The 545,179-nt window shown below is 40.3% G+C and overlaps 9 protein-coding genes and 2 long non-coding RNA genes across 25 annotated transcripts; 3 read left to right on the top strand and 8 right to left on the bottom strand.

Annotated features, from left to right (window-relative positions):
* Positions 1-2,762: 2,762 nt before the first annotated feature.
* sox4b (SRY-box transcription factor 4b) lies at positions 2,763-7,443 on the bottom strand. The gene has a single exon (XM_082551184.1). The coding sequence runs from the start codon at positions 6,824-6,826 to the stop codon at positions 5,582-5,584; it is 1,245 nt and encodes a 414-aa protein (XP_082407310.1). The 5' UTR covers positions 6,827-7,443; the 3' UTR covers positions 2,763-5,581.
* Positions 7,444-67,012: 59,569 nt separating this feature from the next.
* On the bottom strand, positions 67,013-69,598 carry LOC309717847 (uncharacterized protein). Of its 2 annotated transcripts, none has more exons than XM_082552713.1 (2): positions 67,604-69,598; positions 67,013-67,166 (listed from the first exon to the last, which is right to left on the bottom strand). In XM_082552713.1, exon 1 carries the CDS (start codon positions 69,122-69,124, stop codon positions 67,928-67,930), a length of 1,197 nt encoding a protein of 398 aa, XP_082408839.1. In that variant the 5' UTR covers positions 69,125-69,598; the 3' UTR covers positions 67,013-67,166; positions 67,604-67,927. The 2 variants fall into 2 exon arrangements, with proteins under 2 accessions (XP_082408839.1, XP_082408838.1); XM_082552712.1 differs by having other exon boundaries at positions 67,628-69,598.
* Positions 69,599-98,212: 28,614 nt separating this feature from the next.
* Positions 98,213-107,300, top strand: LOC309716573. The gene is made up of 3 exons (XR_014279475.1): positions 98,213-99,209; positions 105,905-106,092; positions 106,196-107,300. It is a non-coding gene; the product is annotated as an uncharacterized lncRNA (long non-coding RNA).
* Positions 107,301-114,434: 7,134 nt separating this feature from the next.
* cdkal1 (CDK5 regulatory subunit associated protein 1-like 1) lies at positions 114,435-388,426 on the bottom strand. Of its 6 annotated transcripts, XM_082550966.1 has the most exons (17): positions 388,330-388,425; positions 387,388-387,515; positions 386,291-386,454; positions 384,358-384,470; positions 349,120-349,204; positions 306,862-306,958; positions 303,885-303,933; positions 298,493-298,613; positions 279,689-279,792; positions 240,167-240,333; positions 225,715-225,860; positions 194,219-194,399; positions 180,854-180,916; positions 162,420-162,482; positions 140,986-141,069; positions 136,004-136,168; positions 121,092-122,840 (listed from the first exon to the last, which is right to left on the bottom strand). In XM_082550966.1, exons 3-17 carry the CDS (start codon positions 386,446-386,448, stop codon positions 122,679-122,681), a joined length of 1,758 nt encoding a protein of 585 aa, XP_082407092.1. In that variant the 5' UTR covers positions 386,449-386,454; positions 387,388-387,515; positions 388,330-388,425; the 3' UTR covers positions 121,092-122,678. The 6 variants fall into 6 exon arrangements, with proteins under 6 accessions (XP_082407097.1, XP_082407092.1, XP_082407093.1 ...); XM_082550967.1 differs by lacking the exon at positions 162,420-162,482 and having other exon boundaries at positions 388,330-388,423; XM_082550970.1 differs by lacking the exons at positions 121,092-122,840; positions 136,004-136,168 and adding an exon at positions 162,704-162,765 and having other exon boundaries at positions 140,988-141,069.
* On the top strand, positions 309,414-311,354 carry LOC309717967 (E3 SUMO-protein ligase ZBED1-like; the record flags this gene model as incomplete). The annotated part of the gene is made up of 2 exons (XM_082552908.1): positions 309,414-309,597; positions 309,951-311,354. Exons 1-2 carry the CDS (start codon positions 309,439-309,441, stop codon positions 311,352-311,354), a joined length of 1,563 nt encoding a protein of 520 aa, XP_082409034.1. The 5' UTR covers positions 309,414-309,438.
* A 917-nt stretch (positions 388,427-389,343) lies between the features above and the next one.
* LOC309717133 (transcription factor E2F3-like) lies at positions 389,344-402,670 on the bottom strand. Of its 2 annotated transcripts, none has more exons than XM_082551441.1 (8): positions 402,103-402,670; positions 400,022-400,142; positions 398,717-398,847; positions 398,537-398,625; positions 397,693-397,851; positions 395,561-395,672; positions 393,820-393,961; positions 389,344-393,386 (listed from the first exon to the last, which is right to left on the bottom strand). In XM_082551441.1, the coding sequence occupies exons 1-8, from the start codon at positions 402,382-402,384 to the stop codon at positions 393,085-393,087; spliced, it is 1,338 nt and encodes a 445-aa protein (XP_082407567.1). In that variant the 5' UTR covers positions 402,385-402,670; the 3' UTR covers positions 389,344-393,084. The 2 variants fall into 2 exon arrangements, with proteins under 2 accessions (XP_082407567.1, XP_082407568.1); XM_082551442.1 differs by lacking the exon at positions 402,103-402,670 and adding an exon at positions 401,762-402,047.
* A 2,883-nt stretch (positions 402,671-405,553) lies between these two features.
* Positions 405,554-414,000, bottom strand: LOC309717134. Its single transcript, XR_014279630.1, has 3 exons — positions 413,696-414,000; positions 406,278-406,345; positions 405,554-406,036 (listed from the first exon to the last, which is right to left on the bottom strand). It is a non-coding gene; the product is annotated as an uncharacterized lncRNA (long non-coding RNA).
* A 6,127-nt stretch (positions 414,001-420,127) lies between these two features.
* mboat1 (membrane bound O-acyltransferase domain containing 1) lies at positions 420,128-435,663 on the top strand. The gene is made up of 13 exons (XM_082550972.1): positions 420,128-420,813; positions 421,268-421,413; positions 422,497-422,574; positions 424,040-424,135; positions 425,586-425,641; positions 426,026-426,080; positions 428,369-428,561; positions 429,914-430,106; positions 430,220-430,323; positions 430,442-430,506; positions 430,596-430,728; positions 431,118-431,269; positions 433,098-435,663. The coding sequence occupies exons 1-13, from the start codon at positions 420,724-420,726 to the stop codon at positions 433,261-433,263; spliced, it is 1,527 nt and encodes a 508-aa protein (XP_082407098.1). The 5' UTR covers positions 420,128-420,723; the 3' UTR covers positions 433,264-435,663.
* Positions 435,664-436,984: 1,321 nt separating this feature from the next.
* Positions 436,985-484,851, bottom strand: LOC309717002 (transmembrane protein 65-like). 2 transcript variants are annotated; one of them, XM_082551183.1, is made up of 8 exons: positions 484,498-484,851; positions 483,829-484,231; positions 457,969-458,013; positions 452,892-452,959; positions 452,243-452,297; positions 446,266-446,308; positions 440,827-440,932; positions 436,985-439,816 (listed from the first exon to the last, which is right to left on the bottom strand). In XM_082551183.1, the coding sequence occupies exons 2-8, from the start codon at positions 484,133-484,135 to the stop codon at positions 439,667-439,669; spliced, it is 774 nt and encodes a 257-aa protein (XP_082407309.1). In that variant the 5' UTR covers positions 484,136-484,231; positions 484,498-484,851; the 3' UTR covers positions 436,985-439,666. The 2 variants fall into 2 exon arrangements, with proteins under 2 accessions (XP_082407309.1, XP_082407308.1); XM_082551182.1 differs by having other exon boundaries at positions 436,986-439,816; positions 483,829-484,171; positions 484,498-484,843.
* Positions 484,852-486,049: 1,198 nt separating this feature from the next.
* Positions 486,050-532,516, bottom strand: LOC309716787 (protein MTSS 1-like). 7 transcript variants are annotated; one of them, XM_082550821.1, is made up of 17 exons: positions 531,926-532,516; positions 530,154-530,215; positions 524,205-524,278; positions 501,695-501,779; positions 500,540-500,631; positions 500,240-500,314; positions 499,189-499,200; positions 494,602-494,759; positions 494,230-494,337; positions 493,988-494,085; positions 492,374-492,635; positions 491,288-491,401; positions 490,690-490,929; positions 490,298-490,513; positions 489,416-489,575; positions 489,031-489,312; positions 486,050-488,944 (listed from the first exon to the last, which is right to left on the bottom strand). In XM_082550821.1, exons 1-17 carry the CDS (start codon positions 531,995-531,997, stop codon positions 488,475-488,477), a joined length of 2,580 nt encoding a protein of 859 aa, XP_082406947.1. In that variant the 5' UTR covers positions 531,998-532,516; the 3' UTR covers positions 486,050-488,474. The 7 variants fall into 7 exon arrangements, with proteins under 7 accessions (XP_082406947.1, XP_082406951.1, XP_082406946.1 ...); XM_082550825.1 differs by having other exon boundaries at positions 492,374-492,503; XM_082550820.1 differs by having other exon boundaries at positions 492,374-492,638; positions 531,926-532,515.
* Positions 532,517-534,762: 2,246 nt separating this feature from the next.
* On the bottom strand, positions 534,763-541,433 carry mal2 (mal, T cell differentiation protein 2). Its single transcript, XM_082550677.1, has 4 exons — positions 541,121-541,433; positions 539,074-539,244; positions 537,216-537,395; positions 534,763-535,761 (listed from the first exon to the last, which is right to left on the bottom strand). The coding sequence occupies exons 1-4, from the start codon at positions 541,259-541,261 to the stop codon at positions 535,690-535,692; spliced, it is 564 nt and encodes a 187-aa protein (XP_082406803.1). The 5' UTR covers positions 541,262-541,433; the 3' UTR covers positions 534,763-535,689.
* Positions 541,434-545,179: the final 3,746 nt, after the last annotated feature.

Genomic DNA, 545,179 nt, shown 5'->3' with positions numbered 1-545,179 from the left:
GACTCCAGCAATCAGCCTGTTCTGCTCCACTCTGCTCTGCCCTGACTGCTGCCTGCACATCTCCCACTGAGGAGTCAGCTGAGCCAGGCATGAGACTGCACACTGAACAGGCTACATACAGCTTAGAGGAGCTTAACACACACACAGACACACAGAAGTGCTGGAAATCTTAAGAAATTTGCAAGATTATACCAAACAGTACAGATATTATTGCTTCACAATCATGAGGACATTAAGATATGAAGTATGCAGTGGGTGCTAAAACTGGCAGCTGAAATAACTGTTTATTTGCAGTGTAAGGTTAGTTTTAAAACACGACTAATTAAGCTGCTATAAAATGCATATATCTGCATTTCATTAAGGAGATAGTTAGCAGTCGTATCATGATATCCACTATGGATTTATGCACTTGTACACGTTCACTTTGTTTCCACAATCATTGCAGATTTGTTTTTTATACATCTACTCCTCGTTTATTTAAAAGTAGACGTCAGACAGTGAAAAAGGGCATCAAGATGCATCTAATTACGACAATAAAAATAACTGATAACTCCTAAACATGCTGGTGTTTTTACCATACATAACAGTTTCACAAAACCAGTTACACTAATAACCATGGAACACTTACAGTAATTTAATAAAATAAACTGTTATGCAATAAAACCAGTCGCTGTGGGCTTCGAGCTGCATCGTCTGTTGTGTTAAAGTATCTGACAGAAGAGAAATAGCAACAATTAATAATAATAATAACAATGATAATAATAAATTAAACCATTAATATTTGAGTTAAGTATACAGTCTCTTGCCTTGTTATCAAAAAATACCCATGTCATGTGGTATGATGCACATGCCCGCACACACACATGCACACACACAGACACATCCGCATACTGTAGACAGACATGCTTGTCAGCTACGCTGGAGGGCCCTTGGCTGACTGCTGCTAAAACAGCCCTTCCCCCACAATAAGGGTCTGTCTGGGAGAGGGGGAAGGGAAATCATGACTGAATCAAGTCTGAATGCCAGCGTAACGGCACAACAGGCTGGAATAGAATAGAATAGACATATCTTGGATGAAGATAATTATGTATTCAGTAATGAGCCGCCTTCATTCAGTCACTTAAGGTGGTCTCAGTATGTGTGTGTCTTTGATTAATGACGTAAATAAGCAGTGTGCTATTATATAGAAGAAAAAAGGTGCTTAGGCAAACCTGCCCTAACTGCTTGAGGCATATTTTGGTCAGTTGCAATGGTGTAGGATCGCTTTTCATGATCAGTTCTTGGCTTGGGTGTGTTCTCTTTAATGTATTATCCAGGGGAGGTTTGAAGGGGAAATAAAGGAGGGGTGCAGCAGGCAATTCATATTTTCCTTTTCAGGTTGTATTCTTGCATCATCTTTCTAACAGTTTTCCGGTTACCAGGTTGTTTTATTAAATATTCAGGGATAAAGAGCGTTCTGTCCATTCAATGCTATCTCTTCTGTTTTTTATTACTAAAGAAATTCACGTGAACTCCAGAAGTAACATTGTAGCAACACCAAAAGATACTCTGAGGTCGTTGTTAATCGTCATGATTTAGCGCTGCTGGGAATACGACTTGTGTATTCTGTTCGATACGCGTGACGCTAAACTATTTTCTGCTTTGACCCAGTAGCAGCGTGGTTTTAAGTTATGCATAATGCATTAGAATTTTAAACTCTAGAGGCATAAATCAATTTTACATGTGTGCTTGAACAGATGGGTGCAGCCTTCATGCGGTTTCTTGGTGATGTGTAAATATAATAAAAACAGTAAATACAGAAAAAGGTCATGTCATTTATACAAAAAATTAAAATAAACAAATCTACACGTTTGAATATCTGATGTAGACTTGAATCCTAACATAAAGCTTCCATACCACTTAACTCCAGCATCAAACTTATGTCACAAAGGGGTTAAGAGCATCGCCTTTTAAGCTTTATTTACAGAATAAAGTGGATAGTGACTCTAGGGATGCTGACACCTGCTACAAAACTCTTTCCAAACCAAACCATCCCATTTTGTGGTGACTAGAATTTAAAGTGTGTGTGCTTTTTTTGAGCTGCGACAGTTTTCAGAAAGTTTCCTATATGAATGAGGCATTTACACCGCATTAAGAGGAAACTTAAATAAAAGTCCCTGCGATGTGCAGACATGGATAATATAAACTGACTTAATGTGCAATTGTCACAGTGGCTGAGAAAGTTTACAACACAATATTTGAATAATTCTTCGCTAAACCACTTTTCTTTCACACTGCAGACCTCACAACCATTTTTGCTTGCCTCTTAAAATTATGTAAATAATAGTTTTTTTGGTGGGGGAGCGTGTTGCCACACCGCTGGAGTGGATTTCCCCAAAAGCAGTTAATGCTCATTACTCAAGACAGTTTTTATAAGTTATTTTGAGCACTTAAGTTATTTTCAGCCCGCATCGCAAACGTTTGCTTTCAGTTGTCCATTTCTCCCCAAGTAAACCATGGCTTGATTAACTTGGGGAGAGAAGAATAGAAGAGCCAATTAAAAGCAGCTGAAGTGGTGAGTAAAAAATCTTCATCCTCTTATAGAAAACACTTAACAACATATAATGTAATAATTAAACACAGTTTGGACAACTACTGTTAGGAGATGAACTTGGAACATAATAACACAAATGTATCATGTCTTGGGTATTTGTGGCATTGAAAGAGAGATTAAAAATCAAACAAATAAACAACACTCATGAATAAAGAAAAAAGCTGTTGAGTTTCAGTTCCAGCTGATATTTATTTCCTTCCTTGAAAAAGTTCTGTACACAAGTTTGTATCAACAATCTGACAGGCAGTGAATGGACACAATTTAGCTGGCATGAGTCCCCGCCCCTTTTCTCTGAGACTCAAAAAGAGGGTGGGTACTTTTGTTTATGGCATGATTAGAGACAATAAATGATAATTCTACACATCATATTGCACAGGATGGATGAAAAATAAAGTTAATATATTTAAAAATGCTTTCATATTTATATATAAAAAAACAGTCTGAACTGACCACCTCGAATGTAGGTAATGATGTGTAAAAGATGGCAGCTTTAGACAGTGCCTGTCCTCGATAGCAACAACGTACATAAACACACAATCTTTTTGCTTTATGATACAGTCAAATATACAAAGACCGAGTTCACGTTTCATCGCTTTTCCTCATTTTTTTCCATTTTTTTCTGAAAAACACAACAGCTAATAACCTGAATCTGAAATACAAATGCTATTCACCATGCCATAAAGATACTAAAACAATTATTAGCTAATAGTTAGCCCACAAGTAGAAAAGATTATATATTCAAATACAATGAGAAACGCAGTACAAGTAGGTGTTTGCAGAACTCAAGTCTGAAATTTGAATACGCTTGATGTTATCATCCTTGTTGTTTACTTGCTGCAATGCTAGTGCTATTTCAATCCAGTGGTTGATTGGCAAATGTGACATCAGTTAATGAAAACATCAAGAAATAAGTCAAATTTAAAGCTACAATCTCCTTGTTGTTGTCACAGGCAAGATATTTGACAGGAAATGCAAAAGCAAAGTGGCTGCTCAAGATAGTGATGCTCTTAAACCCACATGGCCCACAGGAATAGCCTGCAGAAACAATGCGTTCCTGTGTCTTTAAGGAGCCTGCAGTCTGGCACTGTAAACGTTGAAGGTAGGCTGATACAAAGGCTGATGCTGCTTTCAAGTGCTGTCGGGCAAATCGCAATTAAATCCTTAGAAGTTAAGCATGTCATGCCTGCAGGCTACGGTCAATACAGGATATTGAAATATTTAGGGACTGGATATCAGAGAAGTCTTAAGAGCATATGCTGGTAAAAGACACGCAAAGTTTGCCTGTTTACTGAAGTAAAACATGAATTACACACCTGAGCCACGGGGGCTCCTTCATTTCGTCAGTAGGTAAATGTAGTTTGGTGCCTTTGATTTCTAAAATCAAAAACAATTGGCACCGCGGTTAAAAGGTCTGTTTTGTTGCCTGTTTTTGCGAAAGAAAAAAAAAGAAAAAAGAAAGAAAAAATGTGGGGGAAACGTTTGGACAGGCAACAAAACCTTAGAGCACACGAGCTTACTGTAAGCACTTGAAGGCAGCATGAAAAGCAGCCTGCCGGTGGTATTAAAAATTAGAAAATCCAATACAGCTGTATTAGTAGGCTACACACACCGATTGTTGACTCCCCCAGTTTCTATATAGATTTGTACAAAAATACACTGAGAAAATAATCAAACTGTTTCCTCTCTTTTTAAGTGTCCAAAAGTGTGTACATTTAAATATAAAAAAAGAAATCAAAAGTTGTGTGTTTTTTTTAAACTCTAGCCCTTCGCCTGAGAAGGAAATGTGACAGACACAGACATACTGACAAACAATCGTGTAAGAAAATAATAATAATACAGGACTAGATCATGTATACAAGAAATTAAAAAATGATCAAGTCAAAAATGCTTGGCCCAGTATATAAATACAACATCCCATATAAAATGGCATCTGAATACATGTACAAAACAAAGCTCAAAGGATGGAGGAGAAAAGGGGAAAAGAAGAGAGCGAAACCGGTGAGGATTTCTCTATAGTTAAAATCTCGAAAACATTAAAAGAATTTTGGTCCTGAATCATAGAGAACATGTGTATAAAGTTCAGCACAGATTTGAAGTTGCGTTTGAATCCTGAAGTCTGAAAAATTACAACAGCTGGTGATTATTTCAATGTCCGTTTTTTCCTTCCTTTCTTTTAAAGAGAAGAACCGAAGCGAGCGCCACCTATCCATTTAAATAACCCTAATACTAGTTTTTAAACTGCTCGACAGTCTCACAGAAAATCTCAGCACAAGATAGGAACAAAGTAGGCTATCATGCTTAACGTGTTTTTTTCCTTTTGCTTTTTGAGAAAATAGTCGACTTAGAAAAAAAATTTAAAAAAAAAAACTCCAACCCACCTTGGTTTCACTTTTTTTTTCTTTCTTTTTTTTTTTAAATCCCTCTTTAGTGACACACCACAACAACAAAAAATGTCGCACGGCAGTCCCATTTCTGTACCTTTTTAGTGGTGAAGTTCACCTGGCGATTGGTAAAAAGTTGCAAAATGTCTCTTTTTTTTTCCTTTCTTTCTTTTGCTAAATCGTCAACAACATTGATTAAGTGAACGACGTGCAAATCAATCACAGTAAAGTTGTTCAGTTCAAAACAGTCCACGACTGAGCGTTTTCAGTCTCCAGTACTACTTCCTCTTCTTCTTCTTCACCCCCTTCACTGTCGTGTTGGTATTAAGTCCCACAGTCGACGCATCCAAAGAAAAGTAGCCTAGAAAAGGCATTTATTTGCTTTAAAGTGTAGCTCTCCAAGGATATGCAGCCTCTTGCCTATTTTGGGGGACGAGAAAGGACTGGGGGGTAGTTTCAGCGGGGCTTTAATAGTCTGATGCAGTTAAACCTATAACACAAACTATTGCGCCCACTTATGTCCCCGTTTCTGTTTGTGGTCTCATTCTTCTTCTCGTTATTATTATTAATTTGCTTTCAGGATGTTAACTGTCGTCTCTTGCCTTTCTCAGTACGTGAACACCAGGTTGGAGATGGTGGACTCTAGCCAATCCCCGGAGATCATCTCGCTGACTTCGGGTGTGCAGTAGTCGGGGAATTCGAAGTGGGACCCTCCGGAGCCGGACTCAAAGTTCAAATCCCAGTCCCTGTCCAGCACCGAGGAGCCAAAGCTCCCCAGCGACATGCTATCAAAGCTGGGGCTCGGGTTGATGTCGAGCAAGTCGTCCTCGAACTCTTCGTCCTCCGAGGAGGACGAGGAGGAGTGCGACGAGGCGGAGGAGTGAGAGCCGGAGGGGGTAGGCGAGGAAGCCCGCCGACTGCTGTACGTGTGCCCACCGTGGCGCTCCGAAGAGCCGCCCAAGCTGCCGCTGCTGCCGGGGGAGTCCGCACCCTCCTCTCTGCCGCTGGCCGCGTCCTCGTACAGGCTGAGCGGGTCGCTGGAGTCCGCCGAGCTGCTGAGCGTCGGGCTGGCCGGGACCACGACGGAAGACGCCGGGCTCACGCTCAAGCTAGTCCCGCTGCTCCCCAACACGTACACTCGTCGGGGCTTCTTGCCATCAGGTATCTGCTTGGCTACTGAGGAGGAGACGGACTTGGACTTGTAGAGAGAGTTGTGGTGGTGCTCTGCTGGGTGCTCAGAGGCGAACATTGATGCTTTGGTGCTATTGCTGCTGCTCCCGAAAAGTGATTTGTGGGGTTTGCTGCTGCTGCTGGGTGATTTGGATCCGGTCTTCCTCGAAGAGGAGGACGTCTTAGTGCTGGTGTTGTTGGAGCTACAGTTGAGCTTTTCCCCCTTCTCTCCTGCGGGCTTGGATGCGCTCGATTTTACCTTCTTTCTTGGCCGGTACTTGTAGTCGGGATAGTCCGCCATGTGCTTCAGCCTGAGCCGCTCCGCCTCTCTGATGAAGGGGATCTTGTCGCTGTCTCTGAGCAGTTTCCACCGCTTCCCCAGCCTCTTTGAGATCTCGGCGTTGTGCATGTCCGGGGACTGCTCCATGATTTTTCTCCTCTCTATCTGGGACCACACCATGAACGCGTTCATGGGTCTCTTGATGTGACCGCTGGGAGTTTTACACCACGCCGGGTTGTCTCCCAACTTGTCGCCGGCGGTCGAAGAAGCGGTGGAGCCCGGGGAGAGAGGCGAAGCGGCCGTTTCAAGGTCCATGCACGCCCCGGAGTCGGAGCTCGAGTCCCCGGCGAAGAAGGACAGCGCCTCGGTGGTGCTCTCTGTGTGGCTCATTTTCTGCACCATGCTGCCCAGCTGTGCAGACAGAGGGGGAGAGCGGTGTGCTTGCTCTTTCTCTCCCTCTCTCCTTGCTCCTCTGATTCACTATTAAAGCAAACTCAGCTCTTTTCTCTCCTCCTCTTCACAGTTTGAGCCGAGTAAAAGCCAGTGCAAGAAATAATTCACTCCTGAGATGCGCAGTAAACTCGGCAACACTTCAGTCCAGAGTAGCCTCAGTGGGCTAGATGCGTAAAAAGAAAAAAAAAGTTTAATTTCCAGCTTCTGTTGGCGTTTAAAACAGCACGGATGGTAGCCCAGTCTCCACTGTGTACCCTGTAATCAGTCTCTCAGTCTCCCCTTCTGTTATAAAAAACCAGTTTAGCCGTGGGGGCCACTGAGCACAGTCTATGCAGCTGCAGAGCGCAGACCGGGTGCCACACTGTGCGCTCGGGCACTTACAAAGGGCTCCCAAGTACAGTGTGTAGGGTAAGTGCTTTTCTCTGCATCAGAAACAAAAGCCATGCATGCTGTGTAAGGGAGAAAAAATCAGCTAGAGCGAGTTACACTGTCCGCCTCCCATCAACTACAGTCGCGATTCAAGCAGCCCTCACGGCCCGGCCCCCTTACTTGCATTTATTCCTTCCCGTAATACAACGGCGATAAAAATCCACCAATGAAATCCTGTCGCTAGCCTGCCTCCGCGCCAGACTCACGCCCACCTCGGCGCCGATTGGCCAAAAATGGAATCTAATAATAATCAGCGCGTGCAATGAGGAGCCTCGTGTCTGACCTCATTCCAGAATACAACAAGAAACTTCATTTTTTTTAAAGAGACATTGGCTTATGTTATGAACACCCCCCTCACCACCAGCCCATGTGTATATCATTAACATGTAGCCTTGCTATAGGAAAGCTAAGTATACTTCACCATATGGCCGTTTAAACACAGTGCAGTTTGTACCAGCGCGCCCGAGACGGCACAAAAGCCACGCACTCTGTTTTAACCAGCCTCCTTTTCTTCCATTATCCTCACACAGAGAGTGAGGATATTGTGCATGGTGCGCACCTATAATAAAGCCAGCTGATACAGTGGTCCATTGCCGTGTGCTTGCAATGCTAAAGATAACACACTCTAAGGTTATCTGGCGTATACTGCAGGCTATATTATAATGGGATCACTCATTTAAACTGATTATCATTCTAACGACTGACTGAAACATGCGATAATTAGTTTAATTGGTGATAGTTTGCCTACAGGTGGTCACCGTGCGAGCAGACTGACATGATAGTTTGGCTGGTGTGAGTAAAGACTCCAAGACAGCCAAGCTGTATATATGCTTTGCTTTGCTTTCACTCCTCTCTCTCTCCGAGGCGGGGTTGGGCGGTCTTTTGTCACATAACACATATCGAACGAACCCTCTCCAGCGCACTAGAAAGAGAGAAGCGAGGAGGGAGAAAAAAAGGAGAAAAAAAAAGAAGAAGTAGGCTGTGTGTGCGATGTGTGTGCGCATTAACCGCCTGCGAGAGCGCTTGTTCTCTGTCTCTCTCGTTCGCGCGCACACGCACACACAACTCAAAACTGACACTCAGTGCAGTTTTTCGTAACACAAAAAGCACCGGTGAGAGAGAAACGCACGGCACAGCGCAAGGTAAGACCACAATCAGATGAAACGTGTGTACAAAAACAGAAAGCCAACAGACAGCATCACTTTATCTTGTTTTCCTGAATCTTAACACATGCACCTAATAAAGGTGCGCAAAAAGTATCTGGGTAAAAAGAAAAAAAAACATATTTTGCTTGTAGACATATTATCATCCTAAAGCAATCACAGCACGTAGTAGGCTCTGTTTTCTCGGGGCATCCAGTTCACCCAGTATGACAATTTGTGATTTAATCTACTTTAAATGTAATGAGTCACATAAATGAAAAGAGACGAATGAGAGTAGGACGTAGGAAGGCTTTAAACTACAATGCGGAGTTAGGAGTGACGCTAGATGGCGTCGCATAGCCGGAGAGGACCCTGTCTCGGTCTGTGCTACAGAAAATTTAGGGAGAGTAAAAAGAGATCAACCCCAGCATTGAATACAGTTACCAGGGGTGAATTACATAATGTCTCTGTGCGACAGGGAGGCATCCAAGCGATACGGTTGTGCAGAGTGAACGTGTATCTGCGGGTATGTTGGAATAAGGTATAACAGACTGCACTGAGGTAGAACAGGCTGTGGAATTAACTGGAAATGGAAGCAATATGGTGGTGTTAAAAAAAAGATTGAAAACAGTCACCACTTTAATGATTCTGGCTTCCAGGGGAGCATGCCTGTTTCTTCACATTAAAAAAATCAATCTAAATAATAATTTAAAAAAAAATAGTGCCAAGTGTCTGTGTAACAGAGAGAGACCAGGAGAGTTGATCAGATGTTCAGTGTCTTAATGAAAGTGGAGTCAGAGGTGACTTAGACCGCCACAGGGAAATTAGTATGAAAGTACAGTCGCCAGAGTTACTGGATGCATTTCACTGGATACAATTATATTCAATATGGCCTCATATCTGCAGTGCATCCAAGTAAAGCAGTGGGTAATTGGGCTCCAATTTGTGTGTTCATGGAGCAGAACTGCAATGGATATAAGAATGTTAACTCGTAAACTCACACTTTGCCATAATGCGTCTTTTATTATGGAAATGTGGGACAACACGATGCAGTTTCACTCTTTGCTATAGAAGTCGCTGTGCTTTAGCCCAGGAATGACCATTTACTGTACAAGTTTAAAGCTAAAAACACACACATTTCAGCTTGAGTCTGTTGAGGCTGGTACAAATTCAGTAGTAATAATAATTACAGACAACAATTTCAAGGGTAGTATATCTTCTTCATACATTTTCCTCTCTTCCAACAAACTCTTGGGAGCTCTGTGCACCTGGAGGGACAGCTGGTAAGCTTTTAAACCTAACACCTCATTCAGTACCTTGAGCAGGTGTTGTATATTCTATTCTATTCTATTCTATTCTATTCTATTCTATTCTATTCTAAAACATAAATGCAACCTTCCACCTAGTTTTGGTTTCACAGTTAACTTGAATACACGGCAATTTCTTGGCACACTTATCTGTCTTTCTTTCACTCTGCCCCCCCCCCCCCCCCCCTTACCTTCTCTGTAAACATTAGCATGCCACACACACACACACACACACACACACACACACACACACACACACACACACAGAGAGGTTCGCACGACCTAAAAGGATAAGTAGTGCATTCAAACTTTCCTCTCGCTTTCTCCGTCTCTCTCTTTTACTGCCATTGTTACACTAAGGTGCAGCTGCCACGCGAGTCGGAGTGGGTCGCGTGCCAACCCCAATCTCAACAGGTGTTCTTTTTGTACACACCCCAAGCCCCCAACTTCCTTTGTCTGTCCTCACTCTTTCCTTCTCACACACTTTCTCTCTCTCTCACTCAACTCCTCCCTCCATTTTTCACTTCACTAACTTTTCTCGCCCTCTCTCTCTTTTCTCTCTCTCCCTGCCCCTCCCAGATCCAAATTTACTTGAACCAAATAGAATGACCACAATTAAATGAAGTTAAGCATAAAAACGTGTAAGAAAATACATTAGCACACATTACATCCTATGTTACATTACACTTAAAATATAATACGACTTGAAATGGGTAAGATGGTAAAAATAAACATAAACATGAGAAAAAAAGGTGGAATTCAAAGCTTCTGAATATCCTGCCACTTAAATAAGACTTATAGAAATGTCAGGTTTTCTACTGAAGTACAAACTGAATTTTGCTTGGGTCTTAGATTGCGTCAGGAACTTGGTATTTATGTCTTTATACAGGCTACAGAGCAGCAAAAACTCTTTAACTCTCCTTCTTCTGTCTTCTTTCTGTGTGCACTCTCTCTTCTTACCCATCTGTCATTCAGTGCTCCTTCTCTGCTTTCTGCCTCCCTCTCTCTACTCTCAAGCCCACTTTGTTTTATTGGCATGAATGTTAGGTGAACACTGTTGCCAAAGAACCCCGTCTCTCTTTCCTTTCTCGCCCCATCTCCCTCCCGAAGATAAATCTGATCTGAGGTCATCTGTTATTCAGAACACTGACACCATATGGTCAGCCACCCACTCGGGGTGCATTCAGTCGGTATCATGAAAACTTAAATCTTCCCATACTTAAATATTGATGAAGGTGTTATACTTCCCGGCTGTCACAAACCCTGCTTATCTCATATGGAAAAGAAATAGTAAAAACTTATATGATTTACTCATGAAAGTGGCCACTTTCTCATTACTTTCATATATTGTTTTAGTAAGTATCCAAAACATACAAGTTTCATTTATATAATTTTTCAAGGGATCTTACATCTGTTTTCACTCTTGTATGCTTTTCATACAAGTTTCACACAAGGCAGATACAAACTTTATAAGATTTATATATATCTTTTCCATATGGGATACTTTATTCTGCTTGAATCATAACAGTAGTTGATCTATTAAAAAATACTGGCCTTTTAATAATTAAATACGTGAATGTTCATGATAAATAATTTTTAAAAAAAACCCAAAGAGTATAGATATAAGTGGAATATAAGTAATGGAAATCCCAGAATGGCAAATAGGAAAATATAAAGTTTAATGATGAAATCACTTATGAAAATATGATGGGATGTAGAGTGAAGCTGGGAAACACAATCACCAGCATTAACAAACACAATTAAATTAACAGTTATGCTTTTTCCACTACCACATTTTTTTTTGTTCATCCCAGCCATGGTTGACCTTTATTGCAATCTTCCAAAAGAAATAGCCACAACTGCAGTATTAAGCATGTAGTGAGGCGAGTGGTGGTAATGGATGTCTGGAGGGTGTCAGCGATGTAAACAGACTGTGAAAGGTTTTAATTGTTCCACAATTTTTCATGGAAATGAATGAACTCTGTGTTCCTATGCATCTCAGGCATGTCACTATCTCTAACACTCCTAATTATTTTCACTCCACAAACTAGCAGAGAGCGTGGAATACTAAACAGAAGCTCAACACTTTAATGTGCACATCCACACAGCAATCTGCATGGTTACTTTGCCTGATGCTGGTTGCGCAAGAGTTAATCAAGATAACCAGTGGATCGGATGTTTATAATTACACTCTGACAATGCATGCCACTTGAATTAGAGTCTGCAGATGGACCACATACCTGCCTCCTTAAGTAGCTGTAAAAGGATGTAATCAGTGAAATGAGAAGACCATTATATAGGAAGGGCCTGGGCCGGCGGCAAAGGCTGAAATACTTTTTTCAAGGATTTTGTGTTATTCTTTTGAGCACAACAAGAATAACACTGTTTTATGTTATACTCTGTAGAGAGCTGAACACAACAAAAACTAATGGATAGTGATATAACCCCAATATTGGAATGGCCTTGGATTTTTCCCCTCTGCTTCACCTTGTGGACTGTGGCATCTGGGTTTATCCAATGGGCATTCTGGGCACATGTCACGGGGACAATGTACAACCTGCCCCTTTCTTCCATATATTGCTGAGACTAGTTGTCTCTCCCAAAGTCAGCTAGCTTTGGAAGAGTATTTCAGCACTTCCAAAAGGACTGAAAAGGGCATGATAGAAGAAAAAAGAAAAAAAGTGATACCTAAGTGGTGGGTGTAAAATGTTCCAAAGTAACATGTTAGTAGTCACTCTACATTTTTTTAGTAATGTGATGTGTTAAGTTGCTAAATATAATGATTTTGTATTAATTGCAAGAGTAAATACCACTGTCAACCGCAACTTCATTTACAATTATGTCATTACTTGTGTTTTCAGTTATCTGCATGCCATATCTTCATGAAATGAAAACGATTGCGATGGTTTAATGCAAACTGCATCCAGGACAGAAACAACAGCATTATACTACTAACACAACTTTGGCTGTCTGCAAGCATCTAGACTGACTGCATGCAAACACAAAGCTAACAAAGAACCCAGAATGATGTTAAAGCTGATTGTATACTGACCAGCTCAGCAGCCAGAGCCAGATCTTAAACAGGTAACAAAGACAGTGATGAGAAGTAGGGATGGGTTGCCAGTAGTTCAGTTTCTTGGAAATGTTAATCTGCTTGCCTATCAATCAAGTATATCAGTTCCACTTGCACTGCGCTAAATCAACTGATTTTGGTTTGTGTGCTGGAAGAAGAAAGCAGCTGTGCAGTCCGCAGTGTAGATATGGACATTACTTTTAATTTTATTGCACAAAAGGACAAGAACATGATGGTAAAGTGCAAACTGCATCCAGGGACGAAACAACTACTTTACACTGCTCACACAAATTTAGCTCTCTGCAAGCATCTGCACAGATAGCATGCTAACGCTAAGCTAGCCAAGAACCAAGAGTGATGTTAAAACTAAGTGAATGCTGACCCCAGCCCAGCAGGCTGGGTCCTGAACTTCAACAGGTAACAAAAGCAGTGATGAGCAGTGACACCTCTGTTCCTACCTGTTCATTTTTCTAAAGGAGAATCCCAGTGCATGGCCTGGAAGTTTTTAGAGATTGTTGTGAAGTTGTATTGTGATGGTTACTTTTCATTTTTTCAGTAAGGCACAGTGCCCTTCATTTCAAACTACTCTGTGTACATGGATGTCAACATTCCTGTATGATATGTCTGATTACTGAAGAAAGAAAAACAGTGTGACCACTAAAAGAAGTTGGCTAGGGTCCACCAAACATTTGTGCCCAGGGGTCTGTAACTTGATGATCTGGGCATGGGTGGCATCCAAAGAATTACAGAAATTCAGGAAAACTTTCAACCTCTTGAAAGCACATGGATCTACATGGCAGTAGGACCCACAGCATGTATTACTAAACTACAATAGAGACAATAAAGTTCTTTGATTTATTATATTCAAGTCATTGAAGTCAATGACCCCAACAGGGTCCTTTACAACCTTATAACAGACAGATGGCTGGTTACTGTATATATAAAATGTATTTATTCAGTAATATTTCTAAAGCTTTGTTTGAACAGGTGTTTTCAAGCGCAGATAGAGACAAAGATGCAGACATAAATCCACACAAAAGAACACACAACAGTGTCTCTTTCACAGCAGCAAAGTCTTATCTTATCCAGAAAGAGCAGCTGCAAAGTATGACCCCTAGTTTAGCTGTTAATGATTGGCGGTGTGTGTTTGGGAGCGTGTATGTTTGTGCATATATACGTTTTTGGTTTTTTTGGTTTTAACCCCCACAATCTCCCCTTTTCTAAACTGACAGGAGCTTATTATTAGTGGTCTTGCTTTGATTTGTGAAGTTCAGAAAGGTGAATTTGAACATCTGTCGCATTTCAAGGTTGTTTCTCTAGGAAGCGCAAACACAGGCAGGGCTTAACTACCAAGGCAATGGTTAAGTGAAATGCAAACACACACACAGACACACAGAGTAGGTATATGTGCCTTGAACTTATCATGGTGTGTGAGAAAATATATATATATACGTATAAATATTTTGTTTTTGTGCATCGTTATAAGGCATTTGATTATTTTCTGTGAGACACAGGGTGCTGCTATATATTCAATGAGCTTGTGTCAGCCTCAGTGGTCCAGTTAAAGAGAAAGCCTTTACTCTAGCCACAAAATGTGCTTGTGGGGTAGCCACACTGTCAGCTTTAGACCCAAATTAGATATAATATCAGTTTCCATCTAAATAAACAGTTGTACCTAGAGAGCATAGTGATGAATACAGTATAGATGGTAAAAAAGAACACAGATAGTGTCGCTTTCCATTTGGATTCTGTCATCCAACACAGAGTGTAGCAGGGTATAAAGAGCTCTGGGTGCAGGCAAAGAAAGATTACTATTAATGCATGTGTATTAAACTAAATATGATGATTGACATCTGACATTCATGTGCAAAATGCTGCACTTTCAAAATATCATTGTTTGGTGTGATAGAGTAGCTTATATCATGCGCATCTCTGTGTGCATATGCCCAAGTTCATTTACACATCAACGTGTGTGCGAGCAGTCGTGTCAAGTCAGAGGTGACCAGTTGTCACTGAGCTTTGACAGAGACCAGGTATCACAGAGACATAGCGTCACCTTGTCACCTCCAACGTTTTTGTGTGCGCACGTGTGCGTTTGTGTCAGTGTGGGGCATACCTCTCCAGAGACACCTCCTAACCTGCCCCAGGCAAAGTGCCTGGATGACACACATGGAAGGCTCCCTGGAGTGAACCTCAGGTGATGAGACAGCAGCGTATGTGTGTGGTTCACATCTCCTGAGATTAATGATCTTCTTTGGAGAATTGATGGCAAACACACACGCACAGTTACACAGTTTTGACATAAGGAAAGTTAAGCTCTGCTCTTTCAGTGATGGTGCAGTCAGTCAATATCAGGGTCAAAGGAAAAGAGAATTGAGGAAAGAAAAGAAGGAAGAAACAAACGAGCATCTCAATAAGGTTTTAAGTTTTGGAGAAATTAGAAGCCGTCTTTTACACCAGCGCTCCACTTTACATAAAATGGCACCAGGTCTATGTATATATAACACAAGTAGCACATTTGCGAAGCATACAAGAAATGGTTCTCTGCTTCACGTCTTTAAGAATATGCTTTGTCAGTGGGAAGTCAGTGACTTGTGGTATGTTTTCAGGGTAGAGGATGGAACACAAACAGATGTAAAATGAAAGATCTGTGTTGATTTATTCCCAAGTTTAAACCTTCATACAGTGCATTTGGAGAAACATATCATGGGCAGACCTATTGAGAGCCCTGTAAAAATGCTGTTTGATTGTGCAGACATGAGTACATGATGTAAATGTGTCTCAGCTTACAGCTTTAAAGACTTCAATTAGCAAGAAGGTACAATTTGCTCTCAGCAAGATGTAGTACAATGTGTGTAAGTGGGTTTGTTTGTTTTTTGGTTTTCTTTATTGGCTTTAATTACATTCCACTTTTTTGTATGTTGTGGTCCTTTTAGAAAAACAGAACAACTTTAGTTCTTTCCAGCATCCATCATGAGCAGTTTTGTGAAATCAGAGTGCATTTTATTACAAATATCAGGGCAATGTAGTACTGCATTTTGTTTTTCACTTTAGGAGTTTGCTTTGGGGTTTCTGTGACAAGAGGGGATATGATTTCTATTCTCTATGTTCAATCATATTAGAAACACATTGGATGTAATCTATTCTCCAGCAAAGTGATAAAGTGCTTTCTCACCAATTACCGACTGCCATCTCCCTCTTCACACCTAGCAGGCATGGGATGGATGGATGTGGCTGACAATGTGTATGTGCATGTCACAGAGGGATGGGGGAGAGGTTGGGAGGGGTGAGAGGGGAAAGGGGTAAAAAAAAAAAAAGGGCAGCAAGAGCAACAGTGTCAGATTAAGTCAGAGAGAGGTTTTAAAAGGGTTGTCACTTGTGTTTACATTTTCTCAGTTATCATCAGGAGAATGACATATCTTTGTTTCTGCAATATCACACTGCTGTATTTAGGCCCTCTATAGCAGTGTTTTTCTCTTTTCTTCCTCATCGACCATTTTGCTCTGTGCAGGAATCAGAACATTTTGACACTGGATATTCCTCTTATGCATGTCTACTTTGCTTTTCAATATATTCGTGGATTATCATTGATTGGGAATTTAAATTAGATTAAACACACACTGGTTTAAACAAACCAGACAGAGGTTAAATGTAATCTCTGGTAAGTGGCTATTTTACACTCGCTGTGTGTTGCAGTGATGACACAAAACAAGCATTGTGTGAATTGGAAACAAAGGGAAAAAGCAGTTGGCTCTGCCTTCAAATTGTTGTTTTTTTTTTTCAAGAATGCAAACTCTCATTTAAAACAAACATGAACTGTACAAGACTTGTTTCAAAGGTTGAAGGCTTTAAAAAAAATCACATCCTCCATGTTTCTTATCTCAGTCTGGATGCTGAAAGCCATGTGCTAGTGAACTGAGTCTTAGTCAGCTGACAACAGAAATTCAATAACCACCAGCTGTTCAGCTCTTAGAAAAACATTTAGATTACTATATTTAATTGCACTGCACAAACAGTATATTTACAACTCACATTCTCTTAGATATCACTGCATTATCAAGCAAAAATGCACCAGACATACATGTAGATGGCTCTCCACTGACTGTAGGTACATTCATTCCATAGCAATGTGTTTTTAAATAACTGAATAACTGTAGATGTCCATATGTATTCTTTGGAGACATATGTGCTATAATATAATTAACCAGACCTTGAAAACAGAACTGTTTGATAGAGGAATGCATTAAAGTCAGAAAGAAAATAGAAGAAATTGTATCCTTTTGTATTTCCTTAATATCCCAAGGAAGAGAACAGCAGGCTAAATTTTGCTTTGAAAGATTAGGTCACAAAACAGAAAGCAGATATGAAGGTAAGTATGAGGAGAAAAGAAGATTACCTCCCCTCAGGACAAACTCTTTTAAAATTAAACAGGCAGTGCTGCCTGGAGGAAGGACAAGGGCAAGATGAAAGTAGCATTTGAAAAAAATCTTAAAGCACTCGAGACATGGAGCGGGCCACCCTGCTGAAGGACCTGGAAAACCAGTGGCAAAACCAGGTGAGCTAGCTTTTAGCAGTGGAGGAAAGGGAGACTGGGATCAGCCGGGTCAGTGAAAAAAAAGGGAGCCTTACACAAAGGTGCATCTGAAGACCTTGGCCCTGCTCATGTGAAGACGAGAAGGAGGGAAAAAACAAGCAAGAAGGAGTGGGGAAAAATGTGAATGACTGAAGGAAAGCCTCTGAAAAAAGCTTTGAAGACACCCGAGGAGAGGTGAAAGAGGTGGTAAGTCAGGTCCTCCTCTGACCTGTGTGCATTTCAAATACTCTTACAGAGCACTGGCATTTTAAGATTTAAAGATACGTGTACCAAAGCCTGATTATTTGGGGGTTGCTGAATTTCAATTCAATGTCAAAGACTAAAACTGAAGACCTTTCATCTGTACTTTTATTTTAGAATTTAGGTCGTTTCATAAGTACCCTTTTCTCATTTTTTCTTTTTCTTCCAGGTAATCGGTTGTTTCAAACCTAGTTTTAGTCTAATTTTAGTTAATTATGATAAGCTTTGTATGAATGCCTGATCTTCTCAACCCAATAAGACAGAGAAAGATACGTATCTGTATCTTTGGGCAGTTGAAAACTACATTAAGGTATCTAAACTACAGGAGACTAAACTAAATATAGAGGCAGAGCAAAAACCTTGCTAGTCAGGATAAGTGCTGTCTGTATTTATGTGCAGTCATATGTGTCTGCGTGTCTGTGCGTGAGGTGTCTTTGTCTATATGAATTTTAGGGTGTCTGTCTGCATGGTCTCTGAGGTGATGACTGTTGTACTCACACCCACTTACACACCCACTCACGCTCCCACTAATGCACGAGGCTGTTTGTTTTGACTGTGCTTGACAGTGAGTGATGGCTGATTGACAGCCTCAGCTGATTTTTGTGCTACTAAAACTGCAGCCATCCAGCTCCACACAATTCAACCACTCTTTTTGCCAGTCTGCCACCACAGAGTTAGCAACAGTCTGCGTTTTGCCTCCCTCACTTCTCCAAGCCAGTCGCACTGCACTGCGGCAAGCAGGGGAAGCAGACACACACACTCACCACTCCACTCCCAGATTTTTTGGAAGGGGAGAGAAGAGGAGCAAGCAAAGCCTTGACATAACTACGATATTTTTACGCTTCTTGATGGAGAGCTGCTGTAAAATCCAGAAATACCTTTCAAAAATCTCTGTTTTCTTGCCTTGTGCTGAAAGTTGTTTCAAAGAGGCTCGGAGCATCATCCTGACAAAAGGAATATGCACAACTCAACCTGCCTGCCAATAACGAGACACAAAAAGTGAGAGGAAAGAAAACGAAATTTGGACCTATGTGGTGGATTTTGGAAGCGAACGAACACGCAACGTTCCAAGGGTCTTTTTCTTTTTTGGACGAGATTAAGAAGGCAGGGGCAATGCCAAAGGTTTTTTCCTGCCCTCTTTTAAAAAACAGTCTTGCAGCAGCTTGGGCTCTGGCTATGCTCAATCTCCACCTGCACGTTGCTAGGGAAAAAGCACTGGAAATGTCTCCGCTAATTCCAGGATATAGATGCGGCCGGGCCTTATAATTGTGCAGCTCCTGCACTCTCCATACGCAATATAAATCATATCCAGTACAGCGGTATCCAGCCAGGCGAGCAAGCTATCCGGCAACCGGCTCCCAGCCCAGACAAATTGCATCCCCAGTGGAGGAGAAGAAGAGGCAGGAAACGATGGGCTGAATGAGTGGCAAGGGAGAGAGAGGGAGAAAGGAGAGGGGAGCTTCCAGACAGAGTGACCTACATTTAACAGTCTGGAGTTAAAGAGAGAGGGAGAGAGAAAGAGAGAGACAGAGAGAAATGTATGAAGAAAAACAAGGTAGGGGGATGAAACCGCATGAATAAAAGATGAAAAGCAGAAGATGAGATACAGAAACAAACACAATCAGAAATTAGCCGTGGCAGAGGAGAGAGAAAGCCAATCCTCAGCGCTGTCTCTCCTACATTTTGTCTTTTTTTCCTCCATCCACTCATTTTACACCTTTCACACCCTTCCTCTCCCCATATCCAATGTTATTTTCTTCCTGCTATGTTGCTGCTTTACTTTCATCTTTTACCATTAATCATCCATTGTGTGGGGTGTCTGGGGGGAATGGAGCTGACTGTGGTGTAACCCAAGTCTCTGGCACACAAACAGCTGAGAAACAGAAAAGTCACCCCGGGACGTCGTCTTGGTTTTGCTTATGTTCTCCATATTTTTCCACAGATTTTGACTCTTTATTTTCTATTGCACCCTTCTTACTCCATATTGACCACCCACTCCAATTTTTCTCAGCACTCTTTAAACTTCATTCCCCTACGTTCAACCACCCCATAACCCCTCCCCTATATATTTACCTCTTTCTTCTTTTCTCTCCTCCCCAGCATTTATCATGTATGGCTAACTCTAACCGCAACACTTTTTCATACTGGATTATGTTATCTAGCTTCTTTTATCTAGTGTCAGTAGAGAGGAAGCATAAAAGTAGCAGCAGCAGTTATATCTATCTGTGTGTGAGCCTAACTCATGAGCTCGGCTTTATATCTATTTGATTGCCTCATGAATAGAAAGCTGCCTGTCTGAAAGCTGATGGCCTCCAAGCTGGTTCTCACAGCTTTTGTGTAGCTGACTGTACAGTTGGTAAGGTGCGATATTCAAGTGTGACTGCCTGGCTGGTTGAGCATTTGTCCATCTGGCAGCATTGGATTTATATTGTGTCATTCTGCAAGTTTTTTTTCTTTTTCATAATGATTATTACTTTTAACAAAGAGATGTCTTAATTATCTTATGTGCTCTTTTGTCTTTAAGTCTGTTTTTTTAATGCACCCACTGCAACCTTTTTATAGTTTTTACCAATTTTCCTCGTGACCCCCCCCCCCCCCCCCCCCCATCACTTCCCTCCCTTTACATGTCAGTCCTCAGGGATCAGTGTTAAGGACAAGAGCAGGAATTGCACTTGAAGGAGAGGAAATGACATGGGTAATGGAAGAGGACACACAGGCATCTGTCAAGGAAAATCGAGGCTGGAAAGGGGGAGAAAATGATTTATTCATGAAAGAGAATTACACTGCTTTCACCTTCTTGAATAGGCTTGATCAGAATCCTGTATTTCCTTTAACTCTTTAAAGAAAAAGGTGGTGGGAGCACTTCTTCCATCAGACTGTAAGACTGTAAGAACTGCTCAGACTTTTTTGGTTTATATTTATTTTATGGTTTCCAACACACTTTAAACAAATGCCACGTACATTGCATTCGTGATGCGAGCTTCATGAACGCACAAGTACAGCCAGCTCTTTCTGATCTCTTTTGGTTTTGCTCACACAACAAATTCCAACATCACTGAATTATTTACTTATACCTACAGTCATAAAACAAATGTTGCTAATTTTATTAGTAGGATTTCTAGTTCACATCTACTGTAAGTAACAAAAAAACAATGGAAATATCCTAGAGAAGCATTTACGATTGTGTTTGTTAGCATTCATTCTTGCTCTCTCTCTGTACACGAGTCCAGGACAGAACACACTTTGCCCTGAGACATGTGAATTTATAAATAGAGTGTTATTTCCCCTCATTGGAGCACTCTGGCAGCTTAAATAATCACTAACAAGGCTTCTGCTTGCCTTGTAACCCTGACAGATACTTGCCTTGTTTGACAAGCTTGTTTTTGCTACTGTGCTCTCTCTGTATATCAGTATAATAAGGTTGACCTTTGCATAAACATTCACACAAAGAATCAGTAGCATCCCCCATTTTCTATACCCTCGTCTTCCCACATCATATATGACAGGTCCATTATTTGTAAATGGCAACTACACAGCACATCTCTTGCTTTAAGCCACTTAGAGTAAATCACATCTGTCGGCAATGGTGTTTTCTGTCTCTGTCAAAATTGCCTACTACTAAATGTACTTATATTTTTTCCTCTGTTCGTCTCACTTTTATCTTGTTTCCTATTGAAACCTGGTTTGTAAATGTCTCTAAAATCCCAAGGGAGATGAAAAAAGCCTTCATGGCTGGCACTACTTCAACATTGCATAGTCTATTATTAGCCAAGTACATGGTGGACAATGCTAGTTGTCAGTAACAGTCATAAAAGTGCTGCAGAATTGGAGATTTTATGCAGGACTTCAACGCCAGGAAACAAATGCACTCTGCTCCATGGTCCTTAATGTAACCGCCATCTATTTGATGTTAGTGAGGAGTCTTGGTTCTCGGCAGGTTTTGCTTTAAATGTGCTTCAAATAGTATAGTGATTTTTTTATGTAACTCAAATACAGTTTATTTTTTAAACATAGTAATTTTAGCTAAATATAAATACAGATATATGAATATATTCCTAATAATAGAGGCATTTAACAAGGAAATGTGTTGTAGTGTTGCTGAATCTGGTTTCTAAATTAATGTGTGCTATGTTTCTCTTTAGTGTTGCTTTGTGTTTGACCCATAAAGTAAATTCCAAATGTGTACCTAAGAGGTAGATGTGCTGGAAAATAATCCACATCCATGGTGATGTAAGACTTTTTAGCAACAACTACGTTCAACAAATGCCACATTTCTGTTTCAATAGACCATTAGACACTAAATACTAAAAAAACCGCATTCATTCTAAATATCATTTAACATTTCTATTTCTTTAATACAAATGGTAATGAGAATTTTGAAAAACCCAGGCTTGTAGTCTTAACTCTCTCATCAGTGCCATGACACTCGTCCTCCTTGTGGTTTATTTCTAATGTCACATTGAGTCTGAATTAATGGAAATAACCGGCACACCAGGAGGTAACGTTGGCACAGTAATGCTCATGGATCAACCGGTGAACTGACCGCATAGCATTACATTAATCAAGGAAAAAATGTTTTTGCCTCTTATAAGTCACGTCCTTCACATTAAGCTTCCTCACTGTGTCTAATACAGTTCTGTCCTCAGTAGGCGGAAAAAGTGCTATATTATTCCTCATTATATTCTTTTTTGTTGTCTCAGTCATCTGCTTCCAAGACAGCACTGTTCCCTTTTCATTAACTCTTCCTGCTCAGATGCATTAGAGCAGACTGTTCTAATTATTATATGAAATGTTAGGCCTCAATAAGACAACAAGGCAATAAAGACTAAATAACAGGAAGTATCCTTAAACTATTTGAATGAAGAACAAATTGTTCACCTTTCTCCTGCTGACTTGTAGTTATATCTGATGTGTGAAAGGAGGAAAGTTAACATATACTGTTGTGATGGATTGTGATGTAGTCAGTTTGACTATCGGCTCTGAAGTCTGTCTGATGCATTAAGCTAAGCAAAAGGCATTTCTTTCAAATGATTCATCTAATTTCCTCCTTTCTTACTGACTTCCACAATGGCAAGCGAATCACTTTGATGCTGTTATGTCATTTATATTTTAATACAGCTGGTCATCTTTGGTTAACAGCCAGTAAATCCAGCAAGGCAAACACTAAATGATCAGGTAACAGGTAAGTGGTTGTCCACTAAGTTTTCTGTAAGTATATTTCAAAAGAACTGTACAAGGCAGCTATTTGTGAAAAATGTGATTAAAATTATTTTTCAAAACGCTGATTTTGTGACGTCTTTCTGCTTCTGCACATGATGACAGAAATACAGAAAATAAAATCACTTCCAAAGTAAGCACAAGATTTGTGATGTGTGTAGAGCTCCTCTGTTATAATGCCCATTATAAAATAACTGAAAGCGTCGCACTTCTTTCACTGAATCCGATCTTCTTCACACATTTTCATTCATTCATTTATTCCTACTTTTCTTGTGTTTGCTGCTAATCCAAACAAAACTTGTAACACATAACACAAAGCAGTATGCTGCTAACACTGAATTGGATTGTATGTTAATTGTATTTTGACATTTTAGAAAAACATCAAAGTGTTTACTGGAGATTCTCTCCACCATGCATAATGAAATGTGTCACTTTGGTAGTCTGCTGACACAAAGTGCTCTTTGTTATTGTTTTTGCAGCCGTCTCGCCCCTCCAGATGATGTGAGGCAGGTTTCATGTAGCAGGTCAAACCTGCTTTAAACCACTGACTCAACACTGTGACTCAGCCTGTGTTGAATAAACAGATAAAGAGATAACTCTTTTGAACTCGAATGGAAAAATCTAGCACACACACACCTCATAGTTTAAGTTTAGTGTACACAAAGCCGACTGTGTGAAACACATCTGTCCACTGTGTTCAGTTAAACTGATATAACTGTTCCCTTTCTTTTGCATTTGTAAGCAAAAATCCTGCAGATAGATCTGTTGCATAAAAATGGATTCTGCTATGCTTAAACATTTTATCATTAAAGACAAAGATTACAAGGAAACACAATATTAAGGTCAGACTAACCATTTGAAGGCACACTGTTTCTTACATTATAGTCACATATTTGTATTATTAGTTAATCTTTTAAGTAACTTGGGCAGCTTTTTAACAACACCACATAACAACAAAAGTTCAGTTCAGCTGAATTCAGGCTTATTTATTTAGCTAACTTGAGGGCTTTTATACTGCGAGATAAAGACCTAAAGGATTCCTGAGAAAACCCCAAATAATCAAGCAACTTCCCATGAGCAAGTACTTTGCAATGGTGATAAGGGATAACTCTCTTTAAACAGGATGAAACATCAGTCAAATGCAGGCTCAGGAAGGGGTACCCATCTACCGTGACCAGCTGGGGTGAGGGAAGGGAGAAGAGAAAAAGAGAGCCTAGGGAGATAGGATTACACAGACTAAGAGAGGGAGGAAACAAAAATTTAATGACATGCTGGAGCGGTATATAAACAGCTGTGACGTGAAAAACTGTGAGTGGAGATGAAATACTTAGAGCACCACATAAATCACGTAGCCGTATGAGCCTATATAATAATTATAACCCTGCACCATCACAGGGTCACCTGATCCAGCTTTAACAATAAGCTTCATCAAAAAGGAAAGCTTAGTCTGATTTTAAAAAATGGGAGCTGATTTCATGGGAGTGTGACCTGACAGTTGAAGGTTCTGCCTCCCATTCTACTTTTAGAAACCACAAGTAAGGTGGCAGTCTGAGAGCAAAGTGCTCTTTTGTGATAATGTGCTACCGAGGTCTTCAAGATAAAATGGGATCACATCAAGACTTAGTAAGTGAGGAGGACAAAGATTTTAAATTCAACTTTGGATTTGATAGGGAGTGGTGAAGAAAAGCTGATATGGGGGAAATATGATCTTTCTCGTCCCTCTGAGTACTCTCACTACAACATTTTGGATTAAAAGGAAGCTTTTAGAACGTGAAAATAATTAATTACAATACTCCAGCCTGGAATTAATGAATGTATGAATTAGTTTTTCAGCATCTGACTGAGACCGGATGTTTTTAATTTTAGACACATTGAGGAGTTGAAAAAGTCCTGCATACTTAATGTGTGTATTGAAGGACATATCCTGGTCAAAATTTATTCCAAGATTACTGACGGTGTTGCTGGAGGCCGAAGTAATACCATCTGGAGTAAGGATCTGATTTGACGCCATGTTTCTGAGGATTTTAGGGCAGAATATAATAACCTTAGCTTTGTTTGAATTTAGGAGGAGAAATTTATGGGAAATCAAAGCTTTTTTCTTTAAGACACACCTGCACCAACTATGTTCTATAACTAATTGAATTATGCATGTGGCTTTAAAGATAAATAAATAGAGGAATAATATAGATAAAAATAGTTGGGTTTCATCTGCATAGAAATGAAAATGTATCCTAGTGTTGTGTTAATAATATTACCTGAGGGAAGCATCTATAACATAAAATGTCCAGCAAAAAACCATGTGGAACTACATGGCTAACTTCCCACATAGCAAGCAGGTCTGGCCTGGATCTGGTATCAAGCCGGCACTGCTGGCTGACTTCTGGCATGATAAGACGTATGTCATCCAGATATGGGCCAGGCCTGGCATAGATGGCACTGTCTACGTGATGGCATGCCATATCTGGCTTGATTGTGGTTTGGGTTATGTGGCCCAGGCTCATAGAAAACAGGTCTGGCCCAGATCTGGCATCAAGCTGGCACTTCTGACTGACCGGTGTCTTGGCAGAGTGTATGTCAACCACATATGGGCCAGGTCTGGCAATGATGGCACTATTTATGTTCCTATTTTAGTTAGAAGATCCAAATGCCATGTTGCAATACTATACTGCTATGGTAGCTAATGTTTCAAATGCAGGTCTGACAAGTTTGTGAGTGTACACTTTATCCAAAACCTAGTAACGGTTTACTCGTGTTTACCACTGGGTGGCTGTAGCTCGGGCGGTAGAGCAGGTCACCTGCTGATCGGAAGTTTAGTGGTTCGATTCCTGGCTCCTCCAGTCTGCATGTCAAGAGTGTGAATATGTATGTAGTTAGAAAGCTCTCAGTTAAGAGAAAGTGTGTGATTGGGGGAATGTGGCATGTTGTATAGAGCACATTAAGTATTCTGGGAGAGTAGTAAAGTGTTAGACAATAATCAGTCCATTTGCTGTCTGAACAGAGTTTCGCCATGTTACTTTTGCCCTGTTTTGCATGTTCTGGCACATGTTGTTATTACATGGCTTGATTAAGGTACACATTAGAGGCTGATATCTGGGGCCAGAGCTGAAACTATTCTGGGCCAGCACAGGGCCAGCAGTCTGTCTACAACTGGCCCGTGGCTGCACACCACCTACAGATGGCTCACATACTGCAAAGATTGACGGCCCTTTGGTGGCCCAGATCAGGTTTGCCGGAGGTAATCCACACATGGGCCAGCATAGGACCAACAGTGTGTATGCAACTGGCCTTGTGCTGGCCTATGTGTGGCCTTGTGCTTAATAAGGATGGAAATTGTTCTAGAATTAGCTAAGATAGTTCGATGAAGTAAGGACTTTTTACCTTTTTTTAATATGCATATTAAATTGTGGTGCTGAGTAATGATCATACTTTTTTGATCGGTCTTCTAGGAATGATGTCCAATAAAGATGTAGATGATTTAGAGGAAGATATTATTGAAGTTAATTCAGAAAGATCAATAGGCATGAAATAGTGTAATCAAATATCAGCAGTTATTAAAGTTGCTGTAATTAATCATATGTCTGAGGGATGACTGAATTTTTTTTTTCTCTTATGGTTGGAATTTTATTTTTAAAGAAATCTTTTTTTAGAGAGCAAAAAACTATAACAAAGACTTATTTAAATTAGTACAATGCCATTTTTACTTTAAGGCATTTGAGAATCATCAATTTGACTCTTTGATTTGACACTTTCTTTTTTTGGAGTGACTGTATTCAGGGCCATAAACCATAAAGATATAATACTATTACCAAGATAATTGACTTCTGTGGGAGTGAGGTTCTTGTAACTGCTCTTAATTGTGTTGGTACAAAGAATTCTATTGAACATAGAAGGAAGAACTTTAAATTGTGTTACAGCATTTTCAGTGAAATATCTAGTGTACTGAAAATGTTTTCCAGTTCGGTGTAGTCCATTATTATAAAATTAAATGTTATTAAGAAATTGTCAGACAAAAGAGGGTTTTCAGGAAAAACTGTTCAGTGCCATATGTACGTTACTTTACATTTTGAGAAAAGCCAGCTGAGTCTAATAATTCAATACAGTATTGAGGCTGTTATTGGCAAAATATATATGAATGTTAAAATAATTTCCTTGGCCTTTGCCTTGAGGATTCTGACAGTTAATATAACTTCAGTTGTTGATTCATTTAAACTATCATATTCATTCTGCTGCAGCCAGGTTTCTGTGAGGCAAAATAAATCAATCTTTTAATCAATTAAGTCATAAACTGTCAGGGACTTGAAAGAGAGTAATCTCGTGTTTTTAATACTCCACATTTATTTATTTATTTTTTGTTCTTTAGTACAGTTGTAGTACACTACTAAGCTGTAGTGCCTCTTCACCTCACTGTACAATACCTTGTGCAATACTTTTTGTAAATAGTCAACAGTGCAATAGACTCAATACTTGAAATGTGCAATTCACTTGTATTTTTATTTTTTATTCCTATTTATTCTATTTATCCCCTTTGTATATTTTATTTATATTTGTCTCTGTATTTATATATGTGTGTGTGTGTGTGTATATATATATATATATATAAAAAAAAAACACCCAGCACGCCCCTGCGGGCGGTTTATCCTTCAAGCTCGGGTCCTCTACCAGAGGCCTGGGAGCTTGAGGGTCCTGCGCAGTATCTTAGCTGTTCCCAGGACTGCGCTCTTCTGGACAGAGATCTCCGATGTTGTTCCCGGGATCTGCTGGAGCCACTCGCCTAGCTTGGGAGTCACCGCACCTAGTGCTCCGATTACCACGGGGACCACCATTACCTTCACCCTCCACATCCTCTCGAGCTCTTCTCTGAGCCCTTGGTATTTCTCCAGCTTCTCGTGTTCCTTCTTCCTGATATTGCTGTCATTCGGAACCGCTACATCGATCACTACGGCCGTCTTCTTCTGTTTGTCTACCACCACTATGTCCGGTTGGTTAGCCACCACCATTTTGTCCGTCTGTATCTGGAAGTCCCACAGGATCTTAGCTCGGTCATTCTCCACCACCCTTGGGGGCATCTCCCATTTTGACCTCGGGACTTCCAGGTTATACTCGGCACAGATGTTCCTGTACACTATGCCGGCCACTTGGTTATGGCGTTCCATGTATGCCTTGCCTGCTAGCATCTTGCACCCTGCTTTTATGTGCTGGATTGTCTCTGGGGCATCTTTACACAGCCTGCACCTGGGGTCTTGCCTGGTGTGATAGACCCCAGACTCTATGGATCTTGTGCTCAGAGCTTGTTCTTGTGCTGCCATGATTAGTGCCTCTGTGCTGTCTTTCAGTCCAGCTTTGTCCAGCCACTGGTAGGATTTCTGGATATCAGCCACCTCCTCTATCTGCCGGTGGTACATACCGTGCAGGGGCCTGTCCTTCCATGATGGTTCCTCGTCTCCCTCCTCTTTCTTGGGTTTCTGCTGCCTGAGGTATTCACTGAGCACTCGGTCAGTTGGGGCCATCTTCCCAATGTATTCTTGGATGTTCGTTGTCTCATCCTGGACTGTGGTGCTGACACTCACCAGTCCCCGGCCCCCTTCCTTCCGCTTAGCGTACAGCCTCAGGGTGCTGGATTTGGGGTGAAACCCTCCATGCATGGTAAGGAGCTTTCTTGTCTTTATGTCAGTGGCTTCTATCTCCTCCTTTGGCCAGCCTATTACCCCAGCAGGGTACCTGATCACGGGCAGGGCGTACGTGTTGATGGCCCGGATCTTGTTCTTACCATTCAGCTGACTCCTCAGGACTTGCCTGACCCTCTGCAGGTACTTGGTGGTTGCAGCTTTTCTAGCGGCCTCTTCATGGTTCCCATTCGCCTGTGGGATCCCCAAGTACTTGTAACTGTCCTCTATGTCTGCAATGTTGCCTTCTGGTAGTTCAATCCCCTCAGTTCTGACTACCTACCCCCTCTTTGTTACCATCCGACTACACTTCTCCAGTCCGAACGACATTCCAATGTCATTGCTGTATAGCCTGGTAGTGTGGATCAGTGAATCGATGTCTCGTTCACTCTTGGCATACAGCTTGATGTCATCCATGTACAGGAGGTGGCTGACAACTGCTCCGTTCCGTAGTCGGTATCCGTAGCCAGTCTTGTTAATGATCTCACTGAGGGGGTTCAGGCCTATGCAGAACAGCAGTGGGGAGACAGCAAACAACAAAGAGCAACATAATAATAGAGAAAACAAAGCACCATCACAATAAACTAGCTAGTCATAGATATCAGTATTTACTAAGTAATAAACGATATTGTGCAGCACGCAAGATAGACAGCGCACAGTGTGCTTTGAGGCAGCAGCCAAGAAAGCTTTAGTCCGCGTCTGTGAATACCCATGTGTGCATACCTGTGTGGATCAGCATGCTTGCATTCCAAAGGTTTCTCCATGTAATGATCTGCTAGGGAGTGTGGGGGGGCCACAGCCCCGTCCTCCAGGGTGTGAAGCGGGTATGGAGGAGATCAAAACTCCAGACATCCAGAGGCCCCCAGAACACAAGAGACCATGGAAGACCAACAGAGGGGCAGCCGCGCCATTGTCCCAGTAAGAGCTGAGGAGAGTCCCAGATGAGGGCTCGCCCAGCAGCCGCGGAGCAGAAGTCAGGGGGAGTTGCAGTGACGCGCCCGTGAGCTCCGCCGGCCCCCAGCTGCGCCTGAGTGACCGAGCCCTAGGCCGAGAGGCCGGGGGCACCCCACCTCCAAAGTTTGTTTTTGTTTGGTTGTTTGTTTGTTTGTTTTTTCTCCATACAGGTGACCCAGGAGTTTGTTTTTTTTTGTCTCTCTTCCCCCCCCTTCTCACCGTCTCTTCTCCCCTTTGGTTTTCTTTCTTTCTCTCCCCCTCTCTCTCTCATTCATTCCCCCTGTCCTATTTATTAAAAAAAAAAAAAAAAAAAAAAAAAAAATGACAAAGGATGAACTGAAGCTCTGCCATCACGTAATGTCGCATACTGCTGTTTCTGATGTCATTTAGAAAAAAAAAAAAAAAAAAAAAAAAAAAGAACAGCAGTGGGGACAGAGCATCTCCTTGGTATATATATATATATATATATATATATATATATATATATATATATATATATGTATATATATATATATATATATATATATATATATATATATATATATATATATATATATATATATATACATATCTATAACAATTCTGTAACTGTAACTTCGGTCGTTGCTGTGCTTTTTTTGGAAGTCGAATTTCCCAGAGGAACCCACCCGAGGGATTAATAAAGTTCTATCTTATCTTATCTTATCTTATCTTATCTTATCTTAGTTTAAAAAGTATTTTTTTCTTGTGATTTTTCATAATTCAAATATTTTTTTCTGGTATTTTGTTTGTTCTTAGGTGGTCTAGGACAGCGGTCCCCAACCTTGTTTGCGCCACGGACCGGTTTATGCCCGACAATATTTTCACGCCTTTAAGGTGTTGCAGATAAATACAACAAAATAAAACTAGTACCGGTACCGAAAAAAGACGATTTATTCATAACACACGTGAAACGACCCAGAAAAACAAGTAAACGACAAAAACGATAACAAAATTATGCTAAAAACCGATAAAAACCCTGAAAACCATACATTTCACACCCGAACCTCAACTCTCGCGGCCCGGTACCAAACACAGACCAGTACTGGTGACCGCTGGTCTAGGAGCAGACAGTCTCCACAGGATTTGGTTTATTGGTGGCTATGACAGTCATGCAGATGCATTAAATAATTAAAGTCCCCATTTAAATGAATTACTCTATTAAATTCAGGACTACTGTATTACTGTAATCCTGAATTTACTAGACTGTGCTTACTGTAGGCGGTAATTAGATTGAAATGAACAAACCTGAAAAATGTGAACTGGTCACTCAAGGGATTGAAGCTTGACGTGTAGTTCTGGTTCAGCCTTTAAGTCTGACGTCATTAGCCGTTTCCGGGTCCAAACTCCGCTACAGGTCCTAAAGTCAAAAGAATACTGCAGAACCACTGAGAGTTACAAACTGTCAAAATTCTTTCATCTTTAATAAAATGATCAGTGTGGCTGCTTTACCAGGTGTAACAATTAAGTTTAACATCCAGTCATCCACAGAAACAGAATTTCTGAAATTTAACGGAGTTAGAAGTTAGCAGGAAGGTAGCTCGCTAGTTTCCACCTAAACATGATATACCATGTTCTAAATAAGGGAACATAAATGAAGACATTAAACTAAACTGGGGCGACCGTGGCTCAGGGGGTTGGGAAGCGTATCTGTAACCGGAAGGTTGCCGGTTCGATCCCCGGGCTCTCTGTCCTGGTCGTTGTGTCTTTGGGCAAGACACTTTACCCTACCGCCTACTGGTGTTGGCCAGAGGGGCCGATGGCGCGATATGGCAGCCTCACTTCTGTCAGTCTGCCCTAGGGCAGCTGTGGCTACAACCGTAGCTTGCCTCCACCAGTGTGTGAATGCGAGAGTGAATGAATAGTGGCATTGTAAAGCGCTTTGGGTGCCTTGAAAAGCGCTATATAAATCCAATCCATTATTATTATTATTATTATTATTATCATTAAATAGCAGTGATGTTTGTGGGGTTACTGAAGTTGGGCTACCTGGTATATAATGATGTGCTATGTCAGGGGTGGGCAACTCCAGGCCTCGAGGGCTGTCCTGCAGGTTTTAAATGTGTCCTTAATCCAACACAGCTGATTCAAATGGCTAAATGACCTCCCCAACATCTCCTGAAGTTTTGCAGAGGCCTGGTAACGAACTAATCATTTGATTCAGGTGTGTTGACCCAGGGTAAAACCTGCAGGACACCGGCACTCGAGGCCGGAGTTGGCTAGCTACAAAGCCATGATTAGCATAATATAAACACATTAGCGCAGTGAAGTTGGAGGATAAACGCTAACTTTTTTCCACTCGATGAAAGCTAACGTGATGGTTCCTGATGGTTAGGGACAAATGCAATTGCATGGCAGGATGCCGTAAACGGACCAAACTTCAGTCAGGAGAACAACTGAGATAATCGATCCACAATATGAGGTTAGTAATTAATTTACCGCTTCATGGGCTGAGCTGTAGTTACATAGTAATGTTTTTAAAACTGACTTTTAAAATGAATAGTGGTAATAAAACCCAAGAGAGGCCGACAGTGATTACTGCCTTTTTTAGGGGCTTGTTCAGATTAAATAGAACAAGATACAAAGCATTAAAACACGTTAAAAATACAACTGCCTTAATAAACACAGAGTCGTTTAGACCCAGGAGAAGGATTCATACGTCATCACTTAAACACCAGATTGTGGCAGTTGGGTTGCAGTTGTCAGAGAAAGGTGCAGCATGCAAGTGGTGTAAACATTAAGCTATTTATGCCAATAACCTCCATGAACCCAGTCTATTAGAGTGTAGAGACAGTCTATTTGGTAAAGCTGTCTGTGCTCCCAAAACAAGTCAAAGTTATCTATAAAAATCACCCCATAGTCGTTACACATTGATGACAGCCAGGTCTGCAAACTCAGCAGGTGACTGTAACCACAAGTTCATACTGTTGATACTGGATGTCATTTGTTCCCACATGGACTACAACCCACTTCAACTTCAGATAGTCTTCTTTAATCTCTGGGATTTTGTCAATAACTTACAGAACTCAAGCACAAGGAAAGCTGTAAGTTTTGTCCATCTTCATGCTGAATTTCAACATGATGGAGATACCTATAATAAGAATTGTGGAGCAGGATGGAGTGTGAACCAAGGTGGAATTGACTGCAGTATCACGGACCAGCCTGACTGCGGATGGATTGCAAGGCCATGCAGGAGGCTATGGAGAATCTGAGGCTGTGGGGTTTCTTGGTGGAACCAAGGTGACAGCCAGTGGTGATGCAGGTTTCCTTTGGAAGCCTTGTCCAGTTGAATTCCTGGAATTACTGGAGGAAAATCCTGTTTATCCAGAATGTCCTGGGAGCGCATGACGGAATTAGAATATAGAAGAGCTGAGCTGCAGAGCAATGATCAAGGCCAGGTGTTCCTTGCTCAACTTCTTCAATCCTTTATCCCAATTTGGTGATTTATCGGTTGACATTGGGACAGCTTGCACTCCCTGGTAAGGAGGTAATTGGTGGAAATCTGAAAAACCAAGCAAAGATAAATGATTAGCCAGACTAAAAACACATACAAGAAAAACAAACTGGGTTTCTCTAACTGAGAAAGTCTATTACAGAAATGCTTGATTCTATCCAGATCAGGACACTCAGTAGTTAATATCTAATTGCCTGGTTTTGACAGTTTTATAAGAAATATAATACATTAAAATGCAAAATGAATCCTTGAGAATTGACACAAGTATAAACAGAAACTGCTGTAAGATCAACAGAACACCAATAGATGTGCAGTAGAAGCCATAACAATGCTGGCCACAGAACCCATAATTTGATTGTTACACAATGCAGTGCAGAGAATTTGCATAACCAGTGTGCATGTTTGTATGTGGTTGTAAAAGCATAGCAGTTGTTTGCAGGATGCTTAAGTTCACCCACTGTGGCAAGTTTCATCTTTACTGTTCTCAGTGGGTGGGTTGTTCTTTCTCACATACAGCAGGGCTTTACCTTTTGTGCACAAGGGGGACATTGATATCTAAAGTGCACAGTGACTTTACCGGCCAGTGGTACACACACACACACACACACACACACACACACGCACACACACACACACACAGAGAGAGATAACCAGCACACACAGCACACACCTCTCCCAGACAGTCCCATATGGACTCATTAGGGGCCAGTCTATCACCACCTGTGCATTGAAAGACCCAGTGGACTAGCTTTGACAGTGACTGTGGACAGAAGCTGTGCAGGGAATAGACACACACACGCACACTTTCTCAGATACATCATGCATGCATATGGACTCGTGTACACAGCTTCAAGACATCTACAAACTCGCTTTTGGTGGCAAGCAGGGAAAGCTTGGGGACATCATGTGTACTAGGTGTACACTAACAACAGAGTATGTAACTAGACTTAAACTGCTGACTTGAAAAATACCTCTTTATGAATGATATAAACTACATTATGGACTCTTTTTACCTCTTTGTTTACCTTCACAAAGATTGACTTAAAAGAAACAACTGTCATATAACCATCAGTTGATGATCTCTACAATATCTGTTTCTGTAGAAGAAGTCACAATATGCAAACTAATCAAAAGAACTCCAAATAAACTTCTAACTTTACATCCTATTAATATTTTGTCAAAGCTCAGATGTGAATCATAATAGTTAAGTGTCATCAATCAGATGTGTTGCATTCTCTGACTTTATTGTGGTAAAGTATTTAACATAAAGCTGCATTTTGTGCACATTTCATTCTCCAATAGATGTGATATTGTAAGAGTGAAGTGTGAACTCAGGAGGCTGGAGCTGGAGGCTAACAAAAACAAGCTTTTAAACCATTAAAAACTAAAGAAATAATCAAAGTCCAAGAAGGAAACAGAAAAAGGAGCACATGCATGCTCTTCAAGCTTACACAGGAAGCATAAGAGACACCGTGACAAAGACTAAGGGGAAGGCGGGATTATTTATACACGGAGGGCTGATTAATGGATGACAAATGGGAAGGCCATTAAACACAGGTGAAATAACACAAGACGAGACAATCAGAGGGAGAAAGACAGGAAGTAAAACTAAGACAAGACATGAAAGAAAACAAACCTTCAAAGACTAAAAGGTAATAGCCTGAAGATACTGATGCAGACGTGAATACTAATGTTTAATACGATGTACGAGACCAAGGCCTTAAACACAGAAATGAGACAGAAACACAGCAAAGGTGATCTCCACAACTGCTACCAGAATAAATAATAGACCTGTTCCATAAGAAAGTCATGAACTAAAATTTAAGATATCACAAAACAAAAGTAAAAAAGAAAAGACATTCAGCATTACCAGAATAATAACGGAAACATGAACCAAAACAGGATCACAGAATAGTAACAAAAAAGGATTCATGCAGTAAAAAGAGAAATCAAAAACTCAACAATATCACAAGGAAGCCAAACTCCCCATTTAGAGATTGAAGAAATCAAATCAGGAATTTTCTTGAATTTTCTTTCTTGTTAACTGACTGCTATTGGGTATCATAGTGAATACTCTTCACATGCTAATTTCAAGAGATCTATTCAAAAGGAACAAAACTGATTACTAATGATGTATGAAATAGTTACATATCACATTACACTATAGTAAACAGAATAAACAACATGTTGTAACAAAAGTTACAAAATAGTGGTTGCTACACATTCTAATCAGCCCCAATTTTTCTCCTTCATGTGACAATGGGAGAAAGAACCACTCTTCTCTCTTCTGTATCAGTCTATACTCTTTTGTCTTCCCCTTGCTACACTACCACACTCTTCTCCATCTTCCATGGCCAGGCTGTTGCCCTCGTCGTGCTGGATCCATGTTCAAAAACTGTTGGAAATCTGTTGTGCTCAGGCTCTAAAATACTCATATTCATAAGTTAACACATGTGAGTTCAGCAGATTTTGACAATTCAACAATCTGTAAATACTCACATAGAAAGAGAGTTTCTTTCTGGTGTTCACAAGTAACACAATGCTGTGAAGGATTTCACCTACTGTTTTGACAATTTCAACTGCCAAGAAGTGAGCCAGAGCAACTGAGGAAAACTAGAATGGAAGGGAGCGTGTTTGAAGGGAGTTATAGCGACACTCCAGCTTTGTTCCTGCAGTGGGCCATGGCATTAACCACTGTGGGGAATCCTCACATTCCTGGCAATTCTTGCCAAAAAGCTTCAGAATCACTTGAATGAGTTGTCTGTGAGCACATGACAAAAAATAATAAGAAGAATACAAAGGCAAAGATTATACTCAGTTCCAGACACAGACATGGGAAGATGCAGACACCAGAGAACGTAGGCCTTCCTGTTACACATCTATAAAGTCCACCCAAGTGTGCTGAAGGGCATATCCACAGTTGGTCAGTCGTAGTTTAGTTAGTCTGCACTGTCACTAAAACTGGCAGGCATGTGGATGTCCACAGGCTCACCATCTGATAGCATTGTTTACCACAGCAGACTCGCAGATATGGAAACTATGGCATGGCTGTAACTGAGAGGAGGTCTCTGTGTCCGACTGGGTATTTACATGACGTTTTATCCCAGTTACTGATTGTTTTTGTTCCTCAGATTCACAACAGGTTCTCATTATATTATAAGTCATGTTATATGGTGCTGTGGTCCCCAACCTTTTTACACCATGGACCAGTGTATTCCGGACAATATTTTCACAGATCGGCCTTTAAGGCAGATAAATACAACAAAATAAAACCAGTACCCGTACCAAAAAAAGAAGATTTATTCATAACACACGGGAAAAGACCCAGGGAAACTGAGTTAACGATAAAAACGATTAAAAAAATAACGATAAAAACCGCTAAATATCCTGAAAACCATAAATTTCACACCCAAGCCTCAACTCTCGTGGCCTGGTACCAAACAACTCATGGACCGCTACCAGTCCGTGGCCTGGGAGTTGAGGACCGCTGATATAGTGCACAAGCTTGATCACACACAGCCTAATAGTAGCATAACCTTAATGCAGCATCAGCTACTGGTGTCTTTGGATGTTTCATGTGGAAGCAAGGTGAGAGATCTCTCATTCTGAACGCTTCTTTCTTGCTCCACCTCCCCCTCATCCATCATTCTCTCCAAACTGCCCTTTATCTGTGAACTTTACTTGACCCTCTTCGACTGAACTGATCTGTCACGCTCTAGGGAAACCAGCATCAAAATGCAGAGCTTTAATAGACTCTGGGAACTTAGCGCTAAAGTAGCACAGGGTAAAAGGAATAAGAAATAGCTGCTCATAACACAGACTGATAAGAGGCTCCTCAAAACTCTCTGAAATCTTTTCATCGTGGTCTCGAGGTAAAAGATTAATGCCAAAAGTCTTCAGTTAAATCAATATAACATGCATTTCATTATGTCATTCGTTATGTGTTTTGTTTTGCGGGTTTTTTGCTTTGCTTTGTTACTTTCCTCTACTGTGTGTCTAAGCTGAAACATGTACCGTGGTTGGCAACTTGTCCGTACTCTGCTGAGAAATGTTGATCGGCTTGTTGGTTTTTTTGGGTTGCACCCTTGCCAGTAAAGTCCATTCTAAACTGGGCCAGCGAACTGGAAGCGACGCAGTTCACACCATGTTTGTGTTTTCACGGATCAAAAATCAATTTAAACCCACTACTTTCACACTTGGGTAGCTGGCGCATTTTCCAGTTTTTGCTATGGCTGCTTTAAATAATCAGCAGGGTTCCACTCAAAATTCCACAACTTTGCTGCAGATGTCATTCTGTCGAAGAGTGCAAAAACATGCAGGGGCATTTTAGCAAAAAAAGAAAAAGAAAAATATCTGTAATCTCTAATCATTTTAGCACTCTACAACTTAATTCTTTCCATCTCCCAGTTACACAAAGAGAGGAAGAGTGGCTGAGGTGAGTGAGCGAGCCAAAGATGAGATGGAAATGATGTATGCATAAAAACATAAAGAGAGTAAGAGGACTTAACGATAAGGAACTTTTTGTTACTTTTTCTAATATTTATCTTCATAGTTAACATTATAAAGAAAAGGTAAACTATAGCAGAAGCATCTCCCCATTATCATACTATCTTGGAAGCCTTATTTATTCTGTTTGTTATAGAAATAACACAGAAATGCTGTGCCTTTAAGTTTTATAGGTTAGGGTTAGGGTTAGTAGCCAGCAGCTGGAAAAATGACCCTATTCAATTAAATTTTATTTAGAGGAAAATGTCAACTTTAACCTCAAGGTGCTTTATATTGTAATATATGTCAATATATTTTCAAATACTATAATAAAGAAAAAGGTGTGAAATTGATGAGATGTCTTACAGCTTTTACTGCACTTTACACTTTTAAAACAACAATTTTTTTACTTCTTTCCGTACTGGAAAAATGTTGGCTTTCACTCTGGTGTATGCTGCAATTGATCTCTTCATTCTGGAAAAAGGAAAAAGAGATTCCTCATTGCCTGAACGTGCAGGAACAGCACAGATCACTAGCCAACACCCCAACACATATTGCAACAGAAATCCCATTTGCCCCGTCCACTAAACACACACGTTTTTACTCGCATTTACACACATCCTGCAAATAACACTCGCACACAGCATCCCATTCGATTTCGCACATGTCAGGGGAGGCTCTCAACTAGGCATTCATATTAAGCTAGTTCATTATTTATGCAAGGGAAGAGATTGCCAGTCCTCGATTTGTCTCATGAAATGTTAATATATTCATCGGAAGATTGTAGTCTTTTAATCTGCCCCACCAGAATAATACTTATCTGCCACTACAGCAGCATGTTGTACAGTAGCTCTATCTCTCCTAAGACTCATTCCCTTTCTGTACCTCTCTGCTTTCCCCCCGCTCTGTCACATTCTTTTATTCCTTATCTTTTCTCCCTTTTATCCAAGGAGTAGCTGGGAGTGACCTAGTGTGGCATTTGGGATGCAAATTCTCATTGTGTTCATCTTTGTTTTAATTGCCAAATGTTAAATGCACTATTTAGTATATTTATTATGTCTTGGCTTCACACTAGTTTTTTCAAATGACAATATTTATCTTTTAAATCAAATTTGTGACATAGCAGTACATCATAAATACTTTTCTTTCTTCTTCTACTATTTTAAAGGGGAGAGTGAATTGAAGGCTACATTATTCTCAAAATGATTTACTAATTTAGAAAACCTACACAGCGCTTCTGTTATTCATGGATGTTACTAACACCATCAACTTAACTTCACAAACAGTGATCAAAGCTGTCAACCCTGGCTCCTAGAAGTTGCATATTAATAAATTAGTTGTCTAATTAAATCTGTGTTACAATGTAATTGTTGACACTGCATGCCTTGGTGGGACCTTTGATTGAGAGAAATTTGATTAGACTAAAGAGAGAAGAATGTGAGTTTATGAGGTTGAATATAGTCCTCGTGGAGCACCAGGAGTTCATGTATTGCTATTGTTTTCACTGCATAGAAACTACTTAAGTTTGGTTACTGAAGTTCAGGTCAGTCTCTTCACTTTCCTGGTGTTGGTGAAAAACTGTCGTGTCGAATGTAAGGTTTTCTTGTATCAGTTTAAAGTAAAATTGTGGGAGGTAGCTGGGGTGGAAGAGGCTCAAACTCACCTGCCTAACTAAAAAAGTGGAATCTTTTCTTTTTTATTGTCACTCACTAATTACGTGCATATTTATTTGCTCATTTGTGAGGCTGGAAAAAGCAGTTTTAGTTCAAATACATAATTTTCATGAGAGTAGAAGTAAATTGTCATAAACATTTTGCCAAGATACTATGCAGTCCTTTTCTGAAAGAGGACTTGAAAAGGTATATAGTGCTCATATAAAACACTGTACTGTACTACAAAAATACATTGCATGAAGTCCAACATGTATGAAGGACATCAGACTTTGGATTGTAGAATTGTACCATCATCACGCAAAAGAGTAGACCTCAAATCGCGGTTGAAGGCCCAGCTGTGGATTATTTTTCCTTTTTTGGGGTGGAATGATTATGACTTTATGACTTTTCCCCAGTCTTAACCGAGTGCTTCCAGTGCTTTACTATAACCGTATAACCGTACAAAAAGCTTAACAATGCTGTAAGTCCCTACAGAGCAGTGCTTGATTGTTTCATTTTCCTCGTTAAAATATCTAAAGACTGAACTGATTTGTTCATTATCAGCACATTTGCAAAATGCAAATATGTCAATTAACAATGTTAATCTTCATTATGTTAATAGAAAATAGAATCTGATAGCAGTTACGTCCCCTTAAAAACACATAGTGATATATAAATGCAATTTAAAAGACTGCTTTTTTTGTCTTTTATTCTATCCCCCATTTCTTTCTCCCTGTGGCTGGCAGCCAAAAATATCTACACTCCTCCTGTTTTATTAACAAAAAAATAAAATTCTATCACCTAAAATGAAGCAGTGTTAGCTATCTGAAAATTACCTAGGTTGCTATGCAACGGCAGAATCATGCAAAGCCCTGTCATTTCCCAAGCCAAACTAATGTCCCATAATAACCTCAAATAAGCCCTTTACTCATATGTGTGTGTACATGTGTGTGTGTGTGTGTGTGTGTGTGTGTGTGCGTGTGTGTGTGTGTGTGTGTGTGTGTGTGTGTGTGTGTGTGTGTGTGTGTGTGAGAGAGAGAGAGAGAGAGAACAACACAGAGAGATATTGTATGTGTGCATGTGTTTGCATTTTCAGTTGTCTGTTTTGCATCTCTTTGGATAGAGCTGTTTCTCTGTATGTTTGTCCACTTCTGAAAATACAGAAATTGAACAAAAAGAGCAAGAACATGAAATTATTATTATTAAAGAAAACCTTTTTTAAAACATGTTTTAACAAATACAGTAGGAAAGTCAAATGTTTAACTAGTAACTGGTGGGATTTGGAATTTGTCTGCAAAAACACTACCATTTGACTTAGCATCAAATAAAATAACAAAGGTCTGTATCATGGTATATGTATACCATGTTATATTGCAGCTCAGTGCCTTGATACAAAGAAAAGAGCAAAGCAGGTCAGACAGAAACAGCCTGACCAGTCAAAAGTAACGCTTTGGCGTGTGTGCCAACTAATCTCAAAGATCCAACTAACTTGCCGAGTATGAAGTCATCGTGACAACAGTGTGGGCAGACCATCAGTATGTGTAGCCCTGTATCCTTGCTGAGATTTATCACCAAGTGTTGAGTACAGTGACAAGTTGCTGCATGTGTGCTATTTGTAGGACGATAGTGGGTGCTAGTGCCATCCACTCTACACACTGGTGAGGTGGAATAAGGAATGAAGGTCATTTCGAATTCTCTTGACATATTAAAAACTTCACCTTACAACCATTCCTTCAGTGCTGAAATCTTAGAGTTTTCTCTGTACAAAAAAAAGAAATACTGCTATGGAGAGGCTAAAAGTACAGCTTGTGAGAGCAGATGATACCCTCCAAATTTGCAGTCTTACCACAGATTAATAAATTGATAGATTTGGAGTACACACGGCATAAACATAGGTAAGATATGAAGCCAGTACAGCAGTTTTGTAAATAGTGAGAAAAAGATTTCTCAGAAAAGAGTCTGTGTAGTCTTATTTGGTTATTGTGGTTGTCCCTGTATTGTTATCTCCTATATTTATCACTTTGATAATGTTTGATAATGTATGTGGTATGTGGAAGCCTGTCAAAAAATGTATCCTTTTTAAAAAGCATCAGCCAGAGCTAAATTTTACCTTGCGTGAAAATAATTTACACCTTCAGGTACAGTTGTCACGCTCCACCTAAAGCTCAGGTCTTCCTAAGGCCATGTGTATAGATTTCTGTGTGCTTTATGTCTAAGGCATTCAATCTTTCTCATCTTCCCTGGAAAAATAAGCTAATAACAAGAGCGGGCAAAAGACACAGCAGAGTTTACATTAACGGTGAAGGGTAACAATGTTTTGTCATCAGCAGATTTAAAAGCCGTTTAGTTTTCATAGAAAATTGACTCTGTTCACTCTATACTTGTGATATGTCAACAGCAATAGAACATTATTTATTTATTTATGAAACACAGGAGGGAACAAGGATTTCAAAATACCTTTATTAAAAATTCTATGATGGCCAACAGCCAGTGAAGGGATTTAGAAAGTCACCTGTTTGAGTGTACTTCATACTAGCATGAAATTAGTAATGGAGTATAGCATTAGTTCCAGCAGCTAACAAGGTTAGCCTTGGTGGACAGTCCTGACACAATGACACCCTTAAGTTAATGGCTAATTATCAAAGCCTCATTCAGGGTGTGCTATGTAACTGCCTTAGACATAGTATCTATCTGAGTTCAAGCTACTTTGACTGGAGTGGTGGTTTTCAGTCTCAAGCTGTGACTTACTTAATCTGCGTCATTTCAATTGTCATTGATGGCCAGACTGTTCGGTTCCCTAGGGGGTCTTTGTTGCCGCTCTCTGTGCCCAAGGCAGTCCAGGTAGGTAAATGCAATTGCAAGGAGCTGTGCTTTGCCTATTTTAGCATTTTCACATTGTCACATGGAATGATCTGGAGGTACCAGAGAAAATCCATGCTACCATACACTCACCAGTTATATTATTAGTTACACTTCGATAATACCGATGTGGATCCTCTTTTGCTTACTGTAATTCTTCCTGGCACATGTTCAACAAGATGCTGGAATCATTAGTCAGAGATTTTGGTCCATACTGAGATGGTAGCGCCCCACAGCTGCTGCAGATTTTTAAGCTGCGCATCCATCCACATCCCAAAGGTGATATGGGGACTGTAGAGGCCGTTTGAGTACAATGAACTGTTTAAGAAACCATTTTGAAATGATTTGACCAGACAAGACGTGTTATAATACTGAAGCAACTATCAGAAGACTGGTATACTGTATTCATGAAGGGATAAACACGATCAACAACAATACTCAGGTAGGTTTCAGTTTTTTAGTATTTCTTAGTTGGTACTAAGGGGTACAAAGTTTGCCAAGAAAATAGCCAGCACATCATTACACCACCCTTTTTCTGACCCTACCATCGGCACATCACAGCAGAAATCAAGACTCATCAGACTTGACATTTCTTATCTGTTTTTATAGCTGCTTCAAGGTTCACTGTGTAGTGCCTTCAAAGATCCTTTTCTCCAAATGACTGTTTGAGTCACTGTCGCCTTCCTATTAACTTAAAGTATTCTGGCTATTTTTTACTTTTGCATCAAGAAGGCATTTTTGCTCATGTGAACTCATGTTCCCTGGATAGTTTCTCTTCTTGGACCATTCCCTGTACACCCTAGAGATGTTTGTCCCAGTAGATCAGCAGTTTCTGAAATACTCAGCTTGAATGTCACCAACAACCATGCTGCAAACACACTTGAATCACAAAATCACTTACATTTGTTTTGATGTTTGACCTTCAGCAAGTTGCCTTGACCAACTTGCTGCCATGTGACTGGCTGATTAAATATTTGTGTTAAATGGCAGTTAAACACCTTGTGTAAGTGCACCTTACAAATGAGCTGGCATATATGCAAATGATTGTAGTTGGAAATAATAACTTCCTTTCAGTAAAGTAAAACTCTGGAGTAATTGTTGATGATATCAAAGACTTTTAAACACCTTAATGTTTGAACAATTTTTAACTTTTCTACAGTTTCACCGTTCTTTATATGTTGAATGCAGAGAAAGAGTCTTTCTATTGAAAGACTCCAAATACACAATAAATGGGATGTAATAGCCATTCTTGGACAATACTTTTGATTCAAATGTTTTTAAGAATGGCTGTGTTACACAGGTAGGGGTCTTTTTTGTATAAGTCACATAAAAATGATCTTTAAAAAAATGCCTTTCAGATATTTCAAGTCCAAGTTGCACTGTGAATACAAACTTTAGTCTAAACTTTCTTCAAAGAAACAACGTTGGCCTTGACAGCATGTAACAGACTGACCCTCTGTACTTTCCAAATATCAAAAGACTCATTTCAACACCCATTCATTCACTTTCACACATTAATATAACACATTCCCTGGTACAATAGGCCAACATACAAACACACGCAGATGGCAGACGCTGGGACCAATCCAGTCTGAGTGTGTGTGTGTGTGTGTGTGCGCTTATGTGGCTGTAGGAGGTTGATAGGCAGTGTGTCTGTTTTTATGTCCAGTCCAAGTACTCCTGCGCCTGCCCATAGAAGGAGGCTTAGTGGGCAAGCAAGTACATTAAAAGTAAGTATGGGTGTGTGGAACGTGAGGGGGGGTTTTGCTGCATGTGGTTAAACGGGGTAACAGAGACAAACATGTGTATTTATGTGTTTAAGAGCAAGAACGTCTGTATGAAAAGGCACTGCCAGATACAGAAACAGGCTTTACTCAGTTACTTAGCATTTCTGGCACACTGATAAAGCTCTTGAAGCCATCAGAGTGAATAATATCCAACAGTCTGGGGAGGCCTGCTTAGATTCTCTAGCCAGCCCTCTCTGGTTTGATAAGATTGTGTTAGCCACCACCCCGCACTAACTTAGACTTCAAACAGTTACATATTGCCCTGGAAATTGTCACAGGAAGCGCGTCGAGCAGATAAATTTATTTCTGATCATACATCTAGCTCAATTCATTTATAGCGCCGCCAGGCACTCAAGCAGGAAGCTAGGATGAAGGCGAGTAGGAGGGACGTGGGGTGGAGTGAAATAAGAGACATGCAGAGATGGAGAATGAGCTGTAGGGAAAATTTAGTTTACTTTCTGTGGTTTATACAGCATCCAATATGTAAAAAATGAGTAATGCCTCCGCAGCCTGCTTCACTACTATAAAATGTAAACAGTCACACTTTTTATTTTTTGATTAGACACCTTTTCCAACATGTAAAAACCAAAAAAAAAAAAACATCTTACCATGTTTTAACAAGGTGATAATATCAGAAAGAGAGGCAGCAGACTGCTGCTGTCAGAAAAACAGTCATTGACATCAAGTCACACAGCTGCATATGTGTGTGTAGGAGTGAGACACCTCATCAGGTGGTTTCACCTCGTTGTGCAAGCCGAGACAGTTCTGCACTGACAGCGCTGCCAACTTCCTGCCTCTAAGTATTTTCAGTCTCACTGTCTCCTTTTCACTCTTGTGTGCACATATCACAATGTCTTTTTCAAAATGTTTTCTACCTCTTCAAGCTTCTCAGGCCAACAAGGTTGTGTCTTTTCTTCAAATTCTTTGCACAACTATTCAGAAGGTCCTCCACCAGTTTGTCTTTCTGCATGTCAGCGGCAAACTTGTGATGACATTTTTACAATCGTTATTCTTAGGCTGACTTCAGAGTTGATCGGCAAGGGAGCAGTATTTGAGCAGCAGTTTCTGTGTACTTATGAGTGCATGTTCTGCAAGTAAAAAGGTGGATAAATCTGGAATAAAAATTTGACTTATTGAGTTGTGTCCTGCTTTCAACTTTTTAGGGCTCCTTTCTGTGCATAACAAGGTTTATTAAACTGGGGCTGCGGGACAGAATATGTGAAACACAGATGTTATCCTGGACTTTTCTCAAATCTCAGACTGCTCTTCCATCCTGGAGATTTCAGAGACGTTCGAGTTGTGCAGTTACCAGTGGTTTGTGCACTGGCAGTGGAATTAAGATTATATACTTGACACTGACATTACAAACTTACTTCAGGTACCCTTGGGAGAACGCCAGCATCTAGGAGAAAACACTTTCCTATAAGTGTCCGGGATCAGAGGCCAGAGCAAATTAGAGGATTAGCAGGGCAGTTTCATGAGCAGTAACTCTTTTCATAAGCTAATTAAAACCATGTCAACAAGACCCAATCTTGCACTGGCATCACACCAGCCACCAAGCCAATTAGTTTTTCAAAAACTGTGTGTGCATATACGAGGTAAAGACACCTCATACATTGAGTTAGAAATAGAAAAATTGCAAAAGAAAGTCAAACAGGTGAACTAAAGCATGGGGCCAAACGATGCCTATCTTCAAACTCAACCTTCATTTCTTTTGTAGCTGTGACTGTATGCTGTGGGCAAAATCTGTCCACAGATTTGTTGTAGTTTCTGCTAAAGTAAATGTTTCAAAGACCAACTCACAGACTCACAAAGTGAAAGCAAAGCCAGCCAGAGTACTTTGATGAAGGGCAAACTAAAAGCACAACACTCTCTTAAGTTTTCAGAATGAAATTTGAAAATAGGTTTCCATCAGTCAACAGGAAGATTTTATCAGCTTGTACAAAACAAAGACAACACAACAGGCAAACAGTCACTAGCACCGTTGTATTCAGTTCTGAAAAGGTGTGTGAAACATACACAGATCAGTTAACTAGTGCCTAACAAGGTGAATGACCTAATGGACCAGCTTGATAAATCAATGTCTACCAGATCTGTGGTGAAGACAGCACTTACCTTTTAGAATAGAGTGTGCATCACATTACCAGCTACAGTAACAGACACCGACAGTCATGTCTGTGTATTGCAGCTCAAAACTCTCATTTCCTCACTTGCAATGACACCTTGACCTTTTCATCGCTGGATGTTTTACACAGCAGTGCAGGTGACAGCATGAGTCAGATGACAAGTTAGATGAGCAGCACACTTCATAGATCTAATGAGGGAATTAATAAACACTTTAAGATGAAGGACTGAGTGAGTCTGCACAGAAAAAATGATGCTATTTCCAATTAAACTGTTGAAGAAATCATTTGCATTTAATCATAAACTGTAGAAACCCTTTCATTGTCTGAGTTGTTGCTAGCTCCTACCTTAGCCTGTGTAAATATTAATTTGTGTAACAATTAGGTGCTCTTTTGAGAGTCACTGCCAATTGAATACATAGTGTTTTATATTGAGTTACTTCAGTCTACTAGCAATTATACCAAACCGGTTGTTCAGTCTGACGTCACTAGCCGGGTCTGGGCCTAAACTCCGCTGCAGGTCCATATATCAAACGATCACTATGGCATTACTGAGAGTTGAAAAACTATCTAAAGTCTTTCATCTTCTGCTCTACCAGGTGTAACAATTGAGTTTAACATCCAGGCATCCATGAAAATGCAATTTATGACATTTAACGGAGTTAGAAGTTAGCAGGAAGTTAGCTCGCTAGCTTCCATGTAAATACAATTTAGCATGTCCTGACTGCGGGGTTTTGGAAACAAATTAAAACGTACAGCTTCCTTATCACTTCCAACATAAATGAAGACAGAAAACTAAACAGCAGTGACGTTTGTAGGGTTACTGAAGTTTGGCTAGCTGGTATGATGTGCTACGTGACCGCTAGCGACACAGCTATGTTAGCATAATATAAACAAGCTAACTTTTTTTCCACTCGATAAAAGTTAACGTGAGTGTTCTCGGTGGTCAGGAACAAATGTAATCGCATGGCAGGATGCTGTAAAAGGACCAAACTTCAGCCAGGAGAACAACTGAGATAATCCATCCACAATACGAGGTTAGTCATTCATATACTGCTGCATGGGCTGGGCTGTAGTTACATCCTAAGGTTTTAAAAACTGATCTTAAATAAATGATTAGCGGTAATAAAAGCCGAGGGAGGTCAACAGTGATCACTGACTGTTTTATGAGCTTTTTGAGATTAAATAGAAGAAAATACATAACATTAAACATGTTAACAACACAAAAGCCATATTAAACGCAGACTACTTTAGGCCCGGAAGTAGGATTCGTCACGTCATCACTTAACAATCGGATGACTTTGAAGTGCTCTGTGCATCAGAGCTATTAGCTATATGAAAGCTATTAGCTTTTTAGCCATTAGGTATTTGTCTTCCTTTCAGTTATAATGGTGTTGTTAATAAGTGTGGCCTTTTTGTAGCACTCAAAGCCAGGCTTAGTGAACCTGAAATAGACAATGTTAGCCTTCGAAGTAAAACACAAACACATTTAACACTTTTACTTTGAAGATAAACATTCTCCATTTACAAGTGCCATCGTGCTTTTCTGTAAAAGTTGAAAACCCAAAATGCAGACATGGGAGGCAGGTAGCTGTGTAATCTAAGAGTATGAAAATAACTAATAACAAACAGAAAAGCTCACAAAATCCAACAACTAATAATAAATACACAAAACCCCTGCTACCATACTTACACAATACTTTTCATAGTTTCACTGTAGCAGGTTTGCAAGTGATTTCAGACATGTTGGCGTCTTCCATGTAAAGTGTGGGTGAATATTACAACCTGCTAGCCACCAGAGTAATCGCATGGACGTTTTTAGTTTAGCACCATATCCATCTTTGAGACGAGTTTCACACTAACAGCTACCAGCACCCACTGGCCTCTTGTCCAAAACACACTCGTCCCCAGAAACCTGTGGTTACTAGGCCAGTCGCTTGGCCGGTGTGAATGGATCTTTAATGATTAAATCCTCAACAACTGCCAACAACCACTCGCAACCAGTATACATTTTTGCCTGATGACAGGTGATGGTCACTGATTATTCTCTAGGCCTGTGTAACTAAGGCCTTGGCCTCTGGGAATAAATATTTAAGGGACACTTTTCTACCATGAACATATGGGTGATTAGATGCAATGAAGCAAAGGAAATGGAGATGAGAGAACCCTCTATTTAAACACAGGTGGCAGAGAATTTGAGTTAGCAGATAGATGACACGAACAACTGGAGATGGGGAGATTATGGTCTGATTGGCAGAACAAGAAAATAGCAATATATGAGTAATCCAGTGATTCACTGGACTGGAACAAGAAGACCTTTAGTGCAGGGTAACTTAAAACAGAGAAAGAGGAGCGTAAACAGTCAACTCTCTTGCATATTAGCCATGCAATAATAAATGCCATCTGTCACCATCAACTACGTCATGTCTGTTTAAGTAGAAGAACTGAAACACAAGCCACAAAACTAATGCGTACAGATTAAAAGAGAAGCGAGACGCACAGGAGGTTAGGTGGGATTGAAAGTGGTAAGAGTGGGTGTGCAAGACCGTCTGAGGTTATTAATCAGTCAGTGTCAGAGGGAGGGATGGGGGGTTGGGAAGCAGGTAATGCACTGATATGTTAGTGATGTGATTCTGAATGAGTGGCAAGGGTGCTGCAGAAAGAGCTGCTGCGTATGGAGTATATATGTAGTGTGTCACAAGGCTGCGAAGCTCGTCTTCGTTCAATTCTGACAGGCTAAAACTGACTTCCAGATCTCCTTTTCAAATTATCAAATGTTTAAAAGGGTATTACTTAAAATAATGATTTGGTTAGCATATTGGCTTTAATTCTGAATTATTTTAACCTGAGTGCTCAGTGTGAGTCCCTTGTTTCTGTTCTCATTTTTCTTTTGTTTACTTGTTTACTTACTCTATGCTTTTTCTTCTCCGGCACCAACAAATGTGCATTCCTTTCATTATCACATTGTCTGCCATCTATTTCTTTCTTTCTACACCGTACCGTTTGACCCTGTTTTACTTCGTTCTTCTTATTCCTCTTCACTCATATTATTCTGTATCCTCCTTGTCAAGTAAGTCAAACAGAAGATAAAAATCTGGTAGTTATTAATAAACCAGAATTCATCCATCCATTCATTTCCTCTTAGTCTTCTATGACCTTTTCCACCTACTTTTCATCCCACACTAATCCCATTCACGAGAGATTCAATAAAAGAGCTACTGGATCGCAGATCCCATGGATAGGGGATGCAGCCTTTAATCACACTGATGTTAAAGAGATTATCTACAGAAAAAGGAGTATAAGCAGTGTCTGTTTATCGCTGTGTTATCTACCGCTATCCCATTTTGCATGCTGAGACTGTGCAAAGGGATTTGATTAATACAGGAACCGACGTCCATACAGTAAGAAATCTGATATGAAAAACAGGATATTTGCATACATACTATAGGTCAACATGGGGCATCGGGGCACTGAGTGAGACAGATGGAGAAAAACAACAACAAAGAGGTTAATTAGAAAATATTGCCATGAGTGATACGAGGCTTTACTTTCTCCTTTGCTTGGAATAACGTGCTAATATTTAACTCTTCATCTTATTATTGCTGAGCCCGTGGGCACTGCTAGCTTAATAAAGGTTTCATATAGAAAACTTTTGCAACTTATGGAGCTCAATTCACTTGGTGCTGTTTTTCTTCATAATTACATGAAAAAAAAGTTTAATATTGAGTGAAGTGAAGAGAAGAGTGAATTTGTCCATAATAAACCTTGCATTATTAATGAGAGCATCATTATGACTGCTTAGCTATGCAGTGTCTATAAAGGGCCCACTAGACCTCCTGTCTGAGCACTCCTATGAACAGCACATACTGCATAGTTAATCACCCTGCTGTACAGCTGAGACTATTACAGAAATATTCTTTCAGGCTGAAACTATACAGTATATCCAGGCAAAATAATTCTGATTGTAATCATTGTATACATGAACTGTTAAATCTTATTTTAACCAAAATGTATCTCTTGCTAACATTAGCATTTATATGACAATAACAGCTCGGTGAAACAGAGGGAGGTCTGACATTTCACACATTTGCATAAGGCCATCACATATAGGGTCTGAAGTCGTAACTGGGAATACATGTCAAAGCCTAACAGTGCTTCTGTTGCTGCTCTTTATGAGGCACATGGAAGAGAAAAAAATGAAAAGTAAAAAAGAAAAAAGACCCAGAAAGCGGTGCCTTAATCACTCGCTCATTCCTCTCTTTCATTCCCCCTCTCTCTTTTTCTTTCTGTATGCCTTTGGAGATGCTTTAGTCACTATAATCCACCGAGCGCTGCTTTAATCACATCTTCGTGGGTCTCCACTTTTTAATTAAGGCCCATGTTTCAGCTCATTTCACTGTGCATATTTAGTGAGCCAGTGGGACGCAGAGGCATTCATCAGACAGAAGTCTGACAAAACAGCATCAAGCCACTCCTGAGTATTTATTTTAAAGTCACTGATTTGGTTTTAAACCAAGGGCAGATGAAGGGCTGTATTATAAACACAAACAGATAATTGCATATATTTAATTTCCTCATGGTTCAGTTTGCTTTTAATTACAGATGCAGTGTAAGAATAAACCTCTCACTCTTGGATCTCTTAAACAAGCCAATTAAAGATTTTGTCCAAACATCATATGGATGAAACAACACGCTGTGCCGTAGATGTTACATTAATAGCCATTTGCTTCTGATTTTAAGCTGTTCGTTAAGTGTTCTATAAAAATGGTCACTTCCTCTCCATGAATCTGGCATGTGTATGTCTTAACTCATACCCAGGATTCCATATTGCTCTTGGTTTCTCTCATTCAGACTTTACCTTTTATTCACTCTATCTGTCTGTGTCTCTGTCACACACACATACATCTCCACCCACCGCTCCATCAGTGATCATCACAGAGTCTTCCATTAACTTCACAGCAAGTGGTTTTCCATCTCGCTCAGATTGCTCTTGTTTGTCATTCTAAGCTCTGCCTTCAATCATGTTTGCCCACGCCTTTACAGCACATTGCCCATTTAATTGGATTGAGAACCCCATTTTGAATATGTAAGAGAAGGAGCTGCATAATAATCAGGGATATTCAAATGAAGGACAGTGCTTTAACTGACATTTGTGGATGTGCTGGAAAGGATGGAGTCACTTTGGAGGATTAGCAAATGATCTCAGCTTTGTAAAAGGATTTTTTTAAAGAGCAGAATCCATGAAAAATGTGCAGAATTGCCTCATAATCTTTAATGAAATCTACTTCAGATATTTTATCACAATGGCATCAAATGATAAACATTATTATGCAGCTAAATGAAAATCTCTATATGGATGATTTTAAAGGGGCATTTTTTTAAAACAACTGGTGATTGCAAGGAAGTTCCCCACGCGTTCTTCACCTTTCCGCACAACACATGTATTTGGAGATACACCTTTTGTTAAGCAAACATGTTAACAATTATATTACTTATATTAATGATTTTAAAGAATATAGATTTAAAGAAAACGAGTCCGACTGAACACAAAAAGGGGAGAAATACATTCAAAAAGTAAAATTCACCCTAATTAGACAACAAATTATAAAAAGACAAAAAGTAATGAAACAATTTGAAATTGACTGAACCCAGAATACTGGACCTAAGCTCATCCCCATCCAGGTTTAATTTGTTTCTTTCTTTAAAAGCTAAACGTCAGTTATTGACTGCTTGAGTGTAGGCTGAATATTGACATCCCCAGGCACACGTAGGAGCTAGTGGGGTTAAGGTCAGGTCCACTGAGTCAGAGTTCACATGTTAGTGATAAGAGACTTTGCTGAGTAATGAAAGAGCACTGTCACTGTAATCACAGAGGAGAATTAAAAAGTTCCCAGTAAACAGACAAATAGTAGATGGTGTAGAACAGAAAATAGCTTCTTTTTGTGGATCAATGGATGGTCGGATATTAGATTGAAGCTCTGGTAACAATCAGGCCTGCGTGTGTCTAGTCAAGCTGCAGCTTTTTTGGATATAGTAAAATGGTAAATGGACTGGTTGTTATATAGTGCTTTTCTACTTTAGCTCTCAAAGCGCTTTATACAGCCTTCACACATTTGCCTCTTCACATACACACTAATGTAAGGACTCTTTTCTATGCCTAAATGCTTTCTATCTAACGTGTCTGTGAAAGTTCTCAGCCATCCAGGTTGTGAAACCTGGGCGATTTGAATCCTGGGTGATGTGACCTCAGGAAATCACATGATAGGGTGGGGCTAGGTTTCACAATGAGTTCACCCAAAACCTTAGCTAATTGTGACCCACACCCGTTTTCACACTTTGGCTCATGTGATTAGGTAGAGGACCATTAGGGAGTCCATTGTCCTTCTTGGGAGGTGTTACGAACAGAGACTCCACCCAGCTACTCAGCAGGCACGCCCAGGTCTCCACCTCCTAAGAGAGAAAAGGGGAAGAAACCCACAGTAATCCTCTGGTGGGAGGAGTCACACATAAAACAAACACAACATTGGATCATAACAGAATATACTCCCACAAGGCTTAAATCTGGGGCTCTCCACCATTTGACCCTAGAACTGAAGAAGCTTCTCGGATGAGAGGTGAAACGTCTTCAAGCAACTTAAAGAAGTCCAGACGTTTTTCTTTGCAAGCTCCTTAGACCCTTTCTATCGAACATTCACACTGCAATAAACACACTGAGAGCAACTCGGTTTCAGTATCTTGCCCAAGGATACTTGGGCATGCCAACTGGAACCAGGGATTGACCAACCACAACCTTCTGATTAGTAGATGCCTCCTAAGCCACAGCCGCTCATAACTAAAAGAGGAGATTCTTTTTTTTTTTCACACAAGCACCGTTCTAGTTTAAAATGTGTTGTGTGTTTGTGTAGTCTGGCTTCATGTGTTCATAGAGAAAAGTAAGAAGGATTTCATGGCACTGCACAGTTAATTGATAAAAATAGAGGCTGTGAATTTGTTCCAAACCAATCCAGAATCAGGATCACATGAAGCTGATGTCCGAGAAGCTGCAATGCTTCCTATGTGTTGTGAGATCAAACCCACTTTAATGGTTATTAGAGCTACATGTTGTACCAAGACCACACGGACAGACCTTGGATGAACACCTGCTGTCTAACCAAGTAATTAAAGATTCTTAAATGCACTTTTTGGTGCATTCTTTTTCCCACCAAAATGTTTCTGTGCTGTATTTTGTGAGCCGTGGAATGTATTGATTGAGGAAGAAGTTTTGCAGTGAGCAAACCAAAGAAGCAGATAAAAAGGGAAAACTGCCAAGAGGAGAAGAGATAGTGAGAGCTCAAATGGAGAGAGCATACAGAAAGCATAAAGTAGTGACTTATAACAAAGTGACAGAGTTCAAGGCAAGGCTGAGTCCTCTTGTCTCCTCATTGCTTTTGTCATGCTCGCGCTCACACACAGACACACACATAAAACACACAACGGTTGACAGAGAAAAGGGCTGATTCCATTTCTTTGAGCTGACATAAAGATCAGTGTTGCATGGCCCAGGCAGCCTACTGAGCGTACTCTGTGTCGACTCCAATACTTCCTGACACCGGAGCCTCGGGGACAAGAAGACTCTGTCGCTCATGCTCAACCATATAAAAACAGAGAAACCACAAAGACCGTGACAAAACGCCACTTCTGTGTATAAATGTGCACCACAATATATATCTATATATCTATGCTTGAGCACCTACCTTAGAACGCACAGTTCCAAACTCAAGTTTAGGTGCATGCCTGTGTGTCTGTGTGTGAGTCCATCTATGTGTGGGTGCAGAAGTGTGTAAGATACTGCCCTTTTGCCTCATCAGCAAATGCCAGCAAGGACCAATGTGTCAGTGCTATGTGCAAATGCCAGTCATGATAAGAGAGAAGGGCAATTACCACCATAGGGCTTTGGAGTTGGACAGCTGATGGCTTTAGAGAAAAAAAATGAAAAGGACTAGATATGAAAAGGAACTTTATTGAAGTTCTTTTTTTTACCCAGAAAAAAGTTATCACCAAGGTGTGACCATGTTGAATGGGAAATCGGTTCTAGGTATCAGAGCTATTCATCTGTAAGTTAACATAAATCCCTGGAAAACAGAACTTTTGAACACTGCACCTACAAACAGCTGATCTGACTTCACCAGCACAACAGTGTGCAGCAGTGAGACAGTGGGGAAATGGAGATTGTTGGACTTGTAATTGTAAACATAAGTAAAGCATTTCTATCTTGATTTACAGCTAAAATCTCAAAAGCCTTTCAACTTCAATCTGTTTCTAATTTTAAATCCCCTTATAAACAGGAATCTCTTTCATTTGCACGTAGAAAATCAAATTTTCCCCAGCGGGAAATCAGACTTGACCTTTGAGTTTATCTTTCCACTGGTGGTGGTGGTGAGGGGGGGGCATCAGTGCAAATCTGTTTTCAATAGGCTTCTTCTGTTAGGTTTGATTTTAATGTAAAAATCCAAACACCCTACACACTACTAAGTCGCTAAATTTTACTCACGAAGGATGTTTAGACTTGAAAGATGTGAGGAATGCAGCATGCTTGTGGGGCATGTTACAAAACAGATTAAACTGCACATCATTTGCTGTGCTGGTGCTTCATGAAAGTAAACTAGAAAAATCTTGCAAAGGAAACATAGAAAGGGTCTTTGTGGTTAGAAATATAGCTCATTTGCAATGTTGAAACTTGATGTTTACCTTTGAGAAGCAGCGTTTCCACTGCTCACTGGTGAACATATGTATCTCTTCTAGGGTTGTAGCAGGAATATATATCATACTGTTTGAACTATTTTAGATGAAACATATGAAATGCTTTTAGGCTTGTTAGGGTTTGTGATATTTTGTTTACTGATGTTTTGTTCTCAACGACAACAAATGAACATGTGTGTAGCTTTTGGACCAGTTTAAATCAGGTCTACAGTGATTGAATGCACAGTTTATGAAGTAAGTTTATCTTATAGGCTTGCTAGAGAATTTCACTGTAGTTTTACAGTTTTTTCTGAATGCTTAAACCCTAACTGTGATTCTTATAGCACAATTTCTAAAACTATTAATACTTATAGCAAAACCAAACCCAAACACTGCTTTGCACTCAGTTTGCCATTTTGTAACACACACTTTGCAAAACTGTAGGCACAATCCACTGCACAGCACTCTTTTTACGGAACTGTGAACACAACTCACTGCTTTACACTCAATTTCCACACGCTCCTAACAAAACTATACACATTTATGGCTGTTATTTACACTATTTTGCCAACTGTCCGGCACACTGTCACATGTGAAAACTGTTTTAGATAATTAGTTCGCTTTGCAATCAGCATAAGCACTATAAATAAGCTACAGGTAAGCTGTCCGTGTGGAGTACAATGGAGGGAGCAGGAAGAGTGAGAAGAGTGAGAATTAGAGGAGGCCGAGGAAGAGGACGTGGAGGTGAAGAAGTAGGACGAAGAGGACAACAAGGAGGTGAAGTTAGAGGAAGAGGACAAGGAGGAGCAAGAGGAGGACGAGGAGGGGTAAAAGGAAGGGTAAGAAGAATAAGATATAGAATTACTGATGACATCAGAGCTACAATAGTGGACCATGTAATCAACCATGGAATGATCCTGAGGGAAGCTTGCTGTAGCAAGCATCATAAGGACATTTCGAAATGAGAATCGGTTAGTACAGTCACTTTGCACTAAGACTTATAGCACTGCCATATGCTAATGAGAAACACAACAATACCTATGACACCACCTTCCAAAACATACAAAATGTGAGCATTTCTGTATTAGGTGGTGTACTTGCTCGCAACAGAATCCGAATGAAACAAATCTACAGAGCACCTTTGGAAAGAAACAGTGAATGTGTAAAACAGCTGCGATATGACTATGTGCAGGTAAGCTATAGTATCATTGGTACTGAATCTGGAAGTGCACACTGTAGTGCCGTGCATGTGCCTGCTGTGCTGAATTTGTTTTGTCTTGTCTAGAGAGTGATGGAGCTAGAGGCAGATGCCATGGGTCATGAGCAGTTTTTTGTGGATGAGGCTGGTTTGAGGTGGCAGGAACATTATTGTACACCGTGCCATAATCAATGTCCCAGTACAACGTGGTGGTAACATAACTATGTGTGCAGCTATAAGTCAAAATGGTGTTTTTCACCATCATGCAACGCTGGACCCATATAACACTGCACACATTATTACATTCCTGGACACCTTACATGACATGCTTACTAATGTTCAGAGACCAGAGCAGACCAAATACGTCATCATATGGGACAATGTTAGTTTCCATAGGGCTGCTTTGGTCTGCAAGTGGTTTACAGATCACCCACTCTTCACTGTACTCAACCTCCCCCCCATACTCTCCATTCTTGAATCCAATTGAAGAGTTCTTCGCTGCCTGGCACTGGAAGGTCTGACCGTCATCCCCATCAAAGCATAGCCCTTTTACAGGCAATGGAGGAGGCATGTGGGGATATTGACCAGGCATCATGTCAGGCCTGGATACACCATTCCAGAAGATATTTTCCCCGGTGCCTTGGACTAGAGGACATTGCATGTGATGTAGACGGAATTTTATGGCCAGACCCAGAGAGACGACACGATGTAGACTGATTTCTTTTTTTTCCTCAGTGAAATTACTATTTTGTTTTGACTTGGAAATAAACACTTTTGATGTGTGTGAATAAACACCAGTACTTGAAGTTTGGATCCCTCTATGTTTATGGACCTGTGACAAAAGTATGACCTCAAACTGACGTAGCCTACCTTGTGCACAAAGAAAGCAAAAGCCTGATGTGTTTTTTATTCATACCATCAGTGTGTAGTTGGTGCATTGTGTGCTTATTAATGTGATGGCTTGGTGTTAACTGTGTGATACGAAAATACCATTTTTACGAAGGTTTGGAGAGTTAAACAAGGTTTATTAGCTTTTGCAAGAAAACTACAATGTTTTGCTGATTTGGTGAAGGGTTTTCTTATTTGTGTGTAGAGTTTTGCAAAAATAGCCAATAGTTACAAAAAAAAATGCACTTAAGCCATCAGAAAAAACTGTAATAATAATGCACACTAGCCAAAAATGCTGTATCTGTATCCATGCATATACTTTCATCTACCTAAAATGATGTCCCTGCCGAGGTATTTTGTCTGTGGATGTGCATGTATGCCCATGAAATGTGGATACACATATCAGATAGGATTGGGGTCACCAGTGTAATGAGCTTTGTTGTCCCCACATGGTCACTGAGTATTGGTAAAGGGCTGAACAGACGGGAACACACACACATACATGCAGGTCCCCCCGGAGCAGTGTACATATAGGCGACATGTTGGCACTGATGAGGGCAGACAGCTCACCCCCTACACATAGACAGACCCAGACAGGATGGCATGGTGCCAGGAGGATGGTGCATGCATGTGTGTGTATTTGTATGTGTGTGCGATTGTTCTTGTGTGTCAACTCTGCCCACCTCAAGTGTCCTGCTGGGAGTTAGGCTCCATGTTAAAAACAAGCAGACAAGAACAAACAAGAGAGAGATGGATACTGGGAGGAATGCAGACTTTCTATCTGTCTATTCAGCGATTTCATCTTTCTACAATACCTTTTCTTTACACCTGGTTTTTGTTTGCAGCAACGATGGAATAGAGAAAAGTTCTTGTAATCATCCCCCTCCGTGTGTTTATTTATCTTGGTAGCAGACCCTAAACTAAAACTAATTAACCCTCCGTGACCTGGTTACAGATTGGCATTTGTAATATACACTTTTGTCTTTTTTGAAAGTGAGCAAGACAGCATATATATATTTATGTATAAAACCACACCATGTTTTCTACATCGGTTGCAAAAATCACAAAGCATAGATTATAGATAATGAAGGTTGAAGTTCTCTAACTCTGTGTCGGGAAAATGACAAACACCTTCCATCCGCCATGTGTGTGTGTATGGTTGTGGGGATGTGCGTCAGTCTCCCAAATCCCACACCTCTAGGTGTAAATGAGATTGAGAGGCAGCAGACAGAGGCCTACCTCTAACTAAGACAGAGTGAAAGAGCAAACAGATTGGCATTTTGTCTCTTTAGAGCATTTCTCTCAAACAGATTGAGACACACACACCTACATGTTGTACGTGAACAACAAGGACCCCCTGTGGTTCGTGGCGCTAGCTAGTTATGCTAATGTCTCTCCTCACTAAGACTGTCAAGGAGTGGAACCGGATTAGCATAAAGTTGATTTCAAAGCATGTACACACGTATACCCGGGCATCTGGCCTATTTCAAATAATCACTCCTCATACTATAAGCTAACAGCACATGGGTGTCAGGCATTAATAGAACATATATGTGTGTGCAAAAGCAATCACTGCAATCGTGACATCCTGAACTTAACCCTGTCTGCAGATCTGTAGCATCAAAGTAATTTGCAGTTTTGCTGAGAAAAAGATTTGGAGTTAGAATTGGATTTATTGGATTAAAACAAATCTATATATAAAAGATCCCTTGAGAATATACACAATATACCCGAAGCAAAGAGATAACAAAAAACCCAAACAGGTAACCAGTTTCCAGATGACCTTCTTGGAACAGGGATGCAGTAACCGTATCCAGTAACATAAAATGTTCAAATATAGACCAGCCTATTAAGAAGTGCAGGTATAGACACAATAAATAGTCAACAGACTATAAAAGGGAATTCCATGTGGAGAGAGATTATACATTTTATCAATCTCGTTTCTGGAAAATAAAATCCCATTTTAAAATATTCAAAATTTACCAAATCCTGTCTGATTACCCTGAGAGCTTCTTTGGTCCCTTTTCTAATAAACCTTTCTTTAATCAAAAGAACCATGTCAAAATTTTTCATTATAGAAATTTATTTGAGATGCGTAGTACCGTAGTCTTCTTAATCACTGAATGATATGGCAGGAATTATGTCATAAGATGTAAGGTTACAGATTTTCTTATGCCTAAAACAGAAATCTGTAACAAATTATTCTGTCTCATACATACATCGATGGGCATTACGGGGCTATCAGCTCCAGAACAACACAGTGAGTTTCATCAGATGTTTCGCTTATTTCTCTCTCTCTCTTTTCACTTTCCCTGTATCTACAAGAAACAACAGATGGATGGAGAGGAGGGAAGTGGGGGAAGTGGAGTGGCAGGAGAGCGAGGGAGGGTGGGAAAAAGAAGGGGGGGGGGGGGTTCTTCTCTTTTTTTTCTCTTTCCTTTTTAAATCTAAACTGAATCTAAATTCTGTGCTGACATATGCTGACCTGCAGAGGAATGTGCCATATGCTCAGAAATTCATCAAGCGATACCAGAGGCAAACACTGAATGTGCTCAATATTATGTGGATTCAAGGACTGTTGGAAACCTTAATGCTCTTCCATAAGTGCTGCTGGTGAACATCGCTGCAGAAGCTGTGAAATAGTTTTTGTTGCTGCAACAGGCAGAGGTTTAATGGGGGCGATTAGCTTTGAATATAGAGCCTGGCACGTAAATGCCTAGTTGAATGTATGAAATATAAAAAAAAGGAGCAAGGCCTTTTAATGTACCAATAAATTCGCTTTACAATTGAACTCAGTGGTGCTTTTCAATGCATACATAAAGCTTGAGATAAATGTTGTTTGGGACCGGTGCTCACCTGATTTTTGCCCTATATACCCTTGTCTTCATGAGAGTATTTTCCTAATACTGGATGCAATACAAAGTGCAGTTCAAATCTTAAAACACTACATTGAGTGGTACCAGGAACCAGTGTTGTGACTACACATAACAGGTAACCAGTTTTAAATTTTATCTTTGTCCACTTTATCACTAGCAGCCTGTCACAAAAACACATTATTAGCTCCCTTTTCTTTTTTTATTAGCTAAATCAGCAAAAACTGCCAAAGATAATTTGGCAAAAAATGTTAGTTTTGGCCCAACAAAGTGATTGTTAAGAGCTATGAGCTGAAAACTTGGTAAGTGTTGGCATGGTGTGCAGTGTGTCCTTAAAAAAATTGAGGAAATTAGACAAGTAGAGGATGAAGGATGTAGCATTTGGAAAGTGTCTGATGAGCAACAGCTTAATTTTTCAGCATTACAACGATCTCAAAAACGCTGACAATACAGTAAAAGAATACCTGCATAGAAAAACGTGCAGTGGAACAGTGTCAGTCATTAGCCAGATCTACCCAGAGCTCAGACCTCAACATTGTTGAAGCAGAGTAGGATCATCTTGACAGAGAAAATAACAAAAGCAGATAACATCCAAAGAAGAGCTTTGAATGTCCTACAAGAAGCATGGAGAACTATTCCTGATGACTGCTTAAATACTTACCAGAAAGCTAAGAAAATTCAGACTGTGTTGAAGATTAAAGGTGGTCATACTAAACACTGACTTTCAAGCTCATCAGAATTGTCTGATTGTCCAATGGGGATTATGCCCTGGTGTTGCATTTCCTATTCAGAAGCATTCACATTAACGGTATTTGAGTTATTTCTCTCACAGCTAGAAGAAGAGGCAGAATGTGGCACTGCAGCTTTAAATGGAAACATGCAAAATATCAGTCATGTATCAAAATATGATACTCCAGTGTAAGTTTGAAGCAAAACACAATTTCCATAGACAGGTAAAGTATTTTGTCCTTTATAGTCATTAACTTTATCTAACATGTTTGTTTTTCCAACACCATGAGATACCATCTCAATGCTAAACTGTTTTGCATGTAAATACCACCTCAGTTTGGAATTTAGCTACTGTTATAAATGCTTTTTAAGCCTTTGACTTCTTTCTTTTTTGCCCAGATGTAAAGAAAACACCCCTGAGAAAAAACATTTAAAGGTTGCTGTTATATTCAATGACATATGCCTCAGCTGGACAAAGATAAATGAAAATGGTTTTCAAAGCTTTTTCAGTATTTCAGGAAATGCAGAAATAGTATGAAATACATACACTCTGAAAAATTTGAATTTCATAAGGAAATCTTTTCAAATCAACTGAACAAGTAGAGGGATGCCCCAAAGGCCTCGCCTTGATCACGAGTGGAGGTATATCCTCTCTCTCTCTTTCGCACACACACATAAACAGAAAGTGCGATATGAGGGTTCTTCCCACAGATATGATGGGATATCGTTTGTGTCTACCCGTTGAGGTCCCACCACGTGCATACACACATATGTGTACACACACTGCCTAGGCCCTGTTTGTCTGCCACGGGTGTCAGTACATCTAAAAGGTCTCAACATAAATGGGATTAATTCAGTCTCTCTCCCATCGGCAATCATTAAGCATTCTGTTTAAAGCGCAAACACACTCAAAATAAACGCACTACCATTCTCCCCTGCTGAAGTAAATTATTCAAAGAAAAAAAATTTAAAGAAAGAAGGAAAGGGGGGAAAAGAGAGAAAGTGAGATAGGGGAAATATAAGTGACTCCTCTGAGGGAGGAGGTGCATTGGATAGGAGGCAGAGAAAAATAAGAGGTGGTGGGGGGGCACATAAAAGAATTGTTTTAGAGTTAAGAATCCTAAATGCAGCTTTGTCACCGAGGACAGATTTCTCCCTTTTCCTCTAGTTTTTCTCTTCTTCTTTTTCCCTCCTCATCTCCTTCGCTCTGTCCTGACATGTTCCACCCGCTCTCTCCAACTTTCTCCTCCCACCTCCCTCCCAGTTTGAAATCCCTGCATGCTGCTTGCCATACGTTAATAACTGTTTACTTCCCACTGAGAGCAATTCGGCTAAGAAGGGTTTATTGTTTTCTCCTTTCATATTCTTGAACTTTTGAAACTGGGCTTAGGTTTTCAAGTCTATCTTTGGTGGTCCTAAGTAGTTAGAGCGTGGTAGTCTGGGTCTCTTTAGTCTCTTTAGCAAATGAAAAATGTTGGGACAAATCAGAGCAGAGCAGAAAGAGTCTGCGCTGGTCTCTGCTTAGTTTGGATTAGGCTTCTTCTGAATTTACAAACAAGGCTTTTATTTGATGTTAAGATCGCTACAGAAGGAGATTATTTTTCATTAATAATCCGCATTGCCTATTAAACAGCAAACAGAACATAAGATCCAGTTGACTGAAAAACTAAGTGGAAGCCACTTTTCTTTGATATCTCGCACTCGGGTGGGGGTGGGGGCTTATGTTGAAATTGCCAGCCTCTTGCTGAAAGAACTGCTGCATTGACCAAAGGATCCCCTATAAGCATCCACATGCACCACATATACATGCCTGGCATCACTGGGTCACTGTCATTTTCCAGTGGGCATGATTAATGTTCCATTTTTATCGCAAACCACCAAGCTTTTGCTAAACCTAAGTAATTTTTTTATTGTTCTAATCAAGCCAAGTAGGCATGCGGTTTGAATTTCTAGTGCGATGACAACCCTAATCTGAAGTGAATTATGAAGACAAAGATCTTCACTGTATTTCACAGAATTTACTGATCACATATTTCCTTCATATGACTTCTCCTGGTCTCTTCTGTAGTAACTATATCAATATAAGCCTCAAACGGTGCTGGGAAGGTTACTTTTAAAACGTATTCCACTACAGATTACAGAATTCATGGCGCAAAATGTAGTTTGTAACGTATTCCATCAAATTACTCAATGCGAGTAACGTATTCTGAGTAGTTTGGATTACTTAATATATTGCCATGCCTTTTAGAACTACATGAATGTAGCAATCACATCTTTCTGCTTCTTAACGGGCTGTTAGGCCTAAATTTCTCTGACTAGACAATATATGTAATGTAGAGGAGCAAAGACTTAGTTTAACATAAGTTAGCACAAGATAAGACGTTAGCTCGGTGGCGAGTAGCCTTCAGTGAAAGTAATAAATCACACAGCAATAGTACATTGAAGATACTGAAGTGGCACATAACCCAGGTATCTACCACAACTAAAACAAGGTAGTTGCAGTAGGCTAACGTTAGTGTCTTGACGCTGAGAGCAGCTTGGTTGCTGGCAAACAGCACTTGCATTGCACGGTCAGATTTCGCCAATCCCTTTCTTCTTTAAATGTGAAGCGGTATCGGAAGAAATGCATTCCTGCCCTGGCTCTGTTGTGCTGGCTCCGAGTCCATTGTGTATCTGACACCACCAACATCAACAGGACGCTTACATTAGAGCCTCTCATTGCGTGTTTTGTTTGGGTTTCATTCAAATTCCGTCGTTTTCTTTTTAATTCCATTGTTTTCATTCAAATTCTGTTGTTTTCATTCAAAACAACAGAATTCTGTTCTTTTCATTCAAATTCTGTTCTTTTCATTCTATTTCCACTGTTTTGATTCAAATTCTGTTCATTTCATTCTAATTCCGTTCTTTTCATTCAATTTCTGTTGTTTTCATTCAAATTCCATTGTTTTGATTCAAATTCTGTTCTGTTTATTGAAATTCCATTGTTTTGATTCAAATTCTGTTCTGTTCATTCTAATTCCATTGTTTTGATTCAAACTATGTTCTGTACATTCTAATTCTGTTGTTTTAATTCAAATTCTGTTGTTTTCATTCAAATTCTGTTGTTTTCATTCTAATTCTGTTGTTTTAATTCAAATTCTGTTGTTTTCATTCAAATTCTGTTGTTTTCATTCAAATTCCATTGTTTTCATTCAATTCTGTTCTGTTCATTCTAATTCTGTTGTTTTAATTCAAATTATATTCATTTCATTCTAATTCCGTTCTTTTCATTGAAATTCCGTTCTTTTCATTCAAATGCTTTTGTTCTACTCTTTTTATTCACATTCCATTGTTTGTTCTCAAATTCAGTTGTTTTCATTCAAATTCCATCATTTTCATTTTAATTCTGTTGTTTTCATTCTAATTCTGTTGTTTGTTTTAAACTTCCATTGTTTTCATTCAAATTCTATTATTTTCATTCAAATTCCTTTGTTTTCATTCTAATTCTGTTGTTTGTTTTAAACTTCCATTGTTTTCATTCAACTTCCATTGTTTTCATTCAAATTCTGTTCTGTTCATTCTAATTCCATTGTTTTCATTCAAACTCTGTTCTGTACATTCCATTTTTGTTGTTTTCATTCAAATTCCGTTATTTTCATTCTAATTCTGTTGTTTGTTTTAAATTTCCATTGTTTTCATTCAAATTCTGTTGTTTTCATTCAATTTCCGTTGTTTTGATTCAAATTCTTTTTATTTCATTCTAATTCTGTTCTTTTCATTCAAATTCTTTTGTTTTCATTCAAATTCCGTTGTTTTCATTCAAATTCCGTTGTTTTCATTCAAATTCCGTTTTCATTCAAATTCTTTTGTTTTAATTCTAATTCTACTCTTTTTATACAAATTCCATTGTTTGTTCTCAAATTCTGTTGTTTTCATTAAAATTCCGTCGTTTTCATGTTAATTCCGTTGTTTTCATTCTAATTCTGTTGTTTGTTTTAAACCTCCATTGTTTTCATTCAAATTCCATTGTTTTGATTCAATTTCTGTTCTTTTCTTTCAAATTCCGTTGTTTTCATTCTAATTCTGTTGTTTGTTTTAAAATTCCATTGTTTTCATTCAAATTCATTTCTGTTCATTCTAATTGCGTTGTTTTCATTCAAACTCTGTTCTGCACATTCTAATTCCGTTGTTTTAATTCAAATTCTGTTGTTTTCATTCAAATTCTGTTGTTTTCATTCAAATTCTTTTGTTTTCATTCAAATTCCATTGTTTTGATTCAATTCTGTTCTGTTCATTCTAATTCCGTTGTTTTCATTCAAACTCTGTTCTGTACATTCTAATTCCATTGTTTTCATTCAAATTCCGTTGTTTTCATTCTAATTCCGTTGTTTTCATTCAAATTCTTTTGTTTTCATTCAAATTCCATTGTTTTGATTCAATTCTGTTCTGTTCATTCTAATTCTGTTGTTTTCATTCAAATTGTATTCATTTCATTCTAATTCCATTCTTTTCATTGAAATTCCGTTTTCATTCAAATGTTTTTGTTTTCATTCTAATTCTATTCTTTTTATTCACATTCCATTGTTTGTTCTCAAATTCTGTTGTTTTCATTCAAATTCCATCATTTTCATTTTTATTCCGTTGTTTTCATTCTAATTCTGTTGTTTGTTTTAAACCTCCATTGTTTTCATTCAAATTCCATTGTTTTGATTCAAATTCTGTTCTGTACATTCTAATTCTGTTGTTTTCATTCAAATTGTATTCATTTCATTCTAATTCTATTGTTTGTTTTAAACTTCCATTGTTTTCATTCAAATTCTGTTGTTTTCATTCAAATTCCATTGTTTTGATTCAAATTCTTTTCTGTTCATTCAAATTCCGTTGTTTTGATTCAAATTCTGTTCTGTTCATTCTAATTCTGCTGTTTTCATTCAAACTCTGTTCTGTACATTCCATTTCTGTTGTTTTCATTCAAATTCCGTTATTTTCATTCTAATTCTGTTGTTTGTTTTAAATTTCCATTGTTTTCATTCAAATTCTGTTGTTTTCATTCAATTTCCGTTGTTTTGATTCAAATTCTTTTTATTTCATTCAAATTCTGTTCTTTTCATTCAGATTCTTTTGTTTTCATTCTAATTCCGTTGTTTTCATTCAAATTCCGTTTTCATTCAAATTCTTTTGTTTTAATTCTAATTCTACTCTTTTTATACAAATTCCATTGTTTGTTCTCAAATTCTGTTGTTTTCATTAAAATTCCGTCGTTTTCATGTTAATTCCGTTGTTTTCATTCTAATTCTGTTGTTTGTTTTAAACCTCCATTGTTTTCATTCAAATTCCATTGTTTTGATTCAAATTCTTTTCAGGGGCCTGTTCTTCGTACCTCGCTAAGTAAGTTAGCTGGATTAGATTGTTGATGATTTCGCGTGATCCTGGATCGTTCGGTTCCCCGAAGCTCATCCGGGACTTGCTGTCATAGCAACAGAGCCGTAAGCGTAAACCTGCTCGGGAGCAGGTTTACTTTATGTAAACAGGATTAGATCGCAGCCACGCAGGTATGTCCGCTTCATTTATACGAAAGCAACAGCGATATTTTACCACTGTTTCACCATAAATAAATAACATCAATGTAACTAAAGATAATGCAGCACTTGATCCTTTTATTGATGTCACACAGATACATACAGGTCATTTCCTAAAAAAGGGAAATGAACTATTAACATTCTATTACATGTATGTGATTATTACAGATGTAATTCATATTTCAGAGTAGTAATTGTAAATTACTTCGTGTAATCAAGATGAGAGACCACGGCTATAAAAGCGAAGGTGGATTTGGGAAGCCTGTCGCAGCCATGTCCTGTCTGTATACGCGACCAACCCATTGCGGAAGGTGCAAGATTGATAAGGAGAGTCCTCAGAATTCAGCGTATATTGCGGGATAGACAGGATCCTTTAGCTCAGCGCGACAGTGTGCTCATAGAGAGATATCGATTTTCCCGTGAGGGTATTATTTACTTAACCAACTTGTTGACGAGGGGGTGCAGGACCACCACCTGTCTTTTTTTCCTCTGTCCTTTTCTTGGTTGCTGTTATGAACAAACTAACAGTGTATTACAGGCCAGTATTACCTTGCCAAGAGACGCAAAGCAATCTAAGAGATAAATATTACCATTCTGTAGAATACTCCTGTATTCCACTTTTACTTGTTCCCATGTTCTTGTGGGTCCTGTTGTGGCTCTAATGTGAAAGGGGATATAATATAACATATTATAATATAATATAATGCCATATGATATTGGACAATATAGTGTCATATGATAGATCTACCCTACCGCCTACTGGTGTTGGCCAGAGGGGCCGATGGCGCGATATGGCAGCCTGGCTACAACCGTAGCTGCCTCCACCAGTGTGTGAATGTGGGAGTGAATGAATAGTGGTATCGTAAAGCACTTTGGGTGCCTTGGAAAGCGCTATATAAATCCAATCCATTATTATTATTATTATTAAATTACCTACGAGTTTGATTTGTCAGCAACTTTCTGCCAGCCCTCTCTCCTTGCTTTTGCAGCCTTTGCAGTGTTCTCTTGCGTTTTAATTAAACTCTGAAACTCCTGAAATCCCTCACTCATGAGTTCTTGCTCTGCTGCCAGAAAATACCGAGCACGCCCCTTCGACATTTTCGCCGACCAATCAGCGGGTTGCCGATCAATGTTTCTACTATCGATGCGTAGCCCCTTTTACGACACCCAGTGTCAAGCTCTCTAAGTTTGTGCAGCTTCCCCGCTTGAAAGGGATTGATGCATCTACCACAGGTGTTTAACTGGGTTTCACTCAATGACCAGGCAGATCTTTTGTTTTCCTTTTCTTTAATCTTCTTTTCGGCCACAGTCAGCCATAGGTGAAAAACCTTTAAATACAAACCAAAAAACCAAAATACAAATTATGTTTGTTATCACACATCTGCAAATATTGTAAACAATCCCAAACACATTTTCTTTTTTAAACACATCAATGCAGTGCGCAAGCTTTGTAGTACAATATTTACTTGAGTATTTTTAAATGCTCAAATTATGTAATTCACTAGCAATTGTACATACACCTTGAGAAATACTGCTTTCTATTAAAGTGCTAAATTAAATAATCAATCTGCATTAGAACTTGAGCAATAACAATAGTATTTATAACCAGCTTCTCTTATGCAAGCATTAACAGTCTTCCATATGCAGACCAACAATAAACAATGGTGCCGCTCGTAAACAGGCGACCAACTCACGGCACAGTGCTAATGCTACGTAAGCTAGCGGCAGCCGCGATTCTTTAGCAACTCGCTTCAAAGTCTTTTACCATAGTCAGCAACCATTCCCTTACCGGCTGCCTCCCTGGCTTTGTAGATACTTCAGTTCCACACAATATTCATGTTGGCAACAACTTATTGAAAGAATTATGGTGGGCTTTTCCCGAAAGTGGCAACTTCCTGTTGCTCCCCAGTTCGCCTTCTTTTTCCTTCCCGACAGAAACCCAGACACAAGATTAGTTCCGCCCTCCAGTCTGTCACGTTTACTTTTTTTCCTCAGGGCTCTCCACCTCCTACTCGGTTTGACTTGACACCTCCCACTCGATCTTCCCTTGGAACACAGGAGATCGCCAAGTTCACAAGCAAACCGCAGTTTAACTCATCCCATTTAAGCATGACACTGACGACTTGGTCCCATTTTGCTCCTCCACAGGTAACAGAACAACTAGACGTCTGACGTCTCTATGAAGGATGGTAGCTTGAGCCACTGGAGTCGCTCCTCTTGAACTAGAGCTTAAGTCCTCCGCCCTCAAGGACTTAGCCACAGAACCACTGTAACTTGGGCATACCCGGACATTGACGTCCCTCACAATACCCTTTTTGTCTGGATTAGTGCTGACAACTATGCCCATTTTGAAGTGCCCTCTCAGCGCATTCTGATCACTTAACCAGACGACATCTCCAACAGTGACATTTCTGTGTGCAGTGTGCCACTTGCTCCTTACAAACAAATTAGGGCCAGCAAGTTGGCTCCAGGACCTCCAAAACTTGCTCACGTCTGCCTGGATTGCTTGAAGTCTCTTATAGGGGTAAACGGAAAAGTCAAACATCTTGAAGTCCCCACTTTGAGATGCTCGACCAAGCAAAAGACTGTTGGGTGTGACGTAATGAATGCAACCTTCCCGACTCTGTACTCTGGCATCAATCGGGCGCTCATTTGCAAGGTTAGCTGCCACATGAAGAGCTGTCTGGAACTCACTGTAACTTAGCCCAGACTCCCTTCCAAGACTCTGGAGTGCTCTCTTCACAATGCGCACAGCAGCCTCAGCAGCTCCATTTCTATGTGGGGAATCAGCCGGATTTACTTTCCACATCCACTCTGTTCCATTCTTTGCTGCAGTCTCCTCCAAGACAAACTTATTCTGACTTTCCAAGAATCCGTAAAGTTCCTTCAAGACAGACTTTGCTCCTACGAAATTAGTACCTGGGTCTGACCAGATCTTTCTTGGATGTCCTCTAATTGCTGTAAATCTCTGGTAAGCCATTAAGAAGCCTTCAGTCGACAAGGAATTTACTAACTCCGTGTGAATCGCTCTGCTGGCCATACAACAGAATACAACCCCCCAAACCTTTATCATGACTCTTTTCTTGATGTCATCCTTCACTTGGTAGGGTCCAAAGAGATCCACTGTTGTGAACTCAAAAGGTAAAGCAGGTTGAGTTCTTTCCGGAGGTAAGTCGCCCATTATTTGCCGGCAACTCTGTGCTTTTGCTTTCCGGCAAACCACACAACCATCCACAACTTTTTGAGCAATCCTTCTCCCTCTTATGACCCACGCTTTCTTCCTCATTCTGAGCAGGGTCCCAGCAACTCCCTCATGACTCTCATTGTGGGCCTCCCGAGCCAACAGTGTAGAGATCCAAGCATCATAAGCCAAGATGGGAACACTAACCTGGTCTTTCTTAAAAGCTTGCACTCGGCCGCCACAAACAAAGAGCCCAGAGCTTGGGTCTTTGTATACAACCAGTCTATCTGTAGTAGTGCTTGGGAAGACAGCGCTGTCTTGTGCTGCAAGGAAGATGTCTCTTAGGGCATCTTCACGTTCCTTCACCGAAATTACTCCTACCAACGGGACTGCCTCCCACTTTGGGTCATTAGCAGCTGGATGTCCCCCAAGAAACTTTCTAGCTGCTCTCCAAGTCCAAGCAACTGATCTAACTAATCGAGTTAGGTCACTGAACCGCTTGACATCTACAAGGTTCTTGATGACTGACCCCGCAGGTGGCCTTCGCTGCTCTCCCTGGGCCTCAGCAGCCCGACTTCACTTTTCTTCTTGCCCTTTTATCTCGGCCCTTGTAAAGGCAGCGACAAACGCCTTTCTTTGCAGCTTATTGACGTTTTCTTTGGCAGTGGCGGCTAACTCTTTAGCTGACCTGACTGGCCACTCGCACACTGGCAAACTCAAGAACTTTGGACCATTTTGCCATTCTGAGTCTTCATCTAGATCCCTGGGACTAGCTCCTCTTGTAACTACATCCGCAATGTTCTGAGGGCCAGGAACCCACCACCAATCTTGAATCCTTGTGCTGCTCTGTATTTCTCCAATCCTATTTGCAAAAAAGGTCTGGTACCCATAGCTCTCCCGCTGTATTGCCCCAATGACGGTTTGGCTATCGACAAAGTGATACCACCTCTCAACCTGAATCCGGCTTTGCGCCTCAAAGTATTTCTTTAGGCGTGAGCCAAACACTGCCCCACACAGCTCTGCTTTGACAACATCCCCTTTGTGGTCCAATGGAGTTAACTTAGCTTTGGACTCCACCAACCTGATGATTGTGCCCTGATCTGAATTCCACCTTAAGTACAACACTGCCCCATAGGCTTGCTCACTTCCATCGGAGAAAGTAATTGCCCAGGGTTCTTCGGTGAAGCACGGGGGAGTTAGCGCCCTTGCAAATGTGACTTTGCTGAGCTGGGCATACTCCTCAAAAAGCCTAATGGCGTCCTCCCTCAGGGCATCTGAGAGCGCCATATCCCAAGTGTCCTTGACCAAGTAGCTTTCTACTTTTGTCTCTTGGAATGCCCTGCGAACTAAGATTGCTCCTTTTTGCTTTGCAGGAGTGACCAAACCGACTGGGTCATACAACCCTGACACTTGGCTGAGAAGCTCTCTTCACGTCAGTGGGTTTGGCGTGTGGGTCTTAATCTGCTCCTGGGCAAGGTCTTGGCCAACTCGCATCTTTTTCTTCCTCTTGGAGAAGTTGATTGCTACCATGACATGAAGCTTGTCTTCTTCCACTATGTAACCCAGACCAAGAGCTTTGTTTTCTTCGTCACGCATTTGGTTTGGTAGGACAATGGTTTTCATTCTTGTTTTCTCACCCTCGTCATTGCGCTTCCTCCTCCCACTTTGACCAGACAAGACCCAAGGTTTCAGCTCAAATCCTCCAGCCTTTAGGATCTGCTCAATGTTCTCCGTAATGACTTTTAGTTGGTTCATGTCATTGTGAGAGGTAAGGATGCCGTCGACATAGCTGTCTTGCTGGAGTACACGACGTTCCTCCTTGAGGTGGGAAAAGGTAGAAAGGCTGGCAGTTTCATGCATTGCCAGCTGTGCAATGCATCCTGCCGGTTTATCTCCAATGTTCACCCTTGTGATGGCATATTCCTCTAGCTCGTCATCCTCAGAGTCCCGCCAGAGGAACCTATGCAGATGCATCTCTTTGTCTTCTAACCAAACTGAATTGTACATCTTTTTTATGTCACCAAGGGCTCCGTACACTCCGCCCCTGAATCTGAGGAGAACTGCTCGAATCTGGTTGAGGACATCTGGACCCTTTATTAGCAGGTCGTTCAAGCTCACACCTCTAAACCTCTGGCTGCTATTCCACACAAGCCTCACTGGAGTTGTAACAGAGTGGGGATTCGGAGCAATGAGGTGGCTCACGTACCACACTGGCCCATCCCAGTTACTGATCATATCCTTGGACAACTTGACTGCGGCTCCACGCTCCACCATGTCATGCACCTGGGCGGCATAAGCAGCTTTCCATTCAGGCTCCTTGGCCAATTGCTTCTCTGTCCGGAGGAATGTGTTCTCAACTCCTTTTTTGTTATCTGGTAAGGATGTTGGATCTTCAGCCCAAGGGTATCTGGTATGCCAGTGTGGCTCGTCGCTGTGGCCATCACCCGTGACATAGGTGAGTCCTTCTCTTATTATTTCAAGCTCTCTCTCCTCGGCCAGTGTCATTTCTTTCCCACCTGGCTGGCAATTTCCGCAACAACAACCCCCACACTTTGGCTCACATGCAGCACCAATACTATCCCACTTCCACCACTCTAAGAATCCTCGACTGGTGGTTGAGGTACTTGACCTCTGAAGCTTAGCAGGAACATGCTTCCTTGTTGAAGACTGGTCCGAGGCCTCGCCAATGAGCTCCTCATACTTGACAGCTGCTGCTCTCATTGACCTGGCAAAGTGTGTCTTGGACATGTGGGCAGAGACAGTAAGCTCCTCGAAGAGCTCAGGGTGAGTTCCCCCAACTGTCTTTCCGAGTGGCCCATCCCATAACACAAGGTCACCGATGACTCTGCTCCTCTGAGGCGCTAGCCGACCTTCTTTATGACTTATAAGCAGGTGAATGTCTTTCGGTCTTACAAGATCGTTGAGTGGTATATCCGGAAAGAACCTTTGTAGCTGACTCGGTGTGACATGTTTGTGGACTTCTGCTATGCTGTCGAGTCCATAGCAGACCAGTTGGTGTGACCTAAGGGTGCCTCTAGGCGTTCTGACTCGGATCTTCAAAAGATACCGCCTTGTTCTCACGTGCGTTTTCATTTCCCCTACTCCATGAACAACCAGAGTGATTTCTTCACTTCTTAGGTTAAGACTGCTTGCAGCTCTGTGGGTTATATAGTTGGTGTCAGAAGCCAGGTCAATTAATGTCCCAATCTTTTGCCCAGCATTAGCTGTGACCTCAAGGAGCATCATGATTACTGGCAGCTCTCGAAGCCCACCTTCAAACAGGAGGCTTGGCTTCTCCTTGGTGGTGCTGCATGCCCTAGATGCAGTGTTTGAAAACGCATCCCTGCATTCTCTTGCCAGTTCAGGTGACAGTTTTCTGAGGAACTCCTCCTGATCCTCCGTACATTTCCTGCTGACCTTTCCTCCCTCTGGATCAGATCTGTTTTGCCTCCCTGCTGCACTCCCCTTCCTCACCTCAGCATTAGGGCATAGGTAGTAATGGTGCTCCGCAGCGCGTGCTTCTTTGCAGCCTGGGTTTTTGCACAGATAAGCGGGTTTGCAGTATGACCCATTGTCATGAACCTCGAGACAACTCCAGCATGCGCCTAGTTTCTTAATTGCAGCCTTCTTTTCTGCAAGCTTTAATGTCTTAAATTGCCTGCAGAAGTAGAGTTTCTTTTTATGCTTTCCATCACCGCAGACCACACACCCTTCATCACTACCTGATTTGGTGAATTTGGTTCTGGAATGTTTCAGCTCCACTCTTTCTCGCTTACTTGGCTCTTCCTCTCTCAGATGATCAAGCTGTTCATATATGGTTTCTTGCTCTTTGAGGAATTCCAGAAGACTATCAAATCGTTTTTCTGGAGTGACCGTGTTTCTACTGTCAGCAACATAAATAAGCCACTCCTTTTTGAGTGTTTCCGGAAGCTTACTTTCGATTGACTTTGTCACCAGTGGGTTTTTTATGGCCCCCGTGTCACCAAGGTCAACCAGGTCTTGAAGTGCCTTCTCCACAGCTTGAATTAATTCCACTATTTTTCTTGGCTGGTGGCTCTTGACAGCTGGCATTCTCTGTAACTCCTCCACTATTTCAATAGCAATTGATGTTTGATTGCCGAACCGATTCTCCAAAACACGAAAGATGTCGTCTGCAGTGTTGTAAGTGGTGAGTCGAAGTTCTCTCGTTATTTTCTCATCCACACTATCAAGTAGCTGAAACTTTTTGATCTCTTTCGAACCAGATGGCTCCGCCTGCCCCTGAAGAACCTCCCATTCCTTCTTCCATCTGTGGAAGTCTCGTTTATTTCCAAGAAACTTAGGAAGTGCTGTTGGTTTCAGCTTGATGATTGGCATGGGGCAGCTGGAGGTAACTGGCAATGATGACAGGTGATCAGCATCCTCCTTTATTCTCATCTCCAGAAAGTCAGCTTTTCTGGAAACCAGCCTGGGGACGCAGAGTTCCAGCTTCTGTATATTGCTTTGAAGATCTCTCCGAATACCTGATGGGATCCAATGCTTCCACTTGCTATACCTCTCCTTTGCCACTCCCACCAGTTCTTTCAGGTGGCCAAGAACGAAATCATACACTTCATAATTACCGTCAGGCGTAATGGCAGCAACATGTTCACACTCAGCCTCTGCTGCCTGTAGTGCTGTGGACAATTCTGCACTTCCAAAGTTGGCCCAGAGAGCCTCTCTGACTAGGGTTTTTATTTCCTTCAGTTTTAACTCACATTCACTTGCAGTCTTTGCTAAGTCGGCTCTCTGCTGTTCTGTCAGCACAGCTGCTTCACTTGTGTCAGGCTTTGCCTCTAGCTCTGTAATGAAACCGGCCTCTAGATCATCATTGGCCTCCATGACTTTCTCTGCTTCCATCGTCAGTCTATTGAAACTGTCTTTGAGTTCTTCTTCAGTCATATCCTCATGCGTCCTCGTAATGCTATTAACCAGACGAGAGAATGATCTCTTGGCTGTTGCCCTCACTCCTTTGAGTTGTTCAACTGACTTTCCAGCAGCTTGGTCTGCCATTTTTGTGTGCTCAGGCTTGAACTGGGGTTTATTTACTAATGGGAATGGCACATGCAACTTGAGGGATTCTCCGAATTTCCTCTTTGCACTAATTATTCCCTTATCCCAGGACTCCAGGTCATTTTTCCCAGATTTGATTTCCCGGTTTTTCACTGCCAAGCTCTCTAAGTTTGTGCAGCTTCCCCGCTTGAAAGGGATTGATGCATCTACCACAGGTGTTTAACTGGGTTTCACTCAATGACCAGGCAGATCTTTTGTTTTCCTTTTCTTTAATCTTCTTTTCGGCCACAGTCAGCCATAGGTGAAAAACCTTTAAATACAAACCAAAAAACCAAAATACAAATTATGTTTGTTATCACACATCTGCAAATATTGTAAACAATCCCAAACACATTTTCTTTTTTAAACACATCAATGCAGTGCGCAAGCTTTGTAGTACAATATTTACTTGAGTATTTTTAAATGCTCAAATTATGTAATTCACTAGCAATTGTACATACACCTTGAGAAATACTGCTTTCTATTAAAGTGCTAAATTAAATAATCAATCTGCATTAGAACTTGAGCAATAACAATAGTATTTATAACCAGCTTCTCTTATGCAAGCATTAACAGTCTTCCATATGCAGACCAACAATAAACAATGGTGCCGCTCGTAAACAGGCGACCAACTCACGGCACAGTGCTAATGCTACGTAAGCTAGCGGCAGCCGCGATTCTTTAGCAACTCGCTTCAAAGTCTTTTACCATAGTCAGCAACCATTCCCTTACCAGCTGCCTCCCTGGCTTTGTAGATACTTCAGTTCCACACAATATTCATGTTGGCAACAACTTATTGAAAGAATTATGCTGGGCTTTTCCCGAAAGTGGCAACTTCCTGTTGCTCCCCAGTTCGCCTTCTTTTTCCTTCCCGACAGAAACCCAGACACAAGATTAGTTCCGCCCTCCAGTCTGTCACGTTTACTTTTTTTCCTCAGGGCTCTCCACCTCCTACTCGGTTTGACTTGACACCCAGTGATGTCACATTCCTGCGTCCAGCTGTACTAATCGTCAACAGCAGGTATGTTCGGGGAACCGGATTAGCGAGCTCACAGTTAGCGCGATGGTTTGGTCTTGGATGTGTCATTTGATCTTGGATGTAGTAAGCGACGTACGAAGAACAGGCCCCTGTTCATTCAAATTCCATTGTTTTGATTCAAATTCTGTTCTGTTCATTCTAATTCCGTTGTTTTCATTCAAACTCTGTTCTGTACATTCTAATTCTGTTGTTTTCATTCAAATTCCGTTGTTTTCATTCTAATTCTGTTGTTTGTTTTAAACTTCCATTGTTTTCATTCTAATTCTGTTGTTTTCATTCAAATTCCATTGTTTTGATTCAAATTCTATTCATTTCATTCTAATTCCATTGTTTTCATTCAAATTCTGTTGGTTTCATTCAAATTCCATTGTTTTGATTCAAATTCTTTTCTGTTCATTCTAATTCCGTTGTTTTCATTCAAATTCCATTGTTTTCATTCTAATTCTGTTGTTTGTTTTAAACTTCCATTGTTTTCATTCTAATTCTGTTGTTTTCATTCAAATTCCATTGTTTTGATTCAAATTCTGTTGTTTTTCATTCTAATTCAGTTGTTTTCATTCAAATTCTATTCATTTAATTCTAATTCTACTCTTTTTCTGTACGTCTTTTTCTGTACGTCAAATTCTGTTCTGTTCATTCAAATTCTGTTCTGTTCATTCTAATTCCGTTGTTTTCTTTCAAATTCCGTTGTTTTCATTCTAATTTTGTTGTTTTCATGCAAATTCTTTGGTTTTTGATCAAATTCTGTTTTTTTAATTCAAATTCTGTTGTTTTGATTAAAATTGGGGAAAAAATGGAAAAAGGCCGCCGTGTAATCCATTTATTTCAACAATTAACTGTATTCTAATTATCGCTGCTTAAACAGTAACTGTAGCAGAATACAGTTACTCATACTTTGTATTTTAAATACCTAAGGCGGGTACAGGTATTCCATTACTCCCCAACACTGGCCGCAAATAACATTAACTAGTAATTGCCAATTGATAACAGCAACTTTTCACCAGATACTTGGTGCTTTTTGAGGTAATGTAGGGTAAACTGTTAACAAAAACTGTTTCTGAGTTTGTCTAACTCTAACAGATATTTTCATTGTTTAAAGTTGACATAGATGTACTTAATTAAAGAGGGCAGCGTTTCTCTGTATGTACACAAGCTTCAATAATTTTCTCACTTTAATGAAACTTGTGAAAAAAAGAAATGTCGTCATGCCTCTCTAATTTTATTCTATTGTTCTATTTGTTCTTCTCACCTGTTTCACATGTCTTTAGTATTCAGCACAACCTTGTTTTCTGTTATGCACATAACATAATATCATAGCCAGAAGTAGAGATTAGAGGTCACCATCTTTATATTCTTTTAATCAGAAGCAAACACTTTAACAAATTATTTTTATGTATTATGCATTTGACGCCATATTTTTTCATCTTGTTTAACGAATAAGTCTTTATAATAAAAATTATTATTTGCTGTATTTTACAAAGGCATAATTTTCATTAAATGTAACAAGGAAACAGCGGTGATCAGCAGTGACTTATTGAAGAAGCATAGGACCTTTAGTTCAAGGAACATTTTTCACTTATCTAGAATGTTCTTTAAAGCCACCAAAAACTTGGCAAATCAGTCCTCTTGTTTTTGAAAAACAATGGCCGTTTTTACATATAACACTAGACTGGCCGATGGCGCGATATGGCCCCAGGGCAGCTGTGGCTACAACTGTAGCTTGCCTCCACCAGTGAGTGAATTGTACAGCACTTTGAGGGCCCCGAAAAGCACTATATAAATGCAATCTATTATTATTATTATTATTATTATTATTATTAATATTATTATTATTATTATTATTATTATTATTAAAAATTCAATTCAATTCAATTTTATTTATATAGCGCCAAATCACAACAAAAGTCGCCTCAAGGCGCTCCGTAGGTACAGCGAAAAACCCAACAATCATATGACCCCCTATGAGCAAGCACTTTGGCGACAGTGGGAAGGAAAAACTCCCTTTTAACAGGAAGAAACCTCCGGCAGAACCAGGCTCAGGGAGGGGCGGCCATCTGCTGTGACCGGTTGGGGTGAGAGAAGGAAAACAGGATGAAAGACATGCTGTGGAAGAGAGACAGAGGTTAATAACAGATATGATTCAATACCGAGAGGTCTATTATATTGTGACTGGAAAGGAAAGGAAAAACTCAATGCATCATGGAAATCCCCGGCAGCCTACGTCTATTGCAGGGAGGATTCAGGGTCACCTGGTCCAGCCCTAACTATATGCTTTAGCAAAAAGGAAAGTTTTAAGCCTAATCTTGAAAGTAGAGATAGTGTCTGTCTCCCGAATCCAAACTGGAAGCTGGTTCCACAGAAGAGGGGCCTGAAAACTGAAGGCTCTCCCTCCCATTCTACTTTAAAATACTCTAGGAACAACAAGTAGTTCTGCAGAGTGAGAGCAAAGCGCTCTAATAGGGTGATATGGCACTACAAGGTCATTAAGTATATAAACCACCTGCAACAACATTGTAGCTCCACACTCATCTTTAAACCCTCAAGCTTTTATTTTGATGTTATCCGCATACCTGTGCATGATTGCATCTTGTGAGGTTATGACAGTATCATGTTTTACATAAATTTATAAACACCTACCAAAGTCCTCAAAACCACCTTTTGGTAGGTCCCGCTGGATTAAGTGTTTTCCAACCAAGAATTTGGGATGGAAACACACATGCAAAGGGAAATAAATAGACGTTGGCCTTTAGTTTATTATTATACTAAATAAAGATACTTGTCACATTGTTTGTTATCATACCTCTGTGCTTTTTTCTCTTTAAGCTTCACCCTCATCTCAAGTCAGTTGAGGCAGATGGCCCTGAGCCGGGTTCGGTTGGAGGTTTCCTTCTCTTAAAAGGGATTTTTTTTTCAACACACAGTTGTCAAGTGTTTGCTTATAAGGAGTAGGAGTACTGGTGTGTGTGTGTGTGTGTGGGGGGGGGGGGGGGGGGGGGGGGTTCTGAAACGCAACGATTTTACATAACGTTTGAGGCTGTATTTGTTATATTCAGGACTGTATTCAGGACTCCTCTTTCTCTATGGAAAGTTGCAGGGATTCCTTTCTGAATTATTTGTTTATAAGAGCTCAGGACCAATCGGAATGAGTTGGTATCTAGCAGAACTGTTACTTGATACAGTTTGATTGGCTAATTTGTTACAGTGCTCACCTCGGTTTTGCTCATCCTCTTGTCTTCTCCTTCTTCCTTTTTTGCTCAAGTTTCTAGATGTCTTGCGTTTTCTTTTCATGCTTTGTGGCTGTTGTGCCCATATATACTGTGCTGTTTTTCTTCTTCGCTACCCCCTCATCCTCCGTTCGACGAAATGACTTAACAAGCCAGTGTTCTGATTAACTTCAAATGTATGATGCAGCCAAACTGTCATTGAATACATAAAAAATTCCGTTTTTCATAATTAACTATGACTCTGCTGTAGTTAATTACCTTTCCCTTGGTTCATAAGTAAGATAGAGAAAGCTTGCTGAGTCTATATACTCTCCTTATCTCTCCAACAGTCATTTACAAGGAGCCATTTTTTCATCTGTAAATTGCTTTATTTGAAATTTAAATGTCTAATCTTATTGTTAGTGATAGCAGCACCATTTGGGAATCCTGGCATTTTATCAGGGCAGAAGTATGAATGTTTCACATTTTTGAGTTACATTACACACGAACATTGCAACAACAGCATACATTGCATTTAGAAGCTATATACCCAGTATATATCCAGTTCAAAAGTCTGATTGCGCTCATCTTCGGACTATCTGATTTGTCACTTTTCTGTAGTATGAAATCCACACTCATGTACTCTGAGTACTGAGCTCAACTTATACTGCAAAAGAAAATCTTGTGAGCTGTGTCTTTGACAACAAGGGTCTCCAGCCATGAGCTTTGATTAAATATGGTTCAAGGGATAAGGTTATAACATCTATACATTCTTCTCATCTCTATCTGCTCCCTTTCGCCGTCTTTTGATTCATAAGTAATGTTACACAGTGGGATTCATCAATAACCGACTACAACGCTCCTCTGTGAAAAAAGCATCACGCTCATAAATGTTATCACTACCCCCAATGTATAGCACTAGATGCTGTGGTATATATGTGATATTTCTCTGTGCAGGCTTGTGTTGTTTGTGAAGAGAGAGGCAGAGTCAATAAGCCATGAATGAAGTTACACTCATGTATATTCTGCTTTAAATGTATATTCCCAGGGGTCAATTATGTGAATGTGCAGATTTCTTTGTTACTGCAAGCGGAAAATGATATTCAGAGTGGCCCAGGGCTCTCTCACCTTCCTGGTGTTCATAATAAAACTGTGTCAGTGTGACACTTTACTCGTGAGTCATTAAGCCATATTAGAAGAGAGTCTAAAGCTGAGAAAGCTACATTCAGATGAACAGAATCAAGTTTTTGCAATTCAAATGTAACTGCAATTCAAAGTCCCCTTTGTTTGTTTTTTATTTTAAGGTTAGTAGTACAGGTGGTTACCAAAGGGAGTCAATACCATTGACTGACTTTTGTTAAATACATTTGAGGCTCGCCAGAATGTCTGCTTTATATCTGGAATAGGCTTCAGAGTTTAACCACTGTTAGCCAAGTAGCATTAGCCAGTGCTGAAAAATAAAGCTAATGCAGAACTGTGAAGAAAACCTGCAGTTCCAATACCTACTTAACACTCCTTAAAGATCCATCCATTTTCTTAACCACTTTTCTAATGTATGGTCATGAGGGGCTGCTGGAGCCTATCCCAGTTGTTATAGGGTAAAAAGTGGGGTACACCTTGGACAGGTCACCAGTTTATCATAGAGCCAACACATACATACTCACACTCACATTCATAACTACAGCCAAAGTAGTACCCAGAGAGAGACCACGCAGGCACAAGGATTACATGCAAACACCACACAGCAGGGTGCCTCCATTTTTTTTTCAACAATTCATTGTACATACTTAGTTTCAGCCACTGTTTTTGGTGTGCCAACATGCTGAGGGCTGTCTGTTTAGCCTCACATCTAGTAATTCCAGTCTTGACTGAACTGGACCGTGTTAATGGTGTTGGAATGGAATCATGATATTATAATAACATGGCCTGCTGCGAGGTACAGCCAGCTATACATCCAGAAAATCCACTGAAAAAAAATCACTCCACCCTCTGGTCTAGAAAGTCACTTCTGGTTGCAAATAAAGACACCAAGTGTGTAAACAAATGGTTGATGCTACTTTGATATACTGAACATTCCTGCACTGCCATATTGCTTTTGCACTGTTGTGTAGAAGGTGTCGCTTGCTCTTTGGTCTCTTTATAAATGCAGTGTCAAAGGATGTACTCACGTGCATGAAGACGTAAGGGCAGTTGGATTGGATAACAAAACACGGAGCAAGAGTTATGACATTGACAAAGTGTACTACAAATGTCATTTTTATAATGCAGCTTTATATGACACATACATAGTAAAATATTTCTGGAACACAAAATCAAATCAGTTTTGTCATTTTGGTTTGAAGACATCCTTTACAATAAAGGCAAATGATGAATGAATTGCTGATGTGCTTTGTTGCAGTTAATGGTGCTATTTCTATTATTATAGGTAACATATGTCAAGGATGCTTCATGTAGCTCTAGTAGCTGGGTTAGAAGAGTCATTCTGGCTATCTGCATGTTTCGTGAGCTGTTTTGCAGTGAAAATGACTAAATCTTAAACCCTGATCGTTGTTGATGTCTCCTTGAACAAGACATTGAATGCCCTACCTCTGGAATGGCACCATTAACTTAATTAATTTTTCACTGCTGAGTTAAAACATGTATGCACCTCCCAGAAATATACTTCTAATTACATGGCTATTTAATATGGCCAGTGAGCACCCTAGATTCTTAAATTTAGAGTGCCCTAAACTTGAATATAATATTTCCCTTTCATCACCCACATCCCTTTGTGAATATTACAGAATAGAAGTTCGCAGGGTTCACATTAGCTGTGGTGATGGTGGTCGGGGGTTAGAATCAGAGAGAGTACTTTCAACATATTAATTAATAATCCATGGCTGAGTTATTATTGTAGGAGCGATTTCAGGCCCCTATTACTGTAGATCAGTAAAACTAGAGGGCATCAAGGGAAGGGATGAAGGAAGACGACACAGACTGCCTCTTAATTCTAAATACATTAAAATAAAATGAGTACATTTGTTTCCTATTCAGTGGCTCCCTGCAGTGTTTTCCCCCTACAAGCTACTAACAGTAGAACTATTTGTTGAGGATGCTAGTTAACTAGCCAAGTTAACTACTCGACTTTTTCCTTTAAGTCAAGGACAAAGTTACTGGTAGAAACAAGCTATATCCCGACCTCAATTCTTGGATACTTGCTCCTATCAATCAGTTTCCTATAACATGTCCTCATATTTCAATTAATAATGACTATAATTGAATCGAGAATCTATGAGCTTTGCGGGCCCTTTTGGATCTAAAAACAGTCTGACTTCACACTACACAAGAGGAACACATCTCCTAAGGAATCATCAAATGTAGCCCATTACCTACACATCACACGAAAAAAACACCTTGAAGCCACCGCGCCACTATAGCCAATTTAATTTCCATACGCTTATGCTAATAAGCCTGAAATAATCAAGCTAATTTAGAAAGATGCAAATGTGTTGGAGGCTGAGTTCATTAGTAAAGGAAGCCTGTGTGTGTGTGTGCCTGAGTGCGTGTCTGTGTGTGAAGAAAAGAGAGAGCGAGAGGGAGAGAGAATGGGTGTCATTAGCGCGGGGCCCTAATGTGTGCTGAGAGGGAAGCTGTGCAGTGAAGGGGAGAAGAATAGGGACTATGGCAGGTACAGTTTCTCCAGAGAGTCAGATCATTATGTATGCAGTGTATTTTAGTCACTTCCACCCATCTATCCATTTTCTTCACCTCTTATCCAATTTAGGGTCACAGGGGCGCTGGAGTCTATTCCAAACTGACTTTGAGCGAGAGGCAGGGATGCACCCTGGACACGGCCATCATGGAGAAATAGGAACTCTCACATGCACAAGCTAATTTAGAATCACCAATTAACCTAACATGCATTCCCTGGACTGTGGGAGGAAGCTAAAGTACCTGGAGAAAACGCACGAGAGCTCCACACAGAAAGATCCCATCCAGGAGGTCCTCTTTGGAAGGGATACATTAAAGCCTTTATTTAATGGTGCAGTCGTGTACATACTCATGCCATGAGAATAAAAGGATTTTCATTATCTATAAGAGACTGCATTGAAATTCTTTGATGTTTACGCTTGCTTTTGGAAACCACAGATTTTAAACTTACATGCATGGCTACATGTGGTTAAATCTTTTCGCTTTTGCATTGTGAGCTGTGTGCTGTCCTACACAGATTTGCACAAGGAGACCTTTGTGTATCTGTAGCTACTAATTAAACATTGTAATATCCCCTTGCCCTGCTCCGCTAAGAAGCTGGAGACCTAGATTACGCACAAACACCTCTTCCGCAATTATACTGATTACATTAGAGCTGCAAGTTCAAACACGTTCTCAGATACACATTTTTGATACACTTACAGTACATATTCTCACATCAACACATACATATAATGGCATGCATACTCCGCCAGGTCCCTCAAGGCCAGGCGTGGGTGCCACTGGAGGTTGTAGCAATTAAAAACATCATCCTTCACTTGTCACAAACATGATGAATTTGTAGCAGCAGAGCAGTAAGCCATAACTCCTGCAGCCCATGATGTGTCACTTTCTTCTTCTCTTCTGATTGTTTTAGGTTGCTGTATCATTATGCTTGTGTTGACAGCAAAATAAAAAGTATGACGCTGAGATAGCACCAGTAGTCAATGCTATATTTATATAGTCACGTAACTTCTTCTGTTTTTTTTTTTTTGTTTTTTTTTTCATTTGCTGCTGAAATGGCTTGGAGTCTGGATTTGTGGTGGTGTACCTGTGCAGCACAGCAAATGCATTTAATTGTCATTTAAGTGACAGCTGCAATTGAGCAGATTTAAAAGGACAGGGCATTCTGTTGACACGGGGAACACTTGACTTGCCTTATTATTCAAGAGGCTCAATAATCATTCAAGTGCTTGTCAACGCAAGTGCCATTAAATGAGCTGAAAATGGTCTGTTTCTTTAGAATCGCCGTTTTACCATTAAAGACCCACAGCTCGGGTTGTCTCCGCATTTTTTCAATCATAAAAACGGGGTTTATCTCGGCTATTTCAATATGGCTGACACTCATGAAGGAGACGAGTGGTTGAAATGCCTTAAGGCGTCCATTTCTTTGTGTCCATCGCATAAGTCAGTGGTCTGTTTGATGGCAAACAGCTGAACAAAAGAAGAAAAGAATATGGGGGAGCTTCAGAAGCTAGCCTTCAGTGCAAGCCTCTACTGGAGTCTTCATGCTCAGTTTATGTCAGCTGTAGCAGTTTGCTTTAGGTGGAGATCCCACTTCATATTCATCAGGCAGTACATATGTGTGTGTGCTATTCTCTTTGCTGCTTTAACTGCATTGCCCCACCTCATAACATATGCCATCTACAACACATCTAAAGCTCCAGCATGGTTCAACGTGCTAACCCACACGCTGTGTGTGAATAAGTGTACGGGGGGAATAAATTAAACCACCTGCAACAGTGTGATCAGCAAAATGTTGCTGGGTGAAAATACTGCGATTAATTGTCCTCACTTTTCACCCAAGGCTTCAACTTATTAAAGTTAAATTTAGAGTATTTTAGATTTGCATATGTGCAAATGTTCTCCAAAATCATTTGTAACCCTTTAAAGCCACGTGTATTGTGTTTGATACATGTGTTTTTGTGAGTTCTTGAGACTTCTACATCATCAGCGTGACTTTTTTTTTACCCTCAAAAAATGATATAAATTGCATGACACAATTTTAATGATAGCCCTGCGACAGACTGGCGACCTGTCCAGGGTGTGCCCCGCCTCTTGCCCTATGACAGCTGGGATAGGCTCCAGCACCCCCCGCGACCCTGAAAAGGGTAAGTGGAAGCGAATGGATGGATGGATGGATGGATGGATGGACATTTTCAATGACTAAATTGCAAAAATATGGCTAATGTAGCAAATTTGATACAAATTAACACCCGTATATGCCGTTTAAAATTTTCATATATTTTTATATAGTTTGTCTAAAGGTTCAACAAACACTCCATTATCAAAAAATTAAAGATTTCTGGCAGTTTTTTTATGGTTCAGGTTTTAAAGGGATAAAAAATCTGACAAGTCTTTTGAAACACTCCTGCTTGAGTTTGCCGCTGCTGCGTTAGTCTTTGAGTAAAATGATTTTTGTCTTGACGTGGGTTTATAAAACTTTAAAACAGTGAGTGAAACCTTTCATTACTGCAAATGTCACGGCGGCCCGTAGAAGGCATCCAAATCATCGCCATCAGTTTGGAATAAAATCATCCACGTTAAAATCATTCCCCTAATGCAACTCATCGTTAAACAATCAGAGCTTGTTAAGCTCCTTGTTTGTTAATCAAGCACTTGCTTGTTAAATATGAGATGAGATAATAGACCTCTAGTGTGTGTGTCTAATTTTGGGGGCTGTCTATCTGCCTGATTGTTTATTACTTTTAAATATCAGGCACTGCTGAGGAGGCTTCTCTAATTGGTTTGTTTGACTTAGCCTTGAGTTGGTTGCGTCTTTGCAACTGTTTTCCTAAAAATCCTCTATTATCTCTTTATTTTTTGTAATCCCACAGTTTGGTGGTGTTTGGGACAAAAATGAACATTTGCATGTGTTGCGAGGCGCTTACAACAACACATTTGCTTTACCGAGTTTCATGATCGCTCCTTTTTTTCTTAATCTCTTGTTTTAGTCCAAGAATTTTCCCATTGACAGTTACATCCTAATCCTACACCCTGTATTTTATTGTCCAAATCAAAGTCCAAATTGTGTTGATGAGTCTATCATGTGGTGGAATACACTGGCTAGTCAGCTCTTGCATTTTGTAAGGGGATTGGTGTGGTTCATGCACATGCTATTACCCAAGTAAACTGCTGCAACCCACATAGATTATCAACCTCCACAACACTGACATCAAAGGTTGAGAAAACCTCCATTTTAGGTTTCAGCCTACATATCTGTAAGTCATAAATCCTAAAACAAGGAAGGGTTTAGGGGGAGAGGTGTTTCTGTGCTATTATGAATGCTAAGTCCTTTTTTTGAGAGCGCTGACAAATCCTTGTCAATGAATGCATCAAACCTGATCACTCTGGATTTGATTAGCATTGCCTAATGTGCCATTAAATGCAGAGAGAGGGACAGAGGGAGTGAGTGAGACAAACGAAGGGAGGAAGAGGGAATAGTTTAAAGATTTTGCCGCGTTGGTTTCTGAAATCATTTCACTGTAAGCCAATGGACAAACGCGCTTCTTCTGTTAAGACGCTTTGAGGCCTAGAATAGCTGAATGGTTACATGAGAATGTTTTGATGTTGCAGCAGGTAATTCGCTGCGTATTGGCCTAAAGCCGGCCACAGAGCTATGCCAGATGATAAAATAACATGGATTCAGTCAATGGTGTCTGTTCTTGTCAGCAAAGCCTTTATCTCTCTCTCAGGATTTTATTTTTCTGAGAGGTTCTTAGGGGAAAATTGTCATGTTTTCATGTCAAAGGCGTGCTTTTATCTGTTTGTTTTCCAGGGCGCTTAAAGTTGTTTACTGTGCCAGGGGGGGCTTTCAGTCTGTAGATACTGTGTATTCCTGTGAGTGTGTGCAAGACAGAGAAAACCACCTAAGCAGGGATGATGCAAGGAGGAGGTAGAAATCTGACATCTAAGCCTTAATGTATCGCTGTATCAAATAGAAAAGTAGAAGCACGGGACAAAATTTAGCAATGGCCTACTTATCTTTGATCACGCAGAGATGTCATTGATTCCCAGCCAAATGTTGACATAAAATAAGTCAAACGTGTTGATGACCTTTTCAAGTCTCCCAAAGCAGAGCAGGGCCAAGGCACAAAAGCTGACATAGTATGTGATGGAAATTATTCCTCCTTGACATTTCAGGGACCTCGGCCTGTAGGTTTTTAGCATTCCATTCATGGCACCAAAGAGAAAATGTCACCTTTTTATTTACTTGTGGGAATACACCAATTAAATGTGACTTTAAGGCTAGGCCACAAAAGCTCATCTCTACCACTGCCACGGTTGTTCAGGAGCCAAGCCACACAAACACGCACTCTTGGAATATGTCCTGAACGTATCAGTGACATTTTAAATAGAGCTGGTGTTTGACCCTGTTAAGGTAACCTGTTTCACGCCTTATTCTGCTTTCTGAGTTAACTGCACCGAGCTGTGGAACCACTGTTGGAAATTTGTATTAGAGGGAGTGGTTGCTTTCTGCCCGGAAACAGGACCCACAACAGGAATTCTAATGCAATGTTAGGGTCTTCCTTGGTATTGTTGTTAGTATTTCCTTCATATAACTGTAACACACTAGCATTTGTTTGGTAAAATGAAGAATGGTATACTTTGAAAAAATATTCAAACACAAAATAACGTTGTGTTCTTAAAATATGATACCATACAGGTGAATTCATTTGTTAAAGATTTGTTCGTGAGCATTTTTATTAGCAGGAGTAGTGGAAAGAAACTGAAAATATACACGAGAGAACTGACATGCGGTGAATGAACTGGCCAGCCAGGAATCCAACCAGGGACTTGCTGCCCGGGGCATCAATACTCATGTGGTAAGCACACCAGCTGCTTTGCTACTGGGTAGAACACTAAATTATTATTGTTCTGCATTTGGGGATTTCATATGTATTTTTTTCATAATACAAATTATTTGATAATTATTTCATGATTAGATTCAAGATTAAACATTGGTGTTATATATATATATTATTTATATATTGTTTATTGAACTTGTTTGTCAATGAACTGAGCTATAGATCTCTCTGCAGAGGTCAGCAGGTAAAATGGGAAGAGAGGAGAAAAACAGAATATCATCATTTTTCTTAAGACAGGACACAAACTTAGCTGGTACAACACGCTTTATGAAAAACTATAAATCAAATCCAGTAAGCAGAGGAGAACAAACAGACATTTTTTAAAAATCCATATACAGTGCAATGCCCAAGGCCAGGGTACAAATACAAGAAAAAACGATTTTATTTTGTTGTTGTTCATAAGTATAGCAGGACACTGTGACTTAAAGTATATAATAAAATGTATAGTAATATACTACAACAGCCTTTATTTGTAATATACACAATCATACAACATGTAGTGCAATGCTTTGTGTCCGAGATGCGGACAGGCTGCGGCATTCCAGGGCTTGGTTTTAGCATGGGGGGGTCTAGCCAGGACCCTTACTGGATACCGGGTGGGAATTGAACTTACAACTCCCGCTCCAAAGGTTTGTAGGCGTACCACTACACTGTCCAGCGGTAGGCTGGAAATACACTATGGTAAAAACAGTACGTCAGCATTTGTAATATGTGTTTTATGGATTAAGCAGAAATATATGAATGCACCAAATGTACATATGCATTATAGGACTGTGCAGTGCATTCATGTCAATGTAACACATAGTAATAGTTGTAAAGATGATGTATAAACATCATCAACATTCATTCATTCACTTTGCTTTTTTCCTTTAAACAGATTTACCATCAGGCTTCTTACCGTCAAAGCCAAAAAGGAGTTTTAATGTTGAAATGACTACTGTGTTTATCACAGTGGCCAACGCAGTCTCTCATTTTTCAAACAAGCAAGAAAAGACAAATTTAAGCCAAAAAAAACGATTAATTGGTATTTTCTCAGCAGCGAGAAATCCACTAATTAATCGTAATAAGATATTAGCTTACAGAAACATGGTAGCCATGGTCATTATACCAGTGACTACGAGGCATTTGAGAACATCCTACACAGTCATATTCCTGCCAAGTTTCCTATTCCACTGTAGTGTGCGTGACTTGGACTGGGGTCAGGCAGAGAACCCTGTGTGAATGTAAAATTGTATGCAAGAAACGGCAGTTCAAAAATAACTGATGCAACATATTAAATTGGACAGGAAATGCCTCTGAAGCACAGAGGATCTTCATCTCTTTCCCCTCTTTAGTCCCCACCCCAACCACCCCCCTCTTTAATTAGTGCTTTTTCAGTTTCTCCAGCAATTTTTTCATCAGTGTATAGCTTTGCTAGCCTCGGTTCAGTGAGAGTAAGACAGAAATGGGGAGAGAGAAGGTCCTCTGTGGCTGTTAATAGTTCTCATCTCTCCCCTGGACTCTCCTTTAATTGCTCTGCTCTGCCTGCAGGGTCATTATTACTCTGATCAAGTGCAACTCTGGCTTTCCACTGCTTTTCATGAATATCATTTTGCAAAACAACTGCTTTGAGGTTTCTCAGGCAAGACATCAAATTTGATCACCTACTCTGACGCAAATGTGTGAGCATTCTTGGCATTAGCAGGACACAATATCTTTCACACGCACAACTTTTAAGTCTTTAACAAATATGACATCCACAACACTTTGAAGTATTTTCCCCCTTCACTTACCTGCTTTAATCAAGCAAAATGCTTTTTGAGGTTTTGACAGTCAGTGGTCAGACCGCATGCATTAGTTCACTCGCTGCAGCTGCAGGAATTATTGTCCTCAAATTCGCATAAATGTAACCTTCTGGTAATATTAATGTCTCGCTCCCCTTTGCAGTTTTCTTAGTCTTTCTGTGGGTTATTGTTGCTCTGATCAAGGGCAACTATGTTTTTAGAGGTTTTCTGAATGACATTTGGCACATAAAAAATTAGTCCTGGTTTTCTCAGCTAACAGACATGAATAAAGTCCAAAAATGTAGCACAATGGGGGGAAAAAAGGAACGATCTCATTCATTCAGCAAATTTAACAGGGCTGAATGTCAATGTTTGAAAGGGATATCACTGTCAAAAAAGTGGAATCAGATGTATCACATCAAAAAGTACAAATTGTGTCATTTTTTAAATTCTATTTTCACCTCAAATGAAAGTGGTAATTAAAAGACCAACAGCACTTTCTAAAGGAGTACGTAAGAGGGGACAGGATGAAAAAGAAAACAGCTGTTTGCACTTGTCTATCAAACTTTAGACAAACATGACCTATTCAGAGCTTCCTACTGAATAATATCAAACCAGTTCAAATAATGGCAAAAAACATATTGTACTATGTAGTTATGTCACATATTTTTGAAATATGTTCCAAATGTTCAAGTGACTATGAAAGGCAAAAAAGAGACAATGTGTTGGTATCTGTTCTATAACACAGGTATAATGTTAATAACAGCTATCTATCTTAGGTACAATTATATGCAACCCTACATGATAGCCCCCAAATTCCTCTTACTATGAAGGCTCCTAAGACAAAGACTGCCATGTTGTTTGCCAATTGGTAGTCAGTCACGCAAACTCTGTTTAGCATGCAATCTTCCATGCAGGCGTCGTCAAATAAACAAGTGAATCTTCAAATATGGAGAGGCTTATCGCGTACTTCCACTCCCTTGATGCTTTCGAAATTCAAACGGTCTCCTCGGTGTGGCTCTGAATGCTGATTTCGCTGGGTAAACACACTTTTAAACTTACCATACATGTTTTTACCAAACAGATCATCTGCAAAACCAAACATCTGCCCGGCCAGCATTTGCCACTGGATTAACAGTCACCTGATTGGCATTACAGAAGTATGAACAAAGACAAAGACATTTTGCAGATTTCTACTCATAAATTACTTGCTTTAAAAAGGAAAAAAAGAGCAGGTGCAGGAAGTTTTGCTCGAGAGCTTCGTCTTTAAAGTTAACCAAAGCAGAAAAACACAAGTTATTAATGAAAGGACCTAAAAGAAAATCCACGGTTTTGCACTTTCCTGCTAAACAAAACAGGCAGTGAAGCACGGATCAAAGCGGTTGCTGTAATGAATATTATGTGTTCACTGTTTGTTCTCTGTCATATTTACAAATATTGTATCCCATGCTGGTTTGCAGGCAATATTTTTTTTTCCTCAATTGCATCTCTTTTGACGGCTAATGTAATGTGTGTATCATGGAATCAAAAGAAATATTCATGTCCAAGGTGTGACTGACTGCCAGCGGTGCAGTAATGAGCGCCTTCCTCTGCCAAAGACCAAACTGCTTCAGTTTTCAAATAACAGTGTACCCAAAAGCAGCTCCATTATTCGCTTGGCTGAATAACAAGCTCTGTAACAATATTGTCAAATATACTTCTGTGAATATCAGAGGCACTCTCTATGCTTATGATTCAACTCAGTAATGTGGTTAGAGGGTCCAAAAGCACATTTTATATCCAATTTTCTTGGGCTGCACAGTCTGGGAGCCTGCGGGCAGGCCACTCAAAGCAGGGGATTCTGTAATGGTTGCATAGCTGTTGAAACAATTTGTTATGCAACCTCTGAAATACAGAAAAGAAAGAAAAGGCAAGCAGTCATTTTCACTGCCAACACAACACAGACAGAAATACCAGTTTCAGCTGCATGCCAAAATTATGCCCACATGCATTCGTACAAATAATTCAGAACCGTGCCTTTATGCACCTCTGTTTATCTCACGTTTTACCATATATGCTTTATATATCGTTTATTAAACACACGTACAAAGAGGATGTTTACAATTTGCTTTGTAGTAACTAGCTCTCACACAGGGGCACAATATATTTACTCACAAGACTTTCACTTAATGAGAAGCAAGTACTTAAACACTGATACACTGAATATTAAAAAATATTTGTAACTCTCAAATAAGCAGTAGGTTTTAGTCATTTCAACATATATGTATACACTTATGCTATTTTGGTAACATTGTACAAACAAATAATTTCTCAAAGTCAGAATGTCAATAAATCAAATCAAATCTCTTCCCCCGAGGTCAATCTGAGAGTCATATTGGTTTTCAGGAGGTCAGGGCTCTTTCAGCAGAATCCTATCTTGTCAATATATCACAATGTAGTTTCCAGTCAGCATCTTCTGTGTGCCTGTGTGTGTGTGTGTGTAAATGCGTGCATTCCCGGCAGACCTGCCACTGGCCTGCTTTGACAACAGATGTGTGTAGAGTCCAGAAAGTCAGCCCATTGATCCACAGCACAGCAGACATCAAAAGATCCATAGGAGAAAGAGCAGAAAGGAGCAGGGAGGAGGGTGGGAGTATTTACACCGCTGTGTGTGTGTGTGTGTGTGTGTGTGTGTGTGTGTGTGTGTGTGTGTGTGTGTGTGTGTGTGTGTGTGTGTGTGTGTGTGACTGAGATTAGAGCTTATACAGAAAACAAAATGATTAACTTAATATCTGTAATACCTGCCATTAAAAAAAAGAAAAGAATGAATCATAACTGTCCTCCATCTTCAGAGATTACCGAAAAACTTTACATCTGGTTTACTAAAACATTACTTGTTTGCGACCCACTACGCCTGTGTTTTATGAAAAACTACTGGGGGGAAAAAGAGTGATATTCATTACTGTGATTGGGTTGGCTGAGGGAATTAGAGATGTTGTAATGCCCTGGCAACACACTCATGGATCCTAAGTTGAGTGACTTGCCAAATCTCTGGGTAGCAACACGGCAGAGAGAGAGGAGGAGAGGGGGAGAGAGGAAGAGAGCGAGCGACTGAGAGAGACTGTGGGCAAAATGCAGCACATTTGTTAAAAAAAAAAGAAAAAGGTCTCCACGTACCGAAACAAGATTTCAATTACCACGCTGCTCTCTCCATCACCCAATAGACTCTTAGGCAAACACACGCATTTGAAAAACCAGTGCCATTTATTCTATTCATTCTCTGTTTCTGACACACAGAAATTAAAATGTTCTTAGCAGGAGATAAATGGCACATTGAAAGACCGTATGAATAGAAGGAAGCAAGTAGAGGCAGCCTTGACTCAGTAAGTTTGCAGGGAGCTGCACCATGAACTTTCCTAATAAAGCTGTTTTGCCTGTCAAAGAGCTTCTGTTAAGAATATTTGTAAGGTAATGTATTACTGTTTTCATCAGGCCAGAAACGGTGAAAACGTGTAGTATTTCTTAACAAAAAAACCCAAAAGCACTGGAATATATCTTTTTTTACAAGTCAGAGAGTGTCGAAAGACAAAAAAGAAGCAGACCTTAATTACTGCGATAAGGAAAAAGAAACACTGAGGTTACACAGCGTAACCCTAGGTCAATGCAAAAGTCTCATTCATGGCTATAGTTTTTAAATGTAAATTTGCTCGAAAAATGAATTTGCAGTTTCACATAGAATAGTTTGCAGCTATGAAAGGTTTATATTGATCATATGTAACTGTTGAACTCTGACTTCTCCCATAGTGTGTCTTTTGTCTGAGCTCCCTCTGTTCTCGTCTCTTTCCTTCCAGGTTTCTTCCTGTTAAAAGGGGAGTTTTTCCTTCCCACTGTTGCCTTGTGTGTGCTCATAGCGGCTAATCTGATTGTTGTGGTTTCTTTTTAATACTGTGGAGCCTTCACCTTATAATCTAAAGCACTTTGAGGCAACCTTTATATTATATTATGACTTACAACCCATAATCACATGTGGTCAGGACAATTATGCACTTTGTGTGACTCTCTTTATATTCCACTATCAAAGCCAGGATATTAATCTTGGATATTTTTTTATCGTTAATGGTTAATAACAGATGTGGGTTATGGTGGTCAAAGCCTTATACAACATTTGGTAAAATATGTGCTTATGTCAAAAACTAATTGGTGGCGGATATAAAGAGACAGTGGTAATACAGTGGTAATAGAAGACATATAATACAGATTGATAGCTATTAATCCTCTTGAGACTTTCTTTTTAGCTTTCAATAAACAAACATCTGTTTTGTGTGTCTGTGTCCAACACATTGTTCAATAAAGTTATTAGTGGGTTCGGTAGCTGATTCCATCTGTTGACTGTCAGCTGATGCAATAGGAGGCAACTGCTGAGAATTAGCTCTCCTACTGACTGTGAAATCTGGGCTCTGCGAGTGCGCGCGCACACACACACACACGCACACGCACACACACACACACACACACACACACACACGCAAATGCACACCGATGCTATCTTTGTGAGGACATTGCCTAATACATTTCCAACTCTTGCTTAATTCTAACTAACCTTAAAACCAAGTCTGTAAAACCTCCAATCAGCCAGTCAAAGGGGTGTGACAAAGTAAGAAAGGTTGTGTTTCCTTTCTTTTCATACCTTGTTAAAAAGTGGTTAAACTTTGCACTTAATGAAGAGCTATTAACCTATTTGAATAGCTGGTTGTGTGTAGATCTTCCCTTTGTCCCTCCTGCCTACTAATTTATCTTCTACGTGGATGGCACCAACAGTCTTGGGTAGACCATGGCTCAAAAGTGGCACATGGTGAGGGCAAGCTGGGTCAAAATAAGACAAGCGGGCATGCGCGCACACATGCACGTACAAAAGAGGACAGCAGACGGGACAAGGGTGGTGCATCTGCTCTTTAATTAAAATAAAGGGGGGGGGCCTGCAGACAAGGCCTTAATCAAAATGTGCACTTGCTCACATACACCTACACACACATATGCAAAGAGTGACCTCTGTTGTTGATCCATGACATAAAAGTGTGAGCCACTGCAAAATAGAGAATAGGATAGGTGGGAGAGAAGGAAAGGCAGAAACACTTAAAGAAGGGCAACATAAATAAGTAGGTGAAGTATCATTAAAGCTAGAGTGTTAACATTAAAATTAGGATTTAAGATATAAGGATTGCTTCAGCTCTTAAATGTACTGGCATGTTGTATATAGTCAGGTTCATAAGTATTTGGACAAAGACATATTTTGTTTTGTTTTCTTTTGTTTAGCAAGATTAGCTCTCTACACTTGATTGATTTATTTTACATCAAATAATCAAGATGTAATTAAAGAGTAGAGACTTTCACCTCGGGTCAGTGAATTTGGCCATCACAGAATATCCCATTTCACTGCCTTGAAAAACTTTTTGGCAGTGAGCTTTTGGGTCATTTTCCGATAGCACTGTGAACCCTCATCGGGTCATTTTTGCAGCATTTCTCTAAATCTGAGCAGAGAGAACAGCCATGCACATTTCAAAATCCCTTCTATCAGCAGCCACATCATCAGTAAACACGAGTGACCCGTCTCCACTGGCAGCCATACATGTCCGTGCCACATTTCTCTTGCCATCACTCTAGTACAAGTTAAAATTGGAAATTAACACACAATGCAGGCAAAAAGAAACAGAGAAAAGAAAGAGAGCTATTTTCACTCAGAGATGGAGAAAGATAAGAAAGACAGGACAGGACAGGAAGAAGAGAGGTTAGATTTAAAGGTCAGGACTGCTCAGTGGGATTTGATAAACTGCAAATTTGAAGCTTACATGCAACTTTATATCAGGTATTGGGTCTGAACACGTGACATTACGTTTTTTATATTGTGAAACATGGTGCAAAACAAACCGAGGTAGACCAACTGTGTTATTTAAAGGTTGCATGAAAATCCTCTGCAGGTTAAAGCAGGATAAACAGGTTAGTTTGCTCTACTGTGTGTGACTGATGCACAGTGGCCATATGAAGTTAATATAAACAGTCAAATTAGGTCAAACCTAAACGGTGTGCTGTTAGTGTAGAGCAGCGGTCCCCAACCCCCGGGCCTCGGACAGGTACTGGTCCGTGAGTCGTTTGGTACCGGGTCACGAGAGTTGAGGCTCAGGTATGAAATGTGTGGTTTTCAGGGTTTTTATCGTTTTTCAGCGTTATTTTGTTATCGTTTTTATCGTTAACTCTGTTTTCCTGGGTCTTTTCACGTGTGTTATGAATAACTCTTCTATTTTTCAGTAGCGGTACTAGTTTTATTTTGTATTTTTCCGTGGCGCAAAAAAAATTTGGAGACTGCTGGTGTAGAGGATGAAATCAGCCAGGACAACTCATTAAACATCTGCTGACATCTGGTTGATTTCAGTTGTGTACATCCACAGCAGCAGGTCGGCTGATAACAGCCTGTACACTAAGAAAATCTACTGGAGCTCCTTATAAAAATCTACTGATATTATTTTATCATTATGTTAATAAAGCACAAGGTTCAGTTAGATTTGCACAAACATAGAAAGATCCCCCAAAGAGCTACTTTTTACTTTCTTACTTTGAGTACACTTCATAGCCTGTACTTTTTTGCTTTTACTTGAGTAAAGAAATTGAATTAGTACTTCAACTTTTACTGGAGTATTTTCAACAGTAGTATTTTTACTTCTACTTAAGTGCAGAATGTCTGTACTTTTGACAACTCTGTTTATTATTATGGGGCTTGTTGAACGGTCTGGCAAACAGCTAAGTGGGCAGCTTCAGTGGTGTCTGTTTGTTGATTATGTCAAATGCCAAAAAGCAATGAAATGACTTTAAAAAGAGGCCAGCAGGAAAAGACAGTCTGTACAATATTATTGTTGCTCATCAGGGAAGGCTAAAGGGTTTAGATGGCATCTAGAAACTAGACCCCTAGAGAGACTCCTGGAACACACTGAGCTCAGTAGGATCTTCTAGGAATGGTGATACAGATTTCAGCAGAACTGGTTGGTCAGTAAGCAGCTGTTTCATGAACGCTAGACTGTTATCTCAATTAGCCTTCTTCAGAGCAGATTGGGTTTCGGGTGTAGGTTACCATGGTGATGTATCCTGGTAAATGTAGAACCAGAGTGAAATGATAAAAGTTACCTCACAAAGTCCAGAAACCTGTTTTGTAGTACAGATCTCAGTTCATGACAAAATCTCAACCAAGTGCTAAAAAAATGCAAAGTGCTGGTGATAAACGACAACACTTAAAAATGATCTCCAGAGGAATGGGACATCGTCAACTGGCTTTTTTTCTCATTGTCAGTAAAACATTTTGTTTTCCTCAGCTGTAGGCTGATAGTTTAATGAATGATCAGCTCTGTAAGTAACAATTTGTTTATTTTTAGAAAACCGATCAGCCTTTCCTTTTTCCCCCACCACAGGCCTGTGCCATGATGTAATACTTGGAGCTTAGTGGGGTAGCTTCAAGTTCAACCTTGGGTTTTCAGGTCCATGCAGGTGGTTCGCTTTTTAAATCAATATGGTAAATAGTGCTGATGCACACATAGTGAGAGGGTATTAGTAGACTGAAAGTTTTGCCCCTCCATAATAAGAAACAGAGATTTTTAAGACCAGCTTAATTCCTTGCTCTTTTTCCCCAGCTTGCTGCAAGCAATTTTAAACCAATTTTGTTGCTCGCTGTGTTAATATAGTGAAGAAATCCTAAGGGCTCCAAAGCCTCGTACTTGTTGACCCTTATAAAAATTTGCAAGTATGCCTGCTTACCAGTTTGAATTCTATTTTTCTATTTGCTCTTTACTTGCTCTCAGACTGCCTGGTTTTGCAGCTGAGAGAATATGACTAAAGTTGTCTTAAACATCACAGAAATACCTTCATTTTAACCTTAAAGGAATAAAAAGTTATAGCCATTAGAGATGGATATAGGAAAGTTACTTACACGTTTGGTATTTTGTATAACTCCCTTCATGGCTATACAGAGATTTATTTATATAGTGTTTTTATACTCTTGCTGATCACTTGAAGCACACGAAAATTCATTCTGTAGAGCTTTTTTACTTTCAGTCACACGCACTCACATGCTGCTTTGGCTGAAGGACTTGTGTTACATTTATCTAGAATTATCTTTCTACTCTCTATTTTCTTTTCTAATATTATAGCCTGCTCTGTAAAATAAGACACTCTTCTGCTAATACACCTGCTCTTTTGTGCACTTTTTCATAAGTAGTAAATACAACCTCAAGTGTTGAGTTAATAACTGCCTGCATATAACCAGTTGCATATAACAACTTATCAGTGTATGGGTAAGTGTGGCAATATAAGACAAGGATTTTCTAGGTAAACTGAATTTATTTCATAGAATATATTCCCAAAGGCTATTGTACCCCAAAGAGTCTCTCATCACCTGCTGCAGAGAGCTGACAGAAGTACGGGCCAACACTGTCTCTTATTGTAAAAAGCTTTCCACTGCTGTTTAAAATGTTATTTTTAAATCATGTCCACAGTCCTATCACTGTGTGCACCCTGAAATGTTAGTGGGTTATGAAACAAACAAAATCTAGTGTTATGGGTTTGGTATGCTGTAGTAATCTAAGAGAAAAAAGACACATCTTTGCATTTCAGCGGAAAAATATGAAAATGTCTCCAGTCCACATCTGTGTTTTGCTCCAGCTACCAATACTTAAGAAAAAACAGGGGGAAGTCACCGAATTGTTCTTTACAAGGTCATGTGAAATCATGTAAACTGGCAAGAAGGAAACTGTAATCTTGTGATTATTTCATTTGCAAGCATTTAAAAGAAATTGCTGGGGAGTACTGGAATTGAAGATACAGGCTATTATTTTTAAGTTTATTTACTTGGAAAAACAAATATTATTCTTATAAATATACACTGATTAGTGTTTAATTATGTTTTATAACAAAATAATGCATTCTAATAACCTTAGATTTAATCCATTAAAAATACGCAGGAGCTGGCTCTGATATTGTGGTTACTCTACCATGTTGAATACAGTGGTCAAGATGGATATTGCCATTCTGCCTAATCATATTATATGTTTGTGGCTAGAGACCAGCCACATACGTAGTACACAATAGGCAAAGGAGAAAAGAACCTGTAGGCATCTGTGTACCAATGAGGCAAATTTCAATTCTTGTCTGAACCTTTAGACTCAACATATGGAGTTTGTTCATTTGTCATGAACTGAATTCAGGCCTTTAATGCAAGAAAACATGTTTATAAGATAAGATAACTCTTTATTGTCATTGCACAGTCATACATAGTACACTAGTACAATGAAATTGGAAAACTGTCCTACGTCGGCACTACATATAACACAACATGACACATTATGACACATCACAACGCAACAAACAACACAACACAGTATATTAACTTAGTATAAAAAAGAATAAGTGTATGTGTATTAACACTGTTATTATTGCATATTAATTATTATTGTTATAAATATAAATATTATTATTGTTATTGTTTTAAACATTGTTACCTCCCCCCTAAAAAAAGTCCAGGGAGGTAGCCAGTCAGGTCAGCTATTTACATTGATCAGGGCTATTGCCCTGTTGTAAAAGCTGTCCTTGAGTCTATTTGTTCGGGACCTCAGCAGCCTGAACCTCCTGCCAGACGGCAGCAGCTTAAACACCCCGTGTCCTGGGTGTGTGCAGTCCCGTAGGATGCTGCGTGCCCTCTTGAGACAGCGAGTGCTGTACAGGTCCTTCAGGGAGGGAAGAGGATGTCCAATGATTTTTTGGGCCATATTGATGACCCTCTGGAGTGCCTTTCTGTGTGCTGTGGTGCAGCTGGAGAACCACACACCGATGCAATGGAGCAGCGGTAGAAGACGGTCGGCAGCTCCTTCTTCAGGTCCATTTTTCTGAGGATTCTCAGAAAGTGGAGATGCTGTTGGGCCTTCTTTAAGACCGCAGAGGTGTTAGAGCTCCATTGGAGGTCTGTGTCTATGTGCAGACCCAGAAACTTGAAACTGGAGACCCTTTCCACGCACTCCCCGTTGATGCTGACAGGCTGCAGCTCGGACTTCCTCCTTCTGAAGTCAACTACCAGTTCTTTTGTCTTGGTGGTATTGAGGTCCAGGTTGTTATCTACACACCAATCTGACAGCCTCTGAACTTCAGCTCTGTATGCCGTCTCATCTCCCCCTGAGATGAGCCCCACCACGGTGGTATCATCTGCAAACTTGATGACTGTGTTGTCTGGGTGGGAAATAACACAGTCATGTGTGTACAGAGTGTACAGTAGGGGACTCAGTACACAGCCTTGTGGAGAGCCGGTGTTGAGGCTGAGGGCTGAGGAAAGATGAGGCCCACTCTAACTCTCTGTACACGGTCTGAGAGGAAGTCTCTGATCCAGCGGCAGGTGGTAGAAGGAAGTCCAATTTCCAACAGTTTAACTATTAGTCTGTCCGGGAGTATCGTATTGAAAGCAGAGCTAAAGTCAACAAAGAGCAGCCTGGCGTAACTGCCCTGCACTTCCAGGTGAGTGGTTGTTTATTTATTCCTGATATTATTGTCAGCAGATTAGAAGTGTGACCCCCCCAATCTCCAGACAGCTGTTGGCTAAACAACAACAGCTGTTAAGCAAAAATTGTGGCAGCTAATGATAGCTTTGTGTGTCCTTAAAAAAAAAAAAGAAATCACACTTTTCTCCCAATACACCATCATATGAGAGCAAATTCACTGTCCAAGTCCAACAATGTTAGATTCATTTTAAAGAACGTTTTACTTACACCGGCCAACAGCAGCTAACAGAGGCTAACAGCAGCTAACAGCAGCTAACAGAGGCTAACAGCAGCTAACAGAGGCTAACAAAACCTAACAGAGGCTAACAAAAGCTACTGATAGAAAAGTCCAGGACATTCTCAACAACTAACCTCAGTGTCACTATCACTTATCATCTCATACTGGGCTTCTTTCACAAAGTTTTACAGCCTCATCCAGAGTTAACCCTTTAAAGCCGGTCAGAGCAGGCACGCTCCATTTCGTGTAACTATTTTTAAATCCCTGTAGAACCGGAACTGCGTAAGCTAGCACAGTATTTTTTTTTGCATATGAAACCGGAGCAATTGTACTTACATCTTATGCCATCAGCTTGTCCTAGGTCACGGTTTCCTTCCACATATAGCTTTGCAAATATTGCATAAAAAGCGCTTGCAGGAACAAAAACATAATATTCCAGAAACACGCTTAGCCTATCCGATCAGCTGTTCGTAACACTTCCCACATTGAAACAGACGACAGCGCTAATGATCGCATGTCCGCCATTACCTGCCCGAAACCGAAAGTGACGTCATTTTCGCAGAAAATGTAGTTTTTTTTACTTGTAGGCCTTAAAAGCCTATACTGGTGTTTTTATAAGTCATGTCATGTTTGACTTAATGCTTTTCTAAATAGTTGCTGGGATGCTTAGAACTCTAATTGCACTGCTGGAAATAGTTTATTTTGATGCACATGCTGTTGTCTTTGCAAATTTGCATCATAGGATTGTTTTTTTGTTTTTTCTGCAGTATATAAAAATTGGTGTATCTCAAAAATAAAACTATGAAGACACTCAAAATAAATTTTCTGTTGTTGTAAACTATTTTTTGCAACTTTTTTGTATTTAAAGTTTTGAGGGATAAACCTCTTAAATTTCTCCAAGTAGAAAGCGATTTTCAATTTTTTTGTAGTTTATTGCACTTTTTTGCAATTTATGTAGTCACTATGGACTTAATGCATACATATTAAAATTTGGGCTATAACAGTTGTATTGATGTATAGCAACTTGAAATGCTCCCAAAAATGGCACTACAGCATGTAAAAATATAAAGTAAGCTCTAGCGGCCTTGGTTCTATGGTAGGTCTTAAAGGGTTAACAGACAGCAGTTCTCACCTGGCATATTGACAGCTGAGGTAAAGAGCGCACAGACAGCCTACGCTGACTACAGATGAATAGCGGCCAGCGTTTTGAGGGCGCTGCCAAATATTTAACAAATCAATGAAAAAATTCGGAGTGTTTATATTAGTCAAATATCTTAAAACATACAATCTTTTGTTTTGGTTTTTGTTTTGTTTTTTTGCGGGGTGGGGATAGGGGGTTCTTTTTTACAGTAGTAGAAACAAGCTGGCTGGCCACAGCCATTATGGGTTAAAGTGTAAATTTTATGCTTTTGAGCTCTAATTCTGTTCGTGCTACAGTGGCCACCATAGCTATGATTTCAAACTTACGAAAAATATTCAGTTGACTAGAATCCGCAGTCTACTGACATCTACTGGTGAGATTTTACATACTGCAACTTTAAAGTAATTTCAGGATAATGCGAGACTGTGCAAATTTTCATGGTTTTCAGGCATTCCATGCATAAAAGTAAACACCAAGAGTTGCCACATACACTCCAAAATCTGTACTATATAATGTGTATATATATTTTTTAAATTGCTACATTATCACTTCAGTAATTCCTTATTTAAAACACTTTCTGGTAAAAGCAGGCGAATCCATCTGCGTGAACACTTTTCCCTACAGAAGTAGTTCTAAACTGAGTGTGCAACTGAATCTCTACGGTTGCTCTTTGGGGAATGTCTCACTGGAATAGTCAGAGTGAGCAGGACCCCATATATCCACCATAACTAACAGGATTAAACCTGACTGGGTAGGGAGACTGATAAAGAGGGGGGGGGGGGGGGGGGAGTTAGTGGAAGAAATCAGGTTCTCGTCTTTCACAGCAATGGGAGAAAGAAAGGAGGAGGGGAAAGAAGAAGCAAGTTATAAGCATCAAAAAGAAGAGGGTAAGGAGGAGGATCAGAAGAGACTGATCAGTGTGGCTGGAATGGTGGGGAAAGCAGAGTATGTCTGTGTATATCTATACATAAAAAATCATTTTATGTTTACCTACGCAAGTGTTTCCACCATGGATGAGTAGTCCTCCTTCCATCAGCTCTGTAAGGCATATATTCACCAAACCTGTCCCGTGGGCAATTTAAGAGCAATTTCGAAATGCGTTCACACTTTAATGCCTTCAACACCACTGAACACACACACACACACACACACACACACACACACACACACACACACACACACACACACACACGTGCATATACACAAAGCCATGTAGTGCAGGGAGCATAAAATCAAAAAGCACAGGTCAGCAAGATTTGGCATTATTAATCGAGCAGCATCTAATATTATATTAATATTTAGCAATATTAATCAACTATGGTGAGGGACAGGGAGGGGGGGGGGAGGGAGAGGACCTGTTTTGCATCATCCCATGCTGAGTAAAATATGTTTTCCATAAGGTTGTCTTTTGCAAAGTGTGAGCCCTGCTCTGCTGGGTTTTTACATTAACACCCTGCAAGAAGTCATTCACCACAAGCACTGCAATTTCCTAAGTAATAAGTCAGCATGTTATACTATTCAATAGTCTTTCAGTTTCCTCTGGAAGCTACACCAGGGTTTAAAATCATGTTCCTGCTAATGTTTTAGCTATTAAAAAAATGTTGCACCGAGACCTGAAAAAGAAAAAATCTGATTTGCTTACTAATGCATCTGAAAGCAATAACTACATTGCAGTCCCATGAGCGAGGCTGGTGCAGCAGATGGAAAAATGTAAATAAATGATCAGTTGACAATCATACTGCGAGCTTTTTCATGAGAGAGAGTTATTAGAACCGCACAAGAAAACACAATCAACAAAATCAAGAGGAGGTGTGAGTTTATTTAAATGGTAAACTAAGAAGGGGAAACCGAGTCACCATCATTAATTTTCCAAAGTCAAAAAGTTTGTGCTACAGATTTTGTGTCTGGTGCTGAACTCTAAAAAAAGAAAAGGAAAGAGAAAAAAGTTTGTCTTTTCATCTCAGTGCAGCTGGTTTTTGAGAATGTCCTTCAAAAGGCCCTTCCTAAATCCACCGGTGTAACATCCACTCTGCTAAAAAAGCCCTACAGGCTAGAGAAGAGGACTTAAACTGTTTTAGATCTTGAGTACAGCTAAATAAATGTAGTTGAAAATGAATGAGCAGAGCTCTGCCAAAAGGTGTGACCTAGTCAACCTTGCTCAAGTCCCAAGTCTACATAAAACGAAAAGAGTATGTGAGTGGAGAGGAGCCACAGTAATTTCTGCTTGCTGCTCAAAGCAGCCTGTAATCACTCTGCTCCCAGCTGCTCTGGGATTTCTATCTGCCCCTGCAGAGAGAAAACCTGTTCGCTTTGTAACAGGTCTGGCTCGTCTTATCTCCACAACAGTGACAAAGTGTGAATCCTGCCCTACAGTTGCACCCTGGGCTGCTAGAATGTGTTCTTTGCATTCAGCTACAATGTGAAGTGAAAGAGGTGGTATGGATGTGTATAAAGTGAAAATGGAAATTCACGTCAGTGCACAATAACACATCTGTTCAAGCTGAAACTTAATTTCAGAGTAAACTTTGCAGTTAGAGTCAGATAGTTCAGTGCATGTGCAGAGGCAGCAGCAAACAGCCGGAGGCCAGGAGAAGAGGAAGTGAATTAGTTTGAGTTTGTGGTTTGTCTGGACCTCTGCACATACACAGAAAAGCTATCACACACATCCATGTGCTGTTTATCGCTATGGATGACAAAATTTATCTAAGTCACTTAAAAAGATGCTTCAAACTCTATGATCTTGCGTGAAACAAGACGATTCGACCTGCCTCATTTCTGCCTGCTGTTTATTTACTTTCCGGCTCTTTGAAACGTCGCGGCAAATGTCGAGGAAAAGCACCGAGGTTTTTTAAATGGACTAACAATGAGGTGGAGTTGTTGCTGCGAGTAACACAAAGGTACAAAGTTGCAAAGGCGAGTGAGAATTAAAGAATTTGAAGAAAAGCTATCTGAAGCATGTACAAACTATTAATCTTTGACAGGGATGTCAAAATTGAGAGCAAACAAAACAACTGCTGTATAATGCCCTCTGCTATCTTAGTTTAATTGGTCACTTGACTGCATCACATGACTAAAATGTGTCATTGCTTTGAAAAAGTCTCCGTTTTCGCTGTCCACACTGCGACGCGAAAGCACCGTTTTCAAACGTTTTCAAGAGCGTTTTCAAAACACTGCGTTTTTGTTGAGTGAAAACACCGTCTCAGTTTGGATATGAGGACAAACCGGGGAGAAAACGATGCGTAAAAGTAAAAAAGGCATCGTTTGCAATGAAGTTGTGATTCTGTTGCCTTTGAAATTGTTGGTTTGAAGACGGAGACCTGGTCCTCAACCGCTCAATTAGTTGCTGTCTTCAAAGCGACTTTGGTGCATCAAGACGGCAATAACATTTAATCAGTTTGCTATCAGTTTGTAACTCATTGGTGTCCAGTTTGCAATTACACACAATCTGTTTGTGATGATACAGTGATTAACTGTGATTAGTCTGCAAAATCACAAATATCCTGCTGTCAACATACGCAGATATTCACTAAAAACTTACAGAGTCTGGCCAAAACCTACAAGATCTGAAGCAGAAACTTAAAGATTCCTCCAGAAATAGTGACTTAGTTAAAGCTGATCAGTTGATTCAAGATGCCCAGTATTCATGCTTTTATATAGGCACTATAACCAGGATGCAACCACTCAGCAACCTCTTAAGTGACCTAATGGAAAGAGTCTCATTGCAGAGGAGTTGTGCTGAGTTACTCTGACTGAGTGACTGCAACATGTTGCCAGTCTGTCTCCATCTATACATTAGACAGAAATTATTTGCTTCACCATTCTGTCTGAGAAGGATTGCAATCAATCAGTGATTGTGATTATTTGGAGACAGGTTGCCTCCCACCAGGCGACCTGTGCAGTTGCCCTGCATTCAAAGGGTTGGTCGCCCGGAGGTTTGGTTACAGCAACTGCTTCCGATCAGTCGCTGAATGCAAAAAAAAAAAATCAATGCAATTCTTTCATCATATTTTTACTTGAGTGTGACAAAACCATTTATGTCTGATTGCTGTTTTTTTCATGAAATCATGATCAACTCAAGTATTGCTTTACCGAGTGCTGACCTCATACCTTTTAAATTCCTGGAGTGGTTCCTATTCAATCAAAGAGCTCACACATAAATCAAGCTAAATATTCCTGTAGGGGTTTCTTCCTTCCTTCTTTCCCAGCCACAGTGCCCTTGAGCAAGGAATCTAGACTTCAGGCCCAGCAGAGCAGCTGAGAGAACACCGGGTGTATGCAGCTGCAGTTAGTTGTTCCCAGGTATTAACATTTGCCAGGGTGCTGCTGTAATGAAAACAAGTGTGCTCCATTGACTTTCTTGGATGAATAAAGGGTGATAACCCATAAACACTGATGACTGATACAGACACTCAGAGAGATTATATAGCTCATGTAGCCTGCACAGAATGCTGTAAGGAATCAGAGAGAGGGACTGGAAAGTGGAGATACTATTATAATGGGAATAAATCACGCCACACGCTGGGGCTTGAAAATGAAACCTGACATGGGCCATAAATCTTCAGGGATGTAAATAAAGCAGGACCAGAAATTAGATATTAGAACTTCAATATCCGATGACACCAACTCTAAAATGCTTATAGTTTTATCTAAGGAGCAAAATATTATACAAATAACTAACATGTTCCAAGAAAGAGGAAGATGGAGAAAGGGTAAAAAAAAAAATATGAGGAAAAAGAAAAAGATTTGGAGAGCGCAAAGATTAATGCAAGCAGTAGACAGCATGAGAAGCGAGAGAGAGAGAGAAAGAGACAGGGATTATGAGTACTTTTCTTTTGCAGCCTCATCACAAACAAATAAGCTGATCGTCAAGACCCAGCCAGGCAATTAATATTCAAGGAATTAGTTTTTTTTTTAAAAAGGAGGGGAGAGGAGATTTAGATTCTTTTCCTCCCTTTGCTGCACGAGGATCCTTTTTGCGAGCTTAGGCTTTAAACAGCTTGAAATCACTTTGACAGCCTGCTCTATCTCATGGAATACACACACACACGCAAACACACACTACAGGGAATTTTAATTTTCAACCTGTGAAATTGTAATTGCCTCCCGTGCAAGAGGCAAAGGATTGTGGGAAGGCAAACTCCCATGTATCAGCTCTGACAGTACGACTTCTTTATTTGATCGTCATTATCTATTTATTGGTAAGTTTAAGTTTTGAAGTAGTTTTTATCTCTTATTTTCCTGCTCCCCTTTCGCCTCTGTTTTTTCTTCCACTCTCGCACTTTCCTGCGCTCAGATCTGTTTCACAGCGCTGAGGCGAGCCTGGCAGAGCTGACATTAAATTAACTGGAGCTGTCAACGACAGGAGGAGGGTGGCTAGGAAAAAGAAGAGAAAATGAAAAGAGCAGGGAGGAGAGGACGAAACATGAGGAGGAAATGAACAAAAGAGAAAGAAGAGTGATAAAGAGAGAAAAAGAGCAAAAGGTGAACCCCCACCCCCACACCCACATGACAGGAAAATGTGACGAAAATGTCTTCAGGGAACTTGAATGCCATTATTGTTTTTCCTTTTCTGTTCATTTTGTAGTTCTGACTCCTCTTGCTGCGAGGCTGCCCTGCGAATGACTTCTCAACTCCGTATGTGTGATTGTTGTTTTGCAGACCGCCTGCCTTGCAAACTGTCAGCAAAAGCTATGTTCAGCTCAGAAAGAAAAAAATAACTTCAAAATATGGCATGAAAGCCTTGCACATGCATGTAATTAGCTGTGATATTAAGTCATTTTCAACCTGTCAGTGCTCTTCTCCCTCAACCCAGACACTCGCACTATGAGGTGAAGAGGTGCCTATTAAATAACAACTCCCTTTTATCAGTGAAAGTCCTTTAGATGTATGAATATGTTTGGATATGATTTGAGTTTGTCTTCTGCTATATGTGCACCGAATGGGGAATGGAGGACAGGTGAGTTTACCTACTTTTTTCACCAGTGAATGTCCATAACATCAGTTCAGTTCTATTGTATCGGTACAGTGCCAATTCACAATAACAGTTGCATCAATGTGCCTTATATTTATATTCTAAGGCAAAGACCCTACAACAATCCCAAAAAGCACAATAATAATGGACTGCATTTATATAGCGCTTTTCGAGACCCTCAAAGGGCTTCACAATTCCACTATTCATTCACTCTCACATTCACACACTGGCAAGCTAAAGTTGTAGCCACAGCTGCCCTGGGGCAGACTGACAGAAGCGAGGCTGCCATATTGCGCCATTGGCCCCTCTGGCCATCACCAGTAGGCGGTAGGTGAAGTGTCTTGCCCAAAGACACAACGATCGAGACTGTCTAACCCGGGGCTCGAACCGGCAACCTTCCAATTACAAGACAAACTGCCAACTCTTGAGCCACGATCGCCCTGAACTACGATCGCCCTGAACTACGAACGCCCTACACAACCTAGTAGCAACCATTTGGCAACAGTGGGAAGCAGAGATGAGTGAGAGATATGACAGAGGGAGAAAAGCAAAAAAAAAACCTAATGAGGTGAAAAGGGGGATGATATATAATTTTAAAAAGTAAGGCAGAAGAGAGAGGCTGCCCTATTGTAGTTATTTTTAATATACCAGAGTAGTTTTCAGTATCCTTATTCACCTTTTGCTGGATGATGGTTATTGCTCTCAGTTCATCTGTGTGGGGAAACATTTTTTAGCTCCTGTCCCTTCTTTATTTAGGCAGTTTTTCTACTTCTCATTGGCTGCCTCATGCAAACAAAAGTTTTCACCAGCGGGTGGGTGGAGCTTCTGAGCCTGAACTGATCTCCGCTCAGATTGTTTCACGGCTTGGCAGGGCAAACTGTGGGGGTGTAGGGAAGGAGGACCCAGGCGTGGAGCTCTGTGTGCTTAGCAGTGCGTTTATTTACAGTGATGGAAAAACATGACAATAAATCCCCGTGCTCTACCGACTCCTGTGACGTGTCCTCTTCCCAGTGCTAATACTCCTGTCTCCGCTTCTCCGTGATGAGCACCCCGTGCTCGCTGTCCTCTCGTCTCCCCGCTACTCCTGGGGACATAAGAGAGAAGCAGCAGTCAGACACACAATAATGCAGCAGACTTAAACTAGGAACTGGTCGAGAGACTAACGTGAAGCCACGCAATGATCCAGCGTCGGAGAGAGCTCCACCACACTCTCAAGTACCTCCTCCGACAAGGCCTGATCAGCTGCAGGTGTGTCACGGTCTTCAGGTGTGGCCAATCACCTCCCAGGGCCACACCCACCAGGCCTGAAGATGCCTGTAAACGAGTGCTTACAGCACACCTGCATCCACACACATATATCTACAAGCAGGGAGAACGAGGGACAGCAATAACAAAAATACATATATTATAATACAAGTTCATTACTGGTCAGGGTCCCTGGGTCACTCAGACCCAGATACCCTGACAGATTGACTTGATACAGAGCCGAGAGTGATAAAAGACTTTGCGTTTAGAGCGGCCTGAAGGGATGTTTCACACAGAAATGCGGAGAAAGTTTCTGGTCTGTCAGTGAGGGTGAAAGCATGCAGCCTGTTCTACAGTGACCACTTGAGTCATAGCCTGGAGGATGTGTGGAGAAACCCACCATGGCTGGATCTCTGGACCTTTATATCGATCTACAGTGTATAAGTTTTTTTTCTGGTATTGGTTTATTCAAGTAAATTTTCTTTTTCCAATCGGTTTGAGAAGAGTTTAATTTCTTCATGTAAATATAATTCAATTTCATGTAAATTTAATTGGTCAGACTGGGCTGAGTTCTTGACCTCACCAATATTTGTTCTGACACTTTGTCCACTATGCAAGTTGAAACAGCAGTAAATAGACTAATATGTACACTTATTCAGGTAAAGCCATCTTCATGATCGCTTAGCACAGACCTGCCCAAAGTGTGGGGCCCGCCCCCTGGGGGGGCGCGGTATGAAAAGGGGGGGAAAAAAACCAAAACGCTTGGACACTGCTAGCACGGGGCGCCCACAGAAACGCAAGAGATGAAGCATCGCTGAATATGTTTCCAAACCAACTTCATTTTAAGCCAAAGACTAGAAAATATGGTGAAGCATATCTTCCTTTTGACTTCACCTGCACAAGTGCCAAGGTAGGTCTCTGCAACAGAATTAGTTTTCCCTGCGTCGGGAGCAGCGCTGGGCTCTTCAAATCACTGACAAACAGTATCCCACATTCTTGATTTTTAGTTCACAAACACTTGTTGTAATGACTAACTACTCCTGACATTTTGGAGATGTTAGCTCTTTATACAGTAAAGTTACAGTGGGATACAAATAATATCAGTCTGATCCTGCCACGATTTGTTCCCCCAGTTCAAATCATGGACAAACAGTATCCTACAGCTGTTTATGTTTTTAAACCCATTTTGCACAGAGAGGCATTTTTGAAAAATGTATTGATAGCAATGTTGAATATTATTACACAGAAAAAAAACAACTACATGTAAAATAATTACACCGTGACGCCTCTGCCTTTCTAAATGGAGGGACAGGAACTGCATATGTATATGTAAGCATGTAAAACCTGAAGATAGTCAGATTAACAGTATTTTGTCTCTATCTGCCATTCTGCAATTCATCTCATGTAAACAATAACATGGCGCACAGCGTGACGTAAATAAAGGTGCATACCTTTGATGTTGCGTGACGAACTGTATTCCTCGTCCACACGTAAACGCAAAAACTGAGTTTTAAAACAATCTCCGTTTTCGGTGATTCGAAACGCTGTTTACGTGTGAACGAAAGGTCCAAACTCATAGAAACAGCTGCGTTTTCAAAAATACCCGTGTAGGTGTGGACGTAGCGTAAAAGAGTTAGTAGTTTATTTTATTACCACCTGTAATTTATTGCAGATTACTTGTATTTGCTTAATTGTTTACATTCTGCAAAAAAAGAGCAATAAGGATGATAAATAAAGCTACTTCAAGAGAACCATCAAATCCACTTTTTATCAAATTAAATATTCTCAAATTTAAAGATTTGGTTGACCTCAGAACTGCGCAAACAATGTACAAAGCAGCGAATAAATCTTTGCCCCACTACATTCAGAACTTGTTCCAAATAAGACCAAATACTCATGACCTGAGAGGGATCCTTATGTTCAGCAAGCCAGTAGTAAGGACAAATGTACAATGTCAGAGGAGTTAGTGTGTGGAACACCTCTACAGATGAAATCAAGACAAGTACATCAATACAAAAGTTCACACGATTGTTCAAAAATAATAAATTGTATGAATATATGAAATCTTCCTCTCAGTGACTGAGTTGTCTCATTGTGTCCTCATTTTTTATAGATCAAGGTCTGAGTAACCCAACCTTAAGTGTTCATTAAGGTGTTTGTCACATAGATAGAAAATAAGCTCAGAGGTTAAGCAGCTGTTATAGACAGAGTGATTCGTTTATGTAAAAATGTAGTTTGTTGTTGTTCTGGTTTACGTGCTGAAAATGGTTTTATTTGTGTATGTTCAATGTGTTAGACTTGTACATAGTTAACCATATATGATCAAATAATGTTGAATCCTGGATATGGATTTGTAAGCAATGAAATTTGAAATAAGGGGGTAGGAGCAAGAAAAGTGTAAACTTCATCCTACTCCTTTTCGAGCACACGCGTTCTGTAGACATAGATATATACATGAAAACTTGATGATTTTTAAAAAATTTTTTCTGTTGTTATTTCAATTATATTTGCATGTTCGAAATAAAATTATATCTATCTATCTACTAAATGTGGGTGTGCATGGATGGAGGATGTGTGAGTGCAAGGGGGGGCGTGACATTTTTCTTGTAAAACAAAGGGGGGCCCAGCAAAAAAAGTTTGGGAACCACTGGCTTAGCAGATATGATATATCTACATATCTCTACTCTTAAAAAACACCCTTAATTCAGCATTCTTCTTTCACACATGTGAGAATATTGCCAATAAACATTAACAATGTAGTTATGTAAATGAGCATTGTTTCATGCGCGGACAACGCCGCAGGAACATTTCACCATGGCAACAAACCAGCCCTCAGGAGTCTCAGGCAATGTACAGTTATTTCCATGACAACATCATTAAAAGTTTCTTGGAAGCCAAGTGAAGTACTCTAATCAAACATTAGCAAGAGGAAAACAGCCACGAGACCTCAAGGTGATCTCTCTGTTTTTCTCTTCTGTTTTTTTCTTTTTTCAAATTCCTGTTTAAAAAGATATTATGCACGTTCCTGCTGTTTGATGAAAAGTATTCAACTCAGACGGTTCATTAAACTAAAACCTGCTAAATGTGGCACATTACCGCAATTAGCAAAGTTTCTCGGAGTTACTTTTTTGACCCTTCCCACGGTAAAAGTGAGTTGTAAGCTTGCCAAGATCTACAGCGTAGCTCTTATCTGAGCAAACTTACCTGAGTGAAGTGCTCTCTCTCTCAGAAGAAGAAGAAAAAAAAAAGCAGCTATGAGCAGTCCAGCAGTTCAATGAGAAGCTTTTCATTAAGTATCCAGAAGCTGGAACAAGTTGAACATAAATGACATCATGAACTCCTAAATAGACTTCATTTTGACAGGGCTTTTGTGTGGAGAGATTTTATTTCATCGACAAGATTTCACGACTATGCAGACAAGTTCACGATGACTTAACAAAAATCTTCTCTTTTTTTTTTAGTTTCAGACAGATAAACTAAATGATTTTATCCACTTCCTGTTGTGCAAACAGCACACACTTGGCATGTTTAGGGACATTAAAACAGTCTCCAAACTAATAACAGCTTTTAACACCAAGTAATACTGCGGCGCTGCCGTGTCTCTGTGTGCTTATTAAAGTGCTTTCAAGAACAATGAAAGTGTGGAGCTAAAATATTGACTTTGGTCTCCCGTCCCACTGGTGATTACAAACACCCTTAACCGTTCAAAGTCAAAGATGTATGTAGGTCCATCAAACACGAAGACACAAAACCAGAGACACACAAAGAAACACACTGAATCAGAACTGGCAAACCACCAAGACGCTCAATAGAGCCAATCTCTCGCTCACACGCCAGGCTGTGAATTCCCAGTTTGCTTTGCAGCGACAATGGGGTGTGTGTGCAAGTCTGCGTCTGTGCGTGAGTGCAGATAAAAACGCCACAATCACTGAATGCAGGCACAAGGGCCACCAAACTAAATGCTTGGACGGAGCTGGCATGAGGACCCATGTACACACACATATATATGATTAGGAATGGATATGCTTGCCAAGACAGTTTCCCCTCTGTTCCAGAAGGCACTAAGGTGCTTAAGCACTCAGCCTATATGGAAAGGCAGAGTGTGACAGAAAGAAGGGGTAGGGTGGGAGGTGAAGAAGACAAAGCAACAAAGCAAGTTGGTCACCAAAATTGCAAAAATTAATTGGTTACACCCATGTGGGCTTTCATTCACACTCAACAATTGCACTTGGGTCTAGTTGGAGCAAATTAAGCCAGTTTTAGGTGAACTATCCATCAGTGCAAATATTTCCATTCATTATCACAATCCGTCCTTGTCCTTACTCAATTAATAGCCGGAGTACTGGTTTAATTCCCTGTAGCTCAAGTCTGATATGGCTTCAGTGTGCTTCTTTACAACATGCGTTTACGATGTCGGTGCATGCAGTGCGTGCAGAAATGTGCGCAAAATTTGGAAGGTGGTGAGGAAAAGAAGGATTTTTCCAACCTTGTTTCCAAAGAAGGTCACGGCGGCAGCTGGAAATTAGTGCAGCGCTGCACGCACATTAGCGGATATTGTTTCAGCCAGGCCTCAGTTGTAAGGTAATGTCAATCACTGCTCTTACTGTGTATCTGCCCCGGGGCCAAGTAGACCACCCTCCCTCCAGACACACACGCAAGCGCTCACAAATCGCAGTATTTTCATATTTCTTTTTGTGGGCTCGTCATCCTGCGTCAATTAGAATCAGCGCTGTAATAAATGGTGCGTGAAAGGCTTTGATGGTGTAAATATTTTATTTGCACCTTCAGCGCTGTTGTCCGTGTAATCTCGCTGCTGCAGCTTTGACTGGCATGGAGGAAAGATGCTGGTTAAAATTCTGAGCTAAAACACACGGGGAGAGAAAATGATACTTTTAATGAAACCGTTGTGAAGCATGCTGAATGACAGCATGGTAAATTGACTGTGCTAAATTGGGCTTAACCTGACATATATCAACATGGGATTTATGTCAGGTTTTTTCATTCTCCGTACTTTAATGACTGCTTTCCTGCAGGAAAGCGGAACAAACATTAACAAGAGTGGTATCAGGTAAAGTCTAAAAAAAGCAAAAACCTTGCTTTCTAAATTGTATTTGTTTGCTTTCATGTATTGAAAATTGAAACAGTCGAAATATCCATTAATCAAAAGAATCATTTACATTCAGATAAGCTCGAGCAGAGGCTACTGCATACATAATCCTAGAGATGGATGCAGAAAAATGGTGAGAAATTTACTTCATTAGATGAGAATGAAAAGGTCATTGCCTGAGATTGTGGCTAATAAGAATCTCCGTCAGCCGGTGGCTGATGTCAAGACCCTCTGTATTAACCAACAATTCACACTAGTTATTGCTATCAAAGTGTATATAGTCTAATTTTGACATGCATTTATTTAAACAGAACTCATCTTCTGTGAAATTGAAGTTTAATCTGAAATTAATTGTATTCTTACGAACTTTTGATCAGCTCAGTGGAAAGGGTACCTGGAAAGCCAGAAGAGAAGACTAGCTAGTGCATGTCATTCTACAGCACTATTAGAGTTACCGGATCATGGGCGCTCAGGACACACAGATCCAGTCAAAGAAAAGAGCTTGGATGGAATAGCAGAACTCAGAGGGTAAAAAATTCACATTTGCAACAAGGCTTTTGGAGTATTGATTTTACTTAGAATTTTAGCCCTGGGAGAGAGGAAGCAGGTGGGGGCAGGTGAGCGGAGACTGGAGAACAGAGGTGTGGCTGGTACAGTTAGCCGAGAGCAAAGTGGACAGCGGAGAGGGCAGGTTTTATCCAGTGAGAGTAGAAGGTGGATGGTGGGGTGAGGCAGAACTGGTGGCTGGAGGAGAAGAAGAAATTGAGATGGAAAAATGGATAGCTTAGAGGTCAAAAAGAGCACAAGGAGAAGAAGACGATAACTTTATAGTTACAGGTGTGGTGTGGTGTGGTGTGGTGTAGTGTGGTGTAGTGCAGACCTGAACAATCCAGTAGGAAACGATAAAGAGAGCCAGGGGTTAAATACTGCTAAGTCTTGATGAGCTGATGAATCTCAAGTGTGGCTGTTTAATTGGCCAGAGATGCAGGAATGTGGAAACACACCTAGATAGAGGGAGCGAGAGAAAGGGAAAGAGGGGGCAACACGAACATTAGGAAACGAGAGAAAGGTCAAACGGAGGCAACAACAACAGCAATGAGAGAGAGAAGCATAGTAACCAGGGGGCTGTGCAGTGATTAAGCATTCAAAATGATTTTAAAAATGATTTACATTCTACATTCTTGGTGCATGTGTTTCATTTTTATTAACTTCTAATTAGAATTCATCCGATTCTTGTGTCACATGGTATGTACAGTAATTTGAACGAGTTCTGGGCAGCATTGTTGTGTGGCTGTTAGAACCGTTACCTGAAAGCAAGAAGGTCTTGAGTTTAACGCCAACATCTTTCCATGTGAAGTTTGGATGTTCACTCTGGCTTCCTCCCACAGTCCAAATATATGAAGTTAGTGGAGTTAGGTTAATTGGTGCTTCTAAACGGACCATAGGTATGAGTGTGAGTGGTTGTGTGTCTCTCTGTGCAAGCCCTGCCACAGTGTGTACTCTGTTGGGATAGGCTCAAGCCCCCTGCTGGAAGAGAATGGATGGATGGACTTTTAGGAATTGAAAGGGCAAGTAGCTGCCAGGTACACTCAAATCAAATGCACTTGATTTAACTGATCATCAGTAAGTGTGAGCACATCTATAAAATCAGATGTTTTTGCAGTTTGCTGGTCTGGAGCTTTCAGGTACGCCTAAATAAAATTCTACAATCTTACCAGGAGTGAATTTCTGAGCATATTCACCCCAACAACAGTCCATGCAAGGCTTGGAAACAACAAAAATACCATAAATACATCTCACACCCTATGGGCCACAGTTAGCATGTTAAATGTTAAAGTTTGTGGCGGCATAACTAGAAGATGATTCAAGCACTGTTTATTTGGAAGGGTTGCCATGCTTCTTCTCTCTAAAAAACAAAACAAAACATGGCTGCACAGCTTAAATGTGCAAAGTTGACTCTGAACAAACCACAAGGCTTTATTTTGGACAGAACAAACTACAGATGTTTGGCAACAATGCACTGCAACACCTTAGGCAAAAACCAAACACAGCACATCAGCACAAGCAGCTCACACCAACTGTGAAGCATGGTGGTGGAGTGGTGATGATACGACCTGGGCACTTTGCATTCTTCAATGAACTTCAATGTATGCCAAAGTATTCTAGTCAAATGTGAAGCCATTTATTCACATGCAAAACCTTATCCCAAGCATAGCAGCAACAGAATAGCTTAAACAGAACAGAATCAAGATTTTTACTGCCCTACTTTCAGTTAATGTATTTTGTTTTGCACTATGCATATTTTATATGCCATTAGGTCATTTATTGTGAAAATTCTCATGTAGGAACTATTGTACTGCATGTTGGTTCCACTGGTGCACCTGAGGGAGATGCACGCCCATGTTGATGTGTGAGCATGGCAAGTTGAAGCAAGAGAAGCCAATTTAATTCAGAGAAAGTTGTTTCTTAAAAGTATCTGTAAAGTGCTCATTTCTGCCTCAAAGCATGGGTCAGCCAGCGAGGTATGTTTGTATGTTATATAGATAATTTTATGTCTTTATTTCACTCGTCTTACTATTTCCTTGGATCGTAGTTTGTGATCAAGGTGAAGCTGTAACAACCTCGAGACCTTACAACTAACATTAAAGCCAACTTCATGCCATCAGTAAAAGAACTCTTTATTGACTTTAAGAAGAGGTAGAAGTGATAAAGATACTGAGTGGTCCAGTTAAACTCCAGCCTGAAATGCTGTGCAGAGCAAAGAAGTAAAGAAGAATGGGCCAAAATGTCCCCAGAACCATGTGACAGATGACATATTCATACAGAAAACAATCCGGTCGTTAAGTCTGACGTCACTAGCCGTGTCTGGGCCTAAACTCCGCTGCAGGTCCATATATCAAACGATCACTATGGCATCACAGAGTTGAAAAACTGTCTAAAGTCTTTCATAATATGATCAGCGTTCTCCTCTACCAGGTGTAACAATTGAGTTTAACATCCAGGCATCCATGAAAACGGAATTTATAACATTTAACGGAGTTAGAAGTTAGCAGGAAGTTAGCTCGCTAGCTTCTATCTAAATATAATATAGCATCACCTGACTGTGGGGTCAGGACATGCTATATGTGACTGCACTGTCGAGCGCAGATCCACTCAGCGCAAGCTAGCAAGACAGAAGCTAAGCTCGTTGCAACATGGCAAAATGAACCTCCCCCACCCTCATTCGGATCTGGCCTTTGGAACTATTTTGGTCTTCATGTGAAGTATGACCCTGAAGATAAGCGCGTCATGGACACATGTAAAACAGTATGTCGGATATGCCACACAATGCTCAATTACATGGGTGGGAACTACTGCGTTAGCGCAGTTTGCCCGTTTTATATATATACATATATATACACACACACATATATACTAGGGGTGCAACGATATTCGTATCAATATTGAACCGTTCGATACAGTGCTTTCGGTTCGGTACGCATATGTATCGAACAATACAACATTTGTAATTTATTTTATCAACTTGCCTTCTGACGATGCTGTCTGTGTTGAGCGCTCAGTGAATCTGCGTTCGACTACTCCGCCTAGGCTGCACTGTCAAGCGCAGATCCACTGAGCGCTCAACACAGACAGCATAGTCAGAAGGAAGAGCACAGGGCAAGCTAGCAAGACAGAAGTTAAGCTCTCCTTGCAACATGCACCTCCCCCACCCTCATTCAGATCTGGCGTTTGGAATTATTTTGGTTGTCATGTGACGTATGACCCTGAAGGTAAGCGAGTCATGGACTAAAGTAAAACAGTATGTTGGATGTGCCATGCAATGCTCAATTACATGGGTGGGAACTAGTGTGTTAGCGCAGTTAGCTCGTTAACGTGTTGGCCGTCTAGCCCCATGCACGGAGCGATCGGCGGTAGCTCGTTAACGGAGATTTGCCGTGTTGTGGCGTTAAGGTCATTTCAACGAGATTAACCTGAAAGCACTAGTGGGAACACAACGAATATGACTGCACATTTACGCCGACATCATCCTAGTGCAAAGACAAAAACAACAAGCATGCTACTAACTTTAGCCGAGTCATTTAGACAGCTGTTAGCACATGATTCTCCTTATGCTGCTGAGAATATAGCCCAGAAGAAGCGGATAATATAGCTTTTATTTTGGAAAGAGACATTTCTCTGTAATAAACTCTCTTTTCCAAAGATGAGTGATTCCTCAATCAGATACAGGGCTTGCAATATCGCTAGCCCAACGTCCTGGGGCTAGCGATTTTTTCAGTCGGGCTACCAAAATCTATCTCTTCCCTGCCCGTCGGGCTATTGTAGGAAAAATATATGTCAATGCTTTTGCATTCTTTCAGAAATGTAGCTGGGTAATTATGTCATTGGCATCGGTGAGCCACTCGCGTTTGAATTTGCGCTTGTTTTTTTGCTTTCACTTTGCAATCGTGCGAACTGTGTATAGAGAGCGACAGCACTGATCTGTGAGTGATGATAATTTGTGCACCAATTCCTCTGACATCGTCTTATTAATCGTTAGCTTACTATGCAAACATGACAAGTGAAATCTCCCGCAGCAAGCTTAAACATGTGAGAGGTTGATCGCGCAGAGAATCGCTGAGCTTATGTGAGTGCGTGTGTAAAAGCAGCAGGATATATATTTTAGTTCTGCTGAGCCAAATAAGACAGGTCAGGGTGAAGAAGTGACAGCCAAAGAAAAGCTTACCACAAAACGGAGAAGTTATGACAAATCAGACTATAAGGCAAAAAGAAAGTGCAGCTTTATGGTTTCATGGACAAAATAATTTCTGTGGCTGCAATATGACGAGCTAAATAACCAGGGCTGCACATAAGTGGTCCGCAGGTGCGCATTCGCTGTCAAAATAAAAAACACGCACAAGGGTTAGGGTTAAATTTAAAAACTGTACTTTTGAGTTAAAATATATATTTATAATTTTAATAAATGACAAATTAAAAAGGCATGAACATTTTTTTTGTATCGAAAAAATATCGAACCGTGACACCAAAGTATCGAACCGAACCGAACCGTGAATTTTGTGTATCGTTGCACCCCTAATATATACATACACATATATCAGGGGTCTAGAGTGCGACCAAATTTTTCAGTGGTGCGACTAAAAAAAAACATTTGGTTGCACCTGTGCGACCAAATGTTCGGGTAGCAAAAAAAAAAAAAAATCTGCAACCTTCCCTGTGGTCAACAACAGACACATTATGCCCCTATCGTGGACTAAACCAATCAGAGATAGTAAGGGGCGGGACCTCTCTGATTGGCCGTGGTCCACTTGAAAGTGCAGGTGGAAGTGGGAGGAGAGTAGCTTGAATAAAGCGATATCAATTCATTAAATCCTGAATCGACTTTTAAATATAACTGTGTTTTGCCAGAAACGCCAGATTCTCAGATTAAAGCTCACAAAACTATTTCAACAACAACCAAACAGCAGATGAGAGCAGGTACACGGATTCCACACAAAGACGTAAACACAGAGCGGACCTGACGTATCAGAATCAGCTTTGTCTTTCTCGGCTTTCTCACCCGACAGCCCGTAGACGGACACGCTGTCGGAGCTTAGCGATCCTGATGCGTCCGGTCCGCGCTGCGATTACGTCTTTTTGCGCTGATTCTGAGCTGCAGGTTTTGTCTCTCTCCAACCAAAATTCACCGAGCCAGCAGCAAAAGAAGCAGCAAACTGCGCTTCACTTTGATCAATGTCGTCATGAATTTTGCTGTTTTGCTTCCACGACTATTAAAATCACACTTCATGCACAGCTAGCTCTCTCTCTCTCTCTGTACTTCAAGAACAGTTTCCCGTCTCCAATCTCTGTTTTCTGTATTATTCATTCGCTTATTACCCACCAGTCTACCGTTGTTTACAGCGCTGTCGGCTGCTGTCTTTTTCTTTTCTTTTTTTCACTTAAATGACCTCGGACAAGAAAGCCTATTTTTTCTGTTGTTCAATACTGAAGAAATTTAAACTTTATATGCAGAACATTGTAGAATATTTTTAAGGTTATCTGCTATAAAAAGCCAGACCAGGAAAATCTCCTTCATGTTTTTCTGTGTTTTATTCTTAGTTACTTTCACACAAAGGCATCTGCTGTGATGTTCACAATTCTGATGAAGTCAGTACTGATAAATGATCAGAATTATAATATTTCTGACTCTTCTGGCTAAGTTGAATCGAATCGGGACTTTGAAAACCGGAATCGAATGGATTATAGAAATCAGTGATGATACCCAGCCCTAGTGAGCAGCCTAGGCACGACAGAAGTGGATGTAGCTGTAATAGGAAAAGAACTATTGCTAACTTTTCTGTTAAGTTAAGGCCTGATCCTTCTGAAATTCATAGCCAGTGCTCTGACATGGTGTCATCAATCTTTGAATGCTGAAAAAGCACAGTGTATCCAGAAAAACACATTATATTATATAAATTATTATAAAATTTGTGTGCGCCTAACGCCTAACCGGTACGCCCATGGCAAAAAGTTAGTCTAGAGCTCTGTATATACACACATATACACACACACACACACACAGTAGAGTATCAATTATTACACAGATAGTGAGTATAGGACCTTTTTTCCTATCAGACTCAACAATTTGGGCTGCAAAGGGATGACATACTGTGTAGCAGCATGAAAACAGTGAGCGTATGCTGGCCTCCCACATGCTACCACTTGTACAGTTGAAAATGCAGAGACGTCTTTCTTCTTTCTTCCCCCTGCGGTCTACATATTAATTGTAACTTTTCCTGTAGTAAATCACTGTCAAGCTCTAGAACAAAGACTTAAAGTGTGATCATATAGAATCTTAGATCTCTTAAATTGTTTTATTTTGGATTAGAAGACCTTAGTTTGATGTACCCCTGAAAACATTTTCTTATGCTGGCCAAACAGCATTTAGATCAATGAACTGAGATGATAAACAAATGAGAGACGACACCGAAAAGTGTGTTAATGTTCAGCCTCCCTTGCATTTGTCTTGCGTCCAAAGTTTCTCCGTTTCAAACCAAGAGGACATCACAGATGACAAATTGACAACAGCTGCAACTGTAAGACAAGAATTCAGAAACCGCCGCTTTTATTAGAAACGACTGAAGTGAATGATGCGAAGTGAATAATGATCTTCTGTGGATGGCTCCCGCCTCAATATTTCACAGTAAGTGATGATCTCCTAAACATAAAGGGTGTCGTAGAATCCATATTTCATTGGAGAACAATGCAGTGTTACTGACATACACAAGCAGGAAATGTGCTTACAAAGCATCAAAAGAACTGTCGCACAGTATGGATGGCTGCAGAATAATATAGGGCACTGCTGGATGGATGTAACAAGCTTCACAGCTACACGCATCATTTGATCACATAATACAAAAGGTAGTGTGTGCGTCCGTGTGTACGACATGCATCATTTGATCAGGTAATACAAAGCTTTGGTGCTTGTGTTTGTGCACAAGTTTGCCTGGCATGCATCATTTGCCTATATACTACAAAGCTGCAATATGCTGTGAGTGTATGTGTGTGCGTGCATTCAATATGCATCAACTAGGGAAGAAAAAGTCTGAGTGCATGCTTGTATCTGTTTGTCTACAAAATGTGTGACATGCATCATTTACTTAGATAATACAAAGCCTGCGTGTATGTAGGCTACAAGCAGTTGTATATCTAACAAGAGGGCTTTTTGAATAAGAGAGCGATGAGTCCTGTCAGTTCTAAAGCATGCGCACGCACACACACACGCACGCACAAACAGAGACGCACACATGCTGACTTTCTGCTAAATTAAGCACAGGACGACCCTACAGACAAGACATCAGACAGCAGAGGCATTTTCTGACACACACAACTTTTGACACAAGCCCATAAACAAGCTAAGTGAGTGACTAGAAATAAATATGCACAGGGTGCACACACACACACACACAAATACAGACATCCTGGTGGAGACACGTCCCAGTGAAGCGCCACATAAATTGGGGCATGCATTATTAACTGTCTGGGGTTTTTAGAGCTTGCACTGGGACAGCTGTAGGTCCAAACAGCCTGACATTAGAGAGCAACACAGGGAAACTCTATGCATGACAACAACCGAGCAATCAATAATTCAATGACTCAGTCAATCAATCAACACTTTGGCAGTTTTACTCATGGCAAATGGATTTTATCCTTTATTTAACAATTCTGGATGGTTGGGACAACAACCCCCCCCAAAAAATCTAACTATAGAGAGTTGTATTGGAGGGTAATTACACTGTTATAGAAAGGGAGGAAAACTAAAACAAAAAACCACAAGCAAGTTTTGGTAAAATCCAGCAGTAGTATGATATCGGTGCCCTTGAGATTTCTGCTGCTATCCAACTATTTGAATTTTGTCCACATGTGAATTATGAACCCTATGAATCAATGATGGAGGTGGAATCATTCTCGTTATTTAGACTGGCATGGCAGGAAATCAGCTAGATACCACTGCAAGTCAGCCACACATGCCTAGAGACCAATTGGTAACCCTCTGGAAACTACAGATCGCTTGGGAAAATGTGTATCAAAGAGGGTGCTGCACCAAAAACCTCTTTGCTTTGGTTGCTAGCAGATTGCTAGTCACCTATAGCTTATCCGGGCATTAGATTGATATCTGGAACACTCCCCATCTAGTCGCTGAGCAGCAGTGAAAGTGGGAAAAAGGGTGAGGCAAAGTAAAAGCTGTGCTTTATTCCTTTAACCAACAGGTTTAAAAGGAGCAACTTTTACAGTTTCACTACCGCTAGGCAAGCAGTTAGGAGTGTGTTTGGAGACAAGCTGGTATCTTCCATGGAAACTACAGGTGACAATGGCTGCTTGCCGGTTACCAAAGAAATTACAAGGATGTGCAGGACTGTATACCTCTTTGCAACCAATGTCACTCAGCAACAGCCAGCAACTACTTGGCAACTGGTGGGGGATTTTTCTATTGCAGCCTGTGGTTGCCAGAGGGTTTCTGACCATTCTCTAGACCTGTGTGACGGTGGCCTATTGGAGAATATAGGGAACCTTGTATGCTAGAAGCAAACAACTACATCTTACTTGTAAAATGTGTGCGTGGTGACACAATGCGTGTCAATAATAAATGAATCCCAGCAGTAAGAATTCGCCTGGCATCTCTGCCAAATATTCTATGAATTATTGTGGAAAAACTCTAAACACAAAGCACTTCTTGAACAATGAAACATAAGGTTAACATTTTAAAACACCACAAATGACATTCATTTTCTGAAAATATGTTCATGTCTCACTTTCAAAAATAAATACTGTGAAAAGAAGTTGTACACACTTTAATCAAAGTATAACACAGATCATCACTCAGTTTCACGAAATGAAATAAACCAAGCTAAATCACCTTCCAATTTAAAAGGATGCAGAGTGACAGATCAGACTCTCATACTGATGGTAAAGCCCTGAATGTATGATCAACTGAATATCTGTGTAACAGCTGCACCAGTAGCCATCAGTAAGAACTAAACAAAACACACTTTTACCTTTTTCCTAAGCAAGAAATGGCTCTACTGTCACTGTCACAAGTAATCAGCACTTAAAAAATATTCTAAATGAAATCCTAAATCTGGTGAATTATTTGTACCAAAAAGACTGGTATAAAAGGTGTTCGGTGAAGCCGTTTGACCATGCCGATAGACTGCCAAGAGAAGGTATTGACATTACAATAAAAAAGACCGCGCACACAACAGTCATTGTTCAGTACACTCTCTGTACAATATAAGCCAAGATGACTGCTGCCAGCGCGAGCCCGATCCCAATCTTCTTCAGCATTTCTCTGTCCAGACTATTAGATCCAATGGAGAAGGTGCACGAAGAAGGCGTGGGAGCAGAAACATGGACGCCATTGACCTTTTGTTCCTGTGGGAGGAAAACAAGCAGATTAAAAAGAATCCCAACACAAATCAGAGAGTTTTTTCTGCACTATTTGTAACGATTGGTAGTTTAAATGATTTAATTTTAGCATCATCTGTGATATGTGAAAACCCATCTCCTATGCAGACACACAGAGCTTGATACTGAGTTCATATCGTGTAATTCTGGTGGAATCATCTTTAAAATAAATCAGCTGGCCACAGTCACAAATCAAAGAAGGCTTGACAGCACAGTGAAAAAGATAAAGAAGAGCATTTAAGGACCAAACCCCAGCTGTCTTTGAGTCTATTCCACAGCACACACAAGCTATTTCTTTAAATATGACACTTCAGCCAACTAAATAATTTTTTAACTGCAGTTCCTGGACAGATGTGAGGCAAGCCCCAAAAGAAATATCAAAAAATAAAAAGAAATAAATCCATTCATAGATCATACGTGTTGATTACTGTGTACATTTTGAAATATATCTATGGATGCTGGCATGATGATAATGACAGGGATTTATCACTTCCTCTGCTTGCTCACTGCTGTCTCTTCCTTACACCTTCTGTCTCTCTCCATCTGTTTCCTCTCTAGAACTCAGTTTCATGTGGAAAGGAAAACAATAATAAAGTGAATTTAAAATGCAGTGCTTGTTTTAATACTTTGCGGATGAAAGCATTCATAAAAACTGGCCATTTGCTTATGCAAATGAGTGCATTTCAATTATGATGCTATTATCTCTGTGTAAGCAGTTAATGCAGTTTTGTAGTGATCCAATTACTGCAGAGTGCTGTCTATTGAATGGAGCTGATGTTGAGAAGGTGCAATGTTATGTAGTTAGAGAAGCCTGGATTGACATGAGGAAAGACGACTGATGTGATGGTGTTATAGCAGCACGGCTGAAGCAAGACTGTGATAAAAAGACAGTGACTGCATTTGTATTACAGTGAAATGATACTGCTCTGCTACAGCTATCAATTCAGCCAACAATATTAATATCCTAAAATAAAGAACAAAGCAACCTCCTAAAACCAATAAGAGGATGCAAATGGCTACAGATAGTGTTCTTCATCAGTGGCACATACAGTGCTGTATAATCAGACAATTGGCAATATGTTAGTAAATTTGATGTTGATAAAAATGGTGATATACTATATGGCTCAGACCTCAACACCCTAAACCTCTGGTCAACACAACTACTGCTACACTCAACCTCTGCGAAAACACTTGCATTGCAAGATGACAGCAGAGGAAACTTGTCTCCAAACAATCTCAGTCCAATTTGTACCAACTGCAATGAATCTGAGACAGATTGCCAACACGCTGCCATTAGTCTGAGTCAGCCTGCACGGATGAGCCCAACTCGTCACCACATCTCTGCAGCAGTGGACTTGACTTAGCTGGTTGCCAACTGGTTGTATTCCAATTACATTGCTATACAAAAGTAAGGTTGCCAAACAGTTATGTCATTTTGCAGTTAAACTGCTGTCCTGGAGTAACTAAGTCACTATTTGTGGGGAAATTAAGACTGAATACAAGTACTTAATGTCTGTATATAGACGGCAATAGATTTGCAAGTTTCACCAGTTTAATTAACTATATTATCACAGACAGAATGCAAAGAAAAGCCAGCCTGACCACCTTTGAGTGGTCAGACCTGGTCCCTGTTGTTGAAGAAACCATTTCAAAGGTAGCAACAGTGCAAGTTCATTGCACACGACTGCAAAAGTTTTGGTCGTGCCGCAGTCTCCAACTACTGTCTGATTGTAGCATTTCATATTTTGGGAATGTTCATAAAAGGCGTTAATCCGTTAGACTGATTTCTAATATTTAAATATGTAATATATGTTCAGTGTGCAGTCCTTCATTTACATTTGTTATCTCATTATTTTAGTCAGGTTACCCACTCCTGATTCAAAGCATTTTTTAAAAGTTAGATTTAGCAATTTCCATGTTTGGCATGAAACATTTCAACAATGTGCATGATCATGTGACGTTCAAAAATGCAGTTTGTGGTGAGAAAAACATCAAAAACTCGTTTCAGGCCTTGATAGCTGTAATAATTCAGTTAGTAACACTGACTATTAATGACTAGGCCAATTTCTCCCTGGCCTCCACCCACCGTCATTGATCACCATTCTGTTTGATTACACATTTATACGATTTTATCGTAATGTATGAGAACGGAGACCTTAGGTGTGATTTGAAGCTAGGCTAATTAAATGATTGATTTATAAATAAATAATCCTTCACGGTGTGGTACTTTTAATTTCAGCCTTAAACAAATTGCAAGAAGAGGAAGACGGGGAGACAATCGATCCAAATGTCCTTGTTCATGTACGTTGCTTTAAAATACGCCATCATCTTCATATTCCACGTCTCTTTAACACGTAATATGTGGTGTTTCCAATTTTCTGTACCTTTCAAGCTTTTGTTATTAGGCCAACAAAGAAAAATTCCAAAATAGACTTTACATACAAACATACTAAGATATTTTTACCCAAGGACTGAAAGCAAAACAATGGCAAACTTTGTTGACTACAAACACCTACCTGCATGTACACTATACATTCATATGAAACTGAGCATCGTTGCACGCCTACACGTCTTGCACGCACATGGCTGCGTGAGTGAGCAGCTGCACAGTGTCTTGTCCTCTGCCTCTCTATCCTCCGCATTACTCTCGCTCCCCTCTACTTGCTGGAGGTTGTGAATGCTACCTTGCCACCCACTCTTTTCCTGAACACACTGCCATGAATGGGTTCCTCTGTTACGGGCACACAATGGTGAATGGATACTATAACCGACAACGCCTAGGTGACACATCTCTAAGTCACTTACAGTAACTTCAAACAATGAGTCGAGAGAGAATCTGTAACAGTTGTCTAGCTGACGCATCAACATTTGCTTAATGTTAGGATCACAGCTTGACTCGCTAATGGCAAAGTGATACGCTGTTTTGTTTTTAAAGATGCTTGAAAACAATAAAGGTGCAAGACACACTTGCCACTGAGCCACTTGCCTCATGACTGTGAGAATTGCATCATGATGGATGAACCTCATTCAGATTTGGATCGCCCATCCTCTCTCATCCAGAACATCATATTTATAAAGTTCTTTTCTATGAAGATAAATGCTAAGTATTGTTAGTATGGTAATATAGTATTATTAGGGATAGTAGTGATAGTTTTGCGGTGCATACCACACCGGGCAGAGAGGCAGCTGATAAGCGTGTGTGCCCAAAAAACCCTTATCAATAAAGACCCATCACCTTGCAACGGCGGGTGCGTGGGTCATCCTTCTGTCACGGATAGGTTTTAAAAGAAAAGACATGGCAGATGAGGAAAAAGTTACAAGACAAAGTAAATATTTAATTACCACTGTGACAAAAGAAGAAGTTTATAAAGCGTAAAGGACTAATGCAAGAGAAATAAATATGCTGTGGGCAAAGTCCACCACCTTCTCCTCTATGCTTCTATTTATCTGTCTCTCTGCAGGTGTCTTTTAACAATGGGGTGCCAGAAGAGACACTGAACACTACAGTCGAAAATCTATTACTAGTAAGAGGGATAAGTGAAAATCCAAGTGCCAGTAGGTGCGTGTCAGCACAGTAGGAAGCAGCGGAGCAGAAGAGCAGAAAGGAGAGAAGGAAAAACTGAGAAGAAATGAGAAGCACAAGAACGGGAGCCCCCACCCCCAAAAAAGAGATGTGGCTTTCAGTGATAGTTTACCACCTGCTAGCTGGCATGCTGAGTTTGTGCATTTCTGTGAGAAAGACAGCTGGCATTTGTGAGTGAGTGTGTGTGCACATGTGGAGACCTGTGGTAGATAATGTCTGTCTCTCTGCTCACAGCAGTAAAACACAGCAAAATAATCCCCCTGAAAATCATCTAACACTACACCAGGAGTACAGACTGCCTAGCACAGCTAGATACTTTTCCCTCAAGGTCTAAGGCTTCTCAAATGTCTGTTTCTTGGAGAAAAAGAAAGAGAGAGCGAGCGGGGGAAAAAAAAGAAAACGAAAACTCTTGCTCCAGTTCCACATATGCACCTTTTTTAAAACAAAATCTGCCTGCGCGTCTGCTGCAGCCTTTGCCAATACACTGACATATTCGCACAAAAACACACACTGTGAAATGCACAACACATCACGAGAGCCAGGAAGCACAGTGCACAATGGTCACATTTCTCACATGATCCTCACCAGCTGTCAGTGTCACTCTAGACACACACAGACCATGGAAGTTGGTGCGTGCGCGTATAAACAGATACTGTAACAGGCTCCTTAGTCACGGCTGATTCAACAAAGCCATAATGACAATCACAGTGTGCTGTAGCTGTATTTACAACAGAAAATAGGGACAGTTGGGGAAAAAGGAGGAATTGCAAATTTTTCTTTTTCTCACCAAAAGGTCATTAATCTAAAACCAAAGATGGAAAGAGTGATTTACCCTAATGTATGAAAGTCTCAGGGCAGCAAAGCTAGAGCACTAGCACTATGCTCCTGAGGGCTGGCAGTGTAGTGTGACCCTCCTGCCTTTGCCAAGCTCCCAACCCCAGGGGAAACCGTAGTTCTTACTAAAAAATGTCTGCAAATCCCCACTACTGATAAGGATGCTATTTCTTGACAAGCTTTCTGTAACTAAACTATCACTAGTCAACTTTTCGCATTTACTTCTATTCAAACTTGGTTAAAGTTAGCCATTCACTTTTGACATTTTTCCATCAATTTTGGAGGTTATTATTACTGATATCCATACTCTCTAGTCAAAATGTCATCATTTATATCAATAAATCAACTTTCCACAGTGGCTAACTGCACTTCAGGCCTTTAAGTGAGTACCACACTTAAAGTAGCCTTTGCCTCCAAAGGACTCTTGATGGACGATACATCAATCAGTCCATCAATTTATAAACTGCTTAGTCAACTCAGTGTTTTGTTAATTTATGCTAATCTGCCCAATTACTTTTGAGTGAACCTCTTAAGAAAGGCCTGAACACCACAATCCCTCAGTGTAAAAACTGCGTCACTGTCAAAAAAAATGTTTGGGCCAAACTGTATTCAGCTTTTGTGCAGAATCACTTTTATCCCACTATGGCTCAGAAAACCACAGCCAATCAATGGAAACTAATCAGTTCTATTCTAAAAACAGTCTATAAAACAGTGTTTTCAAGAGTTTGCTGTGATTTTTATGTGTGTGTGTTTTTTTTAATTGTGTTGTTGTTTCCACTGTTGTAGAGTAAGATGTCAGAAGGACTTGTGTCCAAGCAAACAATTTGTATTGGAATGCAATTTGTAACATAATTACCACACTGATAGACATTAACTTTAATCAAAATGATCTCAAGAGATTTGGTACGGACACTCAAGTCCTAACCAGCTTCTATCACTGCAGTGCTAATGATAACTTGTCATTAAAACACCATGACACACACATCTTGGTCTTCATACAGTCATTGCTTGTATAGAGTGTATACAACACTTGTCTATAAAGCTGTTCACAAAGAGACAAACGCATATGGTTTGCACAGTTTACAGTTACTGTAACTAAATACAGAAGAGCACTACATGTGCTACACTATAGTGTTGGGTGTGCAAACACATGACTGATCAAACACATGGCAGGCAGTCACACACAGACAAACGGGGGGAAAAGGCACATGTTTACAGGTACTGGGAAAAGTACACAGACATAACAGCAAAATAGCATTTGCAGATACACACATAAATTTTAAATGAGCAAATGGTGGGATAAAAGGTCCGTGTTAAAGTGAAAAGACTAGCACTAAAAAGAGAACGCACAAGAGAAATATGCCAGTTTCCATGAAAAGGGTGAAAACAACATGCCAAAAGAAAAGACAAGAGCACGAGTGGTGTTTTGGGAATGTTTTCTTGTTGGGGGGAGAAAAAGACAGAATAAAAGATGGGCTGGGATAATGCTTTAGCCACCTTGCTGTTCAATGCTTTATAGCTTTTGAAGATGCTGGACTTGTTAGTGGTGTTGGAAAACGAGCTGACATGTCAGAAAGCGTAGCTGTATTGCTCAATTTTTGTGTCTCCCTGGAAACGCCTGTGTTATCATTGGTGCTACATTAAGTTGTCAGTTTGATAAAGATGTTTCTTTAATTTCCCTGTTTTATCTATTTGACTGTGCTGTCTTAGCACTGACGTCTCTCAGTCTTTGTACTAATTTGCATTCCTTGTGTCCACTACGTATATCCACTTGCATTATTTTATGCTTTTAGTATATTCGGTTTTAAATTTCCAAAAAAAGAAAACGGTTAAAGTAGTTAATAGCTCTCACGTAAATGAACTTGTTGGGTCGCTGTGTAAAATACAAATAAAAAAAATGGACAAATCTCATAAATCAACAACTTTTTGACACATATTACTGCCATCAAATCATTGCCTTCTGCCCCCCATCCCCACTTCTGCCTTGCTCTGTCATCCTGGAAGAAACGCTTTCTATCTGAACAGAAATATTGCATCATAGGATAAAAGGTGATCAGTAATCCTTTTCTATGCAGCGTCTGTAACACCGAAATGACACGCCACGCTCAAGAGGAGGACACACTTCTAAATAAAACACAAGACATGGATGAGACACTTAAAAATGTAGTGGTGTTTGTTTACAATGCCCACGCTTGGTTATGGCTATGAAAGCATGCAAAAACATAAAGACTGCTCTAAACTGAACAGGTTTTTTGCATTTACTTTTTCTACCCATGGTTCAAACATTAAAAGCTGTTTGAACTCTTTGACATTATGAGGCAGAATGAGGATTTGCAATGCAATCTGACATGTTAGGCTGGAACACAGAAAACACACCTGACTGATATTTTGATGGCGTAACATTTGGCTCTGAAGTGGAGCTTAAAAAATAACGATCCCTGCTGTTTTCAAGGCAAAACAAATGATCTGCTATTAGAGCAAACAAAGTGGAGCAAAGGCCAAGCAAAACCCTTTGACATTTTAAATACAAGGTTTAAAAATAGACCAATTTCAGAGGATTAACCGCTCCCTGACCAAAAATTACATCCCTATCTTTGATTTTGGCTTCTTTCTTGACAAAGCAGATGACAACACGTGAGGATAACGCAACATCAAAGCAAGAACTCACAACAATTGCACGTCAGTCCGGAGGAACAAATAAAGGAAAATGAACTCCTACAGAGAAATACTGACTTTTGTGCGAGCTCCGTGTCTGTGTGCATCACCACTGCTTCTTTTACACACACGCAATCATCACATAAACAAAACAGAAGCACCTCATACAGCCCGCGGCCAGTCAGAGTCTGCCAGGCACACTGGGGAAGACAGCATAAGCAAGTATGTGCTTAGAAATGTGTACGTATAATAATCAACATGTGTGTATAAGCTTTCTTTTACCATTGACTACTGCTATATGCAAGTGTGTCTGAGTTTACGTGCTATAAACACTATGATGCAAAGCAAAGGCAATCCCACCCACACGCTCTGTACTAAAACCCCTTTTTTTCTAGTTGCATTTAGAAGATGTATTTCAAAAACTACAAACTGACCAGATGCCTTCTCTTACTGGGAATTTACATCGAACGTAAAGAAGGAGAGAGAGAAAAAGCTGGCAAATTTCAACTCCATTTCTGTTATCCTGCCAATTTGTGGTTATGGAGGAACATTGTTCACTACCTAGATTCTTCCCTCTTTCCCTCCTCCAGATCTCTCCCTTTTACATTCTGCCTTCCATACAAGCTGTCAATTTACTCTCTTGAGGGAGCAGAGCAGTTTTCTTCTCCCTCTCTATTCTCTTGGTCTTCTTGAGGAAATATGCTGTGAAAAGAGCTGATTATTATATGGCACTCCAAGCTCCTTCTCTGAGTCTTGATCTCTCCATCTCACTCACTCTCTCACCATCATTCCTGCTTTATTTTCCAGTCTCTCTCTCTCTCTCTCTCTCATTCAACCCCTTAATTTCGTCTGCAGATGAGGACTGGTGAAGAAACTTTTTCCTTCACCATGATGTGCTTTCTTTGCTATTGTGTCTCACCAAAAGACTCATTACTGTCCTTCCCCTCATGTTGAAAGTGCTATTTGTGTGAATGAAGGACTAACAGGTGTAGAGAGAGTAACAGAGAGAGAGAGCGAGAGACCGGGAAAGAGAAGGAAGATGTGATCCATCTCAATAAAAGAAAAAGTATGGTGTCATTAATGCTTTTTATTACATGGTGGGAAAAAAGCACACTTAGCAGTTTATAGATCTTAAGGTGGCCGACATGAGGTTCAACAATACACACAAAAAGATCTATACATAAGGTGATGATCTTCCTCTCTCTGTAGAAAATCAAAAGTGTTTCTTGTCCAGTGTTTAAAGCAAAAAAACACAATTTACTACACTTTGGGATTAGTTACACAATAAAACCAAAACGTCCAACAGAGGTTTTGTGTTTTCTGTGGATTTTGCCTCATCTGGTCCATAAAAGCATCGTCACAGACACATATTCTTTGCAAAAAAATTTGGGGATGCTTTTGGATCACTATTAATTTATCCACATTACACATCCATCCGTAACTGTAATACATTGTTGATATATTCACACATCTCTGCACCTATTAAACCAACTCATTCACCAGTTTTGGGCAACTAAGCCACATTCATCCAAATATATCTGTCGCTTTTTCCCAGCTATCCACGCAGGCTTTCATATCCTATTCTTCAATAAATGCATCCATCTATCCATCTGGCCATGATGCTTTGTCCTCACACACATCACTACATGCTGGCTTTTGTGCATTCATTACTCTCCATTTCTGACATGAAAGACATCTCACTTTGGACATTACAGACCTCAGTCCTTTCCCCTGCCAATCCCAACCACCCACTTATCTGCCACTTTCTTTTTCTTGGTTTTTTTGCCTTACATTGCTCCTCTGCATCCTAGATGAAACGACAAAGCTCAGATTCTTTCCTTCTATCAGCCATCCAGCTATCATGCACGTCATCACACACAGTCTCTTATCCTGCTCTTTTTTTCCTTTTGCCATAAGCCTGCAATTATAGACCCTGCCACAAGACACAGGAGTGAATATGCGCCTTACTGCAATCACTCGTTCGTCTCTTACTCCACCTTTTTCTGCAGTGGACTCAGCTGCAGACACTCACTGTTGCACCTCTCTCTCGACCTCATTTGTACACATTGAAAACAATATAAACCAAAAAAAATCCAAATTTTAATTAATCACTCCATAACGAACTCCACCTGCTGCCACTGTGCTTCTACCTCAGCCCTTTTCCCCATTACTGTTTCTTACAGAATGGCTTCTTGAAACCACTTCTGATGAGGCTTCAGTGAACAGTAGGTCAACTGTATCAAGTGAAGGGTCAGATGCATCTCTCAGGTCATGTGTCAGGTATTTAGTGGATTTATAAAGAATATAGCTTTCAGATACTGTTCACCTGCTATATTTATATATGTTTTTTCTTAACTTTGGAATTTTTAATAGACTCAACAAAATGGGAAAACATTTTGTATACTCGTACAATAAGCCTGTCTTTTCCAGACACTATTGTTTTTCCCAGAGAGTAGGTCGATTACTACGCTCCGCTTAAGTGCAACTCAGTACCATTAAGAGCTGACAATGCAGGTCATCAGGATTGCAGATCGTCAGTATCACTGGAGATTTTACTTAATATAACTCAGTGCTTAATTGCAAATACACCATGGAAAGCAGAGAAGCATAAACGGAACTTTTCAAGTTCAGACACAATATTTAATTAAGACAAACACTAATGTTTGCCTCTGTTTGTCTTTTAGCTTGATTTCTTAGTTGCCTTCCTTCAGTTCATTTGATACTTCTCCAAATAAATTCTCTACATTTTGTTGTCATTTGCTAAGTCCTTGACTTGCTCAAGTACCAGCAAGTCAAGACAGTCAAACTCAAAAACCTTCACAGCAGCAGTTTTGTTTGCAAAGGGATATAAAAAAAAATCAAAAAAATCAAAAAAAAATCAATGTTTCCTATTCAGCTACTGCAATTCCAAAAGATTCTCTCTCTTCTTCCTTCTGTCAAACTCAACCTCTTAACATAAATTCTCTTCTACTTCTCAGTGACCTTATCTCCCTTCTCACCTTAAAAAATTCCAGAATTTCACCTTGGGTAAGGGAATAGCTGGAAATATATGTATTTGCCCATTAAGCATGAAAAACAGTGTGCAGGTAGAGTGCTGGGTTGTTGCTGGATCTGAATGGGCATTCAATATGTGAATATTTCCAAAAGTTAGCACAATCGACCCACAATTAGTCTGTGTTGCACTATTTACACCATTTATATATGTGCAGCCCTGTTTGTTTTTAACCATTACTTAGTGATAACGATCAAGTATGGACATCTAACAGTGCCCGTCTCGTTAAAATGAGTCAAAGTTCCATGAATCCGAGTTTAATCAAGCTTAGGGATGCTGGAGTGTAACTGCCTCCTCTACAGAGGTTTTCGAGAAAACAAGTTACCAGTAGACGTTTGGGTAAACTGGCTCTATACAGGCCCATCGTTTCATTTTTGAAGGGATTACTGGTGTGTTGTTTTTTTGTTTTTTCATTTTCTTTTAGTGCTGCCTGAGGTGATTTTGGTTCATCTATCTTGAAGTGTGATCTGATGTGTGTGTGTATGAATTTATGGGCAATCCACATGTTTCTTTAGTGTCCAACAAAATAAGGCCTGGATTATTGTGTAAGATTTTCTTTTGGAAGACTGCAAGCGTTTGAGAATGAAGCTGGGTGAGGGGCGAATGCTTGTGTGCTGGATGACCTGCGGGATTCATAAAGCTAGTAGTTTTACAAGGCCTAGTCTCCTCTTCTGAACTTTTTACTGCTGAGTGACGTGCCACTTGGCTTCCTGTGAAATCCTTCTTTTCCCTTTCTTTTTTAATCTCAGTTTCTGCTCTCCATTTCTCTTTCTGCTTGCTTTCCTCTTCATCCATGCCCCCTCCCACCATGTCTCTGTCTGTTCCTTTCTTCCCCTCCCTCTACGTCTGGCAGTAAAGGCTGATGGAGTGTGAAATTAGAAAGTGTATCATATTCTGCTCTGTGGCTCCATGTCCTGAGCTATAAGCTATAGCTAGTCAGAGTGAAAAATAACATGCAGTGAAACAGATACATTAACATGGTTTTGTGTGTACATGTGCGTGTGTGTGTACATGTGCGTGTGTGTGTGTGTGTTGAAAAGGACAGTTTAGCCGGCCTGCAGCTTATCTGAAATTACTTATCTCACGGATGATACACTGGGGCTTCTTCCTAAACTACAGGACTGAGCATGGATTCAAATTATGGACAAACATAAATACACACCTGACTCAGTTGCTGAGTGCACACAATTTGAATAGCGTGTTGTAAACAAAATTTTAATAGTTTTGATAAAGAAAGTGCACAGAGTGAGATATAGATCCTCTCACTAATTGAAAAAGACAAGACCCCAGTATTTGATCAAATACATCCATAGTCCCAAGAAAGAGTTTGCAGACCAAGATTTCTGTACTTACTGCTGATACAATATATAACCTTCATCTGATTTGCAAAATACATAAAGAACTGAGTGTAAGATGAAGTCCACACCACACTTTATGAGCAATGAACGCATCCTAATCCTGATTTTAAACATTTTTTTGCGACTGTAATTATCTGTTAGGTGTACCTGCTGCACATTACATTTGCTTCCAACACAACTCACCGTCTCAGGTTCACTATTTGTTCCACCTTGGACAACTATCAGTTTGCTTACAGTGTAGCTTACAAAGAGCAACCTACAAACCTTGTTCCCAAGATGCTGTAGCTGATTTGTTCAGAGCACTATCCACCAAGTGGCTATTAGAACAGGAACCAGTAGTACCACATCATGTGAGGTGGTCTTAATAAAAGGGAACACTGGGTCGTGAAAGTATATCGTGGAGTCAGTTAAACTTCAGGGATATATATGTGTCCACTTTGGAAGCATAAGTCACTTTCACCTGCTTTGGTGCAAATTAAAGTGACAGCAGTTGCACAGGAGGCTCAACAACAAAACCTCCAAAAAATAAAATAAAAAAGGAGAATGTCTTTGGAGCCATAGACCATTGTTACTTTTCTTGCCATTCTTGGTATTATGGGAAAGTACCTGCAACCCATTCACATTGCACAAGTGTTCCACTTCTTGCAGTAGGACATTTTCATTGGCGCCAGAAGCTTTTTGTGTCTCCCAGCACCGTCTCAAGAATAGGGAGTAAATACTGTACACAAGAACAGCTGGACAGGTCTGTAAAAGTGCATCAACCAAGCACCAAGACCTAAATCTGCTCTTTTGTACAAGGAGGAGCAGGAGGAGCTCTACCAGAACCCTACAAAATTCTTCAGTAACATGCACACATGTAACCTACTGTGTTAGCATACGGTGCCGTGTACATATTCGCACCGTGCAGTGAGCACTCCTGTGCACAGATCATAATAAAGGACCAAGAACCCTCATGCCGCCCTCACGGAGGCCGATTCTGATAGGCTGAGTAGAAACATGCACAAGTAGCCTGCTGCATGCATTTTATGTCTCCTCCTGTTTCTCATCACATAAAGCAGCAGATACCATGCCTTGTTGCTGGCTCAGTGCCCTTCTATGGTCATGTCCAGCTCTCCTTCACACTCCTGAGACTGTGCTGAGACACAAAACGTCTTGTGAAGGCATGTGCAGAAGTGCAATCCTGGAGGAGCAGGTCTGCTTGTGCAGCCTGAATGGGCTGTAGGTATGGTCACATTGACACACTAGCCTAAAGCGAAAGTAGAGAGAAATTAGTCAGGAGGGAGAAGGAGAGAGCACTGATCTGTAGCCAACATGCACAAAACTTCCCTTTTTGGGAGTTGTGTTGTTTTTGCCTCTCCAGTGGACCAGAGCAGGGATAATGGACTCACAGTGATTTATACTTTGTAACTTGACACATTGATATCCCTGAAGTTTACCTTATATTGTGTTATACTGTGATCACCTGGTGTTCTTCATTTTTTGAACAAGTGTGTTTTTGGTATACTGTATATGAATATTTGAAAGACGATATCTGTTTGTGCATCCATTTAAAAATGTCATAGCACCATAATGAGTGACTGACAAGACAATGACACATCTAGGCATTAATTTAATTACTGTAACTGTAAGCATGCATGTATGTGCTTACCTGCAGCAGACCAGACACCTCTCCTTTCTGAAGCGGCATGGCAATGGAAGGAGTGAACGGCTTACTTTCCTCTACTGGTTTGCCTTTCATGAAGTGTTTTCCTGCCTCATAGACGTCCACCACAATCATCTTTCCTTTAAACTCCACCCTTTTAGGTACCAGCACCTGCAAATCGGAGGACATCATAACTGACTTCACTGCAAAAAAATACACAAATAAAAAACACTTTAAGGCAAAAATTCTAACAACTCCATATTGCTAAAATTTCAAGGTAGAATTTAATGGATTCAAATTGTGTTGTTTGCCGCTTAGTCGCCTTCTGTGGAGTACATGGAAGATAACTAAAAGACTTTACTGTGGCTGACATAAAAAAGCAGACCTATATAACCGTCCACTCCACCAGATAATGTTCCCTGGTTCTTTACATCTGTCAACCTCCATATTGATTTAGCCAGTCCACGGCGTCACAATAAAAACCAACGACGACGACAGCGGAAAAAAACAAACAAACCCCCCCCAACTGAGTGCTTTCAGTTCCATTTATGGAAGACCTCAAGGTCGACAAGTACAGGAACAGCTGGGCGCTAAACCAGAGGGAAGGATTTGCTGGTTTGTCTTATTATTTCACCATGGCAACTGCACATCTTAGCTGATCACAGCAGGAAGGAAAGGGAAAACAAAGAGTTATAATTACGGATTCATGTGGAAGGGAATTTGTTCTTAATGACTTATTCCTGTAAATAAAGACTGTATGAAAATACTTTTTCCTTCAAAGACAATTTCAAACTAGCTACAAAGTCAACAAGCTGATAATGATGTATGGTGTATGATTATCGTGCCGATTTACTCCCTTTCTTCGGCTCTTCTTTTCAGATTCAGTCGTTTTATGTAGTAAACACTAATTAAATGATTTGGTGTGCGTGCATTTTTGAAGGATGTCAGGCAGTTATAAAAACTTCTTAAATTCTAATCGCTGCAAAAGTGTGACTTTCTTTGTGAAGAAGGCATCATTTTTTATCAAGCTTTGTGAACACCATAGGAGAATAATAGCAGATGTAAATCCATCCACCTAGATGGTTTACATCTGACACTACACAATAACCTTTGAAAAAGTTGTTTGAGAACTTGTTAGCATATTATTATACATCATCAAAGATAAAGATGATGTACAAAATGAATAATGATGATAATAAGATGGCATGTCACTGATCCTTGTCCCTGCTATAAGTCCTGTAACGTTTTTGTTTAATCCTTTCCAAGGACAGATCAGAGTTTGGGTCATCAGCCTCAGACATGCTGGGAATTCAATGTCTTGTACACATTGGCTTCAGCAAAGCGCTGACGTGCCGACTCGGATCATCTGGTGGTCCGTCTAACCATTACACTACTCTGCAGGGCTTAGGCACTGACTGAGCAGAGAATAGCGTATGAACTGGAGGAGAGATTGTTACTGGTCTGATGGCAGAGGCACGCCTGCCTCAGTGTTAATCTGTCAGCCTTCATCCAGCTGGTAAAATATGATAGGAGACGGAGTGCTGGCCAAACAGACACAAAGCCAGCACGACGTCTGCCCAATCAACACACCTGCTGCTCAACACTCTGACCACAGAGAGAGGCTGTGTGTGTGCGTGTAAGTTACCAGCAGCCAGACTGTGAGTGGAGAGGTGAAACCGCAGGGCTGTGGAAGAGATAGCTGTCTTTGTGTGTGTGTGTAGGTGAGGGTCATTCGTTGCCCATTACATAGTGATTAAATGATGAAAGAGCTTGTCTGATTTCATTGGAAACCCCCTCTCCTGCTGCCTCACTCAGACACTAACACACACACACACACACACACACACACACACACACACACACACACACAGGTGGGTTGGGTACCTATTACAGCCGTCAGGATAGATATCCATCTGATGGTGTCAAAGTGAAACTAGGCCATTTGTTCACTCTCACACCTCTCTCTTCCTTATTCCTCATTTCCTTCAGCCCGCACATCCTCCTCCTTTCCTTTCCTTTCCTCTCAAACTCACTATTTCTTTTACAGTTCAACTACCTTAACTTCCCTTTCTCGTCATCCATTATTCCATCCATTTACACTTTTATTGCTACACAATCTTTTTAGAATAATTAGATCTGTATGGATCAATATGGTAAGAATTAAAGTGAGGCTGAACTCACAACATCTGTAATGTATAATGTGTATGAACTGGAGATCAGTGAGCTGCCTTAATGGTCCCATATAATGCTCCTTTTGGACAAGTTAATGTCTCCTGAATGTATCTGTTATGTTTCAGGTCACCACCTTTTGTTTTCTCTGCCATGTGTCTATTAACCTCTCTGTTTTAGACGGATTCCAAATGAAGCTGGTTGTAACTTTCAGTCTGTTGCCCATGACCCCTTTCATGCCCTTTTCCTGTGACTTACCTACTATTGCTATGAACACCTGGGTTAAAACAGAACCAATGTGTTTGCAGTGAGACTCATAAAAGTGAGCGTGTAAGAGGAAGAGCCGGTGCTTTATGAGCACTCGTTTCATAAACATCACCTAAGGCTACGTCCGTCGTTTTCTCTCCATTTTGGCCTCCCGTCCACACCGACACGGAAATGGTGGAAAATCACAGCTTTTGATGGAAAACGCAGCTTTTTGAAAACGCTCTCGAAAACGCGTACATTTGAAAACGGTGCTTTCGCGTCGCAGTGTGGACAGCGAAAACGGAGAGTTTCTAAAACAATGACGCATGTTAGTCATGTGATGCAGTCATGTGACCAATTAAACTAAGATAGCGGAGGGCATTATACAGCAGTTGTTTTGCTTGCTCTCAGTTTTAACAGCCCTATTAAATATTAATATCAGTCTGTGCATGCTCCAGATAGCTTTTCTTCAAATTCTTTAATTCTCACTCGCTTTTGCAACTTTGTAGTTTTGTGTTACTCGCAGCAACAACTCCACCTCATTGTTAATCCATTTAAAAAACTCTGTGCTTTTCCTCATCATTTTTCGGGAAAGCAAATAAGCGGCAGACAGAAATGTGGCACGTCGAATCTTCTTTCGTTTCACGCATGCGCAGGACTGGAACGTAAGCGTTTTCGGCCGTTTCAATGTGGACGCACAACTCTGTGAAAACGACTGAAAACGCTAGTGTGGATGCGGACAAAAACACCATTTTCAAATCTATCCGGGCTAGTGTGGCTGTAGCCTAAGTCAGCGGTCCCCAACCTTTTTTGCGCCACGGACCGGTTTATGCCCGACATTATTTTCACGGACCGGCCTTCAAGGTGTCGCGGATAAATACAACAAAATAAAACTAGTACCGGTACCGAAAAAAAGAAGATTTATTCATAACACACGTGAAAAGACCCAGGAAAACCGAGTTAACGATAAAAACGATAACAAAATAACGCTGAAAACCGATAAAAACCCTGAAAACCGTACATTTCATACCTGAGCCTCAACTCTCGCGGCCCGGTACCAAACGACTCACGGACCGGTACCGGTCCGAGGCCCGGGGGTTGGGGACCGCTGGCCTAAGTGACAAAAAAGCTTGATTTTATCAAAGAATGTTGTAGTTACAAACTTATTAAATGGCTATTTTGCAGCAAAATTAGGGATCACTTTGTAAATGATGGGAAGCACGACATCCCACTACAAGTTACTGGCAGCTAATTAAACTGTAGTCTTACACGTGGGCTCTTACAGCTATAAAAATGCAAAAATTCTTCAGGAATGATTTGAAGAAGATGACTGATTTCCAGGTGTTCCCTTTCCCAGCATTCCCAGTCTAATTCATACCAAGCATCTGTTTGATGTGCTGAAAAGACAAGTGTGATTCATGGAGTGTGCACCTCACCACTTACGGGACTTATGGGACTATTGCCTGTGGAGTCTGTTTTAACAGCACTAGAGCGTCCCAAACTATTTTAGGCAAATGTTTAAAGTGTTTGCATGTTCAGCAGGAGTATGGATATTTCAACACAAGAGGGTCAGAGATTGTGCTTAAGTACGGTCAGCTGACACACATGCCAAGACATACACAAATCCAGGCACGCATTAAGGAGTGCGCACTCATGCAACGCACACATGAACCGAGTAACACTTGTAACTGAAGTTTATAGCCTACAGAAGAAAGTGCAAAGGAGGAGGAGAAGAGGGGAGGAGAGGGAAGTGGAAGGGAGGAAAAATTATTACCATCCTTTGCCCTCCCTGCTAATAAAAAGCATAACTTCAAACATGTTTCTGATGATGGTTAAAGCAGGAGGAAATTGATTTATTTGAAGATGTTTTAAAGTGGATTTTTCACAGGTTGAGAGGGTCTTTGAAGCCATGCAAAGGTATATGTGTGTGTGAGGTTGCAGGATGGAATGTTCATGTCTTTAGGGCTGACCTTAATGTTAGTACAGTTAAAAAAAAAATAGTACTGCTGCTATCAGCCTCCAAATGCTGCCATGACCACCGCAGGGTGTATGTGTGTATTTGTGAGTGTGCTTGATATTACAACTAACCTAGTTTACTCAATACAAGCTCAAATATTTGACACCTAATGTGACTAGTCCTGAGACATGAAGAAGAGCTGGAAAAGTTTCACACTGAAAAAACATATTCGTTAAATTATTGATTAATTTGCCTTTCCGCTAGAGTTTTCTATGGAGGAAAGTGTATGTGGAGAGCATCTTAAGCATTATTGATGCATACAGTGCAAGAGCTTGGCTAAATGGTTCTTTAGCAGACAAGCTATTCATAAGTCTGTGCACTTAGATTAAATTTTCACTATCAAAATATTTTTTTAAATATTACCACACTAAAATTCACACTTTTTATTTGGTAGAGAACAATTAAATTCAGCAAAGGCACAGCTCACAGTTATCCTCACTGGCTCCTTGAGATTGCATTTAAGAAATATATTTGATATATAAATGGTGAGAAACAAACACGATTTATGGATTCTGTGCTTGAGTCGTTGGTTAATGTATCTGGACAATAACCTTACCTGTTCGTAGTACTTGTTGTGAGCCACATAGTATTGGGAATCAAATGACTCCTCTGTCACCAACACATGCTGTCTCTCCCCTACCTGCACAGACAGAGGGAGGAAGAGTGAAAAGGAGAGAGAAAGAAGTTATCCAATGGATTTACTCAGACAAAAAGGAAAAATTGTACTATAATAAAGGTGGACATCAATTAACCACTCACAATAAACAAGCTGTAAAGCCATTTGATTTAAGCTCATCCAATAAAACTGTGCTAGTTTCGCTGAAAAAGAACACATTTACTGCTGCAGCGTACACATGCACAGCAGACGTTTATGAATGTCTGCCGTGCATAGATGCGTTGGCTATGGGGTTGCAGTTTTTGTTACATAGGCCGCGTTTCTTCTTCAGTTTTAATTAAAGCAAGCTTCCTCAGTCAAGCTTCTATTCACGGAGATCCAATATTCAATAAAAGCTTTGCTCTTTCACGTTTTTTTCAAGTTTTATGTTAGTGCCCGCTGTTCACCTTTTAATTAAAATCTCAAGGTTTCAGAGCCACTTCAGTTTTAGTGCTTTGCAAAGAGATGGCGAGCACTATTCAGTTCAGAAAACTGCATTTAAAAAAAAAGAAGAAGAAAAAAAAGTCTACACACGATGCAATTCAGATGCATACAGAAAACAGTCTATTCAGGACATCAGAAAATCAAATACTACAAGGTCTCCCCATCTGGCAATTTAGTGTCGGATGAAATGAGAGAAAGCACATTTTTGTGGAGGAATGTTGTTGACTCTCCGAAGGATTCATAGAAGAGTAGAATAACTTTTTTGAAAGTTCTACAGGAAAGAATAAAATCTATTTAGGACTAGTTTTCTTACCAAAAAGGGGGAAGCGTTTCCACATTTGAACAAGAATCAATTCATCACAGTTTCTGTGCTTCATGACTATATATACGCCCGTACATTTCCTAAACGGCTAATTCATTTTAAACATAATTTAACAGGTATAAATTATGCATTAATACTTCCCTTCATCTCTGACGTAACTTTGGCCAGTATCACCTTTAGGGTCATCTTCTTGGACAGCCGTGACTAAAAGTGACCAATGGATCAGTAGCTCCACTTGTGTTAAATCCTTGTATTTTCACTCTTCTCTTTATGGTAGACTTGATTAATGCGCACATGCATCACCTGGCATGCAGCCTGTTTCAGTTGCTCCTTTTTCTCCATATTTGAACTTTTAATTATTTTCTTTGTCTTTTACTTAGTATTAGATTGTTTGTTTTCATAGTTTTCTCATACATAATTTCCTGCCTCCTGGAGATTTTTCATGACCTTGTTGTGAAGAGGTTTTTCTATATCATGACTGATCACCACACATGCGTCTTGAGGATTTCCAGGCCGGTTTATGTTGCCAAACACAGCACAATGTACCAAACTGGATGTCCTAATGTTCACACCGTCTCTCAGATGGATTTGTTTTCTTTTTGCAGGCTAAGACAACTTGCACTGATATCTGCTTCGACTTGGGGTTCACAGAAGTACTTTTTAAAAGCCAACATGAGAGTTTAAACCGAAGCCAGGCTTTGATCTTCTAATTAATGAAAAAACAATAATGAAAAAAGTAGCCATACTTTTTAATTTAACAGTTTTGAGTAAACTGTCCATTTCATTTGAGCCCATGAAAACAGGCTGACAGCATTCAGGGCTTAAAGCAACACTGTGCAACTTCAACTGTGAGAAAAGTGTCACCGTTTAAACATTTTTGGACCTAACTGCATTTGAAAATGTTTCAAATTCAGGTGTCCTGTGGGTAGCATTTGCATTTTAACTCTGTCAGTGATGAGACCTTTACTCAGAGTATGCTGACTGATCATTTCCTTAGCAAAATGTCAGAGCCTTAGAAGTCATGGCTCTGACATATCGCCCAAGGTATTTCCATTTTTGCAGACGTCCATATTCTGCGCTCTCTTCTTCCTTTTTTTTTTTTCCCATGTTTACCCTTTTTCTTACATCCCTCTCTACTGTCTCTGGGCTGTCTCTTTGTTTTCAGCCACTTCCTCTCATCATTGACTGACTCTCACAGAGAACACCTGCAGAGGATGAGACAGACTCAAAAAGCAATCAAATAAATTGTTTTTATTTGAAGGGTTTTATTTTCAGGGGGAGAAGTGGGTAAAAAAAAAAACATAAGACCATTATTACTGGACAGCAAGCACTCAATTGTTGCCTTTCTTAGTGCACTTAAACTGAAAACAAAATATTTTTCCAGGAAGATAAAAAATACCTTTTATTTAGTCATAGTCAAATTCTCCTTTCCCCTTCAAGTACATTACAAAATTATAAATATAAAATGTATGTGGAAATGTATGCACACACACTAATGTTGCCTGAGTGCATCTAAAAAAGAAAGTATTGTTGAAAAAGTTATTTTTTGTAATTTAATTGATAAAAATGTAATTTTCATGGAGTCTAAGTGCATATGTCAAACTTCTCTTTAATTTTAATTTTGATTGAACCCTGGTATCTTTAATTCAGCTTTTCAACACATTACTGCTCAAACAGTAAAATACTGTGTAGCTTAATTTAGCTCTGTACATGCAAACACAATCTTGGGGAAGACTGCAAACTTGACAGTGGCCCAGATGACCATCATCAACACCGTCTAGAAGGAAGGCGAGCCACAGAAGGTCATTTCAAAAAAGGCTGACTGTTCACAGTGCTGCATGGAAAACTAAGTGGTAGAGGAAAGTGTGGCAGGAAAAAGTGCACACACAAGCAACAGGGATGACCGTAGCCTTAAGAGGACTGTCAAGAAAAGTCGATTCAAGAACACGGGGAATGAAGCCACAGATGGGTAGGAATGTGGCTAAACTGTCACATTACCAATGTCAAGCCACCCCTGAACCAGAGACAACGTCAAAAGTGTCTAAGTACTGAACTGCTGCTCAGTGGTCCTTTTTAGATGAAAGTAAGATTTTAAGTCAAGGAAATCAAGGTCCTATAAACAGTCTTAAGGTCCTACGGCAGGATAATTCAAGCTAGTGTGAAGTTTATTCATTCTGTACTGATTTAGGGTCCCATGTGGTCATCTTCTAATGGTGGTGAAGGTTTACCCACTATGTATGATCAAGTCAAAAAGTCAATGTTGCAACCTACTGGAGGTTTCAGAGCATTTCATGCATTCTTTCGCTGACAAGCTTCATAGAGATGCTGATATCTTTTCCAGCAGGACTCAACACTTTCTCACAGTACCAAAACTGCTGACCAACTTTTACTGTACTTGATTGACCTTTATATTTACCATTTTGAATTAAATAAAAAATAAATAATGTAAATATTGTAAGGAGTAGTTCCAAAGTAGTTCTCCAGTAATAACAGTTTATGCATGCATTTGTTTTGGCTTGTATGTATGTGTATTTAGATTTGTATTTACTCCATCTGTTGAAGAACGTCACAGCTTTACAAAGAAGGACTGAATGTCTTTACACAGCATGATGGTTTTTTATTTCACCATCCAGAGAGCAACATCCCAGGATACACCGAAGATCCAGTAAAGATTTGCGGGATCATGTGTTTAATTGATAATTAATCCACATCATAACAAGAACAAGGAGATGACTGTGGCTTTGAATTTTAATCACCATTTTTATCTGTGCCACTAAACAACATCCAAATGATTTTGCTGCTGTCGTTTTCATTTTGAGCAGGAAGACTAATCCGGGCGAGAAGCAGTCGGTGCATGTTGTAGTGGGATACGTAACGTCATTCAGACATAGGTTAGTATTACATTCATGCCCGTCACAGCTTCATTCAGACATTCCCACAATGATGCAACAAACCACTATTACAGAATTATTTAATACGTGCAAGATTTCACAGCACAGCAGCTGATATTTAATGCATTGGGTTAGAGTTTTCTTCACATGGGGACTACATTTTAATACTTAAAGCAGTCAACTAATAAAAAAAGCAGCTCAAGTATATAAATCACTGATCCCTGTCGTCGTGTTCAAATGTCTGCAATTATTTTTTCAGTTATTTACGACATTACGAGTGTACTGTAACTACTGTTACACCATGTGTGTAAATGCATGCACCTCTTTCAATTTGGAGAAGGTTGCTGACGGACTGTGATGTTGTGTGGTGCTGCAGGTATGCAATAAAGAAAGTGACAAAAAAAAAAAAAAAAACTTTGTCAGAAACAGTATTGTAGTTTCTTCTTTTGAGTCGTAAACCTGAACATCCGCCTTTGGTTTGTTCTGAAATGTTGAAAAGCTCAGTTTGTGTGGAGAAGAATCCTGAACACCACTGTTGAGCAGTGGCTTGTAGACTTACAAACACAACGCTAAATGCCGTTCTAGCAACCATTGTACATTTTATCACAACAGTCTTGCACAGACGCACTCATTTTTACCTCAACTATCCTCTGCACTCATTATCCATCCATATGATTCTTATATACACACAGTTTATCACACAAACACATACATAAACATACACAATACATAAACGTTGTGCGTATGTCATAGTTGAGCAAAGTGGCACACACACGGCTTTTTTGTAGCTACTTGTAGAAAGATAGTTTGTTTTGTTGGCTGCTGAACAATCGCTGTGGGGTGTGATTTAACAGGGCTAAAGAAAGAAGCTCTGATCTTTAGGAGGTTCTCTTTGATTCTTGAAAGATGAAGGGAAAAATCGCCCCTGTTGGTCTGGGTATTTTGTTTTAGCCTCAAAGTAAAAAACAATATAAAAGAGACTCAAATTTTTAAGTGTTGGCCATGAAACAGAGGGGATTATGGGTGGTTTTGGTTTAATGATTGCAGGGACAAATGTAAAATCAAATCAAGTTATACAAATAAACTGTTCTACACAAGGCATAATTACTTTAGACAGAGTAATAGCTTACAAATGATGAAGACACAAGGAATAGACGCAAGAAAGGTTGGAAAACAAATGAAAAAAGGATCAACATTGAAGAAATTTAGTCAAACTAAGCTAAAACAGAATAGCCTGGGAGCAGATATCAGATCTTTGTCCCAGTCAAAGCCTCTACAAGCTGGTCCAGGTCAATAACTTCACACACATACACACCAGCACCAGCAGTTTCTTCACCAAGTCAATAAACCTTCCTAACACTCTGTTCGGGCAATGCACTTGACTGTTTTTACAGCAGATTCAAATTGCATTGTGCTTGTTTCTCTGAGCCCTTCAGAACTGCAACAATATAAAGTATATAAGAAGAAATGTGTGGTTTGCTAGCCTGTGGAAACTATCACTGTTTTACCTACCTCCAGCAAGTAAAGGAAAGTGAGATCAACCATAATCTGACAGCTGAATTTACAGTTTGATAATGCATGACTCCAAATAAGCAGTGATTATGTATAATTAAGTAATGACTACTGAATATTTTAGGGGGGGGAAATAGAGAAGTTAGCTTAGAAAACAATGCAACAGTTCTGGTTAATCTTAAATATGTCAAACTCTGATTACACACAAATTAAAGCATACACAGAAAAGGAAACGAAGCAATCAATGTCTTTAAGCTTTCAGGGAGGAACTACACTTTGAGAAAACATGTTGGAAATTTCAGTGGTAAAATTAAGTGAAAAGTTCTTTTATAGCTTTTAAAGGAAGTTTGAAAGTCCTTCAGATCTGCCCAGATCTACACACAAACACTCCTGCTAGTAAGAAAAGCGGACCATGAATGCATGAATAACTCTTTTAAAGGTGGTTGTGTGTGAAGATTTTTCTGTTTGACGGAAACAGAAAAAATAAATAAATTAAAACCTGGTGCTTGTTAATCCAAAGTAGTCTCCATCCACCTGCCTGAAACTTCAGTGCCTACATGTACATTGGTGGGAACATAGTTTGCAACTGTAAATGTGAAAATCCATTACGGTGGAATTCATTCTTTTAACACAAAATACACAATAACGCCATAATGCAGATTAAATCATACAAAGGGAAACTTCTCATGCTTTTGAGATTATGCATATGATACACAAAAATTATCCTGTAACATTGTCTCTTACAAAACAAGTTCACGGTGACATTTAAAGTGCTTATTGGCTTTTTTTCTTTTAAGTATTTTTCAAGGATTTCAATATTTTGGTGACTATAGATTAGAAATATCCCTGCTGTTGTGAGGTTTTAACTTATACGGATGTTTATACAGACCTGATGAGAGTATTTAATTACACAATTTGGGGCGGGGGACTAAAATGCTGTCTGGAAATTTAAAACCTCCCTATTTCCCTGGATATTTCAGTAAATCATTTGCTGATTTAATAAAACATATACAATAGAGTCAAAGCTGAAGGAAAAATCAGTGTTTGTGCTTATTTTCTACTTGGAACCTTGAGTATCAGTGAACCATTGACCGAGCCATATAATAGTCAAGACTGAAAAACAGCTTGGAACAAGTTGAAGAGCTGGAATACAGCAGAATAGTAACTCTTCAATGACATGCCCATTGTAGAGTCTTTACTTTACAATGCAAAGCTCCTTGAAAGCGACTGTTATTATATGCAGGTACTATATAAATAAATAAAAATTGCATTTGAAGGTTGTCTATGGAAGAATAATGACGGATTAATAGGAGACAGAAGTATAATGGAAAATCTGTAACAGTTCAGGTTTGGAGTTAGCCACACTAGTTGTAATGGTAAAGGTTAGGGTAAAGAGCTTTGCGGAAAAAATACGTCAATGAGGATCATCACAAATACAGAAAGGGGAGTGTGGATGTGTATGAAGGCCTAGATATCTCCTGGATCATAACAAACTCTCACAATACACACAGGACAAAAGTAGTCACAATAACAACTTGTCCAGCAAAGCACTTTATAAACAGAGTCTAACCCAAGCTCCACTGTTATCATCTTCAATGCCCTGTACCAACACAGAGCAGAGCAGCTATCCCAACAGAGGTCGATTATCTTGTTAATAATTTCACCTCCTCACTACGTACGACTCTGGATACTGTAGCTCCTGTGAAAACTAAGGTCTCTAATCAGAAGTACCTGACTCCGTGGTATAATTCTCAAACACGTAGCCTAAAGCAGATGACTCGTAATCTGGAGAGGAAATGGCGTGTCACAAATTTAGAGGATCATCATTTAGCCTGGAGAAATAGTTTGCTGCTTTATAAGAAAGCCCTCCGCAAAGCCAGAACATCTTACTATTCATCACTGATTGAAGAAAATAAGAACAACCCCCAGGTTTCTCTTCAGCACTGTAGCCAGGCTGACAAACAGTCAGAGCTCTTTTGAGCCAACCATCCCTTTAATGTTAACTAGTAATGACTTCATGAACTTCTTCACAAATAAAATTCTTATCATTAGAGAAAAAATTACCAATAATCATCCCACAGATCTAATATTATCTACAGCTACTCTTAGTACCACTGATGTTCATTTACACTCTTTTTCTCCAACTGATCTTTCTGAGTTAATTTCAATAATTACTTCCTCCAAACCATCAACGTGTCTTTTAGACCCCATTCCTACAAAACTGCTCAAAGAAGTCCTGCCATTAATTAATGCTTCAATCTTAGATATGATCAACCTATCTCTAATAATCGGCTATGTACCACAGGCCTTCAAGCTGGCTGTAGTTAAACCTGGCCTCTGACAGTGGACTCATCTCTGTGCTTGTCCTGCTAGACCTTAGTGCAGCATTTGATGCTGTCGACCATAATATCCCATTAGAGCGATTAGAACATGCTGTAGGTATTACAGGTACTGCACTGCAGTGGTTTGTATCATATCTATCTCATAGACTCCAATTTGTGCATGTAAATGGAGAGTCCTCTTCACGCACTGAGGTTAATTATGGAGTTCCACAGGGTTCAGTGCTAGGACCAATTCTGTTTACATTATACATGCTTCCCTTAGGCAGCATCATTAGAAGACATAGCATACATTTTCACTGCTATGCAGATGACACTCAGCTCTATCTGTCCATGAAGCCAGATAACACACACCAATTAGTTAAACTGCAGGAATGTCTTAAAGACATAAAGACCTGGATGGCCGCTAATTTTCTGCTTCTTAATTCAGATAAAACTGAGGTTATTGTACTCGGCCCTGAAAATCTTAGACATATGGTATCTAACCAGATTCTTACTCTGGATGGCATTACCTTGGCCTCCAGTAACGCTGTGAGGAACCTTGGAGTCATTTTTGACCAGGACATGTCCTTCAACGCACATATTAAACAAATATGTAAGACTGCTTTCTTCCATTTTCGCAACATCTTTAAAGTTAGAAATATCCTGTCTCAGAGTGACGCTGAAAAACTAGTTCACGCATTTATTACTTCCAGGCTGGACGACTGTAATTCATTATTATCAGGATATCCAAAAAACTCACTGAAAAGTCTTCAGCTAATCCAAAATGCTGCAGCAAGAGTCCTGACAGGGACTAGAAAGAGAGAGCATATTTCTCCTGTTTTGGCTTCCCTTCATTGGCTTCCTGTTAAATCCAGAATTGAATTCAAAATCCTGCTCCTCACATACAAGGTCTTAAATAATCAGGCCCCATCTTATCTTAATGACCTTGTAGTGCCATATCACCCTATTAGAGCACTTCGCTCTCGCTCTGCAGGCCTACTTGTTGTTCCTAGAGTATTTAAAAGTAGAATGGGAGGCAGAGCCTTCAGTTTTCAGGCCCCTCTTCTGTGGAACCAGCTTCCAGTTTGGATTCAGGAGACAGACACTATCTCTACTTTCAAGATTAGGCTTAAAACTTTCCTTTTTGCTAAAGCATATAGTTAGGGCTGGACCAGGTGACCCTGAATCCTCCCTTAGTTATGCTGCAATAGACGTAGGCTGCCGGGGGATTCCCATGATGCATTGAGTTTTTCCTTTCCAGTCACCTTTCTCACTCACTATGTATTAATAGACCTCTCTGCATTGAATTATATCTGTTATTAACCTCTGTCTCTCTTCCATAGCATGTCTTTTATCCTGTCTTCCTTCTCTCACCCCAACCGGTCGCAGCAGATGGCCCCGCCCCTCCCTGAGCCTGGTTCTGCCAGAGGTTTCTTCCTGTTAAAAGGGAGTTTTTCCTTCCCACTGTCGCCAAAGTGCTTGCTCATAGGGGGTCATATGATTGTTGCGTTTTTCTCTGTATCTATGAAGCGCCTTGAGGCGACTTTTGTTGTGATTTGGCGCTATATAAATAAAATTGAATTGAATTTACAGAGAAAGGCTCTTTAGACAGCTTAATATTCTTGTTGATTAACTTTGTTTGTTTGCCTTAAGGCTCTGAATCAGACCCGTAAAGTGTTCTTGGCCTTGTAATGTCCACTGTCCTCTCTCAGAGCTAAGGGAAGTGTTGGCAGTTTTTACCCAAGCAGAATGCTTCATGTCTGCATCAAATCTACAAGCCCCCTCCAGGTCCTCTCCAGCACTCACAGAACTCATCAGACCAAAGCTCTCTCATGCATGTGAATACAATTAAAAAAAGAGACTTTAATAACATTGAGCTGGTGATTCAAAGGAAACAACTGTTAAACAGAAGGGAATAAAAAAAAAATTTTTTAGCAAGAAGACTAAAACCCACAATAAAGGAAATGTGCAAAATTAGTAGAACTAGTACAACCCCAATTCCAAAAATGTTATTAAAAAAATAGAATTCAATGATTTACAGATCTGGTAAACCCATATCTAGTTCACAGTAGAACATAAAAATCAAGTATTTAAACAGACAATTTAGTATTTCATTAAAAAGTATTTGCTAATTTTAAATTTGATGCCAGCAACACGTCTCAGGAAAGCTGCGATGGGAACGATAAAGGCTGGAAAAATAAGTGGTACTAAAAAGAAACAGGTTGAGGAACATTTTATAACTAATTTGGTTAATTGGCAATGGGTCAGAAACATGAGGAGATCTAAATCAGAGATTAGATTAGAAATCTCCGTATGCTGACAAGGCTAAACGTCAGCGCAGGATGCCTGTAATCTTCAGGCGACACTGCTTGAAAAACAGGCATGGCTCTGTCATGGAAGTGCATGGGGGTCAGGAACGCTTCCGGAAATCGTTGTCTGATCACAGTTCAATGTCCCATCCACAAATGCAGGATACATTTCAAAAGCACTGCAAAGGCAAATTGGAAAAGTGTTCTGTGGACAGACAAATTGAGATGTTAAATTCTCTTTTAGAAAACATGAATGTTGCATCCTTGAGACTAAAGAGGCAAAAGGACCATCCGGCCTGCTGTCAGCGCAGAGTTCTCCAATGGTTTTAGAATAACACATGCTCCCTTCAGAGAATATCTTTTTCAGGGAAGGCCTCATCCTAAATCGCATACTCCTGCCATTACAACATCATGGCTTCGTAGTAGAAGAGTCCAGGTGAAGTACTGGCATGCCTGGAGAATATACCCTCTACTGGTTCAACACATGGACCACCTAGGGGAGATTTTTTACTAGGTAAAAATCCAGAAACTGATGTTATATGATCGATAACATACACAAGTCTGCAACTGCTAGCATTCCCTAACTGAATGATTGAATTCTGCCACGTGTATGGGTCTGAACACATATGCATAACTGTGTGTGACTGTGTGAACATCGTTTTTGCGCCACAAAATCCAGCCAAGACTGTTGAGCAGCTTGAATCCTATATCAGATGAGAATGTGACAACATTTCTCTCCCAAAAGTTCAGCAACTGGTCTGCACAGTTCAGAGACTTTTATGCACTGTTGTTAAAAGAAGAGGGGTTACTACACAATTGTTAATATGTGTGCAAATTTAAAAAGTGTTAGTGTTTGAACTTTGAATGCTACAAAATGCTGGTTACGCTTGCACCAAGAACACAGACTTTCCAAGCCTGAAGGACGGCATCCTTGCTGTTCTCCCATATAACAAAGCAAAGTTCTTTATAGTTTTCTTGAATGCTGAGGTCATAATATGTCTTGTGTCAAACAAGGACTTTCAAGAAGTTTCACAGAGTCTTTACTAAAGAATTGAAAGCATGCGAAGGTTAGCGCAAAATCATCACAATAACAATGAACAGGTTTGGTATTCAGTGTCAGTTTTGGTAACATGTTCCAAAACATTCTCACAGTACTTCTAAATTGACAAAAAAAAAAAACAACCTCAAAGGGAAACCTTGTACAAAGCACCTACCTTTTAAACCCTATTTAATGAGCTATTTTATTCTGTGTTTACGTAAAATGGAATGTCTGCCTGCATTTGATTTAAATGCCCAAAAGTGAGCATACAAGAAAACTCCATACACCAAACATCAACAACCAAAGTCCTATAATAAAGCTTTTCTATCAACGCAAAAACACAACAATCACAAAGTGCTGGGCTCCATTGCAAATAATAATGTCCTTCATTCTGAGCAGCAGACTTGAAATCTGCTCTTAACAATAACTTCTGCAACTAACACATCGTCGGGTTACATGATTAAACTATTTGATTCCAAAACCTTTCATTTTACTTCTTGTGAAAACAATTAATGCTCGTGTTACTGCTGATCGCACCAGTTTATTAAACATTCTTTACCCTTACAAAAGGTTTAAGTCACATTCCTAGCCGGCCCCAAAATACTGATTCTGCTTAATACTTAATATTGCCTGTAGGCACTGTGGTACCTCTCCTTGATCTTAATTTGAACCAAAGATGTCAATGTTGGATTCGTCACTCTTTAAGACCTGTTCCAGAGTCACACCTCAGCCTTTTCTGGCCGCTTCCCCTCTTTAAGAATGGCTTCTCGACAGCTGTCCTCCTATTGAGAGCACTTCTGTTGAAGCTTCAGCAAATGGTGGGTCAACTGGATCACTTGAAGGGCCTGATGCATCTCTTGGGTCTTTTTTATTACAATGTGTTTTTATTAGTTCTTGAAAATAGGAGAAGCGACCCAAGACTTTTGCATAGCGCTGCATATTTACACCTTTTATTTTCACTAATGCTGACGTTACCCTTGAACTAAGGACGGTATCTACCACTGACATAAAATTCTTTATAGCAGAAAGTTCCTACAGTCATAACTGTGGGTTAAGTGAAAAGACTGGATGTTTTAGCATCTAGAAGGCATTTGCTCAAAGCTTTACAAGCTTTAATTATTTTGTTGGAATAAGTTGGAATAACATTTCTTGTTTATTACAATTGTTTTTTGAAAAAGAGACGTTGACCTCGATGAGACTTTCTAAATACATATCGTTTGCTAAACAGTTTCTAAAAACAAAGGGAAAAAAAGCCAAATAAGAATGATTACACAGTGCAGTCTTTTACCGTTACAGTTAATTTATTCGAATTATTGCTCTTATGGAACATGTCCCATAAAGCTGCTGTATTCCTTTTAACCTCATGAATGTGTACCCCGGTCCTACTTGCACTCTATAATCTAGAACGTACAGACGACATATAGTTTTCTGGCAAAGTTTCACAAAAAACTTACAAACATGAGCAACTGATTGCCTCATCAGTTTCAGCCATTTGAAAAGAAAAGACAGCCAAGTCCGCCACCAGCGTGACAGATCTAGTTTGTCAGACGAGAGACAGATAGATGTATCTCTCACTACACATAAACACGCAGGCCTGTGACAGTAGCCCGTAGGCTGTTTAGTGTCTCAGATGCTGGAATGAATCACATCAAAACAGAGACGTGGCAGAAGACACAGGAGGAAAGCCTCTGAAACATCAGTTGCTAAAATCCATGGCATCACAGACACAGAACTCACAAACTGCTGAAAACACATATACTTGGTCATGCTAGAGGAAAGATTAACGTGTCGTGTCTTAGAAAATGATGTGAACGAAATACACAGAAAGAAATCACACAGCACAAGAGCTGTAGGTGGATGTGGTCTCGAGTTTATCACGTCCTTCAATATTTTATTTTCTCTTAGTTTAATTAAGTTTAAATAACAGAAATATTAACTGCTTTGCTCCATGCACCTGCATGCATTTATTTATTCATTTTTTTACATGAGATACTGCAGACATCCACTCCTCACAAACTGTCACCAGCACCCTTTGACCTACACCGATTTGATCTAAAAGGTTTCAGACAGAAGACTGGCCATGTATTTCTTTCCTGTCCCAGAAAAGTAACAACTAACCTCAACTCGCTCCTGACCACAGCGATTGTAAATGTTCCATCCTTCATTTATTCAGCCCCTTATTGTCAGGCTTATTAGACAGAGTATGTGTGTCTGTGTACATGTATGTTTATGTAGGGATGTAGGCTGCAAAGTCCTCTTGGCATTACAGCATCTGTGCGTCTGAAACTGTGTGTGTGTCTGTGTGTATGCAACTGTAGCATCAATCAGAGCTCAGCTGCGATTGTCAGGCTGATTGTCTGTTATGTCCCTGTGGGCCTGGAGGCCTTGGTGTGTGTAATTCATGTATTTATGTGAATATGTAACAGACACGGGAGGAGACGGAGAAATAGAGAGAGTAAGACAGAGTTCACATGTAAGGCATACATCTATACATCAACATTAATCTATAATAGCAGCCGAGGCTAATGCCTTGGCAATAGCGGTACCATTATGATTATCACTGGAGGCCACACCAGGAGACACAACAAATAATCGCACATGCACTGGCCTATCTAGTGCAAATGTCGGATTGCTGTTCAAGGCTAGCCCTCCAGTCATCATATTAGGATGAGGGAAAGTATGTGATAAGGGAGAAAGAAAATCATGAGCTACAAGGCCATCCTGGTGGCTCTGTGGGATAAGGTGAGGATAGTCCTAATGCCTCACTGGGTTAAAAGCTGGATCATGACCTTGATGCATATTCCTTTCTTTTCTTGTTGCTTTTTTTTTTTTTTTAAACGTGATTTTTTTACCAACTGCACAAATCCAAAAATACTGATAAAAGACTTTAAATTTGGTGAGAAGTGATAAGACAATCCACTGGGAATAAATGTGTAGAAGTAGGTCATTTAAGGCATTTATTGTATCCATCTATCCAGGTTCTAATCCCAAGGCCCTTTCCCAAACCACTGTAATGGTTGGCGAGTGACTTGACATTGAAAACAGGGATCGATAATACCTTCAGTAAATCTTGTTTTTGAAAAGTATATGATGGTCTATTTTTATTCATGTTTATGCATTAAATAACCTGTTGGTGTGACATTAATTCTACTTTATGTTTGCTTGGTAGGCAGTAGTTTGAGGATTTTCAGATTTATCTTTCATTTGTTTAAAAAATCGTTTTGTACTTCCCACTGGAGATCAAAGACAAACAATGGAATTTTTGCCACTAGATGAAGCCAACAAATTTGCAACTGTAGTGTAGCATTTTAACAAGTTTGTTGGAAGGAATACTCTGAATACTATATAAATATACAATTTCTTTAAAAAAGAAAACTGTGCTTAATCTTATTACCAAGTTTTCTTTTCTGTTTCGCTGAATTTAAATCTTTCCCAACAATACTCCTCCTTCACAAACAGAAGCGTTCCCGTCAACCAATATCAAGGAAGCTGCAGCTGTCGCTCAGCACGGAGTAGGTTTTGTGTATAATTGTGCGCATCTTTAATTTCCCTCACTTATGCACATAGAACGCAGACACGGGGTTTAAATGTGTGCTGTATAGGGTTGCTTGCTCTTGGAATCTCGACATTTTGATTTCCTTCATGAGCTAAAAATTTTGCATGCATGTGTGTGTGAGTCTTCCTGATTCAGCACGCTTGCGTCCTCTTCATCTGTCCCACTGATGGTATATTCTGAAGTGCACCAATGATGGACTGTGAAGTACTTTGTTTTTTTTCCTTTCAACGAGTCACTCAGGTACCAAGGACAAAAATACAACAGATATCCTGAACAAGGAAATGTGGAGAGGAGGACGCAAGACTGAAGGTTTTTATTTTCTTTATTCAATCCATTTGTTTTCGCAGGCTTATTGTCAAATGTACTTTTATACTTTTTGATAAACCCCCCCCCCCAAAAAAAAAACAGATGAGTGATAGAAGTCTTTGGGAATCTGTTGTTGTTAAGAGCGTCTTTAAGAACACACGTGTGCTGCTAATTTGTAACAATGTTAGCATTTATCTATTTCTTAGTGAATAGTAGTAAATCACAGAAAAGTGGGAGTCATTTCTGCTTATAATAGGTTCAGTCTGTAGATATGTCAGGCAATTAAAAGAAGTTCATACACTAATTAAAATGAGGAATCAGAACATAGAAAAACTGAAAATGCAGTAGGAAAAGTAAAATCAAAGCACTCTAGTCCACCTGTGCAAATGTGGTGCACATTAAAAACTGCAGACACTCAATACAAGCACAGCCCTATTTTTGCTGGTAAGTCTAAACCATCAAAGTGTATAGATGTATATGTAGGTAGCCTGAGTGGAAAGCGCAAATCAATAAATGAATAAATAAATAAAGACAGGCTGCTTAGTGGCCACAGGGTCAAAAGTTGACAAACTGGATATGTATGTGCTTGCTAGCCGTTAGCACATGGACTATGTGAGAGTCGTGATTTGAAGGTTGGAATATGTCACTGTTTTTGACTCAAAAAGATTAACGAGAGCAACCTGAGATGATATACCTGCAAACTGACTAAAAATTCCTTCCACACTATGCAAGAATTGAGGGCCAGAAACTAGAAGGATATCTGACCCAGAAAGAAGGGGTGACTTTTCTTGAAAACATCAGGAAGATGTCTCCCAAACCGAATGACTCTGAACAGACACTCCAAATGAAAAGTCTTCAGATGGTGACAAAGGGATTTCGATTAAATCACAGAGAGGGGAACCCGTCATTTTAGAGTATTCTGCTTTTTGCAAGCTGATCTATGAATTCATTTACTTTGTTATTTGGCAGCCAGAGTCCCAATAAGAAGTGACACAAACAGTCAATGAAGCATTTATACTTGCTGACCAATTATGCAGTTGCCAACTATAGCATGCTTTGTATTTCAAGTGAATAAAAAGACATTTTAAAGAGCCAGATGAGTGTCGATGGAAAGTGAGAATAAATTAAATTATTTATCGTTTGAAACACTGAGGGCCAAAATTAGCAAACACACACACACACACACACACACACACACACACACACACGACAGATTGTAACATAATTAAGGTTCAAAATGCTCTGAATGGACATTTATGTTCTTTAATGACTTTGCTTTAATATCATCTATCAGATGGTCTTACTGTTCATTAACATTTAGAACTAAATAACACAATTGTTTTTCCCCTCTCTGATGGATGTAAAATTGAATAATGTAGTAATTATAAAATATATATACTCTGATGTTCACAACTAGAAGAAAGTGAATACATAATTAGCAGATGTGTTCAACAACAACAACATGTTAGTAACTATGAATTCATTAATTCTGTCAAAATATCTGAAAAAAAGTCTTTATCTATTGTCAAACATGGAATTATTTATTTAATTCTTCCAATTCAAAGAAAGAAAGAAAGTTTACATTTTACAGGATGGTCTCTTGTTATTTGCCTAGTAGTCCAAAAAAAAAACCCAACTTCAAAATATTCAGTTTGCTATCATGCTTGATCAAAAAAAATTGTTGGGTTTAAAGGGGGGGAAATCAATTATAAATAAAATGGTTGCAAATTAATGTTGTGTGGCTTGTCTAAACTTGTCATAGAAATCATTAAAAATAAAGTCAAAATCCTCATCAGTAAACGTCAGATTGCCTTCAGCAAGATGAGACTTGAATAAGAAAATGGCTCACAAAGGGGGCAATATTAGCACTTCAATGGTGTTGATTGATTTATGGCAGGGGGGTCAGGTTGAACTGGCTCTGTGAGCACATGCACACATGGGCGCACACACACATATACACCCAGACATAATGAGCATTAATCAAAGGCAGCAAGTAGCAATCAGAGTGAGATTTAAGAGGCTAGTGTGCTCGCACACAGCTGTGCCATTCAAACCAAAAGTCATGAAAAGACAGACAAAAAGTCCAATCCCTCAGCATTCAACCAAAACCAGTAAGATAAACACATAGCTAATACCCAGGATACACTCATAAGAGTGCTCTTGTTCATACGAAACCACTTCAAACAAGCACGCTAAGCATGATGCAAAGTGTCTGTGATTAAAGCAAAAACACTTTATGAGCTCAGCCTTTACATGGTCACTGAGATGTGTGAACTGAGAGGAGGTAAAATGGCATGTGTAAGCACTGATGTTTAAAAAAAATCAATATCCTTCAGTATTTATGACCAAGGAAACAATATGTGATAGCAAATAAAATAGTGAGTTTATGATTGAGATAGATAACATTAGGTAATGTAAGTGCAAGTCTTGTGTGCAGGCAAGCCATCTTTGAGTGAAAGTACAAATAAAGGAATAACCTTAGTGGCTATAGATGAATTCAAATATGCCTTAACTCGGGGGTGTTCCATTCTGGGTATGAATGTGCATTTTTAAAGGGCTGGTTTTGCCGACACTGATCTGTTGTCCAAAAAGGGGTTACACCAACAAATATGTCTGGATTATACATGTGTTGCTTTAAATCTATTTTCATACAGGGAACGAGCTGTTAAAATGACAGGACTGCTTTGTGTGAGCGGAATACACAAAAAAAACCCCTGATTACTTCAGCATGTCTCTTGTTACTGTGCATTTGTATTCCAGCAGATGCCAGACCCTTCTGTGGCATATGGCTGAGTGACAGGGCTCAAAAACGGCCTGTGTGTGTGTGTGTGTGTGTCCATGTATAGACAAATTCAGGCTCTGAATAGACTAAGATATGATTGCTTGAATGTAGAGCGTGTATATTAAGCACTTCGAAACAAATTGGCTCACACACTCACAAGCACCTGTATGCTTGGCGTGGTGGGCTTCACTAATTTGACACTCAGCAGATGCTTGAAGCTACTGTACTCATTAACACAAACCCATATTCACAAAACGGATGTAAATGTATGAGGAAGTGTTAAAAAAAAACAACTCTTGCATAATGCAAATGCACAGACATTACACAAAGATCTGCATAGAAATGTGCATGTGCATATGAAATGAAGCAGAGTGCTGGAAATTATTTTTATGCATATAAAGGTGGTAACACTTTAATTGCCTTGCACTTTGCAACAAATAATTAATAGAACAATAAGAGAATTAGTGAGTCCTATTGTGGCACTCCAACTCTCTAATCTTAGACTTGAGGTAGTCGGTAGGTCCTGATCTGCTCTGAAGCCTTCAGTTTGATCTCCGGAAACAAGCCTGTTCAACTGCAGCGTAAGAGACTGACTGGAAAACCAGCTGAATCACACAAAGGACCACCAAAGCAGCAAATGAGCCAGTGAACCATCCAGCAGGGAAATACAAGATGGGAAGGGTTGTGCAAGCTGGTTACCAACTACTGAAAATGAAGAAATGTGTGTGTGTGTTCCTGTCTAGCTATCTTTGTGAGGACCAAAATTTGCATTCTACTATACTTGTGAGAACCAACAGTCACTTATGAGGACACACTCACTGGTTCTCACAAGTTTGAAGGCCTTTTTGAGGCTCAAAGTGTGGTTTTAGTGTCAGGGTTACAATTAGGTTATGGTTAGGTTCAGGATCAGGGTTAGGCATTCATTTTTGATGGTTAGGGTCAGGGTAAGGGGCATTATGTCAATGAAGGTCCTCACTAAGATAGCTGAACGGGCTTGTGTGTGTGTTTTCATGTCTCAGCAGCTACTGTAAGAGTTAAATCAATATTTCTGTGTTTCTATATTTAAGGGAACACAAGTATATTGGACGCACTATAAAATAAAAGTTTTTGTCTTGCCAACTATCATTTTATCACCTTTTACAGAACTGGCAAATTTCATCCAACTACTAACAGCTTTTCAGTATGTGTTAGATTTAGCGTAGTCGTCAACATGTTATAGATTTTAATGATTGAAATATCTCAGTTCTCCATCTCAATGTGAAACTTACAGTAACTTTAAGCCATGAGTTAAAAAGTTTTCACATTTGAAACAGACAAAAAAGACAGAAGTCAGTTACTTTTCAAGTGTGCAAACGCAAAACATACACAGTAACAACACTACTATAGTGTTATATAAAACGGGGTCAAGGTGAACAAGCACTATGATAGAAGCACATATGGGATACGCCTGCTGGGGTTCGGGCTAACAATTAACATAATGTCTTTTAAAACAAACCAACTTTTTAAATGATCCTTTAGGACCTTGTTCTTAGATTTGTTTTCAGTCCCGTGTGTTAAGGAGATCTAAGCAAAATAAACTGGCATATTGGCCGATGGCAGACTTCAATAAGACTTAATAATTTACCAAGTCTACGCATCAAGTACAAGTCTGTGGTACTTGTTCTTTCTTTCTTTATCCAACACCCTGGACACACACACAGTTATACTCAATAGACATTTACTCAAAGCAAGAAAAAAACCCTCCATACTATACTAGATTAATAAACTAGTTGGTGCCTTCCATAAGGCCTCCACACAGTTCTTAGTTCAATCCATACTTGCCACTAAAGGTCATCCACTCATATATGGTGCATTAGATATGTAAACAACTTTGTCCTTTGTAAAGACCTGAGGCATTTCATGCACATTGCTGCACAGTTACTGCAAAGAATGACTTCTTGACTTTTTCTAAGGCCTTAAAAAAGGCTTAAACTCATAATGCATAATTTTCTATATATTTACTGTAAAGCCCCACTCAGTGACACACATCATGCATGAAGGCTTGTACTATGATGAAACAGTGTAATGTTATGAACATGAACTGCACATCAAGCAAAAAAAAATGTTAAATGGTAATGCAAAGAAACTTAATGAGTCACAAAAGGACACAAATATACAGTTCTACGCATGTTTAGTCAGAAAATGTCTATAAAACTGGCAATTCATTTGTGCATTTACATTTCATGAATGCATGGTACGTGATATTACATGACGTTGCCCAGGGCGACAGCATAAAAACATCCCACAAATAATCAAACCTCAATCAGCAACGGCGTTTTGTTTTTTTTGCTTTTTCTTAAGTACAGACACATACAGTGTATGTTATATGAAAGAACTAAGACACACATCAGCATATGGATTGTGTATTGCTTGTCAGTGCATTCAGATTTTTCTACGTGCTAAACATCATACACAAGATGAGGCCAATGAAACCCCCAGAGTGCAGTTTTACAACCTTTAAATTAAAAGGTTAACATTGTCTCTCTCTCAATATATCTATATCAGGGGCGATTCTAGGATTAGAGCTTTGGGGGTGCTGAGCACCCAGAGAGCTGCCCAGCCAGGCAAGATAAACTTTACACGTCACGATGAGACGTCTTCCCTGTCTGTGTCAGTCCCTGCATCCTTAAATGTCTCCAGTTGTCCCGAGTTCTCTATAACTGTCTCCTTGGTGCATTTAAACCCCTGTTCCTCCCTGTCCTCGTTGTCTGTTGTCTTCTTCTCCGTTATCAGTCATCATAATTTTACCATCTCTGTGCAAGTCTGCAAATTTCTTTATTAAATCATAAGACTTTTTTTTATACATTTTAACACAATTTAATCCCACATTTGTGAAAGAAAAACAAAACACTGAAAAGTCTGTAATAAAATCATCAAATCTGATAAAGGTTATTTAAATGCTGCAAAAGAAGAATGGATTGGAATAAAAAAATACATATCCTAACCTTCATTACTGGGGGAGAATAATGAATGATGCTCATAGTGAGTAAAAAGTAAACTGAGTGCATTTTTTGGACAGAGATTTACTTTTAATGTGTATGTATAATATAATACAGATACATAAAAAAACACTCCCAAAACAGAATAAATTATTACAAATAAATTATTACAAAATATTAATAAAGAAATATATAAAAAATGGAGGCAACTTTGCCTGTGGTAGAATGTATAAAATGTATGAAAAAATCTTTACTGCAGATACTAATTTTACTAATTTAATAATACTAATTTTGTGTTGTAAGATTTATGAGTTTCATGCTTTCATAGTGGTGCTTGGGAGAGCTTGACATTTTATCAGGTGGTACACACTGTAAAAAGTTTGAGAAACACTGATAAGTGTATGTGTGCTTTTGGAAAACATTTAAAGCTGCTGTACAGAATCTTTGAAACAAGCTTAAAACATTTTTAGAATATAAACAGAGCATCTGCTTCTCTTTACAGCTCCTCACTCCACCAGGGCTGTTTGGCACTTTCTGATAGTGCGCAAATGTGATGTAGGTACTGCGGCAGTCATACAGACAACTGGACGGTCCAAAAGTTGGCCTACCTATTACTGGCTGAGGTTTTAGTAGAGTTGTGGCTGAACTACATAAAAATATATCATTAATTTTCATCTCCCCAATAATGTTATGTTGGAATGTTGTTAAAGAGGGTCAAAAATGTTTCAACCCAGTTTGTTTTGCAGATTCTGTACAGCAGCTTTAATATAGGGAGGACACAACTTCCAGATTGTGTGAGTAAAATTAGGTTTTTTGTCTGTGTCAGTTTAACAGTTTGTGTTGTGCCTGTCACTGTTCCCTGTCTGTTTTCTTACCTGGTTCTTCCTGACCTTGTACTTTCTCCTCACATTCCCCTCTTTCCTCTCTCCCTCTTCGGACTGACAATCATACACAAATAGATTGTATTCAATTAGATGAAAAATTACATTAATATGAAAAAATACTATTAAGATCACTAATGAAAAAGTCCTCTCTCAGTGTACTTTCAACCAAGAGGCAAATAACCAAACCGCATGTATATCTAATAAAAGATATAAATATTGAAACACTGATCCAACATTATTCCTGATTCACAGATCATTTGATTTTACACTTTTACCTGAATGTGGCTCCTTTTTTTGAAAAAACTTCCTTATATCCCTTATAAACCTGGCTGTCTCTCTGTACACACACACACACACACACACACACACAATAGGAGTTATAAGGTTAATGGTTCAGTTAGCTAGTTAGTATCCATTTCTAACAGGACAGTGGTAACAACAATAGGCTACGGACAATTTAAAGTTTTAGATTTTAAATAGGTTATATACATTTCAATGGGAGCAACAGGACAATGAAATGTTGCTGATTTTAATACAGAGCAGGACAGATTGTAAGGTAGCAAACATTGTCGGAAAACAAGTTTTCAACGCTGCAGGTTACCTGGGTGCAATGTTCCCTCTAATTTTTCATGTGTCTGAGCGAACACACAAACTCCATGAGCGATCCCTTGGACCACTGTGAGCGACATCAGACGTGTGCACTGTGGTCACGCCAGCATCGAATCCATCCAAGTTACATGGTTTATTAAAATAATCAAATTACAGCATTTACATTTATGTTAGACTACTTTTAAATAACAGCTTTAGCCCACTTACAATAAAAATGTAAAAAAATCTAGTCATTGACCTGTGCAGTATGTTAATACTATTGGAAGTAAAAATAACTTGAATTTTTTAGCTTTTATATATATATTAGGGGTGCAACGATATTCGTATCGATATTGAACCGTTTGAACCGTGCTTTCGGTTCGGTACGCATATGTATCGAACAATACAACATTTGTAATTAATTTTATCAACTTTCCTTCTGACGATGCTGTCTGTGTTGAGCGCTCAGTGAATCTGTGTTCGACTACTCCGCCTAGGCTGCACTGTCCAGCGCAGATCCACTGAGCGCTCAACACAGACAGCATAGTCAGAAGGAAGAGCGCAGGGCAAGCTAGCGAGACAGAAGTTAAGCTCTCCTTGCAACATGCAAATTGAACCTCATTCAGATCTGGCGTTTGGAATTATTTTGGTTTTCATGTGACGTATGACCCTGAAGGTAAGCGAGTCATGGACTAAAGTAAAACAGTATGTTGGATGTGCCATGCAATGCTCAATTACATTGGTGTGAACTAGTGTGTTAGCGCAGTTAGCTCGTTAACGTGTTGGCCGTCTAGCCCCATGCACGGGGCGATCGGCGGTAGCTCGTTAACGGAGATTTGCCGTGTTGTGGCGTTAAGGTCATTTCAACGAGATTAACCTGAAAGCACTAGTGGGAACACAACGAATATGACTGCACATTTACGCCGACATCATCCTAGTGCAAAGACAAAAACAACAAGCATGCTACTAACTTTAGCCGAGTCATTTAGACCGCTGTTAGCACATGATTCTCCTTATGCTGCTGAGAATATAGCCCAGAAGAAGCGGATAGTATAGCTTTTATTTTGGAAAGAGCCATTTCTCTGTAATAAACTCTCTTTTCCAAAGATGAGTGATTCCTCAATCAGATACAGGGCTTGCAATATCGCTAGCCCGACGTCCTGGGGCTAGCGATTTTTTCAGTCGGGCTACCAAAATCTATCTCTTCCCTGCCCGTCGGGCTATTGTAGGAAGGAAAAATATATGTCAATGCTTTTGCATTCTTTCAGAAATGTAGCTGGGTAATTATGTCATTGGCATCGGTGAGCCACTCGCGTTTGAATTTGCGCTTGTTTTTTTGCTTTCACTTTGCAATCGTGCGAACTGTGTATAGAGAGCGACAGCACTGATCTGTGAGTGATGATAATTTGTGCACCAATTCCTCTGACATAGTCTTATTAATCGTTAGCTTACTATGCAAACATGACAAGTGAAATCTCCCGCAGCAAGCTTAAACATGTGAGAGGTTGATCGCGCAGAGAATCGCTGAGCTTATGTGAGTCCGTGTGTAAAAGTAGCAGTATATATATTTTAGTTCTGCTGAGCCAAATAAGACAGGTCGGGGTGAAGAAGTGACAGCCAAAGAAAAGCTTGCCACAAAATGGAGAAATTATGACAAATCAGAGGAATTGGTGCACAAATGATCATCACTCACAGATCAGTGCTGTCATTGCAAAGTGAAAGCAAAAAAACAAGCGCAAATTCAAACGCGATTTCAATATGTCACATATTGACAGTGGCTCACCGATGCCAATGACATAATTACCCAGCTACATTTCTGAAAGAATGCAAAAGCATTGACATATATTTTTCCTACAATAGCCCGACGGGCAGGGCAGAGAGATTTTTGTAGCCCGACTGGAAAGATCGCTAGCTCCGGGACGTCGGGCTAGCGATTTTGCAAGCCCTGTATCTGATTGAGGAATCACTCATCTTTGGAAAAGAGAGTTTATTACAGAGAAATGTCTCTTTCCAAAAGAAAAGCTATACTATCCGCTTCTTCTGGGCTATATTCTCAGCAGCATAAGGAGAATCACGTGCTAACAGCTGTCTAAATGACTCGGCTAAAGTTAGTAGCATGCTTGTTGTTTTTGTCTTTGCACTAGGATGATGTCGGCGTAAATGTGCAGTCATATTCATTGTGTTCCCACTAGTGCTTTCAGGTTAATCTCGTTGAAATGACCTTAACGCCACAACACGGCAAATCTCCGTTAACGAGCTACCGCCGATCGCCCCGTGCATGGGGCTAGACGGCCAACACGTTAACGAGCTAACTGCGCTAACACACTAGTTCACACCAATGTAATTAAGCATTGCATGGCACATCCAACATACTGTTTTACTTTAGTCCATGACTCGCTTACCTTCAGGGTCATATGTCACATGAAAACCAAAATAATTCCAAACGCCAGATCTGAATGAGGGTGGGGGAGGTCCATCTTGCAAGGAGAGCTTAACTTCTGTCTCGCTAGCTTGCCCTGTGCTCTTCCTCCTGACTATGCTGTCTGTGTTGAGCGCTCAGTGGATCTGCGCTCGACAGTGCAGCCTAGGCGGAGTAGTCGAACACAGATTCACTGAGCGCTCAACACAGACAGCATCGTCAGAAGGAAAGTTGATAAAATAAATTACAAATGTTGTATTGTTCGATACATATGCGTACCGAACCGAAAGCACTGTATCGAACGGTTCAATATCGATACGAATATCGTTGCACCCCTAATATATATATAAAAATCTCTGACTTGTATTATGAGTATGTGGTAATGCAGCACGTGGTAAAAAAAGTATGTGGTAAAAAAAGTAATGCAGCCAATGGCAGCTGCAAAAAACTTTGCAGCTGCCATTGGCTGCATTACTTTTTTTAATGCAGCCAATGGCAGCTGCAAAGTTTTTTGCAGCTGCCATTGGCTGCATTACTTTTTTTAATGCAGCCAATGCGCTTTTAAACAGACATTTCAAGCTATTTACAGAACAATCAGGTGTTCTGCATCAAATTTGATGCCACACAAACTATTTGTGCCACTCCAAAAAATAATTTCTGTCCACTATGAGATAAAGGAGAACAACAGCCTGATACCTGCAGGCCTGACAACAGGAGATGTATCACTCCTGTAACACCTGTAACATTCAGCAGTCGCCTCATTGTTCTGACACACACAAAACTATTGACTACACTACACACTAACTACACAAGATTTGCGCTAAACGTCTCAAATCTCTCACATCTCAAAACACCGCCGTCACTCCTAAAACTTCCCCCCGTTTCTTAACAACTAGATGCCACGTTGCCATATCATTTTTTGATTGGTTGACATGGCACTTTTTTCGACGAATAGAAAAGGGTGTGGTTTTTTTGGTTTTGTTTTTGCTCACAGGCGGAAAGCGCTTTCGAGCGTTTTCCTTATAAAACGCCGTTTTTACCGTTTCTTCCCGCAGTAAATATAAACAACGATAGTATTCAGGAAGAAAACCAAACATTGCAGATATTTTTATCATAACTCTGGTTTTACGTGGCCTATCAACACAAAATCAAAACTGGTATAAAGTCCACACTTTTTCTGTCCATTGTTCCATCTTTCCTGCTCACATCTCCAATGGTTGTACACGTTGTCATTAACTTTGCTTCACTCCACATCAGCCACGCCGCTTTGCTAGCTAAAACACCGCTGTCGGCACATAAGGACGCTGTCGTAGCCTGTCAACGACGTTGATTAGCTGCGTATATATGAATGTGAATCGCATTATTGGCTGGACTATGGGATAAGGTGGCATCGTTCTAATTCCATACGGGAGCAGCCAGTCACTTACTGACTAACACTGCAAAACAGAATTGTTAAAGTATTAATTTTAATTTCAATTCAGGTTAGATTTTTTTTTTTGTGCGCAACGCAGATTTTCTGTGCGCAGAGAGCGTGCCAGCAGTGCGCAATTGCGCACGTGCGCAGCTTAGAGGGAACATTGTCTGGGTGTAATGTTTTTCAGCTAAAAAGAAACATGTTCTGACTCCTACCTAACTATATAAAGAGTAACTGAAGGTTAAATGCATCCAACATGTCCTGTTTTAAGCCAGGCACTTACACCTCCGCTCAGCTGCGTCTCAGCCACCATCGCTCTGGCAGAAAGGGCGCTAGAGCCAGAGCAGGGGAGAGCTGGAACAAACCATTTTGGGAAGGAGGGGGGGTTATCTATACTTTTGTTGTTAAAATGTTACGTCTCAACCAAGTACTGTATGCTTTTTATATTTTTAGTAGTGTGTCACACAAACAGCAAATATTGTCAAAAAAAAGTCAAAAAGTAAGAAATCTTTGGGGGTGCTTTGATTCATTTTGGGGGTCCTGAAGCACCCCCAAAAATGGGCTAAAATCGCCCCTGATCTATATCCATCTATTCATAGAAATAAAGATATATATAAAACAACAGAGCTAAGAGTTTACACCACAGTTAGTAAAAAATAGCCTGTGTCCCTATGAGATTTCCTGAAATCTCAAACACCAAACACCAAAATACATCAGTTACCCTGAGGACATAGCATTAAGCTATAGTCTATATCTCCTGTTTTTGCCTGTTGGGAATTAAATACACTGATTTTGCCAATGCTCAGCCATAGCTTGAGGCCTTATTGCTACTACCTGTGCTGTACTGATGAAAAATACACAATTTTATTACAATCTGGCATTTGCATACACACACACACACACACAGTGAGAGAGCGAGAAAGACCGCTGAGGCTGTTATAGCCATATCAGAAAAACAAACATCACTTACACATGCTAAGTCACACACAAAACTGAAGCCCACATGGCCTAAAACAGCACATATTCAAGACTATGCACATACAGTATATCTCCCTACTTGCACAGAAAAACAAAAGCTAGAGGGGTGCTTAATTTGTTTATGCTGCAGTTCCTGGAAAAGACTCCGCTCAAGGCTGGCTTTACTTCTGCATCAGAAGAGATGACTCGAACAGGTCTGCCCTGCTTTTAATGTCTCATCCCCTTTTTTGTTTTTATTTGTCGCCATTCTCGGCATATGTGCTTTTAACAGGTCTGTGTCAACTACTGACTTTATCCTTGGTTTCTAGTTTGTATTTAATATATATTTGTGTGTGTGTGTTTCACCCTATATCATATTCCAAAGCAATTTTGGGGCTAAACCCATACAGGGATTGGGTCAAATGGTGTATATATGGTGAATACTATAGCACTGTAGCGTTTAGCTGTAGCTATTCCGTTCTTCTGTTTTATTATATAACTTTTTAAGTTAAATTCCTCATTTTGATTCCACCAGCAAAGCACAGTGAAGTTCCATTATGTGCTAAAGATTCAATCCATCACTTGAAAAGACTTCAAATACGAGTCTGTGTTTAATAACAGAAACAGGCACAGACACATATTCACAGGTGGCCATTAAGCATTTGATCTTCCCTGCTTTCTTTCAACAGAAGCTTCATGTCATCAAGTCGGCTGACAAGCCCTCAGGGTACTGCTCCTTCCTTTCAAAAAAAAAAAAAAAAAAAAGACTTATTTTAATGGTGCGACAGAAATCTGTCTGACTCAGAGATAAATGGTAGAGAAGGAGACCAAAATAAGAAAGAGACACAGCTTGAAACCTTAGTTCAAGCTGTTTCTTTTAGTGAAATATGTATAAAAGTTAAAACCATATCACAGATCCAAAAATTAAATCTATGCTAAATCACTAAAGATGTAAATTAAGTGCAGCTTATAGAATGAAAATGTCCCCTTTAGACATCAGATAATACTTCCAGTAACCATTATTAATAAATGTAAGTTGATCGTTAATTTAAATTTAGTTGATGATTTACTGTAATTTACCTCAAAATTCATTTTTTTAATGTAGTTCCTTCCTGTTAAGCAATGAATGATCATTAATGTTTAATAACTGGTTGCAAATTGGTTTATAGAGCATCTACATGGTTATTCTAAAGCTGAATCTAATTGTTTATAAAAATCTGCAAATTAATGTGATGATATGTAGTTTGTCTATAGCATAAACATGTTAAAATGTCATATTTACAAGTTGCGTTCTAACTCTTGATTTAAAGAGGTTGGCATAAGCTAATTTTGGTTTACTTAATCTTTCATTTCACTTGCTGTTTCCTTATGTTTACTAGCTTTTTGTTTTCATTTTAGGGATCAAAACCCATATGTATAAATACCCAAACACAACAATGCTCGAGGGTTCCAGTGTGTTAAAGTGTGTCCCATGGGTCTATGTGAAGAGCACATAACACATAAAGTGTCAGCCACATCATCAGACTGCAACTTATTGGCAATAATACAATATCTAAGTGAATATATAATTCTTAAAATATTATTTTTATTACATGTGCTATGATGAATTTATTGAGAAAAATTCATTTGATCAATTTTGTGAGTTTGGTATCAAATTTAGCATGATCGCAGAGTGATAACAGAGTGATGCTAATGGAAAAGACATGGTATTGTGGTATTGTGACATTTCTAGACTGAAGTGTTTATATATTTCACCATTAATACTTACAAGGTTGACTAATACCCTACAAGTGATACAATGCCTCAAAGCCATATAATACATGTGTTGATAAAGCTCAACCCTGAACTACCACAGGTCAAGCCACTGTATGCTTTCTGAAACACCACTTCTTGCATCCTTTGGCTTTCTAAAGCGTCAATTAAAAGTAATCAGATCAGGACACAGGCCTGTTATTAACTTCATGAAAATCACAATAACCTCAGGTCTATTACTCGTGTCCCTGAAAGCCCACAACCCCCCCCCCCCCCCCAGAAAAAAACAGACAAATAAAGTGGATTTGAACCTCACCTGCTCCCATTCAGCTTTCTATTTGCTTCTTCGCAGGCATGAAATAAAACCATGGGTGAAAATAAATAGCTGATGCAGTCGAGAGGAAGAGAAAATCCCTGATGCTTTTCTGCTCTTTAATGGGCTTAAAGTTCATTTTCTTGAACTGGCAGGACTTCAAACAACTATACCTCACTTCAACAAGCCTGGGCTCATATATCAACATACACAAAAAGACAAGCAGCCATCCAGGTCAAAGAACATAAGACCAGATCAGGAGCAGAATGAAGATGACAGAATGATGACTAAAGATGACAAAGGTGGGGTTTGCAATCAGTTTTCAGCCGAACTACAAACGCACAGTATCCTTTGGCTTTTCAACACACTGTCATTGCAACACAGAGACTACACGTCTTTAACAACATACATTAAATGTGTGATCCACCTTACACTTTTCACACACACACTACAGCATATAGCGCAATATATATTTAAGATTCACATGAAACTGTTAAGGCGTTGGGGTGACAATACCAGGTAATACTTCCGATTTATCGCTGTTAGTATCACAACAAATGTCTCACTGGTGACAGAGAAACCTACCTTCTTGGTTCCAAAGCCACTTCTGTCAATGCTCCTTTAATCTAAACGAGTGATACTTTCAGGTGAATTTCACCATACTGTAGTTCATTGTTCTCCTGCATCTGGTTGCCAAAGCTTTAACACCCCTGCCTCGCCCATGCCTGTTAATTACGGCTATTTATTAGCCCCAAACACCCAATTAACAGGCCTTCAGCACAACAAGCAAACACACTAATCTATGCGCAACACATTGAGAGACAACTCCACCAAATATTATGAAGAAAAATTAAACCGAGGGCCACCTCAAGAATAAGTGTCAAAGCTGTTGAACATTGTCTTTGTGTTTCTTTTCTTCCGTTCAGTCCCATAAATATTCAGCCCATTGTTCTTTCTGAGGTGTTTTTGTTCTTTTTGTCTCGTTTTCTCCTCTTCAATATGTGGAAGCTCCGGCTCTTTTCTCCCCTTTATCTTTAATTGATTCATTCCTTCATTGTCCCAAGCTGTCCAGCGTGTTTCAAAAGAGCCGAGACTAATGATGGCGGGTTGACCACATCGTTATGACCTATACGAAGAGTGTGTACTATAAACGCAATGATCAACAAAATATGGACAGAATCATGTGCTGCTATTGAAACATTCCAACCAAAATAAACAAAATTCTGCAATAATGAATCAACTTCAGTTGCAAGCTTTTGTAGTGGCAAAATGTCTCGAGCCTTAACATGAAATGAAAAATCAAGCAATTGATTATTATATGGTTGGTATGCATATAACATTTATCATACCCCTTGTCTGTCATTAAATGAAAGGGATTTCTCACAGAGACATGGATCAGCTGCAGGGTATGTGACAACAGTTTTATATTTGGACCTACATGGTACAGTATACACATAAATCTGGATTATTAGCATTCGATCACTGAAATATTCTGAAGTGAGAGAGGAGAGGAAATACCTTAATTCTCTGTTGCTTATTGATTACATCCTTATAGCAAATGTTTCTGAATATGAAAGTCATTTGTTAATATGTAGTCAGGAGAAGAAACAGCAACAAGATTAGGGTGTAGAAGGAAGCATCTAGTTTAAAAAAAAAAAAACATAAAACAGACTCCCACAGCATGATGACATGGGTTAACCACAAATGAGCTCTAATGAATGATCCCATCAAACATACAGGAAATTTCTGAGAACAACAATCTCACATGGTTATAATCTACTGACTGACTTTTACATGAAAAAATAAATATTTTATACGTCACACAAACATGTCAGATATGACAACTTGGGAATAATCCTTGCCACCCGAACCCGTACAAAGAACATAAGGCAGACTTGCATCACTATTTTTAACTGCCTTCATTTAAATTCTAAAAATCTGGCTTGCTTGCTTACACAGACACACACAGTCACACACCCACACAATGCCTGCAGACAGTTAATGTATCACTTATCCCCCCTACTGTGCCCCAGTTTCTGGAAGTCAGTTATGAGAATAAGGACTTTACAGCAGTGATCCTACATTTGGTGCTATACACACAGCTCATTTGCAGGCCCATGTGAGCAGCATGTCTATATTCCAACTGGAAAAACTGTTGTCTTGAGCGTAAAGTCAGTATTCTTCAGGTACTCTAAGATCCTCCTACTCTAAGATATGTTGCTAACATCTCTCCCTATCAGTAAATTTACAAGAACATAGATTAAATAAATAGATAAAAAAAAAAACAATACGCAAAGGACTTAATGACCAGGCAAATAAAGAGATTTGACACAAATTCAGGCATGTCTGTCAACAAACTGTTCAGAGTTCAGATGGTTCTGAATACAAATTATGTATTTGGTCAGTGGAGGCAGCATGCCCACTGAGGAGCTGCATAAAAGGCAATATGAGATAAACACAGATGGGTTTTTTTCTTTACAGAGAGAACTTTGTGCTGACCAAGAGTCTGTGTGTAAATATATAATCACATCTAATTGGAGTTATACTAAAAATGCTAATTTAGCGTTAACTGTAAACTTTTAATGAAATACCAGAGGAATTTTTAAAAGGCTGAAATAAAAGTTTAAAGATGTATCCTGACTAACAACAGGGATCTCTTGCAGATGAAATGGTGGGTGGTGCGCTCTCCCAGAACAAAGCCAAATAAAGCGATCCTAACTCAACTGAATAAAGATCATTTTAGTTTCAACAACATTGTCTTGGACAAAATGTGGTAACAAAACTGACTTTTTCCTTTTGTTCTGTAAAGACAGGCACGCTTTGAACGTGTTGAAGCCACAGGAGGAAAACTCATTTTGCATACTGCTAATTCAAAACCTTTAAGATTTAAACATTTATGTCTGCACTGCTTATAGTGACTGCCGAAGTAAGTTATGTTGGACAAATAGATACTCTGTAAACATACAGTGGACAAGATAAAAGCCAAGTAGAATCAATAAGCAAATGCAAGATTTCAAACTGTGTTAACATGCAATTTACAATGGAAGATAAGCTTTCCAAAGGCCTGTGAAACTACAAGATAAAGTGGCTGACAAAAGCGCTTGTGCAGTATGCAATGTATACAGGCAAAGAGAATTAATTATAGAGAAGGGCCGAGTTTTTCCGATGTTCTGATGAAGTGTATCTGACTCTGACTGTGCAGTACTGTGATAAGCTGGGATTTAAGTGGGAGAAGTGCATTAAATAACCTTAAAACACACATAAAATTCGTACAGCATAAGATCCAGGTATCTTGGTCTCTGTGCTAACAATTATCCATCTTTGCTTTAGTTAGTGGCTTAGATGGAACATGACAGCATTTCAATGTGAGGTTTGGATTCATTGGATTCTTCCTGTGAGGAACAGAGTGTTGGCAACTTTGTACCTCAGCACTCAGCGACCCCGCTCTGTAACCTTTCATACTCTGCTACTTCTGATACAACTCCACTTTGCAATAATACAACTCACAGTTGATTGTGAAATGTCTACCATGGAAGAAACTTCACAAACTGAGCTGTTGCAATGATGACATCCTATTACAGCACCATGCTCAAATTCAGTGAAAAAAAGAAAAAACAATTCTTTCACAATTGTTTTTAAAGCCACACTTCATGCAAAGTAGGTGATTTTATACACTTGTAGCAAAGGGACTGAATTCAATGTCTCTGTAATGAAGATATTTATTCAGTATATATAATGGAGGCTGCAGGAAGTATTGGGAGCAAAATGTCAATTATCCAAAATAAAGCTAGATAAATATCAAGAAACAGGTGGGAAATTGTCATTTTGGTCAACTGAGGGAATTTTATTTTGAAAGGCCAAAACATTTACAGGTACCCTGTTTAAACAAGGGTAGTCAGAAATTGAGCCAGTGAGGCAGGATTACTGCCATTGCACAGCCAAACAAGCAAAAACTTCCAGATTGCTGATTTGATATTAAGCCATCTCCCCTCAGAGACTTTCATCACATCATACGGACCTAATATGTTATGTACCTTAGCCCAGCGGCCCCCAACCTTTTTTCCGGACCAGTTTATGTCCAACAATATTTTCACGGACCAGCCTTTAAGGTGCCGCGTTTAAGTACAACAAAATAAAACCAGTACCAAAAACAAGATTTATTCATAACACACGGGAAAAAACAGAGTTAACAATAAAAATGATTTTAAAAAATAACAATAAAAACCCTGAAAACCATACATTTCACACTCGAGTCTTAACTCTTGTGGCCCGGTACCAAACGACTCACGGACCGGGGGTTGGGGACCGCTGCCTTAGCCTACCTAAAGCCCCCTCAGGTTTGTCACAAAGATTTTATTTTTATGTTCAGTGGGTAACTGAGCATCCATTACATTACCCATATGGAAAAGATATATATAAATCTTATAAAGTTTGTATCTGTCTTGTGTGAAACTTGTATGAAAAGCATATAAGAGTGAAAACAGATATAAGATCCCTTGAAAAATTATATAATGAAACATGTATATTTTGGATACTTACTAAAACAATATATGAAAGTAATGAGAAAGTGGCCACTTTCATGAGTAAATCATATAAGTTTTTACTATTTCTTTTCCATATGGGTAATTACTACAGAAAAGCATCAAGAAGTGTAACAAAGTTGCACAGTTAGTCTGATCCACTGCCCAAAAGAACAATCTACAACATGCAACAGTAAAACTTTGCATTGAAAGTGTGAGCCCTGATGTGCAACCCAGTGAGTAAGTATGCTCCAGGCCACACTCATGATGTGATGTGACAGCTTCAGGCTTGGACACTGCAAGCCATGCCAATGGAAATTAATAATTATCATCATAAATAGAAAATCAGTTGGAAAAGAGTTTAATTTATCAACATAAAACTAAATGAAACATAATCAACTGCTTTTGTATGCTAGTAACAAAAAAGTCTAAGTACTTAAAAAAAAAAGCCGCACAGAGCAAAACGGGTCTTTCACAGAAAAGCAAAAACCAATGGATGAATAGACAAGTTAAGCGAACATGGCAAGAAAATAAATTACCATAACCAGTACTAGTGTTTCATTTCTCCACTTCCTCCTTGTCTTGTCCTGAATAGTCAGTTAATTAACAGCAAAAGAAAAAAAACGGAAGCACGGCAAGCCAAAGTCAAGTTTAACAAAGATAGAGGTTAACATTTCACAACAATGCAAAACAACAGCAGCTTAAAAACTCATTTTAAAGAAAATAACAGCAATTAAAAATGGCAAAAGGGGGAAAAAAGAAAATGCTAATTGTTTGGTTTAGTAACAGGCGGGAAAAAAAGAACAGTTTTGTAGAGAGCTGCTAGACTAATTAGAATTTTTCCTTTTATTTCCCAATGATAGATAACTCTGTAAACTCCTAAACAAAGCAGTAGTTCAGAATATCCAAAGGGGGAGTTTATTATTGTGTAATTAAGTGTTTTATTTTCTACACATGCCTTTATTCCCTGTTTGGGCCTTCATTATGAGCCTATTATTCAGCCGTGTCTAACTCCCTTTTTATTACTATATTCCCTATTTCTGTTTCGCTCCCTTTGTGTGTGTTTCTTATGAGGCTGGGCAGGTGCACCGGACCATATTGACAGCTTGTCCCTCCTCTCTTGCCGCGGGGAAAACTGTCACCCCTGTCATTCAGGCCTATGAACACAGCATGGAGAGTGTATGTGTGTCTGTCTGTGTGTGTTCTCAGGAGACTGTGACAGTGCGTGGGGGAGAAGAGAGAGGTGCTTTGTTAACTCGAGTCAGCTGAATGTGTGGACGCACACATTGCTGACAATGACCTAATCATGATGGGGACTCCACAACCTCAACCTGGAAGGGCAAATCCTTCAGGGAGCAAAACTTTGCAAGTGATGACACGGTGATGCAGCAAAGTCTGAATGAGAAAAGTGCAATTACACACTTTAACTACACATTTATACAGAGAAATATAACTTGGTGGTTCTTGGCAAACAATAGCAAGGATGCTAGTATTACTGTGCATCACCACTGACTATGCGATACGCATAAGAAAAACTCCAAGTATCTTAATAACTTGAGCTATGAACAGGTTGTTTTAATTGTTTTCACTGTAAAAGATACTTATTGGTTAATAGTGGAGGTCATATTGGTGTTTGTTCCTCAAACAATTACACAAAGAGATATGTTATTAATTTTCTTTTTAATGTCTGTCTATAATTAGTCTGTCATTTCTCTGTATCATCCTCTCATTTCATTCACAGGATTCTCTGTGTGTCACCACAGAATGACAATTTTAATATGAGTGCAACGTCCAATCAGAATGTCAACATCCACAAAGAATTTCAAATATCAACCACCAGACCAAAGCACAGTTTTCATTTTCACCTTGGTGTCACCATTCACAGAATATCTTCCTGTCCTTACTTTTGAAAAGCTCAGCATTTATATCTTTTAGCAAAAATTCTCTGCATTCGAAAACCCTACAGTAGTATACTGCCCCTCTACTGCATGCTAGAGAAAAGAAGTTTGGCATTGATAGAAAAAACAGAAACAAGCCTCCACCCTAGAAGTTTGTTTGTTTTGATTTTTTTTTTTAAGTTGAAGGCAGTAAAAAACAACAAAAAACAAAAACAAACAAGAACCTGCAATCCTGCAAAAAAAGAAGAAAAAAGCCCCAAAACAATAACACAAGGATCCAACACGGCTTAATAGGTTACACTGTCAAAGCCTAAGAGAGTCTGTAAGTGAGTGTGTCCGATGGGGGCACTGGCCCCAGACAAAGTGCTCTGCCAGCTTTCTGCCCACTGCTCTTTTCATTGCTGATGGATGGGCCTTGTTCAGCACCATCTGGCTAAGGGATACCTCACATTAATCATTGTAAACACACACACACACACACACACACACACACACACACACACACACACACACACACACGACACAAGAAGGTATTTTAAACATAAATACAACAGAACAGTGCAATTGTCTATAAGTAATGTATACTAACTGTTTGAAAGTGGAGCGCTCCAATCACTCACTATGACTTATATATATTCATACATTTATATTTTTTAAACTAGGTGATTATTTATATTTATATTAACATAATTTTCTCTAGAGGCAGATATCGGGGGGGGGGGGGGGGGGGGTGTTTAACACCATTTACCGTGCACAGACTGCAATAGTTTAACTTGTAATGTCAAAGTGAAAACAAAAAGAAAAAGACAGAAAACACGTATGCTTTCTAAAAACCTTTTATGGTTTTTATTTTAGCGAGCCACTTACTCAGTTTGTCATTCAGAATTATTGAAGATAGATTAAGAAACAAGCTCTGTACAAAAACAACAATTAGTTCATTTAAAAACATTGTTTCATCGGGTTGGTACCCTGAAGCTACAATAAAGCCTCGACTAACTCACAACCCTCTCCCCAACTCAGTCTTTATTAATGACCTTTTCATCACAACAGGCAGATGCAAAAAAACAATAATGGCTTCAGAAACGACTATTTCTCCCCTCTCTCTAAATCTAAACGCTGACTCGCTCGTTATCGCTCCCGCAGCCTCGCGCACAAACACGCACAGAGACGCACAGACATAGGATGTGTTAGTAAACACATGATATCCTTAAATAAACCATAAGCTGAGCTAGCAGACGCCCAAGGGAATCATGGAAAATGAGGGACATTATCAGCCTTCATTTATTTTTGTCTAAGGGCTATATGGGCTTAATACATGCTGATTTGCTTCAACATTTACACAGTATACGAACACGGGCAAGGACAGGAAAACCTCTGCCTGCTGTGGGAGAATGCATGCTTGACATGACATTTGCTATCATTAAATCACATCTCACGGCCATCCAGACATTTAATCTAAAGGGATCTATTCACACATCTCCACAATCTTAGAAAAGGAACAAGACCAACGGTAACATTTATATACCATGAGCTGATTTGTAGAGTGTTAAAAACACTCTACAAGCTGGAATATTTTTTGTCAATCTAAAGGAAAACCTTCACCTTTACTGTTAAGGGAATAAGACGTTTGCGGTGCAGTGAAAACAAGCTTAAAGTGCAGCCTTTTACATATTTTTAACGTACCTGAGAAAATTTTGAGTACAATTATTTTTTATTTATATTTGGCTAAAGTACGTGTGAGCATTCATTTAATCTTAATTTCTCTTTTCCAAAAATGATTATACTTATTCAGGTACACTGTACATGTATTCAAACTGTAATGAATTTAAATGATGATTACTGTAATAATATCTCCATATATCCTTCCCTGTATGGTTATATATTGTCAATACAAGCAATGCTCTAAATATCATTACTATCACTTTAACGTTAATAATAAATAATCAGGCCCAATCATATCTTAATGACCTTGTAGTACCATATCACCCCATTAGAGCACTTCGCTCTCACACTGCAGGCTTACTTGTTGTTCCTTGTTAGAGTATTTAAAGGTAGAATTGGAGACGAGCCTTCAGTTTTCAGGCCCCTCTTCTGTGGAACCAGCTTCCAATTTGGATTCAGGAGACAGACACTATCTCTACTTTTAAGATTAGGCTTCAAACTTTCCTTTTTGCTAAAGCATATAGTTAGATCTGGATCAGGTGACCCTGAATCCTCCCTTAGTTATGCTGCAATAGGCATAGGCTGCTTGGGGATTCCCATGATGCATTGAGTATTTCTTCTTCAGTCACCTTTCTCACTCACTATGAGTTAATAGACCTCTCTGCATTGAATCAACCGGTCGCAGCAGATGGCCCCGCCCCTCCCTGAGCCTGGTTCTGCCAGAGGTTTCTTCCTGTTAAAAGGGAGTTTTTCCTTCCCACTGTCACAAAGTGCTTGCTCATAGGGGGTCATATGATTGTTGGGGTTCTCTGTATGTATCATTGTAGGGTCTACCTTACAATAAAAAGCGCCTTGAGGCGACTGTTATTGTGATTTGGCGCTATATAAATAAAATTGAATTGAACCTTCAGGTCAGGCTATTCATCTTTGAAGGAGACGTCATAGGTCAAATGTGGCATGACATTTTAAATACTTATACAGTACCTTCTGTACGTTGACAATACGCAGCACACTTGTAAAAATCATAGTTTTAAGTTTTAAGGCTTTTTGCCAATTTTTGACCAATAAATCGTTAAGTTGAACTTTAAGATTTCCGTGGATGTATAAATGTGTACAAATAGACTACACATGATCCCACTCTAGATCACTACAAAGTGCTACAAATGTGCTCTACAGTATAAACAAACACAATGTAATGTGCAAAATAAAAATAAAAAATATGTAAAATTTACTGTATTATCTCAACAGCTTAATTAATCCTTAATTCATTCTTTCATAAATAAGCATCCATGTATACTTTGAATTTTCATAAAAGATGACAGCATGTGGAGCTGAAAAGAAAATAGCCATAAGCTTTACGATATGAGTTTTATTTCAAAGGCAATTTCAGAAACAGATATTCTTTATGTGTAGCGTCCTGTTATTAAATTTCCTGTTATTAAATTCAAAGATTTATCCCAAAGTGGACCAGGGTTTAATGAGGCTTTCTGCAGTAGTAAGAATTTAACTTCTTCAATAAAGCTAAACTTTATCAGCATGTTCAACAAACAGAAGGAAAACATGAAAATGAAAAAAGTAAAAAGATATTTACAAGATGCCGCAGCTTACCACGCCAAGTTCTGAGTGGCATACTGTCACACATCTGGTTTCTCAATCACCGTGAGAATCATACTTAAAGATAGAGCATGCTTATGAACCATGTCTGATTGAGATAAAAACACGTTTATAAATTTTAATGGCATTCTCTTCTTCTCCTTATTCACCCTCTCTGCTTTTGCTAAAAATTCTCTTTTCTACTAATTTTTCTGAATGTCTGTCTGAGGTTGTGTGCATCTGCAAAGGTGTGTGTCTACACCAGTAAAAACTCTCCCAAATCTTTAAAATTACTGCTTAACACATAAAAAAAAATTCTTTGTTACAAATAAAAAGCTAAGCTAAAGTGTTGCTACATAGCTGGATATAACTGATCTCGTTCATGGGAGATGGTTATTAGAGTTGGGTTTGACCCTTTCAGAACATGGCTTTATTTATATATATATATATATATATATATATATATATATATATATATAAAAATATGAATGCAACGCATAAAAGTTATCATCCCAAAGGTTTCATCATCATAAACGTGCCTGAATAGTGTCATTTTTGGTCTGCTGTGAAATGTCAATCTGATAACATTTGATTTTCTTTTCCGTGCTAACAGCACAAAGCCAAGGTCACATGACACAGAGCAGTAAGTGTAGTAAGAGTTTCTGTGATGTTGTGTGAACAGAGTGACAACTATTGGCTGTACGGCTGTGGCTCAGACAACAAACAACAGTTTTAAGAGTGAAAAAAAGCCTCAACTCTTGCCGACACTCATGTAGTAGCACATTGTGAATTTGTCCCCCAGCAATAGCCCGTCAACAATGACTTCTAGTCGAATGTCCTCAAGTATCCAAGAGAATTTTATAACACGTAAGGCTTTTTCTTCTTATAAGTGCAGTTCATGACTGTTTGATGGCACTTCGTATGAACCCAGACAGAGATAAATACAGGAGGATCCACACATGGACAGAGATGATTAGCTTTATATCAGACTTCACTCTCTCAAACACGCTCGCTCTCACAATGCAATCAGGAACAAACACTTGAGCCGTCCTCATTCACTAGATTTCTAACAAGAGCCATAGATCTTGGAGAGACAAAAAATTCATCACAGCCTTGAATACAAGGCAGCGATGGTGACCTACAACAACTAACCTTGTGGTCTAGAGACGAATGACACTGAAAGCTCAAAGCTCGGCTCATTCAGATACATTAAATGAGCAAATAAAGCAATATAGAGTGTTGAAAAAGAAATGCTGCAATTCACGCTGGCGAGGAAAGTTATTGAGGGACAAACAGTGAAAGATCTTACCTTATGGTCATAAGGGTTGTAAGAGTGGAAGACCTGCGACAGCTCTTTAGTTCTTTGCTTCTTCTGCAGACAGAAAAAAAAAAAGAAATGTTTAAGAATCACTTACATAATTAACACAAAACAAATAACCTCGCTAATAAATGACGTTATGTTTTTTAATGACAATCTGGATGGAGACTTAAAGAGGTGCAGTATCGAGTTTGAAGCTGGATGAGGGGGTGATCATATTTTTGGAAGTGCAAACCCACGGGAAGATTTGTGACCTTGGATGGTTTCAGTTTTTGATCTTAAACATTGTTACATACGTCTGTCACCTAATTCAGGTACAATTATTAATAAACATCTAAAAGTGACTCTTTTCAAGATCAACCGATCAACAACAGCAGAGGCTAACCACTCATCGTGACTGTGGCTAGCTTTCCTGAAACAGTGGCAGTAACACATTCAAACCTTTAGTGCTAATTAACCACTTTGATTTAAATGTAGCTCCATCGTAGTTAAAAAGACATGATTACTCTCTTACTACAAGACTAACAATAGAACTTTAAAATGACAACTCCGTTCAGGTTTATTTATATAGCGCCAAAACACAAGAACTGTTGCCTCAAGGTGCTTTATATTGTAAGGTAAAAAACCTACAAAAATACAGAACTAGTCCGACTCAACAATGGAAACAAAAGATTTCTGATTCACAGCCTGAATTTTCTCGTCCTTCTTTATTTGCTTTGTTTGTAAAACATTTCTTTGGACGTGTGATACATCTTATTTGCATTTCCTTGTCCTCTGTATTTCTGATAATGATCATAGAGATATTATACAGATATGGACATACATTATAGCTCCACTGCTATTAACTGGATTACTTCAAATGGATGGAAAAAAGCCAAGGCTTATAAGTATGCCCACAATGAATTCATAATAATAATGAACGGACAGTTGGAATGTATTTATCTGTACACCATCTGTGGCAGAAAATGCTTCATTTCATTTCTAGTTAAAGTCTGGCCTTCGTGTACTTACTGTATAATGAGATGCACAAGCGTGAGAGGCGACGGTTTGATCTGTGGCAGTTGTTAATGCAATGAGTTACATGAGGCTGATGCAGCTACAGAAAGTGCTAATTAGCTCACTGATTAGGCCATGTATGGCTAAAGGGAAAGGGCATATAAATATGGTACTGTACCTAAAGGGAGTATGCATTCATAGCTATTCTCCCTCCTGCTCTCCCCCCCTCGTGTCTCTGTCTTTTTGAGTGTTAGAATGTGCAGGGTTAAGTTGAATGTCCTTAAGCATGAGCCGTACATGCTGAACAGAAAACCTGTTGTTCTGCTATTGCACAGCTGGACAAACTGGCTAATTCCAGACTAGCAAAGACAGCTTGATCTTTCAACGTAGAGGAAAAATGTCTGCTGACTAACCAAGCATAACATTCAACTAACCATATTTACAACATGGTGTAGTCAAGTTTCAGAAGCATGCCAGCCTCTGCTAAAGTCCACAGATAAGAGAAAAATTAGGCCAAATTAAGAAAATAATAATAATAATAATACAATAAAAGATGTGGTGTATGAAGAGAAATGTTGTGTTTTGGCCAGTTTGGACCTTTTCTGTTGTTCTCTGCTCCTCTCATAGCTTGTAGCTCTATTCTCCATTCCTCCCATCTATTCGCTTTCTTCTGTTTCCATATGTTACCCATCTTTTACTCATTGTCTGTTCACTCAAGCCTCTTCTGATCCATACAATCCTGTAATCATTGGCCCCGTCCCACTGCCATCCTCACATTCTTGTTTTCATCTGATTCCCTCTCTATTCCTCTGCCAAAGGGTTCTTTGGAATCCACAAATCCTCTTTTCTCTCATTTTCTTTGCCTTTCCACAGACCCCTCAATGCCCCTCCTCCTCCTGTTCTGTTTTTCCAGAGGGGGAAAACTCATTCTAATCATTCATTCTTCGCTCTCTTGCCCACTCTCCCCCACGTAAGTATGTCTCTTGATAATTTCTTGCACTCTCTCCTTTTGCCTTGAGCACCTCGGCTCTGAGCAGCGATCTCATCATTGTTCCTCAACACCTTTCTCCCCCTTCTTATCATCCCTTCATAACTTTTACCATCACTCTGTATTCATTGATGCTCCATGGTGTGCTTGTGTGAGAGAGTGCGACTAAGACAGCTTTAACTCCAGGTAAGGATTTATCAAGCCCCAATGAATACTCAGCAGAATTTGGTTCTTTTCAGGAGCAGCACACATACACACAACGCACCAACACAACAAACAACAACAACGTGCCAACTCGAAGGCACATACTGACTAACACAAAAAACAAAAGCTGTACACTCATATGGACAACGGTATGAATACAAGGGATTCAAAGATCAACATAAAAACAGACAAACAGAAGACAAAAAGAGATAATGTGAGCCTAAAAAAAAGCTGTTAAAAGATAAAAACTCATGAAAAAAAGAGATACATTCCCAGTGTCGCACCAGATCGGAAAGAGGTGGAAACCTCAGCTCATTATTTGAAATCCTACAGCTTTGTAATATTCTCAAGTCAACTTACCTGTTCCTAACCTTTAAGATAGGAGCTACAAAATTCCTTTAAACCTCCCGACTATTGTGGAAAGCTGCTAAAGAAAGCTGAATGCTCTCATTATCCCACAACTGCTCTGTCTGTGGGTCCTAGAATAAGAACTACACTCTTAGCTATAGCAGTAAAAGTCTAATCATTTGTATTAGTTTATAGTCTAGAGGTAAAGATGTGTAGACTAAAACTCAAATAGACCGCAGATGATCTGTAAACACATAATATCATTTACATCAGCGGTCCCCAACCCCGGACTGGTCAGCGAGTCGTTTGGTACTGGGCCGCGAGAGTTGAGGCTCGGGTGTGAAATTTATGGTTTTCTAAGTTTTTATCGTTAACTCTGTTTCCCTGTGTTGTAGTTGTGTGTCTTATTTTGAAAGAAATATTTACGCTTTACCATAGTGACCAGAGAGAATAAGGGACAGAGAGGAGGATGTTACTCTCAGTGTTGTTGGTGCATATCAGAAGGACGCTGCTAATAAAGTCACACAATTACACACTGAATTCGCGTTTATTATTATATTTACCAAAAAAAGAAAAAAAAAAAATCACAATTTTTGTCTTGGTCGTTTCATTTCATTTTGTTGTATTTATCCGCAACACGAAAATATAGTCTGACATTAAACCGGTCCGTGACAAACTGCTCTGGAGTTTGTTTGTGAACCGGACCTAGACCACTTCCTCCGGTGCAGATATATCGGTCTGCACCCAAGTGCAATTATCATGTTCATATTTTTACAAGCAAACCACACCAAAGGGAAACGAACCAGAGTCTGATTTAAACAAACCAAACATCACACTTTAGTTTGTTTAAATGTGACATCTGTCCAAATAGTCATTCTGGCCTCACCTAAAAATGATCCCATGACATCTTTAATGTTATCAAGTTTTCCAAACGCTCTGCATTACATGTATGACTTTTCCCTCTGTACACAGATATGTGTGTGTGCATCTGCGTGTGTTTGGGTGCATGTTCGAAGTTAATTTTGCATGCTGTCGAGGTTGTGTTATTGACAACCTGGCAATGCAAAGCCAATCCGTGAGCGTGTGGACCTGTCAGCAGGGTGATGATGAACAATGGTTGTTATCATGACATCCATCTGTTGTTGTCCCCAGAGACGGATGCTTCATAAAACCAGAAGTGACATTACATGAATGTAGCCAAATTCCAACGCAGGAGCAGTGGCGACACAAGTAAACAATATAAAAGCCATCATATAAAAAATACAATTATCTTATCTAATAAACAAGTAGTAGCACAAAGCTCATAAAGAGTTGATCTGATCAAGCTCTGATTTTGTGATCATTAACGACACCATCTGAAAAGATTCAATATTAAGACCAGGAAACAACTGCTAGTTTCACCGACTTAAAACATAAAACTAATAACGGGATTCTAAATGGTTTATTGATGATTGAGTGACTGATTTTATATGTATGTTTTTGTGTGTAAGTTACCAGCTCTGTACATGACAAGCAGAAGCTGTTTTTAATGAGTATTTTTGTGTATATACTGCAATTCAGTGAGGCATGGCGCATAGTTTGTCAATTCACAAAAAAATATCGATTGCATGACTCTGTGACGCAAGGCAGTAGAATTCTGTGTAATTGCACGTGTGTGTCTATGAAACCCATACTGGTATTATTCCAGCATGCCAAAATGATTGTGTGTTGTGGGGCAAGGTAACAATGATCTTGCCAATACTTAAATTGCTTCTGGTCACCAATATGCGCCCACTTGTCTTTCCCTAATGGCAAACAGATGTTAATGATATAGAGCTCGAGCGTCATTATATCTATAGTCAAAGAACCTGAGGCATCAACTGCAGAGTTGTGCCTGTGAAGGATTTACACCTCCTAAAGCATCACAGAGTGGTCACAGTGGGGTTTATGACCTTCCTCTCTCACAGAGGTCACTAAACTAACATTTTCTTACCCACTATCTCAGTTAAGCAACGCGTATAAAAAATATTACTCTCTTTTTTTCATCATTCATCCATCCTCTTCCGCTCAGTCAAATCAGTGTTGTGCGAGGGCTGGAGTCTATCCCAGCTGTCATAAGGCAAAAGGCGGGGTCACCAGACTATCACAGGGCTAACACATAGACATTTACACCTACATCCAGTTTACAATTGCCAGTTAAACATTTCAAAGCCAATGTATGGCTTTGAAAAAGCCACTCAGAAATGCACCGGCCAGTGGACCTGAGCCCAGGACTTTTGCTGGAGGCTTTCCACACCACTGTCCCACAGATATATAATGCAAACTGCTAAAATGTAGCAAAGTTTATTTAGCAGCATGAGTCTTCATGAGTATCTGCTTATAAGAGAAATTGTGGATCATTATCTCCTACAAAGCACTTTCAGTTCATCAACATTTCTGGCATGAAAAGGCCCCCTGAGTCATTTGACCAGGGTTAAAGCCACGCCCCTGACTTAGCCAGATCCAAAGACTTTGGATCACCCAACGTCTCCTCCGAGTACTAGATCGAAGACTGGTCGCTGAAAATTTCCTAAAATAACCAAATCCTTCTTCCATCAGTGACTGCAAGCCATCCAAGCCTGAGGCATTATGAAGCAGGACAGCCCCAAACTATGCAGCTCCCGTGTTGTACAGGGAAGGGATGGCTCAGTAGGTAGAGTGTTCGCCCCGAATCCACCAACAGCTACCCCGTCTCTTCATGAATGTGTAAAACTAGAGTGAATGGGTTAAATGCAGAGGACTACAAAAATCTCACGTGTGGGGACTATAAAGGGATAAAAATTAGAAAATACATATAGTGTTTGTTGCCTTTCCCCTCTAAATTTGGGGTTGTGCAGAGCTAAGATAAAAGGGTAAAAAGGGTCAATTTGTCTCATCTGCGCACAGAACATTATCCAATGAGATATGAGAACATTGCCCGAGATGTTCTTAATTCTTTTGATTTCCTTCATGGTGTCCTTAGATTATATCAGCTCTTTCCGAATTGCACATTTTGTTCTTGGTGGTATCTTTGTGGCACAACTACTATTAGGGAGAGCAGCAACAGAGCTCTTGCCACCCATTTTTTTAATAGATTGATGGATACAAAGTAGGAAATGCTGCAAAAGTGTAAAATGCTTCTTCTAAAGTAACCAGATTTTGTACACCTTTGTTTTTAAGGTGGAGCACATCTACAACCTGCACTTCTAATTGCATTCGTTTTAATGGAACACCTGGTTCCAAGTAGCTTTTGGGGAGTCATTACCACCGAGGCTCGTATATTTCTCGAGCCCGGGCTGTAAAGTGATTACTCAGTGTGTTCAATAAGGCATGATAAGTATGGCTGTTGCTGTGTTATTTGTCTAGTCAGATTATTGTTGTCTATAACTGCGATTTAGAAAAAGATCAAATCACATTTTGTGAGTAATCAATTATGATATCTACATAATTCCAAAGGGTTTTGAAAAGCTTTCTTGAGAGTATATGCTTCAAGTGCACCAACAGTCAAAGTGTTCTAATTAAGAATTTCTCCAAATTAAAAAAATGACACTTTATTCACCACAATCGTCCTTCTTCAACATCAAACAAAATTCCCTTCAGTCAAAAAGCCTACTTTATTTTTCACACACTATTATTGCTTTTCCCTCCAGCTATAACAGCGCACTGACGACCTATACACAGAAAAAAATCATTTGAATTAAAAAAGAAAAAAAAAAGTATCATTAAAATGCAATGTCTTCTATTATTAGTGGGTTAGGAGCTCATTAATCAAATGTAGGCCTCCCTAGCATAGACAGCAATTTAACCATTAACTCAACTTAATACCTGCTAGACTCCCTTTAACCAACTGTTATTAGCTCCCCTGTTATGCATGTAGGAGTGTTTTGTCTCAAATACAGACAGAGACGGAGGGGAAGCGTGGATTTTTCTGAGTGTGCGTCCAGGCATAGATAGATGATACAGAGGCTTGAAGATGGAGCTACTGGTGGCTGGCCAGCTGTTTTACTTTGACAGCTACTGCACTGGTGCCTCGTGGGTAATGGAGTTTTTAACCAATTACAACCAGGGGAAATTAAAAACACTGTCCCCATTTGAGCAGCCAATCTCTTTCGCTATCACTTTTTTCTTTTCTTTGTCTCGTGCAGCTGCTCACTGGAAAACCCGGCCTCACCAGCAGACATCCAAACAGCTTCTACTTAGCAAGTTCATTCATCAAGGCTAGGTTCGAGTCACCTGGGGATGATTAGAGGGATCCAAGCTAATAATATTCACTTCCCTTTATTCTCAACACGATAGCTTTCTCTCTCCATCCATGTGGTCTCCTGTTCTTTGTGTTTTCCTACACTCGAATCTAAAGTGAGTATTCTCTCATAAGTCATCTAATACAGCAGGTCATAACAGAACAGGACAGCTGGACGTGAAGATGGACAGGCTTCACTCATGACTGTATTTTTCTAATCAAATATTTGTTTGCTTGTTAGAGAATAGAATGTCAAATTAAAACAATTTAACCTTAAAAATCAGGATTTAGAAATGACCAAATATTTGCACCAAATTCTCTTTTCTGTCCTCAGCTCATCGAGTGCCAAAGCAGCAAAGCGTGAAAAAAAACCTCGTTTTTGAAAAGGAGTCGTTTCTACACAGTGACATCGAGTCTCATCAGTACAATACAGATGTATTTTCAGGAGACAGTGGCACTAACAAAAAGACAGGAGCCCGGACCAGAGATTCTGCGATTTTCATTGAGGGTGTCCAAGATGGACAACATTAGAAATGAGTGTATCAGACACAAATTCAGGCTGAGTGGCTTGGAGACAAAGCTGGTTTGGACACGTGTAGAGAAGGGACAGTGGATATGTTGGAGATAGGATGTTGAATACAGAGCTGCTGGGCAAGAACACAGAAGATTCAAGGGAGTAGAGAAGCAGTTTGTGCAGACAGCTGGTGTGACGGATGCAAGGGATAGGGCAAGACGGACATAGAAGATGCCCTGTGGTGACCCATTAGCAGTCATTGGTACAATATAGTAAATATGGTTTACTTTATTTCCCTCAAAACCAAACTGTAACTATGAAAAACCTCACTACATACATTTACATCAACATCAGCGGCCACATTTAGGAGGCTGTGCAGAACCCCCAACATGCATCACGGTGGACATGTACCTTTATGCGTTTCTTCCTGTCTCATTATTTCCTCCATCCATCTCCCTTTCAGCAGTGCTTTCTATCTGCTCTCCTTTCCTACACACTCTTTATCTAAGACCTCCATTCCTAATCCATCTAGTTCTCCATCCATCCCTCCTGTGGCTACTGAACACAGTTGTATTCCAGACAAACCATCTGGTGCACTTTATTAATGACCGACCCTACATGGCTTAGATGTCGTCTGTTTGCTGTGTGTGTTTGTGTTTGAAAACAGGTGCATGCTGACTGATGCAGTGATGTTAACCACTGAAGCAGGTGTACGGTATAGAGAGCCACACGAGTATATATTTCTTGTCTCTCTGACAAGAAATGTATACCATTCTCTGTCACTTTTAAATTGTTCCTCAAAATGTACATTTTCTATAAAGTTTAATAACAAAAAACAAATGATTGCCATCTTATTCTAGGCACCTAAATATGGACTTTTGTCCATGTGAGGCAAGTCTGTTCTTTATTACAATGATTTTTTTCCAGTATACCCAGTGACTCAGTGCAACAGTATCAATTTGAGAACTATTTAAACCACAGATGTTGCCTCACCAAGATAAGAAATATCCAGCATGTTTTTGGTGTACAGTTAAAACTTCTGGATCCATGATGGTATCTGGGTGCAATACTGAGCAATGAACACGGCACGGGTGACTGCCAGGTCACAGGTTTTGGACCGACATATCACGGCATCTATTTAGGGCTACACAGTTTAATTTTTATATCAATCGTGCTCGATGATCAAACTATTTTCAAAATGAGCGCTCTGCCAACAGGGCGCTAAAGAAAAAAGCAAATACAGCGCTCTCTTCATCACTGCCTGACTCCACATGCCTGCATGTGATGTTTCAGCCTAATAACACTAGGATGAAAAACAGAAATGCAACAGGTAACAGATCATCAAGACAAAATGCAAACATCTGGCGTGGCAGGAGATGAAGTCCTGGATCCTTTACATGCAACACAGCTAATCGCAGTATGAAGAATACATAAAGGCCAGGAACACGTTACCTTCGTGAATTGCCCAGCATCAGCTCAGATGTCTATAAAAGCGAGCCTCATCAGTGTGTCTGTGTAACCATCAGTGTTGGGCAAGTTACTTTGAAAACGTAATTAATTATAGTTACTAGTTACTTCTTCAAAAAAGTAACTGAGTTACAATATTCTGAAAGTAATTAATTACTTGAAAAGTAACTATTGGGTTACTTAAAAAAAAAAAAAATTATACCCTGGGGTCCCAGGTATAATTGGCCATTTTTAACTACTTTTGATTTTCCCTCCACATTTCACCTTTAAAAACTATTTACTTTGCCTTGTTTGGTGTCATCCTTTTCAGCACAACCTCACGTGTCTGAATGTAAACTTGTGTTTTCATTTTGACATACTGTATTAACACAATTGATCTAAAATCAGACAAAAAACATAAAATCAGAGTAGAAAAAGTTATATTTTTTAGTGTAACAACCACAAACATGTTTAATGAATCACATTTCATAACTTTAAATGCAAATATAAATTGTCAATTTTAAAATCCTATGCACAAGTTTTGCAAACAACAAAGTTATTTACCTTTTACCTTGATTTTTTAAATAACCATTTCAAACTATTTACAGAACAATCAGCTGTTCTGCACTCAATAAGATGCCACACAAATTATTTGTGCCACTCCCAAAAAACAATTTCTGTCCACTATAAAGGAGAACATCACAGCCTGATGCCTGCAGGTCTGACAGCAGCAGGTGTATCACTCCTGTTTCTACCTGGAGACAGCAGTCGCCTCATTGTTCTGACACACAACACAAAACTGTCCACAACACTACAAACTAACTACCCAAGACAACTACACACTCCAAACATGCTAAATGTCACAAATCTCTCACATATCAAAACTCGCTCTCTCTCTTTTTCTGCTCGCTCTCTCTCTCTCTCTCTCTCGCCGTCACTCCTAAAACGTCCTGTTTTTTGTTTTTGTTTGTTTGTTTGTTTTTGCTCATAAGTAGAGAGTGCTTGCTAGCGCTGTCCTTAGACAGTAAATGTGACGAAACTATTGAGGAAAAAACGCCGCGTATATATTGTTTATCATGACTGTGGTTTTACGTGGCCTATCAACACAATTTATAAACTGGTATATATCACCTTGTTGCTTTGTCTTTAAGTGGTCATGTGATCGGCTTACCACGACTACTTTATTCTTCTGCAGTCAAACAGCAGCACTCATGCTAGGACTGGGCGATAAGACCCAAAATTCATATCTCGATATTTTTTAGCTGGATGGCGATATACGATATATATCTCGATATTTTTTTAAAGCCATAAAGAACAAAAAGAGTTCTTAGTCACGCTGTGTCCCAGATGTCACACAGGCACTTTTATTAGCATACAGCGTAGATGTACATGAAAAAAATTACTCAAAAATAAATTATGAGCATTTATTAAATAATAATGCTCCATAAATAAAAGAAAACTATGTTGTTTTTGTGCATAACAAAGAGCTCACAATTGTGCAGTCAAAATGTAAACTAAAAGACGCTGAGCATAATAACAAAGACAGATTTCACAGCTGCTCTGTTCCCAAGTTCTACTGTGTGACTGACAGCCTTGAGTTTGAAATCCTCTTCGTAACCATGTCTCTTAACAGGTGCCATTTATGGTCCTTATACACACACAATACGGTAATATTACATTGAAGCACAGTACGTATTACTCCGCGAGGCTCCTCGGTAGCTGTAATGCTCTGACAATCCATCAAGCGGTGCGGCTCCGTAGCTGACCAAAGTCGTACTCAAACATTTTTGACAGATTGCTGAGCGCCGTGTACCACATAAAATCGGTTCGCGGTCATCAAGCACAACCAGAATTCATACATAAGGCGCGCTGTCAACTTTTGAGAAAATGAAAGGATTTTAGGCTGTGCAGCCCCTCTGGGCTGCGTGGCGTTAGCGCGGTTAGCTCATTAACACGTTGACGCCGTCCAGTCCCACACACAGGGCGATGGGTGGTAAGTCGTTAACGGAGATTTGCCGTGTATATCTTGTCGTTGCCTGCAGGTGAAGCGATGGGGGAGGGGAAGTTGTGTTCAGTGAAAGAGAGGCGAGGCAGAGTATCGTTGCGTAGAGTCAAAAGTTGACGAAAGAGAGGCAAACTTGCGGCTCCACAAGTATAATTACGTAACAAAGACTATATCGATATAAACGATATTGTCACATCTTATATCTCGTATAAAAATATCGATATTTTTAAAAAACTCGATATATCGACAGTCCTAACTTATTGTTTTGCCCCCTTAGCTCCAGGTGTTGTGCTAGACAGTGATCGTGATTACCGTCCGCGGGAGCGCACGCAGCTGCTTAAAGCTGTAGCGTCCAGATTACTTGCGTAGTCAGCTACTTCCGTACAACTGATATAAGATGCGGTAAGCTGAACACAGCTTCAACCGTCTGTTTGTTGAAAAATAGTAATGGACCGCATTTTCTTGTTAGTAACTGTAACGGCGTTGTAACGATAGGAATAGTAATTAGTTAGATTACTTGTAACTGAAAAAAAGTAACGCTGTTAGTAACGCCGTTACTTGCAATGCTGTTATTCCCAGCACTGGTAACCATCCAGGTCACCAAGAACACTGAAATCCACAATGTAGTCCCGTAGTTGTATTCCATTTGTCCAATAAACACAGTGAGTAACAACTTACGACTACTAGTAAGACTTCAGGAAAAAGAGTTACCTACTGGACAAATATGGTACTTTACCAAAGTGGCAGTGCATCACAGGGGAAATGGAGAGAGATCTCATAGATGTTGAGTTATAAATTTTATTCACATCCATTAATCAGCCACGATGAAAGAATTGAAAGACTTGATATTTTGCTTCTTTATATCAAATATGTTTACATTGTAATTTACTTCACTTTATTTTAAGTGACTCTATGAATTTAAATAAGTAGGAACTATTTTATTTTGATGCAAAGATTTGCAGCACGAATAAAGATAACGATAATGTTAACATATCAGTGTTATATTTAACTGACACTACAATAAAAATATTTCTGATGCTTAAAATCAATAAAAAAAAAACATGATAAATAATTGCAATAGTACTTTTAGGCCATAATGGCACAGCCCTACATTCAATCAGCTTCTTGATTAGGTTAGCTTGTTTATTTCAGCAAAATGCCAAACCATATTCTGTATGTATTAAAAGCAGAGCACTGCAGTTCAGTGAAGTCCAGTTTTTAGGATTTTACAGTGTTTTGAGTTATTTTGAAGCAGTTTTGTAAGCTCTTGTCTTACAAAAAGATGCTAATTTGACAATTAAAGGTCTTCTTACATGTCACATTTCAAACTCAAAAAGCTGAATGAAGTCTTGGACTGATTGTGCTATAATCCAAACACAGACAATAAAGGTCAGAGGAGAAGGGACGAAGAGGGAAATAAAGAAGAATAGAAGCTGCAGTGTGGTTGTGTCTGGGGATTGATCCCTCTAGGAAGCACCCGGCTTCTCCTCAGAGAGCAAAGTGAGGAAGGCGAGAAAAGGGGAAAAAGAGAATGACTTATGAAGACACTCCACTTGAAAGAGATGTGTCAACACTTTGATGGCACAGAGTATTGGAGTATAAAGGCAAGAAAGAAGACAACATGGTATAGAGTACAGCATATGTAAAAGGTCAAACTAAAGAAAAAGGAGGTCAAAGAAAATATTTCAGGTAGAAGTACAAACACAAGCAGCACATGTGCAACGGCAGCACTTCAGTAATGTGAGCTGTTGCATTTTGTTGCATGTTTTGTCCAATAACTTTAGAAACAGGATCATATTTTAGTAATAGTAAATAATTTTCCACGAGTAAAGATTTTTACAAACAACTGCAAATAATCGCGTGTTAAGTTTAGTTCCTTAAGTGGAAAAAAAAAATCACAAGGTGTACTATTGCTAAAGTGTATTATGAAGAAAAAAATGTGTATAATCAACGGCGTGATCATAAAGTTCAACTACATTATTACTTAGCATTGATATAATACATATGAACGCTTTAGCTCATTATATAAGAATTTAGTTCCGCCAAACAGCAATCTAGCTGAGAAATCCATGAGCGAAAAGGTCAAGAAAACGTTGGTGTGACTGAGTGTGATATGCTCAGTCTGCGTTGCTTCTCACTCCCTCCCTCACTCACACACCTTTGCAAACAATTAAGATTTTATTAGCTGTTAATTGTTTTATTTGGCAGCAGATGGGGAGATGTAGGAAGCTAGAGAAGCGATGTGTCGCAAGTTGGGTGGTTATACAAAGAACAATAATGTGTTCAGATGAGACTGTTACCACCGTTAGACAACGTTTACTAATAACATGTAGATCTCCTGGGAAGTCGAGAGAAAAATGCTTCAGACAATTTATTATTTAAGAAGATTTTCAGCTAAATAATGTCTATAAATGTCTATGGAGCGCATTAGCTTGATTTATGTTCTCTCGCAGTCACTCCTCCATACATCTCAGGATTAGTGATACTAAAATAATGCAAAATCTTCACAAGTATAGAAAAGGCTTTTACATTTTTAAGTAACAATAAGCTAAAGTTTGCTTCTTTAATTGGCATGTTTCAGAGCATCTGATCGAAACTCTGTCCGTGTCTGCACTCACCGCATGTGCTGGTACTTGCTCCAACCTGGCGGCAGGCGTACCGGGTCGGGGGTAAAACTGGTTGATGAAAAGACTGGGGAATCGATAGGCTTTCACTAAGTCTATGGTTGCTTCAAAGTCTTCCTCAGTCTCTCCGGGAAAACCACAGATTATATCTGTAGCAATAGTTACACCAGGGACTCTATAAGAGAAAGAAAGACAGAGACACTTAGTTGGAATTTCAAAGTTTTTGCTATATCCTAGAAAATCATTTTAAAAACAAATAGTGTATAAAAAAGGCATTCATCTCTATTTTTATTGCTCTGAAATGGAAACTAATCCCTCTCAAATAATGGATGTCTGTCCTGCTTCTTTTTTGTTACACTAAACAATTTCAGCTGATTGGGTAAAGATACTGGTAGCTACTTTGTAGCACAAAAAGTGTTGCACTAGCTTTATTGACAAATTGTATCGTGCAACCAAGAGTTACAGGACACTACTTTAGATGAAAACCATGTCATAGAACATCATGTTATCAACATTTACCTTTTAAAAATCCACAGCAAAAGATCCACTTTTGCTATGAAACCAATCTACAGCACTTTAGGACCACTGGTTCATATTATCCATCTTGTGGAACTACTTTTACTTTGGTTTCACACACAAAAACAAATCACAATACAATCACTGACAGCCAACTACTACCTAATTTATTACATAAGATTCTGCCCGAGTTTGGAAATCACAGACATTTGTCCACTGCTGCTGTGCACCTTTGAACTATCTAAGGCACCACAACATGAAAGGAGGGTAGTGCCTTTCCCCGTGGACTCAGGAGGATTCAGCCAATCAAAACCTAATTAGCAACCTCTGCTGCCGATCATTAGTATTTGATTATTGACCGGCTGGCTCATTGGATTAATCGGGGCCAGTAGAATGTTGTGGGAATAAATGCAATGATTTCTTCCATGTATTTTTGTTTGTATTGACAGCTGTTGGGTGGCTTGGAAAAGAACTCCATAGGGGAAAAAGGTGCATACCTATAGGACATGACATTCCCATTGAGACTGACAGCATGTGTTACCACAAATTTCAGCGATAACACCTAATCCCAAAGGCATTTAGGCATTTATTACTATTATTTATCACTATTTCTTCCAATTAACAGCCAATTAGCCCAAAAGCCCAAAGTAGCACAAGAGAATTCTTCTAAAGACAAAGCATTTTACAAGTACAGGAATCTAAATGATTTTTTGGGAAACTGGCCTTCCAATAGAATCTTCTGTAAAAATTGAAACTGGAAAAGGTTTTAAACAGAACAGAAAATAAAATGTATATTTAAATAAGCCAAACCACTGACTACAAGCTTTCTATCAAAGTACAACAGGCACAGAGTGGAATCAGAAGGAGCATCCTCATGTAACAGCACCCTGTCAAAGACAACTCACGAGACCATTACATGTAGCCTTCTATTTATGCCTTCAATCTGTTTTCTTTCTCCAGTCACTTTCCTTCTTACAAAGGCTTTCAGATGTGCTACACACACAGAAAAAGACAACTATAAGGAGTGTTTGGATGAAAATCCATGCAAAGCACAAGATATTTGGACAAAAATCAAAACGCACAAAGGCATATTAAAGGGCCTTACAAAGAGAAGACAGCTCAACAAAGAAATTAAGAGTGGAAGAGACACTTTCTCTGCAATCGACAATGTGATGCATCTTTAATTACATTAACTTCCTGCATCTGCAACCCCAAGATAACCTCTGACCTATTGATGACTTCCAATTGGCTGCTGGTCATTAATATTAAATCACAGCTTGCGGGCACAGGCATCCTTGACCTCTCAGATCTGCCTGACAACACTCATATGGAGAAGTGGAGCTACGTTTAAAACACAGTGCAAGGAATGGTCAAACGGCTGAATAAATGTATAATTCCCGATCGTTCATTAAAACCGATTCCTTGGATCTTCTGAAACTGCAGTTCTACTGAGTATTTCAAATAACTAACTAGTGAAGGCCTGTACCCTCCTACAACAATCAGTCAGCTAAAGTATCCTGAAAATGAGAATATATATTTCATTTTCTGATGATAAGCCTCCCAATTGTGTCAGTGTGGCCTACAAGCCACAATTAAGAAAGCCTGTGCATCACATGAGATTTAATCACACACACAAAATGAAAAGCTCATCTATTCTAAGGATAAAAGAAATACTGAATAAACTAATTTACTGCTATTTAAAGCTCTTGCTCATAATCCCCTGAGCTGTTTTATTAACGCAGTGGTAGGGAAGGTAAATAAAATTAGCACTATGAACAAACAAGCACTTTTTTCTAAATACAAAGACGTTTCTTGCATCTCCAGAGGGCACGTATATCTAATTTCCTATTGCCCTTGGGTAGTGGTGGCAGTGAGGAGTTAAAGGCAGGCACTAGGTGCTTTTCATTTTTGTAATACTACTAGAAACTCACACATTGCTGCTATGAAGAAAAATGCACAATTCAGGCCAGGGGTGCAAAATAACAGAAGAAAAATGGAATACTGAGGGAAAGAGCAGGAACTAGTGCGAATCGACTTCTGTGGCTTTTTCTTTCGGTGAAGGAGAGGGTAAAAAAATATGCGTGCGCACATGTGTCATTTTGACACCTCTGCCTCCTCCAGATCTAAGGGTGACAGAGGTGTGATATGTGATACTAATGAACAAGAACCACACTGATACTGTCCTTGTTAAAATGAGAGAGGAGAAATGGATCTTGTTATTGTTCACCTTTCAAAAACAGAGAGTGTGAGAAACAAAGAACCAAAGATAGACCCAAAGAAAGAAAGATGGGAAGTAAAAAAAAAATCAAGGAAAAGATGTAAAATTACATTTCAGCTCAACTCGCTTTCAATTAAAGCGGTGCAGAACAGAGCTATTTTTACAAACTTCAAATCCTGAAACACTGGTTTGTCTTTTTAACCTTGTATTAACATTTGCCACAAAACACCGGGCATAATTTAAACAGCGGATGAGGCATGCATACGTCTTTGAATCCTTAATAAAGCCTGCAAGTTTTGTATCCTTCCACTGAATTTTTTAAGCTCTATTTTACACCTATACGCCTAGAAAACGCTTTCTGATATTCAGTAGCGCTCTAATGCTGCTCTTACAACTGTTGCTTGTGAGAATTTTGAGGATGCGCGCTTTAAAAATGCGTAGTCTAAGGAGCTTGGAAAGAAAAGCGTCTGGACTTCTTTGAGTTGCTTGAAGACGTTTCACCTCTCATTCGAGAAGCTTCTGCAGTTCTAAGAGTCAGTGATGGGGAGTCCCAGATTTAAACCCAGTGGGAGTGTCCCCCCCAAAGAGGGACAAAGGACCCCCTGATGATCCTCTACCTAATCACATGAGCCAAGGTGTGAAAGCGGGTGTAGGTCCCAATCAGCCAGGGTTTGGGGTGAGCTCATTGTGAAAACTGGCCCCACCCTATCATGTGATTTCCGATGACCTGGATGACTGAGAACCTTCAGACATATTTAAAAATGCGTGTTTTTCAAACCAGTAGACAAACCAGTAAAGATTTACCAAAAAAACCCCAAAACTGTGTGTGGAAAGGAGATAAACAGAAAGCAGAAAAGGACATTTCAATAACTGAGGCATTAAAAGTGAGTGAGTGACAAAAGTGTTAAATAAAGATTTTATATTTATTAAAGAAAAGCCCACAGAGGGTCTTATTTGCCACAAAACACAGACAAAAATAAATGTATGTTAAAAATATATTGTGAAAGAAGCATCATCATCAAAGTCTAAATATGAAGTTTCATATGTTAAACTCAGCAGGATTTAAATAAAGCATAAACATCCTCCGCTTTCACCCCTACTGACAACTTACAATCTCCCCATATATGAACCATAAACATATATTTAGGATGCATGAAAACCTGCATTTAATTTGGTCACTATTTGATGAAGTCCGAGACCATGGATGTGTTATAATGGAAAGCAAATGAATACCTTGAGAATATATTACACATGTGAAGAGAAAAGAAAGAGCATACAGTCAATCGCTACTCTAATGACTAATGGTGAGACTTCAGCAGGTGCTTAAAAGGCGCTGCTGAAGAAAATCATGTGTCTTTGTCTGTGTATTTTCCTCTCTGTCACTTCTGCTCCTGCTTCACTGAGGCAAATGGACAACACCCCCATAGACAGCAGCCTCCATTAGCTATTAGTTAGGTTTTAGTTAAGTTTTGCACAGGGGGACAGGGAACCATCACGAAGGCTAAACTCTACTATTAAAATCTCCAGCTAATCCCTAATCAGCCTGGATGGGCTGAATTAAGCTTCAGAAATCTCACCATCAACTCTTTGTTTGCTAAAGACTTCACACGTTCAATACATACGTGCACGAGTCCCCATAGACACAGAACGAGCCTCGTCATCGGATATTTAAAATATGTGTATGTTTGAACAACAGATGCCTGTGAACGTGGCCTGTGACAAAATGAAGGCACGGCCACTGGGACGGGAAACAAACCAAAACGCAGCAAGCGACAAAATAAGTATACGGTATAAAAAGGTGGAGAAAAGAAGGATGAGATTGGAAGAAAGACAATCTGGGATGGTAAATATTTACCTATTCATGTGTGGGAAAGAGACCATGTCTGCCATCTGTGCTGCATTCTGTGTGTGTGTGTGTGTGTGTGTGTGTGTGTGTGTGTGTGTGTGTGTGTTCTCTGAAATGATAATGTTTGGCTCAGTCGGGCTCCTGTAGCGTAGGAGTCAGGAGGTGAAGAGAAAGAGATACGGCAATAAGAAGAGATGTAAATTAAGAGCTTTGACAGATTTTTTGTTAAACGCAAAAAAGTTGGCAAAAATCTCTTGAAGAAACTTCAAGTCCTACATACAATCACATTAACATGTAACCTGACAGCTTAAGTAGAAAGTGTAATTATGTGTGAGGAAGGGAGAGAGCAGCAGCTGTAATGAGACTGAAAACAAATTCTGTTTGAGAACTATAGCGGGAGAATTTCAGGTCTGACATAAGCAGTGCTGATGTGAGGAAGAGCAGTGGGAACTGCGCTACGGATTTCAAGCTTTAAGATCCATCTGTCCAGTCCAATACTCTAAAATAAATAATCATTCATGGGTTTTTTTCCCTCTTTTTGTCCAAGACAGCAGGGCACTTGAAAATTCTAGCTCTAAAAAATAGACCGGTAAATGCTTTAGACTCATCTATTACATAATGTCCCCCTCTACACATGATGAACTTCTAGAGTCCCCAAGACAAGTCACATCAAACTAAAGAACGCTAAAGGAAGCCTGAAGAATATTGGGAGCCCATTCTTTGATCAGATGACAACAACACCTTCAGCTAAGGTGGGCATGTTGGATAAAAACCTGAGCTGTGAATGTGACGATGTGGGGCTGCATGGGGACAAAAGGTGTCTTAAAGAAAGCAGCCTGAAATACTGTAGCTCACAGTATTAATATGGCTTAACATCTCTCTCCATCCTGAGGTGGTTTCTACTACTTTTTGCTTTACTAAATGTAAACTCTTGATATACTAAGTTGAAGAAACAAGCGATACGTTTGCAGGGATACACCCTCTTCTGTTGTGTCCTGCGATTCTTCTGCAAAAGAGACAGAAGGAATCTAAGAAAGAGGAAGGAATAAGGACACTTGTGAGGAGTGTAGGTAATCACTCACACACTTAAGTGTTTGATTTAGCTGTGGCAGCTGGAGGTAATAGCACTGTCATGTAGCAGCTCAATTTACAGGGAAAGACAAGGAGAAAGAGGCCTGCTTGGTTATCACTTACTTTCCTCACCCACTGCCACTATCAAGGATGAGCGAGAGGGGGCTGTGAATACCAGCAGAAGACATGCCAGGTGACTGAACAGATAACACAGGAGTTAGAGGCAGATCAAAGCTGCGAAAGTAGGGTTCACGGCTTCACCGTGGCACTAATATAAACTCGGGTTACTGTTAGCAGACCTTAATGAGTGCACCGGCATGGAAGCAATGCTGTGAATTCTGCAGGTAAGACAAAAAGAAAATAACAATAACATAATATTCTCACAATTTCTTATTAACTTAAAGATTAGAAGATGTGAAAGGTTTTAGAAAAAGAGGTTAGAGAAAACTGTGGCAAGATTAAGAGTAGGGAAGTGAAATAAGAGTGACTGGTTAGCAGACGGAATGAGATGAGACAGGTGATAGTTTCAGACGGCACCAGAGGAAACTGTCAGAAAGACTTTCTAAGCCTGTATTGTTTACTTTTATTTTCCTCAAGTCCCTGATGCCTCCCAGTCTAACTTGTGGGTTAAAAAGTAGAAGATGGAGCAACTTTTTCAAGTGTTTTAATTTATATTTGCAACAATTTATGCGACCATTTCTTTTGAAATAATGAAAAAAACAACTATGTAATAAATGTATCTTATGTTTATTTATGCAGCATCTCACTATCTGAAATTTAAAAAAAAAAGAAAATCTGATCTTGGATATCAGCGCAAATTGGTTGTGCAAACACGCTGGCTCTGGTGGTCTCCTGAAAGAATAATAAAGTTATTTGTCTTTAACCCTGCGGTGCAAAATAACCTCCGTCTTTCTTTGCAGCGGGTCATTTATAAAGATCGAGGTGGCTGCCGTGGAATGAATGGCGAGCCTACTAAATAATGATCCCGCTGGAGTCATCTGTAAACTTTATCATTTAATGAAACAGTCTGAACACAGCAGAGCAGAACTGCAGTTCAATTTAACACACTCGCTTACACATGCTGGCACACACATACTTCATTAGTCTCGGAGAAGGGTAATGAGAACGCACGCGTACGCATTCCATTAGTCTCAGGGAGGAGTAATAAGAGCACACAGACACCACAAATCCATCCATTCACACACACAAACAGTTATTTTAAACACGTCTCAGCACAGACACCCACGCGCACATCTGAAGACTTGGAGGAGGGTAGCGGTGCAAAGGCATCCCACTCACGACTGGTTAGCCAGGTGTTAAATGGACTGACCCTTTGCACTTTATTTCATATTCATCCAGCCTTCATTGGCATAGCAGTAGCATGTAATTTACCATTCCACTCCACTCTCCTGACCTGACCCTGCAGATATAGATAAGATCTTGGCATCAGATAAATGAACATAAAAGCCTCACCTGAAGCAAATGAAAGGTAGACACGTGAAAGCTTTGGTGCTTTCTTTACTCAGCAGTTCACCCAAAGCAAATTAGAAATATTCAACCTGAATGAATAAGACAAAGAGTGCCATTTATAAAGTGATAAAAAAGGAATTCACTTAAACCGGCTTACTGAAATTTCAATCAAGTAGTTGCTGTATTAAGTATTGATAATAATCAGCCTTTTTATAGTAAAGAGTGATTGTATGTTACTCGCACTGAAGATTTCTCTTGAGCTGGCAATGACACTTGATTTACTTATAACAACACTGTGTGAAAGTACTGAGCCACCTCTATTTATTTATATATTGCTTCCAAGCAGCCAGACTTTCTTGTACTTTTTTCTAAAGTGGTCTTGAGCAATGGCTCATAAGCCACAAACTGCAGACCTATAAATCATTCAAGCATTAAAAAAGAAACTAAGTCACGGAACGAGCCAGTGTTGTGTCTACACAGTGAACTAAATCTTCCTCATGCACTTTTTTACTTGCAGCCTATCACAAAAACACAAAATTTTAAGATTACCAGGCATAAAATGCTGTTTTTGCACCAACAAGGTGCATATTTCTGCGTGTTGTGTAATGTGTTCCTAAAAAAATTGACAGAAACTGAACAGGTAGAGGACAAAAGAAGAAGTGGCTGGCCTAAAAGATATCAAAAGCTGATTGGGGTGGAGGGGGGGGGGGGGGGGGGGGGGGGGGGAGATACAGCAAAGACATGCATCTGGCCCTTAAAGTGATGCATCTGCTGTTCACTTAAGACTGTTTGCTGAAGAAATGGCTCTAATGTAAGGTTAGCCTTCATTTCTCAGCATAACCATGATGCAAAACACACTGCAGATGTGGTAAAAGCATATCTAGAAGACAAAAAAAAACACAAGTCATGGATTGGCCTCCTCAGAGAACAGTACAAAGGGAAACCAAAATCCAAAGAAGAGCTTTGAATGTCCTTTAAGAAGTCTGGAGAACTATTCCTGAAGACTACTTAAACTTACCAGAAAGCTAAGAGAGTTCAGGCTTTGTTGAGAATATGCCATGCCACAGACTTTGTTTCTGCATATATATTTGCTCATCTTTCAATAAATCATTGCAATTATTCCTATATTTCCAGCAAAATATAAAGACTCGATGTAGACATCGAGTCTTTCAGTCAGTTTTCATCGAGGGTATCAGTCAGTTTTTAAGCTTCAGTATTTCTTTGTGTTAAAAAACAAACAAACATGAGATATGGGTGCGCAAAACAAGCAATGATTCAGTTTGTAATAATCTTTAATCAGAATAGAATAGAATTCAACGTTATTGTCATTGCACATGTCACAAGTACAAGGCAATGAAATGCAGTTTATGGGCAAATTCAGTTCAATTCAATACAATTCAATTTCATTTATATAGCACCAAATCACAGCAACAGCTGGCTAAAGGTGCTTAGAAGCACTGCAGCTCATCACATCAGTAGGTGTTTTCCTGAGTGAGAAAAAACCTGTCCTGCAAAATAAAGTTGTGCCTCTTTATCAGGTGAACTGCCCAGTAAAACCAGAGTTACAGAGATCGGAGGCCAGGCTAACTGATTCACTTTCTGTCACTCAATTATTTTAACAATGACACGACGGGGGTGGGGGCAAATTAATGTCATCAATCATTTTGGCATGTCACATTAGAATGAATCTAGGGTACCATTGCACAATTCACTAGCAACATTGCAAAGAAGGGTGACTACAGCCTTGGAGGCTTGTGTCTTCTTAACATAACATAAAGCATGACATTGCAGAATCCTCCCATCATGTGATCCTGGAGCACATCTGTGAACCCCAGAGATCACTCAGAGGTTCAGGTGCACCCTGGTACAGAAAGAGCATATGGCGCAGGACTGCCTCCTGATAAAGTGAAAGCTTGCAGGAAATCGAAGTCTGATTGTCTTTCAGTGTTGCAGACATCTGAGCATTTCCCTGGAGTAAATATTGCCTGACATTAAATCTGATTTAGGTGCTAGTAATTTCAGTTTCCACCATGCAAGATCAGCATTTAAGCACAGGATTAAGTGGAATCATTATTAGGGTCAAGGATTCTCATATTAAATTTGATTTCACTTAATTTCTTGTAAGTTATTTATGTTTTTACCTAACATCACAATGTCATTTTTGAACTCCTTATAATAACTTAAAATAAAATGGGTATGGTGTGAGAGAACATAGTTTAAAGTTTAACTTATTAACTCTGGTAAACATTGCTGGATCATGAACAGAACTGCAGTGGGGGGAAATTTCCCGCCATGTTTGTGGTAACAATTATATATAAAAGCAAATCCTGATAGCTGCTTCACTTTTTACACCCATTTCTGAAAGGTATTGACTTCACTTAAATCAAGCTTAGTGTGATATACTCAAACTGTAAATTGAACAGATTTGCTTTATGCAACAAAGTCTGCTGCAACTTCATGGTTTGTTCCAGTATTAGCTTAGGAATCAATGTGCTGTCCTCACAACTCAGAATCAGACTCATGCAATCTGCTGTACACGAGTAAAACAATTGAAGTCAATATTTTACTTCATTTTTATGTTTCCTGTGGCCATTGCCATTTTCAATTAAAGCATCCACATTTTAATGTTTTCCAAATGCAGTGGTTTTAACCTTGAGAATGGGAGTTGCAGCTTAGCCTGGAGTTACTAAAAAAACCCCACCATTTATTCGATTACATTCAAGTTATTCTTTGTCAGAAGATGTGACTTTCTATTTTTCAGCTACATTAATGATGATGAGTCGATTGTCTTATATTTTCAAACTGCCAGGAGTCATGCAGAGGGTGGACTCTCGATGAGGAGAGACGGCGCCTTTCACGGCGAGTTCTAGGCTGGAGGCATTTTAATATGTTCGACACAATTACCGGACACTTTAAAAGCTATTTTAAGTTTAAACAGTTGTTTTCGGTGCTGTTTGCTTGTCGTTTCTGCAATAAAATGATTATGAATCTGAACGCTTCTCTATTTTAAGTGTTTCGTTTACCTACCTACCTGTATTTGATGAAGCTTTCCAGATACCTTGGCATTAGCACGTTCCAGAAAAAGGCTAGTTCTTGGCCAGATAGAGCCATGCCGGTATCATTAACAATACAGCATACTACTTATTTTTTTGCATTTCAAAAAATAAAAATACCTGCCGAGTCATCTAATCAGGTTCTTGGATTTACTGACTTCCAACTCTTTCAGGAACGCACCATCAATGAAAAATCTAGTAACCAATCACAACACATTACTCTAGTTTGTTTCTGCAGTGCTGTAGTGAGCTACTCCTAGCATATTCGAATGAGAGCCATTCACACCTTCGCTAGACAACCTGGTTTGCTATCCCTGCTCGTCATTCTTTCCCGTTTCTGACAATTTCTGGCATTTATGAAGGTTTCCTTCACAGTCGGTGTCTACAGAGCTGAAAATCGTAGTTTTCTTCTCGAGTTTAGAAACACAAGTAGTGGACAAACGGCAGAAGTTGTACTGTCGTTACTGGTAAGCAATCAACAGTACCTGTTGCCCAGCGATAACGTTTAACAAGAATAATACTCAAACATGTTCAACTGTCACACAAACAGATTCTAATACAACCCCGAGTGAAACTGTGTGGTTCTCAAAGGCAGGATGACTCAAACACTAAACAAGAGAAATCTGATATCTTAAAGAAACTGAGAGGTGAGTCAGACGCTGAAATATGACTATGTCCCTGTATGTGCTTAGCAGTATCAGCTGAGCAGCAGTGAGTGCATGTGTGGAAGCACATGGAAAGTTAACAAGTTACTGCTTGGTTTACGTGGCGTTCCATTAGAGTGTTTTGTTTGGAGGTTGCTTGTATGTCCACATTTCACTGCCGTGCTACTTTGTTCCACTCACTCAGTGCTACTGTGTTAGCATTCCAAAGGTAGGTTTACGGGTCTGTCAGAACAAGACAAAGTCAAAGTGTTTAAACCTGCTCTGCATGACCAGAATGTAGGGGCAACTGAAAAGCTGGCATGTGAAGAAGATGTAACATGATTTCATGTGGATAAAGTCTATCTGGGAGGGCATTATTAGGAGCTCAAACTGTTGTTTGTTAGGGGCTCAAATGTGTTTGCGGTTTAAAAGTCATTTCTAATGTTCTTCCCTGCCCAAAAGGTTCCAGTTTTTTGACTCCTTTTCCTCATATCAGCTATAAATTTTTAGCATCTGACTTCTGGTACGGTGAGACATGTCTTAGGGATTTTGATAGCCCATACCTGGCTCAAAGGTAATAATTTGTGTGTGCTTTTGCATATTTTAAAAAGCCAAACTGAATTTGTGACTGTAAAATGATATATTGAAGCAAATCAAAGGGATGTTTTACAATCAGAGGACGAACAATTACGAGGAACACAAGAGAACAAACCAGTATCTTCAGATAAATTCAACCCTATACATTCCCAGATTATAGTTGGCATATTGTGTAGGAATTGAATTCAATTTTATTTATATAGCGCCAAATCGGAACGATAGTCATCTCAAGGCACTTTATATTGTAAGGTAGACCCTACAATGATACATACAGAGAAAAACCCAACAATCACACGACCCCCTATGAGCAAGTACTTTGGTGACAGTGGGAAGGAAAAACGTCCTTTTAACAGGAAGAAACCCTTGACAGAACCAGGCTCAGAGAGGGGCGGGGCCATCTGCCGCGACTGGTTGGGGTGAGAGAAGGAAGACAGGATAAACGACATGCCGTGGAAGAGAGACAGAGATTAACCCGAACACTTTCATGGCATGCATTTTTAATTTCTCTTTGCTATTTGGGCTGATTGGGACCTTATGAATGTAAAAACAAAGAATTATTTTATTTTATTTTACCCAATTTTTGTTCCTGAGAAATATAAGATCCACACATGAGAACATTTGCTTTACATTTCGATAGAACAGTGGCAGCATAATGTTCCCGTGAGTGGATACAAGGCCCTTGTAGAGCAAAGTTTAGTATTTTGGGCTAGACAACCCAAAATGAGATCTCCATATATGTGGACGCCAGGTCCTATGAGGTTAATGACTCAATGCAGAGAAGTCTATTAACTCATAGTAAGTGAAAAGGTGACTGAAGAAGAAATACTCATTGCATCATGGGGATCCCCCAGCAGCCTGTGCCCATTGCAGCATAACTAAGGGAGGATTCAGGGTCACCTGATCCAGCCTTAACTATATGCTTTAGCAAGAAGAAAAGTTTTAAGCTTAATCTTAAAAGTAGAGCTAGTGTCCGTCTTCTGAATCCAAACTGGGAGCTGGTTCCATAGAAGAGGGGCCTGAAAACTGAACTCAGGAAGCATATGTACTTTCCCATACTAGTGTTAAATACAATGTGTTTGAGGAAAAAGAAAAACAAATAACCCTGTTTGATTTAAGTAAATCCATAAATTGTTTACCAAATCAAGTAACTGTGGTAACTCAGACACGACCTCAGTCCTTCTGAGAAAGATAACCTTGAAACTTATGAGCTCAGCCCACATCAAAGCATTTCATTGATAAACTACAGTTACTGGGTAAAGCAGCAAAGAAGTGGCCAGTCAATATTATCCTTAAATAGCTTCTAACTTTTCAAGACGATAAGCTGATAATGAACAAGATGACTAACATCTCCTTTACAAAAATATTTTGACACCAGTTTTTAGTAATTAAATGAGTGAAAAGTAAAAGCATCCAAAAAAATTATAAAAAGAAAATCTCATTCACCCAAATCATTTTTTTCTTCAGATTACTCTTTACATAGATTTATAGATGTGGGTTTAAAAAATAGTAACAACATTAACTGTGACTGTTGCATTTGGAGATAATTTCATATTAAATATTGAAGTTCAGTGTGGCAGTGGACAGGAGTGGAGATGGACCGATCCGATATTATGTATCGACATCGGTCCGATACTCACCGAAATTACTGGATCGGATATCGGAGAGAAATACAAAATTTAATCTGATCTATTTTTTATTATTATTAACCTTTATTTAACCAGGAAAAGTCCCATTGAGATTAAAAACCTCTTTTGCAAGGGAGTCCTGGCCAAGAGGCGACAACACGTTGAAATTACAAAGTTACATACATATTATAAATAACAATTACATTTTAAAAACATTTTTCTCTGGCTCTCTCAATCTGGACTTAAAAGCATTTAATGAAATAAGATCTGCTATCTTCCAGTCTTTTTGCATCATGTTCCATGTGAAAGGGGCAGCATAAGTAAAAGCCCTCTTTCCCAGTTCAGTTCTGGCAAATGGAACATTGAGCAATAAAAGATCGCTTGAACGCAGGCTGTAAGAAACAGTACTTCTCCGTGTGAGCAGATCGCAAATGTAGGTGGGCATTTGTCCAAGCAGGGCCTTATAAATAAAGATGCACCAGTGAGCAAACCTCCTGGAGGACAACGAAGGCCATCCCACTCGAGCGTACAGATCACAACAATGGGTCAAGGCCCTACAGTTTGTAATAAACCGTAAGGAGGCATGATAAACTGAGTCAATCTTATGAAGACACTGGGCGGAAGCATTCATGTACAGCAGATCACCATAATCTAAAACAGATAAAAATGTAGCATTTACAAGACGCTTTTTTGTCTCAAAAGAAAAGCAAAATTTGTTTCGAAAGAAAAATCCCAATTTTAGTTTGAGTTTTTTCACAAGATTGTCTATGTGAGGTTTAAAGGTCAGAGAATCATCAATTAAAAAGCCAAGATATTTATACGTATGCACCACTTCTATGAGGTTTCCCTCAAGAGTGGACACCAAGGGGACAGTTTGAGGAAATCTCTTCATGTTTGAAAACAACATTAGCTTTGTCTTTTCAGCATTGAGAACCAATTTCAGCTCCAGAAGTGTGTGCTGAACCACGTCAAAAGCTTTCTGCAACGATTCTATTGCCTTTTCAAAGTTTGAGCCAAAGGAATAAATAACTGTGTCATCAGCATAAAAATGCATACTAGCATTGGACACATTTTGTCCCAAATCATTTATATACATGATGAACAGCAGAGGTCCTAAAATTGAACCCTGTGGCACCCCAGTGTGAATATTCAAAAGTTCTGAGCACAGATTTTCACATTTAATGCATTGAGTCCTGTCACTCAAATAATTAGTAAACCAGGAGACAACATGTCTAGACAGCCCCAAAGAAAGAAGCCTATGCTATTAAATATCACAAAAGCACCTCACAAAACTTGCAACATAGCGTAACCCAGCTCATAAGCTTAGCACATTGGAGCAGCATGCGTCACGTGATAGAGCGGCTGCGGCTTACTAGACCTGTCGGCGGTCTGGTTGAGCATTTGGAGCGTCGCTACGAAACCGGCATTTCGTCTCAGAGAAAGTTATCCCAGAGAAGTAAAGCAAGCGTGTAAGTTCATCTCTGAATGTTTTTAAAGCATTCCCACGTTAAGCTTAACAACCAATATATGGAGCAACTGCCTCTTCTTCTCCCCCTCCCTCTCCTGCTACTACATCAATCATGAAACTGATCAATGATCAGCCGATCGGCTTTTCTGTCGTGAGTCCGTCTCCCTTGTTTGTTTATCGCCCCCTTTGCGCCAGAAAGAGGAAACAAGTGGATAAACAACAGCAGCACGTTTAAGCTTGATCGGCTGTTGTTAGAATGTATTTAATATTACTTTCTAGACCAGGATCCTTTTCTATGCAGCTGACGGCTGGTAACTGTGCAGGTGCGGGTCTAGCAAAGTTTTGCCAGGGGGGCCGATAGGGCATCAACAGGGAAAAGGGGGCACAAAGACATACTTTTCTTTCTTATTTTCATTTAAAATGTCGAGCTTTTAATAAATAATTATCTGAATCTTACAACCAAAGTTTTCATCTGACGTAAAATGACGTAAGTAGAAATCCATTATTGTATATAGTAAGTATTAACTCTAATATATACCCTGGCAAGCTATAGTACCTTTTCCTTTGGGAAGGTACCATCTGTGGAGTCTGCAGTTCTGTTGAAGAAAAATGTTGAATCTATTTAAATATTGTAGAAAAATAATTGATTTCTGTGCATTTGTTTTACATGTGCATTAAATTAAAGTAGATTACGTCGATTAACTATTATAAGGCGGAGGGTGGGGGGTGGTTTCCTATTATTTTTGCTGGGAGTTGGCAACCCTATTAGTTAGGTTGTTTAATATTTCTGCTAAGCACAGTTTAACATACCAGAATAGGAAGGATGGAGTAGGTTTAAGTGTATTAGATTGATCAGTATTGCTGAACTATGAAATATTTTGGGTGCAGTGTATTTTTTGCATACAGGTATAACAGAATAGCTTTAGTTTACTTTTTTTTTTTTAAACTTGAGTATGAACTTATACAAAATGCAGCAAGATATTTAAAAAAAACAAAACAGTTTTGTTGATTATAAAATGAACTTTATCGATTCACGTCGGTATCGGCAGATATTCAAATTTAGATATTGGTATTGGACATAAAAAAGTGGTATTGTGCCATCTCTATACAGGAGATTTAACTCTGGCATGTTAAACAAGTTGCATCATTACTTTTGACTACGAGTCTCTGAAGAGGGAAGCATGAAACAGGGAACACTGCAAATATATTCTTATAAAATTATTAACTTACCCTAATACGCTCTAACATTCAGATATGTATGTCACACACTAACACAGACCCATTGATTGCTGTAAACATGACAAACATATGTAAAGTAATCTCTGGTTGGTATTTTTAGCTGAGAAGAAACAAACATAAACATTGCTCTGTGTGCACTGCTGAGAAAAGACGTGCCGAGATGTTTCCATTTTGTACTGATCATTGCGCAGAAATGTGATTAAAAGCCCGAAACACTGGAAGCTACTCTATTCACTGTAAAAAAGAAAAAAAAAAGAAAACGACACGTATCCTTTTCTGCATCTTACACTGATGCATAAACACACTCCCTTCAGTTCTTTCAGTAAAATCCGGCATTATTAAGGAGCAGGAATATGTAGGACTTTGCTGTCAACACTTATAGTGAGGAATGAGTATAAAGCTTCCTCAGATAATATCCACCCTCTCATGAAATACATAAATCCTCCTACCGGCATCGATCATGCAAATATTGGGGGTGAATAACTCTTGCTTTCTGATGTTAAATCTATTCGGATTTATAGTAAATTGACTGCCACAAAACTTAGTAATACAAGTTTCATTATTTAATGGAGCTGACGAGTTACACTCATCAATGCAGACTAACACCAGCTGATTACAACATGTTGGCAGTCTGCCTGCATTTATAAATGAGATGAACTGAAAACCTTCGCCAGTCTCTTTGAGAGTGGCAGCAGTCAGTCCGAGTTAGACCGAGACAGGAGTAGTTACGCACGATGACGTCTTGTGCATTTACTAAGCTCAACAGCAGAGTTTGAGACTTAATAAAGATGTGAAAATAATTCAGCTCAGTAACGTGTTTTACAGCATCATGGACTGTAAAGCATAATACTGAGCATGCAAGCCACATGCCGTGAATGACGAGCGGGTTAAGGTTGATCTTTTCACTCAGAAGTGCAACTGCTCCTCTCTATCGGCCCGTCACAGCAGTTGCGCGATCACTTCCAAAGCATGCAAACATTTCTGCAGACAAATCCTCATAGCAAGACTTTCTAACTGCGGGACATGAGACAGCAGCCCTATTGCACAACTCCAGTCCTGTTGCATACATTTACGCCTTTATTAACACACTGGCAGCTTGGGTAAATAGCACTTTGCTTTCTTCTACACATCATACACCTGTTACACACACATTTCAGGGGAATAGTTTCGAGTAAAGCAACTTTCTGGATAAATCCTAAGGTCCACCTGAGTCTTCGCTGTCACAACTGCACAGTCCCCAGCAATTTCTAACAGAAAATGTCAGTTTTATCAAACACACCGAGTCCTCTTCAACCTCCTCTCATTTATACGGACTGCCACTCTCAGAGAGCAAGTATAAAGCCTGCATCTACACTGTGTTGTTCTTTAGGTACATTACTGGCACCTTCACTTTTGAGCTGCAAATTTGCAATACTTTTAGTAGAAGGCTGGTCCTTAATAAAATGAACTAGCTGCATCTCGGTGTTTCTAAATGTCTAAATTCGCCCTGTTTAGATCCGGTCCAGTGTGACCGAGAGAGCCGTGTCTAATGTGTGGATTTTAAACGGTCCGCTAGTGGCGAGCCTGCCGCTGGCTCCACTACAGCACCACGCATCTGATGTAGACAGCAACGGATTTGCAACAGATTTGAGATTTACCACAGTTAATCGTGGGATTATCACAAACAGACTGCACATAAATGCCAACTTGACCTCATTCAATTACAAACTGATACAAGCCTGGCTCAGTTTTACTGCCCTTATATCCTTGTTTTATCACCGTCTTGATGTACGAAAATTGGTTTGAAGATGCAAACTAACTGCATGTGGTCCACATCTTACAATCAACCCTTTCAAAAGGCAGAGAGATCAAAAGCTGATGACACACATTCACAATAATTTATTGTTATGCCACAGTTTCCAACCCCTGTTCTCCTTATTGTAACTGTAGCCTAAAGGAATAAGTGTACCCAAACCACAAAAATAAAACAACTCCCAAAATATAACTACTAGATCTTCTCGCTGTGGGGATCAAAGGTGTCGGTTTTTCCTTTTATTTGTCACCTGTATCTTTTGTGCATGAAGTTTGTGGTTTAAGTGGAGGAAATGAGGTTTAATCCAGAGGAAGTATCAATAAGACTCTAATGTTTTAGGAATTTGCGAGAGTCATTATCCACAAGGTGCGTCTTTCTCTAGACACAGACACACACACACACACACACACGAAGAGGATATCGTGGTGTGAAGCTAATGAGTCGTCTCTGCTTGTTTCCTGTTGTTTAAACTAAGGCAATTCACAACACTAGACTTATTGACACACACAGCCAGGCATGTTGGCAGGACTACCTGCTACCTCTTTCACTCCTTCCTGGATTAAATTACTTCTACACACAAGCTAACAGGCAACATAAACAGTATTAACAGGTGGATAAACAGACACAGTCGCAATAACAGTTGTTGTTACTCAACCCTCCCTATCCTGTAAGTTTAAATGTATTATTTATAATGAATGAACTTTATGACATGTCTACGAGTTAAATCTATGTGATAATAATCATTAAATCTCTATTACTTCCGTTACTAGTGACGTACTTGATGACTAAGTTTAAAATTTACTAAAGACTTGTAGAAATACACAGATGTAAAATCTTGCACAACAGAGTGGAAGCGCTGCTCGATGAGTTTAAAAGCACTCGAGCGTGTGTGTGTGTGTGAGAGTCCGTGTGATGACTAAACCAGGTTGTTTGTTCTGCATATTCTTTCTGCGGTTAAACAGGGGTTTTCAATCATGCACTGAGAGTCAAAGTACACAGATACCTGGCCCTCTCCTTTCCCTCCAGCTGATGATTCAGCTGGAGGGAAAGGAGAGGCGAAAGGAGGCGTAACATGTTGACAACTCGCGCCAGTGTGGCAGGTTGGAGCTGCAAACCTGTCTAGCCCACTGCTCCCTTCCTGCTTCCCTCCCTTCTTACTTTCCCTAAACAAGTCTCATCTGTTTTTTTCTGCTTTTTGCTTTTTGTTTCTCTCCAATTCCTTCAGGGATCTCCTGCACCTCCCGCCTTCCAGTGAAACATTAGCCCAGGCTGATACCTTAAACCCTTGTGGGAGTGCTTGTGCGTTAACTACTGAAGGTATCTTCAACAACAAACAGAGCAAGAGGCTGTCTCCAGAATACACACACAAACACACTGTGTAGTCACGCTACTGATGCATGTGTCCTGCTGTAACCCAAGGAGGTTTGACATAACTATCTCGCCTCGTGACTAATAGAGATGACTAACAAACACACACAGACAGCCACGCATACGGGACACACAAGCGTCTTGGAGCCGTTTGTTTGCGAGTCGCTGCACTCAAGATACAGACACACAAAGTTTATCAGGCGTCACAGCGCCACTCTGGCGTCACATTCCAGCACATTACTAACAGAAAAAAAACTGCTGAGCAATAAAATTGATTGTTTTAGTAAAGCATTGACTGAAAACAGGGTCTACTAGAACTTTCCCAGGATCAAGTCTCTGACTAACTCACATTACTGTTACATTCTCAACTCATTTATTGAGCTGTGAAGTCACTGAAGAGTTTCAGTGTTTTATTAAAAAGGAAAAGATCATATTGGAAGAGATAGAAAAGATTGATGTATTTTATAAGAATGAATACCGAAAGAAATTGTTGGTTGGCTGTTGGTTCTTGTCATAAGCCAGCACAAAAAGCCTTACAGAAGTTTTCTCGTATGTATGCAGGTGTCTTTTGTGTTATAAGATTAGTCAAGTTGTGTTTGTCTACAACTGTCAGATGAAGATCAGACCTGGAAATTCCAAAGAGCTCCCAAATCTTTCCTTGCAGCTGTCTGCTATATTAGTTTCACTTACATTACTGGTGTCGAATACTGTTTAGACTGAAGGGCCGTCTGTTGTCTCTGAATCAACTGTTACACATAAGAGAAAATTACTTCTTATTTACTGAAGTGCCACATACAAGAGGCAGATTTAAACAAATAATTTTATGAATACGTGATATGCATTTCACTCCCGTGATTCGCCAGCCGGGCTTTTAAAAAAAATCCTCTTTGATTTCTAGATAGTACTAGGGTCATGAAAGCTCGTATCGTAATCGTATGCTAAAAGGTTCAGTGACTGTCAGCTTGCTCTTTTTGTACATCTGTAAACTCAGCCTCATGCAGCCATGAGTATGTGTTGCATTTAAAGAAAAACAAAGTAAATGGGTTTTGGAGTTGGCTCTGTTATGGTAATGGTTCAGGTCAGTAAAGATTATAGTCACAGCAGCATGTGAGGTGAATGCAGCTCATGTAAAAAATGAATCACATCTCAGGGAGTTAAATTAGTGAAGCAACGGAGTGAAGCGGGTCAGGCCAAACGCTTAAAAGGTGCTTAAATGGGACTGATAGGTTTCCATAGGTCACGTTGTAGGTCAAGGGTCGTTGAATCAGTCAGCTGCTGACCTATCCAAATCCTTATTCTTTTGGGAAATTCAAACGTAAAATTACACAAAATATCACCTTATTTTGAATATGTTGTGCTGTCGTTTTGCTCTTCTTTTGGCCACACAGCTTTGAAACAAATAAATAATATAGTTTACTTTAATGTGAACAATTCTGGCCATAAAGACATGCAAATTGGAACAAGGACCTCTATGCCCTTATACTAAAAGGGTTTTAAGGGGTCAGGAACACACAACCTCCAGGGAAACCAGCCTATCAACCTAGAAGGAAACCCCAGAAGGTGCCACTCGATGCACAGTTGTACGCAATCATTCATCACTGTTTGGTAGAGTGATATTTACGCCGTCCGCCTCTCTTTTCTCCTCAAACCAACTAGCCCTAAATTTCAGCATGATGTTTTTTATTTGCACAGATAAATCTAATAACTAATCCTCTACTCACAGGGGCATAACCATTCTATTCCTGGCCCTTTCTTTGGTCCCAGTGGTTAAAGCACACTTAATCCTTAAGACTAGTTCAGGGAAAAAAATCAACCAAATACTTTAACAAACTATAAAACAACTGTAGAAAATCCTCTGACCACATCCACTCATTCTGTAAAGGCTTAATTCCACCATAACAGGATTTACTCCATACAGCATTACATAAAGACTATACTGAGTTATGTGATTTTAATTGATGGAAGCAAAGAAAAAAGAGCGGGGAAAAATAAGGTCCATACCAGAAAAGGAGAGCAAATTAACTATTTTAATGAAACAATCATTCCACTGATTGTTAGAATTATTCATGGAAGAACACAATTAAGTTAAAACCACCAAAAATTACCTCCAGTGTTATTCAAAGGAGAATACACGGAATGATTCTTTTCTCTGCAGATTTGGATAAATTTAGTGGAAGGTTGAACCATTTGTAGTGTAAGCTGGGCTGAATATTAAAGTTGGAATAGAGAATGTGCAGTGAAAGAACGGACAGGCTGCAAAAATACTGCAAAAGATTAATATTCAAAAACTGTGCTTTCACCCTGGAGGTCAACACTGTTCAGCTGTAGCTTCCACAGGAACTTAATGCATTGTGCAAACAGTAAGCACAGTGTGAACCAAATGGTCCATTATGATAGAATATTCTTAAAAGGTAATTGATTTTATTTAGCAAAGGAATATTGCCTTTGCCATTTTCTTTGTCCAGTCATAACCTCTCATATAATGCTAACGCAGGATCAACAGAGGTTGCAGTTCCTCCTGCTTTTTAAAGACATTTCTAAATTTCATAGCCAGTTTTGAACTGTAATGATGAGCCTGGGTGCTGAATAATTAATTTCTGATCTTGACTTGACCGTTTCCATTTTCAGCCAAACTTATTGGGCTTTTGGAATCAATTTTGCTCACTTTAATGGCATCGACACAAAATCATTGCAAAACATTTTGCAGAAAACAAAACAAAATCAAAAGAATTTCCTTGAGAAAAACAATTCGACCCCAGGTATGCACCCTTCATTTCCTAATGGGGTTCGGGATCCTGAGCAGTAAACAGCGTCAAGGAGAAAGGTCTAACGTGTCATGTACGGATATGCGCGCGCGTGCGGGTTTTCAATGATAACAGAGGGCTGCAGGAGCGTGACCCCTCGTGACCTCTGCAGAGCTGCTGGCATTAAGCTGTTTGTAAGGAGAAATAACATTTGTCTCCTGCTGTGTGTGTCAGTCAGATAAGCCGTGACCTCAAACACACCTGGGCAAGACGCCTGTCTCCTTCTGTGAGGTGAACTTCACATGCTTCAACAAAGGACTGTTTGTGAGAATCTACATTAACAGCCTGACTCATGCATACACAAACACTCCCACAGAGCATGCGTGGAGCCTTCTTTTATGTGCTTTAGCACTTGAAAGAGAAATTCACAGGAGAAAACGGTTACAAACAGACTTATTTATTTTATTTAAAACAAGAATTAATATAGTTTTGACCTTTTTTATGTGGGCTGACTTTATCATCAAAAATTAGCAACAACTTTATTAATGGAGACAACCATTCAACCATTTTGGATGTATTTTGAAATGAAAAATTATCATCAATCATGATGTTTCCAATATATTTATTTATATAAGCTGCGTAAGCTGTCCTTTTTCCACAAAGTTCCCTGAAAAGACCATTTTCCTGACCAAAAAAAAACAAGAAGGAGGACGCTGATACCAGCTCTGCCTCATCATCAACTTGTTGCGTCCATGAACTGAAACATCACTACAGGAACTAACGCATGCCAAACACACACGCATACAAAAAACTTTCATATATTACACATGCCTACTCTTGCGCCTTCTTACTCTCTCTCTCCTTTTGCAGGAACACGAACACAGTGGGTGCGTTTTTGGCTTGTCTGAAGTCCTGGCCTCTCTCCCAGACCATGAACCGTATCTATGTTACTGCTGCAGCCAAACAGTTTAGACCACTGGATGTGTGCTGGTATCGATTTCACACAACAAACATCGCCCATTTGTGTCTGAATGTTTATGTACTGGTAGCCAGAAAACACCCGCGCACACAAACACACACACAGAGCTTTGTCAGGGCCTCACACAAAAGACAGTTAATGGCCAGTATGTGGAGAGTAAATATGTGTGTGTTTGTGGGAAAGGTCTCTTTAGGTGTTCCTTGACAGTTTACCACAGTGGGGGGGGTTTTGTAGGGGGGACAGATTAGTGGCACTGTATTAGGATTTCTACTAAATGACACAAAACAACAACAGAAAAGAGAAAAAAAGAAGAAAAAGCCAGAGACAAGGCAAAAACTGTGGTATATCCACAAAACGAGCCAAGGAGAAAGCAAAAACCTTGACGCAAAAGATATTTATGCCTTAAATTAGAAAATGCAAAACATTTACTGTATCTATTTTTTTTTTTAATGACCTGAAAGAAAGATAAATGATCAATACACAACCAATTCCTAAAAAGAAACAGAATACAACTTGTAAATGTGACTTCTAAATCTCAAACCCAAATTTTATGCGAGGTTAAATTTACAAAAAAGTTTTTTGCAAAGTGTTAAAACTGATGGCAACAATGTCCCCCAAAGACATTGGGACAGGACCATGATTACCACGGTGCAGGACCCCCTCCTCTTTTAAAACCATCTGCAAATGGGTGCTGTGGAGACCAGTTGCTGGACTTTTGTAAGAGTTCTCTTGTCCCATTCTTGTCTGAAATGCAATTAAAGCTGCTCAACAGTTCTGGGTCTTTGTCGTATTTTTTGTCTCATGGTGTGCCGAATGTTTTCAGCTGATGAAAGCTCTTAAATGCAGGCAGGTAAGTTCAGCACCTGGACTCTCCTACCATGAAGCCATTCTGTTATAATAGGTGCCGCAAGCAGTTTTGCATTGTTTTGATTAAATATGCAAGACCTTCCCTTAAAAAGACACCATTTGGATGGGAGTATATCTTGCTCTAAAGCCTGTATAACCTGTGACTCTTCAGCATTGACGGTGCCATTCCTGATGTGCAAGCTGCAGATCCACAGGCATTAATGCAACCTCTAAGGCTGATAACAAGCTGGCTGGTCTCGCTTCTTTTGGCTGGTACAGTGAACTGGGTTCACAGACAGTGATTTGTGTTTGTGAACCCTTGCAGTGATTTCCATGATGGGATCATGCCTGTTTTTAATTCATTGCTGGCTGAGTGTTTGAAGATCAAAAGCATCCTCGTACTGTACCTCGCACAGAGAGATTTCTCCTGATTCTCAAAATGTTTGATGATATTATTGACTGTAGCTGAAGACATATTCAAAGTATTAACAGTTTTAAATGGAGTAACATTATTCTGAAATTGCTTGGAGAAGTATTTTGTTTTCCAGATTAGTGAACCTCTGCCTCTCTAAGGCGCTCTTTTTATACCCAATCATGTTGCTGACCTGCTGCCAACAAATCTGATTAGTTGTAAAACATTTTTAGTACCACTTACTTGTCCCAGTCTTTTAATGTCCCAGTCCCAATCTTTGAAATCTTTTGCCTCCATAAAATACAATAAGCTAACATTTTCAGTAAAAAAGGAGAAGTTTAAAAATGTCTCAGTTTAAACTTTTGATGACATGTTTTGCATGTTCTATGAACGGGTAGGTTTATGACATTTGGCGATCACTGCATTCTGTTTACATTTACATTTTACACAGCATATCAACTATTTTTTGGAAATGGGGTCACATATTGGATATAAATAAAGTATCTAAAAGAACAGAGAAAAGGTGAATTTCAGACTAATGGGGCTCGTGTTTTATGTCAGCAGGGTATCCACAGAGGGCCAGAGGGAAAACAACGGGACTGTGGGAAAGACTGGATGAGAAAAGAGTGTAAATGGGAGATGTGGTCAGAGATAAAAACAAGACCTGCAAGTGCGTTGTGAGTCACTGTATCCAAAGAGATACAGTGACTCAGAAAGTATCACATGTACACAAAGACACAATAACATATGGACATGTGAGGAAGGGAAAAAAACATGGGAGTGGTTCTGTGAAGCCCGTAAATGCACACAGTGTTTAAAGGTACAGTTTAATTTCACAAGATTTGTTCTTGAAAAGTCACATTTTTGGGGAATTTGACTTCTTTACACCAGGACAGTGGATTTTAAATCAAACCATCAAGATATGAGAGACATTTCCAGTTCTGGCACTGTTTAGCAATAAATATGCAATCAGTGACCTTTAAAGTCTAGAACCCACTGTGACGTTGTCTTTTGCAGCATTTGGCTGAATCTGAGCAGGAGTTCATCCTGCTACTTCCATCAGCAGTCACATCATCATATAAACACTAGTGACCCGGTTCCCCTTGCAGCCATATGTGACCATGCCACAACATCGCCTCCACCATGACAGATAACGTGCTATGCTTCAGATGATCAAGTGTCTTCTTTGCTTCTCCACATTCTTCTCCTCCCATCATTCTGGTAAAAGTGAACCTTGTGCGGTTTTCAGAACGGTGCCGGCTCTTTTAGACGTTTTCTGGCAAAGTCTACTCTGGCCTTCCTGGTTTTCAGTGTGATCACAGATTAGAAGCTGATTCTGTGTTTATATTTAAGAAGGCGTCTCTTGATTGAAGACTTTGATGAATACCTCCTCGGTACTGTTTTTGACTTGTTTAGTTGTTGTGAAGGACTTTTCTGAACCAAGGACATAATTATACTGTAGTTGACGTTGGTCATCTTCTGTGGTTTCTCAGGTCTTTCAGTGTTACTAAGCTGGTCAATCCATTCATTATTTTAAAAATTGGTCCAGATTACTGATTTTGCAACTACTAAAGTTTCTCATTTTTTGAGGTTATCCAGTCAAACAATCTCCAGTCTTTCCGCCTTCTTCATCACCACATCTTGGTAATTCAGAGAACCAGTGAACTAGTTCAATACTTGGAATCAGCTTCAGATCTTTTATCTGCCATTGTCATAGGACAATGAAGGAACAGGTTTTACTCAGGCATGTAACTGCTTGTCAGTACACTGTCCACATTTAAGCCTCTGGAAACAGGTGACTTTGTATCACATGAATATGCAGAAAGACTTCAAGCAATACCTTTCTTTGAACCTCTTGAATTAAAACTGAAAGTCTACTTCTACTTATTTACGCGGTTATTATGCGAGTCTTTATGTAATGCAGCATTGTACAAATATCTACAGGCCTAACTGTAGATGGTTGTGTGTGAGTGAATGCGTAAAATGAATCATCCAGATTTATTTTCTCAGCTGACTTTGGCTTATACATGACGCAGTTATCAAATCAAATCAAATCAAATCACTTTTTATTGTCACATCACATGTGCAGGCACACTGGCACAGCACATGCGAGTGAAATTCTTGTGTGCGAGCCCCACAAGCAACAGAGATGTGCAAACACAACAACACAAACGAGCAAAATACAAGAATGGCCAACCTGAAACTAATATGTACAATATATAATAGTGTATGCATTTCTGGATGTGTATACTAAATATTTTCCTACGTGTGTGTGTGTGTGTGTGTGTGTGTGTGTACACATTTTTACAAATTAAATAGTAAAAAAATAAAATAAAATAATAATAATAATAATAATAAAATATATAAAATATACAGAGTTGAATATGTGCAAAACAAGTGGCATTTATATACAGTGTGGAGTGCATAATGTTGAAGTTCCAGTAGTGAAGCTGAGGTGTCTATGACGTGTTCAGCAGTCTGATGGCCTGATGGAAAAAGCTGTCTCTCAGTCTGCTGGTACGGGACCGGATGCTGCAGAACCTCCTTCCTGATGGAAGCAGTCTGAACAGTTTATGGCTGGGGTGACTGGAGTCCTTGATGATCCTCCCCGCTTTCCTCAGGCAGCGCTTCCTGTAGATGTCTTGGAGGGAGGGAAGCTCACCTCCAATTATCCGTTCAGAGCACCGCACTACTCGCTGGAGAGCTTTGCAGTTGTAGGCGGTGCTGTTGCCATACCAGGTGGTGATGCATCCAGTGAGGATGCTCTCAATGGCACAGTGATAGAAGGTCCTGAGGATGCGGGGGCTCATGCCGAATCTTTTCAGTCTCCTGAGAAAGAAGAGGCGCTGCTGCGCCTTCTTCACTGTTTTGTTTGTGTGTACTGACCACGTAAGATCCTCAGCCAGGTGTACGCCAAGGAACCGGAAGCTGCTCACTCTCTCCACAGCAGCGCCGTTGATGGTGATGGGGGTGTGTACTTCTCTGCACCTCCAGAAGTCCACTATCAACTCCTTTGTCTTTGCGACGTTGAGGGTGAGATGGTTGTCTTGACACCAGTGGGTCAGGGCGCTGACCTCCTGCCTGTAAGCCGTCTCATCACCGTTGGTGATAAGACCCACCACTGTAGTGTCGTCCGCAAACTTCACAATGATGTTGGAGCTGTTAGTGGCTGTGCAGTCGTAGGTGTAGAGTGAGTACAGGAGAGGGCTCAGTACACACCCCTGTGGAGCACCAGTGTTCAGTGTGATGGGGGATGAGGTGATGCTGCCCAGTCTGACCACCTGGCGTCTGTCAGACAGGAAGCTAAGGATCCAGCTGCAGAGGGAGCTGCTCAGTCCTAGATCCTGCAGTTTCCTGTCCAGCTTCGAGGGAACGATGGTATTGAATGCTGAGCTGTAATCTACAAACAGCATCCTCACATACGTGTCTCTCTTCTCCAGGTGTGACAGGGCAGTGTGTAGTGTCAGGGCTATGGCATCATCAGTGGACCTGTTGTGGCAGTATGCAAACTGTAGAGGGTCCAGTGAGTCGGGTAGTGCAGAGCAGATGAAGTCCCTGACCAGCTTCTCGAAGCATTTGCTTACGATGGGGGTCAGGGCTACAGGTCGCCAGTCGTTCAATGAGGAGATGGTGGAGGATTTGGGTACAGGGACGATGGTGGCCATTTTGAAGCAGGCTGGGACTACAGACAGAGAGAGGGAAAGGTTGAAGATGTGCGTGAACACTCCAGCCAGCTGAGCCGCGCATGCCCTGAGGACGCGGCCGGGAATCCCGTCCGGACCAGTAGCTTTGCGTGCGTTCACCTTCCTGAAGCACCTCCGCACATCCTCCTCAGACACAGTGTGCGCACTGACGTCATCCGCGGTGCGCACACTGTCCGGTCTCATGGTGTTCGCTGTGTCGAATCTAGCGTAGAATACGTTTAGATCCTCACACAGAGAGGCCGTGGTCTGCGGTGTGCTGGTTTTCCCTCTAAAGTCTGTGATCGTGTTTAGTCCCTGCCACATACTCCGAGGGTTGTCAAACTGTTGTTCCACCCTGTCCCTGTACTCACGTTTGGCTGCTTTGATCGTCTTCCGGAGTTGGTAATGTGCGTGTTTGTAGTCCGATGTGTTCGCGGAGGCAAAGGCGGTGTTCCGTGCCGCGCGAACATCTCCGTTAATCCAGGGTTTTTGATTTGGGAAGGATTTGACTGTTCTGGATGGGACGACATCTTCCACGCATTTCCTGATAAATCCACAGACTGAGTCTGTGTATTCATCAATGTCTCTGGCGGCCACGTGAAACATTTCCCAGTCCGCGTGATCAAAACAGTCCCGCAGCGCAGACTCCGATTGGTCCATCTAAGAGTGCACCGCCCTCCGGGTTGGAGCTTCCTGTTTCAGCTTCTGCCTGTAGGCGGGCAGGAGCAGGATGGAGCGGTGATCTGATTGGCCGAATGGGGCGCGGGGGAGGGCTTTGTACGCATCCCGGAAAGAGGTGTAACAGTGGTCGAGTTGCCGGTTTCCACGTGTGTTGAAAAGGATGTGTTGATGGAGTTTTGGTGAGACTTTCTTCAGGTTTCCCTTATTAAAGTCTCCGGCTGTGATAAACGCTGCCTCTGGGTGTGCGGTTTCCTCGCTGCTGATCGCGCTGTACAGTTCCCTGAGTGCACGGTCAGTGTCGGCTTGTGGGGGAATGTAAACAGCCGTAATAATCACTGCTGTAAATTCCCTCGGTAGCCAGAATGGCCGGCACTTAATCATCAGGTACTCCAGGTCCGGTGAGCAGAAGGATTTGACCGGGTGCACGTTCGCATAATCACACCAGCTGTTGTTGATCATGAAACACACACCACCGCCTCTGCTTTTCCCAGTAAGATCCTGTGACCTGTCCGCGCGATGCACAGAGAACCCCGGCAGTTGTATTGCGGAGTCCGGTACTTTGTCCGATAGCCAGGTTTCTGTGAGGCAGATCACGCAGCAGTCCCGCATCTCTCGCTGGAATGAGATCCGTGCCCGAAGCTCGCACAGCTTGTTCTCCAGAGACTGCATATTAGCCAGTAATAAACTGGGTAACGGTGGTCTGTAAGTGCGCCGTCTCAGTCGAACCAGAACGCCAGATCTTCTCCCTCTGCGTCGACGTTTGCGGCCTCCAGGGCCAGAGAACAAAGGCGTCTCAGGTGAGATGAATGGGGGGTCTGCAAACGGAGCGTCCGTGTTGCAAAACTTGAACTCCGGAAAGTTATAAGAAAGACCGTCTTTTATGTCCAGTAAGGTTTGTCGGTCGTACACAAGGAGACAAGTGCTGCTCGTGAAAAAATAAAGGAAAAGTAAAATTAAACACAGAAGAAAGCCGTTGCTTGGGGGAGCTCGCGACGAGGCTGCCATACTCGGCGCCATCTTGAAGCAGTAAATGAAAATGATCAAATTATATCAAATTATAATGAAACAAGGTCTTCAACTTTACAAAAAAAGAATACAAGTAAAGAAATATATAGATATATCTATATATATCTGAATATTATTGGAGTGAACACATGTCGATCCTGAGATTAGGCCTTACTTGTGCTTGCTTTTTCCTCCCTTCTCATCTTTGAAACTCTCACAATAACAAACTGGAATCATGTGTTGTATATTCATGTGTTTACATATTTCCTACATGCCAAACAACTCAGGCTAAAGAAAATGTAGGTTATGATGTGGTAAGAGCAATAACATGCCAGCGTATTAAAAATATGTTCTAATAGCAAGCATTCTAGGGCATATCTAGAATACATACTGATTTTCCCATGAATCTCTTCATTATATATTATCATAGCGCCAGTTTTATGTTTATTCACCCCTCTGACATGCGCTGCCATCAGTGCTCATGCTCAAACTCTATGACAGATTATCTTCCATATATTGAAAGATTAATTTTGCATCTTTCTGGCAATGTCAGAGGTCACATCTGTGCATTATGTGGTTATATTTAATCCATGTCAGAGATGTACACATTTCTCTTGAAATCTGTGTGAGGAGGTCACACTGTGTATTTGCTAAAGGAACATTTGCTTTAGTGCAAAGTATGCCAGGAATCTGGTCTCAACCATTCAAATGGTGCTGCAGCCAGTAAATTCTGAGTTGGAAATGCTTAACCTTGTAAAGCGATGTCGTTTCAAATGAGAGCTTACAGAAAGAGAGTCGTACAGTAAAGAAAAAGGACATGAAGAAAAGAACAGATCAGTGCTGCTATTCAAATATGTACATTTTTCAGCTAAAAGAAAAGTATGGTTTGTAAAAGCCTCACATTTATGAGCCATAGCAACAATAATCACATCTATTAATGGCATCAGTACACTGTTGGAGGCTGACATGCACACTGGGGTGTGTCCGTGTATACAGGTTCACGCCTGGATTTCTGCCCGCATTTTCAGAAACGCTTTATACTACGTTTTCTCTCTTTTTTTAAAAACCCCACTGCTGTGCTAAACTGCTGTGTGTGAACAGCAAGTGAAGAGTGCCAAACAGACGGGAGAGATATTTTACATATTAGAACAATACATTAAAAACATACATAAATGGACCATATAGTGGAAAACCAGGTCTAAGGTAAATGAGTAAAGATCCAAGTGTTAATGGTGTTTTAGCTGTTCAGCAGATATCCATCCACTTGTGTTAAACACCTAGGGCCTGATCAATAAATTTGTAGTGTAAGTCAACGTGTGCATGTTACTTTATACTGGTTGTTGTTCTCCATCCTCCACAATACTACTGAATTATAGAGGAAGGATAACATTCTCTGTTGCCTGGCAGAGATGTCATTGGCCAGTGGTGATGTCAAAGAGAGACAATAGCACATCTAGGCCTATGAAGCAAATCATCCAAACCTAAGAGACACTAAAGTGATGCGGTACTGCTTGGAAAATGTGCCTTAAATATTTCAGTAGGATAATTAAGGCAATATAAGGAATCTGAGCACAAAGATGGGCAGACAACAGTTTGCATAACCAAAAACAGTTCATCAACTCTCAGCTAAAAAGCAATGATCCATTTTAAATTGTATCTATACCTTAAAGGAAGTATAAGGAAGGAAGTGTAGAAAGAGAGCAGCATTGCTAGCCAAAAAGAAAGATGTTCTCCCAACACCTATGAGCTGTTCTGATAACTTACGACAGCGGTCCCCAACCTTTTTTGCGCCACAGATCGGTTTATGTCCAACAATACTTTCACGGACCAGCCTTTACAGTGACACGGATGAATACAACTTAATAAAACCAGTACCGGTACCCAAAACAAAATGGAGATTTATTCATAACACACAGAAAAAGACCCAGGGAAACAGAGTCAATGATAAAAAGGATGAAAAAATAACGCTAAAACTCCTGAAAACCATGAATTTCACACCCGAGCCTCAAGTCTCCCACCCCGGTACCGGTCCATGGCCCAGGGACCGCTGACTTACGACACACTGTTCCTGTTCAAGTATATAATGAGTAACAAGTGAGGAGGAGAGTGTGTGTATCCCTATGAAGGTGAAAGTTTTAATATGTCCCGAGTTTGTAGTTGTAGTCACATGCTTATATATGCATTTGCACTCATAGACATAATCAGTCAACTGGGAGTCCATATACTGCCTTACCTTTCTTTAAGGAAGTCTACCACTCGTTTGAAGTCGTCAATGCAATATTCTCTCTTCATATCCATCAGTACGCTATCAGAGGCTGACTGCACGGGAACGTGGAGGAAGGCATAGACGCGTGGATGATTCAAAATCTTGGCCATCTCCTAATGACACAAATGGGAAAACATTAAGGAGGTAACATTATTATAACATGCTGATTTTTGAATGTTTCATTTGTAAGTGTGACTCTATTAGTGATTGTGGATATGCTATAACACAGCAGTGGATTTCTAACAAGTTGGGATACACACAGAACAGGTCACCATTCTCTCACAGCGCTAACAAAGAAAGCGAGCTCACGTCCACACCTCCGCATCGCCAATTAACCCATCATGCAGCTACACGAACATACAAACTTCACAGAACATAATGTCCATTAATTATTGATTTCATGACACAGATCAACACCTTAAAAACTAAAACGTGCAAAAGGAGAAAAACAGGAAATGTGAAGGCTCACTGAAGCTTCTGGTGAATGATAGCCGCTGGCTTTGAATAAAATAAAAGTGCCATTAACATTCCTGTCTCTTCCTGCACTCTTTTCACTCCTGCACTCCTTTCAGAGCTTCTACAATACACAGCTTACATCCTATATTTATTTATTTTTTTTGTATTTTTCCTTTTCATATCGGAAATTTAAAGTCCTAAGAGTCAAGGTTGCTCCAGTAGGGCTTCTTTATGTCTGGAAAGTCAAGAGCTTTTACTGAAGAATGCAGGTCCTATTTTCAGATCAAAGCAGATTCAGAAGATTCTTCATTTGATTTTATTTCAATAAAAACCCTCTATCCGACAAATCAAAAGAATATTTCAGCCAATACACAAGGCTAAGTCCACAATCTTATATGAGAAATGGTGGGGGAAAAAATTTAATTGGGGGGAAAACACCCAAAAGAGTACTTTGGGTGTCAAATAATTTTGCTAAGCTAAATTAAAACCATTGTTTCTGTGCACAAACATGTATTTACATGAATTTGAAAAACTGAATTCACCAGGAGCAACACTCAAGTATAACATGCACCCCAACTCTAATACTTTTAAGAACACTGCAGTTAAATGCACTACAGTAATTAGGGGACTTTGCAAGGTTTTTTTTCTTCTTTTCTTCTCACTTTTAATTTCCTCAGTAATAGAACTGGAGAGAACACAGATGTCAGATTTTTCTGATGGACATAATCAGGATGCTATCATCACCATGCTAATCACCATAAGAAGGCGAAAAAGAAAAGGAGAGGGGAGGAAGAAATGATTTAATGATTTCCTACAAGAACGTACTGATTGCAGTCCGTCTTCTCAATTAAGATCTATTGTAGAATGTGCTCGCCTTCTTACGCAGACATTAAAGCATATGTGTGCATGAACACACACGGGCACAGCTCAGTATCAGCGCCACGGGGGGTTGACCGCTGCAAGCTCCAAATTAGAAAGAATTAATTTGGTTGGAAAATGGAGCTTGATTGGTGACAGAAATCAGGCTACTGCATGTATCTGTAAGTGGGTGAGTTAGTGTGTAAAAGAAAAACCATGAAAAAGAACATGCATTTATGTGTTTTTAAATGTATTATGAACCAGAGTAAATAGCAGAGTGATGGATTCATAGTGCCTCTATTTCTAAGTGTAGATGCTTTATTGTGTATACTTCAAATTTCTGCTGTGAAGCTATTTTAGAGTCCACAACCATCAATGGCACCAGAAGAAAGAAGCAAAAACTACATGCAAAGCCTAAAAAAAGGGATATTCCACATAAAATGTGATGAATTAATTTTGTACTACAATAATAAAATATACTTCAAATGGTAAAGTTCTGTTGTTGTAATAGATTTTAAATACTAATGTAGACGTACTACTATTGCAACAATGTATCTACATGGAAAACGTGGGCCTTTCTAAAGTGTAACCTTTTACCTCTGACTGTCTCTTCTATTAATTCAAATTCAAATTCAAATTCAAATTTTTATTTGTCACGTACACAGTCATACACAGTACGATATGTAGTGAAATGCTTGGACAACTGCTCGTGACCTAAAGAAAACAAAAAAGGAAAAGGCTATGAATAAGAAAGGAAATAAATATGAAAAATTAAAAAGGGTAAATTTAACTAGGAAGGAATAAAATATAAATTAAGGTTAAAAATGAAATAACTGTACAACACAAATTAGAATGAAGGGTAAATTTAACTGGGAAGAATAAGATAAAATATATAAATTAAAGTTGAAAATAAAATAACTGTACAACAAAATACACAATATAGAACTATATAAGAATGTATGAAGAAATCTAAATATAAATAAATATATACACAATAACAGCAGCTGTACAAGTATTAACCGGAAATGAAGAATATAGTGACCAGTGTTGTGCAAAACCAAAGTCCAGAAAGTCCAGTGTGTGTGTAAGAACTGTATGTGTGGGTCAGTACTGTGTGGTGGTGTGATTGAGAGACCGTATCGCCTGCGGGAAGAAGCTCCTCCTCAGTCTCTCTGTGTTGGTCTTCAGGGAGCGGAATCGCTTTCCTGACCTCAGCAGAGAGAACAGTCTGTTGTTGGGATGGCTGAGGTCCTTCACGATCTTCCTGGCCTTGGTCCAGCACCGCCTGCTGTAGATTGAGTGCAGGTCAGGGAGCTCGGAGCGGATGGTGCGCTCAGCTGACCGCACAACCCTCTCTAGAGCTCGTCTGTCCTGCATGGTGCTGTTCCCGAACCAGGTTAAGATGTTTCCCGCCAGGATGCTCTCTATGGTGCACGAGTAAAAGTTCCTGAGCACCTTGGAGGGCAGTTGGAAGTCTCTCAAGCGTCTGAGGTGGTAGAGACGCTGTCGGGCCTTTTTCACCACAGTGTTGATGTGACAGGACCATGACAGGTCCTGCGTGATGTGAACTCCGAGGTATTTGAAGCTGTCCACTCTCTCCACTGGGCACTCGTTGATGACGGGGGTCTGGTAGTTCCTCTCCTGCTTAGTGCTGAAGTCCACTATCAGCTCCTTTGTCTTACTGACGTTTAGAAGGAGGTTGTTCCTCTGGCACCAGTTCTCCAGATTCCTAATCTCCTTCAGGTAGGCCGTCTCGTTGTTATCAGAGATCAGGCCCACCACGACGGTGTCGTCAGCAAACTTGATGATGGTGGTGGAGCTGGTAGTGGCCACACAGTCATATGTGTACAAAGAGTACAGCAGGGGGCTCAGAACACACCCCTGGGGGGCTCCAGTGCTGAGAGTGGTGGAGGCTGAGACATGTCCGCCCATCCTTACTGCCTGTGGTCTGCCAGTTAGGAAGTTGGAGATCCACTGACACATAGATGAGCTGAGTCCCAGATGCTCCAGCTTGGTGGTGAGTGTGGAGGGAATTATGGTATTAAATGCAGAGCTGTAGTCTATGAAGAGCATTTTAACATAATTCCCCCTTCTAGTGTCCAAGTGAGTGAGTGATGTGTGGAGGAGATGAGAGATGGCATCGTCTGTGGAACGATTTGGACGGTAAGCGAACTGTAGTGGGTCCAGTGTGTCTGGTAGTGAAGAAATGATGAAGTCTCTGACCAGGCGTTCAAAGCACTTCATCACTACTGAGGTGAGGGCTACAGGGCGATAGTCATTGAGAGAAGCAGGGTGGGGTTTCTTCGGGACAGGAACAATGATGGACTCTTTGAAGCATGTGGGGATCACCGACTGAGATAAAGAGATGTTGAATATCTCAGTGAACACAGGAGCTAGCTGGTATGCGCAGTCTCTTAGGATACGACCTGGGATGCCGTCTGGTCCTGCTGCTTTCCTGGTGTTCACTCTCTTGAAGGCTCTCCTTACTTCATGCTCGGAGATGACGAGCACGTTTCCGGTGCTGGCAGTATCTTCCTGTCTGCAGCCGTTAGCGCCGCTAACACTAGCATTGTTGGAGACCTTAGCTACAGCCTCGAAGCGAGCATAGAAAGTGTTCAGCTCGTCTGCCAGAGTCACGGCCGCGTTCGTCATACCGGTTGTTGGTGCTTTATAGTCCGTTATTGTCCTTAGTCCCCGCCACAGGCTCCTAGAGTCACTCTGTTGGAGTTGTGACTCTAGTTTCCTCCCGTAGCGCTGCTTCGCCTCTTTCACCGCCCTCCGCACGTTATATGACGCGGCTTTGTACGGGTCCATGTCCCCCGTCATAAGTCCCGTGTTGTAGGCAGCGGTGCGGGATCTCAGAGCGTCGCGGATGGTTTTATCCACCCACGGCTTCTGGTTGGGAAACGTTGTGATAGTCTTTGTCTCCACGGTATCATCCGCTAGTTTCCCGATGAATCCCACAACCGCTTCCGTAAACACGTTGACGTCATCGTCGGAGCTGTTTCTGAACATGCCCCAGTCTGCGTCATCGAGTGCGTCCTGTAACGCGGCCACCGATTGATCCGTCCAGCGCGCGACCTTCCTCTGAACCGGAACTTCCTGTTTCAGCCTTTGTTTGTATTTTGGCATGAGGAAGATGGCGGCGTGATCAGATTTGCCAAACGGGGGGCGGGATTGTGCCTTGTAGCCGTCCTTGACCGTAGTGTAGCAGTGGTCCAGTGTCCTTTCACCCCTGGTGGGGCAGGTGATGTGTTGATAAAAGTTCGGCGCTGCGCGTTTGAGGTTGGCGCTATTAAAGTCCCCCGTCACAATAAGCGCAGCGTCCCGGTGTTGTGTCTGGTGCTGTGTGAGTGCCTCATGCAGCTCGCATAAGGCGGTGACCGTGTCCGCTTGTGGTGGAATATAAACGGCACTTACAATGACCGATGTAAATTCCCGAGGTAGATAAAAAGGACGACACATGATGGACAGTAGTTCCAGATTTGGTGTGCAGGAGCGTGTGAGAGGAACAACGTTCGCACTGTTGCACCAGTTGTTGTTCACCATTAAACACACGCCGCCTCCCCTTGACTTCCCCGAGTCCCGTGTCCTGTCCATGCGGTGAACCGAGAGGAACTCGGCCGGCTGGATGGCGTGGTCCGGCACCGCTGGGTTCAGCCATGTCTCGGTGAAGCAGAGGAGATTGCAGTCCCGAATGTCTCTCTGGAACTTTATCCTGGCCCTGAGGTCGTCAAGCTTGTTCTCCAGTGACTGGACGTTGGCGAGCAGGATGCTAGGCAGAGGTGTGCGGTGTGCACGAGCTCTCAGCCTGTTCCTGACGCCGGCTCGCTTCCCTCTAGGACGTCGCCGCTTCCCTTTGTTCTCCCTCGAGATCTCACTCGGCCAGCTCGGATCCGGAGTTAAAAACTTCGAATTGTGAGTACATTGTATACCAATAGAAACAAGAGTGTCACTGTCATACCTAATGTACCCAATGGTGATGATTTTGCCGATTTAGAAACGCTGAAAACTAACTTAAAAAGCAAAGACAAAGAAAAAGTGGTCGGAGCAGTCGTGACGGCAGCCGACCTCACCGGCGCCATCTTATATTATTAAGTTACAATCCTCTAATGTGGTTTTCCTGGCAAGTAGAAGTGACCTATAAGATCTAATGATGGCTAGCAGGGAGAGGGTATTTATTAATGCACACTTGTGTGCTTTGAAGAAATATATGTGTAGTAATGAGTTTCTTTTGAATCAGAATAAAAAAAAACTTTAATAACCACTAAGGAAATTAGCAATTATTAAAGGGTTATAGCTGCTCCAAGACAATAACGGTAACAGACTGAACTAATTAAATAATACAATATATTACAAAGTTTGCAAAATATATACAAATAACTCTAACCTGTAAAACCTTGTCATTTGTTATTTTACTGTAGAGCATGTGTAAAAGGGTGTAGCTACTGCAGTGTGTACTGTGCATTAGATGGAGGAGCTGTAAAGGGAGATGATGAGATGAAAAGTCGCACTACATTCAGTCTTCATGCCTACTATCTATCCCGGAGCTTCCCCTAAATTAACAGTATTGCCAATTACCAAAATCACTCTTTATGTCTCTGTAATGATTAGTTCACCAGTATGTAAAACACTTTAATCAAAATTATATGTTTTAATGTTGAAATATAATTATTGTTTCTATGCACGAATTTTCAAATTTGCTGTTCTACAAAAAGTAGTTGGAAAAAAATGTTAAGAACATTATTATTTTTGGATTAAGATGCCAAATTATTCTTATTTAATTGCATTCCTGAACAGGAAAACAGTTGTTTTAATGGCTGAGCGTTATGCTTGATTAATTTCTGACTTTTCAGAGGAATCTAGGATGTTGGCTGAAATGCGGGTATGAAAATGTGAATTTGGCTCGTGTTTTTATGGCAGTTAGTTAAGTACGTTTGTTAAGAGTATGCGTATATGTATGTAGCTGGGTGTCAACACAGTTTCAGGAGACTTCCCTCACATGGATCATTTGTCATGCACTTGACTGTATAATAGAGATCTGCAAATGATGTTGCAAATCCCAGAAGACTTGAGGATCTTTAATATTTCACAGCTACCAATACTAAATGTCAAAGTGTAAATGATGCTGTGTAAAAAATGGTTTTTAAAAAACAATATGATATTCAATAACTACGTGCTGCCTTGATATTGATCATCTTTAGAGTTGTGATAGTTTTCAGATCAAAGCAAAGCTTTGTTTTCTTTATGCAGGAATATTGCAGTTCAAGTCTGTACTGAAGTTTTTATACCTCACTCCCTGTAGAAGTGACACACTCCTAATTTGCATGTTGGCTTCATTTGTTGACACACCATTTCAACGTGGCTTTAATTGCTTCTACCATGGCGATGATGTTGTCTTCCAAAAGGTTTGCTTTTCTCTTAATATTCCCGACTACACCCTCATTTATCCTGGTGTCATGTGAGGGTAAAAAGGATGTGCCATTAACTTTAGTTTGAGATTTATCAATCACATATGCTCAAGTTACAATCTGGGATCCTTCAAATGTGCCCAAGCAAGGTTTTATGATCAGTCAACTGTAAGCTTTTTTGTGTATTTATATATTTATAAATCAGCCTTGACCAATACCGTTTTTGTTCTTTAACCCAACAGGTCTTCATCTGCAAAAAAACAGTCTTTTCATCTCTGGTTGATCAGCGCAAATAGACACACGAACACAGAAAATATCGAGTTAAGCGAATTAGCTCAAAGGATCTGATATCGCCCCCCCTCAAATCAGATCTCACTTAAAAGAAAAGAAAACATATGTGGGGGGAGAGGTGATGAAAGTCGATTTAGCTCCAAGCAGCCTCAGCACGTGACTACAGACGTTTCACAACAATTTCCCAGAAAATATGCTTACTCTAAACTTTGTGCTTTTCCGTTTCTTTTGTTTGTGTATCTTTTTCCTCATCCTTTTCATCATTCACTCTCCCTTCTTTTTTGTGTTTGGCGCTTAAAACACGTGATAGTCATGTTTTGAATACTGCGGGTTTCAAAAATGAATGTTTCTTACTTTCTCTCTAAGCAGGCTGCTGAAAGTCAGGGTCAACTTTGAATCAAGTCATCTCTGTATAGCTTGTGACTGCAAATATGTTATTAATCAAGCACATCGCACAAAAATGAAATCAATTCTAAACTCTGCAACCCAAAAGAAATCGACCTTAACTTTCCAAGTGAAATTCGGTTGAATTTAAACATTTGAGAAAAACATACATGGTCAAACGGGCCAAAGGGGATCAGTTCAATGTAATTTGGTCTCCTCGGGGCAGCGGGATGTTGTATGTGTTATTCACTGCACAGCTTAGAGGAGACACAAAGAGTCAGATGTGTTTAACCGTGAGTGTTTTTTAGGGAGCACTAACTGAACGCGTCCTACACATATTCAAAAATGAGAGCTTACTTATTCACTAATAGCAACATTATGTTTGACACTTCGGAAAATAACAGTAACACTTTAAGACTCACTCAAACACAGTTCAAACTACACAAAAAATTCTCAATGTTGTTGTTCAGAAATAAAGAAGCACCGACTCACAAGCATAAAGCCAGAAGAAAAATGAAAAATGGCCAATGAAGAGACAAAATCTTCTACAGTTATCTTTGCAGCAAAAAGGTTCAAGTAATAAATGTGAAAAAATACATGCTTTACTTGTTATTTGTGCCGTCTTATCATTTGAAATTGGACAGAATCCTTTAAAACTCAAAGCTTTGAAAGATGAAATCAATTCATACATTCAGATTACCTGGACCTCTAAAAACACATATCTTTTAATATCATGTGTCACCCAGTGAAGTCTGTAGAGAAATCTTTTCCCAGGACAAGTCAGTATTTGTGTGTACATGACCAAGCACAACCACACTTCAGAAAGTGAAATAGACATTTTAAACACTTCAAGCTGTGCTTGATTTTCCTTGGCATCTATACCAAGCTTGCTGCACACCTCTTAGAATGAAATGCATTGCACGGTTAAAGGTGAATTGGGTGTATGTGTAGAATTTGTCATGTGCAAGTGTTTTCTGTGACTGTGACAAACTTTGTTTTTAAGGGGACATGCACAACAAGTCACTCAAAAATACAACTAAACTACAGTCTAAAGGCGCAACAGAGGCACATCCGAATAGCTTTGCTGTGAGCTTTCATTTGGTTTAGTTCCTCACACAAAATGCTACATTAGGCCTCTAATGTGAAGAGGCTCCCAAAGGCTTCATTAAAATGAAAATGGATTGAGAGGGTGTTTCTATACAGCTGCCCTTGAGCCCGGGCAAGAGACGGTTGTGGCTGTGTTTCTGTGAACGGGTGTCTAGTGTATAATCATTAGTGTATGTATGGGACAGACCTTTTGCTGTGCTACAGCTATTTGGTAGTTTATCAGGGCACACAGGGGAATGCTTCTGATAAGTGATAAAAGTGGGAGGGAAAAAAATAAAAATAAAAAGCAACCAAATAAAATGAAATATGAACTAAAATTACCATATTTTTCGGACCATAAGGCGCACCCGGATTATAAGGGGCGATCGTGGCTCACGGTTTGGGAGTTCGTCTTGTAATCGGAAGGTTGCCGGTTCGAGCCCCGGCTCGGACAGTCTCGGTCGTTGTGTCCTTGGGCAAGACACTTCACCTACCCCCTACTGGTGATGGCCAGAGGGGCCGATGGCGCGATATGGCAGCCTCGCTTCTGTCAGTCTACCCCAGGGCAGCTGTGGCTACAACTGTAGCTGCCTCCACCAGTGTGTGAATGTGAGAGTGAATGAATAGTGGAATTGTAAAGCGCTTTGAGGGGCTCGAAAAGTGCTATACAAATGCAATCCATTATTATTATTTAAGCGAAACAAAACAGCCAGATAAGTCAAACTTTACTCAACTCATTCTTCTTGCTTCCTCCACTTTCGTACCATCGATCCATTAATGTTGAATTCTCTCGCAGCTGCTCTGTTCACATGTTGTTGCAGTATATTATTGACTAACCTCTGATTGTGGATGGATTATCTCAGTTGTTCTCCTGACTGAAGTTTGGTCTGTTTACAGCAGCCTGTCACGTTAACTTCTATCGGAAAAAACTTAGCATTCATCCTCCAGCTTTACTGTGTTTTTGTTATGCTAACATAGCTGTGTCGCTAGCGATCACATAACACATCATTACGGTAGCCGTAATGCTCCGACAATCCATCAAGCGGTGCGGCTTCGTAGCTTGCCGAAGTCGCACTAAAACATTTTTTTTGACCGATTTTTTAGCGCCGTGTTCCACATAAAATCAGTTTGAGGTCAGTAAGCACAACCAGAATTAATACATAAGGCGCACTGTCGATTTTGGAGAAAATTAAAGGATTTTAAGTGCACCTTATAGTACGGACAACACGGTAAGTGCAATGAGGAGTGAAAGAAGCCATTTACGTCCACTGTGAGCGACCATCTTTGAACAGAGGCGGTGGTTTACGACACCAACTGTCTGCCATCTATAATCCAGTTTTGAGTTCCCTTCCCAGACGTCTTAATGCCCACTCACATCCTGGGCCATCTGACCTCAGGAAATCACATGATAGGGTGGGGCCAGGTTTCATAATGAGCTCACCCAAAACCCTGGCTGATTGTGACCCACACCCATTTTCACACCTCGGCTCATGTGATTAGATAGAGGATCATCAGGGGGTCCTTTGTCCATCTTTGGGGGGGAAACTCCCACTGTGTTTAAATCTGGGACTCCCCACCAGTTGACCCCTTTAGAACTGAAGAAGCTTCTCGGATGAGAGGTGAAACGTCTTCAACCAACTCCTTGAAGCTCCTTAGACTACGATGACCTGGATGACTGAGAACCTTCACAGACACGGTAAGTGCAATGTGACACAGCATAAGAAAACCACACAAAAGTCCAAAATTTCGAGATGAACATATAAACACACGTGCAATCAATCTGTAGTTTGATTGGGGTTTTTTTTTCAACTTGATGTCAGACTGTGTCCTCTCTTTGAATTACTGTTGTTAGTAACAATGTATATAGATAAACAGAGACTTGTAGCATGTTCGTGAATAACATCTCATGTGAAAAAACTCCACTGGGTTATCAAGAAACTGTTGATCGATCACAATCCACACGGCATTATCACCAAAGGCCAAAGTTGGAAAATTCACTGGCATCACTAAGGGAGCAGATTTCACTGGTTGACTACCTACACGGAGACTATTTTCACACCTCATTTGCCATTTCTAGTATAGATTATTATAAATCGCCCACACATAAAGGCTCACAGAAACACATCCACACTTATCTGCACACACACACACACACACACACAGAGTGGTCAGATGTGGCTGTACTGTGGACAGACGGACAGATTCAGAGATGGGTAGATGGGGAAAAAGATGCTACACTCCAAAATATAAAAACTGAAGAGGGGGGGGAAATGAGGAGAGAGAAAAACAAAAAGTGGCACTGTAGAGATATTTTTACGTGAAGCTACTCAAAAACGAAGCACTGATAGCACAATGCAATCAACTAAAATGTCAGGGAGAAGTGGCCCGTGAGAGCAGATTGGGCCTTTAACTGCTCCAATCAGCAAATGGTTCTACTGGCCTGTCTACATCTGTCAAGAAAAACAGGCTGCACATAGGAAGAAATTGTGTGCTCTTGTGTGACAAAAGGAGACAGTGCAGACGCGTTGATCTGTGAGTATTTGTGAGAGAGGGTGATCTTTAAAGGGGTAGTGGAGAAGTTACTTGGCCTTTTCAGCTTCAATCACAGCCATTCGGTATGATGCCATTATATAAGTACTAGCGTTCTTCAAAAGAAGAGACAGCAGGACATCATTCAGCCTTTAAGATGAACGATAAAAATACTCTGGAGACTCGGCCTTCTTCATCGCCATGCCACTGACGTGATTACCATCATCATGACTTCAATTGGAGAAAATAGACAAAAGAGGTTATGGACGAGTAATTAGGAGAAGAAAAAACTAAAAGCAAAAGGTGAAGGGAAAAAGATTAAAAGCGTCAAAAGGAGAAAATGAAGAGCTATACTGAAAAAGAAGGAGCTGCAAGAGGAAGCAAAGAAAGAAGGAAAAACTGAGGAAGGAAGCTCGCAAAGACTTTCAAAAGACTTTTTTCTTAATGACTGTCAGTACGCCCTTATTTATGAGTAGGACTGCAAAAAAGGGGAAAAAAGGACAGTGTGGAAAGGGTAGCAGACAAGAGGGGGGAAAAGGATGGATACGAAAGGGTACATAGGGAACAAGAGCAACACAAGACAATGATAAGTTAAAGAAGACCATCTTTCCTTATGTAGGTTAATTGGGTGAGGAATTAAAGCAAAAAATATATAATTCAATCCAACACATGGACATTAACAATAAAAAGGGCTGCTAGCATATGAAATTATTCTTAATACACACACACACACACCAAGTGACTGTGTCTTCCAAGTGTGTTTCTAATTATCAGTTAATTGTTATTCCCTATCATTAGGAGGGTGGGTTTTTAATTGTAATGTAGCCAAGCAGAAAGCCTACCTATACATGTGGGGGACAATTAGCCACCTCCATTAACCCCTGGTTAATTACAACCTCTATAGCTGCTTCCCACAGCACTTTTCCCACTGCTTTTTACCCCTCGTCTCTATCCCCAGGCCTTCATCCCCTTACTTTTTTACATTTCTGCCCTCATTTCATTAATCAGTGATCCCAATCATCTTTGATTGTTTGATTCAAAGTATCTGTTATGAATTTATTTTTTAAAGAAAAAAGGAAGAAAAAAAAAAGTTCTGTCATTTGCTTTTTCAAGGTTACCATTACCCAGTTCATCCTCTATTTCATCCACTGACATGTTTCTCCTCTCCTTTTTCAAACCAACTGTTTTTAATCAGGGCTGAAATTATGAATGCAAACAGGCAACCAGAGCAAGAATAATAGGACTGAAAAATAAGCCAGAAATTAAATCTATCAAGGTCAGCAATCACGTTTAATATAACATTAAAAAGTTCACGTGTGATTTTATTCCCAGCAGAACATTGCTTAATAAGAATTGTGACATTGTGTAGGAAGTGTTCAAACACCTCAGTTTTAAGGAAAGAGAGGTTTTCCGATCATTAACTCATTGTCCCAGTAAAGGATTTTAAGAGTGCAGTACATTACCTTCTATCATGTTTTGCAGATAATTTGTACAAAAATCACAATGTGACCAAAACAGAACAAACCAAGAAAAACAAGGAAGTTGCTTTTCAATCTAAGTGGCTGAAAAGTAACTTCCTTTGAGATAAAGTAATCAATAAATAAAGATTAAAAGACTCAAGTCGCAAAAGAGCTGTCAAAAGCAGGCCACAGAGGATGAGCGGTGTATCTATAGCACTTCTCAGGAGCCTTAACACGGGCAAACACTTACGGTGGGTTAAGATAGACCTGCAACGTACAGTAGAGGAGCAGATGAACAGGAAGGAAGATGCAAAATATCAATTTATCAAACACATACTGACAATGATGTCTCAAGTCACACCTACTATGCTGGATCAACACCATGGTAGGCGATGAAGTGAACTAGCACAGCACAAGCATGACACTCATCGTCGCAACACGATGCTCACCATTATGCTATCTGTTTATTATATCGATATTTTGATGGCTGTAAGGTAGGTTTAGATGTTTCAAAAGAATGAAGCATCCATGCATGTTTAGATCATATGACTAAAAGCAAACGATGTCACACCCTTTCTTGCACTACTTTATAGCAGGTTTGCACAGACCATCAGTTTTCTTGGTGTTTCATCACATACTCAGTCCAAATGTATCCAGTTTTTATATTCTTCTCATTACCAACAATGCAAGATTTAGGTTTAACAAAATATTCTATTTCCCAGAAAATCTTGACACCACCAGCTGCCATATAGCAGTGAAAAAGTCCGACTGAATAACAGCTCGCTCCCCTAGCTGAGACTTTCTTAATGACCTGACTGCAGGACCTCGGGGTAAAAATGCAACACGCTTTACCTTCTCTCACAAAATTGAAACAGGGAGCTGATAACGGTTGTTAAACGCACTCATCTGGCAAATTATAACTTCAACCCTTTTCCATTATTGGTTTATTTTCAGAGTGATGGCACAGTGATGATCTGTCAATGGTGATCTGTCAATGTCAAAAGGCAACTTGCTCTTTTTCACATTTCTCTGGCAATGACATAAAAAAGAGCAGACTACAAATCCCCACAGCAGCAAATTTTACAGGAATACCAAATGAAGTAGAGAAAGTCTTAATTGATGGCAAAACCCTGATGTAAATTTACAAGTCTAACTTTAATTAACCAATTAATAATCTAATTAACTATTTCACAGACTCCTGAAGTTTGCTAGAGAGTGAATAATAATGAAATAATTGAAAAGAAAATGAACTGGTTGCAACAAACAATGGACCAGGAAACAACATGTTGGCATGTGTCATCTATCCAGATAATCTGAACAATGGAAGGACTTTTTTTTTTAAAAACACACATTGCAATCCTTTGCACTCAATACATGAATATGTTATTTAAAAAGAGGCACGACTGTCAGTTCATGAAAACCGATAGAATAAAATAATGTGTTGTGTCTCCAACACAAGTTAATTTTTTTAAAAAAGGGGGTAAGGCAGAAAAAGATTTAAATGGCAGAAAATTCATGTCTCACAGACATGCAAACACACAAAGAAGTCAGGGCTAGAGATCGAGAGAGAAAATAGAGAGGGGTAACAATGCCCATTGTTCCATTAGAAAAGACAATAATGATTGATAAAATGAGGTTACTAAAGAGGACACAATGGTCCTTAATTGACTCATTAGGGAAAGAAGAGAATGAACTAATCAGCAGAGAATGAGTGCTGCAGCTAAACTGCTTGGTAAGCAAAACAGAAAGGCTTTTACTTTATTAAATCTAGGCAAAGCAATATTGTTTGTTCACAGAAAGAGCCCGTCAGGAGAAAAACAAAGCAGGTAAAAAGGAAGTGTGTGGAGTGTCTCGGTGTTTTACTTTTATTAATACCGATGCATTATTATATTTGATAGGACTCGTGGGTGAAATTGGGGAGGTGCTTGTGTGTACTGCGCATACCTCTAGGTGTTCCAGGATATATGGTGGATTCGTCATCCCCAGCCTTAGCATGGCACCTTCGGGAATCTCCTCCACCAGTCTCCACAGCAGCGTGGGCAGGTCTGTCCCTATGTCTCTACCGTAAGCACCGGTGTCCTCACTGGTCAACCAGATCTCGCACACTCCCTCTACAAAGGCACGCACATATAAACATGCTCATTAACCATAGTAAATTCATTAATTCATATGAAGTAACAGCCACCAATAACCACCATCAATAATCAAAGCAGGCTGCGTATTAGTTCCCAAGTGGGAACAGTTTACAGTGACTGTGGGTACTGTTGTACTTAAGGGAATCTCATGTTAACATTTCACTAATTTGATTAAAAATAACCTTACCTACTGAAGGTAATGAATGAAAAACATGTAGGCTGAAACCTGAGGGAGATATTTGACTGTTAAATTAAATGAATCAAGCATTCCACTTTAGAGTTAATGTTTAGCTTGTGTGTGCGTGTGTTAAAATATCTTTTTCCTGTTTAACGACTTAGTTTAAATTATCCATGCTGCTTGTGCTAGGAGGATTTCGCTCTCCTCCACCACGTATTATCCAAAGTTGATTTTAGCGCTACATATTTGAAACTTTCAAAACTTTGGCTAATTTGAGGTCAGAAGTTTGCTGATAGCATTCTGCAAACTGCTTCACGGTCCTATTTTTGACATCCATACAGCCCGTTATGGCTGTCTGCTTAAAATAAGTCCAATTAACAATTACCGTCTGTGCTCCTGACTAATGAGTAACACCTGAAAAAGCTTTAAAATGCCCTTCGTAAAACTCTCTCCTGCTCTCGTAGCTATAATTCTCTGCGGGAGTCTCCTCACATCACATTATTTTCTTCTTCTTTAAGCAACTGTCAGAATAAACGTAAAAGTTGGTTTTTACTCTGTTTTACTTCCTTCTTCATCTGTTATTAGAAATACTAATGTAAATAGTTATGACAGCCAAGCTCAAGCTCCAAAGGTTCCATGTCATTATCTCACCTTCTCTCAGGTATCATTATTTCACTGCCACTCTGAAGCTTTTGTTGTCATTGCTTATATATGCCAGGTCTTTGATAGAAACCCCATTTATGACAGTCACTGACAAGTATTAAAAATACCAGTGTTGTAAACATGGATTGCAGGAATGTGAAGGTCAAATTCAGCAAGAGGGGGTGATCAACTGGCTTCATGCTAAATTAGAGCAACGCTCAGCGCTAGAGCTTAATGAGTGTCATTTGACTGCAGGTCCGGAAATGGCTGAGTGTCTGTTTAAGCTATGTGTTAAGACATATTATATCACACAGGCACACATAAACACATTTGCACTTGCAGGGGGACAAGTATTAGGAACACACACGCAAATGCACACAACCATCATTATCATTAGCTGTGCAGAGACAGACAGAAAGATGCATGTGGTCATACCGTTTGGCTAATTGGACAGTGTGTGTGTGTATAGAGGTGAGCATGGGCCAGATAGATTAAAAATGATGACGGTGTAATTGTCTGGAGTCGAATTAAAGCATTTCCAGAGCTCATCGTCGACATTAAGAAGCACTAATGATTTCTGTCGCCAGCCGCGTCTAAAATCGCAATCAAATGCATCCATCAATCACACATGCTTAAATCACATCAGGCCAGCATGCACACTGTATAAGAATATATCAAGATAGCTTCAGTGTGCAATTAATCCGATGCATATTTCACCTTCGGACAATATTTAATAATAACCTAGTTCATTAAACTCCCTATCATTATTTAATGCATTCAATTTATTATGCTTAGAAAGTACGTTTTTAAGCAACGTGTCTCCTCACAGGCATAAGACCTTCCCGTCTGCTGCTGGCCACCAGACATCTTCAAACCACCCCAGAGGTTGAGCATATCTCATATAGACGTGTTATCTTCTAATATTAATTTGTAATGGTGTTTATTTACTGCAGTATTTACTGTATTTATTTAATTTGTCACATTCCCATCTTTTAAAGGTAAAGAAAAGCATTGATAGCAATTCCATGGACAGCTCAAATCAGCTTGTTTAGGCTCAGTAATACCAATGTCACTACCAAGTCAAGGACCTTGACTGCATCATCTACATACCAGTAATGACCAAAACCAGCACAATAACACTGTCCTTTTCAGCTTAACTGTTGCAGAAAGACACTGACCAAATGATGGCCTCATTCACAGCCAAACGTACTTTGAAATGACCTCTGAGCTAAATTGCTTCCTTCCAAAACAACATTCTTGTGATTCCAGTCCAATAATGCTGTACAAATAGTAAGCATATATATTGTGTGCTGTGAAATATTTCTGAATCCCCTGTTAATTATGTTTTGAGCAGGGTGATGCTTTGCAAAAGTCTCTTATGTTTACTCAAGGCCACAGCCATGCACAGATCTCCAGCTCAACTCAATAACCTACCCAGTAATTTGCCCTTTTGGCTTGCTTCTCGGTTCTTTTGTGTCAGGTGTGCCAACGGTGTTATTGTTGGCCAAATACAGAGAGGAGGCAGCTATTAGGAAATGCCTGCCCTTCTGTATCTGGTCTTATACAAGCTGCACATCTGCTTCCTCTGCTTTTGTTTACGTGTAGTGACGAGAGGTCACAGTGGTAAAGGGCTGACAATTGTCTCCTGTCAAGATGGTGCAAAAAAGTCACGATGTCTGTCAGGAGACATTTGTGAACCTAATAGCACATTAGCCATTGCTTTTCATAATGTACTTGAAAATAATTTATATACAGTACGCCTAATTGCCATGATTATATTATCTGGCTGCGAGTGGTTTTACTTCAATAAATACTTTCTGGTAAGTAGAAAGTATGTACACTGCTGAATGGTTTAGGAAATACTGTTCTGAGCACATTTTGGCCTCTGATACCATTGAGAAATATGAATATTGATCATGTACTATCATTGTTTTATTTTTATTTTTTTTAAATATGGGAAGATGAATCCCATGCAACAAAGTCAGGAGGGACACATTTCCACTGTGCTTTGGCCTGTGTGTGTTGACATTACACATTAACATTTGACCCAAGTCCTTTTTCCAACCACTTTATGATGTAGTTTGATGTCAGAGCAGTTCCAAACACGGGTGGGTTTTCCTAAACGCTATTAACATTCACTTCATCCTGACAAAGCATAGCACAGACAGGGGAGTGAAAAAGCATGTCAGGATTTTAAAAAGTCCTGATATGCAAAACAAAATCAAACAAAGGTAAAACAAAACACTCAGTGAGATAGATCTGCACTTATGACCGCATTCCCAAACCTACAAGCTGAGAGAGAAAGCTTGACCACAGAGGAAACAGTTGCACGCATGTCCAAGTTCCATTCGTCTTTGTCCAAGAACAACACCATCAGTGCGCCTGAATAAACCATACAAAACCATCATCACACCCGGTCTCGGTCAAATACTTGTTTGCTGTGTCTGGGTTTGCTTTTATGGACAAGTTTTCATTTTAGACTAAATGTAATGAGGACATTTCTATACTTGCAATTATATTTTGGCTCTTATCCTCACAATATGAAAGGTGCTTTCTAGACACAGATTCTTCCCCATTAATCTGACAGCACCTCATAGTGTCAGCTGTATGCCTGAATGCAGCACTTGTTCAACTTTTTCATTAAAGTCAAAATGGACATCTTGCAATGGTACGGTGCTACGGTCTAGGACCGTACCATGTTGCATCTTTCAACATGGTACGGTCTGCAGGCACTCTGTAACAAGTATTTGCCCCCTTCCTAATTTCCTAGTGTTTTGCTTATTTCTCACGCTTACGTGTTTCAGATCATCGAAAAAATGTTAATATCAGACAAAAATAACCAAAGTAAATAGAAAACGCAGTTTTTAAATGATGATTTCATTGATTAAGGGGGAACAGTTATCCAAACCGCACTGGTCCTGTGTGAAAAAGTAATTGCCCCTCTTGTTAAATCATGAATTAACTAATTTTTTGGGAAAGTTGAGCTCAGTTTCACTAAACACACTCAGGCCTAATTACTGGCAGACCTGATGAATCAAGAAATCACTTAAATAGAACCTGTCTGACAAAGTAAAGCAGGCTAAATGATCCCAAAAAGTAACAAAGTCACTGAAATATCAGTCTGGAAAGGTTAACAAAGCAATTTCTATTTATTTTCTTTGGGACTCCAGTGAACCACAGTGAGATTCATTATACAAAAATGGAGAAAACTTGGAACAGTAGTGAAGATTCCCACGAGTGACCGGCTGACAAAAATTACTCAAAGAGCATATTGATGAGTCGTCCAAGAGGTCAAAAAAGAACCAAGAACAACTTTAAAGAACCACAGGCTTCACATGTCTCAGTTAAGGTCAGAGTTCATGATTCAACAATGAGAAAGAGACTGGGCAAAAATGGCATCCATGTTTCAAGGAGAAAACCACTGCTGTCCAAAAGGAACACAAAGGCTCATCTCATATTTGCCAGAAAAACATCTTGATGATCCCCCCCTAAGATATCTGGAAATATATTCTGTGGACTGACGAGACAAAACTTTTTGGTTTGAGTGGCGTTACATTTGGCATGAAAGTAACACAGAAATGGAACATCATACCAACAGTAAAATGGTGGTGGTAGTGTGGTGGTCTAGGGCTGTTTTGCTATCTCATGACCTGGAAGACTAAACAGAACAATGAATTCTGATCTCTACCAAAACATCCTGAAGGAGAATATCTGGCCATCTGTTCGTGACCTCAAGTTAACATGCACTTTGGTTCTGCAGCAGCACAATGATCCAAAACACACCAGAAAGTCCACCCCTGAATGGTTTAAGAAAAAAACGAATGAAGACTTTGGAGTGGCCTAGTCAAAGCCCTGACTTGAGTCTGATTGACATGCTGTTGCATGACCTTAAACAAGCTGGAGGGTTTCACAGCATTAACAATGTGGCTAAATTACAAAAATTCTTCAAAGATGAGTGGGCCAAAAATCCTCCACAGGGTTGTAAAAGACTCATGGCCAGTTATCACAGTTGTTGCTACTAAGGGTGGCCCAACCAGTTATTAGGATTAGGGAGCAATCACTTTTCCACACAGGGTCATGTAGGTTTGGATTTTTTTCCACTTAATCATAAACACCTTCATTTAATTATTTCCATGACAGGCCTGTTTCTGTTCAGCTTCCATACTTTTTAGAAGTACATGTAATAGTCATGTTGTCATGTAAGACGTATATGTAATAATCAAAGAGGCTGGATGCTTTCCAGTGTGTCCACACTGTAATGTAAAATTACTAGTATTTCCAAACAGAATAAACTATAACACAATTACATATCTGCTATATTTACAATCAAAATAACACAGAAATGATGAAGAAATTTCATTTATTCCTATTGTAAGGTTAAAACTGTTGTATTTTTTGCAAAAATATGTTATAGTTAATAGGTATTATCTGAATACTAATTTTGAAAATATGTACATAAGCACACTTCCTTTCCAAAACAAAAACATAATGATACAAACAATGATGCAAATCTGAACATGTTTAGATTTTCTTGCATTGTTACGGTTGAAGCAGTGGTCAAATGACACTGATTAAACACTTTTGACTAATTAACACTGTGAAAACTGGAAAATAGCATCAAACTGTCCAAGCGTAAAAAATGTGTTATTCTAAGCAAAAATTAGTTTTCTATCCCTCAAGCTGTTTATAGGACATAGCTGATTAACTGAAGGTTATTAAATTGGCAATCCAAAGCCCTCTAAAGCAATCTACAGGAACTCTCCCCTGTTTCCAAAGCACTTTAATGAAGATGAAAAGTGACCAACAAATAGACAATTTAAAAAGAAAAACAAAACAGTTCAGGCATGATTCATTCAAGATAGTCTGACTAAAATCAGCAAAAGTATTGTTGAGGAAAAGATATCAAGTGGTGGCCTCAGAAACACAAGATTTTATCAGTGAGAGCCTGTTTGACCAACTACACCCTGGGATACTTACACTGACCCAACTACACAGTCACCAAGGGGAAGAGTTACCCAAGAGCATAATGAACTCGAACCTTACAAGAACTTGAAAACCGAATCACAGGCATGTCACCTCAACCCACTTTTGTTGTGGAAAAATTCAACTTTAATGATACATTTAAACACTGAAATATGTAAGTACTCCTAACATCACGAGAACCTCTGCAGGACTTTGTCACATCATGCTGGAATATTGCATAGTTATTGCATGGTTGTAGGTCTAGTATGCCAGTTTGACTGATACCAAGGTACTCCAATAAACTGAGTTATATATATATATATATGAATGATCATCTCCTCCTAGAATCGCTACCTTATCGTGGTGGAGGGGTTTGTGTGTCCCAGGGATCCCAGGGGCTATGTTGTCTGGGGGCTTTTGCCCCCTGGTAGGGTCTCCCATGGCAAACTGGTCCTGGGTGAGGGACCAGACAAAGAGCGATTCAGAAGACCCCCATGAAAAGAATATCGAGGGAACAGTTTACCCTGCCCGGGATAGGGTTACCGGGGCCCCGCCCTGGAGCCAGGCCCGGGGAGGGTGCCCGAGGGCGAGCGTCTGGTGGCCGGGCCTTAGTCCATGGGGCCCGGCCGGGCACAGCCCGAAGAGGAGACATGGGCCCATCCTCCCGCAGGCCCACCACCCGCAGGAGGCGCCATAGGGGTCGGGTGCATTGTGAGCCGGGTGGCGGCCAGGAGCGGAGGCCCTGGCGGACCGACCCCCGGCTGCCAAGACTGGCAATAGGGACATGGAATGTCACCTCTCTGGTGGGGAAGGAGCCTGAGTTGGTGCGTGAGGTTGAGAGGTACCGGCTAGATATAGTTGGGCTCACCTCTACGCATTGTCTGGGCTCTGGAACCAGTCTCCTGGAGAGGGGCTGGACTCTGTCTCAGTCTGGAGTTGCCCCTGGTGAGAGGCGGCGGGCTGGGGTGGGTATTCTTATATCCCCTCGGCTTGCTGCCGGTACGTTGGGGTTTTTCCCGGTGGACGAGAGGGTTTGTTCCCTGCGCCTTAGGGTCGGGGAACGGGTCCTGACTGTCATCTGCGCTTATGCGCCGAGTGGCAGTTCGGAGTACCCAGCCTTCTTAGAGTCCCTGGGGGGGGTGCTGGAAGGTGCTCCACCTGGAGACTCTGTTGTCCTGCTGGGAGACTTCAATGCTCACGTGGGTAACGACAGCGAGACCTGGAGGGGCGTGATTGGGAGGAACGGCCTCCCTGATCTGAACCCGAGCGGTGCTTTGTTATTGGACTTCTGTGCTAATCACAGTTTGGCCATAACGAACACCCTGTTCGAACATAAGAGTGTCCATAAGTGCACGTGGCACCAGGATGCTCTAGGCCGTAGGTCGATGATCGATTTTGTAATCGTATCACCAGACCTGCGACCATATGTTCTGGACACTCGGGTAAAGAGAGGGGCTGAGCTGTCAACTGATCACCACCTGGCGGTGAGTTGGATCAGGTGGCGGGGGAGGACGCTGGACAGACCTGGTGCACCTAAACGCGTAGTGAGGGTGTGCTGGGAACGTCTAGCAGAGGCCCCAGTCCGCGAGATCTTCAACGCACACCTCCGGCAGAGCTTCAACAGCATTCCGAGGGAGACTGGGGACATTGAGTCCGAATGGACCATGTTCAGCGTCTCCATTGCCGAAGCTGCTGCATTGAGCTGCGGCCGCAAGGTGGTTGGTGCCTGCCGTGGTGGTAATCCCCGAACCAAATGGTGGACACCAGAGGTGAAGGGAGCCACCAGGCTGAAGAAGGAGGCCTATCGGGCTTGGTTAGCCTGTGGGACTCCGGAGGCAGCCGACAGGTATCGACAGGCCAAGCGGAATGCGGCTCGGGCAGTGGCTGAAGCAAAAACTCGGGTGTGGGAGGAGTTCGGAGAGGCCATGGAAAAAGACTTTCGGACTGCCTCGAAGAGATTCTGGCAAACCGTCAGGCGTCTCAGGAGGGGAAAGCGGTGCTCTACCTGCACTGTGTATAGTGCTGGCGGAGCGCTGTTGACGTCGACTGAGAAAATTGTCGGGCGGTGGAAGGAATACTTCGAGGACCTCCTTAATCCCACTGACACGTCTTCCGGGGAGGAAGCAGAGTCTGGGGATGAGGGGTGTGACCCACCGATTTCCGGGGGCGAGGTCACTGAGGCAGTTAAACAACTCCTTGGTGGCAGAGCCCCTGGTGTCGATGAGGTCCGCCCCGAGTTCCTGAAGGCTCTGGACGTTGTAGGGCTGTCTTGGTTGACACGTCTCTGCAATGTTGCGTGGAGATCAGGGGCAGTACCTGTGGACTGGCAGACCGGGGTGGTGGTCCCCATCTTCAAGAAGGGGGACCGGAGGGTGTGTTCCAACTACAGGGGGATCACACTCCTCAGCCTCCCCGGGAAAGTCTATGCCAGGGTGCTGGAGAGGAGGGTTCGTCCGCTAGTCGAACCTCGGATACAGGAGGAACAATGCGGTTTTCGTCCTGGTCGCGGAACACTGGACCAGCTCTTTGTCCTCTCGAGGATACTTGAGGGTGCATGGGAGTTTGCCCAACCAGTCTACATGTGTTTTGTGGACCTGGAGAAGGCATTCGACCGTGTCCCTCGGGGCGTCCTGTGGGAGGTGTTGCGCGAGTATGGGGTGTCTGGCCCATTGCTACGGGCCATTCAATCCCTATACAACCGTTGCAAGAGCTTGGTTCGCATTGCCGGCAATAAGTCGGACTCGTTCCCGGTGGGTGATGGGCTCCGCCAGGGCTGCCCTTTGTCTCCGGTTCTGTTCATAATTTTTATGGACAGGATTTCTAGGCGCAGCCAAGTGGCGGAGGGCTTTCGCTTTGGTGGCCTCAGAATCTCATCTCTGATTTTTGCGGATGATGTGGTTCTGTTGGCTTCATCGGGTGAGGGCCTCCAGCTCGCACTGGAGCGGTTCGCAGCCGAGTGTAACGCAGCGGGAATGAGGATCAGCACCTCCAAATCTGAGGCCATGGTTCTCAGCCGGAAAAGGGTGGAGTGCCCACTCCGGGTCGGGGATGAGTTCCTGCCCCAAGTGGAGGAGTTCAAGTATCTCGGGGTCTTGTTCGCGAGTGATGGGAGAAGGGAGCTGGAGATCGACAGACGGATTGGGGCTGCGGCTGCAGTAATGCGGACGCTGCACCGGTCAGTCGTGGTGAAGAGGGAGCTGAGTGTAAAAGCGAAGCTCTCAATTTACCGGTCGATCTACGTCCCTACCCTCACCTATGGCCACGAGCTGTGGGTAGTGACCGAAAGAACGAGATCGCGGATACAAGCGGCGGAAATGAGCTTCCTCCGAAGGGTGGCTGGCCTCTCCCTTAGAGATAGGGTGAGAAGTTCGGCCATCCGGGAGGGGCTTAGAGTAGAGCAGCTGCTGCTCCACATCGAAAGGAGCCAGCTGAGGTGGTTCGGGCATCTGGCAAGGATGCCCCCTGGGCGCCTCCTGGGCGAGGTGTTCCAGGCATGTCCCACCGGGAGGAGGCCCCGGGGCAGACCCAGGACACGCTGGAGAGATTATATCTCTCGGCTGGCCTGGGAACGCCTTGGTATTCCCCCGGACAAGCTGGAGGAGGTGGCTGGGGAGAGGGAGGTCTGGACCTCTTTGCTTAGGCTGCTACCCCCGCGACCCGACCTCGGATAAGCGGATGAAGATGGATGGATGGATGAATGATCATCCACCAGTCCAGTCAATTCAGAATCAGAATCATCAGAATCAGAATACTTTATTGATCCCTGGGGGAAATTATTTTTTGTTACAGTGCTCCATTTTAAACCAACATTAAGACAAGACAGACAATACACTAACTAAGAATAGTACAATATATGCATATATATACATACATACATACATACATAAGTCACTCATAAATAAATAGTTGGAAAAGAAACATGTGTACGGTAGTTGTAGCAGCAAACAGTGTGTTAAATGGATGCGTTGTACAGGGAGATGGCCACAGGCAGGAATGATTTCCTGTGTCGTTCAGTGGTGCTTTTCGGTAATCTCAGTCTCTCACTGAACGTGCTCCTGTGACTGACCAGCATGTCATGGAGTGGGTGGGAGGTGTTATCCAACATTGTCTTTATCTTGGACAGCATCCGCCTCTCCGACACCACCTTGAGGGAGTCCAGCTCCATCCCCACAACATTGCTGGCCTTACGGATTAGTTTATTAAGTCTGTTGGCATCTGCGACCCTCAGCCTGCTCCCCCAGCATGCAACAGCATAGAGGATCGCACTGGCCACAACAGACTCATAGAAAATTCTCAGCATTTTCTGGCAGATGTTGAAGGACCTCAGTCGCCTCAAAAAATAGAGACGACTCTGGCCCTTCCTGTAAAGTGCTGTGGTGTTTTTAGCCCAGTCCAGTTTATTGTCAGTGTGTACTCCAAGGTATTTATAGTCCTCCACAATGTCAACACTGACCCCCTGAATTGAAACAGGGGTCAAGTGTTTCCTGGTCTTCCTGAAGTCCACGATCAGTTCCTTGGTCTTTGCCACGTTGAGCTGCAGATGATTCTGCTCACACCACGTGACAAAGGAGTCGACCACAGCCCGGTACTCTGTCTCATCATCCCTGCTGATGCATCCAACCACCGCAGAGTCATCAGAAAACTTCTGAAGATGGCATGTCTCTGTGCAGTGGCTGAAGTCTGTGGTGTAGAGGGTGAAGAGGAAGGGGGAGAGGACAGTCCCCTGTGGTGCCCCTGTGTTGCTGATCACCTTGTCAGACACACACTGTGGGAGACGTACATATTGTGGTCTTCCTGTCAGGTAATCAACAATCCAGGACACCAGAGAAGCATCCACCTGCATCGCTGCTAACTTATCACCCAGGAGGGTCGGCCTGATGGTGTTGAAAGCACTGGAAAAGTCAAAAAACATGACCCTCACAGTGCTCGCCGGCTGGTCCAGATGGGTGTAGACACGATTGAGCAGGTAGATGATGGCGTCCTCAGTTCCGAGACGAGGCTGATAAGCGAACTGAAGGGGATCCAGGTGTGGTCTTACTATGGGTCGCAGCTGGTCCAGGATGAGCCTTTCCAGGGTCTTCATGATGTGGGAGGTCAATGCCACGGGCCTGTAATCCTGGGGGCCACTGGGATGTGGCGTCTTTGGTACAGGGACGAGGCATGATGTCTTCCACATCACCGGGACCCTCTGCAGACTCAGACTCAGCATAAACAGTTTATGAAAGACTCCACACAGCTGGGGGGCACAGGTCTTGAGGACAAGGGGACTCACTCCGTCTGGTCCAGCAGACTTGCCTGAGTGAAGTCTCCTCATTTGCATCTCAACCTGGTATTGAGTGAAGGTGATGGGTGGGGGAGGGGTGTCAGGAATCTCACAGGAGGCAACATGTGAAGAGAGAGGCTGGCACAGTGGTGTGGCTCTGGATTCCAGGCTGACTACAGGTGAGGTTGTGGGGGTAGGAGCAGACACTGTGGTGTCGAATCTATTGAAAAACAGATTCAACTCATTGGCTCTATTCTCACCTCCCTCAGTTCCCCTGCTGTTGGTTGGCCTGAATCCAGTGATGGTCTTCATGCCCCTCCACACCTCTCTCATGCTGTTCTGCTGGAGTTTCCACTCCAGCTTCCTCCTGTAATTGTCCTTAGCCTCTCTGATCTTGTCCTTTAGTAACACCTGGATCTTCCTCACCTCCTCTTTGTTGCCCCCTCTGAAAGCCCTCTTCTTGTTGTTGAGGAGGGCTTTGATGTCCTTAGTCACCCACGGCTTGTTATTTGGGTAACAATGAACAGTCTGAGCTGGAACAATGGAGTCGGTGCAGAAAGTTATGTAGTCTGTGATACACTCAGTAAGCCCATTGATGTCCTCGGCGTGAGGCTCACAGAGTGTTTCCCAGTCGGTCACCTCGAAACAGCCCTGTAGTTCCGCTATTGCCTCCTCTGACCACCTCCTGACAGACCTGGTGGTCACAGGTTCCCTCCTCACAATTGGCACATAGCGGGGGGTGAGGTGAATCAGGTTATGATCTGACCTACCAAGTGGGGGGAGGGAGGAGGAGCTGAATACATCCTTGACGTTAGCATACAGTAAGTCTAAAGTTTTCTCTCCCCTGGTGGGACAGTCCACATATTGTTTGAATGTTGGTAGTGTATTGTCCAGTGATACATGGTTGAAGTCACCCGAGATCACAATAAAGGCACTCGGGTGCTGAGTCTGTAGCCGAGCTATGGCAGAGTGGATAGTGTCACATGCAGCTGTGGGGTTAGCAGAGGGGGGTACATAAACAGCCACCAAGATGACGTGAGAGAATTCCCTGGGTAAATAATACGGCCTGAGTCCAACAGCACACAGTTCAGTGTCCGGGCAACAAATCCTTTCTTTGATTGTTATGTTGGCAGGGTTACACCACCGGTTGTTAACTAAAACAGCAAGCCCACCTCCTTTCCGCTTACCGCTAGCGATGCTGTCCCTGTCCGCCCGAACAGTGTGGAAGCCTTCCACGGAAGCATTCTCATCGGGAATGTCCTGGTGCAGCCATGATTCGGTGAAACACATCAGGCTACACTCTTGGTATTCCCTCTGACTCCGTACCAGTGCTGAGAGCTCGTCGATTTTAATTGCCAACGATCGCACATTACCCATCACGATAGACGGCAGACACGGTTTAAACCTCCTCCTCGCTTCGAGCCTCCGCTGTCTCACCGTCACCTTTTTTCTTCTCTTCTGTCCTTGACCTCTGCATCCCCGATGTGTTTTCCTCCAAATTTCAGCTGGTACTTCTGCGGGCCTGGCCAGCGAACCGGCCGGCATCAGGGCGATCAGCTGATCTCTGGAGTAAACAGTCCGTGCGTGTAGGAGATGTGCCGCGGTCCCGTTCCTTGATAAAAGTAACAGTTCCATGGCCACCAATTGTATGATTCTACAGAAAATCAATTTTTAGAATTTTTTTTCCTATCCAATCGTTGACTCAAATATATTTCTCCTCCACTAAACTACCAGCAACTATGGCGGATAGGTAAACTGGACACACAGGAATGGTGGTTTTAAATATTTCCTACTATATTTCTTTTTCTCTAAATACATTATTTGAATTGCTGTAAACATGTTACAGTATACACATGGTAGAAAAGCATGTGAAACAGAGGGCAACCACGTTTGGTTGCTTTAAACAAAACATTCTGCTAGTTGAATATTTGGTTGATAATTTATTCAAAATTTAACACAAATAATGTGACAGCCTAAAGCATAAGCATGTGCACACCCTTGTTTTCATCACGGTAGCTCAACGTTCACACCATGTTTAGCTATGTGTTGCTTTGAGTCACGGAAAATGTGCTTAATGTAGTGTCTGCAATCTAATAAATATTAGCACTTAGGGGGTTTCTCTGACCCTGCACATTTGCAAAAAAAAATAATATATAACAAATGTCTACAAAGAAGAAAACACCACAAATCAGGCCTGGTCTACGACTAAGCTATAAGTTTGTGAACTTGGTACCTTTGGTCAGACCGATCACAATTCCCATCTCTTCTTGTTTCTCATGGAGACCAATAAAAAAGACTGATTATAAATATGCACAAACACACTTCGGGTCCCTCCAAAGAGAGATGAGTGTCAACACAGACCCAACGTGGATCGATAGATTTCCTCTTAAGTACATTCAATCTGTGCGTGCCCAGAAATTCATATGGAGGGCAGCGAAAAGAGTCAAGAGAGGCTACATATAAATGATGTATAATCAATATTATTACAACATAACTGTAAATTGAGTGATTTCCAAATTAGATTCATACGAGCAAACTAGATTTATGCAATGAATATAATGCCAAACTAAAAGACAGCAACATATTAAGATATTATTTTTAAAATACCAATTTGTATTTATTTCAATAAAACACTTTAAAATGACTCAGTATATAAAATCCTCACATGTGGAATAACACGTTTAAAAGGTCCAAGAGGAATTCGCGCTTGTAAACACAAACCATGTCTTTTCCAATAAATCATTAAGTTCTTCATCATATGAAAATATACACACACGAAAAACACACAACCATGCAACACTTCTGTACTGTGGGTCTGACTGGAAGGCCCGTCTGACCTTCAGTCACATCAGTCCCTCCCCTATCCTACTCCATCATCCACTACCCCCTGGCTGTCTGCCTCCACAGTAAACCTCCCCACCCACCACTACACAGTAAAAGATTCTGGGGCAGATGTCAGGAAAAGCAACTTGAGAAATTAAATGATGAATGTGGAAGGAGAGGGAGAAAAGCGAGCGCTCGTGTTGTGAGACTGAATTAAGCAAAAAAAATTTGCTGGAAAAAGAAGAAGGGGGGAAACATTTTAGTTTAGGGATAACGGATAGATTTGTTAATAGAAATCCATTTACTCCATAAAAAAATTCCGTTCTTCTGAATTTTCATATGAAAGACATTTAAGGATTCAAACGGTACACAGAGTACGTAATTATTAGTTTAATCGGCTAACAAGTAAATATGTGTGATGTCACTTCACAATTTCATTTAATTCATCTGATATTTACGTATTCAGCAGCTTTCACAAACATTTCTAAACTTTACTAAGAAACATTTTTATACATCAAGAAGCTTCACACACGTATTCAGTCTCCACTGCACACATTATCACACTGCAGCCTATGCACAAACACCACACACAGAGTTTAATTGCAGTAATTAAGCAGCTTAGTTTAGAGCAACAACTGTTGATGTGATGCGTGGGTGTCTTGGCAGGTAGCATCATCATCACGGATTAACCCAACACACACACACACACGCGGGTATATGCAAATATCTCTCAAGCATGTTTACACCAATTACATGTATGTGTGCATGCCGCACATGCATGTTTGGTGTACGTGTGTGTGTCGCGTGCATAAGTGAATATACATGCATAGCTTCAATTAAGAGCCTACACAATCCTTTAAAAAACAACAACACATCAGCTTTAACCTACTTTTGAATAGTTTACGAACTGCAGGCATGACCTTCTGTGCACGTCTATGCATAACGCAGAGCGTCTCAATACATCAAAGCTTGTTTGTATGTGCACACATATGTGCACACGTGATGTCACGGAAGATATGGGTCAGACACACTATATGGATATATCAAAAGTAATTGGCAAGGGAGCTCCAAGTATAATGTTTATGTGCCTATTGTTTCTATGTGTGTGACTGTAACAGTGTGTTTATATGAATACAAACAGAGTAATGGGGGAAAGATGACACATATGCACGCTTGTCTTTTCTGTGTGTGTCTGTGTGTACTTGTAGAAGCTGCCTGTTTTCCAAGATGATGAATGACTACACATGAGAGGATTGGGACCAAAAGCAGCCCTTTAACTGCCTTAAGTGCTTCACGACAGTGTTGCTTCCACTAAAATACGAGGAGTTCAGTGAATTAATGGGCAGGGAAAGATGGAGGTGGGAACTATCTGAGGATTTTTTTATTTTTTTGCTGAAGTTTCATAATCATGTAGCATTAAAACATAAATATACCAAGGGGACAAGATTTAAAGACCACAAAAAAGAAATATGTTAATGAGTTAGCAATCAATCACAAGTAACTCGTAAAAGTTTCATGCAGCCTGACAGCCAGTACGAATGTTTAAGTGTTCAAAAAGTAATGACACAAAAATAATTTAAACGTTTGATGTTTGAATGAATTTAAAAATATCCTGACACCTGTGCAATTTAGATATTCTTTTGCATTTTTCTCCTATTTTCCTGTTATTGACACCCAATTACAATTTGGCATGAGGAAAAATGTGTAAAGGGCATCTGTGAGCAATGCATAATATGAGAAATTACATCTAATACCAAAATAACAAACATGTACAATGAGTGTCTTATATTTCTTTTTCATATGGTTGCAATGGAGTGCATGAGCCTTAACAAGACAGTGATGCAAGAAGCCCAACAACTGATATACTTTAGGTAAGACTCAAAACGTCTGTTTGCATGATTGTGACAAACCATAGTGCCATTCCTTCAACAGTGAACTCTACACACAGTAGTTTGTGAGAGTCAGGAAGCAATTTTCTCGGTATGTTCTCAAGGCAGGGTTATACGTTCAATTAAGTCATTATCAGCCCTCTTATAATACCAAAATATATATTTAAGCATGTTACTACTAACTATGTCATTGTATAAAACCCACAGGTGCTGCAGGGGTAGATGTAATTTCTGTCAGAGACTCCAAGAACTGCAAAACAATAAGACCATTAGACAGACACACACACACACACACACACACACACACACACACACACACACACACACTTTTTAACCATGAGAATAACATATGGAAATTTGTCCATATTAAAAAGTCATTGAGGTTTGTACTGGTTAATATCAGCTGTCAAGAAGTTAGCATAATGGACAAACATACACACACATAAATATGTATAATCACATATACTGTATATACATATGGTCATACAGGACCCAGTGACATACAAACACACCAGACTTTTTACAGCTGTGTTATTAATCAGACATAATAAGGCTTAATTCCATTCATTTCAATGGTGCTGACCTAATTTCTTGGTTTGTGTGCGCGTGTGTGCACGTGTGTGCATGTGCGGGCATTAATGTGATAAATAATTATAGGTCCGGTCAGTACTTATGCTAATATATTCATGACACCTGCAGGCATGATGTTTGTGTTTGTTAATTCATTGAGCCAGTTTATGCGGTGTGTGTGCGTGTGCCTTTGGAATTAGTTACTGTAGCAAGCCCAAAAGAACTTTGCACTCTGTGTGACCCTGTGTGAGTGTTAATTAATAAAGCAACTCTAATAAGTATTCAGTGCATTTGCAGCTGTGTTTTAAATATTTGCAAATGTATTACTGCGTTATTCTGTGTCATATGTGTTAACTGAGCGCTACATTGCACAATATTATGTTATGTAAATACTTGCATTTTCATGAGGCACCAGTTCTGTATTAAATCCGTTAAAAAGCTGAGGTCCATACAACAGAAAGAAATGTATAGTTCAATAACTCTATTCTCAAAGAACCAAGGCCATAATGTGCTTTTTGGGCAGAGTAGTCAAAGGCAGGAACTGACTGGTCCCAGTAAGAATAGACAGTGAAAACCAAAGGCCAAAGCTTTTCAGGGAACGATCTTCAATCGCAACCACATGTTTGAACATGCATAGACATTAGTGTTTGCATCCTTTTTGTCCACAACTTATGCTGCATAAGTATCCATAGCCATAGTTTGCAGAGAGATTACATTGGCAGACAAGGATATACATAAAAAGTAAAGTGCAAGTCCACAAGAAGGGGTCTGATTTTCAGTTCTTAGAAACCTGCAACCCAATTGAAAAAATAGAAAATGTAAAAAATAAAATAAAACATTTGAAAGTTTTGTTTTTTGTTCACCTGTTAACCCTGAGGGGTGTTTCTGAGGTTCCTGCTTGGAAATGAAATGCCCAGACAAACTATCTCAGTATCAAAATACAGCTGCAACTTCATCAGTTTATCAGAGTTGTAAGCATCACAGCAGATGCCTTTGTGTCAAAGTAACTGAGGATAAAACACAGAAAAATATAAAGGAGCTTTTCCTTATATATCTGTGAAGGTTCTCAGTCATCCAGGTGGTCGTAGTCTAAGGAGCTTGGAAAGAAAAGTGTCTGGACTTGTTTAAGTGTCTTGAAGACGTTTCACCTCTCATCCGAGAAGCTTCTTCAGTTCTAAGGTCAAATGGTGGAGAGTCCCAGATTTAAACCCAGTGGGAGTTTCCCCCCAAAGAGGGACAAAAGGACCCCCTGATGATCCTCTAATCGCATGAGCCGAGGTGTGAAACTGGGTGTGGGTCCCAATCAGCCAGGGCTTCGGGTGAGCTCATTGGGAAACCTGGCCCCACCCTATCATGTGATTTCCTGAGATCAGATGGCCCAGGATGTGAGTGGGCGTTAAGGCGTCTGGGAAGGATCTCAAAACTGGATTATAGATGGCAGACAGTTGGTGTCGTAAACCACCGCCTCTGTTCAAAGATGGTCGCTCACAGTGGACGTAAATGGCTTCTTTCACTCCTCTTTCAAACCATCTGTCCTCTCTGTCCAAAATGTGAACATTGGCATCATCGAAAGAGTGTCCTTTATCCTTAAGATGCAGATGGACGGCTGAGTCTTGTCCTGTGGAGGTGGCTCTTCTATATTGTGCCATGCGCTTGTGAAGTGGCTGTTTGGTTTCTCCAATGTAGAGGTCTGGGCATTCCTCGCTGCACTGTACAGCATGCACCACATTGTTGAGTTTGTGTTTTGAAGTTTTGTGTTTGGGATGAACCAGTTTCTGTCTGAGCGTGTTGCTGGGTCTGAAGTACACTGGGATGTCGTGCTTGGAGAAAACTCTCCTGAGTTTCTCTGATACACCGGCTACATAGGGGATGACAATGTTGTTGCATCCGTCCTTCTTATCCTCCCTCGGTGTCTTTTTTTAAGCATTTTGTAAATTTTTTGGTATTGAATGGCAGAAATTAGGTTTTCTTGTCTGAGGTCATTTTGGTGGGGAAAAAAGACAACATTCGGCCAACAACATTAATTGGTGCATAATTAATTGTTGGATCCAGAAATTGTTTACTGTGAGTTGCATCTCAGATAGAGCTCATTGCAACAAAGGCTACTACTGCAGAAAACTAAACGTCTAGAAGCAAAGTAAAACAAACATCTTGCTACATACAGTTTTAGCTACTAGGCAAGTAGCTTTACAGTTAAATTGCCCCCCCCCCCCCACCCAAATACACACAGACACAAAAACATGCAACGGGGGGTCGAAGGGAATCAGGCACAGGGTTTTCTGCAAAGTGACAGATGTGGCGACAGGCTGTCCAGTCAAGCAGAAACGCTCAACAACTTGTTTAGCCGAAGACCTGGAGTGACAGTGACTGTGGCTAGAGAGAGAAACGTGTCAGGACAGACAGAAACACACACAGGAGAGGAAAGCATACAAAATACCGTTACTCCACTATTGGAGTCAAGAAACACAAACTTCGTCTTAAACATACCGGTACTTTTTGCTATTAGCAAAAAGTGATCCAGTCTCTCTTTGGGGTTCAAACCAAAGAGGAAGAATCAGGAATACCACTTCCCTACATTGAATACACACTCCTCTTCATGCACACAGTTCCCAGTCTCTACTCACTGCACACCAGAAGGTCAACCTTCCCCCTTCTTCCTGTGACTTCAGCTGTGGCCAGTATTTCAGCACTTTTTAGTAGAAGCGCATAATTTTTCTGAGATGTTAACTCTGAGGTTTACAGTAGGTCTAATCAGCACTAAAAGGGTATGAGCCGCTTTGTGAAGGCTTCGATAACGTCTTTTATACTCAGAGAGGGAAAAAATTTATGATAAGGAGAAAATCAGCTGTCACTGATGATTAGCATTTTTCACCATTTTTAGCAAAAAGACAAAACTTTACTGCTTTTTTTTCCCAAAATGACACCGATCTGCTGACTGCTTTTAATTATCCTACTGGATATTTTAATTGATTAATTTTATATGTAAATAAAACCTCTGTTTTTCTTGTTACTATGCAACATTTGATCGTTTTAAACTATTAGAGCTTCTTCTGAACTTTTTTTTTTTTTTTAATGCTTTGGAGTCATGCATTTGGGTCTGAGTCATGAAAGCACAATAGCAATAACTCCATATGAAGCCATTTCACCTAAGTGAAGCAATATCCTCTTGATTAACACAAAGTTATGTGCTAAAATGTGCTTCTGTTTGGCAAGAGTAATGAGACCACAAGAACTACTGAGGCTAAATACTGCACTGCCACCAGAGGCAGGCAAAAATAAACACACAGATGCATGCTGAAGACATGTCCTGACATGTACAGAGCTTGTGTTTGTGTGTGTGCAACCCATGCAATTAAAAAAGCATTCTCTTTTCTTCCTTGCCAATGGAAACTGCTCTCACTGCAGGAAGTGATAGTGTATTCCATAAGATCAAACAATTTTAAGCGCTGCTGTCTTGTATTCCATCGTCTCCCCTTATCATTTTTCTTTTTAATGATTCATATCTCTTCTTGCCGTTATACATCACTGAAAGCTCTTCTCTTCTGTTCTTTTCACTTTTATCTTTATATCACTTTCTCCAGCAATTTGCTTACTCTTTTCAGCCACTTTAAGTATTCAACAGCATCGCCTAATGTGCAGTCATTCCTGCCCACCCTGTCAAAATAGAGTCCCACACAAAAATCTTCTTTTAATATTATAATGCTCTAAAACGTTCAAATCCATATCATATGCCACAGTATTCATTCAGTATACCTATACTGAATATATTATACCTCTACCTCACCAATCAAAAACTGACATTAACTGGAATAAAACAAGCATCAAGAAAGCTAATGTATAGTTAGTGCCCTGAGTCAAAGATCTATGTAAATAAATAAGTATGTTTTGTAAAATGGAACTTCTTATCACTCAAAGAAATAATACAGCTTAACTAAAAGATGACTTTCGAAATGCCCCCTTTGTCTGTACTAACTAACATCACATGGTTTATGTTTGTTTGGTGGTGAACTACTCAAGTTCCATCATATTAAAGTCGAAAAATTCGTAACTCTTCTTCTTTTTTTAAACTCCCAGTGTCGGAAAGATAAATTATCACTGCTATTCTGTGCATCAGCAAACAGAAAAAAATGTTTGCACTACAACTGCTGTGGTTTAATGCTCAGGTTAAAGTAAATTATTGGTAATAGATAGTCATGTAATCCATGATTTTATTTAAAAAAATAAACATTTTATAACGAATAGTGCAGAAGAATTCTTCAACCTTAGTCTTAAAAAAGAAGTCTGTTTTGCATCAAAAGAAAGCCTGCTTGGTTTAGTCATCAATGGCACCTCCCCACCCACTTCTATGATTTGCATACTGTGCACGAACATGCCATCTGATAACACCAAACATTAAATATTCACAACGAGCAGGCAAGAGCTCATTATTTGAGCAGCATATTGGTTGCAGGTTGGGTTGCCTTGAACCATCACAGGATTTAAGAAATAACCTAAAAAAATCTAACTAGAATACACTTCATTTTTAACTGTTTACAATTTAAAGCTCTTTGAATGACTTTGTGTTACCTTTCATTTTCGAACCTTAGTACAATAAGTGTGGTGAACAGACCTGTGCTTTTTGCCCCGAGTCAAATCTTACTGGTTCAACTGGCGTCTTGTTGCAGTTTGTTCGAACAAAGTAATTCCGATGGTGAGCAAAAGAACTGAATCAATGTCCTTTTTTAAACCTTTCTTTAAATACAAATGAAAACACTTGGGATTACGAGTCTCTTGCTAGCACATAGTCTAACATAAGCAAGTGAAATGCAGTGGTTGTTTTGACAGTGAAGTCTGATGACTCATCAACTAATTTAGTTCAGTTCAAATAAACTACAGGTATAAAAATGCCCTAAGAATTAGCTGGCTGTGTTATGTCCTGGTTCTACCACCATTTAAAGCATAAATTTGATGGTTTGTATCTAACTGTGTTGCCATAAAGCAGGGCTTTACGAACGTGTAAAGCCACTGCCAGTACTGCTGGTAGGAATGTTGGTGACTCTTCATTGAACAGGAACGCTACAATTTAAATTTGATCAAGTGTTTTTGATGCTAAAATGACAGCTCAGACATAAACCTGAGGGATGAAGATTGAGTAAAGATGATGATCAAGTTTTCTGCCTTTTTCTATCTGCCAAACAATGACACATCCAACAGAAGATGCTTTGGAACAGTAAATGCGATGGAGTAAATATTTTTGAACTGCAGTGGGACAAGACAAAGGTTGTTTATCGAGGGGCAATGCCATGTACAACCTGAAGCACAAAGAGTTTGAGCTAAAACCGTCTGAGGGAACATTTCCTAGAGGACACATTCAGTAGTTTCCAGCATTTGCAAAATATTTCTGTGAGCAAGCTTCGGTTATGTTTGCGTAAGTATGTGCATCAGCTGTCTACCCTGTAGCCCCTTCATGTCACCCGACACCAGGAGCTCGTGGCTATAACAACGGGCAGACCACTATGTGAGAACTGCTTCCTGCAGGGGGTGTGAAGAGACCCCCTGATGGTATCAAAATATATTTTAGAGAAGGACAAACACAAACGTATGCACAAATACACAAAAACTACACTAAGTTATAAAAAATAAAATAAAATAAATTCCACTTAGAAGATGTGGGTGTACTTTTGTAGAATGACCGTACATGAGGACATGTTTGCCAAATAAAGGCACTTTTTAAACTTCTTTTGATTCCTAAAGAAAAAAAATGAATATGACACAAGTCTACACCAGTTTACTTATAAAACTATTCTTATTTTGCCTGATTTGAGCAGCTTGACAGTAGTAGTTAGATAAAATTAATAAGTGATTGAATGTATAAATATGTTTGTTATATGTGAGTCTGAAGCCATTAAATTTAACATAACAGCACTAAAACAGCTAAAATTGTAATTAATAAATTATATCACGAATCCACAACACAGCTTCATCCCAATATGGATCATTTAAAATTAATTTAAAACTGAAGACTAAATAAACAAACTTCAGGGCTAATGTTTCTCTCTTGGTTTTTCCTCATTCCTTAAGCTAAATGGGAAAGAAATAAGTTGCTGATGATGTGTCTCTTTAGGAATAAAATGGGTTTTAGGCTTTTCATAAGCAATGTTAATACACACAAGTTAACACAGGTTGGAAATTAGGCAGTAAACTGATACCAATGAACAACAAGACTAAAAAACTAAAAAGGTTATAGTTGTCAAGTGAGAACACATTCTTAAAAATGTAAAAAGTTTAAAAAAAGAAAAGAAAAAAAGACTCTGAGACAAAGAAATGTACACAACAAATCGACAACGGGACACGAGGAAGACTGTGCCAGTGACTGATGAAGAGGGAAGATCAAAGAAGTTGTAATGACAGGGTGAGAGAGCAGAGTCGGTAAAGAAAAAGACGAGTAAACAGAGCCATTAGTGAGTGCGAAGTGATGGAACGATCCAGGCAGAAAAACAGCTGCACACATCATTTCTCTGTCTTTCACACGTAATGAGTTGCACTGATCACAAAACATGATGTGGGTTTCATGTTAATTACAGGTAAACTACCAATTAATTGTGATGTGTTAAGTGGATGGATGTGTGAAGTGTGTATGGAAAAAGATAGGAGGCCAATAACCTGCTTTGGTAACCAAAAACTTCTGTTTGCATGGAACACTTCTGCAGACAGACTGTTTATATTTTTTGTGGGCCATGGGGAGGAAAAAAAGCAGTGAAGTTAAAGCCTGAAGTTGGAGTCTGTCAGTCGCCTAATAGCTATAATGGGAAATAAGAGTAAAATGCATACATTTAACGTAAAGAATCTTTCCACATTTAAAAAAGTGTTGAATATGCTGAACTAAGCAGTTTAGCATATTTCAGCTTTTTGGTTTTACATCACTGAGAATCTCATCTGTGCTTTTTGCAGATGATGTGGTACTGTTGCGTTCATTGGGTGGCGGCCTCCAGCTCGTACTGCAGAGGTTCGCAAAGAGTGTGAAGCGGCAGAAATAAGGATCGGCACCTCCGAGCCTGAGGTCATATTCCTCAACTGGAAAAGTGAGTTTAAATATGTCAGGGTCTTGTCGATGAGTGAGGGGAGTGGGATACTGACAGACTGATTGGGTCTGTCGCTTTGAAGACGGAGCTTATCGTAAAAGTGAAGCTGTCGATTTACCGGTTGATGGACGTCCCTATCATCACCTATGGTTCTGAGCTTTGTGTTGTTACTGAAAAATGAGATCCTGGAATTTAGCATTTTTAGTTCTGTTCAGTCATTAAAGAGGGCCTACTCGTCCACATTAAAAGGACCCGGTAGAGCTTGTTTAGGCATTTGAGAAGGATGCCACCTGGGTGCTTACTGGGAGAGGTGTTCTGGGTATGTCCCATTTAGAGGAGGCCAAGAGGCAAACATAGGACATCCTAGAGCAGTGGTGTCCAAACCCAGGCCTAAAGGGCCAGTGTCCTGCAGGTTTTAGATGTGTCCTTGATCCATCACAGCTGATTCAAATGGCTAAATTACCTCCTCAACATGTCTTGAAGTTCTCCAGAGGCCTGGTAATGAACTAATCATTTGATTCAGGTGTGTAGACCCAGGGTAAGATCTAAAACCTGCAGGATACGGCCCTCGAGGCCTGGAGTTGGCCAAGCCTGTCCTAGAGAGATTACATCTCTTGGTTGGCCTGGAAACACCTCAGTGCTCTGCCGAACAAGCTGTGGATGTGGCTGGGGAGGTATGTCTGGGCTTTTCTGCTTAGGCTGCTGTCCCCATAAACCAGAAGCAGAGGTGGGTGGGTGGAAAAACCAAAGCACTTACAAGCTACAGAACCAGAAGACTTCCCTGTTGACCTGGTGGAAACCGAAGTTCAAGTTTAAGGACCAGTAAATTTTCAATTTGATATCCTTTAAGGCAAAACACATTGCCTATTTAAAAAATTAATTAATTAATTAATTAAACTCAAAAACACAGGCCACAATCTGATAATGATGTATTTATTCACATATTTATTTTTGTGTACAGAACAGGAAGTCGTGGGTCCAATATCAGGTGGCTATGCTGGAAGCCCTAAATAACAGAGACCAAGTCAGGGGACTAGCTAATGATTTCCCAGACCTATGCTTGCTTTACTGTTGTGTTTTATAAAGACAGATGTTATATGACAAGCTGTTCTTCAGTTTAATTATCATAAAGTAAGAAAAAGGGCTTCTCTCCACTTGAAAATTATAAACAATAAAGATGGAAGGGAAAGTGCTTATTGCGAATAAAAACACCCTAAATGAATCTGTTGCTGTGCTGCTATAAACAACTTCGTACTCAACTTTCACTCATCTTAAGCGCTCTTCCCACACAGAAATCCATCTGACACAAATATGCCACACGGTAAAAACTTTAAGCCCTCAGGATATCTAAAAGGCTTTTTGTTTTTTTGTGACACTCACAAAAAGCTTACAAAGGAACTGTGTAGATTAAACAGCCCAATTAATCTCAGATTCTTCTGCCTTTAAACCTCCGAGACAAGACTTCAAAGCAGACAAACTTGAGGACTTGAGCCACTTGCGGCTTTTCCTTTGTTTCGTTTTGCACTGGGACTATGGAAACAACCTTGTGGTTTTCACAGGCTTTCCAGTAACACTCGACTGAAAAATGATTTTGTTTTTTCCCTTTAATTAAATCTCAGGTATGACACTAGGTAACAGGGCATGATCTGGACTCAACTGATCATGTAAATCAGTATCCACCATCATACATGACTGTTTTTCATAACTCCTTGTACCAGAACAGAGTGATGAAAGTATGAAAACAGCAGCAGAATAAGTAATAAATTAACTAAAGTCATGCTGTGATATGATGTAATTAAAAGCTAAGGCCAAAAAAACCCCAAAAAATTCAAACCAGTACTTTTTTGTTTTTTTGCCACCATTACAGAGCTTGACTAAACATGAAAGATCACAAGGGAAATGAAAAGATGATTGCCCCCCACCCCACCCCAAACACACTGCCACCACGAGGAAACAAAATAAGAAAACATGAAAATAACTTCTTTAAGCGGGAAATCATTCCGAATATTTATAAGGCTACAATAACAAAGAAAGAGGGTGTCACGTAATTTGTTGTCTTTTGTGATTCACATGGACTAACAAGGAGGAAGTCGGCAAGTAAACAACATCAACAGTAGTGCGCTTAGCTGCTTGGGAAAGGGAACCCACACACATACAGAGAGAGAGGCACGGGCACATTTTTTTGGCAAGAAGGAACTAAAAGCCAAATGTGAGTCAGAGGACTTACAGCAGTTAAGACACAAGCTGACTCTCAGAGTGTGCGAGAGACAGTGTGGGCATGTGTGCAAAGCTCTACAGACAATAACAAGACCAGTGAAGCAAGCGCATGGTCTGCATGCTTATCCAAGTGTCCTACTGCCACCTACTGATTGAGAAGGGAACTGCTCCCCCCCTCCCCCCACACAGTCCTCCACAGCAGTTAAATACAGTAGCACACGCTGACTTCAAAGTGACAGAGAGTAAAAAATTAATTACCGGTAATAAAAGACAGATTGAGCTGAGGAGGCATGGAGGGAAGATAAAGTGACCTATGAGGAAAGAGACGTGAGAAAAAGGAAAAGGAAAAAATAACATGGACTCAAACAACTCTAGAATATAAATAATCTTGTATGAAAGTCTCATACAAGTGTAGCAACAATTGTTGCCAGATTAAATTATAATGTACATTTAGTAGTACAGAGAAGGATCATCAAGTGTAGTTTTTGCTTACTTTGTTGTGTTTTTTGTCAAAGTACGTTATGGTGAAGTGGAACAGGAAGAAGAGAGGTGTGGACACGAGTTCACAGAGTACAGAGCAGATGGTGTCTGCTGGACTTACACAATCGCACATACACACTTGTGCACACAGATACACAACACGCTGGTGACATAATAGCAGCGTGCCAGGTGTGTGGTTGGTGGCCTGCAGTGTGGCATTGACTGCGAGTTTTGTGTGTATGTGCCCTCTTTGTGTGAAATGGGCCCCCTATTCACTACTCTCTGCTGCCAGCTTGGCACTAAATCACAGGACAAGATGCTACACACACGCACGCACACACACACACACACACACCACCCTCTGCTGTCTTTTTTGTCCAGACTAGGGAAAGAATTAAAAGAGGTCAAATAAGAATGCAGAGGCAACAACGCAAGTGAAGGACAACAGCAGTTTAGCTGCACCGGAAGAACAAAATGTCACAAAGATGTTTAATATGGTATCACAAGAGAGATTTAAAAAAAGAAAAAAGGAGAAAAGAACCAATCCCTCGCCTTCTTCTTTAGTTTCAGCAGCTTTCAACTCTTCTGGTGTGAGCGCACAGCAACACACTCCAATACACGCACAACACACTAACATGTCCGCGATAATGAGCAGTTTCATTTCGCACATACAAATCATGATGTAATTGGCTCTTCACTATCTTATTCTAATAATCAAAAAATAGATAAATAATCTTCTTTCATGGAATTTCTTTTACTGTTGGCCGTTACCGACACTGATATGAAAATCAGTTATTCATTTTTAAATCGATGGTTATTTTAGACACGTGAAACATGAACAGATTTGTTATAAGCTGTTACTTATGAGTCGTTATGAAGATGATGTGTCGACGGAGTTTGAAGAGAAACTTGTTTGTCTCTTTCGACAAGTTTGGGATTACTTGTTCGTGCTCTGCTCAGATCAGCCGGTTGGTTTATCTGCATCACTCCAAAGATGTGTTACCAACAGAGATGTCGCCTCTTGTGCAGTGGTTCCCAATCCCCGGGCCACGGACCGGTACTGGTCTGTGAGTTGTTTGCTACCAGACCGCGAGAGTTGAGGCTCAGGTGTGAAATTTATGGTTTTCAGGTTTTTATTTTTTCTCGTTTTTCTCGTTAACTCAGTTTCCTTCGGTCTTTCCCCAAATCTTCCTTTTTTGGGTACCAGTACTGATTTTATTTCTTGTATTTATCTGCTTAAAGGCCGCTCCGTGAAAATATTGTCGGACATAAACCGGCCCGTGGCACAAAATAGTTTGGGGACCGCTGCTCTTGTGGACAAACTATGCAACATCAACACTCATAACACGCTTTAAGAGTGTTTCTCCCGGCTCCTCCTTGAGCTGCGTTCACGCTGGAAGTGATTTGCAACAACGTGACAACCAGGCAAGAAAATGAAGCAACTACCAATGAGAGGGAAGGATACTGGTGATTGACATAAAGGAGTAAATACATCAGAGGGTCACCTAGACAGCCAGAGCCTGGAATATCTGCAAGTGGCAAGCCGTCAGCTTCAAAGTGACATGTGGTGAACAAATTGCGCCCATCGAGTAAAGAGATTTACTTTCTTCATTTTCATTTATCGACTGTTATAAATTCAGATACCAATACATTAGGGGTGCAACGATACTCGTGTCGATACTGAACCGTTCGATACAATGCTTTCGGTTCGGTACGCATATGTATCAAACAATACAAAATTTTTAATTTATTTCATCAACTTCTGACGATGCTGTCTGTGTTGAGCGCTCAGTGAATCTGCGTTCGACTACTTCGCCTAGGCTGCACTGTCGAGCCTAGGCTGCACTGTCGAGTGCAGATCCACTGAGCGCAGCGCAAGCTAGCAAGACAGAAGCTAAGCTCGTTGAGAAATGGCAACTGCCTCAACGCTACCCGAAACTGAACCTCCCCCACCCTCATTCAGATCTGGCCTTTGGAACTATCTTGGTCTTCATGTGACGTATGACCCTGAAGGTAAGCGCGTCATGAACAAAAGTAAAACAGTATGTTGGATGTGCCACGCAATGCTCAATTGGTGGGAACTAGTGCGTTAGCGCAGTTAGCTTGTTAACGTGTTGACGCCGTCCAGCCCCACGCACGGGGCGATCCGTGGTAGCTCATTAACGGAGATTTGCCGTGTTATGGCGTTAATGTCATTTTAACTAGATTAACGCTGACAGCACTAGTGGGAACACAACGAATATGACTGCATATTTACTCCCACAGCATCCTAGTGCAAAGACAAGTGGAAGCAGACAAAAACAACAAGCACGCATGCTACAAACTTTACCAGAGTCATTTAGACAGCTGTTAGCACGTGATTATGGGGACCTGATATGTTTAATATGCTGCTGAGAATATAGCCCAGAAGAAGCGTATAGTATAGCTTTTATTTTGGAAAGAGACATTTCTCTGTAATAAACTCTCTTTTCCAAAGACGAGTGATTCCTCGATCAGATAGATTTATTTTATTTTATTATTTTGTTTTTTCAGCAACATTAAATTTAAAAACTGTACTTTTGAGTTAAAATAAATATTTATAATTTTAATAAATGACAAATTAAAAAGGCATGAACATTTTTTTGTATCGAAAAAATATCGAACTGTGACACCAAAGTATCGAACCGAACCATGAATTTTGTGTATCGTTGCACCCCTACAATACATGTGAAAGTAACTAATATAGGGGGATATAGATACACGGTCAGGCTCTATTAATTACACCAAAATGTTACACAGATTAATTGAATTGACATACTGAGGCTAACTATATTTTTAACAAGGATTAGACCACTTTTCTATCAAATACTTTTTGTCATCAACACAAAACAGCAGACAAATGTTAAGCATATTAAAACTGTTTGTTCTAAAGGAGTTGTTAGTTTGTCTTTTATTCGTGAAATCTGGTAAACAAACTCCTGATCTCCATGCAGAGGTAAAGATCTCCAATCAAAACCACAAATCTCACGAGGAGTCTCACACACTGCTTCATATGTACACTGAGAAGTATATAACAATGTCACAGAAGTGCAAAGGAGCTTTTCCTGATTTAGCCGGATTGATGAGTTTCCAATAGTTAAGCTCTCAGCATTTCCCCGTCTGCTGCACAGACCATTACACCGGATCTTTAAAAACTGTATTCCATACAGCTGAGATTTTCTACGTCTGTGCTTTAATTTGCGTTTTGCTTCAGTTAAACATGCAAACAAACACCAAAACAGACCTGACAACGAATCAAATCGAGTAACTATTGTTATTAATTCTTCGTGTGTCGTTATCTGAGCTCTAGTGCATGTGTTCATGTGTGATTGCAGTCTTTAATCAGTTTGCTTGCTCCACAACACCCAGAGTATGAGAAACTGTTGCCAGAGCCTGAACGATTACTCAGTAAGAGCACACACAGAGGAACCTCCACATCTCAGTGAAAAATATCAGCAAGCTATCGGCCTGGTAGCGATTTAGAAAATCCATTTTTAGCTTCTGTGAGAGGGCTTTCTCTGTGAATAATGAATGCAAGTGCCTCCACACAGGAAATTTGTGTTACCGCTTGCATGCTCAGCAGTTTTCCACATGCTCTTTCTAATAGACGACTCTTTGGTGACTCAACTATGATCAATGCTCTCCCATCAATATTTCAGTCTTGCGGTTTGTTCACTTCCAGTGTGAGTTTTTATTTAATCTCCCTACCTCCCTCCCTACCATCTACATGTTTACAATTTACATTACATACCCATCTGTATCTATGCACATATTTTCATCCATTTTTGACCTTGTGAGTCTGTTAATTTATAGCTTTCTTTTGGTTTTCTCTGTAAAACGTTGCACTCACAACTCCACAGCCTTTGCAAGAAATGTATTGAACCAAGCAGCGGCGCAAAGGTGCAATTCAAACGCACAAAACTTTAGCTTGAACACCTGACTTAGATGGACCGCTCACCCATAGAGGATCGTTCCTGGCAAACTTTGGCAGCCCTGTCTGTCCATGTGTCACATAGCTGCAGCGGCAGAGGTAAACATGAGCTGACACCTGTCACAGATGTTGGAGCTAGCCAACAACCTAGCCCACATATCTGCCCGTCTATCTGTGGCTATCTGTCATATGTCATCCAGCTGGAACCAAGGAACTAAGCAGTGCCATTTCTGCTAATATCTCTTTCAACGCTGATGCCAGGAGTCATGTGGGGGGAAAGCAGATGATATCTTTTTGTGGGTGTTATATAGTTCAATACTTTGCTTAGAATTTTACGGCCGTTGTTCAAGCCCTTCTAAAATGTGTAAAGCTTTTTCACCACCATACAACTCCAATATTACATATATACTTTCTGAACCTGAAAGAAAAAGAACTTTTTTTTTTTAAGTATGTATGCTATTGTGAAACCTCCTGATATTACAAGGAAAAAGTAAAATCCAAATGAATATTTTATTCCGTATTCTATTCAAATACAAAATAGCCCGAGGCATCCAGGCAGCAAACAGAAGCATCAGCCGACTGCCTTTCTAGTCGTTATTGACTCGAGACAGTCCAGAGCCTCTGCTACACTCACACCACAAGCCTTTGTGCTCAGATGTTTTGCTCAGACTAGATTGTTTTATCTCTTTTTTCTAAATTTGGTCGTTTGCGTCATTCCTGAAATTTGTCCACTATCAGAGTTTAGCGGGAACTGGTTACGTCCCTGAACTGATACACATGGATGAAAAGAACAATAACAAAGATGTCACATGCACAGCGCTGTCATACAGAAGTATGCACGAAGGCCACTAAAGTCAGCAGATAGTCTTTCATGTATAAGCTGATGTGCAAGGGCCATGCATATTTATGGGGATTAACATATTAATGCATAATCAGGAGTTGCAGAATTGTTATATGAGTGGCATTACTAAATAAGATATTTTAATTCAGGATGCCACTGGCTACTTAAAACTACACTTCCCAGCTTGTCTCTCAATCACTCAAGTATGGAAAGAAGACTTATCTTTTTTGCTTAGACGGGGAAATGAGATAAAAGTCATGAGAATTCTGGCTTGCCTGTTCAGACTGAGAGACCTTAACATAACAGTCTCAGAATCAGGACTGGAAAGATCAGATCCCATTCTGTTTGGGCTTGGGAACTGTCTTTGTTTTTCTCTGAAAGACCAATCCCAAAGGATCATTAGTCAGAAATGAAAGAAGTTATTTCCGCTTGAAAACTTATGACCTCATAATAAAGGAATTAAAGTTGAGAATTTCACTCTGCTGCTCAGCATCACTATAAATGTCTGAAAGAAGGCTGAAAGTCTATATATAAATTTGATATAGCAGATAAATCTCTCTAAATTCTTCCTAAACAACCAAAAGTCATTCGTCATCCAACTTAAATAAACTTCCCTACTTATTTTCACATGAGCACAATGGCTCACATCAGAAATGGCACTAAGATCACACTCAAGCCACAAACTATATATTACAGCTCAATAAAATAAATTAAATCTCTCTATTCTATTTTATTCCTTTTTTAAAGCAATGCTAACACAAAACCGTCAATCTGACAGTATTATATTAGATAGGCAATACAGAAACAATTTCATTTCACACACTTTTTGCAAGATTCAAGGATATTCAAGAAGTTTTTAAGGATTTTCCAGCACAGGAACAAGCCCTTTAAGAATTTAGCGCATCAATCATTTGTACGTGGGAGAAAAGCACCAGCTGGTAGTTTTAGAAAAAAAAAGAAGAAATATTGGTGATAGGAGGTTTCATGTCGTGTGTTTTCATTATGCCAACACCAGCTAGAGCCAAAAATTCAAGCTGTGTTGTGATTGCTGAGACGCATGTCACACGCTAATGTAGTGTGTCATGTGGGAATGATAGCAGTGTGTGTGTATCTATGAAGCGTCACATCCTGTTTCAGACAAGGCCATTTCAAAAACACCCTACTGACAGACAAAAATGACAAGGCGTCTGCCGCAGTGGGGGTTGAGGAACGCAACAAAAATAGAGTTCTCTCTCTGCACGGCCCCGGCACCTCCCTGTCACACCGACTACTCGTCTCCCATCACACTTCTCAGGGGCAGAATATCTGCAGGTCTCAGAGCTTTAAGCTATGAAACGTCTTTCTTTCTGTACAATCACTGTTAAATGAGACTGTAAATGGGTTGTACACAAACTGTGACACGTGATATGATACTTCATGTAACACAGGGTGTCAAACTCAATTGCACAGGGGGCCAAAACTCAAGGCCCACTTTAGGTCGCGGGCCAAACAAGATAAACATTTATTGAACACACTAAAACAATGTTTTTTAAACATAAATATGAATAAAAACAGACAGGAATATTATTCCAGATTAAATAAACTTGAAAAAATAAACTTTGACAGGTGCAGTTCAGCAAAGTCTGCTGACTTGGTTCAACATTACTTGGCAACAGGGAAAGTGAGGCAAGTTGCACTGGTGCATTTGTGACAGCTTCACTTTTTTCACCGCACAGCACCGGCGCTCCATCTGTTGTAAGTCCAACAAGTTTGTCCCAGGGCAGTTTCATGTCGGTTACACTTTGACATACGTTTTAAAAAATGTCTTTTCCTGTCGTTGTCCCGTGTCTCTGTAAACATATATTCAGTCACCCACTGGTGCTGAAAGGCTCTGCTGTAAGAATCAACTTTTCTCTCCACCATTGTGAGCGGCTAGCTTAGCAATAACAGAAGTTTGACTTGATTGACGCGGGAATGTTCTCAGTTAGCCTAGCGTTCAGCAAGGAGGCTACAGCGCTGCATTATGGGATCTGTAGTTTGTATATTATTAGCGCCTCATATCGCCAGGCCATGCATAACAATAATAGTATAACAATAATTTTATATATATATATATATATATATATATATATATATATATATATATATTAGGCTCAGCAGAACTAAAATATATATCCTGCTGCTTTTACACGCGCACTCACATAAGCTCAGCGATTCTCTGCGCGATCAACCTCTCACATGTTTAAGCTGCGGGAGATTTCACTTGTCATGTTTGCGTAGTAAGCTAACGATTAATAAGACGATGTCAGAGGAATTGGTGCACAAATTATCATCACTCACAGATCAGTGCTGTCGCTCTCTATACACAGTTCGCACGATTGCAAAGTGAAAGCAAAAAAACAAGCGCAAATTCAAACGCGATTTCAATATGTCACATATTGACAGTGGCTCACCGATGCCAATGACATAATTACCCAGCTACATTTCTGAAAGAATGCAAAAGCATTGACATATATTTTTCCTTCCTACAATAGCCCGACGGGCAGGGAAGAGATAGATAAAAGCTATACTATCCGCTTCTTCTGGGCTATATTCTCAGCAGCATAAGGAGAATCATGTGCTAACAGCGGTCTAAATGACTCGGCTAAAGTTAGTAGCATGCTTGTTGTTTTTGTCTGCTTCCACTTGTCTTTGCACTAGGATGATGTCGGCGTAAATGTGCAGTCATATTCGTTGTGTTCCCACTAGTGCTTTCAGGTTAATCTCGTTGAAATGACCTTAACGCCACAACACGGCAAATCTCCGTTAACGAGCTACCGCCGATCGCCCCGTGCATGGGGCTAGACGGCCAACACGTTAACGAGCTAACTGCACTAACACACTAGCTCCCACCCATGTAATTGAGCATTGCATGGCACATCCAACATACTGTTTTACTTTAGTCCATGACTCGCTTACCTTCAGGGTCATACGTCACATGAAAACCAAAATAATTCCAAACGCCAGATCTGAATGAGGGTGGGGGAGGTCCATGTTGCAAGGAGAGCGTAACTTCTGTCTTGCTAGCTTGCCCTGCGCTCTTCCTTCTGACTATGCTGTCTGTGTTGAGTGCTCAGTGGATCTGCGCTCGACAGTGCAGCCTAGGCGGAGTAGTCGAACACAGATTCACTGAGCGCTCAACACAGAGCGCTCAGTGAATCTGTGCCGAGTATAACCTGGAAGTCCCGAGGTCAAAATGGGAGATGCCCCCAAGGGTGGTGGAAAATGACCGAGCTAAGATCCTGTGGGACTTCCAGATACAGACGGACAAAATGGTGGTGGCTAACCAACCGGACATGGTGGTGGTAGACAAACAGAAGAAGACGGCCGTAGTGATCGATGTAGCGGTTCAGAATGACAGCAATATCAGGAAGAAGGAACACGAGAAGCTGGAGAAATACCAAGGGCTCAGAGAAGAGCTCGAGAGGATGTGGAGGGTGAAGGTAACGGTGGTCCCCGTGGTAATCGGAGCACTAGGTGCGGTGACTCCCAAGCTAGGTGAGTGGCTCCAGCAGATCCCGGGAACAACATCGGAGATCTCTGTCCAGAAGAGCGCAGTCCTGGGAACAGCTAAGATACTGCGCAGGACCCTCAAGCTCACAGGCCTCTGGTAGAGGACCCGAGCTTGAAGGATAAACCGCCCGCAGGGGCGTGCTGGGTGTTTTATTTATATATATATATATATATATATATATATATATATATATGTGTGTGTGTGTGTGTGTGTGTGTGTGCGCGCGCGTGCGCGCGTGTGGGCGAAATGCAATTGTAGAAAACAGATCTAAAGATGTGTTTGTTAGGCACTGTTCTGTACACAATGCTCAAGTCAGTCTAAAAATGTCCTTATGTCAGTATTCCCTACATCATAAATGGCTTGAATCCTAAGTTTATTAATGACTATATATAGGTAGTCTTGGAAAGAACATTCTAGAGCACTCCATCCGTCTCCATTAAGACGTGTATTGCCCCTCTGTTAGTCTTCCTTGGTCTCTTGTGTTCTGGGGGCCTCTGGATGTCTGGAGTTTTGATCTCCTCCATACCTGCTTCATGCCCTGGAGGACGGGGCTGTGGCCCCCCCCACACCCTCTAGCAGATCATTACATGCAGGAACCTTTTGAAAAAAAAAAAAAAAACAAGCGCGTCCATGCTCACAGGTGTACACACGGGTGATCACACCCACAAACTACACCCTTTTTGGCTCCTACCTCAAAGCACACTGTGTTCTGTTGATCTTATGTGCTGCACAATAATGTTTAATATTTAGTATTTACTGTCATATTCCCATATATCATTGTGATGTTGTTTATTCTATTACTCTTGTTCTCTTCTGCTTGTTTTCTTTTTTCTTTCTCAGCAGGTGATCCAGGTGATTGATATATGCATTTTTTTCCTTTTTTTTTTCCTGCCCGTTCTGTTGGTTTTTGTTTTTTGCCTCTCTCCCCCGTCCCTCTTCTCAGCTGTTTCTCTTTCCCTCTTTCTTTCTCCCCCTCTTTCCCCCAGTCAAGTCTGTCCCGTATTCAGTAAGTGAAAATAAAATAAACAATAAAAGGTGAATCAAATGGACCATTACGGCAAGGCTGGGATGGTCAATTTGGTAAAGTAAATCCGTTGGGCATCTTTCTTTGCCTTTAGACAACAATTCTGATGGCAAAAGAGCCAAACGGGACAGGCAAAAGAGAGGAAAAAAAAAGACGTGTATTGTTTTTTTGGGTGGGGGGGGATCCACACACTGGATCAGTTCAAACTACATGCTGACTGTCAGTTTTTAAATCTGCCCTTTATTGTCTAAGGCTATTGCCTGCGACCTCTCATTCAAACTTTAGTACTATCCATTGGTCACATGTAACTACTAAAGCCCAGACGCTTTTAACCAGTAACAGTACCTTAAATTTTACAAACCACATCCCTGCATCCTCTGTGCTGACAAAATAAACAGAGCGGCAGAGACATTTTATCCAAGTTTAAAGCTGAAACTGAAAGCTGAGGTTAAACAGCTGAGTGTTCACAGTAAGTAGGGTTTGATTGACATCTCCAGAAGAATATACACCCATGCTTTCCCACTGACACGCAAACCAACCCACTCAGCTCCCCAGCACGTGTTTGTCACACACGAACCCCTCCACTCCCCGACCCATACACTCTCTCAAACACACACACACACACACACACACACACACACAGCTGTCATTTCCCGTGACATCCCCAGCCTCTATTACCTGCATGCATTAACAAACCTCTCTGATGTTAAAAATTATAATTCATACATTTGAATAATTCAGATTACTTTAAAAGCTGTGCGCTCACACTCGCTCACTCTTTTCCCAGCTTGAATGAAAAGTGTTTACCACAAATCGCATTCGAATAAATCCTATAAGTCCTTTTAAAATTCCTTAGATAAACCAATCAAATACCCCCAGCGCTGGGCTGACTGGCCAATCAAAATTAGCATTCGTAGAAGCGGCCTAGTTTTACTTAAAAGCCATCAAATAGCAAATCAAATTGCAGCGTCTATTTGTGAGGTTCAGTTTGTTAGAGTTAGAAAAAAGGTGATAAATAAAGTGAGAGTGAGAGAAAAAGGGGCCCTGCTGCACCAGATGTGTGTGCACGTGTGTGCGTGCGTGTGCGTGGTGAGAGAGAGACATTTGAAAACAGTCAACAAGAAACAGGTTAGCAAACTGCACGTTCCCTTTAGATTAGATCTAAGGCTTGGATGGTGAGACCTCACATCTTTTCTCATCTCACTGTCCATGTCGGTTTCTGTTAATTCCAGCTATCTGTAAATCATAACCTTCTGCTTCCTTTTTCTGTGTTTTCAAAACAACAACTGTCTCTGACACTCATATTTCCTGTGCTGTAACGGATTACTCCCCACCCTACACTCAACACACGCGCAGACAGTTCCCATAACTTCAGAGGACATCACTCTGACTTGCACTAATGTCACAGACTTGTGCCAATCCCGTGGTTCTCAAATTGTGGGCTGGCCCCCTTTGGTTCCTAGTAGGCACAGAGCCAGCACAGGGGATGTGTGAACAATGGGCATTTTGACTCTGTACGTTTAGACCTGCAGCGTTGCAGTGGTGCAGTGTGGAGTGCTTTCATTTGGGGGACAGTGACAAAAATATCTGAAGTATCCGGTAGTGTGGGTAACTCTGGTTGGTGTTTGTGCTATTGCGGGTCCTTATGTGCAGCCCATGCAACTTGTGTTAGTGTTTAAAAAAAAAAAAAGCACAAACACTCAACGTTTGAGCTTCTCACACATGCTTTTTTAATCTTCTGTGCGGGGCTTTTTTAATTTTGCACTTCTTCCTCTTAAACTAAAAAAGAACACACTTTTTAACCAATCAGCAGCCTGTTTATACACGGGATTATTACTTGTACATGTTGATGGCTTCTTGGCAGAGTGTACAGGAGTGTGCCTCCATATAAGTTGAATTCCTACAATCCCTTTCATGGACACACAGAGAAATGCAAACTTACACCAAAGGTAGGACGATAAAAATTGAGTGACTACAGTTTATATTTAAATTTAAGATTCAACTTGGAATGAGCATTGCTCGTGACACACACAAGCCTATTAAGGTTATCCATTGTAGTGCATGAGGCCCTGTAATTAGGAGTGAAAGATGTATATACTGATTTATGTATTTACTGTTGGTAGTTAGCAATGAAAGCTAAACCTGTTTTTAAATCTATGCATGTGTCTTCCCAAAGCCTGAGTATACCCCGTCTTTCTAACGGGCAGGTGCGTTTCTTCCTCCTGATTTCACCCAAATCATACGACCATGATCGTAAAAACATACAAATACACACCAAGGTTCAAGCAGCTGGTGAGTTTGTCCTTGACTGCCCACCCTGTGGCAGTGGCATGGATGCAGCTGTTTTAGAGGGTTCAGGATGGGATTTTAAAAGCCGTGTCCTTGTCAAGGGTGGACTCTTGGTTTATGTTTGGGGGGGTTTTTGGAGGAGAGGGAGGGTTAATTACCCTAATATCGAAGGTTGTGTAAAGACCAGCACTCACATTGCATTGAAAGTTCCAGGCTCGTTGTTTATGTCAATTAAAGTATTCTATTAGCTGTGCAGGAGCAATTAGCACACAAGGATATTTTCTTTTGGGAAGTAATACAACAGACACCAGCGTTATCCAATCAGTTCTGAGCAAATTATATAACACACCTGGCACAATGCAGTACAGAATTTATTCATCTCTTTCTCATGCAAGCATCGCAACAGGCATCCCTGCTGCGATGCTTGCACTCGGATGGAAAACTGTGGCGCAAACGTAACGCAAAACAACTTTTTAATGATTTAATAATGATTTTCATGACACTTAGCATTATCAGTAGTACATTTGGGAGCCAGGATCAACCTGAACGAGTAAATCCTAAGAGTCCAGAACACAACAGCCTGGCAAGTCCTGTTAGTGGGAAGTTCTTACGGCAGTGGGGTGAAGAACAGCATAATAAGAAGTTTCAATACTTTGCGAGAGGTTTTATATATTTAATTTTATCTGTAGGTATGAGGCTAGAACGCTGTTATAAAAGAGAAAGGAAGAAATGTACCTTTGTCCCTTTTGAACTTAGCATGTTTTTGTGATTACTGTGAAATAAGTAAAGTTAATGGCAGAACAAATGGATTTTTGTCATCATTTTTCATGTCTTTGGCAGGAAGATTTTGTGCATTAATACTTAGTTTTACAGCAAAGTTTGAAACACAATGAGCTCATGGATAAATGCTGGTGTTAAAGGGATAACAGAGAGTGACCCTAGCTAGTTTAAACAAATGAAAAACAGGCCTTTTTAATAGACAGTTGGCTTTTTAAAATGCATATCATAAAATGGATGATAGCGCCTCGATAATTAAGTTAGCCACTTGTGTCATGAGTGCGTAGACTTGCCCTTGACTGACCTGCCTGGGGCTCTAACAGAGGCATGGCCTGCTGTGCAGTTAGGGATTCTGGGAGTGTGCTCTTAAGGAACAGATGCCAGCGCACAACAGCTGTTCCTTTGGCATCAAACTAGAGCCAAATGGCTGGAGCCTCCACCCAAGAACAAAAACATCAACATGTGTTACTAAAACCTCTCCCTCTTAATAAGACACACACACACACACACACACACACACACACACACACACACACACACACACAGGAGTACGCTGAATCAGAACTTAAGTGTCTCCACAACCACAGAGACACCGACACAACCTTTTATACTCAATTCGAGCACAGTCAGGGTCAAAATCCACCAACATAAAGGAGAAAAGGAAGTGGGAGCGCTGGATTTATAACCCAAGGCAAAACAAGAATGTGTCACATAATTTTTTTTATCTCAGTTATCTTATTCTAAACCAAAACTGTAACTGAAATTGAAATTCCAATAATTGCACAGCCCTGTGTAGTGATAGTGTGTGTCTGTCTACAGAGAAAAGGTACTCACCCTGAAAAGACTGCCTTGCTCTCTCCACTAGCTCCTCTATGGGATAACTGGCCAAGTCTCCTCTTGCATGCTTCGTCTTGCAGTAGGTACACGCATTCAGACACCTACACCGACAGAAAGACACAAAAGAAAATGTAAAAAGAGAAAGATCGAGCAAACCTTCACTTTTGACTTTATTGAAGAAAACATGTTTTTTGCTTTGGGGGCTTGTGTTTCAATCTTTTTGTGCTCCATTTATATCATACGGCACAAATCTAATAATATATTAAACATCAAATGAAAGCAGCTGGTTGTATTCACCAATGCCATTGGAAATGGATGTCAACTTAAATGAACTATACTCAGCTCAAAATGTGAAGGTGGAATATATAAATGAACAGAGACTTTTAACCTCCTAGGACCTGCCGTCCACATATGTGGACATCACATTTTGGGTTATTTACACCAAAATACTCAATTTTGCTCTACAAGGGCCTGATATCCACTTACGAGGACATTATACTGCTACGGTTCTATCAAAATTTTAAATGAATATCCTCATTTGTGGCTCTCATTTTTCTTAAAAACAAAAATAAGGTAAAAAAAAAAAAAAATCTGGTAATTCTTTGTTTTTACATTCATCAGGCCCCAATATGCCCAAATATCAAAGAGAAATTAAAAATGCATGTCGTGGAAGAGTTCGGGTCTTAGGAGGTTAAAAGGAAAGTAATGAAGCTTGCCCTGTCAATTAAGGAAAAGCACTAAAAGACAGGGGAGAGTAAAAACTGTTCTCTCTTTCATAAACTATTTCAAAGGATTAGAAGTGACCATGGACAGCTGTCTCAAAGACAAACAGTGGAAACGCTAGAGTCGCCGCATTGTTTTGTTCAAGAAAAAGGAGAGGCTTGATTCAAATTGACTGTGAAAGGAAGGGAAAGGAGAATGAAGCAGAACAGAAAAATGAGAACAAAAATAAAACTGCCTCACACTAAACCCCTGAGTATGGCAGGGTGTAAACTCCGGGAGAGTGCTTGGTTGGGAAGATCAACCAAACCACACTCTATTAAAACCATCTGATGAATTTGGATTCATTTTCAGACCTCGAATTTGTCATTGTAGTTTGAAAAGTACAACCTGGCATTAAAAAAAAGTTTGTGCGATGTGTTAGCATCCTGAACTGCAAATCAATTACATCCTATATTAAACTGAAAATGGTAAAACACACACACACACACACGCACACCGACAGTATTACAAAAATAACTGTCTCGTTCAGGTGCATTTTATGGATTTAACATCTTTTCCAGCCAACTGTTGTTGGCATGGAATTTCTGAGGTTACGTGAGCATATGACATCTTTGTATTTTCTATTTTCCATCTAATTTTATTTCTATGCATTTTTCTTTTTCTGGCTTTTTTTCCCCTCGTTGGTTCCATTAGTTGCAAGTACATGTTATTGGGTCAGTCTGAATAAAACGCTGTGGCATCTCATTAGCAAAATACTGCAAAGTAATTGGGGGTAAAGACCCAAACAAACTCAATTATAGCTAATAATGGGCCAGTACTTCTGAAAACCTGACTGTCCATTAGCACAGTACTACTAATGGAGGCTTCTAACCTTGGGAATACATTGGGTACAACTTTGTTGCTAAAGCTGATCATGGTAAAATAAAACAATGCTTGGGATTTGTTATATATGCATCCTAAAAGCAGCTCAGTTCTGGTTCGCTCAAAGAAGGAAGCAAGAAGAATGAGTTGAGTAAAGTTTGAATTATCTGACTGTTTTGCTTCGCTTAATGCGCCTTATAATCCGATGTGCCTTATGGTCCAAAAACAAAAACAGTAAGCATAAACTGCATCCTTGACATTCACGGAAAAATAACATTGATCCCCAGAAACCTGAAGCACAAAGGACAAAATTTGTGGGCCAAAAAGTACTGCCTCACAAAAGACACCACTAATCACACTATGATATTACTCCATATATAAAACAATATTGTGCTCAAGAATGACCATGTTTTTCAATTAGTAGGATGGTGGATTCGTTAATCCTGATAGTTTCCACTATCCAGTGAGTAATGTTGTGAAGCATCTCGCAGGTGGAAGCTGGGATCATCTGTAATATGGTAACATTTTTTTATATAATCGATATACAAGAAGTGATATATAAATATGTTCCGTAGAGGAAAGTTCAGCTGTTCTTCCTCTGATGGTTCATAGTTAAATACTGGATCACATTTAAACCAGTGATAAAAAAAAAAAAAAAAAGGTTAATCACAGTCTATCTACAGAGCAGATACACTACAACTTTACACAAATTCTTTGTCAAAAATAAGTAACACGCAATAACCTAAAGATGACAAAAAAAGAGGTCATTCTGTTACGGCACAAACAGCTACATTATACATGTCGATCCACTTGTTCCACTGCATTTGTTGGACCATCTAACACCTCGCACACTAAAATGCTGCAATCCCTCTCTTATAATCGTTCTGACATTCATTTAAAATAGCAGAAGAATTTTCAATGACACAAATCACCACAACGGTAAAAGAAAACCGAGCTATCCATCCATCCATCTCTCCTTCTCAGAGTATTGCTTCGCTGAGGGCACTAAAGATGGCAGCTAGGTCACAGGACCTTGCTGTGGAGAAAACACAGACAGATGGGACCCCGTGTGCGTGCACACACACCGACACACACACACACACACACACACACACACACCACCAGGGGGTCAATCCATCTTAATGTGATCAGGCCCAGCTGAATGGATCACACCAACATTAATCTCAAGAGACAGTCAGTGGCCTGCTTGTGTGTCTGTGTGTATTTGCATCAGTAACGTGCAATGTGTGTGCGTTCGTATGGCTGTGTTCAAGTGTGCTGCTGTTGCTGAACATTTGTCCAGTATCACAACAATGCATTAGCGGTTTCGACTTCTCCATTAGCCAGGACGGTCTGTGACAACTAGACCAACGCTGAGCGCAAGAGGAGCCTGTGTCCCTCCCTCGCTGTGGCAGGCACATGCACGCCTTTACTTTGTATTAAAGTTGCGATGGATGATAAATTATTTGAAATAATACAACAATTTTAAAGCTGCTTTTACCATTCAGGAAAACTAAGCAGCTGCAGTGACGTAAAGACGCACTTTGATAGTTAAATCCAAATATTTCTTGGCCTACTTTATATCTGTCCTTGCTCCCTCTTCTGTTTTGTCCCAGTTAATTAAACCACAGAGGTAGCTGTTGTACCTGACAACAGTGTAGTTCATCAATGTGTTACAATGAGAAAGGTTACCTCCCCAATGTGCGTGTGTGCGCGCGTGAGATGAAGACGGAGAGATTGTGTGGTTGCAGCCTTGAAAAGGTAACAAAGGGAGGAAAACCCTGAGGTTCCTCTATACATTTGTAAGCCTGCCTCAATACACACACACACACACGCACACAAACAAAGTACAGTTCCCTTCGGGAAGGATCCCTTGTGCTGCATATTAAGAACAAGAAAATAATTTCTCAGTGATAAGTATTTAGAATCTAGACATTAATTAGAAAGCTACACATTAATTAGAAAACAGCCATCGGTGTGTATTAGTGTTCGTCGGGGCTCGTATTGTGCCAGCTTCAAAACGCAATTATGAAAACAAAGCTTAAACTGCGAGGGGAAGTCTGAGCGCCATGCAAATTGTAAAGCAAGATTAGTCATTGCGCTTATTGTCGAGACGGGGAGACGCTGAAGTGGGTATATTAGCAAACAAAATCTCCAAACTGCTGTTATATGGCTGAACAATGCCTCGAGCCTGTGAGTTTGCTGTTAGTGTCATCTCAAAGTCAAAGTGGAGGTGGCGAAATAATATGGAGTCAAGGAACAAAGACTGCTGACACAATGACGTTAAGACCTATTAGGAGCAATGAATAGAGGGGTTATTAGTAATTCAGAAAAAGATTGGCAGTTAAAACCCATTTCAAGTTGCATGGGAACTGCACACACACCGATGATCTTGTGTAAGTCATAAAAAAGGCAATATTCATCACATCAAATATTATTAGGAGCTCTAATCATAAGGGTTTGGGATTAAGCGGCGCTTGTGGCGCTTAGTCAATGGGGGTTAAGTGGAGTTGCGAGGGTGGGTTTGAAACGACACAGAGATTTTACTTCATTTTTCAAAAGTGTAAATTTGTGCGAACACTTTTCTACGGTGGCTCGCTGACTTGTGACGATTGGTTAACACTCTGAAGCTGTGTGTTAGGTAAAAAAAAAAGAAGTTTTTGCACCAATATTTCACATGAGGATTGGTTGTTTTTGCGTATTTGTGTGTGCATGGATTTCAGTGAGCTTCCTTTCATCTACGAGTGTGTGCTCTAATGCAGCTGGGCCCTGTTTCTCTCTGTGTTCAATCCAGCCTTTGTTCATGACCTCTCGAGTTCTCTTATCGAGTCTCATGTTCCCCGTGTTAAATACTGAAAGAGCTCTGTGTGCATTTTCGAAAATGTGTCACATGTTGACCCCGCGTTTCTGAAACTACTACAGCAGCTTTGCTTGTTGTTTTGACTGAAAAAAGTCAGCGTGAGTATGTGTGTGAGAGCGTGTGCGCTTGTGTGTGAAACCACATCTCCACGTCCACGTAGTGGCTGTGTTTTCCCAACTTCTTGTTTTGTCTGTAGTCTGACCTCGAGACGGTGTTTGTGCTAAAGTCAATCAGCCTATTGTTGCTGGAAAAGAATGGTGGGATATTTGTTTATTTTGGAACTCACTGATAAAGTGTCACGTGAAGATATGCTATGAGGTTAGGCCTACAATCAGGCTGACTGAGTCAGGTAATCGGCTCACTTCTCTGGCTTACTAACCACTTTGCACTCTAACTTACTTGATTTTTAAGTCCCCTTTTTGCTGATGATCTGAATGCTGAGCTGACTCACACAGTAGGTAGATTCAGAGGTCAAAAGGATCTGCACACAGTAATAACCGTCAACTGACAGCTTGTTTTGCTGACTTACTACTTCATGCAAGTCACTAGACAAAACAGTGGTTGGAGACCGCAGGTCGCCTGAACTGATTGTGACCGTTTGCAATGAACTTGTGATCTTGTTGCTTGAAGTTGATGAGCAGGTCTGCAACCACTTGCAAACAGCTGCCATCTTCAAAGCAAGTTTGATGTGTCAAGGTGATAAAACGGCAAGACTGAGCCAGTCTGCTGTCAGTCTGCAAAAGAACTGCATCAAGTTGGCAATTACATGTAATGTGTGTGTGTTAATATGGTATAAGTTGTCCACATATACATAAATTTAAAGTAAACAACAATTCACATTAACTACTTACATTTAGAGTTCAGCTAGAACCTCAGATTTGAAACAGAAATTCCTCCACAAACCTATTATTATATTGGAATAAAACCAGAATAGAACCAGATGACAACCAGTTTGGTTGAGTTCCCTGTTGCAGAGAGATGCACTGCAGATTGACTAAAACAAGTTGGCAACGTCTCTAACTACACATTAGAGAGAAATTATTTTCAAATGCAGTCAGTGTGCAACAGAATTTTTACTCCATTCTTACTGAATTATCAAGGAGTGACTAGTCAAATGCCTTAAAGTGGACCTATTATGCTCTACCATGTATATAGTGTGATACAGTGGTGGTTACTCACATAAAACATGGCTAAAGCTTTTTTCTTCCTCTTGGCTCTGTATGACGTCACTAAAAGTCGATATCTGCTTTAAGCAGATGAACCGAGGGGCTTCAACAAAGCCCAGTCTAAGATAAATAAGGGTCATTTTAAACCGTAAATCATGCAAAGCTACTCTAATCAAATCCACAAATAAAAATATGCAGCTGGAAATGTGCATAACAGGTCCACTTTAAAGCTGTTGTCATTTTACATCTAGCAGAATCTTTGCATATATTAGAGGATGTAAAGGAATTATTGAGACCTTTTAAAATGTTTTGGGTTTTTTCTCAATTAAGAGTTTTCAAAAGGTTCCTAAACATTTTATTACAAACGTAACCACTCTCTTCTTAAACTCCATTCCTCTAAAGCAACAAAACAAAATGACTGGACTGGACTGCATGTGTCTGCACCACTACAGATAATGTAGTGGAAATCACCTCATTACTCGGCTGGTGTTTCTTATTGACAAAAAGTTGCTGCTTGAGTCACAAATCTTCTCTAAAATAGTCACTCGTGTGTGTGGTCTGGGTGTTGCTCAGATTGTAGGGATGTAAATTTGTTTACACCGTCACAGTATGTCAATGTGTTTTCCTTAGGAGGATAAAAAAAAAGCTCCTGTAATGTCTGTCATCAAATTTTTAGGTGAAGACATGTTGTTAAGGTTGAAGTAAGCTTAAGTTTTGACATGTAGTAGTTATGGTTAAAGCTCCAGAACATTTCGAACTGAACGTAATGTCCCCTGAAATCATGGACACACTAATAAACTACTGTGTGTATGTGTGTGCACGAGTGTGTGTGTGTGTGTGTAAATTGTGTTTGCCTGTGACACACTGGGACTAATTCAGTTACTCAGGGGTTCTGTAGCATAATACCTTGTAATGACACACAATCTCATTTTGTCCAAGGAGACACATCAATCTTTTGGATTTACTGTGGGGAGCACAGTCTGTCCTGGTGAGCGAGTGTGGAGAATAGTGTACGGAGTGTGTGCGTGTTTGTCCTGAGCATATATTTGTGTGTTTGTGTGTTAAGCAGTGGGAAAGAGGGAAATGGAATAAAGTGTTCAGACCACTGGAGCTGAAAACTACCCATACATTGGATTGATAAACAGCAGGAGAGGCCACTGTGGTACACAGCTAGAAGAGGTGTGCACATATGTCTGTGTGTGAGTGTGTGTGCCTGTCTGCATATAGTCGTGTGTGTGTGTGTGTGTGTGTGTGTGTGTGTGTGTGTGTGTGTGTGTGTCAAGAATGAAATAGAAAAAGAAAATGAGAATTCTGTTGTGGAGGTGTATGTGCGTGTGTGTCTTGTGCTGAAGTGCAAAATCAAAATGAGATTGTGTGTATATTGGGCATCCATGCGTCTCTGCGACTGTTCACACATATGTACGTGAGAAGAAAACCTTTTGTAAACACCCTTCATTCTGCTGTAATTCCACTTTTCTGAAGCACATCAGCACATTTTCTCCATCTTTTGTTGCTGCTTGACATGATGCATTTTCACTTCTGCTCTTTCAAGAGAAAAACAACACAGAAAAGAAAAGATGAGATCATTGACCAACGGCAAACAAAATGAAAATGCAGTCAAGCGGCGCGGTCCAACGGGATTCTGTTGTACGACGTGGAAGAGATATGGACCGATATCATGCAGAATGACTGTGGATATTAGAATCTGAAGTTAGAGAAAATATACCTGCTTTGATTATTAGGTAAAAAAAATGATGTATAGGAGAAGGAAAAAGAGACGTTGATCTCGAGTCCCATTGACTTCCATGCTGTTGCTATGAAACTGAAATTACAAAACATAAGTCTTTTTAAGTTATCGAATAACTTTGCTAATGAGTTTGCATCTCTCCATCTTTTCTTCTTGTGTGACACTCCCCTTTAAAGCAGATACTTTTCTATAACACCAACACCTGTATTCCTTTTGTAACATTAGCATTCTTAAGTGCCTATAGGGAACAAATAAATACAAAAAAACATTTAATAAAAATAATAATGTTTGCCTTATGCCGGATGCCCCACCTGATCCAACCCCACAGGGATTCGTGTCTTCTCCCAGGATCGCACCAGGAATCTTTCGATTATGCTATTCCCAAGTGACACCCTCTATAAAGTGCGCACTCAATGAGTTTTGCTCTGACTTTTTACCTTGCTTAGTCAAGGAATGTGCCATATAAATACATAAATCAATCATAATGACATTGATTGATCTGCAAAGAGAAACGGTTAAGAGGACTAAGAAAAGAATCCAAGCACGGAGGAAGCTCTGAAAGTGAAACACGCCAATCACATACCGATGACTGTCATTTCTTTTCTTGGAATAGGACCAGCATGATTATTCAAAGTCAAAATTAGAAAAGCGAACTGAGAACTAAGAGTTAAAAATACACATAAGCACAAAAGCTGTTTTTTTGCGTTGTTTTTCAGAGGACCGATCACAGCGACACACTACTGATGGCGAAATTTAATGACAGAAATGATCATTTTGAGCAGACTGGAATTAAAATGATTACTGAAGACGAATTTAAAAGTAATCCTATCAGACATAGAGGCTAATATAACTTCTAAATATGAAAAAAAGGGCTTTCTCCAAATTTTGTGATGTTATTTGCTTGACACTTTAATATTTACTGGGGAGGCAATATTCTTAATACTGAAATATTAAGACGGGCAGCACATGCTCAAAAACTTTTGCACAAATTTCACTGAAGCTAGGGCTGTGCGATATGACCAAAATCTCATATCCCGATATAAGAATTCTATCATCCGATAACGATATAAATCACAAAAATGTAACATTTTCTGTAAATTCTGTGAATCTCGGGCAGCTTGACTTGCAGGAAGTGGTTCCAGCTGGGCGTCATGTAGCTGGAGTCGAGTGTTTTAACAGATGCATGAAACGATACATTTTTAGACATAAGTTGTAACAGCCGCCGTTTCTTTTTGAGTATTTATTACACGGCGTGCTGCGGGGAAAAGCCTGTTCTAACGTTTGAGTCTAAGGTTTATTTTTTAGCACCTGACGGCTCTTTTTTGCTTCTCATCCGTAGATACTCTGCATCCTCTTTCACGTGATTCAGTTTATTTTGAAAAGTCTCAACAGGATCTTGAGCTTTATTGTGAAAGGTTTGTGGAAAATAAACAAGCGGACACGCAATGGTTTTACCGTCGTTGTTGCTAACGACAACGCATAAAAACAGGCGCTTGTCCGTCTGTAGTGTGGTTATATTACATATAAGAGAAAGAGAGAACTTTAAGAAATGAATATAGCCACTACAGTGACCATCAAAACCATGAAAAAATATTGCCGTAAACAGTTCATTTTGCGACACAACAAAACAAACGATAGCGTAAAATGAAACGATAGACGTTTTTATATCGTCATCCGATATATATCGTTATATCGAACAGCCCTAACTGAAACAACATTGAGACACAAGCAAACAAATTAAACTACAGAATAAAATTCACATCGCTTTCTGTTTAAATAAGAAACACCTGCCATCCAGCACCTGTATGCAGCTTTTTTGTTTCAAGTAGCGTGCATTGTTTGTTGTTGCTAGCTGACATGCATGAGTTCAGAACTGGCCAGTGGACCATCTCAATCCAGCCTCCAATATCCTCCAACCTTAACAAACCTTCCAAAGATAAAATAAAAAACTACACTTAAATCAAGTCTCCACCTGCAGCAGCTTCTGTTAGGGTGGCCTTCCAACTCGCACACAGCAGATCAAGGACTACGATACCCAGGTGCTCTTAAAAACGGCAGGGTCTGAGTGTGACAAACTGTGGGATGAAAGCATCTGAGGACTGCCTGTAGTTTCTTCCCTTGTTTAGTTTTGACTAAAGCATTTAGACCTTCATTCTGATCCGTCCTTGTTACTCAGGGATACGTAATGTCAAAAAAACAGGAGTCATAAAGTGATGTTGTATCTGCAGCTTAACATCTGAGTCCTAACCCTGCTCTAAGGCTAATTGATTTTCTGTGCACCAAGACATTAGTGACCCCAAATTTACCCCACTCTCAGCTGGCTAAAGTGTTGTGCAATACACCTTAGACACAATGGTTAACACAAATCTACGTGAAGGTCAGCACTAAAGTTGATAAGGCCTATTATTCCACTGTGTCGGCTCGGAGAGGGGACACAAATCACAGGAAACAAGGAGGCTAACACATAGGGGGCCTCCCGGATAACACAAATATGTTCACAATGCACTCATACATACATTTTTTTACATGCTCATCTGGCTTTGTTTACATTGTGTCTGTGTGCATAGCGTAGGTGTATTTTGCTACACTGATTGTGGTTGACTATATAAATACATAAATGAAAACAGCAGATAACAAAATAGAAAAAATAAACTGTTTTTTTCTTGAGATTATTAAAGCCAAATACAAATAAAGCATCTAAAACCGTCACGTGAAACGTTTTAATCATCCATTCAAATCCCTAACAATGGATTCATGCGATATTCAACACAGTAATGGGAAGATAAATTAGCTTTCTGTTAAGTAGATAAGAACATTACTATTAATGTCACGAGGTGAAAAGAAGAAAAAAGAGAGAGAAATCAGGGACAGGATAGAAAACCGTGAACAAAGGAGAGAGAATAAATTGGTGTACAAGTTCCAAGGTTATCCATTATAGTCCCTGGACTGAGAAGAGCAGCAGCTACAAGAGGAAGAAATGTTTACTCTCCTGTAACAAAAACGAAGAGCACTGAAATTTATCATGCACTCAATTTTCTGATCCTCCGATCTATTTGAAACCTATTGTAAACCTAATATGCGGGCATCCAATGGTATATTTTTGCATTAATATTTATTTTAATTGAGATCTATAAATTAAAAAAAATGCACCATCATTCCATTGGAATATTTTGTTTCAAAGTTTTTTGATACCTCTTGATATTAGCAGTTCAACTTCAAACTATTTGTTGCAAAGGACGAAAAGCCAGCACAGCGCTCAGTCATCACGGTGCAGTCGGCCTTCGGGCAATTCTTCAAATGTGTTTCAGAGAGCTGTGAAACACATTTGAAACACAGCCTAGTCTTGCTGCCTATTCTGATACCATCCTGTCCACCTACTGGTCTGCTGGGAGCAACAATACAGTTAGTTATTGGTTAGAGGTTAGAAGACGGGATCATGTGCACCTGACTTTAACACGCTGCAATCTCAATGACAGAGAGAACTGCCTGAAATGCAACTAAACAGAGAACGGGGAAGAGACAGCTAATGAAACGTAATGAGCTGTAACAGCGGAACAAAGGACTTTTTTTACGCCTGGAATCTAATGGCAAAGGTTGATACAGACACAGCAAGACACACACACACACACACTTAATGACCCATTCTGTGCAAGTGGTTGTAAATTCCTGTTTATGACACTGAAGCACCACATCTGAACTTGCTCACAAAAGGGTTTTGAACGAACACACACACACACACACACACACACACACACACACACACACACACACACACGTCCCCAATGTTTAATCAGAATTTGACACCCAATCCCAATGTCTTGTTTATTTGCCTGTTCTTTTTTGTTCGTTTCCCTTTTTTCAGGGAGATTTTTCATTATATACAAAGTTTATTCCAAACACTTTGCATTTTTCAGCCCTTCGATGTATCGTTGAACGATCACATATTAAAATCATAAAAATATTTGAAAATACACCCCACATAAAACACTCACAATTAAGTTGGCCACTATATTTCAAATAGTGTTTAAAAATCCAAAAACAATCGCCGTCGGATTTTCAATCCATGTAAAACAATCCAAAAACAAATAATGAGGAGGAAAAATTATACCAAATAAAGAGCACAAGCAACAACATGAAGTCAACATCAAAAATATAAGGAGCGTGGTTTTCAAAGCAACAAGATCTTATTCAAAAACTCTTCATCCCATTCCCACATCTATTGCCTCCATTGCTTCACCACTCTCACTGACTATTCAATGTATCCACAAGGTGTGAAAAAGCCTAGGTTGATAAACATCCAAGTTCTCAAGGTTTGAATTACATGGAATAAGAGGCAGATGACACTATGATTTTCTCATTTTCTGGGATTATCCATTTCTGTACCACCTCTAAAGCTTACAGAGAATGGTCCAACAAAGAGAAAATATCCAGTTAGTATCAGTTCTCTGAGTGAAAATACCTCATTGATGTCAGAAATCAGAGGAGAATAGACTGAATGTTTGAGCCGATAGGGAAATAAGCGCTCATTAGAACAACGGTATACTTTTAGAACTAAGGTATGCAGAACAGCATCTCTGAAAGCACAGAAGATTCAAGCAGATGTTTGGATATATTGTGCATGATGATGGCTCCAGCAGTATAAGACCAAGAGCCACTCAGCTCAGAACAGGAAGGTGAGGCTATAATTCACACATGCTCACCAAAAACTGGACAACAGAAGACTAGAAAAATGTTATCGAGTCCAATGAGTCTCTTCTGCTGCAACATTAAGATGGTACAGTCAGAATTGAACATCAACATCATGAAAGCACGGTCCGTCTTACCTTATGAGGTAATAAAGTGGTGTAACGGTTTGGGGGATATTTTCCCTTCATACATTGGGCCCATTAGTATAAATTAAGCATTATTTAAATGCTACAACTTGAGTGAGTATTGTTGCTGACCATGTCCATCATCCCCCTATGACCACAATGTACCCATCTTCTGATGGCTGCTTCCATCAGCACTTTCGGGATGTGGTGGAACGGAAGACTCACATCATGAATGTGCAGCAACTGTGAGACGCCATCACGTCGATATGGACCAAAATCTCTGAGGAATCTTTTCAGCACTTGCTTGAATCTATGTTATGAATAATTAAGGCAACCCTGAAAGCAGAAAGGGGCCCAACCCACTACTAACAAGTGACAGCAAAAGTGGCCAGTGAGTGTATATTTGCAATACAACATGCATAATATATATGACTCCCAATGTTTGGAAGTGTGAAAGTGAATCCAACTCAAATCCAAAATCGGAAGCAAAATGAAACCAAATTAAAATTCCCAGCTATTTTAAACAAGCTATTGTTGAACCAATATTAAAGAAACCAAATTTGGACACATCTCTTCCAAGCAGTTAAAGACCAATATCAAAATTACCAATGGTGTCAAAGATCTTGGAAAAAACAGTTGGAGAACAACTTAACTTTTTGGAGAAGAACAATGTTCTGGACATTTTCCAGTCTCGTTTCCGCAAATTGCACTCCACTGAAAAAGCTTTGCTTAAAGTGTCTAGTGACATTCTGATGGCAGCAGACTCTGGAGAGTACACCATTCTGGTTATGCTGGATCTCACCTCTGATAAATAGGCTGAAGGACTTGTTTGGGATAACTGGTGTTGTTTTAAAATGGTTTATGTCATATCTATCTGCGAGTTCTTTTACTGTGTGTATGAATCATGTGTTGTCTGAATCATCAGTTCTGCCTTCTGGGGTACCTCAAGGATCTGTTTTAGGTCCGATTCTCTTTTTGCTGTATATACTCCCTATTTGTCTCAACAAATCAGCTCTGGATCGCCTTCGAACTCTACAGAATGCCGCGGCAAGACTTTTAACTGGCACAAACAAGAGGTCACACATTACTCCAGTTTTGGCTTCTCTTCATTGGTAAATTTTAATTATAACTTCTAGAGCTCTGCACAGTGAAGCTCCCCAGTATATCTCTGAACTGTTAAAACCTCATGCTTCATCCCGAACACGTGGGGATCGGGCTTTTCGGGCACTGGCACCAAGGCTGTGGAACTCCCTGCCGTTGTCTTTACGCCGTCTAGACTCCACTGACTCCTTTAAAAAGCAGCTGAAGACATTTTTATAGAAACGAGCTTTTGATTTTAATTTTGTTGCCATGATGCCAGGTCTCGCTTGGAAATGAGATTTTTAATCTCAATGAGATATTTTTACCTGGATAAATAAAGGACTAAAATAATTAATTTCTTCACTGTTTTTTTATATTATTTTTTTTTGTATTTCTTTTTTATTGTGAAGCACTTTGTGATTTTTATCTGTGAAATGTGCTATATAAATACATTTTGCTCACTTACTTACTAAAATAAACCTACAAATGATATAAGGATCATATCACAGGAACATGGTGGCCCTTTCAAAGTACAATCCAGGACTGTTGTTCATTTATGTAGCTAGTAAAGACAACTAAAAGTAACTGTGCTACTGGCCAAGAAGAAATCTAACAATGTTTCTTTAATACAAAGCCGAGGCTACGTATGGCCTAGCTAGACTACGGTGAATGTATTCTGATGAGATGAAATTAACTTGGTGGGGGCGGAAAGCCAATCTAATGTGGATTTAACAGGAGCAAATGAAATTAATATGCAACTTAATGAAACTAATATTGTGAATCAATCTGAACACAAAATTACATTTTCATAGGTACTCCCAGGTGAGTCACTGTGCCAGGCTTTTGGTAGGATTAGCAATAATAAAGCAAAGAGGATGGTTCCCTAGGTTCATCTACGAGATCCAGAATAAAATTAGCATGTGCAAAATAATTTATTTATTTCTTCTTCTTTTGGGAGGGGGTGTGTTTGTTTGCTTGTTAAATTGAAAATATGAACTACTTGACCTTTCACTCTGTGATCATCTAAAGTTCTAAAGCTCAGAGTCGTCTAATTGTTGGGGTTTTCGCTGAATTGTTGTAGTGTCTTTGCCCTAAGCACTTTGAGATAACTGTAATCTGGCGCTTTGATTTACTACATGTTGGATACCATTCTAAAATTCAAAATAGCACTAGTAGAATTCTAAGAAAAAATATCTTAGACATGGCAAAAAAAAAAAAAAAAAGCATGGAGATATCAACCGGGTTTAAGACACGTTCAGTTTTTAAACCCTAAATTTATACGAGATTTGCAACTTTTCAAAGATCTGTGGAAGCCCTCCACCCTGAAGCATGACACCTACTTGACATTTGGCAAGAATAGAAGAGAGCGCCCTCAAATCAATGCATCCCACGAGTTCATATAAAAAGGCAAATTGGCAACAAACTCGAGACATTAAAAGCTACACGAATGAAGACACACACACATAAATGGTTTTGAGTGTTCTCTTCGGTTATTTTAAAAAAAAAAGTGAATGTGAGCGCCTGTGTCCCACACAAGGATTTCTCTGTTTTAACAGCTGACAAATGTCACCAGTGATGTCACCAAGACCTCAGAGGAATAATTACGACTGATCATCCAAAACTAGAAAACATAAAGGACACATTTTGTCTTCTTTCCATTACACCCCCAAACACACACACACACACACACACACACACACACACACACACACACACACACACACACACACACACACACTTTAACCTTAAGAGGACCATGTCAAATTACTGACAGCAGTGGCTGACCAGCTCATACAAAAGCGCATATTAAGCTTGGATTTTCAGTAACATAAGTGTTATCTGGAAGAGATTTGGTCGATTCACCCAATCAAATATTTGAATAATCCACTATTCTACTGAAGCCGTTTTGGTTAAAAACAAGAGGATTTATTTGTTGCCAGCCCAACCCTTTGAAAAACAACAGCGAGATCATCTGGATCAGACACAGACCTCCTGCTGGCAGGAGGCTCCAAGAGACTGACATCTGCACACCCATACTGCAACACAAAGCCACAAACACAATTCATATACAGTGGTGTGAAAAGTCTTTGCCCCCCTTTCTATTTTTTCATGTGTTTGTCACGCTTACAGTAAATGTTTCAGATCATCAAAAAAATTTAAATATTAGACGAAGATAACAGAAGTAAATACAAGATGCAGTTTCTAAATGAAGGTGTTTATTATTAAGGGGGGGAAAAGTTTGTGAAAAAGCAACTGCCCCCTAAACCTAATAAAAGGCTGGGCCAACCTTAGCAGCAGCAACGGCAATCAAGCTTTTGCAATAACTGCCAGTGAGTCTTTTATGGTGCTGTGGAGGAATATTTGCACACTTATCTTTGCAGAATTGTTGTAAATCAGCCACATTACAGGGTTGTAAAGCATGAACTGCCTTTTTAAAGTCATACCTCATACCATATGTCAATCAGATTCAGGTCAGGACTTTGACTAGGCCACTGCAAAGTCTTGATTTTGATTTTCTTAAGCCGTTCAGAGGCGGACTTGCTGGTGGGTTTTGGATCACTGTCTTGCTGATCAGAACTGTTGTGCTTCAGCAGTTCTGATCAGCTGGTCACACCTGGGAAACTTCACCACTGTTCCATGTTGTTGCCATTTGTGGATAATGACTCTCACTGTGGTTCGCTCGAGTCCCAAAGCTTTAGAAATTGCTTTATAACCTTTTCCACACTGAAAGATCTCAATTACTTTGTTTCTCATTTGTTCCTGAATTTCTTTGGATCACGGCATGATGTCTGACTTTTGAGGATCTTTAGGTCTACTCAACTTTGTCAGGCAGATCCTATTTAAATGGTAAATGGACCAGTTCTTGCATTACGCTTTTCTACTCTGGGCACTCAAAGCACTTTATATAACTTGTCTCATTCACCAATTCATACATGGCTTTTTTCTATGCTTTTCCTATGCAAGTGCTTTCTATCTAACCTTCACAAACATTTGTTCATATTCCAACGATCACTTCTTCACACAGGGCCATGTAGGTTTGAATTTATTCTCCCTTATTATTAAATACCTTCCTTTACAAACTGAATTTTGTGTTTACTTCTGTTATCTTTGTCTAAAATTTAATTTTCTTTGATGATCTGAAACATTTAAGTGTGACAAAAAACAAACAAACAGGAAATCGGGAAGGGGGCAAACACTTTTTTACACCACTGTATCTCCAGGTTTAAAGACCCGCTTAAGCAAACACAGCAGAAACAGTCAAAAGCGTTAGTGCAAAGGTACACAAAGCAAGAGTTACAGATATTTAAAAAAGAGGCTGAAGTTTTGAAGTGACTAAAGAAGTGACAGAGCCTAAGGTTTATTTACTGAAAATTATATACATATGTTAAAATATAAGAGCAAGGAAAGTGCTGAAAAAAGAAGAAAAATAAACCGTGCAGCTTCAAATATTGTGTCTTTCAGACCAACCAGGAATAAACCAGCTGCACTATGGTGACCAATTTTAAGCAACACTTAGAACATTACAGAAAAGTGCTGTCTCTGATGTGCACACTTGATGGCAGATGTTGCAAAAGACGATTTATTTAATTGAAATCCTGCCATTTGGACATGCTAAATTTGACACCGATCAGAAGTGTCAATTTAGATGAAAAACAGTGGCCGAACCAGTTAAATGTACAGATTTTCTACTTGGATCAGCTCAAATGTGGTCTAAGAAGCTTTACTCTGGAACTGAGCTCTGCAGATTATGAACATCTGAAACACAACCCGCTCTTCAGGAAAGACTCCCACAACTTCTCAGTTAACCTTGGAGTATGCATCCATTATCATCATGTATGTTGTGTAATAATAACATCACTTTGAACACATCTTTGAGGTAAAGGATGATACTCTCTTCGCTCTAGAAGTACAAGCACGCAAGTGAGGGAATACAACAGGCTATATATTTTACTACCACCAACAGCAATGCTAGTGGTTATACACCAAAACTGATGTTACATATAATGACTTCAATGACTGCAGACACTATATAGGGAGACCTTTGCTGACAAAACAAATACAGTTTTAAGCAGCAGCATGATAAGCATGATCTTATCACGTTAAGTGCGAAAATAAGCATAAGAATGCTGCTGCAAGTAGTCCAACAGATTCAAGGAGAAAACTAGTAATTCAAGTAAAATCTTCAACCCCCTCACTGACTGTAATAAATGTAAACACAAGAGGTTCAAAGAAAGAGACGATGCACTGCTGATTATGTGAAGTCTACAACTTCTTAATGGTGCTTAGGAACAGCTTAAGCTTGTTTACTCGACAGCTAGCTAAAAAGCAGGAGGGCCTGAACACATCTGTACAAGAACAAATACTGTGCATTTAAGCCTAGAATGCTATACTCATAAAGAGGATTATTGCTTTGGTACAAGAGTACTTGGTCTGGGAGTCAAGCCATTAATATATAGACCCGGAAGACATGCATTCGGATGATTGATGGATTATCCTCAGTGGAGGTCCAGCACTAGGAATTAGTCTGTCATAACCCTTTTTAACTAGTCTACTGAGAATATAGTGCATGAGTTAGAGGACACATATCTGTAAACAACATAAAATTCACCCATAAAGTCCAGCTGTGCAAGAGGATGTAGGTCTCAGAGTCTGTGTATTTAAGACTTAATTATCAAATGTATATAAATTGACAAAATTTAGATATAATGTAGAAAAACTATTTTTAAATTAACTAGGAGTGACTTAAAAGGCAAGATCCTGCAGATCATCACAGCGATGATGGAGAAAATGCGTTTTTTAAAATTATGCTTTTGTAATAGTACACTGAGAAAAAACTGAGAGGCATGTTAGGCACGCCACTCCCCTGCTGATTCAGCTGCATTGGCTCCCTGTCAAGTTCAGGGTCCAATTTAAGATCATAATCATGACTTATAGGGCCCTGCACAGTGTAGCTCCAACTTAAGTGATCTTCTTCTTTCTTATCACCCCAGCAGGTCCCTGAGATCTTGTGACCAGGGGTTGCTGGTTGTCCCGCATACAAGGTTAAAAACAAAAGGTGACAGAGCGTTTGTATCAGTGGCTCCCAGACTCTGGAACTCACTCCCTTTGAGTTTGAGATCTGTAGACTCAGTCATGTCTTTTAAAAAGCAGTTAAAAACCTGTCTGTTTAAATGCGCTTTTGGTTGATTTTGTTTTGTTTTAGATTTTAATGTCCGTTTTCTGCCTCTGTAAAGCACTTTGTGATTTTATCTTGAAAGGTGCTATATAAATAAAATTTTACTTTACTTTACTCCTATTACATTTCCACTTGATAAATACCAATATATGTTCATGAACATACTCAGATTTCATACACGCATGCACACCTTGTGAAGTGATTTAAAATACCCTTATTAATTAGGCATAGAGATGCGCTGCTCAAGTAGCTGAGCAACCACAAAGAGAGAGCACACCGACATGCACATGCAGCAAACTGGGAAGGCAATAAAACTGTATTCAGTTGTAACATAAACACTTTAGGCTGTGTTTTCTGTTAGTGTCTCCGTGTCCTACCCGGTGTTAATGGAGATGATTTCAATGAGAGGGTTCTTCCTGATCTTGGGGAGGTCCAGTCGAGCTCCTCCAAGTCTTCGGCCTCCATCTTTCTTCTGACCCAACAGACGAACCGAGTGGCCTGAAAAACAACAAAAACAAATCGTCTCACATAATCAAATGATCCTACTAAAACGCTGACTGACTATCACACTACTGTCCATGTGCAGATGGATGCAAACATGTTTAAAAAGGCACACTGAAGTATTTTTGTTGCTGTATTTTAAATGCCAAATCTGAATTGCACTGCTAAAGAGAAAAATAAATACAATATAACAGACGTAAGAAACATTTTGCCCGTATTGGTTGTCAGAGCACTTGCTCTCTCGTGAGTATGTCTCTCATCAAACTTACAATGCAAACAATGAGATTATATTTGCATTTCACCCACAAGCAAAATGCCAAACAGAAATCAAACTTCCCATTGTGCAAAATCGACCTCAAATAAATCGCTCTCATCTACTGTGGATAAATTTAGTACGAACAGGACAATGAGCAAAGACATAATAGCAGATCGAAGCACATGCAAACAGGGTTTTTCCTTCTCAGAAATGGACTTTGGGGCCTCTGGCTCTCATTAACACTGTTTTGGGGTTGGGAGGGGTCCTCAGCGTGTGCCCATGCACACTATAAAAGTTGGTATCCAACAAAAAGTACAACCAAAAAGAACAGACCCATCCTATGCCTAACAACCTCACACAGACTAGGGGTTAACAAACACAATGGAAACACAGTAGGAAGAGGGTAATAAGGCCCAGCTGAATACAATTAATTACAAAGGCAGGAAAAGTAAAAAAGGAGGGAACAAAGACGCAGAAAGCCACACTGTTTGTCAACATTCAAAAGAAAAAAGGAGGTAAACTAATAGACTGACCAAGAATAAAGTCACATAAAAAAATTGAAAAAACCAAAAACTGATAATATTAGAAATGAAAAAGGGGATTCCTCTACTTTACTCACAGTGAGAACTAACAGAAATTATTTATATTTGGCTATCATAGTGTCAACCAAGGCAAATGAAAATCCACAGCTGAGCCTAACAGTTAGTGACATCTAGCCTTTGGTGTGTGGAAATGGGACGCAGTACTCTCTCTTCTCTAACTGTTTAATAGGCTGCTAGCTAGCTGTGTGTGAGATGGAGGCGCTGAGGGATGGAATTGTCTTCCTGTTTTCATCCGCAATACAAGGGTCTCTTGGGAGGGTGGGTTCAGAGCAGGAAGCATGGTTATCAATTGGTAGATAAAAATGACAATCTGCCCCAGAGGAGGACAAAGAGCCAATCGCTGATGCATGACTGGTCTTAATATCCCAGTACAAGCAAGGAAATACAAAAATGTCCCTTGTGGAAAACAGCTGGGATTTGGACCACATTTGGCCCCACATTTTTTTTTCCTCCCCTGGATCTGTGCATCCACCCTCAGTCATGAAACAAGGATTGAAAACTCATGCATGTGCTAATAATGCCCTGAAACATTTGGAATATGTGAAATGTTAATGGCTACAAAAAGTCACAAGAGTAATTTCGGTGCAGGTTTGTGGTAAAATCTGTTTTTAGAATTCCCTCTTTTTCTACTTTCATATTGAACATTTATTTCTGCGCGGTGGGAAAATATACTTACTAAACATAATTGCAAACACAGACTTGTCAGGAAAAAGCAATTACCAGTATGGTGCTGGATTTCCAGATGTTTTTTTCCCCCAAATAATGAGCTTGTCCATTCTAATAAAACTGGAAATTGTCATTCCCCACATACTCCTTTGCTCTCTAATACTGCACAGGACCCCTGTCACTGTGACTACCGCAGAAGACTCTAGAAATAATCTCACTGCCAGCATGGAGTCACTCCAGGAACGTACCCAAAGCCAAATTCAATTTCAGGGCCTAGGGGACCATGAATGGGAAGCAAGAGATAAAATAGCTAATATGACTTGCTGAAGAAAACCAAAGAACGCTTCACTATTTGTCATCTCAATTACAGAGTTTACAGAGGCCAACTGCTGTGATGGGCAACCCTGCATAGTCATAGACACACACACTCCCGTCTACTAATACCACATTTTCTTGTGACTGACTGCCCTCCTCTTTTTCCTTCTCAACTTTCCTCAATCTGTTCTTTTCTTTCCTTTAAATCTAAACTGCTAGAAATGTCCTATCCACTCATAACGTCCCACTAAAACACACCAGAAAAGAGAAGGAAGGAAAGGGAATGATAGATGGATGTGAAGCTAAGATTTGTAGATGCTTGGATGATGATGAAAGATGTGTAGGATAGCCAGATGGATGGTTTGGAGGGAGAGGTAGAACGCTAAAAGGATGACCTGTTGACCTGTGTCTGATGTCTTATAAGCAGAGGTTCTAGGTTGATTGTAAAGTAGCAGGCAGGAATGGGGGAGAGCTGATGGGAATGTATTGAAAAGAGGGGACAGAGGTGGCAGATGAGAAGGACGGGAGGGTTTCCTGTTTTTCCATTTATCCTTTCAACCTAACTCTTTATTAAATATGTAAGACCGTCTTTGAAAAAGCTGTTTATGTCCTGACCAAATCTCACACCAACCAGTTTTGATGGGAAATTTTCTCACACACGCATCAAATGCATGAGCGCTACAACGCCAACAATTCCGAAGAGTGCTTCCCTTAAACGTCATCCAGGTTTTGATGCTTTACAAGGAAGATTTTTTGGTCACATTTAGAGGGGCTCTCTCAGAGCGGATACGATACTCAGAACATCTTCAGATGACTTAAAACATAAGTAAAAGTCCTAGTTTTTCTTTCTTCTTACTTCACTTACTATCATCTGTCTGCATCTGTTCAACCACACTTCTGCTCAGTTTTTTCCCTCTGCATTGATAAACAGGTTATTAATACTGGTGAAATAAGGCTCACAAGGTTATATTCTCTGATTTGTAGCTGCACACATAAATTATCCTAACTATGCTTTTCCTACTCCCTGTCTTTGTGTGGCATTCACACACCAACTATAAACTGTTTCCTTAACGATAAATGAATATCAGGTGAAAAAGTACTATCCAAGGGCATTTCTCAGTGAAAGAATATGAATATTAGGAGTCTTAATAATAAAAAAGTCCCAAGATCAGATTATTAGTATCTTTTTGTGGGTTTTTCCATACATTCTTCTCGATTAAAAATATTTTACTCTTTTACTCATTTGTTCTTGTGGTGTGTATTTGTCTGTTGAGCATTGCCGAGAATCATAAAAGCTGCCCTTGTAAAAATGTGTATCCACGGGTGTCATTAATGTGTCTTTTTTTGTTTTTCCGTAAATGGAACTGCCAGTGGGCTCGGAATACAAGACGGAGTCAAAGCACGGGTTGTTGTTAACAAGAAATTAACTTGTGGCACAACTAAAACAAATTGATCTGGATAATCAAGCTCGTAACCACAGTAACACCACCACCAACAAATAAATAACACTGTATAAGTGAGCATGCACCGACTAAGCCAGGGAGTCAAGCTGAGATAACACGACGGGATAAAAACACGTGCTATCATATACTACAGGTAGTAACTTGAAGTCTTTATTGCACAGATGCACTATGATAAAAAAGCAGCTTTACAACTATGATGTATCCTCATGACATCAAGGATGTTTAATTCATTTAAAGCCTGGAACTAAATGAAAAAGTCACACACGCTAAGAAGCGAGTCCCCAAAAGCATATGAGTACTCTTGTCATGTGGAAAACAGGACCTGCAAGCAATTTTGGCACAGCAAAGACCTGTATCTATTAGCAGTTCATTGAAGTAAGTATTTTAGTAGCCATTACGATAGGCAAATCCCCCAGCTTTAAGGTTTATGCCAAGGCCTCTGAGACGAAATAACAGCTCTCAGTTTATACGAGGTCATAAAGAACAGTAATGATACTGGGGAAATTAGTTTCTATGGAGGGGCTGATGGTGGGAGGAAAAGGGGAGGGAAAGAAACGGGGGGTGAGAGGCGAAAGAGAGGAAGGGAAGAGATCAAAAGATGTAGGAAGGGTGGGAGAAAGAAATGGGGAGAAAAAAAGACAGAATGAGCAAATCACAGAGAAGAAAGGGGGAATAAAAGTCACAGAGTAGATGTGTGACTGTGAGCTTGTGTGTAGGCTCACAGTTTAGGCTTGATGACACATTGTAAAATTAAGCCTTAGTTCAGCTGTCCTTCATTAGAGTGAACCCTGCAGTGCAAAGTAGTCACTCAGACACACACACACACACACACACACACACACACACACACACACAGTGTAAACTCAATCTGTTCTTTATTAGAGAACAGCTGGGGGTGTATGACAGCTTGACTAGACTCACTCACACTGTAAACTCTCTCTGACCGTCATTAAACAGCTAAGTGTGGTGGTTCGCTAACAGTTTAAACGGATGACCTATAACTGCCATGTGTGTCTGTCAGTGAGCTGCTCAGACAGAGAGGATCATTTAAGAAGCAGCTCAGACAGTTAGATCGGTTTCAACAAAAGCTGAAGACTTTTGCTTTAAAATACACATTTAAAACAATTATTTAGTCAAATGTTGTTGTTTTTTGTTGTTTTTAGTTTACCATGACAACATAAAAAGCATGCTCTTTCCATTCACTTTGGAAAATACTACATTTTTTAACAACCTTAACACTATTATAGCTAATAATTTTTGATTTTTTTAACAGTGTTAGTATAATATTAAGTCATCAGCATTTGATTATGTGCTCTTCTGATGCAGTGTGATACACTCTGATTCTTACTGGTCAAGTAGACTGTAGTAAGGTAGTAAAAGTGGAGAGACTAAAATAATACACGCGGTGGTTAGCATGAGCAAGAAGGTCCTGAGTTCAATTCCACCATTAGGCCTTTCTGTGTGGAGTTTGCATGTTCTCCCCGTGTTTGCGTGGGTTCTCCCCGGGTCCTCCAGCTTCCTCCCACAGTCCCAAGACATGCACTTAGTGGGGATAGGTTAGTTGGAAAGTCTAAATTGCCCATAGGTATGAATGCGGGAGTGAATGTGAGTGCGAACGGTTATGTGTGTATATGTGTTAGCCCTATGACAGACTGGCGACCTGTCCAGGGTGTACCCCGCCTCTCGCCCTAAGACAGCTGGGATAGGCTCCAGTGCCCCCCGTGACCCTGCCAAAGGATGAGTGGAAGCGAATGGATGGATGGATGGTTGGATAAAATAATACATCCTTGGATCTTATTCCTTCCATGCATAAGTGCAAATTTGTTTTGTGTTGTAGTCGGGATATGGATTTGTGTTAGAGGACCTTCGTTTTGAGTTTAATTGCGGTGGTTAGCATTACGTTAAAGACCACGCAAAGACCGTAAAACAAGAATGCGTGTGTGTGTGCCTTTCTGTGGTAAAATACCTTTAACAGCCTCGTCCACTACTTCCACCACTCGATCAATCTGCTGGACCTGTAACACAAAGAAACAAGAGAAAACTTTATTGATCCTGAAAACCCAAGTCTTCACAGTCAAACAGAACCCTGATATTGACGACCCACAGACACACTGATACTCTGATCCACATTTAAACAAGGTGGATATGCAAATATACACAAAGGCCATATGCAATAAGAGCAGAGACAAACAAGCGCAAAAAGCTACAATCACCAGGCAGGATTAAGGAATATGGATTTCCTAAATGCCACTGAGTGTTTATTGTGCATGTACTGACAAACACGTTCTGTGATAGATCCGACCACATAGGTAACAATAAAGCATTACCCAAGTCCATAGCTGTGTTTTTCTCCTCATTGTCTCACATAGAAAACAAATCCTGCAGTTCTGCTAATGGCTACTATAATGAACCACCGCACTAATAAAGAGAATAAACAAGGCCCCCACAGGCCACAGTTTAATAACAGGCAGACTTTAAGTAGGGTAATCTGGATACTAAAAGAGCCAGAATATTAAACGAGGAGTTCAAACTTTACTTATCTACCAACCGATATTACATGAAGAGGAAAGGAAGCAGAACGAGTGAAAGAAAGAAAGAAACAGAATACTAAAGTAGTGACAGGGGGGAAAAAAACTGGTCATTTTTCTGCTGTTATTTTCCTTTCGCTCTTCCCAGCATCCCTCACACCTCGAATTCTCTTCACTTTCACTCTACACTGGCCCTTGGCACTGGCTCTCAATGCCTTCAGGCCCATCACTTAAAATAAGCCTCCTTTCAAACACACACACTCAGATTCACACTGTGCTTTGCAGGAAGCAGTTACTTGCATGCCACATGCCTGAGTAAAACCTTTTTCAGTGTAATGGTCAAGCAATCTGGGCCCATTCAGAGCAGCAGCAGGCGTCCCTACATAGAGTAAAACTCAGGTGTGCATTTCAGCTATTAATTTAGATCGCACTTTTCAACTTTGGCTGTTTTTAAATCCTCCATTGTACCCATAGAAAGAAAAGGATAAATACTGATATATTCAGCACATTTGTTGCATGTAAAAGGCAGTCACAGGTCTACTGGACGACATACATTTCTGCCTGTGCTTAAGCTTTATTTTAAGGTTTGTCGTTCTATTACCATAACTTAATGACAAGCACTAATGCGACATCCATAGTATTTGGATTAACCTTCGATAAAGTAATTAAAATTGTATATTTTTAAAAAACAGGACCATAAATACTGAGGTGTGACATTTCCTGCTCACAGCTTTGCATGCCCATTCCGATCCTCTGATTAGTTAACCAGCGCTGCGTAGGTGTGCGTAGGTGTGCGATGCATGGCAGTTACAGGATGCGACAAGTCTAGTTAAGAAAAGCGAAACACTGCAGTCTTGCGTGACTGTCTATGAAGCTCACACAATACATTTGCAGTCATTAAACAGCAACCTCAAACAAAACAGCACAACAGCAATAAAACACCACTCAGAAAAGCTGGCAATACGCACACAGGTCACATAAAATGAATCCAACAGGAAGGCCCGCCTATTTATTTTTAACTACACTCCTTATCTGGCCGTTGGTGCAATCACTATACACAAATTCTGAACTTGTATTTGCATCCAATTTGCATAACCCACCAACTGCCACTATCATTACATGTTCCACTGTGGGAATACAGAGGGACTCTGCATTCTCATATATTTATGTCTGGGTTTGTTACACAGTGTGCACTGATCCATGTTTACATGTTCTTTACTCCAACTTCTGACACTAACATATGAAGTTTGGTAAGCGTGTGCAAATCGTAGCATCACTTTTCTTTTCTTAGCTGACAGGAGCTCTCATGGCACTGCCCATCTGCTTCAAGGTTAGACATGTTATGCATTCAGAGACGTTCTTCTGCATACCTTGGGTTTTTTGATTCACCGTTGCCTTCCTACCAGCTGCCACTCATTCTTTTTCTCCTGCTTTTGGATTATTCTCTGTAAACCCCTAGAGACGGTTGTGTGGGAAAATCCCAGTAAATAAGACGTTTCTGAAATATTCAGACTATCTCGACTGGCACTCTCAACCAGGTCACATTCAAGGTCACGTGAAGCACCTTTCAGGTTAAACTTCAGCACTGTGTCTTGACGTCTACATGCCTCAATGCGCTCAATAGTTGCCATGTTACCGGGTAATTAGTTGTCTGCATTAACAAGAAGCTGAACAGGTGTAACTAATGAAGTGGCCACTGTGTATATGTGTTAGGCATAGAAGTGTTAGGATGATTTTGTCCAGGCTGCACTGTGGCAGTGTGCTGAAAAGCAAACAAACAACGAACTGAATCAATTATTCAATGAGGAACACTCATTTAGCTATTAACCAACAACAGGCTTGACATATCCATTAGTTCCTTTCTGTGACAGCAAAGGTGAAACAGAATAATTCATCTGCTCTGTATCTCTTTGTTATGCACTCCAATCACTCACCAGTGGCTGGTAACCAAAGCAGAATAGCTCAGTTTAAACAAGTAACAAGTTAAAATGTATTTATTGTCATATTTGTCTGTTTGCCGCTTGTACTCTCTAAAATATATTAATACTAGTAGCAAAAGTAACTAGAGGCTAGACTGCCCCCATGCCACCTTTAAAGGAAGCAGTCTATGCTGAGGAATCACTGACGTGTCCTTTCCTAGCTCCGTCTCTGTTCACCCATAACACCTCCCCATAGTACAGGAGTTAATGTACCCGATCTTCCTTTTCATGCAGAACATTTGTGACTGGGAAATGTTCTGCCTGAAGAGAATGAGCCCAAGACAGAGCAAGGTTAGCTGCCCCGTGAATGACATCCCGATCAGTCTCGAAAAGCGTGTCCGTCTGTACTCGTCATCGGACACAAAGGAAGATAAAGAGACGCACCTTTAATACAGCCAAGTCAAAATACACAGATGTTCACAGAAAGTGCACGTACCCCAATGATGCTGAGACCTTTGAGGTAGTCCATCCTCGGCTGGGCCTGGGGAACGCATCCTGCTACTACCACCTTTTTCTGCTGTTCCTGGGCTTTTCTGTGCAAAAGCAAAAAGAGAAATAAGCATAGAATAGCAGGTTAACTGTAATATATGACAAACACTACTGTTTTTCTGTTTCACTTTCTGATTTAACCCAGGAAAAAAAACTATGATCAAAAATATACAGTTAATATATCCTCTGGATCCTTTTGAAGATGAACATCTTATTTTAGAACCTCAACGGTTAAAATTAAAATGACTCCTTCATATCATATGTGCTAAAGTCTTCCCCTCCGACCATCTGTGTGCATGTAATTTTTGATCTCCACTAGAAAATTTCTTAGCCTGACATATTCTAATGCAATTTTCAGTGGGAGTAAATACTTTCCGATAGCTTGGGAAATGGATGAATCCAAGCTTATGCTTCATTTGGCAGAATGCATCTGGCCCCCGACCCATTAAAACAGATTTCCACAAGCCTTTGCCAAGCCAATCACCACTGTTTATTTAAAATGAGGCGTGTTTGATATAATGACCACACTGTAGGCTTTTTACATTGTCACCTCAGCCCTACATGGCACATTTCTTTGCTCTGACTGATTGAAGGTCCAGAGGCATTTTGATCTGTAGCTGATGAAAACAGCTTTTGAAATCATTGCTGGAGTAAGATGTTCCCAGCTAATTGCATTCATCTTTGCACGTAAGGCTACTGTGCTCCTAAGTCATTAATGGATAACGGCTTGACAACAGTGCAAACAAGCAAAATCAACTGCATGCAGTGATAAAAACCTGTCTGTATGTTCTAGCATATGAAACAAACCTCCAAATTCTTCTGATACCCAAATCTTAAAGTCAAACTTTATAAATAAATTACAGGAAAAAAATCTATTTAAAGTGTGGATTTAAATAAAAGTAAATTGTGCACATCTATGAAATAAATCTACGTGAAACTTAAAAATTAATTTAAAAAAACTAATGTTGTGAGTTTATTGTACTTGCAATTTGCCCTGTCATGCAAATTGACTCTGCTACAAGTTATTAGGTGAGAAAATGCTCAGTATATGAAGCTGAGAACATCATTATTTCAGTCGCTAAATGGCTGAGCCCAAAAACATACAGGTCTAGTCTTTGATTGGCCACTGCAGCACCTTTATTCTTTCCATGTTCACACGTTTTGCTATAGATTTGCTGCTGTGCTTGCGATCATTGTCCTGACGTAAGACTGAATTTCAGCCAAGCTTTAGCCTCCAATTTGAATAATTGGAGGCTAAACAGAAGAGTTCACAGTCGACGCCATGACTGCAAAGTGTCCTGGCCCTGTGGCTGCAAAACAAGCCCAAATCCTTATCCCTCCATGACCGTGCTGAACAGTTAGCATGAGGTTGGCTGATACGCTGTGCTTGTTTTTTTACAAACATGGACAAATATCTCCACTGTCATATGTCTAAAGTACATCATTCCAGAAATCTTGTGGTTTCTTCAAATGAAACTGCATAAACCTTAGCAATGCTGCCGTGTTCTTTTTAGAAAGAACTGGCTTTATCCTCGTAACTGTACTGAACTTTCACATTTATCATGCTAACTGCAGCCTGTAGCTTCTGAGATGTAGCTCTTGGGTTTTTCATCATTACATGATCTGAACTTGAAGGGAATATGTAAAAATTTTCCAATCATCAGCCCAACAATCGCCAATGGGCGACTGTTAACGCACCTTAAACGCGGTCATCACGATTAAAATTTTTAACACTCAACTAGGGCTGCCACGATTAGTCGACTAGTCACGATTACGTCGACTATCAAAATCGTCGACGCCTAATTTAATAGTCGACACATCGTTTAAATGCCGTAAAATCCTGAAAGGTGCAGGAATAACAGTAAGATTTAAGAGTGTAATAACGGACTGAAACAGAAGATGGCGGAAATGCACCTACAAGGATACCGTTAAACGGCAAAGATGAAGAAGAAGAAGAAGAAGCAGTCTCCGTTATCATGGCTACTCGGCAACGGAACTCGAAAGTCTGGGAGCATTTTGACCAAACAAAAGAAAAGAAGGTCCAATGCAAAATCTGCAAAATGGAACTTGCCTTCCATGGCAGTACAACGGCGATGCACGAGCATCTAAAAAGGAAGCACGTCGTGGCATCCGACGACGAAGTGGTACAGTCGTCTCGGTAAGCTAATTGGCTAGTTAGCTGCTAACATTATTGTAAACAGCAAGCTGCTAATTATTTGTGCTGTCAGTGTTAATCTCGTTAGTATGATGTTAACGCCATAACCGCATTAACGCGGCAAATCCCCGTTAGTCAGTGCCATGCAGCCCTCGCACCGCGTTTTCGCTCTAACGGGGATTTGCCGCGTTAACATCGTATTGACGAGATTAACGCTGAGAGCACTACTTATTATTGCTTATATTAATAGCTGTTAACATTACAGGACTGCTAAAAAAAATACATTCGTCTTCAATGGACGACTTTGTCACCAAGCCAACAACATGTACACCTCAGCAAGCAGATGTCCTGACTGAATCAATCTTGAACATGTTGGTGACGGACATGAGACCCCTGTCTATGGTTGATGATCAAGGTTTCAAAGAGATGATCAAGCAGTTCAACCCACATTACCATGATAACTACCTACCAGGCCGATCCCACTTCACCAAATTGATGGAAAAGAAATATGATGCTACCTTTGAGAAGGTTGGTCTCTCTTTCTCTCCACTCTCTCACACCACAAAACAAAATAGCAATTTGTATTAGAATTTAATACATTTCATGATGAAATAATATAGAGCTTGCTGACTGAGGAACCAATAAATTAATCTTGGTTAAAGCATGTAATGGAAAGTTGTTGTTGTTGTTTGTTTTTTTTTACTGATATGTTGAATGTTTATTGTTTAACATACGTAAGTGTATTTGATGTAACTGAATTATTCAATTGGTAAATTCAAATCTTAATGCATAAACTGACAAGCATTATTAATAATGAAAAAATATACTGTAATATATTTCCCTAATGCTTACTATTGTTCCAAATCATCTCATATCTTTAGGTAAAGCAGACCCTTGGTGGTGTCAAAGGTTTCTTCACCCTGACTGCTGATGTCTGGACCAGTCGTGCAACAGAGGCCTACCTTGGTGTGTCTTGCCATTTCCTGAGTGAAGATTGGAAGATGAAGAGCTTCATCCTTGATACCATGCCTCTTGAGGAGAGGCATACTGGTGCCAATATAATGACATGGATGGAAGAGGTGCTAACAAAGTTTGACATCTTGCCTGCCAAAATAAAAGCAGTAGTACATGACAGTGGTTCCAATATGGTGGCAGCAATGCGACTTCTTGAAGAAAAACATGGATGGGCCTCTATCCGCTGTGCTGGACACACACTCCAGCTCATAGTCAATACTGCTCTCAAAGAAACCACCATCAGCAGAGCACTAGGTGCTGCTAGGCAGCTAGTGGAGCACTTTAAGAGAAGCGAGCTGGCTAGTACAAGACTAAAAATGAAACAGGAGCAAATGAATGTGAAGAAAAATACACTGATCCAAGATGTCAGTACAAGATGGAATAGTACATTCCACATGATAGAAAGACTCCTCGAACAGCGCTGGCCTCTCACTGCCACTCTTTCAGATCCCGAGGTAACGCCAAGGGGGAAACACTACTTCGACTTGAAGCCAGAGCAGTGGGTGCTGCTTGAAGAACTGAAGCAAGGTTTGGCACCTTTTGAGACTGCTACTGTTTACCTTAGTGGACAGAAGTACACAACGGTTTCAGGTCTTCCACAGGTGGTCAAAGGGCTGACACGGGCTGTACACCAAAGCCAACTGGAGACGGGCTCAGGAAAATCTTTCATTGCCAGTGCAGAAAAAGGCATAACACAGAGATGGGGGAGTATATGTACTTTCTCAGCAGACAAAGAAAACTCTGTTATTCTCGCAGCTGCCTTGGACCCCAGATACAGAAAGTTGACGTTTTTGGCTCCTGAAGATGTCATCAGAGTGCAAGGGACTGTTGAAGTGCTTGCTGTCAAAGAAGCAAATGCTGGGACACATGAGCATGCAAAAGTGCAGACAGCCAATGGTTCAGGTAGAACTGAAAAGACTGCTCTGGACAACCTCCTTGAGTCTGACACAGACAGTCAGGGTGACAATGAGGAAGAAGCATCTAAGGAGGACCAAGATGTCCAAGTTGTGAGAAGTGAAGTTCAGCTGTACTTTAAAGAAGCCACAGTTTCTAAAAAGGATGATCCTCTTAAATGGTGGAGCGAAAATGAGGGACGTTTCCCCACACTATCAAAGCTAGCTAAATCTTTTCTGTGCATTCCTGCAACCTCCACCCCATCGGAGCGGATCTTCTCCACAGCAGGGAACATCTGCTCTCAAAAGAGAGCAAGCCTTTCTGCAGAACATGTAGAAAAGCTAACTTTCCTGGCTATGAACAATAATCTCGTGTAGATTGCTATACTGACTATATAGTCCCAAAGTTCAATATAGTTGTGAGGACTGAGCACAAAATGCTATTTTGTTATATTTGTTTTCGGGTGGCTTCAAACTTGAAATTTCATTAAAAGTTTAATAAACTATCATCTTGTCTTTATTTTTAGTTTCACATACCTTAAACACTTAAAGCTGTAAGCTAATGATAGTTATATAAGAGCAGATGCATGCTGCTGCAATAATCTGTACGTTTTACGTCCAATGGATGCATAATCTGATTAGTCGACTAATCGCAAGAATAATCGGTGACTAGTCGACTATCAAAATAATCGTTTGTGGCAGCCCTACTCTCAACCCATCTGGAGCGCAGAATGAACAAAATTTTGACAAACTGCCATTTCAGGGATTTTGACTCAATCTGCGCTCCACACGGGTTAATTGTTAATCGCGTTAGTCGTGATGACGGCGTGTAAATACTGACAGCACTAAAAAAATATAAAGTCGCCAATTTGGGATTTCTTTGGCTTTAAACCGGATGAAACAGGTAAACCTATGGATGTAACCAAAGTGGTGTGCCGCCTGTGCAGACGTAGAATGCGAGCAAAGTACAGAAAAACACGACTAACTTGCATGAGCATGCATGTGTCCACCATCCGGCTGAGTATGCTAGACTATCACCAGCTTCTGCAGCTCCATCAACAAGCATTTGAGCGCACTCTGAGGACGCAGATGTAAGAGAGTGCTGTTAAAACAGTGCTATTAATTTTTTTTCTGTTGACTGCTGCAATTAGCTCCATCATTATTAGCAAACTTACTCATGGGCAAATAAATAAATCGCCCTTGTAAAAACTATCGATGATAGTCGATATATTCGTCCAATCGCCCAACCCTAGTATGAAGCACATATAGCAAAGCATGCATTACACCTGAGGTGGAAACAAACTAGTAAACAAAGGCACCATTTTTCCTTTTCACATTAACTAAGGTACATTATGTGAACATATATGTGTTTTTTATACTACTTAAATTGGTAATGCAGAAAATCCAATATTGACAAAACAAAGCAATGTCAAACATTTCATGTTGCATGTCAAATATTTACAATATTGATTAATAACTGGTAAAACACTTAACAAGGCTTTAGAAATCCACACTGATAAGACAATCTGAATTAAAAAGCAGCGAGGTAGTGAATTCGTGAAACAAACCAGAAGGAAATTGTGTGTGTGTATTTGTGAGTGTGCATGTGGATTTATGCAAGTCTTTATGTCACATCCAGTTAGTGACAGTGAGATTTAAGGCATTCGGTCTGTCTGACAAAAGCTTTTGGAAGAGCTGCCCAGACTCTGCAATGAATCTTTAATAATGAAGCCTCCTGACAGCTGGAGTGAAAGAGGGAGGTAGAGAGGGAGGGACGGAAGGGGGGGCAGGGGGGATGCTTGTAAGTGAGGTAGGAATCATAGGAGTAGGCAGCAAGGAGCAGCAATGAAACTGGATGCAGAACTGTCAGCTGTGTTTTAATTTAGACTGTTTGATTCTTCAGGAAAACAAAGAAAGTGATGAAGGTGGGGAGGGTGGGGGTGGGAGAGCATGGTGTGATGGGAGAAAGATCTGTGAAGGTAGACATCGCAATTCAAAGCCAGTTTAATCTGTCTCGTGTATGAGAAATGAGGGGACTGATAAAAGCTAAAGTTTGTATGAGAGAAGAGATGGAGGAGAAAAAAAGATGAAAGCAAAGATTAAGGACTTTTGTCATTATTTGATTATAAGAAGCTGCTGGCATTAGGCGGTGTAGTTTCAGAACCAGAATCTGTTTAACTGGAAAAACAGGTACACAGTGCACATACAAGGGAATTTGAGTCCAGTATATTTAGTGTTATATAATGCTTGTATATAAATTCTAGGAAAAGGTAAAGAAAGAGAGTTTTCTGACACCAGAAAAAAAAAAAAGGTGGGCAGACAAACTTTCATGACTAGGTTAAGTGAGTCAGAAAAGCCCGGACAAAAGAGTTGGTATCTGTTTAGAGTAGCTTGTTCTTCCCACACTGGCAACGCCGCACATACAGACACACTCACAGTAGGGGTGCGTCTGCATAATTCACACCGTCTCCTGCCAAAATGCGCCAAACGTTCCTTTAATGCTCTGCTCGCTCTCTGCACACAGACTCGGAGCCATAGCTGACACAGCGAGTAAGCAGACAGCGCCTGAGTCGCCGCCTCAGTGCCCCAGGGGGAACGGGCCAATCACGCCGCACGCAGTTCCTGGGTGGGATGGGACGGAATGGGATTATGCGATGCGGTTGCCGTGGTGATACTTTTGAGCCCAACCAAGCGCTCGTTGCCAGTGACCCGGACTAGAGCAGATGTCCCCCAAGATCAGACGACGAGGTGTGTGTGTGTGTGTGTGTACGTTTCTCTTTGACTTCTTTGGCACCTCGCCCTAAATCTCTACGGCCCTCTGTCAACTCTTTGTCACCACTCTCCATTGCCTCAGGACCACACGCACAGACACACACACACACACACACACACACACACACACACTGAACACCCACATGCTTCAACGATACAATGCATACACATGGTCCTGGCTGGCAATGCCATCAGTGCACAATATTCTATGCATACATGTATGACCTCTGTGATATGTATGCATGGTACAGAGTGCTGTGCTGTACATACAGGTTTTTAACAGCTCAGTAGACACAGTGAATCAGTCAAATTAAACCAGACTAAATGTCCAAGTGACTTGATCAGGTTGACTTGGGAGATGTCTCTGCTATGAATATGACATTAAAATAACTTAAGGCACTGGATGGACCGCAGTGCATGACCTATATAAAGGCCTCTTCAACTTTGTCACAACAAAACCTGAAGTGAAAGAGAGGCCCTTCCTTAGTGGATTACAGCAGCCGCTGAGATGTAGTGACATCATATAAACGGAGGTAATATGCTGAAGTCTCCTTAATTCTTACTCATTTGAAAATGGTTATGTTAACAAGAAAAATGGCAAAGATAAGATGAGATGACCTTTATTAGTCCCACAGGTGGAAAATTGGTTTCCCACCTGTGGGACTAAGATCGAAACAAAAGGTATCGATCTTTATCCTTTTTACGAAATGCTTTTTAACATAGCATATGTAGCGTCACTTTAGTAGTATTTATTTATTGTCATTGTCAAGAACAATGAAATTGCGTTTGGGGCTTCCATACAACCCAAAAAAAGAAGATTTTTTTTTTTTAGTAGTATTTATTTATTGTCATTGTCAAGAACAATGAACACTTTGGGCTTATATGAAGTTTTGTGTTGACCTGAACAGAAGACCACTATCCTACACACTGCTATGGTCAACAAGATAGCCACCACCTCCCACAGAAACATTTAATGTGTATTTCCATTGTCTAGATCAAACCAGAACAATTATCAGAGGCACTAAAACCTAGACGCCAATCTAGTGAGGTTTCTTAGTCAGAGCAAGAATGAAAGCCAGGAGTCTGTGCATTAGGCAGAAATTATCACAAAGTTCTGTGACTCAGACTTAAAAATCAAAGACCGATTCAAACTTTCTTCTCCTTGTGTGGTTCTGCAACAGTTCCAGTGTGTCTGCCATTGTTGGTTTGCTCCTTCCTATGAGCACATTGTGCATCTGCAAGGCCCACTCGATCTCATTCAGTCTTGCCAAATGGCAGCACTTTAATTTTAATTTTATTTTAACCTTAGGATGTTTCAAGAAAACGTAGCATGGGCAATATGACCCCAAGGAAAGAACATAATACCATATATTTGAATATATCTGGTCACATCAGACCAGATATATTAAGATGAGTTTGCCACATCTTCTCTACACAACTTTGATTTCCATGGTATCATCACAGTCACACATGTGCAAGTGCAAAGAACTGTAGCATCCCACTAGAAGTGGTCTAGAGGTGCACAAGGAGCTGATGCTGACGGAAAAACCTTCCATCCATCCATCTTCTTCTGCTTTATCTGGGGCCGGGTCACGGGGGCAGCAGCCTAAGCAAAGAAGCCAAGACCTCCCTCTCCCCAGCCACCTCCTCCAGCTTATCCTCTAGCCGAGAGATATAATCTCTGCAGCGTGTCCTGGGTCTGCCCCGGGGCCTCCTCCCGGTGGGACATGCCCGGAACACCTCACCCAGGAGGCGCCCAGGAGGCATCCTTGTCAGATGTCCGAACCACCTCAGCTGGCTCCTTTCGATGTGGAGGAAAAACCATCTATACATAAACACATCCACTATAGTTTGTGGTTTTGTATTATACTTCTTTCTTTCTAGCCTGCCTACAGTTGTTGGTGCTGCCGTAGTGTAGAGGTTGCACGGATAAGTACATGGAGTCGCAACAAACTGGACACCAGCACAGAGTGCTGGTAGGGCTCTTCGATATAACGATATATATCGGATGACGATATAAAAACATATTTCGTTTCATTTTATGCTATTGTTTGTTTCGTGGTGTCGCAAAATAAACTGTTTACAGCAATATTTTTTCACTGTTTGATGGTAACTGTAGGATTTCTTATACTTCTATCCTTCTCTTATATTTAATATAACCACACTACGGACGGACAAGCGACTGTTTTTACATGTTGTCATTAGCAACAACGGCGGTAAAAGCATTGCGTGTCTCCACCGTCCGCTTGTTTATTTTCCACATAAACCTTTCACAATTAAGCTGAAGACCCTATTGAGATTTTTCAAAATCTGAATCACATGAAATAGCATGTAGAGTGTTTACAGACGAGAAGCTAAAAAGAGCCGTCAGGTGCTAAAACATAAACCTTAGAACAGGCTTTTCCCCGCAGCACACCGTGTAATAAATACTCACCAAGAAAGTTGCGGCTGTTTCAACTTATTTAACACTCGACTCCAGTTACACGACGTCCAGCTGAAAACACTTCACGCAAGTCAAGTTGCCCGAGATTCACAGAATTTACAGGAGATGTAAAAATTTTGTGATATATATCATTGCCGGGGCGATAAATGTGTTATATCGGGATATGAGATTTTAGTCATATCGCACAGCCCTAAGTGCTGGTGTCCAGTTTGCGCACACCCTCCGATTTTGAAGGACAGATACAAACAGACCCCTGGCATACTTGCAAACATGGTGAGTATAACGCTAGTGTAACTGTGTCCTCTCAATGACTCTCCCTGCTGCTCAACATCCTCAGCCCTACATAGTGGGGGAGAGGATGAGCTCATTACACACACACACACACACACACACACACACACACACACACACACACACACACACACACACACACACACACAGAGCCAGCCATATGCTCCTTTACAAGCATGTTGCTTAAAGGATGAGGTCATACTGGTAAGAGTGGTGAGGAGATTTGTGTATGTGAGATGTACACATTGGCAGTTTAGCGTGATTTGAATTCGATGCATTTCGGGGGAAGCAAAGTCCAAAACATAAACTTACCAACATGTCAGGTGTGTCCCTTCTTCCCTTTCCTATATCTGGCTTGTCCTTGCCCCTGTCTCCCTCATCCTCTCATCTCCACTCCGACAGTTGTTTCTGGCTGATTTGACAGCGAGCCAGCCACTCGGCACACTCCTGACCTCTCTGCATTAGCATAAGCAGCAAGGGGCAAGGTTAAGTACCCATCAAGCCTCAGTAATTAAGATGTGAACCGGTGTGTGTGCGAATGTGAGGCCAAATGTATCTAATCTTCCACTTCATTTATGTGTCACTTCCACAAACTTCTACACACAGAATAATTCAGTCTCACGGATGGTCACTGTCCTAATTTCAATTCCAGGATGGATATCGAAGCCTAAAACTTTACCTTACATACGTTTGAGCTGCTTCAATATATGTTTTATTCATCGTTCCATATTTATGTCCCCACGTGTTTCATCCAAGCAGCAGCAGGATATGGATCTGTGCTGACTGACAGCACAGGCTGTTACTCTGATGAAGAATGTAGCCTTCCCTGAGTGAATAAGTACATCTGCAAAGTTTACCCAAAACAACTGTCAAAACACAAACAATATAAATAAAACAGCAGCTAACTCTGGGCCTAAGGGATCTGACTGCAGACAAACTAAAATAAATGAAAGCCATTAATGTAGTGGAACAGGATCCTGTAGGAGATGTTGCTGAGAGAGAGAGCGAAGAGGGAGGAAAAGCAAAGAAGGATTCAGCGAAACTGTGAAAAGAACATCTTTATAAGAAGGAGAGAGAAAAGACAGCACAGGGGTGAAGCTGGAGGAGATCAAACGCGGGGAAACCTGAGAGCAAAGTCCCACAGAGCCCACCCGAAGTTAACTGCCAAATGTAAGGTTGACCTTTTAAAGACCGACGAGTGTCCATGAGCGATCTATTCCAGCTCAGACACTCCATACAGTGCAGCAATACTCTGTTACTGCGCCTGAATGATAAGCCTGATGTCTTTAACTGCATTTACACCAACTTTAGATTACACAGGCTCTCTTTATCAATCTCTGGTATTATTATTGTAATATAGGATAATGACGACTGCTTTCCAAATGAATCAGTGTTTTGGATATAATCAGAGCAAATCCAACCCAGCGGAATGGCAAACTGCATGATTTGTCTTTAATCTGGTCAATGCGCAAACATGGACATTACTCTGTGCTGTTATTTTGAAATTTCTCATCAGTGTTAATGTACCAGAATTAACTTCACTGTTAAGTTCACTGTTACTTGCCGTCCAACAAAACCATCCATCTATCAGCTACACTCACTTATCTTCAAAGCAGCCACGGCCTGTACAAGCTGACACTCGGTTAGAGGCGAGGTACACTGAAGTGTGTTTGTGCTAAATGGCGAGGGGTTGTGGGATCAGTCACGAGCGTATCTGAAACTGGCTTTGAGTAAAAGGAAGGAAAAAGGGCACATCTATTAGCACAACTTCATCAAAAACTAAAAAGACAGGCAGGAAGAAACTCAAAAGGAAATGAAAGAGAGAAATGTAAAGGTCAGGGGCTGCTATAGTTCCTTGGGACCTCTCCCTTTCTTTCAAACACTCAGAGATAGAAATTCTTCAGCAGTGCTATGTTGTTTTTAAATTGGCTAGACAGAGGCAAGCAAAAGCAAAACTAAATGAGAAATTAAAAAAACAAATAGACAACAAGACCAGCAGCAGAGAAGGGACGTGTGGATTAATCAATAAAACATAACTACAAGAAAGCAGATCTCATAAACACGCGTTGTGGAATATGATGGTAAATGCAATATAAAATTGGGCAGCCTAAACATTGAAGACAAGCTATGAAAGCCTAGAGTCACCGCAATGGTGGCCAGGCCCAGTCCACCTGCAAACATAACCACGTATACAAGGAGAAAAAACTCATAATAATAATAATAATAAAGTCAACAGCATGGCTCATTTTCAGTTTTGTACATTTATTACTAATGCGCTTAATAAAAGCATTCACATTTGAGCTGTGTTTTACAGGATACAGGCCAATCAAGATCTGTTGACCAATCGATGCACATCTATAACACAGCAAGTTTATGGCCAGCTCACATGGCCTTTGGGTATATCAGAGATCGGGCTGCAGACCAATTGTCAACATGGGGCTAGTAAAAGCAAGGCAGACAAAATGCAAGGCTTACAGATTACAGCCTTTAAAAAAAGAAAATACCTGCTACGCCGGCCCAACGCTGTGAAAGACGACATCTGTCGTGTAAAAACTGCTGAATGTGTGATAAATATTCCATTACTATAAATGAGTTGTATTCACCACTTGAGTGGTTCGTAATAGAGAAAATGCTAGTTAAAAAAACAACAACACAACAGCGCACAAACATTTAGACACGCAGACTCCAGGGAATAACTTTAGCTAAGCTGAACCTGAATCCTGGGAAGAGTCCCAGGAGTCCCATTTCTAATGCAAAGTCCTGCAATCTATATGTGAGACGCTTATGGAACAACGACACGCTGCCAGCCCAGCAGCCTCAAGCTGCGCTGAAGAGGCCGAAAGGGGAAAGAGCTCATGAAAGCAGAGGGTTTGTATTCTTTAAAAACCAGGAAGGATCTCACGAAACAATCACACGCTTAGAACAAACATCAACTGGAAAATGCATCGCACTGAGCTCCTGTTTGGGAACGGCAGCAGTTATACGATAGTGTGGCAGCTTTAGTGTCCGACTGAACAGGTCATTTCAGTGGGGAATAAAGATATTTACTATGGTGAGCCGCAGCCACTGAAAATATGGCAATGTTAGAAGCAGGGAAACAAGCGTTTGACTTCCTCCATTTGTGCAGGCATGAGCGACTATGCAGCGTCTCTGTGTGTTTGTGTTTCTGTGCAATTATTTTGATCCAAAAGAGGAGACGAGCGAAGAATATTTGCTGGGATGACACAGGTGAAAGGACTTTCTGGTTGAATGGATCCCTACAAAATTAGTCCAAGCATAAACAATCATGATTGGTTTCAAGGTCATAAATTATTACAAGCAAGGGTTTGGAAAAGTGGAATGGCACATGCTCAGTGACCTGGAATGCATCAGTCTTTGCAAACCAACACATTTTTTTTAGTTTTACAAAAGACAAAGACAGAATAATTACACCCTTCTAATAAGTAAGGATTGCATAGCAGTATTGAAATTGTCTATTGTATTTACACATAAAATAGTAAGGGTTGTTTTGAAATGCATGACAGACTGATGCAAACAGTCAAACTATTCAAACCTTCTGTTCTTGCAGGTTAGGTTTCTTGTGGTTAGGGATTGCTCTGTGGTTCTAGACCAGTTGACTCTGACGCAGCATGCATACAAATAATCATTTCCTAGATTATAACACTACAGAAACGCACTGGGACTGTAGTCTGTCTTACTTTCCACCTTGCTGTTCTACAACTTCTGGCACAGAGAGAGGGTTGCTGCCACCTGCAGTAAAGTCTGGCTACATAACATGTAAGACTCCACAGTTAACTTTTGTTTTACATTATTTATATTATGAATATTTACCATATCATCCAACAAGTACTTCTGGCAAAAGCAGCAACACTAAATATTCAGTGCATCTAGTTCTGTCTATAATTACAGAATAACAGGAAAACAGTAAATGATGAGATTAAGATGAAGACTAATAATGGGCACTAGGGAATACTCACTTCTGTACTATAAGCAAACACTACCTCAGAGCTGTTTAGTATATCGTGCTGCAAATGTCTCAACTTCAAGTAAAATCTTACTGTAATTCTTCCTTTCATGGATATTTCAATATTAGCATAAACACTGGAAATAAAGGGTTTTTCTGAACATGCAGCTTCGATATCATTTTATGGAGGCATTGCAGGGAAGGTCCTGAACACAACATGAAGCTATAGTGTGCTATACTTGGCAACTCCAGAGAAAAAGTGAGTTTCTGTAGAGTAGACGAGGCTTATTTTCTACTCTGTGTTCACAGCGATCTATACTATGAATATAGCTGTGCACTTAATATAGGAGACGTGATTGTTGAGCATGTTCCTCGTGTGTAATGTATGTATCCAGGGAAGAGATGAACAGATGAAAGAAATTATGCATGTTAACCTCGTACTTTGCATCAGTGGAAATCAAGGCAACATGGAGTTTAGCTTTGCGTCCCCTGACTGACAGTTTGGGAAGAAGTAAACAGACTGCTTTTCATTTCCTGATACACTTGCCTGGCATGAAAGTTGGACTAAAAATCTCTTACTGGACAGTCAGACTTCTGCGGTAAATCTTTGTAAAGCTAACAACATAACCTGTGTGGTTTACACCGTCACCAGCATTCATGCTTTTTATTGGTCGTTTACCTGTTAATTACCTGGTGGGCCTGTCCCAGTGACACGACAGAAACAAAGTGCTAGGACTTATACAATGTGACCAAATATATTTGTGCCTCAAGCTTTTCCACTTCGTTGTAGACTTCCTACAATCTCATAGATTTGGTGGGCTCTCTCCAGGAATTAAGGACGCGATTGCTATTCTCTCACTGATGGATATAAAATGTGAACTCTTGAAGCAACATGCAGTTAAGAGCTGCAGCGAGGTACACTTCAGGGAGGAAAGGTTTGGGTTTTTTTAACGACGCACCTTCCTATTTAACAAAGAGGTATAAATCTCTTGTGCTGCAATAATGATAAAAACACAAGCAAGAAATAAAAGATAGAATTAAATTATTTAGGTTGGTGTGCCGTTATTATTTTTTATGTGAACAGTCATTTAAAAAAAAGCAGATATGTGAGTAAATGTACAGTCAGAGCAAAAATACAACAAGTGTGGGAGTCTCATTATAGAGCTACAGAAGTCTAAGCATCTATTCAGCCTGTTAATTTCCCTGGCTGAAGAGGCTCTACAGTGGCTCATCAGTCCCTCTAAATAAGACCCCTCGTTTTACCACAGCGCCTTATTTACTCTAAACAACATTCTGCTGAAATTCAAGGAAGCCGTGCACACAAAGCCAACTGCGCGACTGAATCGCTTTGCAGGACCCCCTTTCTTTGTAAACATTAATTTATGTAATGCTACTTTTCTTTTCTTTACTCTTCTCATCAGAGTCAACGGCAATTAAAAGGAAGGTCCAAGACTCGCTTCATTATATTAGAAAGGAGGAGGACAAAAAGTGTATGAGGAAGGAAAAGGCTTTACTGAAAGAGGTGGTGATTATGGAATACATTTAGCTTGTTAGAAGGACGCTGAATATTTTTACAGATGCGCATGAATAGAGTCGTCTCCACCTCTTTTGTTGAACCGTGTTTATTACAGCTTTCTCCTTCATACACTTTCAATTTGTTAGGACCACATTTGTACGCTGCATCAAAATGGACATCAGTCTTCATTTGAAGCTTAACATCCATTTCCTGTATAAGCTACAACGAAGGACTGCTGTTAACAGCCGGGTAAAATTCTTGTTACACCATGCACGCTGCATGATTTTTAAGTATTTGCACCTGCATAGCTAAAACACATCTCTTCAAAATCGGTCACTATTCTTAGATTTAATTTTCACGTAGGGTGTTGTGTTTATCTGCAAAAGTCTAGATGTTATTTGAGGTTTTGTTTTGTTTGTTTTTTAAATCAATTTCAGTGAGAACAGCTCAAAGATGTAGGAGTCAGAAAAAGCTACAATTACAAACTCAAAGTCACTGAACACCCATACACAAAACTGTATGACACAACAAAGTTTACAGCAGTATACTGTACAAAGAAGCAACTTAAATATTTTCTTTCTACTGTCTGACTTCACTTACCCTAAAATCAGTAATCAGGTTAAGCAGTTTAACATGCTAAGTAATGTAGCTTGAAGCACATAAAACAGACGATGACAGTGATAAAACTATTAAATGGAAAAAATAGTTATTGTAGTTGAAGTAACAATAATAGCTTATGCTTAATTAACAAGTGAACTGCCTTTGTAATAGCAAAAACCCAGGGCTAACCCTTAAGTGACATGGCTATGCCCAATGTACAGCCCTCAAGTGAGTGTAGCTGATACAGGAGATGCATGATGGCATCTTGGCTGACAGAATCATATCCAAATATACACATAATCCCTTGTCATCGCAAAAATCCAGAGCCTTAAACACGCGCGCCGATTCCCCGCAGCAGCATCGCTTCCTTGTATATCTGTCTGTTTGTTTACAGTACCTCACATGTTAAGAACTGCCCCAGGTATACTGAGGCTCTGGCTTACCAATCCCTTACAGAGGTTGGCAGCTAACTGTGTAGATTTCCACACATGTGTGCTCTGCATATACCTGTGGCAAAGTTGTAAGCCCTGGGCTTCTGTCACTCCAGATAGTGTTTGAGAAATTTCTTGGCTAGCTTGCTCCTGCCCATCAGCTGGTTAAGCAAAATTAGAAACGAGCCGTTCTAAGAGTACCGAGATACTTAGATGGCAACATCTTCTAGACGAATATAAAGCGACTGGAAATAATATACACTATAAAATTCACATTAATACTGACACACAATCAAGCGCATGTTTTGTTTACATTAGGTTTGCAAGAAGACATCCACAAACTAGCAACCCTCTGCAACATCTGTATTAGCTCCTCCAGTTCCCTCTTCTTTAAAGCTGACCAGTAACGTCATGCTGTCATTGGTTTTTCACTCCAAATCTTTTGCACTGTGTGCATCACCCTAAACACACCTCAGGGTTTAAGCATAAATCACACAAAGGTCGGAGATGTTACTGTCATCTTGCATGACTTAATGTATATCAAGCACCATATTTAAACCCTCAAACCTGGATGTGACATCCACTGACTGAAATTTTAAGAGTTTGTGTCTTCATCAGGCCGATCAGGGTACCGCAAAGCTGGCCAAATAATTCTGCCGGCGCTCGTCACCCTGAAGCTGCATGAAGAGTGAACACACCATTTTCCTGTGAAAGAATGTCATCTTTTGTAACTTGCAGCGAGTATAAAGAATCTCTGTGGCTCAGTGGTAATTTCCAGGTCAGTGCTTGTTTAGCTAGCACTAGCAAAAAGGCCTCTGGAATTGTTAGGTGGAAAAAAACAAATGAATAAATAAATAGAGGCAAAGACCAAGACGGGGAATGCAAGAGCAGCTTACAGGTGCTCCTCGAGAAAACGCACTAAACTCTCTCTTACCATTGCTCTTTCCTTTTCTCACATATGAAGAGTATTAATAAATGAGTAGGCAATCTAAAAGCAGTTTGCTGAAACAGAGTAGGCCTGTGTGACACGATCAAGTTTGATGTAGTTTTGAAATCCACGCGTCTGCACCCAGTTTTTGCCTTTCCTTGTTTGTCTCTACGGGTGAAAAGATCCAGGCCGATCATGTTTCAGTGTCACAGGTTTTGGTTTAGTGTCAGAGCCTTCTGTGTGTAACTAAAGATACTTGATAGGAACACAGCAGCTGCTATCCTGTCTGTTACACAAACACCCACACCTGCCACCTGAAGCAGTCGGTCCCACAGGCCTTTTCTTCTTCTTCCTTCTTTCACGCCCACCCACTGAATCAGCAGACATTATGGCATCTCTGTGGACCAGTGTGTCACACGGGTCCAAACACACAAATATGTCTAGAGAGATAATCTCGCATTAACGCATTGTCTTTCATGCCAGGGAGGCGGTTTGAAATCAGGTGAGAGGGGGGCGGGGCAGCAGGTGTTGTGTGTATACGTGACTTTTTCTCAGTGCAGGTGAACAGAAGGTCAGAGCGCTACTCTCCATATGCCATCTGTCAGATGAGCTACATCTCTCACTGACATTTCACTACTTGAAATAACGATGTCAAACTACTTAGACTCCAGTCCAGTGCATTCACGGGTAGAGACACACAAACATCAAGTTTCTCATCAAATATTTGCTTTAGTTTGTAGATTTAGTTGCCACATTACACACAAGCGATTCCTTTAAGGGTGCGACATTTGCTTTTTAATCTCTTGATTATGTTTTGAGGAATTTTAAAGTGTGAGAGAGAAGCATTTTGAAATGTGACATATGTAGATTTCCACATTATTTCAGCTTGATTAATTCTTTCTGCTTTAGAATTCATGCGCTTTTCATAAATACCTTGATCTGCATGCATTAATCCAGATTTACAAGTAATACCCAAACTTCTCACAGCTGCAGAAATGGACTTTGCTGAGTGTGAACATTTGCACCGGAGACATTATGCTTCCCTCAGTGAGAGATTGCGCTATACAGTGGTCCCTCGTTTATCGCGGGAGTTACGTTGTAAAAATAACCAGCGATATGTGAAATCTGCCAAGTAGACAACTTTATTTTTTACAATTATTATAGATGTTTTAAGGTTTTAAGACACTTTATACACTTTTCACAGACAGGCATGAACATTTTCACACTTTTCTCTTTTGTTTATACCCTCAAAGTTCAAACCTTTGTAGAAAAATAAGACCAAAGGCATGCGCGGTTGCCTTTGACGGTGCAAAACGTTTCGTCGACATTGCTGTGTTTGTTGGGGAGAAAACTGGGGTGGCTGCAGCTCAGGAGGTAGAGCAGGTCACCTACTGATCAGAACGTTGGTGGTTGGATCCCTGGTTCCTCCAGTCTGCATGACAGTCTGCATGTCAAGTGGGCAAGTATCTTGGGCAAGATACTAACCCCAAGTTGCTCTCCGATGCATCCATCGAAGTGTGAATGTAGTTAGACAGCACTAAGTAGAGAAAGTGCTTGTGAGAATGGGTGTGACTGGGTGAATGTGGCATGTTGTATAGAGTGCTTTGAGTACTCTGGGAGAGTAGAAAAGCGCTATATAAGAATCAGTCCATTTACCATAACTTACAAACATACAGTACATATATAATACAAATATACAGCACTTCAGTCACACTGCTAACAATCGAAGATTTATGTAAATTTGACAAGCTGAACTTATCCTGACTGCACAGGAGACACGGCACGAGATTGATTGACAATGGTCTACAGCCAATCAGGACGCAGAACACAATGCACTGTAAAAAAAAAAAAAAAAATTTTTAAAAAAGCATGCAAAATTGCACAAAAAAAAAAAAAAACCCAAAATCAGTGATGCAGCGAGGCCACGAAAGGTGAACCGCGTTATAGCGAGGGATCACTGTATTCCATTGTTTTGAAAGCTCTAGTCCTTTCACTGATTGGATAAACTAGATAGGCTGACCAAGAATAGCATAAACAGTATGTGAAATGTGATGAAGCCTGTAAACAGACATGCAGGGCATCGTCTGATTTTCAGTATGCTCTGATTGGACTGCGGATCAGCAGGTCAGCTTCACGTATGTCCGGTTGCGAGCTAGTCTGCTTCACACATGGAACACATATATGGGCTTCCTACAGCCGTTTAGCTGCTTGCAGACTCAAAGCTACACACTATGAGCAGCCTGTTCTCTTATGGTGTGAGTGAGAAAGATATAAAGTTTGCCAAAGTGAACCACAGGAAACAACCAAAGAAACTTCTTAAAAACAAACCTAACCAGATACTTTCATCACCTTTGCCTAGTTGAACATGGCTATCCAGAGGTCAAAGCCATGTATGAGCCTCAGTATGAGCAAAGGCTCAAAGCACTATAAGGAACATGATGAGTGAAAGACAGAAAACTGCCCATGCCTTGTTTTTTGGTGAAGTAATTAAAAATTAAGTGGGTTATTAAATTAAGGAAGTAATTGATTGGTTCTGTTACATAAACCTGTAGCATCTGCCTTTTTCCAGTAGCAGAGAACTTTATTTCCTTTGTTTTAAGCAAAAGAAGACGCTGGAAAGGTGATTGTGTTTTGTACATGCTGACAACTATTGTTCTTAGAAAGAGAATCAGGATCTTCAAAAATAAATGTATTAATTAAAAACAAAAAGTATCGGCAGGTTACACCCTTGAGGGGAAAAAAGAAAAATTAACCTGTAACCCAACAAGAGGAAAGACGACTAATTTGAATTCCACATCTTTTGACGACAAAAGACGTAGTCTGGCCACACAAAAGATGAAATTAAACTTTTGAAAAATGCTAAATTGTCTAAGCATCACGAAAAGACCCATACTAACCAATTTAGATTTTGCTGAAACTAATGTTCACACAATGTGCTCAAAATGCTCAAACAAAAGGTGTCAAAATTAACCCTGCCAGGCTCCATTCCCCTATATTTCTTCAGCTTTATAATTACATTTTATTCCCAAGGGTCTAAAGAGTACAAATGAAGGATATTGACTTTAGGTTTTCACAAATTCAAAATATTAGTAGTATGTTAAAACAAAAAATGCAAGTACAAGCAAAGAAGCTGCCATCGTAAAGATGTAACCTTATTAATCAATATTTCCATTCAAAAAGTTTCTAGTTTTTCCTAATAAGACCTCATTTAGGATGAGTAAAAAACACAAAAACCCTCAAATCTCAGTTAATTTAATTCAGCCCTGAACTGGCCTCGACTCTTTTCCATGTCTCTCCCAGTCGTTTTTCTCCTTTCCCATCAGTCTCTCTCACTCTCTCTCGCCATGAAAGTCCTAATGAGGTGCTAATGAGATTCGCAGTCTTCTTCTGAATGAGATTACAGTGAATTATGTATAAAGCCTTTAAATCATTGCTTTAAAATTACATGAGTTGGCCATGTAGCAACATGACAGCCTTGTGTTTTTAGAAACTGACAGCACAGCAGCAATGCTAATTTTATTAAACAGAAATCACTGTGCAGTCATTTTAAAGGCTGGTATTTCTCTAAATAACATAAAATACACACAGGCTACATACTCATATAGCAAGAACCCATTGCCCCAGAATTTGAACTGTAAAACTAATGACCAAATTTAGAGAAAAAAAAAAAAAGAACCATGAAGACAGTTGGTGAGGGTCCAAAAGTGGAGAGAACATAAGTGGGGAGAGAATGATAGACAGAAGGAGGTAATGGTGTGACCTTGTGAAAGCCTGCCATCACCTGCTGAGAAAAAATTACCTGCAGGAGAGAGCTCCAAGTACACCTCAAGATCTGAAAGAATCTCGTCTCTCTGCCTTCCTTCTTCACCACCTCCTTAACGACTCCCAAATGAAATGACAAATATGACGAATATGTTACCTGCTTGAAATAACTAAACTCAATTAAAAAGGAATAGAAATGACTCTTGTGGGTTCTCTGCTCTCATTAATTGGGAGCAAAATAACCTCGCTCCCATTTACTCCTGCGTTCCATCCATCTTTTTTATCTGTCTCTCTCACTTCTTCCTTTCCCTCCTCTACTGTAATTTGTCTTCATCTCTTGCAAGTTAACACTGGAGCTGCAAATTCAATTAAATGCGCATTACTGCTACAAAATTTTGAGCGCAGTGTTGTCAAAGTATCAAGGTCATCAGCACTGTATTGAAATTGTTCCGGGGTACCGACACACCAAAACTGATAGGTTTGTAGCTTGAACCCATCCGCTGGAACGTTGAAGACAATATAATTACACTGCTAAGCAAGACACAAATAGGCAAAGTTCTTCATGTTACTCGTGCACGGGAGAGACCGGACAGAGCGCCGTCCCTTCGCTTGACCCCAGTCGCTCTCGTCCGTCCTCCCGTACCACTGTCCTTTTATTGAGGTTACATGAATATGCATAGGTTCATTAACATACGACGTCTACATACAAACAAAGAGGGTTAGGGTTACCTTGCCTGTGTGTGCGTGCGTGCGTGCGTGCGTGTTGCTGATCAAAGGGTCAAACATCCTTGGTCAGGAAGAGGGTAGACTAGACCCCCCCCCGGTGAGGAAGTCCAGCAGTTCATCTAAACAGAAAAGCACTTAGACTAGAACAGACGTAGCTACGTTAATCCTACCATAAAACAATTAAGACAAGGTACGAACTTTCCCATGCTCCCAGGATATAGGTGTGCATTCTAGTGTGGAATACACACCAAGCCTCTGTAGCCTGTTAAAGATCACACAACTTATCACTACACAATTGATTATACACCTCTAAGCATCTATGGTTAAATATTTCTAAGCATAAATGACAATCAACAATACAAACTCTAACAAAAACACACGGTTTTAATTTAACTAGATCTCTACAAGAGACAAAAAGAAAAAACGTTTTGATATTTGTGAGAGTATGCGTGCAATTCTAGTTTTTAGGTTTTGAAAAGCACTTTGTCATTTAAACACAAGTTATGAATGAATTCTTTAAATACATGGCAATATGACTTTGCTGTCAGCAAAACCTTTGCATCACTAATTCTCAACATTAATTACATCAACTCCAATTGCTTTCAAATTCTTGATGTGGGATTTCAGCTGCTCGGCAGCTCCTTTTGCATGTTTTCATTCATAATGCTACAATGTTGTTTTACTACGGTCTGGATTGCTGGCAAGCCAATGTGCCACTGCGACTCTTAATATTAGCAATGCTGCCATAAAACAGCACAGCCTTGCTAAAATAAGCAAGGACATTAATGAAACATTAATGGTTATACTTTACGAGAACGGATGACAACAGGGCAACTTGCAATACTTGCAAAGTAGATATTTCATTTAAGGTAGGAAACACTACGAATATGCAAAAGCATTTGCTCACAAAACACGCGATAACCTTAAATGAATGTCGTGTTTTTAATTCCGCTCCAGACTCGTGAATCTCGAACCAGCAGCAGCGGTAACGTTTGCACGTCCTCTGCCGTTAATGCGGCAGGTAAATAGTCAACTAACAGTGCATATTATGTTAGCGCGATCTGCCTTATTACAAAACCTGCCATTACTGTGTGCTGCATTTAGGTGACCACGATGAGAGAGACAGACATAGTGTGGCTGGCGCTCGCTGGCAGTTCTCGCTGCAGTCTACCGGTAGCGTCCCTTTTCAGGCCAGGATAGTCACTGCTCGGTGACATTCGTCTAAGTTTGTGGTCAAAGGCTTGAACCCATTTGCCACAGCAGATGTCCCCAATTTCTGTAAGTGAATGTGTTTAATTGTAGGCAGGGACATTACTGGATATTCTTGTGTAATTGCTACAGAATAATTTATGTTATAATTTGTTATTGCTACAGAACAATATTTATTTTATTGTTTTACATTTACTATTTTTTTCCTGGGGACCCTGTGACACCCCATTGAAGAGCCGTAGGCTGGATCTCTTAAGATCTCACTGTTGGGTTTGTAAGGCCATGTTACTCCTAAATTTCTATCTTGTTCAAAGAGAAGATATAAAACAAAGTTCTAAGCTAATCGACCTTAGTGTTCTCCTTTTTAAAAAAGAATCGAATCATTAAACAGAATCGAAAATGGAATCGGAATCGTGAAAATCTTATCAATACCCATCCCTAAAATGGACCAAACTTCAGTCAGGAGAACAACTGAAATAATCCATCCACAATACGAGGTAAGTCATTAATATATTGCAACAACAAGGAAATAGAGCAGCTGTGAGAGAATTCAGCATTATTGAATCAATGGTACCGAAGTGGAGGAAGAAGAAGAATGACTTCAGTAAAGTTTGACTTGTCTGACTGTTTTGTTTCACTTAATGCGCCTTAGAATCCGGTGCACCTTATTTATGAAAACATACCCGCTCATCAACGGTGTGCCTTATGGCCTGAAAAATACGATAAGAGAATTTCTTTCCTATTATATAGACTACAGGAATGTTTTCCTCTTGTCTCATTTCATCTTAAATGCTAAACAGTACACTTATTAGACACTTTATTAGTTATACCTTGCTAGTACGTTCTGGGCCACCTTTCGCCTTCAGAACTACCTTAACATTTGATTGCATAGATTCAATATGATGCCGGAGATTTTCCTCAAGAGGTTTCTGCCCACACTGACATGATAGAATCAAACAGTTGCTGCAGCCTTGCTGGCTGCACCACTGACACATTTTCTTCCACCACACCCACGAAGTGCTCTTTTGGATTGGGATCTGGTGACTGTGGAGGCCATTAGAGTACAGTACACTCAGTGCCATAGGTCTAGGAGCCAGTTTGAGAGGATTTGGGCTTTCTGTGCTATATTATTTCTTTTAAAAATCGGGTTCAATGTCAAAATCCTGAAACTGAACGCCAAGTACCCACCAGAAGAACAAATATCCAAGTAAAGTTTTAATGAACTGCTGCCTGAGGCCCTTAGGTGACGCTAGCCATTCAACATTGTTTTAATGACTTGTACTTGTTACAGTAATTAACCTGGATTCTTTAAATCCCAGTGTCCTTTGCATGGAGAAGTGCTTTTCTTAAATTGCTGAATGATTTGCCTTTACAGTCCTCCATAGAGCTCCTTCCCTCTATTTAATTCTGTAACCTCAGATGGTTTCTGTTACCACCTACAGGTTTTAGCAACCTCTGCTTGTTTGCATTCTTCACACACCAGTACCAAGTTCTGTTCATGGACTTTTGACTTTTGTAGATTACCTGAACAGCTGCCTTCTGTTTCAGTTACTGGAACAGGGTTACAAGTTTCACATTCTATATTATCATTTTACAAGCTGGATTCAGTTCTCAGGCAACCCTAACACCATCATATCCTTTAATTTCACACAACAGACGCCACATCTTTAGTTCTTTGGGGTATTTTCATTTCCCTAACTTGGCAGTTAGTCTTAGAGCCCAAAAAAGCCAGTGGTTTAGCCCTGTAATTAATTGTTCGGGGCTCGTAATACTCGACACCAACTACTTTTTACTTCCCATCTTGCTTCATCAGTCTTCTACCTATGAAGACTTAGACTTAGGTCCACATAACTCTTGGTTACCTGGGACAAAAACAAACAAAAACAAAACAGAAACCAGCTTATGGCACCTTAAATCTTTAGAAACCAGAGAACACAGTTTCCATCAACTTAGATATTAGTTTTGAGTCATCTCTGATTATTCAGAAAGGAGCATTGACCTTGTTATTGAATAAATAGACTGAAAACAGGAACATGGGGAAGTTCTGTTACTAGATGACCTTGCAACTGTCACAAGAGTAACCAGTGGACGATTCTCAGATGGCAAGGCCTTAAAAGGAGGAAAACAGCTTTGAGTTCCTGAAAGTACAGGCATCTTAGTTTTGTGTGACTCACTGCTGCCATTAGCCTCTACAGTCTACTTCCTGAACAAACAGTGAGGTAAGAGAAAGAGTGAAGCAGGTGTTAAAGCAGGGAGGTGGGAACAAACACACTAACACAGCTAACATTATCTTATAGTTGGGGCTGGATCAGGTGATCAAGTACCCTCCCTTACCTACACTGCAACAGGCCTAGGCTCCTGGGGCCTTCCAATAATGCACCGTATGTTCTTCTTCACTCACCTCTTTGTGTGTTTATAAGTCACTCTGCACTTAATCGTTAGTTATTATTAATCTCTAGCTGTCTTTTGTCCTGTATTCTTCCACTCACCCCTAACCAGTCATAGCAGACGGCCACCTCTGCCTGAGCCTGGTTCTGCTGGAGGTTTCTTCTTGTTAGAAGGGAGTTTTTTCTTCCCACTATCGCCAAGTGCTTGCTCATAGGGGGTGATCTGATTGTTGGGGGGGTTTCTTTGTATTATTCTCGGTTTTTTACCTTACAACATAAAGCACCTTGATGCAACTGTTGTTGTGATTTATATAAATAAAACTGAACTCAAACCTCAGAGTCAGAGTAATAAAACACTCTACAGATTACATCAACAAAGCAACGACATCGCCAATAAATCATTCTAACAAACACGACCTAAACAAACAAGAACAAAGCCCAGTAAGAGTCATCCAATATGACTCCTAACATGACAGAGACTATGCAGGGAGCCTAATTGATCAGTGATTCCCCGGACAACACAGATCCATGTGTATATATATCCACTATGTCCAAAGCCCCACACACACACACACACACACACACACACACACACCATCACTAGTTGTAGAGAGAGCATAACCTCCAAAACCTTTCAGGGACCTCTGGCCTCTTCAACATGACCTTTTCCAAGGGTCGCTGCAGATTTATCAAACAGCATATAATGAGCATTACAGCCATCATCACTCACCAGTGCTAGCTTTCTTGCTGGAAAACACACACAGAACAATATACAGGCCAAATAAAAACAACACCACAGTGTCAGCGCTCCTGCTGAGACCTCCCATTTCAAAATATTTCACCATTTTCTTATTACACCTGACAGCCCACACCGTCTCTCAATCGTGCACTTCTGCCCCACTGCTTCACTTTTTATATTTTCTATTTACCTTTGTTATCACACCACACAAACTCTAAGTCACTCACTGATGGCAGTGGCGTGTAGCTGCCAATGGGTATATTATGTTGCTGTTACCAGAGTCAGTTTGAAACACAAGCCCCCATGACAGAGCAACACAGCTGCGACAGTATTATTGACATCTATTCTTATTAACAGCCTGAGTGCTGTGGATGACAAACTGACATCATTGTATCAATTACCCATTTGTTTTGTTAATTCAGTGATTAAAAGTCAATCTATATAATATTACACAAACTGTCATTTATGGAAATCAAACCCACGCAACCCAAGATAAGACTACAAAGATTCTCATCTCAATCGTCTGCAGACACTTCAGAGAAATGCAGTTTCCTCCTCTGTCGAGGTAAGGCTGACTCGGTTTTAACATATGCATAAAGAATTGTGATATATGCAATTCATGAAAACAAAATGCAACACATAAATGTCAAAATCTGGAATGCTTGTTTACATATCCTACAATTACTGGCTTTTTCAAATGCCATGTGTCTTTCCAGATACGGGACTATCAGTGGCATACACATCTGTTAATAAGACAGTATTTCCTGAGAAGTCTAAGAATTGCATGTCCATCAAAATAACTACAGAGGGATTTAGCTCATTCAGCTTTCTCTCACACAACGTGGAGAGTGATTTGCCAGAACAACATAAAAAAAAGCAGTTTGCATAAAGCAGTGGCAATCCTGTCACAGTGAGTAAATGCACACAGTATGGTGAATCGGAACGATATACTATATATACAGAGTATTTATTTTAAAAAAGAACCATACGATTTCAAAGTGCTTTAATTTCGCAGCCGTTCACCGGTAACAACCAAAGCAGAAAAAAGGGATTCGTGAGTTTTTATGTGGTTGTCGGTGTGTTAAATAAAAACAGCAGTGGCTGCAATGACTCCAGATATGCTCACAAACGCATGGGATGAGTTTGACTATTATGGAAATGTGCCATGCATCCAGAGGGGACACACTTGACCACTTGTAAACAGTGTTTTGCATGTAAAACTTTATATTCAGCCATGCTGCTTAAAATTTTTTTAAATAAGCTTCTATGTCCGTTACTTGAAAAAAAAAATTTATATATAAAAAAAGAAAAGAACAAGAAACCATCGGCAGCTCTGGTGCTCTCTGGTAGATGCCAGTCGAGCAGCTCTGTAAGCGCAAGTTCCTCTGCAGGAAGTGAGGCCCTTGTGCCACCCTCATGAAGTCTTTTAGGTCAGAAACATGCACACGAGGAGCCCTCTGTAGGTCATTTTGTAAGGTTGATTAACATCGCCTTCATGCTCAAACCAGTCAGTGACCCCTTTCGAGCCCTACAGATGGAGGGACTGTCATCTGAGAGGGTACGACTCCAATAATGAGTGAAGTTAAAGAAACCATTTGGACAAAAGTTACAATCAGAACAACTGCAAGCGACTCTTTTCTCTAAAGGGACAACTGGACCGAAATTATGCAAGCAAAATGTCACCCAGTGAATCACTCTTTTAGTAACTTGTTTCAAACGTAGTGCAAAAGCAGCGAAGTAGTAGATATTCACGAGAAATAAACAGAATATTAAAGGAAGAGGTTACTTCGTGTTTTAATTCCATTTTTACAAACTGATAAGATTTTCTCCAGGCACTGTTAAGTTTTGCTTATCAAAAAAATAAAATAAAACCTACAATCCAGTTTCAAGCCTATTAACGCACATAAACTGTATGTTTTGGAGCCAAATTCCTGTCATTTAAAAGAATACTCCGCTTTTCAGGAAAACTCGCGGATATGGATGGAGCCCTGCCTAGCCATTCGCTATTTCTTTATCCAAGTCAATCCAGACTATCCCATTCCCAGACTCATCCTCTCACAGATGTTTAAAGCCCTTATCTAAAACTGCAGTGGGAAATGCAACCCTCCCACCAATGACAGAAAACATATGGGCCTACAGTTCTGCTTTAATTTTAATCTTACCAAATTGTGGCCTGAGCCCCCCCCCCTCACTTTTTAATAACTTGAGTAGGCACAATGCTTAATATACATTTAAAAGGTCATTATCCAATTTTCCCTCTTCCTCTCTGTATATTATTTCCTACTCTTTGGTTTCGTCTTCGTCACATCCGTCCTATACAAAATTAAATAATCAACATGATTGCAGAGACCCTGAATATGGGTAAGAGATTCTTTTAAGCTTTTTAAACCAACTAACTCACAAAAAGTTGAATTCAACTTGAGATTTAACTATGGAAACCATTTACTCGTAAAACACCACAGTGAAAGGTCCTCCATTTATCTTCAAATCTATATTAACTTGGTCTCTTATGGCTTAAATCCACAATCGGGGATCAGCAAAAATGCAGGAGCCCAGTAGGGTGCCTTAAGAGCTCAGCCGTCTGAACAGATGAAAGGCGGGAGTTGTTTGTGATTGCTATTCAAGAAGGCTTTATAAGGCCAGCAACAATGTGACAGGCTGTGATTATGCAGCCATTCGTTTAAGGGATCACTCATGTGCACACATCACTTGAAATACGCAACAAAACACACAAAAATAAATATCTGTTTTCCAGCAGACTTGAGCTTTTGCTCAGTTTGAGATAAAAGCTTAAGAAGATTTGAAGTGCATCCATTAGTTTGTAATTTTATTAATTATTCTCCACGACTGCTTAAACAAGCACCATATTTCCTATTAAATGTAATTACCAACAATTAAATCATTTAGATGCAATAACATGAAAACATGAGTGCATACAAAGAACACACAGATGCAAAATCAAGCTGGAGTAAAGTCATGTTTATCAAGATCTGGTTGCATGATGAGAGGTTATTGATTCAGGAGAGGCGCTGCAGTGAGGGAGGCCCACAGTGTGGACGCATGCACCACACCTCGAAACCATAGGCTCACGGCGAGTTAAACCTGGTCAAAAGCTTTTTGCAAATCAGGAAAAGCTTGATGGCAGGTTGCTTAAGAAGCTTAATATTGATCAGTTTGGCTCCATTTCTGAAATGATCACTTTAAGTCCAGTATTGGTTCAGACATCAGTCTCTTCCTCTGGCAACTTCTGCATCTGAAGGCTTCTCTCACTTCCTCACGCCGTATTTAAAAATAGTTTGGAGTCAAGTTAACTGCGAGTTTGACGTCAGTCAGTTAGCTGGTTCACTGCCCACCCTCCTCAGTGGATCCTGTGTGGCGCAAAGAACATCAAGTGTGGTTCTTCCTATGTCTTTTTAAAGCCTATTGCTGAGAAGAAAAGGAGAGGTATGGGAGTATAATTCCCACTTCAAACATAAAAAGAATAACACAGGCTACACCTGTGGGAGAGCACAGATTAAGGGGTTACCTCATTTCCATGCAGCGATAAATGTTTCTTAAGTCTCTGCAGCAAACGACACTGGGACCAGTCTCATGAATGGGGAACACCTCCAGAATTTATTTTAATGGTAATTATTAGAATTGTATAATTTAGGGCAAGCGTTCAAAGGAAGCCAATAACTAATAAGAAGTTGGTGATCCAGAAATATCCCTGTGATCATGGAAAACATGTTTTTGGCCTTTCATATCCAAAAGGTCAAAGGTAACCTCAAAAATACTTTTTGGCCATGCTTTAATGCACCAACTCAGGAACAGGAGGGAAGACTAAATGTGCCGTCTACCACATATTTTCACATATGGATCTCGGGGAAGTGTTGTTTAGTTTATAGCTGGCAGGTAATCGGATTTGCAGTACACAGGCAGAAACCCTACATGTTAGGACTTCATGTTTTGGCACTTTGCCCTTTAACTAGTCACAATCCCCCAAACTAAGCCAAGACTGTTAAATTGATGTCAGAGCACTTCATGTCCAACTTGAATATGTTTATTGTTCTCCACTGATTTAAAATTATTCTAATGATCATTTCTAAACTGGTTGAACTACATTTCTCTCTCTACAGAAATTGTGTATCCTGAGAAACAACAAACAACCTCTGAGATGACATTGCAAGACTAAACTGGTATGGACTTTAACTGGCTGTGGAAATGAAAGCGCCTTCTACTTAATGTTTTTAAGCAAGCCAAGAAAAGTCACCTCTAAAAGGAAGAGGGATCTAATATTTTTAGCTTTTTATCAAATTACACTCATCCCTTCTGATGCTTGAGAAGCCCATGACCTTTTCTGATAAACAAGCTTAAAAATGCTAAGGTTGTTACTTTACTTAAAGCGTTGCTTGCACCACAAACATTGGAGCTGACTGTTTGTTGTTAAGGCTGAATGTCTTAGGATAAGTACCAAACCTAGCCTGACAGCAGGTAAGTCATTTGAAAAGGATAAGGCTAGGATGACAGATAATGACCCGATTACGTGTCCAGTTAAGTCACACTTAAGTCAATCAGGTCAAAGCTAGAGCTATTCCCAAGACGCTGGGGTCATGGAGTGGAAGGTGTATTGTTAAGGTAAAGTTGTAAGAAGAGGAACCTATCAGTATTATGAACAGCTTTAATAAGATTTAATATGTATTACATTTAATGAGAATATTATGACATAGCTATTGTGTTGGCAGGGCCTATAAAATATCAGATATCCACTTTGAGCTTGTTTTGACCACTAGTTTCATATAACCTCAAAATGAATATGAAGCAACAGAGAAGAAAGAAGCAGAACAAGGCAGATAAACATAGTGCAAAACAGCCAAAGCCACTTGAACTGCTCATGAATTACTAGGTGCAGTCTGTTTTTCATTTGTGCGTGCCCTTTTAATTTCAAGGACTCTCTTAGCAAACTTAAAAAAGGAAATTATGACTACATTCTGAAAAATAATGTGTATGGTTCACAATGATATAAATCCACAAAAAGCAGGACAGAAATAGGGGGCAGTAATATCACTCAAAATCTCAACAATAGCAGATAATCTTCTCTCTACTCGACAAACCAACATATTATAAAAATAGAAGAAAACTGAAAACTCAAGTATACTCCAACTATGCAGATGTTAAAACAAGGTCAGGTTGGGGTCAGTCCCAGCTTCGGTGTGGTTCTCACACAGCCCTGGGCTCAGTGAGGCCAAAACAGGATGCCTGAACTCGGCTACACTCTCCCATCGTTTCTCCCCCGTCTGTCCATCCGTCCATCTCTCCCTCTCTATTTTTGTGTCTGTGTGTACCCAAAAATGTAGGCTAATGCCCTGCAGAACTGACAGATTAAATGCCAATCCCTGGGTTTCTACCAAAACCAGCCCAAGGCATCAAGCTCTGTGTATATGTGTGTGTATGTGTGTGTGTGTGTGTGTGTGTGTGTGTGTGTGTGTCTCTCCAGCCAGACACAAATTCTTGCCCGCATCTCTGCTGTACTGCCTGAACACAGACAAAACAACTGCCCTTAGTAAACAGCTCTAAAGGTCACTGCAGATATTTCAGATTGTTTATACCTCGTTGTCATGTCCTCATGAAAAGGAAACATTTCTGGCCTTAATGTCAGTCACTTCTGTGTTCAGTTCATTCGAAATAACATGCTGGCAAGGCCTGTTCAGCACCTCTGTAAGTTATAAGTACTTTTAGAGGAAAACAAGTCAGGATTTTGGGAAATATTTATGAATGCTTGAGTCATTGAGGTCACTGTCTAACCCTTTATTAAATCAGTGGGTCAGATTTTGCCATTTAAAAGATTTATCAGATTGACTACGGTCTCGGCGCAAGTAATTCAAGGTTTTCGAGAGACCCGCTCATTCTCAGAGCAGAATAACGTTTTGATGCTGTACGTTCTCCTTGGTAGATGTTTCATCAGAAATCAGTGAAATAAAAGTCACTTTTTCTAAATTGCATGGACTGAAGAGCATAATCACCACCTATAACTTCACTGTATACAGTGGTGTAAAAAAGTGTTTGTCAAAATTCCTTCAAAGCGCTATTAAAGGCTCTTCGCCAGTTATTGCAAATGCTTGATTGCAGTTGTTGCTGCTAAGGGTGGCCTAACCAGTTATTAGGTTTATCGGGGGGGAATCACTTTTCCACACAGGGCCATGTAGGTTTGGAGTTCTTTTCCCCTTAATAACCGACACCTTCATTTAGAAAGTGCATTTTGTTTACAGTATTATAAGGCGCACTTAAAATTTTCTCAAAAATCGACAGTGCGCCTTATAATCCGGTGTACCTTATGTATTTGTAACACACGATACTTTACCACTACTGAATGTAGAGAAAGTTAGGATCTTAGGCTTATGGCCTCTAGGAATCGACTAAGGAGCGAATGACACACAGCTAAAAGAACAGTCAACATTTATTCAAAACAAAACCAAAAACAGTCATTCAACAGTTCACAACAGTTCCAATTGTCCATATTTGTCAGTCTGTGTATTCAGTTTTAGAGTTCAGAGTTCAGTGTTCAGAGTTCTTTTCAGTCTTTTCAGTTCGGGTGTGTGAGTGTGTGTGTATAGTGTTAATGTTAGTAGTACTACCCGGGTAGTGTATTGTTCTGAGATCTCATAAGCTTATCTGTCAAGAAGTAACGCAGTTGTCACTTCTAAGTAGGCTGGAAATCTTTCCTGCATCGCAGCTGGGGATCCGGAATCCTGGCTCGCAACTTTAGACTCCAACAAAAAAACCAACCTGCACAGGGCAGTGAACATATTTTACATGAATATCATATAACAACTTAATCAACACTAGTGACCAAATGTCTCTCACTCTTTGTATATAACGACTTAATGCAATCAATAATAAAATTAATCAAAGAACCTTAAAACAATTTCCACATCATACAAATTTAACTCAAATCTCATATTTTGTGAACAGCAGTCACATCAATCCAATGAATTGAGAGAATGTACATTACTGATGCACGAGGAAAGTGCAAAACGTGGTCGCAGTACTATTTAGCCAAAGACTGCTCATATTTATCATCTCATTACAATAAATAAAACTTACCTACTAGCTTCCAAAGAAATATTTCCGATTGGCTTAAAACATTCACAAGTGAAGAAATAAAAAGATAATACAGCACTTAAAAGGAACACATGAAATTTACATTATACTGAGCTAACGATTAGCTTGCTATGCTAGCGCAGTTAGTCAACTCACCGGAAATGAACAAAAAACACAAAAACAGAGGTACATCAGCATCAACAAAAAGTGTCCGCGTTTCCCAACAAGCGGAAAAGTAAAATCCAATTTGTGTCTTCACACACAATCCTTGTTCAAGAAAAAGGTTAAGGAAAAACTCTGTGAGTAGCTCCGACCAGCATACGTAGCCTTAGCGCTATTCTCCTTCTCTATAGTTCTCAACTCAAGTTCACAAGCACTAAACAATCTCATAGTGCCACCTACTGACATTCTTGGGGAACAGCAGTTCATTTTCATGAGGCAGATTTTAGGTGGGTTACATATTAATTCTGGTTGTGCTTACTGACCTTGAACCGATTTTATGTGCTACACGGCGCTCAAAAATCTGTCAAAAAATGTTTTAGTACGACTTTGGTAAACTACGAAGCCGCACCGCTTGATGGATTGACGGAGCACTACGAGACGCGTAACATACCGACGATTTGTCACATCCCGAGGCGTCCCACAGGAACGGGAATCGAACAGAATGACACTCTCGAGGGTAACACACGTTCCAGCCGTGTATTCCAGCCCCAACCCTAACCTTAATAATAACCATAACCACAACCTTAATCGTGTTAATGTTTTCCAAAGCGATTAATGATGAGAAAGTAAAATAAATAGATTCATTCCAAACGGTTCTCATGTTTCCAAGTTTGACTTATCTGACTGTTTTGATTTGCTTAATGTGCCTTATAATCCGGTGCGCCTTAAGGTCCGAAAAATACAGTACTTGTATTATCTTTGTCTAACATTTCAATTTGTTTGATGACCTGAAACACTGGAGTGTGATAAACAAGTATTAAATTAGAAAAATACTGGGGAACAAACCATGTTCCATCCTTGTATCACATCAAAACACCAATGCATAACCATAACTAGGATGATATTTGATATGTAGCATAGTTATGAAGTAGCTTTGGTTTCGTTTTCCAATCTACTTTTGGCAGCATATGGTCTAAAATTAAAGGCCCTAAATTTACACAGAAACTTCTGCCAAGGCAACACTGATGTAAACTGTCCTGTAGCCAAGGGTTATAACACAAAGTCACACCCAGCCTACACATCTGTTAGAAATACTCCGTATAAGCACATTACATATACACTTTGGACGTCTTCCACGAGTTCATTCTGTGTGATGTGGGCCCCTTTTCAATTAACAACTGTTTTTTTTTCCCTTCTTGCGGTTGTTTCATGAATATTAAAATTATATTGAAATGAATGTAAATATAATATGGGAATTGGTGTATTTGGAAGTATAGAGCTCTGAGCTGGTTTCTAATTCGTTAAACATCCATTCCCTTGATCATACTAATTAGTAGAAACAGCCAAGTGGAGAAATCCAACACATGCTGAAATACACACAAACGGAGAGCGGTTTAATTGCAGCGTGCTGAGCAACTACTCCTTTAATGTATTCTGCATTCATTGATTTGAGAGGTCTCTGACATTGAATTACACTATAGATTCTGGCATTTAAATGCACACGCATGCTTTCCCAAACATCCATACTAACTGACTTTTTAGCATTCAGAAGCTGCTCTATTAGCAGTTTATGCTACTTAGTTCCTGATGCCAAAGCCCTGCCGGAGGAGTAAACAGCAGGGTGGAGTAGACCTTCACTCTTTTAAAGGATCCTGGAAGGTATCCAATCTCTCCCTGCACGCTGACCGGAGAGAGCCAGACGAGCACAAACTGAAAACGCTGAGGGGCAACCGTACGGCTGGCATTGCAACACCAGTGAAAGTAATTATTAAGCAAACAAATTCTGTCTTGGGCTTTCATATAATCTCAATTATAATCAGCACAGAATAAATCTGAACCTCTCCTAGGCATCCTTGACGAACACGCATTTTATCGGCGCTCACTATAGATCTACCATAAATGGATTTTGTGCGTGCACTCACACAAACTCGCTCACACTGCAGACTCAAAAGAAACCTCATGCATATCTGATCGCGTTCTCTCACTGGGAAACCCTTCACACCAGACACAGAGCGCTCTGCCTGGGCATTCATCCACCTGACAACCCTCATACACATATGCGCAAATTCAGCTCCTTATCGCACACACACTTGGCATGGATGCCAACTAAGCCCCAGTTCTCCTGAAGTAATAAACCATCTTTTCACTGTGTCTTTCCAAACCACCATAGAAGACTGTTCAAAGCCCCTGTGTTTGAGTTTAAAACCCCTCAGCTCGTTTATTATTACACTTGTTACTTGTGTGACCACGATAATGTGTGTGTTTATGTTTGGCCGGTGTTCATTTGGCTTTTTCCTCTTACACATGATAGTACACAACTATATATCACAATTAACTGTCACATTTACCCCTATAAAAATCAATTTATCTATGTTTTAGGAAATATTTAATAGGTGTACATACATTTGGACCAAGTTTAATTAAGGGACCTTTAATGTTTTCCTTTGTTTTTATATAAAAATCAATACGCTAGTGATCTTCGATTGTAACAAATGTAACAACGCAACAAATAATGCATTTCTCATTCATCTTTGTCAATGCGAAAGGTCACTGAGGACCTTAATAACCCGTGTGATACTGTTCTCAAATGCCTCTCGAATGACACTTTAGTAAATATTAAAATGTTCATATTTTAATAAAACTGTGCTGAAGCCTACAATACTGCATAATTAAGGCACTGGCTGCTTTGAGTGTCAAGTAGATGCCATTCTGTCTTGTATATTAGAAGACACTTGAAGTAGACAGCTGCTCAGATTTCCCAGTGCACATTTTAATTTCAGCCTGTTTTTCACTGGTGAATATTAATTTTATATAAGTGATATTTCACATTATACTTCTTATGACTCAAGTTCTCTGATTTGTTTTACTCTTCCTGCCAAAGTCTTTTAACATATTACATTTTTACCATGTGGAGTAGAGCGAGCAGGCACCTGTGCAGTGCAGAGCTGTGGCTAACAAGTCCTCGGGTTTCTTTCACTTTTTCCTGTGACAGGCACTTGGCATATTTTGTGACAAGGTTAGGATGTCGGCTATGTTTCCTTGTAAAGCAGCAATATTTGCCTATAACTTTACTTTGTCCTGTATCGTGTTTACTAAACTTAAAATGTGGCCACGCATTTCTTTTTATGGAGTAACTCCTCTCTACCAGTCATTCCAACAGTGGACTGGTTTTCACTTTTCTTGCTGTCCTTTGGACTAACACTTTTTAGATCGGACAGTGAGTTAGCTATCTACTTTTTACAGAAATCTATGCTCAAACCAGCTTAACACCAATGATTAGCTGGTAAAGAGTTGAAATTCATACATGCACACATACACTACCAGTCACAAGTTTGGACACACCTACTCATTTAATGGTTTTCCATTATTTTCATGACTATTTACATTGTAGATTCTCACTGAAGGCATCAAAACTATGAATGAACACATACAGAATTATGTAGTAAACAAGAAAGTGTAAAATAACTCAAAATGTGTTTTATATTTCAGATTCTCCAAAATATCCACTATTTGCTTTGATTACTGCTTTGCACACTCTTGGGTGCTCTCTTAATGAGCTTCATGAGGAAGTCACCAAAGAACTCAAATTTGGACTCATCAGACCAAAGCACAGATTTTCACTGGTCCAATGTCCATTCCTTGTGTTTCTTGTTGTTTTTCCTTATTAGTTGTTTCTTAGCAGCTATTTGACCATAAAGGCCTGATTCAGTTTGCTCTGAACAGTAGATGTAGAGATGTGTCTGCTACTGGAACTCTGTGTGGCATTTATCTGGGCTCTCATCTGAGGCACTGTTAACTTGCGATTTCTGAGGCTGATGACTCAGGTGAATTTATCCTCAGCAGCAGAGGTGACTCTTGGTCTTCCTTCCTGGGGCGCCAGTTTTCTTGCAGGGTTTGATGAGTTTGTGAGTTTTAGCAACTGACTGACCTTCAGTTTTTAAAGTAATGATGGACTGAGTTTCACTTTTCTTAGCTGATTGGTTCTTGCCATAGCATGAATTCTAACAGTTGCCAAATAGGGCTGTCAGCTGTGTACCAAGCTGACTTCTGCACAACACAACTGATGGTCCCAACCCCGTTACGAAGGCAAAAAGTTCCACAAATGAACCCTGACAAGGCACACACGTGAAAACCATTTCAGGTGACTACATCATGAAGCTCATTGAGAGAAGGCCAGGGGTTTTCAGCACTGTCAACAAGGCAAAGGGTGGTTACTTTGAGGAATCTAAAATATAAGACATATTTAGATTTATTTATCCATTTCTTCTCCTGCATTATATACTTGATGTCTTCAGTTTGTATCTACAATGTAGAAAGTCGTAGAAATAAAGAAAAACCATTGAATGAGAAGGTGTGTCCAAACTTTCCACTGGTAGTGTACATACTTTATCAAGGTTACAAGTCAACTTATCACAAAGCAGAATTTAAGAATTCATATGAAATGAAATAACCTACAGTTTGGTACAACAAGTTAGGCCCTAAGAAAAGCAGTTTAATGGCCGAATGAGGCCTGCTCCCTTGTTATTTAATGGCAAACGAAATGATCAAATGATGATCCAAAGTGTTGAATTTGTATTTTATAGCTTTTCACTATAATTTTAAATATGAGGCCCAAATAGATGCACGTGCAGGAGGCCATCATTAGAACTAAGATTAACTTGAAGCAGGTTGATGGGGAGAGAAAAGTATGGAGAAGGAGAGAGCAAGCTCATGATGTGTAGCATAGCACAGGCCAGAGGAACTATTGATTGATTCTCTGAGTGCTGATAGAAGTATCAGAATGAATTAAGAAGTGTGTAGGACTGTACTCTGCTCACATTCAGACAAATGCTGGAAAACTGAACAGTGCAAATGGATAACGACCCACAGCAAAAACAATCCAAGAGTTTCTCAAAGCAACAAAATGGGCTACCAGGTTGACATTACACCAAGTCACATGATCTGAACCCAACAGAACAGCTTTTCAGTTTTTAAATACAAAACTGAAGGCAGAGACTCACAAACAAGCAACAGCTGAAAGTGGCTACAGTGTTCGCTGATATCCACCGAGGTCTAAATCAAGTGCAGTGTTGCAGAGAGGCAAAACTACAAAAACCGTCTTTGTCCAAACAAACTATGGACCTTACTATCTGAACAGAAATATTGCCCCAGCCCATGCAAGTGTGTGCGAAGTCTGAGTGTGAGTGTGTGGTACCAGGAGGCGCAGGCGTAAGGGCTACCGTGTGACTGAGCACGAGGCAGCTCGTGTGCCTGTCTCCTCCTCTCATTTTCCCCCCTCTCTCTGTCCATCATACAAAGAGAAGGCAAAGAAAAAAAATAATTCTTGGGGAAAAGAACAAAATGGAACGACATGTCGGCATTTGGATTCACTCACATCCCGTACCCCCTCATTTTGTGTCTCCATCTTGCACGTTGCAAATGATGAAAGGGAGAAAAACTTTTCCATTTCTTCTGTGTACGTGTGTGCATCTGTGTGTGAGTGTTTTTGTCCTTCTCAGTGAATAGAGCATTAATTGCATTAGCATTACAGCTGGGTGATTTTCCAGTCTAAGAAAAACTCTAGCATCAACGAGGAAGACATTTCAAAGTCCTGACGTGTGTTGTTATTTCGTGCATTTCAATTGGCAAATTCGAAGCATTATTTTAAAAAAAAAATGCCATAACAAAAGGAATGAAAGAACCGAGCACCAGGAGACAGCTGGAGCATGAAGATTGAACTGATCAGGTTGGCCAAGTAAAACTGTTCGGCTCTTGAAATATTCCCTTGATAGAAGTTATTCAATTGCAATAATTCAGCCACCAAAATGAAAATGTGGCAGATAATAAATTAAAGCTTTAGCCTGATTTAGCCCAAAATGCAAATAATCTAAAAGAGTAAAATCTAAAAACAAAGTGAAGCTAACTGGGGCTCAGCTCTTTTGTTTGGCTGGTGCAGAAATTCAGCTGGTGCTCCATGCTGTGTGTTGTCGGTTTGTAATGAGAGGGGCAATAAAGAAAATAAAGGAATATCATAATAACAAACAATAACTAAAATCTTTCTCAATTTTCTGAGTATTTAAGCCAGAATAAAATCCCTGATATCTAATTAGGTTGTATTTTTGATTATTGTTAGTTCTCTCTGTGGGCCACTGATGCACTGGAGCAGCTGAGGTCAGAGCAAAAGCGTGTTAACCTGCACTCTCTCGAGAGGCCCCAGGAGAGAAGCTCAAGTGTATATTAATTTCACACGACTAACTTGATGTTAGACAAGGATCATTAATTCCACTTTCCCTCTTCACACTGGCATGGTAAGGTTAAAACCGCATGCAATAATATGCAGTATATGGACATAAAAACATATATGTGTGCTTAAATCATTTGGGATTTGGATTTCTTACTCAAAGTAAACCTTAAAACCTTTAGTAGCAAAATCCAAGTTCTGAGTCGCAAACAAAAGCACATACCCGCCAGGTGTGTGCGCCCCTGATGGAGGCAAATTAATCAAAATGCAAAACAGTTAGCTTAATTTCTCTGTGTTTATGCAAATAGGTGTGTGTGTGTGTGTGTGTGTGTGTGTGTGTGTGTGTGTGTGTGTGTGTGTGTGTGTGTGTGTGTGTGTGTGTATTGCTGAGAGAGACCAGTAGAACAGTGAGTAGGTGGAAATTGACACCGGGCAAAAGGGTAAAAAAAGAACACACACACAAAATTATGCATAAGAAAAATGGTTTTCGCAAAAAAGCATCACAGTTATGTCCACGTTGGAGTAAAAAGGTACATTTTGAAATAATTAAAGATGTTTAAAGATCTACAGTCATGGTAAAGTAAACCCTCTGTCAAGTCTGGGGTTTTATTAGTCAGAATATGGTAAAAATCCATCTAGTCCTCACAAAATTTACAATTATTTTAATACAAACTCTAAGTACACCCCGGGATTCACTAGCTTGTAGAACCTCCTACTAGCAACAACTAAAAGTAACGGTTTCCATATGACCTTTTCAGTGTCTCATATTGCTGTGGATAAATGTTAGGCTTGGTTCATTGAGATTTGTAGGCATTTGTTTATGCATAGCTCTCTTAAGGTCCTGTTATAGCATTTCAATCAAGTTAAGTTTTGGACTTTGGGCCGTTACACCTTTTTCAACCATTCTGTTGTAGGTTTGCTGCTGTGCTTAGGATCATTATCCTATTGCTTGACCCACTGTGGACCAAGCTTTAGCTGTCAGAAAGATTCTCTAGAATACTTTGGTATACAGAGGAGTTAATGGTTGATTCAATGACCGCAGGTTGCCTAGGACCTGAATCTGCAAAACACCCCTAAATCATCAGCCCTCCACCACCGTGCTCATTGCCTGTGTTTGGTCTTGACAAACATGGCACTGTGCATCATGACCAGCATCTCCACTTTGTTCTCGTTTGTCCAAAACACATTGTTCTAGGGATGGGCGATATATCGAATGTACTTGATGCCTCACGAGTTTTTCCATGTACGATGGTTAAAACGGCTTTATCGTAACCATTGAGTATACATCGAGTAACTGCCATGGCATTAAGCTGTCTGCATGTAATTCACTGCGAGTTTTCTTTCTCCCACACACTGCAAATGCATCATTACCCCTCCCAACCAGAAAATCTTCTACATGGCACACATGCATGTTTATACACGACCAGACTGGGAAAAATAACCATAAAATGTTTTTAAAAAACCAAACATTTTAATTCATTCAGATTTTTTGAATTCAAAGTGAAGAAAAAAAAAAAAACACTGAATGGTGAATTTGAATGAGTATACCAGTGCAATAGTGCATTTTAGGCACTTTATGGTTGCAAATAAAATTTGTTTTGGGAGGTGATTTAAAAGGCTGCCGGTTCGATCCCCAGCTCTGTGTGTCTTGGTCGTTGTGTCCTTGGGCAAGACACGTCACCTACCGCCTACTGGTGTTGGCCAGAGGGGCCGATGGCGCAATATGGCAGCGTCGCTTCTGTCAGTCTGCCCCAGGACAGCTGTGGCTACAACTGTAGCTGCCTCCACCAGTGTGTGAATGTGTGAGTGAATGAATAATGGAATTGTAAAGCGCTTTGAGGGTCTCGAAAAGCGCTGTATAAAAAAAAAAAAAATGCAATCCAATATCGTGATATATATATCGTGTTATAGCCAAAAATATATTGTGATATTAGATTTTCCTCATATCGCCCAGACCTACATTGTTCCAGAAGTCTTGTAGTCTGTTCAGATGGAACTTTGTAAACCTAAGCTGTGCTGCCATATTCTTTGCAGAGAGGAGAGGCTTTCTCTGGGCAACCCTTGCAAACAAACAGTACTTTTCAGCCTTCTTCTAACTGTACATTAACATGCTAATTGAGGCTGTGAAGTCTCAGATGTACCTCTTAGGTTTTTTTGAGTTTCGATGAGAATTTCATGCTCTGAACTCAGGATGTCCGCTCCTGGAAAAAATGTTCGCATTTCCTTTACGATCATCTGAATGATCCACACCAGCAAAAGGGACAAAATTCTGCTTTTATAGATGTGCTCACCCTTGTTAATGATCACTTAATCAAGTGCATTTGATTAGCAGCACCTGGGGGCTACTTACCTTCTTATTTCCTATGGGAGAAGTAAGGCTGCACTTAGTGCTTCTGCATTTTGCCTTAAAATGTGTTAAACATGCCATGTTTTGTAGTTCATTTGTGTTAAATTGATCCTGGATTACGTTTTCTAACAAAACACAATTAGATGTTCATTTATTTATGAGTGAATTGTGCTCCCTTGTCACACATAGTTGTGATCGTGATTCAGATTTAGTAATATAAGACATAATTATTATAACAAAACAAACTCGCTACAGCGGGGAAATCTTTTTGGCACACATTCATTTGTAGAAAACCATTTCTGATTGTCTGTTGAGCAGCAATTCTACCTATGCCAGTTTTTTTAATTTGTGTTAATATTATTTTTTAATTCTTTTTTTCTTATAATTAAATTTTTTTTACTTTTTTTCCTGTATTTTAAACTCTTCTGATAGAGAAATGAGCCATCACAACCCCATATAAAAGACCTACTAAGCAAAGCTAACACTTCTTTATCCAGTTCCTATTAAAATGTAACGATCCTTCGAACAAGACAAGGATACATATCGTTTGTGTGCTTTTTCATTACTTGATTGAGTTTCTGAAGTGATCCTCTGCAGGGTTTTTCACAGTGCAGCTGTTGAGCAACCACACGTCTGCTTCTGTCGGGTCATCTACAAAGAGAGACAACGCATTTTATTTTTGCAGACTGGAAAAGCAAACGTAGCATTACAATGTTATGAGTACCCAAGATGAAGCCAACACACAGAAAAAAACAAACCGAAAGTCATGAGTCAAGCACAAAGCACATGGCATCCTAAAAGATGAAGAAGTGCTTAATTAGTCTCTGGTGGAACTCCTTTGCGTCTGAATTCCACAGTGAGTCAGTTTGTACTCACAAAATAATCCAATGTGTGTCGGTAATTTTAACCCCATGTAAATTCCCACTTCTCTATGTTGTGAAAACTAGAATTAGAGCGCACTGGGAAAAGTGTCTCTGACAAAACATGGTTGATTCCTGTGTCCACTTAGCATTTTCTGCACTTTCATATATATATATATATATATATATATATATATAAAATATACAAAGTATACAACTAAATTTTTAAAGCTGAAAACCAGCTTCGTGTCAAGTGCCAAACAAGATAAACTCCTAGTTGCTTAAAATTAAGATCATTTCAACATGTTTAACCAGGACGCACGCACACACGTGCTCTTCGAGACGATGGTATGAATCTTAGCACTGCCAGGAGAGCTGTCACACACAGATTTGGAGGGGATGTAATGGCACGTTGGTGGTGGGGCGCTGCTCCTTTATGCCACATTAAACCAGATATTTCAGGAAATCTACTTCCCTGCGTCAGCCAAGTATACTCACACACACACAGCATTATAGTTAATGTGCTATACGGTGGTTTTATGTAATAAAATTACCAAAGAAAATCAGCGTACCTTAGGTAACCTCTACCGGTCAATAGAGTTCACAAAACAAACAATTTAAAACAAAAAAGCCTCAAACAAACAGCCTACATACCATTTTTTTTTCCTGCACCAAGGGTAAACCAGAATGAAACAACTATTAAATTATTCATAGTGCCACACAAATATATGCAAATGTCTTTCCACTCTCATTCATGCTGTGACCAAGTATTCAACATTTTTCAGTATATTCAAATTCCAGGTCGTTAAAATTTAAACCTTCATGATGTCACTTTGCCACTAGTTTTGAATACATAAGACAGAATAAATTTCAATATGATGACCAATCTGTAACAGAGATATTAATTCAGTAACACATAAGCACAGACGCAAACCGCCACATCTTTAAAATGTACAAATGCAGCAGGTTTGAGGTTTGTTAGTCGACTGGATGCGACAGTAAGTTTGACTAAATGATGCCTCATCAAAACAGACAGACAGTCCTTCTAAAAGCACTACGTATGACTCGCAACAGTAGGGCATGAATCACGAGCATGTTTTGGGTTTGTTTGGGCTTTTCTGTTTGGAGTGATCAATTCTTTAAATGACAAAACTAATAATAGAAAGACCAGACATAATGAGTAATCCTAAAGCTACAAATGTATGTATATTTGTGCTGATGATTGGGAAATGAATAACGGGAAGGGACGAGGGGAGGTGAGAGAGAGAGAGAGTGTTCAGCTGGCAAAAGCTCTTATTATGCCTACATTTATTTGAGAGGCAACCCACACACACACACACACACACACACACACACACACACACAGGACTTTAGTGAGAGTGGTCTCAGCTGTGTGGTTGCTTTCTCCTCTCAGTCCCAAGGGATGCTTTGCAGACCAACAATAACAAGCTCTCCATCAATTTAACAGAAACACGCGCACACACGCAAACACACACACAACAATCCTAGCTACAGAATAAGCTTGCTAGTGCAGAGACAAAAACTATGCTGGAAAAAGAGAGAAAACAACTACAGTAAATATTATGGTGCACATCCTGGATTTATTTCTTTTTTTATTTATTTGGTTTAAAGTGACTTTTTTCCTCATTATAAATTATAATATATCATATTAGCAACGGGCCTTTATTTTGAAATTAATCTATTGATTAAAAATACAAATGATCTTAAAGAATGATCAAGTGAACAGCAAATGAAAAAGCATACAACATCACATGAGCCTGAATGGAGAAGCATTACCTTGTAGCTCAAAGCTAACATACAAAGGCACATTTATGACATCACACGATGTTTGGGGTCAAAGGACGCTTTATTGTGTTGTATTTTTGGAAAACGGAGGCTGTATTTAACTAAACATTTACAGAGAGGGCGCGGAGGGAGCGGCGCATTAACAGAGCCCTGACAGTCGCTGTCACATTCTCAGTGACAGTTGCTTTTGCTTCTTCTTTCACATTTTCATCTAACTGAAAACTAATCCAGGCGTAACTGCCATCAACCATGTGACGATAGAAGACAGGCGCTGGCTGTTACAAGGAGCCAACCAGACATAGATGTGCAGAGGACGCAGAATCTCAAAGATGCAAGACTGTACATTTGCAAAATAAGGTTTTATGTAGTTATGGATTAAATGGCAGGCAGCAGCTGAACTTTAGATCATGTTTTGTGGAATTTTTCTTTTTTAAATCAGTGAATCAAAGTGCAAATTTAGACTATAGATGACTTAGTAGGACACTAAACATTTCCTAGGGTCAGACTAAAAATTAAGTCTGCATTAGATCCTCTGTTAAGTTGAATATTACGGGTCCGTGCGTATGTTCTCTGCCTCTTCATCCTCAGGTATGGACTTGCTTTTATAGAGCGCTTTTCTAGTCTCGCTGGCCAAATCTAAGCAAAAGCTTTCTCACGGTAACCTTGACTTAGTCACCATTTAAGCTCCGATAAATTCCAACCACAAAGTCATCGTGTTACTGGAAAATCTCTGGAATTTCACATTTGCATACATTTGCATTAAGACAGAGGTGCAGCCAATGGCGCAGAAGTCATTTGGTTATTTTTGCCTGCCATGGCATGACAATGCCTTAAAACAGAAAGTGCACAAAAACTGTTGACTTATCTTATCTAATGCAGAACATAAAGATCTGTAACCCAGCCCTGTGCTTTCACACCATGAATGATAACTTTACCAGTTAGACTAAGGTGACACCAGTGGGTAAATGGGTAACAAGTAAAAAGTTTAATGCTGCTGTTCCTGCCTTTGTGCCATTCTTAGACTTAAGGAACACACACAAAAAAAAACAACATTTCTACACAGCATATCCAAACAAAAACTCATCAGGGCCTGCATGGTGAAACCATAGTTATATGCAAGTGCATAAATGTATGTATCTGTATCTTATGAGAAACAAAGACAGAGAGCATGTAATAATGGCTATTCACTCAGTGTGCAGCACGCACATAAAAAGCCTGTTTTATATGTCGTTCAGTGTAAGAAATGTTTTCCATTTGACCACAACAGATTGATATTTTTAGGCTGTATGTTTGTGAGTTTCTCCAATACTATTAAAAAAATTCCAGCAATCCCAAACCGTTGACCCCAATATATATAAAAAAAGAAATTGACCTGTGTGCATGCACGTGTACAAAGCTTGGCTTTGATTTCTATGTATGTGAATGGAGGTGCGGTACGTCTACAGAGGGCCCAAATGATTAAATCTTAACCTTGAGGTTATTTCTGTTTACGCCGTGTGTGTGTGTGTGTGTGTGTGTGTGTGTGTGTGTGTGTGTGTGTGTCTCTGCCTCTCACCCTAACTTCACCCTAAGACCAAATCATACAAGAGAGACAGGGATATTAGAAAAGCAGCACCTGTGGTCAGTGTGTGTGTGTGTGTCTGTGTGGGTGCAGGCGTATACACGGGGTCATACATAACATATTTCAATCACACTACTCCCTATGGAGATGATGTATGGGAGGTTTGGGAGCAGGTGCACTCATCAAGTAAGTACGGATTGAAAAATGACCAAATCAAAGGAGAAAAAAAAAGGGACTGCAAGTTATTGTTTCTTACATAAAAATGAATAAAAATGAATAAAAGAATGCGTAGGACTGACTTAGAAACGAGTCATCCTGAGAGAAATTGAAAGCGTGTGTGGAATGAGGCAGGTGATAATTTACCCGAACACATTTTCATTTAAAAATAAATAAATAAATAAATGAAAACACAAAACCCACCACAATCAACATAACTGATTAGAAACAGAGCCGGAGTCTTATTTGTCTGCTCACCTTTACACTTAAATGTTTTTGGTTTACAAACACTACAAAATGATGAATTCTGCTGTATTTGCACATGACTGTATTTCTTGCTGATTTACCCACAGGTGTGCGCAGCACCCCGCACAGCAGCAGACAGTAGGCTCAGCTGCAGGGTCAGAAAGCAGAGCAACACAAACAATAACAGGCAGAATGGGAATACGGTAATTTCCGATGCTCGCATGTACTTTATGCAGATGTGCCAATTTACAACTGAAAACTGTAAATTTCACTCACTTGTTTACTGTAAACAGACAGTTGTCTTGCACTTAGAAATGAGAAATGTCTGTGGTTTTGTCTGTGTGTCTAAATTTAACTGATTAGAAATTTTATATTTTCCTATTAGGGCCTAATTACATTTGCACTAAACAATAAGGATATAAAAGCACATAAAATATGTATAAGAAGTCATTTTCCACTACCAATATTATTTTTACAGGCAAACTAACCATAATGAAAAGCAGAGGCTCTCCAAATTTTCATGATTGAGTGCCAATTTAGGGAGCGAGCGCGACTGAGGGCAGCAACGTGCTTAGAGGATGGTTCATTTGTCAACGTTAGCGAGGTTTACTCTGCAACAATGGCTACAAAAGACAAGCTGAAATTGAACAGATACTTTAGTCCTGTCACTTTATAGTGTGGCATGAAAAGTATATTACAAAAAGGCCACCAGTGGCCAGCATGGCCCGCTTCGTGAACTCTAGATATAAAGGATACATTTTAAATTACCAGTACTAGCCTGGAACTTACAGTTTTTACCACTGAAAACTGTAAATTTTAACTGTAAATTGTCTGTTTACTGTAAAAAGAGCCGTTTTCTACTTTTAAATGACCCACTTTATTTAAGCCCACATTTTCTCCAGTTAAATAAGAGGTTTGATGGTTTTCTTTTATATTATTATTCCAGAAATGTTGGTTTGAAAATCTTCTAGCGTACAGGAAACTGCTTTATTATGTGGACAAATGATTTGCTCCTCGCCAATGCTGAGCCATAACAGCCACAGGTCTTTCAATTTTACATTTCTTGTAAACAATAAAGAGTTGGATCATCTCTGAAAAGAAAAGAAAAACAAGTATTTTAACAAACTGCAGGTTTGGAGCACAAGCTTCATTTTTAGCTGTTACCTGATATTTCAGTCAAGTAAAACAAGTCCCTGTTAAGAGCTTTGGCTTATATCTATGCTGTGGATGTTGTGTATGTTCCTTCTCATTACAATATTACCAGGATGAGGCATACCAGTCTTCAAAAGCAGTGTTGCATACCAAGATTAAACAGTTACATTTATTTTGTATCTGACCGGTTCAAAATTCATTAGGATGTGAAGCTAAAAAACTCTTTTTGAGGCACTATATAATTTTATTGTCAGAATTTGGACCCCAACCCAACAGTACCTTTTAAATATTGTGGTAATGTTAAGAGAACACAGAAATAGAAATCCTCTCTACATATTCTAAATGTTTTAAAGTATACACACAAATGAAAGGAAAACACTGAAATTCTGGCCACTCAGCAGGTCTTAGACGACTAATCTGCCGGTCTAAATGATTAAATGACTGAAAACCCTTTACATTCATTTTCAGCTAATTCACCAGCTATAGTAGGCTAAAACTATCCTCATCCAGAGTTTTCCTATTGGTATAGCCTAAGGAACTTGCGATCGGTCTCAGTGTTTTGCTTGTTGCGGTAAACAATCTATTTCCACAGTGGGTCTGTGAAGGTTCTCAGTCGTTGAGGTCGTCGTAGTCTAAGGAGCTTGGAAAGAAAAGCATCTGGATCTCATCCGAGAAGCCTCTTCAGTTCTAAGAGCAATTGGTGGGGAGTCCCAGATTTTAAACCCTATGGGAGTGTCCCCCAAGAGGATCATGGACCCCCTGTTGATCCTCTACCTAATCACACGCGCCACGGTGTGAAAACGGGTGTGTGTCACAGTCAGCCAAGGTTTCAGATGAACCCATTGTGAAGCCTTGCCCCACCCTATCATGTGAGTTACTGCGGTCAAAAGACCCAGGATGTGAGTGGGCGTTAAGGTGTCTGGGGAGGGATCTCAAAACTGGATTAGAGATGGCAGACAGTTGGTGTTGTAAGCCCCGCCCTCTCTTCAAAGATGGTCGCTCACAGTAGACATAGATGGCTTCTTTCACTCCTCTTTCAAACCATCTGTCCTCTCTGTCCAAAATGTGAATGTTGGCATCATCGAAAGAGTGACTGTTGTCCTTTAGATGCAGATGAACTGCCGAGTCCTGTCGACGTGGCTCTTCTATGCCGTGCGTTTATGTAAACAAAAGTAGAGCCTGACCAACACTGGGTTTTCAACACTGACACCTTTAATGATATCGTTATTTGACCATTTAAAAAGCTGATCTCATTATTTGTTCCTCTTCAAATACACAAAGATTAACATTTGGCATGTGGAGCTATTTCTGAGTTAAGATCTCAGTTGTTGCTGTTTTTTGTGACAACAGGTTGTGGGTTACTCTTCTACGCTCTGCCCTCCTCAGCTCGGATCAGCTGGGTGTTCTGTTTGTGGCGTTTGTGGCTGCAGACTGAGAAGCTGCAGAGTACCTTCTAAGAGAAACTATGAAACATCCATACTTTAATCTGATTTATCAGCCAACACCACCGTATCAACAAATGACTAATATTTTCCTCTCTAAAAAAGAAACTGGATCAACTATGCTAAAAATCCTAAACCACAGTAAGTGTAGGTTTCAAAATGTCATATGTCGACTTATGCACTGCAGTAAAGCTGTAAAGTATACGTCGTGGTGTAAACTGCAGCTCGAATTACCAAGACTTACAGTAACAGTCCCTCCAAATATTGCTAACATGGTAATTAAATACCTCTGCAGGGATCAGCTATCAAAGCTAGCGCTGCCTTCAAATAATGAAAAGAAGAATTGTCCTTGTGTGAGCCAACACAGAGGATATGAATACAGTTACACAGACATTTAAGAAAAAGAAAATAGTTGGAAACCGTGTTCTAGACCACAAAAATCTAAACCACCCACCCCGGGTCTTCAACACTGGTAGATGATACATGAGAGCTACTGGGACGTGCGTGTGTGCACGTGCGTGTGAGTGACAGAGAGAAGGGGCAGACAGCAGCCCTACGGGTCATTTTGATGCTCCTGGTGCTTCACATACAGACTAAACCATGACCCACTTTCCGCCCCATCCCACAGACACACCCACATTCACACGCACTTCTCCCCCTTGTTATTTCTGTCCTGTACCCTCCATCCATTGCACCCTTCATCTCTAACATATCGTCTTTCTCCTCCTCTGCCGCCCCCACTGCTCGTCAGACACACACACAAAAATGCACAGGACATGCTGACCTTGGGATACGGCGCTGTAGTGCTCTATCGGGGTAAGAGTGCTGGGGCAAGGGGTGGCTTTGGGGTGAATGGACACACTTGACTGAGCTAACAAGGCCTGTATGGGCTTATTGGCTGATAGGCTGGCCGGACAGCTGGATGCCAAGCGTACTGGCTGGGAGGACAGGTGGAATGGAGGGCAGGGCGGGGCAGTGACCCCGCTCCACCGTGTTATGCATCTCCCAGAAGTCAGATAGAGCTCACTGCCATGAATAATGTCCTAGCACAGATATGGCTACAGCCCACTTTTTCCCCCCTTTTGATTCATTTATTTATTTATTTATTTATGTTCCCTCCAAACAAACAAAAAACTAAATACTAAAGCATATTTCATAAAATATATTGTCAGGACAATAAATATTTCAAACATACATTCTTTTAATGTATTTAGACTTGTGTTATCCTGGCACTACTGCAGTCTTAATATGTCACACAGAAAGAAAACCACATGCCACTATCACAAACACATACAAATTCAACAGAAGGGAAACTGAATCAAGCTTGTTTGGGGTTTGTTTGTGTTTTCATTTTTGTCAATTCATCGTTTCTTTCGACACTTTGTGTCAAAACTGCAACTTTACAACATCCCACAGTCACAGGTAAACAAGCACAAACATAACAGCTACAATCGCAAATGCACAAAGTCATGCTGTGTGTGTGTGTGTGTGTGTGTGTGTGTGTGTGTGTGTGTGTGTGTGTCAAGGCTGATTCTCAGGTGATAACATTTCTGCCTAAAAGGTTCCTTTTCCTTAGGGGAACAAGTGCGAGTGTGTGTGCGCCTTACTGATGTGGCAAATTCTGAATGGCTCTTAGAGGACTTATGAGCTTCACCTCCAATCACATTTTACAAGGAAGCACTTGCACTGGCACACAGCTACAGCCACACAAACACCAAGACATACGCACACTCATATACACAGACAGAAGGCCCTGGGGTTTGGCAGTTGGTCCATACATCTACAAGGGTGAGCAGCCACTCAGCCGTGGATGATAATGCAATCAACTATCATTAGAGGGATGCTGGCTGACTGCATACGCACACACACACGCACACACACACACACACACTACAGCTACCCACAACGCACTCAGACCTGTCACACTGAGGAAACTGCTCATATTGCTGTGGTAAGACGCGATCCTACGTTTACATTCACTTTTTCATAAAGTCCTCATTACAAGGTAGAAAGCAAATGAATTTTTTAATAGATTAAACAATCAAATAATCATCAGCAGAATAACAAGAACGGAAACAATCTTCGGCTATAGCCCTAAACTAAAAGGGATTTTTTTTTAAATAGCTATAAAAATAGCAGAAAGATGCACAACCAAAGAAAAAACTGGCACAGGCACATCTAACTTTATCACTGCTTCATCTTCTGATGCAACTACAGGGCAACACTAGTGCACAACAGAATCGCAGTGTCTCAGTATTACTAAAGCGTCTCAGGGCATCAGTTCTTTGTCCTCTTTTGGCCAACTCTCTATTTATTCATGTGTTATTTAAAGCTTGCTGGTGGCATATAGTTTACAGAGTCATCAGCATCTCCGTAAACTGAAATCAGATCAGACAGCCTGCTTCTCTGCTGGCCAGTCAACCCTTATTTTATGTCTTAAAACTATAGATTGCCAAGCCCTCTATAAACTGATTTTCTATGTTATGTGTGTCTATTAGGGCTGCCACGATTTGTCAACTAGTCACGATTACGTCGACTATTACATTTTAATAGTCGACGCGTCGTTTGAAGCTAGATCCCAAAAGACGCAGGAATGAGTAGTAGGATTTAAGAGTGTAATAACGGACTGAAACAGAAGATGGCAGCACAGCATGTACAAGGATGCCAGCTGCCGTTAAACCCCGAAGAAGAAGAAGCTGTGTCCCAGAATTCATAGCGCAGCCCAGCTCAGTTTCCAACAATGGCGGCAGCTAGTTAGTTTTAATATTACTCTTATTATTCTTTCTGGGTCACAAAATAAACGTTTAACATATTTTCAGGCGAGAATGTAACTGTGTAAACCTCAAATATCTGCTCAGTTTATCAAGACACCACATATTTTCAAAAGCGCTCCGACGTTTTCGGAAACGTCTGTTACCCACTAGCTCGATAGCTAGCCGGGGGCAAGGCTCACTAGAGGGGCTGAGAACACCGGACTCCGGGCCAACCATTTTCAAACCCACGGCCGTCTTTCGCTACTCAGGTTAAACATATATATAAGTCACTTAGATAACTTACAAATGTTATTGTTTGCCTTTTTTCAATATTTTATTTGTTCCTGAGTAAATCGGTTTGGCTGAGACTAAAGTTGTAGTTTTTACACAGCTGAATAAATGTCAAGCAGACAGCTGATTATCAGAATTGTGAGATGCTCGAGAATATACTCCGGTGTCCTGTTATATTTTAGATAGCAAGGAGTTTATTAAACTCCATCGAAACAATCTGCAAATGTCATTAAAATTGAATAAACTATCATCTTGTCTTTATTTTTAGTTAGCACATATCTTAAACACTTAAAGCTGTAAGCTAATGATAGTTATATAAGAGCAGATGCTGCTGGTGCAATAAGCTGTACGTTTTACGTCCAATTGATGCATGATCTGATTAGTCGACTAATCGCAAAAATAATCGGTGACTAGTCGACTATCAAAATAATCGTTTGTGGCAGCCCTAGTGTCTATAAAGTTAAAAGACACTCACTTTAGAGTACAAACATGAATAAAATAACTTTACTGAAAGCAGTACAGACTGCTAAAGAAAACAAATTTTTTTACTGGGCTATGGAGAAAATAAACAAGAACAATCACAAAGAAAAAAAGATCTTCACACAGATTTCCATTCAGATTGATTTTGAGTAATTTATCCATTTTGAGTCGTCTTTTTTCAAATATTTGATCTTCAGGGTTGGAAAATCCCAAACTAGATTTGAAAAGGGAAAAAAAGCTTACAAATTAGTACGAATTACATCAGCTGAGATGTCAGATTTTAGTTTTTCTATTTTTGACACACCTCAGATACACCAGACTGCAGTCCTCTCAGACTCACTGTCTACATCAACTCTGTTAAATAGCAGAAATCCACAGCAGTGGTTCTCGTAATGTGTGCATAATCTCCCGACTCTTCTCAAGGGACAGATATGGCCGTGTGTGCGAGTGTCTCTGTGTGGAGGTAGGGAAGTAGAGAGGGTATGCCAAGTTAGGCACAGCGGGGGCCCGTGATAGCACTCACGTCAACAGTTTGACAACATCTTAGAAAGATCTGTTCACTTGGGATTACTCTCCTGTCCTCAACAACTCTGAGTACATTACTGTTGGAGGAGGAGAGTGAGCCTGACAGATAGGGGCTGAAAGAGACAGAAACGATGAGGATGCAGGGCTGAGAGGCAGGGAAAGAATCACGACTAACAAGTTAAGAAGGATGGAGGTGAAGTGAGAGTAGAGATTCAAAAGGGGGGGAAAGAGAAAAAGAAAAGCAAGCCAGAAGAGATTGAAAAAAGGAGAGTGGTGAAATGAAATCCAAGAAACAGACAGAAAGAGTACAAAATAATGAAGATAGGTAAAGGAGAGGGAGCTAGCATTAGAAGATGAAGTGGGAGTACCTCGGTGAAAAATAGCAGCAAGCTCAGCTGAAAGTGGAGCAGCCATGATGAATGCTGCAAGACAGGCCAACCACTAATTTGGATGGCAGAAGTTTGCTTCCACAGGGCAAGAGGCCAGAGTCAATCTGTCTCTCTTACGTCTGATCACAGAGCCACAGTGGGCACACCTGGGTCCAGACAAGGGCCCCTGTTTCAGACCAGAACTAGTGAACTGCCAAAGTAAAGAGTCAAGCATATACGCACCTACATGGGGAAACATTAAGGCGTGTTTTTCCACTACAGTCATGGAGTTACAAATGTTTTCAGGTATTGTGTTTCAAACCAATCACATTCTCCAGCAGAATTAAGGTCTTGTAGGGCATATATGGGTTACATATATGGGGAAAATGTACAATGGAGAGTAATGATAAACATCTGGCAGTCAACTTCATGCGATTTTAACTGTGCATCAAGTGTGATTTATTGAGCTGCAGTCAGGCACGAGATGGAAGCGAGGCCTAAATAGATTTTTGCCATTACATGTCTCACCTTGCATAGATAGGATGATTTGAAGTCTGAGGTTCATGCTGTAATTGGGGCCAATCACTAGTCAGCAGCTCAGACAGAAAACCATTATGATCATCAGCGCAGACATAAAAAGGTATTTCACACAGCCAGAAAGGGATTATTAGAGTCAAGGGCACAAAAGTCAGGGTGTCTGGGAGAAAGAAGGGCCTGAAAGGTTACTGACTGACAGATTAATATACCAGTGATTTCACTTTTACCACAAAAATGACACACACTTTCGCTTTCCAGTGTAATTTCAAAGGCTGGATAAAGAATCTATTTTCCAATTAATTGCCTTTTTAAAATCCAATATAGACTCTTAAAAATCCTCTGACTGACATTAGCATTTGAGCGCATGTGTCCTATACATATATCATCTCTGCTAAACATTATTCAAACGTGCACAAAGCTAGCATTATCATTTTTAATCTAGCAAAAAATTACAGATGGCTATAAAAGCTGCTGAGAGTCTCAACAGTCAAAACTAATGAAACCGTGAGTGTTTATACAGACCCGTCGCAGTTTAAGACCCCAGCAGTCGGCCGTACCAATTGTATTTGATCCAGACAACACAATTACATGAGAAATAGAATAAAGAAGGAAAAGTCTGCACACTGGTTTGAAATCTGTGAGTGTTGACAAGATATTTTCTCTGGCTACATCATATGAAGCCCATAAGTCGAATAAACAGGGTGTGGATTTTACTTTATCCAGTCTGTCCCTGCCGGGAGCTAATACTAGCCAGCCAGCTGCCTGCAGACATCAGGCTGATCTTGTCAACACAACACCATTCTGCAGACGAATTAGCGAGCAAACTTTCAGTTTCTGCTCTGTCTGTTTAAAAGGAATGTCTTAAAAACAAAACTCAGAGTCCATCCGTGAGTCTAAGACACTGGATGTAAGTATAAACAGCCTGTTCAACGTATTGGATGGTGCAGGTCCTAAAAATGTGTGTGTGTTGTGTGTAATGGGGTTCTGTATTTATTAATTAAAATGATCATTTAAAAACTGAATGTAAAAATAAATAGTTTGTTTTAGGGCTGTGCGATATGACCAAAATCTCATGTCCCGATATTAAGACATCTATCGTCCTGATAACGATATAAATCACAAAAATGTAACATTTTCTGTAAATTCTGTGAATCTCGGGCAGCTCGACTTGCGGGAAGTGTTTCCAGCTGTGCGTCATGTAGCTGGAGTCGAGTGTTTTAACAGATGCATGAAACAATACATTTTTAGACTTGAGTATTTATTACACGGCGTGCTGCGGGGAAAAGCCTTTTCTAACGTTTGAGTCTAAGGTTTATTTTTTAGCACCTGGCGGCTCTTTTTTAATTCTCATCTGTAAATAATCTGCTCGTTCACGTTATTCAGTTTATTTTGAAAAGTCTCAACAGGATCTTGAGCTTTATTGTGAAAGGTTTATGTGGAACATAAACAAACGGACACGCGATGGTGTTACCGTCGTTGTTGCTAACCACAACGCATAAAAACAGGCGCTTGTCCGTCTGTAGTGTGGTTATATTAAATATAAGAGAAAGAGAGAACTTTAAGAAATGAATATAGCCACTACAGTGACCATCAAAACCATGAAAAAATATTGCCGTAAACAGTTTATTTTGCGACACCACGAAACAAACGATAGCGTAAAATGAAACGAAAGATGTTTTTATATCGTCATCCGATATATATCGTTATAGCAAACAACCCTAGTTTGTCTCCTGAGGTTCTATTGTCCTTCGTTTACTATAAAATTACACTTTATGCACATGTGTCAAAACTAATCATCCAGTTTCAAAAAGCTAGAGTCCTTCTGCTGAAGGGATCGGCCCCGTTTGCTTGTTAGCAGGCAAGCATCCACAGTTTCCAAGATATCACGATAGCTCAAGTTGATTTCAGTTTCATCAGCTCAATCAAGGTTGCGCTCTTCTGGAGGAGTTGCACTCTTTGAATGCTTTTGTTTTTAAAGCGTTCAAAGAGTGCAACTCCTCCAGAAGAGCGCGGCACACAAGTTTGCAGTCAGTGAATGTATCGTCGCTGTAGCCGCTGCTGCTGTTATGCTACCAACCACGTAAAGCCTGTGAAGACCCTCACGAATCCACAGTAAACGTTATGTCAAAATCAGGCCATTCTTTTCTGACACACACTGTAAAACACAACCTAAGACAAAATCAAAACTCACCATTGTTGACTCAGCACCTTGCGTGACATCACATTAGCAAAACTAAGCTGGTGTTTGTGTTCGGATCTACTGGTATTTGCGGTGTGTTGTGTTTGCACGTCATTTAGAACGCTTCGTATGAAAATGTAAGATACACAGAAACACTCAGCGATTTAGTGATTACACGCGATGAAGTTTAGATTATAATATATGCAGAAAAACTTTCCTCTGTCACAGCGAGATGGCGAATAAGAGAAATACAGATTTGCATTCTAACCCCTCTGGAGCAACTAGTTGCTTCCATTGTCATATCTAAGATGTGCTGGTTTTCAACAGATCACAAAGAATTTAACTAGAAAGCATATACAATTATGATCGGAGCTCATGAAAAAAAAAGCGAGAGAAAGAGTGACTTTCTGTACCTCAAAGCCAACTGTCATGCACACCATGGTAACCACAGTCTTTTCCCCATTTCACAACAATAACAGACTAGACAAATATTGACACGCCATTTCCCTGCCATTACAAATGTGATTATATTTGCTGTTTGCTCTAGGAGATGGCAGTTAATATTCAATGGTGTGCGTGTACCTTTGTGTGAAACTGGGTGTGTTTGTGTATATGCACAATTGTGCGATGAAAAAAAAAAAGAAAAAGAAAAGAAATAGCGCATGGAAAGAACACACGTCTGTTTGCTCTGCACACAAAAGAATGTGTTAGAGGGCGACCAAGGATCCAGAAATTTCCTCTGTGTGTGTCTGTTTTCTTTTATGCCATATGTCACCTGGTACAGAGACAAAGACTTGGGATAGAAAGCTTAAAAAGTAGGAACCACCTGTATGTAAAAGCTCACCTGTCCTCTGGGGAAAAAAGCCTGCAATGAATGTGTACTGTAGCAGATGGAGTGTGAGGCGAAACAAAGGTAGAGGCAGTAGCTAAAAGGGGCTGTGGTCAACAAAAGGAGAATACCAAAGCAGTTCTTTTAGTTTGTTTGTTTTTTAGTAGCCTAGAGAATAGATAACCATCTTTCACAATTACACACAATGACCTGTCTTATTCTGTCCACAGTTTAGATACACACTGTAAAGGAATGGCAGCTGAAAGGACTCTAATTCCACCATTTAGATCCTGATCTACCAACATCCAGGTTCATGCGCTGCTTAGACACGAACAAGCATGGCTACTCCAGCTGTAGGCGAAGAATGGTGAGTTAGAAGTTTGTCAGTGGGAACGGAGACCTACTGGAAAAGCAGCTGAATAATATAAGTGCACAAGAGCAAAGTGGCTCTCTCCACAGTGGGAAAACATAAGGCGGGATGGCAGCATTAAAAATAAATGTCTGTGTATTTGTGTTGTTTGTTTTTTCGGCCACATTACTGGCAGAAATGGGTTATAAACATTATTTTTAAAAATAAAAAGAAGGTTTGATTTGAAGGCTTTTTGTACGACTGTTAGCAAAATGAAAGGATACTGTATCAAATACTTACATCTCTTAAAATATGTTAGATCATGTGTTGTTTTAGTCTTTTTGAGCCTATATATTTAAAAATTGATTGAATCAGCCCAAAAATATACGGCTGATTCGCTATTTTGAAACTCAAAATAACTCCTGAGAAGGACTCCCAACAGAGGAACATTGCATGATCTTTAACTCTCCATATGAAGAGCAACCATCACTGACGATGAGTGAAAAAGAAAACTTGGAGTAGACGTGGAATTAACACCCTCCATTCCTCTGCTGGCTAGTGGCTGTACAGCTAGCCAACAGCAGCCAGCAGCAGCCAGCAGCAGCAGCCAGCCACAAGGATCAGAGACTTTAGCAAGAAGCCAACTGCTACTACAACATCAAACATCTATAGGAAGACGAGAAAAACATTAGGCACTGCATAGAAAAAAAAAATATGTGTGTGACTTAAAAGCTGGCATAATGCTTAGACTCAAATTTTATTCAGGTTAGCCTTAATACTGTTTATACTCAGATTGCTTGTTAGCGTTTGGAGCTAATAACTACTTCACATATTTATGTTTCACATGTAAAGTGACCTAATTTGATTAATAGCAATAATTAGAGCTTCCTCTGTGTTTTCTTTTTTTTTACTTCTGGGTGAAATTGAAACAATTTAGGTCATCTGGCTCCTTATTCCCAAATCTAAGCTAAGGGACATGCAAATCAGATGCAAATGACACCCAGAAAAGTGAAAACTAGTTATGGGCCGTGGTAATAAATACTGAATTTAGCCTCTTGGCATTCTAAAAGCAGCCAGTTGGGGTTAATATGCAAATTGTATGCAAATAGCCCAGATGCAGAGAGCGCCTTTTTCTCCCCTGATATAGAAAGCACGGGGGGTGTCCTGATGGCTTAGAAAGCAGAAGCATATAACATGCCCTTATGATGATACCGTCCCCTGATACTTGCACTCTTATATTCACTCTCCAACTATCATAAAAAAGAAAAAAAAGCACAGATATGATTAAAAAAAAAGTGTAAAGGAAGACAAGAGGAAAAATTACAAGCCCGTTTGAGAGGAAAATGAGGGGGTAAGACAAGGAGACAAGAAAAATTGAGAAGTATGGTATGTAATTTCAATACTAAATCTCAGACAGCGTTGTTAGCTGATTAGAGGAGCAGCGTGGAGGCAAAGGCAGAAAGAAATAAGAGTAAAATATACAAAGTAGGAAAGAGCCAAGTAAACGTAAAGGGAGAAGGGTCCAAAAGGATGATGAGCTGAACAGAAGAGACTACTTTGACACAAAGGGGTTCAGGGAGTAGTAGTCAGCAGCTTGTATGTAAAAGTCACAGGAGACAGACCTAAAGATATGGCGCACACACACGCACGCACACACACACACTTTGCTGATCCTGTTTGTGCATAAAGAGGAGGAAAACTGGGCAAGTACAACACATGATAAGCTTAGTGGACCACCTTGTTCAATTGGCGGTGTCTCCACAAATTACATGCACCACCGGCACACACACACATACACACCATTGCTATATACTCGCAGTTCCACCATAATCACTATAATGCTGTTAATTGAAACCCAGACTTGCCCTGAACACATCACCTGATCTCCCTACCTGCAATGGTACCACATTCAAAATGAATACCACAAAGCTCTTAATCACAGATTCCACCCTCCAGTACACAGAGGCAGGCTGGTTGCTGATGTGCTTCGTGCTGAGCATTAAAGGGAACGTGGAGGCTGGCAGGTAGACTGGTGATTAGACAGGCTGTTCTGCTAACGGCATGTAGACGTTAAAAAAAAAAAAAAAGAGAGAGAGAAAGAAACACACGCCAATACAAATTGCTACTCTGGTTCACAGCACATTTCCATACACAGACACTAAGCAGGGTGGTCCATTTTTGAGCTCCGCGTTTTCATCATCTTCTTTTTATCTCAACACCAAAAATCTACAGTGACTCAAAAACCCTGACTGCAATAATTGCTAGGATTTAAAGACAGAGGAAGAGATATATGGATGTAATAAAAAAGGGGGTTCTCATGACTGGATTAATGGAGAAAATCATGCCAAAAATATATCAACAGAAAGAAAGGAAAATAAATACAAGGATTATTCTGACTGAAGAGCATGAATTGAACTGCAGCTATTGATTAACTCTCTAAATTGACCATAATTTAAGATGCAACACAAAAAAGATCAGTGACTTGGCACATACAAAGCAATTTAAATTGACCACCTTTATTCTCCAAGTAGTCACTGTGCGCACGGGGAAACGGCAAAAAGGCACTCTCTCTCACTTTTTCCATTAACCTCACATTGTCCATTTTTCTTCTGCTTTTCATTGCTTCCAGTTTCCTATCAGCATCATATACCACACCCCTTCTAAACTGCTGAGCCTCATTTAAAAATCTCCCTTTTCTCACTCTCATCCTTTCAGAATTAGCTTTTTATTTGAAGTTATTAAAAACCTGTTTTATTAACACTTATGCACATCTAAATGGATAATCCTATAGAACAATTGAAAGTATTTTGATAGTAAAAAGCTGCCTATGAGACCTGTATGTGTGTGCGTGCACACATAAATGTGCGCCTCCATTCATTTGTGCCTGAATATATTATAGGTGGAGTAAAGATGAAGCCTCCCCTAATTAATAAATCATGACAAAAATGGAACAATTAAAGTGTTTCTCATTATAAATAATTGATGTGTCTGTCCACAGAAAACAGTTTCTCTCCTCTTGCAAATACAAAAAGTAAAAAAATTAACCAAAAGGTAGAAAAAGCTGCTGGATAAAAACAAACACCGAGCCTAAAACAGCAGCGTGGACGATGAGAGAGAGAAGGGAAGCAGGGGCGGCGCATGCACAGAAAAACACACATTCCATCTCCTAACAGATTCCACTGAAAACAGATGGCATCAGAATTATCTGATGTCCTGTCACCGTCTTTTTATATGCTAATCCAGCTCCTACACACATCCGAGTGGCTTTAATCAGATATCAGGTCAGAGAAGCTAAATCAAGCTGAGACAATCGTGCTGCTAGAATTTTACACTGCGCCGAGGCGAGCAGTCACACACCAACGTATCGTTGCACTTAATGCCGTGAGACTCAAAGTGTGGAGCAACAAAGCTGGGCGATGTTGTTTCCTGCACTTAAAGTGACTGATAACTTGGCCGGAGCATACCTGCTGCACTAACTCACTCGCTGCTGAAGAAGCTCCACACCTGAACGTTCAGCAACGTGACAAACTTCTCGTGCATAATTATCTCTTATTTATCCCCGTTTGCCAGCAGTCATTCTGTCACTCAGGTAGCAACGGCACAGCAGGAGTCTTGTTGTTTTCTGTTACTGCTCAGTTCCTGTGCCGCATGCAGCCGTTATTGATGTTTAGAGCTACTGTTGATGATAATTCAACACTTTCTCCTTCAAAGTCAATCAGTTTCTAAATAAAGCTACAAGATAAGAGTGATTTTTTTTACTGTATGGTCACCTCTGGAAAGGTGACAGAAAAATAATGTTACCAAAAGACGCTGACTTGTTAAAGTTCGTGCAAATGTAGATTTTTTTATGCTTTTTATATGAACTCTGCCCTCTCTCTCTTTTAAACAAAGTATATTATTCAATGTTTGCACTCACTGACTACTTTTCAACTGCTCTTTAATTCAAATATCTAATCAGCCAATCAAATGGCAGCAACTAAACTGAGCATCAGAATGGGGAAAAGGGTGATTTAAGTGACTGTGAATGTGGCGTGGAGTATTTCAGAAACTGCTGATTTGCTGGGATTTTCACACAAAAGCTTCACAAGGTTAAAATTTTCAGTGACCTGCAGCTCTCTGTGTGAAAATGCATGCAAGTTTATTTCCAGGGCGTTTATTTCTACACTTCTTTATGCAAGCATGCTTCATTATATGTTGTATCTATGCTGCTATGACAATTCAATTTCCCTCCGGGATTAATAAAGTTTCTCTGAACCGACCTCCAATCTGAGCTGAATAAAACACCTTTGAGATGTCGCGCAACAGGAGATTTGCATCATGGGTGTGCAACTGACAAACCTGCAGCAACTCTGTGATGCTTTCATGTCAACGTGGACCAAAATCTCGGAGGAATGTTTTCCATCTATGAAACACGAATGGAGTTCTCAAGGTAAAAGGTGTAATTAATCATGTGGCCAGTGGGTGCACATCTACAAGGTTCCTTTCTTCTTGTGTAGATGGACAGAGGAAGACACATGCACACAGAAAAGGCTGTGATCTTCATGTCAAAGTTTTTCCAGTGTTTAGATTTTTTTGGCATCATGTAAAATAGGGCTGTGCGATATGACCAAAATCTCATATCCCGATATTAAGACATCTATCGTCCGATAACGATATAAATCACAAAAATGTAACATTTTCTATAAATTCTGTCAATCTCGGGCAGCTCGACTTGTGTGAAGTGTTTCCAGCTGGGCGTCATGGACCTAGAGTCGAGTGTTTTAACTGATGCATGAAACTATGCAGTTTTAGACATAAGTTGTAAAGGCCACCGTTTTCTTTGTGAGTATTTATTACACGGCGTGCTGCGGGGAAAAGCCTGTTCTAACGTTTGAGTCTAAGGTTTATTTTTTAGCACCTGGCGGCTCTTTTTTAATTCTCATCTGTAAATAATCTGCTCGTTCACGTGATTCAGTTTATTTTGAAAAGTCTCAACAGGATCTTGAGCTTTATTGTGAAAGGTTTATGTGTTAAACAAGCGGACACGCGATGATGTTACCGTCGTTGTTGCTAACCACAACGCATAAAAACAAGCGCTTGTCTGTCTGTAGTGTGGTTATATTACATATAAGAGAAAGAGAGAACTTTAAGAAATGAATATAGCCACTACAGGGACCATCAGAACGATGAAAAAATATTGCCGTAAACAGTTTATTTTGCGACACCACGAAACAAACGATAGCGTAAAATGAAACGATAGATGTTTTTATATCGTCACCCGATATATATCGTTATATCGAACAGCCCTAATGTAAAAAACAGCTATTTTTTTTCTTTCCCACTGAAAACAGTGAAATACAGCCACATCATAATATTCCTGTTCAACCACTTAACTACCAATGATAGATAAGTTATACATATATTTAAAAAAATGCTGAAAGAACACACAAGCAGCTGAAAAACCCACATACACACACATAACAGCTGGGACCTTCAGAGGATAGACTTATTGAGTTCAACCGCAGAAATACACACGGATAAACACACACACACACACACACACACACACACACACAGAGCGATCATAAGATCAGATCAGATCTCAGAAGGCAGTGTCTGTCTGAAAGATTAGAAGAACCATCTGTCCGCCATGTGGAAAGCATTGGATTATCAATAAACTTCACACACTTTTCGATGTGCATGCATCCATGTGCCTGTTTGATCCAGAAAACGAGTGTGGAAAGTAAATGAGGGCAAAAGCAAAGAAAAACACATCTATACACCAGAATATAGAAAAAAAACAAAATTAAAATAACCACTCCTAGTAAAAATTTCAAAATAAATCTCCAGATTTTAGCAGACTAGATAGATATAAAATATATGTATTGTCTATTTTTGAAAAAAATGAATAGAGGCAGTGCTTTTTTTAAAGTCGTGAGTTTAATAATATATATAAGAAGAACCCTAAAAGTTACACTAATGCATTGTGTCATTATTCAGTCCAAGCTAGAACTTATAAAAAGTTCTATAAACACACAAAAACAAAAAAAACAATCACTCGCCTTCACACACACGACCAGGAAATTGCTTGTGGCCACACTTGATGCTTAATCAATACACAGCTATCGATCTCTTGCCTGGCTAAACATTACTTGTATTTACTCTGCTAACTTTCCCAGTACAGATCCATATTGCTAAAATAACCACAGGAGAGGATAGCAAGCTTTCAAAGAGAGCACAATGAAGTTGAGCTGAAAATTCAAGCTCTGTTATCACCCTGCTCTGCACAATCGATAGCAGATGAGCCATTTGACTCAAACCCTGTGGATAACCACACACAGTTGCTTATATTCATTCACAGTTTTTTATTTTATCTGGTCAAGCACGGTCCCGCCAAGCCTCCCTGTCAAGTTGCTTTTTCTGCTCGGCGATCAGGGTTACTTTGTCGGATGATGATTCAAATTAAACCCGCTGCTCAAATCATCTGCTGCTTTTTAATCCACTTTATCCATTATCTGTTCTCTCACATGGAAATCAGGAAATCTAGCACAGAGCTGACTCATTTATATGGATGAAGACGAGATCAGAGACGCATGCAGGATTCATTACAGAAAGGACATAAGCGTGTAGCACTGAAATACTTGCAGGGACCACAGACTTCTGTAACATGCTTATTATCTAGTGCGTTTATTCAAAGGGGCGACTAGCCCTCACACAGCTAATAAATTCATACAACACACAAACTCTCATGGTCACATTTTTTCCCCCTTTTCACTCACAGGTAGCCAGTCCTTTCATTTCAGCAGGTGGCCTCATACAAACATCCACACACAACAGCGCAGGTCACCCCTGCTTTCCATTTCAGCAGGTGGTCAGTGAGTAATGGCAGCTGATGGCTGAACATTGGACACTCAGACAGAAAGTGGGGGGCTATCTTCCAAAACAACACAAAAGGGCCAAAGTGAAGAGAAGGAGAAAGAATAACCTCAAAGGGGGCCTTTGAAAAGTCATTTACTACATGTCCTTGAATGCCTAAAATGATTTCTTTGCTTTGTATCCATATGTCACCCACACTCTTTATCCACCCACACCAACGGCTTGGCACGCCACATTAATTACAAATGTCTTTTAAGCATTTCCTCCTTATGAAGGAAATTGCATTTGTTTTCCTTGTTGAGTCAAGATGACAAGGAAACCAAAGAGACTTTTTAGTCTTTCTCACTTCTAATTTGTCCCCCTCCTCTTTAAGCTTGTAACGTATTAGACAAGCTAATTATTCCGAAACAAAGAAAGCTACAATAAGTTGTCAAATGTCAAAGAACACAGATCATCTGTCTTTAGTCCTTTTAGCTCTACTGCCAGAAAGCGCGACACAAAGTTGCACTGTTTGTCCTCCAAGAGCAGGAAGCTGTGTGACTACGCTGCACCAAACGCTGACATTTTGAAACAATGACATTTTGAAATTGGGACAATTTGTGCTGCCAAATTATGTGAATAAAGCTCAGTTTGGACTTTGGTGAACCCAATTAACACATTGTTAGCTCCGTGTTATTGCAGTCACTGGTAATCAAATTTTTTTACGCTATCGTTTGTTTCGTGGTGTCGCAAAATAAACTGTTTACGCCAATATTTTTTCATGGTTTTGATGGTCACTGTAGTGGCTATATTCATTTCTTGAAGTTCTCTCTTTCTCTTATATTTAATATAACCACACTACAGACGGACAAGCGCCTGTTTTTATGCGTTGTGGTTAGCAACAACGACGGTAACACTATCATGTGTCCGTTTGTTTATGTTCCACATAAACCTTTCACAATAAAGCTCAAGATCCTGTTGAGACTTTTCAAAATAAACTGAATCGCATGAACGAGCAGATTATTTACAGATGAGAATTAAAAAAAGAGCCGCCAGGTGCTAAAAAATAAACCTTAGACTCAAACGTTAGAACAGGCTTTTCCCCAAAAATGCATCGTTTCATGCATCAGTTAAAACACTCGACTCCAGCTACATGACGCGCAGCTGGAAACACTTCACGCAAGTCGAGCTGCCCGAGATTCACAGAATTTACAGAAAATGTTACATTTTTGTGATTTATATCATTATCGGACGATAGAACTCTTATATCGGGATATGAGATTTTGGTCATATCGCTCAGCCCTATAGTGGTAATAAAAACCGGGAGAGACCGACAGTGATCACTGACTGTTTTGTTTTGTTTGGGGGTTTTTTTGTGGGTTTTTTGTGGAGGGCTGGGGGGTAGTAAATTGGACCCGGAAGCAGGGTTCATACGTCATCACTTAAAGAGCGGATTACCGATACTGCAACATTACAATCATCACGGCCAATTCTAACACAGCGGTGAGCTCTATGTCTCTATAAACAGTTCTAGCTTGTTCCTAGCAAGTTACCCCAACAAGAGTACTTGTTATGCAACGTGTTTCAACAGTGAATAAAAGCAGCTGAACGAATAACATTTCTCTGTATACAAACTGGCTTTTTATCTGCAAAGATTTTCTCAAAAGTCTAGAAAAACATCATTTTTAAATTTACTCTGTGTATGTTTGCGTTTCAACAATAGCATAGATGCCGAACCGCCATCATATGTAATCATCTGATGTCCCTTTCATCATGAACGTTTCTGTTGGTGAATTTTCTATTACAGATGCACGTAGCAAATCTGTGTGAATTTCACAGTTCGAGTAAAATTCACACACTTTTCAAAAGCTGGCGACAACCTGCGAGACTTTGCTTTTTTATTTACCCTTACCCAACAATTGAAATGAGCTTGATTGTGCTAGCTCCCTGCTATTCACTGACGAAGCTGCAGCTGCTCGTCTAAGCGCTAATTAGGAACATGTGCGAAAACCAGCGTTCACACCGACCCGGGTCAATAACTACAGACTTCTTTTGATAATGATACCGTCTGTTATCATGACACGAGGTTAAGCCAGTCACAGTCTTAAGTTTAGTTTGGCAAATTTCACCAGCACTGGAGCCAGAGCGCTACACTGAAGAGGCTAGAATAACAGCCTCCTTGATTAAGTAAGACACACTGCACTGCTTCAATTTAAAGAAAGGTTGTTGTTTTTTTTCTATTTTCTTATTTTCTTGAGGGCTCCTGGTTTGTCCCTTTTACAAGCAAGCAGCTTTTTAAATACAGCATACTGTATGTAACTGAAGTTACATTAAATGTAGGAAATTCAGTACTTTTGAACAATTGAACACGTCAGCAACTTCATTATTACAGTGTTTTAGGAACATGAAAGCATCAACTAATGTTAGATTAACTTAACGTCACATGAATGCTACTTAGCCAGATGTTTATCAATGCTACAGTGCTGACCTCTCTGCCACCAGACCTAATACAACACGACAGCTCTGTACCATTTGCTCAGTATAGGTGGGTGGGGGACATGTCACCAAAGGTCAACCTGTTACTGTTACTTAAAGAAAATCATGAATAAAAGCAGCAAAAGGTACAATGATCATTAAATTAAAACTTCAGTTTAGTGTGACGATTTAGCTGAACTATGTAGCAAATGTAGGTTCAGAAAGTCAGAACGGAAATAGCAGCCATGAGAGAGAGTAATGTGAAACAAAATAGTGACAGTCATTGGAAGTCATGTCCTTAAATAAAAACAAAAAACAAACCAGACACAAGACCTGAGGCCAGGACAGGTACAACAGTGAGAGTCTGCAGCCATCAGTAAAACACGCTGGAGGCTCTGTCATGGTTTGGGGCTGCATTTGGAGATCTCGTCAAACTTGATAGAAATAAATAAATCACAGCGCCCACTCACCGGTTTCCCAGCAGAACACAGAAATTCGATTTGGTACTCGACACGGTACTTTTAAAGATGAAACATGAAATTTAAACATCAAGCAGCTCTAGTTTGACTCAAAATCATAACTTCATGAGTCCTTGTAGAGGAGCTTAGCACAGAATGAGGGCAATGAGGAATAAGGCAGCGGTCCCCAACCACGGACCGGTTTATGTCCGACAATATTTTCACAGACCGGCCTTTAAGGTGTCGCGGATAAATACAACAAAATAAAGCCAGTACCGGTACCAAAAAAAGGAGATTTACTCATAATACACAGGAAAAGACCCAGGGAAACCGAGCTAACGATAAAAAAACATAACGATAAAAACCCTGAAAACCAAAAATATCAAACCGAGCCTCAACTCCTGCAGCCCGGTACAAATGACCGGTCCGTGGCCTGCGGGTTGGGGACCGCTGGAATAAGGGAAGAACAACAACATCCTACACTAATGTTATAATATTTGTCAATAAAATTCATCACTAAAACATAGTAACAGCAATAATACATATGTACAGCTCACTAAAAACCACAATACAGTAAAAAAAAAAAAAAAAAGGTTAAACCTGGACAAGCAATGGGCAGCAGCACACACATACACCGATACCCAGCATACTATAGAAAGAAAACTGCTCAGATACTCATCTGGATGGAGACTGTTGTCCTTTTAAAACCCTGCTTAAAATGACTCTTAGGCTACGTTCACACTGCAGGCGAAAGCGCATCAAATCCGATTTTTTTGACCCTATGCGACCCATATCCGCTCATGCTATGACAGTGTGAACGGCACAAACCCGATATTTTCAAATCCGATCTGGGTCACTTTCGTATGTGGTACTGAATCTGATACATATCCGATGTTTTAGAAAGCGACTGCTGTTAGAACGGTCATGTCGCATTAAATCCGTCTTTTACGTCACTGTCACAAGACAGACGCTAATTATCAGCGCCGGAGAAGACATCACGAACACTTCCTGGCCTTCCAGTGTAGATGTCAGTGAAACTGTTGGGAAGACAACGTGAACATTTTATTTGTACTGTATAATCTGCAGATTCTGACAGGAATCTGCAACCATCCTTTGAAGCACCGCTCCTCTCTAAAACAGCAATAAGGATCATTATTAGGTTATTTTAACACAATAACTTAAAGCAAAAATTGGGAAACGTAAAGTCCGAAGTCTTTATATTAAGGGCCATCAGTCAAACAATACTGGGTCTAAACAGAGCGCGTTGTGTGTGACGTCTTCTTTTGCGCATGCGGGCCGCTTTGAGCGTTCACACTAGAGCGCGTTTGCTGTCGCATTTTATTTGTAGTGTGAACGAGCAGACAAAAAAAAATCGGATTTGATCAAAAAAAATCGGAATTGAGCATTAAGACCTGCAGTGTGAACGTAGCCTTAGTATCACATGGATCTGAACCATCAAACAAAGCTGAAATAGCCCATTACTGGTTTAATGCCCAGCTTCTCTGTAACTGTGGAGGATACATATGCATAATGGTCTCCCGTACTGTACATTTACAGCATAATGTGCGACACGGCAACCCTATTCTTTTTACAGAACACCATCAACCACCAAATCTGCAGGTTGCAGTATAGCCATCCTCACATTAGTTACAAATCCCATACTCGTTTAGTTTTACTTGTCCTTACGCCATGAATATGACACAGTATTAATTCTGGGGCAAAAAATAAAAACGTAGTTTGATCTCTTTTCCTGTCGTATGCTTTGTACACATAGGTCATTCCACTGTAATGTAACTGTTAAACTTAAAATACTCCACAAGAAATACAAACACTTTCATCTATTTTATTTATATTGAATGTAGCCTAAAGAAGATTTTTTAGTCTTCTAGAAAAAGGAAAAATTTTTGCTTAGTGTTAAAAAATTTATAAAGATGAAGAACGAACTATTATACTGAGCCAAGAACTATAGACTCACTATAATCTTACTATAATATATTAACAGGAAGCAGTTTTATAAACAAAATTTCACACACACTGCCCAAGAACACACACGCTGTATTTGTGTGTCATATTATTACACATGAATTGGCAAGACTTGGGCAATAGAGGGTGGGTGCATACACCTAACTGGGAGCTGCCCAACATATCCACAGGCGTGCCACGTTTCCCATCGAGCAGCTCCAGTCGAGACATTAGGGGTTAAATGCCTTGTTAAATGGCACCCGATGGATTGCGTTCAAGGGGAGTGAAGGCTGTACTCCTGCAATTTCCCACACAGTGTGGGTGTGTTGGCCACAGAGCGGAACTGTCAGTCGTAGGCCAATAGATTTTTTTTTTCTTTTAAGCCTAGGCTACCTTCAATGCCAGAAACCAACATCTCCCAGCTTTGATTTAAGGCTCAATACTATGGATGTTGAGCAAAATCTAGCCTCACCTCTCATCCCTTTTCCAGACAACCTCCTTTACTTGTCATTTTGCTAGTCTCCTTTCCTTTCTGCCCCTCCACCCCTACGCCTTTCCTCCAGCTCCTGCCTTATCCCATTACATCCCCTCCATGATATTCACATTATACCCCTTCAGGGTATTCACAATCCCTGTGGAAGGCAGGCGGTATTCCTGGTATAACATGGGGTTTACTTGGCTGGTTGGATTCTAAAGGGAATAGGTAATACACTTCCTTCCTCCACGGGGAAGTAGCAAAAGAAACTTCCTTCCAGCTTCTCTCGTTCCCTTCATCAAGAAATGAAAGTGCAGGGACACAAATGACTGTGCAGATGGGGAACTGGAGCAGCTTTTCTTTTTGCTTCAATTCTTCTTCCTCTCCTACCTTTGAGGTTTAAGGCAACAAGGATGAAATATCACTGCCCTTTCGGAAATAAATTTGTTCTGTTTTTCCCCCCTCGGAGAAGCGAGGAGAGGTCTCTTTTTAGTCAAATCTGATTGCTCTCCATGCTCCTTAAAATCATACACATGAGAAAGGTTTTCCAGCAGTGAAGGAGATCTGATTCTCGGGAATGAGTTCCTGGAAGGAACATATTTGTTGCCCTCCTGCAGTTTCTTTACTATGTAGGCATTTATTTTGCCCATTTCCACAGCACATGCAGATTACTTTTAATATTTAACTTTTTTGAGAATAAAAATCTCCAAGACGGACACTGTGTTTTCCAAACCCCGTGACAATTTCTTGCCGCAATGATTGTTCTGCTCAGACGAGTTTACAATGCTATCAATATTCCATTCCTTAGAGTAATCACCGATCTCCCCCTTTTCCCTCTGCCTATGCCGCTTTCCTTCTTTCTCCTCTATCCATAATTCCCTCATGGGAATTTTAAGGTCTTTAATCCTATGGCTTCTAAATGGTTACTTACTGGGTGCCGTCTACACATGGGTCACCTTGTAGGATCAACAAAACACACATGTGCATGCACGCACGGGCACACGCACAATGCTGGGATCACTCTAATCTTCTGATGTCTAAACGGTTACACCCGACTGCCTGGACTGATGGGTCTTTCTATCGCAACTTCAGACAAAAATCACAGCTCTGCAGACTGTGTGCGCCTTAGTAAATACCTAAGAAACGAGAGATAGGTGTTGCTTTACCGTTTTAATAGTTTTTCCTTGTTTACATCAAATTGCATTACACAAAAATGAAATGAGGACAATTTCTAAATTTAGCAGATTAGTGCAAAGTGCTTTTTCAATTCAAGCACACACGGTGTAGTTATTTTATATTTTTACATGATTCAGACAATGAATAATTCTGCTAACTTTTAAGAGCATTTCATTTATTATCCAGCAGGAATCTTTTCCTTCGCACTGCATCTACAGCTGCCAGACACAATTTCCTATTTTCTTTCTGCAGCTTCTCTTTTTTCCTCTCCCCTTACATCTCACCTGTCATCCCTGGTCATACAAACCACTACACTCTACATCTCTCTACTCCCAATTTCTGCAGATCTGCCAGATTCTAGCTCATTTCCCTGGCATCGTACTTGCCCTCCCTGCTCGCCTTCGCACTTCCAAACCGTCGCTTAGACTAATTCTGTCTTGAAGTGCCATCTACGTCTGCTGTGCCCCGCATCCCACCACCATCTTTCCTTCCCCGCGGACTCCTCCTCTCATCTTTCCTTACATTGCCTTCTCCTTCATTCTTTCCCAGTCTCCTTCTCCCCTCTCTAAATCAGTGAAGCGAGCCGCGCAGCTACGCCACAGTGGAAAGACGGTGAGCATACAGTGAGTTTTTCTCAGGCGTACAGACACCAGGCGATAAGTCTAATCTTACAGAATGATGACTGTCGAAAACGCAACTGTCTCTCAGATACTTTCTCTGCACAACACCAATTCCCACCACGGCTGCAACTGTGTGTGAGAAGAGTAAATGTGCGTACGAGCGGGCGGGCTGCGAGCGCCAATGTGTGTGTTTATGTGAGAGGTGGAGTCAGGCAACATTGTAAGTTTTCATTGGCTATAATTTTACGGCGTGTAATGTTGCGTAGCGCGTAGGCAGCCAGTCAGAAGGTCCTCACACGCTCCGTTTTATGAATGAGACGGCACGTATGCGAGGAACACAGACTCAGAGTGAGAATACTCTACGGTGATGTAATACAATCACAGAGCAACAGAAGAGCTAGAAACACAAATGCAGTGTGAGCGCCATCAGAACATTGTTTCAGGGGTTTCAGCCAAAACATCCAAATACTACAACAATTTTTCTAAGGCTAAGCAAATATTAAAGAGCAGTAAAAATACTAGATCTACATTTAAACTATTATTTTTTTCAGCTACTATTGACTAAACACTTTTAAGTGCTTTAGCTCAGTTGGAAAAAATACTTTTATTACTAAAAGCAGTATGCATAATGCTTCAATCTTAATTATATATATTTCATATTTTTTGACGATTACCTGCTCTGAAACAAGGCTTAATAAAGGGAAAAAAACCACACTCTGTGACACTCACAGCATTTTCTATTCACGGCAGCACCCGTAATACCTGCTGATCAATTAAGTCCTCGTATCATTTTATCAAAGCAGCCCACACCCTCTCTCTCTCTGAAACCCATATCCTCTAACGTCTGCATCCAAACCAGGAACTGAAAACGCCTCATTTGGCTGACATTGTGTACCCGGGAGTAATTTTGCCTAACCGGTATGTAAAATCCTAACTGAAGTGCTGTGTGCCCGGCTGGATGGCAGAAAAGATATTGGGAGGGGAGGAGACCAGCCAAAAACAATCAAAATATCCTGGTGTGACTTTCCATGAAGGGTGTGTTTGTGTGTGTCTGCACACTCATGTGTGACCATAGATGCCTTCCTATGAAGTCACTATTTGGCACATTGCTCTTCTGCTCAAATGCAGTTCGTTGGTGTCGGTGTGCTAGCGTGGGTGAAGAGTGCCCCCTTTGGTTGTGCGCAGGAACAGCAAATGAGAACGAGCCACAATAAACCAGTACCAGCACTAAAACAAGTGGAAGACAATGAAAGCACAGGTAAACAACAGTGTCTTTCATTGATGCACACAACTTTTTAAAAGGAGCAAAGCGAGCCATTGTTATTTAATCAGCACTATTTATTTTATGTGTGTGTGTGCATTTATACTACTAGAATATGAGCGTGACCAAACAAATAAACGCCATGGCATATGATTTATCGCCACAGGTGGCAACCAAGTAATATGCTAATCTCAAATATGAATGTAGTAACTGGTTAAATAAAAGACGTTCCTGAGAGTTACACCTTTAAAGCACTGCATGTACAAGCTAAGAGCATCTCCAGCTACAGATGAGGAGCGATTTTTCTCAACTAAGCACAACTACAACAATCTGCATTAAGCCGTAACAGAGCAGCCTCCATGTTTATATGTTTATAATACAACTGATAGAGAGCTGGCTTCATGTACAGCTTGCATATAATCAGGGGTTGCTTTGAAGCTTTGAAAGTTACACATTTTAAAACCATGAATGGGAAGAGAGGATGTTGGAAGGATGACCTCACCCTGATATTGTAGTGGTTCATTCTTACAACAAAGGGCTGCTACACGGGGAAAGGCTGCCACCTATAGGCCAACACAAGAACTGCTACTATCTACTATAAAAGTGATGTCATAGTTTAAGAAAGAAAGTTAGAGAAGGGTAGGAAGGAGCGACAAGGGGGGGCACGGGGATGTGATGGAGAGAAAACAGGAAGGAAGGATAAGAGAGAGAGGGAGAGAAGGTGATGTCATATTTTCAGAGGCGCCGAGGCTCCTTTGTCCATACGCTTTCATTAAACTGCAGAGCGACGTGGTGGATTTGAACACACATAGGCGTACAAATTACAGAGGTAGGCGGGAATTTGTGATTTTATATGGAACGTTCGAACTCACAAATGATAATGTTCAACCTGTCCTCATCTTCCATCTGGCCAACAGCGCCATGCTATTCACGAGCCTTTTTCTATGTTAGTCATACTACACAATTCCACCTTTGATACACTCCTGACAATTTCATGCCTTTGTAGAAGACTGCGCATCATTCCATACAATACCATTCAGCACAATCGTCACCTCTACCAAGTGTAATCTCACCTGATTCTGTCCATGACCGTCCATTTCTTTCTAACAATCTCACACTGAAACGCAACGACTGACTGCAGATTTTAACTCCGACAGGGACGGAGGGACGAGGACGGCAGGGAAAGAGAAAAGATACAGGAACGCAAACAAGACACGGATAAAAAGCAGAGCTGTGGAGGACAGAAACCAAACTAAGCCTTTAGCATTAGCAGTAAGACTCTGACCTTTAACATACTTTGTTGAGAGAGAACAGAGTGGAAAAAAAGGCGTATGAAGAAAAGCAGCGGTCGTACTCTGAGGCTTTATGAATGTAAGATAAAGGTATATTTTGGGCTACAGCACAGGGTAAAACAACACCTTTTTCTCGCTGTGAATGGAAGAATTTCTCACCTTTTCTAACCTGTTATATGTGAGACATGCAACTAACAAAGCTTGCATACGTGTAATGATGGCCATCAGCATTTTTCCTATTACTGTTCCCTATTCCGAGCTCTGTTTGATGTGACTTGCATAAAGAAATAGTTTTTTTACAATCTCACACACGTTCACATCGTTTCTATCTCCCTCTGACTACTGGAGTGCATCTAGTCTATGGCTGTGGCCACGTTTCTGTTAAGGTCAGCTTGAATGACAGCAGAGAGATGGCCTTTACATTGTGGAAATATCTGCATTATTCTGTCGCAGAGTTATAAGATGTATTTTTTTCAGCTGCCAGGAATCTCTAAACGCACGCGCCCTCAGCAGGTAAATTTATGTGTGGCAAATAAAATCGCATGTTTAGGGCTGCAGGAAGTTATAAGGGAAGATTTACTAACATGCTGCACCAGCACAAACTTGGTTTTGCCATTAAAAAAAAAAAAAAATACTGTCTGTATTTACAGTGAGGAGACTGTAAGAGGTGGGAACTGAGACTTTTTGCGGCTGATCATGTTGCATATGCATTTCTGGGAGTTCCTTTCTCAAGGTGCTAAATATAGGAGGAGGAACAAAGAAATCAAGCGCACAGACTGATTCACTAATGTTTGAGACGCGTCATTTCCTGCCAACTGCTCCGCTATTTATTTTAAAGAAATAATGTGTTTAGTGTATGGAAGCCCGTTTCCACCACTAAAAAAATAAATAAACAATTAAAAACAAAAAGTATTCATAACTCGAAATTTCAAGTTATTTTCTTGAAATTTCGACTTATTAACTCGGAATTTTGAGAAAAGTAACTCGAGTTAGCGCTGCCAATCAGTAATCTACGTGAATGACGTCATTTCCTTGTTACCCGGAAGCTGAAGCCCTGAGCTACAAATGCTACAGCTAAGCTACCAGTGTCACAGCCAGTCATGAATGCACAAATTGCTGAGTATTTTCACCGTGGCTTCACAAATGATTAAATCCTTGTGTTATTAGCTGAATCACATGGCGTTACTATCAGCAAACATGCTCTCAAAAGCGCCAATTTGTTGCGATCCGGTTTTAAGAGCGCATTCCTCTGCGCCATATCCTTCCAGGTAATAAGAAAATGATGTCAGTCACATAGATTACTGATTGGCAGAGCTAATTCGAAATTTTGAGTTAGCTTTTAGTTTGAAATTTCGAGAAAACAATTAAAATTTCGAGTTATTTTCTCGAAATATTGTGCCTGCACACTCATGTGTGTCCACACATTTCGACAGAAACAGCGGATACTTTTTTTAGTGGCGGAAACAGGCTTCCATAGATAACAGCACAACTTTTGTAAATCACGTGAAAAACTAAGCACACCTATTGAGCACCATTTGGGGATCATGCTCACATGCACATCTCCATAAAGACCCTGGAGTCAGAAAACTGTTCTGGCAAAGAAAAAGTAAAAAATAAATAAATTGTGAAATAGCAGCTTCACATCAAAGTACGGCGTCAGACAGAAAGAAAATGAACCTTCGTTTCAGCAGAGTAAACATACCACCGGGGCACACACCAGGGAGACAAATGTATACGACAACATCAAACAGGAGTGCATCCTTTCTAAACGTATTCAACCATGCAAAATATATGCAAACAATAGAAGACAGACATTCAATTAACTTTCTTCTGACCCTCATGTGTATTTATATCCAATTTTCTCTTTTAGTGTTTAAAGTCTGCCTCACAGGCACATGCTCTGAATGATTTGAGCTTTCTGCTGCGTAAGATTATTAAGGGTTTCCTTTCTTTTCCTACTTTTCCTGCCCGGTCGCTGTGCAGCCGTGCTTTTAACATGAGGAGGAGACAGAGAGAGTCTTCACCCAGAGATTACAATAATCTAATACCCATAACAGCAATATTTAACCTTATTACCAAAGAGTGTATTACATTACACCCTCTTGCATGTATATCTGCTGAGGACTTTAAGACAACCAGAGAAGCAACATGTGCTGTAATCAGATTCAGAGGCAGGAGGATGCTACCCTTACAAAGGTCAAAGTGGGAAAAGTGGGAAAACAACTGTCTGAATACAAACAAGTTTTCTCTACACTCTCTTCCGACTGCAGCCATTCCACTAAATTTAAAAAAAAAATCCCAAATTAAATTAGCACAGAAAGTCTAAAGCTTCAGTAGATGTGTGACAGGATCTGTTACGAAGTGGAGGGGCAGGTGACAGACGACAAACTGAACAGAGACGCGTTACGTCAGCAAGGAGCAACGCACTGAGAAGAGAGAAATCAAGGGTCTGGCCTAGCAGATGAGGAGAAAAACTATTGGCCTGTGGTCATGGGCTTACTGTGTCTTGTGTGTCACTTTGAATGAGTGGGTAGATCTGCATTTTTGAAGTGTGTGATTAATTTTGCTCTATGGCTGTGGAGACCCCACGGAGAGAAAGAAAAATGCCTAAGGGGTTTACTCCGTCTTCTTCATCCGTCTTGGCGCGTGTCTATTGAAACACACACACACACACACACACACACACAACAACACAAATACTCACACTGAACACATAACTAATCACACAAAGCCAGGCACAATCAATTTTCCTTGTGACAAACATGAGGTCACAAACATTCACCAGAGTATCATATTTAACCGACTACAATGCAAAACTCAGTGTCATATCACTCTCTGCGTTATCGTTTTCACCTGTGTCGGTCTATCACACCTGCGCACACTCGCAACGAAACCCTCCTGAAAGACGTCCCGTAATCTAGTACCGAACATGGCCAGCGTCTTCACGCAAAACCGAAGAATGAAAGGCAGCATTCACTATATCAGTTTTCTCTAACGAGCTGTAATCTGAACCATGTACGCTCTCATCTATTTTAAGTCAGCTTAAAGCATGTAAATGACTGCTGTAATCATGGCGATGAGAAATAACAAAATCCACCTGGTTCCTAAAGACTGGCAGACTGCAGACGTGAATTAAAATGCTTACACTGCACAGTTCATCCATAGGTGTTTTTAACAAGTTCAATTCAATGAAAAATAAAACTCACCAACCAGAATAACATTTAAGGTTCAGTGTACTTATAGAGCAAGACCGCCCTCTTGTGTTTAATAATAATATTGACATTAATCCTATAGACATTTAACAATAATAATGATATTTAAATGTTTTAAAGATTTGTGGTGGCCTTTTTTGCTTTTACTAGCTGCACAGTGGAGAATAAACAGGAAAGCAGAGAGTGTGGGGGAAGACAATCGTCAAAGGCCCATGGGTTGGAGCCGACCCGGAGCGCTGCCCCTGCTCAAGCAGCGAGCTAAACTGGCACCCAGAATAATTCCATATTTACCACTGTAGCTGTTCATCCATTTATCTTTTGTCTAAATATAAAATACATCCAATATTTCTATTGTCACGTTATGGTATAGGCAGCTTCCTGTTGGTACTGTTGACTTCAAATCAACAGAATTAATACAACATAGTACAATTACATCATTTCTTACCAGTCATCTTGTATCCGCTGGCAGCCAGCTGCCCAGCCATGTACTCCCCATCTGAGTTGTTATGACTGCAGCCCCATGTTTTCATCCAGATCTTTTGGGTACCAGGGATCAAACTAAAAAAATACACAAGTAATACGTCCATTGTAAATCATCCTGATGTGCAAAAATCGATGTCTAAACCAAACCAGCTGACAAAAGGCTGTCTATTGTAAATTTGCTTTATTACCCATGTGTGTTGGAGGAAGTACAAAGGTGCTTTTACACCAGCTGCTGTCAAACTAAATGTCAAGAGTAAATATCAAACCACCCTGATAAGGTGGCTTTCCGATTCAGTGGGATCTTGTGTAGGGCATTTGTGGCTTGGAAGCTTCTAAGGTTTTTGGTATAGCTGATGTGTGCTATTGGTGTCATTTCCTCTGTTAGATAAGAAATGCAAAAATTAAGACAACATGAACGTGGAACAGCAGCATGTACAGCGACTGTAATTTAGTTTTCCCCAGCATAGCCATGTAGAATGTAAACATGCTCAACATGACTATGGGATTTTTCTAATCTATCCGATTACTGAAATATAAATATATAAAATATTAACATACAACTAATCAGAAGAAAACAGTTTGCAGTTAGATTAAATTATGGGGTTTATTTTATTTTTTTAAGTAGTGGAAGAAACAATTCAGTTATAACAACAACAACTAGAAATGTAGTTGAAGAAACAAACACTCTTTCAAACACTTCAGGAAATTCAATTAAAAACATCACTCACTTGGAAAACTAAGTAAACACCTTCAGAAATCCCCAAAATTGTGAGCTTCCAGATTATACACTGGTGACCAGAAACCTCTCACACAGGGTACAATCGATAGAACAATCAAGAGAACACTGGTAAAAATGCTGGAAATGGAAAACTTTTGGTTTTGTTGAACGAGATGCTTGGAGGAATTTAGAAATAGCGTCCAAATCGTTTGCTTAGCACTGTAACTTTTACAGAACTCTAAAAAGTGTCAGCAACGCATGCAGCTGAGTTGTGATTAATAGAGCAGTGTCTTGATTTAAGTTGCAAAACACTTTGTGAAATACAGTCATTTTCCTTGTTACTAAAGTGTTTGGATCATTATTCCAAGTTTCATAGCTCTAATATGAGAGGAATTTGCCTCGGATTCGACAAGCTTAAACCAAGATGTCTAAAACTAAACGTGCTCACAAAACCTTAAATGTGTGTGCACAAGTAACCTGATACACTCATCTCAAGTGGAGTTTTGAGACTAATTTCACAGATCAACAAACATGAGATGCGTTCAAGTCCCAGTGTGAAACTGGGACATCTGTACTTCCACTGCATACCTACATTTCTTTCTTTTTTCTTTCTTTCTCTAAATAAAGAGAACAGATTGTCACCACTATACTACAAAACATAATCTATGTTTCAGCCTACATTTGTGGATCTGTGCAAAGCTGGCAACATGACATTTTTCTAAAAAACCCCAAATGAGCAGGTACGAAAAAGCATTAGGGCCACATGAAGAAAAAACATTATTGGTCATTTTGAGAAAATGTCCAAATGTGGCGATTAAAGTTGTTGTTTCAAGAAAAACTGCCATGGCTGCTACACCCTCTACAAAATGCCGGTGGTTAAATCATAAAGAGGATGTATGTTGAATGTGTTTTAGGCTTGAATTCCACAACTATAATCTCCACATGGAAGTGGGCTCAAACATTTCAGTGCACTGATGTTAAGAGATGGGTGGACAATTATTAAAAACCATCTAAAAGACGTTATTCCTTCTAACATGAAGCCAAAATACACTTTTTTCGCTGACAAAAATATCTACTAATACATTTTTTTAATACATGGTTAAATTTTTTATTTTTAAGCCAACAATTTCCCTTTTTCCCCCCATGGCAGTAACATAATATCAAACACTGGACACACCTGTCAGCTTGAAGCTCCTCATCGCTCATGAGCTCTTTCTTCTTCCTTGCCCTTGGTATGATACTTTTTCTAGCAGACTGTCTTTCATGAGGAGTGGGGTCACTAGAAGACACCATGTCCTCGATGTCTTCCATCAGAGAGTCACAAGAAGACGGCATGATGATCTGGAAATTAAGCAAAGCTTTAGTCAGCCTTTTGGAGTAACCTAAAAATATATAGTGGCAGAATCCCTTTAAGAAAGCTCCATGCTTCACTGCTGCCTGCAGACTCTCCTTCATTTAGCAGATTTCAAGGTTTTTACTCATAAAGGCGGAGTACCTGCAAAATTCTTGGTATGGTTTTGTGGACACTTTGTTTTGTTCCTAAACTGTTTTTCGCAATGGTTCAAGATTTGGATATGAAACCTCTTCAGCAATGTTATGGCTGACTCTTCCTCAGTCTCACTCCTTGTACCTTGTACTGTTTTTTCATTAGTACCCGTTTTAGGGTTTTAGGAATGCAAAGGCTACGTGTGCAGGAACAGCATTAGCATTTGCAAAATAAGCATGATTATTAGAAGGATTTATAGATAAAGAAAAATGCAGTGTGCAAATTATGGATTAAAGTATTACTTTAAAAAAACTATCAATACAAGATCTTCATGACCAGTGAGTGCGACATCCTGAAGTACAGTACCTCTATCTACTGATGCACATGTATTAATTACCGTTACATTCTCTTTAAATGTGTTGTTCACGATAAGTAGATGAAAAGCTGCATGGCTGGAGATACAAGCTATGCTGAATATGCGCACACATCACTTAAACGCTTACTGGGTTCAAGTTGTACAACTTTTATACAACAGATCACGTTTCACACTTATGAGCTGGTTTTAGTTTACCCTAAACGAGGGTTTACACAGGGAGGCTAACATTAACGTAAATTTAAACATTTAAAATGCTTCATTTGACACTTATTTATCCCTCTTCATTGGTTTTACTGGTTAACAAGCGCAGGGTAGCGTTTATCTTGGCTAGCCTCATTGGCTAGCTAGTACCCACGTGTCTCTTATTCTGTGCAGTGCAGACAGTCCCAATAAAAACATTAAAGTTTCTTACCTTAGTCGCACTGTAGTTGTAGCCTTCAGCTGAACTCGAATGCCGAGGGCAATATGCTTTAAAAAGGCACACGATGATTATTTACGCCACCAAAGCAGTCACCACAACCCTTAGACCGCCATACTTGTCTGTAAGTACGGAAGGTAAACAGGGACAAACTGTATAAGCGCGTGTTTTTCTCAAGTAGTGGGTGAATAAGTTCAGACCAAATGAATACGGGTATGATTCAGTGTCATGTGTGGATAACACTACATATACGGTCACCAGCCACTTCATTAGGTATACCGGTTCAGCTGCTCATTTAAATGGTAAATGGGCAGGTTCTCATACAGCGCTTTTCTATTCTGAAAACTCAAAGCACTTTATACAACTTGCTTCCTTCACCCATTCCCACCCACACAAGCACTTTTCTCTTTGTAAGTGCTTTCTATCTATTGCCAGTGCATTGACACTCCGATCAGAGAGCAACCTGGGGTTAGTATTTTGCCCAAGGATATTCAGCATGCAGACTGGGTCTGCAACCTTCTGATTAGTAGATGACTTGCTCTGCGTCCTGAACTATAGCCTCCCCATCAGACTGGATGCATGTATGTTGAGCCCCCTTCTCTTCACTCTGCTGACCCACGACTGCACACCATCACACAGCTCCAACCTCTTCATCAAATGTGGTGGGTCACATCAGCAACAACAATGAGACCTACTACAGGAGTGAAGTTAACCATCTGGCCGAGTGGTGCAGCAACAACAACCTGTCCCTTCAGGAGAACTCGCACCCTGCACATCCCACTAACCATCAACGGTGCTGCTGTAGAGAGGGTAAGCAGCACTAAGTTCCTGGCTGTGCACATCTCAGAAGATCTTCCTCTGCAAAGTGAGGTGAGCAAGAGCCTCAACCACCATTACGAGCACCTTCTACAGAGGCACCGTTGAGAGTATCCTCACCAGCTGCATCACTGTGCGGTATGGCTCCTGACGGAAAAAGTTACAACGGGTAGTGACAGCAGCGGAGAAGATCGTGGATACTTCTCTTCCCTCCCTCCAGGACATCTACTGCACCCGCCTCATCCGGAAAGCCCTCTGCATTTCAGGTGACTCAACTCATCTGTCCAACTTCTTCAATTTGCTGCCATCAGGAAGGAGACTGAAGAGCCTCCGGGCTAGAACCAGCAGACTGAGACACACGAACTCCAGACCTGCATTGACCTCTTCCCTCTGAACCCCCCCCAAACATACAAACTCTGAACCACCACCATTTGCACGCCAACTTGCCCACAATCACTACGATTGTGTTGGACACTGCTGTTTAAATAATTGTATAGTATTGTACAGAAGACTTATCTTTATATTGTTTTAGTGCACACTGAGGGCCATGAGAGTATCGCAATTTCAAATTCCTGTGTATGACTGTACATAGGGTCTTTGACAATAAAGCTGACTTTGATTTAGACATGTAGACACGGTCAAGATGACCTGCTGAGTTTCAACTGAGCAGAATGAGGAAGAAACATGATTTATGTAACTTTGAATGTGAAATCCCAGACAGGCTGGTCTGGGATTTCCCCCACACAACCATCTCCTGGGTTTACAGAGAATGGTTGGCAAGTTGGTTGGTTTGTTAGTGTAAACAAATTACTGATGTCAGATAACAACAGCCAGACTGATTCAAGTTCTCATGAAAGCAGTTACCTGGATGGACAGCCAATAAATCTGCAGCAACTGTGTGAAGCCATCATGTCAATATGGATCAGAATCTGATGTTTCCAGTTCCCTGTTGAATCGGTCTTACAATTACAACATCCCCGAAGACACAAGGAGACCTAACCTGTACAATTAGTAAGGTGTAATTAGTGGCAAGTTACTATACATGTTTGAACCTACAGACTTCTAATAGTGCAGCCAAACTTTCCACCATAGTGCAAACTACTCCCTGAAGACGCATCAAGACAAAAATATACATTTCCTCATTTATATTTGCTTTATTCAAATTTTCAATTACAAATGCCCAGAGTACAAAAAAACAAAATTTATCCCCCCCAACCCCTCCAATACACACAGACACGCACACACAGCTCAAATTCCTCATTTTAACAGATGTACATAAACAAGCATGTAACTGAAATACACACATCAAAAAACATCAATTTTATCTCCAACATTCATGAGCTCTTTCACCCATGCCTTCACATCGCAAACTGCTCTGTTCTGTAGTTAGCAAAAACAGGCAGAAATATAATTTTACAGACAATTCTTTCTAATCAGATTTTTGTTTTTTGTTTGTTTTTGTGTCTTTTTTTTTTTCCATAAGCTTTACAGAATATTCACTGATCATTACACCGTATTTGGTAACAGCTCAAGAATAACCATAAGAAAATAAAAACAAAGCTGTTTCAATGTGGACCATAGTTAGCATCATACTTAGCCTAACGATACACTTCAGTAAGATCTAATCACACATTTCGAAATGAAAAAAAAGTTGCAATTTTAAGTCACTCATTATTACCAGACACTAGCTTTAGCAGTGCACGAAATCTCCAACATTCCATTAGAAACCAATGGAAAGGTACAATCTTTCCACCACACACACACACACACACACACACACACACACACACACACACACAAAAAAATCCCTCATGTAAAAGGACATAAAATATAGCAACCAGATTCTGGTTGCTTGAAATCCTTGGGGGAAAATATTTTACCTACTGTAAACTGGAGAGTGGGTGTTTAAACTTTGCATGAATACATGTAAAATACACCAATATAAATACGGCTGTAAATCAGGACATTTTTGTGCATTTTGTAAAGATTGAAATAATGAAGAGACTGGATGTTCTTCTCAGAGTTGAGGCTATTCTTTAACAAGTCAACATGCTTTTCCTGAATTGCCCCCATCGTGCTCTTGCGTCAGAATTTTGCAGATGTGAAATGCTTCAAAAGAAAACCCAACAAACAAACAAACAAAAAGCAGCACAAAAAATAAAGTTCATCCAAACAACAAAATAAAATAAAATTTGCATTCGAGGATTTTCTTCTGTAACCTCTCGGTCACTGTGTAAAACACTTGCACCTAGTGGCTAATTTGGCAGACCCTAAAAGAATGCACAACCGTGTATTTTTAATACAGTCCAAAGTGATGTTCTCATTTACATATTTTGCATTTCTGTTGTCAGATAATGTCACCTTGCCTTTTTCATGCCAACTAGCCATTTAGTGCAGACTGTGGGGATTATTAGGAGCAGAGTATTCAAGGCACACAAGTGCAAGTTTCAGACAAAGTGAACAGAAATGCTGCAGCAACGTACGGTATAATGTGTTCTTTGAACATTAAAGCACGCAAACATATTCTAGCTCCTTTAGCAATAATGAAACAGAGGTTGTACATGAACATATAATAGGGGCACTTGGAGAGGCATCACTACTCTCCAAAAAACTGAGAATTGCAAAAATGGTAAGGAATATCAGGGGGGAAGTTTCCAAAAGTTCCTACACACTTCCAACAGAGAACAGCCAAACCAGGGATGCGAAAAACACAGAAATGTCTCTGCATGACCAGATAGACCAACTGCGAATCACTGCCTGTGTCTAAGTGGTGCCTCTCCATTTAAAAAACATAATTAAAACAAAAACACTGACACAGGAGCTAAATAACTTATTGGAGAAAAAACAAAAACGACACACACTAAAAAAATATTGCAATACATTCATCCACTTTTCTATGCTTCAAATGTGCACCCCAGTGGTGAAAATTAATATGCGACAGTATGAGTCTGGCTTTTGGCCAACGGTATTCCCACTATAATGTCGGGGTTTCCGACATGACTGCTAAATAAAACGCGGGCAATTCCTAAAACAAAAGAATTCAAAAATCATACAAACTATGGCATTTATCTCTTAACGCCCTATTTTCTATTTTGCAACATTAAGTGAGAGGTAGCCTACAGTACCTTGTGCACTGAAAAAAAATTAGAAAACTATACATCAATTTACACACGGGCAGGCTTACTCTTTAACGCAAGCTCGACTCTGACATTAACTCACACACGTGATTCCTCAAGCACACGTCAATCAGGTCGGGCGGGGATAAGTCAACAATAACAGCAGCAATATCACCTGTGATCTCTAAAAGCCAAGGTCTCTTTGCACTTCACTATTACAAGGGATGTAATCAGACAAGCTACTGGTAGTGAACTGTGATGGTGTTTCTAATACCTAAAGTGGGAAAAAAATTACATCCTCTCAGCTTGTTTTTCAGCAAGTAATCAAGCCTTTTTTGCTGGCTAATCACGGTAAATTCAGTAGCTCTAAACAAACACAAGTCACTACGGTTTAGTTGCGCTGAATTCACTTAAATTACAAAATAGCTGTTTTGTTTTTTTTTAACATTTTCTTACAGAGGAAAAAAAGCCCTTCATTACATGCTGAAGTTTAAATAAGTGGCTATCTCATCCTGGTTTTTTTCCCTTAGATGACCCAAGACGTTAAGTAATTTCTACAGTTTTAAAATCCATTAAAATTCAACAGTTATTGAAGCTAAAAAGAGCCAACAACAGTCTCAGTACACACCGAGCAGGAAGTGCGCACAGAGTGGTAAGTGATTCGAACACAAGTTTCTCTGAATAGCTCAATCCACAGTATAATTGCACTGCACACAGTCTAAGTGAGGAGGCATTAAGGGATTCAGTTATGCCGGCTACTGCTGATGAAGATGGGAAAGGTAAAAAGCAGCGAGAGTCGAGGCGTCAACTGCCAAATCAAGAGTATAGGGTGGAGATGATTTTTAAGTTTGCACATCACGTGTTCAGATTTACCCACTGGCAAGAAATGATGGCTTTTCCAGCTTCCTTTAGCAACTTAGCAAGTTGTGTATTTGTCAGGAGACAAGACACTGGAATATGTGGCATAAATGTCTTGCTTCCATGACTCAAGAGTGCATATTTTGGTTATTTTCCACAATAATTTTTCAATGGACACCCAAATGTACCCAATACTCATACTCTGAACTTTATAATCAGCCTAACCTAACTATTCTAACTATGTTGCGAGTGCTGTGCATCAAAATCAGCCCTGTTTCCATTCTTATATATATATATTTTTTATAATTTCCAAAAATGTTTCATATGTGCACACACAACATGGCTATTTAACAGTCAGCAGTAAAAGCCTTCGGTCACAGATCATTGTTGTGGATGAAATCAGCTTGAACTCTACCCACAGCACTTGGCAGTAACACACCTAAAGCATTACCTGGGTAGCTCTGCACACCCGAAGATAAAACAAAGAAGATCGACCTTTTACTTGCCAAAACAAATTCCCAGACAGGATCCTTCAAGAGTTGACAATGTGATTTTTCTTCTTTCCCAATCTCGAGGGTGTTTTTTGGTAACTGCACGGTTATGCTCAACACAATGCAATAACCCCAGATGTGAGGTAATGCCAAGCACTGTGGGGGATGTTTCCTTATAGCTGTTCTCTCTTTGCTGTCTCTCTATAGTAACACCCATACAAAGATGTGGATACCCTTCCCATCCCCATTTACATTTAACCAACCAGCTGTGTAAATTAGCATCCACTAAAAAGGAGATCAAAGGCTTTACACTGCTGATGACGTTTGTTAGTTATACCATGAAAGAACACGGTACTCCCTGTGGGACAGAAAAAGCCCTCTGTGTTTCCGTCCATTTTGTTCACCTAATGCTAGCTGCCCAGGAGCTCATCCAGGCCAAGAGAGGGCATTTTATCAAAGTCACAGGATTCAAACAAGTCGCTAATTCCCTGGTCGTCTCCCAAACCTAACAGGTAGTCATCTTCTTGGTCCAGAAGAGTAGGCCCAAGGTTTAAGAAAGGACCCAGGGATGAGGGGATCTGGTCTTCTGTCTGCTGCAGGAGACTGGTGTAAGTGGATGAGATGGGTGAAAGAGTTGTGACGGAGACAGCTGAGGAAGAGGAGGGAGGTGGAGCCAGAAAGGGGTTAGGAGAAGTGGTTGTGCAGCTGGGATCTGTGGAAGGAGAAAGAGACAATTTGTTATGACACCAAAACAGCCAAGAGTACCACTGGTCTTCAAAGAAGCTGTACGGCTGTTTTGTTGCACTGGAAGCAAATCTAGTGAGCTCTGGACGTCTCTTCTGGAACCACTTCTAGATCAGCACTGAACACTGAACTCCTTTCTTACCAATCCATTCATACTATTTAAGAACAATGAAACAAAGCATGTGGTTTTCATTCACTTCAGTACAGAAAACTGTTTAAATGTTGCCAATTTCTGTGACTGTAATAGAAATGGGGATTTTTTTTCTCCATGTGTTTAAATGATCATGCTATTTTTTCTTTTACTCAGTCTATGGATATATGATACGCAAAATAAATGGATCAGCTTTTCATTATGAATGACAAAAAGTGCTGCGGTACACTACTATCCATCTGAAACCAACCTTGAAGGACTTTGAGGAAAGGAGAGTTCCCATTGATGTCTGTGTTCCCATTTTTTACGGGACTCCTGGGGTCGTTTTCCTCATCCGGGCACAGCAGAACTTCTATGGGACCCTTTGTGCTAGTCAGGTGTATGGATAAACTCTACAGAGAGAGAACAGGTACTCAAATCAGAACAACAATGCATATAAATGTACTACTGATTACCAACATGTGCACACACCAAATGGAGTTTATGCATGTAGCAATGTATCTAAAATATGATCAATTCAGTGCAATGATTTCTCAGACTGACCGAGCCACTCAGAAATCATTGTTGAAGGACAAATTAAAACTAACGGTACCAAATTAAGTTTAAATCTTTTTTTTTTTTTTTTATTCAAAGTTTACACACAGATTTTAAGGGGAAAAAAGTGTCTGTTACATAGGCCAGCCCAATTTCCGTTTCTATTAAATGGTTCGAACATACAGTAGAGTACTGAGGTTCACGTGACTGCCAACCTTGTTGCATTAACCTTTGAGTCATTTTGGAGATATGACCATCATAGTGACAATGTAGGATCAAGTTAATAAGGCACCAGTCACATGGGCTTAGAAACCAGCTAGGGACCATTTGGCAACCACCCACTGTGTGTGTGTGTGTGTGTGTGTGTGTGTGTGTGTGTGTGTGTGTGTGTGTGTGTGTGTGTGTGTGTGTGTGTGTGTATTTGGGCGGGGGTTATTCCCCGACCAGTTACGTGGATGCTGGAGGCTGATGGCAGTCGCTGGAAAATGACACCCATTTTCCCCCCACATGACAATACGGGAAAAAAGATGCATTTTGCCCAACCAGAAAACGGTTGCTAGCATATCCCTTCAGTTGCTTATAGTTTCCATGAAAGTGACAGACTTGTCTGTAAACACTGTCCAGCTGCTCTGAGCTGTAATGAAACAGTGACAGTGTGAAAAAGCGTAAATGATGACCACTCGCCTTCAAACTAAAAGTTTACTACTTTTCCAAGATGCTCTACCGCTCAAGATAGTTAGCAAGAGTCTGCAGAGAACCATGGAAAAATACTGGCAGTGGTCAGTAGTACCCTTCAGCCTTCTAATAGGTGCACCTATGGGACGAATTTCAAAATCCTAGGTGACCATCTTCTAAAGTTATCGCATTGACAAAATATTCAGAAAACTTGACCTCCGACCCCTGATCTTGAGGTTGAGGTCACTGAGATTCAAACTCGTCTGAGTTCTCCTGTTATCCATTTACAAACTTGGGGGTCCACATCACCCGCCTGCCCACCTGCGCTGCAGGGTGCTGACAATGCGCCATCAACCTTTTACGGTTGAGGCGTAAAAAAACAGAACTACTGGCAACCGGGAAATCTGCTACCAACTGGTGCAATATAGGAGGTTTTCATGCAGCACCTACTTTCCAACAGATTTCACCCAGCGAAAACCAGAAACCTCCATGAACCACTCCGAACCAATCAGGCAATACACACATTATTGCCTAGCAACCAGTGGTTGTATAAGATCCAATATGGTGGACAAATCTTGAGCAAGATGTGCATGACATCACGTTGAAAAACTTCAATATAGTTACATTTAAAACTGACTGACTTACCCGACTAAGGTCAGAAGTGAACCTAACCAATATGAAGTCTTGTCTATAAAAGAACTCAAGTCATATGCCAAGTGGTCGGGAAAAAAAAAAAAAAAAAAAAAAATCAGGCGCGTGTGTTTGTGAGCATGTATACAAACCTCTTCAGGGTCCGGCACTTCTAGTTTGGTGTCTGTGGGCGCTTTGACGACAATAACCGTCTGGTCTCTGAGGCTCCCTTGTTTGATATCTTGGTATGTTACATAAGCATATGTGGAAACAGCCGGGTTAAAGAAATAAAACTGCGTCTGTGTTGATACAGAACAGACTATATGAAATGACCTGCATTCTGTGACATGTTAGAAAAGAGATGTTTGTTCGAGGAGAAGTAAAACACAGCTAGTTGTTCCTGAAGGCAGAGCTCTTAAAGTACTGAAAGCATATTACAGCTTTTTGAGAAGAGACTTTTAGACTAAGAAACAGCCATGTCACCATTCTGTGCCTGTCTAAACCCCCTTTTGGCATCATAAAACAATTAGTGAGACTTAAAGAATTCATAATGACAATTTACAAATGAAAGGCACGAGCACAATTATTTTTGCAACTAGCTGTACTGCATGGTATTTGAAGGAGTTTGAGTGTGCAAAATCTGAGGACACGGGTCCATGAGGAAAAGATCTCAAGCCTCTGCGTCTTTACTGAGCAGTGCACACATGCAAACCATGACTATTAAGTTCGATCACAAGGTAATCCATTTTTTTCCCTGATGATTCTAATAATTGGCTGCAAGCTAATGTTATGCAGAAAATCTTTTTTTATATATGATCTACAGGAACATTAACTTCTGATGATTGTGTGATCTTCTACGCATCCTATGTGTGAACTTGCATTTGTGCCTCTGCAGTCAGTTCTGGATCTCCTCCAGTTTGTCAGAAGTGTTATCATTAAACTTGATTTTTAATTTTAGGGAAGTGGATAACGTTGTAGGGAAGCAACTTTGGTGAGTGGGTTATTGGTGAGTTAACACTGTGCTGGTGTGAGGGACAAAAAAAGAAGTCTGTTTTCAATACACAGAGATGAATCGCCACGATTGATGAAGTCACAGTGAACAGCGCTGAAAAAAAACTGAAGAGCGTTTACCATTAGTACCTACTCAGATCAGCAAGATGTGACTCGAGTCTTGTGGCGATACGACTCGTTTTCCATTACAACCAAGTACCAACTGGACGTGTTTGGGGTCGTTATTGCAATGCGGCTAAGCACTACAAAGGTGGACGTCAAGGCAACGTTACACCTGCTGCTCAGTGTGTAGCGTTTCAGACTCAGCAAAGTTGTTTCTGTCCAGCTGTTTTCCTCATTGCTGGGTTTAATAAATGGCGGTTTTGATTTTCGTGAAGGAGACACTCATGACTCACTGAGTGACCCACCAACTAGCCGATCGGTAGTATGCATTCTGTTTACATTACATTTTTAGGTCACTTGGAACACCGGCCTGGTACCAGGTCTCATCACCTAAAGGAAAATCCTGAAAACTGTGGCGAGCCGCCCTGAGTAGGTACTAATGGAAATGGTCCAGTGCCACTCCTCACCTGACACGCTGCCCTCAGGCTTCCAAACTGAACTCCTACACCTGCTGAAAACTAATCAGCTGCAGCTCAGACTTATGAACAACAATCCTCCACATAAAATTTGAGTTAATTTGAAACAGACCTTGACTTTGTGCGCTCTGTGCAAGTTTAAATGAAATCGCAAATTACACAGTTAAAGGGTTATAGCACTATAGGACCTGCTGCCTGGACGTGACCAAGAAAATCACCTTTACTGGGGAATCTCCCAAACTCAAATCAGCAAAGGCTTCTGATGTTTGGCGTTTTTGATCAGATCGCCTGTGACAAACTTATTTGTAATAAAACAGCCACTCCCTACATGAGCTGCAGCATTTAAGAAGCGAATGGCTTCCCTAGTCAAGAGCGATTTCTAACAGACTTCAATCTCATGTCAGAACGTATCAATACTCCGTCAGCTTCCTCCCACTGATCTGAAGAAGCACACTGCTTACAGAGACATTTAAAAATCTATCATCAGGTTGTTTCTGATTCTCCAGTTCTCACTGCTCTTAGTAAAACTGCAGTGGACACTCCTGAAATGAACTTGCTTGGTGTTTGCTCAGAAATCTGCAGTTTTAGTAGATTACAAACAAGACCTTGCAATCCTGTAGTGACTTACTCTGCATCTTTACGAGATTTATGTTGAACTAAAACTTTAGCCACAATCTCAACTAACAAAAGGATATTTCTGGTTGCCTGGCAACTCGCTCATGTGTCTCATATCCAGAGAGCATCTCTGGATGAGTTGTTCGAGCCTCTGCTCTTCATCAGCCAGCGCAGAAACTTCAGCTGTCAGTCTCTGTCTCTGGCTCAGCGCCCCTTCGACCTCCAACAGACTACAGCCCCTGTAAATGAAAGAAAAGCCAGTGCAGAGTGAAATACAGCGGTTTAGAGTCACCTAAGGGTGCTCAATTGCAGCCATTTGGTTTTTAGTTTCAAATATTTGGCACATCAACTTCAACAGTGCAAAAAAGTTCTGATTTCTTTTCAAGTAAACACAGGATTTATGTTTCGGTACGTATGAGCTACCTCTCACTTAAGCACCTTTCCTTCATTACAAAGGTGTGATTACCAGGCTCCACTGACCGCATATCCTGTAAAGAACAAGTGACTTCAAAACATAAAACTGGGGAAACTACCTTCAAAGTATTCTGACCCAATAAATTTCTGTAGTCATTTCCAACTTTAGTGCCTGACAGGGACACGACCTACATCTTAGGCCATGAGAGGAAAATCAACAGAGCTTTAAAATAAAACCATAACAGTACATACAGCTCACAAACATGACTCAAAATCTGTTTAAATGAAAAGCCACCCTAAACTGCAAAGCACAGGTGTCTCGTGCCCAGTTATGAACTTATGAGTTCTGAGTGAGCGAACTACTAAAATGATTCGAGTGTCGGCACTTTTGGGTATCCTCATACAACACATCAGCTGAGGTAAAGAAAGAAGCAAAGATGGAGGAGAAAGAAAAATGCAGAGTCCAAACCAAGCACCTGCATGGCAGAGTGAGGGAGAATAACCACTTACATCCACTGAATGTTGTTCTTGGATTTCTTCTTGATGAGGTGAATGCCTTCTAGTACATTGGTGATATCATACAACCGCCTTTTCTGTACCTGCAAGCAAGGAACACACGTACAGATTTAACGGCGTAACTCATCAGTCGCTAAAACGCTGACCGAAAACAAAGCATCTTCCTCAATTTACCTGTAAGGTTTCAGCAGCAAGGTTGAGGTCCAAAACACCATCGGAAGACTGAGCAAGAAGGTCCACGAACTTCTTTGTTAAGAGGCCCAAAGATGTGTCGTACCGCGTCTTCTCTGGTGGAGACTTGGGTGCTATGGTGGACAAAAAGCAGAAAGAAGGGGAAATTAAGTAATTTAAGCAATTTGAAGGACGGTTTCTAGCCAAGACATGAAAACTCAGTCATTGCTAGATGCAGTTTCACATGAGAGCATATGGCTGAGCGAAACGCAGCTTCATCAATATGTCCGAGAGTCAACAGGAGTCCAAGAGCAGCAGGGGTGTCAGAAGAAGCAGACTACCTGCTGGACGGATGGGTGATCATACTCTGTTTTGGGTTGTGACTCATTCACAAAGACAAAGAGCCAACTTTGAAGTCATTGTTGGAAACAAGCGAGGCATTTTCATACTGGACACATTTACAGTACAAATTGCTCACTAACACTCAATATTGGGAAAACCGAAGACAGTTTTTCCAGGGAAATGCTGAAAGGGAAATGACTCAGCGACAATCGCCGGCGTATTTTTGTGAAGACGAGCTACAAGCCAGTTTGGCAAAAAAGGATCACTTTTTAATTCCTCTGTCGGGTTGCAATTTAAAGCTAAAAGTTTTTTAATTTTAAAGGCTCTGTTCGCACAGTGTCCCATTCCCGTTCTCAGTGGGCAGAGCGGTTTAAGAGCAGAGATCCACACCACGTCACCTGTTGTGACCTCCCACAAGACCACGTATTACACTGCCACGATCACTAGATTCATGTAAAAGAACCAGATCTCTCTCCCCACTTTCTTTTTTAAATTTTCTAAGAATGCAGGCCAAATAAAACACCAAGCTAACAGGAAGTTACTTACTGTGCTTGAATATAGTCTGGAAGCAACACGCTTCATAGGAAACACTTCCCTGCTTTTCTTTAATATGTTGAGAGAGTTCCCCATTTCAGCTCCATAGTTTAGATACACAATACTACTGTTTATATATTGATGAAACAGATTAATCAACACCACTAATATAGTGATATAACACTGGAGAGATTTTTCTTCATGGAAAGCTGAGAGAACCAAGGACCTTACCTTCATGATGATGTTTAGCTCAGGGGAAAAAATAAAACTCATTTTATTGGAATAACCATAAAAAAAAACAAAAAAACAGCTGTATCTACACTGTTCCCATCTGTGCTGCTCGGCAGGAGCGTGGACACGATGAAGTTGAAACAATCTGCAGTGAAATGAACAAACAAGATGACAGAGGGCTCTTAAGAGCCACCTTCTTACTTCTGGGTGTCTTCAGCCGTGCCCCATTTGATGCCGCGGCTCCTCCTCTACCTCTTGGAGTTTTGGCTGGTTCTGTCTGGTACTGGTGGTCCGAATCATCGAGCGCCAATCGCCTTTTTGCCTAGGAGAGAGCAGAAGGGATAGTTAAGGGTGGATGTGGTTATTTGGCAGTCACTTCCAAAGCCTTTCCATAAGCCTAGTCTCTCTAAAACACAGTATAGGACCAAAGAAGAGTTTCATAGAGTGACTGCTAGTTTCAGGCTGCTTTTAGTCACCAAATGTGATTGTTCTCCGTCGACTACTTCAGTATTCCTGAGGTTTTCGCAGCAAGGACAGCAACATCAAATCTGAATTGAAAGAAGTTTTGTCAGCCACAGAGATTCCATTTTTTCAAATTTATTGGAAAGGGCAAGCCCAAATAGCTCAAGAGTGAGTCACGTCGACGATTTGAACGTCCCACCACACACCAACGCCAATCCCAATAAATAATCGACCGTATAACTCCACCCAGCCAAATAATTAATGGAAGCATCAAGTAGTTCTGCTCAGTCCAAAACTTAATTCTCAAATCCAGACAAAAATGTCTGATGTCCAATTACCCACCACGAGTCAGTTTAAGCGTATGATTCAGCAATTTATGGCTCCAACACAAGCTTTTATTTAGCTTCATATGCATCTACATTGTCCCCAGATTCATCTGTACCATTCACCATGTTTAAGCCCATTTATGGCATGTGTTGAACATTGGATTTGGTAATGCAGATGTTAAACTTCTTACCATAAACATACCCCATGTCTTGTTTCTTAAAGCACAAAAATACAATAATAATTTTTTTAAATCAAATAACCCATCTCAATTATAGCCCAATGAACATGAATCTGTGCTTTTGCAAGAATCCATCCTGTTTTAGTGTCTTTGAGCAGGACAGCGTGCCACCAGCTTGCTGGTCTGCATTTCCCTCTAAAACTCATGCACAGCAGAAGCCACTTTCCCCTGAAATGGAAAACATATTATAATTTTTAAACCCATACTTACTACTTCATCTTTTGCATAACCCCAGACTGAGAAAGAAAGAAATATGTCCTCTGTTGACAGTCAAAGTGTCAGCCATTTTATATCAGCAAGCAGCTCCCCTCACCCCAAAGCCTTCTCATGGCTCACAGCCTGATATGTGCAGACTGGTTGAGTTCATAAAAGATGAATAACCAGGAGGAGAAAGAAAAGAAAACAACACCCTGAATGCAGCTTTAACTGTTTTGTGTGGTTTGTGCATGTTGAGAATACAGGAAACGTAGAATCAGCACTAAAGCAACAAACTCGGGTTTCACTTTACTTGAAAGGCACCACAGCGTTACTTCAGTTACAAAAGAGTGGCATGACACAGTTGTGCCGAATTAAAAGAATAAGGTCAAGCTCGACAACGACTAACGTTGCTCTCTAATAACCAATAGTGCTACTAGCTCTGATAGCTAACGCATATTTTCAAAGCTTTACCCAAGTTGGCTTGCATCTTCACAGACGACTGGGAGAAAATCTATCGAGCAGATCCCAGACTGAATTGTAGCGATATCTGCGTATAACATCATGCCTTTATAAGTTCCACTAATCATGTAGCGTTAAAACGCTAAAAACAAACATATAGCTTACCAAGAACCGGCCAGGGAAACCATCCCCCAACCCCCCAAATTAAGACACCAACAGCAGCCACTAGGCCAGCGCTAACGTTAGTCATCTCTTACCAATATTTCCATCTGGCTGCAAAGGTGAAGCGGACTCAAAAGCACCATGAAGTCTGCTAACACTCTCTTAGATGACAGGTCTGCATTCCAGTTAACGCTAAACTCACTTAAACTTGTCACTGGCGTCCCCACAGCAAACGAAAACACTTAACCAGCTCACTTGGGTAACTTAGCTAGCGGTAGTTAGTTAGCCACCTCGCTAGGTTGAGTCGAGGGAATGCCCTGGCTAAATAGCTAACATTAGCTGCCCTGAACAACAAGCTCGGCTAGGTTAGCAAGCTAACATTGTGTCGCTGAGCGTAGCAAAGCTAAATGTATAAGCAAGCTGTGTGGATTATTACCGGCGGTCTTCCCAGAGCGGGTCGTTGTCCTGCTGCGTTTGCTGCAGCTTGTTGTGGAGTTGTGTAAATGTTGTTAATCTGAGGCTCGGATAAACACACATTTGATGTCTGTGTAATGTTGCAAGGCGGTGGTGTGGTTATTATTTGGATATACGTAGCGTTTGATTGACCGGGGTTCAAACGATCCGAGAGAGCTGTTAAAATTATATTATTATCCAGAGAAGAGCCTCCAACCCCTGCTAAAATCACTTTTTCCTGAGCCGAGGAGGTCCCTCTTCTCATCTTGCGTATTCAGGGTAACCCCTTTCTTATCTCGGAACTTTCGAGCTCGTATAGCTGCTAATCCGCCGCAATGGTTACAAAAATAATCAGACCAAAGTAAAGACGAGTGTCTGAACTATCGATTTCTGAAAAGTATTTTTCCTTCAGAAAGTGCATTTAGGCAGATGCAACGGATTAAAAAGTAGCGCAACTCTCGTTTCCCCCGTCTAGAAATGGCTTCAGGAAACGGCCTGATGAATGAAGGGATACGGTTTACGCGCTCAAGAACCCTCCCGCGAAACTCAGATTTCCCGGGAAAATTTCAAACAGAATTTACATGCCAGACCCTATTGGCTCCTAACGGCAGAGTACCCACCCATATCGATGTCATTTCGACCAATGACGGCTTCAGATTCAGTGCGCCACGTGTTCATTGGCAGTTGTAAACACGTGACGTCACTTGTCACGCCTTGCGAGCTCTCTGATAGGACGTAAGGTGGCGCCAGAGACCAATTTGCTGAAGAGAAAGCATGAAGAACCAAAACATATCTACGGACTTAAATATTATATTAAATTATATTAAAAATGTAATTATTATCATTAGACCTATTTTTTTAACATTTGCAAAGCCATGTGTTTGTGCTTCTTATCATTTCTGAATACGTTTAAATTAATCAAGTTTGGATCTTACCTATAACTTTAAAAAAGGCACATTGCAAAATGCAGGTCCCAATATACAGTCTCAGTGATGCAAGTGAGCTCAACTCTATGTTGCAACAAATGTGATTTGCTTATTTTTTTTCCATTAGTTTCCAAAGCACCCAGTGACATTACAGATTTTGTTTTATTTGTTTGTTATTTCAGTGATTGCTTAAATAGTGCACTGTGTGATGTTCATCTCTTTGGACCATGTTCAAGGAGAAAATTACTGCTCTCAAAACCAAACAAAATTGAAATACTGTATTTGTGAAACCACTGTGACAAGAAGGATGATGAATGTAGCCAGCACATTGTTCGGTCAGATGAAAGCATAATAAATTTGTCTGGATTATGGGATCTCATATGTTTGCTATGGAAATGGCTGTTACGATCTGTGAGACATAGAGGAGCGAGTGTGCTGATGTCATCTCCATAAGTGAAAGAATTATAGGGGAAGATATAGATGGCATGAAGTTGCAGCCAAGTGGAAAAAGAATGTTTTCAGAAGTTAAAATGGAAGTTTGTGTTCCACTGTAATTGGAATTAGCACTCAGGTACTGCAAATGAAATTCACTTTATTAACTGATCACCAGCAACTGTGAGCACCTTGATAAAAGCTTAAGTTTGAGCAGTTTGCTAATCTGGAGCATTTACTGTAGGTGTGTGTTGTCAGGACAATGCTGCAATCTTCCTGGGAGTGGACATTCCAGAAAATTCATTCCATCTGACCGTACAATGCCCAGAGAAATGGTAAAATCTCACTGTCAGGCCTCAGTTTGTATGTTAAATTTTAACGTTTTTTGGCAGTACAATTAGAAAAAAAAAAGAACATCTATGGCTTGTTTGGAAAGGTTGCAAGGTGTAAGCCTGAAGAACATGGCAACACAGTTTGGGTTTGCATCTGAACAAACCACAAGAATTCTGGAACAATGTCCTTTGGACAGACCTAAGTAGAGATATTTGTCCATAATGTGCAGCACCGTGTCTGGAGAATATCAAACACAACAAATCTGTACAATCACCTAATGCCAACTGTCAAGCACGGTGGTAGAGGGGTGATCATTTGTTTTTGTTTTTTCCAGCCACAGAACCCAGGTGCCTTGTAGTTACTGAGATGACTGTGAACTCCAAACCCATATGTACATATGAAAGTCTAGAGTGAAATAAGAGGTCATCTGTTTGCCATCTAAAGCTTGGGTGAAACTGGGTCAGCAGCAAATCAACCACAACAGAATGTCTGAGAAAGAAAAGACCCATGATGTTGTAATGGCTCAAGTCAAAGTCCAGATCTCCACCCGATTGAAAATAACCTGAAGAGAGTTGTGCCTAAACAAAGTCCCACAAACCTCAATGAAATGAAACATCACAGCAAAGAAGTGCAAGGCAAAGTTTCTCCACAATGACACGAGATACCGATAAAGTTATACAGAAAACAATTACTTCAATTTGTTGCTGCTAAAGGTGGCTCTACAAGCAACTGAATCATGGGGTGTACTTAGTTTTCACAAGATTATGTAGAGTAGTGATGGGAATTCCGGCTCTTTTTAGAGAACCGGCTTTCGATTCCCAACCGGCTCTTCAGGTTGTTTTGTTGCTTTAATTGATTTATTGTTAACAACAATATAAAATTATGCACAAAATTAATTACTAATGTAAAAAACGTGGTTTTATTTATATATGCTTATATATAAATATATACGGTGGCCCCTAGAGACAAAGCACGTACAAACTTCAAAAAGCACATACAAATTCCAAAACACATTTCTAGCGTTAACTGAACTTCCAAAACAGAGCTACCTAGATCACATAAATTACACAATTGAAAGCAAATGTGTTTTGGTTGTGTATTTATACACAAGCACTCATATATATTCAAATAATAAAAAAAAAAAAAAAAAGTTTATTTACCTGTTACTACCACACACCAAATCCGGTCGTTGGTACTTCCTGGCTTGTGTAGCCACTTTGGAGTTTTTATGTGTTTTGTTGTTTTCACGTGCTTTGGAGTTTGTATGTGTTTTAGAGTTTGTACGTGCTTTGTCTCTAGGGGCCACCGTAAATAATTTTTTATTTATTCACTCCACATAAAATATAAGAAATAAATCATATAATACAAAAAACAACTATTTGCATTTCAACTTTTAACTGTTTAAATTTTCAGCTTTTTCCTTTTAAACAAATTTAAAGTGAAACAAAAACACTCCAAAACTCCAAAACACGTACAAACTCCGAAGCACGTAAAAACTCCAAAATGGCTACACAAGCCAGGAAGTACCAACGACCGGATTTGGTGTGTGGAAGCCTCATTCAATAACTTGCACAGATTATTTTGAAAAGTGATGGTCAATGGGCATCCTTGAAAGGAGTGATTACTTCATATGCGTTTTTTTTAATGGTAATCAATGTATTTATTTAGGCACAGGAGGCAATGATCAATTTTAAAATGTAACCTTTATTTAAATTTAATCTTTTATGCTAACAATAACGCCAGAGTGGAAGTGGTGTAGCTCAATAAAGTGATCGATGTGTTCACTAGTTGACTTCAATAAACCCGTAACTTATGAAATCCATATTTTATAGTAAGTACATTACTGATAAAAGAGGTAATAAACTGTTAAATAATAATAGTTAAATAACAATAAGTCTGTTAAATTGATTTTGTGGCTGTTTTGCTACAGCCACATGGGGCCTATCCAGCATAGAATTGAGGCACTTCAAATAATTCCATCCCAACAACGCCCACCTTGAAGTATCCCAAATACAGGAGTTTAAAATAAGATCTGGTTTCAAGCCATGGCGGAAGTCGTCCAGGATGCTCTTTATGCGCGTCACAAAGTAAAAGGTGGTGGGTGGACTGAGGAGTCAACACACATATGTGTGGCCCAAATCGGACCTCTTTGTAATCTGTGCCATTGTGCATTGGACACAGATGGCCCCCTTTCATCAGGCAGTCCTGTTCGAAGCTTTTCTCACCCTAAAGAAGTAGGTTACAAGTGTGAGAACAACACAAACAAGTAGGTGAACTCGTTTCTATTTGTGCAAAAATATTACACTGATTTTTCTTTTACATTACAATTTAAATGACACCAGTGGAATGATTATAACATTTATATTAAATAAGTTAGCTGAGGTTTAATCTGGTAGTTTACACATGATTATACACCCTGCCCTCTTCTTTGTGTCAGTGTATAAAACTAGTAAATTTTAGCCCTTGCCTTGCTCCTTAGTTGATATTTCTCTGCCTGGATCAGCAGAACCAGATCCTTATATACAGAGCGCTGAACTGAGGAAAAAAATAAAACGATAGATTAGAAGCAGTCCCCATAGAGTCATACATTACATTATGCAGATTCAACAGTAGTCACTTCATTAGGCACACTTTTCCACTTTCCACTTCCATCAATTGGCAGAAGATTGGAGGAAACTGGGCTGGTTTTAGCATTTTAGAAATTGCTGATAAACTGAACTTAATTGCTACCATCTAATTGAGCCAGAGAAAGGTTCAGAAAACAAATAAAATATATACAAGACGTCTGGATAACAATGTCTTGATGACAGCAGCTGACACCAGGGCACATGACACATTGAATAGGGTAAGAATTTAGGTGTAAGCTGTGTAATTTACTTTTCTTAAATTACTGCCCTCAGGATGAATAAAGTATTATAAATCAACCAATCATTCGTGAATCTGCAGGGCATCTCTCCCCAGTGGTGGGCTGGGTGTTAGTGATGGGATCTCCAGCTCTTTTTAGAGAACCAGCTCTTTCGGCTCCCAACCGGCTCTTCAGGTTGTTTTGTTGCTTTAATTAATTTATTATTAACAACAATATAAAATTATGCACAAAAGGAATGACTAATGTTAAAAAAAAGTGGTTTTATTTATATATGTTTATATATAAATATATACAGTGGCCCCTAGAGACAAAGCACGTACAAATTCCAAAACACATTTCTAGCGTTAACTTCCAAAACAGAGCTACCTAGGTCACTTAAATGACACTATTGAAAGCATACAGGGGTGTGTCATTAGACCACACCCCTTTATTAGGCAAATGAGTATTTTGTCCACATCATCCTCTTCATGCATGTTGTCTTACTCCAAGCTGTATAGGCTCGAAAGCCTACTACCAATTAAGCATATTAGGTGATGTGCATCTCTGTAATGAGAAGGGGTGTGGTCTAATGACATCAACACCCTATATCAGGTGTGCATAATTATTAGGCAACGTCCTTTCCTTTGGCAAAATGGGTCAAAAGAAGGACTTGACAGGTTCAGAAAAGTCAAAAATAGTGAGATATCTTGCAGAGGGATGCAGCAGTCTCAAAATTGCAAAGCTTCTGAAGCGTGATCATCGAACAATCAAGCGTTTCATTCAAAATAGTCAACAGGGTCGCAAGAAGCGTGTGGAAAAACCAAGGCGCCAAATAACTGCCCATGAACTGAGAAAAGTCAAGCGTGCAGCTGCCAAGATGCCACTTGCCACCATTTTAGCCATATTTCAGAGCTGCAACATCACTGGAGTGCCCAAAAGCACAAGGTGTGCAATACTCAGAGACATGGCCAAGGTAAGAAAGGCTGAAAGACGACCACCACTGAACAAGACACACAAGCTGAAACGTCAAGACTGGGCCAAGAAATATCTCAAGACTGGTTTTTCTAAGGTTTTATGGACTGATGAAATGAGAGTGAGTCTTGATGGGCCAAATGGATGGGCCCGTGGCTGGATTGGTAAAGGGCAGAGAGCTCCAGTCCGACTCAGACGCCAGCAAGGTGGAGGTGGAGTACTGGTTTGGGCTGGTATCATCAAAGATGAGCTTGTGGGGCCTTTTCGGGTTGAGGATGGAGTCAAGCTCAACTCCCAGTCCTACTGCCAGTTTCTGGAAGACACCTTCTTCAAGCAGTGGTACAGGAAGAAGTCTGCATCCTTCAAGAAAAACATGATTTTCATGCAGGACAATGCTCCATCACACGCGTCCAAGTACTCCACAGCGTGGCTGGCAAGAAAGGGTATAAAAGAAGAAAAACTAATGACATGGCCACCTTGTTCACCTGATCTGAACCCCATTGAGAACCTGTGGTCCATCATCAAATGTGAGATTTACAAGGAGGGAAAACAGTACACCTCTCTGAACAGTGTCTGGGAGGCTGTGGTTGCTGCTGCACGCAATGTTGATGGTGAACAGATCAAAACACTGACAGAATCCATGGATGGCAGGCTTTTGAGTGTCCTTGCAAAGAAAGGTGGCTATATTGGTCGCTGATTTGTTTTTGTTTTGTTTTTGAATGTCAGAAATGTATATTTGTGAATGTGGAGATGTTATATTGGTGTCACTGGTAAAAATAAATAATTGAAATGGGTATATATTTGTTTTTTTGTTAAGTTGCCTAATAATTATGCACAGTAATAGTCACCTGCACACACAGATATCCCCCTAAAATAGCTAAAACTAAAAACAAACTAAAAACTACTTCCAAAAACATTCAGCTTTGATATTAATGAGTTTTTTGGGTTCAAAGGAGCTTGCAAAGAAAAGCGTCTGGACTTCTTTAAGTTGCTTGAAGACGTTTCACCTCTCATCCGAGAAGCTTCTTCAGTTCTAAGGTCAAATGGTGGAGAGTCCCAGATATAAACCTAGTGGGAGTGACCCCCCACAGAGGGACAAAAGGACCCCCTGATGATCCTCTAATCGCATGAGCCAAGGTGTGAAACTGGGTGTGGGTCCCAATCAGCCAGAGTTTCGGGTGTGTTCATTGTGAAACCTGGCCCCACCTTATCATGCGAATTCCTGAGATCAGATGGCCCAGGATGTGAGTGGGCGTTAAGGCGTCTGGGAAGGGATCTCAAAACTGGATTATAGATGGCAGAGAGTTGGTGTCGTAAACCACCGCCTCTGTTCAAAGATGGTCGCTCACAGTGGACATAGATGGCTTCTTTCACTCCTCTTTCAAACCATCTGTCCTCTCTGTCCAAAATGTGAACATTGGCATCCTCGAAAGAGTGTCCTTTATCCTTAAGATGCAGATGGACTGCTGAGTCTTGTCCTGTGGAGGTGGCTCTTCTATGTTGTGCCATGCGCTTGTGAAGTGGCTGTTTGGTTTCTCCAATGTAGAGGTCTGGGCATTCCTCGCTGCACTGTGCAGCATACACCACATTGTTAAGTCTGTGTTTTGGCGTTTTGTCTGGTTGTTGTTCAATAATAAAATTATTCCTCAAAAATACAACTTGCCTAATAATTCTGCACTCCCTGTATATCTTTCTAATATGACATTGTTGTCCCTAGCTCTTTCTCTGTCTCTCCCTCCTGCTCTGTTCCTGTGCTACTGCGAGTGTAACTACTGCCCCTCCCCCCCCCCTTCCCAGCGCAAAGCACAATAGTGGTGGGCAGATCGATCCAAATATCGATAGTATCGATCCCAAGTCGGGATCGGTATCGGATCGATACTAGCCTGGTTAGATCGATTCTTTACTTTGAGTTCTGCTTGTTTGCTATGCTGTGCTTTCGGCAAAAACAAAACAGCCAGGTCGCTGGACTCACCGCTCCTGTGTCAGCGGAGAGCAGGCACACTCCCCCCCCCCCCCCCTCTTACTTTTCGGTGTTGCGCTGACACGTCACGTGACTTAGACACTTTGGGGGTTATTAAGTTGTTTGGACATTAATTATATTTTTACCAATTGTTTTTGTTGTTTAGAATTTTAATTGTAATTTTTGTATTATAGTTTATCAACACTATCTGTTTTAATTTGTTTACTGGTTTGCGTGCACTTAAGATTAACAACAAAAAAAAGATCGCCACCACGGCAGACCCGATGGCATTTTCATGCTTCGCAGCATCATTTTTTCTTACAATAATCACACGGTTGCTGTAACAGTACATTCAACGGCTGCAGCTCTCCCGCTGGCAGCCGTACACATCACCACCACCAAACCTGCAGCGGCATCGCAGAACACGGCCCGCCACAATAATAAAGCATTTTTTATTTAATTATAAATAAATTATTTCTCCTAATTATGTCCTGGGTTTTAAGTAATTAATAATACAAAAGGAAAAATCACAAAAAACACTTAAGGCCATGAAAATTAATTGTGATTTAGCAATTCAACAAGGCATCCACCTTATTTATTCAAAAGTATTGGTATCGGTATTGGTATCGGCGATACTGGCCCGTATTTACTTGGTATCGGATCGATACCAAAATATGCAGTATCGCACACCACTAAAGCACAAGGCTCGTGTGCGGAGTGAAGCAGGAAAAAAAGTGTGTGAGAGAGGGTGAGATAAAGAAGAAAAAAAAAAAACACGGCTCCCAATAATGAGCCGGCTCGCATTGTTCACTTCTAAGAGCCGTTTCGTTCGCGACCGACACATCACTAATGTAGAGGGTTGTGAAAATTCTCTTTTTTACATGACTCTATACAACTACACTACTGTCTTGAAGTCTCAACATCTACCGTATGGTGCCCTGAGGTGCAAAACATAACAATACAACTAAAAACACAACAAAATTACCCTTTATTAGTATTATTATTAGAATGATCTACAGCAACAGCCTGATGTTTCTATACTACTTTGAGCAGTGCCCTTTAGAGTTTTCAGAGAGTTAAAAAAAAATATGGAAAGGGATTTTGGAATAATGAGAGAATCTTTTAACAAAGACATTCCTTCCATGTTAGGACACTGGAAAGAATTCAGACTGAGATCACTGGATAACGTTATGCAGAGTTATGCTTGCTTTTCTTGTCCTGAGTTTTGTCTGTCATGTCACCACATGTAGCTAAGCAGAAACTTTTTGTTTTGCACATCAGGGCCACTATACAGGTGTTTGGATGGAGGGGAATTTTCTGACATGACAGTGAGGCCATGACAAAAAGTTATAAGTATAACTGACTTCAGTGATAACTGTCCCCTGACTACAATCCAATTTAGTTGGCCTGATTGCTGAGTGTGGTTCCTTAGACAAGATCCACACGACATTCTGTTTCCCCACATTTCGTTTTTATTTTTACTTTGACATATAATACAATAATAACTATAAAGCAGAAGGTAGAGCAGCTAAGACAGCTGAAAATAACCGTGTGTTGTGTCAGTCTGGAATATAAAAGGGAAAACCATCCATCATGACTTCAGTGATGTTTTACTGTATGACAAGTTAGTAGTTTGACTTAAAGGTCACATTACTCTGCTGTCTTTCTAGCCAACAGTATGTCAGTATGGTTTGTATACCCTGTAAATAGACGGTGAATTGTGGTGACAGGATGACATAAAGGCCAAAGAAACCGTCCTTCATATTAAGAAAGATTCAGAAAGAAACCACCTCAGACTAAAGCATGATGATATGTCCTAACTAACCTTATTCTGGTTTGATTTTGCAGTTGATCTTAACCTCTGTCTTCATCACTGAGGGGAACCAAAAGAAAGAATGATTCTGTTTTAGTGATCAATATGACATTCAGTGTCATATTGATTGTTTATCATTTAGAAAATATGATATTTTTAAGTCCTCCTGTTGCCATGGGGACCACTGTTGCCTTCACCTTCTGCATCCTCTAGCTCCTCTCTCAGCCCTTCGTATTTCTCCAGTTCTCTACTTTGTGATGCTAAATCTACTACTACAGCCATCTTCTGTGCTCGTCCACCACTATGATGTCCACTATGTCCACTATGATGTCCAAAAGTTAGGCGCACACAAATTTTATAATAATTTATATAATATAATGTGTTTTTCTGGATACACTGTGCTTTTTCAGCATTCAAAGATTGATGACACCGTGTCAGAGCACTGGCTATGAATTTCAGAAGGATCAGGCCTTAACTTAACAGAAAAGTTAGCAATAGTTCTTTTCCTATTACAGCTACATCCACTTCTGTCGTGCCTAGGCTGCTCACTAGGGCTGGGTATCATCACTGATTTCTATAATCCATTCGATTTTGGTTTTCAAAGTCCCGATTCGATTCAACTTAGCCAGAAGAGTCAGAAATATTATAATTCTGATCATTTATCAGTACTGACTTCATCAGAATTGTGAACATCACAGCAGATGCCTTTGTGTGAAAGTAACTGAGAATAAAACACAGAAAAACATGAAGGAGATTTTCCTGGTCTGGCTTTTTATAGCAGATAACCTTAAAAATATTCTACAATGTTCTGCATATAAAGTTTAAATTTCTTCAGTATTGAACAACAGAAAAAATAGGCTTTCTTGTCCGAGGTCATTTAAGTGAAAAAAAGAAAAGAAAAAGACAGCAGCCGACAGCGCTGTAAACAACGGTAGACTGGTGGGTAATAAGCGAATGAATAATACAGAAAACAGAGATTGGAGACGGGAAACTGTTCTTGAAGTACAGAGAGAGAGAGAGAGAGAGAGCTAGCTGTGCATGAAGTGTGATTTTAATAGTCGTGGAAGCAAAACAGCAAAATTCATGACGACATTGATCAAATGTGAAGCGCAGTTTGCTGCTTCTTTTGCTGCTGGCTCGGTGGATTTTGGCTGGAGAGAGACAAAACCTGCAGCTCAGAATCAGCGCAAAAAGACGCAATCACAGCGCGGACCGGACGCATCAGAATCCCTAAGCTCCGACAGCGTGTCCGTCTACGGGCCGTCGGGTGAGAAAGCCGAGAAAGACAAAGCTGATTCTGATGCGTCGGGTCCGTTCTGTGTTTACGTCTTTGTGTGGAATCCGTGTACCTGCTCTCATCTGCTGTTTGGTTGTTGTTGAAATAGTTTTGTGAGCTTTAATCTGAGAATCTGGCGTTTCTGGCAAAACACAGTTCTATTTAAAAGTCGATTCAGGATTTAATGAATTGATATCGCTTTATTCAAGCTACTCACCTCCCACTTCCACCTGCACTTTCAAGTGGACCACGGCCAATCAGAGAGGTCCCGCCCCTTACTATCTCTGATTGGTTTAGTCCATGATAGGGGCATAATGTGTGTCTGTTGTTGACCACAGGGAAGGTTACAGATTTTTTTTTTTTTTTTTTTGCTACCTGAACATTTGGTCGCACAGGTGCAACCAATTTTTTTTTTTTAGTTGCACCACTGAAAAATTTGGTCGCATTTGCGACCAAATTGGTCACACTCTAGAGCCCTGCTGTATCTCCACAGGATCTTAGTTTGGTCATTTGCAACAACCCTTGGGGGTGTATCCCATTTTGACCTTAGAACTCCTAGGCTATACTCAGCACAGATGTTCCCATAAAATCAATAACCTCTTCCAGCTACCATAGGGCTAGAGAAAGGGTACACCCTGGCAGTGTTGGGAAGGTTACTTTTAAAATGTATTCCATTACAGAATACATGCCCCAAAATTTATTCTGTAACGTATTCCGTTACGTTACTCGATGAGAGTAACGTATTCTGAATACTTTGGATTACTTAATATATTATCATGCTTTTTACAACTACGTGAATGTACTATTGCTGTGATTTATTAATGTTACTGAAGGTCCGCGGCTCCGAACTGTAGTAAAGGGACCTCTGACTAATATACCGGGTTCGGTGTCGGGCTGGTAGCCGAAAAATAGCTTTACTTTGTTGTCTGGGTCAACTTTGCTTGCCAGAGACAAAGAGAGGCGTTGAAAGGCTGCTGCTCCGAACACAGCGTACAGTCGAGTCTTAATAGCGTACTTACAACTGGGCTCATCGGGCACTCTTCTTGGCTGCAGTGGTTATTATTATATTTACATGCTTCCAGCTCCCGTTTTTGCTCGATGACAGCTCATACTTTTCCACTCGCCTTTTTCTCCCTCCTTGCGCTCACAGACACATAACGTGTATGGCAGTCCATTCTCCCAGCAGCACGGACTACACTGCCCATGAGGCTACATTCTTTAGAGTTATACCTGTAGCATTCTGCCTATTAGCTTAGCACAACAACAACAACAACAAAAAGGCCTCTCTCACCCAGGAAACACGCAGAGCGCAAGCGTCGCCCTGTAACCATGGCAACCGCAACGCTGCCGCCTGGAACTACAGAACGTAGCTGTCAAACAAAACCAAAACAGTCCTGACCCGCCACAATATGAAACAGGAAAGTACCGCCGTGTAATCCATTTATTTCAACAAAGTAACTGTATTCTAAATACCACCTTTTTAAACGGTACCTGTAACGGAATACAGTTACTCATATTTTGTATTTTAAATACGTAACAGCGGTACATGTATTCCGTTACTCCCCAACACTGCACCCTGGACACGTTGCCAGTCTGTTGCAGGGCTAGCACAGAGAGACTGTCAGGTTTCAGGGAAAACAAGATCCAGATGCAGGACTTCCTGATAAGTGACAGTGAATTTATTTATAGTGAAAAAACAAGCAACGATGTGCAAAAACAATTCCAAAAACGTGGTTTTCTTTGTGACAGTCTCCCAACTACCTCAGCAATATTTACAAGATTCAAGTCAAGAGTGGCAGGACTATGGCACAACAAACATATGACAGAAACATAATTTTACAAAACAGGGTAATAATCAAAATGCATTGTGGGAGATGTAGTTTATGCTCAACATGCACTTTTAAGCAACATACAGTAAACTTATTTTAATGCAGAAGTTCTCCAGCCACATTTGGCCCACAGGCCTTGATTTTTACACATGTGGTGTAGACAATCTGAGAGTCTAGTTCCAGGTTCTGGTTCTTCCTGCTGAGCCTCCTTTATCAGTGGCTTGATCTCCCATGTGAGAGATTCGATGATGCAAGTAGCGGGTAATATGGGCTCTTCCTTCTCTGAGGTCTCATTCAGAGTAGAGAATTGGTGTGATTGAGGGTCTGGTTTTACATTAAGGGATATAGGCCTGTAAGTGATAGTGAGATTGAAATGGGCGAAGGCTAAAGCCCACCTGGCCTGATGAGCATTCAGACACTTGGCTGCCTGCACATACGTTAGATACTTGTGGTCCATTCAGATGATCTGTGGATGTTCCATCCCCTCCAGCGATTTCCTCCATTTTTCTAATGCAAGCTTGATGGTTAGAAGCTCCCAGTCGCCCACAAATTAGCAGAATCAAGGAATCTTTGAAGCTGTTTCCTTGTTTGGGGTTGATACCACTCCACCACGGTTTTAATCTTAGCCGGGTCAGCTTGTAGCTTACCTTATTCCACGATGAACCTGAGGAAGGAAACTGACTGGATGTGAAACTCACATTTTTCTCCTTTTCCCACGTGTGGGACTAATAAAGGTTATCTTATCTTATCTTATCTTATCTTTTACAAAGAGGTGGTTCTCCAGCAACTGCTGCAGGACTTAGCGGACATGTTTCATGTGTTCCGACCTGGATTTGGAGAAGATGAGAATGTCATTAACGTAAACAAATACAAAATAACTGATGAAATCTCTTAGGGCATCATTCACTAAGGCCTGAAACACTGCAGGGGCGTTAGTGAGTCGAAATGGCATGACCAGATATTCGAAATGTCCAAGGTGAGTATTGAAGGCTAGTATTGTTTTCTATTCCTCTTCCTCCCTTATTCTGATTAGGTGGTGTGCATTTTATAAATTGAGCTCCTTGCAGTAACAAATTAGGGATGGGTATCATTTAGGCTTTATCCGATACTGGTGCCAAACCGGTTCCTTTGAAACGGTGCTGGTGCTTAAACGGTGCTCGAACCGGTGCTTAAAGAATGGAGAACACAAACTTTGTCCAAAAACCTCTCATGTTCAGCTGTTTTTTGTAAAAAGATAACAATGTTAGCCTTTTCTGCAGCTATGGGGCGTATATGGTATCACTCTTGGCTGGAAGCAGTGCTTAAACAATGGAAAAAACACAAACTTTGTCCAAAAACCTCTCATGTTTAACTGTTTTCCACCTTTTCTTTGGCCAATATAGCCTTTTTGGCCAGGGTGAAGGGGGCATCTGCCATCAAACAAGAAGACAGCCGCATGTAACAACGACGGTGTTTGCTAGTTCACCTTACATGCATTAATTTAATAACGTGGTTAGCCCACTCAACGTAAATTACATACGAACAACATTAAGCTACTCACGCAGAGAAGAACGGCTGCTGCTGCCATCATCATCCGTCACCATTTCTGCTACACTGGCAGGGCTAGGGGCCAGGACTCTCCTCTTCGGGTTTTGAGGGGGATGTTGCTAACTCCGGGTCCGATAACAGGTACCACACCCGCAATAGATGTGCTCGGTGTGAGGTCTTGCAGCAAGCAACAGTTTTCACAGCAACAAAAGGCTCCACCTGGAAATACAGCCTTTAGACCAGTTGATCTGTGGGTTATGAATACTCAGCAATGGATAACCAAGGACTAAGGGAGTTCCATTTGCATGAAAAAGGAACAGATTTCTACATGGTTGATGGGCTGAGTTCGATAGGCGATGTCTGGTGCCATTTAAGGCAGAGACTTGCAACGGTTAAGTCAGAGGAATTAACAGGAAGTTGAGTTTCTTGGCTAAAGACTATTCAATAAAATTTTACTCTGCTCCTGAGTCGATGGAGGCATTATAAAGGTGAATATAAGGATTAAGAATAATTTTGCCAAGTACCTGAGTGGAGGTAGGGAAACACTGTACCCCTACGGTTACTGATGGGCGTGGGCGCGAAGGACAGGCATTGACATAATGCCCTTTCTGACCACAAGAGAAGTACTCACCAGCCAGCAGCCACTTCCTAATGTCTGATGGCGATAGCTGGGCTTGGCTGAGCTGCATGGACCGCTCCTCCCCATGGTTCACTTCCTCCTGGGCTCTGTTCTCCTAAGGAGGCTCCAATGGCCGGCGTGAATCCACCACTAGAGCCAATGGACTGTTTGCCATACTCATGCGTGCAGTCATCCATTCTAATGCACATGGAAATTAAAGCGTCTAAAGACTTGGGTAATTCCTTTGTAGTTAACTCACGTTTCTGGGCTGGTCCAGACTGGCTTCAGCTGGGAGAGATGAAAGGGGTTATGGATCTTCATATTGTGAGGTAAGTTTAAATGGAAGGTCACAGATTCAGAGATTAGATTCAGTTCATTAAGGTACATTTTTAGTGGATAACCATACTTTCTGACCTGCTTGATATGGTGAGGCAGAGACCCTGTGAAGGTCAGCCAGATGTTTGTTGTGTTCCTCTGACCTGAGGAGGGCTTCCCGGGTGGATGTCAAGAGACAGAGACTGTGGGACAGAGGGAACCTGGGATTTTGGGAAGAAACCGGAGTACTGGAGAGAACCCACACATGCATTGAATAAACTCTACACAAAGGCCCCAGCCAGATGGCTTCTTGCTGTGAGGCAGGAGTGCTGACCATTGTGCCAGCACGCTGTCCCAATATGTATATATGATGTACATAAGTATTCACAGCCTTTGCTCAATATTTTCTTTTTGTTTTGTTAAATTTGGCAAATGTAATTAAATTCTTTATATATTATTTTTATAGTGGCAAATCACAACAAGACTTGCTTCAAGGCGCTTTATATTGTAAGGTAAAGATGCTAGAATGATACAAAATGTCAACAATTACAGCCTCAGCTCTTTTGAGTATGATGCTGCAAACTTGGCATCCCTATTTAAGGAGAGTTTCTCCCATTCCTCTTTGCAAAACCTCTCAGGCTCCATCAGGTTGGATAGGGAGCGTCAGTGCACAGACATTTTCAGATCTCTGTAAAGATGTTTGTAGAGATTAGGTTCATGTTTAGGACAATCAAGGACTTTCACACAATTTTCTGAAGACACTCCTTTGTTGTTTTGACTGGGTGCTTAGGAACGTTATCCTTTTGGAAGATGAACTTTCACCCCAGTCCACAGCACTCTGGAGCAGGTTATCATCAAGGATGCCTCTGTACCTTGCTGTATGCATCTTTCCCTTGACTAGGGATGGGTATCGAAAACCGGTTCTTGTTGAGAACCGGTTCCCACTGTTTCAATTCCTTGGAATTGTTTGCCATTTTTGCAAACGATTCCCTTATCGATTCCAGTCGCCCCGAATGACGTCACCACGTTGCGGAGCGTCATTTACCTGGCAGGAAACACGGCGCCTAAGCAGCTCAAACGCTAAAAAGTTTGGTTATACTTTACGAGAACGGATGACAACAGGGCAACTTGCAATACTTGCAAAGTAGATATTTCATTTAAGGGAGGAAACACTACGAATATGCAAAAGCATTTACTCACAAAACAACGCGATGACCTTAAATGAATGTCGTGTTTTTAATTCCGCTCCAGACTCGTGAATCTCAACCCAGCAGCAGCGGTAACGTTTGCACGTCCTCTCCCGTTAATGCAGCAGGTAAATAATCAACAACAGTGCATATTATGTTAGCACGATCTGCCTTATTACAAAACCTGCCATTACTGTGCATTTAAGTGACCATGATGAGAGAGACGGACAGAGTCTGGCTCAGATGCTGGCAGTTCTCGCTGCAGTCTATCGGTAGCGTCTCCTTTCAGGCCAGGATAGACGAATGTCACTGAGCAGTGACTAAGTTTGTGGTAAAAGGCTTGAACCCATTTGCCACAGCAGATGATTTTCAGTAAGTGAATGTGTTTAATTGTAGGCAGGGACATTACTGGATATTCTTGTGTAATTGCTACAGAATAATTTATGCTATACTTTGTTATTGCTACAGGAGAATATTTATTTTATTATTTTACATTTACAATTTTTTTCCCCCGGGGTCCCTGTGACACCCCATTGAAGAGCCGGAAGCTGGATCTCTTAAGATCTCACTGCTGGGTTTGTAAGGCCATGTTACTCCTAAATTTCTATCTTGTTCAAAGAGAAGATAAAACAAAGTTCTAAGCTAATCGACCTTAGTGTTCTCCTTTTTTAAAAAGAATCGATAAGAGAATCGATAAAGAATCGAATCGTTAAACAGAATCGAAAATGGAATCTGAATCGTGAAAATCTTATCAATACCCATCCCTACACTTGACCCTAACTAGTTTCCTAGTTCCTGCTGCTGAAAAACATGATTTAGTTAACGGATGGTGACAGGTGCCTAGTTTCTTCCAGACAGGAAGCTTCACCAGATCATTTTGTTTCTCATGGTCTGAGAGTTCTTCGGGTGTCTTTTGGCAACTCCAGATGTCCTGTCATATGCCTTTTACTGGTGGAATGCTACATGCATTGTCAACAATGTGAACTCATGTAGAAAGGTTTCTGCATTTCCAAAAAATTTTGGGCTTTGTCATTATGTATTTAAATGTATTGAATCCATTTTAAAATGAGGTAAAATAAGCTTTGTTACTAGCAGCCTGTTGCAAAAACAACACATTTCTTTTACATTTCTTTAGTTGGAACTCATGAAAGATGCCAAAGATAACAGCTCAGCAGAAATAAAGTTATATAGGTTTTGCACTAATAAAGTAATTACCAAAGAGCTGCTGACCAAAAAATGAGACATATTTCAGCATGCTGTGCAATGTGTTCTTACAAAACTTTGGGGAAACTGGACAAGTGGAGGAAAAGTGGCAGTCTTAAAAAAACTGTTTACAGGAGATGAACAGTTCCTGAAAAACTTTTTTTTTTTTACTAATAGGAAAGAAATCCACCAAAGACCGGACACATTTAAGGCTCTTGTACAGTGAATACAGAAATTTACTGAGATTTTTTGATCCACCAATACCATCTGGAAAGCACAGCAATGATCACAAACACACTCTCAATGCAGTAAAGGCATAACTGGATAGAAAAACACACAATTAAGCACTATTCATGGACTATTCTCTCCAGAGCCCGGACCTCAATATTATTGAAGCAATGTGAGCAGTTTCATTTTAGGAGAGAACAAAACAAAAGACAGCCAACATCCAAAGACGAGCTTTCATTGTAAAAAAGTCTGGAGAACTATTCCTGAAGACTACCTGAATGATGAGAAGAAAGCTTGCCTTAGAGAATTCAGGCAAATTATTGACATTGAGATCAGTTTTCCCAAAAACTCTGTTTTTCCCTTATATACTGTATTTCCATGTATGTTTCAATAAAACACTATACCTATTACTCATTTTCCGTGCAAAATATAAATACATAAAGAGTTGCTTAAAGCTTTTGTACAGTACTGTGTTTATACTGGCTCATAAGTAACTTTTGTCCGTAAGTCTGAAAGAAAACGCACGTTCTGAGATGTTAAGTTCGAAAAAACACCGGAAGTTATGTGTAATAACATTTTTTATGTTTTTAAAACTGCTGCAACATTCTTGTTAAAACTTTTAACATCATAAGTAAAGGTTAAAGTTTAACTAGGATGTTGGCGCTAATGCACACGGGATTATGGGTTAATTTCGTCTTTCGTGATAAAGCTGATGTTTTCAAAACAAAAGCACACAAGTCAACTTTGCGTTTGCCTGGACACAATAGCAATCTGTGCTCTCCATTCATCAATAGTGGACTCTAGGACATTGTATGGTTAAAAGAAGACTTTAGGCTGGAAGAGATTTGTGCGGTTAGTTGAAGTCTGCGGTCTATTCGCTTTGAATTGGCTTTTATTTTGTAAGCCGCAACCGGAAGGGCTATTTATTTTTCGCCTGCCTTTGTCTAACTCGACTGGTACTGACGGGGAGGGAAAGAAGGAGGAGGGAGTGTTCCTGGTCTGTCGACTGGTTTGACTTGTCACAGGCGCTCAAGGGAAAACGATGAATTTCAGTCACAGAAAGTAGTTCGTAGTTAGCTACAAACACACGTAAAGATAACCTGGCAAACCGAGGTGCCGTGACAGAACAGCTGCGTAGGATGGGCGAGCCGGCACAGACTCCGTTTAAAACCACTGGATCCGAGTGGCTGCTGCCTGTCAGTGAATACTTGGGCTTACCTCTTGATCAGGTAGGACAAGCGTGAGTCACAAGTCAGTGGGGCTATTTCGGAAGAATTAAATCTTTTGATATATTACTGGGTTTTTTTCTTAAAAAATAAATAAATTTCATGTCATAAATGATGTTCCGTCAATTAACCTTGTGTCACTTGTGGGACACACGTGCCGTGGCTCCTTAAAAGTCGTCCACGTCCACATTATTGTCCTTTTATTGGAGGCTTTGTCCAAAAACTAAATTCTGTCGTTTTAAAGAAAATTATTAATAATAAAAATAACGATACAGTCCTGCAACGTGTCATACGCTGCTGTTTTACGTCCCTATAAAAATTTTACACTATCATAGTACACTATGATAATATACCGTAAAGCCCTTAATTGCCTATAAAAGTATAAAACGTGAAATGTTTGTTGATTATCTCTCTTTGCTGTTCACCCCAATCCTCATTTTTATCTCTTCCCACACAGGTGAATTTTCTGGCATGCCAGCTGTTTGCCTTAACTGCTGCCTTCTGCTTTCGTCTCTACCTCAGCCCGGCCCATGTCAGTCCCCTGGTCAGGCACTTTGTTGCCGCTCTGCTCGGTATTGGTTTTCTCGTCTTCTGCTTTGGATGGTAATGTATGGCACTGTCTCACACACTGCTCCATTCATTTTTTTCTCCAGTATGTGAGTCAAAGATATTTTATGTGTCCATGTTTCAAAAAGTGTTTTCTGTCAATGAACAAAAACTTTATATTTTATAATTACAGAACAGTCTAGGCAATAAGCTACCAGAACTTTTTCTGTAATTTCACACACTTATGTTGAACAACTAAGATGTACTGAAACGGCACTTCTTTTTCTTCTACTAAGAAGACTCAGGGGTTAAATATTCAAATGTCTTTACAATGACAGAAAGGGGAGTTTCACTAGCCTCACTTAATATCAAAGTGGGCTGTATGTGGGCCCACCTGTATAAGATTTAAATAAAATCAGAATGCAGTGATTAATGAATCATTTACATCACACGTTTAATTGGAAAAATACTACAAAGCAATGTGTTAAATGCTGAAAGAAAAAATGGTGTTGTCCTTGGAAAAATATGTGCTTAAAACATGGTAGCAGGTCAACGTAAGAAGAAAAAGACCAGACCACTGGATCAACAGTTCTTTAAGAATATGGTCTCAGGCCCTCAGGCTGCAGCACTAAAAACAGACCTTCTGTAGAAAAAATTATTGCATGCGCTCAGGAACACTTCATGTGAACCAGATCAAGAAAACACTTCTGCCTCCTGCCACTACAGCATCATCTGTGGTGTCTAGGTCCTTTAATGCACAAGGCATTGGTATCATCCACCTTTTGTGAAGGCCACATTAATAATAATGTAAGTTTTAGAGCAAAATAATATAGCCACTCTGACAACATGCATATTGTTTGTTTCAGCAAGACAATGCTAAACTACAACATTGAAATAGCCATGGTACTAACTGGCCTGGGTGCACAGTTAGAACATGTTTTTAATGCTTCGGGCTTATAATTGTAGTAGAACACTGAGGGTATGCGGTCATGAGACAAATTGGAAACGCATGTATTTGTATGGGTGTGTATCGTAGTGCTTTAGCAGCAGGTATCTGTGGGAAATGTGTTTAAGTTGTATTGGCACATGCTGCCTGTGTCATTGAAAAGACCTACAGAATGTTTTGTGTCACTTCTGCAGGTATTCATCTCACATCCTGGCTGTGGTTGTTGCAAACTACCTGATCATCATCAAAGCTGACCTCAACAATGTGCACAGGTAAATTCAAGCCTCAAAGGCCAATAAACATAAAAGTCTAGGGAATGGCTATATAATGGATTCTGAAAGACAGAAACAAAAGTCTGAAACACCAGTGGATTCTTACATGGATTGTGCAACTGTTGCTCTTTTGCCCGTAATTCCTGTAACCATGAATTAAACCTAGTCGGTCTGGTTGTAGTCGTTCTCATCGCACACACACCTTTCCGGTTGCATTGACTGACGTGCCTGCTTCATCAAGCCGGTATGTGATTGACAGGACTGCGTTTACCATGATAGGGCTGCAGAACTAGCTGTTGCTGTTTTCAGGTCAAACTTGCCAGACGAGATCAACCCAGCCCACAAGCCATTCACTTCATAGGTGGGCTAAGTTGCTCAGTTTAAGGCCTTGAAGTTTACCACTCATTCACTCCCTGCCGCGCATTCCAAGAAAGACTTCATTCTACTTCACCTCGCCCCCTTTGTCTTCCTGTTCCAATGTGGCCTGAACGAAAGTACTTTTTTAAAGGCATGAAACCTTTGGAGAACACGTCAGGCGACAGGCAGCCAGGCATGCCAGCCTGACCAGTCTACTCATGAAGATAGCTAGCAGGTGTTTATGCGGATGTTGAAACTTTCATGTTTACAGGGTTTCAGTGGAACTCTTAAGAGCACATGCACATTTTCCATTATGTCTGGGTGGATATGGGTGTTGACTTCAGACAGCATGGCTCAGGTGTGTCTGGCAGTTGTTGCTTTTTTGTTTTTTTTATTACTAGAGCAAAATTGTACGGTTATCTTGGTGAGGTATTCAAGGATTACCTGTAGGTAGAGCAAAGTAGAACTGGTATTGTTCTATGGCTTTGGAGGCAAAACACTGTGTAAACTCAACATGTGCTTCTGGACACACACCTCTGTGTCACTGATACGGGGAAACAAAGTAATTGAACATTTTAGGTTAAAGCCAGGACAATCTAGGGAACGATCAGAACAACGGGTGATCATTACTTTAAGATATGCCGATGTTTGTAACTGTTTAAAATTTTTTGACAATGTGAAATGTAAAGCAGAATATCAGGTTTTCAGTCCTGCAGAAATGACACAAGTTCTTACCTGTGCCTGTTCATTCTTTTGTTTTTCATTTGAGAGTGTGATGAAATAGTTGCGTCTTGTCAAAGTTAAACCATGCTGGAAGTTTTAGAGGTAGTGTAAATGGCACAAATATAAAAAAAAAAAAGAAACATTATGCTCACTTTTTTTTTTTTTTTAATTTTTGTGAAGTAACCCAGAGAGGCAACAATCACTTGCAGTAATTTCTAATGACTCATAAGTTAAGGAAACTTCTTAATCTCCTCAAATGCATTTACTGGTGACTCAACTGTTACCACACCAGCTTGTCCTTTTTCTTTTTTTCTAGGTATTGTATTAAACGATTGATTGAACTGCCCTTTACTTTATTTACTTTGTGTCATTCTTTTCCACTCAGGTATTCCATGGTGATATCTATGGGCTATCTGACTGCGTGCCAAGTGAGCCGAGTCTTCATCTTTAACTATGGAATACCTTCCACTGACTTCTCTGGGTGAGGCAAATCTGAAGCATTTCTTTCTCTCTCCTCTTTGCCACACCTTCTTTGTGACAGCACATTATGGAGACATTTGAGGTTTAGATACGTTATCAGTTTCCACCCTTGGTGGTACCAGCTTACACACCGACTCCCCCAGCCTTGTGTACATATAAAACAACTGAAGAAAAAAAAAATAGCAGCAGCATTGTTCACAGTTGACGCTGCCCAGCTTAGGCTGCTTTCTGCCTCCCATTTTAATTGGAAATGTCTGTTTTTCTATGTGTGGTTATACTTTATAAAGCGACAGCTGACTTTGCTGGCCTCTGTATTCAGCAGCAGCTACTTTGCCTTGTTCCAGTGCGGATTAATTTGTTGGCAGCCTCATTTAGACTCCATGTGACTTTAGAGATGAGCAGCCAGGACTGTGAGTCAGCCTCTGGTGATCCCATATTGAATTAGGGATCCAGATTTTATTTTATTTTTTGATACACTTTCATGTTTCGGTATCAATTCAGTACAAAAAAACCCAAAAAACAAACTACATTCACTACTTAACTTTGTTTCTGAGCAAAGGTTGTGTGAGTCAGACTGAACAGCAGTCATTCATGCTGATAGATTTCTGGTTTCCCTCTATATTTCTTGCTCTGTCTTTAGTAGGGTGTTATGCATCTAGCCATTGTCTCTAAAGTCTGTTTGCATTTGTTCAAGAGCATTTCCATGAACTGAAATTGACACTTGACATGAAAATCATAGGTACTATGCCCGCTCTATAATGTACAAAATGGAAAATGGAGCCTGTATGCTATAGTACTGGAGTTTTGCACATACTGGCTGAAAACATTACTTCAGAGCCCCCTGCCAGCTCTCACTGAGCTGGCACTGCCAGCCACATGGCCAGCCTCTCTCTGCCTCAGTTTTCCATGCTGTGCACACAATGCAGCCCTCACACCAACACAAACTAGTGTGTGTGTGCAAGAGAGACGTAGTTTATATGTGGACACACATTCACATGAGTTTCCTAAATGTGTGCTTGATAAGCTGAAAATCTAGCTGTGCTGGTTTAAAAGGGGCCCGATGATCCAATGAAGCTCTGAGGATAGGAAAGTATTGCATTGGATTAATAAGTGACCTGATTTGCCACAACTAGAGAAGAATGAAGTGATTCACAATGGTAAATAAATCCAAGAGTCTCTCACAGAGGCTCGGTGAGCTTGGGAAGTGCTGTGCTTAAATTGGTAATGCTTTAAATGACTTAAGTTTTTACTTTCACTTAAAAAACAAAACAAAAACATATATTAGAATTGCTATGCTATCATACTTGCAACATTTATACAATTTAAAATGATTATTAAAGTGAAATCTTTTCAAATTTGCCCACCTACAATCAGGCACAGGTTGTGAGCATCAATTTCTAAACTTCTTAAGATAAATTAAAAACAATAATTTACCATCTTTCTCTGCCCAGACCTTTGATGATAGTAACACAGAAGCTCACCACGTTGGCTTTCCAGCTCCATGACGGTAAGTCAGACAAGTGGATGCACACATACATATGGAAGCTCAGCACATTGGCAAGCCTTTCACAGCATGCTGTCTGAGTAACTTAACAGGGATGACAGGCTTTTACACACATTTTCACACCTGTTGTAAAACATGTAGCCTAGGCTTTTATTAAAACGCATCCTTCTGATTCTCTTCTAATGTAATGTCGAAGTCATAATTGTGAGCCACAAAATGTGCAGTCATTGATGTTGTTAGTAACATTTGTGGGTTTTTTTCCATTGTGAGTTGTTAGTGTTTCAGTGAAAAAGTCTCTTAGAGTCAGAATTAAACATCTGTTAAAGAAGGACAAGAGAAGGGGGGAGGGGGGAATTAAAGATATCAACAACTCCATATTTTTTTCAGGTATGTGTAAGAAGACTGAACAGTTGACACAGGAGCAGAAGCTCATGGCTATAAAGTAAGTTTACACAGCAAAGCAAGTTAGTAACTTACTGTGGTAACTGTGTGTGTGTGGTTTTTTTAAACAGAGTCTAATTTTAACAGACTAGAGATCTTTGGGATTTTCCTATGTCCGATTTTAGCCTTCAAGTCTGCATAGATAAACGTACATATACCAGCCACTTTATTAGGTACACTTGCTAGTATTGGGTTGGCCCCCCTTTTGCATTTCAAACTCTTTATTTTTCATGACACTGATTCACCAAGGTGCAGGAAACATTCTTCAAATTTTAGTCTATATCAGGGGTGGGCAACTCCAGGCCTCGAGTGTCGGTGTCCTGCAGGTTTTAGATCTCACCCTGGGTCAACATACCTGAATCAAATGATTAGTTTGTTACCAGGCGTCTGGAGAACTTCAAGACATGCTAAGGAGGTAATTTGGCCATATAGATCAGCTGTGATTGGATCAGGGACACACCTGAAACATGCAGGACACTGGCACTCGAGGCCTGGAGTTGCCTACCCCTGGTCTTTGTCAACATGACTGCATCACAGAGCTGCTGCAGATTTGTCAGCTACACCATTATGCAGAATGATTTCAAATTCCTGTACCATCACAACTCAAAGGTGCTCTATTCAACTGTGACTGTGGAGGTCTTTTGAATCCACTACAGTTTGCGATGATGTGAGCTGTGAGATATGATGCTGGAAGCAATCATTAGACAATGAGTACATTGTGGTCATAAAGAGATGGACATTGTCAGTAACAATACTCAAGTAGGCTGTGCCATTGGACAATGCGCATATGGTGCTAAGTGGCCCAAAGTGTGGCCCAAAAATAGCCCCCAGACCACTACACCACCACCACCAGTCTAAATTGTTCATACAAACCAGGATGGATCCATACTTTCATGGTGTTTACACAAAATTCTGACCCCGACCCAAATGTTGCACCAGAAATTAAGACTTATCAGACCAGGTAACCTTTTCTAGTCTTGTGCTGTCCAGTTTTGGTGAGCTCGTGTGAGTTGTAGCCTCAGTGTGGTACCTGGTGCTTCAAGGGTTGATAAATGTTCTATTTACAGATGCTCGTCTGTAGCTCTTAGTTGTAACAAGTGGTTATTTGAGCTACTATTGCCTTCTTATCAGCTTGACCAATCTGGCGATTTTCCTCTGAGCTCTGGCATCAGCGATTCTTTTTTGCCTAGAGAACCACTGCTTATTGGAGATTTTCTCTTTTTCTGACCATCTCCAGAGATAATTGTGTGAGAAAATCCCAGTAAAATCAGCTTTTTCTGAACCACCAGTCTGGCAATAAGAACTATACCACATTCAAATCCACTTAATTCAACTTTATTCTATACTGTACTGCTCGGTTTGAACTTCAGCATTGACCGTGTCTACATGCCTAAATGCATTAAGTGGCTGCCATGTCATTGACTGACTACACATTTGGATTAAGGAGCAGTTTAGCAGGTGTACCTAATAACGTAACTGGTGAGTGTAATCCTATAATGTAAAGTTTACATGTGCAGCAAAGATGTGCAGATACTTTAACAGTGCATCTGAACTTGGACCTTATTTAAAGAATAAATAACTGTTTCTTTTCCTTTAGCCACGAAGGACAATGACAAGGACATGAAATCATGGTGAATAGTTTATTTATGGAAAAAAGCATGCTGGGAACTTAGAAAAGAGACATCGTTTTGCATGGAAAAACATTTTTGTGCATGTGAATTCATGAAATCACATTATCAATGGACTGTACTATGCATGCCGTTTTAAAATGAATTAAAATGTATTTTAAAAGCAGCCATAAAATATAGCCGCCTACCTGTGCAATAACCCAGTAGCTGTAAATCTGGTAATTGATGTGTTTGTCATAATACTTAAATATTCGATTAACTGGACTAATTTTGTTCTTATTTATCAGGGACCAGACATTGTCCTTATTCCAGTTTTGCATACAAGTTCTCCTGTACTGTAAATATTACACATAGTTTGTAACATGGATGGAAGCACATTTGGTCATGAATTAGGTCAGGTTTTAATACCCATCCTGGTTCGTTTTATTGCTCGGCAGCTGGTATATGTACAGGGTCAGAGAAACAGAGTTAAAGGCGAGCAATGATGCTGACTGACCATGACCTGTTGGATGTTTAATTTAAAACTAGATGGCATGTATTTCTCAGATCACCTTGGAAGAAAATCTAAAGTAGCACCGTCACGTTTCACTCAAAGCGATCTCAGTTAGTGTTTCGAAAAGGTTTGTTTCTTTTCAGTGATTTCTGCCTCGTCTCTTTGTAGTGTGAGGCCTTCTCTCATCGAGTACCTGAGTTACAATCTGAACTTTCTGAGTGTCTTGGTGGGGCCATGCAGTAACTACAAAGAGTACATAGACTTCATAGAGGGCAGACACATCAGCACGAGGCTCAAGCAGCAGCATGCCTCAAGTAATCGGCAGAATGGCTACAATAAGACCCAGGACCCATCACCTCTGGTAAGTTCATGAATACTGGTTACTACTCTTGTAGTCTTTAACTTTTTTCATTTTTATATTGATAGGTTATTGTTTTATCAGGAGGGGGATTAAATGCTTATCCAGCAATATGTTTCGTCTTCCATTGGTTGGAATCTCTGTAACTTTACTACAGTGGCTTTACTTCTTGTTCTTGTTTTATTGAAAGAGCGTTTGAACTGTCCTTTACTTTACATCATTCACAGTTCAAAAATAATTCTTTTACTGGGATGTGGTGCATGCTTACACTTGATTCATTTTGACTCTCTTCCCCATCTTCTTAGCTAGTTTTCTTCTGATTGGCTGTTCCTTGGAAATAAGTTTACACAAGTTCACAGCAAGAGTTGCGTGTCTGAATTGACATGAGGATCTGGCCTTCTTGATATCCTACAGAAACAAGAGTAGATAAAACTTAGAACGGGTGTTTAGAGAAGTCTAAATTGAATAAAGATGTGCAAAATTTCGCCTACGCACAATGAATATTTTTGGAATTACAGGCCCTTAAAATTCACGTTAGCAGGCCAGGACTTTTAAGGACTAAAGAGCAAAACGACCTTGCTATGATGTAACTTCTTTTGACCTGTTATCTATCCAACATTGTGAAAACACCCTTGAAGTTCTCTATTGAATTCTCAGAAAACAAATAAAACGTCTAAGCTATAAATGTTTATTTCGGTTACTCTGTCATAGTAATTGAAATCTGTGCAAAGTTGCTATCAAAATTATGATGCATCCCGTGATGCTAGCGCTGAAAGTTGATTATAGAAAATTAGATTTTTCTTTACATTGTAAAACTTGCAGAGGGTGTAAAATTACATTGGTTGCAGTTTTTAATAGCTGAAATTTGTTTCATGTGATAGCTGTTGTACTTAAGGAGTTATGCTGGAAAAAACAATAAGGTTACCTAAAAAGCACCAAATTTCAACCTAACCTCTTTAGCATAAATTACATGGGGGCCTATAACTCAGAAAATACCTTCAGTAGGGAGGTTAAAGTTTTGCATGGCTTCATTTTCATAAAAAAACTATAGAAAGGTCTTGGCTGATGTGGACTAGATAAAAATCTGCTACAAACATATAGTCGCAGAAGGTCAGATATTACTGAGGTACCCAGGAGGACTTTTTTCAGCTTCAAAGAAAATGTGTAACTTCTGTGGTGAACATTTTAAATGTATCCACTAGAGCAGAGCTACAAACTGATAGTTTGTTTCTGGTTTCTCTTGGGTTAAGTTAAGCCATAGATGCTGATTGCTTAAGATTTAATGGTAATCCTAATATTCTCCATTTGTAATGGTGCTTCTATCAGTGCTCAGAAGTAATTTGCTTTCTCTGCAGAACGCCGTTTGTCATAAGCTGCTAGTCTGCGCCGGCTGTATGCTGTTCTTCCTTACTGTCACTCGGTCCTTGCCCATAAAGTACAACGTTGACCCCGACTTTGTGAGCCAAGCCTCCTTCCTCACCAGGCTCACTTATGCTTTCTTCTCCATACAAGCTGCAAGGCCCAAATTCTACTTCGCCTGGACATTAGGTGGGTATTTAGTGCGTCTGTGTGTTTTACTTGGCCAGTTTGTTTTGTTTTTTATTGCTTCTGGGGACAAATGCCACGGATGTCATGTGATGATCTTCTTCTTCCTCTGTCAGCTGATGCAGTCAACAATGCTGCAGGATATGGTTTCCTTGGGATGGATGAACATGGAAAGCCATCCTGGGACCTCATCAGCAACCTCAACATCATCGGGATTGAGGTGCCGCGTTTCAGATGCTTAAAATCGAGACCATGATCTTTCAGCACTGTGTCCAATTGTGAGTTAATTAGACACTGGAGCACACTCTTATTGTAGCTATTGATCTTTTTTCTTTTAGACAGCAACCAGCTTCAAGACCTTCATAGACAACTGGAATATTCGAACAGGAATTTGGCTTAAAACGTAAGTGTTGCGAGTGTGAAATCAAATTGTGTGCACAGTCGGAAAGTGGGGGAAAAAAAAGTGAAATTCCCAACCCGTTCCTTTTTCAGGGTGTGCTATGACCGAGCACCAAAGCACCGTTTGGCGTTGACCTTTATCCTGTCTGCTTTGTGGCATGGTGTTTATCCAGGGTACTATTTTACCTTCCTCACCGCCATCCCCATCACCATAGCAGCAAGAGCTGTAAGTTGTCTACATTATCTGCAAAGTAATGCTCTAAAATACAAATGGAAGGTAATCGGACTGTATGGACACAAACTGACCATGAATAGATGGGACAGCTCTTGTTACATTTACAACGGTAGCTTTGTGAAGATTAAGGATATTTCAGTTTCCTCAGTACAACTACAAACAAAAACATATCTTATCAGTATGAAAGTGGCTCTAAAAATGTTTTTGGTGCCTGTTCAAACAAAACCTCTCTGGGAACAGCTTTAACTGACTTTTTATTGCACTTGGCACTTTCTGCTTCTCGCATGTTAATTAAATAGTTCAACAAAAGTTTTCCTTGAATACACTAATCCTGTCATCTGTTAAACGATAATTGTTGTCCGTCTGCCTCTCCCCACCAGATACGGAGGTCAATTCGTCATTACTTCCTGGGCTCCAGAGTGATGAAGCTGGGTTATGACATCTTGACTTGGGCAGCCACACAGCTGGCCATCTGCTACACTGTCATGCCTTTTCTCCTTCTTGCAGTTAACTACACTATAGTTTATTACAGGTACGTCATACCCCGCTTTAATCAAATTATCCTTTTGCTTCAACTCTGTGTGGTTCTGCGTTCTATTAATCTTTCTATGTACTCATACATGTGAAGGTGAGCAGGAACCCCTCTACATACATCCATAAACTTCCAAAGAGGCATAATCACGCTGACTGTAACCACAGGCATGCCGAGTGGATTGTCAACAGTTCTTATATCATGCGTCAATAAACCGTTCTTGGCCACATTTCCTCTCTTTGACAGTTGAGCGAGAGACAGGAAGTAAGGGCAAGTCCCCGAGACTGCTCTTTGCAATGCTCTAGATTCTCCTTTAGCTCTAGCATAATAAATCCCCTTTATTTCCTTATTTTCTGCAGTAAATGTCTGTCTGCACACCTGTAGACCATATAGGAGCACGCAACTGTGTGTTTATGTAGTATTTAAAAATCCTTTACTATTTAAAAACATAAAACAATTCGGTGACGTTTCATGTTCGTGTGTATTTTGATGGTCTTAGAACTAATTTTTAATCCACACTCACTGGCCATTTTATTAGGTATACCATGTTAATACTGGTATTAGCATGCTAATACTGGTATTGTTAGCATGGTATAGCTTTGAAGGCCCTTTTGCCTTCAAAACTGCTTCAGTTTTTTCACAGCATTGGCTCACCTAGGTTCATTAGTCCATACTGACATGCAAAAGCATGACAGTTGCTACAGATTTTCTTTGCTGCTCATCCATGATGTGAATTTCCTAAACTACCACATCCCAAAGGTGCTTTTAGATTGAGAGCTGTTGATTGTGGAGGATATTTGAGTACATGTTCAAGAAACCAGTTTTGGGGTTAATTTTTTCTGCATTTTGGCATGGTGTGTTATTGTGCTGGTAGCACCATTAAAAACTAGTTACATTGTGGTTACAAAGGGATGAACATGGTCAGCAACAATAGTCAGGTAGGTCAGTTTGAGCTTAATGGGCTCAAAGTGTACCAAGGTGTGGTCCCCCACACCATTGCACCACCAACAGCAGCCTGAACCATTAATACCATGCAGGGCGTGCCTTGTAGAGTCATGCTTTCATGGTGTTTACACCAAACTCTGACCCTAACGTCTGAATCTGGCAGCAGAAATTGTAACTCATCAGCATCTTATCCAAGCAACGTTCTTCCAGTGTCTAGTTTTGGAGAGCCACTGTGAGATTCCTGTTCTTAGCTGACAGCATGGTGTGGTTTTCTGCTACTATTGTGCATTAAGAGATGGTCTTCTGCATATCTTGGTTGTAATTATTTGGGTGTAATAATGTGAATCACCGTTACTTTCCTATCAGCTCTAAAGTAGTCTGGCCATTTTGACCTCTGGCATCAACAAGGCATTTTTACCCAGAGAACTGCTTCTTACCAGATATATTTTTATTTTATTTATTTATTTTTAACCATTTGGACCACCAGACTGTTGTGCGGGAAATTGTCAGTTGCTCAGCAGTTTCTGAAATGCTCAGGATACTCCAGCCATCTGGCACCAACAACCATGTCACATCCAAAGTCACTCACTTCACCTTTCTTTCTTTCTCATTCTGTTGCTTAGTTTGAACTTCAGCAGGTCATCTTAACCATACTCACGTGCCTAAATGCATTATGTTGTTGCCATGTGACTAGTTTTGAAACATATGATGACTGCTTGCCCCATTGTAAACACAATGCGCATGGTTTCTTGTCATAAGTTAGTAGTTAAGTGTGATATTGTTGCTCGTTTCTAATCTGAATTATTAATGAATCTAGTATAAATCTAGCTGGATCATTTTTTTCCCTACATAATAAAAGTTCCACTCTGTTTTTCCCACCTAGGTCCATGTACTTCCACGTGCACATAATCAGCATTCTGGCTGCAGTCGCCCTGCATCGCAAACATAAACCCAGGGAACCCACCACCAAAACCTCCTCTGTCTCCTCCTCCGCTCCGTGCTCAGCCCAGTGCCAGCATGTTCACTCCAACAACAATGACAAAGACTGAAAATCTCACTTCGCGTTCTTTTACCAGGCTTTTAGGACTCTGTCTCCTCTCAAAGACAAATGAGTATCCCTAGGGCATTCAGCCAGCTTGAAATGGGAAAACATTGTGCTATTTATTTTTTGACTATACAGAGTAAAGGAAATTTGTACTTATGGTACTGGATGTGTACGGGGAGAGCCCTCTCCCATGATTGAAGCTCATCAGGCAGACACTGAAGAAAAACCTCAGCTGAGGAAATGGTTCTGGTACAACCACCACCACCGCCACCAGAATGCTGGCCCCCAACCCCCTTTCCCCTTTTACCTACTCCCGCTCCCTGCAGCTTTTCCTCCCTCCTTGGCCATCTCACCAGCACCAGCCTGCCTCCTCCAACAACAATACAACAGTGTGAAGAGAGTATTGAGACTCACTTTCGTTCCTGTCCTCAATCTGTGCTGTCCCACTGACTGGTGGGATCTCAGCCAGCACAACGGGTCTGCAGCTCATAAACGGGCCACAAATACCAGGACACATGCACACGCAAACTCATGCATAAATAGACACTAGGAAACAAAAACGCACATATAGTCGCTCTTAGACATGTTTGTACTCGGTCGCATTCGGGCGGCACACAAAGGCTGCCCTTGTGAGGCTGCAGAGGAGCATGCCAAGAGGAGGCTGCACTCGCTCTGCCAAGAGGAGGCTGCACTCGCTCTGCCCAGAGGATTTTGTAGATCTGTGTGGGTGATGGTTCGCCCCACTGTTATATCCCAACAGCCACTGTCAGTGACCCCCGAGTGTGTGGACCTAATCATGAACTGTCACAATACTTCCACTGTTTACTGGCTTGGATTAAAACCACATGAAAAACTAATCAGACCATGGAGCTCTTAAGCTTTTTAGTGGAAGCCTTAATATTACTGTTAACCATTACTAATGTTTTTAATGAGTATGGCAGCTCCTTCAGGTGAGGAGACTAGTATTTTATAGTTTCTATATTTCTTGGCTTCAGTCCCTGTGAACAAAAAGGAAAAGGTAAGAAATAAAATGAAATCTTTTGCCCCTGTTGGTTGAAAGCCAAAGTACACTTCCCATAGTTAAATTAGTAAAGTTGATCTATTCCTCTACTGAAAGTCCCCTTTTCTCTAACAGTGACAAAAGTGAAGGTAGTTAATGTGCACAGTGCTCAGTCCCTGTTGGCAAAATGTCAAGGAAGCTGAGAAAAGGCTCAAAATGGAAATTATGATCTGAAAAAGTGATGTTTCCGTGATTCTTTGTAGCAGCGGAGGTTTGATTTAACAGAGACATCTGGTGGTTGTGTGAACTGAGCTGAGCCAAGTCATGAAGAAAAGTCATCTGACTGACATAAACAGCCATTTTTCCATGTGACACGATGGCGTTGCATCAGAATTCATTTTCTTCCCTGCACAAGCGTTTCCTTTTGCACAGATGATGCTGAAAAACTAGAAGTTAATGTGCAGATTACAGACTGTAAACACGAGACACCTTTGCCTTTTTAATTTATTTTGCAGTACTTTTTTTTTTTTTTAATTTTAGGACTGATTACAGATTTTGGAGCATTAGTAGTTTTAAAGGTGGCACAGTCGGATTGTTCTTTAATGGTGCTGTCTGCAAGCTATGTGATAGCTTTTCAATACGTTTGTTATAACACGAGTTGCAGTGCAAGATGTTGTTTTGTAAAGAAAATGCGCATCACATTTGAAAATGTCTTACAATGCATTATACAAGTTGCCTAGTGCATCACGTTTAATCACGTTAGAAGAACAATCTTAATGTTTTTTTATTATCCGTGTTGGAATTTAATCTAAACTTGATAACGACAGAAAATGTTCGCCTGTTTGGCTCACTTTTTACATACTGACTAAACCCTTAAATTTATTAAGGCTCTGCTTTGAGGCTTGACTTTTTGACATATCAGGTGATGTTACAGCTGCTTCACAAAACTTGGGATGAGGAGAAAGCATGAATTTAACACTTAAAAAATAGACATACCAGGGTATTTTAAAGGAAGTTAAAAATGCTATTAAATTTTTTTTGAATATGGTAATCTTTGAACGTACATGAGTACATTTGGGTCTAAAAAGTGTGAGTGTATTACACTTGGTACCCACAGGCCTCATTAACCCGGCAACATATTTGTGGCTCCACGGGTTTCTGTGTCGGCGCTGTGATTTTAGAGCAGGAAGACGAGCAGAGGGGCAGATTTACAGTATGAATATGTTGACGAGCAGCTATTTAAATGATTTAATACCGATACTGAAGATATTTTTGTATTTGCTTTGATGTTTGCTGTCTAATTGTACTGACTGTGAGAATGTGAGATTTTCTGATTACACCAGTGCTCCATTTTAGTGTTTTGTGTGGAGGAAAGTCTGAGTAACAAATAAAGCTCGAATGAAACTCTGTTGCAGGTTTATTATAAACTATAACGAAGACGCTTTTTGTTTTTGTGCTCTGAAGATGTGACTGTAAAACCTCTTTTAGGAACAAACAATTTCTGATGTCAGAAGAAAACATTTGCTGTGTTCGTTCTTACAGTTTGCTCTCCTTCTCCATGCGACGCCTCTCCCCACAGCAATTTAACCTCGGATGATATTCTCAAAGGGGCTCCGTCTTTGTCCCTTGTGTCACGTCTTTTCCCATGTGACACAGACGTGTGTGGGTGTGTGTGTGCGCGTGTGCAGTGATTCTGCCTGAATTCAGTCACGTAATGACAACTGTGAGGCAAGACGAGAGGAAAACAAACATGTATAAAATGAAGTGAACAATCACTACACTGCCTGACTGTTTTCATTTTAGAGAGACTCAAATACCTCAGCTGTTATTAAAACAACAGCTGATCAGAAAAGTATGGATGCTTGCATAGCTAGTTTTTGCAAATATAACCAATCATCTAGAGGGATTAGAAAAGTTGAGAGTATGCACCTTTTTTTAGTCAGCTGTAGTGTTTGCATATTTCTTAGAAATCCTCAACCTGTCACCTAAAAATGTGTAAACAAGTTGGATAAGTTTTCCACACAAGCTACAAAAATGTACAGGATGAAAGGAAAAAATGACTAATCTATGAAGTTTGATCAAATTACAGAATGAAAAAAGAAAAGATTATCATACATTTCATCATCGAAACAAATAACAAAACAAAATTTAACTGTCCTTAATGAACAATATAAAACAAGAAAAAGCCTCCACTTATTGTTCAGGCTCAGTCCTTGTCTTTCATTTGTTCATGCATTCTGTGCTAGTCCTCCTAAATCTTTGCTACTATTTGATCCAAACGCTTGCACAGGAGTAGGAAGAGATATTAAAAAAAGGAGGAGAGGCTGGAAGTTCCTGGATCATAAAGAAAAGCACAGCTTCACTTTCCCAAGCTGACAGAATGTTAATGATCCAAAGGCAAAGTTTTGAAATGACTTTCAAAATGCTCGTAATTCCTAAACAGTGAATGAAATACTTTTGCTAAACCCTGAGAATTAAACCTGGAAGTCTGCACTTCAATTCCATCTTGATACTTTGATTTAACATCCACTGCGTTGGTGTGAAGAGGCAAAATTAATCATCATTTGCAGATAGCCTGATGGCTGAAGAGCTGCAGGCCACGCATTTACATTACATACATTTAAAAACAGCGTCCTCATGCAGAACATTCTGGCAAAGTCCACACTAGGGAAGATGTTTGCAGCCAGGTCGCAACTTTAATCAAAGCAGATCAATTCTGAAACAAAACACAGCAACACACTCCTATAATCTACACCAGTTTTATCCGTCTACATTATATTTAAGGATTATTTTAATGGTTCTATTCTTTATACAGTTGCACAGAGCACATCTTTACCTTCACAGACAGCAAAACATGAATTTTTCAGCCCCTTGGACTCCATCACGACACAGGAGCAACTGGGCAAACTGATTATTCTCGGCTAAAATGAAGTTTCCTAGAGAGATGAAGCTGATCTCAGCTCCTGCTTGTACCAATGCAATGAATTTAAACAACTTACCAACTCACAGCATTCGAGGAACACCAGAACGTCAAACAAAAAAGATCCTCAATGCATGCATTTGACTGCAGCATGCTGGATTCAAACATTTCTTTTTTTCTACCTTATTTTCAAAAAACAACAACAACAAAAAGAGATCGCAGCTCAAAATTTCTGTGAACTGGAGATCTTGTTGGCTCTCAATAGCACAATAACTTCAGTCGTGTATTTTAAATGGTATCCAGGAAAAGGCAGTATTACCATACTTTAACTGAGATTATATGTTTTTACTGCGGCTGGCACACTGAAGAGAGCCTTAAAGCCTGGGACAGGCCATTTAACGGCGCGGTTCAAAGAGGCAAATTGCTGTTATTACTGCAAACCTTTCCCATCCTTCATAAAATCCTTTTTGCTTTGAACAGACAATCCAATTTTAAGCAACTGAAGTTTATCGCTAGCCATCTTAAATTGAAGCACATGATTCTTTGTGGCCACAAAATAGTTTTTATTTATTTTAAATAACTTGTGCATCTTATTCCAGCATGAGTACTTTACCTCTCCTTTATCCTCCACCAGTGAGTCATCCTGCTGTGATGCACAACCTTACAACATACTGTTTTTTTAATTAAATTAAGGTTTCTTTTTATTAACAGTGCATGCAAGGTGGATATCAAGCAATCAAGATAAAAAACTCAAAAATCCTAGCTACATATATGTATGCGTTCATTTTCTTCATTATTATCATTCTTCAGGATCACTCTTACCCACGCGGTAAATATTGAAAACAGTCATATACAGGGTATACAGGGTCTCCTTAGTCTTTTTAGAACAAGCGTAGTGAGTTCAGACTGTAACATAAAGCGGTCAGCCACTGGGTCCTTCATGGCATAGAAAGCTGCTAAAATATACTCACGCAGGTATATTTTGTGCTGATAAATATTTTCACGGCCCTTTGAGATATAGAAGAAACACAATACAAACGTACATGAATACCAGTCTGAATATTATAACAAAATAAATACATTTGCTGTGACGCAGAGCTGCCTCTCGTATATTTCTAAACACTTCTTCAGTGCAGCTCCTGAAGGAGAATCATTCAGAAAATAATTACAGGGTGATGAGCGATGTGAGGAAAGTTGGAAATTATGACCGGGGGAGACTAGCAGCTAAGGTTTGTGGGAGCTGTGGCAAATTAAAGCCTGTGTGTGTGTGTGTGTGTGTGTGTGTGTGTGGGGGGGGGGGGGGGGGGGTGTCGTCGTAGCAGGTCCACCAAGTTGAAAGAAAACAACTAGATCTCCATCTATCGGCCAGCGGAGGGCAGTAACACACAATAGAAGTGAGGGACAGGAAGAAATGCAGCCCGTCTGCACACACCGTAACAGTTAATCTCACAAAATGAAAACACTACAGCAGTCACGTTATGCAAAATAACATTCATCTCCCCCCAAACCTCCACCTCTACGTGTGGCTGTTTTCAGAAGAGGTTGAATATCATCTCACCTCTGAGGGGGATATATTGTATTTCGTCCAGTGGGTGCAAATGTGGACATATGAACCGGAGGATCAGTGCAAATGAGGAAAGAGGATCCAGGTGATCCACAGTTTATACTTCATATCGTTGTTCACTGCCTCTTCCTCCCTCTGCCTCTTCTTTAAAATATTTTGTAGGACTTTTAAATACATTTCACTTCTTCAGTGATTTGTGTGAACCCTTTGGCAGAGGTGTGCATATGCAGTGCACCACTGAAGAGAAGAAGAAGCTTTCAGGTGTTACAGATTTAACCACCTGCAGCGGACTAGTTGTCAAGGTCTGTGGATGAGGCAGGACTTGCTCAAATCCAGAAGCTTACATGTTTTAGGAACTGAAGACACCGTGTTCTTGGTTTATAACCACCAAAAACTGACAGGGAAACACGGAAAAGGTGTTTAAACATTGGCTGATCTGGAACACTAAACTGACTTTGTTCCGTCTTCCCTGTAAGGTTTTCAAGATTTCTGACAGAAAACAAGAACTTTATAACACGACTGAGCTCTAACTGGGTTTTCTCCTATAATATTTCAGGGGGTGCATGAAGCTGTCAGTTAACCTATATGCGATCTAGCCATCTATAGCCAGAGGTAAGAGGAGGTGTCTTAGACAAATGACCGTGTCGGTCAGTCAAGACGAAGTGAGGTTACGGGATCAGGTAGCAGCAGTCGTTTCTTCGAGAGATGACGAGCCTCCTGTGCTTAAGTTCAGAGTTTGTGATCGAATATTATCTAAAATCCTCTTCAGAATACCTCAGATAGTTCGACTGAGCCGTGCGATTGGACCGTATGGAGTTCACTGATATTACCATACGCTCCAGCGCACAAGGCGAGAGCAGTCGGCGTCAGATTAAGTCAAGCATTCAAACGGATTCTGAATAGTATTTGTCTCTAGCCTCGCCTCAGTTTTTGCTGCTCTCTGTTGGAGCAGGTGGCGACTGCGTTTGCTCCTTCACCTCCGTCTGGCCTTCTTTCTTCTCATCCTCGTCCTTGAAGAAGAGGAGGGGAAACATACCGAGGATGCAGCCGATGCCCACGCCGATGGCTTTACCCTGCGGGTGGGAAGAAGACAACAAAGATTTTAGCAAAGATGGAGGGATTTCTGCACATTGTTACCGTGGGATTATTCTTCATTTATTTCAGGATTGCATATTGTTCTCTAGGTGTGATCTTTGCAGGTTGGCAAATCCTTGAGAGACCCTCAAATTTCTTTTTCTTTTATTTGCAGAAAGCCCGCCTTATTGCTGTCTGATGAACACCCTCAGCTTTCTTAGCCTCTGTGCATCCCTATACTCCTTTATTTACTGAAAAAAGCTGATTTCTGTCTGAAAAACAGACACAGTGGCCTTAATTTATACGAACTGACATATCCACAACCCACATCTCCAATCTGGTCTCCTTAACTGCAGCCGCTGAATCCACGAACCCTGTGGAGAAGTCATTTACACAGAGGTGGACAGGTTTCTCCAGCCTGCAGCGCGAGTTAAAATTCACTAGGTTCAATAAAGGCACAAATGTAAAACCAATTGTCTTTTTATAACTGTGACTTGGAGCATTAAAAGTTGTTTATGTAACTGTAAATTGGTCTTTATTGTCATTTTTTATTGAGCTCGGTGCTTTTCATGCCACACCTTCCCTCTTTACTGTAACACTAACAAAGGGTTGGAAGCAAACACTTAAAAATCTCCAAAGACCAATATGTTATTTTTGGCTTGTATTTATTAAAAACTATTTCTTCACAAGCCACAGCAGCCTTTAGCAACCAGCCAGGTGCCAGACTAATCACTGTAGCTTATTATATTTCATGCTTCAGCACTTATAGCATATTAAAGATCGCCAGGTCCCAGTTCCTTTTATGACATTTGAAAGCTGGGCCCCGTCACACAGACTTGTGTTACTCGCGTTTGAGTTGTCAGCGTGCAAAGGCCTGTCCTGGTTTGATGTGCATTTTGCACAGAAATGCAACAGAAACACTTTTTTTGCAGTGGTTTCACTCGCACATCAGGAGCTGCTCAGTGGGGGAGCGAACCAGAGCAAATTCTGTAACTGTTTCTATACCCACCGTGTGAGAGCTGACTCTTGTCTGCCACATATCAGCCTGTTTTGGGCTCAGGTCAGGAATCTGCATCCCCAACCGAGACGCCAACGCTTCTACATAACCTGCCAGCCTGAGGAGAGGGAGAGACCGATGGATGGAAAAAGTATTAAACAGGAGGGGACTTAACACAGTTCAGCAAACTGCAGCGACAGCATTATTCTATTGATAGAACGCTCTATATACAGCAGGGGTGGGCAATTCCAGGCCCCGAGGGCCGGTGTCCTGCAGGTTTTAGATCTCACCTTGGGTCAACACAGCTGAATCACATGATTAGTTTGTTACCAGGCCTCTGGAGAACTTCAGGACATGGTGAGGAGCTAATTTAGCTATTTAAATCAGCTGTGATTGGATCAGGGACACACCTGACATGCAGGACACTGGCACTCGAGGCCTGGAGTTGCCCACCCCTGATATACAGTGTACTGTGCAAAAGTCCTGAGCAACCCCTCTTTTATTTAATATTTTGCTATGGAAATGGGAAATAGGTGCAGTGACTTCTTGAAAAGCACAGACATAAATGGAAAAACGAAATATGGGCAAAAACGTTTTGTGATTTTTCTCATTGAAAGCAAAAATACAAAGAAATGAGGAGTGGCTCAAGATATTTGCACAGTGCTGTATATCACACATGCACACACACAAACATCATCCATCAAAACCTTCTAATCAAATGAAGTCTGAATACCAAAGTCTTGTGATTTTGTTGAAATGTTATTGTGACAAAAAGAAAATCAAAGAAACATTATGTGAAATAAAAAGTCTCACTCTGTAAAATGTGGCATGCACAAACCAATACTGCATCAAAGCTGGTTTTGTTAAAAGATTCCGGCTATTTCTGTAACAGATTGAATTCGCCGCTGCCTATTTGTGTTTGCATCGTTTCTGTTTATATAATAATCCCCCCGTTGATAATTTTCTCCATTACGTATCATAATTCAATAAACCCATGCTAACATGACACTTCCCTACCAAGGCAAACAACAACCAGAGTGGGTGCTAATAACGACAAAATAAATCAACAGATTAATGCTCCGGTCTGCTTCCTGTCGCTGATGTTCATAAACCCAGCAGGATGCCAAACCTCAGCTCTAACAACAGATGGAGTAAAAGAGGAAGCTTCCAACAGTGTATAAATTAACTCAGTCCCAGGGCTTTGCGTGGATTTACACAGATCACGGACCGATGACGGATTGCAGCAGATAAAGAGTGCTCCACGGAAATCACCACGATGTAGAAAAATGAGTAAGATTGGATTAAGAATTCTGTGCAACTAGAAACAAGAACTTTCTGCTGGATCTCTATTCTGATATGGACTGGGTAATGCCATATCATCCTTTCATTCCTTTCATTTCATTTCTATCATTTGACAGAAATGAAAATGATTCACCTACAGGGGGCCTCAGCTGTGTGTTATACTTGTATAACTATGCATGTGACAAATAAAGAACCTTGAACTTGAAAGCTGTGGCACTGCTTCAGTTATGTGTCCACAACCTGACAGGTTTCCGCTCGTGTGTTTGGGAAAAAAGTGTTTCCAAAGAGACACTTGGCTTAATAGTCCTGAAATAAAAGACTCTTGGAAACAGTGGGAATATTTCTACAGTTGGCCATCCTGGAAACAGAGCAAGAAGGTCATTGCTACGCTCCAGTGAGCAGTTAGAGCCACTTTGGTGTAAAATGGACATGAAGCGACAGCCAGCCTGCCAAATGTCATTAAAAAGGAAAATTATCTGGCTGAAGCTAGAGAGGAGGAAGTGGACTCTAATATGCAAACGAAGGGAACCGACAGAAACACTGTCATGTGACCCTACATGTGCCAAGGCACATAAAATATGGTGCAGGTGAGGCGGTTTTGAATGTGAGGGAAGAAATATGGGTTGGACCCAGGTCGGCTTCACTCACTGGCACTAATGGAACCTCAGTCGGCTGCACATACAAATAAGCTGCAGCTGGAGCTGTTAGGGGAGCGATAAGCTGTACACAGCATATCTGAGAAAAAGGCAAGTCTGCCTGTGCATTTGTGTCCAGGGGGGTGTGCTTTCGAGCCCACTGCCTTTCAGGATGGGGCAGCAGAAGTAGTGGAAATAGGACTGATTCTTATCATAACAGATGATGAGCTATTAAGTCCTTATGAGGAGAATAAGTAGATTCATTAGACAATATTCTTTCTTACAGCATCTCAAGTGGATACACTGTAGCCATTAAGTCTCTAGTTTATGTTTTCTTCTTCTATTTCGCATTTAAAATTATGGTTAAATTGAAGTAATTGAGACCACAGCTTTGAAGCTCAGTAAGCTGCAGTGAGGGTGACATTTGGTTTTTCTCTCCGCTTCTTTGAAATTCAGTCTCACCGCCGAGCCCCAATCCTAATTTCTTTCACATTCATCCACGGCTTTAGATCAAATTCACTCCAAATTACCCGTGCTCTTGTAACAGCGGAGGGCAAAATAAATAAGCTCTGCATTTAAAAAAAAAGAAAGCCAAAACAAAATACTGCAGCAATCACAATGCAGGAATGATGAAATTTACTGAAAGGCCCGAGCTCATCCCAAAAAACATAAAACAAGACAGACAGGCTGTTCACTGTGTGAGAAGCAGGCTGAAACATGAGCCGGGTGCATTGCAAGCCCCAGAAAACACAGTTATACATTTTATCATTTGGAAAATTACATCTGGAGGAACTAAAAGCCATCACGTTGAGTTACTCAGCTTGTGTTTGGAAAAAAAACAGAATTTTGTGCATTGACGAAATGTCACTATTGTTAATCTGTAAAGTTCAAAAGGCATCAGTCACACAGGCATTCACCCACTTTTTTTAAAGAAAGGTAATGGAATATAATCCAGATTATTCCATGATTCAGAAGGAGTAAGGTAGAAAATGCAGGCATGATACGGAGGGGAATGCGTCTCCACTTCTGTATTCCCTAAAGATCCCTAATGTGCATTTCCTTGTCTGCCCCAGAAAGCCACCGATGCATTGCATTTGTAAGAAATTCCTAAAACAGCTGAGGCTAAACTCGACAGAAGCATTAGTAATAACCAGCTGAATGGTCAGAATGACTCATGAGCTCAATTATGGAGTTCAGCAAGATTCAGATGGTTTCCTAGGTTTTTTCGAAATACTTAAAAGACTCAGACGGAGTGAAACATTACAAACGTGGCCTAACATGAACTCCTACATGATAAAAATATGTATGCACTGGCACATATGTGGAAACGGTTGTGCATGTTGTTCAGCACAGTCACACACACGGAAGATTCTCTACAAGTGAGTCAGTATCTCTTAAATGAGCAGAATTCCTCTTAATTATGAGGACTAAAAAGCATCATTGGCCAAGGGACATGCTGCAGTGACAGCTACGTCTGTGCACTTTGATTATATAATAGTCAAAATTTAGTAACTGGGAGTTACTAAACTCAGAGGACCAGCAGGTTTGAGGCTCTTTTGATGCAATGTCCAGAGTGTTTATGACTCGTGTTACAGCACACTCATTAGCCTGCATAGAGTATGTCCTTAACTTTTCAGTGAAGACCAACTCCTGCACATCAAATATCAGTGTACGTGGATATCAACCAAACAACTTTATACTGGTAAAAGGTACAGTATATAATTTTCTGTGTGTATATGATCTAAAAGCATATAATATATATATTACACAGAGACAAGCATTCATTGGCTGCAGTGGGTTCCTGCATACCAACGCGATGACCAAATCAGGATCTTCTGTACATACAAGCACATTAACCAGCAGAATTCAGCTAAGAAGGAAAACTTTCTTAGCTTTCTTAGAACTCAGTTCTTGATTAAATAAAACTTAAAGGCACTTCAACAAACGAAAGCTAAAGGAAGCTGCAGTTCACAGTAAGTTCGTTAGAGGCATTTTAATCAGTCTCCAGAGTCTTTCATTTGGCTCATCTATGCAGGTGGAAAGTGAGTTCAGTTGCGGCTGAACATCATCACATCTATGCTGCTTGGGAATGGGAAGCCTGATCTTGTTCCAGGTGAACTAAATGTCTGAAAGTGTGGCTGTAATCCAACTCACCAACAGAAAGCCATATGCATATTTTCGAGTACATGCACAGGATTTTTTTATTTACGAATTTTGCCAACTTCTGTTAACCAAACAGTTTGAAATCCAGCCGTAATATTTGCAGTAATTAGTCATCTGGGATCTCAGAGTCGGAGTCCAACTACAACCTCAGCAAGAAGTCTCTCTGCAGCCACTAAAGTGCCGCCGACTCCCAGTGTAATTTATAAGACGAGCGTTATGTGGACACTAAAGCGTTTCCTGTTAGAACAAAATCTGTATCGCAAACGTTGCTGTGAAAATCTCTTGCTGCAGCTCCACTGAGACTCTGAGGCAGACAAATGGCCTTCACACGCCTTGTCTCACCTTGATAAAGCGTCCACGGGGGCTCCACTTTCCTCTTTTGATTGAGCGGCAATCACACACTCGCTCATGGATGCGTGTGTGTGCCTGCTGAGAGTGTTTACATGGACCACAAGAACTAGACTAATCAATCACAGGGAAAACAGAAGGAAACAGCATATTCCACTTCTGTCATCCATGCATGGGTATGATTTACACTGAAAAGGAGGAGAATAAATGCACGCCATCATTGCATTCACCCTGGTGTTCCACTATATTAAGTAATGGGACTGGTTGAGCTCATGAAGCAGCTCAGGAAGCTGTTATGATCTCTGTGGCCACAAGGAGGCGCTTAAACAGTCATGCATGAGCTGATGGAAGGATCGGAGAAACATGACCATCAAGCTTTCCTATATCATTACGCTGTTATTGAGGAAATCACATTAAATTACTCTGTACAAATTCATCAGTCCTTACAGTCAGTGTTTTAATCTACTTTTACTTAATTTCATTCTTTTAATTTTGATTATGCAGGAAAGGGAAAAAACATCTGATGGGGTTTTTGTTGCTGGGTTTCTGGGACAGGAAACAGAATAAAAATGAAGAAATTGGAGGAAAATGAATGAAAGGATTTTTCAGGGATTTAAATACACAATAATTTCTACTTAATCTATATGACCTAGTTCAGTCCCATTTTAATCAAACCACACCCCTGGGCCTACATCCAGTAACTGGTTAAAAGTGAGCAATTTATTGAATTAGCCCCACGAACAACATGATGGTAAACCTTTACCTTCTCAACGTGATGTGAAAAGGACCTTTGTTTATAAATATTATTATTATTATTATCTGTGTATATTTGTGTGGAAAACGTGTTGCTGTACAATCAGATTAATGGCTCTTCCTTTCCTTGACTGATTCTAAATTTCAACTGAACTGTTTGAATTTACCAAACGTGTGTGTGTGTGTGTGTGTGTGTGTGTGTGTGTGTGTGTGTGTGTGTGTGTGTGTGTGTGTGTGTGTCAAGCCTTACCCCAGTCCTGCCAGATCTGATACCAGGTTGCCCAGCGCAGCAGCTGTAGATAATGGGAGAAGCAGAGGCATGGGTTACAGAGGCATTTTTCCGTAGGGCATGATGGATGTCCCAAGTGCATTATGGGCTCATCAAAGAAGCAGAGGCACAACACACTGAAGAAGAAGACCACACTGCTGCCGTTTTGCTTCTTACATGCTGTAGTGCAAGTAAAAGAGGACGAGGGAACGCTGAAATAACTTCACTGTCACCGGTTTATGCTTTGAATGTGCCGTATGGTACTGTAACAGCTGTGCCTAAGGACAGAAAATAAAGCCTGTGCTTTACTCCTGTTCTCTCAGCTGTCCCTGACCCTGAGTGCAGAGCATTGCTGCTGCAGCATTACAGAAATACTCCAGAGGAAACACACAACGCAACCGTGTCATCACTGCTGAGGCACAGTCATCATCTCCGGCTGGGCTCGAGCACTTTCATCTGATCTTTGAGCTACTGTAGCAATAAATATTGTACACATTACTCAGAGACAAACACTCTACTAACAAAGCGAGCAGAGACACATGCATCCTGTGGCAAAGCATCTTTAAGCTTCTGGTTTATAAAAGTTTAAAAGCAAGCAGCTTCTTTTTCTGTGACAAGAACAACGAGCGACTTAACTAGAGCCTCTGAATGAGAGGCGAGAGCTGTTGCAACAGCTAGGAAAGGAAAGGAAAGTGTGCAACTCTTGGCCCAAGAGTCGGTGCCAAAGCACACAGAGCATATTTGGACTAAATAAGGTACTTTTAGCAGAAATCTTTGCACTGTGCACCATTAAATCTGACTGTAAATCAGCAAATACCACAAAGGAAAAGGGGCTTGTTGCTTCAGCTGATTTAGGTCAGATGAAGATTTCGTGTGGTTATTTAAACATTTTTAGTTAATTTCTAAATATAACGTTACTCTCTGGCAGTGTAATATTTTTCAGTGTGTTTCACCTCATGTTGGCACTTAAACAGAGAGAGTTGCCATTAGCCCCATGCTTTGTCTTGAATTGTGTACCAGTACTTTATACGGTCACAAAGCTGAATTCTTGGCTATGCAGCAGTTCAATGTTCAGTCAGCTGAAGGAGGACACACGTGCAGCTGTGCATGGTTGCTTTGAGGCAATATGGCCACGTTAGGCAAATTAATCTACACTCTGAAGATGATTAAAACAGATGTAACACAATATCTTGCTGACGTTAAACACTGCACCTCTGTACAGCCACTGAAGAGACAGCAGTGATGGAGAGGCCAGCTTGAGACTTTATTATGTGGTCAACCTGCTCAGATGTAATTACGAGACAAGGTTGGCTGTGCCTTTAATTCGCTGCTTTCTCTCCCTCTTCGGGGCCTTGGCATTAGATCTGATGCACATCAACAGACTGATGAGGGGGCGGGCAAATGCATCACAATTCAAGTCATTCTTAAGCAGCTGCAAACACAGAAATCACAGTGTAACTGATATTCTGACAAACTTTATCAAGTAGAAAAAGGGAAGTCAATTAAAAAGACAAAGAGTAACAAAAAAAAAAAGATTTCCTGTTTGTAATCTCTGATTTCTGGATGGACTCTAAATATTAGTATTACATGTGAACTCCTACTTAATGTAAATTTCTGTATGTGGAAAGCAACAGGCTGTTTGGGGATTTTCCCTCATTTATCAGAGTTAATCGCTGTATCATCACAAACAGACTGCATGTAATTACCAGCTTAATCCCATTCAATCACAACCTTGCAGTGTTTGCAGCGACAAGCCTGTAAATTCATTGCAAATGCCAAGCAGCACACTCTTTTCTTTAGTTTACTTTCATTTCTTAACCTTTCTGTTACTGTTATCACATGCTTCCTTCACACTGTATTTCTTGGGAACTTTCTAAAACTTTTTTGCCTAATAGTTGACAGTACTGCCAACCTGATGGAGCGAACAGATGCAAGTGCCTGGAAGCAGCAAAAAAAAAGGAGCTTTTTACACCTGAAGCAAAACTAGAGAGCCTGTCTGCATGTGAACTATTCACTGACGGCTGCTGTGGGATAAATGTGGCATGAAACAATGTGAAGTTACAAATGGGAGACAGCGGGAACTTTTTACACTAGCTGTATTGCTCCTGTACAAGCGGTCATAATTTATAGGCGTGCATGAACAGCACTCTCTACAGTGACAAAAACAGGAGTATACCTGCACTCAGCAGTACGTGGCCTTACATGCTTTTGTTCTCACTCAAAGCTGAAAATTTGTTTGCGTGAGGCAGCTGGAGCTGTACAAAGGCTTCAAGTATGCAAACTGAAGCCTGGAAGCACCAATTCTGTCAAGAAAGAAAATTACACTTCTATTTCTTCCAGCTTGCTCCCCTTAAGGGTTGCCAGCTCACCCCGTCCCTAACATCCTGTTCTGTTGCACCAACCCTCTACATGTCCTCCTGTACTGCATCTGTGAATATTCTCTGAGGTCTTCCTCTTTTTCCTCCCCCTGGGAGCGCCGTATTCACCATCCTTTGTCTAGGGGGCGATAGTGGCTCAAGAGTTGGGAGTTCGCCTTGTACTCGGGAGGTTGCCGGTTCGAGCCCCAGCTTGGACAGCCTCGGTCGTTGTGTCCTTGGGCAAGACACTTCACCCGATGCCTACTGGTGGTGGTCAGAGGGCCCGGTGGCGCCAGTGTCTGGCAGCCTCGCTTCTGTCAGTGCGCCCCAGGGTGGCTGTGGTTACAACGTAGCTTGCCATCACCAGTGTGTGAATGTGTGCGTGAATGGGTGGATGACTGATTGTGTAAAGCGCTTTGGGGTCCTTAGGGACTAGTAAAAGCGCTATACAAATACAGGCCATTTAGTATTTCTCAACATTGCTGACAAAGTTAGAGAGACAAACCTTCTTTTTTTAAAATTTTTTCCTAATTCTGCCCCCCAAAAAAGCCCAAAGCAAAGAAAAACCTTAAAAACCTCCTAGTTTCACCTCATATTTATCACCATTGTTGCACGCTCAACCACTTGGTTTGTTTGCGCGCCACCAGTTTGACCAGTCTCATCAATCAAATGTTCTAAACTGTGCACTGGGAGGAAAATTAACTTTCACTAAACATGAGTAACAATTTTGAATAAAATTAAACTGAAATAGATCAAATCAAATGTTTATTTATTGAAAAACCTAAAGGAAAAATGTGCTTGGTACAAATTGAATGCATGTGAACCAAAATGACCTCTTTAGTGCAATACATTACATTATACTTATTTAACAGAATTACACTGAAAATTTACCTGTAATTAAATTAGTTAGAGTTAGAATTTTGGCCAAATAAATCTTTTTTGAGTGCAATTCTTTGACCTCATATTCATTTTGAGCTGCAGGCTTTTCACATCATTAAGGCTGTTTAACTGAAGTAATTAGGAAAGTCAGGAGTAGACGATTCATGCAGCTTCCACGCTCATCAAGCGAGCAGAGACATTTTTGCCTCCTAGAAGGTGATTTGTCGTCTTCACTAGAGACTTGACATTAGTGCTAAATCACTCTGGACCGGGTTAGATAACTGCGCATTTTAATTTGCAGACCCCCGAATGCCCTCAATCTAGTGCGAATGACTAAATGGGGTCTGAGTGATAGAAAGTGTGTTAAGGCTGTGCTTAAGGAAAGAACAGAAGTCCTGTGTGCTTCTTGTCTCCGAGTGGCTCTGCAGTAGATTTAGATTTTTTTTAAACTACTAGATTAATGAGGGTGTCTGTTACAGCTCACTGTCAAATCCGGGTTAGAAAACCTCTCCACACAAAGGTAACAAGCACTCCCGTCAAACTTCAGAGTGGCCTCTCTAAAACTGAATTTTGCACATTCTGCCTGATAACCTTCTCTCTACGAGTCCTACCATGCCTGAAATTGCTTCAATCAAAATTCCAATCATCCATTCAATCAATTCACTGGGAATGAACTGAACAAATGGAGATTTTTCTTTTTTTTAACTGAAACTTGGCTGACTAGAAATATATGGAGAAGGGTTTGAAGTGAAAATTCAAATGAGTCTTGTCTACAGTGTATCCCTTATAGATCCATTTACTGTAACTGGAAAAGGTAAAGTCTTCCTTTTCCAGTCCCTCCAGGTGAAGTGGAATTTAAAAAGCCTCTGGCTTCTACCTCCTAGGCTCTTGGACAAAAGATCAGTTTACCCAATCTGCTGCATGTTTAAAAGCTTGAGCTAAAGACAAAGAACTGCCGTCACCACCAACAGCAACAGAATCAGAAGCACTGAAAGGGAGGGAAATGCCCCCTGCTCTTTAGCTCTGCTTCGATTAATGACAATATAAAGGACGCTCGCTTTGTTTGAGTTGGACAAAAAGAAAAACACTAAATTTGAAGCACTGAGTGATACAGTCATCCCAAAGCTAATGTGTGTTCATTCTCACTTAGGGTAAAGTAGGGGGGGCTCTTTTAGACACGGCGAACAGTGGCGGGCGATAACAAAAATTCTGATGTGCGTCGTCAAGGGGATATTACAATACCCATTCAATGTGCTTGTGAACAGCATTAACATATTCATGAAGTTTTCCTTAACGTAGCCAGCCGCTCTTCCTCCTCTCTTTCTTTAATCTGACCTCGCTTTATAATTATTTTTAAATAGTGTCACAGTTCCATGATTAAGGTTTAAGTTGCAACACAGCGCACTCTGTCAACACGTCATCTAAAAGTGCCTTTTCTTCTATTTGGAGACTTGGCAGTCAGCTATGATTTAGCATGCTACAGCATGAATGTGAATTACTCTCAAATATATTTTCCTAAATCGAATCAAATGCAATAAATAAATGACTGATTTACAAGCAGATATTCTTGAATCTGAATGTGACACATATACAATACATATGTAATAGAGCTGGGCGATATATCGAGTTTTTAAAAAATATCGATATATTTTCATACGAGATATAAGATGTGCCAACATCGTTTATATCGATATAGTCTATGTTACGTTATAATTATACTTGTGGAGCCGCAAGTTTGCCTCTCTTTCGTCCATTTTTGTCTCTACGCTGCGTTACTGGGCCTCGCCTCTCCTTCACTGAGCACAACTCCCCCTCCCCCATAGCTTCACCTGCAGGCAACGACAAGATGATCACGGCAAATCTCCGTTAACAAGTTACCGCGGATCGCCCCGTGCGTGGGGCTGGACGGCGTCAACGTGTTAGCGAGCTAACCGCGCTAACGAGCTAAAATCCTTTCATTTTCTCAAAACTCGACAGTGCACCTTATGTGCAATCTGTCAAAAAAGTGTTTTAGTACGACTTTGGTGAGCTACGGAGCCGCACCGCTTGATGGATTGTCAGAGCATTACGGCTACCGTAATGGAGCCTCGCGGAGTAATACGTACTGTGCTTCAACGTAATATTACCGTATTGTGTGTGTATAAGGACCATAAATGGCACCTGCTAAGAGACACGGTTACAAAGAGGATTTCAAACTCCAGGCTGTCAGTCACGCAGTAGAAGTTGGGAACAGAGCAGCTGTGAAATCTGTCTGTCTTTGTTATTATGCTCAGCGTCTATTAGTTTACATTTTGACTGCACAATTGTGAGCTTTTTGTTATGCACAAAAACAACATTGTGTTCTTTTATTTATGGAGCATTATTATTTAATAAATGCTGATAATTTATTTTTGAGTAATTTCTTCATGTACATCTATGCTGTATGTTAATAAAAGTGCCTGATTGACATCTGGGACACAGCTTTGACTAAACTCTCTTTTTGTTCTTACCATATGGCTTTAAAAAAAAAATCGAGATATGAATTTTGGGTCATATCGCCCAGCTCTAATATGTAACACACGTTTATAGAATTGACTAAGTGCAGCACTGTGGGTGATCCTCCTTTTGCTGTTCAAAGTCTTCTACATAACTCATATAATCAATACTTTAAAAGGACAATACAGGAAATGAAAATGTGTTTTCAAAAATAAAACAGATTCAAATACATTACGAGATTCTCTGACCTGCCATAGTTGAAATGCCGAGAACCACGCCGATTGATAACTCAATCTGTGTGCCCTGGAAAAAACAAGAGAACAGAAGCTCATTTGTACAAAGAGGAAAGCTCAGTGCAAGCTGTTGTCTGCATCTCTTTGCAATAGGGGACTCAAGCCAGGGTGCCAAGCACCTGTGTAATTTTGGAGTTAAATCACCTTCTTTTAGCATCTATGTCACTATTTCTGCTTCAAACGTGTGAGGTTCTGGCTGGACCGGAATTTCAATTTTCATCAATTTATCACAGTTAATAACCGTGTCGTCACAAAAAGGGTCACACATAATTGCCAACTTGACTCCATTCAATCATAAACTGATAGCAGAATGACTACGATTACATTTTTAATGCACAAAAGCTGCTTTGCATGCAGCAACTGACAGCGAGTGGTTGCAGACCTGGTTCCTCGTCTTCGAAGCAGCCATGTCAAAGGCAACGAGACGACCTTTAATCACTCACAAAGCTCCTAATCTCAACAAAGTACTATTTTGTAAAATTTAATCTATACTTAGTACAACCTTTAAATGCATTTTTTGCAGTCTTTCAGGTTGCATTAGCTACCTCCAGAGACTGAGAGAATAAAGTGCTAGGAGTGCATGCCTCATGAAGCAGACACTTACAGCAACAATCATGATGCAGTTGTCCAGGAATCCAAATCCAACGAATGGGAGTGCATTGTGCAGCAGAACTGTAAAGCAAGCAAACACAACAAATCACTGTCAGACACATTATAATGTGATTCAGCATGGATAGACAACAACGCATCACACATTTAGAAGAGAAATGAGAACATTAGACACAAAACGCCTCTGAAGCCATAAGCAGCTGTAAATCAGTATCGGGCAGTGATACATTAGTGCGTGCTCATTAATGTGGTATGGGGGTAAGTCGTTCCGTCTTATTTCTTTAGCACTGCCGCTGGTAAAATGCAGACAGCTACGAAGCCAGCGGGTGAACACTAGACTCTTGGTAAGGTGGAATGGATTTTTTAAACAGGAAAGAGTAAATAGCATCATAAATATCAAGAAAATCCACTTGCAGCAGGAGTGCGTGGATACTATAGACAGTCTGATGTACCGATGGTGCTATCAAAGTGAATTTTAAAATGTCATCCACCGCCCCGGCAAAGGATATTCAAGCTTAAGTTCAAGTGAAGTTCAGTTTAGTTTAAGTGACAAATCTGCAGGAAAGTTTGAAGCGTAATCGCCACGATGCGACTGTGTTCTCTACGGATCTCGTAGCGCTGCAGCTCTCCTTCAGGACGCTGTGAGAACTTTCAATCCTGCTGTGAGCGCCTGAGCTCAACACGATAAACACCGACACACTCAACACTTAAACGCAGACTGACACCAGAGGCAATCCTGCCTTCAAACGTATGCTGAAACGGAACAAAGTGAGCACTCAGAGAATTCTCGGTGTTGGGTTTGACTGATTCCCTACGGAAACAAACTGGAACTCGAGTGTGAAATTTAACAGCAGTTAGTGAGGTCAGTGGGGAAATCTCAACATTTGGTAAATGATTTGCCTCTTTATTTCTCAAATGTGCTTTCAGATCCTTGATACGTCACATTTTTATTCTTAACTCAAGAAAATGATTTAAGAGTGAAGCTGTCTTTAGAGATTTAAAAGCAGTGAACGCCACGATGCTCTGAATTTGAATTTCACAGCAAGGGCCTGTTATCTTAACTGGACTCGGCTGTCTCAGGATCCCATTCTGCACACTTTGAGTTTAACCCAATATTAAAAAATGACTCCTCTGGCCATGTTAGCTCTAATTATAACAGCCATCTGGGGACATTTTTCCCTGTTGGTGGGGAAATTTCAATTAGGAAATTTGAGGAAATCACGACTGCTCGTCCTTAGTTTTCCTTTTGGTGACTTGATATGAACTTAAGACTTTCCTCTTGTATCAGCTCAAAGTTTGTGTAGGGTAATTTCCAATAAACCAAGTTCATAAAAAGGAGAGTCTATGGCTGACGCGCGTTCCTGGTTTCCAAAAGAAATGCTTCCAGTTGCATTATGATTTGAAGACTGTTTATTTATTACAAACTGAAGATGTAACAATGAACTCCTTCCTAAAAGACATGAAAGTTCCAAAAAATAGCAGTTATCCAGAACTAGCTGTGCACACGGTCAGAAAACCGTTAGACTCCTAACCTCTCTGTCCATGCTCCTCCCCTTCCCTCTCACACAGGGTTTCATGCTACTATTACACTTACATACTTAAAGTGAGAGGGACCCCCTTTTAGGTTCCAATCCCAAAACAGTGACTTAAAATTACTTTATGTAAACACATATATTTTCACATTTATTAATCCTGAAAAGATGACTTATGTAATGATTCTATGAATTATAAAACAAACATGAACTCAATCGTAAATAAAAAATATAAAGCAGACGTTTGGCGCTTACAGTTTGCTTCCTACAGGCAAAGGTCTGGACTGTTTTATCTGGCTCCTCTAATGTTTTCCTGGGCACATCACAGCTAGCCTACAAGAAAGAAAAACTCTGAGCTCGCCAAAGTGAATATTTGAGATGTCGCAGGCATTTTTTTTGAAACTTCATTCCTCAGGTGGACTCCCATCCATCGCAGCTTTCACAAGTTTTCATCCCTGAGATGGATGCAGTGGTTTTTTTTCATAATCTCGTAACTCCCAGTAGGAAAAAAATAGGCAACAACAAGAAGATTGACATTATCATCACAAATGTGTGCGACACCACAGTGACAACAGGCTGAGTCAGTGTTTCACTTGAAGTTTGTCTCTTCTGTGTCAGCTCAAAAAGACAAATGCTCGACTCCAGAGGAGACTAAATATTTCCCACACAAAGCGGCTGTTGTGACAAAGATCTGTTTTTGTTAAATATAAGACAGGCGAGGAGGAGAAGCTTCCAAACCTTTAAAGTGAAGAGAGAAAGCTGAGCTCATGAGATCACCAACAGAGTGAAAAATGCCCACACAGCCTTTGCAGTTGGATTACATTCTTTCTTTGTGAGCACAATGAGAAAAACCCCACTCAGCTTTATGCTGAAGCTTTTCTGGCTGGTCCCCAGTTTTATATAACAATTCAGGTTTATTTCATTTCATTTTTCTTCAATTTCTCTGTGTTTTACATTATTTTGACTTCAAAAGAAATGCATGCTTCAAATGTTTTCTAATACGAACCCTCATGTTGGGAAGTGCTGACTGGTTTACACAAGATCATCCAGGATGTAATAACGGACAAACAACTGTACAAACAGAAAACATGTCTCCTTATACAAATTCACCATCCACCCACACATCCATCCGCTTAACCCCCGGTATCTTTTCCAGCTGTTAATGGAGGCCAGGTAGATATGAAACCAGGACTTCCTTGTTGTGAAGTAAAATGGCAAATGGCCTGTATTTGTATAGCGCTTTACTTAGTCAATTATTCAATCATCCACCCATTCACACACTGGTGATGGCAAGATACATTGTAGCCACAGCTGCCCTGGGGCGCACTGACAGAGGCGAGGGTGCCAGACACTGGCGCTACCAGGCCCTCTGACCACCACCAGTAGGCATCGGATGAAGTGTCTTGCCCAAGGACACAACGGGGCTCGAACCAGCAACCTTCCGATCACAAGACAAACTCTTGAGCCACGATCGCCCCGTGAAGTAACAGTGCTAACCACCGCACACGTGCATAATAAAATAACACCTTTAAAATCTACTTTTAGCTGCATACATAATATTAGTAGCCTGTGACAACCCATTAAATTAAGTGTGCTTTCTTAAGCACATTAGTAGAAAGAAGCACTGATAAAGGGGAGATGTGAGATAATGGATGAAATAGCTCATCCATTTTTACCCCTACCCTTCATTTTTCCAAAAACATGTTCAATACAAGTCAGAAATCCTGTTATATTTTCTATTATCATATATTAGGGAACGTTTGAATTAAAAAACGCTTCAAAGAAATTGAACAAGGCACAAATGGACTTAGGACTACGTGCAACAAGTATTGTTCTCCATGCTTAAGCAGATTGTCGTTCCGGATATTTTTTTCAGAGTATAATATTATGATGTACAACTTCACACATTTGCTGTGGCAATGTTTATTATAGTGAGCCATTACATTAGTAAGAACTAAAGTAGATTTAAATATCAGTAATATTGTATATGATGGAACAGCTACATATTAAAGTTACAGTGTGCAAAATCTCACCACTAGAGGTCAGTAGATTCCAAATTGCATTCAAATTTTATTTTATTTTTTTGTTTTTTTTTACCACTCCCAATTCAAGCCATAATCCTAGCTATGGTAGCAAATGTAGGACAAACAACTCTGGCCTTGTTCATCTCTTGTGAGTGTAGGCCAGGGGTGTCCAACTCCGGGCCTCGAGGGCCAGTGTCCTGCAGGTTATAAATGTGTCCTTGATCCAACACAGCTGATTTAAATGGGTAGGTTACCTCCTTAACATGTCTTGAAGTTCTCCAGAGACCTGGTAATGAACTAATCATTTGATTTAGTTGTGTTGACCCAGAGTGATATCTAAAACCTGCAGGACACGGCCCTTGAGGCCTGGAGTTGGGCACCCCTGGTGCAGGCTGTCAGTCCACTGTTTACCTCAGCTGGTCTCCATGACTGTTTACTTCGGAGGCTGCAAAACTTGTGAAAGGAGTCAGATACAAAATGAAGAGAAGCTCACTTCTAAACGTTGACAGTGATCCTGAGGTGAATTCTTTAGGAAATCCTGAACCTTTCTGTCAGTAAAGGCTGCTGTTTTTGCTGCTGTTAGCTTGCATTAATGAAGCTTTCTTTAAAGTGGATCGAACATTGTTGGACTCTGAGACTTATTGAATAAACTCTCATATGATATGAGAATACAATCAAACTGTTTATCACAGCCTAATATTAGCTGGCTTAATGTTAGCTCATAACCAGCTGTTGTTGGTGCATGTTAATGCACGTCCTTGTGTGTTAGAGCTCAGACATCAGTTCAGCAGGTGACACTTGAGGTGAGAAGGAAGAAGATGTAGTTTTATCGAGTCGCGTTGTCTCTTTCCTTCTTGTTTTCACTTCTTTGGTGAAGAGGACCCGTTCTCAGATAATAAGCATAGATACTCATATCCTGAGTCTGACACTCTGCACGGGAATGCCTACGAGTTTTCTTCTTCTCCACCTCTGGTGCACTATGTACGTGGCCGCTCTGCAGCCACATTCATAAAACACTATTACGATGAATAACGATGTCCATCTCATCTGTACTCAAGATGATGGGACAACATGGTGGCTTCCATGAATTGCAAACCTGCTCCTATCTAATTTTATTTATTAATTCTAAGTTTACACATAAATTCAATCCATCAATTTGTTGTTTTTTCTCTTAAATAACCTCAAAAAACCACTGATTTTACATTTAAGTCATTATGACCTCAGACTCAGAGACTTTTTTACTGCTTATTAGATTCAATTTGGATCCATTAGGTCCATAAACAGGGGTTTTTCCTTTCCTTTGGACAATTCACGGAAACAACACATTCACAATGAGCCATTAATTAAACTGGTCCTCATTAACTTTCCTAAACTGACTGACTGTTAAATGAGGCATGTCCTAAAAGATTAGTGAGCAATTTTCTATGAGTACTCATCTTGTAAGATGAAAAGGATAAAATATATAGAGACACATTGAGGAGTTAATATATCTGCCAAGAACAAAAGGACCTCTTACCATATCTTAACTGTGCTGCAGTGGGTGGTGCAATTTCCAGCTGTCCTGGAAAAAGAAGAAAACAAATATTAAAGAAAAACATTTCTATTGAGGAGAACGATCAGCATTATTGAGAGACACTTCATAGATGGCAAAACATAAAAGCAGAGAAAAAGAAGAAGGAAGGCATGCAAGAAATATGACATGAGAGGAATGAAGAGAAAAGAAACCACACCTCCCCCGACTGAACAAATATATATGGATATGTGGATATAGACTCACAGTAAAACACAGTCTTACAGTCCTAAATGCCTGTGTACACATATTAAATGGACAAAAATGATGGGAGACAGATTAAAGAAAAAGCTAACCTATTAAAAATAGTTTTTAGCAGTTATAACAAACCACAGATAGGCCGATGAAGGTCACTTCAAAGTTTAGAAGCTACAACCTCAAAACTGTGATCACCTCTAGTTTCAAAATAAGAGCACAAAAGGGTTAAAAGACTCAGATAACATGATCGGAGACGCCAACGATTAGAATAAGGTCTCTATATAACTCTGCTATATGTAGGCCATGCAGGACTTCATATGTTATTTATAACGTTTAAAGTGGATTATGAATTTCTCTGGAAGCTTGTGAAGGGAAGTGAGAAAAGAGGTGATGTGTGAGCACCAGCTGGTTTTCTTAGTAGCCTGGCTGCTTCCAAAATAAGGGTTAAAGTGATGTCGACATATAATAACTGTTGCCAAACAAGCTTATCGGGAGACTCGCCATCATACTGATTAGCGTGAATGCATGTGGCGCCAAACAATTAGAGCCGAGACCCAAAGATTCAAATATCTGCCACACACAACATACAAATACAAAGTTTACTGAGATTTCATTAAACTTTGATACTGCGACAGCACAGCTGAACTGAAACTGAAGTTTCTATCTGGATTGCAGAGTAAAATTACTGTCTGACTATATGCCACATTTACTCAACAGCCACTGAACTGTGATGCAGCACAATGACCTGCTGTAGAGAAATAGATAATTAAATTGGTTTTAAGGCTAAAGACACAAGACAAGAGGACTTCTTCTGCCGGTCCAGTGAAATTAGATTTATTGCCATGAGGTGAGTGGAAATGTTAGTCCACATAATGAAGTCTGGTCTGTCATTTCCAGGTGTTATTGCACCACTGCAGGGTAAACCAGGCTGGAAAGGTTTGGATTATTAGTAGTGAAGGTGATTCAACTCCAAACAAACATACTCCTTCATTCCCTCCTTGGACCTTTTCCATTGATTTACAAGCTATTAAGAACAAATACAAAACAAATATTATAGTCAAGTACTGATTTTTAGGGAGAAAACTATTAACTTTTGTTTTTACTTAATTAGAACAAAAAAAAAAAGCTTGAGCACAATTTAATAATTTTCAGTCACTTAATGGATTTATTTATGTTACAGTTAAGTTTAGAAGTTTAAAAACTGAACCTGGTCGATCACAGAATGAACGGGAAACTAAAGATAGCTTTCTGCCTTCTTTCCTCCACCCTGTGTGCCTCCCCCCACCCATTGCCACCCATGTTCAGTGTGACATTATGAGCTCTACAGTCTTCAGTTCAACTCCCGGCTCATGCAGCTCACAACAGATGTTCATCAGCAAAGTGCATACACAGACACACACTGACCTGTCAATGCTTCCAGTTTGTGTATAAAGAAATATTATTATCCCATTTTCCAAGTTTCTGGACAATTATGTTGCTTCCACAGGCATCAACCATCCAACTACAAGAGATGGAGATCTTATCCACGGAGGATGGTTTACTTCCCTCCAGAAACCATTTGTTTCCATTTATTGCTCATCCAGGGGCTGCTTCAGGATTTAATTGAAGACCTTTCAATGATCATCAACATCAGTGAGGCAGTAACCATTAAACCTTCTTGGTACGCAGTTATCCTCACCTGCCTTACAACACTAGCATTTGTTAGAAAATGGAACTTTTCTGTAAAGAAAGATGCATCAGTGTTTTAACGATATTCCCCCACTTTTTCATATTTCAAAGCAGTGTTTAACACCACCCTAAAACTATCTGCTCCCTGGTGAATACCCACCAGCGTCAGATGGATGAATTGCACATAAATCAAAGTGGTGAAGGTCAGCTGAATCAGTCCTCAGCTGACGCCGGTGCAGCAGTGTCAGGTCATGTGCTGTGAAGGGCTCAGACTGCGTTCAGCATGGCTCTGTCTCAGCCTTCCTTCCGTTGGCTGCTTTATTTGTAACATCTCAAAACTTAAAAAAAATCTAAAAAAAATCTAATGAATCGGTTTACTTCCACACAGAGACTGATCTTCAGGATATTTGGATAAAGACTTGAAACATTTATTATCTCTCTTTTTTTTTAAGTTTGTGCATGTAGAATTATTTAATAGCTTTACATATTATACCCAAGCAAAAAGAGGGACTGATTCAAGGATTTTTCTTATATTCAGGAATGGGGGCAACGGATCAGAAACTGATACAGCATTAAATCTGCATTAGAAAACACTGGGCATGACTTTTAGGCTCATCACCTCTCTATTAAATAAGATACAGTGGTTCCAACATAAAAAAATTTTTGTATTGGGGAACTTTTTGTAGTTTGTTAAGTATTTTGTTAAATGAAGCAAAATATTGTAAAATAATGTTGCAAATCATGCACTGCAAGTTAATTTGTGTCACGTATTAGCATCAAAATATATATTAAAATATACTTAAAATATAAAGGAATAATAAAAACATAATGGAAAAAAAAATAATAATAATACTTAATTTATTAATTAGAAAAGTATTATTATATGGCATAGTCTACAAATAGAATTTATATTTTATGTTCATTATCTAAATCAGCAGAAATAATTAATATAAAACATTTCTTTTATTGCAATGTCCTATTTAGAGTATCCCAGATTAATATCATTGGGGGTACTGGGGTGGTAATTAAATTTCGAAAGCTGGGGCATGTCTGGCCCCCGGTGCCCCCCTTTTAGATGCACCCCTGGAAAAAATGCTGACTCTCTTGATGTGTTCAATTTCAAGTTGGAAATCAGAATTTCTGAGTTGCCAGACGAGATTTTAAAGCGAAACACCCCCTCAAGTCAGAACTACAACTTGAATCAGCAACACCAACCCCACTTAACAATCCAAGATGGTGGTGGTACAAAAAACAAAAAAGAACAAAATGTAGCGATTTTGTGTGTAGACTGCATTTCCTTAGAGAATAACACATAGTTAAATTATTTATTTAATGTAAAGCCCATTAACTTCAGTTATCAGGTATCAATAATCCCTGAGTCCACAAAATTAAAACATTATCAGATTTTGAGGTGTCTGGCCCCCGGTGCCCCCCTTTTAGATGCGCCCCTGGACAAAGTGCTGACTCTCCCGGTGGGTTCAATTTGAAGCTGGAAATCAGAATTACTGAGTTACCAATGCAGATTTTAAACCACAACGCCTGCCTCAAGTCAGACTGAAAGCTTGAATCAGCACCACCAACCCCAACTTAACAATGGGTCGTAATAAGTTGCTAACTATAACTATGAAGCAGAATCAGCTCCATCTGATAAAGACTGTGTTTACACATAAACAGACTACACATTTCAGCATTCTGGTCACAGATGATGCTGTTTGCAAGATCAGGTATAACACCTGTGTGAATTTGGTAAACTATAAAACTCTGTCACTTGTTCACATGAATTTCCTGTAAATCCTAAATCTAAAAAAAGCTACTACTTTGAATTTGCTCTATATTTCAAAAGTCATTGCATAAGTGGTAGCTGGTTTGGCTCAACCCACAGATTATTTGCTTTGTTTTGCTGCTTTATTCCTCCCTCTATGAGAGTGTTGCTGTGATCTCAGAAGAAGGCGAGAGGAACTCGCAGTGTGTTGTCTTTGTTTTGCTTTGACAAATGGCCACACTCTCTCAGTGCTGGTACAGAATGAAACCAACGTGTGAAGAGCTTAGTTTTGTAAATGGGAGATAAGTATGAAGAAAAGAAAAAGCCAAACAGCCTCAGCCACAGGAAAAAATAAGTTGAATAAATGTCTGTCAGTCCATTCTGCATTTCGTTTTTGTGCGTAGAAATGACAAATACAGGCACTGTGAATTTCAGCTTTACTCTGAGAGGGTAAAGCAACAACTACTGCAAGGACATTTCTGCATACGGCAGTTCAATGCAGTGTTGTGTGTGTGTGTACCTGTTTCTGTTAGTGTGCATGTCTCGCATGTTATGTACTAAAACATTATTGGAGAGAGTCTCGATTCTAGAGGGACGTGTTTCTGTATGAATCTATGTCATTGTATTGTGTGTGTGTGTGTGTGTGTGTGTGTGTGTGTGTGTGTGTGTCTGGGAGAGAAAGAACAAAGGTTCAGCAGAAGAGGAACAATTGAAGGCTGGAGCCATTCATCAGCTGCACAGCACCTTGCTATTCCCCTATGATATATGAGACAGGAGAGAGGAAATTACACAGCACAAAGAATGTGGACCTGGTGGACAGGACCGTCATTAGCAAACACAAAATGGGAACAATTTTTTCTTCCTTGGGGGAGGGGGGCACTTTTTACAGAAGGATGAAGATTAGGTATCATAAAAAGTAAAAGACAATCAATTAAATACTCAAAGAAATCTCAATAATAATAATAATATTTTTCTTTAATTTTTAGTGCCCTGCAATATGCTTCTGAATGTTAGAATTCATCCATTGAATGTCAGAGAAGGTATCATGAAATGGACTGATTCTTGTATAGTGCTTTTCTACTCTCGCGGAGTACTCAAAGCGCTGTATACAGCACGCCTCATTCATCCCTGCACTTCTAAAGTCAAGTGCAACTAATAAACATTCTCACACAATCACACTCCGATGAACGCATCGCAGGGCAATTTGGGGTTAGTATCTTACCCAAGGATATTTGGCATGCAGACTGGGGGAGCCAGGAATCGAACCACCAACCTTCCAATCAGTAGCTGATTTGCTCTACAACCTGAGCCACAGCCAAAGCTGTTTACTTGCCATTGGGAGCCAGTCTGCCAGCTACTTAGGCCCAAAAAATTCTGAGTGACCCAATGCAGTCCAGAAAAAAAAAAAAGAGTCCTCAGCTTTTGTTTTCAACATGATCTGTGAGAGGCTATTTCAGTTTTGCCCAATTTGAGGACGACAGTATTGGCCTTTAGCAACTCGGGGGAGGAACTTCTAAATGTCATATCACAACACGAATGTCTGCTGAGAGAAAATAATGAGTAGTTTCTCATTAAACGCAGAATTACCCTGTCAGTTTACTTCTGCGAGAAGAAAACACAAAGCACTGGAGCATGAACCTACACAAGCAGATGCATAATCCAGGACTTTTTTCCCTCTGAGCTCATTGAATTCTAAATGGCAGGTAGAAAAAGAAATACAGCTTTCTGTTTCCTCAGTGACGATTTAGGGAGCTGGCAAAGCCCTGAAAGAAAACTCAGAAACAGACAAAACCACCACCAATCCCTGCAAAGATCCCCCTGACAAATGGAAAACCACTGGAGAAGAGAAGGAAAGCAGGAAGTGCAGTTTCAATTTTGCCTTTGATCGCCCAAAAGTTCACATTGGAAGCAGTGTACAACGGCTTTACCTGTACTTAACATTAAATGGCAACTTCGTCAGGTACACCTGTTCAACCGCCCTTATCTCCAGTATCTTATCAGCCAATCGCAAAGCAGCAACTCAGTGCATTTAGGCATGCAGACTTGGACATAACGACCTGCTGAAGTTCAAACCAAGCATCACAATGGGGAAGAAAGGTGACTTTGAACATGGCGTGATTGTTGGTTCCAGACAAAGTAATTTAGAAACTGCTGAACTGCTGGGATTTTCCAGTGGAACTCTCTCTAGTGTTTACAGAGAACAGTCTGAACAAGAGGAAATATCCAGTGAGTGGCAACAACTGCCTCAAAGTGATAGGAAGACAAAATTAACTCAAATAACCTCTTGTTACAACCCGGGTATACCTTAAAGAGATGGGCTACAGCAGCAAAAAACACTCCTGGTGCCACTCCTGTTGGGGGAGAACAGTTCACATGGGCTCAAGCAAAATGCAATAACAGAAGATTGGAAAAATACTGAGTCTCAATTTCTGCAGACATCCAGATACTAAGGTCACACTTTGGAGTGAACGACATGTAAACGCCACAGCCAAACCAAGTAGTGTTGATGAACATGTCCATCCCTTTATGACCACATTGTACCATGTGGCAAAGCTCAGATCAGCTCAAACTGAGTTTTGAACATGGCACTGAGTGATTGTACTCAAATGGCCTCCATAGTCACCAGATCTCAATCCAGTGGAGCACCTTACAGATGTGGTGGATCAGAAGATTAACATCATGGCCGTGCAGCTGTCAAAATCTCTGAGGAATGTTTCCAGCAAATTGTTGAATCTGTGCCGTGAAGTGTGGTTTGTCTGTGCAGGTGCACAGCAGTTCAACTGCAGTGTTAGTTTTAGCTTTTTTAGCCAGTAAGGTCATATTTTTGCTTGGTGTCAGTCATATGAAATATATGTCCACTATGCAACAAACTGGTCTTAGATATTTAAAGCATGTGACATAAACCATCAAACACATTTGTAATAAATCAAAGGAGCTTGCAAAGAAAAGCGTCTGGACTGGCATCTGGGACTCTCCACCATTTGACCTTAGAACTGAAGAAGCTTCTCGGATGAGAGGTGAAACGTCTTCAAGCAACTTAAAGAAGTCCAGACGCTTTTCTTTGCAAGCTCCTTTGACTACGATGACCTGGATGACTGAGAACCTTCACAGACATTTTGCAATAAATCAAAATTTTAATCTGAAAAATGTCAAAAAGTGCAACCTGGCATAATCAGTACTTTTCTCAAATAACTGTAAAAAGTTTTAAAGTCTTAGCTACATATTCTCCGGCTCCCCTCCAGCGCTGCAGAGCATTTTACCATCTTTCAGCTCATTGTTTGGTTTTTGTTTGGCCTGCTTTCACTGCTTGTCTTTTAACCACTGATTCCAGACACAGCAGGCAACCAAAAAGACGCCTGCACACTACAAAAACCAACAAAAAGCACAGATGCACCAAGTTTATAGTTATCTTGTAAAAACGGTGAAATATTTAGCATCTAAATGGTCATTTAAATTCTATTTCACAGAGGAAAACCAAGGTTAGCGAGTTGCTTAAAGCAGTGAAGCCAAACCAGCAAACCAGCAAATACAGGGCTGGAGAGAAATTAACCTTGATAAGCAAGTGCTGACTTGAGCATTATGGGGGAATCGGCAGCCATAGTCAGCCAGATATATCTCTAAGGGACCAGGTAGAAACCAAAGAGACATTCTCATCCGAGTACAAAAGTAAAGCATGGAATGACAAAAGCAAAGAGAAAAGCTGCTTGGAGAAGACAAAAGGTAAATATGCGGTGTCTTTAGAGGTTGTGATACCTTGTGAAAAAGACATTTTTTCCATCCTTGTCTTTTAAGCTTTTGACCTCGTGATGAAATGGACAGGCTGGCCACAACAAACTCCACCTTGAATGTCAAACACATCCCGCTGTGCATAATATTACCTGAGCTTCTGTATAATTTGATTCATGGCTCGATCCATCTGCCTAGACTTCACAAAAAAAGAGCAACCATATGCAGTGATTTTCTGCCCCGCTTTTGTCCTCCCCGTATAAATTATAAAAGTTCCCGATTGGCACCAGGCTGAAAGACAACATCACAGTCTTTTATTTTTAACTTTATTCCCCTTTTTTTAGACTAACCCTCGACTTTCTCCTTTACAAGGACTTGCAAGAGGAAGCAACTTCATGTAGTACAAGGGTCACAGCTGTGGAAAAAAAATTACTACGTTGTTTTTGCCATTTGCCCCCAGCAAACAGCAAATGTATTTGAGCCTTTAGGCAGGTAAAGTAACTGACAGGAAGGGAAGCAGGAAAAAGGGTGCCATCAACAATCTGTGACGTACTGAGCATGAATGATAAGAAAATCTGGCACTAAACAAGTCCAACTGCCAGGTTTAGAATCTATGAGTAGACAGGTGAGAACAGGTGTGTGTGAGTGGGCGGGAAGGACAGGTGCCTGGGATTGGTACAGTCTGAGGACATCTAGTGGCTGCATGGAGATTTTACACAGCAAACAGCCACTAGATGGCTCAGCAACATCATCTTAAATCCAAACAGGATGATTAGCCTTAATTCAAAGACCAAGCACATGTCATTAACCAACCACAGTTCGTCGGTAAAAAGCTGCAGGAGTGTTTGCCCAGTTCCAATCCTGGATGCTATTACTGTTCAGCAGCTTTTGTCTCCTTTGCACAATTAAGCTTCAACAACCTGAGCCAGGTTTACTGTCTGTGTGCTGCTGTTGTTTGGATAAAGAGCTTGAAGTGCTCAAGACAGCATGCATTTAGCCATCAAACACATGTATAAAACCCTCTAGACTAAGCTTTCAACCCACTTGTGGAGGCTAAAGTGGTTTAATTAGCTAACTGCAGCTAATTAGATCCATCAGTAAGAGTGAGCAAAATCAATAGTCTCATTATGGAAATGGAAGCCTGTTGTGGTAAACAACAGTAAACTGGTTTAGTATAATTAACCAATAAAAAGACCTGATTCAAAGGTAATACTGACTCTAGTATCGCTTAATGTTTGGGATGCATGCTATAAATCGTGGCAGCTGATTGGAAACGTTTCCAAAAACCACTTACTTTGTCTTACTGGCATGTTGAGACTGATTAGTTATTAATGGCTGCACCTCTGTTGTTGGCAGCAAAATCCAATTACTCCATAAACACAGTACTGGAGTATCTGTGTGATGTATGGTGTGTTTTCAGTACATAAATTATCTGTCACAGAGACAACTTCCACAGGACGGTTACGGGCCTCCCTCTGTGATGTGTCAGTAACCAAAATAATTAATCAGTGCTGCTTTCGACTGACGAGTATCAGCAGGATGGCAGCGTCGCACCACTGATGTGGTAATCTGCGATCATGCTTCGTCGCAGTAGGTTAAACGCCACCTGGGAGCGCCACATCCCAGCAGCACGTTTGAATTTGCATCACTATAATACTGTGTGAGAAATTCAAAGGTGCTCTCCTCTGTGTGTTATCCCAGGTAAGATGGACACAATGTAAAAAAAGGAAGTGAGAGGGCACGGCTTCTCCTTTCCACATGAAAGGTGAAGTGAAATATCACCGTGCTGTCTGACGGCAAAAGATATTGAGCATAAAAAAATAGTAGGTATATAGATGCCCCATTGAAATGTAGTAACCTGTGGAAAGAGGATAAAAGCTTCGATCACCTATTTGTTATTCAATCTGCTTCAGTCGTGCCTTGGAAAGAGCTGCTAAAGAAAAAGAACCAGTTTTTGAAAGGAAGCTTAATTCGATGGCACTCAGACTTGAGGGGACAAACAAAGCAAAGTCATAAAGATCATCGAGCCGTCTCCCATCCTCTTGCTGCTCGCTTGCCTCTTTTGCATCTCCAATTAAGACTCCCTCCTTTGCGCCATAGAGGCAATTTCCCCTCTATCTCATCTCCTCTCGTGTTATAATGGGCGACCGTGGCTCAGGGGGTTGGGAATCGCATCTGTAACCGGAAGGTCGCCGGTTCGATCCCTGGGCTCTCTGTCCTGGTCGTTGTGTCCTTGGGCAAGACACTTTACCCTACTTGCCTACTGGTGTTGGCCAGAGGGGCCGATGGCGCGATATGGCAGCCTCGCTTCTGTCAGTCTGCCCCGGGGCAGCTGTGGCTACAACTGTAGCTGCCTCCACCAGTGTATGAATGTGAGAGTGAATGAATAGTGGCATTGTAAAGCGCTTTGGGTGCCTTGAAAAGCGCTATATAAATCCAATCCATTATTATTATTATTATTATTATCTCTTCACCAGCAGCCCTGTGGGCAAGCTAGGCATATAGTAGACATCACAAAGTGGCTGAACAGTGAGGATGACAGAAGTCCAGAGGAGCTCCAGAATGATTCTGTTTTTCTCCATCTTTGCATGCATCTGCTGTACTCCTGACATTTTTGGTGAACAAAAAACTTTATATGCGAATCTATGCTCCCAGTGGGAGAGGCAATAGAAACAAGGTTTTCTTTAAACCCCCCAAAATGTGTAGAGATGAGCATGAAGATACGGATTCAACTATTAATTAATGTAAAGAAGGTTTCAGCTGTAACTAAATCTGCCTTTTTAGCAATGTTGTTGGAAAATCCACAAGGCAATTTCAGTCACAGGCTTACTATAATAGACACAGAGTGAGTGAGTGAGTGTGTATTAGTCTTCAAACTCAAACTTCAAATATTTATGTAGATCCTATGTTTGTAACTTGATCTATATCCACAGCATATAGATCATATATCGTTAGCTTCATAGCATAAGTGCCTAAGTCATTGACTTAGGCAATTATGCTATGAAGCTAACGATATGACATCATCGTGTTGCCTAGGAACTACCAATGGGCTAGAATGACAATTTTTTTTTTTAGGAGATGAACAGCATCTCCTGTATCGATTTAGTTTTTTTTTTAAATAATAATCTATCACTCCTAACCAGTCATGATGGATGGCTGCCCCTTCCTGAATGTTATTCCTCCACTTAAAAGGGAGTTTTTCCTTCCCACTGTTGCCAAGTGGTTGCTCATAGGGGCCTGTCTGATTACTGGGATCATTGTAGGGTCTTTACTGGACAATATAAATTGACTGTGACTTGGTGCTATATAAATGAAATTGAACTGAGTTGAAATTACTTTCCTGGAACAGCTTGATATTTAATTTCTCCATCAAGTATCAGTTTACAAACATTATGATCAGGCCAAACAACACTGCTGCATGGGGATGTACTATTGATATAATGATCTTATTATGACAATAACAGTGAACTCAAAACTATGCTTACTGAACGAGACAGTGAAAAAAATGATTACAGTACATCAGACTTTCATTTTTCATAACTAAATATCCCCGTGTAGTTGTTCTTTTAATATTTCTAATATTTAAATTTGCAAACACCATTTAAAAACAACTCTAAAATCTATATGCAATCTGATCAATACGATGCTCCTGCTACAACACAATGCTACAATGCTTTATTTGTACATTCAAAATCTTTATTTGAGGTGAATGGTTGTCAGAAAGGTTATAACTCAAAGGCTAATTCACTATTTTAATTTCTTTTGATGTCATGAACTCATTTTTCGGTTCTCTCTTTCTCTTTTATTTCAAAGTTTTCTTAAAATGATGAAATTATTATTGATGTTCCTGTTTGATAAACTGGAGTCACAATGCACCAGATTATTACTAGTAGAGTATAGCACTTCTCTCCATCCTTTTAACCATCATCTAAACAACTCAGCCTTTAACACAGTGTCTGCATTCCTCCGCTTTCTCCGTTTGTTCTTGTTCCAAACTGAACCTCTGGAATAGACCTTAAATGCCCCTCATGAGTAAGACCTTAACTACAAATTGCTCCTACTTAAATGTTTCTCTTGAGAGTTGTGGAGATGTTAATTCACTATTTTCCATTAAAACACCTGGTAAACTTTTCTCAGGAGAATTTTATAACAGTAAAAAGAAAACAGTGATAATTTTGGACAGAAAAAAAGGGAATAACACCAAAACAATTAACTTTTAACCGTGATCAAACTTGAGTTTGCTGATTTTCCAGATAAGCCCATTAGTATATCAAAAGTATAAAAGGAGAGCGGATATAATCTATTATAACAACCGCATTTGAAATAAATGCTAATGTTGCATTTATTATCAGAATCAGAGAAACTTAGTAATCCCAGAGCCAATTGAGTTGTCATAGCAGCAAATATACAACAAACACTCAGTGAGTGTAGAAACAGAATTATGATAGATAAATATGTAGTAGGAAACTATTTCATTATTATTAGTCTTATTTATCCAGATAAAAGTCTCACTGAGTTTAAAATCTCTTTTTTCAAGCGAGAGCTGGCCAACCTGAAGTTACAACAAATGCAACAAAACCAATAAAACAAATAGAGAAACGGACACAAACATGTGAATCATATGCAATAACAGATCATTGAAAGCAGTCACGCTGACCAAAAGACCTATTCTGCTGTTCATTTAAAATCGACTTGCACTCCCTCACTATAGTTGCGGCCAGTGTTGGGAAGGTTACTTTTAAAATGTATTCCATTACAGATTACAGAATACATGCCCCAAAATGTATTCTGTAACGTATTCCGTTACGTTACTCAATGAGAGTAATGTATTCTGAATACTTTGGATTACTTAATATATTATCATGCTTTTTACAACTACGTGAATGTACTATTGCTGTGATTTATTACTGTTACTGAAGGTCCGCGGCACCGAACTGGACCTCTGACTAATACGGTTCCGTGTCGGGCTCGTAGCCGAAAAATAGCTTTAGTTTGTTGTGTCAGTCAACTTTGCTAGCGAGAGACAGAGAGAGGCGTTGAAAGGCTGCTCCAACGGAACTTATTGTTTCGGAGGAAAACACGAACACGGTGTACAGTCGAGTCTTAATAGCTTACTTACAACTGGGCTCATCGGGCACTCTTCTTGGCTGCAGTGGTTATTATTATATTTACATGCTTCCAGCTCCCGTTTTTGCTCGATGACAGCTCATACTTTTCCACTCGCCTTTTTCTCCCTCCTCGCGCTCACAGACACATAACGTGTATGGCAGTCCATTCTCCCTGCAGCACGGACTACACTGCCCATGATGCTACATTCTTTAGAGCTATACCTGTAGCATTCTGCCTATTAGCTTAGCACAACAACAAAAAGGCGCTCTCTCACCCAGGAAACATGCAGAGAGAGAGCGTCACCCTGTAACCATGGCAACCGTAACGCTGCCACCTGTAACAACAGAAGGTAGCTGTCAAACAAAACCCAAACAGTCCTGACCCGCGACAATATGAAACCGGAAAGTACTGCCGTGTAATCCATTTATTTCAACAAAGCAACTGTATTCTAAATACCACCTTTTTAAACAGTAACTGTAACGGAATACAGTTACTCATATTTTGTATTTTAAATACGTAACGGCGGTACATGTATTCCGTTACTCCCCAACACTGGTTGCGGCAATTTCCGGAAATAGGGGCAGTGTATTTTAAATTCTTTGCATTATATTGTGAGAGCGTGGGCTTTTCTGGTTGTGGTTTCAACCCTGGACACACAAACAAGAAGGAACCAGCCCAAGCAGAGATTTAGAGATAAAAACCAACCACTGGACGAGTGTGCAGATATACAGATGTAACCAGACAGTCATGTGTTTAAATGTTCACTATATGAATTAAAAAATAATGTTGCTTGATATGCTCTAAAAATCAATGAATGCATGTTTAAATCAAAAACTACAGTTCCCTTCAACTTCCTACTTGTCTTTCCCCACATCATTATTATTATTATTATTATTATTATTATTATTATTTTAATTAAGACACGTTATACACGCAAGTGGAAAAAAAACATGTGCAAGAGTAGTTGCAGACAGACAAATATAATATTTTAAATTGTTCCAGTAAAAACAGTGAATGCAGTTTTTTTAAGCTTGTTTCATGTCTAGGCAGCAAAGTATTTTACATCAATTTTTTCCAAGTTCAGTGTGAAACCAACAAAAAGGTGATGTTAAAATGTCCCGCGACCTGACAAGGTAAGTGCTGTGTTTAAATTCAATCAAGGAACGGAGGTCAGCAGGCAATCTCTGCAGCAGAGCCTTGTAAATAAAAATAGAAAGCTGCTGCTTTAGATTTGCTCAGTCCAAATTTTTCATATATGATACAGTGGGGTGTAAGAAAGCCGTCTGTGATGAGTCGTCATCCACTGTGATACTGAGAAACAAGAGGCCTTTAAGGTGGCAACAGAAGCATGCATGTAAACAATGTCATCAGAATCAAGCGCAAACAAAATTGTGGATTGAACATTGAGAAACAAGATTTGTTTGCATATAAAAATCCAATTTTCATTTTTAATTTTCTTGACTTGCTCCCAACTCCAAGATCCAGGTGGATGAGTTATAGAAAAATTCACTCCACTTGGAATTTATATAGCAGGGGAAAATATCAAAAGAGGCCAAAACTGCATTGTATGATAATATACTTTTTGATTAGGTAAAGTTGGACATTTTAGCACGGGACTATGTGGGAACTAAATCTCTTTCACTCTGAATACCTACTTTACATTGTATCTCCCTTTGTATACAAATGTGAAGACTCATTCAATCTACTTTGCAATGCAGCAGAGCACTTACATTTACACGTAACATGAGAGGAAAAAACTTACAAAAACCATAGTTACAGTAGCAAAAATGGAAGATTTTCACAGAACAAAACAGAAGAGAATGTAAACACTTACAGTACCACAGAGAGACGCTGTGTAATGGTACATTACAGCAACAAAACAGTGCTGGGATTCAGCGGGCATACAGTCGCTCCTCACTGCTTAGGCCCAGATTCTGATCGACCTCACACCTAATGCTCTCCCTGGCACTCTTTTATATCTTAGAGCATACTGTTGTCTTCACCCTGCTTTACTTCACATGCACAAACACACATCCTTATTCCACTTCTTTAATGAGCACACTGTAAAATGTTTATTTGAGCATCATGCATGTATTAGAGCTGGGCGATAGAACGATAACGATATGTATCGCGATATAACTTTTACTCGATAGAGAAATTAAGCTATCGCGATAGACCTCGCCGCTCTTGTCCTCTTAAAAAAAAAAAAAGGTCAGCCAATCCAAATTAGGTAGCGCAGAGCCGAACCAATCACAGCCGCAGCGTCACGTCGCGTGACTTGTTACGTACAGCACAAGTGCCAAGCCGCACGTGTGTTTGTTTGGGAAGCAGCCAGCGGGTAATGGAGGAAATGAGTGTGCCGACTAGAAAAATCAACCGAGCGTGACCGAAGAGAAAACAGACGATGGTTCCAATGCCGGAGAGATTGTCGAACGGAAGAGCCATAGAAGTTCCGTAGTTTGAAGGTATTTCGGCTATTTCAAGTCTGACAAAAAACAGAGTAGCGTGCACTGTAAATTGTGCCGAAAGCAAGTCTGGAAATACAATAAACTGGTGCATGCGTCACACTGTGCGCCACGTTATTGTTTCGGTGAAATGAATTTCTACAATACTGTTACTGTTAATTCTACTCTCTGCAGTGTTTAAATGCTTACATATACACACAGTTACTGTCCGTCCACACATACGACTCGGTTCTGCTTCTATGCCCCAGCTTTGTTTACTTTTTCCCACCGAGGCTTCTAGACTTCTGATTGGCCAGTATTTCTGCACGGTTAGGAATCTAGCGCCACCTGCTGCTTTGGCATGTTCATAGCAGCGTTTTCCTTCATTTCTGCCTTTATGTGTGGACGGGATTATTTTTTAAAACGAAAACGGAAAATCTCAGTTTTCAAAAATACCCGTGTACGTGTGGACGTAGCCTCAGTCTCTGACTGGAAGCGCTAATTCGTCATTCGGCTTTTGTGAGACTAAAGTAACTGTTAAAACTGTTTGAAAAGCTCAGCTATACAACAAGGAGAGATTGAGAATTTCCTTTTAGTTCTCAGTTTATTTGATATTGACAAAAGTTAGTCAGTTTTGTCTGTTCTTCTGTAAAACAAACTAAGATTTATTTTTAGAATTAATATTTTGTTTCTAAGTGGAATTGACAATTTAGTCTGTTTCGTTTGTTCTATTTTGAAACTTAAACGCTTTAGCGGCTGCCTTTTGTGTAGTTTGCAATATTTGCCTTTATTTATCTGAAAAAGTCTCATGTTCCTTAAGTACATCTACCCTGTTGAACTTATTATGGGAAATAAATATTTAAATAAAAACAAGCTGCTGATTATTTCACATTTTACTTGTGAGCAACGGCACATTTAAATCTTACAAATATAGTTATTTGGCTTATATCATGATAGATATCGTTATCGCCTGAAATGAAAAAAACATATCGTGATATGAAAAAATCTCATGTATTGAACATATTTTTGGAGAGCAAAATTACTCATCATAAACTTTGCCTCTTTAGGTCACAATGACATAAGTGACAGGATGTTTAAGACTCATACTGATATCGATATTGGATTTAAAACTCTGATATATCACTTGATAAATGAAAATAGTTTCCCTGTGCCGATATACTGGCTAAAAGCTAACAAAATCCGTCTCAGCTACTCTCTTACTCACGTGGGTTGCCACAGCAGCCAGCACTTTTCCTAAACAACAACCCTAATGGACTTGTGTCTCCTCTCAGCATCAAACCAAGGATCTTTAGTTTGTTAGTTGCATGTGTAAACCACTACACTACGGAGCCATTACAGGCAAACACCTAATATCAGCTTGCTGATATATTGGTTTGGGCTCTACCTGTTTTAGCAAAATGTTTTAGCAAAAACCTGAAGAAAAAAAAAAAAGAGACTCCTTGCTCTGTTTCATAAAAACAAAACTGAAAGATTTGACATATTTTTTTTGATAACTTTTACTGTCATTCAAGAAGGAAAGTGCCAAATCAAACATGCAGATCCACTGGAGAAAATAAGGAAGTGGCCAAAAAGTATCTACTCAAGCTAGCTGGGTTGGTTAGCAGCTACCCAGCTTTACCCTAATGATAATGGCCGAAAGGCTTAAAGCATTCTAAACAGCATCCTTATCTCATCTTTTTAATACAATCTGTTTAAAACTGAGATGAGGAGAAATTTTACAGCTTTATTGTCTATAGGACATTAGAGCATCTCTGTAGAGGTTTTGACCTAAGTGTTGATAAATACCACTGATATAAAGCTTGGGATGACATTTCTTGCTTTCAAGCCTCAATATGTAAGCAAACTGTGCATGCAGTATGAATCTGTTGTTCTTGAGGCAAGCATTTTCAAATATAAAATATAAACTGAATTTAATATAACAATCCATCTCAGCGGAAAACGCATCCAGTCGATATGGCCGCAACCACCATGAATCTACCGCAGCACACTCCATTAACCCAGAGGACTGGCCGGTCCTAAGATAAGTCAGCAAGTGCGAATCACAGGCAGAAAGAAAATGGAAAATAAGGGTTTGGCGTCAAATGTCCCACAGACTGGAAGTGGCATAATGATGGATGCTCATAAGCCTGTCAAAAAACTCAACCTACCTGCCAGCAAAGCAGTCAGGGAGACCGTCGACCAGTCCAAGCAATTACAGATTCAGCTAGACTGCAGCCTGCATCCACAGTATGTAAGAGAATCCCTCAGGGTTTTTATAGAGCGGAGGTGAGGATGTCAGCAGGCTCCAGTCAGGCAGGCCCCACAAACACTGGCTTCTGTGTCTTCTCACCTCATTCTAGTTTATTTTGAGAAGATTTGGAATTCTAGGATGTGCCATTTAAATGAAAGATAACCTGCAAGTATCATAATCGTTCAAGAGAAACATGAATCGGTATTATCTTTAAGATTTGATGAGTGTTGAAATAGGTGATTTTCTTCATCTGCAGGCGTATAGATAATGATGTACTTTTGGAAAACAGTAATATCTATCTCTGCAACATTCTCCCTCTTTGAATTTTTATGTATATTTACAGCATATTTTTTGTAATGATTTATTTTTTCTTTTATTTCCTCTTTTAAAAAGACAACAACAGTCCAACGGCTGGTTATTTGCTCCTCCGAAGATGCCAGAGCGAGAAGATGTGGTACAGATGTGACACTAGCATACATTTTTGGTTTATTCTGACTTTTTCTCTAAAGGTTAAACAACTCTGGGGGACTTCCGGTTGAGCTTTGATGGAGTAGGACGCGAGTCTGGGAGCTCCCGCCGATTTCGATTAAATTGTTATTTATTCGCGCGTTTTGGCCGTATTTTCAGTCCTGTTTTGGTTTGTGGATTGTCTTGTTGAGAAGTTTTACTCGGGCCGGCGTAAAATGGCAGCAAAAAATGTTAAAACCCGCAGTACTATTCAGACACAACTGAGGCCTAGTTTGCAAACCGCGACCACACCCGCGAGTGAGCCGTCGTCTCCTGCAAAGCCCCCCACATGTCAAGCTAATCCTGATATTGAGGCTCTCAAGGTCGAGTTGCTGGCTTCGCTGAGGAAAGATATCGCCGACATCTTTAAAAAGGAACTTCAGGATACTCTGGGTGATGCTTTGTCTACCATTAAGTTCGACCTGCAGGCGGTGAAGACGCAGCTGGCGATCGATAAAGCTGCAAATGACGCTACCATGTCTGAGCTAAAAGGTACGGTGAAGGAGATGGAGCACGCACTTACTGTCTGCTCTGATGATATAGCTGAGATGAAAAACACTATCAAGGGTCTCACAGCTCATGTAGCCAAGCTGGAAAGTAAGTGTGAAGATTTGGAGTCCAGATCGCGGCGCAACAATGTTAGGATAGTGGGAGTACCGGAGGGCCCTGACACGTGCACCACTGTCGCCGTAGCTTCCTTGCTAAAAGAAGCATTTGATCTGGGGAAGGAGCCGCTTTTGGATCGTTCGCACAGGACCCTCCAACCCGCACCTAAGCCTGGCGACCGTCCACGAGCCATTGTATGCAGGTTTCATTACCACACTGACTGTGTCGACATTTTACGACGTGCTAGAGAACGCCGACAGATTAAAGTTGGAGATCGGACCATCTCAGTCTTCCCCGACTACACCGCCAGGGTGGCACGGGCTCGTGCTGCATTCAACACGGTCAGGCAGCAACTCCGTGGCATTGACGGTGTTCGGTATGGCCTGCTTCATCCAGCGCGACTCCGCATCACATATAAGGGTGTCGAGAAGGACTTTGTTTCGGCAGAGGAGGCCAGTGATTATGTCAAAACTTTGATTTCTGGGTGAGCCTCGTTAGCTCCTCAGTTTGATACTGTAATGCTGCTAAGGGTTCACGGTCTCCTTAGGTTTAACGCCACCCGTGCATTGTTTTCTTAGGCCATTGTGCTGGTTATTGTACTGTTGGTGTGCTGGTTCCTTTTATTTTCATTGTTATTTATTGAAACTGGATCATATAATATACTCTTGAACTTCGGACCAGTCCGGCACAATCTTCTCCAAGCTTGCTGCATTGATTTGCATAGGACTGAGTTGTTTTTCGTTTCTGTTAAAATTTTATTTATTTTTTTGTTTGGTTGTTTTTGTTTTAATTGTTTATCTATTTATGTATGTTGTTTTTGTTTTTTGTTTTTTTAAATTTTATGCACTTTCGGTGATTTGTTGGAAAGTTCTCCTTCTGAGGAAGTCATATTTTGTACTGTGAGATCTTTTTTTGGTTGGTTGGTTTCCTTTTTATTTTTTCCCTTTTTAAAAAAAACATGTTTACTGTTACGCGCACACTGTTATGCTGTGGAGAAGTTGGTGAGAGGTTATTTTTCCCTCTCTCGCTTTTATTTTTATTTAGACAACAATTAGTCCAGTCACTTCGGTGAATCATTTTTGCTACTTTGGGGGTACACTGCTGTCTCCTTTGTTCTGTTCTGTGGAGACTTGGGGGTGTATTTGTGTTCAGGGTTGGGTTGGGGGGGGGGGGCTGTCCCATTTCGGCTCTTCATGGCCACTGGCATTTTGGTTTGGTCTTTTTCCTCTTCCTTTTTGTAAATGGTTAATGGAAATATAGACCCCAGCATTGCTGGGTCAGGTATGCCTCTTAGATTCATTAGTTGGAATATCAGAGGTATGGGTAACCCTGTTAAGAGATCTAAGGTTTTTACTCACTTGAAACGTCTAAATTCTGACATAGCATTTTTACAGGAGACTCATCTTCGCATTAAGGATCATTATAGGTTATATTGCCCTTGGGTAGGTCAGGTCTTTCACTCAAATTTTAATTCGAAGGCTAGAGGAGTGGCCATTCTCATTAATAAGAAAGTTCAATTCACTTTGACCAATGTTGTCGCTGATAGGAACGGTAGATACATCATTGTTGCTGGTACCCTAATGCAGAAAAAGGTTTTGTTGGTAAATGTATATGCCCCGAATTTTGATGATGCTGAATTCGCTAATAGATTGCTGAGTAACATCCCCTTTCTGAATACACATTTGCTTATCCTTGGTGGTGATCTGAATTGTGTTTTTGATCCAATTTTGGATCGATCTAGTCCTCGTAATTTGACTCAATCATCTATGTCTAAAACATTCTCAGATTTTATGAAACAGAATGATCTTGTTGATCCATGGAGATTTCGCAACCCTTCAATCAAAAAATTTTCATTCTTCTCTCAGGTCCACCAGTCTTATTCCAGGATTGATTATTTTTTCATCGACAGAACTCTTAATTCATGTGTTAATTCTTCCGACTATTCTGGTATTGTAATATCTGATCATTCTCCTCTGCTATTGGATGTTCATCTTTCTACCCATAAACGTAGCCCTCCACTTTGGAGATTTAACTCTCTCCTTCTGGCGGATAAAGAATTTTGTGAATTTATTTCAGGCTCTATTGAGGAGTTCTTGTCCTTCAATCAGGATGATTCTGTCTCATATTCTCTGCTATGGGAGACTCTTAAATGCTACCTGAGAGGTCAAGTTATTTCTTACTCTGTCCGTGCTAATAAAAAGATTAATGCCAGGCTTAAAGAACTTATAGCTGCAATTAGTAACCTTGATCAAAGTTATACACTGAACCCTTCTCCAGAATTACTGAAGCAGCGCCTTGATTTGCAAGCAGAATTTGATCTTATGTCAACCAAAGAGGCTGAGCACTTATTACTACGCAGTCGTGGCTCATATTACGAATATGGTGACAAGGCTAGTCGCTTGTTGGCACATCAGTTACGACGTCAGGCCTCCTCGCGTGTGATCCCCATTATTAAACACTCTGATGACAATATTACTACAGATCCCTTGGAAATTAATTCTACCTTTAAAACATTTTACTCTTTGTTGTACAGGTCCGAATTTCCCACGGATAAAGCTAAAATGAATGCATTTCTTCATAATCTTTCAAATCCTGTTATTGGTGCTAATGATGCGGGGCAATTGGACTCCCCATTATCTGTTGAAGAAGTATTAAAAGCTATTACAGCTATGCAGTCTAATAAAGCCCCGGGCCCGGATGGGTTTCCAATTGAATTCTATAAAACATTTATTGGTAAATTGGCACCATTGCTTTTGTCTGTGTTTAACGAATCCTTGGAAACCGGTTCATTACCACCTACTTTCACACAAGCAACCATAGCGCTCCTTCTCAAAAATGACAAGGACCCAGCCTCCTGTGGTTCCTACAGGCCATTATCTCTGCTTAATGCCGATGCAAAGGTATTGGCTAAAGTAATTTCATCTCGCCTTGAGGATGTGCTTCCTCGAATTATATCTGAAGAGCAGAATGGCTTTATAAAGGGACGGCAATTGTTTTTTAATACCCGTACACTCTTTAATGTTATTTACTCAAAGCGTCTATCTGAACTTCCTGAACTTGTGATTTCTTTAGATGCTGAAAAGGCTTTCGATAGGGTGGAGTGGGAGTACTTGTTTGCAGTTTTAGAGAAATTTGGTTTTGGTGATAAATTTATTTCCTGGATTCGGCTTCTTTATTCGTCCCCTAAAGCCAGTGTTCATACTAATGATGTTTACTCTGATTATTTTGCGCTGGGTCGTGGTTGTCGTCAAGGTTGCCCTTTGTCTCCCTTACTCTTTGCCATTGCCATCGAGCCTCTGTCTATTACATTGCGATCTTCTTCTGTATTCAGGGGAATCATCCGTAATGGAATTACACATAAAGTATCATTGTATGCGGATGACTTGTTATTATATATGACTGACCCCGCATGCTCCATCCCTGCTGTTTTAAGTATTCTGGAGAACTTCAGTTCGTTTTCAGGTTATAAATTGAATTTGGGGAAAAGTGAGTGTTTTCCTGTTAATACGGCAGCACGTCAACTTCAACAGTCCAATCTACCCTTTCGTCTCAGTCCGTCTGGGTTTAAGTACTTAGGGATTAACGTGACTCGCTCTCTAGCTGGCCTTAAATCAGCAAATTTGTCTCCTCTTATATCTAGGGTCACATCTGATATTCAAAGATGGGGTAATCTCCCCCTTTCTTTAATCGGTAAGATTAACGTTGTTAAAATGAACATCTTACCAAAATTTTTATTTTTATTTCAGTCAATTCCCTTATTTTTGCCGAAACAATTTTTTGTTTCACTGGACAAGATTATTGGTTCTTTCATTTGGGGAGGGAAGCCACCTAGGGTCTCTAAAACTTTGCTGCAGCGATGCAGATTTAGTGGAGGACTTGCATTACCTAATTTTTTAGTCTATTACTGGGCCGCTCACATCCATAAACTTTGCTACTGGCTAAAATCTTCTGGTTCCTCGTGGTGTAAATTGGAGCTATCATCATGTAAGGGCTCTTCTTTACCGGCTTTGCTCTATTCCTCTTTACCCGTGAGACCCTCTCTGTACACTGATAATCAGGTGGTTCTTAACACACTCAAAATCTGGTTTCAGTTTAGACGTCACTTTAATTTTGTAATGCCGTCTTCCTCGGGTCCTCTAAGCGAAAACCATTTGTTTCCCCCTTCACTTTTGGACTCGACATTTTCAGTGTGGTGTGACAAGGGTATAAAACAGTTCAAACATTTATATGTGGATGGTGTTTTCGATAGTTTTCCCAACTTGTCTTCTCGTTACAATCTCCCTGTTACCCATTTGTTTCGCTATTTTCAAATTCGAAATTTTGTTGCTAAGTGTTTCCCAAATTTCCCCTCTTTACCTCCAGAACAGCAGTGGGAAACTACGTTATCATTTGTTCCTCATCACAGAGGAACCATTTCGAAACTCTATGATGCTATTCTGTCTTTTAGTAACCACTCTAATGTTAAGCTTAAGCGTACATGGGAAGAAGAACTGGGATTTCGAATACATGAGGAGTCTTGGGAACGGGCTATAACGAGGATACGATCTTCCACCTCCTGTGCTCGTCTTGGACTTATTCAATTTAAGGTCATACACAGGGTGCATTTCTCTAAGTCTAGACTTTCTGAATTGTATCCAGAAGTGGAAAATAAATGTGATAAATGCCATGGTTCTCCTTGTCACCTTAGCCACATGTTTTTTCTGTGTCCTGAGCTACAAGGTTTCTGGACAAGGTATTTTGCTATTATGTCAACTGTTCTTGGGGTAACTCTTCATCCTTGTCCTCTGATTGCTGTGTTTGGGATTCCTGCTCGCTCACTTACACTTGATTCCACACAAAGGGATATTATAGCCTTCACATCCCTATTAGCGAGACGTCTAATATTGTTGCATTGGAAGTCTGCTAAGTATCCTACTATTTCCCGGTGGCTTAAAGATGTCATGTTTTTTTTAAAACTTGAAAAAATTAAATATACGTTGAGAGGTTGCACAGCCAAATTTTTTCACAAGTGGCAACCCTTTATCTCTTATTTTGCTAGTCTAGAGGTATTGCCTGTTTAAATCTACTTTTGTTACTGTTATATTCCTCTAATATGTTTGATGGTTGTGTTGATCTGTGTGGGACTGGGGGGGGGGGCGTTGTGTTTTGTTTTTTTGTTTTTTTTGTTGGTTTTTTTTCATATATATATATATATATATATATATATGTGTGTATATATGCCCATGTCATACGACTGCTTCCACAAGGTTTGACAGATGACCCAAAGACATTTTTCAGAACTGTGCAGGCTTGTTTAGATATTTTTTGACAAAGTCTAGTCTGGTCTTCTTTTTCTTGAGTGTAACCAGTGGTTTGCACTTTGTTCACCTCTGTACTCACATTGATGAAAGACTCACTTCCTTGTAAACCTTGACAAGATGAACCTAACTCTTTGAGAGTATTCTTGACATGGTTAGATGCCGTTGTTTTCATTTACCATGGAAATAATTCTGTGATCATGCACTTTAGTTGTCTTCTGTAGTCTTTCAGGCATTTTAGTATTGCTAAGCTAGTTATTGGCTCAGTGGGGCGATCGTGGCTCAAGAGTTGGCAGTTCGTCTTGTAACCGGAAGGTGTGTCGTTGTGTCCTTGGGCAAGACACTTCACCTACTGGTGATGGCCAGAGGGGCCGATGGCGCGATATGGCAGCCTCGCTTCTGTCAGTCTGCCCCAGGGCAGCTGTGGCTACAACTGTAGCTTGCCTCCACCAGTGTGTGAATGTGAGAGTGACTGAATTGTGAAGTGCTTTGGGTGCCTAGAAAAGTGCTATATAGATGCAATCCATTATCATTATTAATGCATTCATTCTTTTCAAGTATGAACAACATTGTGATTTAGAAACTTCAGAAGTTATTGCGATCTCTGATAGATGTATTTTGGGTTTTCAGTCCAATGATGGCTTCCCTCACATGCATCAACACTGTATTTGGGCTTCATGTATAAAATTTCTGCAAGAAGCTATAAAATACAAATTCAACACTTTGAATCAACTTCATATATTAGACTACAATGGCACATATTATTCTGCCTAATTTTTCATAACACCGACAGGGAACCGGCCTGACCTGGCTGTGAAACTACTTGTTATTCAGTTGTCCAATTACTTTTGACCCTCAAAAAATAGGCGACAGTTTATAAAAAGTTGATGCAAAATTACTGTTAAACCCCTTAAATTAAAGCTAATAGTCTGCAGTTTAATTTCTATTGTTTGACTTCAAATTCACAAAAACTACAAATATGTGTCTTTGTCCAACAAATTGTTGACCTCACTGTATAAGCCTGAGAAAAAAAAAAACACGTTTGCTTGGCTGAACATATCAAGCCACTTTTTTCCTCTAACACTTTTTTTTGGCAGAAGCGCCGTCTCACCCATGAGAGAAGACAAATCACCAGTCCACCAGAGGACCCAAGAGGAAAGTCACTCACACTCATATTCACACTCAAAAGCGCTTTGGACCTTCCAGTACAACAAACTTACGTGTCTTTGAACTGAGAAGACACGTGTAACAGTTGTGTGACTCAAACACATTGTGCCTAACTACTAATCGTGGACCATAGAGACTGCAGACAAATGAAATGGGGGGGTGTCTGTAAAAATGCATTGTGTTTTATTAAAGTGTTGGAAAAACAAAGTCAAGGAACACTGAAGTGGCTCTGGCGTATTGTTGTGGCCCAAATGCCAAACCTCTGGTCTAAAAGATACACCTACTGCTGTATTTTGATAGTGGTAGTGCAGACCGATGCACACTCTGCTATGGCTATTTGATTAGTTCGAGATCTGGAGACTGATGAAAACTGCTGCATCTGACTGAGACTGTTTTTATATTCTCTGGATCCTGGAAGAGATCACTACCATTATCACATAAGAAAGATAATCAATCAGGAAAAAGTCTCAATGGCAACAAGGTTCTTTTTTGGGAGAGAGCTTCTTTTTTGGGGGGGGGTCAAGAGTTTGGCATTTTCACCTTTATAAAGGAAAAGCTAAAGTGGGAATTTAGAGATCAGAGGTCAGGGAAGAGTCAGGCCATTTCCTCGAGATTAACAGCTCTTCGTAAGGAAGTTATGAAGGATTTATTAGAAGCTGCCAATCCGCCACCATGCCTCAGAAGCTTTAAAATGGGAGTACTGCTTTAAGAACAGCACACTCCTAACTCTACAGGTGACTTCATCCTTTAAGCCAGATGTCAATGGTAATAAAGCTGAAGCCTGAATATTTGTAACCCCAGAGGTAACCCTTGTCATCACACACTGTATCCAGGGACACAGCGATGAATAATAGATGCAACCAAGGCACACCTCCTTTGATCATTACGACCAAAAACAACTGATATCAAGCAAAACTTCAAAAGAAAGAAGGACTTTTTTAAAAAAAAAATCTGTTAAATATGACTAGCATGAACTGTTTCACATAAAGATTCAAGCTAAAGCACAGCTTAGGGGGTGGGCGGGTGTCACACTGGACACATATATAAAAGCACATGTAATGAATCACATACCTTGAGCAATAGCTATGGACTCGAACCTGTGCAGCTCTCTGAGCAGACAGGTGCGTTCAGACGGATGAAGGCTATAAATAAACTCCTTGGCTCCTCGGGGTGAGTTGAGGGGCTCCATCGGCTCCTTCAGGGGGTGTGTGCCCAGATGACACCGCTGCACCACCACGGAGAGCGGGGTCTCCGAGGCGAGCTGCACCGGGGATGCTAGGGCGGGCGTTTGGTGGGTTTTGAGCGCGGCTCCGGTCAGACCAGTCCCGGCTCTGAGAGAGAAGGCAGGCCGCAGGACTCTCCGCAAGCAGGGCAGCATCTCTGAGATGGGGAAGTAGAGCGAAGAGCCGGAAACCTGATGGAGCAGAGCAGGCGACACCAGGCCTGGTTATCACCACTTTAAACGCGCACTCACCTAAAACCACATGGCGTAAAGATTTATATAATTATTTATCTCCAGTGTGCAACAATCGCGTCAACAGCCATCGCACGATAACATCCTGTACCCTCCACAGACAGCCAGGCTTACTTAACAGGAGCAAGAACCGGCCTGGCAATGATCACCACACTGACCATGTCGACGAAAAAATATTGATTGGAGCGGATTGAACGCATTTTCTTGGAAACCCAAAGGTGAAAAAACAGATTTGCCAGTTTTCTAACTTGACTTATCGGACTCACCTCAGTCGATGCTCCGCTGTCCCGTCCAACAACCTCCACAGGAAACCTTGAAAACAGTGAGGTCGCTCCGGCTCATACGCGTTCCTCCTTTAAATCCGGTGAGATTTTGCGAAGCCCAAAACCTTTATAACTAGCTGGGTGTTTATACTTAATCGCATTTTTGCGAGCCTGGAGCCCTGTCGGTGTAACCTCTGGCTGACAGGATAATGTGTGAAGCGGATGGGAGGGCACTTAAGCGGCCAGCAGCCCTGGAAATATTTTCCAATGGCAGCGCCGCTTTCCTCCGTGCGTAGCCGTGACGGCACCGCCACACGCACGTACAGTCAGGACTACACTGACGGTATGAGATGATTTTATGCCACATCATCTCATAAATGATCTTTATTTGCTTTATTATTATTATTATTATCATCGTTAATATTTTTTAAAAATGTTGGTAACCTTTCAGAAGTCAGTGTTGTGCGTATTCTCGCGAGGATACATTCTTACTGTGATTTCGCGCATCATCTGTGGTGTTTATAGTGATAAAGGTCTGTGTTTGTCTCCTGGGTGTGTGCCCATCACTCCCTCTGCTGTTATGCACGTGGAGCATTTGAATTATTCAGCCAGATAAGACAAAACTACCACGACGAAACATGACATCATGTGGAAGTTATTCGTTTTAGAAGGAGAAGCCCGCACCTCAAGGAAAAGTAGTGTCTGTTTCTCATGCGGTTTCTTTTGCTTCCTTTTTTTTGACTGTTTAAATGAGTAGTCCACTGACTATTTCATTGATAAGTATTTCCAGGCCTCTAAGGATGGGTGAAGTAATAAAAAAAATCCAAGTCGAAGCCTTGAATCAGGTTTGGATGTTTAAACTTGGATAAGGGCGGCCCCTGGTGGCCAAAATCAGGGATAACATTTCTATATTATTAATTAGAAATAACTTCTCGTGTTTAGGCACATTTTAATTAGTGCTTTGTGATCCTGCAAAGGTTGGTATTGATCCGACAGCAAGTAAATACAGGATCAGTATTGCCGACACCAATACTTTCAGCCTATAAGTGTACCTTATATAGGGGAGAGCAGATTTATAAAATCATCATCAGTAAAACACTTTTACTTTCCATAAAAACTAGTGAACAAAACAAATAAATCTTTTAACATTTCATGTTTTGTTTTTTTAAATTGGGCTTTTTGGACACCTGGGACGTACTTGTGCTGATCCTACCCACTAGTATCGATTCAATAGTAATACCTGCTTTGGTATCGATGCCATTTATTTTCGGATTGATCCACCCACCTAATTTTAATCAGTATGTGTTCATAAGGGCAGCACTGTGATTAGCACCGTTGCCTCACAGCAAGAAAGTTTGAATCCACCTTCTGGGTAGGGCCTTTCTGTGTGGAGTTTGCATGTTCTCAGTGGGTTCTCACTGCCATGCCTTCCTCCCACAGTTCACAGACATGCAGTTTGTCGGGGTAGGTTAACTGTTGACTCTGAATATTCTCTCTCTCACTCACTCACTCACTCACTCACTCACTCCATATTCGAGAAGACACAAAGCCAAAACAAAATTAATATTCTTTATTATATTGCTAAAGCTGTCATAACAACATTTTTACCTCCTAAACAAAATGCATTAAAGCCTGAACTCTACAGGGACAGACTGAGAGGTCAACTCTCTGTGGGGAAGGAAAACAGCTAAAAACTAAACTGGAAAACAGACTTAACTATACTTTAAAACTTTCACAAACTATAAACTTCTTATAGGATATACTGACATTTGGCAAATATAATATTTATATATATTTATGCTAGTAATTTAAATATGGGACTTACAGGTTAATGATACAAGTTTTAAATGAGTGGACGGAGGTTTGCAAGGCGCAATCTGTTTAGCAAACTCCACTTTCAGTTCAGTCTCCAGGGGGAAAAAATCATCACTTTAAACAATAATTTACAAAAAAAAAAAAAAGAGAGTTGGGTTTTATCGTTCCCACTCAGATGAAAATGCGCCGTTTGGACTGAACTGAAGTGGGTGCAGCTCTGCACGAGACCTGGGCTCATAATACTGATGAGACTCAAAACCACACCTGCTTTTTCTTACAAAAAACAAAACTGTGCTTTCAAACCATCTTATCTGAATTCATGATGCAAAATATACAGATGTGTGAAATAAGGGACTGACAGCGGGACAGTCGTGAACATTTGACTGAAAACTTTAGACGGCACTGATCGAGGGAACAGCTCTGCCACTCTGATATTTTATAGTAAGTATAAAAATAGAGACGAGTTGAGGAGGAAGACATTTAAAGAATGAGAAATGAAATAAATTAAAATCGTGTGAGATCCTGGACTAACTAAATAATATTTACAATTTCAAACATCCTGTAGTAGCCATGGTCTCACAGTGCTTGAACTGAAATGAAAATCAAATACAGACCAAGTGACACTAACTAGCCTGTTTAGCCTCTGGTCTAAGGACGGGCCTAGTATCTCATCTTATATGATAGTTTTTATGCGATTTCCTTGTCGATACCATAATCATCTTTGTAAAAACAACCAAAAACAACAAAACAAACCTAATTTAAAGTGGCAGTTGTAAAAACGTGGTCTGAAGTCTGAAGGACAGAAACATCATGGCGTTAACAAAAATACCATTTAACTCTGAAATAATGCTTCAGGTTCAATAAAATGTTTAGTTCTCTCTCTCTTTTTAAACAGAGACAGTATATACTTTGAGATTTATTGCTGCCGCTGTGAGCAATCAACGCCAAGCAGCTCAAACTGTGGTCAATAAATGACAAACAAAGGAAAGAGGTCGTATATTAACACGAGAACCTCTGACAAGGTTTAATCTGCCACCCATGAACGTGTAGAGATTGCAGATTAAATGAGTCACAAACTGAGGAGAAGTACACCCAATCCACTTGGAGGCAGTGCAGTATGATGATCCTTATGTCCCTGTTAAAAGATGTGGAACTGATTGATTTTGAACGATTGAACGAGCGATGCCGACACTCCCCGGTAACACAGACGTGCAAAATTATTTACAAAGCGTGTCAATATGAACCCTTATAAAGAAGAACAGGACACAACTTTAGTCTCTCTTAATGTCACAGCGTCAAACATGTTACACTTTAGTCACACTGTAGCCTCCTACGACTCCAAATGCAACGCAGTCATTTCCTTTGCTTTTGTTTGGTTTTCTTTAGGAGCTTCCTGTGCTCATGGTGTCTCTGAGTATCGATGCATACTGCATTTAAGTCTTTGAACTGTGACTGGAAGCTCAGCACCTATGAACAGCCATCAGGGCGTGCCTCCAAATAAGCACTGATGCAGGTCAGGAGTTGCCAAAAATGGAGCCATCAAAGGCCAGCCGCTGAAGCCGTTACTGTAATAGAGCACTTTAATATCGCTCTCTCGAGGGCGTGTCGTACCTGCAGAGGTTATTGCCAAGTCATCAACAGTAAGAATGCTGATCCCACCGCAACAGTACAGTGCACTCCCAAAACACTGAGTCTGTGTACACATAATATACAGTACTTTTTTTTCCCCCACTCAGAGGAGACGTAAGTATTGTGTGAATGTGTGAAAATAATGAGTGATCAGTGTGGTGCTACTTATTAACAAAAACATGCTGTTTTATGCTGCTCTTTTACATCTGTGGGCCTGGAATTACAGCTTATACAAGGATTAGCACAAATGGCCTCATCCAGAGTGAGTTATTAACCTGGCTTTATATCATTTCTGAGGCAACGTAAGCCCAATAAGACAACTGCTATTGTCTTTTCTTTGAGTGATTGTAAATGGGGGCTGTAGCAGGAGGTTCTCACAGGTGACGAAAGCCAGCAGATACCACTGATATTGCAATGTGTTACAAGAAGCCTTTTAAGTTTACACATTGCACTTCTTATCTGCAACGTTCCTTTTTCCTAAAGCTTCTGACCTAATTTACAAATGAGGTCACACGTCTCCTGCGACCTTTGCCGAATCACGCGATGCGTGGTGCAGAGCGATCGTTGGTGAAGGTTCTCTTGAGCTTGACCCCTTTGCGGATGGCCATCAGCATGTCTCCTTCTTCTTGCTCTCCTGAATCATCTCCTCCTCCCTCCTGTCTCATCTCACTCTGAAGGTGCTGCTGGCTCACATAGTTGGGTAGATTGGGAGGGTTGGTTGTGGCCTGACCGCTCCAGGACGCCATGGGTAGCGTGCCGGGATCCTCCTCTCCTGTAAATGTTGGAGAACTGGGGGATTCTTCTCTGCCTACCATCTCCTCGCCTCTGTTCCCATTAACAGCTCCTGGCATATCAGGCACCGTGGGGATCTTTACAGGAACGACAGGAGTGCGAATGGGAATGGGGCCTGTACCTGTAACGGAGCCCGAACGGCGTCCAGAAGGTTTAGATGAAGGCGTGCGGCGGATCGTGGCAACTCCAGGGGTCACAATAACTGGACCGTGGCCTGTAGAAATGCGAAGAGAGGCATTTTGGGAACTGATGGTCACGATATTTTATCACCAACATTAAGAAAGTGGCCAAAACAGTTACCTGTAGGCGTAGGAGGATACTGTGCAGTAGGAGTAGATGCATAAGCGCCTGTGTGGATTGGTGTGGGGGGATAAGGCCCCGTGTGGTAGGCCCCCGGGCCAGGATAAGGTACCTGACTGCTGGGTAGCCCCGCTGTGGAGGCTGGGCGTTTGGCCTGGAACATACGTCTGTAGGACTGAGTGATATCACTATTTCTGGGGATGGTGGAGGACTTATCAAAGTCAGACTGCTGCTGCTCAGACTCTGGGTCTCCAGCCATTGAGAAGTAGTCGTAGTCTGATACTGGAATGAAACAAAGAAATAAGCAGTGTATGCACCCAGCCACGTGACGTATGATATGATGCTAGCAAGTTAAAAAGAAGCAGAGAACTGGTGAGTGTGCTACCTTGTGACGGTATAGTATCCTCAGAGCAGCAGGGTGTGTTGGTCTGTGTGCTGTAGCCACTGGAGCACTGGATAGAGTCTCTACTGGACCTCTGGGTGTCCAGTTCCAGACCTCTGGATAAGGCCAGAGCCAGATCATCCTGGGCCTCGATATCCCCGGCCTGGAGAAAAACAGATGCAATCAACCAACAAAAAGAAAGAAAAAACAAAACATTTAGTAACAATCTGAATGTTTGCCTGGAACCAGTCAGGTACAATTCATTAAAGTCATTAAAGTCATTAAATTCAACCCATTAAAGTCATTAAATGGGGACATTAGTGGTGGGAGGCTATTCATATCATCGAAATTCCAGGACAAAAACATTGGCCTGCAAGTAGTTTAACGTGGGTTCACCTGAAAGTCAAGTATCACAGTTGGCAATACACAGACTGATCTCCGTTTACAGACTTCATGAGTTAGTAGCAGTAAGATAGAAATGAATCACAGAGGAATTTTTATTTGACTAGCAAATGACCACAGCTTTTAAGCATTAGGGAGGGATCTAAGCAGAAACCATGTGGTGCTTCTCGGCATAAAAAGCCATGAAAAATTGAGATGAAGTTAATTGAAGTTAATCAACAATTTATGGAGAGCATTCATGTAAAGTAGACCAGTAAATTTCTCACCAGTTGCTATTATTAACAGTATATTTGTCCAACACAAGAAGAGATAAAAAACAGGCTAAACAGTAAGAAGTGCAAATGAGATTCCTTAATTAGGAAAAACGTGTTACAGAGAGACCAAAAACCCAAAAGAACATTTGGCTGAATCCTCACTGGCGAACTAACAGCATGCTTGTTTAATCAGTTAACAAAAAGAGGGAGACAGCGACAAAAAACTGACCCTGACAGCCGCAGGTGTGTTCCTGTTCTTGTCTTGCACTAATGCTGATTGGCTTGGTGTTTGCAATGCAGCTGGAGCTGCGGTCTGGGCAGAGGGCGGGCTATTATCACAGTTCATACTCCCATTACTGTCCACCACAGCTGGACTCTCCTTGTCTTTCTTTCTCCGTAACGTGTTGACCATAGGCTGGTCATAAGGCCCAGGCTTCGCCCAGTCCTGTTAAAAAACGAGATGCAGATGTCAGTGTTTGTTGTTCATACTACATTTTTGGACTCAACTAAAGTAGGTAAACAACATAAAGAAAACCCAAATAATTCACTGAATGTGTGTTCAAACTGTAGACAAGGAGGACGGAAATATGTCGATCGTCAACTCAGAGGAGATGGACAAACCTTCCAGCTGGGGACTCGTGATGAAGGCATCATGGGGGAACCCAATGTGCAGTAGGGAGGGTAGTCTGGCAGCAAGGCTGATGCAGGACGTGACCATGAACGAGTGGGGCAGGAGGTGGAGGTTGAGGAGGAGGGAGGGAAGAAGGGGAAGGCAGTGTTTGACACTGAGCCCAAACTGCCCCCGTTGCTATGCAGGTAGGGGGAACTGGCTGGGCTGTAGTGGTCGAAACCATTGGACAACTGTTTGCGTGCATGCCGATCAGGAGGAGGGATGAGAACAGAAAGAAGACAAGCAAACAAATGTGTAATGGGATAAATCGTTTAAATGATAAAACAGTGGAAAATAAAAACAAAACATAACTGAGGATAACTCAAGTACAGGAAACACAAAAAATATACTAATCAAATCAACACAGAAGAAAGGAACTGCTCACGGATGCTGAAATGAATGAAAACTGGAGATGCACATACAGCATACAGAGTATCTTTGCATTACACTGAATCGATGGCATACACACCCGGGTTTAGAGTTTAGTATGAGGAAAGCATGTTGCGTGTGTAAAGCTTATAAGATTCATTGTGGATGAGTGTTTATCACCTTGTCAGTAGAGGGCTGAGGTGCAGTAGTATCTGCTAGTGAAGAAGGGGTGCTGCAGTCACTATGCAGCAGCCCTGTCTCTGACATCTCAGAGGGGCTGGAAGTGGGACAAGCCTGGGACAGCGAGGGCAGCGGCAAACAGGCAGTGACACGAGACCAGAAGGAGAGAGGAGCGGTAAAAGGAGGAGGGAGACATCACAGACGGACGTGTAAAAGGAAAGAATCAAAAGATAGACATGTCAGCAGGTAGCGAGATAGAAGCAGTTTGTTAAGAAAGCAGAGGCAACTTTTTCACTGTTCTCAGCAGTTAGTGCAGTGCACAGCCGAATGACTGCAGAAGAGGTGCACTGGGAGTCAAACCAGCATTAAATGTATGGACATCAGCAGTGCGAGGGTGAGTGCTGGAGGCTGGAAACACAAAGTTCCTTGTGATGTGTAAAGTGTGAGCTGTGAGGCCGTTCTCTTTCAGCTACTGTAACTACACCAAGAAAGAGGCAACGAGGAGGCCGATTCCCAGGACTGTACTGTAAATGGGTCAGAGTTAGACTTGCCAAACCACATTCAGTGCATCATAAAAACTTGGAGCCTAACTCTACCAATGTGTTCTGGACAGGGGAACTCTGGTTGCTGGCATGCCAAGACAACATCAACTAGTGCAGCTGCTCTCAGTGCTGATCTCCAACCGCGGAGCCCGCACAGACGATCCCTTGGACTACCTCGCAGACGATTAGATAAAAGTGACAGACTCAGACCTGCTGATAGAGACATGCTCTTAGCGACTGTAAAACATAATGTTGATGCTCTAACATGCAATTTTGCTGTAATTCATTTAATGAAAATACAATACACACCGCAGTCTGTCACAGCGGTTGACTTTTTAATAGCAGGATGGGCCTGACCCGTTTTGCCCTGGGCTAGAATGGAGGCAGACTAATTTCCTTCATATTTATGCTATAATAATAGCAGTGAAATGACTTCACCATGATCACACACACTAACTGCTGCCAGCTAACTGTCTCTCATCGTCTTGAGAGAGTTGGATCCAAAATTATGGTCAAGTGTGGGTATCTGAGGCCTCTTTCTTACCTTTTTTTCAGCTGGCAGTGGCGAGGACGACTTGGATAATGTGTACTGGTCTTGTGATGAAGAAATGAAGCCCGAGTCGTGGGAGGAGATGCTAGGAAGCCGAGCTGGGGTCTGCTGGGGTAGCGTGGAGCTGCGGTATCGATGGCGAGGGTGATGGTGGTGGAAGAGGTGGTGTGAGGAAGAGGAGGAAGAAGAGGAGGAAGGAGAATGAGAGTGAGAGCCACTGGATCCCCTGGAGTCACTACTGTTAACGCTGTTCAGACTACTGTGAAAGGGGAAGGAGCAAGCGATGAGGGTAAAGAGAATCAAGTGCACCCAAAGGCAGATTGGGTTGAAGGAGGGGGGATGATTGGGTAAGGAGGAGATAAAAGGAGTAGACATAAAGGCAAAGGTTTGGGGGTGGGGGAATGGAAAAGACATGGTGGGAAACAATTAAAACACCACACCAAGATGCAGCAGGCAGTGAATTAGGCCAATCTCCTCAAAAACAACAACACAAACCAACTCAAGGCGACTGAAATCATAAATGGCAATAATTGCAGGCAGGATTTGTGCAAGCTTTTTGAAAATATTCACAGGAAAAAATCATGAAAAACAAAAACAGCATAAACAGTGGGTCTTAATTACTCCGTGACTTCTAAATTAAAAGATCTGTCCTACTATAAATGCAGCGTGAAGCAAATTATGACAATAAAACAACTATATGCAAATCAAATCTATAACCAGCTCAAGCTGCTAGTGCTGTACTATGATGCAGCATCTGATAAAATGTGTATGCATTAACCAAGTCGCCAAAATCTCAGATGAAAATGATATATTTGCAAAAGCCTTAAGAAACAGGAGGAAAAGCAGCAATTTTTGTTTTTGGCCTCAAAGTCTTGCATTGTTACCATATAGCAGTCAATCATAATCTAACATGTAATTTAAAGTTTTGGTCCCACACCCACAACCCTGAAATAGATTTTAGCACATTTAAAAAAAAAGACGTAAAGCAATACACAACCCAGACATTAGACTTATTTCCTTAAACCAGAACAGCTCTGGAAAACGAATCATTGGAAGATACACAAAAGCAGTGAGGACAGAGTAAAGAAGACAAGATCTGAACAGCTAAAAATCATTAGCTGCTTCCTTTTGTCAATTCTCCTTCATCTTTCTTAACACTTTTCACCAAATACAGTTATACCAAAACATATCTTTAGCATATCTTCTGCAAAGTATTGCAAATAATTTTGGCCACTAGGTGGCAGACAAAGTTTATGCAAAGCCAGTAAATCATTTACTCCTACTTTAAAATCTCTTTAAATTGATATCAGCTGTCTTCCAAGCAGATTCACAAGCACTGATATGGTTAAAATGACAGTTTTGCATATTTTAGTAGATCTTGCAAAGTATATGCGGGACACTGTTATAAAACTGTGGAATTCTAACTTGACGAAACACTGTAACGCAGTTCCATTTCTCTTATCACTTTAGGGAAACTGGTGAAAAAAACGGCATAATTAAATTTTACTTTAATTTAATTTTAAGTAAAGTGAATTTCAAAAGTTTTTATGGGTGTAGATTCATGTGTGCTTATAAAACTATGCCCCTCTTTCACTTATTTGAGCCTACCTGCACATGCTAGACTTCCTGGACATGGTGGTGCTGGGGGATGAGGGCGGAGTTTGATATGACCAACCATAGTCTGAGCCCTTCAAGTCCAAGATCACCTGAAATGGACAAAATTATTAGCTGTTTGTTTTCAGAGTTGAGAAAAAAAGGTAGTAAACAATTAAAAAAAAAAAAAAAAAAAAAAAAGCACAAAAATATGACGCACATAATGAGTACTTTATCTTTTTAATGTTTTTCCTCACCTGTTCACTCGCAGGGGGAAGCTTGTGTGGGTCTGAGGTCAAGGCTTTGAGGTCCTCAGAGATGGTCTGGAGATGGGTAACCTCTCCCAACATAGAAATCTCCTCATCCTACAAGGACAGGACATGTAGACAAGATGATTACGCCTAATCAGGTTACACACCAGTAAAAAGAGTCATTACATTTCAGTGTTTAAAGTAAAAAAAAAAAAGCTTACAGTTCAGTGTGTTAAAGAAAAAGAAAGTTAAACGTTTTCTATCCAGTGTGTGGGATGTAAAAAGCATAGAGCCTGTGGAGTTAATACATTTTTCTGTTGCTCTCTCTGAGTGGTTACCCAAGGCCCATTTCTCTTTCCTCTCCCCCGCTGCACTCACCACTATAGGCCGCAGCATGGCTACAAAACAGCAAAATCTCTGTCTCTCCTCTATAAGAGCCTTCCTCAGGGCCTGCTTCTCCGTCTCTTCCAGCAGAATGTATTTGTCACTGACATCCTGCATGGCGCTGTCCAGCTGTGGCTGGATATCACCACGACCTTGGAGGGGAAGAAAAAAGAAAAACAGGGGAAAAAGAGGAATCTACGTCAATAGAGGAATATAAAAATGAGATCAGATATGTGATCAAATTGACAGGTTAAGTATGAAAACAATACTTTTCACCTTTGTAATTCCTTCACAACACAGATATTAAACAGAATAGTTACCCTAGTGTGAGACGCATGAATAATCACTACTACTCTTTGGTGTTAGCTTGGTACTAGCAACTTGTACAGCTCTGCATGTTGTTTATTGAGGTGAACAGTGCTGTTGTAAAAGCTACTGTTTGAATTTCTTAACTACTCCACACTGCTCCTTGTAAAGAGCCACTCTTGTCCCTGTAGCTTCCCATCTTTTGCTCAGAAGTGGAAAAACAAGTTATCAACCTTAGGCTAAGCTTTCGCACATCTTGGAAAGCTTCCCATATGTTATGATAAGATAGATGGAAGCGAGTGCCATTTTGACCATCTTTCCACTACCGTTTGTCGATTCCTATGAATTCCTGGAATGTGTTAAGAGAGAGAGAGAGAGAGAGAGAGACACTGTGTGCATCAGCTTTCATAATCACAAGAGTCCGGGGTATTGACACAACCATCTGGTCCTTGTGCTGCGTTTTAATATGCATGTATAAATCCAGGAATGTCTGAGGACTTTTGCAGTCCCAAAGGTTATAGTGTCATTCAGCACTTTCTGATTCTGTGTTTAGAAATTGCATTTAGGTGTATGATTTTAAGAGAGGATACCCTGAAGTCAAATCAAATCCTCCTGAATTCCCTGAGGAAGCAGGAAAGCTGACGACTACCCGACACTGTGCTTCAAAGGCACTTAAATTACACTTACACGCAAACATATACACACACGCACAGAGTTTTAACTTTGATAATCAAGGTTAAGCATACACTTGCAAACTGAACAAGGTCTGTGGTCTCTTTCTACTCTTGTGTCTGGGCAAAGATCTTTTGTTGACGTTTCATGTGAGGCCCTTTATCATGCAAATAGATACCAGAGGAAACACAGAGATGGAGTTACGCAGGTAAATCATCCTCATCTCAAATGTAAAACACACTGTAAGCATGCGCATGTCATCCTGAGGACAAACAAGCTTGTTCCTCGTGGACGTGTCCGTGTGTGGTCTATGCATTTTTAACAGGATAAAGCAGCAGGAAGATACATTTTTATAATTAACAGTGACTTGCAGAACACACACAAATACCAGCACATGAACACTACAAATCTAAATATCACGGGGCAGTCTGGGTCTGTAATGACTGCGTACAAAAAACAAGAGACGAGACAAAAGAAGCTTCAATGTGAAGGGAATCCATTTACCAAGTTTAGCGGGTGAGTTTGACACTGGACTCTGAGGAATGTGAGCTGTGTGTGTCTTTATGGCAGCTAAAAAGTAAATTGACTGTAAAAGCTGGACTGGAAAGTCCAGATTGAAGTATACATTTTCAGTTTCATATAGATCCAAATGCAACTTCTGAGGCAACCCAGGGTACAATTATAACATGCAAGGGTTTGTGGAGAGCTGGCTACGTGAGCAAACTTTAGAGGGCTAAGACAGACCTCACTCATTATTCTGGTTTCCATTGCAGGACTGAACTCATTATAGGGAAAATCGTATCCCTCCTTTAAGGCAAAAGACCAGGAGGGATGTAATCAGTGCCGTGTGTCTGTCACTTAGGTATAAGATGCAAAAACTACAAAACCAAATTTCATGAATTGTAGTGGAGTGATGGAGCGCAGGCACAGGAAGACCCCCTTACAGTCTGGTATGAATCCAAACAGCTATTTGAAAACAATGTCGAGCACTCTTAAATAAAAGTTTGAACAATATTTGAATCTAAAAAATTTAAACTCTAATGGGAAAAATTCCTTTACATGCCATGATCGCAAAAGATGCTCTGAGCGAATGTACGCTCTCTTATTAATACTCATTTATATGCAGTATGTCAGACAAAGTTAAAAAATGTTCTTATCATATTGTATCAATGTTTTCCTTCACTCGGTTTTGGGACTAAGTCCACGCTAGGTCTCAGTTGGCCTCGGCGTAGAAGAATAGCATTTCAACCCCCAAAGCCTGTGGTGTCTCCTCAGCATGCTGAATTCTGGTTTTCTTTACTTTAAGCATTGGCAGACGGTTTTCTCAACAAAACCGATGTGGTTTTGGAAAGACGCTACTGTAAGTTGACGTACTTTGTCTGAAACAGATGGAAAGCCAAATATTTTCTTTGTTGCTGTTTTTTAGAGCTCGTGAGTAGCTCGAGTAGTGCTTCTAATTCTAAGTTGTAAAAGTTGCAATGTACTAATTGGTTTATGAGTTTAGCCTCTTTAAAGTCAAGTATGAGGGAAACATGCTTATTTACTGACTAAACCCCCAAACAGGTACTTGTTAATAACCTGCTTATAATATTCAACCAGAGGCCATATCTGTTACTTAATAACATCAGAGACTTAATAAAGATACTACAATTGACATAAATGACCTAAACACTCACACACAGGGACTCAAGTGTATGGACACAACACCGGAGCACACGGCCATGAAATGACAGTTGTGGTAAGAAGAGGTGGTGTTAGTGTTGGTTACACATTGGGTTTGTCTGCATTCCTAGTCTCTGAGCAGCTATGTGGATGACAAGGTTTTGATAGCTACCTTCTATTTCCCTTCAACTGCAGAAGGTATAATAAAGATCTGTGGTCACTGACCGCACATTACAATCTACTTCACCACCATTTTTAATGTTCAATCAGACAATTGGTGCTGTAAGAGAAAAGGAGAGACGGTCAAATAATGTGACTGTACAGAATTCATAGGATATATGAACAAATAGCAATTGTAGCATTAGGTACACTGGTTATGTTTAAGTGCTTATTAATGCAAAAATCTATTCAGCCAATCACATGGCAGCAACTCAATGCGTTTAAGCATGAGGACATGGTTAAGATGACTTGCTGAAGTTCAAACGGAGCATCAGATTGGAGAAGAAAGGTGATTTAAGTGACTCTGACATGACATGATTGTTGGTGCCTGAAAGGCTGGTCTAGGTATTTCAGAAACAGAATTTGGGGTAAACAATATAAGCGTGGATCCATCTTGCCTAATATCAGCGGTTTAGACTGGTGGTGGTATAATGGTTAATGGTGTGGCACACTTTGGGCCTTTTTGTACAAACTGAGCATGAAACTGACTGTTCTTGCCGACCATGTCGATCCCTTTATGACCACAGTGTACCCATCTTCTGATGGCTGCTTCCAGCAGAGCACCTTAGGATTGTGGTGAAATGGGATGTTCTCATCATGGATGTGCAACCAACAAATGTGTGTGATGTTATCAAGTATGAACGCCATGAGGAATCAGAGGAATTGGCCAGTGTTCCTTTTATTAGCAAGGCTAGGTTGTGCAAATGACTGCAGAGAGCTTTTTTAGGTTAAAAGTAAACCTGAATCATCCTAAAGATTCAAGAATTCAGCTTTTTTCTTTTCAGTTGCTTTGAGTTGTTTGAATCAGGTGGTTGAAGTAGCCCCCATTCGATTCACATGTAGATACATTTGCACACCCAAATGAGATTAACTGCTTCAGCTTTCACGAGGGCAATGATTACATTAGGTTGCAGTCACAGGCTGTTTCTTAGAACGGCCAGGGTCCCAGGTCAGAAAAACACCCTCACAAGACACATATCAAACATCAGATATCGACCGACCAACACAAGCAGACAGATGGTGTCTTACATCTGATAGCAAATGGAGCAGTCTTCTTTCAGTGTAGCATATTAGAATCTACTAACCTACTGCTTTGCATTTTATTTAAAAGATCTGTTTGTGCTGCTATGAGTCAGGTTTAAAGAAGCAAAGCTAGTTACGATTGTCTTTGCTCACATCAGTGTGGAAGTCTCCAAAATGCCTAAATAGAAGATGTCTATATACAAATAGCAATAAATTCGGAATTAGTGTGAAATATTAAAGGGTGGTTAGATTCAGCTGTTTATAAAAAACATCACTTTGGCTGTTTCTGTAGTTATGCTATGACAAACGACAAGTTAAACCACCTATAAATGTGGTTAAAGTTAAGGTGATTATCAACACAGGCCCTCAAATCAGGAACTACAGACCATGAATATATAAACAAATAAAGAGAAGGTAAATGAAGCATCTACATAAAGTGGGAATCCTGGTTTCTCCACCCCTGAGGAAAAAACAACAACAACATGCCAGTATGTTGTGGCAACCATCGAGTGTAAACAAGAGTAGCCTCACCTGTAGAAAAAAAAATGAGCATGCAAATAATTGGAAGCATTTACACACATTAAAATTTGCATACAAAGATCCATGGTACCTATTGCACAAGACAACCAAGATGCTCGGTTAAGCACAATGGCGTGAGCAACAGTGTGGACAGTGTGTCTATTCTATAAGCTGACTTACCGAAATTATCAGCTGCAGTGCAGCGTAAGGTGAGGGATGGTATCAGAACCACATGGGGACAAGGAAAGGAAAAAGATCCAAGTCAAGTGAAGGAGCGCCAGCGCTAAACACTAATCATCACATGATTTTGGAGCATTGTGTGTGCGAATGGACCCTGTAGCATTTTAGGAACCTGAGAAAAAACTAAAACAGTACTTCAATGTGCTTCAATATGTTGTTTCCACTCAGAAATAGATTACATATACAGTAAGTTTTTATGTATATTTGAGTGAGGAATTATTGACTGGCCATGTCTTTGTTTCTTATGTTTAAGCGAACTTAAAGTCCTCTTAAAACATTATTTTGCTGGATATGTTTCACAGATTCAAATGTATATTCCTGAGTTAAATCTAGTGCTGAGCTGAGACTTTTTTTTGGCTTAAGTGTTTTGTACGAGTTATCCACTGATTTAAAAACGAACCCGCAATATCCCTACAGATACTGAAGGGATATCGGACCAACTCCTTTTTTGTGTATCGAATTTTTTTTCTAGGTAGATGAATGTGTCTGTAGAACCTGAGCCAAGAAAACGGCAGAGGGAAACGAGCCCTACCCTCCGAGGGAGTGTTTACCAAGTAAGGTAATGTTTAGCCTCAGTGAAGCTGCACAACTAAATCAGTGGGGACAAACGTCTACACACATCGCTGGTGTCTAATGAAAAACTCACATATATAGTTTGAGCATTTTCCTATTACAAGAAGATTTGTCAGCTTAAGACACGTAAAAGTTTGTCTTACATTTAAAATAATCAGGTTTTTAATTTAGTCCTGAATGTAAATTTACAGTAGATGGTTCTCTTAAATATTGTAACTATTGCAGCGGAGCCAAATATGTCTTGTCTGTTTTTCCTTCTACCCTCATGTGTCTTTATTTTTAATTGTTTTTTTAAACAAAGAAGACCCCCCCCCCCCCTTTTTTAGCGTGAATTAGTTTATGTTGTGTCATGTGTAATCCATTTACTGTTACCAGCATTTAGCAGGTAAAATTATTGCAAAAGTTAATTAAAAAGTACCTTTTTTTGCTTTCTTTTGAAGTTTCAGCGTGTCCGATGACTTCTTCTTAATTTCCTGCCGAGCTCTTTTGTACTCTGGTTCACATGGACAAGATTAATAAGGTCAACTAACAGTTTTAAAGTACAGTTTTCCACAAACGTATTATGTGAGATGGGAAGAAAAAAAAAGACAAAAAAAAAAAGACAAAATAATTATGTATTTAAAGCTTTGCTAACATCTAATACAGTATGAATAGAGCTAACAGATTACCAATACTGCTTTTCCCACAATGATTGGAAGATTTTTTTTGTTCATCCCACCTTTTGCATGGTCCTTGTCCAAAGTGTTGACTCCTCTTTTCCACTCCTCCATCTGTTCTTGTAGAGGGTTGATCAGACCCTCAAGGAAGCCCCTGTAAAAGCAGCACATACCTCACCCCTGATCTAAGGTCAACCCGATCAGTTAACCACATTTCACCATATACAGCAAGTATTTGGACAGGGACCTTTTTAGTCTTCAGGGTGTGTGCTTCAGCAGATTCAATTTGAAACTGAATTGTACCGAGTTTGAGATTTAACTGGAGTAGTTTTAGATTAATATAGAAATAACTGTGTGAAAGATACAGCAATTTGAACACATAGCGCAAGGTTATACCTGCCCTCCAATTAAAACTTCAGACAGACTGTCAAACTCATTTGTTTAGTTTTCCTTTCTGTTTATATGGTATATGATTTTGTGTCAATCATTGACAGGCAGAGAGAGAAAAACACTGAGAAAAAAGTACAGTTATATCTGTCAATCATTACAGACGTATCTGTGAGTGTGAGAGGTGGACAGCTGCAGTCTTAGTGCATGCAACTAAAATTAGACTATTCCCACTTGCAGACATTTCTACAAAGTCCCTGTGTGTGAGTTTGTGTGTGTGTGTGCATGCGTGTGTGTGTGCATGCATTTGGGGGGTTGCTGACCCCAGCCCCCTTGTGTACAACTACTACTATGGAGCTCCAAGTGGAATCTCCCCTGAAATGCCAGCTGAAATTAGAGAGCCCCTTGTCTGTGTAGTGTGTGTTTGTGTGTGTGTGTAGGTACAGAAGAGAGACCTGGTGTGTACGTCTTTACAGAGACATTATAGATGCACATACTGCCAGACGAATAGTCTCTTTCCCAGCATTCCCCGACACGGCAATTTCACCCACACACACATGAAATGTCAAAACATGGGGGGCACGGTGTGGAAACAACTGAATTACAAACCGTTTTATTAGAGCTGCACAGCATGGAGGGCAGCGTGGGTCATTAACTGTGAGTTAATAATATAGGAACTAGTGCAAGAGGAAAAAACAGAAAAAACAATCTACCTTTGCAAGTTTTGAATCTAATCTCAAAGCAGCAATTGAGAGTGGCTCACACAACTGAATAGCACTATGGTTAAAAATAAGCAGCACAGTAATATACAGTACTATAATGTTCCTTACGTGGAGAACTGTTTGAGTTTAGCCTCTATGCTGCGATGTCTCATACACATCCTGGTCAATGCTGATCCAATGTCTCTTGTGCCACCTGAAGGACAGCAAAGAAGAAAAAAAAAAAAAAAAAACACGTTATTTTGTTAATAAATCATGCTAATTGTGAAAAATGTTCCTGCCAGTGAACAAACCTGAGACATTTACCTAATGATACTAATGCACAACTCCATGAGCAGTGTTCTAACCCCCTCTTCCTCCCACCAGTTTAATTTTACGAGAGCTGACAAATGAGTGGGACTGAAGCAAGAAAATGAAGAAAGGGAATGATGTTTGCTGATATTTGAATTCTTATTAGTACCAAACATTTTTTTCCAGTTTGGACTTAGTCACACTAATGCCTGTGAAACAGAAAAAAAAAGAAAAATCCATCAGTGTCTTATTCCCGTTAGCCAACAAGACTGTTTTTGATATTAACCATCTCACACGAACTGCCATCCAAAAGTTATATTTGCAATAATTTGCTTGAGATTGAGTCATATTATAATTATATCAGAGCTGCAGCTGGACCATTTAGCAGGACCTCCAATTATATGAGTAACAGCAGAAAACGTTTAGCACAGAGCAAAAACAAAAAAAGGAAAAATGCAGTCATGGGTCTTTAAAACAGATAAATTCTAATGTCCTAATTATTGTGAAAAGATGCAAATGAACTCCACTGACTGCAGCTCACTGGCCTTCCTGACCTACTCTCTATCTACACTTCCCCATAAAACTGTCAAAACTGAGCTACCAAATGCACATACTGTGTGTATATATATACACATATATACATACATACACATATATACACACACATATATATACACACACACATATATATATATATATATATATATATATATATATATATATATATATATATATATATATATATATATATATATATATATATATATATATATATATATATATATATATATATATACACACACATACATACACACACATGTATTCAGGGGTAAATGTGCTCGCGGCTAATATAAGATTCCTTTAGGGCTGTCCACCAGAAGTCTTCAGGCTGGACAGCTAAGCAGGCCCCTGACGCTGATTGACAGAGCTATTGTCTGGCTGCTCGGTATGACTAGCCGCTTTCTCCGTGGGACTACTGCGAGTATGTCTATGTCGGTGTGTGCGTGACAGAGGGAAGTAGAGGGCAGAAAGATCCTGTATGAAATCGAGCAAAGATATCGTGATACTGTCTATGTGAACACGGGTTTTGTGTGCGAGACTGTGATAATCTGATGTGAAGTGTGAATCCCCTCCAACAGAGCAAGCCATTCTGCTGTCAGCGCAGCCCTTACCGCGTGCAGAGACGCACGCAGAGCTGTCACTCACTCACACATTTACAGAATTGTCTTTGACTCTTAAACCCTGCACAAAACACGAGCTCTCCGACACTAACACAAAACAGCAAGAAAGAAATCCTACAGCTATAATCTGATAAAGACAGTTTGGAAATTTTACCAAGTGCATTTCAGGCTTGTCAGCATCTTGTGCTATCTGGTGTGAAGTGTGTACCTCAGATTAAGCCAGGGTGCTAAAATGCTGGGCCCAAAATTCTTCTCCTGTGGAATTACTGATTAATTTAGTGTCTAAATTCAATTATTAATAATGCTGAACAATAAAGCACCACGAAAAGTGTGTGAATCAGCAGCTTGAAGGAGTGTGGGATGGTATCAGCACTATCAGCAAAGTTCTTTTGCTCACTAAGCAACAAATGTTTTTGTAAGTGCACTAGAGTGACAAAACATCTCAGTCGCCACCATCACACGTGTGGTTTGTGGGGGGTTTGAAGCCACAGTCAGACAATCTGCCTTTTGTCACATTCTTCTACAAAGACGTGTTTTCACACCGTTATGTTTTAGACTGCAGAAAGCTGGACAGAAATACTACGTCATTATTATTAGGCTACTCTGGATTGTAAATCATCATCTAACCTTTCGACTTAACTCACTGTCCCACTGAACTCAGTCCTAACCAAATTTTACCCTCTTTCCATTCATTTATTCATCCTGTTTTTCCATGTGCTTGTTATTGCAGAGGGTGTGACTTTTACGTGCCATGAAAGACCTTTTTGTCATCTAATATCATAATGCTCATTCATTCCTGCGTCGACTTGTTTAGTCATCATATCTATCAATCTGCCCAGCGCTCCCTTACTATGTGTGCTTGTTATTCTAGAGGGTGTGGCTGATAGATGCCACAGTTCCACAGAGAGGCCACAGCCAAAAACTGGGTGGTTAGTTTCTCATTATCAAAGGTACCTTTGTGTAGTTGCAGCCCATTCTGACGAATGAAGAGTTTGGTTTCAGTTGATTAGTCCTTTGCCACAACCTCACCCACTGTTATTGGATTCAATGAGGCAAATAAGACAACCAAAATCAGCTCATGTCTCGCAACTAAAGATGAACAGACCGCTGCCGTTAGAGCCTGATATTAACTACTGGTATCAGCATTTATGATTAAAAGGTAAAGAAGAGACGGGATAAACATCCTTCAACCGGGCTATGAGGGTTGATGTTGCATAGTTTGTCAGCCAGAAGGCATTCTACGACTTGCTGGCGACGCCACAAGAACAACAAGTCGGGCAGAGCCTCAATGAGTAATCCTCAACTTGGTGTGACACTAAAACAATTATTTTATTATTTTAAACAGCGTTGTCATATTATCTTAGTAAGGGCACAGTAAAAACTGCACATAACAAAATTAAAACGTTAAAATCTGAAATAAACAAAAGAATATTTTTAATCACCAACCATTGGTATCAGTAAGGTATTGGTTTTAAAAATCCTATATTGGTCGGAGTAGTTGTAATCATGCCAAAAGCATGAGGTTAACCCCAAAAATCTGCAATACTAGGGGAGAAACTTCTCTTCCTACCACTATCACAGCAGACAGCCAGTCAGTGTGGCCCCTGCCTTGCCTCCTAGTTACCAAGGAAACTGTACACAATATGCATCTGTATTATTGGCGCCTACAACAATTTGATTTGGTGCCCCAGTAGAATAATAGGGGTTTCTAACATATGACACATATGCACATTAGCATTAATCACTCATGCATTACATACACAGAGAAGTGTCAGGCTGATTTTCCCTGCGTGCTCTCAGGATAGAATGGCTGCTTACACACTACATATAGTCTGCTCTTTCTAGCAATGATTGACCCCTGGATAGAAATAGCTGCATTGGCAGCTCCAGTTGTCTGCGACAGACGCACACAAAAAAAACAAACTTCAACTGCGTCAATACCAGGCCATACCACTTCTGTGTGTCTCTGTGTGTGTGTGTATAGTGGCATAGCTGGCTGTCAGTAGAAATAGCTGCTCTCTGACAAGCTTGTTTTCAGAGGCTTGTAATTATCCCTGCACCACCAACTTAACCAGTCAGAGAAACTATAGGCTTCATTCTTTGGTGAGAAAAAAGGAGCAAATTTAGCCGCAGAATGTTTCAGTATATTATTTCACAATATTTTGGTTGTGCATGGTTTGGTTAGCCATTTAAAAAAAACAACAACTTCCCAATCAACAAAAGAAACCAAACAGTATGGAGCGAATGAAACATCTTCATGCTGCACTTTATTAAAAGAGTTCTTGGTGTTGATTAACTTAAAAACCTCAATGAGTAATTTTCTTATTTTAAGAATCTCAACGTTTTGTCTCATGGTTTCTGATATTTCAGCTTTCATGTGAGCCAGCCCGCAGAGAGTCTGCGAGGACATTTGTGACAGTTTTCTCTCCGAGTGAGAGAGAGATAGTGTGGCAATTAGATGCCGAGTTGCCAAGTCTGTGTCTGTCCTCAACCCCTTCCAGATTGTTCCTTGGAATGTCACACTGTGCTGACACAGGGAGAGTGTGCATGTGTGTTTTTGCACTTTGTCAGACTGCATTAGAAAGACAAGACTTCAAAGCGCTGGAGCACTCAAGGGTTCGTGTCTAAATGGACTGGAAACATACTGTAAAAGACACCCATCAGTTTAAAGTGTTTTTAGTTGTTATAGCATCGTGGAGTGAGCGTCGACTGTTTGTTTTTGATTGGCTAATCTTTGAATAAACCGACCTGTTAGATAACCCTACTAGGCAACTGTCTGAAAGGCAGCAGGCTGTGTAAAGACGGAGGGCAAACATTCCTCTTTCTCTGTAGTTATACAACAAACTCTCAGGTTGCTCGTGGATTATGAAACAATCTGATGCAATCTGAAATCATCGATCGCCAAGGTATCAATAATGCAGGAACCAAGATGATACTGAATGCTTCTCGGCTATAAGCCTGCAGTTTGCACCTGCAGAATAATACAGTACATACTAAATATAAACTTATATGTTAAGCATTAGGTTTCTAGTTTATAATGACAACATACAGGCACACAGGGAATGCCATCTCGAGATTCTAACTAGCCCTTTTAGCCCTGTGTCAGACTGGGGACCGGCCCAGGTTGTACCCCTGGTATCTAGGATAGGCTCAGCACACCTGCAACCTTGAACGGGATAAGCAAAGGAAAACGGATGGATGTTAAGAATGTGTTTAAAACATGTGTGTGGTGGATAAACGGTGTATATAACAGTTACAATAACTACAACATACAAAATAATAATAATAGTCCTATTTTTAAACTTATACCAGCTTTTCTTTAGACATGATGAGAAAATTATGAGGGAGGAAGAGAAATGGAGGGGATGAGGGAAAAGTCAATGAAGTAAATGTTAAAAAAAGCCTCTATTTATTCATTTAAAACATGAGGGATAAAAAGAGCGGTGAACCAAAAAAGGAAAGGGGAAAGTGAGGAAGGAGAGAGCATGTAGTACTGACATGTGGATGAGAGAGGTTGGTTAGCTAAAACCAACTCTGTGCATGGGCACCAGATGGCTGCTGTTAACTACGGGGCAGTGGTTACGCTGATAAGAGACTGTACAGCTGGTTACACACACACACACACACACACACACACACACACACACACACACACACACACACACACACACACACACACACACACACTTCCAGCTGGACAGAGGTAGGGTGATCTGTTCACGAGGCAATTAAAGAACCGGAGAATAAACATCCACACCGAGTCACCTAAGTCTCACATAGCTGGTGTTTTTTACACCACAAAATGAGTGATGTCATTTATTTCAGAATCATTATGGAACACCAGCTTATTCAGAGGTTTATACAACACTACTGACACCAACCTATATTTATATGTTTCATTCGTGACTTTTTAAACTGCTCTGACAACCTTAATTTAAAGTAGGCCACATTTACAGGGGACATTTAGTCAAATCCCCATTTTCTACTCATTTACGATAGCAGAAACAGAACTACCATGTTCTCATTACCATAGAGAACAACTCATTTTAGTATTTACCTAAAGAGGAAAACAGTGTCACAAAGTGTCAGTGATTTAGTTTAAAGCTACTACTTTAACAATACTGTAGAGGCTAAGAAAGAAATGAATCCATAGACACACGCACACACAGCCCTAGATGAGCAGTTGGCAAGCCCAGATGGAGCCACCCACACAGTACAGATAGAAGCTAGGATTTCATTCACTGATTTAACTACTCTGTCAGTCTGGTACCATACTATTAGTGCCCAATTACACATTTCTGTAACTGTAAAACTAAGTGGCTAGTTCTGATGGGCTTCAATAAATGTAGGAAATAAGGGAGGTCTAAAAAGGTGATTTAATTAATTTAATTAACAGATTCATCTAAAGATTATCTCAATAAATCTAAGTATAGCAATTAATTAAGGTGTGGTGCATGGATATAAATCAGAGTTAAGCTTGAGGGCTTATAATAGCATTTTCTCTTAGTTAGCCTGCCCTGCTTGGCTCAACTCTTCATTCATCAATAGCTGCTGACAGACAGTCAGCTCGTCTGTCTTACGCTGCCTACCCACGCACCCACGTACACGCACAAACACACCCTATACCGTCAGCAAGTCTAACCTCAATGGGCACCAACACATGCAGCGTGCGGGCGAGCAAACGCACGCACCTGCTTCAGTGTGACCCGTGCTGACACAGAAAAAACCCGGGACTTTCTGATTACATCTCCAAACAGCTGTCATGCAAAGACAGGATAAGAAAAAAAGGCAGAAGAGGAAGAAGGAAGAAAAGAAAATGGGGAGAAATTATGGCAATTTTCAGACACAGTTAAATATAGTGAATGCATTATCAATGTATTCATTTCCTGGACTGGACTGTAGAGCTGTGTCACCCTTTGTAAATGTTTTGTAAAGGTCTCAGAAATATAATTATGAATGCCAATTCACTTTGAATTGACAGTCAGCCAAGTGATGGATTTCTGGATTATTTAATGATATAAATATTGTTGCTTCTAGCATAAAAAAGAGATTAAAACATTCATAGTAAAATATGCTGACTGAGTAATTGGCTCAGTACTGCGTTTGCACCATCAACACTGGTACACGTATAACAAGTTTTCCACTCTTAATCCCTGAACCTATTACCACGACCTTACAGTTGACTATTAAAGGATTTACCCAGCAACAAAGAGTTTGAACTACGAGCACCATGTTCATTGAAAAAAAAGAATAAATAAGCTGACAGGAGGGGATTAGGGGAAAAAGGAGCGTAATTCAGCACATATTATTAACTAGAGAAAAACTAACAACGCCATTGTTTAATGCACTTTAGTGAAATGAGGCAGAAAAACATCTGGAGCTTGACCTCTATGTCTACAAAGCTATTCAGGATATTAAGTATCCTTTAGAATAAACTGAATGTGTGTCAGTCCACCACTGCAATGCAGTGAAATGCTTTCTGAATAGTAATGCATTACCTTTCTCTCCTTTACGTTGCTCTTCTCTCCTGAAGGCTATATTTTGTTAATCTCCTTACGTGGTTCTCTTTTTCTCTTCTTTCTGCCCAGATCATGTTTTCCCCACCTTCCTTTCTCCCCACTCATTTGTCCTCTTTTTCTCTTTTCATCACCTTTCTGCACGTATTCCTTCTATTCTGCCACATCATTGTCAGCAACGAAATTTAAACCAAAGATAGCAAAATGTTTTGGCACTGGGTGATGTATTTGGACTATTAAACCGATGCTAATATGAGAGAATGTTCTAGTATGCCACTGTAGTGCTGCAGCCTTACTACTACTACTACATCTTGTTTAAAATTTGAGTAGAAAAAGAAATCATTTTCCAGAGGAGAGCTGAAAGGGAAACAGGTGATAGGATAGGGATATATCTCGAGTTTTCAGTATCACATGTCTGATATCACATTATCAGTGTCTTGAAGCTGCAGCTAAACACGATGAGACAGCTGACAAATTCAGTGTCTCTTTTCGTTTGAATACCACAAAGCTGCTGTATCCCCACCTTCCTCCCCTGTTAGTCTCCCCTTTCACTGTTTCCGCCTCACAGTGCTACTTTATGAATGGATGCTAAAGCAATGGATGGGAACCAATTAAGATAACAAGAAAGCATAGCTCTTGCCAAAACCATCCCTTCTCCTTTCACTGTTCCGACTGCGGCGTGCTACGAGGATTATTTCTAATCTTCAACAATTGTTGCAAATCCAGTCCTTATTTGTGCATGAAACAACACTCCTACCCGTTGTCAGATACATGTTCGGTGAGTTTATAAAAATACATTATTAGCCCTATTAATAGTTTTTAAAGTATTTCAGTTTGTGCTGTTTACTTTCAAAGTATACAGAACAGAAAACTACTTATTTTTAGGACCTAAACATACAAGTAAAGCTAAGTGCTTTGTGCCCAAGCAGTGGAATGTTTAAGGGTGGATGACCCAGCTAACTGACCTCAATCCAGATGAGCAGCTGTTTCACTTGACACCACAAAGAAGCAAACCAGCGCCCCAAACAAGAACTTAATGAGAATGGCTTTAGTACATGCCTAGCAGAGCACTGCCATAAAGATTTCAATTTGATCAAAAAAGGGAAAAAAAGGAGGACGGTGGTCGTAGTTTTAGTACAAAGATCCCTTGATAAAAACTCTCTTCTGTCTTTAGACTTGACATGCAGATATATATCAACTTGCAAGCTGTACTCTTACAGCAAGAGATGTCATAACGTCACATTTCGGTTTCAGCTGCAGATTGCAATGGAAACATCGGCTATTTATTCCACTGCATTCCATGTTTAATCTTTTATCTCAATGATCTTGCTGTTCACAATTCACTCCAATCTCTCTGTGCAGTGTTTGTTTCTCTATACAGTCTAAGGCCTTGACTCCCACTCGTCTCTGATGTCTCTGTGATAGCAGTACAATAATGTTAACGCTGAGCCCGAGTTAATCCAGTCAGTAAGCAGCTGGCTAGTTCAACGAGTGGTCAGAGTTAAGACCAAAACAAACACTCAAAGAGAACGAGAGACTATCCCATGAGAAAGTACAATAAGATGAGAAGGCAGTTTGTGTATTATTGCATACGTCTTGACTCTCTTGAGGGGGAGATTAAATGATTTCTGTGGAACATTTTGTTTTGCAATGTTGCCCTTATTTTGCCTTCTGTTACGTAGTGTGCTTTTACTTATCTTTGAAGCCTAAACGTCACCAATCATTGGGCCACTCGCACGATAGCAGCAAGTATTACATGTTTTTAGTGTGTTCAATTAAAGTGTTGCTGCAGTAGGACTTCTGCTCAGGCACCGTGGGTTGAAAAGCCAATGCAAGTTGGTGCAAGGCAACCAAACTGTCTGATGGGACTGGCGTGAGCCTGGATGGAGGTCCTTGGATGGCCTCTATGTAGAAAACCTTTTATTGCTTTTATTTAACTTTTTATCTTGAAATCATATTTAGAATTTAAAAGGAAACCACTGTGAAGTAGATAATTTCTAGTTTTTAAGTTGAATGATGCATGAGGTTTCCAAAAATCAAAGGGTAATTGCATTAAATATTTATGCCACTTTAGCTAAAAATGAATTTACAGTCCCATGCCAAACACTGGGTAATTGCTTAGTGTGCCTGAATAGCAAAAATCAACACAATTAATACATTTCTGCCCCATTAGCAATCATCAAATGTTGTGTGAATATCTAACATATAAAAAGGCACAAAAAAAAGACGTATGTAACAGCTCAACAGCAGCAACACGCCTGCTGCAGTTTAAGCCACCATTGAGTGGGTTTAAGCATGGAATAGCCCCAGAGAGAGAGAAAACGAGAGAAACAAATAGAAACAGACAGAGAGACAGTGAGAATAGATTACCCTAGAGCCCACTCTGGAGCTTTTCTGGGCTTTGGTGCCCCACTTTTTTCTCTAATCTTCCTTTCTGGTCTGACACACATTCCACAGACAGATAGACAGACAGGATTTACCAGGATCGACCAATGAACTAAATTCACTGGTTTTTTTGGTTGAACGGTTGGCTCTGTATTCATGTATGCAGCACTGAGAAGCAATAGCAACTTAAGCTAGAAAAAAAAACAAAAAAACGAAACAATATATGACTCAATGAAAGGCAACGTTAAAACACACATGCGCTGCAGGGCGCCTGCGTCCATTTGGAATGTGCAGAAAGTCTGATGCCACAGTTAATCATTTACAACAAACAGTTTCATATTTCCACGTCAGTTTCTCAATAAACTCATGACTCGTCTGAGTCATGTTTGTCTTGCGCTCAAGACAAACAAAGTCAAAAGTTCAGATCGCAGTGTGGAGAGTGCGTATGTGTACCAGTTATAAGTCAAATTATTATCAATGCAAATGATCATTATCATCATCATGTATCACAACAATAAAATAAATAAATAATTACACCCTAAAAGTGATTAAGAGAAAACTTTGTTACAACATGTATGTGTATAAATCATAGAGAGAAAACAGGTAATTCAACTAAGAGGGTGGAGAAGGTTTACGACAGTAATTAAGACTTTGTAGACACATGTTGAAAAAAAAAATCCTACAAGCAAAGGTATACATTAAGTATGTGTGTTAGAAAAGAGACTTTTATCTTCAACAATGGAAAGACCTTCACTGATTGTAACCACCCTAAAACAGTTTTCATTAACAAAGTTGCTAACAAGACAGCAACTTCTCAAAGTAAAGAAGTAAACTTCGTTCTCACTTAAAACCAAACAGGAAACACAACATATGAAAAATATCTGCAATGTTTGGTTTTTCACTGTCTGCACTCAGTATGTGAATGTGCCACTGACCTCTTGTTTCCCTGTAGGGGGAGAAGCTGAGAGGCCGCTAGTCTGTGCGATACTGGTGATAATTTAAACCAGAGACGCACCAGAGAGAGTGTACTGTTTGGCAGTGCAACACAACACTGCCTTGTTTGCAGTAATGACCACCAGATTACATCTGCCATGTGTGTGAGCCTCTGCATGTACATGTGTGTGTAAGAGACCCCCATAAAGTCAAAGAGTTAGTGAGGGGACTTTGTCCTCCCCAGTGCCACTCCACATATCCCTCCACCCGCACAAGTAGCCACACTTCACACAAGTGCATCATTCATTCAGTCTTTTACGAAGAATCTAAGAGGGAACAAGTCAAAGAGATTACTGAATCTGGCTGCTTACTGAGTAACTTGAATGGACTGAACTTAAGCAGAATATGTCCCTCAGTCGACAAGTACAGTAGAAATACTCTCTCACACATGCAGCTTTACACATAAGAACTGTTGCTAGCACAGGAACTACCTCTGTTCAAGCTTTAAATGGCCCTGAAGATTCACTGGTCTGGACTCAGTGCTGATTGGATTACAAATAAATGGCATTTAAGAAAGAAGAAAACCAGCAAGCACCAGAAAAATCTGCTATATGAGCTGACACAAAAGCATCAAAATAACCAAAGTGACATTGTTCCTGTCATTTTTGACAGGAACAATGAATCGTAAATGGTCATTTTTTGAGTTTGGTGGACAGAGCAATGGAAACAGAAAACTGAGAGGCCCGTTTAGAGAGGACCTGATGTAGGCAGGTCCTGCAAGGGAAAGGTTAACCTCACAATTGTTAATCACATCAAACGAATGCTGTATGACAAGCTTGTTTTGAAGAGTTTACAGCAGAAAAACCATAGTGTTAAATGACTATATATAGAAAATGTCTTATTTAAATCAAATACACCTAAAGAAAAAAGTACTTTCAGTGACTTGGGAGAGCTGAATGAGCTGACACTTTGTTCAAGTTCACCTTTAATGTTAATGCTGCAACAGATGGCCCAGCTGCCCTCACACAGCAACAAGCTGACACGGTATCCCACTGTGCGTGTGCGTCATTTTATGCAAATATGCAGCACTTCATTCTCAAGTATGATACATTCAAAACTGTAAAGTCTTAACACACAAGCACATTTTCCCCATTACATTGTAGATTTCTCTGTGCTGCCTCTGCACTCCTGCATCCTTCTCTCTGTCCTTGAAGGAAGGATCACTGGCAGATGAAGCCACTAAAGCCACACCGTAAGTGTTGCTGTCAAAGATCAGTGTGGGTACACTTTCCCTTGACAGCCTGGACATAGTCAGGGGTGAGGTTAGAGATTTAAAAAAGTGAAAATGAGAGTTAATCTTCCTGAATGATATTTGGGCTAACTGAGACCACAGAGGGAAATTCTCTCAGTCGCAACTTCCCCGCCTACATGAACGAGTGTATTTATGTGTGTGCTGCAGGGAAGAAAGGTCAACTTTGTTGGGCCCAAGCTTGGCTGCTGGGACGTGGGCTTGTGTTAAAAAGTGCATTAAGAAGAGAAACCTAAAATTAGCAGCCACAGCCACAACACATCTCTGCAATTGTGAGCTTGTCACAAAACTACAGATGTACATAGTTTCCTAGAAGTAAACAAATTAGTATGCACACACACACACACACACACACACAGCGTATATGCAAATAAAACACACTTGAGTTTGACAGAAACTGACACTCATACACAGAGCATAAACAGACCAAGATCAGATCAATGTTTTCCTCAAAAACGAGGTGTACAGTGAGACAATATCAGCTAATATCACTGCTTTTTATAACTACTGGGGCTACTGAAGCTGATTCTTCACTGCTGTCTTTTGTCTTGAATAATAACAGAAAAGATTTAGAACAGCCCGTCCACTGTACAAGTATCACTTTAACCAACAATAAGACAAACAAACAGCCAAGTTTAAGACAAACTGAGTCCTAATCTATTTGAGCCGATATCTGCAGATAGAAATGTGTAATCTGTAGGCAAGGAAGAATACTTTTGCTACTGGAAACCTTCTAGTTCTAGTTGGCAGGGCAATTGATTAACTACTGACCAATCACGTTTGATCACACCTTGGTTGCATCCAGATTAACAGTCCATGTGGTGAGCAGAAGAGGGAATGCAAATGCTGCTGAAATATAATCTAGAAACAATCGGCTATTGTCTTGTACTGGATATCAGCTGGGTGGGTACAGTGCACCCCCAAAACACTGGCTTCTGTTCACAGAGGCTATGTCATCAGAAAATAGCCAGCAGCTTCCCAAATTGATTAATTGACTCCATTTTTGTTTCCACAGAAATTCAGATTACAGTTCGCTGTATTTATTTTTCTTCCTGTGTTCTACCCCATGACATCTGCTGTATGACGTAAGATTAGAGAGAAAGACGGGAAAAAACAAACATAGGATAACTCCTGCAGTGTATCTTTTCCATCGGTAGAAAAATATCAATTTGGCAGCTAACTTAGTAAATAATGATTTCAGCACTTCGGAGATAAACAGCACTGAGGTGCATTTGCCAGAGAAGTATGTTTTAAATTTGGCTTTGCATGCATGTCAGATGTTTTAAATCCAAAGCTCACTGGTCTAACCGGGTTTATGTTTAAACAAAAACAGAGCAAACAGCGCTAACACCCACAAACACTTGTGTGGACACACACTGTATGCGTGCATAGGCAAGTGCACAGATGATTCTATGGTACTCTATTTGCTTCTCTACAACGTACCTATTCTTTCTCATGTGACTTTCACGTTCCTGGTCCCTTAACTGTATGACAAGGGCAACTGGACAACTCTGAATTTGTAATGTTGACGTATATATACTCTATGCAAAGGAGAAGGCTGTAACTAAATATTTTAGAAAACTTTTCTTGCATTTTTGTAAGCTTGCAGCACAAAGCTCGCCCAAGGGATGAGATATTGGTCTGCACTGGACAGAAGACAGGAAATGTACATAGCCAGAGCCAGCCTGAGAACAGAACCCTCTCAGAGAGGGCATTGAGACAGTGGGTTAGTTCGGGATCTAAGGCTGCTCTGTTATGGAGGCCAAGGCATGAACAGAAAAGGGGCAAAGAGGAAAGGCCCCGATTTTTTTTTCTTTTTTTTTTTTAAAATAGTTGTATGAACGCCTGTCCACAGCAGCACACACAGAGTGTGCTTAGAGAAATGAGCAAAATACATTGAGAATTACATCAAGTCTTGTATGCAGAGCATTCCAATGTGGGTTTAGAAATCAGTGAGTCTTTGAGAAGTTAAAGCAAAAATGTTTATGTCAACTCGAATGCTTTTTGCTTTAATTAAAAGAAGCTGGGTGTAAGTCAGTTCCCAGTAATTACATGGTCCAGTGTCACTCACAGTTAAAAAAAAAAAAAAAAAAAAAGACTGAAAAATGTAAAACAGAAGCATCATTGAGAAGCAACTGGAGCATGCATATGTATCTACACTGACTCACAAAGACTTAAGAGCACAAATGTCTTGCATGCAAATGCCTACATGAACATACACACCTACAATCACTACTGCTACTGTGTTATTGTGGAGGTCATTAATTACTCTCCTCTAAAACTTGTGATACAATATTGAATTCATTATTAACTTTTTGATGGCAAGACCTGCAACACCTGAGGTAGAGCGGGGCTCTCAGGATGTTTGTGTGCGGTACCTTTTATCATCCAAACATAGTGCTGCCTCTCATTTTGGACTGATGAGTACTAAGGTCTTTAGAAATGCCTCTGAAACCTTTCACACAAACATCATTTGCCTTTAATTACAGGGAGGAGCACCTCTACGAGCCACACCTCCAATATCCTCTCTTTAATTGGAACACCTGCCTCAAGGTAGCTTTTTGGGGAAGATGTTAGGACACGGACTTCCATCCAGCCTGTGTTCAGATTGTGCATGTTAAGAGTAACTACTTGTGCTTTATTTATTAGGACCTGGATAAAAATCCAATTGCATTTTATGAGTAAATGGTGCAGAAACTTGAGATCTTGAGACTGTACATGCATTTATTGTGCGTCACTTGAACCTCTCATCCAGTGGGAAAGCCCACACTTACTGGTGACAGGGCTAAAAAGCAGCAGATGTGACGGCTTCTGCCTCGAATTAGCAGAAGTGCCAAGTACAACAATTTATATAATATCTGCTGACTTGGGGTGTGTCAGTTGTGTGTTCTTTTTTAAAGTTTCAATTTCACAGCTTTATTATTTAAAAACAAAAGGAGTGATCACTGATAGTTATCATGGAAGAAAATACACTACCTCTAGGCTAGGAGTTATTTTGGGATGCTGAACTCATTGTTGGCACACAAAGGTCTCAGTGGAGCTAAGCTATTCCATAAGGAGGGGCAGAGCTGCTGTTAATGGGAGAGGTTATACAAGGCAGTGTAAAGAGGTCAGAAAGATGTAGCACAGCCGCTCTGTGACAACCAGAAGCAAGCTGTCAAATACACACAGATCGGCCACAACATTAAAGCCACGACTGGTGTGTATTTTGAAGGTCCCCTTTGTTCTGCCGAAACAGCTCTTGTCCGTGGGGACGCAGACACAGAACCTCTGGGGATGGGTTTTGGTTGGTGGCTGTAGATTCTTTGGGTTTTGAGGGTTTTAGGTGGGGTCTGGGCTAATTCCAGCACATCCTGCGAACAATCAGTTGGATTCAGATTTAGGGAGCTCTTTGTCTTAGTCATATTCCTGGAGCTGCTATCTAGCAGTTTTTACTAGCAGTGGCGCATTGTCCTGGATAAGAAGGATTTTGCAATTAGAGAGGGTGAGGAGTTAGGAACATCCACACAAATACCTAGACCTGACGTTTCCCTGCAAAACACTGCAATCTATGTAGATGATCAGTGTCAGTCATCTCGCCATTAGTGGTCTTAATGTTGTAGAATTAAAAGCACTGGCATTATTGTTGGTAAAACTCCTGAAACTTGTGTTGACAACAATATTCATACTATACACTTTTATTCTCTGAATACTTTAGACTTCTATGTCTAAGGAGAGTCCAAGAATCACAGAAGCTTTGTAAAGCTGGGAGGCTTCCAGTCAGTCTACTGGTGTGTGTTCAGTTGATGTTTTGTTTTTCCTCCACTGCATGCCTGTAATTACTGCAAGTGACAGCTAAGATGGATGTCAACAGACAGGATGTGCATGAGATTTATCCTTTTAATAACAGCTAACTAATATTACACCATGGGAGCACAATAAAATATCTGGCCTTTAGGGTTAGAGCCTTAAAAAATGTTTTCATGGAACATTTATTTTGATTATGTATTTGATATAGATCACAAGAGGATTAAAGTAATTATAAGCTCTACAAAAAAAGTTGCTAACTAATCTTTTTAGGTTATAACAGATCCAACAGGCTTCTACAAGTAAGCTTTGTGGCAGGTGTCTATTTCATCTCCACGGACTCAAACGTGTCCAAACAGACTCAACATCAGAGCCGCTGACAGAGTCACGGGGATTAACATACTGTATGTGCACAGGCTCACATCCACATGCAGACACACACTTAAAGAGCACACTGGGTATGTACACACTCTACAAGTAGCGACAGAATCCTAACACCTGCCAACCTGCTTGTGAAACTGAATGGATTATTTTTATTGCTGTGAACTCTTCTGGGGAAATTAGGTGTGAGAGACAAGTGCACTGTTTCCCACACAGACCTTATTTGGACAAACTGCTAATATGGGCTAAATAACAGATATAATAAAAGACAGAAATGTATAGACCTCAGTAAATACTTTCCTGGAAACTTAATGGGCTTAATCACTAGTTTCATTGAATAAAACATTAACTTTATTTTGTAATCGACGGGCATTGCACAAGTCAGAAAGGCGGACTATCTAGCGTGTGCTCATTGGATAATAAGTTGTCAATGAACTTGTGGAGTCCTCGGTTTCACAATCATATCCACTCCTTGTTTGGCACATCTGATGTCAAAACACCAAGATGGCGATGAGAGAACCCCCCCCCCAAAAAAAAAACAGCTTGAGGCTTCACTAACTAATCAGTGATGTCATGGTGGCTACGTCCATCTTTTATACTACCTATTATTATCTTTACCGTTTTTGTCCAAAAGAAAAGGACAACCTCTCATCACTTTACTCGTGGACAAATATCGTTGCTCATCTTATTTTGAAAATTTTGGGATTGCTAACAAGTCAGCCTCCTTCCTGTCTGGCCAGTTTGCTGTCCTTGATGTCGCTGGGCTGTCTCTCCAGAGAATGCCTCACCCCACAGACCGACACTCCATCATATTGAACTTCAGTCATGCCAAACTTACTGAGGCTGCACGCTTGTACAAGGACTGCTGTCGCCATATGCAGTCCAACACAGTGACGCTGGAGACAGCTGCGAGACAAGAGGTTCATCGAAGAGACCGCTTCATTCCAACAATATGCAGTTCTTATAAAGTGTAAACATCTCTTTATATTATTAATTGTAACTTTAGCTTTTGGTGTCTCAATTGTTGCATACAGTGAGATCATCTCTCTGTGCAGGCCAGATGCCGTCAGCTGTTTCACTGCGGCTGCCTTGAGAAAGGTAACACAGATATACATGTACACACAAACAAGCTAAAAAAAGACCACAGGCACACAGAAACAGATACAGACACACAAGATCTTTCTGTAAAAGAGGAAACAATGATGCATCTATAATTTGATACTAAACAGAGGGAAAGAAGATCTACATGGAAAATGGACTGTCGCTTGATGAAACAAGAGAAAGGATTATTCTCCAGAAAAGCTGTTTTTGTCTGTTCTCGTGTCCCTGTTATCGCTCTCTCTCTCTTCAGGGATTCAATAAGGCTTTGTCTCCTTCTTCACCAATGACCGCTACTGTTTCAAGTTTTTGCAGTCAGGAAATAGACACTCCAGACTGCCTTGTGTTGTCTCCATGGAAAGCGAAAGTTGTGCAAAACACTACCTCAGCTTGTTTTTCATCTACCACCCAGCACCTTGTTCAGAAATATATTTTTAAAAAAAGGAGAGGAACGTTAAATGTTAACTCTAAATCTTGAAAAAAATCAATACGAAAATCCGAATTCCAAAAAAGCTAGAGCACTGTTTAAAATGTAAATGATGACAGACACAATTTGCAAATAAATGACCTTGTTTGTATTGTAATAATGATAAAGTTCCTCAATTTAGAAATTTGACATGTTTTTATGTTGTATTGTGAACATATTACAGATTTATGAGATTTGCAAATCACTGCGTTCTGTTTTTATTTACATTTTTTGTGCCAGCTCTTTTTGGAATTAGAGTTGTATATGGTTTCCATTTTGGAAGCAAACAAGCCTGTGAGTATCCGTGGAATCAAATCATAGCACCGTCAACTGGAATCTAATTTAATAACTAACTAAAAGAAGGTCACTCTTTTTCCTTCAGTAAATTCACAGACACCTCTTAGTGTCAGCTTGTTTGCCAGTCTCTAGGGCACAGGAGGACATGTTCAAAACATGTTTAATCATTAACGTTTTCACATGAGTTTAAATCAAATAGAACCATTATACCTATTAGCACAAACACTGTCACACTGCTTCAAGGCCAGAACGGCTCTGTAGATGCGTGCGTGTGTGCAGGATAAATGAAAGAGTGAAGTCAACAGTGAAGAAAAAAGCTTACTAAAGAGCAATTCCTGAGCATAACTAGCATCACTTGATGAATCGTGTTTAAATACAATCGAGCCTGAAACCAATGCAATCCAGGGTAGCTACAGATTTAAGTTTTCTAAGTAGGTTTAACAATCAGAGACAAAAGAAATCCAACAACCTTATCTATGTTGAATCTTTCAGCTGATGGTTTGGTCTGGTCTGCAGTGCTGATGTTGGTTTTTCCAACAGCACAGAAAATGTCCAGAAGCTTAAGGAGTAATTTATCGTCTACCTTAGAATAAGAAATGCTTTGCCCTAAAACTAAAGTCAATCTTTGTTACTTTTATTAAACTTTATCCACTTGACATTCGAGTTCCTTGATTGTATTCAACTAATAAACCAGTAAGCTTAGACCTTTACAACTGTAGACAATAAACTTTTGAGTTTATTTTGGTAATACATGTGTCTTTAGCTTGGTCCATGTATTACAGAAACTGGCGTAATGCTCGAGGTTCGCATGCTTTTTCTCTTCTGCTAATCTTTATCAATACATCTGGTCCTCATCACTGAATTCAAACACTATAAATCACATTTCTACAGAAACATCTAGCAACAGCTAATAATTATATTGCTACAGACTTTCGCTGGACTACATCCAAAACTTGGCTGAAGCGTTTTATTAAACCACAATGATTAGCTCATGCAATGACTATTTACTAATGTTAACACCGGGGGGTTGTTTTAAAAGACCAGTGTGTTTTGCTTGAAACAATTACAGTATGGCTACAAAGCACTACTGAGATTTTACACAATTTCTTCAATCTAAAGGTTGCCTCAGTGGGCTTAATGCACTTCAATATCAATAAGAGCTCAGGGGAATAAGTGTAGAATAGTGTCTGAATGTAATTTGTAGCAAACATTTTATTTATATAGCCACTAAACAGGCCTGAGAGAGCTACTCCAAAACCCTGTCAGCAGTAATCAAGAAACCATATGGCTACATCCTAATTTGATAAAGCAACTGACTTATCGCACGAGGAATAAAAATATACGAGAGAAGCCAGAGTCGGTAAAAAAAAAAATCTATTTTCCAAGGAAAATATTAGAAAAGGGTTAGATTCTGTGAAAAAGGTGCTTTCATTTTAGTACTGGAACTCAGGGAGCTGTCAAAGGCGACCACTGTTTTACAGCTTTTTATTGCCAGCAACCCTGATCTCCACAATAACTCAGTGCGACGTTTACTGCACATGTTCATCTTCAGCTCTTTAGTGAAGATGCTCCTTCAGTCGAAGAATCGTTGAGGTTTTTGATAAGCAGATAGTCTATGAAGAGCATATTTCTAACAACAACAATAATACTGGTCAATCATACAAACAGATAACTTAAGGTGTTTTGAGACACTTTATACAACCTAATTATTATTCCCAATGGGACAGTAAACTTCTATTTTAAGGTCTACAAAGACCATCAAGTATCTAACTCTGATTATAGAAGAGAAACAATATAATTAAAACCTAATACCAGTGTAAGACACTACTGTGTTGTATAGCATGCTATCCTTTTGTTTCCCAACACTCCACTCACAGGGTGTCCCTCTGGGTAACATCCCCGACCTACACAAAGCCAACCGGCACAGCAAAATTAATCTAGACAGTCTTGATTGAAAAATGCAAATTTGATCTTCTTTAAATCACCACTTGTTTCCGTGCTTGCTCCCCAGAGAAGGATGGCAGTCTCAGTGTGTTTTTATTGGCAAAGAAATTACCACTGGTGGTGCTGAAATCTCTTTCTAGCTCAACATTTCTCCTTTAAAACACAGGAGCATTTTGGGTTGCATCTCACACCTGCTGCTGCACATGAAAGCCATCCAGTGCTAAAAATAAGTTTAAGTGGAGTCAAAAAAACCCTAACTTCATACTAGAGGACTAAGAGGATATGAAAGGATTTTATGTGCAGGGATGTGTAATGATTTGTAGGGTAATACGCAGCAAACATATCTCCATGAAGGTTGTACACCCACCAGCCTGTGTACATTTAAATGCATTATTTAAAACTAAATCTTGGATGGGGTGCTGCCATGGCTTACCTGGATCAGCACGTGACAGGTTAGGTTCAAATCTGCCCCCCCCCCCCACACACACACACACCTACTGTCCTGTTCCATAAAAACTGAAAGCACCAAAGATAAAATTTGGAGTGCACTTCTCACATGTCGCAGTTTTTATAAAACACCACAAAGCAAAGTCGAACCTCATGCTGCTTCTATAATCTGACTGATAAAGCAGTCCTTTCATGTTAACGCCAATAAAAGTACCTGCTGTCAGATATCAAAGTCTGCCGGTTTTATAGATCACCCCTTAAATCTTTTTATACTATAATCCTCCCAATATATAAAAGGCAATACAACACATTAACTACCCAAAAGGGCAATCGAAACCTCTCTTATTATGATTAAGATGTTAATTGACCTTTAATATGTGCACATGTGAGGACAAGAAGATTGGAGTAGATAAAAAGAAATAAATAAAAGAGGTCACAATGTACTGCATAAACGTGAGGCCTCAGAAGCACCTGAAGACACACACACACAGACTATGACATTTAAAAAGAAATATTTACTGTATTTCAACACAAGCATCAGTAAGATCTTGAACGAGACGAAGTGAGATGTTGAAAGATTTGTTTCCCAAAAAGACCTAAAAATCTAGCCAATTTTAGCCCCTCTGAAGTCTGTATACATAAAAAAAATCTACTTAAAGAAATTAAAACAAGTTTAATGGATACAAATCTGATGGTTCATGTAATCTTTGAGTCCCACTGAAAGCTAAGTTTAGCTGTTAAAACTGCACATGGTATCACTACCTTTTTTTTTCTCAACACTGAAGACTCGTCTGGGACACCTGACTTTTTTCCTGCCCACTACAGTTTTATTTAATCCATGACTAAAAGCAAGTTCAAAGTCTCCTAACGTTCTCCTGCAGTTAAACTGAGCTAACCGAACACTTTCAGTGCCAACTGTCTCTGAATAATAATTACTTCAACTGTTTTAAAACGGACTGTTATCCTGAGAAATCTGAGGCAAGAAATAAGACTTGCCTAATCTCTCCTTTATCGACCATATATTACTGATAATCTGACAGCCTCCACATTTATTTGGGGCAATACAGTATCATTGTTTTTCAGAGGAGTGGAAAACTCCAAACATGTCTCTCTGTTTCTGTTAATGAACGCATCAAAGTGTTTGGGAAAGTAAGGAAAACTGTGTAGATTTCAGGCTAACTCTGCTAAGATGGGTAACAACTGGTGCACCACTAAAACACTTCAGTTGGAGCATGTGCTCTTGGATTCCGACATAAATAGACTTTTGACAGTTTGGCTCAAAGGGCATAACAAACTGTTTCAAAATATCAAAAGAACACATCTTTACTCAGTGTTCTTCTCTCCCCATTATCTCTCCAACACATGTTGTCATTACAGCAGCTCTCTGAGCTCACTAGTGCATAGCCAATTCAGTAAAGTCTTTAATCACCACAGAAAATCAAACAACCTTGTCTTGCAGGAATACCGCCATTAGGTAGACAAAGAGTGCATGTGTGCCCATGTAGGTTTGATGGTATTATAGTTCGATCTCTATTAGTTTAAAGCATTTTTATACAAGCATTTTAGAGGATAATGCAGTGATAAGCAGACTAAAATCCCTTTGCTATAAGATACTGTCAAAGCTTTTGTAAGCTACTGACAATAATTCACACAAAAGGTTTAATATGTAACTTCTGTATAATGGATTATTTTAAATTCGATCTGTAAATCTAGGATTTGAGACTCATTAGTAAAGTTCTTATGGACAGGTTATCTACCTGTGTCCCAGACATGCAGCAGTGTATTATAACTCATTATCCATGTTTGCCTCTATTCTGAATCGCTAGGTGTTTAGTCAAGTCTGAAAAACAGAGCAACAAAAAAATGAGGGGTGGTATATGATACCCCTACCATATATATATATATATATATATATATAAATAAATAAAGATAACAAAAATGGAAAGTGATGAAAGAGCACAAAGAAAATGACGCAATGCTCTTAAGCTAACTGAATATGACTCCTTCAAAGCCAACAGTATACAGTCTACTGTATGAGTTCAACACCAGAGAGCGAAGAGAGCAAAGACTCCCTGCACTCCCCCGACTCTCTCTTTAGCTCCGTACACTCTTCTCTCGTTCTCTTTGCTGTGAGTGAGGTGATGAATGTGTATGTCTATCTCAGTTTCTATTAATAGTTTGGTGCAGGGCTGGAGGTGTCAAGGCTGGGGAGGGATGAGATCTTTCACCCTCTCCCTTACGCTCTCATAAACATACAGAATAAAAGCATGCTACCACAGAGTCCAGATGTAGCCGAAGTGGGGTGTAGGTGGGGGTCTGTTGAACGAAGCAGAGAAGAGGGGGGTAGAGGTGCAGGACAAAAGCCTGCAGCAGAGCTTCAAACAGGGTACTGAGTGATTTACTACCCATATGACAGAAGCACAGCAGAGCTACACAAACACAGTGACGCACGAGTAATAAGACACATAGACTGTCAAACAATGACGCAACAGTTTTATCCCTGTGAGCAGTGCGGTCTAACGTGTAAGAGACGAACAGTAGGTTTGATGGAGAATACTACTACCAGCTACACACTGAAACTTCCTACCTCTTGAGTTGGTAGCCAAGTCGGCCACTTTCTGAAATGCATCTAGGAAGGCGGCCACGGCAACCACTGTCGCCCTAGAAGAAATGAGAAAGACAAAGGTTGATTTAAAATAAAATGACAAAAAAATGTACTAAAAAAAATGAACTGCAGCATACAAGTGATGGTAGTCAAAGACACAAACAAATCTGATCATTTTAAGATGAAAAGAGCCACCCAACAGGGAGACGTTAGTGCAGTCCAGCATAACCGATAACTCTCTGCTACGTTCACCATTAAAACAGTGGACATCACGTGTGCTGCCTCCTACATGCTCTACCCAGGCAGCTCTCTCGCCTAAACCGCGATCACTTCCTTTAGCGGACCCTTTCCTGCTGTGTGCTACATATGAGAAAGGACAACTGTGGAAAAATACCCCGAAATTCATGTGTGAAAATGGCATAAATGTGCTAGAGTATCCTGAACATATTGTTTAGTGTGTATTTAGGTTAAAACTTGAATGTGCCCTGCTGTGTGAGGAATGTCTATGCAATTACTTAAGAGACCACTGGAATCTGTCTGGCTCAGCAGAGCGGCTCTCGAGTTTGCCACACTTACAGGTCAATGAAAGGATCAATGGGATCTACCCTGTTCGGCTGTGAAATGGAAGAGCGAGTGTGCAACTTAAACCGGCGTTCCGGTCATCTTGCATCGCTTAGCAAAGTGCAAGTGCAGTATAAACTACCTTTTAATCGTGGCAGATTACAGAAAGGGCAAAATCCAGTGCATCATAAAAATGAATGGAAGTCTTGTGTTGATTACTTTCTGTTTTACTCACTACAGAAACTGTCTTCCTAGTACACCAACTTGATTGCCGACCTGGCTGTCCGGCAGACCAGCTGTTGTGCGTGCTCGCAGCAGGCGGCTTAACTTGTCAGTGGGTTCGACAGTTAACGTACTTCAGATCTCCCATTGATTAAGATCACAGGTATAAATAGATGAAAGGCTCTCGGTGTGGGCACGTGCATGTATGTGATATCAGATCTACCAAACAGAGACTAGGCAACCGCAATCAGTCATGCGTGCCAGACAAAGAAAGACAATTGATGAGAAATTTTCCACAGCACTCCCAGCCACAATAGATTGTTTGTTCTAACACAGGGGATGTTAATTTGTCAAATACTTGTTAACTTCCATGGGTGAAGACAAAACCTTCATAACACAACCTGGGAGTTTCCCACTAGGAACTACGTTTCACAACAGGAAAAAACAACAACACATAACTGATTACAGGACAGAACTGCAAAGTATTAATATTCCAAGAAAAATGTACTACAGAAATAGCAATAACACATCAGGGTTGTAGCCACCATCGTATAGTCAGGTTCCATCCATGTTTTTTCTGTTCATAAAGGCTCCTTCTTCTTTTGGATAGTCCCTCTAAGGGTCTTCTGCCACCATCTCATCCTATTCCTAGCATCCTTCTTTGTCATATGAACCCTCTGCAAGTCACTACATCCATGAACCGTCTCCATGGTCTTCCTCCTCTGTTCACCATCCCTCCTTTGTACAAGTCCAAATCATCTCAAACTTGCCTTCTTTAACTTTTTCTCCAGCAATAATAGGTGATACATTCAAATAAGGTTTTAGTGTCACTAATTAGACATCTGCACAAATATGAACTGTTGTCACAATGCCCCCCTACTTTTATTCTTTATCAATTTTTCCCATTAAACATTTTTACTTTACTTAACTTTGCTCCAGGCATTCTTTGGATATTACATTTCTGCATGGATGATGGTGACTGAAAGCATAATGCCTCAGGCTACGAATGGGCTGTCGCCAGCATGGAGGCATGAAAATAGATGTTTATCCAAAGACACATACAAGGCAAGGCTGAAAGGTTTTTGCACAACACACCTAAACCTCAATCAATCTGTCAGCAGTTGTGTTGCAGTGTGGGTAGTGCTGGATCCTGGATACAACAGGAAGAAACAATGAAGGAATAAGCTAATTAGAAAATCAACCCTGGTTCTACAGCATTGACTTGACACCGTTTGCTTTATGTCTCACAGTATTATCAGGAGCGCAATAATAAATCGTTTTCTATTAATACATATCTTTTGGGATAGAAGGAAACTGGGTTTCAATCAAGAACAAGTGATGGAAATAAATTCTGCTTCACATACATTCCTAATGCTGACTTACATATAGTGTGCATTTGTATCTCACTGTTTCAATAAAGTTGTTTGGAGATATCTCAGAGGGGCCTTATGCAAGGCTGACAGAAAGGAAAAGCAGACCAGATGATAAACAACCCTGATGCAAAGATTAGTCAGAGCAGGGCTGTTAGGTGCTAACATCCTTCAAAGGACAAAACTTTTTCTTTATCGCTGCAAAAAAACTAATGCAATATTGCCTAACAAGTGTTGTGTTGTTTCAGAGCTGACCAAGAGATCCTGGGGTGTGTCCTGCGAATGGAAAAAGAAACATACGCGCAGGCAGACATAGATTCCTTTCTATTTCAAGCCCAGTGCGGGCACCAGAACAACCTCTAACTGATATCTGCCCCCACTAATTTATAACATGCACACATTGGTCTATGGATCATATTTTACGTGCATTTGCAGCAAAGTCAAGTTTAAGTCATTAATTCAAAGCAGACTTGTGCAAACACTGCTTTCAGCAACCCTGGCTCAAGACAACTTAAGTACAATATGTGGTAGTTAACCGTTACTTGTGATGATTATCTGCTTTTATCTGCTACATACTTTTGCAAGAAAATGCTATTAGTCTAGTTTTAACATTAATTCCAGCTCTGTGACCTTTTTGTGTTACAACACAAAGAAAATTGGTAACCCTAACCCAACTGGGAGGAGAACCTAGGGCCGATCCAGGACATGCTGGAGAGATTATGTCTTTTGGATACCTTGGGAATGCCTAGAAGAGCTGGATGAGGTGGCTGAGGAGAGAGAGGTCTGACTATCACTACTCAGAGTGCTGGTCCTGTGACACAGTCCCACATAAGGACTAGAAACGGATAAAATGGATGGATGATAAAAAAATTTAAAAAAAGTCTCAACATGCCAAAAATAAGACAGAAAAAAAAAAAAGAATCGGCTCTCGACACCAGTACAATAGTGACCTCACTTCTACCAATGGTCTTAAAATCTGCACACACCCCTGTTCTTGATTTAGCATAAATGACTTTAACATAACTATTCCAGAAGGCTTTGGTCAAGCCAATTCAAACTCCCTATACAGATTGACACAGTCCAGCAAAGTGCACTTTCTGACAATGATACATTCAGCACCACTGCCCTCACAGCCCTATTCTTAGTGCAGCAGAAACTGGAAAGAAACTGGAGCAAGTTTGAGTAGGAAGAGGGTCTGTTCAACTCAAATTGATAGCTCTTTATCAATAAATGAATCTATATACATATCCTACTGCTTATTTGAGCCAAGTAAGTTTTTCTAAAGATAGAAAAATAGTTCAAATCCAACACGAGCTGTCTTTTTAAGGTTTATGTTGGTCTCTTTCAACAGAAAATGAACTTAAAAGCAGACTGGTGGGGGACCGTATCAAAGTCCAGCTTGGACACAGCTGTGTCAACCTCGGTACACCAAACAGACCAAACACTGACAAGTTAAAGGAGGACTGTCATTAGAAATCAGTTAGCCTATATTCCACCCTGCCTTCCTTCTTCAAAGCTCTGTTCTATACGCAAACACATGTGTATATATTTGTGCGTGTGTGTGTGTGTGAAACTCTTTAGAACCACAAAGAGCAGAGGGAAAAAAATGACAGAACTACCCGAACACTGTAATTGGTTGATTTCCTAGTTACTTCGTAGGGGAGAGGAGGGCAGAGGGGCTAAATTACAGAGTAGTCTGCCTTAGGGCATCATTACACACACAGACATATGCCGCTAACACCGCTGGCTAGTCACTTATCCAGGCCAAGGAGGGAAGGTGGGTGTGTTTGTGTCGTACTCTGCGTATGCGTTTGTGTGTATGTGCGCCCCTCTATGTAGTCCACTCCCCAAACAGATTACAGAGGACTGTGGGTTGGGGGTTGTGATGTAGTCAAAGGGGCTATTTTTGCATTTGTAATGGCTTGAGAGAGGCTTTAAAGGCAAAAGAATTAGTCTTATTTGTAGGTCACCATGAGCAATCCTGCACTTATTAGTGATCCAGCAGCAAGGGCATCATTAAAGGCACCCATATGCAACAACCACTGCAGACTGTAGCGGGTGTAGGCCAAGATTAATCAGAAACATTAAGTCTAAAATGATCCTGTGAAGGATGAAATGTTTTCTGAGAGCATCAACTGGCTCATCCTCACAGAGCTGTCCAACTGACACAATGACTATACATTACATGCCACGAAGAAGGCAAACAATCATCCAGCTACCACTAGTGTACTGAGACTAAATAAAAAGATCCTAGTGTAAACTCACTAGTGTAAACCCCACCCCAAGTCAAAATCAGCAGGTTTGTACTTTTACCAATGTTCGGAGACCCAGACACACAAACACTGTTCTGCTAAACAACCAGTCATTAGCAAAGAGGTCACAAATACTCCCCTGAGCCTTAGCATGCCAGGGTCACATATTTAACCCCTGAATGATGGAGACGCTTGAATAACATATCACCATTAATCAGCCCTAATAGTGAGAAAATGGACAAAGAGGACATGGAATTCCTCTTGGAAAGAATTGTTAAGTCACTGAGCCTTTATACAGCTGTCCCTGTTAGTCTGTTTGAGGACACGTGGACACTTAAATGGAAAGAAAAATGCCATGCACTGTTAATCAAAGAATAATTGAAACCACAGGACACTTGTGTTTGCAGAACCCAATGGACAATGAGCTTTTATTTCAGCTGTCATAAGTTATTGGACTGGTGACACGTGCCCACTTAAAAACTACTAGGAGAGGTGGCTGGGATTGGCATCCATTGTTAGAGGACGACTTGGAATAATAACGGCAAAAGGTGTGTAACTGTACAACAGAGGAATGTCCTAAAGACGGGAAAATGATGAAGAGGGAAATGTAAAAGACCCCTGTGCAGTATTGCTAATGGATGAGACGTTTGTGTAAATTCCATTGCTCATTCGTGAGGTACCATAGAAGTTACGCAATAGTGATTTGGGAGTCTATCCCATGACACATACATGTTAGAGACTGATATTGCTATAGAGCAATTCTTCAATACCCCATATTTTGCAAGCGAATCATCAGCTGTGTAAGTGATGAAGGCAAAAACCAGGATATATGTATTTATTCACTTAATTGTGCCATTGGCGTGCATGAGATATTATTATTATTAGACTAAATAATGTGTTGTTTTAGTTAATCAGCCCTGTGTTTATTATCCCACCTATCTGAATTTGCTCAAACGTCATCACAAATGCAACGATTAGTGATGTACTTGTTGTTAAAAAAAGATTGTAAACCCCGAATCTTTAGATTTTCGTATATATTATGTTTATTTTATCATCCCCTTGTGAATATGGTGTTATTCTCCGTTTGTTTGTCACATTCAGCACACAGATGAAAATATGCACCTGTTAAACCTCGCAATTTTGAAAAAGAAAAGGCTACAGTCTTATCATTAAACTGCACATGTCACGTTTTCATTTGTTGGTGATTAAGCTTGTGACATGGAAGCTTCAGAGAATGACACAGACAGGTAACAAATTTGAGGAAAAACCCAAACCCTTAGACCACCATAACAAGGGGATCCAGTGGGTCTGCTGTGCTAGTTCCTCTTGTCCATTTAGAGGAAATGGTCACAGCAATACAAAGATGTTCATGTGCAAGTAATCTCCTTTAGCCTGTAAAAATTTATAACCTGTTGTGATTAGTCTCGAGAATGATAATGCCCCCATCTATTAGGTTATGCAATATCTACCTCTATGAGTAAAAGACATAAAAACACACATACACATGCACAAAAACATGCTCTCACCTGAGCTGCGACTGCAGTTTGCCTGCCTTGGTGATAAAGTCCTCCCAAATAGGGTAGCTGCTCTGTGGAAGTAAAAAAAGAAAAAAAGACTCAATCATGACTGACTGACAAGATCTCATGACATGATCAGATTTCATTTTTCCCACAGTTGCATAAGAATTAAACCGATAAAGGTCATACTGATGCCTCACCTCACCTGCAGGGCTAAACAAATCTAAACTAAGGTTTAGGCTTCCCTATGCAACCAAACCCCAAAATAACATGTTTTTCCACCTTATCAACAGCAGACCTGAGGGTTTCTGGAAATAAATTAAAGCTAAAAATGAATCAATCAGTTGTATGCAAATGAAAATCATTGGCTCTCCCAAAAATCTGGCTTTCATTTCACCCATGTTTTGTTCAATATTTCCTGCACAGACACATTTAACTGAAAAACAGGAATGGGCTCAACGACGTCCTGCGCGTGTTAGATTTCAAAATGGGTCAGAGATGTCTTTTAGCTCTAATACTATGGTATAATGAGCCTGGTTCCCAATAGGGGGGCTTTAAATGTTTCCTAATTCAGGTCCCGGGCTGAAAATAGCTGAAGAGTCTTTTATCAAAACCATTAAAGAGACCAAGTGGCCTAATCCATCGTCAAGAGGAGCTAGTAAGGGAGCACAAGATAAAATGATGACTATAGCATGAGCACATGTTTGCCATTAATGTGTTACTACTGTCAGAGGCCTGAGGAATGTTATGTTATGCTGTCAAACTTTACACCCAAACACCATCCCTAGTCTCTACTACTCCTGGTAGTAGAGACTAGGGATGGTCTCTATCATTCTTTGAATAATGCAGTCACCCTTACATCACCTCTGCCCATCTTCTCTCATCGTGTCATCCTGGTCCCCTCTGCAAACCTCCTGTTGACTCTCTCTCTCTAAACATCACCAAGACGAATGAGCTTCCCCTGCATCTACCCTATCCTGCCATCACTCCTTAACAGATTAGGCTTACATACTGTGAAAGGTTACAGTAGGCAGGCATATCTTCATCAGCTGTGCCATAAAAGACAATGGGAATTTGAATCTTTTTTGTTTAGATTACTACGTGCATTTGCACATTTTTATTGGCACTACCTTGCAAGCAGAGTGGCCTGACAACCAAAAAAAAAAAAAATTCAGTGGAGCAGGGAGTGAGGCGTGAAGAAGGTCTCATAACAAACTTTCTGACTCCATCAGGCAGGCCATGTCAGAGCCTTCAGACCCTGTGGGTAGGTTTCTACACTGACAGCTAGGTCCCCGGGCATTCCATTAGGCAAACACAACAGCTGGGGAATCAGCTAATTGTCTCATCAGCCAAGCTCTGTCAAAAAATAACATCAAAACAAGACGCCCTAGTTTTGTGACTGCCCCAGTTAGCCTTTAATGTTGGTCACTACATCTGCTTCAAACTGGAGCAAATAAGAAGACTGCATTGAAACGTAACAAAACACATACCGCAAAAAAGCAAAACAAAAGAAGCAGGGCAATTTACATTATGGCCACACAAGCTGATAACCATCAAGTGAAAATCATTTTTCTATTCGTATAAATGCATACAAGAGGTTAGGGTTGATTTTAAGCTGAGATCAAAAGCCTGGCTCTAAGTGTAAGTTTAAACTTAGCTAACCAACCACGGCTCTCGTTTACCAGTTACCAGGCTGCTGTTAGGGGAGTCAAGTAGCTAGTTATGTTTTGGATGTGGCTCTTTGGTAAATTAAGTGATAGTGTAAAGTTTAAAAGGCTTACTTTCATGTCTGCGATAACAGTTTGAAAGAGTCCTCCGAGCGCGCTGCATTCCTTCTCGATAACAGCCTCCATTTTTCAGGACCAACTCCAGCGGTCAGTCCCGACTCCGAGAGCCGTTTTCACTTCACCTCCTCCGCTCTCCACGAAAAACACAAACTCTACACAACCCTAAAACTGATTCGTAAAAAAAAATCAAGGAAACCCGCGAGAAATAACGTCGACTGCTCTAGTAACTTTTATCGCGAGGAAACACTGGCCGTTTTATTCTGCTGAGGTGCACCGTAACTACTTCAAATCAAAAGAGGCTGTCGGGACGAAAAGAAATTTAAATCCCCCTCTCCCCTCCACGCCGCCCCGCTCATATCCATAACTGAAGCGCCAAGATACTGTTTGGAAGTCTGCCAATCGAAACGCATAAAATCCACGATGTTCAGCTGATAACGTTATTCCGCAGCTTGACAGGTAGCTTTAATATCGACACCCGAGGTTTGCCCTTACTTCACAACACTGAGAGGGAGAAAAAGCAGTAACGAGCCGTCAAGCCTAGCCGAAAGATACAAAAAGTGCACTTCCGATCGCCTGTTTGTCATCAAAATAAAGCATCAACTTACTGGAGGATCTAAGGTCATAGCTTGTTCGGCGTTGTAATTATATCATTAATAGACACAAATAACCAATCGAACATAATTTAAAATTGAATACTACGACCTGGTGGTAGCTCAAGGTTTTTATTTTTGGTTTTTATTGTGAAGTACCTACGAAGGAGTCTTGTTACTTCCGGTTTAGGCTGCTGCAGATGTGCAGGTGAAGTAACGCACGTTTACAAGTGACTTCTAGCGTATCCTTAAGCAAGTCTGATTTTGTTTGTTTGTTTGTTTAATTTTTAGTTCAAATAGCACAGAAACAACGACTGAACGTGTTATTTCAATGAATCAGAAACGTGTTTCAAAAATGTTTTATTTCCTATAAATGTAGTTTGACTTCGAAAATATTGAGACCGCAGTGATAAAGCAAATTATTTCAAAAATACATCATCATACATTCTTGTTGGTGCAAATTCAGTTGCTATTTAAACTGAACATAGTTTAGGATATGTTAATTTAGAAAAGTGACGCAACAAATCACAACAGTTTTATTAGCAAAGCACGACATCTAGTGGTCGAAATAAAAATCACAAGATAAAATCACCGCAAGGGACTTTATTAATCCAGGAGGGAAATATGCTGAATATGCTGTATTTCCATGCAGAAATTGCAGTTTACTCGCACTCATACTTTTTATTCAATACATCTTGAAAAGTTCATAATCATTCTCAACACAAAAGCTGATACATTTTGAAACATAGAGGACTTATATATGCATCCTGTAGTAGTAGAGTAACAGTGAAATCAAATATGTATAACTATGTATTAGAAAAAATATACTATAGCAACACTTTGTAAGATCCAGTAAGCCCTGTGAAATAATTCATCTCAAACAGATACAGGACAATGACTTGCAAAGGAAAGTACACCCTTTCAGTTATAATGTTTTGCATATCAGGTCATAATAAAAGTCATCTGATCCGTACCAGATCTTAAAATTAGGCAAATGCAGCCTCTGATGAACAAAAACACATATTACAACATATTACAGTGTGTCATTATTTATTCAGCTAAAACTAAGCTAAAAATGCAGAAGCAGTGTGTAGAAAAATTTTGTTACTGCTTCCATAGGAATTAATAGGAAACTAACAGCCAAGTGCTGCAAGTGTGGGAACCTCTGTAAAAGCAAAGGTTATGTCAGTTTACTGGTCTGGATGTGTGTTAACGTGATACCACAATGTTCTCAAGAGTGGATATGCCAGCAATTTCAGAGTGGGTCAAATTGCTCTACAACAATGTGAGAGACTGATAAAGTCATACAGAAACCTATTAGGTGAACAGTAATAGCTATTGGATGAAGGGAGCTTTTTTTCTCTACAAATTGCTTTTGTATTTTGACTTAGTTTTTGTTAAATAATTAATGGAACACTGTGACATGTCATGTTTTGTTCATCTGAGGTTGTATTTACCCAACGTTAACACCTGTAAGGCTAAATGACTTTTAATAATGTTCTATTATGTAGAATTGAATTTCTTTTTAAATATACTTGTATCTAAGGTAACTGGAACTGGAAATGTAATATTACGAAATAAAATAAAAATATCCGCTAATAATCACATCACAATTAGCTCTACTGATTAGGATTTTACACAAGCAGGGACATTTTTGTGTAGGTTGTAAATACAATAAAGCCTCGTTATTTTAGATTGAGAAACATTTTGCTAAAATATATAGATGGAAAAGATGGAGACAGAACTCCAACTGTCAGAGTGAGGACTTGGAGGGTTTCATACAGTTGAAAAGAGTCAAAACCAGCTTATACATGATAATTGAAACTCCCAGCAACAAGACTCGTGCGTTCATAAAACCCTGCACTGTAATTTAAAATGTTCTGACTTTGGCAACTCTTAATTACAATATTAAAAACCCCCAAAAACAAACAAACTGTTGACTGTGACAGACAAGTTAGTTTTATTTTTTTAATTTACGACTTTTATTTGTTGCTCTAAAATGCATTTAAAATATCAAACAATCAAAAACATATTAATTTAACACTATTTTAAATTAACAATATGTTCCAGTTACCTAACACAAACAAAAGTATGCAGCAAAAACAAATCATAAATCACGTACCGAGTAAGATAGTTATTCATTTAAGCGGTTTAATAAGGCATCAACACAATTAAGTATTAAGGTCAAATATTAAAACATTCTATTTAAAATATACTTTTTAACAAAAATTAATGAACAGGTTAAATTATTGATTTTATTTATCTGTAAGTCACTGAAGTCAGCTACATTACCAGTAATGACCAAGTCTGCAGTAGGTTACAATATTTTGAAAAACATTCAATCAAAAAATATTAAGACATTCAAACACCAGATCCACCTTCATTTTAAGCCACATGAACATTTCATGACAGCAGTGTTAAAATCAGAGTTCACAGCGCCTTAGCACCAAGGTATGTCAGCGACACTGGGATTAAGAATATGCCTGCTGTTTGTAGTCTGTGAAACATATTGTGCCATCAAAGTAATCTAATCTAATATTTGTAATGGAACTAAAAATGGGAATTGTTTCTTCCAGTGAAGCAGTGATTTAGAAACTGGGACATTATCTGTTTGCTTAACGTAGCAGGGAGGAAAACAAAACTCGAGCATCATTTGAATTATTTTAATGACCCTCACTAGTTTCACAGTCCTGTGCAATATAACCACTCACAGCGTTCCTTATCTTCCCATATCAATTTTGAGTGATTAGCATCAAAAGTTGCAAAACTCTCGGTTAATAAATCAAATCTATACGCTGATAACGAGCCCTATAAGTACTGTTCTTTATCCATGTCCTCAAAATACCTTTATCAGCCCTGTGTGAATTTACGTGAATTTCGTGATTTCGATATCTCAAAATAAATTACTGCAGAAACATTAACATCCAGACATCTTGCCAGATGTTTTGTCTGAGGCTGAGAATTTCGTCATCTATATTTTTCCACCGTAGCTTTGATGTGGTGATCACTTTCTGACAAGAGCGTCGTAATAGGAAATAACAGTGTGCGCTTTGCCGAACTCAGTAGCAGAGCTCTCTAAGGAGCACTGCACAATGTGGCTCATGTTTTAATACATGTCGAAGTTATGAAGCAGGAAGTTGGAAAATCAAGTTGTGTCCATTTTCGCAGTTACTTCCTCCACCTCTTGAAGCCCATCACCATACTGCAGCCATAGCATAGTGTCACCACAAAGGCAAATATCTGGGACAGAGAAGAAAGGGGGTTAACCAACATTATGGCCATTATGGAACTACCAGGCCAAATATTATAGCCTGGCAGTTCCAGCTAAAAGCTGGGCACAACAGATGCTCTTTTCTCTTTATAAAACATGACACATGCTTTCACGTTACCAAGAGCTGTATGCAAAAATCTAAATGCAAACCACAGGCCGTATGTAAAAGGTGGACAAAGTCACCATGACAGCACTCACTGGTTAGTGAAGAAGTGTTGAGAAGCCTCAAACTGAGCATTTTCTCTGTTGTTGTACTGAGGTTTTGAACCCAGACATGGTGAGCAAGGAAACACGGCATGATGACAGGCTAGTGTCTTTATCCTGCTTTTCAAGCCTAATGGGACCACAAGGTCATAAGGTGGCAGATCAAAGGGGCTGAGGACCACTTCCTACAGACTTCTATACAGACAGGCATCTATGTGAAACCAGAGGAATTCCCCCCTGCTGGCCATTAGAAAGCGACTGACTTAAGAATGTTCGTCTTTTATATACAGTCTATGTCCAAAACCAAAGCAGCAAGGGGTAATTATAATGAATGGACCTTCTGTAAAACCACATGTACTGTTGCTGGCAGTCGTGCAACTATATTATAACTAGTGCTGTCAAAATTACCGCATTAACACAAATTAATCCGCCATCACGGTCAACACGATTAAAATTTTTATCGCAATTAACGCATCTGGAGTGCAGGATGACTCAAAATCCCTTAAGTGTTTCTGTCAATGCATTTGTCGGGCAGTTTGTCCAAGCAGAGTTACCTTCGCACATGCGCAAATGGGCAGTTGATCTGGTAGTGATGGGCAGCTGAAGGTGATAAACGCACACTGGCCCTCTCGATGGGAAATTTGAGTATTAAAAAATAACAAGACGGAACAGTCGACCGACACAAAGTATTATGCACATTGTGCAGGAAGGAATTTTCTTTTCACCGAAGCACTTCCAGCTTAAAATATCACATTGACGCGAAGCATATGTTAGTCGGGGATGCTGCTAGCACTTTGGCTAATGCGTCACCCAGCTGCAACAAACCACTCACGGAGCATCGGGGACTCAGTAAGTCTACCTCGGACATATTGACTGACGCAATTGCCAAGTGGATTGCAACAAACCTCAGACCTATTAAAATTGTTGAGAACACACGCTTTACATAGCTTTGGTTCCTCGTGTCAAGGACTTGAAGGTCCTCCCCAAAAGTCTTTGTGTTTATTCTGCATTTACTTCATTATGTTGCATAAATGTCAGTTACAAGCTTAAATATAAAGTTAATTGCAATTAGGCTATTGATCAGGTAATTGCGATTAATTACAGAAAATTGTGCGATTAATTAGTTAATCTATTGACAGCACTAAATTACATTTTTTTTAATCTTTCAACAACACTTGCAATATCAGAGACTGAATGTGACAACATATACAGGACTTACCGTGGCTACCACATTAATACTGTACTGCCTGCCATCCAGGAATGTCAAAATATTGCCGCGAGGTTTCAATATGCATGCGGTTTGGTTTGGTAGAATCTTGATGGCAGCTGCTGTTGTTGCTGCCTCCAACACAAAGGCGGCAAAGTAGAAGAGGAGAGCTATGAAATGGTAAAAAAGATCCTGAGAAAAAGAAGAGGAAACACATTATGCACTTTTAGCTTTCAGGGATAAACAACTACAGGCAAGAGTTTTCTTTTTTTCTTCTTTTTTTTGATAAAATTGTTGAACAGCTTAGATTTCATTACTCGGTCCTTATGCCAGTACATGGGAATAAATAAAAGCCCAACTTGCACAACAGTGTTCTAGTCACCGTGGCCTCTTGCACTTTGGAATATATATCAAATTATATTGACAAAGAGAGGCATACAAGACGACGCAAGAAGTGATTTAAACTAGTGCAGTGTAAAGATGTTTAATGAGAGTTTGTGCTGCCGACTCGGTGAGCCTCGTGGATCTACAGGCAGGTCTTTGTTGTGTTTTAGTGTGAGCTCATCATCCATGTCACTCATTGTTCAGATGAAAACAAACAACACCACAAGCCGCTCTTGGGGCGGGGCTCAGAGCCTCAGGCCAGCGTGGCTCTGTCTGAGAGCCCAGACTGGACACAGACATGAGTCCTTTATAATCACAACACAAGAACAAGGCACAACTTCTGGCATTTTTACTTATATTTAAACATCATAACATAGTTATTGCACTAATTAAACTTTTTTGGCTTCCTTTGCTGTGATTTATATGTTTTACTTCAATTCGAATGCTCAATGTTTTGATCCAGTCTTGGGTAGCATCTTCAGTCACATGTCTTGAAGCTTTGCTCATTTCACTTTAAAGCGATTGAGTGATTGTAAAATGAAGAAGTTATCTTATCTCAGTGGGCCATATAAAGTGATGCATAACCCAACAAGGGAATCCATAAATCCTGCGAGAGTCAGGGTAAAAAATGATACATTTGTGAACATTGCATTGCCTTTTGTCATTGATTCAAAGCCCTATAATGTCTTGTGTCATTTTCCAAGTTCTCTAGTGTGCTAGAAATGTAAAAGATTTGAACAGTTCACAGATGTGACCGAATATCTACAACAAAAACAAACGAATGAACATTACACAATTTACCTGCAGTCACACTGACAAAGCCTATTAATTTAGATGCAATAAAGGAGACTGTACTCAACAGCTAGCTCAACCAGCTAAACAGAAAACCGACAACAGCTGTGATACGTATATTAGTCTATTGTAATATAACAATGTGCAATTGTCTAAACAGGTTTACTGACTCAACTTTAAGAGGGGAGTCTTTATTTGATATGTAGAAACTTCAATGCACCAGTTTGCTAAAATACCGTCTATGCAGTAAAACTGACTGGATTGCAGTTTTCCCACTTAAACAGATCTCCAGTGCGCATGCCACAAACACACATTAACCAGTGGTTAAATTTAACCCACTGGCTTGCCTTTCTTTTTAAACTAAATTATTCCATTTACAGGTTCTTTCAGATCACTGTCTGCTATCTCATAGCAGTTTATGATATGTGACTTTGCTGCTTTTCCAGATTGAGTCAGAGCCTCTCTGATTTACTTATCGCACACCAAACCTTGGTAAATATTTAAATATTTCATTTGAGTGCATTATAGAGGGGGCTCAAAATGAATGTGCAAGTTGGCATGTTTAAAAGAGGATGCTAGGAATTGGGTGATGCGGAGGCAGGTGATCTTTTGTGGCGACCCCAAAAGGGACCAACCGAAAGAAAAAGAAGATGACAGACAGGAAGCTTGACAAACTAATCTATCAACAGCTTACCAAGAAGTTCCAGTCAGTATTGATGCGGTCAGCCAAACCAGTGATGAGGAGAGCGAGGTAGGCGGAGGAGAAAACGAAGGTGGTTACAGACACAAACATCACCCACCCCTGCAGCAGGGGCACCGGCACATTGGACGACGCCACCAGGATCCATACTAGACCACCAAATAACTGGGGACACACACAAGAACCTGCATTAGTGACGGACGCAGTTATTCCTAGAGCTGGGCGATATATCGAGTTTTTTTAAAAATATCGATATATTTTCATACGAGATATAAGATGTGACAACATCGTTTATATCGATATAGTCTATGTTACGTTATAATTATACTTGTGGAGCCGCAAGTTTGCCTCTTTCGTCCATTTTTGTCTCTACGCTGCGTTACTGGGCCTCGCCTCTCCTTCACTGAGCACAACTCCCCCTCCCCCATAGCTTCACCTGCAGGCAACGACAAGATGAACACGGCAAATCTCCGTTAACGAGTTACCGCAAATTAGCATTACGGCTACCGTAATGGAGCATCGCGGAGTAATACGTACTGTGCTTCAACGTAATATTACCGTATTGTGTGTGTGTGTGTGTATAAGGACCATAAATGGCACCTGTTAAGAGACACGGTTACAAAGAGGATTTCAAACTCCAGGCTGTCAGTCACGCAGTAGAAGTTGGGAACAGAGCAGCTGTGAAATCTGTCTGTCTTTGTTATTATGCTCAGCGTCTATTAGTTTACATTTTGACTGCACAATTGTGAGCTTTTTGTTATGCACAAAAACAACATTGTGTTCTTTTATTTATGGAGCATTATTATTTAATAAATGCTGATAATTTATTTTTGAGTAATTTCTTCATGTACATCTATGCTGTATGTTAATAAAAGTGCCTGATTGACATCTGGGACACAGCTTTGACTAAACTCTCTTTTTGTTCTTACCATATGGCTTAAAAAAATTATATCGAGATATATATCGTATATCGCCATCCAGCTAAAAAAATATCGAGATATGAATTTTGGGTCATATCGCCCAGCTCTAGTTATTCCTATATTTTTTTCACTGCATTAGCAAGGCTGCTTTGAATGAGCCTGCTTCTATCTACTATCTCATCTACTTGCGTCACAGTGTGCAAATTCCTTAGACCATTTTCTTTTAGAGGTAACATGAGGGCAGCGAGTCAGCAAAACATATTATTTTATACTACTGCATCAGCCTGTGCATTCTTAAAAGTGATTTAAATGATATTGTAATGTTCTTTTGAAACACACCCTGAGGCTACAGTCAGTTTTGTTTCTTGACAAAAGCAATCTGTTTTATTGTTTTCAAGGTACAGCAAGTTTTAAAGCAGACTATGAGGATGCATATGTTGTTGCTGCTTGGAGCATTTGGATACCGATCGGCAACAGAATGTAAGTCAAACTGCCATAGCTACAATGACTCATTCTGGAGAAAGACTAGCGTTGATAATGACAAGTTTTATTCAGTGGAAACACCTTTAGCATTAGCAAAGTTTGATATCAGTCACAAGAAAAAATTGGCAGACTGAAGGAGCGTTTAATAAGGCTGTATCTGCGACAGACAATTAGTAAAATAACCACCAAGATTAGAGGACGCATGTAAAGGTGGAGTTGAGGTCACCTTGCCGAGTTATAGGATGCATTTCACTGCTGGCACTGCAGATGCAAACAAGAAGTTATCTGCTCACTTATTAAAGTCTTAAAGTCATAAATAGTTCGTAAGGAGATAACGCTCGTAGACCAGCAGAGTTACAGAGCTGCTGGTAAGGAAACACCGTGACGAAGAGTCACAGTGCGTAGCGCTGACAACGACACTGAGAAAGAAAAAAGGGAGAGAAATGGGAGGAAAAAAATTCTACAAATAAATGTCTAACTGGACTTTAACTGCAAGAATCATCAATTATTAATAAAGACAAAGTGACTATATACACACACACACACACACATTGAGGTCACTGATAAATGTACGAATAAAACCAACAGGTGCACCTTTTGTTCGCTCTCTCCTTTCTAAATATAAAAACAACACTTACTATTTCTAAACAGAGGAGGGCTCCGGAATAGGTCCTCAACACGCCCGGTCCCAAAGGTAAAGTAATAGTTGCCGTTGGAAACGAGGTGGCAGCGGGGTTGACAGCGGGGTTGACAGCGGGGTTGGCGGCTGGTTCCGACATCTCTCCTGTTTCTGTCTGCCCCCTTTCTCTTTCCCCCTCTCTCTCTCGCCCTCTTGTCTCCCACTAAAAAGAGCCCGTTAAACAAAGGACCGTGACAGCGAGAGAAATTCCTCAGGCGTCATATATCCCCAGAACAGGTCGGACAGGTGCTGGGGCCACTCCCTGGAAGACCGCGCTGCGTTCAAGGACATCACGGAAGCTTGTGCGCCCAGAGCCAATCTTTCACTGGAACGCCTGAACTCCAAAACTGACTATTTGATTTATTTTGAAAACAAGATTTGGGTTATACATGCAGTGGTTCAAGCTGAATAAAAACTTTTACTAGTATCACAACTACTACAACTAATAATAAAAATAATAACAGTGAATTAATCTCACAGTCCGGGCAACAAATCACTTATTTTAAAGGGAAGTGTACAGTTCTAACTGATATGTATACGCTACGAATAGCTATATTAAGAACAGAAGATAGAACACAAATAATCCTGTGATCCAGCTTTGAATTATTACTTTGTGAGGCTCGGGATACACAGTAGCTTTTGCCCAGAACAAGTAAATGTATTTATTCATATACAAAAGACTGACAAGTGGGTTTGACTCAATAGTAAAAGAGCTACTGTTATGTCCGATTTCTAGTTGCATTTAAGTTAGTACTGACTTTCAGAAAGGTCATAAAATGCTCAAGGGTGTGTAGCCTGATGATGATACAACCATAGATAGGTCACTCCTTTATTTCTTTAGTTTGTTCATCTGGCTTTTAAGCTCTCCACACCCTCATTGTCAATTTCACATATCTCTGCTGTTATTAACGAAGGTAAAGGTTAACGCTCTTATTGCGATTTAGATAAATCTAACGCAAATTGAAGGCAGCAATTTAACACAACGCTGAATCGCTCTGTTGGAGCGCTTTACTCCCTCTGTGTGAACGGCCACAGGCAGGCAGACACCACAGCTATTAGAGTATTAGGGAGAGGCAAAAATCTGATAGCTGGAGTCATGACTAGACACTCACTAATCCGTGTTACAAAAGAAATATGGGCTAAGAAGCAGGAGTGCAGGTACTGGTTAACCTTCATAGTGCAGGAGGAAAGAAGCTTTAAAAGTAAATATTAGTTTAAGCAATGACGTAAGAACCAAAGAGATAAAAGCACTGATTTCTAAACCGACACACACTTGCTTGTAGTAAGTGTGTCTGAAAAGATGAGTGTTGAGGAGTAATTTGTTGAAATTGGTGGATCACAAGGTTGTTATTATCAACTGTGGATGAAAAGAGAAGGTTATTTTGAAAAGCCACTGTTAATGATTAGCCAGGGTTTGTGTTATGTGAGCCAGCACTGATATGACCTCTAAAAAGGCACTATTCACTTCAGCTTGACTCACAGAAGCAGTATGGCCCGAATAAAATTTAGTAATCGAATATGAAAAGTAGGGAAGGCATTTAAAAACGAATCATCTGTAAAGGTTTACTTAGTTATGTAATGTGTAATTAATGAGACATAAAATAAATCTACCATTTGCCGGTGCTATTGTTTGCTTTAGAAGTAGTGGAAGAAGATATAAAGGGTGTTCTTTAAATCAGAAATGACAAAAAAAAAGCAGGGACAGTTAATTTAAATATTGTTGGGTTTTTTTGTTGTTTTTTTTTACTACATAAATCCCCTTTACACAGTTAAAATAGATGCACCACACAATATTATAAAAATGCCATGACAACATACAGTCACATATTAAGTAATTATTAAAAGTTTTTTATGGCATTGGTTTACAGTTTATAAGCGGTTGCTCAAGTTCAATATTAGGGTGACATCATCAGGAATAATCTCCGAAATGATGACGATGATAGACGTGTACAGATTATCACGGATCTGGGTCATTTTGACCCAGCATTTTCAGGTATTTTTCTGTATTATTGTTTATGTTCTGATTCTTTAGTTATCGTGTTTTGAATATTATAAATCTATGTTTCAGTTTTTTCTGGTTAAGGGCTTATTTCTTAGGTTTGCTTTTGTGCCCTCGTGTTTAGTGTAGGTTCAGTTCAGTGTCAAGTCTGCGTCTTTGTGAATTTTTTCTTGATTCCTGTTTTACTTTGAAGGTCCATGTCTTATGTCAGTGTAGGGGAGACCGGGGGAAATTGTAAACATTTTTGACATTTCTGTCTGTAGCTTGGAGCTCTTTTAAGGTAGTGGATTCAAAATGTAATGCAAAGTATTTACATGTCTCTGCTATTTTCTCTGAAAATAAATATTTATGTAGCTATGTGCGTGTGACACAATGCAGAAATCGAGCTTTTGAACATATTCCAACAAGACAAATTATGGAATTTTCAACAAGTGAATATTTCATTAATTTTGGTTGGCCTTCTTTGAGTTTGGCCTCGTTGACTCAGTGGACATTGTAACCTATAACTCTTGCACCAACTTTTGAACATAACAATGAAGCTGAAAAAATGTAGTTGTGCACCAGCTTCATCAACTGAACTATGCGTGTTTGTGTCAAGTTTCTAATCTATCAGAATCACAGTGGTGACAGACGTATGGCACTCCTGCAGTGCAGTCCTCATGAGCCCACAGTGTACAGGTCAGGCACTTAACCCAAGCTTCTTTGGGGTTTGAGTTATTGAAGTTTTCCATGCACACAATACAGAAATTCTCATCAGCGTCTGAGGAATTTGTGTTGTCCTGTTCAGTGTTTTTCATTTTCAGATTTTTCTTTCGCGATGTTAAAAGCTTGGATTGTTTTAAGTTTGTCAGAGTGGATTTGCCTTGTTTCTGGCACAGCCTCTTCTTTGGGAAACGTATTTTCCTCCTTCTGTGGCCTGCTTCAAGGGCCACCTTGACTGGTGTATCAGTGAGTCTTGCTGTTTGTTTCCTTTTTCTTCCCGCTAAAAGGGTTTTTCTTGGTCCAGCTTTTGCATATCTTCAGTTAGAAGACTGCAGATGTGAGGATCTGGAGGAATGGTCACGTCATCAGCTGTAGGACTGGTGAGATAAGCCGCAAGAGGAGCGGACTGTTGGTCAGCTGGAGAAATGTCTGTATGGAGAGTTGGAGAAGGACGATCTGTGACCTGTGATGGAGCAAAGTCACTTTGCTCAAGTATGTTTGGATTGTATAGCCAAATTCCATAGCACTGGAATTCAGCTTGTATAGTCTTTGGTGTAGCTGCTGCTGGAAGTGCAGTTCTGACAAGACCTGGTATTTCATATATTGTCACGGTCTTTCCTGGATTCATTCTCATCCAGCAATTACTTGCACTGTTCATCATCTTTTTCAGTGGGCCATAAACACTCCTGTCAAGTGGTTGGAGTTTGTGACTGCAGTGAGGGGGGAATGTGAGCATCGCAATTCCATTGCGATGTCCATGAGAAGAATTACTTTTTTTAAACGGCTGACCTGGGTGTGGTTTGCAAAGTGCTTCAGAAAGATGAGGAAATCTGTTTCTTGCATCCATCCTGATTTATTTCCACTACCATTACTGCATAACGTATGCGTGGGAACACAAACATTGGAGGAATTGTGTTGCCAATGGCATTAACCACATATACAAAGATGACCAGTGAACCTTTCTCTGCTGATTTCATTGCCCCAACTTGTTTAGTGCCACATTTTGCAATCACTCTGGCTAGGGTTTGCACAGTTGTTATGCCAGTCTCATCAGTATTCCATATGTCATTTGCAGTTAAGGTGTCTCTTTAGAACTTCATCAAATCTTTTGAAAAACATTGCTACATTGTATTTATTAAAATTAGTGGCCTGTGCCAGACTTGTAGCCTCAGCACTTCTAATGGACAAAGTTGGATTTCTTTTCATGTAGGCTGAGAACCATTCTGGTCCAGCCCTCCAGAATTAGTCCCATGACTTTGGATATTTGCATCCATGTTTCACTGCAAGCTGATATGTCAGTTCTTTTACCTGTAATTT

This window comes from Aulonocara stuartgranti (assembly GCF_965226115.1).
Source record: "Aulonocara stuartgranti genome assembly, chromosome: 11".
NCBI lineage: Eukaryota > Metazoa > Chordata > Actinopteri > Cichliformes > Cichlidae > Aulonocara > Aulonocara stuartgranti.
The sequence above is the reverse complement of the archived record's forward strand: the minus strand, read 5'-3'. Positions and strand labels throughout refer to the sequence as shown.

Bases quoted from the DNA above. Each gene is read 5' to 3' on its own strand.
- sox4b (XM_082551184.1), bottom strand. From the start codon at position 6,826: ATGGTGCAGAAAATGAGCCACACAGAGAGCACCACCGAGGCGCTGTCC.
- LOC309717847 (XM_082552713.1), bottom strand. From the start codon at position 69,124: ATGAGGAAGAAAGCGTGGGTCATAAGAGGGAGAAGGATTGCTCAAAAA.
- cdkal1 (XM_082550966.1), bottom strand. From the start codon at position 386,448: ATGCCGTCTTCTTGTGACTCTCTGATGGAAGACATCGAGGACATGGTG. The intron at 303,934-306,861 runs GTACGTGCACTT...TTTGTGTTACAG, and splicing joins AAGGTCTCAGCATCATTGGG to GTCCAGCAGATTGATCGAGT. The intron at 141,070-162,419 runs GTAAGAAAACAG...CTGTCTGTGCAG, and splicing joins ACAAGGTCAGGAAGAACCAG to GTAGGGGAGAGACAGCATGT.
- LOC309717133 (XM_082551441.1), bottom strand. From the start codon at position 402,384: ATGAGAAGAGGGACCTCCTCGGCTCAGGAAAAAGTGATTTTAGCAGGG. The intron at 398,626-398,716 runs GTAAATTGAGGA...CCTTGCTTGCAG, and splicing joins TTGCTGCTGAAACCTTACAG to GTACAGAAAAGGCGGTTGTA. The intron at 397,852-398,536 runs GTAAGTGGTTAT...TTTCATTTACAG, and splicing joins AAGAACAACATTCAGTGGAT to GGGCTGTAGTCTGTTGGAGG.
- mboat1 (XM_082550972.1), top strand. From the start codon at position 420,724: ATGGGCGAGCCGGCACAGACTCCGTTTAAAACCACTGGATCCGAGTGG. The intron at 424,136-425,585 runs GTGAGGCAAATC...TTCTCTGCCCAG, and splicing joins CCTTCCACTGACTTCTCTGG to ACCTTTGATGATAGTAACAC. The intron at 426,081-428,368 runs GTAAGTTTACAC...GTCTCTTTGTAG, and splicing joins CAGAAGCTCATGGCTATAAA to TGTGAGGCCTTCTCTCATCG.
- LOC309717002 (XM_082551183.1), bottom strand. From the start codon at position 484,135: ATGCTGCCCTGCTTGCGGAGAGTCCTGCGGCCTGCCTTCTCTCTCAGA. The intron at 458,014-483,828 runs GTATGTGATTCA...TTCTTTTTCCAG, and splicing joins GTCCATAGCTATTGCTCAAG to GACAGCTGGAAATTGCACCA. The intron at 446,309-452,242 runs GTCAGAGAATCT...CATTATCTACAG, and splicing joins CGGCATTTCAACTATGGCAG to CTGCTGCGCTGGGCAACCTG.
- LOC309716787 (XM_082550820.1), bottom strand. From the start codon at position 531,997: ATGGAGGCTGTTATCGAGAAGGAATGCAGCGCGCTCGGAGGACTCTTT. The intron at 490,514-490,689 runs GTTTGTCCATCT...GTTTTTTAACAG, and splicing joins CACGAGTCCCCAGCTGGAAG to GACTGGGCGAAGCCTGGGCC. The intron at 489,313-489,415 runs GTAGCACACTCA...GTTTCATTCCAG, and splicing joins GGATACTATACCGTCACAAG to TATCAGACTACGACTACTTC.
- mal2 (XM_082550677.1), bottom strand. From the start codon at position 541,261: ATGTCGGAACCAGCCGCCAACCCCGCTGTCAACCCCGCTGTCAACCCC. The intron at 539,245-541,120 runs GTAAGTGTTGTT...GTGTGTCCCCAG, and splicing joins CCCTCCTCTGTTTAGAAATA to TTATTTGGTGGTCTAGTATG. The intron at 537,396-539,073 runs GTAAGCTGTTGA...TCTTTTTCTCAG, and splicing joins ATACTGACTGGAACTTCTTG to GATCTTTTTTACCATTTCAT.